This window comes from Pan paniscus, chromosome 10, assembly GCF_029289425.2.
Source record: "Pan paniscus chromosome 10, NHGRI_mPanPan1-v2.0_pri, whole genome shotgun sequence".
NCBI classification, from domain to species: Eukaryota; Metazoa; Chordata; class Mammalia; order Primates; family Hominidae; genus Pan; species Pan paniscus.
Window position 1 is genome coordinate 117,947,803 of NC_073259.2, and position 568,316 is coordinate 118,516,118.

The 568,316-nt window shown below is 44.5% G+C and overlaps 10 protein-coding genes and 1 long non-coding RNA gene across 53 annotated transcripts; 4 read left to right on the forward strand and 7 right to left on the reverse strand.

Moving 5' to 3' along the window:
* Window positions 1–18,760: 18,760 nt before the first annotated feature.
* TCHP (trichoplein keratin filament binding) lies at window positions 18,761–37,184 on the forward strand. 4 transcript variants are annotated; one of them, XM_003832497.5, is made up of 13 exons: window positions 18,761–19,516; window positions 22,125–22,312; window positions 23,035–23,245; window positions 23,835–23,891; window positions 25,682–25,750; window positions 26,636–26,809; window positions 27,698–27,810; window positions 27,983–28,049; window positions 30,175–30,347; window positions 32,110–32,191; window positions 33,561–33,746; window positions 34,522–34,665; window positions 35,710–37,184. In XM_003832497.5, exons 1-13 carry the CDS (start codon window positions 19,268–19,270, stop codon window positions 35,740–35,742), a joined length of 1,746 nt encoding a protein of 581 aa, XP_003832545.3. In that variant the 5' UTR covers window positions 18,761–19,267; the 3' UTR covers window positions 35,743–37,184. The 4 variants fall into 4 exon arrangements, with proteins under 4 accessions (XP_003832545.3, XP_063449712.1, XP_063449713.1 ...); XM_034934439.3 differs by lacking the exon at window positions 18,761–19,516 and adding an exon at window positions 19,623–20,147; XM_063593642.1 differs by having other exon boundaries at window positions 34,522–37,184.
* Window positions 37,185–48,948: 11,764 nt separating this feature from the next.
* On the reverse strand, window positions 48,949–115,901 carry GIT2 (GIT ArfGAP 2). 23 transcript variants are annotated; one of them, XR_010108961.1, is made up of 21 exons: window positions 115,572–115,890; window positions 111,025–111,158; window positions 109,090–109,202; window positions 108,363–108,468; window positions 102,974–103,060; window positions 102,739–102,869; window positions 100,315–100,409; window positions 86,563–86,608; window positions 84,654–84,702; window positions 80,760–80,832; window positions 80,425–80,522; window positions 78,997–79,108; window positions 72,233–72,375; window positions 70,309–70,458; window positions 66,410–66,658; window positions 64,420–64,509; window positions 58,343–58,425; window positions 57,557–57,745; window positions 53,171–53,234; window positions 51,406–52,341; window positions 48,949–50,298 (listed from the first exon to the last, which is right to left on the reverse strand). XR_010108961.1 is itself a non-coding variant. In XM_055096110.2 (20 exons), exons 1-20 carry the CDS (start codon window positions 115,621–115,623, stop codon window positions 52,129–52,131), a joined length of 2,235 nt encoding a protein of 744 aa, XP_054952085.1. In that variant the 5' UTR covers window positions 115,624–115,893; the 3' UTR covers window positions 48,949–52,128. The 23 variants fall into 23 exon arrangements, 16 of the variants coding, with proteins under 16 accessions (XP_054952085.1, XP_008956160.1, XP_003832540.1 ...); XR_008620494.2 differs by having other exon boundaries at window positions 84,654–84,705; XR_010108962.1 differs by lacking the exon at window positions 70,309–70,458 and having other exon boundaries at window positions 84,654–84,705; window positions 115,572–115,892.
* Window positions 115,902–118,566: 2,665 nt separating this feature from the next.
* On the forward strand, window positions 118,567–158,849 carry ANKRD13A (ankyrin repeat domain 13A). 3 transcript variants are annotated; one of them, XM_063593644.1, is made up of 16 exons: window positions 122,478–122,548; window positions 125,017–125,058; window positions 131,396–131,528; window positions 132,516–132,640; window positions 135,791–135,836; window positions 137,743–137,886; window positions 138,537–138,726; window positions 143,455–143,521; window positions 145,160–145,241; window positions 147,117–147,178; window positions 147,924–148,054; window positions 148,892–149,049; window positions 150,057–150,170; window positions 153,217–153,377; window positions 155,682–155,749; window positions 156,778–158,849. In XM_063593644.1, the coding sequence occupies exons 2-16, from the start codon at window positions 125,050–125,052 to the stop codon at window positions 156,971–156,973; spliced, it is 1,686 nt and encodes a 561-aa protein (XP_063449714.1). In that variant the 5' UTR covers window positions 122,478–122,548; window positions 125,017–125,049; the 3' UTR covers window positions 156,974–158,849. The 3 variants fall into 3 exon arrangements, with proteins under 3 accessions (XP_054952093.1, XP_034790336.1, XP_063449714.1); XM_055096118.2 differs by lacking the exons at window positions 122,478–122,548; window positions 125,017–125,058 and adding an exon at window positions 118,567–118,715; XM_034934445.4 differs by lacking the exons at window positions 122,478–122,548; window positions 125,017–125,058 and adding an exon at window positions 118,810–119,180.
* A 1,744-nt stretch (window positions 158,850–160,593) lies between these two features.
* Window positions 160,594–168,266, reverse strand: C10H12orf76 (chromosome 10 C12orf76 homolog). Its single transcript, XM_034934455.2, has 2 exons — window positions 167,764–168,266; window positions 160,594–161,878 (listed from the first exon to the last, which is right to left on the reverse strand). The coding sequence occupies exons 1-2, from the start codon at window positions 168,008–168,010 to the stop codon at window positions 161,793–161,795; spliced, it is 333 nt and encodes a 110-aa protein (XP_034790346.1). The 5' UTR covers window positions 168,011–168,266; the 3' UTR covers window positions 160,594–161,792.
* An 898-nt stretch (window positions 168,267–169,164) lies between these two features.
* Window positions 169,165–192,446, reverse strand: LOC100981975 (uncharacterized). Of its 2 annotated transcripts, XR_004665423.3 has the most exons (4): window positions 192,017–192,446; window positions 178,383–178,558; window positions 176,501–177,563; window positions 169,165–175,206 (listed from the first exon to the last, which is right to left on the reverse strand). It is a non-coding gene; the product is annotated as an uncharacterized LOC100981975 (long non-coding RNA). The 2 variants fall into 2 exon arrangements; XR_008954674.2 differs by lacking the exon at window positions 169,165–175,206 and having other exon boundaries at window positions 175,215–176,696; window positions 192,017–192,431.
* A 6,187-nt stretch (window positions 192,447–198,633) lies between these two features.
* IFT81 (intraflagellar transport 81) lies at window positions 198,634–350,597 on the forward strand. Of its 7 annotated transcripts, XM_055096120.2 has the most exons (22): window positions 198,634–198,742; window positions 200,589–203,418; window positions 222,331–222,523; window positions 245,984–246,148; window positions 246,670–246,773; window positions 247,571–247,751; window positions 251,164–251,253; window positions 253,561–253,626; window positions 253,940–254,050; window positions 255,398–255,482; window positions 262,007–262,170; window positions 265,583–265,678; window positions 281,589–281,735; window positions 299,162–299,311; window positions 309,657–309,785; window positions 311,355–311,444; window positions 322,607–322,693; window positions 324,187–324,258; window positions 324,339–324,424; window positions 327,906–327,951; window positions 336,448–336,591; window positions 336,999–350,597. In XM_055096120.2, the coding sequence occupies exons 4-22, from the start codon at window positions 246,005–246,007 to the stop codon at window positions 337,047–337,049; spliced, it is 2,043 nt and encodes a 680-aa protein (XP_054952095.1). In that variant the 5' UTR covers window positions 198,634–198,742; window positions 200,589–203,418; window positions 222,331–222,523; window positions 245,984–246,004; the 3' UTR covers window positions 337,050–350,597. The 7 variants fall into 7 exon arrangements, 6 of the variants coding, with proteins under 6 accessions (XP_054952095.1, XP_034790351.1, XP_054952094.1 ...); XM_034934460.2 differs by lacking the exons at window positions 198,634–198,742; window positions 200,589–203,418; window positions 222,331–222,523; window positions 336,999–350,597 and adding exons at window positions 242,891–243,047; window positions 334,945–335,013; window positions 335,121–335,241 and having other exon boundaries at window positions 336,448–336,583; XR_010108964.1 differs by lacking the exons at window positions 198,634–198,742; window positions 200,589–203,418; window positions 222,331–222,523; window positions 336,999–350,597 and adding exons at window positions 242,959–243,047; window positions 334,945–335,013; window positions 335,116–335,241 and having other exon boundaries at window positions 336,448–336,583.
* Window positions 350,598–400,135: 49,538 nt separating this feature from the next.
* ATP2A2 (ATPase sarcoplasmic/endoplasmic reticulum Ca2+ transporting 2) lies at window positions 400,136–468,067 on the forward strand. Of its 3 annotated transcripts, XM_055096125.2 has the most exons (22): window positions 400,136–400,797; window positions 401,493–401,510; window positions 401,602–401,684; window positions 410,913–411,017; window positions 415,452–415,590; window positions 439,960–440,040; window positions 443,360–443,445; window positions 444,517–444,981; window positions 449,572–449,660; window positions 450,155–450,257; window positions 450,986–451,117; window positions 456,228–456,350; window positions 456,450–456,668; window positions 457,612–457,947; window positions 459,181–459,401; window positions 460,185–460,387; window positions 461,835–461,920; window positions 462,198–462,331; window positions 462,945–463,062; window positions 463,181–463,301; window positions 464,373–464,773; window positions 467,270–468,067. In XM_055096125.2, the coding sequence occupies exons 1-21, from the start codon at window positions 400,680–400,682 to the stop codon at window positions 464,390–464,392; spliced, it is 3,000 nt and encodes a 999-aa protein (XP_054952100.1). In that variant the 5' UTR covers window positions 400,136–400,679; the 3' UTR covers window positions 464,393–464,773; window positions 467,270–468,067. The 3 variants fall into 3 exon arrangements, with proteins under 3 accessions (XP_054952100.1, XP_054952098.1, XP_054952099.1); XM_055096123.2 differs by having other exon boundaries at window positions 463,181–464,773; XM_055096124.2 differs by lacking the exon at window positions 410,913–411,017 and having other exon boundaries at window positions 463,181–464,773.
* An 18,341-nt stretch (window positions 468,068–486,408) lies between these two features.
* LOC100974650 (uncharacterized) lies at window positions 486,409–489,573 on the reverse strand. The gene has a single exon (XM_055096130.2). It carries the CDS (start codon window positions 489,438–489,440, stop codon window positions 488,712–488,714), a length of 729 nt encoding a protein of 242 aa, XP_054952105.1. The 5' UTR covers window positions 489,441–489,573; the 3' UTR covers window positions 486,409–488,711.
* An 887-nt stretch (window positions 489,574–490,460) lies between these two features.
* ANAPC7 (anaphase promoting complex subunit 7) lies at window positions 490,461–522,179 on the reverse strand. Of its 7 annotated transcripts, none has more exons than XM_003832478.5 (11): window positions 520,400–522,179; window positions 513,122–513,308; window positions 511,929–512,048; window positions 505,414–505,525; window positions 504,645–504,798; window positions 503,331–503,473; window positions 499,870–499,987; window positions 498,718–498,914; window positions 494,361–494,585; window positions 493,046–493,196; window positions 490,461–491,316 (listed from the first exon to the last, which is right to left on the reverse strand). In XM_003832478.5, exons 1-11 carry the CDS (start codon window positions 520,600–520,602, stop codon window positions 491,127–491,129), a joined length of 1,800 nt encoding a protein of 599 aa, XP_003832526.1. In that variant the 5' UTR covers window positions 520,603–522,179; the 3' UTR covers window positions 490,461–491,126. The 7 variants fall into 7 exon arrangements, with proteins under 7 accessions (XP_003832526.1, XP_008956150.1, XP_054952101.1 ...); XM_008957902.4 differs by having other exon boundaries at window positions 513,122–513,238; window positions 520,400–520,538; XM_055096126.2 differs by lacking the exon at window positions 520,400–522,179 and adding an exon at window positions 518,321–518,578.
* An 18,232-nt stretch (window positions 522,180–540,411) lies between these two features.
* Window positions 540,412–547,889, reverse strand: LOC103783990 (high mobility group protein HMG-I/HMG-Y-like). Its single transcript, XM_014347301.5, has 2 exons — window positions 547,537–547,889; window positions 540,412–546,355 (listed from the first exon to the last, which is right to left on the reverse strand). The coding sequence occupies exon 2, from the start codon at window positions 546,343–546,345 to the stop codon at window positions 546,067–546,069; it is 279 nt and encodes a 92-aa protein (XP_014202787.2). The 5' UTR covers window positions 546,346–546,355; window positions 547,537–547,889; the 3' UTR covers window positions 540,412–546,066.
* A 3,122-nt stretch (window positions 547,890–551,011) lies between these two features.
* ARPC3 (actin related protein 2/3 complex subunit 3) lies at window positions 551,012–566,618 on the reverse strand. Its single transcript, XM_034934469.3, has 7 exons — window positions 566,358–566,618; window positions 561,541–561,640; window positions 556,410–556,486; window positions 553,184–553,252; window positions 552,667–552,793; window positions 552,220–552,314; window positions 551,012–551,325 (listed from the first exon to the last, which is right to left on the reverse strand). The coding sequence occupies exons 1-7, from the start codon at window positions 566,361–566,363 to the stop codon at window positions 551,263–551,265; spliced, it is 537 nt and encodes a 178-aa protein (XP_034790360.1). The 5' UTR covers window positions 566,364–566,618; the 3' UTR covers window positions 551,012–551,262.
* Window positions 566,619–568,316: the final 1,698 nt, after the last annotated feature.

Consider the following 568,316-nt stretch of genomic DNA (forward strand, 5'->3'; position numbering starts at 1 on the left):
TTGGTCACGGTTCTCTTTCGCTACAACCGACGAGGACGCTCGATTGCTTGATTCTTGGTCTTCAATGACCTCATACCTGTTGAACACTGCTGAAGTCACAGTCTAACTCAGCCACTGCCCTGCTGGACAACTCCTGCTTCCCGAAATCTAGGGTCCAGTCTGCCCTCAACAGTCTGATGTTACCTGTTGTGAGGCAGAAAAATAGGGCCTGGAGGCAGGGAACATAAGGCTGACTTCGTAGACCTAAATCAAAAAGCACCTTAGCAATGACAGGAATGTGAACGGCTTTGCAACTTCACTTCATCCTCTCCATTCACGCCCTTTACACTTTGTAACTTCACATTCATCCTCTCCATTTACACAGACCACACACTCCAAGAAACATCCTCTCCATTTATACTTTGTAACTTCACATTCATCCTCTCCCTTTACATAGATCACACACCAAGTAACATCCTCTCCATTTGCAACAGGGCACATTCTGAGTAAATGACTCTGTGACTTCACTTCATTCTCTTCATTTACATAGAATATTCACCAAGTAAACAATGGGAAACCTCTAGAGTATTGAGACCCTAGAAAATTCTGTAAGCAGAGCTCTTGAGCCTCTACGCTCAAGCCTGCTCCCACACTGTGGGGTGGACTTTTCGTTCTCAGTAAATCCTTGCTTTTGCTTTCCTTGCTTCGTTTGTGTGTTTTGTCCAAGATGCCAAGTACCTGGACACCTTCTACTGGTAACAGTTGGAGCCAGCCCAGTTTATACCAATTCATCCACAACCTGGACACTTGTTTCCCAAACCTAATGTCTCTCCAACAGCCCAGGGTCCAGCTTCTCACACCTTGAATCACAAGTCATCTCAGCCACAACCCACCTAGATGCTTATGTCCTAAACCCAATGCCCAGCTTATGCAAAAATCTAACACACCATTGTTGAGAGCCTCTTATTCATTCCAGAATAAACATTTTCCATCCTTCCCACCCCTCCCCCACCCTCCGCCACTATGTGTCATGCACTGCACTGGGCACTGAGGATAAAGTGAATGATACAGCAAAATCCCTGCCCTTGTGGAGCTGACAATCTGGTTGGGAACACAACACAATGCAATACACAAATTGGTAAGACAACTTCAGACACTGATGAGTATGTGAAGAAAATAAAACAGTGTAGTGACGGAGGATGACTGAAGCCTGTTGGCTGAGATCGGATGTGGGGGTTTGGGAGCAGTACCTCTGAAGAGGTGATATTTGAGCTGAGACCTAGAGGAGAAGTAGGATAGAGCCAGGTCAAAGACTTGGGGTGTGAGTCTGGCCAACATGGTGAAACCCCATCTCTACTAACAAATACAAAAGTTAGCTGGGTGTGGTGGCAGGAGCCTGTAATCCCAGCTACTCAGGAGGCTGAGGCAGGGAGAATTGCTTGAACCAGAGAGGTGGAGGTTGCAGTGAGCCAAGACCGTGCCATTGCACTCCAGCCAGAGCGAGCGAGACTCCGTCTAAAAAAAAAAAAAAGACTTGGGGTGTGAGGCACATGAGCAAAAGCCTTAAGGTAACAAAGAGCTTAGTGTGGTGCAAGGAATCGGGGGGCCAGGGGAGGAAATGGGAATGGGTAAGTGAGGGCAAGAGTGAGTAGGGTGATAGGAGTTGAGGTCAGGGAGGTGAGCAGAGGCTGGAGTATATTGGGGCAGGAAGGGAGTGGTGAAGAGTTTGGATTTTTTTTTTTTTTTTTTTTTTTTGAGATGGAGTCTCACTCTGTCGCCCAGGCTGGAGTACAGTGGTGGTGCAATCTCGGTTCACTGCAACCTCCGCCTCCCGGGTTCAGGCAATTCTCTGCCTCAGCCTCCCAAGTAGCTGGGATTACAGGCATTCGCCACCATGCCTGGCTAATTTTTTTGTATTTTTAGTAGAGATGGGGTTTCACCATGTTGGCCAGGCTGGTCTCAAACTCCTGACCTTGTGATCCGCCCGCCTCAGCCTCCCAAAGTGCTGGGATTACAGGTGTGAACCACCACGCCTGGCCAAGAGTTTGGATTTCATGTTAAAGGCAATAAGAAATCACTAGTGCATTTCTGCTGAATCTTATAGAATGTTTTCTTTTTTTTTTTTTTGAGAGACAGGATCTCACTCTGTAGCCAAGGCTAGAGTGGTGTGATCACAGCTCCCTGCAGCCTCAACCTTCTGGGCTCAAGGGATTCTCCCGCCTCAGTCTCTCAAGTACCTGGGACTACAGGAACATGCCAACATGCTACCCTATTTTTTTTTTTTTGTAAAGATGGGGTCTTGCTATGTTTCCCAGCCTGGTTTTGAACCTGTGGGCTCAAGCGATCCTCCCACCTTGGCTTCCCAAAGTGCTAGGATTATAGGTGTGAACCACTGTGCCCAGCCTGAATGTTTTAATCTTTCAGAGGGCAGGTGAGAGAAGAGGTTGTTTCAAACCATGACCCAGGTAGAATCAGGAAGTGAGAGGGGCTGGGGAAGATAAAGCTAACATCAACTCTTGCTCATACCCAGACCCTGACATGCTCCATCAAGTCAGATCTCCTACTGATAGGATCCCAAGCCATCAACTAGGCTTGTTCCCACCCCACCCAACCTCACTACCTCGAGCATCCTATGATACCATCTCCTTGAAGCCTCACTGCCCCGCCCCGCACCCTGTCCTAGTGCCAGAACCCCACCCACCTGTCAGACGCCTCCATCAATTCCACACAAAGATTGCACCCTATGTGGGGACCTCTGGCATCAGACAACACCCTGATTTCTCAACACTTTCCATTCCAAACAAACCATTCAGACACTATGGCTGATTCAAGAAGCACCTTGCCATAGAACATAGGCTTGATGCACTGAGATAGGTCATTGCTCTGAGATAATGGAGCATCTTGAAAGTTCATCCATCCATTCATCTACCCCTTCATCAATCCAAAAAATATGATTAGTGCCTGGCCTAGGGTGGATTTTTGCTTTCCCATAGCTTGTGACAGGGGCCAGGCTAGTAGCATAAATGGGTGCTGTGGGCTGAGTGTGACACAATGAGGAGTGGTGGAGACTTTGGAGAACTGGGGGCCACATAGCCCATCAAAAGGGCACTATTAGTCATGCATCATGACAAGTGCTTGTAGTCCCAGCTATGTGGAAGGCTGAAGTGGGAGGACCCCTTGATCCCAGGAGTTGGAGGCTGCAGTGAGGTGATTGTGCTACTGCTCTCCAGCCTTGGTAACAAAATGAGAAAAAATCCTTTTTTTTTTTTTTTTTTTTTTTTTGAGAAGGAGTCTCGCTCTGTCACCCAGGCTGGAGTGCAGTGGCGCAATCTCAGCTCACTACAAGCTCCGCCTTCCGGGTTCACGCCATTCTCCTGCCTCAGCGTCCCGAGTAGCTGGGACTACAGGCGCCCGCCACCACACCCGGCTAATTTGTTTGTATTTTTAGTAGAGACGGGGATTCACCGTGTTAGCCAGGGTGGTCTGGATCTCCTGACCTCATGATCCGCCTGCCTCAGCCTCTCAAAGTGCTGGGATTTCAAGCATGAGCCACTGCACCCAGCCGAATCCATCTCTTAAAATTAAAAAATAAATAAACAAATAAATGGAACTATCAGGCTCTTCACCTGACTACTCATCCCCCAGAGCTGCTAGCTTTTCCAGTTCTTCAAGGGAAACCAGAAAACTAGATCCGTAGGTAAAAATTGCTTGATTTTTAAATGTTGGCAACTAACTCGAATTTGTTAAGAACAAGATGTCAGCCACACAAAGCATTTTTTCTTTTTTTTCTTTGACACAATCTCAAACTCACAGAAAAGTTACAACTACAGTCACAAGGTTTCCTTCCTGAACCATCTGAGCATAAGTTGCTGAAACAATGCCCAATCACCCTAAACACCTGAACGTGTATTTCCTCCAAACAAGGACACTCTCCTACAGAATCACAGTACATCCATCCATGCAGGAAATTCACCCTGATGTACTGCTACCACCTAATCCTCAGAGCTTATTCAAGGTTTGCCATTTGTCCCAGTAATGTCCTTTGTTTTTGTTTTTTGAGACGGAGTCTCACTCTGTCGCCTAGGCTGGAGAGCAGTGCTACGATCTTGGCTCACTGCAACCTCCGCCTCCCGGGTTCAAGCGATTCTCCTGCCTCAGCCTCCAGGGTAGCTGGGATTACAGGCACCTGCCACCACACCCTGTTAACTTTTTATATTTTTGGTAGAGATGGGGTTTCACCATGTTGGCCAGGCTGGTCTCGAACTCCTGACCTCAGGTGATCCTCCCGCCTCGGCCTCCCAGAGTGCTGGGATTACAGGCATAAGCCACCGAGCCCAGCCCCAGGACAGTAACTTTGTAGAATATCCCTCATTTTGGTTTTGTCTGATGTTTCTTCATGATTGGATTCAAGTTGTACATCTTAATACTAGAAGCAGCTATAGATTTTGTGTGTCACAAACTATCACAGAAGTGATGCTCTATCCTTCTCATTGTATCATAACAGATGACACAGTGATTTTTATTTGTCCTATTATTGAAAATCTGATGGTTTTTTTATTTTTTATTTTTTCTTTGAGACAGAGTCTTGCTCTGTCGCCCAGGCTGGAGTGCAGTGGCACAATCTCGGCTCACTGCAAGCTCCGCCTTCCAGGTTCGCGCCATTCTCCTGCCTCAGCCTCCTGTATAGCTGGGACTACAGGCACCCACCATCATGCCCAGCTAATTTTTTGTATTTTTAGTAGAGACAGGGTTTCACCGTGTTAGCCAGGATGGTCTTGATCTCCTGACTTCCTGATCCGCTCTCCTCGGCCTCCCAAAGTACCACAGTACTTCGCGTGAGACACCACACCCCGCCTTTTTTTGTTTTTTTTAAGGGCACAGTTTTGCTCTGTTGCTCAGGCTGGAATGCAGTGGTGCGATCATAGCTCACTGCGGCCTCAAACTCCTGAGCTCAAGAAATCTTCCCACCTCAGCCTCCTGAGTAACTGGGACTACAGGTGTGTGCCTATTATTGCAGGTCTTAACTTTGATCATTTGAATAAGGTGTCTTCACTCTTCTCCACTGTAAAGCTATTCTCTTCCTCTTTGAAATTAACAAATACTTCACAGGGAGGCACTAGGTAAAGTAAATATCTCATCACTCATAAAACCTTCCATTTATTTATTTACATCAGTGGAGACTTGTGATTCCATGGGTTACAATCCATCACTATTTATTTATTTATTCATTTTTAGACAGAGTCTTGCTCTGTCACCCAGGCTGGAGTGCAATGGTGCGATCTCGGCTCACTAAAACCTCTACCTCCCAGGTTCAGTCGATTCTTCTGCCTCAGCCTCTTGAGTAGCTGGGATTACAGGCGTCTGCCACCACGCCCAGCTAATTTTTGTATTTTTAGTAGAAACAGGGTTTCACCATGTTGGCCAGGCTGGTCTCGAACTCCTGACCTCAGGTGATCGACCCACCTCAGCCTCCCTAAGTGCTGGGATTACAGGTGTAAGCCACCATGCCCGGCCTATTATTATTTATTTAGTGGCTCAAATTGTCCAAGATTTGGCCAGTGAAAGCCCCTCCAAGCTAGCTTCTGTGTGTTTCTGTCATGTCCCCATCATTAAGTCCTTCCTTACTCTCTAGCACAAGATATTCCAAGCTTATCTTGTACTTTCCCTGCCCTGGTCTCCAAACCAGCCATTTCTCCAAAAAGCCCTGGTTCTTTTCGGTGGGCAATGGTATTTCGAAACCAAGATCTAGATGTGCTTTTTGTTTTTTAGGAGTTTTTTTGTTTGTTTTTTGTTTTTTGTTTTGAGACAGAGTCTTGCTCTGTTGCCCAGGCTGGAGTGCAGTGGCGCGATCTCGGCTCACTGCACCCTCCACCTCCCGGGTTCAAGCAATTTTCCTGCCTCAGCCTCCTGAGTAGCTGGGATTATAGGTGTGCACCGCCAAGCCCGGCTAATTTTTGTATTTTTAGTAGAGACGGGGTTTCACCACGTTGGTCAGGCTGGTCTCGAACTCCTGACCTCGTGCTCCACCCGCCTCAGCCTCCCAAAGTGTTGGGATTACAGGCGTGAGCCACTGCGCCCGGCCTAGATGTGCTTATTGTTATTGGGGTGTCCCTTCTCCTAGATTCACTCAGTTTTATATGCACACATACACATTCATGTCTATGTTTATCTATATTTGTTCCTATAGTCTTCTATCCGTATTGAAAACCATAGTTTTGGCCAGGTGCAGCAGCTCAAGCCTGTAATCCCAGCACTTTGGGAGGCCAAGGTGGGTGGATCACCAGGTCAAGAGATCAAGACCATCCTGGCCAACATGGTGAAACTCTGTCTCTACTAAAAATACAAAAATTAGCTGGGTGTGGTGGTGCACGCCTGTAATCCCAGCTACTCGGGAGGCTGAGGCAGGAGAATCGCTTGAACACAGGAGGCAGAGGTTGCAGTGAGCCGAGATCGCACCACTGCACTCCAGCCTGGTGACAGAGCAAGGCTCTGTCTCAAAAAAAAACAAGAAAAGAAAAGAAAAAAGAAAACCATGGTTTTTCACCCTGATAGATCCAATTCTAATTTGTCTCTATGGGGTTAATTCTACTTTTCTCCCTTTTCTTGTTTGTAGTTCCCTTCTCCTGCAATGAGAAACCTGGTGTTCTCCTTGTTTTTTCCTCATTTGATCAATCCCCCATAGGTTACAACTTCCTATCATTGCTGCCACTCCCTCCCCAGCAAGGATGCCCCTCATGCCGTGCTCACGCTTCTGTAGCCCCTGCCAGTCTGCCTTTCCATGAGGATGCCCTCCTCACTTGCTGAGCTCTGGCCACCCCCTCCCCATGCAGACACCTTTCTTATTCCATTTGGGATCTGACACCCACCTTTGTTGTTTTTGTTGTTTAGAAACGGAATCTCACTCTGTTGCCCAGAATGGAGTGCAGTGGCATGATCACAGCTCACTGCAGCCTCTACCTCTTGGGCTCCAACAATCCTCCTGCCTCAGACTCCCAAGTCGCTGGGACCACAGTCATGCATCACCATGCCTGGATAATTTTTAAATTTTTTGTTAAGACAGGGTCTCGCTATGTTGCCTAGGCTGGCCTCGAACTCTTGGCCTCAAGCAATCCTCCCGCCTCAGCCTCCCCAGGCACTGGGATTACAGGTGTGAGCCACTGCACCCAGCCTGACACCCCTCTTTGGACCAGCATGTACCCTCCCCAGTGCCCCCCATTACTGACATTTGCCTTGCTGGGACCCACCTATTGGCTTTTGGATTGAATTGTTCAAGAATAGAAGGGCGAGGAAGAGAGAAAACAGGGCGGGGGAGAGGTGGGAAGGAAAAGGGGAAGAGCCACAGAAACCTTCGGCAAGTTGGCTTTGGCTATGGGCCATCAGTTTCTCCCCTTAGCTTCCCGTAGTGTCAGGGAAATACTACCAGGCACAGAGGAGCCACCTCATCTTTTTGGATTGTTGGGTCACTGTACTTCTCCATGAGTTGCAAACCCTCTCTGCACTTAATCTGTAGGACGAGCTTGACCAATGGAGTTGTAATGTTTGGAATCAACTCAGTGTGGGTGAGGTGTTCACTCTGCAAAGTTTTGTCATTTTCCTAAACCAGCTCCACCCAGTGTTAATAACATCTTCCCCAACTGAATCATCAAATCCTTGTTACACAGGCCGTCTTTCCCCCAGCGGTGTCTGTTGGGATGGGTGAAGTAGGCTGAGTTTGTGGTCTTGCTGACATTTTATCCAATAAACGCACCTTCTTTATTGCAGCATAGTAATAATAATAATGACAGCTAACATTTATTGAATACTTACTATGTTTAAAGCTCAATACTTCTACTTTCTAGCTGTGTGGCCTTGAGCAAGTCACTTCCTGTGTCAGTTTCCTATGGCTGCTTGATGATTTAAAACAATCAAAATGTATTCTCTCACAGTTCTAAAGGCCAGAAGTCCAAAATTAGTATCACTAGGGCAAAATCAAGGTGTTGGCTAGAACACACTCTCTCCGAAGGCTCTGAGCTGGGCACGGTGGTACGTGCCTGTAATCTTAGTTACTTGGGAGGCTGAGGTGGGAGGACTCCTTGAGTCAAGGAGTTTGAGACCAGCCTGGGCAACATAGCAAGGTCCTGTCACCAAAAAAAAAAAAAAAAAAGACTGGGCGTGGTATCTCACACCTGTAATCCCAGGACTTTCGGAGGATGAGGAGGGAGGATTGCTTGAGCTCAGGAGTTTGAAACCAGCCTGGGCAACATAGCAAGACCTCATCTCTACAAAATTAAAAGTAAAAGACGACTCTGGGCTGGGTGCGGTGGCTCACGCCTGTAATCCCAGCACTTTGGGAGGCCGAGGCAGGCAGATCACGAGGTCAGGAGATCGAGACCATCCTGGCTAACACGGTGAAACCCCGTCTCTACTAAAAATACAAAAAATTAGTCGGGCGTGGTGGCGGGCGCCTGTAGTCCCAGCTGCTCAGGAAGCTGAGGCAGGAGAATGGCATGAACCCAGGAGGCAGAGCTTGCAGTGAGCCTGCTGCACTGCACTCCAGCCTGGGTGACAGAGAGAGACTCCATCTCAAAAAAAAAAAAAAAAAAAGAAGACGACTCTGGAAGAAAATCTATTCTTGCCTCTTCCAGCCTCTGGTGGCTCTAGGCATTCCTGTCTCACTCCAGCCTCTGCCTCCATCTTCATGTGAGCTTCTCCTGTGTGTGTGTAAATCTTCCCTCTGTTGTTTCATCTGTAAAGTTAGGACAGTAGCAATGCTAACTCCCTGTCAGGGCTGATGTGAGGTTTCAATGGGTTAATGTAGATAGAGCAGTTTGCATGCTGGCAGGCAGGCAGCCCTCGATGAATGGTGTGGCTATTATGAATCGATTTACGGAGTTATTTCTACCCAGGACTGGCAATTGTGGGGATAATTGATTCCAGTGATGTCACCTCCCCAACTGCCAGGTTTTCAGCAGGACTAAATGTGCCAAATGGGCTTTGTTGAACCAACTCCTCTGGGTGTTAAGAGCCACCATGCCAATTCTCCTTGCTGCTTCTCGGGGCCCGTCTGCCGCCTCTCCCTAATTAATGCGAAGGCGCACCCACCAACAGGCCCACTTGCTGTCATCCCAGGAAACACCCAAGTGGGATACAGCCAAGTTTTGGACATTTTTTCAGTTACTGGATAAAAATAGTATTTTGGTCATTTAAACAGCACAGAGAAGAGGGGGAATGCCACCTTGTCCTCCATCTACAGGGGCAGCCTCAGGGGCTGAGAGGGCCTGGCCTTTGTAGTCTCACATGGATAAACTGTTCTAAGGAAGCCTGACTGTGTCACAATCCTAAGACAGTGTCATAGCACACTACCATTATCATTAAATTGAAGAAACATAAAAATGAACCAACCTGTGCAACACAAAAGACCTCATCTCTACAAAAAAAAAAAAAAAAGTTAGCTGGGCATGGGGGCGCATGTGCCTGTGGTCCCAGCTACTCAGGAGGCTGAGGCCGGAGGATTGCTTAAGCCCAGGAGATAGAGGCTGCAGTGAGCCATGATTGTGCCACTGCACTGCAGCCTGGGTGAGAGAGCAAGACCCTGTCCCAAAAAGAAAGAGAGAGCAAGCCAATCTTTTTCTTTTTTCTGGTTTTTTTTTTTTTTTTTTGAGACAGGATCTCACTCTGTCACCCAGGCTGGAGTGCAGTGGCGTGACCTCGGCTCACTGCAACCTCTGCTTCCCGGGTTCAAGCGATTCTCCCACCTCAGCCTCCCGAGTAGCTGGGACTACAGGTTCATGCCACGACGCCCAGCTAATTTTTGTATTTTTAGTAGAGACCGGCTTTCACCACGTTGGCCAGGCTGGTGTTGAACTCCTGACCTCAGGTGATCCGCCTGTCTCGGCCTCCTAACGTGCTGTGATTACAGGCATGAGCCACCGTGCTCAGCTGACCTTTCTCATTCCATTCAGTTCCGCAATCACTACTGGAACTTTTCTCTCAGACCAGGCTTTGCCAGGCAATGTGGGGTCAAAGATGGAGCTCTCTCAAGGAGCTCACCGACTGGTGTTGTTAGTGGCAATGAATCATGTATGAATCTGAGCATTCAAAAATGAGGACAGGCATTAGCACACAGCCTCTGCCTGGCAGCTAACGAGTCCGGGTAATGGTTTTGAACCCCTAGGGTATTTGTTCCTTTCTTCTCTTATTAACTTCCCTGGGTGAAAATGTTTCGAATACGGAAAACGAAACAAATCACGTTGGAATTTGTACCTCTATGGTAAACTACCTGTACAGTTTTGATTCCATGGGAACACTTAGGTTTAATTTTGAAGCAAAATCTAAAGACCAAAGTTCCTCACTGAATTAATTTTATAGTAAGCACAGTTTAAACATCCTTCTCTATAGGAAAATTGTAACTTTCGCTTATTTTTATTGGTACTTCTAATGCTGTGTAGTTGAGTGAGTAAATGTGCTATGGTCAATTCTATCTAAAGGAGAAGATATGGGCTTTCTTAATATTTCTTTTTTTTTTTTTTTTTGAGACAGAGTCTCACTCACTCTGTCGCTCAGGCTGGAGTGCAGTGGTACAATCTCCCCACTCACAGCAACCTCCACCTCCCAGGTTCAAGCAATTCTCCTGCCTCAGCCTCCCAAGTAGCTGGGATTACAGGTGCGCAACACCATACCTGGCTAATTTTTGGGGTTTTTTTTTTTTTAGTAGAGACGGGTTTCACCATGTTGGCCAGGATGGTCTTGAATTCCTGACCTCAAGTGATCCACCTGCCTTGGCTTCCCAAAGTGCTGGGTTTATAGGCGTAAGCCACTGTGCCCAGCCCCAATATTTGCTTTTTTTTTGAGACGAAGTTTTGCTCTTGTCGCCCAGGCTGGCGTGCACTGGCAAGATCTTGGCTAGGCTCACTGAAAACTCTGCCTCTCAGGTTCAAAGGATTCTCCTGCCTCAGCCTCCTGAGTAGCTGGGATTACAGGCGTGCACAACCACGCTCTGCTAATTTCTGTATTTTTAGTAGAGACGGGGTTTCACCATATTGGCCAAGCTGGTTACCAACTCCTGACCTCAGGTGATCCACCCGCCTCAGCAAGTAGAAACCTTGTCTCAAGGTTTCTACTCAAGGTTTCAGTAGAACCTTACTCAAGGTTTCAGTAGAAACCTTGTCTCTACTGAAAATACAAAAATTAGCTGGGCGTGGTGGCGCATGCCTGTAGTCCCAGCTACCCAGGAGACTGAGGCATGAGAATTGCTTGAACCCAGGAGGTGGAGGTTGCAGTGACCTGAGATTGTGCCATTGCACTCCAGCCTGGACAACAGAGTAAGATACCATCTCAAAAAAAAAATCATTTATTTAATGCTTCAATGAAAGCTATGGAAGAAAAATACAGTATGTCCTGACACCAAGTGACCTGGTCAGAGGGAATAAGGAGGGCTTCTCCAAGGAAGGGACATTTACACTGGGATCCTGAAGTCTGAGTAGGAGTTAGCAAAGGGGAAGGGTCTTCCAGACAGAGGGAACAGCATAGCAGGAAAGGTGGTGGTGAGAGATAAAGAAATGACCAGTGTGGCCAGTGATGTCAGCAGAGGACCAGACCAGGCTGGACCCAGTGGTATGGGCTTCATGCCAAGGGAAATGGGGAGCCATGGAAGGTTCAAGGCTGAGCAGATGATGGAACTGCTCTGATATGGTCTACCAGTCATCTTGAACTTTGGGACTTAGGAAGTAGAGGCTGTCTGTCATCCAGGAATGGCCAGCGGGTGCCTGTGGGCAGGAAAGTCACAGAAAACACAGGACTGACCTGATGCCCCATTTTGGTGGACTGTGCCCCATACCTGACACCCCAGCAGAAGGGAATTGGTGCGGGATTTGGGATGGGAACCCTGATGCACTGTAAAGACCATCAGAGTGCTCTGCCCAACTACTCTAAGCCTCAGTGGGGTTACTCTAACTCATACTCCTAGAGACACTGTGAGGATGAAGGTGGTCACCCAGGAACAGGACAATCAAGGTTCAGTAACTGGTAAGCAGGTGTTGGCTGAGTCTCCTCTTCTTTGTGGCTTCAGTTTCTGCCTCTACACACGGAGTCTACCAGCTGCTTTCACTATCACGCTGGCTCCGCCATTTACCTCATTTAGGCACACACTCCCCATTTCTGAGCCCCCATTTCCTCCTCTATAAAGCAAGGGCTTTGGGTGGGGTGAGCTTCAGCAAGCTGGAACCTGTGGTCTTAAATTGTGAACATCAGGCCGGGTGCAGTGGCTCACGCCTGTAATCCCAGCACTTTGGGAGGCTGAGGTGGGTGGATCACCTGAGGTCAGGAGTTCAAGACCAGCCTTGCCAACATGGTGAAACATGGTCTCTACTAAAAATACAAAATTAACTGGGTGTGGTGGTGCATGCCTGTAATCGCAGCTACTCAGGAGACTGAGACAGGAGAATCGCTTGCACCTGGGAGGCAGAGGTTGCATTAAGCTGAGATCTGCACCATTGCACTCCAGCCTGGGCAACAAGAGTGAAACTCCTTCTCAAAAAAAAAAAAAAATTGTGAGCATCAGATCCAGCAGGGCATCTTGTCACCAAGGATTGCTCTTGGGCCCAGTCCCCAGAGAGAACTCTAGCTCTGGGGAGGAAGTTGGATGTTTATCATGTGTCTTTCACAGGATACTTCTTTATGCTGGTGGCTTGCCTAATGCCAAAGTGTCCCATGACCCATGACCAGGTGTCCTTCTCCCAGGAAACATGTTGAGATCGGCTGATGCCCTTGTGGCTCTTGTTTCACCTATATCCAGTTTATTCCAAACAAGACAGCCACTCTCTAGGAGAGCCTGACCGGGAGGGGTGAGCATTGGGTTCAGGTGTGTTGGTCGAGTGAAACACAGAGGGAGCAACTCAACAAAAATAGCAGAAGCAGTTTATTACTCACAGATCCAGAGAGCAGCGAGCAGGGTTTGCATAGCCAATGGAAATGGGAAGCTATTTGGGACATGTGTGCTTAATCAATGGGGACAGAGAGAGAGAGAAATATGGGCTAAAGACTTTATTGGAGGCCAGGCACGGTGGCTCACACCTGTAATTCCAGGACTTTGGGAGGTTGAGGCATGTGGATTACTTGAGGTCAGAAGTTCAAGACCAGCCTGGCCACTATGGTGAAATGCCATCTCTACTAAAAATACAAACATTAGCCAGGCATGGTGGCAGGTGCCTATAATCTCAGCTACTCAGGGAGGCTGAAGCAGGAGAATCGCTTGAACCCACGAGGTGGAGGTTGCAGTGAGCCAAGATTACACCACTGTACTCTAGCCTGGGCAACAGAATGAGACTCAGTCTTAAAAAAAAAAAAAATGTAATCTCAGCACTTTGGGAGGCCGAGGCGGGCGGATCACGAGATCAGGAGATCAAGACCATCCTGGTTAACACGGTGAAACCCTGTCTCTACTAAAAAATACAAAAAAATTAGCCGGGCGTGGTGGTGGGCACCTGTAATCCCAGCTACTGAGGAGGCTGAGGCAGGAGAATGGTGTGAACCCGGGAAGCCGAGCTTGCAGTGAGCCACCAAGATTGTGCCACTGCACTGCACTCCAGCCTGGGCAACATAGCAAGACTCCGTCTCAAAAAAAAAAAAAAAAGGCCGGGTGCAGTGGCTCATGGCTGTAATCCCAGCACTTTGGGAGGCTGAGGTGGGCAGATCACCTGAGGTCAGAAGTTCAATACCAGCCTGACCAACATGGAGAAACCCCATCTCTACTAAAAATACAAAATTAGTTGGGCGTAGTGGCGCATGCATGTAATCCCAGGTATTTGGGAGGCTGAGGCAGGAGAATCACTTAAACCCAGGAGGCAGAGGTTGCAGTGAGCCAAGATCGTGCCATTGCACTCCAGCCTGGGCAACAAGAGCGAAACTCTGTCCCAAAAAAAAAAAAAAAAAGACTTTGTTGGAGTCCAGGGCATTCCCCTAGCAGGTTTCCCTCAGGGAGTTCTAATTGTTGGGTTTAGAGCTAGTGGGCATGTGTTCCAGGAGGTCACACTGTGACTGGGACTGGTCACTGCAGCATGACTGTGCCATGCAGGCAGGGGGTGGGGTCGGGGGGTGAGTCGAGTAGTTTGTCTTCAGCTGTCCCATAGGGAGGGGGTCAGCAGGAAGCGGTTGCATAAGACAGATACCTGGGTTGACCACCTTGAGGAACTGGGAGGAGGTGGAGAATGGACTATGTCAAGGGTTGACTGAGACCAGCTTTTTATATAAGAAAGTCTAAAATATTCAAAATGGTTGCCCAGGCAACATAAAATTACAGGAATTCACTACAGTTCCCCAGCTGAAGTAATGGTATGGTTCAAGGTTCAAGAATTACTTTTTTTTTTTTTTTTTCCAGAGACAGTGTCTCATTCTCTCACCCTGGCTGCAGTGTAGTGGCTCAATGATGGCTCACTGCAACCTCGACTTCCCAGGCTCAAGCAATCCTCCCACTTCCACGTCCCAGGTAGCTGGGACCACAGGTGTGCACCATCACACCCGATTAATAAAAAAAAAAATTTGGGTGGAGATGGGGTGGGGGGTCTCTCTATATTGCCAGGCTGGTCTTAAATGCCTGGGTTCAAGCGATCCTCCTCGGCCTCCCAAAGCGTTGGGATTACAGGTGTGAATGACCTCACCTGACCCCATTGTTATTTTTTTAAAACACAAAGCTGGGGCTCTGAGAAGCAGCCCAGTAGCCCCAGGGTCTTTGAGCACACCTGTCTACTTCTGCGGTCTTGTCTTCAGGTGGGGTGGGGTGTGAAGCAAGAAGCTGGAGTGGTTGGTGTTGAAATGTCATACCTTCACAATGGCACCTGCTAATTAAATGATGGCATTGTGCGGCTTCCAGTACTGTCATGTTTCATCTAATGGAGAGTGGCTCCCATAGCGTCACCCCCTCTCCCTGTTCTTGTTTTCTTCTCCCATGCTAGGATACCTAAAATCACAAGTCCTGGAGCAGCTCCAACCTGCGGGTTCCTACCAGGGCTTTCCCTCTCAGCCCCCTGCACGCCGTAGTCATTGACCTGTCATTGAATATTTCATATTGCCAAATTCTTTGTATGTTCACATTTGCAGGCCTCTTTTTTTTTGAGCTGGAGTCTCACTCTGTTGCCCAGGTTGGAGTGCAGTGGCATGATTTCGGCTCACTGCAACCTCTACCTCCCAGGTTCAAGTGATTCTCCTGCTTCAGTCTCCTGAGTAGCTGGGACTACAGGCGCGCACTACTACACCTGGCTAATTTTTGTATTTTTGGTGGAGATGGGGTTTCACCATGTTGCCCAGGCTGGTCTCGAACTCCTGACCTCAAGTGATCCACCCGCCTTGGCCTCCCAGAGTGCTGGCATTACAGGCGTGAGCCACTGTGCCCGGCCGCAGGTCTCTTTTAAGAGCTACACTTGCAAGCCACAAGCTCCCAGAAAAACACACTGAAGAGGGATTCACAGTCTCAGAGGTTTGTTGTAAATCCTGGCTTTTATAGTCTTTGCTGTGTGACCTCAAGAGAGTTGATTCACCTCTCTGAGCCTCAGCGCCCTCATCTGCAAAATGGGGGCAGGAACAAACTCCTCCCAGGTTGGAGGGAGGCTTAAATGAGATAATACATCTCAAAGCACCTGGCACATAGCAGGTGTTCAAGAAATGCTCGTTCCTTTTCTTCTTTTTGCTTTCTCTTAACACCATAGATTCCTTTTTCCTTTGGAGGAGAAGAAAGTACTCAAAATAGGGGATCCATTCACTTTTTCATTCTCAACACAAATATTGATTGATGCCAGGCACGGTGGTTCATGCCTGTAATCCCAGCACTTTGGGAGGTTGATGCCTGAGGTCAGGAGTTCAAGACCAGCCTGGGCAACATGGCAAAACCCCAACTCTACTGAAAAAAAAATACAAAAATTAGCCGGACGTGGTGGCGGGCACCTGTAATCCCAGCTACTTAAGAGGCTGAGGCAGGAGAATTGCTTGAACCTGGGAGGCAGAGGCTGCAGTGAGCCAAGTTCGCGCCACTGCACTCCATCAGCCTGGGTGATAGAGTGAGACTCTGTCTCAAAAATATATATAGATAGATATAGATAGATAGATAGATAGAGTGCTTACCACATACAAGGCATGGCATGGGGACTGCAGCAAGGAACACAATGATCCCTGCTCTTGTGTTGCAGCAAGAGGGCTTAGGCACTGGGATCAGGCAGAACTGGTTTCAAATCATGGCTCAACCACCTATCAGCTGCGGCTCCTCAGGCAAGCCATGCCACCTTTTTGAGGCTTAGTTTAGGCAATTCTAAAATGGGGGCAATAAGATATCTCATAGAATGCCCAAGAGGAGCAAAGGAAAAGGTACTTGTAAAGTTGCTTAATAGCGACAGCCAGCAGCTGTGTAATCAAGAGGTTCAGAGTTGAACTGTGGGGGCCGGTGAGGATGTCTGGCCAGCAAAAGAGAATGGAGGCTGTAATCTGGGGACTTCAGGCTTCCAGGATCAGGCCACTTAGGAATGGTTGCCCTCCGGCATGCTGGTCAAGCCCTAAGCCCTAAAGTTCTGCTAGTGGAGCTTATCTGGTCATTATACAGATGAGGAAACTGAGGCCCAGAGAGTGGAAAGGCCTTGCCCAAGAGGCACAAAATCAGGATCAGGTCTCCCTTCCCTTGCCCCAACTCACATATTTCTTTTTCTTTTCTTTTCTTTCTTTCTTTTTTTTTTTTTTTTTCGAGACAGGGACTCCCTCTGTTGCCCAGGCTGGAGTTCAGCGGTCAGATCTCGGCTCACTGCAACCTCTGCCTCCTGGATTCAAGTGATTCTCATGCCTCAGCCTCCCGAGCTGGGATTACAAGCGCATGCCACCACACCTGACTAATTTTTGTATTTTTAGTAGAGACAAGGTTTCGCCACGTTGGCCAGGCTGGTATCGAACTCCTGACCTCAAATGATCCACCTGCCTCAGCCTCCCAAAATACTAGGATTACAGGTGTGAGCCACCACGCCTGGTCCAATTCATGTGTTTATGAAGTTCCTGTCGACAGACATTTATGTGTTGGTCTCCTTTGTTGGGTGGGCATCTCTGCTGAGTGACTGCAGTGGGCTGCTGCCACCCCTCTGCACTGGGGACACAACATGAAAGAGTGGCCATGAATTTGCCCAAGGGGGTAGGGATTAATGGGAGGGAAACTTGAGGACTCTTATGCACGCAGTGGGACAGACCCTGATTAAACGGGTGCCAACTAAAGGGGGATGTGAAGGAAGGCTCAAGTTTGGGCTCACCTGGGATGCACTGGATGCTCTACTCCTGGGCATGCTCCATTTATTCTCACACAGGCAACCCTAGAAAGCTGCACTATTTTTTGTTTTGCATTGTTTTTTGAGACAGAGTCTTGCTCTGTTGCCCAGGCTAGAGTGCAGTGGTGTGATCTTGGCTCACTGCAACCCCCGTCTCCTCGGTTGAGGCGATTCTCCTGCCTCGGCCTCCCGAGTAGCTGGGACTACAGGTGCCTGCCACCACGCCCAGCTAATTTTTATATTTTTAGTAGAGACGGGGGTTTCACCATGTGGCCAGGCTGGTCTAAAGCTCCTGACCTCAAGAGATCCGCCAGCCTTGGCCTCCCAAAGTGCTGGGATTACAGGCATGAGCCACCAGGCCCGGCCTGAAAGTTGCACTATTTTTACTCTCATTCCATGGACTAGGAAGCTGAGGCACAGACAGAGGAAGTGACCTGCCCAAGACTACACCAGCATGGTATAGCTTGAAACCTAGGCGTTCTGACTGTAGAGACCATGTTTTGAGACAGGGTCTCGCTCTGTCACTCAGGCTGGAGTGCAATGGTGTGATCACGGCTCACTGCAGCCTCCTTGTCCTGAGCTCAAGTGATCCTCCCACCTCAGCCTCCCAAGTTGCTAGGACTATAGGTGTGCACCACCACAGCCTGCTAATTTTATTTATTTATTTATTTATTTAATTTGGAGGTGGAGTCTCACTTTGTCACCCAGGCTGGAGTACAGCAGCGCATTCTTGGCTCACTGTAACCTCTGCCTCCCAGGTTCAAGCGATTCTCCTGCCTCAGCCTCCCAAGTAGCTGGGAGTACAAGCATCTGCCATCATGCCCGGCTAATTTTTGTATTTTTAGCAGAGACAGGGTTTCATCATGTTGGCCAGGCTGGTCTTCAACTCCTGACCTCAGGTAATCCACCCTCCTCGGCCTCCCAAAGTGCTGGGATTACAGGCGTAAGCCACTGAACCCAGCTGAGGCCATGATGCTGCATCCAGGAAAAACAGAGATGAATAAAGAATGGAGAAATGAAGGGAAGAAGAAATGAAAGAATGGGAAAATGAAAGGAAAGAGAACAAACAAGTATTTTTCTTCATTGTCTTTTTAATGGAATAGTTGGTATGTAATACTTGTAGCACACGAGTTATAAAACATACTAATAGAATGAACACTTTTGAACTCACCACCAATATAAGACTATAATAGAAAGTTATCGGCCAGGTGCAGTGGCTCACTCCTGTAATCCTAGCACTTTGGGAGCCTGAGGCAGGCGCATCACGAGGTCAGGAGATCGAGACCATCCTGACCAATATGGTGAAACCCCCATCTCTACTAAAATACAAAAAATTAGCTGGGCGTGGTGGCGTGCGCCTGTAGTCTCAGCTACTCGGTAGGCTGAGGCAGGGTAATCGCTTGAACCCGTGAGGCGGAGGTTGCAGTGAACCGAGATCACGCCACTGCACTCCAGCTTGGCGACAGAGCAAGACTCTGTCTCAAAAAAATAAAAAAGTTACCAATAACTTCCATCTACTTATGCCAGCAGGCCTCTGCCGAAGTTGTACATTGAACACACCTGGGGAATTTTGGAAAACATTGATACTCTCAGATGGGATTTGGGGTTTGGTTTGGGCATCTGGATTTTTTAAAGGTATCTGGATTTTTTCTTCTTCTTTTTTGAGACAGTGTCTGGCTCTGTCACCCAGGCTGGAGTGCAGTGGCACAGTCATGGCTCACGGCAGCCTCGATCTCCTGGGCTCAAGTGATCCTCCCGCCTCAGTCTCCCGAGTAGCTGGGACCACAAGTCCCACCATGCCCGGTTAAGTTTAAAAAATTTTTTAGAGACAGGAGTCCCTCTGTGTTACCCAGGCTGGTATCTGGTGATTCTCACGCGCAGCCAGGTTTGAGGACCACTGACTTATATTCTCTTCCCCCTGGTTTCCACCTTCACCTTCTCGTGATGGTAACCACCATCCTGAAATACGTGTAGTGCATGGACGGATTCTTTGCCTCCATGCTTCCCTATTTCAAGGAGCAGCGATGTTTGCTATTTATCTCCCGCTGGCCACGACGGGGCACCAGAGAAAAACACAGGCTCCCTACGCGCTGAAGGAGGCTTGGCCCTTGCGATGCTCCGTCGTCGGGCTCGTTGCCGGTGCAAACAGGGAGGAAACCGCCGGCGTTGCTGTAGCGCGTCTGGGAATTACACCGGGGGACTGGCCGGCCCGCTTCGTGCCTGCGGGAAGTCGGGCCGGGGGACTCTTCGGAAACTCCGAGCCTCAGAGAAATGTGAGTCGGGGGGTTGGACTAGGCCGGATCCGGCGTTAGGGCGGGGGCCCGCAGGCGGCCCGCGCGGGCGGGAACCGGGGCGGCAGTCAGCGGGCGCGAGCTCAGGGCGCCTCCGGGGTCCTCACTGCGCTCCCCACGCGCTGTGACCCCATTTGTTGCACGTGCATGTTCAAGTCGAGAGAGGGATGCGACGTGTTCGGGGAGCAGCCCACCTTGTGGGTGGCCGATCCGGGACGGGAATCTTAAACTTTTGACTCTTGGTGCAAAGACTGATCCACTGGCGGCTTTACGGGAGCGGGAAAAAAGTATGTGAAGCTTGCCACGGTCTCGAGACCGAGGTCACACGTTAGCAGCCCGCCGGCTACATTTGGACCATAGACGCAGTGTTTGCCCCCAAACCTGGAGTACCTCCAGAATGAGATTCTTGGCGTGCACCAGGCCTTTTCGCTCATTCAACCGGCGTTCCTACCCAGGCACTGCATCGACCCTATACTTGAGGACAGCTTTTGGGTCAGGGGAATTGGTGCCTGGAGTGAGACTGCTCTCTGCTTTCAAGGCTCCAGCTGTATCCCTACATTGCTCAGGCAATTCCTCTCTCTAGGTCTCAGCTTCTTCATCTGCAAGATGAAAGGTCTGTCCTCCATGGTAGCCCAACATACTTCCGAGTGTTATTATCAGGCTAGGCCCCTCCCCGGGGACTGCCAGAGCCAGGGCAGGTTGGTCCCAACAGGCAGCCCCTTGCAGCAGAGAGAGCCTGGGCTCTGGTCTCAGACGGACATGAATTAGGAACCCAGCTTGTTTATTTCCTTTACTTCCTGGCTCTGTGATCCTGAGCAAATCACTTTGTAATGCTTAACGTTGTTTTTACTAACCTTGCTTTTTAATGCCTAACCTTGTTTTTACTAACCTTGCTTTTAGACTCTTTTTTTCCCCTTAATCACCTAGCCTTGTTTCCACATGAATAAGCTCTCCCTTAGCTGAGAAAGCCGGATGAACTCCATCTGGTTCCCTCATTTACAAGACATCAAGGACTCCTTACCCACCCCTTTCCTCAAGGAGTTAACTTGTGTAAGCAGAATCTCAACATATCAGAGTCCAATTAACTGATAAGGTACTGAAACAAGCAATGTACGAAGTTCCCAGGATTTTGCTCAAAAGATAACACCATAAAACCTTGAGTTTGTGTCGGGCAGAGCACCCATATCTAACATTTTATGAAAGATTTAGAGCCCCTGCACCTGGAACTGTTGTTTCTCTGTAACCATTTGTCTTTTAATTGTTTCTCTGTGACTATTTGTCCTTTTAATTTTTGCATGTTTTTACTTACGTAGAATTGTTGCATCTGAGCTCCCCTCCCCTTCCTAAACCAAAGTATAAAGGAAAATCAAGCCCCTTCCTCGGGCCGAGAGAATTTGTTAGCCGTCTCTTGGCCACTGGCTAAATAAAGGACTCTTAATTTCGTCTCAAAGTGTGGCGTTTCTCTAACTCGCTCGGGTACAACAACTTTACCTCTTCAACGTAAGTTTCCTTACCTGCCAAATAGCGAGGTGATTGTAAGAATGAAAAAAAGTCATATGTATTGAGTGCTTGGCACATACATGTGTTCCTTACATTATTGTCTCTGTTTAAGCAGAGCATAAATGCCCCCGACGTGCCTAGTCTAGGAATCTTAGGACAATCCCTGTGTCTGTCTGTTGTGTCCCTGGTGATGGCTGGCCCACAGCTGGGTGCATGCAGTCCAGAATTTTTGATGTTTTTGTTTTTTTGAGACAGAGTCTCACTGTCACCCAGGCTGAGTGCAGTGGCGCTATCATGGCTCGCTGCAGCTGTGACCTCCTGGGCTCAAGCAATCCTCCTGCCTCAGCCTCCTGAGTAGCTGGGACTACAGGTGCACCACCACTCCTGGCTAATTTTTGATTTTTTATAGAGATGAGTCTCATGATGTGGCTGGTCTCCAACTCCCAGCCTCAAGTGATCCTCCTGCCTCAGCCACCCAAAGTGTTGGGATTACAGGCATGAGCCACTGTGTCTGGCTAAGGTTTATTTGTTTTGTTTTGTTGTGTTTTGAGATGGAGTCTTGCACTGTTGCCTAGGCTGGAGTGCAATGGGACAATCTTGGTTCACTGCAACCTCCACCTCCTGGGTTCAAGTGACTCTCCTGCCTCAGCCTCCCAAGGAGCTGGGATTACAGACGCCCACCAGCACGCCTGGCTAATTTTTTGTATTTTTAGTAGAGACAGGGGTTTCACTATGTTGGCGCAGCTGGTCTCGAACTCCTGACCTCGTGATCTGCCCACCTTGGCCTCCCAAAATGCTGGGATTACAGGCGTGAGCCACGGCAAATTTAAATTGATAATTTGCAGCACTAGTGGCAGATCATTTTAAAAAATGCTGGTGCCTGGGCCCTACTAAGTTTTTTGATTGAATTAGTTTGGAGTGGGGCTCAGACACGGTTTTTTTGTTGTTTTTTGTTTTTTTTTTAAAGTTCCACCAGTTGATTTCACTGTGCAGCCAAGGGGTGGTGACCACTCGTTAAAGGGATGAGGCCAAGCTGGTGAGGGTTCCTGGGATTTGCAGTGGCTCACTTTCCTCCCATTCCTGTTCTCAGATGGCGCTCCCGACGCTGCCGTCCTACTGGTGCAGCCAGCAGCGCCTGAATCAGCAGCTAGCACGACAGCGAGAGCAGGAGGCCCGGCTTCGGCAGCAGTGGGAGCAGAACAGCCGTTACTTCAGGATGTCTGACATCTGCAGCTCCAAACAGGCAGAATGGAGCTCTAAAACCTCCTACCAGCGGAGGTAATTGTGCGGTAACTGCCGATTTGATGGAAGTGGGGGCCACTTGCTGGTCAGGGGATGAGGCCTTAAGGATTTAGGGAGCGTAGGATTTGCCAGGCAGTATGAATTACCTGCATGGTGATGTTTTTCCAGCTGGAAATGGAAAAAAAGATCATCAGTGCAGCCATACATTGGCATTGAAAAAGATAAAATGATGCAGAAGCATATGATAGAATTTGGAAGCCTGGTTGTAACCCCATATCCCCAGAGACAGCCACAGTTAACAGTCTGGCACATATCCTTCCATGCTGTTTCCCATTGGTATTTGTGCTTAAATACACACACAGAAAGCTACTTTTATAGAAATACGTGTAAAAACATGGAGGCCAAAAGCATAGGCTTTGAAGTCAGACCTAGATGGAAATCCTGACCGTGTCTCTTGCTGAATGTATGAGCTTTGGTTTCCTCATCAATCAAGTGGGACTACAGCAGACCTATGCTGTAGAATTTATGTGATGGATAATATATACATTATTTATACATTTATACATTTTCTTTTTGCAAAAAACAAGATTTTCTCTTACACATACTATTCTGTGACCTGCTGTCTCTGCTTTGGCTGGGGACACATTCCTGTGTCGTCATGACACATCTACCTCAGCCTCTTTTACCGACACAGCAGAGCAGAGCACGTTCCCTGTGGCTGTAGCATGATTAATTCAGGCAGGCCCCCTCTCACCCAGCATGCATGCCTATCAGCGGGAGAAGATGAAGGAGGAGAAGAGGAGGAGTCTGGAGGCCCGACGGGAAAAGCTCAGGCAGCTCATGCAGGAGGAGCAGGACCTGCTGGCCAGAGAACTGGAGGAGCTGAGGCTGAGCATGAACTTGCAGGAAAGAAGAATCCGGGAGCAGCACGGGAAGCTGAAATCAGCCAGAGAAGAGCAGAGGAAACTGGTAACTCCCCAGAGGGCTTCAGGAGGCTGTGGAGCAGCAGTGTTCCCAGCCTGAGTGTGTCGCACATGTAGGGTCATTCCTGGGTGCTCAGGTCTGATGAGATGCCAGTTAACTCCAGAGCCAGCAGGAAAAGAGCTTAGGTCCTTGTGCAGGGACTGGGTTTTGGATCAGTTAGCTGTAGTCTCTTTAGCCCCTTCAATCATTACATCTGAGTGCTTTTCCTTTCTTCCAGTTCTGTGGGTCCACAGAGATCTGGGACTAGTCTGTTTTACCTTCCAAAGTAGTTATGTGAAACAGTGAGCCCTAATCTGTGCTTTTCAGCCTGCTGTATTATTTTGAGACCCCCTAGATAGGACCTCTGTGTAGCATCAGATTTTGGCCCCCTTTTGTCATTATTGCAAGAGTCACTTGGTAGTGCCGTGTGGTTCTCAGAGCTGTGCGTGTGAAGCATGAGGGTTTGAACAGTGGGTGCAGTGACGGTGTGAAGGGAGGCACTCATAGCCTGAGCTGACTTCCACTGTATGTCATCCAAAATGTGAATGGATTTGAAAAATGACATCAGGCTTTCCATTTTGTGTTTTCTTGATAGATTGCTGAACAACTTTTGTACGAACACTGGAAAAAGAACAACCCGAAACTTCGAGAGGTGAAAATCAGAGATCTCCATTGATTTACCTAAGTAGATGAAATCATGTTTCCAGACACTTTTTTTTTTGAACACGTTATCTTGTACTGGGTTGAAACAGAGGAGGGAACCTTGAGCCACCTGAAAAGAGCACCAGGCAGAAGATCTGGCACAGGCTGCGCTGAGCAGCTCATTCGGTTGTTGAACAAATGTTGATTGAACCTCTGCTGCCTGGTCTGCCAGGTGCGGGCATGGAGATTAGACGTGGTTTCTGCTCATTAGCCTGTGTCCAGCATGGGAGACAGTGGATAGCTCACTACAGGGCAGGATGCAGGGTGCTGGGCCAGCCTGAGAGGATGAGCATGGGCCAGCACAGTCAACTCTGGAGGGGTTGGGGAGGCTTCCCAGAGGAGTTCCTGGGGTGGAAGAGTTTGAAGGGATGTATGTGTGTAGAGGTGAGGAAAGGATGTTCTAGGTTGTTGTGACTGTGAGAACCAGGCTTGAGACTCGAGAACAGAGCGAGCCCTGGGAGCTGAAAGTGTCTGGGTGAGGCTAGGATGTCAGATAGTGAGGGAGAACCCCAAGAAATGATGCTGGCGAGGCAGAGGGTGCCAGACATCGGAAGAGCTTGTGTGACCTTCCTCCAAAGGGGCTGGGGGCAGCATACAGGATCCCAGCTGCATTTCAGAGAGACTCCTCTGGTAGCAATGTGCCAGCCGACAGGGAGGGGTGCTACGACAGCCCAGCCGGGGGTTGGTGAAGGCCTGAACTGGGCTGGCAGGGGAGGGGGTGGCCTCTTGGCTTGGTGGCCTTGTTCAGTGGAGATTTGGCTGCAGGGAGATCATCCCTCACTGTTATTCATTTATTTTCAACTTACAGTTTTTGTATACATTTGGTGCCTTCATGTTATTCGTAGTTACATTTAGAAATCGCCAGGCACTAAATAATGGAACATCTGGTGCTTTTGTGCAGTTTGCACTAATCTGTGGGAGGAGTCCTTAGCCCTGTTGGCTTCGGTGGAATCATCCAGAGCCGTTAAATCAGAAAAGTTTATTCAGAACATTCAAGTTAATTGCCTATGTTCACAGCTGTAAGTTGGGAAAGATTATTTTAAAACGTTTTTATAGAGATGGGGTCTCCCTATGTTGCTCAGGCTGGTCTCAAACCTGGGCTCAAGTGATCCTCCCACCTCAGCCTCCCGAGTAGCTGAGACTACAGGTGGGCGCCACCATATCCAGCTAATTTTATAAACAGTTTCCCAAACAAAAGATTTGGATTGAATGTTGTGATCCATTTTCTAATCCAGGAGATTCTCTGCGCTCAAATCTCTTACTAACAATCCTAAACTTGTTGCACCTACTGGTGCATCACTTGATACAGGGAGTACGTAGTCCATCTGCTTTGCAGAGGAAACTTCGGGGAGCCAGGCACAGGGCTGAGTCTTCTCACTCAGCTGTCTCCCAGGGCCTGGCATGCAGTAGATCAACCCAAGGTGGCCTTTGAAATTGTATTTCCATTTCAGCGTCCAGCCCAGCCCTAGGGCTAGTGGGAGGGAAGTCTCTGTTACTTTGTACCAGCTCAAAAGATTGGTGTAGGAGTGCCTGGTCCTTTGGTCTTCTGATTGACATGCATTCACACTATACATGTTGAAGTCACCCCACACTCTCTACTAGACGCCTGTGCCACTGAGTCCCCATGAAGGGAAGTTATGGCCACGTTCCAGCAGGTGGCACAGAGGGCAGCAGCACACTGTCCCCACAGTGCCCATCTGTCTGATGAGGAAATTCACATCGTCCCCCTTCCATCCTCAGATGGAGCTGGACCTTCACCAGAAGCATGTCGTAAACTCTTGGGAAACGCAGAAAGAAGAAAAAAAACAGGTGTGGTATGTGGCTCTGGGAATAGCCGCGTATTCTGCTGTGCAAGACTGTTCACGTCTTTGCATTCATTTACCGTTTTCAGCCTCAGTGACTCCAGTTAAGGAGTATAGTGTATTCTTTTCTTAGTTTACTTGACACATGTGAAAACCGAATGTTTGCTCTTACATATACCAGAATTGTATATGATAATTCCCAGGGCAGAATAAGGCCAGGTGACCAGGGCTGGGAGGTGGCACATACAGCATGTGTCTTTTTTTCTTTTGGAGGCAGGGTCTTGCTCTGTCACCCAGGCTGGTGTGCAGTGGCGCGACTCACAGCTCACTGCAGCCTCGACTGGCTGGGCTCAAGCAGTCCTCCTAACTCAGCCTCCCGAGTAGCTAGGACCACAGATATGCACCACTGCGCCCAGCTAATTTTTTAATTTTTGTAGAGATGGGGTCTTGCTCTGTTGCTCAGGCTGGTCTGGCCTCCTGGCCTTAAACGATTCTCCCACCTCGGCCTCCCAAAGTGCTGGGATTACAGGCGTGGGCCACAGGGTCCAGCTAGAACATGTGTCTTTAAGGGCATTTTTGTCTCTCTTTTGATGAAATCTGCATCATAAACTCGCAGCCCTGGCTTACTGTAGCCCCTTTGGGGTTAAGCTTCCACACCTCTGTGCACTGGTCGCTTTGCTGCCTGGTTCATTTTAGAAAGTGTTTTGTTGAGTGGGGAGGAAACCCAACATTATTGAGTCCCTCCCTGACTTGGCGTCTGAGGGCGTTGTCATTTGGAATTCAGGCAGGATCTGCCTGGGCCCTGTGGCCTGCAGAACGGCGGCAGGAAGCTAGGTTTTTGTTGGCTTACGGTACAGATATTGACCTCCTGTGTTCATTTGGTCCCTTGTAGCAAGAAGCCACCGCAGAGCAAGAGAACAAACGGTATGAAAACGAATATGAAAGGGCCCGAAGGGAGGCGCTAGAACGGATGAAAGCCGAAGAGGAGAGGAGGCAGCTGGAGGACAAGCTCCAGGCCGAGGCACTGCTGCAACAGATGGAGGAGCTGAAGCTGAAGGAGGTGGAGGTGGGCACAAGCCCCTCTCAGCCGTGACCTCCTCCACAGCTGCTCGTTAGCATGAGATGGGCACTTGAGAGGCCGCCCTAAGAAGAGGCCATAGCAGGGCTGAGATTCTGCAAAGGGCGGCAGCAGCCGGGTTCTCCCTCTCACATGCATCCCCATCTGCCTTGTGCTTTCCCATCCTCCTCGTTTGCGTGCCTGAATTCCAGAACATTAACGACATGGAGCCAGTAGCTGTTCTCTTAGAGGTGGTTAGCGGCCTGCTGTTGGAGAACCTTCTTAGAATCTGGATTTTCCAGTGCACTGAGTAGACACAATTTAATCGGGTGGTCTAGCACCCAGCTCTCCGTGGGGAGCAGGTTTCGGGTCTCGAGGCATAACAGGGTTTTTGGTCCAGGGGCTGTTTTTGGAGAACATGGCACAGTTTCCTTGAAAGAGTTAGATCTTTCTATTTAGAAGAGGGAGGCCCATGCTCCTGTGACCTCAGTTCCCCTTGCCCAGGCCGTGATTTAGCAACTACATTCTTAGTGCCTACTGCTTATTCTAGGTGCTGAGCACTGGGTTGGGAACTAGAGATAAAGCCTGACCAAGGCCCACAGTCCTGACCTCCTGGTGGGGGCTGTGTCAGGTGGAGGACAGTTGTTAAGTTACAGTAAGAGTGGACCAGTACAGGATCCTGTGGGAGTTTAGAGTTCAGGGCTCAGAAAGGCCCTTGCAGGAAATGGCTCAGAGGGGACTGGATGAGTAAGTGAGTGGTGGGAGGGGATCGTGACCACCTGCATGGCCAGGCCTCTGTTGCTGTAGTGTCTGCGAAAAATGGAGATGGAGAATGAAGGAAGATCTGATTCCCACGATCTCAGATCTCAGTCGAGCTTACTCTCATCATCACCACAGGCGACCAAACTAAAGAAGGAGCAGGAGAATCTGTTGAAGCAGTGGTGGGAGCTAGAGAGGCTGGAGGAAGAGCGAAAGCAGATGGAAGCCTTCCGGCAGAAGGCAGAGCTGGGGTGTGTGTCAGAAGGGCCCCCCACTCTTCCCAGGCGGGTGGGCCTCTTGCTTTTTCAGACTTGCATTCGTGTTGCTGAAACCATAAAGGAGACAGCCTGGTCAGCAGTTATCTAACTTCTATTTAATTCTTTCTGAGATACTGAAGGCAGCCCACATTTGATTCTCCTTCAGGCGTTTCTTGAGACATCAGTATAACGCTCAACTCAGCAGACGCACACAGCAGATCCAAGAGGAGCTGGTAAGTCTGAAGAGACAGCCTGACATCTTTCTTAGCCTCTTTTGAAAAAAAGGCCTTTCATTGCTTAGTATATGAGTGCATTCTCGTAAGAATGAAGACAGTGAGGGGTTGGGGGGAAGGGGAGATGTTGGTCAAAGGATACATCCTTCGGTTGGGAGATCTGGGAGTAGTGTCCATCATGTTGATCACAGCTGATGATACCATATTGTATTCTTGAAATTTGCTAAGAGAGCCAATCTTAAGTGTTGTCACCATGAAAACCAACTGTGAGGTGATGGATATGTTAATTAGCTTGACCGTAAGGATCCTTTCCCAGTGTCTGTGTGTATACATAGATGGATAGATACAGGTATCAAAACATCAAATTATTTTTCAGTAACTGTGTTACTTAAAAAACAGCACAACACAAAGTGAGATCACCCCCTTGACCAGCACCTGCAATCTCTGTCTATCCCCAGAGGTGTCTGTTTAGTTCACATCTTTCTAGATGTATTTACATACAGAGAGGTGGAGGTTTTTGTTTTTGTATTTAAATCTAATTGAGGTTGCATTCCTCAGCATCTTCAATTAACACGAAATCTCTTAATTTTTAAAAAGATCGGCTTGGTGCGGTGGCTCCCGCCTATAATCCCAGCACTTTGAGAGGCCAAGGCAGGCGGATCACCAGAGGTCAGGAGTTTGAGGCCAGCCTGAATGACATGGTGAAACCCCATCTCTACTAAAAATACAAAAACTAGCCGGACATGGCTGGGCGTGGTGGCTCACACCTGTAATCCCAGCACTTTGGGAGGCCGAGGCGGGCGGATCACCTGAGGTCAGGAGTTTGAGACCAGCCTGGCCAACGTGGTGTAACCCTGTCTCTACTAAAAAACACAAAAATTAGCCGGGTGTGGTGGCAGGCGCCTTAATCCCAGCTACTTGGGAGGCAGAGACAGAAGAATCATTTGAACCTGGTAGGTGGAGGTTGCAATAAGCTGAGATCAAGCCGTTGCACTCAAGCCTGGGGGACAAGAGCGAGACTTCTCTCAAAACAAGAACAACAACAACAAAAACTAGCCAGGCATGGTGGTGCACGCCTGTAATCCCAGATACTCGGGGGGCTGAGACAGGAGAATTGCTTGAACCCAGGAGGTGGAGGTTGCAGTGAGCCGAGATCGCACCACTGCACTCAAGCCTGGGCAACAGAGTGAGACTCTGTCTCAAAAAAACAAAAAAAGGTCATTATGCTTAGATTGAACCTGTTCTTTTCAGATAGCTCCTTTGTATTCCTGAGTACTTTGATGAGCTCCCTTGAAGTGAGGGGGACAGACCTAAGCTGCCCTTCCCATCCCTGCCCACTGCGGTCAGGGCAGGACATGGGGCACAGTGGCACAGTTGGTCCTGGTGTGCAGCTGTTTTTTATGGGGTCTTGCTCTGTTGTCCAGGCTGGATTGCAGTGGCGCAATCACGGCTCACTGCAGCCTCAACCTGCCAGGCTCAAGCCATCCTCCCACCTCAGCCTCTGGAGTAGCTGGGACCATAGGTGTACATCACAATGCTTTGTAGAGATGGGGTCTTGCTACATTGCCCAGGCTGGTCTTGAACTCCTAGGCCCAAGTGATCCTCCCACCTCAGCCTCCCAAAGTGCTGGGATTGCATGCATGAGTCCCAGTGCCCAGCCTCCTGCATTATTTTAATGCTTCCATTATGTTGATGTACATAGTAGCTAATTCCCCACCAGGGAGCATTTTGGTTGTTTCTGGTTTTTCCCTCTTACCTAAAAGCTAAAACGAGTGTTTTGCACTTTTGTGTCACTGTGGTCTTTGTTCTTATAAGTGGGATTTTTGCCAAGTTGTATTCCAAAAAGTTGTGCAACCAGGTGTGTCCGAGGGCATGTGGTGGTGGCTGGGTCTCCCTTTAGCCAGAGAGAAACTCCTAGGCCTGTGCAGTGTCTGAACCACCCCTCGTGATTATCCCCGGTCTGTTCCAGAAATAATCCAGGATCTTCCCATCTCTGTCTTGAGAACACTGTGTAGAATCACAAATGTCTATGTAGAAAGGAAAGGGAGGCCAGGCCCCTCTGTAGGCTCTCATTGCAGAAGGACTCTGTCCAGCCCAGCCACGTGCCGCCCTCTGCTTCCTCTAGGAGGCAGACAGGCGGATCCTGCAGGCCCTCCTTGAGAAGGAGGACGAGAGCCAGCGCCTCCACCTGGCCAGGCGGGAGCAGGTCATGGCCGATGTGGCCTGGATGAAGCAGGCCATTGAGGAGCAGCTGCAGCTGGAGCGGGCGCGGGAGGCAGAGCTGCAGATGCTGCTGAGGTGAGTGGCAGCTGCTGACTGAGCTGGATGCTCCTGGCCTCAACTCTGATACCTTGAAATGCCCCATGGGTCACCTGTTACTGAAATATCTATTGGCTGGGCGTGGAGGCTCACACCTGTAATCCCAGCACTTTGAGAGGCCGAGGCAGGTGGATCGCTTGAGCCTAGGAATTTGAGATCAGCCTGGGCAACATGGCAAAACTCCAGGCTCTACCAAAAATACACAAATTGGCCAGGCGTGGTTGTTCATACCTGTAGTTTCAACTACTCGGGAGGCTAAGTGGGAGGATCACTTGAGCCCAGGAGGTTGGGGCTCTGATTAGCCATGACTACACCACTGCACTCCAGCCTGGGTGACAGAACGAGACTCTGTCTCAAAAAAAAAAAGAAAAAAAAAAGAAGAAGAAGAGATAGCTGTGTATATTGTCCATCATTCCTGAGGAGCACATCTTCATAATGGACCTGGCCTCCGGGGGTGTTTCCCTTGTATTATCTGAGGTGGAAATCATTAAGGTTTAGAGTAACGATGTGTTCATCTGAAATCTTAGAGGTTTAGAAGGAAATTCTTTTTTTTTTTTTTTTTGAGATGGAGTCTTGCTCTGTCACCCAGGCTGCAGTGCAGTGGCATGATCTCGGCTGACTGCAATCTCTGCCTCCTGGGTTCAAGTAATTCTCTGCCTCAGCCTCCCGAGTAGCTGGGATTACAGGTGCCCGCCACCACACCTGGCTACTTTTTTGTATTTTTAGTAGAGATGGGGTTTCACCATCTTGGCCAGGCTGGTCTTGAACTCCTGACCTTGTGATCCGCCAGCGTTGGCCTCCCAAAGTGCTGGGATTACAGGCGTGAGCCACTATGCCCAGCCAGAAGGAAGTTCTTATAGAGATGTTGAATGCTGCTTACATCTATAAAACTGAGTTTGGGTCCTAAAGACTAAACTAGTAGATTGAAATCATCGAATAATAAGTAGCATACATTGAGCACTTACTGCATGCTGGACACTGTGCCAAGTGCTTTACATGCCTCATCTTACTGAGTCCTGACATCCAGCCAAGTGGTGGCTTGTGAGACCCGGAGACTTGAAGAGGTCACTCCGTCCAGGGTGAGCTATCAGTGACACAGGCATGTGGTGGCAGGGTTCAGGCACAGGCAGCACCCTCCTCCTCTCCATGTTCTGATGATTTCATTCATCTCTGTGTTAAACAGCCACGGTGTAAGTCATCCCAATTCCTTTTTATAAGGAGATGGGGTATTAAAAGGGTAACTTAAAATACTTACAACAGGGCCAGGCACGGTGGCTTACGCTTGTAATCCCAGCACTTTGGGAGGCCAAAGCAGGTAGATCACTTGAGGTCAGGAGTTCAAGACCAGCCTGACCAACATGGTGAAACCCTGTCTCTACTAAAAATACAGTAATTGGCCAGACATGGTGGCACACGCCTGTAATCCCAGCTACTCAGGAGACTGAGGTACTAGAATCAATTGAACCTGGGAGGTGGAGGTTGCAGTGAGCCGAGATTGCACCACTGCACTCTAGCCTGGGCAACAGAGCGAGACCCATCTCAAAAATAAAAAAATAAAAAACTTCCAACAGTACTTTCCGTGGATGCTGTCCTTAATTGTAATCTTTTCAAAGTGCATGTGGATGTTTATCTGCAGTGTGGTCCTGCAGAAGCCATGTGCCCTGCAGCCCTGTCTGTTCCGTAGCTCGCTTCCTGCCAGGGCGGGGAGGAGCCTGCTGTCATCCCTTTTGTGTTTGCCCAGGGAGGAGGCCAAGGAGATGTGGGAAAAGAGAGAGGCAGAGTGGGCCCGAGAGCGCAGCGCACGGGACAGACTGATGAGCGAGGTAATCCCAGCTGTGGCGATGTGGACCGGCTGTTGGGTCCTGGGCAGGTGTCTGGAAGTCCATGGTCAGTCACCCTGCCAGATGCTCTGGGAACAGAGTCTTCTCTGGTCATTTTAAGTGGGCTTTAAAAATCATTGAGAAAGTAATATGAGCTTAGCAGAAAAGAATTCAGAAGTACAGGAAGTAGAAATGGAAAAAAGTCCCCCAGAGCCCATCCTGTATGCAGCCGTAGCTGCTTCTTCCGTCTGCTCTTCTGTTTCTATGCCTGACATTTTTTCTACATGTATTTCTTACTGTCTTGTGCTATTTGGCTTCAAGCGTTGTGACATGCTGTTACATCTTTATAAACGGCATGTCAGGGGCTGTATCACGGACTGTCCTCTGTCACCCGCTGCCTTTCCATTCCCTCTTATGGGTGTGCTGTGTTGTTCTAATTGGAAGCCATTCTGAGAAACGCTGCAGAGAGCCTCTTGGTGCCTGAGGCTCTTCCCACATGTTTCCCCCCTCGGGGTAGACGACAGCCGTGACCTGGAGGACATAACTGCTTTCCTGGTCAGTGTGTACACTGTGCGTGGAAGACATACCCCAACCGCAGGGAAATCTGGGAGGAGAAGAGAGAGTGTTATCCATGGGCTGAAAGCTGTCGTAAAGTGGTTTCAAATGAGAAACTCTACGTTGTGTCTGGTAGTACGCTGTATTTTGGAATCCACAGGAAATCGGGTCGTGATTGGTGATGTTTTGCTCTTGTAAATACCAAGAATTCTCCAGTGCCTTTTGATTTTCCTCATTTAAATTTCCCTCCTGATGGCGGCCACTTTCTGTTCCCCCCAGCCCTGCAGCCTAACTGTTGAGAGTGTCAGGTGGTTTTCTGCTCCTGACTGTGGCCTGGGCTGGAGTTCAGATGTCGCACAGCTCTGGGGCCAGGTCTCAAACACAGCAGGTTCAAAAGGTTAGAGGACCACCCCAGCTCCACCTCTGGTCATCTGTGTGGCTTGTGGCTCTCTTGTTTTTGGAACCCGCTGATAGGAAGGAGACTCATCTTGTTGCTGCAAGGTTTCTCTGCCCCCGGGGAGAGAGCTCCATCCCCATCTCCTTTGATTTCTTTGGCACTCAGCTGTCTCTCCATAGTACACAGTCTGGATACATTTTGTGTGTCTTGGGGTGCGAGGGAAACATTTCTTGTATACTGGCAAGCGTGGCCGACATCATGAGAGCAAATCCTGTCATCTGGCTCTGCCTCTGCGTACCTGGGCCTGAGGCCCAAGGATGAGGCTGGGCCTTGCTGTGGCTGCAGCCTGTCCAAGGCTTGTAGAACCAGGATCTGTTAGGGTCAACCTCAAAGCTGCCCTTTTCTTTCTGCTGAGGTTAGGTTCTGACAGGGAGACAACAGCAAATACAAGAGAAGATTGAGCAGAACCGACGGGCACAAGAGGAATCCCTGAAACACAGGGAGCAACTTATTCGAAATCTTGAGGAGGCGAGAGAGTTGGCTCGTCGCGAGAAAGAGGAGAGTGAAAAGCTGAAATCGGCCAGGAAGCAGGAGCTGGAAGCCCAGGTAGGGCTGAGCCCGAGGGCGGGAGGCACCGGGCCTGCCGGGTTCTCTACATCATCATGGGACAGGGTTCAGAGCCCCTGGACTGCCTGGCAGGGCTTGCGCACGTTTGAGAGCACAGTGCTCCCGTTTCCATCCCAGCTGCAGTCCTCATCCTCTTGACTGTGGCTTCTTTCTCTCCACATCCTCCATGTCGTGTGGGTGAGGCCGGCACTGCTGTCTGTTGTCTTTACTCTGTCTGCTTCTGCAAGCAGTTGGCTTACCGGGGGCCATAGTTCTCTCTTCATTTCAGTCCCTGATACATAAGACAGAACAGTCCTCCAAACACCTGGCCACAGGCCGAGCTTTTCATGAGGTACACGCCACGCATATGTATAGCCTCTCCAGCTTTCCATGAGGTACACGCCACGCATACAGCCTCTCCAGCTTTCTACGAGGTACATGCCATGCATACAGCCTTTCCAGCTTTCTACCAGGTACACACAATGCATACAGCCTCTCCAGCTTTCCACAAGGTACACGCCACGTGTATAGCCTTTCCAGCTTTCCACGAGGTACACGCCACACATACAGCCTCTCCAGCTTTCTATGAGGTACACACCATGCGTACAGCCTTTCAAGTCCCGCATGCTCCCTTCCGTTCCTTGGCACGTGCATTGCTGTTGCTCAGCTGGATTCTCCAGTCTGGGTAGGGCCGCAGGCTTACCTTCCTCATCAGAGGCAGGGCTCTGCCCTGTGGGCCTTGTCTTGGGGTGGTGACTTTGCTCTTGGCACTCAGGTTGCAGAGCGCCGGCTGCAGGCATGGGAAGCAGACCAGCAGGAGGAGGAGGAAGAGGAGGAGGCCCGGCGGGTCGAGCAGCTCTCAGATGCCCTGCTGCAGCAGGAGGCGGAGACTATGGCCGAGCAGGGCTACCGGCCTAAGGTAGGAAGTCTGCCAGGATATAGGCCAACACCGGCAAGACAGACTCTGCCCGGCCCCTGCTCCCCTGGGCCTGCTCATCGCCCCGCGCCGGGGTCTGCTCTCCGGCCGTCCGGGTTATTCCTTGTTCCTCTTCTCTTGTATTCCTCTCTTCCCTGACCAGCAGGGAGCCCTGACACAGGGGCTGTTCCAGTCCTTGGTTGGGCCTCAAACCTTGAAGTGATTTTGCTCTGGCCTTGCCTACTAAGCTGCATGCCTGTCCACCCTCTTTGGTCAATCTAAGAAGAGCTGTGGCCACAGCTGCTGAGACGGGTCAGAGCAGTAGATCTAGGCCTCAACTGTTGAGACAGCGAAGCCCGATGAACAAGAGACCAGTCCTCCTCCTCACCTCCCCTCCCTCCCTCCTGTGGGTGTCCTCTTCCTCCCCTCCCTCCCGTGTGTGTACCTGTTTCTCTGCCTCTCAGTGTCTTTGTTCCCGGACCTGTCTGCACAGCACCATGGGGAGCACAGAGAAGCAAATGCTGCCTTCCCTGCCCTGAGGAAGCTGATGACTGAAGCACCTCCACTGCTGGCTTGTCCCCTCTGCCCTCCTTTACCTAGGGCCACCCTGGCCACCCGGTGCCTAGAGTGCATTCCCCAGGACACATGCTGCAGAATGAGGGCTGGCTCCCTTGTGGTCAGATGACACTGGGAAACTGAGTGAAACATAATTAGAGCAGGTGCTGCGTTTGCCATAGGCCACTCGCCCTCAAACACTGACTGTCACAGTCACAGGGAACAGCATTTCCTAAACCCACTTGGCCGTGGATCAGTGAGAGTGTCAGGGTCAGGGTTTCACAGATCATATGTGAAAGTGTTTCTTAGGGCTAGTACTAAAAACCAAAAAGATATCAAGTGCCTCATTTATGGCTTAGGGTCAGATTTTTTCAGCTGGAAATGAAACAGCCATTTATATTGTTCTTTTAGCTTGTAGTTAAAACAAGGCTAATTCCTCATGCTGCAGATACTGCTGATCTGATCACTCTTATGTTTTCTTTCTTTTCTCAGCCTTACGGACATCCAAAAATTGCTTGGAACTGACTTCATGGGTACCATAAGTACAGAGAACAAGGGATGCTGAGGCTTCTGATCCCAGCCGCCAGGCAGTTTTACAGGGCTCTGTTACAGTAAGTGCCCGGGGCACTGTCAGATGGCTCAGCAGTGCCTGCTCAGGTTCATCATTGAAGCATCCAGTGTTTGGCCAGACATTAAGGTGTCGTGAGAGTCCCTTTCATGCCTTTCTTACCCAAGCAAGGGTCTTTGATGGGCACGTGTTTACAGCGCTGCCGCATAGTCTTGTAATATATTAACAGTCACATCAACTGAAGGTCAATACTAAGAGCCACAGGTTGTACCTGTGATAGGGCATGTGGTTTCCTGTTGTCTCACCTTTAATTGTCAACCTCCAGTGTTGACTCTAGAAATATGAGGAAAGCTTTTCAGTTTTTAAAATTGCCATTTAAATTTAGTCTATTAAAAACAAACCTAGAGGTCTTGGTGCAGTTGATTTCAGAGTTTATTAATTTAGTGGTCCCAAAAATATTACATCTTTTATATTCTGGAAGAAAAGAACTGTGAACAAATTAGAACCCCGGAACACTCTGACGTCCATGGACGCATTCCAGAAAAGTGGCAAGAGATGAGTCTTTCCTCCTCCAGGAAGCATTTTGGTAGAATTTCCATAGAGCATTGTCTGTGAGTGACTGATCCCAACATGTATGTTACTAAGCCCCAAAACGAACTTCAAACTGGGTGTGGTGGCACGTGCCTTTAGTCCCAGCTACCCAGGAGGCTGCGGCAAGAGGATTGCTTGAGCCCAGGAGGTCGAGTCCAACCTGGGCAAAAGAGTGAGGCCCCATCTCTAAAACCAAAAAGGTACCTTAAGAAGGTCACCTGGTTGGCTAACCTTTTAAAGGCAGGGGTGTGACACGTAGGACACATTGGGAATGTCTTGGCTACACGTAGCCTTCTGGGATATATGTGCCCAGAGGGAGAAGCACTGAGCCTGAAGAAACTAGTTGAGTCTCAGAACCACAGACCGGCCAGAAATCTCTCCCACCATTATATCAGCGTGATACAGGTCTACATTCATTTCTACAAACAGGAACAAGTTCCTTGCAGCAATAATATTATTTTATGACTTGTATTTTTACTATACTCTTCCTCTGAGGTTTAGTTTTCATCACATTATGTTCAAGATTCCATATCTTCATAAATTACAGCTAATTACAGGGCATTGTTCCATGGTTATTAAAAATCAGAGTTTATTAAAAATCCTGAGTCTTAAGGGCTGTCTTACCTTTCACTTCCACTGTCCTGTAGAAACAGATCAAGCTGCAAACCACGTCCTTCATCTGTTGTTCATTTTCTTGCAACTCTTTGACTCTGATCCCCTGAGCAGCACGTTCATCATGCATGCTCTCTGTTGCGTTCCCCATTTCAGATGTCCAGTAATGGTGAAATAAAATCCTGCTTCAACAGCATGGCTTCCTGGCTTTGTTACGGATTTTCTGATTGACTGCCGTTAAGTGCATTGTTGGTGACAGGCTTTTTACTGATTTAATCCACATCTCCCACATACAGGCTTGGCTATTTTCTATGACTGATCACGTTTTATAGGTTACATTCATTTTTCTTAGGAAAGTGGTTTCTCCCTTCTTTCGATTGGAACCACAGTGAACTGAGTTTAAACCTTTTTTTTTTTTTTTTTTTTTTGAAACATGGCTTTGTTCTGTCACCCAGGCTGGGGTGTAGCACTGCAATCTCAGCTCACTGCAACCTCCACCTCCGAGGTTCAAGTGATCCTCCCACTTCAGCCGCCCCAGTAGCTGGAACTACAGGTGTGTGCCACCAGGCCTGGCTAATTTAGTAGAGATAGGGCTCTTGCCATGTTGCCCAAGCTGGTCTCGAACTCCTGGGCTCAAGTGATCCGCCTATCTCAGCCTCTGAAAGTGCTAGGATTACAGGCATGAGCCACTGTTCCTGGCCTGAATTTTTTTTTTTTTTTTTTGATACAGAGTCTCACTCTTGTTGCCCAGGCTGGCGTGCAATGGTGTGATCTCGTCTCACCGCAATCTCCGCTTCCCGGGTTCAAGTGGTTCTCCTGCCTCTGCCTCCCGAGTAGTTGGGATTACAGGCGTGAGCCACCACGCCTGGCCAGTTTTGTATTTTTAGTGGAGACAGGGTTTCTCCATGTTGGCCAGGCTGATCTCGAACTCCTGATCTCAAGTGATCCACCTTCCTCCTCTGTCTCCCAAAGTGCTGGGATTACAGGCATGAGCCACCACGCCCAGCCTAATTTTTTGTTTTTGAAGCCTGGTGGTAATCATTAGCATTAAAATTATGTTACAGTGGTTCACTGCCCTAATTAAATGTTTCTGCTCTACACTGGTCCAAAATAATTTGTTTTCTAAACTTAAAGTTTCCACTGTCTTACTATTTCTACTGTGGCCCATACACCTCTGGGCCCAGGGTATTTGCATTTTGTATTTTTATTGTGTTGTAGTTACAGATACATATATGGGTTTTATTGTTGCTAAGCACCTTTTTCTACTGACTCGAAATGAGTGGTTTCTAGATTATTCTTTGGCAGTTTCTTCTACAAAGGTCCATTCCTTTGGTACAGATGGTGCTGAAACCACTGCTAGGAAATGCTTCTTGCACTGGTATAGAAGTGATGACTTGGCTGGGCGCAGTGGCTCACGCCTGTAATCCCAACACTTTGGGAGGCCGAGGCAGGCAGATCACGAGGTCAGGAGATCGAGACCATCCTGGCCAACATAGTGAAACCCCATCTCTACTAAAATACAAAAGGTTAGCTGGGCATGGTGGCGCTTGCCTGTAGTCCCAGCTACTCGGGAGGCTGAGGCAGGGGAATAACTTGAACCGGGAGGCGGGGGTTGCAGTGAGCCGAGATCATGCCACTGCATTCCAGCCTGGATGACAGAGCAAGACGCCGTCTCAAAAAAAAAAACACCTCGCTTTCTGCTCCTCGTTTAGCACACGTTCTCTCTAGGGAAGGTACTAGGCCTGGGAAGTCACAGCTGACCATGAACAGTGACAAGAGTCAGACGCTCGAATTGGACACATGGATGAGCAGACATCACTGGCAAACAGCCAGTTGTCACTCATGGGGCTGAAGAGATGTTTGTGCAATATGTACAGTCTATATACATCCATATTTATGGATACGACTTTTTCATCTGGGTTTTTAGGTAGTTTTTGGTGTTCATAAAATATAGAGCAATCATTTAAAAGATATTGTAAAGCCTTTAAAAACACTGGCCTTAGCAGTTCTTGATGACCTCGACTAAATTCAGCCATGAAGCTCTGTGGAGTTGGATTTTAGGAAACTGATTTTACATTGTAATGTCTTCCTTTTAGAGGGATGTTTATGCCTTAGTATCACTCAAAACACAGTATCTACCTCAAAGGATACATGCGTGGTTTTTTCTGCAGGTAGCTGGAGTTTTTTACTGCTGTAAGAAACTGATTGTATAAATTCACTATCGTTCGTTTGTTCATTGTCACTTGTTTAGTTTCCAGTTTTTTCTATTAAAATGGAGTTGCTGGAATCCTCTGTGCACGTAACTTCTAGTTCAGGTATTCTAGTTGATCTCCAGCAAAATGACTAGAAAGGGGCCACTTTCCATATTACAGCCATCAGGATCATGATGGAAAAGCCTGGATTTATGTCAGGGTACTGCCTTGACGCTGCCCTAGCGCTTTTCTTCTCATTTTCTCCCAATTAACTGCTCTAGACACTGCAGCTCCCTTTCTTCATTTCCCCACAACACTCCCTCTTCCATTTCCATATGGAAATGCTTATAGTAGGAGGCTGGCGGGCGGGGATCCCCCATGTGAGGGTGCTCAAGCTGTGCGGCACTGTGGTTCATGCTGCTGACTCCTGGCTCCTGAGACAAACCAAGCATCTGGACCTAAGCAGCTGGGCCACTGATGCTGGCTTCCAGTTCACATGTACAGCTCTTCTTGATCCATCGGGGTTGCTGATACACATGGGGTTCTGTGGATACTTTGCAGTTACTGTGGCCTCTGCCGGTCATAATGGAGCAGTGCTAGTTTTCTGGGCCCAGGCCTCACCACACAGGCCCTCCTAGGTGATGTGAGCCAGGCCTCTGCCTTCTGCTGCCATCCTCACGTCAGTAACTCCTGGCTCTGCAGCTCTAGTCCAGACTCTGATGTCCCTACCTCTTTGACATCTCCACGGTGTCTCAAAGGTGCCTCAAGCTCAGCATAGCCAAGACGAATGAGTGATCTCCCCCAAACCCCCATCAGAAAAAAAACCCCAGACGCATCTGGCCCTTCTCCAGTGTTCTCAGATAAGCACCTGGTGATGCCATCTATCCTGCCAGTTGATTATGCCTTAGACCGAGGGCACCGGTTCCTGGTGGCCTCCTGAACCTTTGGCCATCCACTTTGCTCTTTAATGTCCACCCTTCATGTCACCGAGCCAGCCCATTTTTTTCTTCATCGTACAGTCAGAGATCATTTACAAATAAACACCTGAAATGACAATTGTCCACCTTCTTCAGTGGCCGCTCACTGCACTTGGTACCAAGAGCCAAATCCTTTCCTGGCCTACAAGGCCCTGTCCTGACCGGTCCTGCAGAGCTTTCCTGAAATGTACTGCTCTGCCTTCTGGCCCAGAAGATAGAAATACCAGATTGGTACAAAGATGTTGCTCACAGCATTAGTATGGTAACAGAAACCGATAACCTAGGCATCTAACACCAAGAGGCTGTTTGAGCTTGGGATGCTATGCAGTGAATTAAAGTGGAGTGGAAAACAAAGTTATGGAGAAATGTTCTGCCACATTAAAAAGTTAAGGCCAGCACTTTGGAGGCCGAGGCAGGAAGATTGCTTGAGCCCAGGAGTTTGAGATCAGCCTGGCAACACAGTGGGACCCTGTCTAAAAAAAAAAAAAAAAAAAATAGGCATGGTGGTTCGCACCTGTAGTCCCAGCTACTTGGGAGGCTGAGGCAGGAGGATCACTTGAGCCCTGGAGGTTGAGGCTGCAGTGAGCTATGATTGTGCCACTTGCAACGTAGCCTAGGTGACAAAGGGAAACCCTTTCACTAAAATAAAAAATCTGTGGTATATTCATTCAACGAATACAACATTGACATTGAAAATGAACTAGGCTGGGCACAGTGGCTCATGCCTGTAATCGCAGCTACTTGGGAGGCTGAGGCAGGAGAATCACTTGAACTCGGGAGGCGAGGTTGTGGTGAGCTGAGGTCGCACCATTGCACTCCAACCTAGGCAACAAGAGCGAAACTCTGTCTCAAAAAAGAAAAAAGAGAAAAGAAAATGAACTAGTTACACACATTGACCTAGTTGAATCTTGCAACATTAAGGGAAAGAATTCATCAGTAGGGTTCTGTTTGCATGTTCAAAACCAGTCAAAACCCTAAGCTGTGACCTAGGGATGCACACAAAGGTTTGGTTCAGCTAAACGCAAGGAAGTGATAGGCACCAAAGTCTAAGGGAAACAGGGACCCTGTGCCACCCAGGCTCTATTCCTCTAAGCCTCCTCCCAAGGCAAGGAGAGGACCACACAGGAAGCAGCCTTCCCAGGGGCCTCCCTCCTCTGACACTCCCAGGAAGGAGGACCGGGAGGAGATGGGAGCCCCGAGTCTCTGCTCCACACCTCCCTCCCGCCGCACCACTGCCAGGGTTGCAGCCAGGGTTGAGAGAAAGGCACTGTTCTGTTTCTTAACCTGGTGGTAGTTACACAGGTAGCCACTTTATAATTGCACATAGATGCATCAGACATATTTCTTTGTTTATAGGTCACAATAAGAGAGAGACTGAGAGAACACTTGAATCAAGTGTGAGGGGAAGAACAGCCTGCGGCCCACACTGGCCCGGGTTCTAGTCCTGATGCCCACCACTTAGTGGCTGGGTGACCCTCCTGGCCCAGTTCTGTGAAATGTGGAGAAGGGAGATGTGAAGATGTGAAAAGATAGAGTAAGGAAGCATGGAGCTCAGGCCAGGCATGGTGGCTCATACCTGTAATCCCAGCACTTTTGGAGGCCGAGGCAGGTGGATCACCTGAGGTCAGGAGTTTGAGACTAGCCTGACCAATATGGCAAAGCCCCATCTCTACTAAAAATACAAAAATCAGAGGCCGGGCACGGTGGCTCACGCCTGTAATCCCAGCACTTTGGGAGGCTGAGGTGGGCGGATCACCTGAGGTCAGGAGTTCGAGACCAGCCTGGCCAACATGGAGAAACCCCATCTCTACTAAAAATACCAAAAAATAGCCGGGCATGGTGGTGCATGCCTGTAATTCCAGCTACTTGGGAGTCTGAGGCAGGAGAATTGCTTGAACCCGGGAGTTGGAGGTTGCAGTGAGCCGAGATCAAGCCATTGCACTCCACCCTGGGCAACAAGAGCAAAACTCCGTCTCAAAAAAAAAAGCATGGAGCTTAGAAGGCCCTACTGTTTCTGCCAATAGGATGCTGCCCCAAGGAGTCCACCTGCCTGGGGTGGAACTGGCCATGGCTCTGCCTTTGGACTGGACTTGGGCAGGATTTCCCATTGCTTCCAGCGGAAGCAGGTCAACTCCTGGCTGTGTACCTCATTCCCCAGCACTCCCTGGACTGGGAGACTCTCCCTCAACTCTGGGGACGGGGTGGACCGGCCTGTGCCATGCCCTGAAGGGAGGCTTCTGCTTCCAGCAGCAGGCACAGGGCCGCTCCTTTCAGAAGGGCCGCTGTGGGGGAAGTCATTGTGCTTGTGAATGAGGCTCCTTGAATCATTCCAGCAGTGGCACTGGGCAGCGTCCTCCACACAGTTCAGAGTCTTACCTGAGCAGTGGTTACTGAAGATCTCAATTTGAAACAAACAGAAAAGACAAGAAATATTTGTGGTAGAAGTAAGGAATTGAAAGACAAAATACAAACCCGGCCACCCAGGCTCTATTCCTGTGAGCCTCCTCCCAAGGTGAGGAGAGGACCACACAGTAAGCAGCCTCCCCAGGGGCCTCCCTGCTCCGACCCTCCCAGGAAAGAGGACCGGGAGGAGATGGGAGCCCCCAAGTCTCTGCTCCGCACCTCCCTCCCACCACACCCCTGCCAGGGTCACAGCCATTCCTCACCCTCTCCTGGTTCCAGAAGGCCTGTCATCCTTGGCCTGGATGTCCACCTGTGCCAGTCGAGCCCTGCGGTTAAGAGCACAGGCTCAGTGCTCTCACTTGCTCCAACATGAACTGGGCTCCAAGGGCCGAGCCTTGGTTTCTTTATCTGCAAAATGGGGGTAGTTTTAATTCCTACTTGGGGAGCCTGCTTTCATAACTGACTGGGAAATGCCCAGAGCACTTAGCCCAGTGGCTGCTCGGAGTGCAGGTGTCAGCTCAGCCCCTCTGGTCTGAAAGCAACAGGCCGGGCTGGGGAAGAACCTGAAGTGGGGTCCTGGGAAGTGGCGGTGGGAAGAGGGAAGCAGAGAGCAGTTTGCATCCCCGGGCCCAGAGGGGAGGACAATTTGCATCTCCTGGCTCGGAGGGGAGGGCCAAGGTACCACTCAGGCCCGGGGATGCAAATTGCAAAACCAAGTTAGACTTCAAAATGCCCCCATGAAGGGCCAGGCACGGTGGCTCACGCCTGTAATCCCAACACTTTGGGAAGCCAAGGTGGGAGGATCACCTGAGGCCAGATATTCGAGACCAGCCGGGCCAACATGGCAAAACCCATCTCTATGAAAAATACAAAAATTAGCCTGGTGCGGTGGCACGTGCCTGTAATCCCAGCCACTCAGGAGGCTGAGGCAGGAGAATTGCTTGAGCCTGGAAGGCAGAGGTTGCAGTGAGCTGAGATCGCGCCACTGCACTCTAGCCTAGGCGACACAGTGATTAAAAAAAAGTAGTATGAAAAAGATGACAGCCGAGCGCAGTGGCTCACGCCTGTAATCCCAGCACTTTGGGAGGCCAAGGTGGGTGGATCACCTGAGGTCGGGAGTTTGAGACCAGCCTGGCCAACATAGTGAAATCCCATCTCTACTAAAAATACAAAATTAGCTGAGCATGGTGGTGCACGCCTGTAATACCAGCTACTCAGGAGGCAGAGTCAATAATCGCTTGAACCTGGGAGGCGGAGGTTGCAAGCCAAGATCGCACCATTGCACTGCAGCCTGGGCAATGAGAGCAAAACTCCACCTCAAAAAAAAAAAAAAAAAAAGAAAGAAAGAAAGAAAGAAAAGAAAGAAAAAGATGAATTGCTAACAGTGTTGGAGCAAGTGGACAGTCATCTTGGAAAATAATAAAGTGGAATCCCTCCCTACCTTTAAAAAAAAGAAAAAAAAGCACTCCTGTATGTAAAGTGTTCTGGGAGCGATGGGGCTTACAGGACTAAGCCAGGCCAAGAGGCCAGGGCTAGGTGAATGGGATTCTGAAGGGAAGGGCAGTGGAGAGCCAGGCCCAAGGGGGCCTGTGGGATGATGCAAAGGAGGGGGAAGATGAGCCCCAAGAAGGGAAGGTGGGGGTTGGGTGAGAAGAGGGACTTTAGAGAAGGAGACATGGTCTTTGGTGAGAAGCCTCCTTTGGGAGAGAAATGAGGCTGAGAAGTTCTGAGCAGGTTTGAGTGGTTTGAGGAACTGGAGATATAGCAGCTGGGGAGCTGTGAGCCCAGCAGGGGCCTGGGTGTGGGGCAGGACGGACGGTGGGGCAGGTGGGAGGATGAGGCGAGGGTCCAGGCCAGCCTCTTCTCATCTCCAGCACCCCTCCCTCTGGGACTCGGTGGGAAGTTGACACACATACTTTGAACACAGCTGGAACCACCGGGCCTGGACTGGAGTTCTGGCTCCTGGTTCCATGGCTGGCTAGCAGACGCTGGGACCCCCAGAGTCCATAGACCACAGGGACCTGTTTCTGGGCAACCTCATGCGCCCGGCCTGCTGGACAGCGAGCAGCTCCTCAGATGGTCGCTGAGTGCACTTCTGCCCTATCAGCTTCAGGGGATGGAGACTGCTGCGGTCACAGTGTTGTGAGCAAGGGGACAGGCGCTCAGACAGTCCTTCCAGTCAGCCATTCAACAAACGCTAAAGAGGTCCAGGCGCCAGGGACTCAGCCCCCTGCTCGAGGGCCTCTAGGCTGTGAGGGCACCAGCTGTCAGGGCTGTGAAAGTTATGTTTACATAGCCTGTTGCCCACCTGCCCCCCCATATCTAGACTCATGGGGAGGAGCCTTTGAGGCGCTGCAGTGCAGCCAGCCCAGCAGTGCCAGCTCCACGTGGAGCCCACCTTCCCTGACTCCATTAGTTTTTTTTTTTTTGAACCAAAGTCTCCCTCTGTCGCCCAGGCTGGAGTGCAGTGGCGCAATCTCAGCTCACTGAAACCTCTGCCTCCCAGGTTCAAGCGATTCTCCTGCCTCAGCCTTGCGAGTAGCTGGGATTACAGGAGCCTGCCACCACACCTGACTAATTTTTGTATTTTTAGTAGAGACAGGGTTTCACCATGTTGGCCAGGCTGGTCTCAAACTTCTGACCTCAGGTAATCCACCGGCCTCGGCCTCCCAAAGTGCTAGGATTACAGGCATGAGCCACCGCGCCCGGCCCCGACTCCATTGTTGATGGTAGTGGCTGCTGCCATTATGCCAGCTGCAGCAGGGAAGCACAGCTGGGGCTGCACACTCCATGGAGCCACTAGGAGCCTTACCCCTTCTGGGTTGGGATGGGAGCTCTCAGTGCCTCTGCAGCCACCAAAACTGCAGCTGCAGACCCAGGCCTCCCGCTCCAGGAGGGTGGGGCTACTGCCGCCCAAACTGCAGTTGTGGATTTGAGCCTCCTTGTGCTCTTGGGTTCTTGGGGGATCCAGGAAGAGGCAGGATCTGCCCTCCTGGGTACAGCTGCAGCCACTGGACCTATGACTGCAGACCTGAGCCTCCCGCTCCATGAAGCAGGCAGGAGCTGGGGACAATCGGGAACCCTTCCTCTTCTCAGTTGGTGGGGCAGGAGCTCCCGGGTGCAGCTGTGGCTGCCCTCCCAGGTGCAGGACCTGGGTGTCTCTGCAGCCTGCATCCTCGGGTGCCCCAGAAAGGACCCCCCAGTCTCTGCAGGCTCAGGGGTGTCTGTTCCCACTGCCTGGCCTCTCTCAGCTCCCAGCATCCTCTCCCATCTCAGAGCAGGGTTGGGGCCAAGCCCTGGGGCCATGAATGGCAGCAGGAGGCAGACAGTCCTGGGTGGGAGTGGGCAGGGTCCCCAGTAAGGCCTCACCTACAGGCCAGGGAGGGCCTGAAGGCTGGGGGCCAGGCTGCCAGTCGTGCAGACCTGAGTGGGGACTTGTGGTACCTCTTACGGGCCTGCCCATGGCCACCCATGGACCAGTCAGCAGGCACTTCCTCCCCCTGTGGTCCATAAAAGCCCTGGGCTCAGCCAGAGCAGACCAGAGGATGGAGAGGGCAGAGAGATGATGACGGGACAACCAGCTGCAGAGAAGAGTGCTCTCTCTGCTGACAGCTGCAGATGATGGGACGACTCCTCTACTACTGCAGAGAGGAGTAGTACCCTTTCCCCTGAGAGCTGCAGAGACAACCTGCTGGCAGAGAGGAGCTACCCTCTCTACTGAGAGCTTCAGAGACCTGCAGAGATGTCCGAATGACTTGCCTGTGGAGAGGAGCCACCCTCTCCAGGGCCTCCTCTCTGCTGACAGCTGAACACTTGACGGGACGACCTGCCTACAGAGAGGAGCTGTTCTAACACTAAATAAAAATCTTTGGCCAGGCATGGTGGCTCACGCCTGTAATCCCAGCACTTTGGGAGGCTGAGGTGGGTAGATCACGAGGTCAGGAGATCGAGACCAGCCTGACCAACATGGTGAAACCCCGTCTCTACTAAAAACACAAAAATTAGCTGGGCATGGTGGCATGTGCCTGTAATCCCAGCTACTCAGGAGGCTGAGGCAGGAGAATCGCTTGAACCCAGGAGGCGGAGGTTGCAGTGAGCCGAGATTGCACCGCTGCACTCCAGCCTGGGCAACAGAGCAAGACTCTGTCTCAAAAAAAAAAAAAAAAGAAAAAAAAAGTCTTCACCCTCCACTTGTCTGCGTACCTCATTCTTCCAGGATGCAGGACAACAAGAACTCAGGCAAAGGCACTGGCCAGATATTTCCAGCCAGAAAAATCGACACCCCAGAGATCCTGTAACATTGTGACTCCGCCGGAGGCTGGGAAGCGCACCCTGGTGGTGAAGAGGAGTAAGGAGCATGACAGCAACTGACACACTCTCTCCTTGGATGTGAGGCTCGGCCTCCTGGGCTGTAAACATCCTTATCTGAAAAATGGGAAGAAACCACTCACTTCATCCGGCTGTAGTGAGGATGAAATGAATGAACGTGTGTCAAGAACTCAGCACAGGCCAGGCGTGGTGGCTCACGCCTGTAATCCTAGCACTTTGGGAGGCCGAGGCAGACAGATCATGAAGTCAGGAGTTGGAGATCAGCCTGGCCAACATAGTGAAACCCCGTCTCTCCTAAAAAAAAAAAATACAAAAAAATTAGCTGGGCATGGTGGCACGCACCTGTAGTTCCAGCTACTCGGGAGACTGAGGCAGGAGAATTGCTTGAACCCGGGAGGTAGAGGTTGTGGTGAGCTGAGATCATGCTGCTACGGTCCAGCCTGTCTCAAAAAAGAAAAAAAAAAAAGAACTCAGCACAGTGCCTGGCACAGAGGAAATGTCAGCTAAAATTATAATGATGACTTCACATGACTCTCCTACACTAAAACATGTTTAAAAGCAGAAGCCAAGGAGCTGTGTGGTGGGAAAGGCCTGGAAACGGTCTACAGCAGAGCTTCGCAGAGTGTGGTCCCTGGAACCTGTTAGAAGTGCCTACTCCTGGGCCCCACCCCAGAGCTGCTGAACCAGACTGTGGGGGCCCGGCCTGGTGAGCCCGCCAGGGTTCCAGGAGGTCTGCTGCTGGCTCTTTTGAGCCTCCTTGCCTGAGGAGGTTGCTCTGGGTGTGAGCTGTGTGAGACACTGGTCCTAAGCCTGCACAGACGTCCCCCTGAACAAGCAGGATCACAGCGAGGACGTGGCATCTTTCCGACTTCTCACTTGGAAAAGTACCCGTGGTGCTCAGGTCCTACCCCACCCTTCTTCCATTTGGGAGAAGAGTCCCAAGTCACCTAACCAGAGGACAATCACAGGTGACCATGGGCAGCCCTGATGAACCCCCATGCAAATCTATACCAGCTCCCCCTAGGAACCTGCACAGGGGGCCTTTCTCTGAAAATAAAATAAGACCAGTGGTTTTAAGACACTGAGCTCATTCCAGGACCCCATCACCTGTTAGGAAGAAGGGAGGGCATCTGTGCTGGGCTGGCTTTCACTGCATTAAAAAAATTAAACGTAGGGGCCAGGCACAGTGGCTCACGTCTGTAATCCCAGCAGTTTGGGAGGCCGAGGTGGGTGGATCACTTGAGGCCAGGAGTTCGCACTGGCCTGGGTAACATGGTGAAACCCCATATCTAAAAATACAAAAAATTAGCCAGGGGTGGTGGTGCATGCCTGTAATCCCAGCTACTTGGGAGGCTGAGGCACGAGAATCACTTGAACCCAGGAGATGGAGGTTGCAGTGAGCTGAGATCACACCACTGCACTCCAGCCTGGGTGACAGAGTGAGATCCTCTCTCCAAAAGAAAAAAAAGTTAAACTTAGGGAATAAATATATTATGATAAGATGCATGGAACTAGTATCTTGATGCAGTGTTCAAAGAAAGCTATTTGCTCTGGGTGCCGTGGCTCACACCTGTAATCCCAGCACTTTGGGAGGCCGATGCGGGCAGATCACCTCAGGTTGGGAGTTCAAGACCAGCCTGAGCAACATGGTGAAACCCTGTCTCTACTAAAAATACAAAATTAACCGGGTGGGGTGGTGCATGCCTGTAATCCCAGCTACTTCTGAGGCTGAGGTAGGAGAATCACTTGAACCCGGGAGGCGGAGGTTGCGGTGAGCCGAGATCACGTCGAGCCGAGATCGCGTCATTGCACTCCAGCCCGAGCAACAAGAGTGAAGCTCCATCTCAAAAAAAAAACAAAAAAACAAAACAAAACAAAACCTATTTGCTAAGCACAGAGGAAGAAAAAGATAGTCATTACTGTAAAACTGCGGAGCCCCAAAGCATATGAAACACTGCATCTCACTAATGATGGCGTTTTGGGAGAACTTCCTCAGACCTTTTACAGAGTATCTGGAAACATCAACTAATTGATGGGGAGCACAGCATTACCACAAAAACACCTGTAGAGCCTGTTTATTGCATAACTAGCAGGCACAAATTCCAAAACGATTTTACAACACTTAAAGGGCACAATAATTACAGGAATAGAATGTACAATAAAAAGTACAGAATAATGAGTGACAGGGATCAAACACATTGGAATAAAAGGCATCTCAGTTTTCCTATGCAGCATTTTCTTTTCTAGGAACACGTTACCTTCAACCAGGACAAGGAAAGAAAGAAAATTATACTATTGGAAAGCTCATGGGTGCCACTGAGGACAAAAACAGGCGAGTTTTGCTCTTGGTTCTGCAACTGAATCACTTGAGAAGCCGTGCACAGCTCCCGAGTTGTGCGTTTAGAATTCTGATTACATGAAATGCTGTGTTTGATCTTTGGGCCCAATTCACTGTTCTTTGGCAAATAAGAACTATTTGCATTCCAAGGCAGATGACGATTTCTGTGAAAGGAGCTTAGAGGTACAGCTGTTTCCTTCTGTTCAGTCAAGTGCCAGTTTCATAAAGTGCACCTCTGCCCTATCAGCTTTGGGGGAAGGGTGGCATATGGGGAGGAAGGGATCATTGAGAATACAGGGTAAAAAAGAACGATGTTACCGAAGGTAGACATTGCTAGTGCAAGGTACGGAATCCATGTGCAAAAGGTGGCTGGAACAAACGTTCAGATAAGGTGCGATTTGCCAACAGGAGCAGAGAACTCTGACACCAGATCTCAGATGAGGCCAAGGAAATGCGCGGGGCACATACAGAGAGGACGACCTGCAGCCCTCCAATGGCGACGTCATTCCACCGGGGAACTTGTTTGGAGTTTTGGCACCGTGGGCTAACCGAGCACTCTTCTGACATATTCTTACAACTGGAAATGCTTTGTTGGTCCCCATGTTCCTTGACTTTCTCTAGGGCCATAAAGGCAACATCTTCTATTGCAGGTCCTCAAACATTCCAAGGAAAACACTGCTTCACCTCCTGCAGACAGCTCATTTCCCAGAAGCCTCTACAGAAGCCCGTCCTCCCTGGGACAGCAGGGGCAGGGGTTTGCAAGAAAAAGGAGGGTCAGCTAAGGACATGAAGCCTGCAGAAAAGGCTATCAGATGGCGCCTGAACTTAAGGTGGGAGGCCCCCTTCTAGAAGGCATCCCGGGAGCATCCAACAGCAATGTGGCACTTAGGGCTGTGGGACAAACAAGTGGAAGAGTCTTTTGGAGACGTGGACCCTTTTCCCATGCTACTCACAGTGAAGCAAAATGTGACAAAAGCATCCACACACGGTGACTTAGTAAAGCAAGCACCGTCGGGGTGCTACTTTCATGACAGCATACGGTCAAGCTATAAAGGTGTGCATCGATCAGTCCTGTGAAAATAGAAGCTTAGTTACTAGCATGTATTGAGGCAACTTGTACTTTGATTCTTGTGTCTTCTTCACATGTGTGAATGACCACTATGGGACAGAACATATGGTTAAAAACAGGAGCGACAGCAACATAACACACAGGGTTGGCTGGCTCCATTACGGGTAAGACTCAGAGGCTGCTCCAGGTGTGTCCGGGGAAGCCAGGCCCTCACACTGCACAGCTTACAGGGCCCTGGGGTGGGGGCTGTGAGCTGGCAGCCTAGAGGACACAGCTCACCTGCACATGGTCTCTGAAAGTGTTCAAATTGGTTGCCAACATTTATAAATGGAGAGATGGCACCAAAAAACATCTAGGTTTCTTGTCTCTTGAAAAATCAAAGCTGTGGCCACCCTAGGCCCACTTTTCCACATGGCAACAGGCGTGGAGCTGGGGGCTACTGCCCCTACTGTGTAGGCCGTGGGCTCCCCATAGTCTCCTCTGCCCTGCTGCCGTGTACCTGGCTCCCTTCACTCATCCACATTACCGGCCCTAGGCCAGGGTCTGAACCACACACACAGAATGGCTGCAGTAAGCAGGAACGGGAAGAGCTTTCACATTCAGAACAAGAAGGGGCTTTTTAGTAACTAAAAAACAATCTGAGCATGTTCCAGCACTTCAACCTTACTCTTTCAGAGCTTTGGGGTAGCAGGCAGCCAGCTAGAGCACACTCTCTAAGGAACTCTTGAAAGTTGATGTCTAATTTTCAAGTACTCATGAGGTGATGGAGGAGAAACTAACTCAGATGACTGCGATACGATACATCTTTCCTTATAAGAAGTCCTTAAAGATGATGAAAAATGTGAAGCAACTCATGTGAGAAAGCTGTCCCCTGGGAGGGTCAGAGAAGCAAGCTGACTTTTGGATGAAGGGTACAACACAATGTCAGGGAGTAGGTGATTTCTTTTCCCTATAGTTCATGGTAGTGATACCTAAATGGGTGGCACAAAATGAGTTCTGGCTTGTTAGACTGATGCTTCTCTTTGCTGCAGGTTTTGAACAAACTGTCTGGCTTACAGGGGTGAGGGAGAGCACCTGACAATGGGTGGTGATGTGCGTGGAGCTCCTACCCTGAACATGGCTTCATGAGATGTCCTGTGGTGGGTCAATGCTTTATCTCATTCCATGGAGCCTTCAAGATGACAAGAAAATATCAAGAGATAGGAGCTTGAGATAACAACATTAAATAACAGAACATGTAACAGGGTAAAACACTGAGAAGAAATGGACCAATTCATTGTTTCCTCCCAAGAGAGACTGTGACACTAGTTTTAAAAAGTGGCAAAGTCCTTTCTCTACATACATGCTTGGAGATACCCCAAACTTAGAGATTCTGAAGTAGGCCAGGAAATTCACTTATTGCACGATGCTTGGCAGGGAACAAATGACGCTGATTTTTTTTTTTTTAACTGAACTCTCTCAAGAAAATGTTTTATGAAAAATTTCATTTATAGTTTTAGCCACAGGCAGGGAGTTTTAAGGGATGGAAAAGTTTTCACACACTTTAGACAATGAAACTATACTTTCGGATGTATGTGATCAACTCAACAGTTGTTGACAACACAACCGAACATCAGAAACTAAACCAGCAAATAGGCACAAAATAAGGCAAGTGGGTTAAATAGTTGAAAATTGGTTAGAAAACATGCAAAAATAATACTGAGTTTTCTTTTAAAAAGTTTTAAACCGTCATTAAATGTTTCTTTTTGTAGAAATCTGAAGAGTTCTGCGTCTGAATTTGAAATTGGACTTTATAAAGCCTAGAAAACAGAGGAGGCGGTGCCCTGCCCTTGTCAGTTGTTGTTCTCTTTGGTGGTGATGGTAACCAGCTGCTTGGCAGCCTTGGCGATGTCGTACGCACACTGGATGACCTGCTGTGTGACCAGCTGAACGTCTGTGGGTGAGCCGGGGTCCCCTGGGAGGGTCTTCTTGCACTCTGACTGCAGTCGGTAGGCACTGGACGTCAGTAAACGAAGGGAAGTCCTCACCATATCAGACTTGGGTTTCTAAAAGGAAAAAGACAGCCGTTTACTCTGAACTGCAGGGCAGACATCCAAAAGCAGGGGACAAACATTCTTCTAAAGCAAACCAAGCTGCTCCCCAGAGTGAAAGGCGGTTTGGTCCTGCCCTTTCTCAAAGGGGTGCTTCACACACTCCAAGCTTTGCAGCCCACAGTGTAAGAGATGCTGAAATATTCTGATTCAAAGGTCAAAGTGCATGCAGGGTAATTTTAGTAGTATGTGGTATTTTGAGGTAGTTTTTGAAAAATATTAATCCATGTGGGTAAAATATTCCAGAAAATCCTATAAATTTTAAAATTTGCCTTTTAGCACGACTTGTATATCCTTGTCTTATTAAATCAACATTCATGCAGAACAAAAATATTTCAAAGCTCTATACGACTGCATATTTTATTTTATTTTACTTTTTTTGAGACTGAGTTTCACTCTTGTTGCCCAGGCTGGAGCGCAATGGCACGATCTTGACTCACCGCAACCTCCGCCTCCTGGGTTCAAGCGATTCTCCTGCCTCAGCCTCCTGAGTAGCTGGGATTACAGGCATGCACCACCACGCCTGACTAATTTTGTATTTTTAGTAGAGACAGGGTCTCTCCATGTTGGTCAGGCTGGCCTCGAACTCCCGACCTCAGGTAATCTGCCTGTCTCGGCCTCCCAAAGTGCTGGGGTTACAGGCGTGAGCCACCACACCCGGCCTCGACTGCATATTTTAAAACTGCATGTGCTACAAAAAAGCTAATGTAATATATAGGTCATAAAGAAGTTTCTTGCTGTTCATTTAAAAGGATTTAAACCAAGTGAGTAGGAAGTGACTTACTTTGGGGAATAATGCTGCCATTTCTGTAACAGCTACGTGTATCCTCTCTGAGCAGGGAATATAACTGCAAGAATATTGAAGAAGTTATTCAATGACAGTAAAAATGATTCAGAGGCAAAGAGTACTCAAGTGCTAGAACAGATTCTGTTTACATTCCCTTCATGAAGGGGCTGGGGCTGCAGCCAGCCGTGCATCCCACACCACCAGAGGGCACATGGTTATAAAGCAGGACTCTCATTGCTTCCTAAAAGTTCAATCTGATGAAAAGTCTCCAGGTATGAAATATGGCAACATACACTCTTGGTCAGGTGAGGCCACACAACAGTACAGAAACATAATTCACCCCTCCTCACGTCAGTCATTTACTTCTCATGTGTTTCATCGTCCCAATTTCTAGAAAGAGAAAGGATTTCCATGCAAAAGGCCACAGAAGTGAAAAATAAAGGACTGAAAAAATTCCTTAAAATTAGAATTGGAGTCTCTCAAGTAGCTGGAACTTCAGGCATGCACCACCATGCCTGGCTGATTTTTAAATATTTTTTTGTAGAGGAGTCCCACTATGTCGCCCAGCCTTGTGTTGAACTCCTGGATTCAAGTGAATCTCTTGCCTCAGCCTCCAAAGTGCTGGGGTTACAGGTGTGAGCCACGGTGTCCAGCCCTTTCCCCATTTTTTAAACCATGAAGTTGGCTTCTGAATAGATTGTCATAAGCAACTTATGTACTTCACCTTTGTAACAAATCTAGTTTCAAAACTATTATAATTAAAACTGTCGGCCGGGCGCAGTGGCTCACGCCTGTAATCCCAGCACTTTGGGAGGCCAAGGTGGGCGGATCACCTGAGGTCAGGAGTTTGAGACCAGCCTGAACGACATGGTGAAATCCCGTCTCTACTAAAAATACAAAAAAATTAGCTAGGCATTGTGGCGCATGCCTGTAATCCCAGCTACTCAGGAGGCTGAAGCAGGAGAATCGCTTGAACCCGGGAGGCAGAGGTTGCAGTGAGCCAAGGTTGTGCCACTGCACTCCAGCCTAGGGGATAAAAGCGAGACTCCGTCTAAAAAAAAAAAAAAAAGACTGCCTACATTTTAAATTAAACCATTACATTTCAAGAAAATGGTTTATAGTATCCAAAAATGCCTTCATAGGAAATCCTGACTTCTACCTTTGTGAGCAATTAGAATCACAAACCATTTAATAACAAAAATTCCAACATATATGGAGTTATTTAACTTGTAAATATGAAGGGGCAACAACCTATCTGGTCACACAGATTTCAGAAAGAGAAAAAAGCAATGTCCACAGCCGTCACATGTATCATGCATACTAATAAACTGTGTGTCTGTTAATATCACAGTGACTGAGAACCACACTGAAGTTTTTTGTTTTTTTTTTTTGAGATGGAGTCTCGCTCTGTCGCTCAGGCTGGAGTGCAGTGGTGCAATCTCGGCTCATTGCAACCTCCGCCTCCTGGCTTCTCCGCCTCCCGGCTTCAAGCAATTCTCCTGCCTCAGCCTCTCGAGTAGCTGGGATTACAGGTTTGCGCCACCACACCCGGCTAATTTTTGTATTTTTAGTAGAGATGGGGTTTCACCATGTTGGTCAGGCTGGTCTTGAACTCCTGACTGCTCCACCCGCCTCGGCCTCCCAAAGTGTTGGGATTACAGGCGTGAGCCACTGTGCCCAGCCAGTGAAGAGTTTTATATTTTGTTGTTTATGGTTTCATTTTTGAGAAATACGATTCACCCTTTCCTCCTGCTGCACAGAGAAGGAATCTTTCCTAAGGCCATCTCTCAAAAGCTCACTCATTATGAACTATTTGGGGAAGTCCTCGACGAGATAGAAAAGCAAGCACACCCAGATTAATGAGGAAGCCCTCCTCCTCTAACAGGAGTCCACATTCACAACTTCACATTGGTATCTTTCCTCAAAAAGGTTTTCGTGCATAATATGTCATAATCCCTGAATTGTATGTGTGCCTGTGTGAGGGCAGGAGTGAGGCTGGAGGCCCAGGAGACAAGACCAGACTTCAGGAAGGTCAGGGGCTGGGGTTGCTTACATGGATCAAGAGGAGAAAACAAGAGAAAAAGGCATGGGTTTAATTCGTACAATTCAAGATTATAAATAAAAGCATCTTGGGTATCTAAGTATCCAGAAATTTTAATATAGCATTGAACAATTTATGAAATATAAATTCTCTAGACCAATTATGGTTTTAAACCAAAAGAATGAGCTAAGGATTAAAATCTCTGCATCATTCTCTCATGGTCTTAAAACAAAAAAGGAAATCAGATCATTATATGTGTTGTTGAATGGATTTGTAAATTTTAAACAAAGAAAGAAAAAAAATAAAGAAATTTCCCAAATTGTACCAAGCACCATATTGCATCTTTGAAGTAGAAATGGCCTCAGGGCAGATATTTGTATTTTTGACAAAGACAGCAATATAAGGCAAGCACATTTTAGTTTGAAATACAAGCACAGCACTTCTGAACTAGAGGAAATGAAAAGCGAAGCACATTGACAAACGGGGTCACGGTGCTCGGGAAGGAAGTGTTATTGAATCATGATTACATTAAACGCTGTCAAAAACTTTGGCCAAGCACGGTGGCTCACACCTGTAATCTCAGCACTTTGAGAGGCTGAGGCGGGTAGATCACTTGAGATCAGGAGTTCGAGACCAGCCTGGCCAACATGGTGAAACTCTGTCTCTACTAAAAATACAAAAAAATTAGCCGGGCATGGTGGCGTGCACCTGTAATCCCAGCTACTTGGGAAGCTGAGGCAGGAGGATCGCTTGAGCCAAGGAGGCGGAGGTTGCAGTGAGCAAGATCGTGTCACTGCTCTCCAGCCTGGGTGACAGAGCAAGACTCTGTCTCAAAAAAAAAAAAAGCTCTGTACTTTGGAAAGCCACGGGATACTTTGCTTTCTGTAATCACATATGAAGTCACTCACTGCCAAGACTATGGTTCTAAGCAAAGTGAGTGTGCTTGTAACCCGTGGGGTCCCAAAGGCGTGGTATGAAGAGAATGCCTGGGAAAGGAGGGAGGAGGAAGCCAAATAATTAGACAGTTTTTATCGAAGGAGGCTTAAAAGTTATGCATGTTTCTCTTTTTCTCTGAGGAGCTTCCAGCAGTCCCTCCAGAAGACTAACTCTTATCTTTCAATAAACATGGATTATTCCCTCTTTCCTAGTGGGAAATAAGGACATTGGGAGATGTGTGAGCCATATAAAAAAGGGTACGGAAAGGGGAGGTTGGCCCAGTAGTGCCAGGACTACAAAAGGGAATACAAAGGCCCAGATGCATGTCTGTGTGGAAGAAGAAAACAGAGAGAAGAGTAAACAGCACAGCATCCCTTGAATACTTTTTGCTCGTGCAAGGCGTGAAGAAAGTTCTTCACTGAAGTCCTAAACTTTGCTGACCTAATGAAAAGAATGAGATTTTTCTTGGGTTTGACTGAACTCTGCTGGTTTAGCTAATGTTTTATGAGTGTCTACATCCTGCCAACCATGGGAAGCTAGGATGTTACCCCAAGCAGTTCGCAACTCACCGGAAGTTCTCAGAGAATTCACTCTCAAAGAACAAAAGGCTAAGTTGGAGCAAGAGCCAGTCCCTTCCTCAGGGTAAGAATTAACCACAGGACGTGCTTCTAGTCAGAGTAAACAGCCTCCCCTCTCATGTGCAGAGATGGATTTGGGTGATGATGAGATCAACTTTATTTATTTTGAGACAGTTTCGCTATTGTTGCCCAGGCTGGAGTGCAGTGGCATGATCTTGGCTCGCTGCAACCTCCGCCTCCAGGGTTCCAGAAATTCTCCTGCCTCAGCCTCCTGAATAGCTGGGACTACAGGCACATGCCACCATGCTCAGCTAATTTTTGTGTTTTTCATAGACACAGGGTTTCACCATATTGGTCAGACTGGTCTCAAACTCCTGACCTCAGGTGATCCACCTGCTTCGGCCTCCCAAAGTGCCGGGATTACAGGTGTGAGCCACTGTGCCCAGCCCAGGATACCTTTTGTGTCAGCGGCCTTGTCCTTAGCCAGACCAGGGTATAGCCATGGCCAGAAGCGAGGTATAAGGTAGCCCCTTTCCCCCTCCACCTAGAACTAGCATTGTCACCACCCTAACTATGCCGCAATCCTGTTTCTAGAGGCATTTATTTTCGGAGCTTCATAACAAGATGAAAAAAAAGAAAATACCATGTAAATCAAACAAGACAAAGCAAACCAAAACTGACATTGTTCTTAAGCCTGTTATGTAGACTTGTTTTCAATGACCTTGAAGTCAGCATGCTGGGAATAGCTGCCATTATGAACATGGGCATCATCCCTTTCTGGGTGCATAACTCATGCTCTCCCAAAGCAGGGTCTTCAATCCTGCTTACCTGTCATGTTTATTTTCTTGGGCTGCTCTTAAGAGCTCCTGTATGTTTTTGGTGATCTGTTCAGTCTTCCTGATGACATCTTCGGTGCTAGGGAGAGTGGGGCTTGGGGCCACATGGGGTTCTGCTGTGTCTGGTACCAAGCCATCACCTGGCCACACCATACTTCTTTGCCGTCCCTTTCGGCTTGACCTGTGAACATTAAAGATGCAGTTAAATACAGCAGGTGCTTATCAGCTACCCCTCTGCTTCTAGGAGCCACTTTGTATGCACTGGCTAAATGCATGAGCAGGCTGGTCTCGTCATTTCCTTTATCCTGTCTAGCAGGAGACTCATGGTAAGGCTCTAAAATCGGCTATTTCACTCTACCATAGGGCTGGAAGTGTTGACTCTCACAGGAAGGGTGAAGGAGGGGAAAAGGGAGGGAAAATACCTGGAGCGGGGAGGGTGTTTGTTTATAAAGCCATCCCCAGGTGGGCCAACTCCTTGGATACAAATGCAGAATGTAACCTAATGTTGTCTTCATGATGAAGTGGGGTAATGACTTTAAACACACTACAGACAGCTAGAGACACATAACATGCTGCTACAAAGAAAAAGGCCTTTTGGCAACAATGTGAGATGACAAGACATGTAAACTACGAGCATACGCTTGAATACTTTAAGACTTTATGAGTCTGAAAATAGAGAAAAGGGGTGTGTGTGGTAAACTGCTTCTGCTGGCCCAGGCCTGCCAGGTCTCTGGCCCTGGGGAGCCCCTCCCCTGGCACGCTCGTCCTGTGCATGTACCCCATGCCATCTGGCTCCATGTCGTTGGGAGTGTTGTCGTAGTCACTCTCAGGTGTGCTGTTCTGCTTCTCCAGCCTGGATGCCTACAAGAAAGAAGAGGGACCCTCATGAGTTTGTAACATGAGACCCTTCTCAGGAGTCTTCCCCAGGAATTGTTACCTGTTAGGCTACTGGCCTTCACATCCCAAATCTCATTTGGAACAGGGGACAACTCTCTAGTGAAAATTTAGTAAAAGATGAATATTGGATCCAGAAATGGCCTCTTTCCTTCTTTGCACCATTTTCTTCTTAGCTCAGTGGCCACTTCCTAATCAGATCCTTAGTACAAACTAACAGACATGCAAGGCAACACATCCTCATTTAGTTCTCAAATTTATAACATAATGAGATGCAGTTAAAATACAGGCAGGGTGTGGTGGCTCACACCTGTAATCCCTGTATTTTGGGAGGCTGAGGCAGGACGATTGCTTGAGGCTAGGAGTTTGAGACCAGCCTGGGCAACATTTAAAAAATAAAATAAATAAATAAATAAATAAATAAATAAATAAATAAATAAATAAATAAGCCAGGCATGGTAGCATGAACCTGTAGTCCCAGCTCCTCAGGAGGCTGAGGGAGCACTGCTTGAGCCCAGGAGTTCAAGGTTGCATTGAGCCATGATCGCACCACTGTACTCCAGCCTGGGAAACAGAGTAAGATAAGACCCTGTCTCAGAAACAAACAAAAAAAAACATGCCAGCACTTATATGACCACAGACCTTCAGCACTGGAAGCTACCTTCAGATTATCTGATTGAACCCCATATGAGAAAATGAAGGGCCAAAAAAGCTGGGTGGCCCACCAAAGGCCACAAAGTCTGCAGAAAAACAGGACCAAGCACCAGGTCTCCTGCCTCCTGCTACCTCCAATATTTCATGCCTGGGCTCAAATCTATCCCTTAAAATGTAAAGATTTGGTGCAACTGTGGTGATCAAAAATGGGATACAGATTCAAAAGAGGAATCCTAAAAATGTTTTGAACAAATGGCAGCACTGCTAAACACACAATCTTCTAGGGTGACGAAATTTGAAGGGGACTTTATTCCTTCGAAGGGGACTATGTTCTGAGTATTTCATGAACATTATTTTCCCTATTTATTTCACCCATAATGCTTGAGAACTTCTCTGGAACAGAGATCAGTGAAGGCTAATTTAAAACCTAAACCACTTACCTTATAAAATACAAGTGTGAGCTATTTCTAGCTTTACTCCTTGAATTTCATCCAAGTTAATCAAAACATGTGACTAAGGAGTTTTATTGATGCTGCAATAAAATGTGGCTAAGGACACAGATGTAAACTAAGAGCTTTGTTTAAACATATGGAAACCCTGTAGCTTCATCCAAAAGAGTGGCTACTTTTGAGTAAGTTGGTTTAAGAAGGTCTACATGGCCAGGTGCGGTGGCTCACACCTGTAATCCCAGCATGTTGGGAGGCCGAGGTGGGCAGATCACTTGAGGCCAGGAATTTGAGGCCAGCCTAGGCAACATGGTGAAACGTCATCTCTACTAAAAGTACAAAAATTAGCTGGGTGTGGTAGTGCACACCTGCAGTTCAGCTACTCGGGAGGCTGAGGTGAGATGATCTCTTGAGCCTACGAGGCGGAGGTTGCAGTGAGATGAGATCGTATTACTGCACTCCAGCCTGGGTGACAGAGCTAGACCCTAACTCAAAAAACAAAACAAAACAAAACAAAATAAAACAAAACCAAAAAGAAAAAGAAAAAAAAAAAAAACCCACAAAACTCTACATAAAGCCTGTCACTCCTTACTGATAACACCTGGTGGGTACAGGCAAGGCAGCCGGACCCACGTGGAGGAGCCCCCCTTATTCACACCACACTTTGTTTGCTATCCCCATACACTCTTCTGCTTCCAGGGCGCATGTTCTCTTCTCTGTCGGCTGAGGTCTTCCATCCACACCTCCACGCATGCTGTTTAGTTCCCAGCTGCTCAAATACAAGACACTTGCTGTGGGCTCCTAAAATTCACTATGAACTCGTGCATCCTGCAGCCACTCAAATCCATCTGGCAGATTAAACGTTGGCTTGGAGCCATATGGGGAGTCTGTAAAACTAATTTCTGTAGAATCTACAACTTTGATGATCCCTTTGTTTATATCTCCTACCAATAAGTAGTTCTGCTTCTCTTGCTGCCTTGTTTTGAAGTGGCTTTATGAACAGTCAGTGAGTTTGGCTGCTAGAAGTCTATAGCAGGAAGATCATGGGCAAGCACTGTGGTCTTCCAGAGATGAGCTTAGAAAATGAAAAAGGAAGAAAAACCCAAAACCCTTCTTATCTTTCACAGGGAATGCCTAACTTTTTTCTTTTTTTTTTTGAGATTGAGTTTCACTCTTGTTGCCTGTGGAAAGCTAGGCTCACTGCAACCTCCGCCTCCCGGGTTCAAGCAATTCTCCTGCCTCAGCCCCCTGAGTAGCTGGGATTACAGGCATGCACCACCACACTGAGCTAACTTTGTATTTTTAGTAGAGATGGGGTTTCACCATGTTGGTTAGGCTGGTCTCAAACTCCTGACCTCAGGTGATTTTCCCGCCTCAGCCTCCAAAAGTGCTGAGATTATAGGTGTGAGCCACCGCACCCTGCCAATTTTTTTTTCTTTTTTTTTTTTGAGACAGGGTCTCACTCTGTCGCCTAGGCTAAGTGCAGTGGTACAATCTCGGCTCACTGCAGCCTCGACCTCCCAGACTCAAGCGATTCTCCCACCTCAGCTTCCTGAGCAGCTGGGACCACAGGCCCGTGCCACCACGCTCGGCTAATTTTGTACTTTTTTGTGGAGAGAAGGTCTCACTATGTTGCCCAGCCTGGTCTTGAACTCCTGAGCTCAAGTGATCCTCCAACTTTGGCCTCCCAAAGTGCTGGGATTATAGGTGTTAGCCACCACACCTGGCCCCAACTAACTTTTAAGTTTTATTTTGGTTTTTATATATACACCCACACAGAGGTGTGTGTGTGTATACATATACACATATATGAATAGATAAAAACTTGCATTTACGTAATTATACTGAAAAATTTGCCCAGAGCTGCTCCAGTGGAAAACAAACTAGAAACAGAATTAAACCCAGAAAATTCTACATTTTTATAATGAATCTTTTTTATTTATTTATCTGGAGACACAGTCTTGCTCTGTCGCCCAGGCTGGAGTGCAGTGGTGCAATCCTGGATCACTGTAACTTCTGCCTCGGCCTCCCAGGTTCAAGCGATTCTCCTGCCTAAGCCTCCCAAGTAGCTGGGACTACAGGCACCCACCGCCATACCTGGCTAATTTTTTGTATTTTAATAGAGACAGGGTTTCACTGTGTTGCCCAGGATGGTCTCAAACTACCGAGCTCAGGCAATCCACCTGCCTCGGCTTCCCAAAGTGCTAGGATTAGAGGCGTGAGCCACCATGTCTGGCCTTTATAATGAATCTTTTTGCCTTCCCTGATGAAAATGTGATAAATCGCAAATCAAATGCATTACCCTCAATGATCAAAAGTACCAAGTTTCATTTAAACATTTTAGAAGAGTAGTGACTCATATACCTAATAAATGCATTTGGTAAATGTTTTTTCAAGTATGGAAAACAACATATAGCAGCAACCACCCAGGAAATCAGTTACTTACACGTTAGTTAAGTCCTTCCATCGTTGTCAACAAAAGCATATGTACAGAATTTCAGTGTAGCCAGCATTTAATTGTATCAAAATTATTATAAACATGCAGAGCCAAAAGCTATTGGTTAAGAGTGCTGCTCTCTCAAAGCTGTTAATAGGAAGGTTACCTTACAGCTGGTGCTGGTTCAATGTATTTAATAGGTTTGCAGTGTTCTCTGAATAAAGACACGCCATAAAAATCTAAACTCATGATGAAGCTGTCAGGAACAATCAGGGTGATCAGTTTAAATGATTTTTGTACAAAACTCTGTCTCAGCAAGCAGTCCTTGCAATGATTTTTAAGGCTACCATACAAATTAAAAAACAAAAATTTCACAGTAGACAAAAGAGGTTTGACTTACAAAATTTCTAATGAGATATTTAATCACTGTCTAACTGTCCTTTAGTTGTATCTGGGCTATTTTAATGAAACATTACAGTTCAATTTCAGAACTGCTCAGGAGACTTTTTTTTTTTAAGACAATCTCACTCTGTCGCCCAGGCTGGAGTGCAGTGGTGCAATCTCGGCTTACTGCAACCTCCACTTCCCAGGTTCAAGGGATTCTTGATTCTCGTGCCTCAGCCTTCCAAGTATCTGGGATTACAGGCATGCGCCACCACCCGTCGCTAATTTTTGTATTCTTAGTAGAGACGGGTTTTGCCATGTTGGCCAGGCTGGTCTCAAATTCCTGGGCTCAAGTGATCCACCCACCTTGGCCTCCCAAAGTGCTGGGATTACAGGCATGAGCCACTGCACCCAGCCGAGACTTTAAGTACAATGTATCAATAATTTTTTTTTTTTAGTACAGTAATTCCTTTTTTTTTTTTTTTGAGACAGGGCCTCACTGTGTTGTCCAGGCTGGAGTGCAATGGCACAATCATGGCTCACTGCAGCCTCGATCTCTCATGGTGGGCTCAAGTGATCCTCCTATCTCAGCCTCCCAAGTACCTGGGACTACAGGTGCACATCAACACACCCGGATAATTTTTTATATTTTTTATAGAGATGGGATTTCGCCATGTTGCTGAGGCTGGTCTTGAACTCCTGGGCTCAAGCAATCCACCCGCCTAGGCCTCCCAAAGTGTGTGAGTCACTGCACTCGGCTGAGAATTCTTAATAGACTGAAAGTGAAGTGAAGAATTCCAAAAGGGTCAGGGCATGGTGGCGCATGCCTGTAGGCCCAGCTACTCAGAAGCCTGAAGTGGGAGGACTGCTTGAGCCCATGAGTGTGAGGCTGCAGTACGCTATGACCATGCCTGTAAATAGCTACTGTACTACAGACTGGGCAACATGAGACTCTGTCTCTAAAAAATAAAAAATACAAAAACGAATCCTGAAAGGGCCTTGGTAATCCATATGCCACTGGAACTAGGAAAGAAAGGCTCTCCATAATTCCTAGGTGTGGAGGGAATGGCAAAGGCCCAGTGCAAACCCCACCTTGCCTGTAAAGGTGGTCCCTTACCCACAGCCACCTTCCTCCTCTTACCTTACATTACCCTTCCATTAAAAAAGAGATGGAGCCAGAACTGGGACGTGGATTTTCAAAGCCTGTGCTCTTTCCACGGCTTTCCCAGGTTGTGGTCATGTACCACTCTTTATGCATGAAAGTATTTTTTAATTGACAGTGCCTTTGGGAGCAGGGGCTGTGCCAGCTAAGTCCTTAGGACCCTTTCATTGACTTACCAAAACGCTGTGTATGGAGGAGGTGCTTAATACTTACTGCCTGACTACTCTAAAAGGGGCTTACCTGAATCATGCGCTGCTATTGAGACCATAAATTATACACCAGTAGGTGAGGTTTAACCAACCCGTACAAGTGAACAGCTTTAGGTTAACAGCTGCTTGCACAGCTCCAATGCCACAAGGTGTTACAATTCTGATTCAAGATGCAGGGACTTGTAAACCTTGGTTTGTCAGCACTTGTGGTGCTGACATAAAATGTGTCACAGGTTAAAAAAAAAAAAAGGCATGACATTTTAGTACTTCAGCGAGTCCACATACAGCAGTTTCAATCTGACAACTGTAGCCCTGAACAAATTGAACAAATTTGGCCTATTATAATATCTAACCAGCAGCCAGCTAATTTTCTGGTTGTTTAAAAAAACAGTTTGCTCAGAATAAATGCTGTAGGGTGATTTGCAAACTTTGTTAAATATGACGTGAACATGAGCAGTATGGGGTTAGAGAAAGGGAGGCGCCCTCGATGGGTGAGCGTGCATGTGCACGAGTGTGAGCCTGATGCACTGTGAGAAACCAGGAGGAAGTGCTGCCTCATGCAGGACGGAAGGGCAGTTAGCGAGGGACAGGAGGGCCAGAGCCCAAGCACAAAGCGCCCAGGAGCACGGCCCCTCCTCCAGAGAGCAGACCATTCAGAATGTACTTAACCCTTCGGGCGCTTTCATCCCTCGACCAGGAAAGTGTGGAGGGGAAGGAAGGCAGAGATGAAGAGGAGGTCACAAGTGCACTCCTCCCGATCTGGAATGGGAAAGAGAAACACACTCGGGAAAATACAAAACAAACCAAAAACCTACCACCTTGCCAGCTTCAGTAAAAGAATCCTGGAACACCACACATTATGTGACGTGAGTGCTGCAATCTCAGTGGCCACCAGTGACAGGACCCCAGAGATGCTTAAACCCTTGGTGAAACACCTCCTGGAAATTACTCTGAATTTAATAAGGCTGCTTTTCCATAAGGGAAATACCTAACATAATTTGTCAAACTTGTCAATAATTTTTTAATGGATACTATGAAATGCATATTTGTTTTTCAATCAGGACTGATGTGAAATGAGAAACTATAAAAATGATTCTAAGTTGCTATACACAATCTAATTTTTAGTACAATTACAGTGCCTTCCTGATATATCTTTATATTCTAATTTTTTCTAAAATAAGTACACTGAAAAATAACAAAGCTGCTTTTCCTAAATTTTGTCTTCAGCTATACAAAAATAAGATTCTTAACTTAGGGTGGGCACGGTAGCTCACACCTGTAATCCTAGCACTTTGAGAGGCCGAGGCGGGCGGATTGCCTGAGCTCAGGAGTTTGAGACCAGCCTGGGCAACATGATGAAACCCCGTCTCTACTAAAACACAAAAAAATTAGCCAGGCACAGGACCATGTGCCTGTAGTCCCAGCTACTCAGGAGGCTGAGGCAGGAGAACTGCTTGAACCCAGGAGGTAAAGGTTGCAGTGAGCTGAGATCACACCACTGCACTCCAGCCTGGGTGACAGAGCGAGACTCCATCTCAAAAAAAAAAGATTCTTAACTTAGTTCAGTGGCATTCCCATTACGTCAAATGTATCAAATCAATTGCCTTAGAATGTTAAACCCAAATATCTTAAAAAGAATCTGAGATAACAGACTCCCAATTATAGTAAAACAATATTGTAATTTTACCACACTGAAAATTGACAAAATTAAACTAGGGTTTAATTTACGAAACCATGTCCTTGCTTTGCATCTACCTTGAGAATTTTTTTGGAAACTCCCATAAAATTTGACTGAAGAAATAATAAACTTTGACACTCAAAAAGACAAATACTACCCTCTGAAAAAGCATCACATGAAAAAGTTTAAATGTAACATCTTGGCAGAACACATATTTTTATAATAAAGTAATCCAGAAGAAATATATTTGAAAACCTTATAACACAGTATGTATCCCAATGCAAAATAAGATTGTAAGAACCCTGCTGCAGAACACAATCTCTGGAATTCCGTGCTTCTAAGACTGATGTAGAGTATTACATTTCCTTTTCTGAGACAACAAAGCCACACTTCCCCCACCACGGGGGGAGGAGCAGGATGCAGAAGCGAACCTAGCAGGCACACTGAGCACACATGGAGAGGCTGCGGAGGCCTGGAGTCTTCCAGCCTTGCCTGGGTACCTGGGCCACAGACTCAAGGCCACCTGCTTGAGGAGGAGCTGAAAAGACGTCTTGGATTCTAAGGGCTCCAGTACTTAAAGGGGCACATCCCTGTCTAGCTCCAAGAAGGCAACACTTCCTTCTGAGAGTGAAATTTATGATTTATTTTTGTTTTTGGAAGTAGAGAAGGAAGGAAGCTTTACCAAAAAAAGTTCCAACACTGGCTGGTTGAGAAATAATCATGGATGTGGGGGAGAAAAAAGAAGCAGTTCGGGCAAGAGCCAGAATCCCCAACTTGGTTAGGAAACCATCAGCCCATGGCCCTGTGTGCTTGTGGGAATATCGCAAGCATCTGTGGACATGTTAATACAGCAAACACAATGGTAACTCTCTTAGTCCAATTTGGCAAAGCAGAGCTGTGGGGACCTGTAGGTTCAGAAGAGGGAACAGAGTAGTTAGGCTGCATAGAGTGAACAGCAGAAGCGCCAGTGGTGTTACTTACGTGCGCGGGGAAGGGCTGGAGTCTCGTCCTGCTCTCTTCGGGGCGGCTTGCTTCTCCCATTGGGAGATACGGTTTCTGACCTGATCCGGTCTCGTACATGGACATGGGCCTACTGCCCCGGGCAGACGGACGTCTCTTTAAGGAAGAGTGGTTGGAAGTGTCTGTGTACTCAGAACCAGTTTGCACCTGATATACATTGGTTGTGGCCTGTTTCCTGAGGTTCGAATTTTCACTCTGGAGTGTTTGAAGCTGAAAGAAATGTTTGGCAGTGGGACTGTGTTTTTTTACAGCAAGCAGAAAAAGCAAACACCAAGTAAATGAAAACAACTACCAGCTTTAAACAATAAGGACAGTAACAGCTAGCCGGGCTGAAAGTAAAAAGCCAATACAAACAAGGACCCTTTCTTCTGGATTGGGTGAAACACAATCAACTCCCTTCATCACGTGGCAAATTAAACAGCTTCATTTCTGAATGCGGAAAAGTTGTGGTTTGGACTTCCTCAAAACAAAATGTCTAACCACTTAAAAATTTGTCATGGTGGGGCTGGGAAATGTTTGCAGGCAAGCTGTACACTGGATTATTCTAAGGCTGTTTCAAGCAAGAGTTCGAGATCATTAAAACATCATTTAGGTAACTTGCTTTTCAAATGAGCCCTGAGCAATTTGCAAAGGCCAAAAATGACAGCAGACACCATGGAAGCAGCACAAAGATGACTAGGGTTGCTTTGCAAAGCAAGAAAGACAGAAGTTCAGCTTATGAAAAATCAGATCACCTATTGCTTTCCAAAAAGCCAACAAGAAAAATTATGATCAACAAGTTTTTATTACATAATACTCTTGATATTCCAAACAATTCAGCACTTTGTAAAAAAAAAAAAAAAGAAAAAAGAGAAAACCGGATCATGGTAAGTTTGCTATATTAACATATCACGAAGAAAACTGGAAACCTATTGATCTATGGAATTGACATCTTCGCATGGATGCTCCACGCAGCACGCTTGCTTCCGTCTGGTGAGTGATCATCTTTTGGCCAGGGCTGGAATATTTGGCCTTTCTCTCCTTTGGCTTTGTCACCCAAAAAACACGACCTCAGTGGTGTCAGCTTTGAACATGCTAATCTGCCTGGCACCACCCCATTTTAGAGACTGTCACTTGGAGGCCCTGAATGCTCCTTCCATTCCTCACATGCAGGCTGCTCCATGGTGCTGGATGGATTAGAGTTAAGGGGTCAGCAGGGAATCGTGTTACTCTTTGGCATCTGGCATTTTAAACACCATTCACCACGTCCATTCTGCGCAGGGTCCTTCCCTTCTGGTGCGCCTTCATCTTCCATGGACATTTTATAAGCTGGGTGTGGTGTGAGTTCAGCTGTCTATTCTTTGACAGAGATTGTAAAATCTGACCAAATTCCCCACCACTGCCAAGGTTTAAGTCCACAAGCAACTGTTTGCACCAGAAGATCATTACTTTTTCAGTAGCAAACCCATTCAATGTTAGGAGTTACTTTCAATTTTTATTTAGAAAGCACCAATCTGTGAAAAATACACCAATAGTAGTTGCTCCTCTTCATTAATTAGCATCTTTTCCAAGCAACTGTTAAATGTGAAAGATCAGATACAAATCATGCTACTTTGTCAACTTTATGTATATTAAAAACTTTACCCAACTTTGAAATATAATCAATACATCTTTGCTAAATAAACAAATTCCATATACTTTATATTAATCATGCCAAACTGCTGTGAAAGTGTGACTTACTGCCTCTTCCACAAAAAGACCACTCATTCTGTTTCCTTGAAGAGCAAGCCATTACAGAATGATAGAATGCTTTTATATCACAAAGGCTGGCAGGGTATAGCTCATATCTGCAATTCCCTTTCCAGGGAAAGAACAGCTGCAAAGCAGCTGACAAAGCAGCCCTGAACATTTCTACATTCCAGGATACAGACAGGCATGAAGTGCCTGTTGAAACTATTCATTAGAGAACCCAGGGCCTAGAGTGAAGTGGTCAAGGTTCAAGGACTGAGGTGTGTAACTGACACAGGTCCCTCAATGGGGCACTGGTGCATGTGATCACGTGTTTGTCTGTATAAAAAGCCTCTGTGGCAGTTATTTAGTTAAGGCCTTGAAATCTGAAACTTTATCCTAACACTTTTCATGCCTGGATTTTGTCTGAATGTGTTCTCATGAGCACAAGTTCTTGGTCTCAATTTTTAAAAATGTTAGTACTCTGTATTTAGAGAGATGTCTTCACATAAATTTTAATGATGTTTATCTTAATAAGAACCAGGCTACACTTTTTTATTTGGAAGGAGTATAAGGGAAAATAAAAAGTTATAGACAATTCAATAGTTTCAGAAATCAAAAGCACTTCTAAGAATTGATGAGATAATCAATAAGCAAAAGCAAATAATTTCACTTGCATTTCTCAAAGAAGCTCAAGACATTTGCTTTCAGAGATAATGAGGCTCTCTCTGGTGATTTCCAAAAATACTAAAAGAAGCATTGTTAGATTTTAAAAGGTGATGTGCAGCAGATTGATTTACAGTGGCAAAATCAGCATGTTTCAGAAATAGTCACCTGGTCAAAATTATTAGTCCAATTAATGGAACAAACTATAATCCACTAAATAAAATATATTCCAAAGAAGGCAAAGAAAATACAGGTCCTGTATGTTATGACAAAGGGGCTCTCGGTCTGTCTCGTTTACAGCTGCACAGCAGCCCTAGACAGGGCTGGGAGACACAGAACAAGTGTCTGTTCGTTTAAGGCTAGCTGATCTTAAGCATTCTTCATTCCCTGCTACTATAGGCATTAGAGCCATTTATTTCAAAAAGTCTCAAAAATGCTCTAGAAGTCAACATCAAAAGAATCCTAGACCAAACTCCAGGCAAAAGTGCACAGCAATTTCCTTCCCTAGTAAATAGAGGGGCATGGGCCCCTTTTTAGTTCTTCCACCTTCCTTTAGGAAGCAGCACTGAAAAGAGTCCAGGCACACATGGAGTGTGCCATGTCCTCAGGTCTTGAAAATGATTTGAAAACCTTACTTCTCAAATGACAGCCTAAAGACATAGATTATATATTTCATTTTGTTTCTGGTTAAGTAAAGTGTCCAAATCTCATTTTAGAGCTGAATGATGAGTGATACCCACAAAGTCATGGGCAAAATTTGCAATTTTTCGAATTCCCTTACTTAGCCTTCTCATAAAGAGTTGCATACACAATCCCCCTCCTACTAAGGGTATTCCTTGCTACCATCAACCACACTCCTTTTAGGGATTAATATATTCACACGGTTCTGATTCTCTCAAAAGGTAATGAATGAGAAAATGCTGAGCAAATGAGATTGTTTTTTACCAGTGTGCAGCTCTTCCTAGTACAAATGAAATGTTTTTTCTTATTTTTTGAGAACCTACTCTGTGGCAGGCCCTCCTGTAGGCTCTGGGGATAATACAAGTTAGTAGTAAAAACTGGTGAGCAATAAGGTGGGGATGTGGGATAGGGCTGCCAGGGTGGGAGCAGGGTTTGAATGCTGATAAACATGCCCCTGCCCAGGGCTCTCATTGGCTCTGTCTCCATGGTGTGATCATCCTTCCCTAGCAATGGGAAGAAACCCCATCCAGGTTTCCAGGAAGCACAGAATAGTGCAAGGGTTATTCTAATGGGCACAAATGCTTAAATAGATGTTAGGTTTCTCCTACCTGGGGAACTTACTCTGGATATATTTCATTTTAAATATCCAAATACATCCTGCTTCAAAAAGACAACTTGGCCCAAAGATTTCTAAGGCTGTTACAATAACTGTTTTTCTTTCCTCGGACCACATCACAGTGCCTGAGATTCTTCCTTGTACTATGGGATTAAAGCGTCAACCGTCCTGGCATTTATTAACATGTTACCTTTTTCTGCATAATTCTCAGCTCGTCACTCAAGTTGTTATTCACCTTCATTAGCTGCTGTATCTTGGCCTCAGAAGCCACTAGAGCGTTTTTGACCTCCATAAATTCCTGTACAGTGACTGGTCCATCTGATAAATCTGAATCTAGGCTCTAAAAATAAATTGGGAAAACGTTCACAATCTGAGATGACGAGAACATTAAAGACTAACAGCTCAAGAATTTCAAATTCTGACCAAGCCAGCTGAATTGCAAAGTTAGTCAAACCAAATCAAGGCCTCTGAGAGTAATGCAAAACTAAAACATAAAAGTAGGGTCACTATCCTATTTAAAAAATTTGAAAGTCAGTATTTTCTAATAGAACAGGCAGTGAGGCTACACATCTATGCTGACAATGACTGTCTAAGGAGGTCTGTCCTGTCTTGTAAGCCTTTCTCTCGTTCACTCGTTTTGTTTTTATTCATTCTTTCATTAATTCATTCATTCCAACATTTTCATTGAACATTAGGCAGTGTTCTAGGTGCTTGGGATATATTAGAAAAGAGACAAAGATTCCTGCTTCCATGGTGTTTATATTCCAACAGCATGAGAGAGTATATATATTGCATGATTGAGGGTGATGAGTGCTGTGGGAAAAGATAAGACAGAGCAGGGTAGGGGGCTGCATGTTAAGCGGGGAGCTGGGGTAAGCCTGTGAGTGGGTGAGAGGTGAGCAGAGCCCCAGGAGGTGAGGGGATGAGTCACATGAATCAGGAGGAAGAACATTCCAGGCTGCAGTGGAGCTCAGCTAGAGGGAGCAGGTGTGTGGGATGGATTGGGCAGGAGGCCAGGCGGTTGACAGAGGGCCTGGTCACAGAGGGTCTTGGAATGACCTCGGCTCTCACTGAGTGAACCAGGTGGCTTCCGGGAAGTCTGTGCAGGGGTGTCCCCTGCATCTGCTAGTGACGCCATCTTTCTCACAGTCATGTGGGCCGAAGAACTCCAAACAAATCTTCTATAAGTCTATCTCCCCACTTCAACCTTCCGACTTATTGCCAAGACTTTTCTATTCTACCTTCCTATTCATCCATTCTCAAATGATTGCCAAGCCCCTCTGTGGGTGTGTCCTGGAGGTCAGCAGAGGGTGCATAGCCTGGGGTCCTGCCGCCCTCTCCCCCAGCTCACACTCTGGTGCCGAGGTCTCTCCCACCCGCACCATCCTAGCATGGGTCCTTCGGTGGCCTGCATCAGCTCCAGTATGGATCTCTCCCTCCACTCTCTAACCCACCAGAAGAGTCCTCCCCAGACATGGCATCCTGGGCTCTGCACTGCCTGTGAGGCCCACTCTCTTCCATCGGGTGTCATACCCCTCCTGCTGCAACTTCGAGTCCCAACCTTTTTAGGCTGTCCCTATGCATGACCAGCTTCCCCTTAGATGCCCTGGTTTCACTCTCTTTCTGACTCCTCCACATGCCCCAATCCCAAGCGTCCCTTGAGGCGCATCTTAAGAGCTGTCCTATGACACAGCCCCACCTGATGCTCCCAGCCATAGGTTCTCTCTCTGCTCACTCCCTCAGCCTGTGTGTGCTTCGTATGACACACATCACTTTGTGCCTTCTCCTGCAGTTCTCTCTCTCCTAGGCAATGAGAGCCTCACAGGAAAGGGACGAGGCCTCATTCAGGAGAGTAATATCCAGAGAAGTCACTCAGTAAACACTTGTTGAATGAATAAAACACACCAATCACTCCTCACAAGTTTTATAAAGTCTCAACTGCAGCAGGGCTGTGATGCAGGGACAAGGATCCCTATTTTAAAACCATTTAACCTTGTTTCACCTTTGCTTGGCCTGAGCTAGTAACAAACCCAACCTCACTGCACAGCAGCTTTGGCAGGGCTAGCCTTCAGCTGATGCGTGCTTGCCCTTCCATGGGACGCATGGCCTCTCACCTTCTGACGGTTTGTTTTGCTTGCAGTGGTTTCCAAATCTGTGTCTTCGTCTGATGCCACGCTGTCATAGTCGGGCTGATCGTTGTCTTGACTCTCAACGCTGTGCTGGTTATTGATGGTTTTCAGTATGAGCTCCACATTGTCTATCAATAAAAGCAAACAACTTTACTTCAGGCTTAAAACATTGCTTTTCTTCCAAAAAACTACGGAGAGGATTTTTTGGTTTAGCCATTTAAAAGACTTAAAGGGCTGAATGCTGTGCTCTTGCCTGTAATCCCAGCATTCTAGGAGGCCAAGGAGGAGAACTGCTTGAGGCCAGGAGTTTGAGACCTACCTAGGCAACACAATGAGACTCCATCCCTACACAATAATTTAAAAATTATCCAGGCCTGGTGTCACAGGCCTGTAGTCCCAGCTACTAGCTACTCAGGAGGCTAAGACAGGAGGATTGCTTGAGCCCAGGAGATTGAGGCTGCAGTGAACCATGACTGCACCACTGTACTCCAGCCTGGGCATCAGAGTGAGGCCCTGTCTCTAAGAGCAAAAACAAAGACAAAAACAAAATGAACAAGGACTGAAAGAAAATGACAGAAATGGCAATGTTATATTCACACCAATACAGAGATAACAGAAAAAGTTTTCAACCAGGTGGACAGCTACATAAGAGACTCCAGCATTCCTCTCATCTACCTGCCAAATATGGGCAAATTAAACAGATGGCTTAGGAAGGAACTGCTCAGATAAAGAAGGCAGGTTCCCAAGTTTCTAGAGATAGAGCCTAGCTCCAGGTCATGAAGATAAGGCTGTAGGTAATGGAAGATAAACTGTAATTCTATGAATACCTATAACATATTTACAAGGTAATGTCAATCAAAACAGAAAGCAAATTGTTAAACTGGAGCCAGAACCTAGGCACTCAAAGAATAGAAGCATTGGGCCGGGCGCGGTGGCTCACACCTGTAATCCCAGCACTTTGGGAGGCCGAGGCGGGCGGATCACGAGGTCAGGAGATCGAAACCATCCTGGTTAACACGGTGAAACCCCGTCTCTACTAAAAATACGAAAAATTAGCCAGGTGTGGTGGCGGGCGCCTATAGTCCCAGCTACTCAGGAGGCTGAGGCAGGAGAATGGCATGAACCCGCTTGCAGTGAGCCAAGATCACGCCACTGCACTCCAACCTGGGCGACAGAGCAAGACTCCGTCTCAAAAAAAAAAAAAAAAGAATAGAAACATTGGCATTTAGTCAATTACCTGCATCTCAGTGAGAGAAAGAGATAGAGGAGAATGAATCAAACAAATACACATGTGCATGTTGCAGGGAGTGTCTATTCCATAGGGAGCAGGGATTATTCTAGAGGATCTAATACACTTTGAACAAAAGATTTCACAAACTACCCAAGTCTCTCTGATTTCTTTCAGGCAACTCAAACTCTGACTTCTAATATTGTTTCCCAGAGATGTTGAGGAAACAATGGATGGATGATATCTGGGTGATGAATTGTGGTTATTTAAAAGGACTAGGTCCTAGCTGGGCACAGGGGCTCACATCCATAATCCCAGCACTTTGGGAGGCTGAGGCAGATGGATCACTTGAGGTCACGAGTTCGAGACCAGCCTGGCCAACATGGCAAAACCCCATCCCTACTAAAAATACAAAAATTAGCTGGGCGTGGTGGTGCACATCTGTAATCCCAGCTACTTGGGAGGCTGAGGCAGGAGAATCGCTTGAACCTAGAAGGTGGAGGTTGCAGTGAGCCGAGACTACGCCACTGCACTCCAGCACGGACGACAGCGAGACTCTGTCTCAAAAAAAAAAAAAAAAATAATAATAATAATAAAGGATAGGTCCTATTTTAACTGTTTAAATATTTTAAAACACATAAATATAATTACAGAATAGTCAATATATTCAATTTAGAAACTAATGAACAAGTAAGATAATCACTTATAGCCATTGTTATTTGTTGATCTATTTCTAGGTTTTTCTCCGAGCACTTATAGCCACACGCAGTCAATTCTTGTTATGCTTGGTAGTTATGTTCTTTTCTTTTTTTGAGACAGAGTCTCACTCTGTTGCCCAGGCTGGAGTGCAGTGGCGCGATCTTGGCTCACTGCAAACTCCGCCTCCCGGGTTCACACCATTCTCCTGCCTCAGCCTCCTGAGTAGCTAGGACTACAAGCGCCCGTCACCACACCCAGCTAATTTTTTTGTATTTTTTTAGTAGAGACGGGGTTTCACCGTGTTAGCCAGGAAGGTCTCGATCTTCTGACCTCGTGATCTGCCCACCTCGGCCTCCCAAAGTGCTGGGATTACAGGTGTGAGCCACTGCACCCAGCCTCTTGGTAGTTATGTTCTAAAAAGTTGCTGTGACTTGGCCAATATTAGATCAGTGCTTCTGGGGTTATCAACCAATCAATATATAACCTTGTTCTACGTGTGTTTCTGTTTAAAGATACCTTATTTAATACATAGTATTGATTCATTAACATTGAACTCATGGCCAACGGCACTATAAATCATGCCTGAATGATGCTTATTTCACACACATTTCTCCGTAGGGCACATCACAGCCTTCTTGCACTTAGAAACACTAGACAGCACTTCAGGACTATGCTTGGGGGCCACTTTTTTTTTTATTGAGACAGGGTCTCGCTATGTCACCCAGGCTGGAGTGCACTGGCATAATCATAGCTCACTATAGCTTCTAACTCTTGGGCTCAAGTGATCCTCCTGCCTCAGCCTCCTGAGTATGTAGGACTACAGACACATGCCAACACACCTAGATAATTTTTAAATTTTTTGGTAAAGATGGGGCCTTGCTATGTTGTTCAGATGTGCACTTTTTTTTTTTTTTGAGATGGAGTCTCACTCTGTCATCCAGGCTGGAGTGCAGTGGCACGATCTCAGCTCACTGCAACCTCTGCCTCCTGGGTTCAAGTGATTCTCCTGCCTCAGCCTCCTGAGTAACTGGGATTACAGGCACGCGTCACCATGCCTGGCTAATTTTTCTTGTATTTTTAGTAGAGACAGAGTTTCACCATGTTGGTCAGGCTGGTCTCGAACTCCTGACCTCGTGATCAGCCCACCTCAGCCTCCCAAAGTGCTAGGATTACAGGCGTGAGCCACTGCGTCTGGCCAAGGAGACACTTTTGAGATAGGGTCACCCATGCTAGGGTGCAGACGTGATCATGGCTCACTGCAGCCTCAATCTCCTGGGCACTCAATTGATCCTGGGCGGGAGGGGGCCATTTTAAAACAGTGAAATGACCAATGAAAAGCACACAAATATGACTAACATGGCACTAAATAGACCACAGACACTTGTTTATAGCATGAGTGCAGAAACAAGAAGTCAAGGAGTCTCCTCCCTGTTCAATCTCAGCTGGAAACATGTGCTTTTGGTGACTCAATTTTTTTCTCTGCTCTGTACATTTCTTACAATGACCTTGAAAATGCTGTATTAATTTTGAGGTCACAAATTTTAGCAAGTAGATGAATTTGTAAATATGGGATGTGCACATGAGGATCAATTGTGTATTTATATTTACATGTGGTATACTCACTTGTACACACATATTTACATAAATATGTTTTCCTTACAAAACTGGGGTTATACAAAACCTTTTAAAAACTTTATTATTTGGCCAGGTATGGTGGCTCATGCCTGTAATCCCAGCACTTTGGGAGGCTGAGGTGGGCAGATCGCTTAAGGCTGGGAATTCGAGAATAGCCTGGCCAACATGGAGAAACCCCGTCTCTACTAAAAAATACAAAAATTAGCTGGGTGTGGTGGTGCACACCTGTAATCCCAGCTACTCAGGAGGCTAAGGCACAAGAATCACTTGAGCCTGGGTGGCAGAGGTTGCGGTGAGCCAAGATCGCGCCACTGCACTCCAGCCTGGGCGACAGAGTGAGACTCGTCTCAAAAAAAACAAAACAAAACAAAATCAAACTTTATTACTTTGTCTCATATAATTACTACTATAGTATAAATGTTTCTTCCCTCCAAATCTCATGTTGAAATGTGATCCTCAATGTTGGAGGGGAGGACTAAAGGGAGGTGTTTGGGTCATGGGGGTGGATCCTTTATGAACTGATCAATGCCCTCCCTTTGTAGTGAGTTCTTGCTCTATTAGTTCCTGCTAGGACCTGGTTATTATTGAAAAGAGCCTGGCACCTCCCTCCTCGCTCTCTTGCTTCCTCTCTCACCGTGTGATCTCTGCACATGTAGCACCCCTTCACCTTCCATGAGGGGAAGCAGCCTGAGGTTCTCACCAGATGCCCAATCCTCCAGTCAGCAGAATCATTAGCCAAATAAACCTTTTTTCTTTAAGAACTACCCAGTCTCAGGTATTCTTTTATAGCCACACAAAAGGGACTAAGACAATTACATATTCTTTTAAAAAAAGATATGTTTTTTTTTTTTTTTTTTTTTTTTTGAGACGGAGTCTTGCTCTGTTGCCCAGGCTAGAGTGCAGTGGCGCAATCTTGGCTCACTGCAAGCTCCACCTCCCGGGTTCACGCCATTCTCCTGCCTCAGCCTCCCGAGTAGCTGGGACCACAGGCGTCTGCCACCATGCCCAGCTAATTTTTTGTATTTTTAGTAGAGACAGGATTTCACTGTGTTAGCCAGGATGGTCTCGATCTCCTGAACTCGTGATCCGCCTGCCTTGGCCTCCCAAAGTGCAATATGTACTATTTTAAAATGTGACTAATTGTTCCTCTTTATTACTTAGTTGCTTCTAATGTTTGTGTTGTTCTACATATAACATCTCTGATGATTTCCCTTCAGTTAATACCTAAGAGTGGAATTATCAAATCAAAGAGCAGGTATTTTTTAAGACTTTGTTTTTTAAGTTAAAAATTTTTTTTTTTTTGAAACAGAGTATTGCTGTGTCACTCAGGCTGGAGTGCAGTGGCACAATCTCGGCTCACTGCAAGCTCTGCCTCCCAGGTTCACGCCATTCTCCTGCCTCAGTCTCCTGAGTAGCTGGGACTATAGGTGCCCACCACCATGCCTGGCTAATTTTTTGTAGTTTTAGTAGAGACGGGGTTTCACCATGTTAGCCAAGATGGTCTCAATCTCCTGACCTCGTGATCTGCCCACCTCAGCCTCCCAAAGTGCTGGGATTACAGGTGTGAGCCACTGTGCCTGGCCCCCAATTTTTTTTTTTTGAGACAGAGTCTCACTCTGTTGCTCAGGTTAGAGTGCAGTGGCGTGATCTCGGTTCACTGCAACCTCTGTCTCCCAGGTTCACGCAATTCTCCTGCCTCAGTCTCCTGAGTAGCTGGGATTATAGGCGCGTGCCACCACGCCCAGCTAATTTTTTTGTATTTTTAGTAGAGATGGGTTTCACCATGTTGGCCAGGCTGATCTCGAACTCCTGACCTCAAATGATCTGTCCGCCTCAGCCTCTCAAAGTGCTGGGATTACAGGTGTAAGGCACCACGCCCAGGCCATTTGAAGACTTTAAACTTATCCAAAGACTCTTGTCACTGTGCCTTCACCCAAATTTAATAAACCTTTTCAGAACTTCCTTATTCCTGGTTGAACAGATAAAATCAAATTCCTGAACAGGAAAGAAGAACGAATGAGTTGTTGTCAGTTAATGATTACTGTCTTTGGGGAATGTGATACTGACTGAAAACTTAATTTTTATGGTGCATATTTCTTTTGCTTAAATGACTTACAATGAAAAACGTCTAATTTCTATAATTAGAAAAAACCAATATGGATACAGTAATAGGGCTGGAGAGGAAGGACATTCCTAAGCATGCAGACAGGACCTGGGCTACTGAACTAGACTCAACAGGGCACTGGTGAAACAGATGCTCAGAGCTCTCCTTATAATTGTATATCACAGTAATTCTCACCGAAGACATTTAAAGTTTATGGCAACAAATTTTAATTATGTTGAACTCAGTTTTGTAGGTAAGCAACAGCAGATATTATGCAGTTTCAATCAGGAAGAGTTTTTCTTCTCCTTTTTTTTTTTTTTTTGAAACAGAGTCTTGCTCTGTCACTCAGGCTGGAGTGCAGTGGTGCAATCTCGGCTCACTGCAACCTCCGCCTCCCAGGTTCAAGTGATTCTCCTGCCTCAGCCTCCTGGGTAGCTGGGATTACAGGCGCCTGCCACCATGCCTTGCTAATTTTTGTATTTTTAGTAGAGAGGTGGTTTCACCATGTTGGCCAGGCTGGTGTCGAACTCCTGATGTTAGGTGATCCACCCGCCTCGGCCTCCCAAAGTGCTGGTATTACAGGTGTGAGCCACCACGCCCGGCCAAGAAGAGTTTATTTTCTTATGTCCTTTAACAAGATCTAAGCCAGAGTTTTGGGTTAATTTCAGGATGCAATTTTACAGGGTAGGTTAAGTGTCCCAAAACAAAACAGAAATCATATATAAGATAAATATGTGTAGCAGTTAATAACTCTGAAATATTGTTAATTCACCAGGGCTCAGACAGGTAAACTATTTATCACAATATACTACCAATAAAACTTACAGGGGTTGGGGCTGAGGGGAGGGAACCTAGAGGACAGGTCAATAGGTGCAGCAAACCACCATGGCACACGTATACCTACGTAACAAGCCTGCACATTCTGCACAGGTATCCCGGAACTTAAAGTAAAAAAACAAACAAAAAACCAAAAACCTATAGAACTGTCATGTTGATGACTGCTTTAATTAGTTTATAACTTTAACACCTGAGTCAAATTTAGAGGGCCAAAAAATGCAAGTGTTTGGAGGTTTGAGCAGTTACCTTTTGAACCCGAGAGAGAACTGCCCTGCTGTCTCCTCTTGGCGTCACTGAGAATGTCAATGACCAGCGTGGCAAACTCATGGGCGTTGAACCGAGCTAACTTCTGTCTGCCCTAAAGGTGGGAAAATAATTGGAAATATTTCCCAGTGTAAAAATATATACATAAATAGTCACATAAAACTAGTGAGACTATTGACAGACTTCTGCAAATACTTTCTTCTAGCATGATCAAAGTACAATTAATCCCAGCCATAATCAAACCAAGTTAATGCTTGTTTTCCATATGAACAGTTTAAAACCATTTATATAAGAGAATTTCATAACAAATGTTATGGCATTTCTCACATATGCATTGTTCTCACAATGCAGATCTATTTTGGTAAGCAAAAATAAAATGGGTCTACTGAATGCTTTTCTTCTATTAATGCTTCAGTTTGGAAGTAGACCCAGTAATAATAAATTAATTTTGAGGGGAATTTTTAAATTTTAAGTTAAGGCCGGGCACAGTGGCTCACGCCTGTAATCCCAGAACCTTGGGAGGCTGAGGCGGGAGGATCACTTGAGGTCAGGACTTTGTACAAAAATTAGCCAGGCATGGTGGCGGGTGCCTGTAATCCTAGCTACTTGGGGAGGCTGAGGCAAGAGAATCGCTTGGGTCCGGGAGGTGGAGGTTGCAGTGAGCTGAGATGGTGCCACTGCACTCTAGCCTGGACAACAGAGCAAGACTCCGTCTCAAAAAAAAAAAATTTAAGTTAAACAAAATCATAGTCTAGATATTCCCTATCCTTATATATAGCTGCTAATTATAAAGACTAAAACACCTTCATAATTCATTCAACATTTCTCCTCTTGATGGATGTGTTAGCTGTTTTTAATGCTCTATTGTATACAGTGGTGCTTTGACGAAAATCACGTGCATAAATCTATTTTTATTTTATTAGAGCATATTCTCAAATGAGAAATTCCCATGTAAAAGGATGTACTTAATTTTGAGGCTTCTGAAACTGGTAAACAAATTGCTTTTCTAACATCTACAGCAATTTAAAGTTCTATCTGTTGCAAGAGAAAGCTCAGCTTACCACATCCTTACCAGTTTGGAGTATCCTTTATTATATATTTTATTAATTTGACTGATAAAACTTGCACTAATGCTTTTAAGTTGCTTTCTTAGATTACTGACAAGGTTAAACATTTCTTCACATTTGTAAGCCATTTATATTTCTTCTGTGAATTGTTTCATATTCTTTCCCAGTCATTTATTTATAGTCTATTGTTTTTCTTATCAATTTGGGGGTTGTGTGTGTGCATATGTATAAAGGATATTAAATTTTAATCAATCAAAACATTTAGAATAGTTTTCCTGGGAAAAATGAAACATGACATCAGCCATTCCCCAACTACTATTCCTTTCCAAACTGAGCCACTTGCCTGATTTCGTGTTGATGAGTACTCAGGATTGACCGGAAGAAAGGGGACGACCGTTGTCTCGGTTACCAGGGCGCTGTGGTTTTGCGTGGCAAGCCAGACTAGTCAGAGGAAAGAGCCAGAGACAAACCTCATCACGCCTGTGTGCCACTGCTCCTGGGAGGCACAGCTCACGCACTACGAGGGGAAACACACTCTGAAGCCAACACACGCAAAGGCAAACGTCGACACTCGCACCATCAGGACAGCAGAAATTGGACTAGTAAAACACTGAGCCTGGCAGCTTTTCACTGCCCACTGATAACAGAAGCTTATTAGATAAAGCCACGTCAAGTCACCTGCATCCGTCTCTCGCCTGTCAACTTCATCGTACACATCCATGGCAAGTTCTTCAAACAAATGATTACTTAGCTGAAAATAAAAAATATCAGGAACACAGGGGACAACGATTAACACCAGGAGGACAAGAGGGAACTGCGACTTAGTCACCCTTTTATTGCCTACGTCTTATCCAATGCCAGTGTTTGGTACATACCCACTGTTAAACAGACATAACATTTTCAAAATCGTACAGGGCCTCTAGAAATGTCTGCCAACCACAGCAATTTCACTACTTTATGACACAGACAGAGCTGCTGCTATTAAGGAGCTAAGAGGCATCTGAAGTGCATCATCTCAGAAGTAGGTTCCAGTTCTCTACTCTTCTTGTGATATCATCCTGTAAGCCTCCTTTTCTGCACTTAAAAGTGCTTATCAGTTCCCCAAAGTATAAGGGATCCTATACCCTTGCAAAAACAGCCAGGCTCAGTGGTGCACACCTATAATCCCAGCACTTTGGGAGACTGAGGCAGGTGGATTGCTTAAGCCCAGGAGTTCGAGACCAGCCTGGGCAACATGGTGAAACCCCGCCTCTACAGAAAATACAAAAACTAGCTGGGCGTGGTGGTGCACACTTGTAGTGCCAACTACTCAGGAGGCTGAGGCAGGAGGATCACCTCAGCCCAGGATATCAAGGCTGCAGTGAGCCAAGATCACACCACTGCACTCCAGGCTGGGTGACAGAGTGAGACCCTATCTCAAAAAAGAAAAAAGAAAAGCAAAAGACATGCTGTTTTGAGGATAAAATGTGCCCTTGCACAAAAACGTGACCCAGACCTCAGCTGAGTTTCTTTGCTCTCTTTCTCAGTAGCAGTCCTACTGCTTCAGTCTCCAGAAGGAAGCTTCCTACCAAAGCACAGCCTGACTCTTCAGCACACAACAACCACCTCACAGCCTGCAGTGCCTCCCTGGGCACATGGAGGATAATTGAGGTCTTCCTGGCCCAGATGAGGTTAAGCCTCTTCTGGGGTGGCTCCGCCTCTCTCTGCACTTTCTGCCTCATGAAACATCTTGACACGTGGTAGTTGTGACTCTTAAACTGTCTGACATCTGCTTTGGGAGGGCAGATGCTGAATCTGTTATATTCCCTATTGGGTTCCTTACATCCACACATGGTACCTCACACTTTAAAAGTGGCCAGAAAAGAGGCACTGGCTGGCCAGAAGGGATTTAATGCAGCAATTTAAAATGCTGGCTACAGGCTGGGTGTGGTGGCTCATGCCTATAATCCCAACACTTTGGGAGGCAGAGGCAGGAAGATCACTCACTTGAGCCTGGGAGTTCAAGGCTGCAGTGAGCCACGATGGCACCACTGCACGCCAGCCTGGGTGACGGAGTGAGACCTTGTCTCAAAAAAAAAGAAAAAACAAGTGCTGGTTACAGAGACCTCATAGGAACATGTTAAAATGGGTACCATATATTACTGAGTGAAAAAAGCAGGTTATAAACGTCTACAATTATGATTAAGTTCCAGTTTTAAAAAAAGATATGCATATAAAATAAGAACTGAAAGAAATGTACCAAAATATTGAGCCTGACTCCATTAAGAGTATAGCAATGAGGATGGTCCCCTTTCTCTATTTTCCAAATCTTCCCAAATGTGGTCGCACTATAATTAAAAACAAACCCAGAGAGCCTGTTGCTAGACAAGATGTTGAAGGATTGGGAGCTTGACTTTGCTTCATAAATATCTAGTTTCTTCCTCCATGGGACTACAAGCTAATGTTATTATTACTAGCAACAACTACAATGGCCAACGCTGATTATGGGCTTATATCCCAGGCACTGTGCTAACAGTATCATATTTCACTTATAACACCTCTATGAAAACAGGAACTACTATTGTCCTATTTTTAAGACAAGAAAACTGAGGCAGAGAAGATAGTAGCTTGCCTAAAGTCAGAAAGCTAGTGACAGACCTGAGATCCAAGTTTACATCTTTGAAAATGCTAACATTTACTCATTCAAGGAATACATTAGCCTTTGTTATATTTCTCTCAGTTCATCAGGAGGGAGGGAAGGAAAAGAGAAAGGAAAGAAAGGATGAAGGGAGGAAGAGAGGGAGGACAGGAGGAAGATACTGGAGGATAAACACTGACCTGGCGCTGATAAGATGGTCACCTGTGAGAAGGAGACCACAGCGTGAGGGTCAACAAGTAATGGTGGCAGCCCACTCTGAGCAGTTCTGGTCGGCAGCCCCTGCAGGATCCTTATCTCCCTCTTCTATGAGAGGATGCCAAGGCACAGGGAGGCTAGGAAGCTTGGCAGGGCTGAGATATGTACTGACCAGTCTGACCCAGAGCTGCAGCTCTTGAGAGCTATACTAGACTCTGTTCCAGGTCTTTACTTCATGCCTGCCACGTGCTAGAGATATTACAAGCATAATCTCAGCTTTCATGCAGCTTCCAGTGAAGCAAATGTAGGATAGTCTAAGAAAATGTGGGTTTTTATCTAGGTTTGAATTATTTATAATAAAATTTACTTACAGATTGTGAGTAATTAAAAGGAAATCACACAATATTTAGTGCTATCTGACTCCAAAGCTTATCATCTTGATCATCTTAGTTTACAACTTCCTTAAAGCAATAAAACACACAGACACACAAAACTGTAGATACAGAACACAGAGACACCAAACAAATTGCATAAAACACATTTATTTCATAATACAGTTAAATACTAGTAAGGATAAATTCATTTAATGGAATATTTAATACTGAGTATTATATGAAGTTTTAGTAAAGGGTCTTCTGTGAAAACAGAAATGAGGAGAAAGTCATAAATGAGGGAAGCTGCAATGTCAGAGTCAGGCTTTGGGAAAGCCGCTACCTACACTGGTCAGATTTCAGGTCCTTGAATCAGAGAGATGGAAGCTGGGAAAGGCAAACGCTGTAGGCAAAGGAGGATTCCTGGAAGAGGACTTGAATGTGCAGCTCATGGCCTCAGAGCGTGTTAATCTAAAGACACACACACACACACACACACACACACACACACACACACACGGAACCAGATGGGAAGCAGGGCAATCTCTGAAAGGTGAGAGCTGAATGATGCCCTTACAGGTTACAAAAAGAAGTTAAGAATCTTGGTTCTGATCCAAAGAGCAATGGGAACAGCTGAGGAGTATACTTTGGTGGTTAAAGTGGAGAGAAGTGCCCTGGTGAGGCTTCATGTGAGAGAACTAGACAAAGAGAAGTCAATCCCAGAGAAGTAGATTTCCCAGGGCCTTGAGGCCTTGGGCCCTTAGGCCTTTCCTAAGGCTGAGGTGGGCAGTCTGGAAGAAAGACACAGGCTAAAGGGAGGTTGTGGCGCAGAGCCGGCAAACTCTGAGCACGCACGTGGGCCAAGACCACTAGCTTTTAATAGCAGAAATTTAAAAAGCACTGATGAATGGCATGGGATGGGAAAGAGGGTTACAATATGGCTGGATCCAAATGGCAGCCAGTGAATCTATGGGACTCGCCACCATTTCAGCATCAGCATTTACCAGCTCTAGAACCCTGCGTGGCTAAGTCACCCCAAGAACGCGTGCCCTACTTACTCATGACACTGAGAGGAACTAGGGAAGTCTCCTGAGGAGAACAACTGCCTAATGCCAAAGGTGCCATCTGCACTTGTTACATGATAGAGAAAAATGAGATTATCTGAAGCAGAACCAATGAACTGAATATACTGAACTTAATAGTCCTTGTGGTCATCACTGCTGTATACTCAACAGTCTGCTTCTAGTTTAACAAATAAAAGTATGAAATAAAGTCATCAGACGCAATAGGTAACCTGCATTGAGAGTAGGTATCAGCAGGGTGCACTGATTCTCATACTAGAGAAAACCAGTACAGAGAAATACTCACAGATTGAAGTTTCTTCTTAGCAGCTTTTGCCAATTCAGACAAATCCAGGCTGCTAAGAAAACATACAAAGCTAATAAGCAAATAAATAAAGCCAGACTTGTGAACTCTGTAAAGTTTAAGACACCCAAGAGATAAAAATATTAATTACAGTTCATGGACCATGTTAGAACCAAGCATTCTACAGCCCAATAGAGTCAGTGAGGAGCTCTAAACAGAACAATCTGGTGAAAGTAACTCCTTCTGAAATACCACAATCATGTAAGTGTTAAAGAGGAAAAAAAAATCGTCCACCAACTAAACGACAAAAGCTATTGCCAGGTTACCTTCCAGGCCCTTATGTGAGGAGTCACAATTTTTGAAGTATTAAAAAAAAAGCATGATATAAGAAAATATGTCGGGCTCGATGGCTCCCGCCTATAATCCCAGCATGTTGGGAGGCCGAGGTGGGAGGATCACAAGGTCAGGGTTGTTTTTTTTTTTTTTGAGATGGAGTCTCACTCTGTCACCCAGGCTGGAGTGCAGTGGCGCAATCTCAGCTCACTGCAATCTCTGCCACCAGGGTTTAAGCAATTCTCCTGCCTCAGCCTCCAGAGTAGCTGGGATTACAGGCGCACACCACTGTGCCTGGCTAATTTTTGTATTTTTAGTAGAGACAGGATTTCACCATCTTGGCCAGGCTGGTCTCGAACTCCTGACCTCGTGATCCACCCGCCTCGGCCTCTCAAAGTGCTGGGATTACAGGTGTGAGCCACTGCGCCTGGCGAGGTCAGGGGTTTGAGACCAGCCTGGCCAACATGGTGAAACCCCATCTCTACTAAAATTACAAAAAATTAGCCTGGTGTGGTGGCACGCACCCATAGTCCCAGCAACTCGGGAGGCGGAGACAGGAGAATTGCTTGAACCTGGGAGGTGGAGGTTGCCGTAAGCCTAGACTGCACCATTGCACTCCAGTCTGGGCGACAGAGCAAGACTCTGTCTCAAAAAAAAAGAAAGAAAGAAAGAAAAGAAAATACAAGGCCAGATGTAGTTGCTCGTAGGGAGGCCAGGGCAGGTGGGTTGCTTGAGTCCCGGAATTTGCAACCAGCCTGGGTAACATAGCAAGACCCTGTCTCTACCAAAGCAAAAAAAAAAAAAAAAGGGAAGATGTAAAAGATCGGGATGGCAAGATTATATCTGGAATAGCAGTTAGTCATTTCATAAACTCTTGACAGTTTCCGTGCAAAGGTAACTTGCAAAACAAGGGTTTAAGGATCATTCCTGTAGCAATGAACTCATCTGCTCTTATAGACCAGGGGTCAGCAAAATTATGGCCTTCTTTTTGTTCAGTTGAGCTAGGAATGGTTTTTACGTTTTAAAATGTTTGGGGGCAAAAAGAAAAAACAATATTTCATAACGTGAAAACTATTTGAAATTCAAATTTCAGTGTCCAGAAATAAAATTTCACTGGAATAGACACACCCATTCATTTACAGAGTGTCCACAGATGCTTTCATCTACAACAGTAGAGTTAAGCTGTTGCAAAAGCGGCCATATTACCCACAAAGTCTAAAATATTTATTAATTGGCCCTTGAGAAGAAAAGTCTGCCAACCCCTGTCATAGATAATGTAATTTCCTATAATACAGAAGTATTCTGTAAATAAATAAATACAAAATACTGTCACAACTGGCTAAAACAGTGACAATATCACTGGTTTCAATTTTCCTATTAGTAAAATTGCTACTTGTGCTCCTTGAAACTTAAGTTTTATATAGTGGTTTACTTACAGCCGTCTTATTTCCAATGGTATAGCCATAAAAGAGAAAAATGTATGGGCTTTGTTAAACACAAAATATAATATACTTAAACATAATACAACCAAGGAAATATTAGCGATAGACAAAACTAACTGGTATTTCAATGAGCTTACCTGTCTGCCATTTGAGGTATTATAAAGTGCTGTCCATTTTTGTGATCTGAAACAGAAACCAAGTCAAAGTTTTGTTCATAGAAATGTTGATAAGATCTGTAAAGGAACATCACCATTATTTCCTCAAACTAAGTTTTGCGATTAGTATTTGTGCATAATGACGAGTCACGTTGCTAGACTAGCTAAAAATTCCTGAAGACCCAGCTAGTAGTAAGGCTCATAGCCTTGTTTTTTTCTGGTACAAAGGTCCAGGCATCATTTAGCAGAAACCTATGCTCACCCCAATCCTTACGATTAGTTTGCCCTCAGTGTAACTGACAATCTTTGGCCATGGAAAGTGTGCTGAGGGAGCTGAATCAGCTCACAGCAGGTGTCCATCAGCCCACGGTGTGGGACAGTAGATGAGCTCTAGGCCTTGCTCAAATGAATCTATTAGTATAAAACAGTCAGGGCTGGGACAGGTGGCCTTTGCAGATCCAGACAGGGACTCCATCTGCAAGGAAGCTTACTGACTCAGCCCTAATCTAGCTCCTGGAGAACACTGATCCATGTGCCAATGAATAACGCCACTATCAGCACTCCTATGTAGGTTTTTCTTTAACATAAGTCTATCTTTCTTCTGGGTAAAGACTCAGGAGTAGAAATGCTGGGTTATATGGTAAATGTATGTTTAACTTGGTAAGAAACTGCCAGACCTTTTCCCTTGAGTAGCGCTATCACTTTGTTTTCCAAACAGCAATGTGTGAGAGTTACAGTTGCTTCCTGTCTTTCCCAGCACCTGTACTTTCAGTTTTTGTTTTTAAAAGTTTAATCATTCTAATAGGTATGCTGTGGCATCTCATTGTGCTAATGACTAATCATGCCACGCTTGTCTTCATGTGATTTTTTTTTTGCCATCCCATATCTTGTCTTTGCCCAGTTTTTATTGGGTTGTTTTCTTACTGTTGAGTTTTAATTTTAATTAATTAACTTATTTATTTATTTGAGACGGAGTTTCACTCGTTGCCCAGGCTGGAGTGCAATGGCGCAATCTCGGCTCACCGCAACCTCCGCCTCCTGGGTTCAAGCGATTCTTCTGCCTCAGCTTCCTGAGTAGCTGGGATTACAGGCATGCGCCACCACACCCGACTAATTTTGTTTTTTCAGTAAAGATGGGGTTTCTCCGCGTTGGTCAGGCTGGTCTTGAACTCCTGACCTCAGGTGATCTGCCCGCGTCGGCCTCCCAAAGTGCTGGGATTACAGGCGTGAGCCACTGTGCCCAGCTTATTTATTTATTTTGAGTCAGGGTCTCACTCTGCCCCCCATGGCTGGAGTGCAGTGGCGTGGATCTCGGCTTGCTGGCAACCTTCACCTCCTGGGTTCAAGCGATTCTCATGCCTCAGCCACCTGAGTAGCTGGGACTACAGGTGTGCACTGCTACACCCGGCTAATTTTTTAATATTTTTAGTAGAAACAGGGTTTCGCCACATTGCCTAGGCTGGTCTCAAACTCCTGGGCTCAGGTAATCCACCTGCCTAGGCCTCCCAACGTGCTGAGATTACAGGCGTGAGCCACCGTGCTCGACCTGAGTTTTTAAAATTCTTTGAATATTCTAAATATGAGTAATTTGCTGGATATGTGATTTCCAAATACCTGTATTTTCTCCCAGTCTGTTGCTGGTCTTTTCACTTTCTTAACTAGTTTTCTCAGAACAAAACTTTTCCTTTTTTTTTTTTTTTTTGAGATGGAGTTTTGTTCTTGTTGCCCAGGCTAGAGTGCAATGGTGCAATATTGGCTCATTGCAACCTCTGCCTCCCGGGTTCAAGCAATTCTCCTGCCTCAGCCTCCCAAGTAGCTGGGATTACAGGCATGCACCACCATGCCTGGCTAACTTTTTGTATTTAGTAGAGACGCAGTTTCACCATGTTAGTCAGGTTGGTCTCGAACTTCAGACCTCTGGTGATCCACTTGCCTCGGCCTCCCAAAGTGCTGGGATTACAGGCGTGAGCCACTGCACCTGGCCAAAAATTTTCAATTTTGATGAAGTATAATTTATCAATATTTTCTTTTATGCATTGAGTTTTGGTGTTATATTTAAGAGGTTTCTTTTTCCCCCTTGCAGAGGCAATGTCTTGCTCTGTCACCCAGGCTGGAGTACAGTGGCATAGTCATAGCTCACTGCAGCCTCGACTTCCTAGGCTCAAGTGATCCTCCTACTTCGGCCTCCCAAAGTACTAGGATTACAGGCGTGAGCCACCAGACTCAGCTGATAGCTAAAAGCTTTCATCCAAGATCACAAAGATTTTCTCTTATGTTTTCTTTTTTTTTTTGAGACGTGGTCTCACTCTGTCGCCCAGGCTGGAGTGCAGTGGTGTGATCTTGGCTTGCTATAACCTCCACTTCCTGGATTCAAGCGATTCTCCTGCCTTAGCCTCCTGAGTAGCTGGGACTACAGGCATTCACCACCATGCCTGGCTAATTTTTGTATTTTTAGTAGAGACGGGGTTTCACTATGTTGGCCAGGCTAGCCTCAAACTCCTGACCTCAGGTGATCCACCCGCCTTGACCTCCCAGAGTGCTGGGATTACAGGCGTGAGCCACCGTGCCCGGACCTCTTACGTTTTCTTCTAGAAGTTTTACAGTGTCAGGTTTTACATTTAGATCTATGATCCTTTCTAGTTTCGGGGTAAGGTGTGAGGTTTAGGTTGAAGTTCACTTTCCTGCACATGGATGTCCGGTTGTCCCAATGCATTAAAAAGACTATCCTGGGGCGGGTGCAGTGGCTCATGCCTGTAATCCCAGCACTTTGGGAGGCCGATGCGGGCAGTTCACGAGGTCAGGTGACCAACACCATCCTGACTAACACGGTGAAACCCCATCTCTACTAAAAATACAAAAAATTACCTGGGTGTGGTAGAGTGCGCCTATAGTCCCAGCTGCTCGGGAGGCTGAGGCAGAAGAATCACTTGAACCCGGGAGGCCGAGGTTGCAGTGAGCCAAGATCCCACCACTACACTCCAGCCTGGGTGACAGAGCAAGACTCCGTCTTAAAAAAACAGAAAAAAAAACAACAACAAAAAACTATCCTTCCTCCACGACTGAACTGATTACCTTTGCACTTTTGACAAAAATCAATTGAACATATTTGTGTGGATCTATCTCTGGATTCTTTATACTGTTTCAATGGTCTATATGTCTATCTCTTCATCGATATCACAGTCTTGAGAACTGTACAGCTTCATAGCAATTCTGAAAAATTGGGTGCTGTACTTCCTTCCACATTATTCTTCTGCAAAATTGTCTGGGCTACTCTAGTTCCTTCACCCTTCCATTTGAATTTTTAAATTATTATTATTATTTTGGGAAATGAGGTCTCACTCTGTTGCCAAGGCTAGAGTGCAGTGGCACGATCATGGCTCACTGCAGCCTCAACCTCCTGGGCTCAGGTGATCTTCCCACATCAGCCTCCTGAGTAGGTGAGACCACAGGCATCCACCATCATACATGGCTAATTTATTATTTGTAGAGATGAGGTCTCACCATGCTGCCCAGGATAGTCTCAAACTCCTGGGCTCAAGTAGTCCTCCTGCCGTGGCCTCCCAAAGTGCTGGGATTACAGGCGTAAGCCACTATACCTGGCCTCCATTTGAATTTTAAAATCAGCATGTCTATGTCTAATAAAAAAATCCTCAATTGAAGTAAATTTATACATTTATTAACTTGTGGAGAATTGACATGTTATTGAGTCTTCATATCCATAAGCACAGTACATCTCTCCACTTATTCAGGTCTTCATTGATTTCTTTCATCAGCAGTTTTTGGCATATAGATACTACATGTATTGTGTATTTCATTAGATTTATACCTAAGTATTTAATTTGGAGCTTTTTAATTTTTTTGAGACAGAGTCCCGCTCTGTCGCTCAGGCTGGAGTGCAGTGGCGAGATCTCAGGCTTACTGCAACCTCCACCTCACAGGTTCAAGCGATTCTCCTAACTCAGCCTCCCGAATAGCTGGGACTACAGGCGCCCACCACCATGCCCAGCTAATTTTTGTATTTTCAGTAGAGACAGGGCTTCCCCATGTTAACCAGGCTGGTATCGAACTCGACCTCAGGTGACCCACCCCCTTCTGTCTCCCAAAGTGCTGGGATTATAGGTGTGAGCCACTGTGCCCAGCCAATTTGGAGCTTTTATTACTGGTATTGTTTTTCTAGATTCAGTTTCCAATTGCTCACTGCTACTCTAAAGAAATGTGATGGATTTTTGGCAGGGTGCGGTGGCTCACACCTGTAATCCCAGCACTTTGGGAGGCCAAGGCGGGTGGATCACCTGAGGTCAGGAGTTCCAGACCAGCCTGGCCAACATGGCGAAACCCTGTCTCTACTGAAAATACAAAAAATTAGCCAGGCATGGTGGGGGGCACCTGTAATCTCAGCTACTTGGGAGGCTGAGGCAGGAGAATTGCTTGAACCCGGGAGGCAGAGGTTGCAGTGAGCTGAGATCACACCACTGCACTCCAGCCTGGGTGACAGAGCAAGACTATCTCAAAAAAAACGGAAAAAAAAAAAAAATATATATATATATATATATATATGGATTTTTGGCTGTTGACCTTGTATTCTTGCAATCTTGTTTAACTCAAGGTTCTGGAAACCTTTTTGTAGGTTCCTTGTGATTTTCTACGTAGAAATCATCTCATTTGAATGGGGACAGTTTGATTTCTTCCTTTTCAATCTGTATGCCTTTTATTTATTTTTCTTGCCTCTTGGCACTGGTTAGGATTTCCAGTGTGATGTAGAAAAGAAATGGTAAGAGTGGACACCCTAGTCTTTCTCCCAATTTGAAAGCAAACACAGTCTTTCATCATTAGATACTGTTTATCAGATCAAGGAAGTCTCATCTATTCCTAGTTTGCTAAGAGTTTTTTTAAAACATGAATGGATGTTGAAGTTTGTTGAACGCTTCTTCTGCATCAACTGATATGATTACATAGTTTTTCATTTTTACTGTTAACTTGATAGATTACATTAACTGATTTTTTTTTTTTTTTTTTTGAGACACAGTCTCGCTCTGTCGCCCAGGCGGGTGTGCAATGGCGCAATCTCAGCTCACTGCAACCTCTGCTTCCCGGGTTCTAAGTGATTCTCCTGCCTCAGCCTCCCAAGTAGCTACATGCATGCACCACCATGCCCAGTTAATTTTGTATTTTTAGTAGAGACGGGGTTTCACCATGTTGGCCAGGCTGGTCTCAAACTCCCGACCTCAGGTGATCCACCCACCTTGGCCTCCCAAAGTGTTGGGATTACAGGCGTGAGCCACCGCACCTGGCCTGATTTTCAAATATTAAATCAGTCTTGCCTATCTGGAAATCCCACTTGGTTATGTTGCATTTTTCTCTATTTTTTTTGAGACAGGGTCTCACTCTGTCACCCAGACTAGAGTACAGTGGTGCGAACACAGCTCACTGCAGCCTTGACCTCCTGGGCTCAAGCAATCCTCTCACCTCAGCCTCCAGAGTAACTGGGACTACAGGCACGTGCCATCAGGCTAGGCTGATTTTTTGTTGTTGCAGTTTTGTAGATGGGGTCTTGCTATGTTGCCCAGGCTGGTCGCAAACTCTCGGCCTCAAGCAATCCTCCTACTTCGGCCTTTCAAAGTGTTGTGATTACCACTGTGAGCCACTATGCCTGGTCTGTATTACTATTATTATTATTATTATTATTATTATTATTAGAGATGGAGTCTGACTCTGTCGCCCAGGCTGGAGTGCAGTTGCACAATCTCAGCTCACTGCAACCTCTGCCTCCCAGGTTTAAGCGATTTTCCTGCCTCAGCCTCCCAAGTAGCTGGGATAACAGGCGCCCACCATCATGCCCAGCTAATTTTTATATTTTTAGTAGAGATGGAGTTTCACCATGTTGGCCAGGCTGGTCTCTAACTCCCCACCTCAAATGATCTATCTGCCTCAGCCTCCCAAAGTGCTGGGATTACAGGCATGAGCCATCGCGCCCGGTCTGCTTTGTATTTTTTTTTAATTATCCTTCAATGTCTGTGGGGTTTATAGTGACAACTCCATCTGTACGCTCTCCTTTTTGTCAGTATTGCCAGACATTTATGAGTTTTACTAATCCTTCTGAAAAACCAGCTTTGGTTTCATTGATTTTTCGCTACTGTTTCCTTCTTTCAGTTTCATTGATTTTTCGCTACTGTTTCCTTCTTTCAGTTTCATTGATTTCTGCTCTTTACTATTTGCTGCCTTCTGTTTGGTTCAGGTTTATTTTGCTCTTTTTTTTTTTTTTTTTTTAAGTTTCTTAAGGGAGGAGCTTAGATTAATAATTTGAGGCTAGGCGCGGTGTCTCACGCCTGTAATCCCAGCACTTTGGGAGGCTGAGGCAGGCAGATCATTTGAGGTGGGGAGTTAGAGACCAGCCTGGCCAACATGGTAAAACTCCATCTCTACTAAAAATACAAAAATGTGCCAGGCATGGTGCTGCATGCCTGTAATCCCAGTTCCTCAGGAGGCTGAGGCAGGAGAATCACTTGAACCCGGGATGGGGAGGTTGCAGTGAGCCAAGATCGCATCACTGCACTCCAGCCTGGGTGACAGAGCAAGACACCGTCTCAAAAAATAATGATGAGAATGATTTGAGACCTTTCTTCTTTTCTAAGGTAAGAATTTAATACTATAAAGTTTCCTCTAAGCATTGCTTTGGCTGCATCCCAGAAATTCTGATATGCTGCATTTTCATTTTCGTTCAGTGGAAAATATTTTTTCCCTTAAGACTTCCTCTTAGATCGATGGATTAGTTAGAAGTGTGTTGTTCAGGGCCGGGCATGGTGGCTCACACCTGTAATCTCAGCACTGTGGGAGGCTAAGGTGGGTGGATCACCTGAGGCCAGGAGTTCGAGACCAGCCTGGTCAACATGGTGAAACCCCATCTCTACTAAAAATACAAAAATTAGCTGGGTGTGGTAGCACGTGCCTGTAATCCCAGTACTAGGGAGGCTGAGACAGAATTGCTTGAACCCAGGAGGCAGAGGTTGCAGCGAGCCAAGATTGCGCCACTGCACTCCAGCCTGGGCAACAGCACGAGGCTCTGTTTCCAAAAAAAAGCAGCATGTTGTTCAACTTCCAAGCACTTGGGTATTCTCCAGTTTTATTTGTATTACCTATCTGTAGCTTAATACTATTATGGTCTGAAAATATACTTTATAGAATTTTAATTCTTTTAGATTTGCTAAGGTTTGTCTTATGACCCAGGATATGGTCTATCTGGGTGTATGTTCAATACGTACTTGAAAAGAATGTGTATTCTAATGTTGTCAGGTAGAAGAGTCTGTAAACATCAACTAGATCTAGTTGGGTTTTGGTCTGGTTTAGTTCTATATCCTTACTGATTTTCTATCTACTAGTTCTATCTATTACTAAAAGATGAGTGTAGAGTCTCCAACAATAATTGTAGATTTGACCTTCTCTCCTTTTAGTTCTATCAAAGTTTGCTTCATGTATTTTGAAGGTCTGTTGCTGGATGTGTACACATTTAGAACTATTATGCCTTCTTGATGAACTGACTCATTTATGATAATATTATGTCCCTCTCTATCCGTGCTAATATTCCTTCCTCTGAAGTCTACTTTGTCTGATATTAATATAGCCACCCTAGCTTTCTTTTCCTGAGCCTTTACATGGTATATCTTTTTATACTTTTGGTTTTTATCTTATTACCTATATTGTTATATTTAAAATGGGTTTCTTGTAGACAGTATATATTAGGCCTTATGGTTGTTTATTTCTTGAGGCAGGGTCTTGCTCTGTTGCCCAGGCTGGAGAGCAGTGGCATGATCAGCACTCACTGCAGACTTGACCTCCTGAGCTCAAGTGATCCTCCCACCTCAGCCCCTCCTGAGTAGCTGAGACTATGGGCATGCACCACCATGCCTGGCTGCTTTCTATAAAATTTTTTGTAGTGAAAGGATCTTGCTCTGTTGCTCGGGCTGGTCTCAAACTCCTATGCTAAAGCGATTAGGAGAATTGCTTCAGGCTCCCTGAAGTGTTGGGATTACAGGTGTGAGCCATAGCTCCCAGCCCCTTTTGTTTTTTAATCCATTCTGAGAATCTCTGCTTTTCATTGATGTGTTTGGGTCATTGACATTTAATGTAATTATTGATATGTACGGATTTAAGTCTATAATGTTATTATTTATTTTCTATTTGGTCCTTAGTTTTTTGTTCTCCCCCTCCTCTCTTTTGAATATTTTGAATCAAAATATCTTTTGATGATTTGAGTAATTTTTAATACTCCATTTTCATTTACCTCTAGCATTTTTGATCACATATCTTTGTAGTCTTTTTTTTTTTTTTTTTTTTTAGATGGAGTCTCACTCTATCACCCAGGCTGGAGTGCAGTGGCATGATCTCAGCTCACTGCAACCTCTGCCTCCCGGGTTCAAGCAATTCTCCTGCCTCAGCCTCCCAAGTAGCTAGGACTACCGGCGTGTACCACCATGCCTAGCTAATTTTTGTATTTTTAGAAGAGACAGGGTTTCACCATGTTGGCCAGGATGGTCTCAATCTCTTGACCTCATGATCTGCCCACCTCAGCCTCCCAAAGTGCTGGGATTACAGGCGTGAGCCACCGTGCCTGGCTTGTAGTCTTCTTTCAGTGGTTATGGTAGAAATTACTATACATACACACACACACAATTACACTGATATATGCTGAAAACCCTACTAGATAATTTTTTTTTTTTTTTTTTTTTTTTGAGACGCAGTCTCACTCTGTCGCCCAGGTTAGAGTGCAGTGGTGCAATCTCGGCTCACTACAAGCTCCGCCTCCCGGGTTCACGCCATCCTCCTGCCTCAGCCTCCCGAGTGCCTGGCTTGTAGTCTTCTTTCAGTGGTTATGGTAGAAATTACTATACATACATACATACACACACACACACACACACACACACACACACCTTTTCACAGTCTACTTAGAAATCCTATTTTACATTTCCAGTAGAAGGTAGAAATCTTACCATTATATTTTTTACCCTATCCCCTTTTATATTATAGTTGTCAAATATATTACACTGATATATGCTGAAAACCCTACTAGATAATTTTTTTTTTTTTTTTTTTTTTGAGACGCAGTCTCACTCTGTCACCCAGGTTGGAGTGCAGTGGTGCAATCTCGGCTCACTACAAGCTCCGCCTCCCGGGTTCACGCCATCCTCCTGCCTCAGCCTCCCGAGTAGCTGGGACTACAGGCGCCCACCACCATGCCCGGCTAATTTTTTGTATTTGTAGTAGAGACAGGGTTTCATCGTGTTAGCCAGGATGGTTTTGATCTCCCGACCTCGTGATCTGCCCACCTCGGCCTCTCAAAGTGCTGGGATTACGGGCGTGAGCCACCGCGCCCGGCGTTTTGTTTTTTGTTTTTTGTTTTGAGATGGAGTCTCCCTGTCGCCCAGGCAGGAGTGCAGTGGCACGATCTCGGCTCACTGTAACCTTTGCCTCCTAGGTTCAAGTGGTTCTCCTGCCTCAGCCTCCTGAGTAGCTGGGTTTACAGGCATGTGCCACCATGCCCGGTTAATTTTTGTAGTTTTAGTAGAGACAGGGTTTCACCATGTTGGTCAGGCTGGTCTCAAACTCCTGACCTCAGGTGATCCGCCTGCCTCGGCCTGCCAAAGTGCTGGGATTACAGGCTTGAGCTACTGCACCTGGCTGACAATGTTATAGCTTTAAGATATGTATGACAATTTCAACTTTTTGTTTGTTTCTTGAGACAGGGTCTTACTCTGCCACATCTTTAACATTTCTGTTGTTTTTCTTTCATTCCTAAAGTTCCAAGATTCCCTCTGGCATCATTTCCCTTCCACCCAAAGAACTTTCTCTAGCATTTCTGTTAAAGTAAAGAATAATTCTTTTTTTTCCTGTTAGAATGTCCTTATTTTGCCTTCATTCCAAAGTTATTTTCATTGGATATAGAGTTCTGGGTTCACAGCTCTTTTCTTTTAGCACTTTAAAAGTATTGTTTCTACCATCACAAAGAAGATGAGAAAAAATAATAATAATAAAAAAGGAGCAGTGGCTCACGCCTGTAATCCTATCACATTGGGAGGCCCAGGTGGGTGGATTACTTGAGCTCAGGAATTCAAGACCAGCCTGGGCAACATGGTGAAACCCCATCTCTACAAAAAATACAAAAGTTATCTGGGCACAGTGGCACACACCTGTAGTCCCAGCTACTGTGGATGCTGAGGTGGGAGAATCACTTGAGCTCAAGAGGTTGAGGTTTCAGTGAGTCGAGATCACGCCACTGCACTCCAGCCTAGGCAATGGAGTGAGACCCTGTCTCAAAATAATAATAATAATAAAAGTATTATTCTGGCCGGGTGAGGTGGCTCATGCCTGCAGTCCCAGCCCTTTGGGAAGCCGAGGTGGGCGGATCACGAGGTCGGGAGTTCGAGACCAACCTGGCCAACATGGTGAAACCCCATCTCTACTAAATATGCAAAAATTAGCCGGGCATGGTGGCAGGCACGTGTAATCCCAGCTACTCAGGAGGCTGAGGCAAGAGAATCACTTGAACCTGGGAGGCGGAGGTTGCAGTGAGCCAAGATTGCACCACTGCACTCCAGCCTGGGCAACAGAGAGAGACTCCATCTCAAACAAACAAACAAAGTATTATTTCATTTCCTTCTCATCTCTATGGTTTCTGATAAGAAATCCACAATCATTCAAATCACTGTTTTTCTATGTATGTTATGTGTCACTTTTTCCTGGCTGCTTTCAAGATGTTTTCTTCAACTTCAGTTTTCAACAGTTTGATTTTGATGTGTCTCAACTGTGGATTTGAGTTTATCTTCTTTGGAATTTTCTAAGTTTCTTGAATCTGTAAGTTTATGTCTTTCACCAAATTTAGAGGTTTTTTGTTTTTTTTTTTTTGAGACGGAGTTTCGCTCTGTTGCCCAGGTTGGAGTGCAGTGGCTCAATCTGGACTCACTGCAACCTCTACCTCCCAGGTTCAAGTGATTCTTGTGCCTCAGCTACCTGAGTAGCTGGGATTACAGGTGCGCACCAACATGCCCGGCTACTTTTTGTATCTTTAGTAGAGATGGGGTTTCACCATGTTGGCCAGGCTGGTCTCAAACTCCCAACCTCAAACGATCTGCCCGCCTCGGCCTCCCAAAGTGCTGGGATTACAGGTGTGAGCCATTGAGCCTGTCCCAAATTTAGAGGGTTTTTTTGGCCAATATTTCTTCAAATACGTTTTCTGCACACACCACTCTTTCTCTCTCTTATTGGGAATCCAACGACATAAATGTCAGACATTTTAGTATTTTCCCACAGGTCCCTGAGACTCTGTTCAGTCTTTTCTTCCTACTCTTTTTTCCTCTCTGTTGCTTAAACCAGATAATTTCTAGTGATCTGTTTTCAATTCATTGACTTTCTTTGTCATCTCTATTCTTCTATTAAGCCCATCCAGTGAGTTTTAAATTTTTAGTGTTTGTATTTTTCAGTTCTAATATTCCTATTTGATTCTCTTCTGTATCTTCTATTTCTCTGATGGGACTTTCTATATTCCTGTTTGTTTCAAGAATGTTTGCTTTTACTTCTTATAGCATGGTCTTACTAGCTGCTTTAAAATCTTTGTCTGATAACGCCAACATTTGTGTCATCTTGGGGTTGGCATCTGTTGGCTGCCTTCCCTGGCAAGTACATGAGAATTACTCAGATGTCAAGTCATTATGGATGATATCCTAGACACTGTGAATGTTTTATGGGACTCTGGGTCTTCTTTAAACTTTATGCAAAAATGTTAATACTTTTGTCTTAGCAGGCAACTGACCAGGTGAGGTTCTGCCTCCTGGGCAGATGGTGAGAGAATAGAGAGAAAAAGACAAGCAATCAGGATCCCCCCTCATCCCCTTGCTCAGAGATTTAGGAACCTGTGCTGCCACTGCTGCTGCTGCTATTGCAGCCACAGGCTTGCCTAGGGGCTGGATGGGAGAGATCAGAAAAAGGAAGGAGGAGGAGGAAAAAACCCCAGGGGAATCCCCTTCCTCTCTGTCCTGTAGAAGTCCCATTTCCTGCTCTTTAACCAGAAAAAGGCTTTTTTTTTTTTTGAGATGGAGTCTCATTCTGTTGCCCAGGCTGGAGTGCAGTGGCGCAATCTTGGCTCACTGCAACCTCTGCCTCCTGGGTTCAAGCAATTCTGCCTCAGCCTCCCGAGTAGCTGGGACTATAGGCGCCTGCCACCATGCCCAGCTAATTTTTTTGTATTTTTAGTAGAGACAGGGTTTCACCATGTTGGCCAGGATGATCTGGATCTCCTGACCTCGTGATCCGCCCACCTCAGCCTCCCAAAGTGCTGGGATTACAGGCGTGAGCCACCGCACCCCGCAGAAAAAGGCTTTTTTGCACTCATTATGTACCTCCAGGTTTCAGGCTGTCATTGAAGTCCTATCAGAAGTAAGACAAACAGGACACTCACCACCAGCTGATGACACTTTGAGTTCCCTAATCTACCAACCAGGATTTACTTTTCAGAGTCTTTAGCTAGCTACTCCAAGCATTTGGTCCAGGTCTGTTAGTTCTATTTTGCAGGAGGCACAGTGGGGTGTGCTTACTCCATCTCACCCAGAACTGAAACTACACCAGAGGCTCTTAACTCTATCGTACAACCAGGATGGAGAATCACTGCATACATGTATGTGAATGTTGTACATCAGGGGTTGGCCAATATTTTCTTTAAAGGGCCAAATAGTAAATATTTTAGGCTTTGTGGCCATCTGGCCTGTTGCAACGACTTAACCTATTCAACTCTGCTGTTGTTATGTGAAAGCAGCCATACACAAGGTATAAATAATTGGGTGTGGCTTTCTTGCAATAAAACTTTATTCATTTATTTTTTAGAGAGTTGGGGGTCTGGCTTTGTCACTGCACCCAGGCTGGAGTGCAGTGGCATAATCATAGCTCACTGCCACCCTGAATTCCTGGGCTCAAGTCCCAGCCTCCCAAGTACGTGGGACTACAGGCGCACACCACCATGCCTGGCTGATTTTTTAAAAAACTTTTTTGTGGAGACGGAGTCTCACCCCTCTTGCCCAGGCTACTTTCGAATTCCTAGGTGCAAGTAGTCTTTCTGCCTCGGCCTCCCAAAGTGCTAGGATTACAGACACGACCCGTTGCACCCGGCAGAAGCTTTATTTATTTATTTATTTATTTTTATTTATTTATTTTGAGACAGAGTCTGACTCTGTCACCTAGGCTGAAGTGCAGTGGCAAGATACAAAACTTTGTTTAATAAAACAAGTAACTGGCTAGATTTGGGCTACAAACCATGGTTTGCTGACCCCTGTTCCCTATCACAAATAGCCAAGTTGGCTTTGGCAAAGTTTACTTCTGGACTTTTTTTCCATTCCTTAAGAATTTTTCAAATAACTACAAAGGTTATTGCTTTGCTCCTACATTCCTAGTCCCACCATGTTCAAGAACTGTGGTACCCATTCAATTTTGCTTTGATTATTCAATCTGATTCTTGAAATAGTCATTTCTCTAGAGCTATTAAAAATGAAAAATCTAAGGAGTTTTGTCCAACTTTATATCTTTTACGTGTAACTGACAATTCTGTAGTTATCCTTTCAAATTAAAAGCCATATGTACAGCTTTCTCAGTAATATGTTACAGCAGAGGAGGTAATAACAAATAGTGTCCCAACTTGTTTTTCTAGAACCTTCCCAACTGGAGATGTGAAACGGTCATTCTCCATCCACTCACCTGGTTTCCTGCCACAGAGATAGAAGGCTAGTCTGTCCGTTAGCTCATACTGTATTTCCACGAGGCGCTCTGCCAGCTCATGGTGCCCTCCTTGCCTACCAAGAGAAAACAAAGTACCATTTATATTGCTCACTATTCACTGACTTTAAAATGGAGTACAAAGACGTCTCCTGAGACACCTGAGCAGTTTATCACAAAAGACTTTTGAGAATCATCAACCTTCTTGTGGTAGGTAGATTTCTGAAGTCTACTTTGCATCCCACTTTTATAAACTGTTTTCACCATCTGAACTATCCCCTTTCCTTTATTAAGGCACAAAATAGAATATTTAATAAGAAATTCAAAGACTTATGAAAGGGAAGGATACAGAATGACTTAATTTAATGAGGTAAAAAAATGAAATTAATCAATGGTTTACGGTAGAAGTTCTCAAAAATTAACTAGCGCATTTCTAGAAATATACCATGTGCAGGCCCCACCCTTGGAAATGCTGAATCAATGGGGACAGGATGGGGCCAGGGGCCAATATGTTGAAGAAGGTCCTTCCCCTAGGTGATGCTGATGCAGCCAGTCTGACTCTGGATAAGAGTCTAGTAACCACTTCAAAGGCTTCAAATCAGTGAGAGACACGCCAACCTAACGCACAGCTCACGCCTGCAGCTACTTCTGCCTCCTTATCTTCAATTTGCACAACAGAAAATATTAAGTTTACCTTTCAACATCCATGAAATAAATACTTACGCTGCTTAGAATCCTTTCAGCAACAAGGATACAAATTATACTGAGATTATTATATGCAAGGTACAAGTGCGAAAATTCCAAGGTAAGTGATAATAAGTATCATTTACCCAGGGCTCTCGTCCAAGATCAAGTATATTTTGTGGTTTTTGTCCTTAAAAGTAATGGTAAAAACTGCAATTACTTTTGCACCAACCTGATAGTTTCAGCCAGCTTCTCTACCCACCATTCAAGGCACTCACAACACCCTCCAACCTACCACACAGCTTTGATTTGTGAGAGGCACATCTTATTTTCATTTTTTAGTATCTGTGAAATCAGGAAATATCCTACAATTGATGATACACCATAATTTAATTGGCTGAGCTCTTTTCTTTTTTAGTGCTCTGTGAAATAATGAAGCACCGTGCAATACTGTATTCCTGCTGTTATTCCCAGACCCACTCTGTTCTTTCCAGTCAGGTCTCCTGCTGTGCTGAACACACTTTGTCCCTCCCTGCCTCCTGATCTTGACTCCTGCCTTTCCTCTTACCTGGAATGCTTCAGCTCTCCCTTCACACATTCAAATCCAACCCATTCTTCAAGACCAGCTGAAGAAATTTCTTAAATGATTTGGACCACAATGAAGAAACCCTATATATGCTTTTTAAGACCAATTATCTATTTTGGCAATGAATCCCATATGGTCTTGCCTCCTTGAACTCTTTCAGGCATTTATGAATCATCTTTTCCAAGAGAGTAAATTCTGGGAAGGCAGAGTTTTGTTATTCGCCCATTTTATCCTCTGTGGAGCAGAGTATTGTGCTTCACAGTTAATAAAAGTACTTCGGAAAAAGAAGGAAAGATGACTGATCTTTGGCCATTTAAATGATATTCAAGACTAACCTATAGATTTATTTTTCAAGGACTTTATTAATAAAGAAAAATTTAAAGAATTTTACAGTGAGCACTTTTTTTTTTTTTTTTTTTTTGAGACAGAGTCTTGCCCTGTTACCCAGATTGGAGTGCAGTGGCATGGTCTCGGCTCACAGCAACCTCTGCCTCCCAGGTTCAAGTGATTCTCCTGCCTCAGCCTCCCGGGTAGCGGGATTACAGGTGCCTGCCACCATGCCCAGCCAATTTTTTTTTTTTGTATTTTTAGTAGAGACAGGGTTTCAGCATGCTGGCCAGGCTGATCTCGAACTTCTGGCCTCAAGTAACCCACCCGCCTTGGACCCTCAAAGTGCTGGGATTACAGGTGTGAACCACCATGCCTGGCCTAGAGTGAGCACTTAGATGTCTACTACCCAAACCTTCCAATTAACTTTTTACTATACTTGTTTAATCACATATCTATGTATATATTTGCTTTTAAGTTCAAGCAATAACTAAGAGTATTAAAAAACAGAAGAGTACATTCTGTAATTCTTGATACTTGATTTGGAATCTGACTACAGCTCAAACATCACTGTGTTATAAAGGATCAAGTAAAAGACTGGAAGCTTAGCACACTGGTTCATGATTCTAGCCTTCCTCAACTTTGCCAGGCTGAGCTTATATGCATTTGAAATGTCTTCATCTGTAAAATAAAATAACGTACATCTTTAAAGGGGTTCAATATCAACATATACAACTTAGCTACTTAACAAGGAATCACACCCAACAAAAAAATCCCAGAGAGAAGTAGCGAGAATCTAGGTCTCTTACCTTGCATAATCAACGGGAGTTTTCCCACTAGAATCCTGTGTGCCTGGGTCTGCTCCATATACTGCCAATAATTCAGCCTGTAAAATCTGCCCTGCTTTGGAGGCAACATGGAGTGGGGTGTTTCCTTTTTCCTAAGAATCATTAATAAAAAGTAAGCAAAAGAGCACATTAAATAAAGGCTACATGAACACAACTCACTTAGTTTCAATATCTGAAGCAATTCATGTTTTCTTACAGGATGAAAGAAGTTGGCTTGTGCTCCTAAAGATAACAGTCTCAAACAGGTTTCAAGATTCCCTGTTCTCACGCTCGAATGGAGTTGCTGAAAAACGCAGAAACAAAAAAGGAATCGTGGTTAGATGTGTACAGAATGATGTCCTAGGGCAGCTGATAGACCATTTTAATATATGTTACATCAGTAACGCATAATCTTTATTTGTCTCGGTAAAGTGCATGGACCAGTCTCTCCTTTGCCAGTCACAACTGTCCCTGGGCTGTAAGGTGGGGTGAGGCCACTTTACTGATAAGGAAACTAGGGCTGTGAAGGCTGACTTGCCCAAATGCATGACTTATCTAAGAAGTGGCACAACCAGAACCTGAGTGAGAGGCAGGACTGTGTGAAGAGGTGACTATGCGTGGCTCTGACATATGACAGACCTGAATTTCAAACTATACCCACTTCAAGCTGTGTGGCCTGGAGAAAGGGCTTTAAGCAATCTGAACCTCACTTTCCTCATCTCAAAAATGTCAACAATGGCCAGATGCAGTGGCTCATGCCTGTAATCCCAGCACTTTGGGGGGTTGAGGTGGGAGGATCACTTGAGCCCAGGGGTTTGAGACCAGCCTGGGCCACATAGCAAGACTCTGGCTCTACAAAAAATACAAAAATTAGTTGGGTGTGGTGGCATGCGCACCTGTAGTCCCAGCTACTAAGGAGGCTGAGGTGGGAAGATCACCTGAGCCTGGGCAGTGGAGGCTGCAGTGAGCTGTGATCATGCCACTGCACTCCAGCCTTGGTGACAGAGCGAGACCCTGTCTCAAAAAAAAAAAAAAAAAAAAAATTAAAAAAAGGTGGCATTTTTCTTTTTAGAAAGGGTCTCGCTTGCTCTGTCATCCAGGCTGGAGTACAGTGGAGTGATCATGGCTCACTGCAGCCTCAGTATCCTGGGCTCAAGCAATCCTTCCACCTCAGCCTCCCAAACAGCTGGGACTACAGGCGCCGGCCACCATGCCCTGCTAACTTTTTATTTTTCAATACAGATGAGGTCTCACTATGTTGCCCAGGCTGGTCTCGAACTTACGAGCTGAAGTGATCCTCCTACCTTGGCCTCCCAAAGTGTTGGGATTACAGGCATGAGCTACCGTGCCTGGCCCTATTCACAGGGTTATTATAAGGATTTAGTGATATAATAAAGTGCTCAAAGAATACAAATGCTATAATAACAGTTATTATTAGTTGTTGTTACTGTAATTAGGGCTTTAGGACTTCAAATTCTACACTGTGTAAGCTACATGATCCTGCCTTATACAATACCCTCTCTACCACATTATTCTTGGCCTGTATAATATGCTTTAATAAAGTCTTTCAGGGTAGGAAAAGGCCCGTGATATACCGAATTCTGTACTACTGCAGAAAAGCTCTTATACAGTCAGAAGATGAGCTGCCTTCCTTCAAATCTAACCTAGAATTGTCCAAGATGCAGTAACCCTTATCACAGGAATGAAGAAATCTACTCTAACATCTATTTCTAAGTCTTGTTTAATTTTTTAAATAGTTTTTTTGTTTTTTAAACACAGGGTCTCGTTATGTTGCCCAGGCAGGACTGAATTCCTTGGCTCAAGCAACCCTTCCACCTCAGCCTCCCAAGTAGCTAGTATTACAGGCATGTGCCACTGTGCCTAATTTTTTAAAACTTTGGCAAGGAAAAAAAAAAAAAACAAAAAACCCAACACATACCAAGTCTTATTAATCAATGGAAGTAGCTAGTATATGCATTTCTATGCAAAATTTCAAATTCTGAATTCTTCAGCCAGATTCTGCTGGGGATTAAAAAAGGGGGGGAAAAAAAGGCCAGATGTGGTGGCTCACACCTGTAATCCCAGCACTTTGGGAGGCCAAGGCAGGCAGACTGCTTAAGCCCAAGAATTTGAGACCAGTATGGACAACATGGTGAAACCCCATCTCTCCAAAAAGTCAAAAACTGGCCAGGCGCAGTGGCTCATGCCTGTAATCCCAGTACTTTGGGAGGCCGAGGCAGGCAGATCACTTGAGGTCAGGAGTTCAAGACCAGCCTGGCCAACATGGTGAAACCCTGTTTCTACTAAAAATACAAAAAAAATTAGCCGGGCATGGAGGCGGGCACCTGTAATCCAAGCTACTCAGGAGGCTGAGGCGGGTGAATCGCTTAAACCCAGGAAGTGGAAGTTGCAGTGAGCCGAGATCGTGCCACTGCACTCCAGCCTGGGTAACAGAGACTCTATCTAAAAAAAACAAAAACAAAACACACACACACACACACACACACACACACACACACACACACACACACACATTAGCCAGGCTTGGTGGCACATGCCTGTGATCTCAGCCACTTGAGAGGCTGAGGTGGGAGAATCATTTGAGACTAGGGAGGTTGAGGGTGCAGTCAGCCATGATTGTGCCACCACACTCCAGCCTGGGCAACAGAGTGAGACTCTGTCGTTTAGGCTGGAGTGCCGTGGCATGATCTCAGCTCACTGCAACCTTCGTCTCCCCAGTTCAAGAGATTCACAGCTGAATTCTACCAGACATACAAAGAACATCCTACTAAAATTATTCCAAACAATCAAAGAGGAGAGGCTCCTCCCTAACTCATTCTGTGAAGCCAACATCAGCCTGATACCAAAATCTGGCAAAGACACAACAAAAAAGGAAAACTTCAGGCCAAAATCCATGATGAACACAGATTTTTAAAAAAACTCTTAACAAAATATTAGCAAACCAAATCCAGTAGCACATCAAAAGTTAATCCACCATGGCTGGGCACAGTGGCTCAGGCCTGTAGTCCCAGCACTTTGGGAAGCTGAAACAGGCGGATCACGAGGTTAGGAGTTCGAGACCAGCCTGGCCAACGTGGTGAAACCCCGTCTCTACTAAAGATACAAAAAATGGCCAGGCGTGGTGGCTTACGCCTGTAATCCCAGCACTTTGGGAGGCCGAGGTGGACGGATCACAAGGTCAGGAAATCGGGACCATCCTGGTTAACACAGTAAAACCTCGTCTCTACTAAAAATACAAAAAAATTAGCTGGGTGTGGTGGCGGACGCCTGTAGTCCCAGCTACTCAGGAGGCTGAGGCAGGAAAATGGCATGAACCCGGGAGGCGGAGCTTGCAGTGAGCCAAGATTGCGCCACTGCACTCCAGCCTGGGCCACAGAGCAAGACTCCGTCTCAAAAACAAACAAACAAACAAACAAAAAAAACCCAAAAGATTAGCTGGGCCTGGTGGCATGTGCCTGTAATCCCAGCTACTTGGGAGGCTGAGGCAGGAGAATCACTTGAACCTGGGAGGCGGAGGTTGCAGTGAGCCGAGATCATGCCATTGCACTACAGCCTGGACTACAGAGCGAGACTCTGTCTCAAAAAAATAAAAAATAAAAAATAAAAATAAAAATAAAAAAATTAACCCATCATGATCAAGTAGGCTTTTTTGCTGAGATTCAAGGCTGGCTCAACATACACAAATCAATAAATGTAATTTGCCACATAAATAGAAGTAAAAGCAGGCCAGGCGCGGTGGCTCCTGCCTGTAATCCCAGTACTTTGGGAGGCCGAGGCGGGAGGATCACGAGGTCAGGAGATCGAGACCATCCTGGCTAACATGGTGAAACCCTGTCTCTACTAAAAATACAAAAAAAATTAGCCGGGTGTGGTGGTGGGCACCTGTAGTCCCAGCTACTTGGGAGGCTGAGGCAGGAGAATGGCATGAACCCGGGAGGCAGAACTTGCAGTGAGCTGAGATCGCACCACTGCACTCCAGCTTGGGCGACTGAGCAAGACTCTATCTCAAAAATAAATATAAATAAATAAATAAATAAATAAATAAATAAATAGAAGCAAAAGCAAAAACCACATGATCATCTCAATAGATGCAGAAAATGTTTTCTTTTTTTGAGACAGGGTCTTGCTCTGTCATCCAAGCTGGAGTGCCATGGTGTAATCTCAGCTCACTGCAACCTCCGCCTCCTGGGCTCAAGTCATCCTCCCACCTCAGCCTCCCAGGTAGCTGGGACTACAGGCACGGCCACCATACCCGGCTAAAATTGTTATATTCTTTGTAGAGACGGGGTTTCGCCATGTTGCCCAGGCTGGTCTTGAACTTCTGAGCTCAAGTGATCTGCCAGTCTCAGTCTCCCAAAGTGCTGGGATTACAGGCGTGAGCCATCGCACCCGGCCAAAAAGTAATAAAAAAAGTTCTGAATAAGTAAGTCCTCATGCTCTGTGTGAGCAAGCATTTATCCAAGGCAGCGCTTTGAAAATATGCACATTTCTTACAGCATCTCTCAAAAACATGCGAAGGCCCACATAAAGAAAACCACCTCACTTGTTTTACAAGTATCATAAACCATTCTGTGTACTATAGCTTTGAGTCACACATTGCTTTCTGAAGATCATACTTACTGTTCAACCTGGAAACCTGAAGAAGTCCCCTTCCTTTAATACTTTTTCTAGTCCTTATTAAAAAGAAACAATTGTCCTATAAACTTTCTAGTCCCTTCTAGAAACAACTCTGAGATGGTTCCTATTTCAAAGTTAAACAAACAAAAAACTTATCAAAATATAATTTAAAAGCCATATTGGAAAAACACAAATAGCCTTCCAGAGACTTACTTTTCCTCTTTGCCCTGAACCTCCACTATATGAATGGCTGCCATTTGAATTCAGATTAAAGACGAAACCGACTGACAAAAAAGCTATTAATTAATTAATGTGCAGAAATGAGTTTTTGTTTTTCTTTCTTTAAAAACTTTTTTCAGCCTGGGCAATACAGCAAGAACCCGTCTCTACAAAAAATAAAAAATATTAGCTGGGTATGGTAATGTGCCTGTAGTTCCAGCTACTTGGGAGGCTGAGGTGAAAGGATTGCTAGAGCCTGGATGGTCAAGGCTGCAGTGAACCGTGATTGCACCACTGCACTCCAGCCTGGGCAACAGAGCAAGACCCTGTCTCAAAAAAAACAAACGAAAAACAAAAAAACCCTGGCCGGGTGCAGTGGCTCACGTTTGCAATCCCAACACTAGGAGGCCGAGGCAGACGGATCACCTGAGCTCAGGAGTTCGAAACCAGCCTGGCCAACATGGCGAAACTCCGTCTCTACTAAAAATACAAAAATTAGCTGGGCATGGTGGCATGCGCCTGTAATCCCAGCTACCTAGGAGGCTGAGGCAGGAGAATTGCTGGAACCCGAGAGGCAGAGGCTGCAGGGAGCCAAGATCGCGCCACCGTACTCCCGCCTGGGTGACAGAGACTCTGTCTCAAAAAAAAAAGAAAAAAAGCCCACAACCAGACTTTTTTTTTATTTTTTCAAATAAAACAATATGCTGTCTCAGCCCGCTCTTTTAGGGATTTTAAAAGGTGTGACCCACCTTGCTAAGATCTTTGGCAGTCACACTATCGTCATCCCGGCAGGGCAAGCGATGGACGAACGCTAACATCTGATACTTGGCTCTGATGAATTCCGCTTTATTGGGACTGGTTCAAAAACAAAAAAGAAAACAGTTCACTCGTTCAGATACAACAATCCCCATTCTTTGTACTGTAAAAAGAAGAGGAAGTGACCCACATCCCCCACTTGAGAATAAAATGAACAATGCTCAAGTAAGTTTCAGCAAGGTTTAAGACCTGCAGTTTGAAAACATACATTAGTTATTATAATGGCTGGGACTCCAGAGTACCTGCTTTTTATAGTAGCCTTCTTCTCTGTGTAATTGTCTGAACTGATTTAGCAACTTTGGGAGAAAGCAGCATTTAGTCCCATCTTATAAGTGAGGCAACAGGCAGACGGGTGCCCAGACCTAGATTTCTGGTCTGATCGCCTCTTATTTGAGTATAAGTTTAAATCTGATTACATTTACAGACTCCAAGCCATGGTTTCCAACTGAGGAAGCCACTTACTCCTGCTGGGTGGCCATGCTAAACAGATGGTCCTGCCCCACCCCATTCTGCATTTCTAATAGCAAAGAACCTGATGCACAACTAGGGTAACCCCCTCCTCTGCTGCCCTTGTGGAGACTGACCAAAAATAGCTGCACTCCTTTCAGTGGGCCCCATTTGTTATGAAGAAATAAAAGTATTTATAAACATTCCACTCACTGTACTTTATCCTGTGGATTAGCTTTACGTCTTCCACTCATAATAGACGCAGGGTCCAGCAAAGAATGCTCCCATATAGAGTTAGCACCATTATTATACAAGGTCTCAACCATCTAAAACCAAGCAGGATGACATAAGACTTTAATTTCTTTTCACAAATATTCAATGGGGATCAGTGACTGAACAGAGTAAACAAAGTCCTGTTATAAACACTCATTTGTTAGGAATATCATTCATATCATTGTTTTCTGATTTGAGAATGAAAAAGATGATCAATCTATATGCAGGATTCAGCTTTGACTAGTAGGATAGTTAAATACCTAAAGTGTGACTGAACTGTTCTTATTCTGTATGAAAGAAAAGAAAGTACTCTGACACCTTAGAGCAGGGTTTCCCAAACCTAATTAAACACTATTTTCAACATTCTTAACGACCCATGTACTGTCTATATTATTCACTTAATATTTGTCTTTAAAGCCACTTACTTTTAAAAACAACTACAGTTTGATGTGCTAGTTATAGCTTTCCCATACACAGTAAAATAATGTAACCATTAAAAAAAACATGTATTACCTACATCTGTCTTGAATACCACTGGTGGTTCCACATTTGGGGAATTGTTGCTTTAGGGTCAACCCTGGCATTCTAAACAACTCATCTCTGGACTTTACTGAGATTCTGTACTACAATCTGGCTTTGCAAACACAGACAGACCTAAGAGCAGTAAACAGCCCCTTTCACATGAGCGTGAGCGGTTAGAAACTTCTAAGCAAAAGTTAGTAATAAATCATATCTCCAAATTTCATTTCAAGGCATGACTCCTAAAACAGCCCCATCTGTTTTTTACAGCAGTGTAGTTATTTTCACATCAGAGATACAAACCCACTTGTTTTGGCTCCTTGGTTCACACAGGCAAGTTTAAGATTCAGTGCAGCTGTCACAGATTCAGTGAAATGCATAATCAAGACAAATGAAGGCAAAACACACACTTAACCTTGAGTTCCAAGAGAACTTGAAGAATGTGTACCCCAAGATAGAAGTAAAGGTGACATGACATTGGACTCCAAATAAAACAAAGAACTCATTTAACAGGGTATTCTACATGCAATCAAAACATATTAATTTAATTTGGTCTCTCTGACTAGTAACAAGAGTTTTAAGAAAACTTAAAATGTTTCAGAAGTTTCTGAGGAATCCCAGCCCATGCTGCTATCAAAGCAGAAAAACATGTTCTAAAAATATTAGCAGGTACTCAGGAATAAGTACATTAAAGAAAAGATTCTCAGGCAGTAGCCTTCAGAAACATTCATTATCATGCATAGAAAAGATGGACTACTGGCCGGGCGCGGTGGCTCACGCCTGCAATCCCAGCACTTTGAGAGGTTGAGGTGTGGATCACTTGAGTTCAGGAGTTTGAGACCAGCCTGGCCAACATGGTGAAACCCCTTCTCTACTAAAAATACAAAAATTAGCCGGGCATGATGGCGGGTGCCTGTAATCCCAGCTACTCGGGAGGCGGAGGCAGGAGAATCGCTTGAACCCGGGAGGCGGAGGTTGCAGTGAGCTGAGATCACGCCACTGCACTCCAGCCTGGATGACAGAGTGAGAGTCCGTCTCAAAAAAAAAAACAAAAACATTTCCGATGACAGTCTAGAAAGTCAACAGAGCAACAGTACCAAGATATTTTAATGAATAATCATCTATCTACCTATAATTGAGCTTTTTGAACAAGATTTATGTCATGTAGGAAGAAAAGTCTTTACTGAATTCAATACAGATAATATTTATAAATAGCATTGATGGGCATGCCATCTCTATTCAATTATGAAACAGTTTTGTCTTATGGAAGAAGTACACCAGGAGAAATTTTAGTTATTAACATGATGAGCCCTAAAATGTAAATTACCAACTGTCAGGAGAATTCTTATCCTTTACCTGAAGCAGTGTTGGAGGCCACGGTGTGTGTTTCAGATGCCTCACTTGGGAGATATGGCGCCCTAGACTCCGATGGACACTGCAGCACTCATCACATAAAAACGTTCCCCTATTTACTGATGCCCAGGAAGGATCTGGAAAGAGAGTGAAATCTCAGTGGCAGGGATACCAGCAGGTTGCTATACCGCCAGATGGCAAAAGATGACTGAGGTATGGTTTGTCAGAAAAAGGAGACATTTTTGTTTCAGTATGCTCATCAATGCATCAGGCTGGTCATCTTGTCGGATGGTATGACCTACCTTGGCTGATTAGGTACAATGTTAATTGAGACTAAAAACACCAGTGGGAGCCTTGGGTAAACAGTTATCTTCTTCCTGGTTCAGGGCCACAGTTTGTAGCCCTAATGTGGATCTACCATTTCAGATGCATGCTTTTTCATTCAAGCTAAGAAAGCAAATTGAGAGGGTACAGATGAATGATTTTGGATCCATCTCCATAAAAATCAAGATAATACTTTTTTTTTTTTTTTTTTTTGAGATGGAGTCTCACTCTGTCACCCAGGCTGGAGTACAGAGGCACAATCTTGGCTCACTGCAACCTCTATCTCCCAGATTCAAGCAATTCTCCTGCTTCAGCCTCCCGAGTAGCTGGGATTACAGGCATGCACCACCATGCCCGGCTAATTTTTGTATTTTTAGCTGAGACGGGGATTCATCATGTCGGTCAGGTTGGTCTCAAACTCCTGACCTCAGGTGATCCACCCACCTCGGCCTCCCAAAGTGCTGAGATTACAGGCGTGAGCCACTGTGCCCGGCCAAGATAATATAATTTTGACAGTGAATTATGCAGATAGCATTTTCTGCAGTAAATGTTGTAAAGACTGCTGTCCTAATTCACTGCTATGAATCAACATGTCAATATGCTTAGCAGAAAGCTGCGAGTTACAGAATCATAAAATCACTCAGCTGCTATGGTTCTGAGGACAGGGAAACCTGGCCTCTTCCATTAGGAAATGTTCTATGATGTCCATGAATTGGTTTTTTTGTTTGTTTGTTTGTTTTGAGACAGAGTCTCACTCTGTCTCCTAGGATGGAGTGCAGTGGCGCAATCTCGGCTCACTGCAACTTCTGCCTCCAGGGTTCAAGCGATTCTCCTGCCTCAGCCTCCCGAGTCGCTGGAATTACATGTGTGTGCCACCAGCTCGGCTAATTTTTGTTATTTTTAGTACAGACGAGGTTTCACCATGTTGGCCAGACTGGTCTCAAACTCCTGACCTCAGGTGATCCACTCACCTCGACCTCCTAAAGTGCTGGGATTACAGGCTTGAGCCACTGTGCCCAGCCAATTAATTGTTTTACATAAACTACCAAGTCCAATCCTGCAACTGATCTGAAAAAAAAAAGAAGTTGCAATAACAGCAGCTTCACAGAGGCAAAGATGTAAAATAAAAATGAATAATATTTTTAGTGTGTGTATAATACTTTTTTCCCTTTAAAGTCATAGAGCTTCATTAGCTGTCCTTTGAAACAAGGGATAATTTCATACTTGGCAAGCAGGATGGATCTGGGTAAGTAAACTGAATACCTAGAAACCTCAAATAAAGAAAGAGCTACACTTCATCAGACTCACAATGGGGTGACAATAGGTGCCACTTAAGCTGCCTGGTCAAAGGGTTACATTTAAAAATTCTTCAATGTCCACAAAAATCTCTAAAATGCATGTACACCATCTTTACCATTTTTTAAGAGTTTATTCAAACCCTTTCAAACCATATAATGAAAAGTTATGGGCTTTCAATCAAAGACGAATCCTGGGAGCCAGTGAGTATGGTGGTTAAGAGGGTTGGCTCTAGAGACAAGCAGTTCAGGGTTTGAACCCCAACTCTGCCACTTCTTGCACAATGATCTCAGACAAGTTACTTGACTGTTTTCACCATGGTTCAAATGAGAACAACAACAAATCTTGGGATAGTAAGGATATAGAGAATAAGTGAAGTACCTCACACATAGTAAAGTAGTAATGTTAGTTGTTATATCTTTTCTAAATTATTTTCTCAGTATTCAGATATTTTCTAGACGTGAAATTCATGATCACTGGACAAAGTTTTTGATGGGAAATACTTAAAACATTGAACATTTCATGTGACCACTCTACTACTGTACTGAAAATCTCCATGGAGTTTTCAAGTAATTGAACTCAGAGTGTGATGTATTTGAAATGAACCAGATTCATTAAAAAAAAAAAAAGTAGAATATTTAAGATGTGATCATGGTTAAATGTTTGCATAAAATAAAACAGAATCAAAATAATTCAATTTAGTATAACTCTGTCGCTATTACTATATCATCCTAAAAAGCAGAGATTGGAAATGTCCAGATGAAGGAGCTCTACAAAGATGCATTAACAGCACTGCTTCCTGCAGTATAGTACTGACACTAATGGCAAAAAAAAAAAAGACTGTTTTGAAGCATAGCTTTGGTTTTCACTTATTCAGAGGATTTGCAGTATTCTTTTTTTAGCAAGTATTTAACACATATTAATTAAGACAAGTATTCGACTAACCACTTTAGCATCCTGGATCAGAATCCCATGGAAAGAATATTAGAATGTTAACATAGTAAAATAAAAGTGTTTGTATGAATGAGATTGGGTAAAACCCTTTAAGTTCATCTGGAGCCAGGGCTCCAGGGACACCACAAATGAACTTCAAAAATGTTTGTGACTCCCCCAGACAAATCTTAGGTAAATTCGTTCATGTGCATTTTAGGGGAGAAGGCCTTAGCATTCATCAGAATCTCAAAGGGGTCCCTAACCCTACAGGTAATTCTCTCAGTAGGGCTGTGAAGAAAAGGCAGCACAAATTCCCAGCTGCTCAATTTCACAGAATATTTCAAGGTAGCCTAATTATATTCAAAACAGGAAGGAAGTGACTCAAGTCTCTGCAGATTAGGCATATGAGACAACAACTAAAGCGATACAATGGAAGAGAAAATGTTCTGAAATGCACAAAATGCTGCAAAAGTATATTTAGGATGGCAATGGAGGAACAATTTTGCTTTGCCCGGTACCCTATCAAGAAGCAAAACAATATGCATTCCAAGAGGAAGTTAGAAGCTAGACACATGTGAATCAAATACATCACAGTAAGTTCAACTGAAAATAGGCAAGAAAATAAGGAAGTGGAACAAATAACATTTTTAGAGAAAACGATGGAGTTTGTATAACTCACACTAACTTGGTTTAGAAAACACTTCTTTTTAAACTCCTCCATACCCCCTCCCTATCTTCAAAGGAAACTGGTAACACCTGCACTGTACGGGCCATAAAACAACCACATGAGGTTTGAGTTATCACAGTTCTATTTACAATCGGTCTCCACTTCCAAATGACAAGCTCAAGATCAGAACAGTTGCAAAGCCAGTGGTGTTCAATGATTTAATTAAGATTGTTTATCGGACACTATTGTGCCAAGAAAGCCATGTTACCTTCGAATTAACTCAAAGCCAATACATCCAAGCACCTAAAACAGCATGTAATAATCTATCCAGAGACCTGACAATTCAGTTGCAATTGCTAAGACACACTTGATCTCTAAATGTGAATATTATGAACAGTTATGCATCATTATGAAGGAATGGCTTTAGCGTTTCAATGCCCCTATATTGCTGGTGATTTTGCGTTTGTTTCCGTTGTAATCAACGTATGATTTAGATAGCCAAATATAGCTTTAAGGGACTACAAGGGTTCTACTGTAGACAGCATAATGCAAAAAAGAAAAGCCTTAGATGATATGATTCTACGAGTATTCATTGAATCTTCCTCACCACTAAGCGTGATACTCCCGATTATCCTCATCGAAAAAAATGAGGAAATCAAGCAAGTGACCAAGTGAAGTCACCAGCCCAAGGTCATCCAGAAGCAAAATCTAGTTTGAACCCAGGCCGTTCAGATCCTCAAACTTGAGACAAGCACTGCCTCCTAAGTGCTGGTTGTGTTTGGAAGACCCCGATCTCCTGGCAATTCTCCCGGGCAGAGTAGCTGTCGGATGTCAGCAGCGGGGAAGTCATCTACGGGGACCCTCTGGCGAGTCTCAGGGAATGTCATCCTCCCCGGGCAGGACACCCAGGCGGAGAAAGGGTCTAGTGGGAGGTGACACCTGCAGCCTCTGGAGGCTGCAGCCGGGAGGACGCTCACATTTTACTTCTGTAATTGGCTTTCCTGTGGATTGCCCAAGCCCCTTCCTGTTGGGGGAGCAGCCCTGGCCCCCGTCACCTCCCCAGTTGGCCTAGGACGGAGGGAACGGGAGGGAACGAGAGGGAAGGGAGGGCCGCGAGGGACGGGGAGGGCGGCGGCCCCCTGCCCGCCCGGCTCTGACAGGCCCGGGACGGTTCCCACCCCAAGGCCGCCCAGGGACCTCTCCGTTGCGACCCTAGCCGCGGGTTGCGGACGCTTGGCCGCGGGATGCAGCCTGACCTGAGGGGGCGGCCCCGGGGTAGGGGTCCGGGCCAGGAAAGCAGAGGGGAGCGGGCCCGGCCGGTGCGACTCACCCGGCCCGCTGCAGTCAGCGCACACCTCGCTGCTCCGGAGCCGTTTCGACATGGCTCCCACCTCCCACCTGCGGGGAACTAGAGGCCGGGGGACAGCAAAGGCGGCGGTGGCGGCGCGCTTCCGCTCTAACGGGTCCCAGCTGCGGCGGCGCTGACGGCGGCGCCTCTCCCCTCAGCGCCTCGCAGCCTTGGCACAGCACGCACGCGCGGGGAGGTGCCCTTCTGCGAGTGTCAGGTCATGTGACCGGAAAGGGCACGCTGCCTTGTCGCCATCTTGAGTGAGGGCAGGAGACTGCCCGAGTATCATCTGTCCTACCTTTAAATATTGAATTTGGGTCTTCTTCTCTGGCAGAGATTCCCCTCGTCCCAACTGATTAATACCAGGGGAAGTAGCAATATCTTGTGATGAGAACCCTGCAGTCACAACCTTCCTGAGGCAATCAATGGTCAAGTTCATTCATTCATTCCTTGATTCAACAAATGTTTATCAAGCACTTACCATGTTTTATATACTGTCCCAGCCACTGGAGAAACAGCAGTGAGCAAAGACTGAATTTCTAGTCCTTATGAAGCTTGCATTTTACTGGGGTAAAGTAAAATAAGAATATTTATATGATTCCAGGCTGGGCGTGGTGGCTCACTCTTGTAATCTCAACACTTTGGAAGGCTGAGGCAGGCGGATCACTTGAGGCAGGAGTTCGAGACCAGCCTGGGCAACATGGTGAAACCCCATCTCTACTAAAAATACAAAAATTGGCCGGGCGCGGTGGCTCACGCCTGTAATCCCAGCACTTTGGGAGGCCGAGGCTTGTGGATCACGAGGTCAGGAGTTCAAGACCAGCCTGGCCAACATGGTGAAACCCCGTCTCTACTAAAAATACAAAAATTAGCCGGGCACAGTGGCAGGCGCCTGTAATCTCAGTTACTTGGGAGGCTGAGGCAGGAGCTTGAACCCAGGGGGTGGAGGTTGCAGTGAGCTGAGATCACGCCATTGCACTCCAGCCTGGGCGACAGAGTGAGACTCCGTCTCAAAAAAAAAAAAAAAAAAAATTAGCCGGGCGTGGTGGCGCATGCCTGTAATCCTAGATACTCGGGAGGCTGAGGCAAGAGAATCGCTTGAGCCTGGGAGGTGGACGTTGCAGTGAGCAGAGATCGCGTCACTGCACTCCAGCCTGGGGGACAGAGCGAGACTGTCTCAAAAACAACTTCAACAACAACAACAAAAATAACAAAAAAGAATATATTAGATGATTCCTTAGGCTTCAGTTTTAATCTCATGTTCAAAATTAAGATAATGCATTGTTTACTTCTAGTCCACGATTTGTTTTTGTATGGCTTGCTACTTAAGAATGATTTTTACATTTTTAAAGGGTTGCGAGATGAAAATGAAGGAGAAGAGAGAGAGGGAAATAAAGAAAAAGAGGAAGAAGAATATGCGACAAAACTTGTGTGTGACCAGCAAAGTTAAACATTCATTTTGGCTAAGGACAGATGGAATAAATTATGGGAAAAATGTGATACACCTGCTGGATAGTAACCCCTCAGTAAATAATAGCTCCCATAATTATGGATATTGCTATTATTTTCTAATTACTGTTTTTCTTCATATGCATGGAATTTGAGAATAACAATAGCTAACATGGGATAATTTACAAAATGGTGTGAGATAAACACAATGAAATGAGGTAAATCAGTGTGAAGGAGAAAGGAGATGTGACCCTAATACCAATGATTACTTATTGTCTGTCTTACATATAAACACAGCTATGATCTCCATTCAGCAAATATTGAATGCCTGTTGTTAGCCAGGTACTATTTTGGTTTTAGATAATCTGGTAAGCAAAACGATGTGGTTCCTGTCATTATGGGGTTTTCTGATTAATGAGATAGGGAGATTTTCAATAAACATGGCATGATGAAGAAGAAGAAGAACGTTAAGTTGCAAAAGGCATCTGAAAGAATGAGAAGTGCTGGAAAAGGCCTCAGAAGCACTGGTCTTGAGTCCATCTCTACAGTGTGATAAATGTGTGATGGAGAAATAATCACAGAATTCCCACGCATTCCATGGTTAGAGTCTCCGGGTGCCATCCTGGTGCTCCTGCATCCTGTTTTGGTTTAACAACTCACAAATCTTCTGGGCTCCACATCTGTGGAGAATGGATTAGGTTGGGATTCTTGAACAGCTGTTGTTGCAGACATCTGAAGAGCTGGATGTGCATACACTCAGAGGGCAGAGGGAATGTTTTCACAATGCATTAAATAGCTTCATCCAGCTATGTGGTCTAGTTGTAGACAGCTGAGCCGAAGCAGCAGCAGAAAGTTCAAGCCCATGAGTAGCTAGCTGTAAGTTGATTTGGTTCTTCATTGAGTCAAGGAGGCATAGTGCCTGAAACTCAAAGAATAAACTTCATATTCGCAGACTGTGGTCAAATATGTATATTATTTATCATTCCTTTCAGCCATAACCTCAAATCCAAAAAGCTAGCTTAAAAATGACATTCATACATGGACTAAATCACCACCATAGTTAGCTATTGAATCATAACCTGGTTCGGAGTTCAAATAGAAGCGGTTCTCAACTGAGGACGATTTTTCTCCCCGAGACGAAATTTGGCAATATCTGGAGAGACATGTTTTGGGGAGTGCTACTGGCATTGAGTGGGGAGAAAGACCAGGGCAACTGCTCAGCATCCTACAAAGGACCAGACAACCCCCACACAAAAACTGCCCAGTTCAATATGTGCCGAGGTTGAGAAATCATGAAGTAGAAATATCCCCTTTTATGCAAATACTGTATTTGAAGCCACTTCGCCAGGGTTTAGCGTTCCTCCTTCAAAAATTGTCCGGTGTTGCCCACTTCCAAAATGGCTTTTGACCCGTCGTGGAAGCATCTGTCCTGCTCCAAAAAGGCTGCAAGGGTGTCGGCAGCTGGAGTGGTTTGGTCCGGGGCTCAGTTGTCACCCCCTGACTGCAGAGCCAATGGAAGAGGCCCAGTTGTGGACCGAACCACATGGGGCTACTGGAGCAGGGGGAAAGAAGCTGGGGACAGGTAGACGGAACTTTCCGCGTGGAGATCTTTGGCCAAGAGAATGAGCCTCAGCTCTGTTCTGTGGGCTGCACTGAGTTTCTCGGTGTGAGCTGGAGGTGGGTGCAATGGCGCGGACCCCGGACCCGGTGCCCAAGGTCGCCTATCCCCGCCGCGGCATGCGGTGGTTCGCTCTCCGCACTTCCCTGTTTGGGGCAGTTAGGTCTGCAGAAGTCTGTCCGCGAGCTGTCAGCGCGGGCGGGAACGCCGCGGGGCGCGGGGTGGGCGCGGCCGACCTGGTCCCTGAGCCGGCCGGCGACCCCGGACCTCCCGCGCGCCCCGCACCCGACCGGCTCAGCCGGCCGGCAGCGTAACACGCCCTACGCTCGCTTGCTCGCCGGCCTCAGGGCAGGCAGGCGGGCGCGGGAGACCCCGCCGGGGCCGAGACTTGGGGCGGGCGACGAGGACCCGGTTACGGCCTCCTCGCCATGTCCTCGGCCTGCGACGCGGGCGACCACTACCCCCTGCACCTCCTAGTCTGGAAAAACGACTACCGGCAGCTCGAGAAGGAGCTGCAGGGCCAGGTGAGGGGCGGGGCGGGGGTCCGTCTCCCGGTGGGGACTTCGAGGAATCGGGGGTCGTTTCGCCTCCCTGAGCCCATTTCCAGCCCTCTGTCCCCGGGATCCCCAGACCCCTTCCACTTTGCAGGTGTGGGACAGTCCTAATAATAGGACACGTATCGAGTGCTTACCGTGCGACAGGCTTTTTAAATATCTTCTCTCTTCACCTTTCCAATAACGCTGGAGGGTAGGTACTGTTACTTTTCCACTGGACAGAGAAGGAAACAGGTCCTCAGACGCTACGTGCCTTGTGCGAGGCCGCCCCGCTGATAAATGCCAAGTCGGGATTTTAACTCGGGCCGGCTGGCTCCGGAATGCACCGTCTTAACCATTTTTAGGTTCTGCTGCCTCAAAGACGTAAGAATAGCACACTCTCCTTGTTGTAAGGAAGGGCTTGGTTGGTTTTGGAGTCCAGGTTCTAACTCGCCCTGTGACCTTGGGCAAGGCATTTTCCCTCTCTGGCCGACGTTAACTTAGCTGTAGAATGAGGATGTTGGTGCTGGGGCAGAACCCAACACTTGACTCTATTGATAGGTCTGGGGTGAGGTCCAGGTGCCGCATTTTTAACAAACTCCCCAGGGACGCTGATACCTAGCAAAGTTTGAGAATCACTGGTTCTCAGGCTCCTTAAAATCCCTTCCTGTTCTAAAGTGCTTTGATGCTTTAATCTTTTCATTATTGCTATCTCTTTAAAGCAGTAGTGCTCTCAGTTGGAGGTGATTTTGCACCCACGACCCCCCGGGGACATTTGGCAATGTACGGGACATTTTTGGTTGTTGAAAGTGGGGAGTGGGTGCTTCTGGTAGTGGGTAGAGGCCGGTTATGCTGCTCAACATCCTACAATGGCCAAGACAGCCCCCCGCAACTAAGACTTCTCCGGCCCCCAAAGCCGATAGCGTCTTGGTTGAGAAACTCTGCTTTTCTTTCTTTCCTTCTTTTTTTTTTTTTTTTTTTTGAGACTGAGTTTCGCTCTTGTTGCCCAGGCTGGAGTGCAGTGGTGCGATCTCGGCTCACTGCAACCTCCGCCTCCTGGGTTCAAGCGATTCTTCTGCCTCAGCCCCCCAAGTAACTGAGATTACAGGGATGCACCACCACGCCCGGCTAATTTTGTATTTTTAGTAGAGATGGGGTTTCTCCATGTTGGTCAGGCTGGTCTCAAACTCCCGACCTCAGGTGATCCGCCCGCCTCAGCCTCCCAAAGTGCTGGGATTACAGGTGTGAGCCACCACGCCCGGCTGAGAAACTCTGCTTTTAAAGTCTCCCAACAATTCTGGGAGGTATTGGTGCCCTCAAGTTTCAAGCTAACAAACTTAGCAGTTAGGATGAGGATTTGTGATTACCCCTGAAATCTAGTATGGTTGTTCTTGTTGACTTCATACATTTTATCCAGTGTCTTACAGACCTGGTTTTTGAATGGCTCAAAATTGGTGCTATAATTGTCAAGAAATTGTAGAGGAAGAGGAGGATTGTTTGTCTTATGGTTGACAAAAATTGAGAAGGTTAGCATTACTCCATTTGGTGAATGGGTGCTGCAAGCTGTGTGCTTGCAACCTGCCATATTTAAGGTGGTTGAGCCCTCACCGAAAGTCCAAAATTACCCTCTTTTCTTTTCTGTTTCTTTTTTTTTTTTCTTTTTGAGATGGAGTCTCGCTCTGTCATTCAGACTTGAGTGCAGTGGCGCGATCTCAGGTCACTGCAACCTTCGCCTCCCGGGTTCCAGCGATTCTCCTGCCTCAGCCTCCTGAGTAGCTGGGATTACAGGCTAATTTTTGTATTTTTAGTGGAGGTGGTATTTTGTCATGTTGGCCATGCTGGTTTCAACCCCTGGCCTCAAGCAATCCGCCCGCCTCTACCTCCCAAAGTGCTGGGATTACAGGCATGAGCCTCACTGTTGCCGGCCTTTTTTCATTTAAAAAGAATTCCAGATACGATAAACTTTTGTGAGAGTCATCGTTCTTAATTAGATGACAGACCAACTATTTAAGAGTTAAGGAGATATGACACATGCCCTCAGACTAAATGATTCACCATTAGGCATTTTAGTATACTGATCATTTAATTCCTTTTCTATTACTAGACATGGTACAGAGGTAAAAACTGTAAGACTCAGCTAGGACACTTTAAAAATGACCAGTTTTGGTTTTTAGGAATCTACTTGTTTTGGTGCCCAGGCTGGTCTTGAACTCTTGTACTCAAGTGATCTGCCCGCCTCAGCCTCCCAAAGTGCTGGGATTACAGGCGTGAGCCACTGTGCCTTGCCCAAATCCTGTATTCTTAACCCCTACTATACTTCTTTCAGTAAAAATGACTTCATTTCAAGATTATGGAGAATAAATAAGGAAGATAATGGACCTGAAAGTGCAGGCATATGGTAATTGGAAACAATATTTACTAGTAGCTGCTGCTATTATAATCATCATTTGTAAACCTGGGGATTGAGCTTCTTTGCTCTATATTCCAGTTTTTCTGCAAGGAAGATGTATTGATTGCATAATTAAAAACAAAAAATTCTTAAGTCCGGGCACGGTGGCTCACGCCTGGAATCTCAGCACTTTGGGAGGCTGAGGCAGGCAGATCGTCTGAGGTCAGGAGTTGGAGACCAGCCTGACCAACACGGTGAAACCCCGTCTCTACTAAAAATACAAAAATAGCTGGGTGTGGTGGCACATGCCTGTAATCCCAGCTACTCAGGAGGTTGAGGCAGGAGAATCGCTTGAATCCAGGAGGCTGAGGTTGCAGTGAGCCAAGATCGTGCCACTGCACTCCAGGCTGGGAGACAGAGCGAGGGTCCGACTCAAAAAACAAAAAAACCCCAAAAAATTCTTATCACCCCAGCAATAAAGTGGCTGTTTCCCTTAATGTTTTGTTTGCTGGTGAGTTTCTGCTGTCAGTTTCCTCATTCCGTCTATCACCTGATTGAGACTTGGAGCATGTATACTGATAGCTGTAAGAATTTTTTTCCAGGTTTTTTGTTCCTGTTCCAGGAACAGCAACACAAGAATCAAGTTTATCCAGATGAAGAGGATAAGCACATGTTTCTGTGTGTGTGAGCCAGCCCCAATCCCACTGTCTCACTAATAGCAGGCAGTTGTGTAACTATGCCAACTACCAGATTGTTTCAGGCCTTCATTTGATCAGCAGAGGCATTTAATAAAGTGCCTCTTAACCCATCAGCTCATTAATATTCAGTGGGGCCTTGAAGTTGGTTGCTGAAGTTGAAACTGTTTGTGTTCTGCTTATGTCGTTTGCCGCTTAGCTAAAGAAGTCTGTTAAACTTCTTTGGCCTTCTTACTGATGCTGAGACATGAACACTTAAGGGGACAGATGCAAAGGTGAGTCAGTGTACCTTAGACAGGGTTGGAAAACCTGGGTTGTGTGAGGTGGAGGGTGGCAAATGAGGCCTGACTCTAAAGCCAGGCTCCCTGTTTAGGAAGCCAGCAGGTGAAAAGTATAGCACCTAGATAAGAGGAGGACATTCCTGGGGTTCTCACTCCAGCCTGGGGCAGGCCAGGTGAGGCCCCGGGCACAGATTCAAATCGCTGAGCCATGGGCTAGGCATCCAAGATGAAGAGCCTAGAGCCTGCTCTCCGCATGTGCCCCCTTGGTCATCGGGGGTTCAAGCTCACCTTAGGAAACTGGCCTCAAGATTCCTGTTCCCACTGACTCAGCGTGGGGGCCACACAGGACCAGGATGGTCTGAGAGTGAAGAGGAGTGAGGGTGGTTGTCTGTGTTGAGAGAGAGGAGGACTAGCCAGCAGCCTCTTGCTGGAGTCCCCCTAAAGGTGACAGTGAGTTTATGAAGCACTTCCTGCATGCCAGGTACCAAGGCACAGGGGAACTGATAATTCACCTGAGGCTAGTGGGCAAGCTGGAAGGGGTGTCCAGTTGTTTGGTTCTGCAGCCTGGCCTCAGAGCTCGGCAGGAGGATGGCAAGATAGTAAAGAGGGCTTTTGATTGAGGAGGCTGAGGTGGGGTCAGTGCTTGAGGACAGGAGTTCAAGACCAGCCTGGCCAATATAGTAAGACTCCATCTCCTTAAAAAAAATTTTTTTTTGGCTGGGCACGGTGGCTCATGCCTGTACTCCCAGCTCTTTGGGAGGCCAAGGCAGGTGGATCATGAGGTCAGGAGTTCAAGACTAGCCTGGCCAACATAGTGAAACCCCATCTTTGCTAAAAATATGAAAAATTAGCTGGGCATGGTGGCGGGTACTTGTAATCCCAGCTACTTGGGAGGCTGAGGCGGGAGAATCGCTTGAACCCGGGAGGCGGAGGTTGCAGTGAGCCAAAATCGCACCATTGCACTCTAGCCCCGGCAACAGTATGAGACTCCATCTCAAAAAAAAAAAATAAATTTTTTTTAAGGCTTTTGAGCAAGAAAAGGGGATGAGCTGAAATGAGCAAATAGGAAGGAAACTCCTAGTTAAAGGAGGATGGGTATTTTTATTTGGATATAGCTCATGGCTAAAGAAACTTAAAAGAAAAACCTAAATGATCAGTTTCGAAAGTGAATTCCAGCCGGGCGTGGTGGCTCAGGCCTGTAATCCCAGCACTTTGGGAGGCCGAGGTGGGTGGATCACCTGAGGTCGGGAGTTCGAGACCAACCTGACCAACACAGAGAAACCCCGTCTCTACTAAAAATACAAAATTAGCCAGGCGTGATGGTGCATGCCTGTAATCCCAGCTACCCGGGAGGCTGAGGCAGGGGAATTGCTTGAACCTGGGAGGCAGAGGTTGCAGTGAGCCAAGATCTCGGTAAGCTGAGATTGCACCATTGCACTCCAGCCTGGGCAACAAGAGGGAGACTCTGTCTCAAAAGAAAAAGTGAATTCCAGCTAAATTCTGAAAGTCCTTGTTCTCTGAACTCATATTATTAGTTAAAGATTCTAAGCCCCACTATTAACTGTAATGCAATTTGAGCAAATCCCTTTTAGGGAGAAAGTGACAGCTATATGAAACTACATAGTGTGGGTGTATGATAATAACAGGTAACTCTTCTCAGCACTTACTGTGGTGTCAAGCACTGTGCTAAGTTAAGGACTTTCCCCTTGTAAGAACTGTAAGGTAGGTTTTTTTTATTGTTCAGTTTTACAAGCGAGCAAACTGAAGCTCAGGAGGAATTAAGCAACTTGTCAAACAGTACATGAGAGATTTGTTTTATGTATTATGTATAAACATATACACATTGATTTTTTCAAAAGATTTTTATTGAGATATAGTTCACTTATATAATCTACATTTAAAGGTTATTCAATGGTTTTTAGTATATCTGCTGAGTTATGCAACTATCACTACTGTCAAATTTCAGAAATTTTTTTCTTTTTCTTTCTTTTTTTTTGTTTTTTTGTTTTTTTGTTGTTTTTGAGACAGGGTCTCACTCTCTTGCCTAGGCTGGCACCGTCACAGCTCACTGCACCCTTGACCTTCTGGGCTTAAGCAATCCTCCCACCTCAGCCTCCCAAATAGCTAGGACTGCAAGCAAGCACTACCACGCTTGGCTAATTTTTAAAGATTTTTTTTGTAGAGAAAATGTGTCCCTATGTTGCCCAGACTGGGCTCAAGCAGTCCTCCTGCCTTGGCCTGCCAAAGTGCTAAGATTACAGGTGTTAGCCACTGCACCCACCCTGTAATATTTTCCTCACCCAAAAAAGAAACCCCATACCTGTAGCAGTCACTCCTCATTTCTCCCCAACCCCTCCAGCCCAGGCAACCTGCTAACCTACTTCCTGTCTCTAGATTTGCCTATTCTGGACATTTCATATAAATAGAATCATATGTGGCCTTTTGTTTCTTCTTTTACTTAGCATAATGTTTTGGAGGTTCATCTACGTTGTGGCATGTTTCAGGTACTTAATTCCTTTTTATCACTGAATATATTCCATTGCATGGATGTACTATGTTTTGTTTGTTAGACAAAAATGTTTCTCCGTTTGTCAGTTGATGGACATTTGGGTTGTCGCCACTTTTTGGCTATTATGAGTAACGCTGCTGTGTGTATTTGTGTATATGTTTTTGTGGGTTTCTTTTTTTTTGAGACAGCTTGCTTTGTTGCCCAGGCTGGAGTGCAGTGGCATGATCTCAGCCCTCTGCAACCTCTGCCTCCTGGGTTTAAGCGATTCTCCTGTCTCAGCCTCCCTAGTAGCTGGGATTACAGGTGTGCACCACCACGCCTGGCTAATTTTTGTATTTTTAGTAGAGATGGGGTTTCACCATGTTGGCCAGGCTGGTCTTGAACTCCTGACCTCAAGTGATCAGCCCACCTTGGCCTCCCAAAGTTCTGGGATTACAGGCATGAGCCACCGCACCCAGCCCCATGTATAAGTTTTTGTATGGGTATATGTTTTCATTTATCTTGGGTATATACCTTGGAGAGGAATTGCTGGGTCATGTAGTTACTCTATGTTTTAACTTTTTGCGGAACTGCCAGCAATTTTTCGAAGTGGCTGCACTATTTTACATTTCCACCAGCAGTGTATGAGGTTCCAGTTTCTTCACATCCTTGTCAACACTTGGTATTATCTGTTGTTTTGTTTGTACGCATCCTAGTGGGTGTGAAGTGGCATCTCATTGTGGTTTTGATTCGCATTTCTCTTATGATTGATGATGTTGAGCATCTTTTCATGTGCTTATTGGCAATTTGTGTATCTTCCTTGGAGAAATGTCATCTCAGATCCTTTGCTCATTTAAAAATTGAGTTATTTGACTTGTTGAGTTGTAAAGGTTCTTTGTATATTCTGGATAGTAGGCCCTTATCAGTATGTGATTTGCAAATATTTTCTCCCATTCCATGGGTTGTCTTTTTTTTTTTGAGATGGAGTTTCGCTCTTGTTGCCCAGGCTGGAGTGCAATGGTGTGATCTCGGCTTACCACAACCTCCGCCTCCCAGGTTCAAGCAATTTTCCTGCCTCAGCCTCCCGAGTAGCTGGGATTACAGGCATGCGCCACCATGCCTGGCTAATTTTGTATTTTTAGTAGAGATGGAGTTTCTCCATGTTGATCAGGCTGATCTCGAACTCCCTACCTCAGGTGATCCTCCCGCCTTGGCCTCCCAAAGTGCTGGGATTATAGGGATGAGCCAATGAGCTCAGCCAAAATTTTGTTCTTTTGCATGTAGATATTCAGTTGTTCAAGCGGCACTTGTTGAAAGGACAGTTCTTTCCCAATGAATTATTTTGGCACCCTTGTTGAAAATCAATTGACCATAAATGTGTGGGTTTATTTCTGGACTCTAAATTGTATTCCATTGACCTGTATGTCTGTCCTTATGCCAGTACCACGTTGTCTTGATTGCTGTAGCTTTGTGTAGTACGTTTTAAAATTGGCAAGCGTGAAATGTGAGTCCTCAGACCTCTCTCTTCAAGGTGGCTATTCTAGGTTTCTTGCATTTCCACATGAATTCTAAGATCAGCTTGTCAATGTCAGCAAAAAGCCAGCTGAGATTTTGATAGGAGTTGAATTGAATCTATACCTCAGTTTGGAGAGTTTTGTCATTTTAACAATACTGTCTTTTAAACCATGAGCATAAGGATGTTTTTCAATTTATTTAGGTCTTCTTTAATTTTTTGAGTTTTGTTTGTTTGTTTGTTTTTTGAGATGGAGTTTTTACTATTGTTGCCCAGGCTGGAGTTCAATGGCACAATCTTGGCTCACTGCAACCTCCGTCTCCCAGGTTCAAGCGATTCTCCTGCCTCAGCCTCCCAAGTAGCTGGGATTACAGACATGTGCCACCACGCCTGGCTAATTTTGTATTTTTAGTAGAGGTGGGGTTTCTCCATGTTGGTCAGGCTGGTCTCGAACTCCCGACCTCAGGTGATCCGCCCACCTCAGCCTCCCCAGGTGCTGGGATTACAGGTGTGAGCCACCACACCAGGCCAGATCTTCTTTAATTTTTTTTAAACAATGTTTTATGGTTTAAGAGTATGTAAGTTTTATATTTATTGTGTCATATTTATTCCTAAATGTTTTATTTTTTGATGCTATTATAGATGGAATTGTTTTCTTAATTTCATTTTTGAGTTGCTCATTACAAGTATATAGAAATATAATTGATTAGTTATTGATCTTGTGTCCTGAAACCTTGCTGAACTCATTTAATAGTTCTAATAGTTTTTTAGTGGATTCCTTAGGATTTTATACACAAGATCATGTCATCTTCCTTTCCATTCTGGATGCTTTTTATTTATTTTTCTTGCCCAGTTGCCATGACTAGAATCTCTAGTACAATGTTGACTAGATATGGTGAAAGAGGACATCCTCATCTTGTTCCTCATCTTAGAGGGGAAGCATCCAGTCTTTCACCATTAACTATGATGTTAGTTGTGGGTTTTTTAGAGATGCTTTTTGAGGAAGTTTCCTTTTATTCCTAGTATGTTGAGAGTTTTGGTTTTTTTCTTTTAATCATGAAGGGATGTTGGAGTTTTGTCAGATGTTTTTGCTGCAGCTGTTGAGATGATCGTGTATTTTGTTTTATCCTATGAAATGGTGTAATACGTTAATTGACTATCTGAAGTTATACCATTCTTATATTTGTAGGATAAGTCTCAGTTGGTCATAGTGTATAATACCCTTTTTATATGTTGCTGAATTTAGTTTGCCAGTATATCGTGGAGGATTTTTGCATCTATATCATAAGAGATATTAGTGTGTGGTTTTCTTTTCTTATGACGCATTTGTCATCAGGATAATAGTGGGTTCATAAAATGAATTGGAAAGTTTTCCTTCTTCATCTATTTATTGGAAAAGTTTGTGAAACATTGGTATTAATTCTTTAAATGTTTAATAGCATTCACCAGTGAAGTCCAGGCATGGTGGCTCATGCCTGTAATCCCAGCACTTTGGGAGGCTGAGGTGGGCAGATCGCATGAGGTTAGGAGTTCAAGACCAGCCTGGCCAACATGGCAAAACCCCAATTTTACTAAAAGTACATAAATTAGCCAGGTGTGGTGGTGGGCACCTGTAATCCCAGCTACTCAGGAGGCTGAGGCACAAGAATCACTTGAACCTGGGAGGTGGAGGTTGCAGTGAGCTGAGATTGTGCCACTATATTCCAGCCTGGGCGACAGAGCAAGAAAAAACCCATCTGGGCCTGCAGTTTTTTGGTGGGCAGTTTTAAAATTACTAATTCAATCTCTTGTTATAAACTTATTCAGATTTTTGGTTTCTTTTTGAGTCAGTTTTGCTAGTTTGCATTTCTGTAGGGATTTATCTTGTTCATCTAAGTTGTCTAATTTGTTGGCATACAGTTGTTCATAGTCTTCTTTTATTTTATTTTATTTTTTGAGACGAAGTTTTACTCTTGTTGCCCAGACTGGAGTGCAATGGCACAATCTCGGCTCACCACAACCTCCGCCTTCCGGGTTCAAGCAATTCTCCTGCCTCAGCCTCCTGAGTAGCTGGGGCTACAGGCATGTGCCACCACGCGCGGCTAATTTTGTATTTTTAGTAGAGACGGGGTTTCTCCATGTTGGTCAGGCTGGTCTCGAACTCCCGACCTCTAGTGATCCACCCGCCTCGGCCTCTCAAAGTGTTGGGATTACAGGCATGAGCCACTGCACCCGGCCCATAGTTTTCTTTTATAATCCTTTTTATTTCTGTAGAGTTGCTAATATTCCATCTTTAATTCCTGATTTTAGTAAGTTAAGTCTTCTCTCTTTTTTCCCTGGTCTATCTAACTAAATGTTCGTCAATGTTGTTGACATTTTCCAAGAACCAACTTTTGGTTTTGTTGATTTTCTCTGTTGTTTTCTCTTCTCTATTTTACTCATTCCCCCTCTACTCTTTATGCACTTATTGTTTTAAAATCACACTGTCATCATAATACAATTACAGCATTTTTTTTCGACTGCCTCTTCAGATGAGAGAGATGCAGGAAGGTCTGAAGAGTTACAATTATCCAAGAAATGTGTGCTGCTCTGTGGCTTATCCATAGGTGCTCCTCTGTGGTCCGAAGTAGAAAAAAAGTTAACATCGTAATGTATTTGGCTTTTATTTTGTACATCATCTCTAACTGTTGCCCAGGAGTTTGAGTGTTTTTTGTTTGTTGTTTTGTTTTGTTTTGTTTTTGAGACGGAGTCTCGCTCTGTCACCCAGGCTGGAATGCAATGGCACAATCTCAGCTCACTGCAACCTCCGCCTCCCAGGTTCAAGCGATTCTCCTGCCTCAGCTTCCCGAGTAGCTGGGACGATATAGGCACTCACCACCTCGCCTGGCTAATTTTTGTATTTTTAGTAGAGATAGGGTTTCACCATTTTGGTCAAGTTGGTCTCGAACTCCTGACCTCAGGTGATCCACCCACCTCGGCCTCCCGAAGTGCTGGGATTACAGGCATGAGCCACCGCGCCTGGCTGAGTTTGAGTGTTAATCCTTACTCTGTGCTTTTAGTTTTGCTCTGGGGTGTGAATTGTAGTAAGTAGTTTCCCCTTTCCCATGATAAACATTTTTACACACCTCCCCTGTGGCAGGTAGTATGCTAAACCTAGCACCTTTCATTTAGATTGAATTTGTTAGGTAAGAAAATACTTAGTTTATGTAATAGACGTGTAGGAAGATAATGAGTTCGCTAATTATTTCTTTCCTGCTAAACTTCAACTGAATTCATAGTTCATAAGTTCATCGTCTTGTTACTTTTAAGAAAATATTTAATGCAAGTTAGAGACTAGGGTAAGAGAATCTAGAAGATATTAATATGACTTGGATCCTACCCTTTGGAATTCTCCATCTCTTTGGTGCGATGGACAAGTCATAACCTTGGGAAGAGTCAGGGAATCATGGGAGGTGTGTGGACTGGGCTCCAGGAGACAGGAAGGTATTTTAGCACCGGGAGAACACTGAGGCCTGGGATTGGTCCAGGAGGACTTATGTTCAGCTAGCAGATGTCTTCAACCACGTCCCTTATTCCTCAATAAGAGTTATCTTCACTGTATAATAGCCATGACATAGTTTTTGCAAAACAGGGAGGTTTGATAGCTATTGGAGTGTGGTGGTTTACCCATGATCCTGCTTCACTTTCCTAAGTGGCACTTTCTGCGTATCTTCAGAGACTGCAGGGGTAGTTAGTACCTGAATAACAGCTAGCATCTTAAATCAAAATAAAGCCCATTTTCTAAGATGTATTATGGCATTTAAAAAGTTTTTACAGGCTGGGCATGGTGGCTCATGCCTTTAATCCCAGCTACTAGGGAGGCTGATATGGGAGGATCACTTGAGTCCAAGAGGTCAAGGCTGCAGTAAGCTGTGATCACGCCACTGCATACCAGCCTGGGTGACAGGATGAGACCTTGTTTAAAAGAAAAAAAAAAAAAGGTTGTACTTTCCAAAAGTCCATGGCAGTTTGTTGTATTCTTGGAAGAACTTTCAGAGTCACATTTTTTAGGCAGTGCCCAGGCATTGAGACTTAGCTCACACTAGAGAAATTGCTGCGTGGCTCTGGACACGCGGTGCAGGTGCCAAAAGGGGGGCGAGAGTGGCAGAATAGGAACAAAGAGGTAAGAGCCAGGTGTGCATGTCTAGCTTGGGGAAGAAAACCCTTGATGGGATGGATGGAAGTGACGCATGTGCACTTGCCTATTTCTTTGTGAGTAGATCCGCATACGTGCCTGGCAGATCATGCTTGCGGTCTGAAGGACCCACAGATGATGCTGGAGTTTATGTGCTACTTCAAGGCACGTGGAACTCAATACACAATAATGAGAGTGGTGTTTTGGTGGGAATCCAGCTAGAGAATGTAATTTTATTCTGACCCAAATTATCTGCGCTTTCAGTTTTGATTAAGGTCCTGTACTTCCTATTCTAGACTTGAATGCTGATACGTGCTTGAGAAATCCCCCATGTTCAGTGTTGTCCGGTGATTGCATTTCATGAAAGCTCCTGGCCTTATTTAGACTTAATTTGAGTGCTGTTGAGAGCTTAAACTTGTGTTGGATGATCTGGGGCCTGTTGCCAACATTTATTTATTAGGCACTTAACTTTATAGAAAAAGGAATTCAGTAACTATCACCTTCATATATAATCCCCAAATTCATATTTTAACTGTGCCCAAATGCAAACATACCTTCTTACATGTGTTGCTCTAATTAATGCATAAATATGTTTTCTATTTTTTGTACTTGAAATATCTGTCAAACACATTTCCCTATTTTAATGTAATACATCCAATTATGTAAATGCCAGTGTTTCCTTCACAGAATGTGGAGGCTGTGGACCCACGAGGTCGAACATTATTGCATCTTGCTGTTTCCTTGGGACATTTGGAATCTGCTCGAGTCTTACTCCGACATAAAGCAGATGTGACAAAAGAAAATCGCCAGGGATGGACAGGTAAGTATACTTCTACAATAATTTAAAGTCCATCTGAGCACCATGGTGAAACCCTGTCTTTACAAAAAAATATGAAAATTAGCCAGGTGCGGTGGTGCATGTCTGTAGTACCAGCTACTCAGGAGGTTGAGGGGGTAGGATCACCTGAGCCCGGGGAGGTTGACACTGCAGTGAACTGTGATTGCGTCACTGCACTCCACCCTGGGCAATAGAGCGAGAACTTTTCTCAAAAAAAAGGTCATTCATTTTAGTTTCTGTTTCTGAATAAAGGCCAGTCTCAATCATACTTTTCCTTGGAGTCATCTTTATCTTAAGATTTCTCTCTCGGGACAAGGGATGGGGACAAGGAAATGGGAGCCCAGGATGATGCAGGTTGCGTCCCAGGCCAGAAACCCTCGGTAGAGAATGACTCCTCATCCAGAAACAGCTCTCAGTGCAAACTTCTTCCACCATACACGAATGTGGAGGCCAGTTTTCCCCTGAGGAATATGGTTACCTCCATTGAATCCATCAAAATAGGCAAAAATCAAAAATAAATTGTGGCTAAAAGTAGCCTCTTCCTGGGAAATCCTGTCATTTCACTTGTTTGTAAGCTCTTCTACCATTGGCCAGAGTAATTTTGTGTTGACTGAGCAGGGATACTGTAGGCCAAGCCCTGCCTGCCAGGTCTACATATAACCACAGTTACATGTTGTGTGATCGTATAGTTAAAGCCAACTGTCTAAACACATTATCAGGATTTCGGAACCAGTGGTAAGAATAGGGGTCGGGAGAGGTGGAAGGGGTTTGATCAAGGTGCTAAGGGTACTCTATGTTTTTTACTCAGTGAAGAGCTAGCAATCAGAAGTCATGATCATCCTGGTAAGGTTGGACTGCAGCCCTTTTCTTCTGAAGAAAATACTGGTCTTTGATCTAGATACTTTTTCAGCCTGGTTTTGGAATTTGTCAGAAAGTATGAGAGTTAAATTTCACCCTTTTGTTTTCTAGTTTTACATGAGGCTGTGAGCACTGGCGATCCTGAGATGGTGTACACAGTTCTCCAACATCGAGACTACCACAACACATCCATGGCCCTTGAGGGAGTTCCTGAGCTGCTCCAAAAAATTCTCGAGGTATCCATGAAAATGTGGCCAGGCCATAATCTGAGCTAAATGCTGATACAATTACTGGAGACACAGTTTGACATCCTTGTGTGCCTTCCTAAAGAGTGAAATTCTGATTCGTGAATATGAAATACTCAATACCAATCACATTATTCCTTGCCCTTCTAATTTGTGGAAATGTGAGTTCTTTTACAAATTACACTTCTAAGTCACTGGGCTTACCCTTTTAAGTACTATTTAAAAATTATAATTGAGCCAGGCGTAGTGGCTCATGCCTATATTCCCACCACTTTGGGAGGCTGAGGCAGGAGGATTTGCTGAAGCCCAGGAGTTTGAGACCAGCCTGGGCAACAAACAAAGCAAGACTTTGTCTCTAAAAAAAAAATTAGCAGGGCATGGTAGTGCATACCTGTAGTCTGAGCTACTTGGGAGGCTGAGGTAGGATGATCGCTTGAACCCAGAAGGTTGAGGCTGCAGTGAGCCACCCCTGAGTGAGGGTGCAGTGATCGCACCCCTGCACTCCAGTCTGGGTGACAGAGCAAGACCTAAAATAATAATAAATATAATAATATAATAATAAATGATAATAAAGTAAAAATTAGAACTTAAGGAAAATGGACATCAAACAGTTCATTTGTTTAGGTGCCTGTTTTCTTGAAAGTAGCCTCCTAAGCATCTGTAATCTTAGGAAAGTTGTGATAGGTATCACTTACTATGCAGGGATTTTCAGATTCTGTTAAGGCTCAGAGGTCCGTGTGTAACTTCTCCTTGCCAGGCTTGTCACTTCAGCTATTAGTATTTCGAGACCTTTAGTCCATTGCCCTGATTCATTTATAGAGAAAAATTAATAGCTCTATCGAGAAAAGGAACAACTTTACTATAAATAAGACAATCAGCTGGGTGTGGTGGCTCACGCCTATAATGCCAGCACTTTGGGAGGCTGAGGTGGGTGGATCACGAGGTCAGGAGACCGAGACCATCCTGACTAACACGGTGAAACCCCATCTCTACTAAAAATACAAAAAATTAGCCAGGTGTGGTGGCGGGCGCCTGTAGTCCCAGCTACTCAGGAGGCTGAGGCAGGAGAATGGTGTGAACCTGGGAGGCGGAGCTTGCAGTGAGCCGAGCTTGCACCACTGCACTCCAGCCTGGGTGACAGAGCGAGACTCCATCTCAAAAAATAAAAAATAAAAATAAAAATTAGTGTCAAGGATTTTAATTTTTTTACTCATATTGGTCCATTGTGATGGACTGCACTGAATTGTATTCTTTGCTTCAAGTTATAGAGAGCCTGTAAATGACCTGCGTACTTAGTGGCTCCAGAAGCTGTCATTGATGTCTTGTCTTTCAACAGTATCTCCTTATAACATACATCAGCCTTTCTTACCACCTGTCTCTTGGAGGTTGTCTTTGCTCATCATTGGAATGCTGGCAGATTTTACTCCAGGGTAGATTCTTGGCCCTCCTGCCCTGTGCTTTGGTAAAAATCATGGCAAAGCCTTGCAAGTGTGTAGGAATAGGAAGAACACCTGGAATTTCTAGCATTTCTCTTCTTTTTTTTTTTTTTTTTTTTGAGACGGAGTCTCGCTCTGTAGCCCAGGCTGGAGTGCAGTGGCGCGATCTTGGTTCACTGCAAGCTCCACCTCCCGGGTTCACGCCATTCTCCTGCCTCAGCCTCCCGAGTAGCTGGGACTACAGGCGCCCACCACCGCGCCCGGCTATTTTTTTTTTTTTTTATTTTTAGTAGAGACGGGGTTTCACCATGGTCTCGATCTCCTGACCTCGTGATCCGCCCGCCTCGGCCTCCCAAAGTGCTGGGATTACAGGCGTGAGCCACTGCGCCCGGCCGCATTTCTCTTCTTGAAGGGTAACTTTTAGATTTCTGAATCTTTAGGAACTTACAGGAATGGTAGGTAAGAAAATAATCCTAAACAGGGCTGCTGTGGTGGTGTAAAACTTCAGAAAGCCAAATTCTACATGTTTCAGAGGAAAGTGGAGAAAAATGTTATGTTAACTGGAGGGAAAATCAACTTCCTGAGGAAGTGAAGTCTAGCAACCTCTTTCGGTTTCACAGAGTAGTTGAATAAATAGGAAGCACTTGCCAGCACACAAACCTTTTACAGTCAAGTTGCTCATTGAATGGATGGAATTGACATTCCCTGCCCTTTGCCTAGAATAGGTGGTTACCCACATTTGCTTGGCAGTGCTTAAGCCCATCTTCCCAGGTTCATCTTTCTCTTACTGTTAGGAACCTGACTGGAACCCTGAATCAGGTTTGACTTTTATCCCCCTCCAATCCTCTTATTCTCTTGCTTTCTGTTCACTTTCTTTCTTGATTTTTTGAGATGGGGTCTCACTCTGTTGCCCAGGCTGGAATAGTGCTATCTCGGCTCACGGCAACCTCTGCCTCCCAGGTTCAAGCAATTCTTCTGCCTCAGCCTCCCCAGTAGCTAGGATTACAGGCGTGTGCCACCATGCCGAGCTAATTTTTGTATTTATAGTGGAGATGGGGTTTCACCATATTGGCCAGGCTGGTCTCGAACTCCTGACCTTAACTGATCCACCCGCCTCGGCCTCCCAAAATGCTGGGATTACAGGCATGAGTGAGCCACTGTGCCCGGCCATCTGTTCACTTTCTTAACGTCTAGACATATTTTATATCAAGGTAAAATAACACTCTAATATTTAATAAAATAAGTAATGGGCTTACACTTGTTTTTTCTTTCTTTCTTTTTTTTTTTTTCATACAGTATCTCGCTCTGTTGCCCAGGCTGGAGTGCAGTGGTGCAGTCTTGGCTCTCTGCAGCCTCCACCTCCTGGCCTCAAGCAATCCTCCCACCTCAGCCTCCTGAGTAGCTAGTACTAGAGCGAGCCACCATAGCCAGCTACTTTCTGTATTTTTTGTGGAGACAGGGTTTTGCCATGTTGCCCAGGCTGGTCTCAAACTCCTGAGCGCAAGTGATCACCCGCCTCAGCCTCCCAAAGTGCTGGGATTACTGGCATGAGCCACCTCACCCGGCTAGGGGCTTACATTTTATTTCTTCTCATTTTCTCTTTTTTTTTTTTAACCCAGGGTTTTTAAGAACCCTGTTAACCCCTGCTTATGTTGTGTTGATAGTGCCAAGGGTAATCTGTTTTAAACCTTTGTCTGCCCTTCAGGCTCCGGATTTCTATGTGCAGATGAAATGGGAATTCACCAGCTGGGGTGAGTGGCTGTGGGCTCGTTATTTATTTCTCTTTCTAAATTTACTTAGCCCGCATGTAGGTTTATTTTTCCTTTGTAAAAGTTACATGTATTTTTTTTTAGTCAAGGAAATACATAGTGAAGAATAAGGAAAAATAATCACCGATAGTCCCATTTAAACACAACTGTTAATGCTTTGGGTGTTTTTCATCCAGTCTTCCCCGCCATGCATAGGACTTTTCCTCCCAGGCATTCATGAAGGTAGTATATAGACAATTTCATTTCCTCCTTTTGTCATTTATAGCCGACATCTATATTATTAGTTTTAAAATGTCACTTTATTTTTATTTTTTATTTTATTTTTATTTTTTTGAGACAGAGTCTCACTCTGTTGTCCAGGCTGGAGTGCAGTGGCACGACCTTGGCTCACCGTAATCCTCATCTCCCAGATTCAAGCGATTCTCATGCCTCAGCTTCCTGAGTAGCTGGGATTACAGGTGCGCGCCACTGTGCCCAGCTAATTTTTGTATTTTTAGTAGAGAGTGGGGTTTCACCATGTTAGCCAGGCTGGTCTCAAACTCCTGACCTCAGGTGATCCACCCACCCTAGCCCCCCAAAGTGCTGGGATTACAGGCATGAGCTACCATGCCCAGCCTAATTTTTGTATTTTTAGTAGAGATGGGGTTTCATTATGTTGGCCAGGCTGGTCTCGAACTCCTGTCCTCAGCTGATCCACCTGCCCCAGCCCCCCAAATTGCTGGGATTACAGGCATGAGCCACTGCACCCAGCCCAAAATGTCACTTTAAATTGCTAGAATTTTAATAAGTAGATTTACCATAATTTACTAATTTCCTTATGTGGTTTAGCTTGATTCTTTTAAACTTGTTATTCTAAACAAGATGAGGTGAATATTGGAATAGCTTATTTTTTTTTTAACAAAATGGATATATTTCTCTAAAGTATTACATAGGCAGTTGACTGACAGTATATTTCCATAGATGTTCTACTTTCATTTCTTGTAGATAAATTAACGATAACTCCTAACTTACAGGGTTTCAGCTGTTTCCATTTCCAGACTTCCCTTTCAGGCAAGAAGTCATATTTGTATGAAATGTTTAAATGACATAAAAGCACGTAAAAGAATAGAACTTCAGATTGTTTTGAGAAATGAAATTTTTTTCTAATGCACATAGTCACTCTTATTTCAGGTTTTGTTAAAAAGTGGCATACTTAGGCCGGATGCGGTGGCTCATGCCTGTAATCCCAGCACTTTTGGAGGCTGAGGTGGGAAGATCACCTGAGGTCAGGAGTTGAAGACCAGCCTGGCCAACATGGTGAAACCCCGTCTCTACAAAAATACAAAAATTAGTCGGGCATGATGGTGGGTGCCTGTAATCCCAGCTACTCGGGAAGCTAAGGCAGGAGAATCGCTTGAACCTGGGAGGCGGAGGTTGCAGTGAGCCAAGATTGCGCCACTGCACTCCAGCCTGGGCGACAGGGTGAGACTCCGTCTCAAAAAAAAAAAAAGTGGCATACTTTAGACATTTGATACTCTGAATGGTGGATATGACAATATGGTAGGCCACAGCCATATGGCAAGAGTTGCATATGTGAGTGAGGAAGGCCAGATGTACAGACCTTATATAGTGGGGACAGACCCCACTATAAATTGGGGCTCATTTCAGGATCAAGAATACTCTTGGGAAATTTATTTAGACTTTTTTTCTGGTGAATGGAATGGAAGGTTCATTTTTATTTTTCAAGAGTGATTTCCTGTATGGTAAATATGAGAGCCAAGAAGTCCGTTGTTTGATGGTCACCATCTTGCCACTCCCCTCCTTTTATTAAATCAGAATCCTGATTTCCTGGCCTAGGTATTCTTCTTGGCCCTTGAGTTTTTCTCAGTAGTACACTTCTCTCCTTCAGTGCCCTTGGTTTCTAGAATATGCCCGAATGATGTCTGTCGCATCTGGAAAAGTGGTGCCAAACTGCGCGTCGATATCACATTGCTGGGATTTGAAAACATGAGCTGGATAAGAGGGAGGCGTAGTTTTATATTTAAGGGAGAAGGTGAGTGACTTCTCTTGTAGTAATCACTGCTCAAGCAAAATTACAGGGTGATTTTTAACCAAGAAAATGCTTTCACATTCATGTGACTTTTCTGTCTGATCCTTCCTAGGGCATGTTTTTTTGGTTATTCTTATTAATTATTCAGCTCTCCATCCCTGTCTTCGTTCTTGTCTGGCTAGCTCTCCTTCATGTGTCCTTTACCACCCAGCAGTTACCCTTGTGATGTGTCTGCTTCACTTTCCTGAGCCTTTGAGCACAGGCCTTCTGTGTGTATCTCTGTATAACCCTCCATAATCAGGCATGAGAAATGGCATTGCTCACCCAATGTTGTGCATACATAATTTCTGTGAATTCTGTAATAATATATTTTATAAAGGACATTGATGGAATATATTGCTAATAAGAATGCAAATTATTTTTAAAAATTCCGCACCTTTGGGGAAGATGGCTCAGAGCTTCCTATGTGTTGTGGAAAGCTGGTCAGATAATCCCTGTGCAAATAGGTAGTCGATAATCAGTACACTGTAGGTTTTACCAGATAGCACCTGGGAGGACACACATGAAAGATGATACATTTTAACATACGAAGCTTCCTTGTTTTTGCATCTTCCCTACTTTGCACTTAGTTATGCCTTTGTTTCCATTAATAGACAACTGGGCGGAGTTAATGGAAGTCAACCATGATGACAAAGTGGTCACCACCGAACGCTTTGACCTTTCCCAAGAAATGGAGCGCCTCACTCTGGACTTGATGAAGCCAAAAAGCAGGGAAGTTGAGCGGCGGCTCACAAGCCCTGTCATTAACACCAGCCTCGATACTAAAAATATTGCTTTTGAAAGGTACAAATTTAGACTCTAAATTTTAATGTCTAATCCCCATGCTGCCATCTTGAGTGACATGTATGTATTAATTGGAAATTATGGATGGATTGGGCTTTTTCTAATATGACATAATAAACACTAGTGGGTTTTAAGATTGATCTCTAACCAGTAGAAATTGTAGCTGACACTCGACACCATCCATCATTTTTACAGTTAAGTCTTAGAAGACTTAACCAACATGAAGAGTATGAAGAAATGTCTTCCTTTTCTTTTATGTCTTTTATGTGCCCTTTCTAGTGGATTTTACTTGAATCCTATTTTTGTCTTAGTGTTTATGGATCCACAATACTCAGTCCCAGACCACAGAGTGTGGAGTTTCTGGAGGTTAGAATTGACCCAGTACTGAGTTCAGTTGTACTGATATTGGTCAGTCAGATTCACACTTACTATATAGTTAAATGTTTGTTTGTTTGTTTGTTTGTTTAACCCACCTGTGAGGTTTAATACTTTAGAGCAAGAATCTGGAGGGGATTCAGTTCTGTTCCAGACTCATAAAGAATTCTCCAGAGAGGTCTGTGCCTTGGTTAATCCAGATGAGGACACCATCACTGGTCATGTGCCTCTGGGCCACATGGAGGGCATGGGGGGGCCTTTGAGTAGCGGCTGTCAAAGCTGTTCGCTTGTTTCTACAGTGGAGACCACTGACCCGAGGGAGTCCTAAGAGCACTGATAGTATTTGTCTAGGATGTCACATCCAGCTTTCTGCAAGCCAAAGTAGCTTAGCCTGAGAAAATGGACACTATTATCCTGATAGTATTTGCCTAGGATGTCACATCCAGCTCTCTGCAAGTCAAAGTAGCTTAGCCTGAGAAAATGGACACTATTATCCTTATAGTATTTGCCTAGAATGCCACATCCAGCTCTCTGCAAGCCTAAGTTGCTTACCCTGAGAAAATGGACACTATTATCCTGGACTTAGGCCTTCTTTTCTCTTGATAAATATAACAACTGTCCTCTCATTATATTTTTCTTTTCTTTCTAGTATAAAATTGGTTAATAAATGTGTTTAGTCAAGCATAAAACTTGTTAAATATCCTTTTCTTCTAATTTAGATTGAGAGCTGTGGAATTAGGACATCTGTTTGTAATAGAAGAAGAAACCAGTGTGTCCAGGGCTGCTGCTAGGGCAGGAGGGTGGCATCCCTGGAGGCAGGGTCAGTCCTCTTCTGCCAGCCTCCTTGCACTGGCCTGGCCAGTTGACATTCATGGTCTTTCAGGGACAGCAAAATTTAGGGACTGACTGGCTTTCCCTGGGAGGGTCTTGGAAAGACATTTCCAGGCTTCCGCATACCCCTCTGCAGACAGGGAGGCCCCTTCAGCTTAGGGCTCTGTTCATAACCCCAGAAGGCAGAGGAGGCTGCCTTTTCTGCCACTGTTCATCCGTAGGGATGAGATGGGGAGGAACTGAGTGCCATCAGCAGGGCTCCTAAATAACTGTGTGACTTTGGGCAAGTGGCCTCATCTCTCCAGTTTTCTGTTTCCTTAGCTGAAAGAAATAATGGAGTGAATCTGGAGATGAAGTCTCCAAAGTCTGTGACGCTTAAGATGTCTTGAGAAGAGACATTGTTCCCCATATTGTTCAACAGTAGAGTTGCCAGAGTCATTGTTTGTTGAAGTGCGATTTGTGAAGAGAGGGTGACAATTCCTGGCTGTTACCCCACTGAGTATAAATGGGAAATGATAGCATATTCCATTTGTACCGAGGACTAAGGCACATTTTGTATTTTTGTGCCCACAGGGTTTTCAGAGTGCTCAAGCTAACTCTTTTGCAACTGACAGTGTGTAGCTGAGAGATAATTTTTGGAAGACAGCTGCTTTGTTTTAATGGTGCTCAGAATTAAATGTGTGCTTGTCGTGCATTGAGCAAGAATTGAGCCACTCCTTAGGATTGATACCAGCTACGAAAAGAATATAGCTGCTCTTGAATGTGAGGTTTGTTGGTATAAAAAGTGTGTGAATTTACTTCTGATCAGAGGTGTGAGTATTCATTTGATTGAATTTGGAAGGTGTGACCTTCTCTCATTTTCTTTTCTTTCTTTCTTTTCTTTTTTCTTTCTTTTTTTTTTTTTTTTTTTTTTTTTTTTGAGATGGAGTCTCGCTCTGTCGCCCAGGCTGGAGTGCAATGGCACGATCTTGGCTCATTGCAACCTCCGCCTACCGGGTTCAAGCAATTCTCCCACTTTAGCCTCCCGAGGAGCTGGGATTATAGGCACCCTCCATCATGCCCAGCTAATTTTTATATTTTTGTAGAGGCGGGGTTTCACCACGTTGGCCAGGCTGGTCTTGAATTCCTGGCCTCAGGTGATCTGCCTACTTTGGCCTCCCAAAGTTCTGGGATTACAGGCATGAGCCACGGCACCCAGCCCCCTCTCTCATTTTTTGATGGTCACTTTTCCACTTTTTTCTAATCCGTTACTCAGAGCTTATGTGTGCAAATTAATACCCTGCCCTGATGAATTTTTGGCCTGCAGTATATACACTGTGGTTGCAGTTTGAATTTTTCCCTTTTCTGAAAGATTATGCTTTGCCCACCTCAAACAAAATATTCCCTGCCACCTTCATAGCCTTTCTCCTGATTGTGTAGCAACCACCAAGACACAGTGCCTGTGAAGTGGCCTTTGGTGTGGTCTCAGTGGAGACAGGCAGAGGTGAAAATGGCACGAGAGGGAAGCCAGTTGTTCTATCATCTTCGGATGCTTTTGCATGCAAAGTTACCAAGGGCCACAGAGTTATTAGGAAATTAAAATTTAAAACAGGGTATGAACATTGGGTTGAATAACTAAACTGCTTCCAAGAGTGGAAATGCTGAGCTGGGCGCGCTGGCTCACGCCTGTAATTCCAGCACTTTGGGAGGCTGAGGCGGGTGGATCACGAGGTCGGGAGATCGAGACCATCCTGGCTAACACGGTGAAACCCCATATCTACTAAAAATATAAAAAATTAGCCAGACGTGGTGGCGGGCGCCTGTAGTCCCAGCTACTTGGAAGGCTGAGGCAGGAGAATGACGTGAACCCAGGAGGCGGAGCTTTCGGTGAGCTGAGATTGCACCACTGCACTCCAGCCTGGGGGACAGTGTAAGAGTCCATCTCAAAAAAAAAAAAAAAAAAGAGTGCAAATGCTTAGGGCAGTAGAGGCAGGATTGCCGAAGGAGCAGAGGTAGCCCGGTAAGGAGCTTGGTGGTTCCTTGGGAGAAAAGCATAGCGCCGTCTTCCCAGCGTGCATGATGGGTGAGGTGGAGCAGACGTAATCATCTTTCCATCCATCAGAAGAGTCTGTGCCAGAAAACAGTGACTACCTGTGGCAAGACATCAAGTGACTTAAGCAAACAAGGAACTGAGGATTGAAGGAAAAAGGCTCTCTCGATTTTCTGGTATTAATGATAAAAGGGGATTGTGGCTTATTAATCAGTTGAGTCTGGTTCCTTACCTTCTGCCCCTGTGACTGTTATCTTGTTTCTGAAGTGTCAGTTGGAGATAGCATTTGGTATAATACTTTTAGGATTCCTCTGTTTCCATCCACGGGTTGTGCTGTCCTAATTGTAGACAACTAGTAGGAAAATGGGAGCTCTGATCCCTCCTGTTCTGATGGGCTAAAATAGACACGTAAACTCATTATGCCATCTGGACTAATTTCATTGACCAAATCCCATTAGAAGAAAAGCAAACTATTTGGAAACAAAATGCTAATAACTGCATATGTTCTTTGTAACGTGGCTAACCTGCTGCTGTTCCCTGAGCTTCCTGCATGACATCCCAACCACTCAGTGGTCAGAGCAGAAGTCAGGCTGTTGCCGTAGCCAGGGCCAAGAGGAGCTGGGATGTGATGTCCTAGACAAAGGGTAGGGCTGGTCAGGGATCCCCTGTGAGAGGGAGCGTTTCCCAGGGCAAGCTGCTTTGAAAAAGAATCAGAGCCTCCTGGCTGCTTTTGGTTCCTAAATACATTTTTTTTCAGGAGTATGTTGAGTTGAATAACTGAGATTTTGGGCATATTACCAATGCTGCATCTGCCACTGGAATGCTGGGCTACTTTAAAAGGAGTTCCACAGAGATGGAATTAACAGCTGGGCTAAAAAAAAATCTGTTTTTCACATCCTTTCCCCTGCTGCACCAAACCTGCCCAAACATGTGACTCAGCCATTTTGCAGGCCTAATGGCATCTCCAAGCAGCTCACCACAGTGATGAGTTCCTGGCCCACCTGCTCTTTTGTAAGGAGCAGGATGGTCTGTGCCTCATTGTTCTAAGAATTCCTCGAGTGAGATGTGGCTACTTGTGGAGATCCCACCATTGACATGCATGTCCCCAGTTAAGATGACCCAGATAAATGCTCTGACCTGGTTACCACCTCGTGGCAAGCCCTTGGATGCTGGTCATCTTCAGTCACTTCTTTGGGACTACTGTATAAATGTCACCACCTTTGTCCTCAATGCTGGCAGTTTTGTAAAGAAGCCAAGATTGGAGGCTTTCTATGCCTGGGGTGAGGCAAATTGATTAATAACTGTGGGAGGAGGGTGGAGGGTGCATAAGCCATCTGTCATTGCTAACCGCCTCCTGTGGACAATAGGACCATGATTTCCAAGTGTCCTTCACTAACTTAAGCTGGGGGGGGAAAAAAACTATAAAGGCTACAGATATAAATCTGAATGGCATATTGTACATGTAGAAATTTGTGGTGTTCACTTTTTATCAGAACTAAATCCGGATTCTGGGGCTGGAGGACAGATAAAGCAGAAGTTGTTAATGGTTACGAAGCAAAGGTAAAAGGAAACTCTTAAAATAAGATTTAATATAGCTATTTAGCTTCTATGCAAATGAGGAATCTGTTCCCATTTTTTTCATGCATCTGTGCCATGGAGATGCTCTGGGGAATGAGAACTGTCTAATGTGTCTCTCACTTGGATGTTTGATTTTGTCTTATTTGACTTTCAGAAAATGGGATAGCATGCCCTGAGGAGGTCTGTAGCTATGTTAAAAGAGAAACAATATGGTAGAGAAATGAGTACAGGTACCAGTTGTTCTGGTAGGAATGACAAGCTAGTCATTCCCTTAATTATTTAAAAAAAAAAAAAAGGAAGAGGAAGGATTAGACTTCACATGTGTTCAAATGTTGTGTAGTAGCTTTTGAGTCTCTTTTTTGTTAAATCAGCTTAATTGTAATCAGCAGGCGCACAGCCCATTTGCATGACATCAGTGCATTTAAAACATAGTTGTAATAGTGGAGACGATTGTTGATCCAGTCATCTGGCATTTTGTCAGCTGGAAAGCTGTTTCCTGGCCTTTCAGTCCCTCAGTACAACAGGGATTGATGGCTTTTGGTGTTGGAGCCCAGTGCTGCAGGGTCCTCTGGTGGCCTCTGAGTGAGCAAAGAAAGGCTTACGTCATGCTCAGCAAGATACGTTTAGAAGCACTTGTCATAGTGCTGAGTGTGTTTTCTGCAGCTTTGAATGTTGGGGCTCCTCACGTGGCATATAGAGAGAATTCTTTGTTAACTGTTATGTTTGATTTTCTAGACCACCATATTCCCCAGTTATCCTTGATAACAGAGCATTTGCTCTGGCAGTTACAATAATTTTTGTCAGTGCACAGAATGCCTTTTAAATAGTGACTTGCTGGTTTTCTCTACAGCTCATAAGTCTATAGAGAACCTTGTGTTCATACCTTTCTCTTCTGCCCAGCAGATGGCTGTCTGAGTCATACTAGTATTACAAGACTACCAGCGGAGGCTGGGTGCAGTGGCTCACGCCTGTAATCCCAGCACTTTGGGAGGCCCAAGTAGGCAGATCACTTGAGGCCAGGATTTTGAGACCAGCCTGGCCAACATGGTGAAACCCCGTCTCTACTAAAAATACAAAAATTAACCAGTCATGGTAGCACATGCCTGTAATCCCAGCTACTCTGGAGGCTGAGGCACGAGAATCGCTTGAACCCAGGAGGCGGAGGCTGCAGTGAGCAGAGATCACGCCACTGCACTCCAGCCTGGGCAACAGAGGGAGACTCTGTCTCAGAAAAAAAAAAAAAAAAAAAAAAAATTACCAACAGAAGTACAGGATCCTGGTTTGGGTACCTTAGTTTAATAGAAACCCAGGTGGAAACCTAGATTGCAGGGCATTTGTTTGAGACTATTTAGCCACAGCAGGGCAAGCAGGAAGATGCAGCCTGTCACTGCTAACTCCTTAGTATTAAAACTGTCAAACATGGGAGGTAACTGCTGATGCATTTTTCAGTTGATAGTTTATATACTTTCTCTGAAGGATCCTAATGATAGTTAACCATTTCTCATTTTTATTTTGCTGGATTGTTTTCTGTTTTTTGCTTCAGCATTCTTGCTTTTGCTGTGCTTACTTTTGGAGTTTTGATTCCCTGTGTCACTGTTTTCTTTCGCATACACCTCTCAGGTTTACACAGTAAACAATGTGAATGTGATCACCAAAATACGCACAGAACATCTGACCGAGGAGGAAAAAAAGAGGTATAAAGGTAATCACCACCACCCTCCCACCTCCTGTTTTGTTGTTATTTTTTAAGCCTAGAGGGAACTCTTTGTTGGCTCTGTTAAGTTTAGGGTTAATGTGATTGGGTTGTGTTAAACCTAACCCTAACTTCTTCTCTCTCTTTTTTTTTTGAGGCAAAGTCTCGCCCTGTCACCCAGGCTGGAGTGCAGTGGCACGACCTTGGCTCACTGCAACCACTGCCTCCTGGGTTCAAGTGATTCTCCTGCCTCAGCCTCCTGAGTAGCTGGGATTACAAGCACCCACCACCACGCCCGGCTAATTTTTTGTATTTTCAGTAGAGACGGGGTTTCACCATGTTGGCCAGGCTGGTCTCGAACTCCTGACATCAGGTGATCCTCACCCACCTTGGCCTCCGAAAGTGCTGAGATTACAGGCGTGAGCCACCGTGCCTGGCCCCTAACTTCTTTTTTATAAAAATTTCTGGCCAGGCACGGTGGCTCATGCTTGTAATCCCAACACTTTGGGAGGCCAATGTGGGCGAGTCACCTGAGGTCGGGAATTCAAGACCAGCCTGACCAACATGGAGAAACCCCATCTCTACTAAAAAAAAAATACAAAATTAGCTGGGTGTGGTGGCCCATGGCTGTAATCCCAGCTACTCAGGAGGCTGAGGCAGGAGAATCACTTGAACCTGGCAGGCGGAGGTTTTGGTGAGCTGAGATCGTGCCATTGCACTCCAGCCTGGATAACAAGAGTGAAACTCCATCTCAAAAAAAAAAAAAAAAAAAATTTCCTGGCTGAGCACGGTGGCTCACACCTGTAATCCCAACACTTTGGGAGGCCAAGGTGGGCAGATCACTTGAGGCCAGGAGTTTGAGACCAGCCTGGCCAATATGGTGAAACCCTATCTTTACTAAAAATACAAAAATTAACCAGGCGTGGTGGCGCACTCCTGTAGTCTCAGCTACTGGGGAGGCTGAGGCAGGAGAATCGCTTGAACCCCAGAGGTGGAGGTTGCTGTGAGCCAAGATTGTCCCACTGCACTCCAGCCTGGGTGACAGAGCTAGACTCCGTCTCAAAAAAAAGAAAAAGGAAAGAAAATTTCCTTAGTCTGACTCATTCTTGGAGGTGTTTCCCCATAGTTGGCCTCAGCTGTAATTAAAGCTATTCGTGAGGGCTTGTTTATGTGTTATCAAGAACAATTGTTGAATTCAGCCAAAAAAGGAGATAAGGACATTTGAGAATATTTATCATTGGAATGAGTGATTTAGTCCAAACTATTGTGATGAAAGATTTAGACAGAACTTGGGGTCCGAGCAAAAACATTGCATGTGGTTGCCACATCCCAGCCCCATCCCAGCCCCACCAGTTCTATGGCCTTGTGAAATTACTTCTGCTCTGTGCCTTAGTTCCTCAGCAGTGAAATGCAGGTGATACCCAACCTTCCTTAGAGTTATTGAGAGGATTAGATGAGTTACGACTTGGAAGCCTTTAGAATGGCGCCTGCAGTATGTGGTAAGCATGCAGTAATTGTTCACCAGCACCACCACCACCATTGCCATTACTCCACTTTGACAGATGAGGGAACTGAGGCCCAGAACACATGGGTAGCGAGTGGCCAAGGTGGGGTTGGAATCCAGGTCTGGCTCACTCCAAAATCCAGACTCTTCCCATTATTCTGCTTTAATTCTTACAACTGTTTATCTAGTTTAGAGATCCTCATGAAAAGCACCCTGTAAAGGATAAATTAGTTTATGGTTATTGTGAATGATTTGATCAGCCAGTCTGTAATTGCATTTCCTAATGAGGTAGCTTGGACCAGAAACTTTAATGAAGATCTTTTTTTTATAGCCACAAGTGAGATATAATATTAGACTTTAAACTCCCCACCCCTCTGTAGCGGACAGGAACCCGCTGGAATCTTTGCTGGGAACTGTGGAACACCAATTTGGTGCACAAGGGGTAAGTTGAAGCAATGAGCTTTCATTGCAGTTAGATGAAAGGAAACAACTTGTCTGTGTCTGGGATGGCATTTACTGGATCCTGAACAGCCCACTCTATGTAAAGGCCAAAGACACCCCCAAGCTGGAATTTGAGATACTCTTTTGGAAGAGAATTAGATGAGTGACTCTTTGAAAATAAATAAGGATTTTAGAGGAGGGGTAGTGATTATAGAAATCAGGTGCTTTCCCTCTTATCCATTATAAACGAGGGGCCTCTTTATAGAAATGGAACTTAAAAAGGATTCAGGACTTTATATTGCAACAGAGCACCTTAACAAATATTTTCTTACTTGATGCTCACAGTAACTATATGAACTTGGTACAGTGGATGTCCCTGCGGGTCAGAAAAATGAAATTACCTTTCCACTATCAAAGCTAGACAGGGAAACAGCTAGAACTTCAACTCCAAGTCTTCCAAGTCTCGTGCACTTTCAGATATTTCTTTCTTTTTTTCTTTGTTATAATCAGGAGATAAAAATGTAAAGGAGAGTAGAGAAATATTTTAAAATGAAGAAATCCATTACACTTCCTGTGTAGTTTGGTGATATCCTCATAGATTTTCTTGTTCCATGCAAAAAAGTTAGTGAATAGAACTTCCCGGTCTTTAGCTGGTTAACACGTCCACCTCAGACACTGAGTGCCACAGGCCTTCACTTGTGAACATCATTTGGCATTTCTGACTCTCCTGAGTTCTGGCTCAGCAGGACCTCACCACGGAATGTGCTACTGCAAACAACCCCACAGCCATCACGCCTGATGAGTACTTCAATGAAGAGTTTGATCTGAAAGACAGGGACATTGGAAGGCCGAAAGAGCTGACGATTAGAACACAGAAGTAAGAGAGGTTCAGCTGCCATTTTCAACCTATGTATGTTTCAGAAATTGTGCTGTTTTATGGTGTTATGTTGGATCATTCCACTGCCCTCCCCACCACCCTTATTTTTTTTTCAGACGGAGTCTCGCTCTGTCGCCTAGGCTGGAGTGCAGTGGCACGAACTCGGCTCACTGCAACCTCTGCCTCCCAGGTTCAAGCGGTTCTCCTGCCTCAGCCTCCTGAGTAGCTGGGACTACAGGCGCGTGCCACCACGCCCAGCTAATTTTTGTATTTTTAGTAGAGATAGGGTTTCACCATATTGGTCAGGCTGGTCTCGAACTCCTGACCTTGTGATCCGCCCGCCTGGGCCTCCCAAACTGCTGGGATTACAGGCATGAGCCACTGCGCCCAGCCTCCTCTGCCCCTTTTTATAAAAAATAATTTTAAAATTACTTTGCCATGAAAGCTAACAGTAGATTGTCCATGTTATTAGCTCTTTTCCAAATAGAATCTAGATTGGATGTAAGAATTCCTTTTTTTTTTTTTATTGCTAACCAGCTTCAGCTGATCAAATTCAAATGAAACTGTTCCACCCGCTATCATTTCTTCATGCTTGCTGTCAGTTAAGGCTTTGATCGTGGCAGGTTGTCATGCAGGTCGCTTGCCTTTATTGCCAGATTTTAGGGTGATGTGAATTCCTTGTGGCCCTAGACATTTGACCTTTAATAGGTCTGAATTAAGAGATGACTGGGCAGAGTGTGGAGTAAGGCTGCTGTTGTCCAGCCTACTGCATAGCAATAATCTCCTTTTCCCATCTGGTGGAGATGACCTCAGTCTTTTCTTGGTTGAATTCTGCAGGTTTAAAGCAATGTTGTGGATGTGTGAAGAGTTTCCCCTCTCTCTGGTGGAGCAGGTCATTCCCATCATTGACCTAATGGCTCGAACGAGTGCTCATTTTGCAAGACTGAGAGATTTCATCAAATTGGAATTCCCACCTGGATTTCCTGTCAAAATAGGTACTGCTAAATAAACTTCAGCAACACTTGGAGGTTCTGCCCATGTTTGTGGGTGGCAGCATGTGGGTGGCAGGATGCTTCAGGGAATTGGAGTGCTTTAGGTCAAAGTAGCTTATAGACATAATAGAGGAGGTCAGAGTTCTCCTGTGGTTTGATTTAAAGAAGTGTTATGATTGGTGGTTCATTTTGTGTATCAAAGTCAAGAGATCTCCAACCATCATTTCTATTTGCAAATGGTGCTGACAGATATAAAAAGGCATAAAAACATGACACAGTCATTGTTTTAATGTCAAACCTTAATTCAGTGAGACTTCAAATTAGATAATTATTTGAGGAAGACAGTTGACACCAAGATCCTTTGATATGTAAATATGATCTACGTCCCAAGCTAGTATGCATAATGCTATATATGTATATATCATACATACTACTCATGAAGAGTATTAATTTTGGATAGTTGTATGTTCATGATACTTGAACCCTGGCTTGATCACTTACTCACTGTGATCTAGGAGAAAATACATAACTCATTTTCTCTTTTTTTTTTGAGATGGAGTCTCACTCTGTTGCCCAGGCTGGAATGAAGTGGCATGATCTTGGCTCACTGCAACCTCTGCCTCCTGGGTTCAAGCGATTTTCCTGCCTCAGCCTCCTAAGTAGCTGGGATTATAGGCATGCACCACCACGCCCAGCTAATTTTTGTATTTTTAGTAGAGATGGGGTTTTATCATGTTGGTTAGGCTGGTCTCGAACTCCTGACCTCAGGTGATCAGCCCGCCTTGGCCTCCCAAAGTGCTGGGATTACAGGTGTAAGCCACCGCGCCTGACCGAAAATACATAACTCTCAATCTCAGTTTTCCCATCTGTGTATTGGGAAGGGTTGTTATGAGGCTTAAATAAAATTATACTTATCAAAGTACTTGGCATAGTAAGCACTTAGTAAATGATAACTATTATTGTTATTCTCAGTAAAGTTTACTTATAAAAGTTTTTATTTTGTTTGTTAGAAATTCCCTTGTTTCATGTCTTAAATGCACGGATTACATTTGGAAATGTTAATGGCTGTAGCACTGCCGAAGAATCTGTATCTCAAAATGTGGAAGGGACCCAGGCTGATTCAGGTAAAAAAATAAATAAATAAAAAGTTTAGTTTTGTTATTTAAAAAAAAATTTATGGCCGGACGTGGTGGCTTATGCCTGTAATCCCAGCACTTTGGGAGGCCGAGGTGGGCGGATCACCTGAGGTCGGGAGTTTGAGACCAGCCTGACCAACATGGAGAAACCCTGTCTCTACTAATAATACAAAAATTAGCCGGGTGTGGTGGCGCATGCCTGTAATCCCAGCTACTCGGGAGGCTGAGGCAGGAGAATCGCTTGAACTGGGGGAGAGGCGGGGGGATGGAGGTTGCTGTGAGCCGAGATTGTACCATTGCACTCCAGCCTGGGCAACAAGAGCAAAACTACATCTCAAAAAAAAAAATTATAATTCAGTCATCATATTCATAATTCACTCTGAAGCTGGAATATCTGAGGGAGTAGATGTCTGTGTTGGATGAAAGAAAATTTCAGATTTAGTTTAGATTAAGCAAAAAAAAAAACTTGTAGAATATATATGATCCTAGTTATATTAAAAAGACAGGATGTTCTTAAAAATCAGCTTTATTGAGGTGTAATGCACATACAATAAAATGCTCTCATTTTAAGTGTGATGGTTCAGTGCATTTTTTTTTTTTTCTCAGAGTCTCACTCTGTCACCTAGGCTGGCATGCAGTGGCACAATCTCTGCTCACTGCAGCCTCTGCCTCCCAGGCTCAAGTGATTTTCTTGCCTAGTCTCCCAAGTAGCTGGGAATACAGGTGCGTGCCACCATGCCTGGCTGATTTTTGTATTTTTATTAGAGACTGGGTTTCACCATGTTGGCTAGGCTGGTCTGGAACTCCTGACCTCAAGTGATCCACCCACCTCGGCCTCCCAAAGTGCTAGTGTGAGCCACCATACCCAGCCACATTTTGACAAATGTATGCATCTGTGTAACCACCACCATAGTCAAGATAGATAGCATTTCCATATGCCCCCAAATTTCCTTACACTCCTTTGCCATCAATACAATTCATGATTTTAGATGCAATTGTAAATGGACTTATTTTCTTAATTTCATTTCCAGTTACTAGTATATAGAAATATAATTGAGTTTTGTATTTTGACCTTGAATCGTTTTTAAAAATTTTTTATCTTTTTTTTCTTACACAATTGCATGGCCAGGATTGACCTTGTTTATCTTGTAACATGGCTGAATTTACTTGTCTTACACTTTTTTGTAGATTTCTTAGAATTTCTTACATATATGGTCATGTTGTCTATTAATAAAGAAAATTTTACTTTTTCCTTTCTAATCTTTAAGCTTTTCATTTCTTTTTCTTGACTTATTGGACTGGCTAGGACATCTAGTACAATGTTGAGTAAGAGTGGCAGGAATGGCTGTCCTTGTCTTGTTCCTGGTTCTAGGGGAGGAAGGATTGTTGTGCCATTAGGTATGATGTTAGCTGTGTAGGTTTTTTGTAAATGTCCCTTATTAGTTGGAGGACATTATTCTCTTATATTTCTAGTTTGCTGAGAGTTATTAGCATTTTTAAGTATTGATTTTTGTGAGATGTGTTTTCTGCAACTATCATGATGGTCCTATGTTTCTCCCCTGTAGTCTACCAGTAGGAGGAATTAAAAGATAGCATTTTAATGTATATAAATTAAGACTTCAAATAAAAACAATTGAACTCGACAATAATATACAACTTTACATTCCCATGTAGCAACAAAGTTGGGTGAGATGTGTTCATGAGGTTGTGCAGCTAAGGAACACTCGTGCACTCTTGACAGGAAGAGGAGATTGGTATAGTTCCTTGAATAAAACATTCGGCATTACTGTATAAACTGAAGATGTGGATGACCTAGCAACTCCTAGATGTGTACCCTAAAGAAAGTTATGCACATGAGCATCTGGAGACCCCAGTACTGGGCAGCAGCATCCATTCATAACAGCAGAAACCTGGAAACGACCCAAATGTCCCAAGATGGTAGAATGCGCTATTGTGCTCTATTAATACAACAGAATAACATATAGTATTGAAAATAAAAATTTATAGCTATGTGCGTCAAAACTGTTGAATTTCAAAAACATAATGTTGAATGAAGAAAATCCAGTTTGAAGAATAAATTCTGCATGATTCCATTTATGTCGAGTTCACAAACAGGCTAATAGAAACTATTAGGATGATATACATGTGGCAAACTCCAGAGAAGAGCTAGGCAGTGTAAACAACTATTCTGAATTATGTATTTACCTCTGGAGAGGAAGAAGGGAATATTGTTAATAAGGGATGTGCCCGCAGTATGGTATTGATAGTGTTTTTTTCTTTTTCTTTTTTTTTTTTTTTTTTGAGACAGAGTCTTACTCTGTCACCCAGGCTGGAGTGCAGTGGCGCGATCTCGGCTCACTGCAAGCTCCGCCTCCCGGGTTCATGCCATTCTCCTGCCTCAGCCTCCCGAGTAGCTGGGACTACAGGTGCCCGCCACCACGCCCGGCTAATTTTTTTTTTTTTTTTTGTATTTTTAGTAGAGACGGGGTTTCACCATGTTAGCCAAGATGGTCTCGATCTCCTGACCTTGTGATCTGCCTGCCTCAGCCTCCCAAAGTGCTGGGACTACAGGCGTGAGCCACCGCGCCCGGCAGTTATTGATAGTGTTCTGTGTCTTAGGCTAGGTGAAGGGCACACAGGCATTTGTTTAATTATTATCATTTTTAAGTGTTCAGATATTTTATATATACCATCTTTTATATATTTACCATATATCTTCCTGCAAAAGGAAGAAACACATTGGTGTGACTGTGCATATACGTTTAGGGGGAGAAATCTGCGCTTTTCATTTTATAGTCTTGTGTATTTTTTTATGACTGTGTTCGTTGTTTCCACTAAAATCAAGGAAAAAGAAAAAAGCTGTATTCTGTCACTTTTTTCTGTCATGCTTCCTCAGAATCTCTCATATAATAGTAAGCCTTGATTGTTATAATTTTGAGCCTTTCTTTTTTTTCTAATGTAAAACATTTTTGCAAAAAGTTGGAGTGGAAATGTAATGAACTCAGACACTGGACGGTTGCCTTTTGTGTTTCAGCTTCCCACATCACAAACTTTGAGGTTGATCAATCTGTGTTTGAAATTCCCGAATCTTACTATGTTCAAGACAATGGCAGAAATGTGCATTTGCAAGATGAAGATTACGAGATAATGCAGTTTGCCATCCAGCAAAGTCTGCTGGAGTCCAGCAGGAGCCAGGTGTGTTTATCAGAATACTCTAATGGCAGGGCGTGGGAGGTCTTACCCTCTGGGTTAGCCTCAGTGTTTGGCTAATCTGAAAGATTTATTCTAAATACCAAGTTTGACACATTCATGGTATTTGCATAGGTTATACTTTGTGCATCTGGTCTTCTTACAAAAGCTTGTTATGTAAGAGACCATCTACATAATCCCAGTCAGCATCATTCACAAGATGTCTTCAGGCAGACTTTCCTTTTCCTCATATTCACGCACATAGCTTGTAATTCTGTACTTGTTGAGATGTGCTTCATCATTTTCTAGCACTGAAGCAGTATCATATTTTTCCTGAAGGATTACCTGTGTGTCAGTAGTCTCGGATGAAGGTAGTGAAGTGGATTTGAATCCCACTTCCTCCACAAAGGGTACCATCTCCCTAAACTCTCTCTGGGTCTCTAGTGAAACAGAAAATGAAGGACAGGACAGACCTGTGTAAGCAGTAGGCTTTGTGTGTGTGTGTGTGACTCTATGTTGCCCAAGTTGGAGTGCAGTGGCTGTTCCCCGGCATGATCATATTGCACCCTCAAACTCCTGGGTTCAAGAGATCCTCCCACCTCAGCCTCCCAAGTAGCTGGGACTAAAGTCATGCACCACTGTGCCCAGTAGAACAGTTGCCTTTTATTGTCATATCTGGTTCTCCCTCCATGCCTCACCTACCTGGGACAGTCCAAGGCTTGAGGTCCTCCTCCCCTAACATCAACTCCTTCCATTTCCTTCCTTCTGTGCCTCCTGGCTCTACTAGGGTAGGGTCTGGTCTGCCTCCAGCACCCTCTGGTGTGTCCTGGGTTCCTGCAGTCCATTTATTTGTTAATTGGCTTTTTCTTCCATTCTTCATTCAGATATTTGCAGAGTACCTTCTTTGTGCCAGGCTCTGTGCCAGGTGCTGGGAATTCTCTGGGAAGCAGCCCCTGCCCTCACAGGGCTGCTGCTTTGAGAACAGTGCTCACACTCCAGCGTCCTCACTGGTTCAAACTTATAGCTTTCTGGTTCTATTCCTGAGTCTTAGTGCTTGTGTAATGTGAGTCTGCCTCCTCCACTTCCCCCTGCCACCACCATGGCCCCATTCCCAGACCCATTCAGTTTTCCGAGCCAGACCCCAAAGCAAGCATGTTCCCTTTGGGAGGCATCCTGGGAGAAGACCCCTGCACATCACCATCAGCCTGGTATGCTTTTCCTTTCCCTATGTAAGTGAGCTTAGCTCCCCCCGCCAGCTCCCAAGTAGCTTCATAAACCTTGTTGACCATAAGTTTTAACAAGGGGAGTAGCCAAAGTCAAAGACTACCAGTATTGAATTGTGTCTTCTAATCTTGCCCTAGAAGAATTACTGGCTGGGTGCAGTGGCTCATGCCTATAATCCCAGCACTTTGGGAAGCCAAGATGGGAGGACTGATTGAGCCCAGGAGTCTGAGACCAGCCTGGGCAACATAGTGAGATCCTATATCTACCAATTTTTTTTTTTTTTTTTAATTTTTGAGGCAGAGTCTCACTCTTTTGCTCAGGCTGCAGTGCAGGGGCACAATATTGGCTCACTGCAGCCTCTGCCTCCCAGGTTCAAGTGATTCTCATGCCTCACCCTCCCAAGTAGCTGGGATTACAGGTGCGCACTACCAGACCCAGCTAATTTTTGTGTTTTTAGTAGAGACGGGGTTTCACCATGTTGTCCAAGCTGATCCCAAACTCCAGACCTCAAGTGATCCACCAGCCTTGCCCTCCCAAAGTGCTGGGATTAGAGGTGTGAGCCACCATGCCTAGCCTCTACCAAAAATTTTTAAAAGCCAAGTATGGTGGTGTGCACCTGTATTCCCAACTAGTCAGGAGGCTTAGGTGGGAGGATTTCTTGTGCCCTGGGGTCAAGGCTGCAGTGAGCTACGATCACATCACTACCCTTGAGCCTGGACAACAGAGTGCGACCCTGTCTCTAAAAAAACAAAAACCTGCTTTGGTCACTTGAACTTTGCCCAAGGTCAGCTGTGTTTTTGCTTTTCGTTGTGTATATCTTCCACGTGGGTTAGCTGTATTTAAGAGACTGATTTTGTACAAAGGATGAGAAGGTTGTGGCTGTGAGTTAGGCTGTGGCATGTTACTACCTCCCACTTAGGTGTTGTTTTTGAGGTAACCCAAGTCCCTGTTAGCTTTTCACACAGCACTATTGATAATGGTCATGGAAAGACTTTTAATTTGGTTCTTGCTGCCATCGTTTCCTTACCAGAATGGCACCAATTTCTCCTAAGACGTATTCATGTCTATCACATTTGTCTTTGCCAGGAACTTTCAGGACCAGCTTCGAATGGAGGGATCAGCCAGACAAACACCTATGACGCCCAGTATGAGAGGTGATTGACTGACGTGACTCTGGAATAAACCAGGGTGAACACAGGCCTGGACACAGGCGAGCAGACGCGTGGCACTGTGCATTTGGTCCTCAGGCAGATGTATGGTGCCACATACTGGCAGGAAAGACTAGAAAAAGTTGGCCGGGAGTGGTGGCTCACGCCTATAATCCCAGCATTTTGGGAGGCCGAGGCAGGCGGATCACGAGGTCAGGAGATTGAGACCATCCTGGCTAACACGGTGAAACCCTGTCTCTCCTAAAAAAAATACAAAAAATTAGCCGGGCATGGTGCCAGGCACCTGTAGTCTCAGCTACTCGGGAGGCTGAGGCAGGAGAATGGCAAACCCAGGAGGCGGAGCTTGCAGTGAGCCGAGATCGCGCCACTGCACTCCAGCCTGGGCGACAGAGCGAGACTCCGTCTCAAAAAAAAAAGACTAAAGTGTTGGCTCTCTTGCTTCCTCTTGTGGCAGTTACTTATAATAATTCTAGACTCTTGATAGCAAGTTTCCAGGAATGGGTGATAGAATTGCTGACTGGTTCACAGGTCAGTGCCATTGGGGGAAACGTACTGAGTCAGTTTTTTCTGATTGGTTTGATCTTCTATGAATGATGTATGATCACAGGGCCTAGATGTCCTCAGTGGGAAGTTTATATAATTGTAAAGATAAGGAAGTTTGGAGGAACAGCTCCAGAGATTACGGGAAAAACTGCGAGGATTCATTTTACGAAGACTTATACTTAAGGTGTCTATGAGAGCCTGTTGATGAAGAACCTGAGTTTTGCTTTAAAACAGATCCAAGTTCAATTCCCAGCCCTATCACTTACTGGTTGGGTGGTCTTGGGCAAGAGTGTGGGGTTTCTCACCCGTATACAACACCTACACCGCCAGTTACGTGGGATTAAATGGCATCATGCATATTAAATGCCTGGCACAGTGTGCCCTTGGTAAGCGGTTAAGAAATGTAGTTACTGCTGCCACCATGATGATGATAGTAGTGACTCTCCCTTTTTATCTGTTTTCCAACCCAGGGCCATCCAGGAGAGCCTCCTCACCAGCACAGAAGGCCTGTGCCCCAGCGCCCTGAGCGAGACAAGCCGTTTTGATAATGACTTGCAGCTAGCCATGGAGCTCTCTGCCAAAGAGCTGGAGGAATGGGAGCTCCGGCTCCAGGAGGAAGAGGCTGAGCTCCAGCAAGTCTTACAGCTGTCACTCACTGACAAATAGACCTTTCAGCCTGTGAGCCTCTGCACAAAGCAGAGGCTGTGGGCTGTCACAGATGCTGTGTCAACCAGGGCCCTAGGGCTGAGGGCCTGCACCTTGCGTGCGTGCAGCAGGCAACAACTGCCCCTTCTTTATGCAGAGGTGCAGAACCAGGGACTCCTGGGCCCATCCAGGCCGCTCCCTGGGGTGGAGAAGGGACCAGGGATTGCAGGCCCCATCTCCAGGCTAAGGGGAGGAGAGCATCATCACTTTCCATTAGCTGTATTGGCTTGCAGGTCACATTTTTACTACCAGCATTAGACAAAACCCCAATCCCCGCAGGTTTGTAGATAAATTTTTATCAAGGAGTGATAACAAGACAAGTTATTGCAGAGTCAGGGTGCTTTTATATATGAGAGCAGCAGCCGCCTTTGTAAAGTGTGATCTATGAGAATTGGAGACACTTCTTTACTGTTCACCAAAGAAATGGGTAATCTGTGCTGATCTCCTTATTTTTACCTTTTTACAGGGTTTCTAGGACATTGTCATTATTCTTCCTCCATCTCTATCTGATTCCATTCCTTCCACACCCAGCTAAAGTTAGAGGAGATACATATAGAATCTATTTTAGATTATTGTTAACTATTTGCATCAAATTAAGATACACAAATGGCCATGGATGTTGCCTTAGCCTTAAACATTACTAATAGTTTCACATCACCTCACTGCACGCATCGAAGGATCTGATTTGAATTTGTAAAGGCAATTCTTTTGAGAGCAGGATTCTCCAGGCTAAATCAAAGGCAGCTAATCCTGTCCCTGAAGGAGCAGCTAGGGGAACCTGAGGCTTGTTCTTGAAGTGGGCAAGCTGGCCAAAATATTGGAACACACAGAACCAAACCAGGTGTGTTCTACACCTGCATGAGTGAAGGATTTCCACGTAGACACCTAGGAAGAGCCCGCATGCCCTAGACTCACTCCAGAGGAAGGATTGATTTGCAACCAGAAAGGGAGCTGAAAACCACGGAGCTCCATGGCTCTTCATTCAAAAGGGAAAATAATGATTCCACGTTGCTTTTTAGAGTTCAAATCAACATCTTTCTGGATAAATCTATTTTTTAACAATCTTTTTATTATTTGTAAAAGATATAAAAACAACTCCCATCAGTAGCAATACAAGGTTATACATTTTAACCAGATTTTCTCAGGCCTTTTTTGGATACCTTTAGTAGTTAACTCTCTTTTGTCAAACCCTCTTGTAAATAACCATCGCACAACATACAGAACCCTGGGGAATACGGCCAAGGGCACTGCTCACTGTGGCCCGTGTATTCATTCCCACAGGCTGCACTGAAATAACCTGGTAAACAACACCCTCCTCCATTTTGCGTCTATTTCTTCTATTGTGCTTCTTTGGGGATAGGAAGAGAAACATAACTACTGTTCCAGGTAACGTCTGTATCATACAGTTAGTGTTGCCAGTGAAACGTTCCCAGATACAAAGAATTGTGCTTTTAATTCCATTTCACAATCTTTTTTTTTTTTTTTGTCATTGTCTGACCAAAATTCCTTCTGCACACGAGGCCAGTATAGGCAACGTCACATTTGTTTGTTTCAAATATGCAGTGTGGCATTTTGTTTACTTTGCATTTACCGTGAGCAAAGATACTTCTTGGAATGGCTGCAGTGAGGCCGTGTCATTGGCTCACAAAGGTGACTCATAGGTAATTTCTGTGTTTGCATTCCACTGCTCTGCTCCCTAAGGTCCTTGACTTTCTCCCCAGGAATTCACTTAAAAAGGGACTGAGCATTGTGTCAACCTGTTGCAGTGTTTTTCATATATGTGTTCACTCTAAAAATGCAAATAAAGACTGCTTCCTTAGAGGGTGCTCATACAAAATTCCAGTCTTTGAGTCTTTTTCCTTTTCAGTTTTTTCTAGTCACTGGATGTACCCACACTTCCTGTTACGTATGTCAGTAGAACATTAGAATGCCCCACTTCGCTCAGTTCATCACTGCAAAGGTGGCATGCTCCTCCCAGCCTTCCTGCCCAGGTTAACAAGCCCCATGCTGCTTGTTTCAAATGGCAACTAAAAGCAAGCCAGTGTTGGGCTGTTCTGACACCTCTGTGGTCCTCCTGGAGGGGAACTGGCTCTTGTGGGGTAAGGGAAGCCCAGCCAACATCAAAGCTCTGCATCAATGCTATCCCTTGAAGCCAACTGCTTTGTGAGGCTGTTCCTAGAAGTCCAGATGATAAGGCTTCCAAACTCTTCCTATATCTAAATAAGCAGGTATTAAAAACAACAAAGGCAGTGGCCAGTAGAAATGTATGGGTTCCAGAAATGAGGCTGTATTTCTGGGAAGATGTAAAGGAGCTGCTTTGCTTTTAGGGGAAAGTAGATATCAATACTTTGAAGCCACAAGGACACTATGAAGAAAACCATTACTCTTTCAGGTCAAGAGGTGCAATGACTATGGATTATTTAAAAACTGAAAAGCTAAGCTTGAGTGGCCCAATATCAGCAGGAAGTGGTTTTTTTTGTTTGTTTGTTTGTTTTCCTGAGACGGAGTTTCGCTCTTGTTGCCCAGGCTGGAGTGCAATGGCGCGATCTTGGCTCACTGCAACCTCTGCCTCCCGGGTTCAAGCGATTCTCCTGCCTCAGCCTCCTGAGTAGCTGGGATTACAGGCGTGTGCCACCATGCCTGGCTTATTTTTGTATTTTTAGTAGAGACAGGGTTTCACCATGTTGGCCAGGCTGGTCTCGAACTCCTGACCTCAGGTGATCCACCCGCCTCGGCCTCCCAAAGTGCTGAGACTACAGGCGTGAGCCACCGCACTCGGCCAGAAACTTTAATTGAGCAACTTCTGCACGTTAGACACTGCTAGGAACTAAGTTCCTAAGGCACTCTGCTCTATAAACAAGCTTGTCACACTACATAAACGTGGCATGTCAAGGGATTGAAAGTCTGCTCTAAATAATGACAGGAAAGGGAAACTGCCATAACTGCCAGCTTGGTCGCAGTCTCCTGCTGACCACAAATGACATCAAGGAAGATGAACTGGATGTGGAGATTTCAAGTGATTCAGTGGTACAGTGAGTGATGAAGTTCAAAGTACCACCTAGGCCTCTGTTTAGAAATATGTGTAGGTTTAAGCCTGAGGTCCAGGTGGAAAAAAATACAACATGCTGATATGACTCCACAGCCACTAAATCATAGGCAGCACTAGGAGACTTTTATCTCAACTTTAGGCCAGGCGCAGTGGCTCACGCCTGTAATCCCAGCACTTTGGGAGGCCAAGGCAGGTGGATCACCTGAGGTCAGGAGTTTGAGACCAGCCTGGCCAACATGGTGAAACCCCATCTCTACTAAAAATACAAAAAAATTAGCCAGGCATGGTGGCTCATGCCTGTAATCCTGGCTACTCTGGAGGCTGAGGCAGGAGAATCGCTTGAACCTGGGAGGTGGAGGTTGCAGTGAGCCAACAATGCACCATTGCACTCTAGCCTGGGCAACAGGAACCAAACTCCGTCTCAAAAAAAGAAATTTCACTTCACAGAGCTTCTTTAAGTGATTAGATCAAATTCAGACACACACCTGCATTTCAAACACTTGGGAAATAACTGGTGGAGTAAAACAATATATAGGATTTTACTTTAGTTTTAATTGACGTTTTGCTCAAAAGCAAAGAACAGTGAACATTTCAATGGTTCAATGTTACAAGATTACAAACAAAATCCTTACACAGTTACAGTATCCTACTTCGGTTACTTCACATTAAATGCAGGTTGTTAAAATCAGTGCTGTGCTTGAACACAAGATAAGCATTTCAATTTAATAACAAAATTAAATCTAGCACCTTGAAATAAATATTGACGACAGCTTTATAAGTATGAAAGTATCATTTCAATAGGAGGAAAAAATCCAGTTCACCAACAGTGGAAACTAATAGCAGCATTTTCAAAGCTGAGATGAAATGTGTGTAAACACACACTGGCCCGCACAGTGGACATGCACTTCTGTTGGCTGGGCCCTCCCCACCCAGGGATGAACAGAGTGCCCACTGAGCCTTTCACATTCCAAATCTGGAAAGCTGCCTCAAGTTTCAGACCATGGGCTAGAAAGACTCAAATGCAGGGCAAAGGAGATCAATGTGTTTAAGCAGGATGGGGTCCTTTTTGTAACAGGCCAACCTAGTAACATTTCCAGTCCAACTTCAGAGCATTCCAGGCCAAAGGTGCATATAGTAACAGGTCTACCTGATGTGACCCTGACTTCAGGGGGAGCACCTGAGTGCAGGGCAGGATGCAGGTAAGGAACGAGGGCCCAAGATCCCCACTGCTGACACCACTTTGCAACCAGCACATTCTAGGCCAACTCAGGTGAGATTAAAAAAAAAAAAATCTGTGATTCTTAACCCACTGTAACCAAATGGTTCTTAAATAGGGAATGTCTGCATGGTAAGTCTCCTTCTTAATAACATTTTCAAGCATTAATGATGAGTTCTTTACAGTGTGGTTCTTACAGGCACTCACAAGGTTACCATGTTTTCTTTCTCATGAACACTCCATCTTTACACTGACCTTTGGAGCTTTCAGGTCTTACTTTTAACAAGTACAGTCAGAAACACTGAGAAGCGGACTCAGGGGCCAATTATTTGCGCTACAGTGTTAGGAAAATAATGTCTAGTACATGTTTTCTTCTAATTCATTTAGCGTTTACCAACTGTCCAGACCAAAGGTCATTTCCAAGTAGGAAGGTTTTGGTTCCAACTTCTCCACTGGCCTGTGTGCAACACAACTTATCCTATTCCCAAATACTCATTGAAGAACTTGTCTGGCTGTCACCGACGCCGAATGGGCTTGTAGACACAAAATGCCATAAGGATGACAGTCACCAGCAGGATGCTGAAAATGGTTCCCATCAACACTGCAAAGGGAAAACAGGTTACTTCCTAATGGCAGCTCCAGGTTAGGCAATTCATCCACTCACTGCCAATGATTTATCAAATGCCACTTGCTGCCAGGCACTATGTCAAGTGCTGTGCAAACAGCTGTAAACAGATCCTCTCTCCAGTTGTCTCTACGTATAGTTGGGGGAGAAACAAACAGATGAGAGCATTTCACATAGCTTGATATACCGTGAAAAAAAAAAACAGTAACATGCTAGGGATGGAGACAGGGTGGGCAGCAAGAAGAGGGGACGGTCAGGAAGCATCCGAGGAGGAGACTCACAAACTAAGACAGGCCGAGTGTGGTGGCTCATGTCTGTAATCTCAGCACTTTGGGAGGCCTAGGTGGGTGGATCACTTGAGGTCAGGAGTTCGAGACTAGCCTGGCCAACATGGTGAAACCCCGTCTCTACTAAAAATACAAAAATTGGCCAGGTGTGGTGGCATCCGCCAGCTACTCAGGAGGCTACTCCTGAGCTACTCAGGAGGCTGAGGCAGGAGAATCGCTTGAACCCGAGAGGCGGAGGTTACAGTGAGCCGAGATTGCGCCACTAAGCGACAGAATGAAACTCCACCTCAAAAAACAAACAACAACAAAAAAGCTGAGACCTTACGAGTGAGGCTCTGCAGGGAGCATGCTGCAGGCCCACAGATCAGCTAAGGAAGGGCCTTGAGGCCAGTATAAGCCCAACACACTCAGTGAACAGAAGGGAGGCAACCAGGCAAGGAGTGCAGGAAGAGAGGCAGGAAATCAGGCCAGAGAGGAAGGCTGGGGCTGGTCTGTGCAAGGCCTTGGAGACCATGAAGGAAACACGGATTTTAAGTTTAAAGAGAAGCCACTAGGGGGCAAGGAATGACATCATCTGATTTAGTCGGAAAAAAAAAAAAAGATTCCTCTGGCTTTTGTGTGGAGAATTGTTCGACTATAGGGGAGCAAGACAGCAGGATGCCCAACTATGCCTTTAAAGCCATTAATAAAAACCTGGAGATTCAATAAAGTATTTCAGTCTCAAGATGAGTCTTGACAGGGCCTTTTGAGCAAAGAAGCAACTAACTCACAAATCTGCTATGTTTGGCCGGGTGCGGTGGCTCATGCCTGTAATCCCAGCACTTTGGGAGGCCGAGGCGGGCGGATCACGAGGTCAGGAGTTCGAGACCAGCCTGGCCAATATAGTGAAACCATGTCTCTACTAAAAATACAAAAAAAATTAGCCAGGTGTGGTGGTGTGTGCCTGTAGTCCCAGCTACTCAGGAGGCTGAGGCAGGAGAATTGCTTGAACCCAGGAGGCAGAGGTTGCAGTGAGCCAAGATTATACCACTGCACTCCAACCTGGGCAATAGAGGGAGACTCTGTCTCAAAAAAAAAACAAAAAAAGTTACGTTTTTAAGACTAAATTTCACATCTGAAATTTTCAAGGTGCTCAGGTGAGAAATGGGAACTACAACTGATTACTCAAGTTGAGCCCTGGTGATACAGGATAAGGACCTGGGCTTTAAACTACTACATAACAAAAAAGAAAAAATAAATAAATAAAAAAATAAACTAGCGTAACCAGCAACCTGTCAGAGGTTTATTCAATAGCAGCAGTGATACGCAATCTTGTTTCTGTGACTATCTCAGCGATCTTGGGAAGCATTCAAAACAAGCAAATGTACACTGATGTGTGTTTGTAGGGATGTGGGCCCATCCCAGGTTCCAGCTAGGGCCTAACCATGGTTGTTCTTCAGTCTCATTACTGTTCCTTTGAAAAACCAAGATTTAGCCAGGCAAGGTGGCTCATGCCTATAATCCCAGCACTTTGGGAGGCCAAGGCAGGCAGATCATGAGGTCAGGAGTTCGAGACCAGCCTGGCCAACATGGTGAAACCCCATCTCTACTAAAAATACAAAAATTAGCCGGACATGGTGGCGGGCACCTGTAATCCCAGCTACTCAGGGGGCTGAGGCAGGAGAATCGCTTGAACCCCAGAGGCGGAGGTTGCAGCGAGCCGAGATCGCACCATTGCACTCCAGCCCGGGCGACAGAGACTCTGTCAAAAAAAAGAAAACAAAACAAAAGAAAAACCAAGATTTGACCATAGTTTTATTTAAATCAGTAACTTTGTAGTATCTGTGACCCCCCCCCACACACACCCTCCATGCTTAAACCGGTTATTATTTTAAAACCGACTATATAGAAAAATCAGGCCAGGTGCGGTGGCTCACGCCTGTAATCCCAGCACTTTGGGAGGCCAAGGCAAGCAGATCACCTGAAGTCAGGAGTTCGAGACCAGCCTGACCAACATGGAGAAACCCTGTCTCTATTGAAAATACAAAATTAGCTGGGCGTGATGGTGCATGCCTGTAATCCCAGCTAGTTGGGAGGCTGAGGCAGGAGAATTTCTTGAACCCGGGAGGCGGAGGTTGCGGTGAGCCGAGATCACACCACTGCACTCCAGCCTGGGCAACAAGAGCGAAACTCCGTCTCAAAATAAAAAAAAAGAAAAGAAAAGAAAAGAAAATTCATCTTTTTTTGGTGAGTGAGGGGGAAGAAGGAAGGAGAAGGTGACAAAGACAGCATGTCATAACTCCAAAGGCCAGAAGTAATTTTAAGATCTTTGTCAAACAAAATCTCCAACCTACGTGAACTAAATGTCATGTCTTAAAATAGCCCTTGTTAACTGAATACCTGCCCTAATTTTCAAAAGTCCTGAATTCTGAGTTTCTATGGTTTGGACTACAATTGGACTTAAAGTTGTCTTATTCCATTTAAGACCATTTTCTTGCATCTCGCATTTTGGAAGAACTCTAAAAAAAATTTAAAACTCCCGGCTGTGCACAGCGGCTCAAGCCTGTAATCCCAGTGAGAGGCCAAGGCGGGCGGATCACAAGATCAAGAGATCGAGACCACTCTGGCTAACGTTGTGAAACCCCGTCTCTACTAAATATACAAAAATTAGCTGGGCATGGTGGCGGGCACCTGTAATCCCAGCTACTCGGGAGGCTGAGGCAGGAGAATCACCTGAACCAGGGAGTCGGGGGTTGCAGTGAGCCAAGATCGCGCCACTGCACTCCAGCCTGGCAACAGAGCGAGACTCCATCTCAAAAAAATAAAAAATAAAAAACTTAAAACTCCCAAAGCAGGAATGCAGAAGATTGGAATTGGGGAATGGAAATCTACCTTTAAAAAATAAAAAAGGCCAGGCGCAGCGGCTCACACCTGTAATGCCAGCACTTTGGGAGGCCGAGATGGGCAGATCACTTGAGATCAAGACTTTGAGACAAGCCTGGCCAACATGGAGAAACCCCCTCTGTACTAAAATTACAAACATTAGCCGGGCACGGTGGTGGGTGCCTGTAATCCCAGCTACTTGGGAGGCTTAGGCAAGAGAATCACTTGAACCTGGGCGGTGGAGGTTGCAGTGAACCAAGATCATGCCATTGCACTCCAGATTGGGCAACAGAGTGAGACTCCATATAAAAAATAATAATAAAAATAAAATTTAAAAAGGAGCTTAAAACCATGAGTTGTTAGGTACACAATGGCCATGCATTTGGGGCCTGATCAATTCTCCCAGTCGTCATCTTTTCACTTCTCCCTACACTTTGCATGCAGTGACAGTTGCCTGAATTGCAGGCCCAGGCAGAACCTTAAAAGAATGTTTTAGGGTGGGCGTGGTGGCTCACACCTGTAATCCCAGCACTTTGGGAGGCCACAGTGGGCAGTTCATGAGGTCAAGAGATCGAGACCATCCTGGCCAACATGGTGAAACCCCATCTCTACTAAAAATACAAAAATTACCTGGGCGTGGTGGCACACGCCTGTGGTCCCAGCTACTCAAGAGGTTGAGGCAGGATAATTGCTCGAACCCAGGAGGCGGAGGTTGCAGTGAGCTGAGACCGCACCACTGCACTCCAGCCTTGGCAACAAGAGCAAAACTCCATCTCAAAAAAATAAATAAATACCAACTGTACGGAACTGTCTAGGACAGCATTTCTCAAACTATCTATGGCAAAGGAGTAGTTTTTATAATTTCTAGTCTGTCCCAGACCACTACATAGCCCTACTGTGCATGACTAATAACCAGTTCCCTTCATCTGCAAAGCATTCCAGTTCAGAGACACCTAGAACTGGTCTCTAAGTGCTTGGATGTTGCAACAATGTCAAACTGTTAAGTTTCTAAACACTCTCAATTTCTGTAGTCATCTCTTTGCAGATAACATAGTTTGCAGACTCACACTGGTCTGCAGACTACCCTTTGAGTAGTACTGTTCCACAGCAGTGGGTATCCAATGGGGATTTGGCGTACCGTGGACATTTGGCAATGTCTGGAGAGATTTTGACTATCTTGATTAGGAGTAGGGGGTGCTACTGGTATCTAAAGGCTGGGGATGCCACCAAACTTCTTACAGTGTTTAGGATAGCCCCCCCACTGCCCCTCGCCCCCTGAAATCATTTATCCAACATGTCGTAATATCCAGGTTGAGAAACCCTGTTCTGAAGGATCAAGTGGGATAATGTGTGGAAACTATTTAGTAGAGTGCTAGGTACACAGTAAGTCGTCAACACATGGCAGACACTGAGTTCATGTAGAGTCAAGATAATCCAAAATGATACTAATAGCCACTTTGTAGATATACAGATGTACCAAGGAGATACAGTGGGAAGGGAAGACTTTGGCGAGGGGCAGATTTATTGTGAAGTTTGCCAAGCTTTAAGTTCCAGAACTCCTTCCAAAGCCAAAGCCATGCACACACACGTATTTATGCAGCGTGTGTGTGTGTTGAAGATATCCTCCCACAACTTATGTTTCAAGCCCCCAAACAGGTTCTAGTATTGGCCTCATCATTTCCTAGTTATGTAACTTTGGGCAAATAACTTCACTTCTCTGAGTTTCATTTTCCTTATCTGAAAAATAGAGCTGCAACATCAGGTGCGGTGGCTCACACTTGTAATCCCAACACTTTGGGAGGCCGAGGCAGGAGGATTGCTTGAGCCCAAGAGTTCGAGACCCCCACCTCTACAAAAAGTAAACAACAACAACAACAAAATGAGCCAGGCATGGTGGTGCACGCCTGTAGTCCCAGCTACTCGCCCCGGATGCTGAGGTGGGAGGATCACTTAAACCCAGGAGGCTGAGGCTGCAGTGAGCCAAGATCGTGCCACAGCACTCCAGCCTGGGTGACAGAGGAGACACTATTGTAAAAGAAAAAAAAAGGGCTGCAAACCGTACGTTTCTCATTAAGTTACTGTAAGGCTCAAATGAATTCGCGTATACAAAGTGCGTAGCACAAGACATGGGATGTAGGAAATGCTCAAAAACTGTTATCATTTTTGCAATAAATACTGGCTCCTCTGGGAAAGAAGAGGGGTGGGGTAAATGATGTGCCTTGTTGCCTAGCCTGAGCCCACACTGCCAGAGAGGAGAGGACCCAGAATGAGACCCAGGTCTCCCGATTGCAGTTCATTCATGGGCAAGCAGTACATATTGAGAGCTTACTGGACACCATGCCAGGCTCGAGACCAGCCTGGCCAACATAGTGAAACCCCATCTCTACTAAAAATACAAAAATTAGCCAGGTGTGGTGGTGTGCGCCTGTAATCCCAGCTACTCGGCAGGCTAAGGCAGGAGAATTGCTTGAACCTGGGAGGCGAAGGTTCTGGCACATATTGAGCACTTGCTGAGAGGTAAAGTTCAGGCCTTCTGCCCCAGGCTTTTGGAGAGGGAGTCTCGGGGCCCCCTGAGGGGCCTCACCTGCACCCCCCGCACTCACCCATCTCCCCACTCTATCCCCTGTCCGCTCCGTACATGCCCGGCTCCAGCACCCGGAGCAGTGAAAGCTCAGGCACTACCCGCCGCCCGCCAGCCTGAGGGCCGCTCACCCAGGTTCTGCCCTCGCAGCACCGCGTACGGCCGGCTCCGCTCCAGCGGATCCACGGGGCTCGGGGCCTCTGCCTCCCCCACCAGGAGGCTGCAGAGGCCAAGGCACAGCCACGGTAACGCTGGACGCAGCATCTTCCCCAGCCCTGCAGAAGCAGAGAGGCCACTTCCGTCGCAAGCCCTGCCTCTGTCTCCTCCCAGGTCTCTCTGCGTCGCTGCCACCGCTCTTAGGGCGCGCGTCGTTGCCATGGTAACTGTGCGTCCTGGTCTAAGTTCCGCTTCTGCCTAAGATTTGTTCCGGATTAACGTTCCTCAATAACTAATGTTTCCCCCGGACCAACTTTCCGTTCAGATCAGCTTTCCGTCTGTGCCAACGTTCGCCGCGATTACCGTTCTGCTGTGGTTAGCGTTCCCTCATCCATTGGGGTCGAGGTCTTGTAGGTCCATTTGGGGCCTATTGAAGATTTTTTACGAATCCATGCGTTTTCTTATTAAACCTTCATTACGGGCCTGGAAAATAGATACTGTGTTTCTATAGTACAAATGCCATCTTCTCAGGGAGCCCTTGCCCAGACATCCTTTTCTAAAATTGCAACCTACCCTTTCCCTTAATGTACATTCTCCCTACCTTCGTTCTCTTCCATTCCCCCCATTCACTTTAGACTCATCACTATTTACCTTATACATTTAACGTACATTTGATGATTTTCTGAGGACCTGCTCCGCCCTAGCATGTAAAGTCCACGAGCACAGCAATTTTGTTCTTGCTCTCTGCTCTGTCCCAGAGACTGAGGGGAGAGAGAGACCCTCTCATTTTGTTTTATATTGTTTTATACTCAGTACCTGTTTTAAGAAGAAACAACAAGGAAGTGAAACCAAAGACGGGCAGCCCGGCGCCAGGCCCGAAACCAGGCCTGGGCCTGCCTGGCCTAAACCCAGTTTCATGTGTGTGAAGAGACCACCAAACGTGTGTGAAGAGACCACCAAACAGGCTTTGTGTGAGCAACATGGCTGTTTATTTCACCTGGGTGCAGGCGGGCTGAGTCCGAAAAGAGAGTCAGCAAAGGGTGGTGGATTATCATTAGTTCTTACAGGTTTTGGGATAGGCGGTGAAGTTAAGAGCAATGTTTTGTGGGCAGGGGTGGATCTCACAAAGTACATTCTCAAGGGTAGGGAGAATTACAAAGAACCTTCTTAAGGTTGGGGGAGATTACAAAGTACCTTAAGGGTGGGGGAGATTACAAAGTACATTGATCAGTTAGGGTGGGGCAGAAACAAATCACAATGGTGGAATGTCATCAGTTAAGGCTATTTTTACTTCTTTTGTGGATCTTCAGTTACTTCAGGCCATCTGGATGTATACGTGCAAGTCACAGGGGATGCGATGGCTTGGCTTGGGCTCAGAGGCCTCACACCCAGTAGCTAAAAATCAACTCATAACTTAGAAACCTATGTTATTCATAGATTCCAGACATTGTATAGAAGAACGTTGTGAAACTCCCTGCCCTGTTCTGTTTCTCTCTTACCACTGGTGCATGCAGCCCCTGTCACGTACCACCTACTTGCTCGAATCAATCACGACCCTTTCATGTGAAATCTTTAGTGCTGTGAGGAGCCCTTAAAAGGGACAGAAATTGTGCATTCGGGGAGCTCGGATTTTAAGGCAGTAGCTTGCCGATGCTCCCAGCTGAATAAAGCCCTTCCTTCTACAACTCGGTGTCTGAGAGGTTTTGTCTGCGGCTCGTCCTGCTACAAGACTAGAAGAGTAGCATATTATATTCAGTAACTGTTTGCTGAATACATGAGGGAATTGAGCTAAGTGTTTGGCCCAACGCTGCACACACAAAGTGGCGGAGCTAGAATTTGACCCAAGCATAGTTTTGAATCTGGAGGCTTTACCACCTCACACATTGCCTCACCTCCTGAAGGTTTGATTTGTAGTGGGATTAATATCATTCACCTCACAATGGATGTGCAATACAAATGTCAGAGGCGTGTGAACCAGAGCAACTCCATCTTAAATAGGAGCTGGGTAAAATGAGGCTGAAACCTACTGGGCTGAATTCCCAGACGGTTAAGGCATTCTAAGTCACAGGATGATATAGGAGGTCAGCACAAAATACAGGTCATAAAGACCTTGCTGATAAAACAGGTTGCAGTAAAGGAGCCTGCTATAAACCACCAAAACCAAAATGGTGACAAGAGTGACCTCTGGTCGTCCTCACTGCTACACTCCCAGCAGCGCCATGACAGTTTACAAATGCCATGGTAATGTCAGGAAGTTACCCTATATGGTCTAAAAAGGGGAGGCATGAATAATCCACCCCTCATTTAGCGTATCATCAAGAAATAATCATAAAAATGCCTAACCAGCAGCCCTCGGGGCTGCTCTGTCTATGGAGTAGCCATTCTTTTATTCCACTACTTTATTAATAAACTTGCTTTCACTTTGCACTGTGGACTTGCCCTGAATTCTTTCTTGCGCTAGATCCAAGAACCCCCTCTTGGGGTCTGGATCGGGACCCTTTTCCTGTAACGTATTTCTGGCAACCACAGAAGGGACTATAGTGCAGAAACCTGACCCAATGGCTACCTTTGGGTAAGTGTTGGGGTCCGTTAACACTACCAGGTGTTCACCTGCAAAGGGAAGGTGTAATCTGCCATGTTAAAGACACTGTGCACCAACTTCTTCATTTCTTTCTCCACGATCTCCTCTTTCACTTCTGCTGTCCTTTTCACCTTGCTGTGCACAGAACTGATGACAGGCTCTTTCCACTGGTACAGCTTGCCACTCACCAGAGCAAAGCTAAATGGCAGGCACAGGAAAGCATCAATGGGAGGCATAGCACAGTGGGGTGGGAGGCAGGCTCTGCAGGCCACTTCCGTTCCAATCCTAGCTCGGCTGCATGACTTGCTTCCGTGTGACTCGTTTTCCCTCTCTGCACAATGGGAAGCATAATCATACCTGCCTCATGAATTGTGAGGATCAAATGATATATGTCTGCAAACTCCTTTGCCCAGTATCTGGCACATACTGAGCACTTGCTATAGGAAAGCTGCTGCCCCCAATCTCATTTTTTTTTTAAATGGAGTCTTGCTCTGTCGCCCAGGTTGGAGTGCAGTGGTGTGATCTCGGCTCACTGCAACCTCCACCCCCTAGGTTGAAGCGATTCTCCTGCCTCAGCATTCTGAGTAGCTGGGATTACAGGCGCACGCCACCACGCCAGGCTAATTTTTGTATTTTTAGTAGAGACAGGATTTCACCATGTTGGGCAGGGTGGTCTTGAACTCCTGACCTCATGATCTGCCTGCCTTGGCCTTCCAAAGTGTTGGGATTACAGGTGTGAGCCACCATGCCCGGCCCCCAATCCCATTCTTTAACATTGCCTAACATGGACCCTCATAGATAGGACAGCTTCTCAAGTCATAAAGTCCCACTCCAGTGGGTTCACCAGCTTGCACCTTCTAGTCAAAGGCTGTGTCTGGTGCATTTTCAGAAACACCCACCTGCTTTATCAATAACATTGAAAATGGCAGCTACTCTTTTTTTTTTTTTTTTTTTGAGATGGAGTCTCACTCTGTCGCCCAGGCTGGAGTGCAGTGCAAGCTCCGCCTCCTAGGTTCATGCCATTCTCCTGCCTCAGCCTCCCAAGTAGCTGGGACTACAGGTGCCCGCCACCACGCCTGGCTAATTTTTTGTATTTTTTTTAGTAGAGACGAGGTTTCACCGTGTTGGCTAGGATGGTCTCGATCTCCTGACCTCGTGATCCGCCCGCCTTGGCCTCCCAAAGTGCTGGGATTACAGGCATGAGCCACCGTGCCCGGCCTTCTTTTTTTTTTTTGAGACAGAGTCTCGCTCTGTTGCCCAGGCTGGAGTGTAGTGGCACAATCATAGCTCACTGCAGCCTCCAACTCCTCAGCTCAAATTGATCCTCCCACCTCAGCCTCCTGAGTAGCTGGAACTACAGGTGTGTACCACCACGCCTGGCTAATTTCTATTATTTTTTCTAGAAAGAGGGGTCTCTTTATGTTGCCCAGGCTGGTCTCAAACTCATGGCCTCAAGCGATTCTCCACCTCAGCCTCCCAAAATGTTGTGGTTACAGGTGTGAGCCACCACACCAGGCTGCAGGAGCTACTCTTTATTGGGCACTTAATATGTGCCAAGTGCTCTACATGCAACATCCCCTTTAATCCTCACAACAGTAGGAGATAGTTACTGTGATTGATTACATGCATGTGCCATCGCGTCCAGCCTAAAGAGTTTGTTTTAAATGCTTTGTTTACTCATTCAGTTTATTTATTTAGTCCCTTCTCTCTGCCCAGCTGCTGAATAATATTAGCAAGTCTAAGATGATGGCTGCCCTGTATGAGCTGACCTTGGGAAGCTGAGACAGAGTGGGCCAAGACTCAGCCCCAGCTGTTCTCCACCTTGGCTATGTAACCACCCAGGGAGCTTTCAAAATTGCAGCTCCCCAGATCCATCCCTGGAGACTATGATTTCGTGAGTCTGGGGAGTTATCCAGATACCTATATATTTGTTAAAAGTTCATGGCTGGGCGCAGTGGCTCACGCCTGTATTCCCAGCACTTTGGGAGGCCAAGGTGGGCGGATCACAAGGTCAGGAGATCAAGACCATCCTGGCCAACATGGCGAAACCCTGTCTCTACTAAAAATAGGAAAATTACCTGGGCGTGGTGACACATGCCAGCTACTCAGGAGGCTGAGGCAGGAGAATCACTTGAAGTCAGGAGGTGGAGGTTGCAGTAAGCCAATATCGTGCCACTGTACTCCAGCCTGATGACAGAGCTAGACTGTCTCAAAAAAAAAAAAAAAATGTTCCCAGGTGAGACTGGGCACGGTGGCTCACGCCTGTAATCCCAGCACCTTGGGAGGCCGAGGTGGGTGGATCACTCAAGACCAGAAGTTCGAGACCAGCCTGGCCAACATGGTGAAACTCCATCTCTACTAAAAATACAAAAATTAGCCAGGTTTGGTGGTGTGCACCTATAATCCCAGCTACTCCGGAGGCTGAGGTAGGAGAATTGCTTGAACCTGGGAGGCAAAGGTTGCAGTGAACCGAGATTGCACCACTGCACTCCAATCTGGGTCACAGAGCAAGACTCTGTCTTGGGGGAAAAAAAAAAAAAAAGTTCCCAGCTGATTCTAATGCATAGCCAGGGCTGAGGACCACTGGGAGGCTCCTGAAAAGACAGCTCATATTTGTCAATAGCAAGTACATTTGAAGAAGAGCATTCCTCATGACCCAGCAATAAAACTCTTATATATGTGCCCTAGAGAAACTCTTGTACATGTGCCAGAGTTATGGGCAAGAATGCTTCTGCAGCATTGCTTGTAAGAGGGAAAGCAAGACATAACCTAAATGTTCTCAAACAATAAATGGATAAATTGTTGGATTCATACAATGGGATGCTTTGGGCCAGGCGCGGTGGCTCATGCCTGTAATCCCAGTACTTTGGGAGGCTGAAGCAGGGGAATTGCTTGAGCCCAGGAGTTCGAGACCAGCCTGGACAACAGGACAAAACACTGTCTTGACGAAAAATACAAAAATTAGCCGGGTGTGGTGGCACGAGCCTGTAGAGATGGAGGCCAAGGTGGGAGGATTGCTTGGGCCCAGGAGGTCAAGGCTATGGTAAGCTGTGATTGCACCCCTGCACTCCAGCCTGGGCGACAGAGCAAGACCCTGTCTCAAAAAAAATAATAAAATAAAATAATTTTAAAAATGGGATGCTTTGGAGCAGTGAAAATGAATTAACTAGAGCTGTGCATATCAACATGGAAATAACCTAACATTGAAAAAACAAAGCAAGCTGCAGTGTGATATAAAGTTTAGAGAAATCCAAAGCCACACCATGTACTCACAACTACCTATTCATGAATGTGCATAGCAGCACTATTCACATAACCCAAATGTTCATCTATGGATGAATGGATAGGCAAAATGTGGTCTATCCATTCAATGAGATATTATTCAGCCATAAAAAAGGAACGGGGTCCTCATACATGCTATTACATCGATGAACCTTGAAAACATTATGTCTGCTACCTCAGAGAGGCTAGTCACAAAAGGCCACACATATTGTTTGACTCCATTTATATGAAATACCCAGAATAGGTAAATCCATAGAGACAGAGAGTAGATTGGTAGTTGCAGGGGACAGAGGGAGGGAGAAATGGCGAGTGACTACTAATAGGCATGGGGTGTCCTTTTGGGGTGATGAAAATGATCTGGAATTAGATGTGGTGGTTGCACACCTCTCTGAAATGCCACTGAACTGTTCATGTTTACAGTGGTTAATTTTGTGTTATATGAATTTCACCCCAATAAAAAAGTAAAAATTATATTTTTTACATATGTAGACATATATGTGTTTAGAAATATAAAAACAAACAAGGGAATGACAAATGTCAAATTCAGGATTTCGTTTAGAGATGGAGTCTTGCTGTGTTGCCGAGGCTGGAACGCAGTGGCTATTTCACAGGTGCAGTCACAGCACACTACAGCCACAAACTCCTGGGCTCAAGAGATCCTCCAGTCTCAGCCTCCCGAATAGGTGGGACTGCAGGTGCAGCCACTGTGCCTGGCTGCAGGGTGTTTATAAAGGGAAAGGTCAGAGAATGAGATGAAGGATGAGTTTGCAGGGAGAAAAGCTGGATTAGTAATGCTTTATTTGTTAAATTGGATGGTGGTATGTGGGTGTTACATTATTCACAATACATTTTAGTATTTCTATAGCATTTATTTAAAAAGAAAGATTGTCAAGAAAGATGTTGAGCTAAGAGGTAAGAGATCCAGATTTGAGGCCTAATCAGCATATATGAGACGAAGCTTTTTTTTTTTTTTTTGAGACAGAGTCTCCCTCTGTCACCCAGGCTGGAGTGCAGTGGCACTATCTCTGCTCACTGCAGCCTCCGTCTCCTGGGTTCAAGCAATTCTCCTGCCTCAGCCTCCCTAGTAGCTGGTATTACAGGCATGCGCCGCCACACCCAGCTAATTTTGTATTTTTAGTAGAGACAGGGTTTCACCATGTTGGCCAGGCTGGTCTCGAACTTCTGACTTCAGGTGATCCACCCACCTCAGCCTCCCAAAGTGTTGGGATTACAGGCGTGAGTCACCGTGCCTGGCAGAGACAGAGGTATTAAATAGAATTGTAACTGCTCAAAGGGTTCACCTTGCCTGCTGCCTAGACAGAGCCGATTCATCAAGACAGGGGAATTGCAATAGAAGAAGAGTAATTCATGCAGAGCCAGCTGTGGGGGAGACCAGAGTTTTATTATTACTCAAATCTGTCTCCCCTAGCAATGAGGGAATGGAGTTTTTAAGGATAACTTGGTGGGTTGGGGGAAGCCAGTGTGCCAGGAGTGCTGATTGGTCAGAGATGAAATCATAGGGAGTCAAAGCTGTCTTCTTGTGCTGAGTCAGTTCCTGAGAAGGGACCACAAGATCAGATGAGTCAGTTTACTGAGCTGATCCATCAAGTGCAGGGTCTGCAAAATATCTCAAGCACTGATCTTAGGAGCAGTTTAGGGAGGGTCAGAATCTTGTAGCCTCCAGTTGCATGACTCCTAAACCATCCCAACTACCTGGGAGGCTGAGGCAGGAAAATCGTTTGAACCTGGGAGGTAGAGATTGCAGTGAGCTGAGATTGTGCCATTGCACTCCAGCCTGGGCAACAGAGCCAGACTCCATCTCAAAAAAAAAAAAAAAGTTTCAGTGCTGTGTCAAAGAAAAAAAAGAGGGAATGAAATCCAGTTTGCACACTTTACCTGTAGGAGGGGAATACTGTGATCACGAAAGTGAGTTTGTGATGTCCTCCCTTTGGAAAGAAAGTACTAATGACCATCCCAGAAATACTATCCCGACCTTGCTTGGTGACTAAGGCAAGCCATGTCACCCTTCCAGGTGTTAGGTTTAATCCCTGAATGAAGAGAGAACTCTCAGCCTCCCTAACCCCAATGACCTTTTTGCTCTAAGAGGCTATAATTTTATGCATTCTACAGAAGGCAAAGCTGCTGGTGCCTGGAGCTAACAGGGGTGTGAAGAAGCTGAGGATTTTACTGGGCCGGGGAGGATGGGTAAATTTTGGGGGTGTGGTGGTGCATGCCTATAGTCACAGCTACTCATTAGGTGGAGGTGGGAGGATTCCTTGAGCCCAGGAGTTCAAGACCAGCCTGGGCAACACAGTAAGACTCCAGTCTCTTAAAAAGAAGAAGAAAAAGAGGAAAGCTGGAAAGAGTCTGGGAGGTAGAAGAGAGCTAATGGGAGAGAAGTTAGGGCCATTGATATGGTTTGGCTCTGTCCCCACCCAAATCTCATCTTGAATTGTAGCTCCCATAATTCCCACATGTTGTAGGAGGGACCTGGTGGGAGATAGTGACTAAGTCTTATGAGATCTGATGGTTTTATAAGAGGTTTCCCCTTTTGCTTGGCTCTTAGTCACTTGTTGCCTGCCACCACGTAAGACGTGCCTTTCACTTTCCACCATGATTGTGAGGCCTTCCCAGCCATGTGGAACTGTGAGTCCATTAAACCTCTTTTCTTTGTAAATTACCTAGTCTCGAATATGTCTTTATTAGCAGCATGAGAACAGACAAATACATCCATCAAGGGGCACTCACAGGCAAGTCTGGATGAGGAGGAGCCCTGGAGTGGCAGGGAAATAAGGATGGAGGGTGAGGTTGAGCCCATGGAACCCTCAGGCTGCTTGTGCTGGACTCACCAGATGGAGACGAAGGTGTCCACCATAAAGTTGTTCTTCAGAGTCCCAATCCATATGCTCTGAATATAAGTGACTTTCACAGACTTACATTGGCATTGCAGGTAGGATGGGCCCCATGCCAGCATGGTTAGATTGTTCTTCAAGCTCTGCAGGGAGGATGTGCCTTTCAGCAAAGTTCCTCTCCCCCTTACAGCTCCTAAGGTTCCAGAGCAAAAGTAACACCAAATGGCTGAGCCTCCAAAGTGAACTGCCCTCATATCCCTTAGCTCATGACTAACCCAGGGCCAACAGACATCTTCATGGACCCCTAAAGAACAGTGGCGCCGGGCACTGTGCCTGCAGTGTGGCACGGAGAAGCTGAGCATGCAGCCTCTGCTTCTCTTTTTTAAAATCCCAAGAGGAGAATCTAATCAAGTCCATCCCTGGTCCTCTAGGCCATGGTGGGGGCTCAGCAAGGGTTGAGGACCCAAGAGATGCTCTGAGAAGAAAATGAGGGAGAGCCAGCACCCCCAAGGCAAGTTAAATCCCGATTATATTAGTTTCTGTAACAAATTACCACTAACTTAGTGGCTTTCAACAACACTAATGTATTCTTTTCCACTTTTGGGGGTTAGATTCCTAAAGTCAGTCTAACAGGGTAAAAATCAAGGGCTAAAAAGAAAAAATATAAATTAAGATCCCAGCTGGGCGCAGTGACTCACGCCTGTAATCCCAGCACTTTGGGAGGCCAAGGCAGGTGGATCACTCGAGGTCAGGAGTTTGAGACCAGCTTGCCCAACATGGCAAAACCCCGTCTTTACTAAAAATACAAAAATTAGCCAGGCACAGTGGTGGGCGCCTATAATCCCAGCTACTTGGGAGGCTGAGGTGGGAGAATCATTTGAACCCATGAGGCGGGGATTGCAGTGAGCCAAGATCACGCCATTGCAAACTCCAGCCTGAGCGACAGAGAGAGACTCAGTCTCAAAAAAAAAAAAAAAGAAGAAGAAGATCCCAGCACAAATCACTCAGGCAATCATTGTTGAAACTTTTGAATGTCTTCTAGATATCTTTATGTCCACACCTAGACACACAAACAGATATACTGATGTTACAAACGTGGCCACACTACAGGCTGCAGGCTGTTTTGTAACTTGCTCTTTTTACTCAATAATATGTTATTAATTCTTTCTATGACAGTAAAGATATCTGTGATAAAGATAGATCTATGATACACAATCATTTTCAGTGGCTAAAGAGTATCCTAGTGATTGAATATATGAAACTGCCCATTTTGGCAGGTCATGGTGCCTCACGCCTGTAATCCCAGCACTTTGGGAGGCCAAGGCGGGCAGATCACTTGAGGCCAGGAGTTCAAGACCAGGCTGGCCAACATGGCAGAAACCCTGTCTCTACTAAAAATGCAAAAATTATCCAGTTGTGGTGGTGCATGCTTGTAATCCCAGCTACTTGGGAGGCTGAGGCAGGAGAATCACTTGAACCTGGAAGGCGGAGGTTGCAGTGAGCCGAGATCATGCCACTGCACTGCACTTCAGCCTGGGCAACAGAGTGAGACTCTGTCTCCAAAAAAAAAGAAAAGAAAGAAAGAACTGCCCATTTTGTAGGCCATAGCTGTAGAATACAGGCAGTTCCATATGGCTCAAGCTAAGAGGTACATTGTGATAATTTGCCAGTCAGTCTCTGGGATAGATATTTAACTGTAACTTTTGTTCAATTTTCCCAATTATAAACAATTTTTGGTAACCCTAATATGTCCTTACCATGTGCCAACCACTCTTCTAAGTCTATTTTGCTGACATATATTAACTTTTGCAATTCTTACTCCCCCCCACCAAAAAAATGAAAACAAAAACCAACTCTATAAGGAAGGTGCTAGTATTACCTCCACCTAATAGCTGAACAAACTGTGGTATGAATGAAGCGAGAAGCTTGTCCAAGGTCACATGGTAAACAGCAGCGCCAGCTCTGAACGCAGCCATCTGGCTCCACAGCCTCAGCTCTCTTAAATGCTATGGTAAATGGAATTCTTTTTCCAATTTCCTTTTCAAATGTTCCTTGCTGGTGTAAAAAAAAATGTACACACACAATTAATTTTTGTGTGTTGATCTTGTTCCTTGCGACTTTACTGAATTGGTTAATTAGCTCTATCTAATAGTTTTCTTGTGAATTCTTCGGGATTCTCCATATATGGGATTGTGCCATCTGTGACTAAAGATAGTTTTACTTCATTCTTTGCCATCTGGATGCCTTTTATTGCTTTTCTTGTCTAATTGCTCTGGCTAGAACTTCCAGTACAATGTTGAACAGCAGCGGTGAAAGCGGGCATCCTCGTCCTGTTCCTGATCTCAGGAAGAATGCACTCAGGCTATGCTCCTAACAACTGTGCTCACTGTCTGTCCACCCCACATTCATGTTGCCAGAAATCTCTGCACAAGCTTCTTCGCACACCTAAGGCATTAAGTCTATAGGACTTCTGGGTCAAAGGGTGTGCACATTTTCTATCTGAGTTCATTTTCCTAAATCATAAATGCTTGAACCATTTCATGCTTCTATCACCAAAGCAAGAGTGTGTACACTGCCTCTTAAGAGGGCTTGACAAACAAGAGGTGTGAACTTGGTTGAGACAGTTGAGGGTCTGGTCGCCAGGCTGAGAGCACATGGCCTGTAGGATGGGGGCTGTGAGTTTGAAGAAGAGGAGAGACATAGTAGCAGTGTGCAGCCATTTGAAGAGGGACACAAGGCAAAACTAAGCAAAGGTGAAAGTTACAGGGGGAAAGATTTTGGCTCATTTTCTCAGGAAGAAAATTGACAGGGCAGTCCCAGAGCAGAACAAGCTTTCCTTGTGGTTACTGCTGGTGATGGTGAGGAAGATGATGAAGATAATTTTCATTTACCACATCAACTTCCCTTTCTTTCCTGTCCCCTTTCCATCTGCACTTAACATCATTTATCTACTAAAAATACAAAATTAGCCAGGCATGGTGGCACATGCCTGTATTCCCAGCTACTCGGAAAGCTGAGGCAGGAGAATAGCTTGAACCCCAGAGGCGGAGGTTGCGGTGAGCCGAGATCACCCCATTACACTCCAGCCTGTGCAACAAGAGTGAAACTCTGTCTCCAAAATACCCCCCCTTCAATCCCACATTCTCTTACCACCACTCCATGCCTCTCTTCTTCATAGCCAAGTCCCCTGAAAGAGTGAGTCATCATATCCATTTCTGCATCTCCATTCACTCCTCCACCCACTCCAGTCTGGCTCCCACCCCCATCCCTTCTCTAAAGCTTCTCTTGCCAAGTAAACAACAACGTCATTGTCACTAAATCCAATAGACACACCACATAGCTGATCTTCCTGGAACTCTCAGCACCAGTTGACACTGTGACCATGCCCCACCTCCCTCACCTCCTTCCCTTAGCTTGCAGGAATCCACCTTTGCCTGACTTTCATTGGATCTCTGTGGCTACTCCTTCTCAGAATCCTTTGGGGACTTCGGCACTCCCACCCCTTAAAGGTTAGCACTTCTCCGGGGTCGGTTCTAGGCCCTCTTGCTTTCTCATCTACTTCTTCTCTTGCTGGTGAGTTGCAGCTTCTTCCATGGTTCTAGTTCCCATCTATATGCTGGTGATATAGAAACCTACATCTCAGGCCAGGCGCAGTGGTTCATGCCTGAAATCCCAGCACTTTGGGAGGCTGAGGTGGGCGGATCACCTGAAGCCAGGAGTTCGAGACCAGCCTGCCCAACATGGTGAAACCCCATCTCTACTAAAAATACAAAATTAGCCAGGTGTGGTGGCGGGCACCTGTAATCCCAGCTACTCAGGAGGCTGAGACAGAAGAATCACTTGAGCCCGGGAGGCGGAGGATGCAGTGAGCTAAGATCGCACAACTGCCCTCATATCCCTTAGCTCATTGCAATAGAGGAAGAGTAATTCATGCAGAGCCAGCTCTGTGGGGGAGACCGGAGACTCTGACTCAAAAAAAAAAAAAAAGAAACCTACATCTCAGCTCCAGATTCATATATCCAACCACCTATTCAACATCTACATGTATATGTTCCATGAACACTTCGAACTCAATGCCTTCAGTTCTGACCTCATCTTCCACCCCAAATTGGCTCTTTCTCCTGCATTTCCTATCCCAGCAAGTTATTCCAGAACCTATCAGTTGTCCAAGCCAGAAACATGGCACACTCCTTGACTCATTCTCTCCCTCTTTCCCCCTCACCCATTCAGTTGCCAAATCCTACTGTTTTACCTTTCTAATATTGCTCGAAGTCATCTACTTCTCTCCTCTGCCTCTACTACCTCCTCAGTCCAGGTCACCATCAGCTTTCCTATCTGGACAACCCAATAGTCTCCTAAATGGTCTCCTTTCCTCCAGTCTTACCCTGTCCCCTCCACTCTCTATACTGCACACTGCATACTTTTTTTTTTTTGAAACGGAGTCTTACTCTGTCACCCAGGCTGGAGTGCAGCAGCAAGATCTTGGCTCACCGCAACCTCTGCTGCCTGTGTTCAAGTGGTTCTCCTGCCTCAGCCTCCTGAGTAGCTGGGATTACAGGCATCTGCCACCACGCTCAGCTAATTTTTGTAGTTTTTAGTAGAGACGGGGTTTTACCATCTTGGCCAGGATGGCCTTGAACTCCTGACCTCGTGATCCACCCGCCTCAGCCTCCCAAAGTGCTGGGATTACAGGTGTGAGCCAACACTCCCAGCCTACACTGCATACTTTAATGAGAGCATGGACTATGGTGTGAGATGCTTAGGTTCAATCTCAGCTCTACCACTTACTGGCTACACGACCTTGGACAAGTGACTTAACCTTTCTGAGTCATTGTTTCTTCTTCTGTAATAAGAGGATATTAGGGCCCAGCGTGGTGGCTCATGCCTGTAACCCCAGCACTTTGGGAGGCCGAGGTGGGTGGATCATTTGAAGTCAGGAGTTCGAGACCAGTTTGGCCAACGTGGTAAGACCCCCTCTCTACTAAAACTACAAAAATTAGCTGGGCGTGGTGGCGCACGCCTGTAATCCCAGCTACTTAGGAAGCTGAGGTAGGAGAATCGTTTGAACCCAGGAAGCAGAGGTTGCAGTGAGCCAAGATCGTGCCACTCCACTCCAGCCTGGGTGATTGAGTGAGACTCCATCTCCCAAAAAAGAAGATATTAGTATTGTATTCGGCAGCGTTTCCAGTTTTAAACAACAGAATTTACTCTGCTGAATTTAAGAAGAAAGATTGTCCAGGAAAGACAAATCTATAGAGGCATAGAGTAGATTCATGGTTGCCTGGGTTGAGCAACCATGGGGAGAGAGTGGGAGTGGGGAGTGACTGTTAATGGGTATGAGGGCTCTTACTAGGCTGATGAAATGTTCTAAAACTGGATCACGGTAATGGTTGAACAACTTGGTAAATTTACTAAAAGTCATTGAAATGTGTATTTAAAATGGGTGATTTTATGATATGTAAGTTATACCTCAATAAAGTTGAGAAAAATATAGAAAAAAAGAGATTTTTTTTTTTTTTGAGACAGGGTCTCACTCTGTCGCCTCAGCCTCCGAGTAGCTGGGATTACAGGTGCCTACCACTACGCCTGGCTAATTTTTGTATTTTTTTTTTTTAGTAGAGATGGGGTTTCACCATGTTGGTCAGGCTGGTCTCAAACTCTGGACCTCAAGTGATCCACCTGCCTTGGCCTCCCGAAGTGCTGGGATTACAGGTATAAGCCACCACGCCTGGTGAGGGATTTTTATTTTTATTTATTTATTTATTTATTTATTGAGACCGAGTTTTGCTCTTGTTGCTCAGGCTGGAGTGCAATGGTGTGATCTCAGCTCACTGCAATGCCCGCCTCCCAGGTTCAAGCGATTCTCCAGCCTCAGGCTCCCAAGTATTAGCCAGGCATGATGACGGGTGCCTATAATTCCAGCTACTTGGGAGGCTGAGACAGGAGAATTGCCTGAACCCAGGAGGCAGAGGTTGCTGTGAGCCAAGATCACACCACTGCAGTCCAGCCTGGGCAACACAGCGAGACTCTGTCTCAAAACAAACAAACAAACAAACAAACAAACAAACCAATGAGCTTGGAAGTGACTTTTCCCCAGAGTCTCCAGACAAGAACTCAGCCCGCTGATGCCTCGATTTAGGGCTGCGGGACTGTGTTAGTTTCCACCGCTGTGTAACAAATAGAAACTCATACAGCCTCAGACAATCCTCATTCCATAGGGGAGCTAGCAGTCTGCAGAGGAACAGAGTGGGACCCTTTAAGGCATGGGGTCCAGGGAAAGGGATCCCCTATTGTATGGGTCAAAGGGCAATACTTCCCTCTATTCCTGAATTTGAATTCTGCTCATACCCAGCATCCCATGTGATTCCTTGTGTATGGAAGTGTTGCCTGGGGCATATTTTTGGAAAGCTTGGGTCTCATACTGTGTCCTAGCTGCAAGGGAACCTGGGACATTCAGTTGTGACATGTATTAGGGAGTGGAACTCATAATACAGAGAGTTCCCCAAACATGTTGTGGCCTTTCAGGTCATGATCAACCACTCCGACAACCAATATTATAGGATTATGTAGGAGGATCAAATAGGCCAATACATGTCACATGCTAAGAATGGAACCCAGCACATGCTAAGACCTCAGCAGCACTCAGTAGCTGTTATGTTTCAAGCAAAATAATGTCTTTAAAATGAAAATAGCGTAAAACCTTTCATGTTTTCTGTATGTTTGAATATTTTCTACTAAGATGCTGGGGTTTGGGGGGACAGCTCTCCATGCTTTCTCAGTGCCCCCCAGATGCAGCTCAAGGTGCTCCACGATCTCACCCCTGCTAGCTTCCCCAGCCCCACCTTGGCCTCGCCTTCTCGGACACTGTACACGCCAGTTGCGGGCCTGTGAAGAAGCCAGACAAATTGCTCCTTCCTCTTCTCAACACTGTGCTACCCACGCAGGAGGGCTGAGAGGCTCCAGTGCAGGGTGGGAGGCTGGGCTGGGGCGGTATCCCCAGTGGCCTGTGGGTGCAGGAGAGAAGCCTCCATCCTTGCCCCTCAAAACAAGAAAACCAGATACCAAGGCAGCTTTTCATAAGGCTATAGCCATTCATTTGAAAAAACCATGCTTATCTTTTGAGATAATGTGATTTCAGCTATTTGGGTGTTTTGGTGTTAGACATGAACAAAGGGATGAAGATAGATGGTAGTAGGCAGGTGTTTAATTGCTTGCCTGAGATCCTTTATTTATTTATTATTATTTGTATTATATATGTATACATATATGTGTGTGTGTGTATATGTGCATATATATATATACACTTTTTTTTTTTTTTGAGACTGAGTCTCGCTGTATCACCCAGGCTGGAGTGCAGTGGTGCAATCTCGGCTCGCTGCAACCTCTGCCTCCTGGATTCGAGCAATTTTTGTGCCTCAGCCTCCCGAGTAGCTGGGATTACAGGCACCTGCCACCACGCCCAGCTAATTTTTGTATTTTTAGTAGAGACGGGGTTTTGCGATATTGGCCAGGCTGGTCTCGAACTCTTGACCTCAGGTGATCTGCCCGCCTTGGCCTCTCAAAGTGCGGGATTACTGGAGTGAGCCACCGTGCCCACTCCTTGATCTCTCCTCAAGTTGGTAAAAGGCATCATCAATCCCTCAGGAATCCGGAGCCATCCTTCACCTCCTAGCAAATCCATCAGTTCTGCCTCCAAAACACATCCCAGCTTTGTCCACATCTCTCTGGCTCCACCATCCCATTCCAGCCCAAGTATCCATCCCTTGCATCTGGTGACTCCAGCAACCTTCTCACTGGTCCCTCACCGTCATTCTGGTCCCACCACACTCTATGCTCTGCACAGTGGCCCATGAGAGCTTCTAGAAACATGAGTCAGATGGTTTCACTTCTCTGCATAATACTTTTCAGTGGCTTCCCATGGCACTGAAAATCAAATTCCAACTCTTCCCCTGTCCTGCCCCCTGGTCTGGCTCTACCCTCCTCTCTTACCAGGTTCTGGAACATGCTGTCCTTGCTGTTCCTCTTTTGTGCTTCCAGATCTTTGCATTTACTGTTCTCTTGGTCCCGTGTATCACGTGGCTGGATTCTTCTCCTCCTATGGGGTCACCTCCAGAACTGGGTCATCTCTGACCTTCTGACCTCCCCCTCAAGCTCTCACATCACCTAGGTGTCAAGGGTGGGATGAGAATGTGGCAGACCTCATGTTTCTATTTCCCCGAAGATGGTCAGGGGCAGGCCGGGCGCAGTAGCTCACAATTTGGGAGGCTGAGGCAGGCGGATCACTTGAGGCCAGGAGTTCAAGACCAGCCTGGCCAACATGGCGAAGCCCTATCTCTACTAAAATTACAAAAATTAGCCTGGTGTGGTGGCACACGCCTGTAGTCCCATCTACTCGGGAGGCTGAGGCAGAATCACGTGAATCCAGGAGGCAGGTGTTGCAGTGAGCAAGATCATGTCACTGCACTCCAGCCTATGTGACAAAGCAAGACTCCACCTAAAAAAAAAAAAAAAAAATGGCTGGGCGCAGTGGCTCACGCCTGTAATCCCAGCACTTTGGGAGGCCGAGGCCAGCAGATCACCTGAGGTCGGGAGTTTGAGACCAGCCTGACCAACATGGAGAAACCCCATCTCTACTAAAAATACAAAATTAGTAGGGCGTGGTGGCGCATGCCTGTAATCCCAGCTAACTCGGGAGGCTGAAGCAAGAGAATCGCTTGAACCCAGGAGGCGGAGGTTGCGGTGAGCCAAGATCGTGCCATTTCACTTCAGCCTGGGCAACAAGAGCAAAACTCTGTCTCAAAAAAGAAAAAAAAAAAATCGGGAGCAGAGGGGCCACGCTTGAGTTGGATTTGCTCCTCCTGGTGTCTGGTGCCTCCCCGACCTCCGTGCTGGGCTCACTTCTATTCAGCTGGAGGAGGCCCAGACCCACAGGTGTGTGGCCACCCACTGGGAAATAGGTGTCCAGCCAGGAGCTCCATTTTAATAGCCACGAACTGGTACAGCAACACCATCTCCATGGCGACGGCCAGCCTGGGACCACAAATGAGAACACAGGCTCACTGTTGGCCCCAGTGGAGGCTAACTGGGCAGAGGAGAAGCAGCAGCTGTGAGTGGAGTTTGTTCTCCTGTCCCTCTCTCAACCTTCCCTAGTCTGTGGCCATTGGAAAAGCTTCTGTGAGGACTGGTCTCCAGGGAAGAGGGAAATCTTCCCAAGAGAATGCAACCATCTTTTATTCCTTTGCTTACAATCTTCCCATGGCTTCTCAACTCACTCGGAATAAAATCTAAAGAATTCTCCTAGGTGGTGCCATCGTAAGCGGCTTGGTTTAAGCAATAGCTTGGTGGTCACAGAAACCAAATAGTAGTTAAGTACCAAGGTGAGCTGGCAGCCTCCGTGGGCCAAGTCGCACATCCCAAATGAGCAGGGCTTCTGGTGGGACTGAGGAAGGAACCAAGGTAAGAATAGGAGCTCAACAATTACCTAGATAGAGTCTCCACAGCCCAGACAAGCCAGGACTAGAGAAGTAGACTTCAGAAATCCCTGGAATTTCTGGCTTTTGGGAAGACCTTGTAACAGATCACTGTATTTTGTCTGCCTACCCTCCTCACTTCCTTTTCCCATTTTGTCTGGTAACAGGATCTTCCTTCCTAAGGAAAATCCACTGGATGTGGTTCAGTAGGGCTCACACTGCTCCGTCATCTTCTCGAACTCCAGACCTCAGGTGATCCACCCACCTCGGCCTCTCAAAGTATTGGGATTACAGGGGTGAGCCACTGCACCCGGCCGGCTCAGTCATCTTCTCCCTATTTCCTGCCACAGGAACCAGCACATGACCCAGACTGGCCAATGGGATGACACCTTGGCCCAGGCGGTGATTGGTTCAGGGATGGATATGTAATTCACACCCAACCAATCAGAGTCTTTCCCGGGACTTTCCTAACAGAGCATCAGGAAAGACTTGTTTGCTCCTCTGAGGTTGCTAAGAAGAGAATGTAAGGATTTCTTGCTACATAGAGAGCTGTTCAAGAAGGAAGACAAAGGCCGGGTGCGGTGGCTCACGCCTGTAATCCCAGCACTTTGGGAGGCTGAGGCAGGCAGATCACCTGAGGTCGGGAGTTTGAGACCAGCCTGACCAACATGGTTAAACCCTGTCTCTACTAAAAATACAAAAAATTAGCTGGGCGTGGTGGGGCATGCCAGCTACTCAGGAGGCTGAGGCAGGAGAATCGTTTGAACCCGGGAGGCAGAGGTTGTGGCGAGCCAAGATCACGCCATTGCACTCCAGCCTAGGCAACAAGAGGGAAACTCCATCTCAAAAAAGAAGAAGAAGGAGAAGGAGAAGGAGAAGGAGAAGGAGAAGGAGAAGGAGAAGAAGAAGAAGAAGAAGAAGAAGAAGAAGAAGAAGAAGAAGAAGAAGAAGAAGAAGAAGAAGAAGAAGACCAAATAGAAGCAAATGGAACCAAGACGTAGGGAGAGAGATCCTACCTGATGACATAGTGTGAACCCTTATCTTCATCCATGTCCAAGGACAGCACAATCTCTTCAACTGCCCAGTTACATGATTCAATAAATTCCCCTTTGAGGCTTTGTGGTTAACGTAAGCTGGGTTTCTGTCACTTACTGCCCAAACAATCCTGGCTAACATAGACCTGCTTAGCATCCTATCTACATAAACCTGCAACGCTAACTCCTCTTGTAGCTGCATCCCTGCCTCTGACTCCAGATCTGAACTTAGTTGTGAGAATAGAAGAAGCTGGACAGGTTCTTGTTTAATTTCCCCCATAACCAGTCCCCAATTTCTATCCCAGTTTCAGTAACTGAGGCCCTGTCTCCTTATTCTGGCTCTTCATCCTTCCAGCCCCAGTAGGGACAGCTGGCCAAAACCTGTCACTTGCTACTGTAACCTGAACATTGCTCTAGCCTGTCTGGATTGCCACCTATGGTCCACACCAGTACTACTTGGTGCAAACTACTTCCGCCAATCCCTACACCCCATTGGTATACCCGCTACACAGATGGCTAAGTCATGGTTACATAAACTTAAGGCTTCACACTGCAACTTAAGGCAGCATTTCCCAAGCTGTGTACTGTGAGACTCCATTTGGTGAGATGATAGTAGATAGTCCATTAACAAAGAGGAAAAAAGCAAACTGGCAATAGTTTTTTCTTCAATTTTATATTTTAAAATATAAACTGTGGAGAAACATTTTACATGGAGGTTATCTTCTAAAGACGGCACTTCAGATAAAAATCATGGCTCATCGCCAGGCACGGTGCCTCACGCCTGTAATCCCAGCATTTTGGGAGGCCAAGGCGGGCGGATCACGAGGTCAGGAGATCGTGACCATCCTGGCTAACATGGTGAAACCCTGTCTCTACTAAAAATACAAAAAATTAGCGGGGCATGGTGGCGGGCGCCTGTAGTCCCAGCTACCCGGGAGGCTGAGACAGGAGAATGGCCGGAACCCGGGAGGCGGAGCTTGCAATGATCACACCATCGCACTCCAGCCTGGGCGACACAGCGAGACTCCGTCTCAAAACAAACAAACAAAAAAACCCATGGCTTATCAAAATTGCCTTTTAAACCCTTAAATTGTCCACATAGCACAGCAAACAACTCCTTCTTCCCAGTGGGTCCACTGGAGCCAATTTCTAGCTCCGGAACAAGTTGCTGTTATTACAGTTTTCCTCCAGGTGAAGGTGAAGGAATTGGCTTATTTTAGGGGTCATGTGGCTGAAAATTATGTACCTAGATTTAAAGGCAGAGCAGCAAGATGCTCACTCTGTGAGAAGCACATGAGAACAGAGAATGATGGAGGGAACCCCAGATGCAAGTATCCCATTTCACACTTACTCCAGGGAACCCAGTTGCTGAATAATTGTACTAGTTATATTATTCTCTCTCTCCATGTCCCCATGGAACATGTATAACTGAATTTGAGGGAGTTAAATACATGTAAGTTATGATTTCATCATGTGAAAGAAAAATATTCATCATTATAAGGTGTTCTCATAGTAATGTTTTTATATATACAATGATCTGCTTTTAAAAAATTGTGGGCTGGGCACGGTGGCTCACACTGTAATCCCAGCACTTTGGGAGGCCAAGATGGATGAACGGCTTGAGCTCAGGAGTTCAAGACCAGCCTGGACAACATGGTGAAACCCTGTCTCTACCAAAAATACAAAAAAATTAGCTGGGCGTGGTGGTTCCAGCTACTCAGGAGGTTGAGGTGGGAAGACTGCTTGAACCTGGGAAGCAGAGCTTGCAGTGAGCCGAGATCATGCCATTGCACTCCAGCCTAGGTGACAGAGTAAGTAAGACCCCATTTCAAAAAAAAAGAAAAAGAAAAAGAAAAGAAAAGAAATTGTAGGCCAGGAACGGTGGTTCACACCTATAATCCCAGCACTTTGGGAGGCCAAGATAGGAGGATTGCCTGAGGCCAGGAGTTTGAGACCAGCCTGGGCAACATAAGGAAAGCCCTGTCTCTACAAAAACAATAAAAAATTAGCCAGGCGTCATGGCATGTGCCTATGGTCCCAGCTACTTGGGAGGATGAGGCAGGAGGATCACATGAGCCTGAGAAGTTGAGGCTGCAGTGAGCTGTGATCACGCCACTGCACTCCAGCCTAGTGACATAGTGTGACCCTCTCTCACTTTTTAGAGAAAAAAGTAAGAAAGAAAGAAATTGTATGCTGGGCCCAGGAATGTCAGGAAGTCCCATCACCTGCTACATGGAATTATGACATGTAATCTCTGTATTAATGCAGAAGGGGGCATTTACTAATTATGCTCTTTTCCATTGGTCCTATGATAGCTGCTCTAAGTAATATGTCTTGTTTTCGATTTCAGCATGTTTTGTTTTGTTTTTGTTTTTGTTTTTGAGATGGAGTCTTGCTCTGTCATTCAGGCTGGAATGAAGTGGCATGATCTCAGCTCACTGCAACCTCCACCTCCCAGATTCAAGCAATTCTTGTGCCTCAGCTTACCGAGTAGCTGGAATTATAGACACACACTACCACGCCCAACTAGCTTTTGTATTTTTAGTAAAGACGGAGTTCCACCATGTTGGCCAGGCTGGTCTCAAACTCCTGACCTTAGGTGATTTGCCTGCCTTGGCCTCCCAAAGTGCTGGGATTATAGGCATGAGCCACCATGCCCGGCCCAGTGTATATGTTTATCATTCAATATTTGTTGAGTAGTAAAAACAGGAATCAAATAATGATAATCCTAATGATAGCATTATTAAAAATAAAAACTAACACTTAATAAGGGCTTGCTATGTGCCATATATTTCTTGAACAACTTTGCATTTATTAGTTCATTTAATATTCCTAACAATTCTCCCCATTTTACAGATGAGGAAACCAAGGCTCAAAGAGGTGAAGGATTTTAGAATCCACATTTCCAGATCTCAAATTCCAAACTTGGACATGGTTACTTTGAGGGTCAAAGGAGAGGATGTATATAAAAATACATACATGTATTTTGTATACAAATATATATATATAATACATTCAAAAAGATTATTTTAAAAAATGGATTCCAGTTATGGAGCTCTTATTCTATGTCAATCATCATGATAAGGGCTTCTCATGCCTTTTTTTTGTTTAATTGTCACAACCCTATGAACAGATGCAGAAACAGAGGCTCAGAGAAGTTAATGACTTGGCCAAGAAGACACAGCCAGTATTATAAAATAAGTTGCCTTGACTCTTAGTAAACTACACTGCCACCCTCTATAAATATAGGTTGTCATCATCATCATCATCATCAACATCATCATCATCATCACAGAGAATAACAGGCAGTCACTCCCAGGGAAATGCAAATCAGAACCACAATGAACTACCACTGCACACCCACTAGCATGGCTATAATTAAAAAGACAGACAATAACAAGAGTTGGTGAGGATGTGAAGAAACCGGACCCCTCATACTCTGCTGGTGGGAATGTAAAAGGGTGCAGCTGCTGTGAAATTCAGCTCCACAGTTCCTCCAAGGGTGAAACATAGTTAACATATGACCCAGCAATTCCCCTCTTAGGTACATATTCAAGAGAAATGAGAATATATATCCACATAAAACCTTGTACACAATGTTTATGGAAGCATTATTCATGATAGCCAAAAAAGAGAAACAACCAAAATGTCCATCAGTGGATGAATGGATACATAAAAGTGTTCCATCCATGCAATGGAATATTACTCAGCCATAAAAAGGAATGAAGTATCAGCCAGGTATGGTGGCTCACGCCTGTAATCCTAATACTTCAGGAGGCTGAGGTGGGAGGATTGCATGAGTCCTGGAGTTTGAGACCAACCTGGGCAACATAGTGAGACCCCAAATCTAAAAAAAAAAAAAAGTAATGAAGTATCAACATGTTACAACAGCTACAACATGGATGAGCACCGAAAACATGCTAAGTGAAAAAAAGCCAGCCACAAAGGACCACATATTGTGTGAGTCCATTTACATGAAATGTCCAGAATAGGTAAATCCATAGAGGCAGAAAGCAGATTCATGGGTGGGAAGGAGGGGGAATGGTGTTGGAAATGATGGCAAAGGAGTGTGGGTTTTTTTTTTTTTTTTTTGAGTTGATGAAAATATTCTCAAATTGATTGTGGGGATGCTTGCACAACTCTGTGAATAATCTGAAAACCATTAAATTGTACCCTTAAATGGTGAATTGCGTGGTGTACTGTTTCTTTTAGAAAAAACAAAAACCGGCCAGGCATGGTGGCTCACGCCTGTAATGCCAGCACTTTGGAAGGCTGAGGCAGGTGGATCACATGAGGTCAGGAGTTCTAGACCAGCCTGGCCAACATGGCGAAACCCCGTTTCTACTAAAAATACAAAAATTAGCTGGGCTTGGTGGCAGGCACCTGTAATCCCAGCTACTTGGTGGCGGGGGAGGATAGCGTGTGGGCAGGCGGAGGCAGGCGAATCTCCTGAACCCAGGAGGCGGAGGTTGCAGTGAGCCAAGATCACACTGTCACACTCCAGCCTGGGGTACAAGAGCGAGACTTCATCTCAAAAAAAAAAGAAAAAGAAAAAAGAAAAGAAAAAGAAAAAAACAAAAGGCAGGTGTTGGTGACCTGAAGTTAAAATACATTTATAAACCTGGTCCTATTCTTCCCAAGCACGGTGACTCAAATGCCAGCCTGATCACCAGGAGTGCCCTGAGATCCTTGCCTCCTCCCTGGGAATCCAGGATGTTGCCCTGCGCTTTCCCACCTTCCCCAGGCACACCCTGCCCTGCTCTCCCTGGCGGGCCTGGAGTAGATCAGAAATGAATCCCGCTCGCCTTCCATGGCTTCTCTCTGCTGCAGCCTGGCACCGTTTCCTCTTGCCTGATGCTGCTTCCTCCCTCCCGCCCGGTTTGCTGTGAAAGCACGTCCAAATTTGAAAACCATGTGAGATTCAGAATGTGCACCTGAAGCTGCCCCCTGGGGCTTTCTGTGCTGTCAACCACTGCAGAGATCTGGGGTCCTCCCTGCATCCCACTTACCTAACATAGGAAAAGACGATCACGTGGAAGAACTTAATGCTGCCATAATTGATGCTTTGGATCCGGGTGACTTTGTTTGTCTCATACAGGAAAACATCACTGCAGCTGCAGCAGGCTGGCACGGTTACAGCCTCCCTCCCTGCGCGGGGCTGGACCAGGGCTCAACTCTCCCAGATGGGGCCACAGCAAGCCCCCTCCCAGTAACTGCAAAATGAAACATACTGATTTTTAGCGGGAGCCTTTAACTTTGAGCTCTTCCAATGACTGTGGAGTGGGGGCGGGCCCTGGCAGTTGCCCCAGATGTGACTGCGATAAACAAGAAGGGCCAAGTCCTAAGGGCCTGGTTGGCAGATGACCTCGCCCCAGCTGGCCTCCCCCAGATGCCTACACAAAGATGGTATTCAGAGGATGGGCATTTTTAGAATTCTCCTTTTTCCCCCTTTTCCTTTCGCTTTTTTGGACTCATTTCTGTTGGGAAAAGGGGGCAGCCCTGCAAATGTCACAAGACCCAGAGCTTCGATTGTACCTCAGAAAAGGGCTGAGATCTTTCCATTGCCTCAAGCCCCACTCAGAGATTGATTCATTCATTTCTACAACCCTTTATTCAGCCCCTGATGTATAGGAGCTCTGGGTAAATAAAGGTCTCCCCTTCTTCTTCTACCAGCCCTTATAATATTCTGGTCTGCAGCTACCAGCCCTTATGATATTCTGGTCTGCAGTTGGTGGGGAAAGTCAGATTTGCAGGAGTGGGGATGCTAGGGGTGGAGGGGTTTTATTTATCTGCAGGATCTTTCTCGCTTGACCCTCTGAGTTACTCTCCACCCTGCTCTGTGCCCCGGAAGTTCAACCCATGACCTAGATCAATCAGCCCAAGATCACCAGGGACCAAGTGGCAGCCCAACAAAGCTAGGTTTATTGATCTATTCCGTGAGGGACGCCACCCACCAGATGAGCCTCAGGACATCACCAAACAGTGGAAGACAGCGATTTATTACAGGATTCCGAGGAAAGTGGAGTTTAGATAAAATCTAAATGAAGTCATGTTTTGATAGACTCAAAGCAAAGCAGGCTTGTGCAAAGCAGGCTTGTACAAAGCAGTCAACCTCAAATCTGGATTGCAAAGGGGACCCAGGGCCCTGTTTTCTTGGAAGCAACAAAGCTAAGATAAATGTCAAATGTGTCCAGAAACTCTTTATCTGAATCTCTGCTCCTAAGTTGTAAATTGAGGCTGCTTCTCTGTGTCAAGATGACTTAGATCCTCCAGGCAAAATTGGAATATTTCAATCTTAGTCACATAATTTCAAACAGCAAACTTTCTGATGGTCTGTGTTAAAGGACAATGTTTCAGCAGTCACTCAAAGATGGGGATGGGGTAATATTGTAACTTTACAGCTACAAAGAAATATTGTTTCCTGTTATCTTTGCAGCCGACTTGATCCATTTCTGTTACTCCAGTCTGCTAAGTGGCCAGGTAGATTTTTACTTTTCCAGTCTGAGCTAATTTGTACATTCCCACCCACACTAACTGTATCAGGGTCCCCCCCCCCAACCCCCCACCCCCGACCCCTGGCTTCCAGTTCAGGAGACTGGAGAGCAGTGAGGATGGACGTGACTCCAGGCCCTACCCTTCTCAGTTGCATATAGGCGGGGCTTCTGGGCACTACTCCCTCCTTTAGTCCTGGGAGTGGTAAGGGTTCCCCACTCTTGCCAGCCCCAGGCAGCTCACTATCCCTTATTGCTTTTTCTTTTCTTTTCTTTTCTTTTTTTTGAGACGGAGTCTCGCTCTGTCGCCCAGGCTGGAGTGCAGTGGCACAATCTCGGCTCACTGCAAGCTCCGTCTCCCGGTTCATGCCGTTCTCCCGCCTCAGTCTCCCAAGTAGCTGGGACTACAGGCGTCCACTACCACGCCCAGCTAATTTTGTTTTTATATTTTCAGTAGAGACGGGGTTTCTCCGTGTTAGCCAGGATGGTCTTGATCTCCTGACCTTGTGATCCATCCGCCTCAGCCTCCCAAACTGCTGGGATTACAGGCGTGAGCCACCGCGCCCCCCACCACCACCTTATTGCTTTTTCTTAACTCTGCCCACACCTTTGTAAATGGTCCCATCATTAGTTACCCCACTTGAGTATACCATTGCTTTCCCACCAGGAATCTGAGTGATACAGTCATCTTCATCTGTAAAAAGAGAAGATTCACAGGTAGAGCCTGATGCTTAGAACATCGGCCTGGCGGTGCAGGGTGGCTCACACCTGTAATCCCAGCACATTGGGAGGCCAAGATGAGCAGATCACTTGAGGTCAGGAGTTCCAGACCAGCCTGGCCAACATGGCGAAACCCCATCTCTACTGAAAATACAAAAATTAGCCAGAGATGGTGTCAGGCACCTGTAATCCCAGCTACTCGGGAGGCTGAGGGAAGAGAGTTGCTTGAACCCAGGAGGCAGAGGTTGCAGTGAGCCGACATCACGCCACTGCACTCCAGCCAGGGCAACAGCAAAACTCCCTCTAAAAAAAAAAAAAAAAGAACATTGGCTGTAGGGAACTAATGGCCTGACTTCCAATCCTGGTTTCACATCTTACCTGCTCTGTGACCTTGGACAGCTCTGTTCATTTTATTCATTCACTTATTCATTCATTCATTCCCAAGAGCACCAGGAATAGTGGATATAGCAGCGGACAGGCAGACAAGTCAAATGTCCATCCACTGACAAATGAATCCACAAAAGGGTGTCTGTCCATAAAAGGGAATATTATTCATCCTTAAAAAGGAATGAAGCACTGACCCATGCTTCAACATGGATGAGGCTTTAAAACATTACACTAAGTGAAATAAGCCAAATGCAAAAGGACACCTTTTTTTTTTTTTTTTTTTGAGATGGAGTCTCACTCTGTCGCCAGGCTGGAGTGTAGTGGCGCAATCTCAGCTCACTGCAACCTCCGCCTCTCGGGTTCAAGTGATTCTCCTCCCTCAGCCTCCTGAGTAGCTAGGACTACAGGCGTGCATCTCCACACCCAGCTAATTTCTGTATTTTTAGTAGAAACGGGGCTTCACCATGTTGGCCAGGATGGTCTCAATCTCTTGACCTCGTGATCTGCCCTCCTCGGCCTCCCAAAGTGCTGGAATTACAGGCGTGAGCCACCATGCCTGACCAGGATACTTCTTTTATGACTCTATTTATAGGAAATGTCCAGAATAGGCAAATCACTTCAATGTTGCTCTTGCTACCACTCTAAGACATCTATTTTCTTGTCTTTCTTTTGCTTGTTTCTTTGTGACGGAGTCTCATTCTGTCGCCCAGGCTGGAGTGCAGTGGCATGATCTCAGCTTACTGCCATCTCTGCCTCCTGGGTTCAAGAGATTCTCCTACCCCAGCCTCCCAAGCAGCTGAGATTACAGGCACACACCAGCATGCCCGGATAATTTTTGTGTTTTTAGTAGAGACAAGGTTTCACCATGTTGGCCAGGCTGGTCTCAAACTCCTGGCCTCAAACGATCCGCCCACCTCGGCCTACCAAAGTGCTGGGATTACAGGTGTGAGCCACTGCGCCTGGCCTATTTGTCTTTCTGCTGAGCTCTTGCACTGATCCCTCACGCTCTCCCCTCTCTACTCCTTCAGCCCTTGTCCTCTATTTCACCATTGCCACCTCCACCACTCCATGGATTCTGTTCTCAATGAGGTTACCAAAGACTTCTCAGTAGCCAAACTTTGTTGATATATTTTAGTTCTTATTTTACTTTATCTCTTGGATGCATTCAACACCACTGACCACTTTCTGCTTCTTGGAGCAGTTTTTTCCCTTGGTTTCCATGACTCTCCTGGGTCCCATGTTCTCCTGGTTTCTCATTTGTACCTCTATGACTCTTTATCTTATCTTTCTTTTTTAAAAATAATTTAATTTGTTTATTTTAGAGACTGGGTCTTGCTCTGTCACCCAGGCTGGAGCGCAGTGGCATGATCATAGTTCACTGCTGCCTCAAACTTCTGGGCTCCAGCGATCCTCCTGCCACAGCCTCCTGAATAGCTGGGACCACAGGCACATGCCACCAAGCCTGGCCATTTTTTTTTAATTTTGTAGAGATAGGGTATTGCTATGTTACCCAGGCTGGTCTCAAACTCCTGGCCTCAAGTGATCCTCCTGCCTCAGCCTCCCAAAGTACTGGGATTACAGGCATGAGCCACTGCATCCGACCTTTGTCTTAACTTTCTCTGGCTCTCTTCTCCCTGTAAATTTCAGTTCCAACAAATTGTCTCTCAGCACTTTTTATGTTCCTATCTGGATAGGACAGGTTATGCTCAAATAAGAAAGCACTCTCAGAGTCTCATGGCTTATAACAGTGATGATTTAATTCTCACCCACACTACATGTCCATCATTGATCTCCCAGAAGGCTCTACTCTCTGTAGTCACTCAGAGATCAAGGCTAACGGAACAGCCACTGTCTTGAACTCTTTAATGAGAACTATGGAGAGTCTCACAGTAGCAATTAAATGTTCCGACCTCGTGATGGAAAGAATATAAAGTTACCAAAAAAAAAAAAAAAAAAAAAAAAAGCTCTGACCTAGAAATGCACTCACTTCTACTCATTACTCATTGGTCAAAACTAATCACTTAGTCCTACCCAACCACTAGGGAACCAGGAAATGCAGTTCCTGCATATGTCCACCATGTATCCAGAAACTGCAGAAGCAGAAATATTTGGTGAACAGCGCTAATGACTATTGCATCTTCTCCCTGGGAAACTTCATCCACACACATTGTTTTAAGAATAATCAAATGCTAAATGCGAAGCAGGTGGGAGGAGGGGGTATATATGTATATTATATGTTTAATTATGCATGGAATATAACTGGAAACAGGATCTACTATATAATTTGCAAGGCCCAGTGCAAAATGAAAATGTGAAGTCCGTTATTTAAAAGTTAAACATTTCAAAATGGTGACAGCAAAGCGTTAAACAAATTCAGATTCCTTCTAAGTGTGGGTCCCTATATGACTGCACAGGTCCCATGCCCATGAAGCTAGCACATCTGGAAGGCTATACAAGGTGGTCTCTGGGAAGCAAGCTGGGGCTGGGGGAATTAGTCGGTGTTTGACGATTTATTTATCACCCTGCTTGTATCTGAATTTTTTCTACCATATGCGTTCATTACTTTTTTTTTTTTTGAGACAGTTTCACTCTTGTTGCCCAGGCTGGAGTGCCATGGCGCGATCTAGGCTCACCACAACCTCTGCCTCCCGGGTTCAAGCGATTCTCCTGCCTCAGCCTCCCGAGTAGTTGGGATTACAGGCATGCGCCACCACGCCCGGCTAATTTTTTGTATTTTTAGTAGAGACAGGGTTTCTCCATGTTGGTCAGGCTGGTCTCGAACTCCCGACCTCAGGTAAGCCACTGCGCCCGGCCTGCGTTCATTACTTTTTAAATCACTGAACGCTAAATCTGTATCTCCAGACCATATCTGAATTCTGTGCATAGTCTATGACTCTATGAACCTATATAACCCACAGACACTTCAAGTCACATCTTCAAAATGAAACGCTTTCCCACAAAACAGTGCAAGTAAGGACTAATGAGAGGAGACAGTGGAGACAGGCATGGACTATTTCTTCTATAGTCTTGGCTAGGAGGAAAAAGAGAGGTAAGAGGCCGGGTGCTGTGGCTCATGCCTGTAATCCCAGCACTTTGGGAGGCCGAGGCGAGTGGATCACCTGAGATCAGGAGTTCAAGACCAGCCTGGCCAACATGGCAAAACCTGTCTCTACTAAAAATACAAAAATTAGCCGGGTGTGATGGCGCCCGCCTGTAACCCCAGCTACTCGGAAGGGTGAGATAGAAGAATCACTTGAACCTAGGAGGTGAAAGTTGCACTGAGCCGAGATCGCGCCACTGCACTCCAGCCTGGGTGACAGAGCGAGACTCCGTCTAAAAAAAGAAAGAAAGAGAGGTAAGAATGGTCTTTAATGGAGTCATGGGAAAATGTGTGTGTGTTGCAAGGATGTAGAGAAGATGGAACCATTTGAGCCATTCAAAGATTTTGATAGACTAAGTGGGATGTTGAGAATGGTGGTCTCTGTTTCTTTGTGAAGTAGGAAGCCACGTGTGAAGAAATGGGGATTGGGGATTGAATGGTGGATTTCTTAGTCATGTGTGTGTATGTGTTTACAATTTACAGAAAATCAGGTGACATTCTTCAGCAGAAAAGGGAGGTTTTTCTGAGGAAACACTTATCTCACAGAGCTCAAGTGCAGGAAATGTGGCCCAACCTCATGAGAACCTATTAATAGAATCAGAAACTAAACTGTCCTGAGCTGAAGTTGCTCTTTCAGTTTGAAACTGCGTGGGCCCGCCTCTGTTTGTCTCTCTGTGCGCCTATTGTGAGTCTCTGTAAACAATGGATTCCTCTGTTTCTCCCAGGGCACGTGGTCCAACACTGCCTTCAAGGTTAGGTGTCCACAGTTCGAGTGCAAGCCCAGATCCACTATCCCGTTCCGGAATTCAAGGGGAATGATTGGCCTAGTTATTTATCCCTAGTCCAATCAGCTATGGCTGTGGGCGGGGCCACAAACAAACATGGCGTCAAGCGCTGACGTTCGTGAAGGGAGAAGAGAGGGAGAAAGGAGGAAGAAGAAAAGGAAGAAGCGAGAGAGAGAGAGAGAGAGAGAAGAGAGAGAGCTCTCAGAGAATAGAGGCTAGGGGACTGCTGATTAAATACCCCAATTCCCTCAGGTGGGACAGCACTGAGGCAGGTCTAGGCAGTCTCCAGGGGGCCCTAGTGGGACAGAGCCCGGATGCCCACAGCGGTGACCTGCCCTTCCTTTTTTAATTCCACCCCCCTCCGCTCCCACCCCCGAGATGGAGTCTCGCTCTGTTGCCCCGGTTGCAGTGCAGCAGCGCCATCTCGGCTCACTGCAACCTTCCCCTCTCGGGTTCAAACGATTCTTCTGCCTCAGCCTCCCGGAGTAGGTGGGGATTACAGGCGCCCTCCACCACGCCCGGCTAATTTTTGTATTTTTAGTAGAGACAAGGTTTCACTATGTTGGCCAGGCTGGTCACGAACTCCTGACCTCAAGTGATCCAACCACCTCAGCCTCCCAAAGTGCTGGAATTACAGGCGTGAGCCACCATGCCTGGTCGTGACCTGCTCTTTAGTGCTTCCTGTGTCGATTGCCTTCCCTTCCCTGCCTCCCTTCCCCATGCCTCTTCCTGGGTCACCTCCCAACAAACTACATTCACCTGAACCTCGTCCAGCCGTTATGTGCTGGTGTTAAGGAGTCTGTCTGGAATTTTCCCTGAGAGCAATAAGTGGGTTTATAAACAAGGGTGTGGCATGATCTCATTTGCAACTCAGAGCACTCTGGCTGCACCCTGGAAAATGGGCAGAAAGGGCAAGAGTGGAGACAGGGTCCTGCCCAGGGAAAGGGTACAGTGACATGGAGGGGGACTGAAGACAGCTCCTTAAAGGACACCAACATCAAGGAGACTAAGCTGAGGCACTAGGGAGGAGAGGAAGACCAGGAGACAGTGAGTATCCAGAGGCCACGGGATGAACACTTCACAAGTAAGCCGGTGGCCAAGGAGATATTAAGAGCGATGGTAAAGCTGTGAAATTAAAGCCGCTCTAGTAAGGGACCTGACAGATAAATTACTAAAACAGAATGGAGTCAAGTATTAAACACGAAGATAGGTGGAACCCGGGTGTGGTGGCTCACACCTGTAATCCCAGCACTTTGGGCAGCCAAAGCAGCAGGATTGCTTGAGCCCAGGAGTTCAAGATCATCCTGGGCAACAGAGGGAGACCCTGTCTCTACAAGATATAAAAATAAATCAGCCAGTGGTGGTGCACGCCTGTGGTCTCAACCACTCGGGAGGCTGAGGTGGGAGGATCGCTTGAGCCCGGAAGGTCAAGGCTGCAGTGAGCCATGTTCATGCCACTGCACTCCAGCCTGGGCAACAGAGTGAGACTCTGTATGCAAAAAAAAAAAAAAAAAAAAAAAAAAAAGTAGGAACTTAGTGTGTGATAAAAACATTTAAATCAAGGGAGAAATAAATTCCTCCAGATAGGATCTTTAAACAATTGGCTACTCATTTAGGGGAGGTCCGAGGGAGAGGAAAATGTACTCAAACTTTACAGATTTGAAAAGATGTATAACTTTTCAAAATATAAAGTGATAGAACTGTCATAGGTAAACTGAGTCCTTTCCTTATTTTATATCACTTGCAAAGAAAGAACACCCAAATTGGAAAAAAAAAAAAAAAAGGCCAGCTGGATTTATTCTCTGGCCAGAGAAGGAGAAGGAGTGACCTCTCACTCCAGAAACACCTCCTCCTCCCCAAGCTGTGGAAAGCTGGAGAATTTTAAAGAGTTACATATGGGGTGGAAAGGTTTGTAAGTCTGTGCAGGGAGGAACTTTAGATGCGCAGGCACAAACCATAAACATGTCTCTTCATACGATGCATGGTCAGAAAATAGTAATTTTCTTCTATGGGTGGGGATTTTAGTATTATAATAATAAGTTAATGATCTAAAGATAACAAGGAGTCCCTGATTCTGGTTTGCTCTGGTTTCCAGCAGGCCTTACCTTCCTCTGATAATTGGCGAAACATTTTGAAGCTCCCAGGGCATCTGGAGTCCTTGTAAACTAGCATACCTAGAGGTAAAGAGACTGAAAGAAACTGTTTAAGAAATGACATAGAGCTTTTGCAGTTATCGACCACTTAAGAAAATAATGAATATTCAGCTGTTTTGCTCTCTCAGCTATTTCTCCAGGACTGCCCCAACAAGAGTCTCCAAAAGTGAGCAAAATCAGCTACACAAAATGGGACATGCAAGTTACCATTCTATTTGTATTGCACACATTTTGCATTAAAGATGGAAAATGCAGACAAAGATAACTGGACACCCTTTGAAATTACTCAACTGATGATGACACCTCACTCTCCTCTACCTGGCTGGTGTTCCATACTTCTTCCCACAGACTCTGTGAACATGTCCGTACCAGTGGGGCTTTACAGCCACGATACAAGGCTTTTCTTCTTTTTTTCTTTTTTTTCTTGAGATGGAGTCTCGCTCTGTCGCCCAGGCTGGAGTGCAGTGGCCCAGTCTCGGCTCACTACAAGCTCTGCCTCCCAGGTTCACGCCATTCTCCTGCCTCAGCCTCCTAAGTAGCTGGGACTACAGGCGCCCACCACCATGCCTGGCTAATTTTTTTGTATTTTTAGTAGAGACGGGGTTTCACCGTGTTAGCTAGGATGGTCTCGATCTCCTGACCTCGTGATCCGCCCAAAGTGCTGGGATTACAGGCGTGAGCCACCGTGCCTGGCCAAGGCTTTTCTTCTCTGTCGGGTGTGCAATGTTCCAGCCATGGTTCACTGTGGTTTCTTTCTTGATAACTGCCATGACTAAAACAACATGTCAAAGCAATGTTATTTTCCTCTATATTTCTCCAGGGCTATTTCTCAGTGAATGTGCCTTTTTAACTCTCTCTTGCTTCCTTCTCATCACCTAATTCAGAATGCTTTTTCTTTTCAGACCGAGTTTCGTTCTTGTTGCCCATGGGAGTGGAGTGCAATGTCTCAGCTCACTGCAACCCCCGCCTCCTGGGTTCAAGTGATTCTCCTGCCTCAGCCTCTCAAGTAGCTGGGATTATAGGAATGCGCCACCACGCCTGGCTAATTTTGTATTTTTAGTAGAGACGAGGTTTCTCCCTGTTGGTCAGGCTGGTCTCGAACTCCCGACCTCAGGTGATCCGCCTGCCTCGGCCTCCCAAAATGCTGGGATTATAGTCATGAGCCACTGTGCCTGGCCCAGAATTCTTAAAATAAGTTGATCAAGAGTCTATTGCCTAGTGATGTCAGAGGGTTAGCAGAAACCCCCGTGCCTTGGTATCTAAAAATGTTTTTCTTTTAGTTATGCTAAACTGGTGCTGCCTAATAGGGTGGCTACTCACCCCATGTGGCTACTTCAATTTAAATTAATTAAAATGAAATAAAATTTAAAATTCACTTCTTCAGTTGTACAAGCCGTATTTCAATAGCCACATGTAGCTAATGGCTACCATATTGAACAGCAAAGACATACAGAACTTGCCTACCATTGTAGAAAGTTCAACTGGACAGTGCTACAACATCTGTGGGATAGAGGAAAAGGTGAGTTTGGTTGCAAATAAGCAAGTAAGGTAAGGGTAGTCCCAATCAGATAGATGGCATCTATTTTGTGTGAAGTCTTGTGCTCACGCCCATAGTCCCAGCTACTTGAGAGGCAGAGGTGGGAGGATCACTTGAGGCCAGGATTTTGAGACCAGCCTGGACAACATAGCAAAATAAAAATAAAAAATATTTTCTTTTTCTTTTTCTTTTTTTTTCTGGAGACACAGTTTCGCTCTTGTTGCCCAGGCTGGAGTGCAGTGGTGCGATCTCGGCTTACTGCAACCTCTACCTCCCGGGTTCAAGCAATTCTTCTGCCTCAGCTTCCCAAATAGCTGGGATTATAGGTGTGTGCCAACATATTCAGCTACTTTTGTATTTTTAGTAGAGATGGGGTTTCACCATGTTGGCCAGGCTGGTCTTGAACTCTTGACCTCAAGTGATCCACCCGCCTCGGCCTCCCAAAGTGCTGGGATTACAGGTGTGAGCCATGAGATGGAGTCTTGCTCTGTCGCTCAGCCTGGAGTGCAGTGGCAAGATCTTGGGTCACTGCCACCTCCACCTCCTGGGTTCAAGGGATTCTCCTGCCTCAGCCTCCTTAGTAGCTGGGATTACAAGCGTGCACCACCACCCCCAGCTAATTTTTGTATTTTTTTTAGTAGAGACAGGGTTTCACCATGTTGGCCAGGCTGGTCTCGAACTCCTGAGTTCAACACAAATATTGAAATAGGAGGCAGGGTAGTCCCAGCCACTTGGGAGGCTGAGGTAGGAGGATCACCTTGAACTCAGGAGGTCAAGACTGCAGTAAGCCATGATTGTACCACTTCACCCCAGTCTGGGCAACAGAGTAAGACCCTGTCTCAAAAAAAAAAAAGAAAAAGAGAGAAAGAAAGAAAAAGAAGGAAGGAAGGAAAGGAAGGAAGGAAGGAAGGATGGAAGGAAGGAGGGAAAGAAAAGAAAAAGAAATAAGAGGCAGAGTTGTCTGATGAGAATGAGAGGAAAGGCAAGAGGGTGGGAAGTGGGATGAGTGTCGAGAAGATTCAAAATAGTTGCTATGGTGAACGGGAGGAGAGCGCCAACAGGGAAAACAGGAATTCCCGGGTGGTGGTAAGAATTAGAGACCATGAATTTGTTATTGCCAGCAGTCTAAGTGACAGATTATGGGAGCAACCTGGGGCCTTCCCACCAACAGGAACGGCCTTCCACCTCCACACCCAGCAACCCACCAGGACTTGCCAAGTGGTTCACATAATTTTAAGGTATGTCATCATTGGTGTCTACTGTTTGTTATGGTGTCAACATGTGTTACTGGGACTGTAACTAGCCAGGCCCAAGATACAGCAGCAAAAGGCTGATTCTGTTGCTCTGCCCATAGATCACCCTTTCCTGGGACTTGCATCCCCTGCCAGGCCACAACACAGGGCAGCAAAGCTTTTCTTTGTACCCTGACTCAATTCAGCCACTGGGAATGACTTGGTTCACTCAGCTTAATCTGGATATACCTACCCTACCTTGTTATAAATGCTGGGTTTATTTAAACCTCAAGATCTCCCCTCTATTCCTCTCTACCCAAGCTGAATACCCATGCTATCCTTGGGAAATTCAAAAAATATCTGTTTCCTAGTCAAGATAGCTGGCCATTTTACATAACAACCCAGGTCTTCTGCAACCCTAAACAAAGGCTGGAGATAGATGAGGAAAACTAAGGCTCTCCTAATGGTGGAGGATAGAGAGACGTCTGAGGTTTCTGGAGGACTGAGGACCTATTGTCTTCTCCACCAGTCTAACCAGAACAGGTATAAACAGCATGGAAGGAGATTTACATTGATCCAGGACTGGGCTTTTGCCACAAGTTGCAAATTATGTTATTTAGGGTGCTTTTGTGTGAAAGTAGCAGAATGCCTGACTCAAGCTGGCTTAAATATGAAATAAATGGTAATTTCATGTACTAGGATATCCTGGGGCAAGATAAGCTTCAGAGTGTGTTGATTTAGTGGCTTGACAACATAGTCAAGGATCTGGGTTCTTTCTGTCTCTCTGTTCTGCCACCCTTGTTGTTGGGTTCGTCCTCAGAAAGAAAGATAATCAATTCTTTTGTCTCTTTCATGGGAAAATCTTTCCCAGAGTCCCTTTCGTCCCACCTCACTCTACCCTCTAGTGCTAGAAGTGAGTCACATGCCTGTTCCTCTCCTGACAAAAGACAGGGAATGACCATGACCTGCTTGGACCAACCATCTGGGTTGGAATGGATGTCGGGGAGTCGTTCACAACATCCATGCCTGGATATAGCAAAGATCATGGAATCTAGGCTGGATGGGAAAGGAATTGGAGAAAGGAGGGTCCTGAGAGGGAGAAAGTGGAAGGGCCAAGGGATTCTGTAGTTCAAAGAACTGCTAAGCTGGAATGATCAAAAGAACAGAAGGTGCAAGCCTGTGATCAGAGAAATGTGAGACTTCAGAGGAAGATTTTTTCTAGGAGAAACCAAGGTCCAGGACATGGTCCAGGGAGATGGTGGCTAAAGCAGAGTGGAGGTGAAGGTCATTGGAATAAGAAGGGACAGGAGCTGAGGGGCCAGGAGTTCGGCCAGGTCCTAGGTCATTAAAGTCACCAGTATGGCAGTAGGAACTGGGGTGAGAAGGATAAGCCAGTTGCCAACGCCCTTTGAGAATAAGGGTTGATTGGTTGGTTGACTGATTGATGAGTAGGCATCATCAATGAGAGGGCACAGAAGGTGGTACAGCCAGATGCCAGGAGCCTCAGCACTTACTCAAGATGGAGGACTATGGATCTAGTAATAGAGGTGTGGAGGACAGAGGACACCATGGGGTTGGGAGAAGGACCACCATTCCCTGGTAAGGGCTTCAAGGACTGTCAGGGAAGAGCCAGGGCTTACTTAGGGCAGGAAGTAGAGGGAACTGTTTGTGCAGAGGTCATGACCTTAAAAATAAAGAGCACGCCCCACTCTTCCTTTACTCCATCTCACAGGCTGGAATGAGAATCTGTAAGTGAGCCACCTTTGACCCAGAATTTGGGAACTCATACCCCTCACTTGCTAGTTGGTAATAGAAGCACGCTTGAAACAGTCGTTCCCACGTGTCCATTAATCCCGAGAGCTTGTCAGTCTCAGGGGTGTAGCAGACACTCTTAATTGCCCGTTCAAAATTCATTCTAAGTGGGGCATGGGAGCTCATGCCTGAAATCCCAGCACTTTGGGAGGCAGGAGGATCCCTCGAGCCCAGGAGTTCAAGATCAGCCTGGGCAACATAATGAGACCCCTTTTCTCTACAAAAAATAGAAAATATAGCCAGGTGGAGGCAGGGCGTGGTGGCTCATGCCTGTAATCCCAGCACTTTGGGAGGCTGAGGTAGGTGGATCACCTGAGGCCAGGAGTTTGAGACCAACCTGGCCAACATGGCCAAACTCTGTCCCTACTAAAAATACAAAAAATTAGTTGGGTGTGGTGGTGGACGCCTGTAATTCCAGTTACTCGGGAGGCTGAGGCAGGAGAATCGCTTGAACCCGGGAATTCTAGACAGGTCTCACTGTATCAGCCCAGGCTGATCTCGAACTCATGAGCTCAAGCAATCCTCCCATCTCAGCCTCCCAAAGTGCTGAGATTACAGGTTTGAGCCAGTAGGCCCGGCCCCTACATCTTTCTTTAGAAGCCCCACAACAAATTTCCTCTTGTGTTTCATAGCCATACACTTGTTTTCATACCCATTCACTGCAGAGCCTGCAGTGAGTCGAGATTGCACCACTGCACTCTAGCCTGGGTGACAGAGCGAGACTCTATCTCAAACAAAAAAAAAAGAAAAAGAAAAAATAGCCAGGTATGGTGGCATGCGCCTACGGTCCCAGCTACTCTGGAAGCTGGGTGGCAGTTGGTGGGGGATCATTTGAGCCCAGGAGGTGGAGGCTGCAGTGAGTGCTGAGTGAGACCCCCTCTATAAACAAACAAAAAAACAAACCATTCTATTTTCCTTGTTAACAGAATCCCCAATTTTATTCAGGTTTTAAACTCTTGAGAAAGACAACATCATCCCCAATTCAGGAATATCATGTTAGTCCCATTCTACTTGTGGGTGACTGGTGTAGGAATGGGTATGAAAACAAGTGTATGGCTATGAAACACAAGAGGAAATTTGTTGTGGGGCTTCTAAAGAAAGACGGAGGGGCCGGGCTTACTGGCTCAAACCTGTAATCTCAGCACTTTGGGAGGCTGAGATGGGAGGATTGCTTGAGCTCAGGAGTTTGAGATCAGTCTGGGTTGATATAGTGAGACCTGTCTATAAAAAATTTTTAAATTAGCCAGGCGTGGTGGTGCATGCCTGTTGTCCCAGCTACTTGGGAGGCTGAGGTGGGAGGATCACTTGAGTGCAGGAGTCTAAGGTTGCAATCAGCTATGAACACATCACTGCACTCCAGCCTGTCTGACAGACTGAGATCCTGTCAAGGAAGGAAGGAGGGAGGGACAGAGGAAAGGAAGGAAAGAAGGCAAGAAGGCAGGAAGGAAGGAAAGAAGGAAGGAGTCATTCCTAAGAAACAGATGCGAGAAGAGATGGTCTTTCTGAAATGACATGCTCTGGATGGCAGAGCAGAATGATGGTAAGAACTTGGTTCGAACAATTGAGTTAACTAATTCAGGAGCTACCCTACTTTGGGACTTCTTTTTTTATTTTTTATTTTTATTTTTTGAGACAGAGTCTCGCTCTCTTGCCCAGGCCGGAGTGCAGCGGCACAATCTCGGCTCACTGGGGATAATGCTGCTATAAACATGGTTCTGCAAATTCCTGTTCATGTTTCTGCTTTCGATTCTTTGGAGATATAGCCAGTAGTAGAATTGCTGGGTCTTGTGGTAATTCTATATTTAAGTTTTTGAGGAAACAAGGTTTTTTGGGTTTTTTTTTTTTTGAGACAGAGTCTAGTTCTGTAGCCCAGGCTGGAGTGCAGAGGCGTGATCTTGGCTCACTGCAACCTCTGCCTCCCAGGTTCAAGCGATTCTCATGCCTCAGCCTCCTGAGTAGCTGGGATTACAGGAGTGTGCCACCACACCTGGCTAATTTTTGTATTTTTGGTAGAGATGGGGTTTTGCCATGTTGGCCAGGCTGGTCTCGAACTCCTGACCTTAAGCAATCCGCCCGCCTTGGCCTCCCAAAGTTCTGGGATTATAGGTGTGAGCCACTGTGCCTGGCCAAGTTTTGTTTTTTCTTTTTTCTTCTTTTAACACAAAGAGCATTTCTTGTGTGTTTTTATGTAATCTACCCAGATAACCACCTGTGCCTGACAGCATCTCCTTTTTAACCCAAAAGCTGAATACATCGCCCTTGGAAGGAGAAATACCTTCCTTGCATCAGCAAGTCACCATCTCTCTTGCTAAAGCAGAGATAAAAATTTTTAATTTAATTCCAACAGGGCATTTTGCTACAGAGCATGGAGAGGGGAAGCAGAGTAAAGTTATGCTGAATAGTTGGACATTTAGGACATGAGATAAAAAGCAGAAGCAGAGAGACCAAGAGAAGGAAGAGAGGAACTGAATGTGGGACTTCAGCATGAAGATTCCCTAGAGTGGTCTTCAATAGAGAGTTCCTCCCTAGTCCTGGACTCCAGGAAGCCTGACTCATTTACGACATCTCCTCTTGTTTTCTACGAGATCTCGTCTTCCGTATTTCTCTCTGAGCATCTGTATACTAAGCCCTCAGTGTGTGACCGTCTATTCCTCACAATCAAACGAACACAGCTAAAACACAGTCTCATTCCCTCAGCCCCCACCAAACTGACAGCACCTTCATGTCAATGATATTGACTCACTTGGGCCCATTCTGTTGACCCAGTGACGTGGCATTCATCAGAGTAGTTGTCTCGATCCAGCTGAAGGAGCTCCAAGTCAAATGGAGAAGCCAATGGAATGGGTAGGAAGTGGGATTGTCACCAGGCTGGGGCATGGAGATGGTGACATGGGATAAAGTAGGTACAGCAAACAGGACATGAGGGCCAGAACCGACAGGCAGGTCAGGAGGATGAGCTCAGGATCTCTGGAGGCCCCAGGAAGAAGGGGTAGGGACAGCACCTTGGCTCTGCCCACCTGCAGGAAGAGGAGAGGGGATGGTGGTAGAGTCTGTGATTGAAGATCTGTGTACTTCTCCCTGCCCATGCATAGCTCTTACCAAAACTCCCTCTTTTCACTGGCCTTTTTATCCAGTCAAACCAAATTTCCCTTGGCTCTCACTCACTCTCTCGCTTTTTTTCATACCCACCCCCATTTCTCTTATGCCTGGAACAGTCTCCCACTTAGCATCTGCCTGCCCAGTTCTTTGCCTTCCTTTACAACTCCACCTACCACTTAGCTTCTCTGATTAAGTGAAAGTTGAATAATTATACTTCTTTCCCCAAAACACATCTCTGAAATCCCAAACATCCCTGAGGTTGCGATCTGTGAAGAAAGGTCTCTGATTGACTAATTTTCATTAAGGAAATTCAATGAGATGACTAATCATAAGCACCATGCCTGGCACCTAATAATGTTTAGTGAACTGAAGCTATTAATTAACAATGATATGTCATTAATAATAATAAAATAGTAATAGGATATAAGCTCTTAGAAGACAAGGACAGTGGCTACTCTATGCCCAGGTTCAGTAATCCAATATTCAAATATTTAATTATAGCAGAGATTGATAGGCTTTTCTGCCATGCCCAACTTCCCCCTCTAGCTCAACCTGAAATCAACAGACCTTCATATCCATAGCTGTGGCTTATTGTACCAGGGTGAACATCTGCCCAGGAGAGCCAGACTATTGGCTGGCCAGTGGTCAATTGGGACCTCTCTATTGAGAATATGAGCCAGGCACAGTGGCTCATGCCTGCAATCCCAGCACTTTTGGGAGGCCAAGGCAGGAGGATCTCTTGAGTCCAGGAGTTCAAGACCAGCCTGGGCAGCACAGCAAGACCCCATCTCTAAAAAAATAAAATAAAGAAGATTTTAAATTAGCCAGGCATGGTAGTGTGTGCTTGTAGCCCAGCTACTTGGGAGGCTGAGGTCGGAAGATTGCTTGAGCCAGGAGTTTATTTGCAGAGACGAGGTTATCCTATGTTGCCCAGGCTGGTCTCAAACTCCTGGGCTCAAGCAATGCTCCCACCTTGGCCTCCCAGAGTGGTGGGAAAGCAAACATGAGCCACCACGCCCAGCCCCAGCTCTGCCATCTATATGGTGTTACCCTCATCAGCATGGTCCTAAGTGGTTCCCACCAGAACTCAATTCTAAACAGAAGGCTGGAAGAAAAAGGAAAGGAGAAAGAAAGGGCATGTTCCTCCCTTGAAGGGCATGATCTATCACTGCCACTTGCTGGTCATTGGCCGGAGCTTAGTCATGCAGTCACACCTACCTGCAGTAGAAGGTGGGAAATGCAGTCCTTATTCTGTTGACCATGTTCCCCACCGAAAATCAGGACAACCAAATTGAGGACAACCAAGAATTCCTGCCACCAGTACAAATGAAACAGTCCTCTGACCTGGAGCTGAATGACTAGCGTGTCCTACACGTGGAAGGAACTCTGGGTTCCCAGGGGATCTGGGCGGCTATGAAACGTATAACATAGCTCAGCCAGGAAAAAGCTCCCAGAAGAGAATTTATTTGTCTGGGAAGGTACAGGCAAAAAATGACCATTCTGCATTTTTCCGGGGGAAAGAGGCCCAACCAACCTCATGTGGTTTGTTCTGTCCAGCTTGGCACTGACAGAGGCTGGTGGGGGCTAGGGGAGGGACTGAAAGTTCAGGGTCTCAGGTATGAACTATTGCTCTGACCAGGTGCTAGGTTATGTCCTGTGGGAATGTGCTGGGTCCCTAGATGACCTCAGAGGTCACTGATTTCACAAGATCCACAAACAATTCAATATTCAAATATTTAACTGTAGCAGAGATGGATAGATTTTTTTCTGCCATGGCCAACCTCCCCCTCTAGCTCAACCTGAACGCAACAGACCTTCATATCTATAGCTGTGGCTTAGTGGACCAGGGTGGACAGGGTGGATCAGCCTTCCCTGATCCACCAGCTGAAAGAGAGTCATGCTCTCCTCTGAGGCTCCACCATACCTGGAATAGACATCTCTTGGTAGCACCATGCTTCCTATGTTTTCAGTTGATATGGCTTAGGTCAAGCTGTCCCCATCCACAAGTCCCAGGGGTGGGTCCAGGACACAGTCCTAGACAATCAAAGCATATTTTCTCCTGGCTACTGTGCTTTGTTCAAGAGCAGGCACATGATTCAGGTTGGTCTAATATGAGTCTTGGAATTTTGGCTAAAATCATTGAAAAAGTGGTGCTCTTTGAGCTGGAGTTGCTAAGCTGGCAGGTTATGTGCCTAAAGCTCTTGGTGGCCATCATGCCAGCAGGGAATGAAGTTGACTTAGAGGAAACCAGAGGGAAATGATGGAGGGATTTCTGATGACATCATTTGAACACCCTGATCAAGCCATACCTGCAACCTCGACTAGATTTAGGTACCGGTAACCTCCCTTTATTGCTTAAACCAATTGGAGCAGGCATGCCTATCACTTTTTCACTTTTGACCAAAAGTCTTGGCTAACCTAGCATCTATGTGTCCTTTCATAACATAGCTTCTCACTTTGTAGCTGATGTTGCAATTATTCCTGAGCACATTTCATGGATCCTCTTTGGCTATGAGAAATTTTTTTTTTTTTGAGACGGAGTCTCACTCTGTTGCCTAGGCTGGAATGCAGTGGTGTGATCTCAGGTCACTGCAACCTCTGCCTTCCGGGTTCAAGCGATTCTCCTGCCTCAGCCTCCCAAGTAGCTGGGACTACAGGTGCATGCCACCACGCCTGGCTAATTTTTATATTTTTGTAGAGACAGGGTTTCACCACGTTGGCCAAGCTGGTCTCAAACTCCTGACCTCAAGTGATCTGTCTGCCTCAGCCTCCCAAAGTGCTGGGAGTACAGGCATGAGCCACCATGCCCAGCTGACTATGAGATCTTGAAACCAGAATTCCTCCTAGGTGCCAGCCACAACTCAGATGTTTGGGGAATACTTGGTGAATGAGTGGATAGATCGATGGATGGATGGATGGATGGACTGATGGATGGCAATAATTAAGATAATACATGTTCCTCCAGAACGTCAGGTCCCCAAATTGCAGCCTATGCTTCTCCAGGCCTTTCTCAGAATCTTTGCCCCATCCTTGTGTTCATTCATCCAGGCAATACATGTTTATTGATCACTATGATGTGTGAGGCTCTGTTCCAGGGAATGTGTGGTGCAGTGGTGCAGAGCCTGTGCTCTGGAGTCATATGGACCTGGATTTGAACCCCATCTCTGCCGCTTAATCTTCATGTGACCCTGGACAACTTGCTTAACATCTCTGAACCTTGATTTCTTCATATATAAAATGAGCGTTAGTGGTATTTTCTCCGTAGACTTGTTGTGAGAATAACCAAGATAAAATGACCACTTACTATGTGCCCTTTACAAATGTTAGCTGTAATTATGCTCTTGCCTTCCAATTTAACTAGCTAGATAGGTAGGCAAGTAGGGGGAGGGAGGGAGAGAGAGAGAGAGGAAACAGCAAACATAAATGCGTTTTTTTCTCTGTCTGATAATTTGTGGAAGATATACTTGTCTAGACCAGTGATTCTCAACTAGGGGTGACTGTGTGCCCCAAAGACGTTTGGCAATGTCTGGAGACATTTTAGTTGTCATGACTGAGGGAGTGCTCCTGGCATCTACAGCCAGAGTTGCTGCTAAAATATAGGACAATCCCCGTGACAAAGAAATGTCTGGTCCCAGTATGCACAGTGGCTGGGACAGGCATAGTGGCTCATACCTGTAATCCCAGCACTTTAGGAGGCCGAGGCAGGAGGATTGCTTGAGCCCAGGAGTTCAAAACCAGCTTAGGCAATATGGGGAGACCCTATCTCTACAGAAAATACAAAAAAATTAGCCGGGCATGGTGGTGTGTGCCTGTAGTCACAGCTACTTGAGAGGCTGAGGTGGGAAGATAGCTTCAGCCCAGGAGGTTGAGGCTGCAGTGAGCCATGATCGTGTACTGCACTCCAGCCTGGGCCATAGAGTGAAACCCTGTCTCAAAAACAACAAAAACAAACAAAAAACAAAACAAAACAAAAGTCCACAGTGCCTAGGCTGAGAAATCCTGGTCTATAATGCGTTGACATCTTTGAAATCAAGTACCACAGTCCAAGGTACATAGTAGGTGCTCAGTGAATGTTTGACAACCACATGAATGAATGAACGAATCAATCAATCAATCACAGAATGAATGAATCACCGAATGAATGAATGATTATATAGTTCATTTGTCGTTTGGCTGAGTGCCTGGGACCGGGCTGCATCTGAGCAGCTGTTCAGTAAATGGTTATTGACAAGTTCCTGTAAACATCCCCCTCCGAAGCAGTTGGGGAGCAAGATCCTGGCGGGTGAACACCCAACCTCACAGCTATGGTTCCAGGTCATGATAAATTGCTGTGGGAAGCCACAGAGCAGACAGCTCATCACACATTGTGATGGATTCATTGTCTTCTCTTGTGGCCCCCTTTATCTCAAACTCTCAGCAGAGAAGGATATAAAGAGGCTGAGCTGAGCGAGAGCCTGTGGATGCTGCTCTTCAGGAAAAGGAGGGGAAAATCAGCCCAGACTGGGGATCATCATTAACAGGAGCCGGTTAGAATTAGAGATGGGGGTGCGGATGGTGGTGGGACTTTCTTCATCCCCACACCCTATCTAATTCATTTATTCAACAAATATTTATTGAGTACCAGAGACTCTTTGGGGATATGTGAATTAATAAAACAGACAAAACCCCTACCCTGTTGGAATTTATATTTTAAAGAAGCAGGATGAACAATGGACACATAAGTCGGACATACTGTATATGAGGAGCCCTGTACACTAGGAGAAAAATCAGGCAGGGAGGGAAGATAAGGCGTGTTTGGGGTTGAGCTTTTCCATTGAGGTGAAATTCACATAACATGAAATTAACCATTTAAAAGTGAACAATTTGCTGGTGCGGGGGCTCAGGCCTATAATCCCAGTACTTTGGGAGGCTGGGACGGGAGGATTGCTTGATCCCACGAGTTGGAAACCAGCTGGGCAACATGACAAGACACCATCTCTATTTTTGTTACTGTTTGTTTGTCTGTTTGTTTTGAGACCAAGTCTCACTCTGTTACCCAGGCTGGAGTACAGGCGTGATCTCAGCTCACTGCAACCTTTACCTCCTGGATTCAAGTGATTCTCGTGCCTCAGCCTCCCGAGTAGCTGGGACTACAGGCATGAGCCACCACACTCGGCTAATTTTTGTATTTTTTTAGTAGAGACAGAGTTTCACCAGAGTTCAAGTCCAGGCTGGTCTCCAACTCCTGACCTCAGGTGATCCACCTGCCTCGGCCTCCCAAAGTGTTGGGATTACAGATGTGCGCCACCGTGCCTGGCCTCTATTTTTTTTTTAAGTGAACAATTTAGTGGCATTTAGTTCATTCACAATGTTGTGCAACCACTATCTCTGTCTAGTTCCAGAACATTCTCATCGTCCCAGAAGGAAACCCCATACCCATTAAGGAGTCCCTCTCCATTCCCCCTTCCTCCAGCCCCTGGTAACCACCAGTTTTCTTTCTCTGTATGGATTTGTCTGTTTTTGGATATTTCACATAAATGGCATCATACACTATGTGGCCTTCTGTCACTAGCTCCTTTCACAAGAAGCTCACCTTGTTTTCAAGATTCATTCATGTTGTAGCATGTGCCTTTCATTCCTTTTTATGGCTGAACAAAATTGAATTGCATGGATAGACCACATTTTGTTAATTCATTCATCTGTTTAGGGACATCTGAGTTGTTTCCATCTTTGGCTATTGTGAATAGTGCTACTATGAACATTCAGGTTACAAGTATCTGTTTGAGGCTGGGTGCAGTGGCTCATGCCTGTAGTCCCAGCACTTTGGGAGGCTGAGATGGATGGATCACTTGAGGTCAGGAGTTCGAGACTAGCCTGGCCAACACAGTGAAACTCCATCTCTACTAAAAATTAAAAAATAAAAATAAAAAAGCTTGTGTTTGAATCCCTGTTTCCAATTCTTTTGGGTAAAAACCTAAGAGTGGAACTGCTGTGTCATATGGTAATTCTATGTTTAACTTTTTGAGGGATGGCCAAACTGTTTTCTACAGCAGCAGCATCATTTTACATTCCTATCAGTGATATACAAAGGCTCCAATGTCTTTATCTTCTCACCAATACTTGTTATTTTTGAGAGAGAGTCTCGCTCTGTCACCCAGGCTGGAGTGCAGTGGTGCGATCTCAGCTCACTGCAACCTCCACCTCCCGGATTCAAGTGATTATCGTGTCTCCTGAGTAGCTGGGATTACAGGGACCTGCCAACACGCCCAGCTACTTTTTGTATTTTTAGTAGAGACCAGGTTTCGCCATGTTGGCCAGGCTGTCTTGAACTCCTGACCTCAGGTGATCTGCCCACCTTGGCCTCCCAAAGTGCTGGGATTACAGGCGTGAGCCACCGCGTCTGGCCTCTATTTTAAAACTAATAATCGACCTAGTGAAATGAAGTCGTATGTCATGTGGTTTTGGTTGGCGTTTCCCTAATACAAATTATTATGTGGTAAGCATCTTTTCATGTGGTCATTGGCCATGTGTATATCTTCTTAGATAAATGTCTATTCAAGTCCTTTGCTCACGTGTGACTTGGGTTGTCTTTTTGTCATTGAGTTAGAAGCATGGGGTTTTATTTATTTATTTATTTATTTATTTATTTATTTATTATTTTTGAAACAGAGTCTCACTCTTGTCGCCCAGGCTGGAGTGCAGTGGCGCGACCTCGGCTAACTGTAACCTCCACCTCCCGGGTTCAAGTGATTCTCCTGCCTCAGCCTCCTGAGTAGCTGGGATTACAGGCGCCTGCCACCACAGCTGGCTAATTTTTGTACTTTTAGTAGAGACAGGGTTTCACCATGTTGGCCAGGCTGGTCTCGAACTCCTGACTTCAGGTGATCCACCCACCTTGGCCTCCCAAAGTGCTCCCAAATTACAGGCTTGAGCCACTGTGCCCGGCCTTATTTATTTATTTTTTGAGACAAGGTCTCACTCTATCACCCAGGCTGGAGTGCAGTGGCACAATCATGGCTCACTGCAGCCTCAACCTCCTTGGCTCAAGCAATCCTCCCACCTCAGTCTCTTGTGTAACTGGGACCACAAGCATGTACCACCACACCAGGCTAATTTTTGTATTTTCTATAGAGCCCAGGTTTTATCATGTTGCCCAGGCTGGTCTCAAACTCCTGGTCTCAAGTGTTCTTCCTGCCTCAGCCTCCCAAAGTGCTAGGATTAATAGTTGTGAGCCATGATGCCCAGCCTAAACTTTTAAATAGGTTGATCAGAAAAGATCTCCCTAAGATGATGACTTTTAAGTGAAGACCTTAAGAAGGTGAGAGGGTGAGCCAAGGAGATAACTGGGAAGAGCATTCCAGGCAGAGAGGACAGCAAATACAAAGATCCTGAGGCAAATCACTTTCATTTGTCTGTAACTCTGTTTTCCTGTCTGCAAATGGGGAGAAATGAAGCATCCCATCAAATGGTGGCAAATTATCAACACCTGGGCTCGCCCACTGCTCTTGCTCTTAAGCAAGATACTTAATGAATGTCTCAGAGCTTCAGTTTGCTCACCTGTAAAATGGTGATAATAACTGTACCAATCTCACAGTGTTGTCAGGAGAATTAAAAGACATATGCTTTGCCAGGGCCTGGCACACAGTAATGTTCACAAATGTAGGGTTTGAACCCAGACTAGGAGGACTTCCAGTCCTGAGGGGTGATCATAGCTCACTGCAGCCTCGACTCCCCAGGCTCAGTGATCCTCCCACCTCAGCCTCTCAAGTAGCTGGGACTACAGGGCATCTGCCACCATGCCCAGCTAATTTTTGTATTTTTTGTAGAGACAAGTTTCACCATGTTTCCTAGGCTGGTCTCAAACTCTTAGGGTCAAGTGATGTGCCTGCCTTGGCCTCCCAAAGTGCTAGGATTACAGGCATCAGCCACCATGCCTGGCCCCTCTTTTCTTTTTTTCAGACGGAGTTTCGTTCTTGTTACCCAGACTGGAGTGCAATGGTGCGATCTCGACTCACCACTACCTCCACCTCCTGGGTTCAAGCGATTGTGCTGCCTCAACCTCCCGAGTAGCTGGGATTACAGGCATGTGCCACGATGCCTGGCTAATTTTGTATTTTCAGTAGAGACTGGGTTTCTCCATGTTGGTCAGGCTGGTCTCGAACTCCCGGCCTCAGGTGATATGCCCGCCTCAACCTCCCAAAGTGCTGGGATTACAGGCCTGAGCCACTGCGCCCAGCTTTGCTTCGCTTCTCCCCTCCCATTCCCTCCCCTGCTCCTCTCCCCTCCCTTTCCTCTTCCTTTCCTCTTTCTTTTCTTTTCTTTTGAGTTAGAGTCTCACTCTGTTGCCCAGGCTGGAATGCAGTGGCACAATCATGGCTCACTGCAGCCTTGAACTCATGTGCTCAAGCGATCCTCCTGCCTCAGCCTCCCAAGTTGGGATTACAGGCATGAGCCACTGCACTTGGCTCAGTTCCCCTCATTTCTGTGAGAGAGTCTAAAGGGTTTCATGGTGGGGAAGCCTGTGGTCCATCCTGACTGCCTCCCTATGTTTTCCCCTATCTATGTTTTTAAAAGCATAATTTAACCAGCCTGGCCAACACGGTGAAACCCCATCTCTACTAAAAATGCAAAAAATTAGCCAGGTGTAGTGGCGGGCACCTGTAATCCCAGCTACTCAGGAGGCTGAGACAGAAGAGGTTCAAGTGAGCCGAGATTGCACCATTGCACTCCAGCCTGGGCAACAAGAGAGAAACTCCATCTCAAAAAAAAAAAAAAAAAAAAAAAAGCATAATTACTTAGATTCTAACATCAAGCAGGGAGATTAGAGTCTGAATCCCAGCTTTCACCGAATGACCTTGGGCAAATGTCTTAACCTCTTTGAACTCATTTCTTCATCTGTTCCTCAATATTGTGGACAGGATTCAAGATCATATTGTGTCAATAGGAGAATTAACAGAGATAACGCAAGTGAGTATCACCAGCACGTGACAGGTGCTCAAAAAAAAAGTATTCCTGGTCAGACACGGTGGCTCACGACTGTAATCCCAGCACTTTGGGAGGCCGAGGCGGGTGGATCATCTGAGGTCAGAAGTTCAAGACCAGCCTGACCAACATGGAGAAACCCCGTCTCTACTAAAAATACAAAATTAGCCGGGGTGGTGGCGCATGCCTGTAATCCCAGCTATTCAGGGAGGCTGAGGCAGGAGAATCGCTTGAACCCGGGAGGCGGAGGTTGCAGTGAGCCGAGATCATGCCATTGCACTGCAGCCTGGGCAACAAGGGTGAAACTCCATCTCAAAAAAAAAAGTCTTCCCGCCACTATGGCTTCATTGTGTGTCTGCCCAGCAAATACGATTCGGGGCAATCAAAAAACACAAGATTATTTTAAATAGATCATCTTCAACACAAATTACCACAGTGTTTTGCTTTGTTTTGTTTTTTGGTGGCGAATAGATTGTGGGCCTTGGGGGGCGTCTCCAGTGAGTGCTCAGATCCCAGCTTCTGTGCTTTATTGGCTGTTGGACCTCCGGCAAATGTCTTAACCTGTCTGAGCTTTAGTTTCCTGGCCTAACTTACAAAGTAGTTGTAAGAATCCAAGATAATTTTCGTAAAGCACCTAGCACCCAAGAGGACTTTGGGCCTTATGGGGCCGCAGGTAGTTATCCAGCTATGAAAAAAAGGACAAAAGGCCAGGCACAGTGGCTCATGCCAGTAATTCCAGCACTTTGGGAGACCGAGGCGGGTGGATCACTTGAGGTCAGGAGTTCGAGACCAGCCTGGCCAACATGGCAAAAACCCGTCTCTACTAAAAATACAAAAATTAACCAGGCATGGTGGCACACGCCTGTAATCCCAGCTACTCTGGAGGCTGAGGCAGAATAACTTGAACCCAGGAGGCGGAGGTTGCAGTGAGCTGATATCACGCCACTGCACTCCAGCCTGGGCGACACAGCAAGACTCTGTCTCAAAAAAAAAAAAAAAAAAAAAAAAAGGACAAGAAACCCGAGCAGTTTGGGTGGCAAAGGAAGACCAGGAGAGAGAAATTCCAATCAGGCTATTTAGAAACGCCATGCAGAGCTGGGCACAGTGGCTCACACTTGTAATCCCAACACTTTGGGAGGCTGAGGCGGGCAAATCACAAGGTCAGGAGTTCAATTCCAGCCTGGCCAATATGGTGAAACCCCATCTCTACTAAAAATACAAAAATTAGCCAGGCATGGTGGCGGACGCCTGTAATCCCAGCTACTCGGGAGGCTGAGGCAGGAGAATTGCTGTGTTTAAGCTACCTGGGAGCTACCTGGGAGGCAGAGGTTGCAGTGCGCCGAGATCATGCCACTGCACGCCAGCCTGGGCAACAGAGCAAGACTCTGTCTCAAAAAAAAAAAAAAGAAAAGAAAAGAAAAGAAAGAAATGCTGTGCAGAGCCTAGTGAGAGTGAAATCAAAATCAACGAGTTTCCAGCCTTATTTTTCTCCCTCTAGAAAGAGCTAGGGATCAGGAATCTCAAATTTGGACTTCACTTTGTCCAAAGCTAACTCTGAGCCCTTGAGCAAATCTCTTCCCCTCTCTGTGCCTCAGTTTTCCAGGAATCCCTTTGTAAAGACCCTTTCCTCCCTGAAACCATGGTGGTACTGCTACTGACCAGCAGAGGGCAGTGATGCACCAACATTCTCTATGGATCTGCGTTGCTTTTGTCTGGCCTTGGACAAGAACATTTAAATAATTAGTTAGTGGTCTGTGTCACTCTTTTTCAAAGAGCCTTATTTTATCCTCAGCGCATAGTCAGAACAAGGTCTTGCCACAGTGCACAGATGAAGAAGTAGAGCCTCAGAAGCATAAGAAACTCAACCGGTAATTTTGGTCACACCACATCCTAAATTTAGACTATCAGAATGGTATGAACACATTGCTGTATGTCTGGGCTGCATGGCATCGATAATCCATTACCTGCTTTATGGTTCATGAAGCACTTTCTGATCCTCAATATCAGAATTCTCATCTTATTCTCCTCCAGTTTACAGGTGAGCAAACAGTGGCCTCTAGAGGTTATGTCATTTGGCTTAGCATTTTCTTGTTCTTTTTTTTCTCCAGGTGTTTTTTTGTTTGTTTGATTGTTTGTTTGTTTTGAGACAGAGTCTTGCTCTGACACCTAGGCTGGAGTGCAGTGGCGCAATCTCGGCTCAGTGCAACCTCCACCTCCTGGGTTCAAGCGATTCTCATGCCTCAGCCTCCCGAGTAGGTGGGACTACAGGCAAGAGCCACCACGCCTGGCTAATTTTTGTATTTTTAGTAGAGACAAGGTTTCACCATGTTGGCCAGGCTGGTCTCAAACTCCTGACATCAGTTGATACACCTGCCTCAGCCTTCCAAAATGCTGGGATTACAGGCGTGAGCCACCAAGCCCCTCCTCTTCAGGTTTTATTTATTTATTTTAGCAACAGGGTCTCACTATGTTGCCCAGGCTGGCCTCAAACTCCTGGCTTCAAGTGATCCTCCCACCTTGGCCTCCCAAGTAACTGGGATTTACAGCAGTGAGCCACTGCACCCGGCACTAGCATATTCACAATCAGCTCCATCTTACAGACTGGTTGACTCCCAGAAATACTAGCTTAACAACAACAGAACCTGGCGTTCTGCAGTTTTTATGTGATGAAATGTAGTGAGTGAGTTCTCATCCAAATATTGCTCCTTGTTTTGGAAACGGAATTAAGCCCCTTTCCCTGTCTCAGCAGCCACACCATTATTAGCAATCCCATAGGAAACTGGAATAGCTTTACATAGACAGTGGTTCTCAAAAAGGACTATCAAATGACACACCTGTCCCCAACTCCAGATTCTGATATCCACACCCCAAACATCCAATCACTGGTTTTGATGGTCTTTTGATGTTGTTGTTTGTTTGTTGTTATAGTTTTTGTTTTTGTTTTGAGATGGAGTCTCGCTCTGTCGCCCAGGCTGGAGTGCAGTGGCACGATCTCAGCTCACTGAAACCTCCACCTCCCAGATTCAAGTGATTCTTCTGCCTCAGCCTCCCGAGTAGCTGGACTACAGGCGTGCACTACCATAAATTTTTTTTTTTAGACAGAATTTTGCTCGTGTCACCCAGGCTAGAGTGCAGTGGCACGATCTCAGCTCACTGCAACCTCCGCCTCCCAGGTTCAAGAGATTCTCCTGCCTCAGCCTCCCGAGTAGCTGGGATTACAGGCGCCCGCCACCATGCCTGGCTAATTTTTGTATTTTTAGTAGAGACAGGGGTTTCACCATATTGGCCAGGCTGGTCTGGAACTCCTGACCTCAGGTGATCTTCCCACCGCGGCCTCCCAAAGTACTGGGATTACAGGTGTGAGCCACCGCGCTCGGCCTTGTTTGTTGTTTTGATCTGTTTGTGTGTGCTATGTCATCAACAGACTCCTGGGTTGGATAAGATGCCGTAACAGAAAAGTGCAACTCAAATTAGCTTAAACACGTAAACATTAGGAAAATTTCCACCTCACCTAACAAGTAAACTGCAAGGTAGCAAAGGTAGCTACTAAACAACAGCAGCAGCTTCTCTCCATTTTTTCACCTTCATCACGATGGGCAAAAGTGCCCTTTAGTGTGAGTCCCCCTCATGGATACAAGATGGCAACTGCATTCCCAAGCATGGCAGCCACAAGGGGGCAACACCCAAAGGAAGATAAAAGGCCTCTTCCCTGTGTCTCTTTATAAAAGGAACTACCCACCCCAGCTGATTTGCTCTCACATCTCATTGGCCAGAAATGGATCACGTGGCCCTGCCTAAACCAATCACTAGCCAGGGAATGAGATTGACATGAAGGCTTAGGCCTCTGGATCTCAACCAGCGGTGATTTTATCCTGGAGGGGACATTTGGTACTGTCTGCTCACATTTTTGATTGCCACAACTGAGGGCAGGATACTACTAGCACCTACTGAGTAGAGGCCAGGGATGCTGCTAAAATCTTACGATGCAGGACAGCCCCACAGCAAAGAATTATTTGGCCTTTTAAAAAAGAGTTTTTCTTTCTCTTCTTAGGTATAGACTACCACGTAAACTGTGATTTGAAATATTGCTACTACTTGGCTGTCCGTACATCAGATTTTCACTTAAGTGGATTCCTCTGTAGTATTTCTCCTCTTCCTTCTCCTTGAATCTCCCCAGTCTTTCCTTTTATAAAGTTGTTGAACCAATATCCTATTTAAAATTGTGTTTTGGGGGTAGCTGTCTTTATTACTGTCACTGTCTTATAAAACCAGAGATGACATATTTGTAAACAGAGCTTGAGAAATGAACGAGGCCCAGTGGAAGCCGAAAATTTGATGAGATTAGATTTTTTGTGAGACAGGGGTCTCGCTATGTTGCCCAGGCTGGTCTTGAACTCCTGGCTTCAAGCAATCCTTTTACCTTGGCCTTCCAAAGTGCTGGGAATCCTTGCGTGAGCCACTGCACCTGGCCTTACCTGGCCTAAAATGTCAGCAGTGTTGAAGGTGAGAAACCCTGGCATAGACCGATTCACTAGAGGATTCTTTCTCTACTGCAGGGCTTGGGGCTGGTATCTGCCCTCCATGAAGCACATAACTACAAGGAGGAGGGAGGACACCACACAAAATTGAGGTTCAGAGAATCTGAAAGAAGAACTTGGCGGGGGCTGGCTTTTGGGAAGGGGACCAAAAGTCTCTGAAGCCCTGATGCTGTGAATTTAGCTCCCAGCAGGCTCTAAGGAGCTCTGACACTGTGTGCCCTGCTGCTGGGAGTTAGGAATAGCACAGAATCAACACTTGGCCCTTGCCCTCACATTGCTTATAGGCCAGCTGTTTAAGCCAGACTGGCATTACTTCCTTTTTGCTATTATCGTTTATAGTGTTTCTTCATGGTAGAAAATACAGAAAGGAATACGGAAACAAAGCCAGAATCGCTCATACTCCTACAACTCAGAGAGAGCCACACTAACATTTTGTTTCCTTTCAAATTTGGTACTGTTTTCTAATTATCGCAATTCACACAAATTATCTCCTCATTGTTTCATTCAGTCCACAGCTATAGAGCTGAGTGCTGGTGTGTGCGGTTCAGATTCTCACTGCACTGAGAGTACCCAGAAGAACAAGTTCACTGGAGTTCAGAGCAGTTAGATGTGGGAGACTTGACTTGGGCAACCTGAATGGAGAAAGAGGGAATAAGGATGGCTTCCACAGAGCAGAAGGGCCTGCACCAGGAAGATTGCAGGTATTGTAGATATCTGGTTCTTTGACTTATTCAGCATTCATTCCTCACTTCTTTTTTTTCCTTTTTCTTTTTCTATTTTTTTTTTTTTTAAGATGGAGTCTCGCTCTGTCACCCAGGCTTGAGTGCAGTGGTGAGATCTCGTTTTACTGCAACCTCCACCTCCGGGGTTCAAGTGATTCTCGTGCCTCAGCCTCCCGAGTAGCTGGGAAGGCGCGCGCCACCAGGCCCGGCTAATTTTTGAATTTTTAGTAGAGACGGGGTTTCACCATATTGGCCAGGCTGGTCTTGAACTCCTGACCTCAGGTGACCCGCCCACTTCGGCCTCCGAAAGTGCTGGGATTAAAGGCGTGAGGTACCGTTCCGGCCTCATTCCCCACTTCTGAGAAGAGCACCTGGCTTTCCTTTGGAGGAGTCATTCCTTCCCCACCATCAGCCCTCAGCTCCTGCTTGGGTGCAGCTAACCCTACCCCTCGGTTCCGGGTGGTCACATGACCCAACTCTGGTCAATCCCTCCCACCAGTGATTGGCTCACAGCTGGGCACATGACTAGATCAGGCCAATCAAGACCAAGGAGACTCTTCCATCTGTGGGGCCTGCCTAGAAAGGGAAGCTCTCTCTCCCTTGGATTTGGAGCTATAAGGATGAAGCCTGGAGCTGCTGGTGGCTGCTTTTCTATCAGGAGCAGAGATAGGATACTGGGAAATAAAGCCAACACGGTAAAGGGAATAGCTGAGAGATGGAGGAAGTGTGACCACCCTGAGGGAAACCTTGGAGCTTCTCCAGCCAGTTGTATTGAAGTCCATGGCTTCTACGGATTTCCAGTTACGTAATCGAATCAATTGCCTTTTTTGGCTTAAGCCAGTTTCAGTTAACTTTCTGTCTTTTGCAACTGAAAGTTCAGACGTACTGTTTCCTAGAGTAATGGAAAAAATGGACTCAGAGGCAAGAAGGACTTTGCTCTGACATTAACCAGCTGTGTCCTTGGGTAAAATCACTTCATCTTCCAGATTCAATTCTCTAGAATGAAGGAAATAATACGTTCCTCTTGGGTGGCTGGAAGAATTGAATGACCTCCTGTGGCTGGCAGTGCTTTGTGAACGTGAAGGGAAATATAAATGCAAGGAGTTCTTATAAATGGCAGGGATAATTTTAGGAAAGAGGTTTCAGACGAGCTTAAAAGGATGGCGGGCTCCAAGGTAAACTCAGATGCTGTAGCAACCAGGTGGTGATGGAAGCCCGTGAAGTGGTGGCAGGTATAAGGAAGATCAGGGGCCTTTCTGGTCTACTCTTTCCTTTTCTCTTTGATACATTTGTGAGACAAAGGAATATTACTGTAAGAAAAATGGCAGCACAAACGTGATGATCACCATCAACTGACACTGGCTTTAGGATCAGAGACAATAGGGAGTGGTGGGGACTGTGGCAGACTGGACGGTGCATGTCCCATTGTAAGCAAGCAGGCTTCCTCAGCTCCAGCCAATCTATGCCACACAGTATGGCCAGATTTGCTAATTTTTCTTTTCTTTCTTTTTTTAATAGAAAAGTGGGAAATATCTTTTAATGTTTGAGTATTTTCTTAAAATTTTCCTTTTTTTTTTTTCTTTTTGAGGCAGAATCTTCCTCTGTTGCCCAGGCTGGAGTGCAGTGCCATGATCTCACCTCACTGCAACCTCTGCCTCCTGGGTTCAAGCGATTCTCCTGCCTCAGCCTCCCAAGTAGCTGGGACCACAGGCACACGCCACCACACCTGGCTAATTTTTTTGTGTTTTTGGTAGAGACGGGGTTTCACCATATTGGCCAGTCTGGGCTCAAACTCCTGACCTCAAGTGATCTGCCCGCCTTGGCCTCCCAAAGTACAAGGATTACAGGTGTGAGCTACCACACCTGGCCAGATTTAACATTTTTTTGACTTAACACAATAATATAATAAAGGAATATGGCTCCCTTATTAACATAAATATAGTTTTAAAATATTCTTTTCATGAAGTTAACTGTGTTTATTTAGCCATTTTCTTAGCTTTTGCCATCATGGTTCTTGGAGAATTTTTTCTGTAATTGCTGCAGTGAGCTTGGAGATCACAGATGTATATAATTTAAATATTACTTCCTCAGGTTTATTCTTAGAAGTAGTATTACCAAATCAAAAGTTCTCAACATTTCTCAGGGTACTGCAATTTTTACATTGCATATCAAAACTGTTGTTACTGAAATCTGCATTCCTTTCATCAGTTCACAGAAATTTGCAATCACAGACATCTTTAGATCTATGTCCAGCTGCGTTCATTTCACAAATTCAGAAATGAAGCCTAAAGATCTGAACCCAGAAGCCAGACCTCCAGACTGCCAGTTTCCTCCCCCATCCACTCTGATTTATTAAGCAGTTAGGCTGGCCCTTCCCGACCCTTCCTACACAGTGGCAGAGCTTTTGCTCCTCTACCCACTGGAATCTACACTGGTCCCAGCCCCTCATTCAACTCCCGTGGGACGCCAAGCAATACGGAGTTCAGAGTTTGAGAAGCACGGAAATCTCCTGAACCCCACCACGAGTCCACACTAGGCTGTGAGTCTACCACAGGGTCTCAAACCAGAAAGTGGAAAAAGTAATTTTTCAAGGCAGCCTGGAAATCCAGATTTTTATGTAAAATGCCTCAATTTTATTTATTTATTTTATTTTATTATTATTTTTTGAGATAGAGTCTCTCTCTGTCGCCCAGGCTAGAATGCAATGGCACAATCTCGGCTCACTACAACCTCCACCTCCCAGGTTCAAGTGATTTTCCTGCCTCAGCCACCCAAGTAGCTGGGACTACAGGCACATACCACCATGCCCTGCTAATTTTTATAATTTTAGAAGAGATGAAGTTTTACCATATTGTTCAGGCTGGTCTCGAACTCCTGACCTCAGGTGATCCACCCACCCTGGCCTCCCAAAGTGCTGGGATTACAGGCGTGAACCACTGCACCTGGCCAGAGACAGGGTTTCACCATGTTGGCCAGGCTGATCTTGAACTCCTGACCTCAGGTGATCTGCCTGCCTTGGCCTCCCAAAAATGCCTCGATTTTAAACGTTGGTTCTTTTTAAAAATACTCTATGAGCAAAGTACAGCTTATCTATCTAATTTAGCTAGTTTGTGGTCCCCTGTGTAGGTGCAGAGATGGATCTTGGGAGAATGAGAGGGTTGCTGGCAGGGAGATGTCCTTACAAAAAACAAGAAACAAGGCAGAGGGTTCACATCCTCTTCTGAAAACAAATGTGTAGCAATTCCATAAACTTTCCTATACATTAAATCCTCACATCAACCCTGTGAGTTAGGGCAGGTTAACTCCATCATGCAAATGGCGAAACCAAGGCCGAGACACCAGCTAACCGGTAGCCCTTCAAGTCTGTGCTCTTTACTTCCTCACTGATGGAACTCAAGTCAGAGCTGACTTTGAAGATCACTAAGAAGCTCAAGACAATGCAAGGAAAATGAACACTTTTGCTTAAAGAAGGCCAACCTGGCTTTGTTCCCCACTGCACCACTGGTAGTCTCCTAAAAAGTGCACCACTTTTTAGTCTCCTTGCCTTAAGGTGAATGTAACCAATGGGCACCACTTTGATGATGTAGCAGCCATGTAGTGCACTGCTTGCATCTCCCTCTAGAGAGTCTGCACGGCCGGGTGTAGTGGCTCATGACTATAATCCCAGCACTTTGGGAGGCTGAAATCACTTGAGGATCACTTAAGGTCAGGAGATCGAGACCAGCCTGGCCAACATGATGAAACCCTGGCTCTACTAAAAAATACAAAAATTAGCCAGGCGTGGTGGCATGCGTCTGTGGTCCCAGCTACTCAGGAGGCTGAGGCATGAGAATCACTTGAACCCAGGAGGTTGAGGCTGCAGTGAGCTGTGATCATGTCACTGCATTCCAGCCTGAGTGACAGAGTGAGACCTTGTCTTAAAAAAGAGAGAGAGTCTGCACGGAGAGCACAGTTGACTCACAGTCTTCATTCCCATTCCTCTGGATCCACCAAGTTCACGCCAAGGCCATATTTCCTCAGATGGCTCCTAGCCAATGACAGCACAGCGGGGGTGGTAGCACAGCCCCACTGCTGCTGACCTGAGATTCATCCTACCAGTGACTTTGTTCAGGAAGCCCTCATCAGTCCAGCCAAAACTTTCTGAGACCCGCATTGCTGTCTGCAGCTCCTCCTACTCACTCTTTCCTTCCCCATCTCTTTCCCCAGGTGTTAGCCCAGTATCCCAGTCTGAAGACATCCGCCCTTTATCTTTCACAGGGATTCCCTTGATAAATCCCCTGCAAGTCTGAGCCTGTCCTGGCATCTGCTTCCCAGAGGATCCAAATTAACACAGATAACTTCCATTTTGTAGGATGAGATAATGAAGTCTACAACCATCCAAACTCAAAATCATCTGTTGTCAAGGAAATACAGTTTCACATTGCAGTGGTAAGGACCATGGGCTTTGGGTAGACCAGGGTGCGAGTCCTACCCACCAGCGGTATGACCTTTAGGAAATGTCTTAGCCCGCCCTGACCCTCTATTTCTTCATCCGTGGAATCAGTGATTCTTAACTGGGAACAATTTTGTTTCCTCCGGGACAGTTTGCAATGTCTGGAGACTTTTTTGGTTGTCACAACTAGGGGGAGGGGAATGGTTGCAGCTGGCACCTAGTTGGGTAGAAGGCCAGGGACACTGCTAAATATCCTACAATGCACAGAGCAGCCCCTCCATGACAAAGATTATCCAGCCCAAAATATCCATAGTGCAGAGGTTGGAAAACTCTGTGTTAAATGGGGATGATAATAGTAAGCTAACTCAAAGAACTATTATGAGGACTCAATGGGATCATGTGTTCAATATCCCTCGCCTTCCTTGTAAACTCCACAAGGGCAGGAACCAGATGATGTAGATCAATGTTCTGTATCATCAATGACTGGATCATAGAAGGCGCAAAGTAAATTATTAATTGTTGAAATATTTATCAAATGAGTGCAAATCAACAAATGCTAATTGTCATCATCATCGTCACCATTGCCATCTTTCCAGCCCCTGGCTCAGTGCCTGAGGCGTAACAAGTCCTCAATCTTTGTTGAATGAATGCATGAGAAATGAAGGATTATTTACTCATTAACTACTAATCTGTGTGCTTTGGAGAGATATTGGAAACTCTTGAGAAATAGGCCTGGCCTTTTCCTTTTTATTTGCAACGAGGAATTTTGTTCGTCAAATAAATGACCTTAAAGGATTGAGACCGCTGCCAAGCCACAGAATCGGAGTCGAGAGGCCTGACTCAGAGTCACGGAGAGGTTAGGACACACATCTTGCAGGGCTTAGGCAAAAAAGGAAAATGGGCCAGGCTTTGTGCGAACTTGCTGTGAAACAAGAGCTGTTTTCAGGGCTCAGGGACACGCTCTGTCCCATGTTTAATTTCTTCCATCTGTCTGGTATCTGACCTCTGCTGCCCTTTAAGCCATTGCCACATATTGTCTGCACACGTTCCCATATAAGGTGATCTCTCTCTCTCTCTTTCTCTTCCCTCTCCTCTCCTCTCTCTCGCCCCTTCTCTCTCTCTCTCTCTCTCTTTTCCTCTCCCTCTCTCCGGGTAGCAACACTGACTTCCTCCACCCTGTTCACCCTCTCTCTGCCTTCCCTGGCAGACTCTGCTGTGAGGATGGATGGCTGGAGAGCAGGAAGGGGCAGGGGGCTGCCAAGGAATGTAACAGGTTTATTTTTGTTCAGGCTGCATTCTTTGCCCAGCCTGCACGCCCCAGCCACTTGGGAATGTCACATGCCGATAAGACAGTGGGGGTGACTGGGATCTGTGGCTCAAATCTGCAACACCCCAGGTGTGAGCCATCGTCACAGAGTCGGGGAACTAAGGGTGGGAGGGGCAGGGACTCTGAGGTCATGGGACTCACCTCTTCCCACTGCCCTGTGTCTGACTCCTAGAAAGACAAGTTTGGTCCTTCAGGGAAACAATTGCAGAAATTGAGATCCATAACCACCTAAGCCCATCTCTGGGCAAAATTCAACATCTACAGGAGAGTGGAGAAGAGCCAGGTGTCAGGGTGAAATTAACAGCTGTGTGACCTTGGGCAAGTTGCCTGACGTCTCTGACTCTCAGTTTCCTTCTTTGTCAAAATAGTATCAGTGAATCTGTTCTCTACTATATGGTGAAAATACACTCGCTGAGGGCAGGTATTATTGTCTATTTTGTTTCCTGTTGTTTCACCATCACCTCAAATAGTGCCTGGCACACAGTAGGTGCTCAAATATATGTTGAGTAAATTAAATGAGATAATGTTTTAAGTGCTCAGCACCCAAGAAATAAGAGCTGATTCAACAACACCCTACTCAATGACCACAGATATTTATTAAGCACCTCTTAACAGCCAGACCCTATTAGGTGCTGAGGACACAGGACTAATAGGACAGACAAGGCCCCTGCCCTCAGAGAACTTACATTTGAATGGCAGAGATCTATAATAAAATAAGCTAAGGTCAGAGAGTACTAAGGGCTATGAAAGAAATTTTTTTTTTTGAGACAGAGTTTCACTCTTGTTGCCCAGGCTGGAGTGTAATGGCGTGATCTCTGGCTCACTGCAACCTCCGCCTCCTGGGTTCAAGCAATTCTCCTGCCTCAGCCTCCCGAGCAGCTGGGATTACAGGCATGTGCCACCACACCCGGCTAATTTTGTATTTTTAGTAGAGACGGGGTTTCTCCATGTTGGTCAGGGTGGTCTTGAACTCCCAACCTCAGGTGATCCGCACGCCTTGGCCTCCCAAAGTGCTGGGATTACAGGCGTGAGCCACCGCCCTCGGCTGAAATAAATTTTTTAAAGGATATAGAAGTGTGTTTTTCCAGCCTTTTGACTATGACTCACAGCAAGAGATATGTTTATCATGTGAACCAATGTGCACACATGCATGTTTATTAAAAGGGAAAAAACAACTGTGGTGGACTGTCTGCACCAACATCTGCCAACAACTTCTCCCATTCATAGAATGCACATGTTGCTCCCCCATCAAGAGGCGGAGTTAAGGCTGGGCGTGGTGGCTCATGCCTATAATCCCAGCACTTTGGGAGGCTGAGGAGGGTGGATTACTTGAGGTTAGGAATTTGAGACCAGCCTGGCCAACATGGTGAAAGCCCTGTCTCTACTAAAAATACAAAAATTAGCCAGGTGTGGTGGCACATGCTTGTAATCCCAGCTACCTGGGAGGCTGAGGCAGGAGAATCTCTTGAACCTGGGAGGTAGAAGTTGCAGTGAGCTGAAATTGCACTACTGTACTCCAGCCTGGCTGACAGAGCAAGACTCCATCTCAGAAAGAAAAAGAAAAAGAAGTGGAGTCAAGACCCAGTGCAGAGGCTCACACCTATAAACCGAGCGGGAGGCCAAGGCTGGAGGATTGCTTGAGGCCAGGAGTTTGATACCCACCTGAGTAACATAGTGAACCTCCATCTCTACAAAAAAAAAAAAAAAGAGGTGGAGCCAGCTTCCCCTTCCCTGTTTTTGTTATTTGTTTGTTTTAGAGACAGAGTCTCAGTCACTCAGGCTGGAGTGCAGTGGTATGATCAAACTCATTGAAGCCTTGAACTCCTAGGCTCAAGTGATCCTCCTGAAACTGGCCCAACACTCCCATACACTGTTCTTTTGGATAAACATAGACATTGACCCTTCTGCTATTAAAGCTGTATTTGTTTTATCTGAGGACCTTCAGGCCTCTCAAAAACAAGTACTGAAGCACTGAAACTCACCAGATCAGGGCATCAGATGCCTTCCTGCCCCTCCCTAGTTCTTGTTTTCCCGCATGTTGTTACATTTCTTCCCCGCTATATAAACTCCTAATTTTAGTAGGCCAGGGAGTTGGATTTGAGACTGAGCTCCCATCACTTCAGCCGCAGCACCCAATTAAAGCCTTCTTCCTTGGCAATACTTGTCCTGTCAGTGATTGGCTTTCTGTGTGGCAAGCAGCAGGACCTAGTCTGAACCCCTGGTGTTTCGGTAACACTCCTGCCTCAGCCTCCCGAGTAGGTAGGACTACAGGCATGCAGCACCACGCCAGCTGATTTTTTCATTTTTTTGTAGAGTTGGGGTCTCACTATGTTGAGTTCAAACTCCTGGGCTCAAGCTGTCCTCCTGCCTCAGCTTCCCAAGGTACTGGGACTATAGGCATGAGCCACCACACCCAGCCTCTCCCTTCCCTTAAATCTGGGTGGCTCTTGTGATTTGCTTTGGGCAATAGGATGCAGCGGAAACAACTTTGTGCCTTTTCTGGGCTTCAGCCTTAAGGGGACTGGCAGCTTCCACTTTTGTGCTCTTTGTACCCAGAACCATGAAAGGAAGCTCAGGTCAGACAACTGAATGATGAGAGGCCACAGCAGAAGGAGAGCTTCCATGTGAAGAAGTGGCCACCAACACTAACATCCAGATCCAAGAGGGATGCCACCTTGGATGTTCTAGCTCCACACGGACCTCCAGCTGGATTCAGCCGTATGAGTGATCCCAGCAGATACCACATGGAGCAGAACCGCCCAGCTGAGCCCAGCTAACCCACAGACTTGTGGGAAAAAACGGTTGCATATCAATAAATTTGGAGTGGTTTATTAAGAAGCAAAAAATAGGCTGGGCGTGGTGGCTCATGCCTGTAATCCCAGCATTTTAGGAGGCCGAGGCAGGCAGATCATTTGAAGTCAGGAGTTCCAGACCAGCCTGGACAACATGGCGAAACCCCCATCTCTACTAAAAATACAAAAAAGTTAGCTGGGCATGGTGGCTTGTGCCTGTAATCCCAGCTACTCGGGAGGTTGAGGCAGGAGACTCGCTGAACCAGGGAGGTGGAGGCTGCAGTGATCTGAGATTGCACCACTGCACTCCAGCCTGGGCCACAGAGGGAAACTCCGTCTCAAAAAAAAAAAAAAAGTAAAAAAATTTCTGACCAGTAATATTTACCCTTATCCTTGTGTGATATTTTCTGTTTTATTTCATTTCATTTTTTAAAATGTTAATTGAGATCCACTAAATTGATTTCCATTCCCTCTAATAGGCCATGACCAACAGTCTGAAGAGCACAGTGATGGAGGGTGACTGGTGGGTTGGTTACTTTAAGTAAGAGGAACAGAAAAGACCTTGCTGGCTGGGCATGGTGTCCCATGCCTATAATCCCAGAGCTTTGGGAGGCCAAGGCAGGAGGATCATTTGAGCCCAAGAGTTTGAGACTAGCCTGGGCAACATAGCGGGACCATGTTTCTACAAAAAATTAAAAATTAGCTGGGCATGGTGGTGGGTGTAGTCTCAGCTACTCAGGAGGTTGAGGAGGATCACTTGAGTCCAGGAGGTCGAGGCTGCTGTGAGCCATGATCATGCCACTGCACTCCAGCTTGGACGAGACCCTGTCTCAAAAAAAAAAAAAAGAAAGAAAGAAAGAAAGAAGGAAAGAAAAGGGAGGAAAGAGAGAGAGGAAGGAAGGAAGGAAGGGAAGGACGGGAAGGAAGGGAATTTTTTTTTCCAAAAAAAAAAATATAATTGAGATGAGAGTCACATAACATAAAACCAACCATTTTAAAAGGAACAATTCCATGGTAATTAGTACATTAACATATATCGTACAACCACCTCTGTCTATTTCCAGAACATTTTCATCACCTCAAAAGGAAATGCTTTTTTTTTTTTTTTTTTTTTTTTTGAGACAGAGTGTTGCTCTGTCACCCAGGCTGGAGTGCAGTAGTGCGATCTGGGCTCACTGTAACCTCCACCTCCTGGGTTCAAGCGATTCTTCTGCCTCAGCCTCCCACGTAGCTGGGATTATGGGCCTGCACCACCGCACCTGGCTATTTTTTTGTACTTTTAGTAGAGACAGGGTTTTGCCATGTTGGCCAGGTTGGTCTTGAACTCCTGACCTCAAGTGATCTGCCCACCTTGGCCTCCCAAAATGCTGGGATTACAGGTGTGAGCCACTGTGCCCGGCCTCAAAAGGAAATTCTGTACCGATTAAGCACTTGCTTTGCATTCTCCCCTCTGCCTGGCCCCTGGCAACCACCAGTCCACATTCTGTCTCTAGGGATTTGCCTATTCTGAGTATTTCATATAACAGGAGTCATACAACAGGTGGCCTTTTGCATTTGGCTTGTTTTGCTCAGCACCATGTTTTTGAGGTTCATATATGCTATAGCATGGACCAGTACTTCATTTCTTTTTATGGCTGAATAATATTCTACTGTATGTATATACCACAGTTTGCTTATTCATTCACCCATTTGCCCATCATTTTGAGTCGATCATTTCATCTGTAGCACTCTCATAGACCTCGATTTGACGTCATCAGCCCCAGGAGGATGAGGTGGTCTTGGCAACATGAAAGACAAAGCCAGTTTGTGCCTTGCTGCTCTTGTCCCCTCCCACCAAACTTCTCCTGCATGATTCTCAGCTTCCTAATAGCCCAAAATGCAGCTCCACTGCCGGTTACCCTTAAATACTCCCCCTGAATTCTATAAATACACCAAACATTCAGCTGGGAAAAAAAGAAACTTGAAAGGCATCTGAAATGAAAATACACTTTTTTTCCCAGCATTGGCCAAGTGTTTTCTCTCCATCTTCCCCCTCTTTGATTTTGGGATAAGCGCTTGGATTTCAAACCATTAGCTATACCTGGGTGTGAGAAGAGCTTCCTTGGCAAAGCCCTTGTAGGCACAGAAGTCCAGGCACTGTGTTGATGTGGTCCCTCCCACACAGAAAATCCCTGTGCCTCCCACCTCAGCAGCCTGATTTATGGTTCTTTCGGTCTCTGCTGGGCCAGTTTGGAGCCAGTTTAGGAGGTTGATGAAAATGGCTTTGGAATCAGGCAGACCTATGTTTGAATCTTGGCTCAGCCAGCTACCAGCTCTGCGACCTTGGGCCTCTGTTAACTCTCTAGGTCTCAATTTCCTTAATCATAAAGTGGAAAAAAATAATACTGTGGCTGGGTGCGGTGGCTCACGCCTATAATCCCAGCCTCTTGGGAGGCCAAGGCGGGAGAATTGCTTGAGCCCAGGAGTTCAAGACCAGCTTGGGCAACGTAGTGAGACCCTGTCTCTAAAGAAAAATGCAAAAATTAGCCAGGCATGGTGGTTCTCGCTTGTAGTCCCAGCTACTCAGGAGGCTGAGGCAGGAGGATCTCTTGAGCCCAGGAGGTTGAGGCTGCAGTGAGCCATGATCACACCACTGCACTCCAGCCTGGGTGACAAAGTGAGACTGTCTAAAAAAAGAAAAACAAAAAACTGTCCTTGCAGACTTGTTGTGAAGATTAAATGAGATTATGTAGGTGCAGGCAGTGTGCCGAAATGAAATTAGGCCTAACTCACATAATGCCTGGAACTTCAGCTAGAAGAGAGAAGGGCAGCTTGGAAGACATGGGGCTGGATTCACTGACCCCACAAGGCCTGACTGCCCATCATTTTGATTGTGTAATTTTATCTATAAAGTCAGTCTGCCCCTCTGGATCCACATTGCTGTGGACTAAATTAAAAACATTTTTTTTTGAGACAGAGTCTCACTCTGTCACCCAGGCTGGAGTGCAGTGGTGCAATCTTGGCTCATTGCAACCTCCATCTCCTGGGCTCAAGCGATTTTCATGCCTCAGCCTCCCAAGTAGCTGGGATTACAGGCACATGCCACCACACCCCGCTAATTTTTGTATTTTAGTAGAAACAGGGTTTCACCACGTTGGCCAGGCTGGTCTTGAACTCCTTACCTCAAGTGATCTGCCCACCTCAGCATCCCAAAGTTCTGGGATTACAGATGTGAGCCACTGCGCCCAGCCCCACTGTTGCCATCTTCCTCCCCCTCTTTGTCCAGGGAGGTGCATCTGCATGGACGACCTCAGGGGAGCTCCCTTTCCCTTTGGCTCTCTGTTGGGTTTAGCTAGTGAGGAGCCAAGCAAGAAGAGATCAGAGGATAGGACAGTGGGATTGGGACTGGCTGCGTCAGAGGCTCTTGTTAGGCAACTGTCTCTGTAGGGCTGATCTGTCAGGCTTTTAGTGTTTGTCCTCTTCTCTTCCTGCTTCAGGCTTAGGGGCAGCAATGGCTGCCTTTGGTGCTGGTCTCTTGGTTTCCCTAAATGCTGTCCACACCTTTATAAATAGCCCTTTATTAAGCTATCCTCAATTGCCCAGAGTTTGCCATCTTTATCCTGCCAGGATGCTAACTAATACAGAAGTTATCAGTTTTAGTCCACGACTCAGATTTGCAGGAGGAAGGACATTGTTTTATAACCAACTGAAATCCAATTCTGAGCCCCCATTCTGCTAGGTTGGAGAGAAATGTAATCTTGTTTTGAGCATCCCCCCTCCCCCACCACACATCCTAGGGGATACCAAGTCCCGGGGCTCTTTTGCAGTGATGTAGCTTTGGGCAACACCTGCAGTCTTCTGTCAGTGGCCCACCCTAGTGACTGCTTGGTCACCCATCCTCCCAGGCTACAGGTCCTTTCAGGTCCAATAGCATTGATCCTTCCATGTCAGGCCTGAGACAAAGAAAGCTTTGGTCAGACTGGAAGGCACTGGACTTGTGGTGTGGCCTCCTTAGTGTATTTCTCCCTTCCCAGAAGCTGCTCTGGACTTATCAACTTGTGACCCTTCCCACTCTCCATAACATCTGTCTTTTCTCTTCTTACTCTTGTTTTGTCTCATTTTGTTTTGTTCTGTTTTGTGTTGTTTTGAGACAGGGTCTCCCTCTGTTGCCCAGGCTGAAGTGCAGTGGCACAATCCTGGCTCACTGCAGCCGCAACTTCCTAGGCTCAAGACATCCTCCAGCCTCAGCCTCCCCAGTAGCTGAGACTATAGGTGCACGCCACCACGCCTGGCTAACTTTTTATTTTTTATAGAGATAAGGGTCTCACTATGTTGCCCAGGCTGGTCTCGAACCCTTGGACTCAAGTGATCCTCCCACCTTGGTCTCCCAAAGTGCTGAAATTATAGGCCTCGACCTCCGCACCTGGCCCCATCTTACCCTTGAAGAAACCCCCCTCTCCACTCCCCGCCTGAGGACAACCAGTACAATTTCCCCTAAACACTTCAGTTCTTCACACGCCTACAGGGTCTGTAGGAAGTACAGATGTACTGGGCAAAGTACAGCTGGATTTTCAACCTGCAGAAGTCAAGACAATAAAAATTCTTTCAAGAGGACGGGAAACAGAAGGGGTACACACATAAATTAAAATTTGAATAAATTCTGACACATATTTGAAGTATTTAGCAAAGTTCCTGACATATAGTAAGCACTCAATAAGTGATGATATAATGATAATTTCAGCCCACTAAGAATGTTAGGTGCATCCTGGCTAGGCACGGTGGCTCACACCTGTAATCTCAGCACTTTGGGAGGCCAAGGTGGGCGGATCACTTGAGGTCAGGAGTTTGAGACCAGCCTGAGCAACATAGTGAGACCTCATCTCTAAAAAAAAAAAAAAAAAAAAAAAAAAAAAAAAAAAAAAAAAAAAAAATTAGCTGGATATGGTGGCGCCACCTGTAGTCCCAACTTTTCGGGAGGCTGAGGCCGGGAGGTACAGGCTGCAGTGAGTTATGATCACGCCACTGCACTCCAGCGTGGGTGACAGAGTGACATCGTGTCACTGAAAAAAAAAAAGTTAGATGCATCCTATATTTCAATCCATACTGATAACTAAGGAGTTAATATGAATTGCATATTATTTTGGCTATTCTACATTGCCCATTAATCTCATCAGCAATTTCCAGCCTTTGTGAACCATAGCACATTTATAAATACAAAATCCATTTTATAAAAGCCATCTGAGAAAAATATAGTACCAGGCACACATTTAAGAAGACCTCTGGAATCTCATCCATTTAAGTTGAGTATTTCACATATTATTTATCTTTTTACCTTTCAAGAAAACACATTCTGCTACTAAACATACCCACAAGATTAAATTGTCAGAACAGAGACAATTTAGGATATCTGCAAAATGCAATTCAGGTTTCCGTTCAAATTTAATTTCTTTCCTCTCCAAGTAACCTGGATGGCAAAGGCATTAAATGACAATTAATGGATAACAGAATAACCCTCTCCTGAATTTGTTTCTGCGTCTGGGTCATTTTTCCCAGTTTTAAAAGAATGAGATAAAGTGGGCAGCCTGCAGAATAGCCCCAGATGGGATAGCATCTTGAATCCTGGCACTCGCTGAATACTCGTGCAGAATCCAGAAATATGGTCAGGATGAAAGGTCTAAATTTAATACCAAAAACAGAAAATTGGCTTGGCTTCCCTGTACTCTGCACAGGAAAGTTCTTGTTTGGAAGTTCTGAAATGAGAAGGGATTGGAGACATTATATTCATGGCCATCCTCAGATGTTTGTGGGGGATCCGGAGAGGTCTGCTGGGTTATCCCAAGACCTCGTTTGGCCCACAGTGGAAGACCACATTGAAGAAAGATAATTCGTGGAAGGAAATCAGGGAGAAGGTTCTCATTGATACAGATGCTCTCTGCCACGAGTGCAGGCTCATTCCTTCCTCTTCCAGTTTTTCTTATGCAGCTTTCCAGATTTACCAGCCTTCCCTGACCACCTGGTCTTCCCTGATCTACTGGTCTTGTTTGCATAGCATCTCTATCTCTGATAAGAGGATCCAGCACTTCCTTTGGGTCTGACACACTTCAGACCAATGAGAGTGAGGCCTGGAAATTTGCTGGAACTATTGGATAAAAGTTCTACTTTTTTTCTTTTTCTTCTCTTTTTCTTTTTTTTTTATTTGAGACAGGATCTCACTCTCTCACCCAGGCTGGAATGCAGCAGTACGATCTCGGCTCACTGCAACCTCCGCCTCCTGGGTTCAGGCGATTCTCCTGCCTCAGCCTCCCAAGTAGCTGGGATTACAGGCACCTGCCACCATGCCCAGCTAATTTTTGTATTTTTTTTGTAGAGACAGGGTTTTACCATGTTGGCCAGGCTGGTCTCGAACTGCTGACCTCAAGTGATCCTCCTGCCTTGGCCTCTTCAAGCGCTGGGATTACAGGCATGAGCCATTGTGCCCAGCCTAAATGTCTCTTTCTAAGAAGCTGGATTTGTCAGCCTCTTTTTTTCACTTCTCAGCTTCCTCAGACCTTGGGGGTAGGTTTGCATAGGCCTGCTCACCTCAGAACAACTTCACAATTACATGAGATAAAACCTCTTCTCTTTATTTTTTATCTTATAACTAAACTGAGGCTTGAAAAATACACTTTACCAGGAGTAATTTTCCCCCCTCCGAATAATCGGACCAAAGGTTCAAAACTGTGGATACCCCTTATTATCTACGCAGTTAAATAAGGAGATAAGAAGGGGCAGCTTCAAGTCTTTCTCACCTCCTCCTCACCTTGCCTCACCCTCTCCTCCAGTGGAAGATGGTGAACATTTGAAGCCCATCCATGTAAGCAGCATCTTCTTATCAGATGGCTTCTGGTGAGAAACAGATTGGGAATTCTAGTGCTCTGGTAGCAAGGGATGAGTAGGTTTCAGTAACAGGTCCGTTATAACCAAAAACTACTAAAGGCTCCACATCTTGGGTCCTGTAATCTACAACCATGGGTACCCAACAGGCCAAAAATTAACAAAAATTGAAAGGAAGAGACACTGTAAGAATGAATCCTCTCTCCCGTCCTGCTGATGTATATACCCTGTCACCTGACCTAGGCAATGGAATCCTTATTCATAAGGGGGCGAAAGTGTGTATACAAATGTTCATAGCAGATTATTCATAGTAGCAAAAAAGTGGAACCAACTCAAATGTTCAGGAATAGAAAATGCATAAAGAAAATGTGGTCTATCCATAGAATGGAATTATTTGGCAATAAAAGGGAATGACGGGCTGGGCATGGTGGCTCACACCTGTAATCCCAGCACTTTGGGAGGCTGAGGTGGGTGGATCACTTGAAGCTAGGAGTTCAAGACCAGCCTGGTCAACGTGGCAAAACCCCGTATCAACTAAAAATACAAAAAGTTAGCCAGGCGTGGTGGCGCACACCTGTAGTCCCAGCTACTCAGGAGGCTGAGGCAGGAGAATCGCTTGAACTCGGGAGGTTTGAACCCAGGAGGCAGTGGTTGCAGTGAGCCAAGATCATGCCACTGCACTCCAGCCTGGGAGACAGAGGGAGACTCCACCTTAAAAAACAACAACAACAACAACAACAAAAAACAAAAAAAAACGGGAATGATGTATTGATCCATTTTACTACATGGATGAACCTTAAAAACATTATATACTAAGCAAAAGAAGTCAGACACAAAAGATCACATTTTGTGTGATTTCATTTATATGAAATGTCCAGAAAAGGCCAATCCATAGAGATGGAAAATAAATTAGTGGTTGCCTGGGGCTGTGAAGTGGGGAGATTTTCATTGTGAGGGTGATGGCTGAAGGGTACAGGGTTTCTTTTTGGTGTAATAAAAATGTCCTGGGATTAGATAGTGGTGATGATTGCATAACTTTGTGAATATGCTAAAAGCCATTGAATTGTACACTTTTTTTTTTTTTTTTGAGGCGGAGTCTCACTCTGTTTCCCAGGCTTGAGTGCAGTGATGTGATCTCGGCTCACTGCAACCTCTGCCTCCTGGGCTCAAGCGATTCTCCTGTCTCAGCTTCTTGAGTATCTGGGATTACAGATGCCCACCACCATGTCTGGCTAATTTTTTTTTTTTTTTTTTTTTTTTTTGGTATTTTTAGTAGAGACGGGATTTCCGCATATTGGCCAGGGTGGTCTCGAACTCCTGGCCTCAGGTGATCTGCCCGCCTCAGCCTCCCAAAGTGCTGGGATTACAGGCGTGAGCCACCATGCCCAGCCTGAATTGTACACTTTAAATGGGTGAATTGTATGTATGTGAATTATATCTTAATAGAGCTGTTTCAAAAAGAGAGTAAGGAAGGAGTGGGAAGCTTTCAGAAAGGCTGTCACATATGGCTGGAACTTCCCTCCCTCTATTAAAAATGTCAAATATAGTTCAGCCAAAAGGCATTGTTGGGAGCTTACAGAGAAGACTCAACATAGCATCTAAGGAGGAAAAAAAAAGGCTTCACGGGTAGCTCAGCTGGGAGGAGATGAGCAATGCCTCTGTTGTTGTGAAATTGTTGCTGACAATTCCCTCTTAGACTCTTCAACGAATCCACCCAAGGTTTTATGTTAAATGAATCAGGCGGCTGGGCACGGTGGCTCACACCTGTAATCCCAGCACTTTAGGAGGCTGAGACAGGAGAATTGCTTGAGCCCAGGAGGCGGAGGCTGCAGTGAGCCGAGATTGCGCCATTACACTCCAGCCTGGGTGACAAAGTGAGACTCCATCTCCAAACACAAACACACACACACACGTGCACGCGCACACACACACACACAGAATCAGGGGGTGGTAGCTAATCTTCCTTTGGCCTCGGGGACCCAATATATGCAGTTCTCTTTTTTACTGTAAGTCGGAACATAAATTTTTCAATATACAGATTCCAGGAAGCATGCTGACTGGCTTCAAGTTCTTCCCCGTGTTCCAGAGCAACCATATTAAGCATAAAATCTATTCAAGTTTGAGTCCAAAGAGTGGATCCTCTTGCTTATTTGAATTTATACAGGATTGCAGTCTCATAACTGAAAGGTATAGTGTTTGTAGACCAGGGGCAACAGAGAGAGGAGGAACTAAAAGCTATTAGATAAACCACTCCTATTTAGGATTTCTATAGCCTATACCCATAAACCCTATAGAAGGTGCAAATCTAACCATCTTTTTTTTTCTTTTTTCTTTTTTCTTTTCTTTACTTTTTCTTTTTTTCTTTTCTTGAGACAGAGTCTCACTCTGTTGCCCAGGCTGGAGTGCAATGTCGTGATCTTGGCTCACTGCAACCTCTGCCTCCCAAGTTCAAGTGATTCTCCTGCCTCAGCCTCCCACGTAGCTGGGATTACAGGCATGCACCACCGCACCCAGTTAATTTTTGTATTTTTGATAGAGATGAGGTTTCACCTTGTTGGCCAGGCTGGTCTTGAACTCCTGACCTCAAGTGATCGGCCCATCTCAGCCTCCCAAAGTGCTGGGATTACAGGCATGAGCCATTGTGTCTGGCAAACCATCTTATTTTTAAAGTTTTATTCAAAAAATTCTTTTACTTCTTTTTTTTTCTTTTTTCTTTTCTTTTTTTAAAGATGGGGTCTCACTATGTTGCTCAGGCTGGACTTGAACTCCTGGGCTAAGGCTATCCTCCCACCTCAGCCTCCCAAAGTGCTGAGATTACAGGCATGAGCCACCATGTACATGCCTCATTTTTTTAAAAAGAAAAAACATAAATGTCTTCAGTGCTTCCCAATGTTGGGCACTGTTGTAATCACTTTACCTGTATCAACTCCCTTAATCCTCATGTCAACCCTATTGAGGAAGGTTTTATTATAGCCACGTTTTACAGATGAGGAAAGTTTAGCAAGATAAAGGGTACACAATGGCAGATGCAGAATTCAAACCCAGGTAGCCAGGGATGTCTCCTAACACACCCAACAGGATCAATGAATTATATAATCCCTTCTACAAATCTTGTATTGTTTCTGTCAGTATTATGTAAGTTATTTAATTCTTTGAGGTTTTGAGTGTTGCTTCCCCTAATTGGTTGTGGGGTGGGGCCAGTTTTAGTTTCTCTCCAGGAGCCCTACAGGGTACCTACGCTTGATATTTCAACAGTCAGAGGGCAGCCAACAAAGGGACTGGTCTGGGAATGTTGTGTTCGCTCTGCCCAAAACACTCTCCCTTTTCCTGTTTGGCTAATTTTTACTGATCCTTTTTAAGAGATGGGGGTCTCCTTCTGTTGCCCAGACTGGAGTGGAATGGTGCCACCCCTGACCAATTTTTGCTTTTAATTTTTTGTAGAGAAAAGGTCTTGCTCTGTTACCCAGGCTGATCCTGAACTCCTGGGCTCAAAGTTATCTTGTTGCCTTGGCCTCTAAAAGTGCTGAGATTACAGGCGTGAGCCACGGTGCCAGAACTAATTTTTACTGATCCTTAAACATCACTCCATTTGACAGAAACTTTCCTGATGGTATGGCCCCTTTGGCACCACCCTCTCCAAATAAACTTGAGGCCCTTAATCTGGGCTCCTGATCATTGGCTTCTCTTGTTACAGCATTTATCTCAATTGTATTGGTGTTGCCCCTTTAATAATCTCTGCCGGCACTAGACTGTCAGCTCCATCAGGGCAGGGGCCAGGTAAGTCCTGCCCTTCTGCATTTCCAGCAGCCTGTACAGTACAGGGCATATAGGAAATGCCTAATACGTAATCTGTTATTTTTTGTTGTGGTAAGTCTGATGCTAAAGCTATAGTTGGTTTCTCCTATGCTGTTTGAGCAGGCAACTAAGTTTTCAAGGTATCAATAATTTGATTTTTTTTCCCTCTCTTTCTTTCATTGCCAGCTGATATCACTAAGTATCGTGGTCTCTAGTCTAATAGGGGTTGGTTCAAAATACCATTTGCCAACTAAGGTCTCCCACAAACCAGCTAGTGCAAATTCCAGTAGATTTTTAAACCTCATCAGGGACTGGGCACAAAGATCTCCCTGCCTCCTGCATGGGATGTGAACTCCATGAAGACCACAAGGAGGATTTAATTTATTTCTGCAGTCACCTAAAGAGAGCCCACTCAGAAGCCAAAGGAACATTAGGACACTTAGTTCTCCCACACCCCCTTTCAGGCTCTCAGCATACTCAAAACGTATTGGGTTTAAAAAAATTTAATTCCCAGTACAGGCAATGTGGCCCAGTAATGTGACACAGAAGCTGAAATCTCTATGATGAATGTGTCTTCTTTTAATCCTGCCAGAGCCTCACTACAATTGTTCCTATGCATAACCTAATTTGGAGATACTTATGTCAAAAACCTAAATTTGAAGCACAGGCCAAATGCTTGCTCATCCCAACCACCCTACCACCCAGCCCTGCCTCAAAAACAAACAAAAATCATCACCCACGTTTGGCGCATGAATGCATGCATGCATGAATGAATGAATGAATGAATGAAACATCACACGCATTTAACATAGGTTAATCATGCAGAGAGTATTTTGTAAACTGCGAAGTGCAGGACTTTCGGGAAGCTTATTGTAGCGCGTCTAGGTCGGAGTAACAGTCCCAAATGCCCTCGGCTGTCTGCAGTGGCTCAACACGTGGGCCCGCTTTGCAAGTAAGCTCGGCGCCCGTCCGCCCCGTCCGTCCCGCCCCGCCCCGTCCGTCCCGCCCCGCCCCGTCCGTCCCGCCCCGCCCCGTCCGTCCCGCCCCGCCCCGTCCGTCCCGCCCCGCCCCGTCCGCTCCGCCCCGCCCCGCCCCGTCCGCTCCGCCCCGCGCCCGTCCACCCCGCCCCGGCCCGGCCCCGCCCCCCCAGCTCGTGCGCGCGCGCGCGGGAGAGCGGCCGCTCCCCCGGAAGTGACGTAACTCCACGGCCTAGCAACCGTTGCCAAGGAGCTCGACTCTGGGAGCGGTCTAGAGCCCGGGCGCCTCCTGGGGGGTGGGGAAACGGTTTCGTGAGGAGAATTTGAGGTAACCTCGCCAACTCGCGGTCGGAAGCTCCTCTGAACCCCGAAATAGGAGAGAGCTCCCGTCCTCTCTCGGTCCTGATGCAGCACCTCGCAAGTGGAAGGGGTCGTCGCGGTTAAGCCCCCGGATAGGGGAATCGGGCCCCTGCTGGGATTCGAGCGGATCCAGGCCGCTCCCTGGCGGGATGAACTGTCGAGGGGCCCAGGGCCGCCCCCGCTAGAGGCCCGGTCGGGTGTGGGGTCCCCTGTCCCCTGTCCCGAGCCCGGGGAGGGAGACACTATTTCTGGTACTCCCAGGAGGCTGCGGGTCGATGCTCGTGCCAGCCTGGGACCCAGGCAGCACGGTTTCTGTCCCAAATTGTGCCAGAGAACACGCACGTCCTGGTTTTCATTGTTCCCCGCCCCCTGCGACTCGTTTGTGGGTGAGTGCTTGGGAATTAGCGCGGCGACTTCGCGCTAGAAGAGGGACAGTAATTGCTTTTGCTAATTTTAGAGCGCAGAGCCCGCTGGGCACAGACAGCCTTCCTGTTCAGTACATCTTTGTCCTTATCGACTGACCATTTTTGCAGGCTGGTGGCGACTTGGGGGGAACCCAACTGGTTTATTTTGCCTTCCTGGAAACGTTGTACTAGTTTATCCAGCTTTTTTTTTAAGGGAAAAAAGAATAGACCTATAGATAATTTCTAAATCATTTAAAATGAAATACATATTTCTGCACGCAAAGGTTATGACGTGGACTTTTACTTAAAATACTTTAAACAATGGAAAACTTGCACTTCCAATATGGATTTAAAAAAAAAAACTTACGTAAAGGTTTTCCTTTTATAGCTTAAAGGAAACCTCAGATTTATTATAAGCCATGGTGGTTATCCTTCCTATCCTCTTTTGACTTATTTCTTAGCAGTAATAATTTGTGCATAATTTTTCATCATTGTGGAGAAATTATCTTTTTTATTTTATTTTTTCTGTTGAGACGGAGTCTCTCTCTGTCCCCCAGGCTGGAGTGCAGTGGCGCGATCTCGGCTCACTGCAACCTCCGCCTCCCGGGTTCAAGCCATTCTCCTGCCTCAGCCTCCCAAGTAGCTGGGACTACCGGCGCCCGCCACCACACCTGGCTAATTTTTGTATTTTTAGTAGAGACCGGGTTTCACCATGTTGGCCAGGCTGGCCTCGAACTCCTGACCTCAAGTGATCTGCCTGCCTCGGCCTCTCAAAGTACTGGGGTTACAGGAGAGAACGACAGCTCTTGGCAGCAACTCATTGCTTAATTCATTTTTAATCCTTAAAGCATTTACCTAGGTAAAGCTGTTTCAGCAGTTAAGAAATCAGATACTCAGTTTTTTAAAAAGTTATGATCTTTCTCACTGCCAGCCTGATTTCCTTTAGATTTAGGCTTATGTTGTACTTGTGCCTGTGAACAAGTTCATTCAATCTAGTGGAAGGAATCACTGTTTTAGACACAATGGATGTTCAAAAATGGAATTGGACACAGATACGGAATTTACAGTTTAGCAGGGAAGAGAAGATGCGTACCTAAAGAACTAGCACAAGATCGGCCAGGCGCGGTGGCTCACGCCTGTAATTCCAGCACTTTGGGAGGCCAAGGCGGGCGGATCACGAGGTCAGGAGATCCAGACCATCCTGGCTAACACGGTGAAACCCCGTCTCTACTAAAAATACAAAAAATTAGCCAGGCGTGCTGGCAGGCGCCTGTAGTCCCAGCTACTTGGGAGGCTGAGGGAGGAGAGTGGCGTGAACCTGGGAGGCGGAGCTTGCAGTGAGCCAAGATCGCGCCACTGCACTCCAGCCTGGGCGACAGAGCGAGACTCCGTCTCAAAAAAAAAAAAAAAAAAAAAAGCACAAGATCAAAAGTAGTGCTAGGAGAGAAGCACAGATAAAGTGTGGTCAGCTATGAAGGACAGGTGTTGGCACTGCTGCAGAACCTGGAGGATAGCTTGAGAAAGGTTTCCTGGGGGAACTGGCATTTGGTGGGCATGGCTTGAAAGATGGTTGGGGGGGTTTGTGCCTCTTGAGATGAAGGAGGGGTGCGCAGTCATTTTAGGCAGAGAAAGCAACATTAACTAAAGGCAGAGTGATAGAAAAACTAAGGAGCAGTGACTGTTTCAATAGGCTGAAGTTTGAAGGGGTAGAAAGATGACAATTTGGAAATAAAGTTGGAAAGGGATAAGTTGTGCCAGATCATAAAGAGTCTGGAAATCCAAGAAGTTTGAGCTGTATTTTGTGCGCAATAAGGAGCGTACAGATGATTTGGAATGGGGAGAAGTGGAGACCAGAGAACAGGAGGCTGTGGCCTCATTGAAGGCCAAAGGAAATGAAGGCCTGAATTACTGTAGGGCGGCAGAGTGGATGCCTACCGGCCACACCAATAACAGAAATGGAAGAAGGGTACTTGAATTGTGCAGCCTCTACTCAGCTGCAGTTGGTTGTGGGCATGCACAAACGTGGGCCCACGGTTGCCAGATCTGATTTTCAAGAGAAACTGGAAATATAGATTTTAAAGTAAAAAATCTCTCAATGTTTTTTGGGAGATTTGGGAGAAACATCTGTTAGGCTTGCAGTCAGGCTCCTAAAATTTAGGAGCATGTTTAATTCCTGGGTAGAAATTATGCACCGGCATGGAAGAGATGTTAATGTAGGGAGGATTTATTATTCATTTGTCCACATTAACTCAGATGATTACTGTTACACCAGATGCATATACAAAGCATTTGATGTTAAAATTAACAGTATATACTGCAGTTTTCATAGTAAAGCCATTATACTTGGATTTCTTTCAACAAAATAACCCTTTTCACAGCATTTTGTATGCCGTGTAAAATTATACTTTTCATGCCTACGTTGTATGAACTTAATTCTGGTTTTTACCCAGGACTTTTGTTGCCAGTATTAAGGATTTTTTTTTCTATTTTTACTCTTTAGTTAAAATTATAAGACCTAATTATGAGTGATCAAATTAAATTCATTATGGACAGTCTCAATAAGGAGCCCTTTAGGAAGAACTATAATTTAATCACGTTTGATTCCTTGGAGCCAATGCAACTATTACAAGTTCTCAGTGATGTTCTGGCTGAGATTGACCCAAAGGTAAGAGTTTTCTCTTTCTTTTTGATGGGTAGCAGAAAGCCAATTTCTCCCTCTAAATAGCTGTGAGTCTTGGGCACATTATTTAACCTCTCTGAGCTTTATTTTCCATGTCTGTAAAGTAATAGTAAATAATGCATAACATTTCTCTGCTAGCTCAAAAATAAATTATCTATTGGTACCTTATTTTGAAATTATTTCTCCACTTCCAGACATAAATAGGTTTGGTTAGGGAATGAAAATTCTTTTACAAAAGGTTTTATTGTATTGCAAGTTAGTTCATGTCTCTCATACACTGGTCCATTCCACTGGATACTTTTTTTGAAGGTTAACATTCCTAATATGAATCTTGATCTGACTTGGGTGTACCCTCACTTGGAATCTGGGGGCCTCCATCCTTAATCTGTTTTGTGAAGAGACCATTGTGCTGTTAAGCTCTAGCAGAACAATTTTGTCAGTGAGTTTAAATGTTGTCCTTTGTTACATATACAACAATAACATGTTTTTTTCAATTTCTTTGTTAGCAACTTGTGGATGTCAGAGAGGAGATGCCAGAGCAGACAGCCAAACGAATGTTGAGCCTTCTTGGTATTCTTAAGTACAAACCTTCAGGAAATGCCACAGATATGTAAGAATCTGATCACGTATTGAGTTTTTAAAATTATGCTTTAATATCCAAACCTTCATATACTGCAATCAATCTTTTTAGGTAATACCTGGTTTCCCTCATTTGATGGCCTGAGAACATCACTGAGTTTCAAAATAATCTTAAACCTTCTATAAACAAACTCAGAAGTCTTAAGAGGGTCAGTTCTTTGCCTTAATCAAACTGTCTGGTAAATCCATTATACCATTTTATCCTTTATCTGCCATCCTGGATAAAAACAGCTTAAACACAACTTCCTTGGATATGCCAATGATTATTGAGGGCCAAATTTTTCTAATTTTCTAACTAATGTACAGACTGACTTTAGAATAGCCTTGGGGCCAGGCATGGTAGCTCACGCCTCTAATCCTAACACTTTGAGATGCCAAGGTGAGAGGATCGCTTGAGCTCAGGAGTTTGAGACCAGCCAGGGCAACATGGCGAAACGCTGCCTCTACAAAAAATACAACAACAAAAAATCAGCTGGGCATGGTGGTTGGTGCCTCTAGTCCCAGCTACTTGGGAGGCTAAGGTGGGAGGTTCACCTGAGCCAGGAGGTTAAGGCTTTGGTGAGCTGCGTTGTGCTCAAGCCTGGGCAATAAAGTGAGACCCTGTCTCAAAAAAAAAAAAAAAAAAAAAAGATTCCTTGGGTTTATCTTTTTAAAAAAGTTATAGAAAGCAATTTGGACACTGTAAATCAGATTTTGAGAAAATGCTGTCTCTCTTCAAAGTTTACCGTTAAGTGCGTGTGTGTTTGTCTATGTGTGTTTCTCTCTTAGGAGTACTTTTCGTCAGGGTTTGGTGATTGGAAGTAAACCTGTAATTTACCCAGTGCTCCACTGGCTTCTTCAGAGGACTAATGAACTGAAGAAAAGAGCATATTTAGCTCGTTTTTTAATAAAACTTGAGGTACCAAGTGAGTTTCTTCAGGATGAAACTGTGGCTGACACCAATAAACAGGTAAACAATACATAAATGGTACATTGAAACTGTAATGGATTTCAAGGTGTATATATTCAAATACATGTTACTCTTTTTTTATTTGCTGTCTTTGTAGTTCCAAGTGGCACAAGAAGATAAAACTGTATCGGCTAATGTTCAACTATGGCCACATCTCAAGATAATGGCTTTTGCACACAAATACTGTTTTAGTGATAGGAGTATGTGAATAGAAAAAAAAAAAACCTGATACTAAGATTTTAGAATAATTTATTACTTAGCAATTGTGGGTAAATAGAATCCTGGGTTAAGTCTGCACAGCACTTTGTTCATCAGTAAGGTGACTACATAGTTTTTTATCCAAATTTGAGAGAAACAGACTATCATAACATTTAAACACCAAGACAAATGGTTTAAATTGACACTATCCCAGGCAAATTGGGACATGTGAGGTCCTGGAAAGAAGCAGGCAAAGAACCTAGGCTTGCAGTCTCAAAGCACTTCCCAATCAGACAAAGGGTAGAGATAGATTCCGGAGTTTGAAATCTCAGTGCACCTTTCTTGCCAGGGTTTTGGAGTAACATTGGGCTCTGGCATAAGGTCTTAAAGCTCTTTAGTACTGAGGATTCTGGCTGGTCTGGCTTCTGATCCTGAGATCCCTAAGCACATTGCTGGTCAAAGACTGGAGAGAAAGAAACTAGACTCAGATTTAAAAGGACTTTGATTTTTTTTTTTTTTTAAAGTGCTTCTGTTTAGTGTTTCACACTTTTATTCCACAGCACTTACATAGACTGATTTGTGCCAAATTGTTGTGAATAGTTTGTCAATCTGTCTTTCCCAATAAATTCTGAGGCCCATAGAGACAGGTGCCATGTCTTATCCATCTTTATTTTCTTCCAGATTTTGTATAGTCACTTCTAATGTTAGCTCAATATTTGGATTGAATCACAGTAACCAACTGAATATTTTTATTTTTATCCATATATTTTGCTATTTGGGGTAGACATGGCAGTAACTCAAAATAGAGTCAATATTGATCTCTTAAGACAGTATTTATGCAAATAATTATGTCAGATGTCACAGTAGATGCCATGGGAGAAGCACAGCAGAATGAGACCACCTGTCCTTACCTTTGAATATTTTACACAATGTGGGAAATAGAGAAGTGTAAATGTGTACTTTCTCCTTCCTAGGCTCCCACCATCAATAAATCTGATAAAAATTAATTTATCTAGAGGACATTGATTAAGTCTTTTTTTTTTTTTCCGAGACAGAGTCTTGCTCTGTTGCCCAGGCTGGATGGAGTGCAGTGGTGCAATCTCGGCTCACTGAAACCTCTGCCTCCTGGGTTCAAGTGATTCTCCTGCCTCAGCCTCCTTAGTAGCTGGGATTACAGGTGCCCACCACCACACCCAGCTAATTTTTGTATTTTTAGCAGAGATGGGGTTTCATGATGTTGGCCAGGCTGGTCTCGAACTCCTGACCTCATGATCTGCCCACCTCGGGTTCCAAAGTGCTGGGATTACAGGTGTGAGCCACGGTGCCCGACCTCATTAAGTCTTTGCTAAATATGCTCGGCTAGTTAATGAAAGAATTAATGGTAATAAAGACATACTTGTTCTTGAAGCATATCTGACAGGTATCTCTCTCTCTCTATATATATATATATGTATATACATATACATATATATATAAAATGAGAAACAGATATACACACATACAATGATTTACAATATATAATGATTTACACATTTAGCCAGTCATTTCAGGAATCCTAATAAAAATACATATTATCTTTTGGAATGAAGGGTCTTATAATTAATAATTTATAGATTTAAGATATGATCAATCAAGAAAAATATTATTCTGTCATTCCCCATCAAAATAACTTTTTGGCCAGGCACAGTGTCTCATGCCTTTAATCCTAGCACTTTGGGAGGCCAAGGTGGGCAGATTGCTTGAGCTCAGGAGTTCGAGACCAGCCTGGGCAACATGGTGAAACCCATCTCTACAAAAAATAAAAAAATTAGCCCAGCATGGTGACGTAAGCTTGTAGTCCCAATTACTTGGGAAGCTGAGGTGGGAGGATCACCTAAGCCCAGGGAGGTCGAGGCTGCAATGAGCTGTGATCGCACCACTGCACTCCAGCCAGGGTGACAGAGTGAAACCCTGTCTCAAAAACAACAACAAAAAACTATTTTAAAAAATTTTTAGGTAACAGGATTTTTTTCATTCATTCAATTACTTTTTTTTTGTTTGAGACAGAGTCTCGCTTTGTCACCCAGGCTGGAGTGCAGTGGTGTGATCTCGGCTCACTGCAACCTCCACTTCCCAGGTTCAAGCAATTCTCCTGCCTCAAGCTCCTGAGTAGCTGGGATTATAGGTGTGCGCCACTGTGCCCAGCTAATTTTTTGTATTTTTAGTAGAGACAGGGTTTCACCGTGTTGGCCAGGCTGGTCTCGAACTCCTGACCTCAAATGATCCATCTGCCTCAGCATCCCAAAGTGCTAGGATTACAGGTGTGAGCCACCTCACCTGGCCCATTCAACTACTTTATATTAAACACCTCCATGGGTTATGCACTGTGCTAGGCCCCAGGGATACAAGGGTGTACACAATGAATATGATTCTTTTCCTCTTGGCTCTCACTATATGATGGAGGGAGACAGACAGAAAATTATAATAGTCAGTTATAATTGTACATGATATCTACTCTGATAGGATAGATAAAGGGCCAGAGAAGGCTTCTCTGAGAATAGTAGAATCTATGTGAAGACTTGAAGGATGAAAAGGAGTTGCTTAAGTTATGGGTGAGGGAGTCATAGATGTATAAGCTGGACGCGAGAGCATGGAATGTGCAGGAACTCAGACATCAACATAGCTAGAGTGTAGAGTGTGAAGCAGGAAAGTAACCAGAAATGAAGATAGAGAAGTATTTAGTGTTAAGATGGTAGAGATGTACTTTTTTGTACCCTATATAAATGTATAAGGATGTGTTTTTGTGTTTTTAATGCTGTTCTTACAATGACTTAAGTAATCGCTGTAAGTTAATACATAACCTGATTAAGAAAACTCTATGGCTAGGCACGGTGGCTCACGCCTGTAATCCCAGTACTTTGGGAGGCCAAAGCGGATGGATCATGAGGTCAGGAGTTCGAGACCAGCCTGAACATGGTGAAACCCCGTCTCTACTAAAAATACAAAAATTAGCCGGGCGTGGTGGCGCGCGCATGTAATCCCAGGTACTCAGGAGGCTGACGCAGGAGAATCTCTTGAATCTGGGAGGCGGAAGTTGTAGTGAGCCGAGATCGTGCCACTGCACTCCAGGCTGGGCGACAGAGCAAGAGTCTGTCTCAAAAAAAAAAAAAAAGAAGGAAAGAAAACTCTACTGGATCTAGTTATTAGTTTATAATTTCTTAACTTATTCTTCTAGTATGAAGAGTTAATGGAAGCCTTTAAAACTTTGCATAAAGAATATGAGCAGCTCAAGATATCTGGATTTTCCACAGCAGAAATAAGAAAGGTAAAGGAAAGAAAACATAGTAACAATTTTTTTGGGGTTTGAATAATATTGGATTTAGCATTTTATTAATTCAGTATGAGTCTTAAGACTATATGGAGACTAGTGATAGCAAATGGCACATTTTACTTTGTGGGGGGACCTTTGGTAGTTCCTTACTGATGAAATTGATGAGACTGGGGTAAATTCACAATGAGTAGTTACTTACAGTACGGAAGAAGAGTGATATATGTCCATCTACTATTCCTCCATTATGTCCTGTAAGTAAACCAGAATAATGACAAGAACCTAGAGTCTATATTTTAATTTCATTCATTATTACTAAAGCTTTCTCTCTCTCTTTTTTTTTTTTTGAGACAGGGTCTCACTCTGTCATCCAGACTGGAGTACAGTGGTGTGATCACAGCTCACTACAGTCTCGACATCCCAGGTTCAAATGATCCACATGCCTGAGCCTCCTGAGTAGCTGGGACTACAGGCATGCACCACCATGCCCAGCTAATTTTTGTATTTTTTTGTAGAGATGGGATTTTGCCATGTTGCCCGGGTTGGTCTTGACCTCCTGGGCTGAAGCTATCCTCCCACCTTGGCCTCTCAAAGTACTGGGATTATAGGCATGAGCCACTGCTGCACCTAGCCTTTATTTCTTGTTTAATCATATTTTCTAAATTTTCTACAAAGCATATGTTCAAGAATACTTTAGTAGGCCAGGCATGGTAGCTCATGCCTGTAATCCAAACACTTTGGGTGGCCGAGGCTGGAGGATCATTTGAGCCCAAGAGTTTGAGACCAGCCTGGGCATGATGGCAAGATTCTGTCTCCAGAAAAAAAAAAAAAACAAATTAGCCAGGCATGGTGGTGCACGCCTGTAGTCCCAGCTACTCAGGAAGCTGAGGCAGGAGGATCACTTGAGCCTGGGAGTTCAAGGCTGCAGTGAGCTGTGATCATACCACTGCACTCTAGCTGGGTGACAGAGTGAGAACTTGTCTCAAAAAAAAAGAAAAGAAAAAATAATTCACTCATAATCTCGTTCTCCAGAGACAACTATGGTTGACATTTTGATAAATATATTTAAATCTTTTTCTTGGTATTCTGTAGATAAATGTTGTAATCCGCCTCTTTCAATTAATGTCATATCATGACTTTTTCTCATGTCATTAAACATTCTTCTGCATGATTTTTAATGACTTTCATTGTATTATGTGGTGATTTATTTAACAATCCTCATACATTTTGGTCATTTCCAAATTGTAGATGTAACTTGCATTAATGAGAATCTTTACAGAGGATGTCTTTTCATGAATGTTTTATTCGGACAAATCATCAGATATAAAATTACTGGGCTAGAAGGGATGAACATTTATTTTAAGATTTTTTTTTTGAGATGGAGTCTCACTCTGTTGCCCAGGGTGGAGTGCAATGGCGCAATCTTGGCTCACTGCAACCTCCACCTCCTGGGTTCAAGCGATTCTCCTGCCTCAGCCTCCCAAGTAGCTGGGATTACAGGCACTTGCCACCACGCCTGGCTAGTTTTGTATTTTTAGTAGAGACAAAATTTCAACATGTTGGCCAGGCTATATTTTAAGACTTTTGATATTGTTCTTCAGTACAGTGCTATCGGTAATGAGTAAGAGTGCCCATTTTTCCAAATTCTATCAATACTGACTACCATGTATATTTTACCTTTACTATTACTGTGATAGTTAAGCTATTAGTTTTTTAGATTTAGGAAGGAGTTTTTTTATTTGTTTATTTTTATAACAAAATACTATGAAGCTGGTTAACAGGAAGGAAGTTTATTTTTGAAGTCTTTATTTTCAGAGACGGAATTGGTTCATTGGAAAAACCAGGCACAAACTTATGTCATGAAAATACCATAGCCTTAAAAATAATTTTGATGGAAAATTGGCAAAATATATGGCTTGGTATTTAACAGAACAGATGGGATGTCAGCAGCTGTTGTTCATGTATTTAGACCTGCACACTTTCCATTATAGAAAATTTTTCAAAAATCATGTGCCCATATTTGGAATCAGAACACAAATGTGCTGGTTGGCAGCTTTACCTTGCTGCATTATAACTGGTTTTTGTTGCATTTCTGGATGAACACCAAGCTGCCAAAAAAATTACCCTGCATAAGAAGCCCTGGGGGAAAAATAGAAATGACCTTCATCCAAAAGAGGATCTTGGTTGTTAATGCTGTGGTTATAAATGATGAAAATGTTAGATGCATAATCAAAATAAAACCTTATCTGTTTCCTACAGAGTGAGAATACTTTTTCTTATAAGGTCTTCTTTGCCACTTTTTAGGATATCAGTGCAATGGAAGAAGAAAAGGATCAGCTCATTAAGAGAGTTGAACATTTGAAGAAAAGGGTAAGGCAGAATTAGTACTGTAAGACTTTGGCCCCAAGTCCCAAGGACTTGCAAAGATTTAGGAATGCAAATAAAGATTCAGCCAAGCATGAGTGTACATCTGAGGATGGACTCAAATAACATTGACGAAAAGGGAATCTCTCTAGGCAGTAGCCCAGCACTTTCAAGGACCTGGAGCCTAGAGCTTTACTGTCATCTCTAGGGAGTACTGTTTACCAAAAGGAAATGATAAGTGGATGTCTGAGTCACATGACATGCTAATTTTTTTCTTCAAACCTGACAGTAACATGTACTACTTATTCCCTTACTGTAGGTTGAGACAGCTCAGAATCATCAATGGATGCTTAAAATAGCAAGGCAACTTCGAGTTGAAAAAGAGAGAGAAGAATATCTTGCACAACAGAAACAGGAACAAAAGAATCAGGTATCCACATAAAAGTTTATATTCTCAGTATGAAGGAAATAGTTCCTTCTCATAATCCAAATGTAAAGAAAAGAGTTTTAAAATTGTAGACGTTCACGTTCCTTTTGCTAACATAATTGAATACTCTTTTAATTAAGATAAATATTTCAGGCCGGGTGCAGTGGCTAACACCTGTAATCCCAGCACTTTGGGAGGCTGAGGCGGGCGAATCAGGAGGTCAGGAGTTCAAGACCAGCCTGGCCAGCACAGTGAAACCCTGTCTGTACTAAAAATATAAAAATTAGCTGGGCATGGTGGCACATGCCTGTAGTCCCAGCTACTCCAGAGGCTGAGGCAGGAGAATCACTTGAACCCAGGAAGTGGAGGTTGAGGTGAGCTGAGATCACGCCACCACACTCCAGCTTAGGCAACAGAGTGAGACTTTGTCTGAAAAAAAAAAAAAAAAAAAAGATAAATATTTTGTGGCAACAACAATACCACTTTTTGGGTTTTATACTCTGAATTGTATCTATACACTGTCTTTTGGCCTATGCTTACCTCGTGTTGTTCCAACATTACAGAAGAGTCATTGTAATGTTGATTACAGAGCAGTAAGATTAACTGCTAATAAAACTTCTAGAATCTCTACAGGATGCTTTTAGATTCCAGGGCTATGAGACCATTCTTTTTATTCCAGTGATCACAGTACCCTCTGCAGTTTACTACAATGGCAAATAAGTCATGAAAAGGCTCAAAATCACCTACACTCCATGTTTTTAAACTTTGCCTTAAAGAAAAATAATTTGCTCAGAAATTATTACTTTTACTTATTAAAAATCTATTTTAAAATCTGAGTAGACTAATACATTAAAATATATTTCACATAGGCTTCATTTACTACTAAATCAGCAGTTTAAATGTTTGATTCTGCTGGCACTTGACTTGGCATCGAAGTAGTTTCACTGCAGCAGTAAGCTGCATCGCCTAAGCCCTGAATGGTTACTTGGCGTTGGTTTGTGATTCTGAAACATCACTATATCAATGTTAACATTACTTGGCCTTAAGAAAACCATGTATAACAAGAAAAATCTGGTGTGTGTGTTTCTTTGATAAGTATTTTTCCTTAAACCGCAAATTCAGTAAATAACTAAAGAAAAATTTCTGAAAACTTCCTTAAAAAATGTATGTGAAAAGGTATTGAGAGAACCAGTTACGTTTTGGGTTTAATATGGGAATTTTCCGAGTTCTTATTATTTGTTCCTTTTATATCATAAGAATTATATGGAACTTGTATTTTTCATTGCTTGCCTAAGTGAGAGGTAAGCTTCAGTAGACTAAGCAAGTAATCTATTTAATTGTATTTTAAAGCTATTTCATGCAGTGCAAAGATTGCAAAGAGTACAAAACCAGCTGAAAAGCATGCGCCAAGCTGCAGCAGATGCAAAGCCTGAAAGTAAGTGGAAATTATTATATGGTATAGGTGATTAGAAAATATTAATTTAAATCAAGATCTTCCTAAAAAATCAATCTGTGAGAATTAGTTATCATCAAGTGATGTCTCAGCATTTTGGAACATCATTTCCTAGATGGAGAAGGAGAGCCCTGATAAAGACATCCCTGGGTTTTCACCAGATGTTTTTAAAAATTCCTAACCAGATGGCCGGGTGCAGTGGCTCATGCCTATAATCCCAGCACTTTGGGAGCCCGAGGTGGCGAGAGGTCAGGAGTTCGAGACCAGCCTAGCCAACATGGCGAAACCCCATCTCTACTAAACATACAAAAATTAGCAGAGCGTGGTGGTGGGCACCTGTAATCCCAGCTACTCAGGGGGCTGAGGCAGGAGAATCGCTTGAATCTGGGAGGCAGAGGTTGCAGTGAGCCGAGACCGCACCACTGCAGCCCAGCCTGGGCGACAGAGCGAGACTCCATCTTAACAGCAACAACAAACAATTCCTAACCAGTTTTTCGCGTCAGAGAGTGAAGATAATGAAAACAACTGTGGAGGGAGGCTGTCTGGTTTGTGCTTGTATAAAGGACTTAGCATGGCTGGGCGTGGTAGCTCACACTTATAATCCCAGCACTTTAGGAGGCTGAGGCGGGTGGATCACTTGAGGTCAGGAGTTCGAGACCAACCTGGCCAACATGGTGAAACCCTGTTTCTACTAAAAGTACAAAAAAATTAGCTGGGCATGATGGCATGTGCCTATAATCTCAGCTACTCAGGATGCTGCGGCAGGAGAATTGCTTGAACCTAGAAGGCAGAGGTTGCAGTGAGCCGAGATCGCGCCATTGTACTGCAGCCTGGGCGACAGACTGAGACTCTGTCTCAAGAAAAATAAATAAATAAATAAATAAATAAATAAAGTACTTAGCATGGACGTTGTGAAAATGATGGTTGGAAAAATTATGAATCATTGTTTTAAAGCCAGGGCTATAAAGAAAAAGAATAGAATGCTGGATCCTTAAAACCGAGTGTTTTTCATATTTTGGTTTGTAGAATAACAGTGCTAATGACGTAGGTATCTCTGGCTCTGTTCTTACATTAGCTTAACACAGAGGATAAACTGTCCTAACAGCCCAGATTACACCACCAGATCCATCCTAGGCATTTTACAAAGCATTTTTGCTTGTCAGAAGAAAGACCACGCAAACTGAAAGAGCAGTGGAAAGCTCTCATTTGTACTGGAGAACTATCCCAATGTAAATAGCTGATAGAGGGTTAATTCATCTTTCTGTAGTAATCTATGAAATTCTACAAGAGCAGGGAGCAGGAGGTTAAGGAGTTCCTACTTCGTTGACATCTTTCTGGGAAGTGGAAAGTGATCTGTTCACAGCCTAGGAAAAGGGTAGATTAAACATATTTAATTGATCCAGGTATTTAGTTTAATAAGCTCTAACTTTTCAGTAACAAAAAAGGCTTACAAAAGCTAATGTTTACTTAAATAACAAAAAGTACTTTTAGTATGACAGTATAATTTGTCTTTTTGCAGAGTAACAGCTATATTATAAAACATTCACTGAGGTTAATCTTTTTTTTTTTTTTTTTGAGATGGAGTTCCACTCTTGTTGCCTAGGCTGGAGTGCAGTGGTGCAATCTTAGCTCACCGCAGCCTCCGCCTCCCGGGTTCAAGCGATTCTCCTGCCTCAGCCTCTGGAGTAGCTGGGATTACAGGTGTGTGCCACCACGCCCAGCTAATTTTTGTGTTTTTAGTAGAGACGGGGTTTCTCCATGTTGGTCAGACTGGTCTTGAACTCCCGACCTCAGGTGATCCGCCCGCCTCAGCCTCCCAAAGTGTTAGGATTATAGGTGTAAGCCACTGGGCCCGGCTGAGGCTAATCATTGTTATACTCCACACATTTGTGAGATTTATTACATAAAAGAAGACACTCATTTGATTATAGTAGGATCAGTGAGATGTTTTCAAAGGGTTTTTAATATAAAAGTTTGCTGACATCTTAGTGACCTTGTATTTAATTTACCCAGGATTTTGAAAGATAATGCTTTTAAAACTTTTCATAGAAACATATGACTATTTTTCAAGGTCTAAGTTAAATTTTTTAAGAGAGTAATTTAAAATTTGATGGAAACTTGGTTTTTATGTTTTAAACAGCTTTATTGAGGTAAAATCGACATATAATAAACCACACAAACCCTGGTGCAGTGGTTCACACCTGTAATCCCAACATTTTAGGAGGCAAAGGCGAGCAGATCACTTGATTCCAGGAGTTCAAGACCAGCCTGGACAACATGGCAAAACCTGTCTCTACAAAAAAATACAAAAATTAGCCAGGTGTGGTGGTGCACGCTTGTAGTCCAGCTACTTTGGGAGGCTGAGGTGGGAGGATCACTTGAGCTCAGGAGGTGGAAGTTGCAGTGAACTGAGATTGTGCCACTGCACTCCAGCCTGGGCAACAGAGGGAGACTCTGTCTCAAAAAAAAAAAAAAAAGAAAAAGAGAAAAGAAAAAGCTGCATGTATTTGGTATGGTTCAGCGACTCACACCTATAATCATACTCCTTTGGGAGGCCAAGGTAAGAGGATCACTTGAGCCCAGGAGTTTGAGACCAGCCTGGGCAACATAGCAAGAACCTATCTCTACAAAAAATAAAAAATTATTTGGGAGGCCAAGGCGGGTGGATCACAAGGTCAGGAGAGCGAGACCATCCTGGCTAACATGGTGAAACCCTGTCTCTACTAAAAAAATTTAAAAAATTAGCCGGGCATGGTGGCAGGTGCCTGTAGTCCCAGCTACTCGGGAGGCTGAGGCGGGAGAATGGCGTGAACCCGGGAGGCAGAGCTTGCAGTGAGCTGAGATCGCGCCACTGCACTCCAGCCTGGGCGACAGAGTGAGACTCCATCTCAAAATAAACACATACATACATACATACATACATACATACATACAGAGTGAGACTCCATCTCAAAATAAACACATACATACATACATACATACATACATACATACATACATAAAATAAAATAAAATAAAATAAAAAATAAAAAATTAGCTGGGCATGGTGGTACATGCCGATAGTCCTAGCTATCCAGGAGCCTGAGGCAGGAAGATCACTTGAGCCCAAGAGTTTGAGGTTAAAGTGAGCTATGATTGTGCCACTGCACTCCAGCCTAGGTGACAGAGTAAGACTTTGTCTCAATAAATAAATAAATAGCACATATTTAAAATGTATTAAAAAAATTTTTTTTAATTTTACTTTAAGTTTTGGGTTACATGTGCTGAATATGCAGGTTTGCTACATAAGTATACATGTGCCATGGTGGTTTGCTGCACCTATCAACCTGTCATCTAGGTTTTAAGCTCCGCACACATTAAGTATTTGTCTGAATGCTCTTCCCCTTTCCTCCCATGCCCTAAAGTGTATCCTTGATTACTTTTGACATACGCATACACTGGTGAAACCATCAGCTTTTAATCAAGATCACAAACCTATCCATCAACCCAAACATTTCCATTGACTCTTTTTAATGTCTCACTCTTGCCCCCTTCTGCCTTTCTGTCCCTCCCCAGGCAACCATGGATTTGCTTTCTGTCACTATAAATCAGTTTATATTTGCTAGAATTAGAAACTTTTTTTAAATAGAGAAAATATTATTTGAGAATTTTAAATCTTTAAAAACATTTTAGTCTTTGATTCCATGCATCTCTAATTACATGGGGTACACTTAAGAACCTGAGGATGGAAAAGTTGGTCACCTAACAGACAAAGAAGTCAGGATATAGATTTAATTGAAAACCACATAGGAATGACTGACTAATTACAGTGTGATTTATTTATTTTTATTGTTTATTTACTTATTTATTTATTTTTTGAGATGGAGTTTCGCTCCCGTTGCCCAGGCGGGAGTGCAATGGCGTGATCTTGGCTCACTGCAACCTCCGCCTCCCAGGTTCAAGCCATTCTCCTGCCTCAGCCTCCCAAGTAGCTGGGATTACAGGCATATGCCACCACGCCCGGCTAATTTTATATATATTTTTTAGTAGAGACGGGGTTTCTCCATGTTGGTCAAGCTGGTCTCAAACTCCTGACCTCAGGTGATCCGCCCGCCTCAGCCTCCCAAAGTGCTGGGATTACAGGCATGAGCCACCACGCCTGGCCTATTTTTTATTTTCTGAGACGGAGTTTTGCTCTTGTTGCCCAGGCTAGAGTGCAATGGCATGATCTTGGCTCACCGCAACCTCTGCCTCCCGGGTTCAAGCGATTCTCCTACCTCAAGCATCTCTACAGCCTCCAGAGTAGCTGGGATTACAGGCATGAGTCACCATGCCCGGCTAATTTTTTGTATATTTAGTAGAGATGGGGTTTCTCCATGTTGGTCAGGCTGGTCTCAAACTCCCAACCTCAGGTGATTCGCCTGCCTTGGCCTCTCAAAGTGCTGGGATTACAGGTGTGAGGCACCACACCCAGCCTACAGTGTGATTTATTAAACACTTTCTCTTCTCTTCCTTTCTCTAATCCTGAAAAAAGAAGGAATAGTGAAGTAATGAATGGAAAACTTAGAATTTGCAGTTAATAAAATTTTACATGTTAATATATGGTTAGCACAATGGAACTAAAAATAGTTTTAAGGCTTTGGGCCAGATGTATTATGCAATCTATTACACAGATTACTTAAACCAGAAACCCCATGTGTTAAAAATTCGAGCCAGGCCAGATGCAGTGGCTCACGCATGTAATCCCAGCACTTTGGGAGGCCCAGGCAGGCGGATCACTTGAGGTCAGGAGTTGCAGACCAGCCTGGCCTTAACATGATGAAACGCTGTCTCTACTAAAAATACAAAAAATTAGCCGAGCTGGTAGTGTGCGACTAATTCCAGCTACTCAGGAGGCTGAGGCAGGAGAATCGCTTGAACCCAGGAGGCAGACAGAGGATGCAGTGAACCCAGAATACACCACTGCACTCCAGCCTGAGTGACAGAGCAAGATTTCATCTAAAACAAAAAACAAAAAACATTCAAGTCAGAATTTGTAAATGTGTAAATGGAAAGATCTGAAATAAACTTTGTAAATCTCTCTAGGCTGGGAATTTAAAACAAGATGGTTATTCACTGAAAATCTGTGTGTATAGTTGTCCATCTGCAAAAATAAGAAAACTAAAATCTTAAAAATATAAATTGCCACTTAACTGTAAACTAATAATACTTTACAAAATAAAAAATACCAAAACATGGAAAACTTAAAACATTTATGTGTAGGTAGATACTTTGTTTCTTTTTTCTTTTGTTTTTTTGAGACAGATTCTCCCTCTGTCCCCCAGGCTGGAGTGCAGTGATGGTGACACGATCTTGGCTCAGTGCATCCTCTTCCTCCCAGGTTCAAGCGATCCTTGTTCCTCAGCCTCCCAAGTAGCTGGGACTACAGGCATGTGCCACCATGCCCAGCTAATTTTTGTATTGTTAGTAGAGACAGGGTTTTGCCATGTTGCCCAGGCTGCTCTCGAACTCTAGACCTAGGTGATCCACCCACCTCGGCCTCCCAAAGTGCTGGAATTACAGGCGTGAGCCACTGCACCTGGCCTGTTACTCTTTTTTAGATTTTAACTTGTGGTGCTTTTAGTAATGTCTTCATTGGCTTGAAGCTGACAAATGATAATGAATTATCATTTATGAACTGTTATAATAGAAATATAAATTGTTCTGGGTACAGTGTAATCCCAGAACTTTGAGAGGCTGGGATCACACCTGTAATCCCAGCACTTTGAGAGGCTGAGGCGGGTGACTGCTCAAGCCCAGGAGTTAGAGACCAGCCTGGGCAACATGGCAAAACCTCGTCTCTACAAAAAAAAATACAAAAATTACCTAGGCGTGGTGACGTACACCTGTGATGCCAGCTACTTCCAGCTACTCAGGAGGCTAAGGTGGGAGGATCACTTGAGCTGTGAAGGTTTAGGTTGCAGTGAGCTGAGATAGTGCCACTGCACTCTAGCCTGGGTGACAGAGCAAGACCCTATCTCAAAAAAATAAAAAATACATATATATATATATATATATATATATATATATATATATACATATCATTAAAAGTATTCCAAAAGAAAAAAAATACATGATCATCTGTATAAAAGAGCACCTGGGTTAGATTTTATTTGTGTTATCATTTGGTTCATGGGTCTCTTAAATGCTTAGAAGGTAAAATATGACCCAACAATGTATCTGGCTCAGCACATGTTATTTTTGCGTATTGCGAGATATAAAAGAATTAGGTTATAATTTGAAAGGGTCATAATAGCACTTTTTCTATAATTATTTAAATATTCTTCCATGTAAATTATGTTTCTTCATTTTCATTGTAATTAACAATAAAATATTTCAATGGCCAATCTTTTATTGTACTATGCTATATATTATACAGATTGTTTTCAACAAATATGCCGTATCCAGGTCTTATATTTAAAATAGTATACAGAATATCACTGTACCTACTCTTTTGGGCTGAATATTTATTTATTTTATTTTTAAAGGTTTAATGAAGAGGCTAGAGGAGGAGATAAAATTTAATTTATATATGGTAACTGAAAAATTTCCTAAAGAATTAGAAAATAAGAAAAAGGAATTACATTTTTTACAAAAAGTAGTTTCAGAGCCAGCTATGGGCCATTCTGATCTTCTTGAACTTGAATCTAAAGTAAGTGAGAATCATCTTTTTATAGCTCTCAATTTTATCTGATCCCCAGTCCTATAAAATTATGTGAACTGCTTTCTGTAGCATCCCACTATTGACTCTTAAATTAACCTGTGCTAAGAGTTGACAACTCTTATGAGGAATTGTCCTTTATGAGGAATTATAGAATGTTATGCTATTACTTAATCCACATGATGTTATGAAAACATAATCAATTGATTAGCAAATGAAGTAACTTAAATATGTAAATTAATGCATATGAATTGACCAGTGGGTTTATGTCTTCATAATGTAAGCATTTAGATGGGAAATTTGGAAATATTTTAATTGTCATTAATTTTTATTTCCAAGCAAAATATTATAGCAATTTTATATTTAAAGCTAATATTTTTATTAACCTTGTATACCTGCCTTGGAATTACTAAATGTTGTAATGCTTATTGAAAGCTGGTATCAGGTTATACCTTTTTTTTTTTTTTTTTTTTTGAGACAGTACTTGCTCTGTTGCCCAGGCTTGAGTACAGTGGCACAATCTTCTCAGCTCACTGCAACCTCTGCCTCCTGGGTTCAAGTGATTATCCAGCCTCAGCCTCCCAACTAGCTGGGATTACAGGCACGAACCACCATGCCCGGCTAATTTTTTTTTGTTGTTGTTGTTGTTGTTTTGTTTTTTGTTTTTTTTTGAGACAGAGTCTCGTTCTGTTGCCCAGGCTGGAGTGCAGTAGTGTGATCTCGGCTCACTGCAACCTCCGCTTCCCGAGTTCAAGCGATTCTCCTGCCTCAGCCTCCTGAGTAGCTGGGATTACAGGCACGAGCCACCACGCCTGGCTAATTTTTGTATTTGTAGTAGAGACAGGGTTTCACCATGTTGGTCATGCTGGTCTCAAACTCCTGACCTTGTGATCCACCCATCTCAGCCTCCCAAAGTGCTGGGATTACAGGCGTGAGCCACCGCACCAGGACTTGTTTTGTTTTTTGAGACGGAGTCTTGCTCTGTTGCCTAGACTGGAGTGCAGTGGTGAGATCTCAGCTCCCTGCAACCTCTGCCTCCCGGGTTCAAGCCATTCTCCTGCCTCAGCTTCCCAAGTAGCTGGGGCTACAGATATGTGCCACCATGCCTGGCCAATTTTTTTATTTTTAGTAGAGACGGGGTTTTGCCATTTGTCCAGGCTGGTCTTGAACTCGTGACCTCAGGTGATCTGCCCGCCTCAGCCTCCCAAAGTGCTGGGATTATAGGTGTGAGCCACTGTGCTTGGCCTGATTATACCATTTTTGTTCCCTAGAATTAAAATGCTAGGTCAGGTGCAGTGCCTTTTTTTTTTTTTTTTTTTTTTGACGGAACTTGCTCTGTTGCCCAGGCTGGAGTGCAGTGGCACAATCTCAGCTCACTGCAACCTCCACCTTCTGGGTTCAAGCGATTCTTCTACCTCAGCCTCTCGACTAGCTGGGATTACAGGCGCACAGCACTACGCCTAATTTTTTTTTTTTTTTTTTTTTTTTTTTTTTTTTTTTTTTTTTTTTTACACGGAGTCTCACACTGTCACCTAGGCTGGAGTTCAGTGACATGATCACAGCTCACTGCAGCCTCCATCTCCCAGGCTCAAGTGATCCTCCACCTGAGCTTCCCAAGTAGCTGGGACTATAAGGTGCATGCCACCAGTTCTGGCCAATTTTTGAATTTTTTGTACAGACAGGGTCTGGCCATGTTGCCCAGCATGGTCTTGACCTCCCAGATTCAAGAGATCTGCCTGCCTCCGTCCACCTCAGTCTCCCAAAGTGCAGGGATTATAGGTGTGAGCCATTGCACTCAGCCTAATTGAAATGTTTTGACTTGCTAATTCTTTAGTGTGCTTACTATGTGGTTAATAGCCACTACAATTAAATACATAATTCTGACTGTTTTTTTGTGTGGTTTTTTTTTTTTGAGATGGAGTGTAGCTCTGTTGCCCAGGCTGGAGTACAGTGGCGTGATCCCGGCTCACTGCAACCTCTGCCTCCTGGATTCAAGTGAATTCTGCCTTAGCCTCCCCAGTAGCTGGAATTACAGGCACCTGCCACCACGCCCAGCTAATTTTTGTATTTTTAGTAGAGATGGGGTTTCACTGTGTTGGCCAGGCTAGTCTCTAACTCCTGACCTTGTGATCCACCCACCTCAGCCTCCCAAAGTGCTGAGATTACAGGTGTGAGCCACCGCGCCCAGGCCTGACTGTTTTATTCTTTTAATTTACTTAGAAAAAGTAAATGTCCAAGTCAGATCTGGCTAAAATTTTGTTTTGTTTTGTTTTGTTTTTGAGATGGAGTCTCACTCTGTCACCCAGGCTGGAGTCCAGTGGTGCGATCTCGGCTCACTGCAACCTCCACCTCCTGGGTTCAAGTGATTCTCCTGTCTCAGCCCCTGGAGTAGCCAGGACTACAGGTGCATGCCACCAAGCCCAGCTAATTTTTTGTATTTTTAGTAGAGACGGGGTTTCACCATGTTGGCCAGGCTGGTCTCGACCTCCTGACCGCAGATGATGCACCCGCCTCAGCCTCCCAAAGTGCTTCAATTACAGGTATGAGCCACCGTGCCCGGCCTAATCTGGCTAAAATTTAATGTCACAGAATTAGGGTTAGGGTTAGAGAGAACTCTAATCTTTCAAAGGATGGATACACTGAAAACCATGGTTTTTGTTTTGATATGTTGAGGAACTATATGCTTCTGTCAGATTTATTCAGTTTTATTACATTTTGGAAAGATTTAGATTAATGATTAGGATAAATGATAGTTATCGAAGAATCACAGATTATTAGCACAGGAAGGGTGTTATCCCTGTCAACTGTCAGCTGGGTTCATGAATCATTGTAATAAATCCCTGGTGCATATTTGTTCACATTTGCTTTATCACTTTCAGTGACTTGAAGTCACAACGTAGGTGAGGGGATAACTTCAGATTTTTAGAAAGCATCTTTGTGGTAATATATAAATATTTCATGTAAAATACTTTAGGATAATTTAGACATAGATGATTAAATCTATATAAGTAATCAAACTGTGTAATTATATGTCATGAAATGTAAATTGTTTCTAAAGGTAATCATAAGAAGCTCCCCATAACATTAATGAAACTGTTTTGCCCATCAGAGACTTAATGTTAAGAACTGTAAATTCCGGATGGGTGCCATGGCTCACGTCTGTAATCCCAGCACTTTGGGAGGCCAAGGTGGGAGGATCACTTGAGCCCAGGAATTCAAAATCAGTCTGGGCAACATAGCAAGACCCCATCTCTTAAAAAAAAAAATTAGTCTAGGTGAAACTGAGACCTTGTCTCTAAAAAAAAAGAACCATAAATTCAAAGCTGGTTTGGCCAGACGTCACTTAGTTTGTGTACTTATAGGGAAAGTTTTAACTTTTTTTTTTGCTTTCATGCTATTTTAGATAAATGAAATAAACACAGAAATTAACCAGTTGATTGAAAAGAAAATGATGAGAAATGAGCCCATTGAAGGCAAACTCTCACTGTATAGGCAACAGGTAAGAACATTCTTTTGGCTCACATATTTAGATCTGTAAGCATATTCATGAACCACTGGCTGTGTTATCTATAGTCTTAAAGTGAGAAGGAAGTAGAGAATAAATGTTGTTCTGTCACTGCTAATCTCCATAGTATATCAAAGAATTAGTGGAAAAGCCACAAAAGATGCTTATTCAAGTTTGAAATTACGATACCCCTAATAATGCTTAGTTTCCTTAGCATGTACGAACTGTGGTAATAGAGCTATTTGTGTTTGTATCTGTAACTGTGGAATTTATTTTTAAAATGAAAACTTACCTTAGGTGGTATAAATAAAAATATTTATAATTTTTAATGAGTTAATAACAGTATGCTTTTTCAAGTTTAAAGTTAGTTTGCAAGTGTAGAATAAATTAAATTTTAGTGCTAAAGCATTTATTATTTTATCCACAACTAAACTGTCACTTAGTTTTTGAGGGTACTTATCTTGTTTTATATTTCTATAAAAGATTCAAATGAAGGCCATGGCTTATCTGAAAAGAACCAAGGCAGGAGGATTTTAGTGTGAAGAGCATTCTACAACCTCAGAAAATACTAAGCTACATAACAAAGCATTATTTAAGGACATTAGAATTTTTTAAAACCTTTATAACGGAAAATTTCAATCAATTACAAAGGTAGAGGCAAATTGTTCAGTAAACCCTCATGTGTCCCTGAGCTACAGGGCTCATGGCCATTCTTGTTTCCTCTATACTGCCAACCCCAACTATATTATTTTGAAGCATATCTTAGACTTCATCATAACATTTCATCTATAAATGTTTCAGAATATATATCTAAAAGATAAAGGCTTTTTAACTTAACCACAACGTACCACATCTGAAAATTTTAATAATTCCTTAATATCAGAAAATATTCAGTCAGCCAGGAAATCAATGACATTTCCTTGTCTCTCTTTTTTTCAATTAAGATCCATATAGGATTCATATATTGCATTTGGCTGATAAGTTATTTATTTATTTATTTATTTTTTGCTGTCACCTATCTGTCCCAGAAAGTTTGTCTCTTTTAATCCATATGTTCTCTTCTCATCGATTTATCTATTTAGTGCTTTTTGGCAATATATGTGTTGACAAAACTGGTTCATTTTTCCCATGATATTTCCAACAGTTTGTGTTTTACTGATTGCAACCCTATGGTGTTGTTTTACCATGTTCATTTGTTTCCTGTATTTCCTATAAATTAGAACTAGGAGCTTGAACAGATTCTGGTTTGATTTTTTTTTGGCAAGAAAACTTTCTAGGTGGTATTACATACTTTTATTTGGAAGTGATAATGCTCAGTTGTCTCTTATTGTGACATGAGCAGCCACTTACTATTATTGCTCATTGCTTATCCATTAATTTTATTATAAATTATAAAATATTCATATTTTGATTCCTTCTTCATTTATTAGCTGGACTACTTTTTTTTTTTCTTTTGAGATGGAGTCTCACTGTCACCCAGGCTAGAGTGCAGTGGTGCGATCTCGGCTCACTGCAACCTCCGCCTCCCAGGTTCAAGCAATTCCCTGCTTCATCCTCCTGAGTAGCTGGGATTACAGGTGCCCACCACCATGCCTGGCTAATTTTTGTATATTTAGTAGAGACAGGGTTTCACCATCTTGGCCAGGCTGGTCTTGAACTCCTGACCTCATGATCCACCCGCCTTGGCCTCCCAAAGTGCTGGGATTACAGGTGTGAGCCACCGTGCCTGGCCCTGGACTACTTTTATAAAGAGAAAACCTCTCATCAACTATTTGGTTATCCTGAGTTATAGTTCATATAGGATAGGCAGGGTACATGCTTGGTTTTTATCATTATTTACCAGTTTTCATAATGAATTTGTTTCCTCTAACTCATTTGCATCCTCCAACAGTGAAGTGATCAATTAGGGCTATTTTTTGTTGTTTTTTGTTTATTTAATCTCATTATGAATCCTAGACATTATAAGTTTTAAACAGTATCCTTAATGATGCTCAAATTGTCCCAGTTTTGGCTAATGGGAGGCTTTTCAAGTTAACTTTTGACTTCTTTTCAGATTCTAGTGGTCTTCGATAATTTCCTTGCTTTCTGCATTATTTAAGTCATTTCTAGGCTCATCGTTTACATTTCCTACTCTAGACCTGGAATTAGGCTTTCTTCTATGAACCTGATTTGTTTTAGCAGGAAATGGTATTTAGAAACTGAAACAGGGAAAGTTCCCTTGTCCCCATCTCAGGGCGTGCGACAGGGGGAGTGGCTCGCTTCTTTAGTGCCCCACTGCTCAAACCTCTAGAGGAGCGTATAGACAGGCAGGTTGTGGGGCTCTGTCCCCACAGCAGTGTCTAAGGGTGAATGTTTACAGCGGAAGCCCCAGTGGGCATGTGTTACAGTGTGCTCTTTTAGTTTAGCCATCCATAGGCGGCTTGTGTTAGTCAGCTCAATTAGACCCCTACCTTATCACAAGGACAGAGGGCTTTCTGTATCCCTGGGGTTCTTGTCTTGGTGTACCGGAAGAACGGATCACATGTGCTCTTGGAGAATGGGTGTAAGGTTTTATGGAAGTAGCTTTCAGCAGATAGGGGAGCCCGAAGGGAGATGGTTTTCCCTTGGAGTCAGGCCGCCGAGTGGCCTGACTCTTCTTTGACCACCCTGACTCTTCTCCCACTGCCCCATCCTAACTCTGCGTCGTTCTGCCAGTCAATGGCCTAGGTCAGTCAGTGGCCTGTCGGTGCCTGTCGGTGTCTCTAGGTGTCAAGCCACTTGTGTCTTCTTCAGCCGATCTGCTCCTCTTGATGTCCGGCCACTTGTGTGTCTGCCTGCTAGGGTCCCGGGGGTTTTTATAGGCACAGGATGGGGGCATGGCAGACCAGGGTGGTCTCGGGAAATGCAACATTTGGGCATGAAGGCAGGAGTGCCTGTCCTCACCTAGGTCCATGGGGACAGACCTGGGGGTGGAGCCCTCACCAGGGACCATGCCCTCCTCTACCCAGCACTTCCCTGCCCCACTTCTGTATCAAAACCACAGTCTGGGTGTTAGGAGTTCTCGTTGATTTTTTGTTTGTTTGTTTTCTTTTCTTTTCTTTTCTTTTTTGAGACAGAGTCTCGCTTTGTCACCCAGCCGGGAGTGCAATGGCATGATCTTGGCTCACTACAACCTCCGCCTCCTGGGTTCAAGCGATTCTCCTGCCTCAGCTTCCCAAGTAGCTGGGATTACAGGCACATTCCACCACGTCCGGCTCATTTTGTATTTTTAGTAGAGACAGGGTTTCACCATGTTGGTCAGGCTGGTCTTGAACTCCTCCCAAAGTGCTGGAATTACAGGTGTGAGCCACCGCACCCGGCCATGTTTTTAGGTAGCCATTGTTTTTAGGTCTTTTCAGTGGACCAGGCTAGGAGGTATTTCTTTCTCTTTCTTTTTCATAAAGTACACCATCAGTGCATACTAATCCTTCCAGTTCAGATTCAGGACTACTTGGTTTTACTTAGTCTCGTCAATCTCACATCTTTTTCCTTATCCCACGTTGAAAATCTTGGTTCTTAGTAACATCAACATAATTTAATTCATAATTTGCTTTTGTCCAGTGGAACCAACATAAATTTATCATTTGTATAATATTAATCCACATTTTACACAGAACAGTCTCAGAATAAAAGTACCAGTAATACCATCAAGAATATGATTACTACTGAAAATTGGTTTTTAGTTCATTTTGGTTTTGGGGTATATATTCAAATAAGTTTCCAGCATCTATCCCTGTGCTTCCACCCTATTCTTTCCTTCCCACATAGGTATTTTTTAAATTTCACACTTTATTATTCCATTAGAAATATTATATAGACGTATATACTCATATCTCACTTCTTAGGGAAAGAAGAACATATTAAACACACTCTTCTTCTCCTTGCATTTTTTCTTCTTAACAATATATGCTGGTGATCATTCCATAGTAGAAAAAATTTTGTTCCTTTTTAAAAATACCTTGATTGAGATATAATTCACATACCATATAATTCACCCATTTAAAGTGTACACTTCAGTGGTATTTTAGTGTATTTATAGTTTGTGCAACCATCACCACAATCAATTTTAGAACAATTTTATCACCCCTAAAAGAAACCCCAAACACATTAGCACCCACTTTCCATTTCTCCCCTAAACCCCCAATTTCAACTGATTTGAGACAAAATCAGTCTCTATAGATTTGCCTGTCATGCACATTTCATATAAATGGAATATTTTAATATGTTATTCCTTGTCATTGGCTTCTTTCACTTAGCGTAACATTTTTAAAGTCCATCCATGTTGTAGTATATGTATCAGTACATCATTCCTTTTTAATTGCTGACTAATACTCCATTGTATAGCTACATCATGTTTTGTTTATCCATTCATTGGTTGATGGACATTTAGGTTGTTTTCACTTTTTGGCTATTATGAGTAATGCTACTATGAACATTCTTATACAAGTTTTTGTGTGGATATATGGGATTTTAAAATTATTTTCTAAATTGACAAATACAAATTGTTTATATTTATGGTATACAACATGATGTTTTGAAATATGTATACATCATGGAATGGCTAAATCAAACTAATAAACATATGCATTACCTCACATACTTATTGTTTTGTGGTGAGAACACTTGACATCTATCCTCTTAACAATTTTCAAGTGTTAAGATACATTAACTATAATTATGATATTATACAAAGATCTCTTGAATTTATTCCCCCAACTGAAATTTTATATCCTTTGACCAGTATCTTTCCAATCTGTATACCTCCCTAATCCCGATAACCACCATTCTACTCTTCTGCTTCCATGAGTTCAGCTTTTTAAGATTCCACATGTGAGTGAGATCATGCACTATTTGTCTTTCTGTGCCTGGCTTATTTCATTTAACATAGTGTCCTTCAGGCTCATCCATGTTGTTGTAAATGACAGGATTTCCTTCTTTTTTAAGGCTGAATAGTATTCCATTATGCATATACCACATTTTCTTTATCTATTCATTCACTGATGGATACATGGGTTGATTCCATATGTTGACCATTGAAATTAATGCTGCAATGACCATGTAAATGCAGATATCTCTTCAATATACTGATTTTTATTTCCCTTGGATATATACACACTAGTGGGATTGCTGGATTATATGCTAGCTCTATTTTTAATTTTTGAGGACCCTCCATACTGTTTTCTATAATGGCTATACTAATTTACATTCCCATCCACAGTGTACCAGAGTTCCCTTTTCTTCACATTGTCACCACCACTTGTTATCTTGTGTCATTTTGATAGTAGCCATTCTAACAGTTGTGAGGTGATAGCTCATTTTTAAATTTACATTTCCTTGATGATTAGGGATGCTGAGCATTTTTTCACATACCCATTGGCCATTTGTATGTCTTTAATAAATGTCTCTTTAGGTTCTTTGCCCATTGTTTAATCAGGTTATCTGTTTTTTTGATATTGAGTTGAGTTCCTTATATATTTTGGATGTTAACCCCATTTTTGAATTGGGTTGTTTGGTTTTTTGTTGTTGGGTTTTAGGAGTTCTCTGTATATTCTGGATTTTTTTTTTTTTTTCTTAGAGATAGGGTCTCACTCTATTGCCCAGGCTAGAGTGTGTCATCATAGCTCACTGCAGCCTTGAACTCCTGGGCCCAAGTGATTCTCCCTCCTCAGCCTCCCAAGTAGCTGAGACTACAGGTACCTGCCACTGCACCTGGCTAATTTTTTGTAGAGATGGGATCTTCCTACAGTGCCCAGTCTGGTCTGCAATCCCTTCAAGAGATCCTCCCACCTGGACTTCCCAAAGTACTGGGATTACAAGCATCAGCCACCATGCCTGGCTTATTCGGGATGTTAATCCCTCATCAGATATATGATTTGCAAATATTTTCTCCCATTCTGTGTGTTGCCTTTTTACTCTGTTGACAGTGTCTTTTGATGCACAAAAGTTTTAAATTCTCATGAAGTCCAATTTGTCTAATTTTTTCTTTTGTTGCCTGTGCTTTTGGTGTCATATCCAATAAACCATCGCTAAATCCAGTGTTGTGAAACATTTGCCCTATGGTTCCTTCTAACAGTCTTATGCTGTTCCCTAACAGTAATACTGGCCTCAGAAAATGAGTTAGGAAGTTATGCTACTCTTCAACTTATTGTAAAAGTTTGAGAAGGATTTGGTGTTTGTTATTTTTTACTGTTTTATTTTTGAGACGAAGTTTCGCTCTTGTTGCCCAGGCTGGAGTGCAATGGCGTGATCTCGGCTCACCGCAACCTCCGCCTCCCAGGTTTAAGCGATTCTCCTGCCTCAGCCTCCCGAGTAGCTGGGATTACAGGCATGCACCACCATGCCAGCTAATTTTTTATTTTTAGTAGACACAGGGTTTCTCCATGTCTCTACTAAAGGTCAGGGTGGTCTTGAACTCCTGACCTCAGCCGATCCACCTGCCTCGGCTGCCAAAGTGCTGGGATTACAGGCATGAGCCACTGCGCCCAGCCTGGTATTCGTTAATTTAAGTGTTGGGTGGAATTCACCAGTGAGGCCATCAGGACCAGGGCTTTTCTTTGTTGGGATATTTTCTTTTTTTTTAGACGAAGTTTCGCTCTTGTTGCCCAGGCTGGAGTGCAATGGCGTGATCTTGGCTTACCGCAACCTCTGCCTCTCAGGTTTAAGTGATTCTCCTGCCTCAGCCTCCCGAGTAGCTGGGATTACAGGCATGCATCACCATGCCAGCTAATTTTTTATTTTTGGTAGACACAGGGTTTCTCCATGTCTCTACTAAAGGTCAGGGTGGTCTTGAACTCCCGACCTCAGCCGATCCACCTGCCTCGGCTGCCAAAGTGCTGGGATTACAGGCATGAGCCACCGCGCCCAGCCTGGTATTCATTAATTTAAGTGTTGGGTGGAATTCACCAGTGTGGCCATCAGGACCAGGGCTTTTCTTTGTTGGGATATTTTCTTTTTTTTTAGACAAAGTCTCGCTCTGTCACCTCAGCTGGAGTGCAGTGGCATGATCTCAGCTCACGGCAACCTCCGCCTCCTGGGATCAAGCAATTCTCTGCCTCAGCCTTCCAAGTAGCTGAGATTACAGGTGCCTGCCACCACCCTTAGCTAATTTTTCTGTATTTATAGTAGAGACGGGGTTTCACCATCTTGGCCAGTCTGGTCTTGAACTCCTGACCTCATGATAGACCTGCCTTGGCCTCCCAAAGTGCTAGGATTACAGAGCTTGCAATGAGCCAAGATCACGCCATTGCACTCCAGCCCAGGCAACAGTGTGAGACACTATCTCAAAAAAAAAAAAAAGTATTTTTGGCCGGGTGCGGTGACTCACGCCTGTAGTCCCAGCACTTTGGGAGGCTGAGGCAGGCAGATCACATGAGGCTAGGAGTTCAAGACCAGCCTGGCCAACATGGTGAAACCCTGTCTCTGTTAAAAACACAAAAATTAGCCGGGCATGATGGTGCATGTCTGTAATCCCAGCTACTCGGGAGGCTGAGATGGAAAAATTGAACCCGGGAGGTAGAGGTTGCAGTGAGTCAAGATCATGCCTCTGCATTACAGCCTGGGTGACAGAGCAAGACTCTTGTCTCACAAAAAAAAAAAAAAAAGAAAAAGAAAGAAAGAAAGAAAAAAATGTATTTTTAATTTCCACAAATTTGTGAATTTACCAGTTTTATTTCTGTTGATGATTTCTAACTTCATCCTGTTGTAGTCAAATAAGATACTCTGTATGATATCTATCTTTTAAAATCTATTGAAACTTTTTTTTGGCCACAGTCTCACTCTGTCACCCAGGCTGGAGTGCAGTGGTGAGATCTCAGCCTCTATATGTCTCAGTTTTCTATATGTCTGCTAAATCTAGTTGATTTATTTTGTTGTTTAAGTCCTGTATTTTCTAACTTATATTCTGTTTGTTCTATCCATTATTGAGACTGAATGTTGAAGTCTCAAGCTATTATTATACAATTGTCTTTTTCTGTGTTCAATTCTGTCAGTTTTTGCTTCATATATTTTGATGGTCTGTCATTAGGTGTGAAAATGTTTATAATTGCTTATAATCTTGCTGTATTGAACCTTTTATTAATAATGTCCTTCTTTGTCTCTTGTACTCTTTGAAAATTTAAAGTTATTTCATCTGTTATTAATATAGTCACCCTGTTGTCTTTTGTTTACTATTTGAATGGAATATCTTTTTCTATCCTTTCACTTTCAGTTTAGTTATGTCTTTGGATCTAAAATGAGTCTCCTGTAGACAGCATTACTTGGATCATGTGGTTTCTTGGGGGAGTTTTTTTGAGACGGAGTTTCACTCCTGTTGCCCAGGCTGGAGTACAATGGCGCGATCTCAGCTCACTGCAACCTCCACTTCCCTAGTTCAAGCGATTCTCCTGCCTCAGCCTCCCGAGTAGCTGGGATTACAGGTACTTGCCACCATGCCCAGCTAATTTTTTGTATTTTCAGTAGAGACGGGGTTTCACCATGTTGACCAGGCTGGTCTTGAACTCTTGACCTCAGGTGGTCTGCCCACTTCGGCCTCCCAAAGTTCTGGGATTACAGGTGTGAGCCACCGCGCCCGGCCTGGATCACATGTTTTTTGTCCATTCTGCCAATCACTGTCTTTTAATTAGATAATCAATCTATTTATATTTAATTACTGATAAACAGCAACTTCTGTCATTTTGCTATTTGCTTTCTATATGCATTATAGCTTTTTTGTTCCTCATTTCCTGCTTTACTGTCTTTTGTGTTTAGTTGATTTTTTTATGGTGAAATGTTTAAATTCCTTTCTCATTTCCTTTGTGTATATTCTATAGCTATTTTCTTTGTGGTTACCATGGGGATTACATCCTAAAGTTATATCACTGTAATTTGAATTTATACAAGTTTAACTTCAATAACATATAAAAACTCTGCTCCATTACAGCTCCATCCCCACCCCTTTCAGTTGTTCATGTCACAAAATGACATCTTTACACATTGTGTGCCCCAAAACATAAACTAACAATCCTTTTAAATGCATTAATCTCTTAAATTATATCTTTTACACATTGTATGCCCAAAACATAAACTAATAATTCTTTTAAATGTGTTAATCTCTTAAATTATATACAAAACAAAATGTGGAGATATAAACCAAAATTACAGTAATACTAGCCATTCAGCTATTAATAATAATTGTGTTGTTTTAAATGTATAGTCTCTTAAATTATGTAGAGAACAAAAAGTGGATTTACAGACCGTTGTTACACTAATACTATCTTTCGTAATTGCTCATGTATTTGCCTTTATTGGGATCTTTCTTTCTTGTACATCTTTGAGTTACCTCCTAGTATCTTTTCATTTCACCTTTCAGGACTTATTTGAGCATTTCTTCCAAGGCAAGTCTAGTTGTAACAAACTCCCTTAGCTTTTGCTTATCTGGGAATGTAGCTTTTGTTTATCTGGGAATGTCTTAATTTATTCCTTACTTTTTTTTTTTTTGGAGATGGAGTCTCACTTCATCGCCCAGGATGGAATGCAGTGGCATGATTTCCACTCACTGCAATCTCCACCTCCTGGGTTCAAGCAGTTCTCCTGCCTCAGCCTCCTGAGTAGCTGGGACTACAGGTGTGCACCACCACGCCCAGCTAATTTTTGTATTTTTAGTAGAGATGGGGTTTTGCCATGTTGGCCAGGCTGGTCTAGAACTCCTGACTTCAAGTGATCTGCCTGCCCCAGCCTCCCAAAGTACCGAGATTATAGGTGTGAGCCACCACACCCAGCCTCTCCCTTACTTTTGAAGGACAGTTTTGCCAGATATATGATTCTTGGTTGACAGTTCTTTCTCTTAGCATCTTGATATATTATCCCACTGCTTTCTGGCCTCCAAAGTTTCTGATTAGAAATTTGCTGATGATCTTATTGAGGATCTCTTGTATGTGACTAGTCAGTCTCTTGATGCCTTCAGAATGTTCTCTTTGCCTTTGGCTTTTGACAGTTTGATTTTTTTTTTTTTTCAGAGCAGGAGTAGAAGTTTATTTTAAAAGGCCTTAGAGGCCAGATGCGGTGGCTCATGCCTGTAATCCCAACACTTTGGGAGGCCGAGGCAGGCAGATCATGTGGTCAGGAGTTTGAGACCAGCCTGGCCAATATGGTGAAACCCCGTCTCTACCAAAAAATACAAAAATTACCTGGGGGTGGTGGTGTGTGCCTGTAGTTCCAGCTACTCGGGAGGCTGAGGCAGGAGAATTGCTTCAACGTGGGAGGCGGAGGTTGCCGTGAGCCAAGATCATGCCATTGCACTTCAGCCTGGGCAACAGAATGAGACCCTGCCTCAAAAAAATAAATAACTAAATAAATAATAATCATAATAATAAAAGGCCTTAGAAAAGAAAGGAAGTGCACTTGGAAGAAACCCAAGCAGGCACATGAAGTTTAAAGAGAGAAGATCAAGTGCCAACAGTTTGATTTTAATGTGTCTCAGTGTATGTCTCTTTCAGTTCATCTTTCTTGGAGTTTCTTCTTCTTCTTAGATGTTTATATTTGTATTTAATCAAATTGATGAAGTTTCCTTACATTATTTCTTCATATATTCTATCTGTCCCTTTCTCTTTGTCTTTTCCTTCTGGGACTCCCACAGTGCATATACTGGCCTACTTAATGGTATCCCACATGTCCCTTAGGCTCTGTTCACTTTTCTTCAATATTTTTCTCTTTCTATTTCTCAGACTTGATAATTTCTATTGTCCTGTCTTCAAGTTCATGGATTCTTTTGTCTGCCTTCCCAAATCTGCCTTTGAATCCCTCTAGTGAATTTTTAATTTCAATATTGCACTTTTTAGCTCCAGGATTTCTTTTTGCTTTCTTTTTAGGTTTTCCCTGTATTGGCATTTCTATTTTGTTAATACATTGTTTTCTTGATGTTCTCCACATCTTCGTGAGTTCTTTGAGCATCTTTAAGACAGTAGTTTTAAAGTCTTTATCTAGTTGATCTGCCATCAGGTCTCTTTCAGAGAATTTCTATTCATTCATTTTATTCTTTTGTTTTTATTTTTATTTTTATTTTATTTTATTTTTGAGACAGAGTATCACTCCATTGTCCAGGTGGAGTGCAGTGGCATGATCTCAACTCACTGCAACCTCCACCTCCTGGGTTCATGCAATTCTCCTGCCTCAGCCTCCTGAGTAGCTGGGATTACAGGCTAATACAAAAATTAGCCATCACACCTGGCTAATTTTTGTATTTTTAGTAGAGACAGGTTTCACCATGTTGGCCAGACTGGTCTTGGAACTCCTGACCTCAAGTGATTCACCTGCTTTGGCCTCCCAAAGTGGTAGGATTACAGGCATGAGCCACCGTGCCTGGCCTGTTTTCAAATTTTTTTAACAATTTTATTCTAAAAAATAGAAACAGGGTCTCATTATGCTGCTCAAACTGGTTTCAAACTCCTGGCCTTAAGGGTTCCTTCTGCCTTAGCTTCCCAAAGTGTTGGGATTATAGGTGTGAGCCACTGTGCCTGGCCTCATATTTTTCCTTTAGATGTGTCATATTTTATTGTTTCTTTGTATGCTTTGTGATTTTTTTTTTCTTTTTGAGATGGAGTCTCGCTCTTTCGCCCAGGCCGAACTGCAGTGGCACTATCTTGGCTCACTGCAAGCTCCCCCTCCCAGGTTCACGCCATTCTCCTGCCTCAGCCTCCCGAGTAGATGGGACTACAGGCGCCCGCCACCACGCCCGGCTAATTTTTTGTATTTTAATTAGAGACAGGGTTTCACCTGTTAGCCAGGATGGTCTCGATCTCCTGACCTCGTGATCCACCCGCCTCGGCCTCCCAAAGTGCTGGGATTACAGGCGTGAGCCACTGTGCCCGGCCAATTTTTTGTATTTTTAGTAGAGATGGGGTTTCACCATGTTAGCCAGGATGATCTCGATCTCCTGACCTCGTGATCCACCCGCCTCAGCCTCCCAAAGTGCTGGGATTACAGGTGTGAGCCACTGCGCCTGGCTGTGATTTTTTTGATTGAAAAGTGGACATTGGAATCTCATAATGTAGTAACTCTGGAAATTAGGTTCTCTGTTTTCCCAGGGGTTTACTGTTTTTTGTTATTGTTTTTGTTTTTTTGATTGGTGTAGACTGCGCCAAAGGATAGGCTAAAGTGTAAAGTTAAGATAGGCTGGGCACAGTGGCTTATGCCTATAATCTCAGCACTTTGGGAGACCAAGATGTGTGGTTGAGCTCAGGAGTTTGAGACTAACCTGGGCAACATGGCAAGGTCTCTACTAAAAATACAGAAATATACCTGGGCGTGGTGGTGTGTACCTGTGGTCTCAGCTACTTAGGAGGCTGAGGTGGGCAGATTGCTTGAGCCTGGTAGGTGGAGGTTGCAGTGAGCCAAGATTGGGCCACTGCACTCCAGCCTGAGTGACGGAGCCAGATCCTGTCTCAAAAAAATCTCAGGTCTTTTCTGAGCCAGTGCATTTCCCTGGACATGTGTCATCACTTTCTAAATTTTCCCATATATGCAGTTGCTTTTTAATGTCTTAGTCTTAAATGTCTGGCTTCCAAAAGGGGAGAATGAGAAAAACTAAAGGGACAGAAAAAAGGATCCGGACCTATAATTCCTCTAGAAGTCACTTCAGTAAGAGGGGGAGGGACTTGCAATAATGGTGGAAGATGCAACAATGGCCTCCCTCTCTTTGTCTGCACCTCTGTGATCAGAAGCAGCACTCAGGGCATAGATCCCCAGTATTGGAGGACTAGGTCTTTTCTGTTCACACTTGCTGCAGCAAGCTGTGTGCATGCTGCACCAGGAACATGTGTTTGGGGCTGGAGGTGGGGGATGGGACCTGCTATTGTGCTAAGGGCTGAAATTGATTGAAATTAGCCTCACTTTACTGTCCAAGCTTTCCACTGGATGTTGCAAGCACTCAGTATTCCAACAATTACACTGGTAGAATCTGTGTGATGTAATTATTTTGGAACACCAGAGAAACTGTTCACTAGGTGAGGAGACAGATTTTGGGTGCTTCCTACTCCACCACCTTCTCAGAATCTCGCCTCCTCAAACGGTTTCGAAACTCTTTTTTGTAAAATTTATGCCTACCTATTGTATTAGTCAGGGTTATCCTAATCAACCATATATCCTATTGGTTAGTCAGAACTAATAGGATATAGGTATATATAAAAGGGAATTTATTAAGGAGAATTGGCTCACACAGTTACAAGGCAAAGTCTCATGATAGACCATCTGCAAGCTGGAGAAAGAGAAAATCCAGTAGCGGCTCAGTCCAAGGCCAAAAGCCTCAAAACCAGGGAAGACGACAGTGCAGCCTTCAGCCTGCAGCCGAAAGGCCTAGAGCCCCAGGAAGCTGTTGGTGTAAGTCCCAAAAGCTGAAAAACCTGGAGTCTGATGTCCAAGGACAGGAGGAGAGGAAGCATCCAACATGGGAGGAAGAAAGAGAGCCAGTAGACTCAGCGAGCAAAGCTATCCCACCTTCCTCCCCCTGCCTTGTTCTAGCAGCACTGGAAGCTGATTGGATGGTGCCCACCACATTGAGAGTGGGTCTTTGTCTTCCAGTCCACTGACTCAAATGTCAGTCTCCTCTGGCAATACCCTCACAGACACACCCAGAAAAAATGCTTTACCAGCCACCTAGGCATCCCTCAATCCAGTCAAGTTGACACCTAATAGTAACCATCACACATATTTACTTTCATTTTTGCTTTTATAAATGAGGGCTTTTCTTTCCTTATGTCTTCCGATTGATTTTGTCTATGAAAGCTATTGATTTGGTTTCTGTAGTTTTTCTATTCTTTTGATCTTTTGGAAGCATAATTATATAAACATGCAAATTCCAATTTTTCCTTTCAAATTTTTATGCTTCTAATTGCTTTCTCATGTCTATTAGCTAATACTTTCAATACAGTAATTAAACTATAGTAAAGGTAGTGGGCATTTTTTTCTTGTTCCTGAGTTTAGTGGGAAATACCCTCATATTTCTCTATTAAATAAGATCCTGGTTTGGGGATGAAGTTTATATTTATTTTATCATGTTATTTATTTTATTATTGAAGTATACTATCAATTCTTATAGAGTCTGGTGTTCTATCATTCCTTCTTCACCACTTTTTTTTTTTTTTTTTCCTTTTGAGATGGAGTCTCACTCTGTCACCCAGGCTGGAGGGCAGTGGTACAATCTCGGCTCACTGCAGCCTCTGCCTCCCAGGTTCAAGGAATTCTCCTGCCTCAGCCTCTCAAGTATCTGGGACCACAGGTACATGCCACCATGCCTGGCTTGGTGTATTTTTTTGTATTTTTAGTAGAAACAGGGTTTTACCATGTTGACCAGGCTGGTCTTGAACTCCTGACCTCAGGTAATCCACCCACCTTGGCCTCCCAAAGTGCTGGTATTACAGGCGTGAGCCACCACGCCTGACCCACTTTTTTTTTTTCTTTGAGACAGGGTCTCTGTCACCCAGGCTGGAGTGTAGTGGCATGATCATAGCTCACTGCAGCCTCAACCTCTTAAGCTGAAGTGAGCCTCCTATCTCAGCCTGCCAAGTAGCTGGGACCACAGGTGTGCATCACAACACTCAGCTATTTTTTTTATTATTATTTATTTTTTTGTAGAGTCAGGATCTCACTATGTTGCCTAGGCTGGTCTTGAACTCCTGGGCTCAAGTGATCCTCCCACCTTGGCCTCCCAAAGTGCTGGGATTACAGACGTGAGCCACTGCACCCAGCCTCCTTCATTTTTTAAGCTAGAATAGTTCTATGGAGTAAAACATTGCTTCATGATCACCTGTCTTTTCATTTTCTTAAAAAAAGGACAATAGAATTTTTTTAAGGATTTGTGCTAGAGATTTCGCTCTCCTGTCAAATTTCCTTGAAAAATTATTTGTATCATTTCTCTTAAGACAGTTTGGCTAATGTTTTTCTTAAACTAGTACAGCTATGGTTCATTTAAGGAAATCTCCCAAGAGTTACTAGCTAATATAAAATGCTGCTAAGAGTAGCCATTTGCATTTTGTAAACATTTGCCTAATTCTGGTGAGTCAGATGTTTGATTTTGAACCTGCATTTTATTTATTAGAATAGCCCAAATATGATAGATGTTTTAACATTTCATTTTAAAAGTATGGATATTGAATTTAGTAAGATGACCTTTGTTGTAGTTTTGAGAAAAAAGCTTTTTTTTTCTTCCAATAAAGGGAAACCCACCATGTAAAAATACGGTAGACTTGGTGTTACCGTCTATTGACTTGAACTAGGATGTATTTTCATTAGCATTTGAGTGTTATTTGAGAAGACTTTAATATTTTTTTTTTTTTTTTTTTTTTTTTTTTCTGAGACAGAGTCTTTCCCTGTCACCCAGGCTGGAGCGCAGTGGCGTGATCTCAGCTCACTGCAACCTCCACCTCCCGGGTTCAAGCGATTCTCCTGCCTTAGCCTCCTGAGTAGCTGGGATTACAGGCACACACCACCACACCCAGCTAATTTTTGTATTTCTAGTAGAGATGGGTTTTCACCATGTTGGTCAGGCTCTTCTCGAACTCCTGACCTCATGATCCTCCTGCCTCGGCCTCCCAAAGTGCTGAGATTACAGGTTTGAGCCACCATGCCTGGCCTAATATTTTTCTTATTAGCACATTTTTGTTTCTCTGCTGATATGTCTTACATTTTCAGAGCTTTGTCTTCCAAAGTGTTTGTAGGTTGGTATTTAATATACATTGTATGTTCATATTCAATATAATTGGTGATGATGAGTAGTAGGGCAAGGAGTATTGGTTAAGAGAGGCCAAGCTGATATTGAAAATATAACTTGGTAAAATCTAAAAAATAGATAATTTCACAAGATAATAGAAAGTTGATTGTATATCTTATTATACCTTCATATTTAATGCTCAATCAGGCATCTATCATTTCCCGTAAAAAAGAAGCCAAAGCTGAGGAACTTCAGGAGGCCAAGGAGAAGTTAGCCAGCCTAGAGAGAGAAGCATCAGTAAAGAGAAATCAGTCCCGTGAATTTGATGGTACTGAAGTTTTAAAGGGAGATGAGGTAAGCTGAGCCATCTCATGGGACAAGGGTATGAGTATTGTTTTTATGTGAAACTATTAGTGTGTTTGACTTTCTTAGTGTGAATGTTAATATTGGGACGTTAATCTTATTTTATAAAACATATTTAAAACTGAATAGTCTTTTTGCAATAATACTGAGATTATTTTTTTCTTTTTCTTTTTTTTTCTTTTTGAGATGGAGTTTCACTCTTGTCACCCAGGCTGGAGTGCAATGGCGGGATCTCTGCTCACTGCAACCTCTGCCTACCAGGTTCAAGTGATTCTTCTGTCTCAGCCTCCCACATAGCTGGGATTATAGGTGCCTGCCACCATGCCCAGCTAATTTTTGTATTTTTAGTAGAGACAGAGTTTTACCATGTTGGCCAGGCTGCTCTTGAACTCCCGACCTTGGGTGATCTGCCTGCCTTGGCCTCCCAAAGTGCTGGGATTACAGACGTGAGCCACCACGCCCGGCCATACTGAGAATTTCTTGATGTAAAATGGCAGATATGTTAATGATTTTACGAGATATTATGTTCCAAATTTTCACTTTTTTTTTGAGATGGAGTCTTGCTCCGTCACCCAGGCTAGAGTGCAGTGGCGCGATCTTGGCTCCCTGCAACCTCCGCCTTCTGGGTTCAAGTGATTCTCCTACCTCAGCCTCCTGAGTAGCTGGGATTACAGGTGGACGTCACCAGGCCTGGCTAATTTTTGTATTTTTAGTAGAGACGGGGTTTCACCAGGTTGGTCAGGCTGGTCTCAAACTCCTCACCTCATGATCTGCCCGCCTCGGCCTCCCAGAGTGCTGGGATTACAGGTGTGAGCCACTGCACCCGGCCCCAGATTTTCACTTCTTAATTAAGTGAATTTATATTGGATTTAATTATTTATAAATATTAAATTATAAAAGTGAAAAACGTTAGTAGCAAACAGATAATACAAAAATCTATATTTGTTGGTAAATGCATTTCCATAAAGGGCTAAGAAAATATCATTAAGTTATTTTGTCAGTAATGTATACTTGTCTGGTGGGACTGACATGATTAAAATGACCTCATCGTAGAAGCTTACAACTTTAAAAAAATATAATTGTGTCTCACATTGCAATATACTTTAAATTTTGAACAATGCTTTAACAGCTTTTGTTTCATTTATCCTTCTGTCAGACTCATAAGATTAGTGGGACAAATAATATTTTTTATAGATGGCTAAACTCAAGCACCAAAAATATAATTTTCCATCTTCTTTTCATAAAATTAGCCCAGGAATGAATGAATAAATGAAGTCAAATATCTTAGTTTAGTGCTTTTTTAGCAAAATAAAGCAATAGGTCATATTTTAATTTGTAAACATTGCTTGGACTTTACCAATTTTTACAGGCTTTTAAATTTTGTATTAGCTACTAGATCTCAGCAAAAGCTATCATGGAAAGCTACTCTTGTCCAAACCTCATTTTTGGCTTTGAAAAGTTATTGAATCCATACTGTTACAAATTGGCAGTGAACCTTCACTGTGCCAAACAAATGAATTGCTCCCATAGTACCACTTTTCTCTGTGGTACTTCAGGTTGTACCCTCCCAATGTGCCTTTTAGCTTGCTGGGGAAGTAGTAGATTCAGGAAGTCAACATGTGATTGAAAAATTCCCTTGGCTTTTAACATCCACTTCCAAATTGGTTTAAGACATGGGAGTGTTTTAAATGATATCTGGAAGTCAACAGTGTATGCTTCATGACATCTTTGCTGTCTGGAGAAAAAAATAAAAGATCAATTATGCAGCAGTTTCGCTTTACAAGAGACTATGCCACCTCCTAGCATTTTTATCTTTTCTTAAGAAAATGCTGCCTAAATCACAGGAAATACTAATTGTTATGGCCGTATTTGGCATAAATAGTACTTACAATTCAGTGTTAGATGTTCCCTCTATGCAAATGTGAGGGAAAAAACCTAGTGCCAGGTTATTAGCCTTTATTTTTGAGAAATCATGGTGAATAGGAGACGGATCCAATGACAGGGAAAAAAAAAAGCAGTCTTTTTTTTTAAGGGGAAAAAGATGTCATCATTTGGAAATGATAACTTAATTTTTGAACAATGTCTGGTCAGAAAAGAACAAATCAAGTAAGGTATTTGGCAGTTACCTAAAAGAACAGAAGGTATCGGGGAACATTAAGCATAATTTTATAAAGAACAAATCTTGGTATACCAGTTTTATTTTCTACTATGATAAAGTGATAGACCATATGGACAAAAGAGAAGAAGTTTCTTATATTTAAAATTATATAATACAGCTGGAGGTATAATTCACTGAGGTGCCTGATTTAGTATCACATGGTTCACTGAGGTTTCTGGTTTGATATCACATAGTAATCTCCAAAAAATCATGTCCTTTGCCCCCCATCTGTTAAACAGTTGGTGAGAAGGTATTGATAATTAGTGGCATGGTGTTTGGAAAGAACACTATGCCAGGAATCACATGCAAAATGAGGAAAGGGGGACTCACATTTATTGAGCACTTTTTATACAAAGCTCTGTTCCAGGTACTTTGCAAATAGATACTTTTTTACTTCTTGTAAAAGGTGTTGTTACCATTTCCCTTTCACAGTTGAGTGATGCTCGAGGAGATTGCAGTTTCACACAGCTAGTAAGTGGCCAAGCTAAGACCCAGGACCTCTCTAAGATCTGTTGACCTTGAAGAAATTACTCGACCTCCCTGAGGCTTCTCTATCTGTAAAATGGGGCTGATTGCTCTTTATTATCTCTAGGAAAGGCACATGAAATAATAGGTGCTAAAGCTTCTGAGAAACTCAAAGGCTCAGTCAACATATAACACCTGGCATCTGAAAGTAATCATTTGCGTGGGTGGTATGTTAACTATGTGTGTCAGAGGCAGCATGGTGGAGTGGTTAAGAGTGGCTCTAGAACTTGGTTGTTTGAGTGCAAATCCTGGTTTTGCCATTTACCAGCTGGATGACCTTGGACGAGTTCCTTACTCTCTTTATACTCAGCTGTAAAATGTGAATGTTTGTAGTATGTAACTCCTAGAATTATTTTGAGGATTAATTGAACATGCTTAGAACAGCACTAGGCACATAGTAAATGCTGTGTGTTAGTTCTTAGTATTTGTATATTTTTGTCAATCACTTGGATGAAGAATTTGAAAGCTAGAAATATAGTTTACAGCTTAAAAGTTGAAACTAGTATTTCCCAGACTGGGAGCAATTTAGTGGAAATAAATATGAAATAGTTTCTGTTTAGGAATAAATAATTTACACAAATTTAAAATGGAATAAGATAGCATTAATGAGAATAATTTTAGCTGCCATTCTCTGAGCAGTTACTGCATGCTCAGTCTTGAGCACTTAAAAAATATAGCTTTAGTAATGGTTATACAACAGCAACATGAATGTACTTAAAGCCACAGAACTGTATACTTAAAAATGGTAAAAGTGATAAATCTTATGTTATCTCACAATATACCCTAATTCATCCTCTCAGAAAGCCTCTGAAGTAAATATTACCTCCATTTTGTAACTTAAGAAACAGAGAAATTGAAATAATTTTCCCAAAGTTACACAGTTAGCAGGTAAGAGACTATTGCCATCCTAATGGCAATATTTTATTGCCATCAAATATGATTCCTAAAATTTACCCATTCCTATAGTGCCTTGGAGATGGCACTATTAGAATGGGTAAATTTTAGGAATCATATTTGACTCTAAAGAGGACTACACTGTGAACAATCATTAATTGGGAAGTGTATATTTGCCAGAAATTATATGACAGCCATTTGTTTGGATGTAAAACTTTATTCCTTGATTGTCAATATGTAGTTATTTGATTGATCTTATCTTGGAAAAATTTAGGAACATAATGTTAATATGCGTAAATGTAACAAGTTCTAGACATATACAGTGATTTATATTCTTTAGTCATTTTCTTTTTAGAGGTCCATTAGCAGTTTTAGTTTGGTGGTGAAGTATACATTTTGATGCTTCCTACTGCCATTAAAGTTAATATTCCAGATGTTACATACTGTCTAAGAGTTTTAGCTCTTCTGATTGCAGATGCTACAGACATTTTTTCTTTACTAGGCCTTTTTATTGGTATTTCATTGGTTTTCCTTATTAGTAAAAGACAAAGTTTCTGGAAGTACTTCCCCCCCATTGTACTTTATCATTTTAACATTTTATTTTCATAAAGTAAGGCAGTACACAGGAATAAGCACAGGCATGTATTTTTCTCTTATTCTGCCAGAGTTCTGACATAAGTAGGAATTGCTTGAACAGTTGAAATGATCTTCTCAGTGATAAAAGATACATTTTCCTACCCATCCAGTCAATCTTGATTTCTTTCCCTTCATACCAGTATTTGAAAGATGATAGAAACTACACTCTATTAAATGACTACATTTAGTTTAGAGATTACACCCTGCTAACATAACTGAAAATAAATAGTAATGAATATTTTACTGTTTTTATATCTCAAAGGTTTTTATATTGAATTTTAAGTATATCTTAATATAAATCTGGTTGAATTGATAGTCTCAAAATATTTTGATTGCTGTCATCTCTGAGGAAATGTACACACAAAAAATGCCATGGAGATTTGCCCTTTATCCTGATTTGTTTATTATTATCAATACTTTAGATAAATAATAATTTTTTAATTAGGCAATTACAATGTGCCATATATCATACTAGGCTTCTTATATACATTATTCTCATTTTTGTCATTGTACGACTCTGTAAGTGCAATTTTTTTTTTATTTAGGTTTCTTTTTTTTTTTTTTTTTTTTTCCAGAGACAGGATCTCACTCTGTCACCCAGGCTGGAGTGCAGTGGTGTGATCATGGCTCACTGCAGCCTGAAACTCCTAGGCTCAAGTGATCCTCCTACCTCAGCCTCCTAAGAAGCTCGGACTACAGGCACGAGCCACCATGCCCAGCTAATTTTCTTTTTTTGTTTTGTTTTGTAGAGAAGTGGTCTCACTATGTTTCCCAGGCTGGTCTTAAACTCCCGGCCTCAAGCAGTCCTCCCACTTCGGCCTCCTGAAGTGTTAGGATTACAGGCGTGAGCCTGCGCCTGGCTGTAATTACTATTCCCAGTTTTTACAGATAAAGGATCTGAGACATGCAGAGGTTTTAAGCTGACTTGCCTGACACCCCATTGCTAGTAAGTAGTAGAACCAGGAGTTGGATTTAGCATTCTGGCTGTAGAGTCATCAATAGTTTGCACATGACAGAAAGCTGGAAGAAATAGTCAACCTGAAACACATGATGGAATTATAATTCAGAATCATCTTGGTAGATAGGGGCACTGTGCTTAAACAAAATGCCATTAATGGGATTATAATAAATATAATGTGGTAGAATTCAAGTTTTGTTTGCCAATTCAACACATCATCTGTTACTAACGCAGCTTTAAAAAATGCATAAATGATTATACTACATTAGTTTTTTTAAAAAGTATCCTGTTTATGGTCTGATTATGCCTGGAGTATTATTTTATATTTTTGACTTCATGTTTTAAGAGACAATCATGCCAGAGTCCCACATGAGGGTGACTAAAATGGACAAAAAGTCTGGAAACTTTCATATCAATAATTGATTATGTATTAACTGAAACAAAAGACTAGAGAAAGACACAGTGGGAATTGATTATGTATTAACTGAGGAATAAAAGACTGAAGAAAGACATAATAAATAGTTAAAGGATTATGGAAAAGATGGTGTTCAGAAAAAAATTAACATGCAGGCCTGAGACTGCTATCCCTAGAAAGGTCTGCTTGCAAAGTTGGCCCTTGGCTGGCATCTGGGGGAACTTGGTTCTTGGATGGATTCCTGCCATTCACTGATAAGAATGGCTCACCTTGCCTAAAGTATATGAAGAGTGTGCTTTATGTCGAGCTCCTGCTTGCTTGCCTCTTTCTTTCTCTTTCTTTCTTTTCCTTCCTTCCTCCCTTCCTTCCTTCCTCTCTCTCTCTCTCTTTCTTTCTTTCTTCTTTCTGGAATTTTGGTACAGGCTAGGCAGAATGTGCCTAGATGATCAGCTCCTAGTAAAAACCTTGAGAACTAAGTCTCTAATGAGCCTCCCTGATCATTTCATGCGTGTTGTTATAACTCATCACTGGAGGAATTAATTATGCCCTCTGTGACTGCAGTGGGAGACAACTTTTAGAAGTTTGCACCTGGTTTCCTCCAAATTTCACCCCATGTGCCTTTTCCCTCTGCGATTTTGCTTGGTATTCAGTGTAATAAATCATAGCTAAGAGTATGACTGTATACTTTGAGTTCTCCCAGTGAATCACTGAATCTAGAGATGGTCTTGGGGACCCCTGACACAGATGGATTAGTGTCATTTTTTTTGTTTATGAGAAAGCCAAATTAGGACCAATGAATGGTGATTAGAATGAAATATTTGATTGACTTCAGAGAAAAATGTCTACCACTTGAGCTTTCTTCAGTAATGGAGCAGCCTGACAGTCTCACTCTGTCAGTCTCACTCTGTCACTCAGACTGGAGTGCACTGACATGATCTCAACCCACTGCAACCTCCGCCTCCCGGGTTCAAGCGATTCTCATGCCTCAGCCTCCCAAGTGGCTGGGATTGCAGGTGCCCACCACCATGCCCGACTAATATTTGTATTTTTAGTACAGACGGAGTTTCACCATGTTAGCCAGGCTGGGCTTGAACTCCTGACCTCAAGTGATCCGCCTGCCTCGGCTTCCCAAAGTGCTGGGATCACAGGCTTGAGCCACCTCACCCAGCCCAGATAAGGGACATTTTTGAAGTAATGTGTGCACTAAGTAGAAGAACATTGGATCTGTATTTTGGGTTGGGTTTTTTAATCTTTATTTATTTTATTTATTTATTTTTTGAGATGGAGTCTTGCTCTGTTGCCCAGGCTGGAGTGCAGTGGTGCGATCTTGGCTCACTGCAAGCTCTGCCTCCCGGGTTCACGCCATTCTCCTGCCTCAGCCTCCCGAGTAGCTGGGACTACAGGTGCCCGCCACCATGCCCGGCTAATTTTTTTGTATTTTTAGTAGAGACGGGGTTTCACCATGTTAGCCAGGATGGTCTCAATCTCCTGACCTCATGATCCGCCCGCCTCAGCCTCCCAAAGTGCTGGGATTACAGGCGTAAGCCACCGTGCCTGGCCAGGTTTTTTAATCTTAAAAAATCTGATTATGCCAGGCATTGTGGTTCATGCCTGTATTATTTTTTAAATACCTGGTGAGAAACTTAAATTTGCCATTTAATCTGGTAGCCTTCAGCTACCTCTTTTGGCATGATTTTTGCTGTTTCATAGACAGCAATCTCAGCTTGAAGACTTTCTCTCATTTGCTAGAAGGACGAAGAATAGAACATGTGCCTCTTGTAAGTAGTGCCAGTAGCTAGTGATTTTACCATCTTAGTCACCTTGATCTCTCTGATTCTCTGCTTTCATAATTTGAAAGAGCAAACAAAAAATCAGTCCCAATGATATGCAGTACTAGTACCCTTCTCAGAGTGGTCATTCAGATGAATGCATGCCTTTGGGATCTGAATTTTTTTTGTAGCAATAAATGAACCTCCAGTTAAGGTTCCACTGGAACTCATGCAATGAAAGGTCATCCTTGGTTTATGGTGTATGGGTGTATTATAGTCCATTGTGTTTTCTCCCCTGACCATCACAAGAAGCTCAGCTGTTTTGTAGTTACAGCTACTTTTAAAATATGCTTGGTCAAATAATACTTATAAGCAGCTTTAGAAAGGGCCAGCCAATTCATTCTACAGCTACTGACAAATCTTAGAGCTAAATTGGAAAGATTATGAAATCTTCTTTAAATACTTCAAAGAGAAGCACAATGAAGATAAGGGAATCCTGGCAAGATGTGCTGCAGCTGTCAGGTCCTGAAAAATTAGGAATCAAATTTTGACACTTGTAATTGAATCATCCACCCTTCTAAGTGAGCCCAGGCAAACCTGTGATATTTTTAGAACCTTTCAAATCACATTGTACTCTTTAGAGTTCATAGCAGGACCTGAGGCCCCTAAAATTTCCCAAGAGAAAGAACAAAACAGAATCAAATAAATTTGGCTCAGTTCACTGTAATAGAAGTGTAGTGTATTATGCATGCAGTCTAGGTAATGCCACACTTTTAACCCCAAATTTTAAAAGTTTTCATGGATTTTTTTTTTTTTCTGGAGAATTAACTGCTTGGACAGCAGTGGAAGCACCCGTTAGAGATAGTAACAGCTGTGTGGTGGTGATTTGATTTATAATAGAAGCACAGAGACCTTGGATGGTGTGATTAACTGTGTTCCACAGATGGATGTTCCTGTGTCACAAATTTCATTTAATACAGATTTCTACCCGCATATATCATATTGATTATTACAGACTCTCCTAAAAGACTGAGCAGTTAACTAGCCACTACCATATGTAGATAATTACATTGCTTATGCTTGACTTGGTGAGATTTTCTAATTTACAGTTGAAAATGTGCCACTAACAGGTTAGAAAAGGTTAGAATAGTATTTGTATGTGTATTTATGTGGGACTAGTTATGATGCGTGATTTTAAAAGACTGTCATTTTAGCAAATAACAAAGGCTGCTTTGAACATTTTCTCTTGCCTTAAAACAAAGAGCAACTCTGAGACCAGACTTCAGGGAATCCAAATAATTTATTGGAGCGTGACATGATGGCCTTTTCAGGTTTTCTTCAAGTCTGAAGTTCTGTCTAGAGCACAAGACACTGACAAATGAACAGAAAGACTGTGGGCTTTGTGTATATTCATGCCACTCCTAAACAGTTGGTTCTATCTCATCTCGTGCCTAACTCCCTTGGGCCAATTCCTGTAGTTGTCTATGCTTATACATCGTTTGATGAAATAACTGACAAAGATGTGACTTAATTAAGAAATGGAAAATAGCATGGATGTTGGACTAGCAGGATTTGAAGACAAAAGTGTTCATTCTAGTTATTTTTTCTAACTTACTGAACTTTGGTAAGTAGTATTAATTTCTCTGTAGGTTTCCTAGTGCTTTTTTATTTTAAAAAATGGTTCTGGCCAGACGTGGTGGCTCAGGCCTGTAATCCCAGCACTTTGGGAGGCCGAGGCAGGAGGATCACCTGAGGTCAGGCGTTCTAGACCAGCCTGGCCAAGGTGATGAAACCCTTTCTCCACTAAAAATAGAAAAATTAGGCCGGGCACGGTGGCTCACGCCTGTAATCCCAGCACTTTGGGAGGCTGAGGCGGGTGGATCATGAGGTCAGGAGATCGAGACCATCCTGGCTAACACAGTGAAACCCCATCTCTACTAAAAATACAAAAAAATTAGCCAGGCATGGTGGCGGACGCCTATAGTCCCAGCTACTCGGGAGGCTGAGGCAGGAGAATGGCGTGAACCCGGGAGGCGGGGCTTGCAGTGAGCCAAGATCGCGCCACTGCACTCCAGCCTGGGCGACAGAGCAAGACTCCGTCTCAAAAAAAAAAAAAAAAAAAAAAAAAAAAAAATTAGCCGGGTGTGGTGGTGTGCCTGTAATCCCAGCTACTTAGGAGGCTAAGGCCAGAGAATTGCTTGAACCTGGGAGGCGGGGGTTGCAGTGACCCGAGATTGCACCATTGCATTCCAGCCTGGGAGACAAGAGCAAGACTCCGTCTCAGAAAAAAAAAAAAAAAAAAAAAGTCTTTGTGTTTCTTAAACAATGTAAAGTGCTTATTATATGATAGTCTTGTCAAGTCTTCACAGCTAATTACTTTGAAAATCATTTTCATGCCAGATATTGAGGGAGAAAATTTGCAGCAGGAGCAGTAATTCTTGTTTCACATAAATATCTAGAATGATGCCTGGAATCCAATAATTCTTTTGAGTTCCTGATAAGCGAAAAGCATTTATAAATGGTTACATTCTTAGAGAAATAAACTGCCTATCCATTACAAAAGCTAGCCCAGATTCTGATCATTACTCTTAAAGGTTGTAAAACATACTAAATACACAAAAGGAAAAAGAACATCTGTCAATTTCCATTTTGATCACAAGGGAGCCGAGTCTTTAAAATTGGTCCTGAAGCCAGAAGCTAGCACTATAAAGCATTAGTCCATTACAAAACCCAAATGCACGCAGAGATAAAGATTAGAGTTTCACACAACTGAGTACTCTCTCAGCACCTGCTAGCATAAACCGTAAAGTATTAATCTTATTTGATCTCAGCATCTAAAATGATAGCTGCTCTTTCATAGAAGACTAATTTAGATTACAAATGTATATGGGTACAAATGATTAGTAATAGCTGCTATAATGGGCTTCCCTGCCCAGTAGCAAGCTTTGTAGTTCACTTTACTGACAAATTCATTTGGTTTACCTGTTATGATACACTATGGGAAGCTTTTTCCTTAATGTTCTAAGGATTTGTTGCTTACCTCCTATGCCTTTAAAAATTATTTTTTTCCTTTATAGCTAAAGGTGACTGGCTGAGAGTTCTTTATAATATCTTGCCCAGCTACTGCAAAGGCTGAGTGGATTAATATTTTGGCACACTCACAATATTTGTGGCACGTGCATGTACCAGAGCATACCCCATTTAGGAAGGTCTGCTCTGGAGCAGTGCTACTCAAAGTGTGGTCTGAAGACTAGTTTCAGTCCAGAGACTGTTAGTTTCTTCTAATCTGCAGCCATATAAATTGAGAGGAAACACTTAGAAACCCTTATAGTCATTTGATCTCGGTATTTTCGTTATTTTACAAAAGTATCTGATGCACATATGTTTAGAAATTTTTTAAAAAACTCGTCCTTTAACAGATAGTTTGAAAAGTCCTGCTACTTGTAAAAGTGGAGTTGGTGAGCCATAGAATATGTACAGTGTCTGCTTCAGTAGACAAGCCAAGTTGTTTTCCAGACCATTGCTCTAAATTATATATCTCCCTCTCTACTTCCTCCACATCATCACCAACACTTGGTATTGAAAGATTTTTTATTTTTGCCAATTGGGTAGGTGTGAAAATGGTATCTCATTGTTTTATTTATTTATTTATTTATTTTTAGACAGAGTCTGTCTCTGTTGCCCAGTATCTTCTCTGGCATTGAGAAAGTTGGCTCCCTTTTTCTATATTGCATTTATTTATTTGCTCAATCAATAAACTTGCTTGTTTGCTCAATTTAAATAATCTATCAACTACTCCAGCCTCCTTCTTTACACACCAATCCTGTGTCCCCATCCCACCAACCACATTTTCACCCTCTGTGTCTATGTTTCCACAACTCCTCACTCACCCCTCTGTGTCCTCAGCTGCCAGGCCTGCTAGCCTATGTCTCTGTGTGTTTCCTCAGCCCCTAATCCCATCATTGCATATCCTTGGCCATTCAGCCTGTTGACCTGTACCTCCATTAACTCCCCCTACTACCCTGTGTCCCCAGTCACCAGCCTCCTGGTCCACACTTCTGATACAACTTCCCAAGCCACCTCATTTCCCAGTATCCTCGACCTCCGGACCCTGTACCCCGCCATGCCTCTATGCAACCTTACTGGCACCTCCATGCAGCTCTCTATTTACTGCCTACCTCTCCAGCTACCATTTTGACCCCTGTAAACCAGGAATGGAAGGGAAAAGGAGGGCAATTTTTACTCTTATTCTCATCTGAGTGTATAGCAGAGTTTACCAGAGGCTTCACAAATGATCAGGCCATTGCTCTGGCAGCTAATGGAATGAGTACTTGTGTTTTATAAGTCTGAAGATTTAGCTTCAATGTGTTCATCAGTTTTGTTTTTTGTATGACATTGAAGATCCAAAAATAACCTAAAATCCAAATGATAATTAAAAGAAACCACCAATGGAAGAAAAAACATTGATAATGTGTTTTCTTTTTTCTAATTAATTCTGGAATAGTAGAGCCCTTAGAATGCTTTGATGGCCACCTATTGCTTAATCGTATGTAACTGTGATTGATCTGACCCAGACTACTCTTCCATTAGGTATTATATATAATGAATATCAAATAATAACCAATCAGCATAGAACACACTCAGTAATTTGTAGGTTTGTTCTTTCATCAAAAACATTTATAGCTTTCAGCTTTTAAAAATAGTTCTGGAGTACAGCAAGATAGAGAAGGGGAAAATTGGCCTCTATATTACAGAGGATAGCAGATGAACAGGGTTGATTTCATTTTGGGCACTTTGCCCAGGACACTTTTAATAGCATATATAGTTACTCTAGGGATTCTGAATCTGTGGTTATGTCAGGCTTACACATTTATTCTTTAAAAGGAAAATTTGCAAGTTATTAGACTTCAGGTACATTAGTATGACTTAAATTTTTAATTTTTAAAGAAGTTTCTGTAATGCAGTCATTGAAAATTTGTGGTGTGAGGGCTGGATTCCTTAATATTAAAACTAACCTAATCATGGATAGAAAAATATTTTAAACTTTCTTCTTCTAAAACACAGTGTGTTCCTCAGTTCTTTCAAAGTTTGTTTTTTTGTTTTGTTTTGTTTTGTTTTGTTTGAGACAGAATCTCGCTCTGTCGCTCAGGCTGGAGTGCAGTGGCACAATCTCGGCTCACTGCAACCTCTGCTTCCCAGGTTCAAGCGATTCTCGTGCCTCAGCCTCCCTAGTAGCTGGGATTACAGGCACACACCACCACGCCCGGCTTATTTTTTGTATTTTTAGTAGGGACGGAGTTTGGCCATACTGGCCAGGCTGGTCTCAAACTCCTGAGCTCACACAGTCCCCCCACCTCAGCCTCCCAAAGTGCTAGGATTACAGGTATGAGCCACCGCACCTGACCAGCTCTTTCAAAGTTTAAGTCAAATTTTAAAAGATGTCTAAACTAGGAATTGGAAGTTTATTTTAACGTGAAGAATTTTTAATCTTAGTGTTTTAAAGGAATTTTTGTATACTCAGGAATCAAGTATTTTAGAAAAAAATTAAATTTTAGAGATGGTGTACTTTCTATTTCACTACTTTATAATTTAGAATTATTAACCTTAGAATTTGCTTTCAAAATTGGAAGGAAAAGCCGGGCGCAGTGGCTCATGCCTGTAATCCTAGCACTTTGGGAGGCCAAGGTGGGCGGATCACCTGAGGTCAGGAGTTCAAGACCAGCCTGGCCAACATGGTGAAACCCCATCTCTACTAAAAATACAAAAATTAGCCAGGCATGGTGGCGTGTGCCTGTAATCCCAGCTACCCGGGAGGCCGAGGCAGGAAAATTGCTAGAACCCTGGAGGCAGAGGCTGCAGTGAGCCAAGATCGCGCCACTGTACTCCAGCCTAGGTGACAGAGCGAGACTCTGTCTCAAAGAAAAAAAAAATTGGAAGGAAAAATATCAATGTGGGCTGGGCACAGTTGCTCATGCCTGTAATCCCAGCACTTTGGGAGGCCAAGGTGGGCAGATCACCTGACGTCAGGAGTTCAAGACCAGCCTGGCCAACATGGTGAAACCCCGTCTCTACTAAAAATACAAAAATTAGCCTGGCATGGTAGCAGGCACCTGTAATCCCAGCTACTTGGGAGGCTGAGGCAGGAGATTCGCTTGAACCTGTGAGGTGGAGGTTGCAGTGAGGGGAGATTGTGCGGCTGCACTCCAGCCTTAGAGACAAGAGCAAGACTCCATCTCAAAAAAAAAAAAAAAAAGAAAGAAAGAAAAATACCAATATGGTAATAGAGCTTGTGTTGAGATAGTGGCTTTGAGTGAACTTTTCCTTTTTTCTGTTTTCCAAAATTTCAACAATATGTTCATTACTTTTATTATTTATAAAATTATTTATTAACTATCCCCCAAAATTAGCTTTAAGAAGCACTGGACATTAAAAAGGCTAAGATTCTTTTTTTTTTTGAGACGGAGTCTCACTCTGTTGCCCAGGCTGGAGTGCAGTGGCGCGATCTCGGCTCACTGCAACCTCCGCCTCCCGGGTTCAAGCAATTCTCCTGCCTCAGCCTCCTGAGTAGCTGGGACTACAGGCACATGCCACTACGCCCGGCTAATTTTTTGTATTTTTAGTAGAGATGGGGTTTCACCATGTTAGCCAGGATGGTCTCAATCTCCTGACCTTGTGATCTGCCTGCCTGGGCCTCCCAAAGTGCTGGGATTACAGGTGTGAGCCACTGTGCCCAGGCTAAAAAGGCTGAGATTCTTAAAGAATTATCTCACATTAGGTAATATGGAAGCTTCCCTTTGTTTTGGAGTGATATGTTTAAATATGGTAGGCCAAGTTCTTACTATAGACATTTTCTTTATAATGTATTTAATAAAAAGATTATTAAAGCAGAGAAAATAATTTTACTTTTTGAGACAAGGTCTTGCTTTGTCACCCAGGCTGGAGTACAGTGGCATGATCATAGCTTACTGCAGCCTTGACCGCCTGTGTTTGAGCGCTCCTCCCACCTCAGCCTCTCAAGTAGCTGGGACCACAGGCACGTGCCACCACACCCTACTAATTTTTTAATTTTTTTTGTAGAGATGGAGTCTCGCCATGTTGCCCAGGCTGGTCTTGAATTCCTGGACTCAAGCAATCCCCTGCCTCGGCCTCCCAAAGTGCTGGGATTATAGGCGTGAGCCAACTTGCCCAGCCAAAATTATTTTATATAGTACAAAAATCTGGAAATTATTAGTACTCTTAATACATAAGAGGAAGTGATTTTTTAAGTATTATGTTCTGTTTCAGAAATATCAGAAATTTCTGGCATTTTCTTCTGGCATTTGCTTCTTACATTGAGCAATACTTTACAGTCATACATTGCTTAATGACAAGGATACATTTTGAGAAATGCACTTTTTAAGGCAGTTTTGTTGTTGTGTGAACATCATAGACCTTACACAAACCTTGATGATATAGCCTACTACACAACTAGGCTGTATGCCATAGCCTATTGCTCCTAGGCTACAAACTTGTACAGCATGTTACTATACTAAATACGGTAGGCAACTGTAACAGAGTGGTAGGTAATTGTGTATCTAAACATATCTAAACTTAGAAAAGGTACAGTAAAATTATGGTATTGTAGGCCAGGTACGGCGGGTGGCTCACGCCTGTAATGCCAGCACTTTGGGAGGCCGAGGTGGGTGGATCACTTGAGGCCAGGAGTTCAAGACCAGCCTGGCCAACATAGTGAAACCCCATCTCTACTAAAAATACAAAAATTAGCCAGGCATGGTGGCAGGTGCCCGTAATCCCAGCTACTCAGGAAGCTGAGGCAGGAGAATCGCTTGAACCTGGGAGGCGGAGGTTGCAGTGAGCCAAGATGATGTCATTGCACTCCAGCCTGGGCAACAGAGTGAGACTCCATCTCAAAAAATATATATATGACATTGTAATCTTATGAGACTGCCATCCTATATGCAGTCCATCATTGACTGCAGTGTTGTTATACAGCACATGACTATACTTTCATCGAGTCAGTGCTTCAGGACCTTTACACATGCTGTTCTCTCCTCCTAGGATGTTGCTCCTTGCCTCTTCTTCCTTCCTCTAACACATTCCTACTTCTTCAGTCTTGGCTTAAATATACCTTCTTCCAAGAAGCTTGCCATATCCCACCTCCCCTACTTCCCAACCCTCGCCTTCCTATCTTCATCCCTACCCAGGTTAAACTGTTACTTATTTGCAGGGTCTATTCAGTTCTGTGTAATGTTTGCCATCATCTTAAACTTCAGTTCAATATTTGTTTTCTGCACTGTTCCTTAAGCTTGATGAGGGCAGGACCTGCAAGTATCTTGCTCTAAGCAACTCTACGTTGTATCCTGGCCAACATGGTGAAACCCCATCTCTACTAAAAATACAAAAATCAGCCTGGCATGGTCGCGCTCACCTGTAATCCCAGCTACTCAGGAGGATGAGGCAGGAGAACCACGCCTGGCTAATTTTTGTATTTTTAGTAGAGATGGGGTTTCACCATGTTGGCCAGGCTGGTTTGGAACTCCTAACCTCAAGTGATCCAACTGTCTTGGCCTCCCAAAGTGTTAGGATTACAGGCGTGAGCCACCACATCCAGCTTTGAATTCCTTTAAATATTATGCTACTTTGTTTGCTCTTCCAAACTCTAGTTGGTATTACTTAATAATGGGGTCTTTCCATTAGACTTGTAACTTTTTTCCATTATTAGTTATAACTTTGATATGATGGGTAGGTAAATAGATAAATTAGATAGCTATGAGTCTTCACTAACTTGGGATATTCTTAGCTTTTTAACATTTGGGATGGGTACCATCCCAGTGTCTCAGATGCTTGATAGCAATATATAGTCACAGTACATTTCTTAAGTGATAAATAGTAGCTACAAGTGTTGATGGTTCCGGTTGGCTATATTAGTCCCAGTAGTCCAATGGACTGCTACCAAAATAGTACAGTACATGAGATATACCATGATAAAACCACAACCAGAATTGTGGTCATTAATCTCCTACTTTTTCTTCTTTTTTGACCTTTTTATTTTTATAAGGTTGTCTTTCTGTTTTCCTAATCCTTATTTGTAAAGTCTAAAATGAATAGCTTTTATATAAGGATTTAGAATATTTAAGGCCAGGCACGGTGACTCATGCCTGTAATCCCAGCACTTTGGGAGGCCAAGGCGGGTGAATCACTTGAGCTGAGGAGTTCAAAACCAGCCTGGGCAACATAGGGAAACCCCATCTTTACAAAAAATGCAAAAATTAGCCAGGCGTGGTGCTCTGCACCTGTGGTCCTCCTACTCTGGAGGCTGAGGCAGGAGAATTGCTTGATCCCAGGAGGTTAAGGCTGCAATGAACTGTTATCACACCACTGCACTCCAGCCTGGGCAACAGAGCAAACCCTATCTCGAAATTATATATATATATACACACACATATTTTATATGTATACATATATTAAACATATACACATAATATATACATATATAATATATGTACATATAATGGGTCAAAAAATTAAAAACACAAAATATTTAAACATTCTGGGTGACAGAGTGAGATTTGGTCTCAAACAAATAAATAAATAAAGGAATTCATTTGGTAAGTACTATTTATTATCTGTTATGTATTAGGCACTGTGCCAGACACAGAGGATACAACGTAGAGTTGCTTAGAGCAAGACACTTGCAGGTCCTGCCCTCATCAAGCTTAAGGAATAGTGGGGAAAACAAATACTGAACTGAAGTTTAAAATGATGGCAAACATTACACATAACTGAATAGGCCCTGCAAATAAGTAACAGGAGTTTAACCTGGTTAGGGATGAAGACAGGAAGATGGGGGTTGGGAAGTTTTATAATAAAACTAAATTATTAAGTTATTATATAATATATAATTATTATATAAAGTTTTCTAATAAAACAAAATTATTATATACGTGTGACATGTTGGGAAGTAGAGAAGAAAAAATGTGAATATATTGAGTTTATACAGATGTATGATATTTAGCTACTACTTTTCTACTCATTAGATTACATATTGTGTTTTTTTTACAGTTCAAACGATATGTCAATAAACTTCGAAGCAAGAGTACAGTTTTCAAAAAGAAGCATCAGATAATAGCTGAACTTAAAGCTGAATTCGGTCTTTTGCAGAGGACTGAAGAACTTCTTAAGCAACGTCATGAAAATATTCAACAACAACTGGTAATACAGTATTATCTTGGGCTACTATAAATACAAATGCCAGGAGTTTTATGGGTTACAGCTTTATACTGAAGTCATTGTTTTTACTGGAAAAATGATAAAAGTATTACTTTTCTCTGATTAATTACAGACATGTCATATAAGTTGATTCATTTATTTTTAATGTAGCAGTAAGCACTGGCTTTTGTGTGTGTGCTGACTTCGGGGTTATTAATAGAAAAACTTGAATTCCAAGTAGGTTTTTTCTTTTGGTTAGTTAGTTAATATGAGTAAAATTATCATACCAAGAGAGTGACTGTAAAATATTTTTTTATCATGGCCTGCTGGGCAGAAATTTCTAAGCAGCCACTTCCAAGAAGCTTTGGAAAGAAATATCCAGGGAAGTGCTGTGTGGAAGTCTGCCTCCAGGCTTATTCCTTATGTGTTTGTGCCTTGGTTGTCTGAAAAAAGTTAAACCCAAAGTAGTCCCACAGCAAAGTTGTTCTCATTGTGGATGCCAGTTCCTCAGGGTTTTCTTCATTTGACTTTTTTTTTTCTTTCACCAACGAGGAAACTTTCATCTGGGTGCTGGTTTACCAGCTAGCAATAATCTGGTAGAAGTAAGTGGAATTTCAACCAGTTGTGTTTCCTTTTAACTGGCAATATGAACTGTCTCATGCTGATGAATATTATTTGCTTTTAGGGAACTTAAGACTGAAAATTTACTGTGAATCAACGTGGATTCTAACAGCACTAACTTTAAAACTGATAGTAGTAACTGCATTATTGTTTACTTCAAAATATCTTCTAATTTCTGTTGTGATTTCTTTGACCTTTTGGTCATGGCTTAAAATCAAATATTTGGGGGATTTTTCTAGTTACCTTTCTATTATGAATTTCCAGGTTATTTCCATTGTGACCAGAGAGCACACTCTGATTTCAGTCCTGTGAAATTTGTAGTCTTGCATTATGGCCCAGCGTATGGTCTGTTTTGGTAATTGTTTCATGTGCAGTGAAGAGAATGTATATTCTGCAGTTGTTGGGAATAGTATTCTAAGTATGTCAATTCAGTCAGTATGTTAGCCATGATATTCACATCTTCCATATCCCTGTTGATTTTTTGTCTGCCTGTTCTATCAGTTACTGAGAGAAGTGTGTTAAAAATCTCTAACTATAATTATTGCTTTGTTGCTTTTTTTAGTTCCATCAGTTTTTGCTTCATATTTTTTTCTTAAGTTGGGTCCCTAGAAGCAGAGCTTGAGAAGGGAATTCTTTGTGCTAGTGATTTATTGAGGGAGTACCTTCAGAAGGAGGGGAGTGAGGGAAGCAGATGAGGCAGCAGAAAAAAGCCAAGCAAGAAAAGGACATGGTCTCAACTGGAGTTGGCTTCATTCTGATCCCATGATCAACTTTGGAACAAATTGCACTGGAGTTGATTCCACCTTGATGCAAGGGGGCTGGCCTTTTGTACCCCATGGCAGTCAGTCATTTGGCTGTGGTCAAGTGTAACCTCTTAGGTGAGACACCTCCCATTTCGCTGAGGGCACTCTCTGGAGAAAGGGGTAACTATGAGCTATTTAGCAGTCAACATTCATAACAGTTTGCAAATGAGGTCTGAGTGGGGCACCAGCAACATCTACTACAGTTCACCCCTTGCACTAGTAGGATCTACTTGTTTGTCACATTAAATTTACTCCACCCAGCTATAGCTTCTATAGGATTCTAGTTGGTCGCAATTTCTAGGAAAACTTATAGGAGAAAGATTAGTGGGACAAATGGAAACTCTCATTGCTACATTTGGTTCCAAGGACATAACCGATATTCAACATCTCCTTCCTTTACTATCCATTCTAGAGTTCCCTCACCTCAGCTAGCACCTCCTCTGGTTTAGATGACTTACTTGGTGGGATGACCCAGTTCCTCATCCTTGAGAAGTGTGAGACTCTAGTAATCATGCCCTTACCAGGCCATGGCTGCTATACTTCCCCATTTACAGTTAAAACTGGGCATGGGAGTACCAAGATATGCCCTAATGGATCATCTGAGTCCTAAATATATTTCTTTCTGTCCCTGTTATATAGCAGCATCTATATAGCCTTATGATACCCTGCTTTCTTTGCCTGCTGATCTATTGACATGAGAAGCTCAAGTGACCAGATGGTAGTCAGAACATTAAGTGTCAAGGGCCTCTTAATGTGCCTTCTGATGGAAGCATGCCATCAGAATATCTCTGGCAACCAGAATATCTATACCCACAGAGCCTACAGTTGTCTGGAAGGGAAGCATAATTCCCTAAAGTGGATCATTGGGGATCATGGTTCGTGGTGACACCTATACTTTCATCTCATGGTTCTGAGACCTATGCTTTCTATTGGGAACATAGCACCATATCATGGGCATCGGTTTAAGGTGTACACCCCATCCTAAAGGTAGAACTCATTTTCATAGGCCATCCAGTTCCAACTGGGGCCTTACGTTTAAGACACTGTTCCACTATTCTGTCAGGCCATCAGCTTTCCAGATAGTGTAGTATGTGGTAAAATTACTGAATTATATGGTCATACGAATGCTATCATACTTCCTTTGCTGTAAAGTGTGTCCCTTGGTTTGAGGTGATATTATGTGAGATTCCACATCAGTAGACTGAATGCTCTTAGCCCTTGGATAGTAGTCCTGGCTGAAGTACAATGGGCAAGAAAGGCAAACCTATACTCAGAATATGGATCAGTCCCATTAAGGATGAAATGTCACCTTTTTCAGGGCAGAAAGGGTCCGATGTTATTAAATTGCCACAAAATAGGGGGTTGGTTTCCTCAAGGGATGATTCCTTACCCAGAGCTCAGGAATGGTCTCTGTTGCTGGCAGGTCAGACGTTTGATATTGGCAGCAGCTAGATGAGCATTGATGAGAGAGAGCCCATGCTATTTGGCTCATACATAACTTCCATCTCTACCAACAAAGCCATTCTGTTTGTGAGTCCATTGTTTAAGCACTGTGTGGGCCAATGTCAGAGGCTGGCTGACATCTGCTGGCCAAATCATCCTTTCCACTTGGTTGTTCAGTGCGTCTTCTGCAGTGGACATTTTCTGGTTTCCATGTAATGAAAAGATCATTATACTTAGTGCCTACTCCCATAGGTTCAAACACATGCCTCTTTCCTAGACCTCCTTGTCCTTGCTGTCTTGCATCTTCCAGGGCCTTGACCAACAAGCTGAGCCATTTGCCACTGCCCAGAGGATACAGGATAATCTGGGGTTTCAAGGTTCTCAAGTGGGTCTATCCAGATACCCCCATCCCAGACTCAGCACCCTTTTTCTTCTCTGTCAGGGCCCTGACTTTGGCATAGAATATTTGCCTAGACTAAGAATTCAACTTTCTCTGGAGTTTTGCCAGTCTTAAAATTAGTCCTGTGCCTGGTTTTCAGCTCCCTCTGCACTTTAGCCAGGGGAAATGAGAGTTTCTTTAAAGCCCTTAAGGAGGTTCTCTAACTTGATCACTTTGCTTTAAATTACAAATTAGGCTAGGCATGGTGGCTCACGCCTGTAATCCCAGCACTTTGGGAGGCCAAGGCGGGTGGATCACGAGGTCAGGAGATCGAGACCATCTTGGCTAACACGGTGAAACCCTGTCTTTACTAAAAATACAAAAAATTAGCCGGGCGTGGTGGCGGGCACCTGTAGTCCCAGCCACTCGGGAGGCTGAGGCAGGAGAATGGCGTGAACCCCGGAGGCAGAGCTTGCAGTGAGCCGAGATCGTGCCACTGGACTCCAGCCTGGGTGACAGAGCGAGACTCCATCTCAAAAAAATAAATAAATAAATTACAAATTAATGGATTTGAGCCTGTTATTTTATCTCTTCAACCATCAGTGGAGTTTAGTGATAGCCACCCCAGTTCCATAGTCCTTATAGTTACTATTTCTCCTCAAATGCCAGAAACATTACACCATCTAGTGCATCTTTGTATCAGTTCAGATCCTCCAAGAAGCAGACACCGAGATGGGATTACATGTACAAGAGATTTATTGAAGGACATACTTATGAAGGGTAAAGGGAAGGGAGCAGGAGGAGGCAGGGAAAGCCTTCAGGCTCTGATACAGGTCTGACACCTGTGAAAGGAAAGGGCAAAGGAAGATTGGGTAGAAATAGCCTCAAACTTCAACACAACTCTGAGAAAGTTTTGGTCAGGTTGATGGAGAGTTCCTGAGCCAGTCACGTATTAGAGGAGTCCCTTGTCAGGCAGGACTGGGCCAACACTAGTACTACTGCTGTACTCAGTCATTGGCTAAGAGCAGCTCCAGGGAAGCATAGCATTGGTGCAAACATGATGATGGACCCAGAGGGGCAGCAGCTATGGATGTCAGTCAGCTCTGTTCCTCTCAGCCAACTCTCTTGAAAGCAATCTGAGCCATAAATTTTGTTGGCCACCACGATCCCCATCCACCTGTATTCTTCCCCAATTCACCACAAGTGAAAGTCTTACTAATTGCACTGCTGCAACATGCCTGGGACTGTCAGTACTCTACCTGCCACAGTAATAGAGTCCTTAGTTCCATTTAGCCAGTGAGTGATTGCACTCTAGTGCTTATGCCAGAGATTATGATATACACCCTTGACTGACTACAGTCTTCACTAAATTTTTTTTTCTTTTTTTTGAGACAGAGTCTCTCTCTGTTGCCCAAGCTGGAGTGCAGTGGCACGATCTCAGCTCACAGCAACCTCCGCCCCCCAGGTTCAAGTGATTCTCCCACCTCAGCCTCCCAAGTAGCTGGGACTACAGGAGTGTGCCACTATGCCCAACTATTTTTTTGTATTTTTTTTTAGTAGAGATGGGGTTTCACCGTGTTAGCCAGGATGGTCTCAATCTCCCGACCTCGTGATCTGCCCACCTCGGCCTCCCAAAGTGCTGGGATTACAGGTGTGAGCCACTGCACCCAGCCAGTCTTCACTAAATTTTTACTATTGCCGTGTCCTGGGCAATGCAAGAACCTAAAACACTTTAACTTTGTTTACCTCCTTCCCATATTTAGTGCTATTGTTGATAATATTTTTTTAATTCTAAATATAATTTTCTTGAGAAGGGGTCTTGTTCTGTTGCCCAGGCTGGAATGTAATGGTACAGTCAGAGCTCACTGCAGCCTCAACCTCCTGGGCTCAAGTGATTCTCCCAAGTACCTGGGACTACAGGCATGTACTACCACACCCAGCTAATTTTTATGTGTATTTTTTTTTCAGACATGGGGTCTCACTATGTTGTCCAGGCTGGCCTCAAACTCAGGGGCTCAGGCAATCCTCCTACCTCAGCCTCCCAAAATGCTAGGATTACAGGTGTGAGCCACTGTGCCGGGGCCTAGATAGAATTTAAATCGTACATGATATTATGTTCAATATTATTCTAGATTATCTACCTGTTTACTCTTTTCATGGTTCTTCTTTTCTTCCTTCATCATTGTTCTTCTATTGGTATCTGTCTAATGAGCTCACCTTAAGTATTTTATTTAGTTCAGGTCTGCTGAAATCTTCTCAGTTTTTGTTTTTCTTAAGACACCTGTATTTTACCTTCATTTTGAAGCACATTTTTACTGAATGTAGAATTTTTGGTTGGCAGCTATTTTCTTTCGGCACTTTAAAGATTTAATTCCATTGTCTTCTGACTTCCATTATTTATTTCATAACATCAACTGTACATCTTGTTTGTTTGTTTGTTTGTTTGTTTGTTTTAAGGTAGACTGTTATTCTCTGGTTTTTAAGATCTTCTATCTGTGTTTGGTTGTTCAGTGGTTTTACTATGACTTTTCTAGGTGTGATTTTCTTTTTTATTCACCTGGCTTAAGGTCTGTAAAGCTTCTTGAATATGTGGCTTGATGTCTTTGTTCATTTTTGAAAAGTTCTCAGCCAATGTTTATTTATTTATGTCTTTCTTTCCTTTCTTTCTTTCTTTTTTTATTTGTTTGTTTTTGTTTTGTTTTTTTGAGACAGGGTCTCACTCTGTTGCCCAGGCTGGAGTGCAGTGGTGTGATCTCGGCTCATTGCAGCCTCTACTTCCTGGGCTCAGGCGATTCTCCCACCTCAGCCTCCTAAGCAGCTGGGACCACAGGCCCGAGCCACCATGCTCAGCCATTTTGTGTGTGTGTGTGTATTTTTGGTAGTTTTTTTAGAGACAGGGTTTTGCCATGATGCCCAGGCTGGTCTTGAACTCCTGGGTCCAAACGATCCACCTGCCTTGCCTCCCAAGGCTGGGCTTACAGGCATGAGCCACCATGCCCAGCCCAGTATTTCTTCAATTATTACTACAATCTCATTCTGTCCTCTTTTACTTTAACTCCAACTACATGCATGTTGGACATTTTCACCATTTTCCATGTATTTCTTATGGGCTTTGTGTTTTTCTTTTTCTTTTTTTCATTTTCTATTATTTTTTTCCTCTCTGTGATTCAATCTGTATTTTTTTCTACTGTGCTATTTTTCCAGTTGATTAATCTTCTGCTTTTTTGTGTGTCTAGTCTGTTATTTAATTCATTTGTTGAATTCTTAATATCAGTTATTGTATTTCTCAGTTTTAGAATTTCCATATGATTCAATTTTATAGATTGCAGTTATTTGTAACATTCTTCAACTTTTTGTTTATTTTCTTGAATATATTAATCTCAGCTATTTTAAAGTTCATGTCTGAAATTTATTTGAGCATCTATTCCTGTTGTTTGTTTTTGTTTTTGTTTTTGTTTTTTGAGACAGAGTCTCACTCTGTCACCCAGGCTAGAGTGCAGTGGTGTGATCTTGGCTCACTGCAACCTCCACCTCCTGGGTTCAAGTGATTCTCCCACCTCAGCCTCCTGAGTAGCTGGGACTACAGGCACCCACCACCACAACCGGCTAATTTTTTGTATTTTTAGTAAAGACAGAATTTCACCATGTTGGCCAGGCTGGTCTTGAACTCCTGACTTCAAGTGATCTGCCCTTCTTGGCCTCCCAAAGTGATGGGATTACATGCATAAGCCACTGTTCCTGGCCATGTATTTTTTTCTCTTGATTTTCATTCATTTGGGCCTATTACTTTGCTTACTTGGTAATTTTTTATTGAATGTTGGGTGTAAAGTGTCATTAAATTTTAGAAGCTCTGACTATATTTGTTTTTCTATAAGGAGGATTTAATTTTTTTCTAGAAAGTTACCTTGATCAAGTTGAGGGTAGCTTTTTTGTTTTGTTTTGTTTTTTGTTTTTCTTAAGCTGGTATTTCTCCAGTTTTCTCTTAATCCAAAGATATAGTTCTCGTACCTGTGGTAGAGACTTTAGGAAGTGGTCCTTACTCCAAGGATGTAGGTCTTACTGCTAGGTTATAGACCTTCTAAGGAGTAGACCTTCTAGGTTTTCAGCTGATAATGTGAGGCATTTACCAAAGCCTGTGCACCCTGGAAAGTCCTGAATTCCTACCTTTATCTCCCTAGTACTGTGAGACTGCTACAATCTTTGCTCAGCTCTTTAATAACCCATCTGCTTGGCCGGGCGCGGTGGCTCACGCCTGTAATCCCAACACTTTGGGAGGCCGAGGCGGGTGGATCACGAGGTCAGGAGATCAAGACCATCCTGGCTAACACAGTGAAACCCCGTCTCTACTAAAAATACAAAAAAGTCGCTGGGCATGGTGGTGGGTGCTGGGAATCCCAGCTGCTCGGGAGGCTGAGGCAGGAGAATGGCATGAACCTGGGAGGCGGAGGTTGCAGTGAGCCGAGATCACGCCACTGCACTCCAGCCTGGGCGACAGAGCAAGACTCCGTCTCAAAAAAAAAAAAATTAAAAAAAAAATAACCCATCTGCTGATTTCCACTTGGTTTTTGAGAGTCTTACTCTGCTTGTACATATCCTAAGATTTGGTAATGCCTAAAGAGGAAACTGCATACAGAATTTGGGGCTAATTCTCTGTAGTTCCCTCTACCCCTTTAGGTCCCAGTCCTATTGACAGGCCAGAATCTTAACTCTTCTTCCATTCTGTCTTTCCTTGTCTTTCTTTCCTTTTGGTTCTTTCATTCTTTTTTGAACTCTCTTCAATACAGTTTTCGCACTTAACATTCCACTAAAATGTCTTTTGTCAGGCTGGGCACGGTGGCTCACGCCTGTAATCCCAGCACTTTGAGAAGCCAAGGTGGGTGGATCATGAGGTCAGGAGATCAAGACCATCCTGGCTAACATAGTGAAACCCTGTCTCTACTAAAAATACAAAAAAAAAAAAAAATTAGGCATAGTGGCACACGCCTGTAATCCCAGCTGCTTGGGAGGCTGAGGCAGGAGAATCGCTCGAACCCGGGAGTCGGAGGTTGCAGTGAGCCAAGATCGCACCACTGCACTCCACCCTGGGTGACAGAGCGAGACTACGTCTCAAAAAAAAAAAAAGTCTTTCGTCAGGTCACAAGTACCTTCACATTGCCAAATCCAACGATTAATTATTAGTCCTTTCCTTACTTGACCTAGTAGCAGCATTTAGCATAGTTGATCATTCCATCTTCCTGTAAAACTTCTTCTTCTGTCTTCTAAGACACTACACTTTCCTGGTTTTTCTTCCTAACTAACACTCCTATTCCTATTCTGTTGCTGATTTCTTATCATTTCTTTAAAGTTTAAATGTTGGGGTTCCCTAGGCTTAGCCCTTGGATCTGCTTTCTATCTTCACTTCCTTGGTGATCTTATCCCGTCTCATGGTTGTAAAGGCCCCCTCTTATATTGTGACAACTCACCAATTTATATCTCCAGCCTAGATTTCTCCCCTAATTCTAGTCCTTTTTAAAATTTTATTTATTTATTTATTTATTTATTTATTTTTTGAGACAGAGTCTCACTCTGTTGCCCAGACCGGAGTGCAGTGGTGCAGTCTCGGCTCACTGCAACCTCCACCTCCCAGGTTCAAGTGATTCTCCTGCCTCAGCCTCCCAAGTAGCTGGGATTACAGGTGCCCACCAACACATCTGGCTAATTTTTGTATTTTTAGTAGAGACAAGGTTTCACCATGTTGGCCAGTCTGGTCTCAAACTCCTGACCTTAGGGGATCCACCTGCCTCAGCCTCCCAAAGTAGTGGGATTACAGGCGCGAGCCACCACACCTGGCCTAATTCCAGTCTTACACATATAACATCTTGACCTCTCCATTTGGATATCTAATATATATTTCAAATTTTTAACATGTCCAAAAATAAACTTCTGATCTGCACCACCTCCTTAAACTAGTCTTCCCCATTCTTCTTCCTCTCAACAAATGGAAACTTCATCCTGTTAGTCTCTCAAGTCAGAAACCTTGAACTCATTCTTTATCCTTTACTTGCGTTCACATCCCTACATCTAATTTGTCACATTATCTTGTTTGATCTGCCTTCAAAATATACACAGAACCATTTCTCATTATTTCTGTCACCACCACCCTGATTCATGCTACCATTTTCTTTAACTTGAACTATTGAGACGGTCTTCTAATTGGCCTCCCTGCTCCTACCTAGCCTGATCTCAGCACAGGTGTTAAAGTGATCATTTTAAAATTGCCCTAACTCTGAACCTTTCAACAGCTGCTTATCTCATTTTAAAGAAAACAAAGCTCTTTCATCAGCTTAAAAATAAGATAACGACACAACTTATTATCTAAAGTAGGATACTTTTTGAGAGTGCAAGGGACAATAGATGTACACTGAGACCTAGCAAACCAGCTGAACCCCATGTAACCCCTCCTTCATCCCCACCTTATTCTCACTGCACCTCCTTACTGTTTCTTGAACTGGTCAAGTTTGCTCCCAGCTTTTGTACTTGCTGATTCCCTCACTTCCTACGGGGCTTTGCTCAGATGTCATCTTCTCAGGATCATCTTCTCTGGATCATCTTCTCTAACCACCTTCTGGTTATACTATATTTATTTATTTACTTATTTACATATTGCTTATTTATTCCCACTAGTAGTAAGCTCTGTGAGGGAAGGGATTTTTTTTTTCCTGTTCTATTCACTGCCGTATACCTGGTGCCTAGAACTGTGATTGGCACATTTACATATATAATAAATATTGGATGAGTGAACATATCATTTGAGAATTCATTCTTTCATCAAATGTTTATTGAATGTACCCTATGTTTTAGGTTCTGTGCTGAGTACATAACATTATTATAAAGTCTACGATTAGAAATACTTCCTATGTACCTGAAGATACCATAGGTTTATAATATACAAAGGCATGTAATTGAATGAAATAATAATTGAAGTCAATGAAGATTGTCCTTTAGGATTCTAAACTAATTAATTCTATTTACAATTTTTTGTTATGTATGAAATTTGTACATTTCTTATGGGAGCCAGCAAGATTTTGACATATTTTGTGGCCTTTTTATTTTTTACTTATAGCAAACTATGGAGGAGAAAAAGGGTATATCTGGATATAGTTACACCCAAGAAGAGCTAGAAAGAGTATCTGCACTGAAGAGTGAAGTTGATGAAATGAAAGGACGAACATTGGATGATATGTCTGAAATGGTGATGATACTTTTATTTAAATTTTCTTTTATTGTGTAGCTAGAAGGCAGGTGTTTTGTGTTAGTTTTATTTTCAGTGAAACATTCACCTGTTAATTTCTGCACATTACATTCTTTCATCTTTTTTTTTTTTTTCTTTTTTGAGGCAGAGTCTCACTCTATTGCCCAGGCTAGAGTGCAGTGGCATGAATTTGGCTCACTGTAACATCCACCTCTGGGGTTCAAGTGATTCTCATGCCTCAGCCTCCCAAGTAGCTGGGACTACAGGTGTGTGCCACCATGCCCGGCTAATTTTTGTATTTTTAGTAGAGACAGGGTTTCACCATGTTGGGCAGGCTGGTCTCTACCTCCCGACCTCAAGTGATCCACCTGCCTCAGCCTCCCAAAGTGCTGGGATTACAGGCGTGAGCCACTGCACCCGGTCTCATCTGTCTTTATCAATCTCTTTTGAATTTTTTTCATTCTAGTAAGGTTGTTCAAATTCTAATAGTTTATGCATTTTCTGTTTTTTTAATGTGCAAAAGTTATATAACATTAAAGAAATATTTAAGAAGAAAAATAAATTTTCCCAGATCATACCACCCTAATAGAATTATTTCATTGTTGTGTATGTTCTTAGAATCTTTCCATTTTCAGGACTCGTATTCAATCAGAGGTGCACTAGTACACTTTCACCAGGCATTAAAATGTTGATGTCTTATATTACTTGTTGGTAAATAGCCGCCCCAAACCCTCAGAGTACCCCCCTCCAGTTGTCTTGTCCACATTGGCCATTCCCCCAGAACCCTCTGGATCTCATCACAATCTAACTCCTAAAAAGGTTAGCATGTAAGACCCTGTTCAGGCCAGGCACGGTGGCTCACACCTGTAATCCCAGCACTTTGGGAGGCCGAGGCGGGAGGATCACTTGAGGTCAGGAGTTCGAGACCAGCCTGGCCAACGTGGTGAAATCCCGTCTCTACTAAAAATACAAAAATCAGCCGGGCGTGGTGTCGCACTCCTGTAGTTCCAGCTTCTCAGGAGGCTGAGGCATGAGAATCACTTTAACCTGGGAAGCAGAGGTTGCAGTGAGCTGAGATCACACCATTGCACTTCAGCCTGGGCAACCAAGCAAGACTCTGTCTCAAAAAAAAAAAAAAGACCCCATTCATCTCTCTGATTGGTGTCCATTCTGATGGATCATTACTTATGCTATTTGGACTATACTGTAGTATTTTGAATATCACTCCATCTATATTTATGTATATTTTATATGCCTACATAAATAATAAATCATGATTATAGTTGTATAGGGCAATTTTTTAATATATTTATTCAATGTTAAATTATAAAGATTTTCCTGTAATGGTTTACAGTCTTGAGAACTGACGTTTTGAATGATTAAATAGTATAGTATTCCATCTTGCTGAGGAATCAGGATTTTCTAAAGCACTTCTCTGTTGTTTGGGACTGAAGTAATTTGCAGTTTTTTGCTCTTACATTTAACACTGAAATTAATATCTTTATGCATGTAGTATTTTTCTTTTTTTGAATTCTTTTTTAGGTGTTATACTTTTTGTTCAAATAACAGGTGAAAAAACTGTATTCATTGGTATCTGAAAAGAAGTCAGCTCTTGCCTCAGTTATAAAAGAGCTACGACAGTTGCGTCAAAAATATCAAGTAAGTTTTTGATTTTATCAAGTAATTTGATTTTATGATACTTTTAGTATTCTATCTTATTCACATGTGCTAGTTAGAACCCTGAATATTTTACTTGGGTAATATAGAAAACAAATTATCATTATTACATTATTGATACAATTCTTCAAAAGAGAATTAAAACATGACATACAGGCCAGGTGTGGTGGCTTATGCCTGTAATCCCAGCACTTTGGGAGGTTGAGACAGGAGGATGATCACTTGAGCCCAGGAATTCGAGACCAGCCTGGCTAACGAGACCTTGTCTCTACAAAAAATTAAAAAATCAGCTGAGCTTGGTGGCATGCACCTGTAGCCCCAGATTCTCGGGATGCTGAGGTGGGAGGATTGCTTGAACCCAGAAGGTCAGGATTGCAGTGAGCCATGATCATGCCACTGTACTCCAGCTTGGGTGACAGAGTGAGACCCTGTCTCCCACCCCTCCCCCCAAAAATGACCTGCAAGGGTTTTTGTTTAATTTATGCTGCTTATTTAGCCATAAATAATTGGAGGCAGAGGAGACGGAGAAAAAGCAGTTTAAGCTGAAACGCACAAATTCAGCCAGAGGAGATTTTTTCTTTAAATCATATGGACCTTAAAGCTATAAATATGAAGTCACATTCTTCTGTGTCCAGGTAAAAGCTCAGAGTCTGCCCACAAGTGGTGACAAGTTAACTTTAGATTAATGAACTTGCACTGCTAGGAGGCACGGTGCACAGCAAACTATGATAGATTATGAGAAGTGATGAAATACCATTACTTGGAAACTAGTTCTAACCACTGCTTTAAAGATAAATTGTCAGAAGGTAAATGCCCTCTACAAATCCAGATCAGGCAGCCTCCACCATTTGACATTCACTGTTCTCTATTTTTAATACTATATTTTTAACTTGTTTAACTATGTTTAATACTTGAAACTACAAAAATACATTATGACACTTTCAAAGAGCAGGAATACTTAAAAATACGTAACTTACTTTAATGGACAACCCTGAACTATTAGGAAATTTTACAGGGAAGTGTTAATATATTTCCTTTGTGTGATACTTGCATTTTTTCTAAATTTGAATATTAACAGCTGTTTGAATATTAGAGCATCACAACTGGATTAGTCTTTTCTCTCATTGCTGTAAATAAATACCTGAGACTAAGTAATTTCTAAAGAAAAAAGTCTTAATTGGCTCATGGTTCTACAGGCTATACAGGAAGCATGATGCAGGCATCTACTCACCTTCTAGGGAGGCCTCAGGAAGCTTACAATCATGGCAGAAGGCAAAGAGAGAGCAGGCATATCACATGGCTAGAGCAGCAAGGGGGTGGGAGGAGGGGCCTCACACTTTTAAACAACGAGATCTTATGAGAACTCACTCACTATCATGAAAACAGCACCAAGAGAATGGTGCTAAACCGTTCATGAGAATTTCACCCCCACGATCCAATCACCTCCCACCAGGCCCCACCTCCAACATTGGAGGTAACAGTTTGACGTGAGATTTGGGCAGGGACAGAGATCCAAACCATATCAACAATGAAAGATGTCTAACTTATATTTATCTAGATCTATTATAGTCATCTAGAATTAGAATAGCATTTTGAAAAGTTTTATGTTTATTTTCTTAGGAGCAGTTCTATAAATTATATGTAATTAAATGGAATAATTATATATAATTGCTTATATGTAGGAAAAAACTGAAATATTCATTTTTTTTTATTCATTTAATTTTTTTAAGTAGAGATGGGGTCTGCTGTTGCCAGGCTAGTCTCGAACTCCTGGGCTCAAGCAGTCCTCCCACCTCAGGCTTCCAAAATGCTGGGATTATAGGCGTGAGCCACCACACCCACCCTGTTTATATTTTAGAGTATGCAATCTGATAATTTTTATTTTCAATGAAATATCTATTATTTATTGATTACTTTTTCATATAAAAGTAAAATCATGTTCTTAGCAATAATTAAAGCTATACAGAGTTATTTAAGGAAAAGAATAAAAATTATTTCTTTCAGCATCCCCAGCACATGACTTAACAGCTCCATATGTATTTTCCAGAAATTTTCTGATAATTAATGAACAGATAATTTTTTAATAACTACCTTAAATTTGTTCTCCACACTTCTGTTCTACTTTCTAAAAACAAAAGCTTTTTTCAGGAGGTGGGAGGACTGAAATCAACCGTGACTGATACCAAGATCAAATTATCTGCTTTCTTTTCTTTTAACATTTGGTTGCTGTACTTTTTTTGCCCACCGTATACTTTCCACTTTTAAAAAAAGTATTTTGTTTCTGATGTGACTCTTGAATAGATCTTGAATTAGGTTTTGCTGTGTCATATCATCTGAAAGGTTTATTTTAATAGGTAAATTTATATATTTATTAATATGCAGATACATTTGGTTTGGGTGGTATTACTTTATGTTTGGCTTTCAATTTTAAAGCCTGTAAAAAATCTCCTTCTCCTCCTTTTTCCCCTCCTCACTCATCCCCTGACTTCTCTCCCTCATATGTGTGTGTTCTGGCTTATGGTTTAGTTTTAGCCTTTTAACTCTACTATTCATTATTTATTTCTTTAGATGGCATCTATTAATCCCCACTGTGAGAAGTCATGAAATTGATATATTTCTTGTTCCTCCTCCCTTCCTTCCCTCTCCTCTAGCACCTGATTTTAGTAGATTGTATTGTCTTAGTGTTTGCCGTTATACCTTGAATACACTTATAGTATGACTTGTTAGCTTTAAATGATATTCTTTGACATTCCCCCACCCACCTCTAGCAATTAAAAAAATGAGGAAACCAGCTTACTTACTCTGCCTTCCACCTTCTTTTCCCTTTCTTCTTCCTGAAGGCTTTGTTGTATCATTTCTATCTTGTCACTGCATATAACATTTACATTCTCCTCTGTTACCCTACTTCTCGCTTTGGTTTTCAGCTCTAGACCTGTAATTATTAGATCCAGCGCTCATTACCAATTCACTGACTGCCCTTTGTCTCACTTCTCTTTTGATTGCCTGGAACTTGTCCTCTAGTTGAGTCCTCCAAAAAGACTCATAAGAACAATATTCCCTGATGAGTTCTTGCATGTTCTAGTTTATTGCCTAAACATTTCAACAGCCGTTTGACTATTAGATCATGCTTTCTTTCCTTGAGGATTTTTTTTAAGTGTAGCTCGACAATCTTCTAGGGTTAAATGTAGCTATGGAGAGATCTGAGGCCAACTTAATTTTTTTGGTAACTCGATCTTGAAAAGAATGTCTATTTTCCAGTTGTTGAGTACAGGGTTCTCCCTGTGTTCATCAGATCAGGCTTATAAAAGCGGTGTTCTAAACTTCCTAGTGAATGGGTAAAATGTTTCACGGAAACTTTTTCAGATGAAAAGAGTTATGTAGATGGATGGTGGTAATGGTTGCCCAACATTATGAATGTGCTTAATGCCAACTGAATTGCGCACTTAAAAAATGGTTAAAATGGCAAATTTTGTTATATGTATTTTATTACAGCAAAAAACCAAGACAGACCAGGTGTGGTGGTTCATGCCTGTAATCCTAGCACTTTGGGAGGCGAAGGCGGGTGGATCACTTGAGGTCAGGAGTTCGAGACTAGCCTGGCCAACATGGCGAAACTCTGTCTCTACCAAAAAATACAAAAATTAGCCAGCTATGGTGGCACACACCTGTAGTCCCAGCTACTCGGGAGGCTGAGGTGGCAGAATCGCTTGAACCTGGGAGGCGGAGGTTGCAGTGAGCTGAGATTATGCCACTGTGCTCCATCCTGGGTGACAGAGCGAGACTCCGTCTCAAAAAAAGAGAAAACAAACAAAATCTTCCTGGTTAAAAAACAAAAACCAGCCCAGGGTAATAGCACATGCTTATAGTCCTAGCTACTCAGGGGGCCAAGGCAAGAGGATGACTTGAGCCTAGGAGTTCGAGACCAGCCTGCACAACACAGTGAAACCTTGTCTTTAAAAAAAGAAAGAAGGAAAAAAACTTCCTGTTGAATTTTATGTTCTGTCTTTATTTTTAAACTTTATTCCTTGTTATGGTACATAATGGTTTTTGCCTTAGAGTATTATTTTGTCTACTATTAAAGCGTATATGCCAGCTTTCTTATGATGAGTATTGCTTCTTATTTCTGTTTGCTTTCAGCTTCCTATGTCCTTATTTTTGTCTTATGTATGTCTCATAAATAGCATGTAGGGCCAGGCAGCAGTTGCTCATGACTGTAATCCTAGCACTTTGGGAGGCTGAGTTAGGAGACTCTTGAGCCCAGGATTTCAATACCAGCCTCGGCAACATAGCAAGACTCCATCTCTACAAAAAGTAAAAAAATTAGCTGAGCATGGGAGCACACACCTATAGTCTTAGCTATTGGGAGGCTGAGGCAGAAGGATAGCTGGAGCCCAGGAGTTCGAGGTTGCAGTGAGACGTGATAGCACCACTGCATCCAGCCTGGGTGAAAGAGCAAGACCTGCACTCTACGTAGATAGATAGATAGGTGAGTGGGTAGATAAGTAGATAGATAGATAGATAGATAGATAGATAGATAGATAGATAGATAGATAGATTTTGTGTGGGTGTAGTTTCTTACATCCAGTTTGAGAATCTGTCTTTTAAGTGGTAAGTTTAATCTCATTTATGTTTACTCTAATTTTTGAAGCATTTGAATTTTTTTCTATTTTGTACATCCTATTATTTACTGTGTTTTCTCTTTGCTTTTTTTTTTTTAACCATCCATTGTACCAATCCTGTTTTCTTTTCTCTTTTTTCCCTTTTTTCTGTTTTTTTATCTTCTATTCTGATATTATTTATTCTTAGGTTTTTGTCATATATATATATATATATATATATATATATTCCTCACTTAACAAAGTCTAAAGTTGTTAACATCTCCACAATACAGGAACCTTAGAATAATTTGACACCCTCTTCTACCTTACATGTGCATTGTTATCCTCTGGTATTTTTTTTATTTATTTGTTTGTTTTGTTTATTTATTTATTGAGATGGAGTTTCGCTCTTGTTGCCCAGGCTGGAGTGCAATGGCGCAACCTTGGCTCACCGCAACTTCCGCCTCCTGGGTTCAAGCAATTCTCCTGCCTCAGCCTCCCGAGTACCTGAGATTATAGGCATGCACCACCACACCCGGCTAATTTTGTATTTTTAGTAGAGATGGGGTTTCTCCATGTTGGTCAGGCTGGTCTCGAACTCCTGACCTCAGGTGATCTGCCCGCCTCAGCCTCCCAAAGTACTGGGATTACAGGCATGAGCCACCGTGCCCAGCCCTTATTTCTTTATTTGTACATCTCTAAAAGTAGTTGTTACGGTGGTTGTATTATAATTACAACTTTATATAATCATTTCCTGTTTAGATTTACCTATATATTTAGCAGTTTTCACCATCACTGCTTGTATTTTACTCCTTATTTCTGGATTCAGTTTTCTTTTTCCTGAAATACAATTTCCTTGTTTTGTGAGTGTGCGCGTATGTGTGTGTTTAGTGTTCGCAGTAAAGAATCATTACAGTAAGTAAGCCATCTTTTTTTTTTCTTCTTTTAAATAATGGCTTGGTCAGAAAAAAAATATTTTCATGCTTTCTTTTATTTTGTTGAAGGGTCGGCTATCAGTTTATCATTTATTTTTAGGTAATATCTTCCCTATAACTGGTTTTCATATTTTTATCTTTTTCTTTGGTGTTGTCCAGATTTCAGTACCATGTTTTGAGTGTATATTTAGTTTTATTTACTTTTCTGAATTTGTGTTTTGTGTCTTCCATGAATTCTGGAAAAAGTCTACATAATACTTTCAGATATTTTCTCTCCCATTTTTTGCGGTCTGTTTTCCAGCTACTCATACTAGAGATATGTTAGAGATATTTATTCTGTTCCCTGTTACTTAATCTCACTTTCATATTTTTGTCTCTCTGTGTTGAATTCTAGATAATTTCTTCAGCTCTGTGTTTTAGTTCATTCTTTTATTTCCTCAGAGGTGTCTAATATTGTTTATTTCATCCACTTAATTTTTAATTTCAATGACTGTCTTTTTCATTTTTATTTTTTCTCACTTTTTCTTTCTTTCTTTCTTTTTTTTTTCTTGAGACAGAGTCTTGCTCTTCGCCCAGGCTGGAGTGCAGTGTTGCAGTCTCAGCTCACTGCAACCTCCGTGTCCCAGGTTCAAGCCATTCTTCTGCCTCAGCTTCTTGAGTAGCTGGGACTACAGGCATGCGCACCACGCCTGGCTAATTTTTGTACTTTTTGTAGGGACAGGTTTTCACCATGTTGGCCAGGATGGTCTCAAACTCCTGACCTCAAGTGATCTGGCCACCTCCGCCTCCCGAAGTGCTGGGATTATAGGCATGAGCCACCGCACCTGGCCTCACTTTTTGTAATCTTTTGTTTTCAGTTCCCCCTTTATAGTTTTTATTATTTTAAATATACTTATTTAGTTGGCTTATTTCTAGTATCCAAAGTTCCTTTAGGTATGGTCCTGTTATTTATATCTTCTGATTCTCACTCCTAATGAATTGATTTTTCCCTTACATGTTTTATACTTTGGGACTGTGAGCTTTCATTAACAGAGCTTTGTCTCTTGAATCCTGGCAGCCAGGATGGAGGATGTACACCTCTACAGTGGTTTTTCAGTTTTTCTGTTTTAGAAATATCACAAACTTGGAGCTAATATTGAGTTAATTTCTCAGCTTGGAAGTTCCTAGACCATGTAGATAGGGTAAATTCAAACTCCAAAGCTGCCTGAGGACAGCTATGATCACTGTCACAGCTGCATAGTGATCCGTTTGACCATAAGACTTGCAACCAAAAAAAGGATTTTATCAACTGTAGCACCTTCGTCTCGAGAGACCAGCAGCTACCTAAGTACGTAGGCTCTGCAGCCCCTTTTCCCACTTTGGATGTGACCTTCACCTTTGAGAGCCTTGGGTGTCTGTAAGGTCACTTTGATACATAGAAGCTACATCCCCTTTCTTCCAGCAATCTTTTATTCTGTACTAGTGACCCCAGCCCAGATGCAGTCCCACACAACAAAGGCAGCATACACATTACTCATCTGTGCTAACTATCCTGTTTCTAAGGAAACCGTGCAGCAGGAAACCACGGTCATGAAACCAAGGTCATTCTCGGGATGGTGTTAACCCTTTACTCACAGGTTCACAAGTTGAAAACAACTTAAGATTTACTATGGGGTCCTCAGTTCTAACTTCCTACTCTGCATAGACCCAAGGCTTTGCATCTGCTCTGCCTGAACATTAAAATCACTGTGTTACCAAGACTGACCATCCCAATTCCTTTCACCAAGGGTAGCCATAATGTTACCCTTTCTTTTTGGTCCTGTTAATTTCTTTTATTTCTTTGAGAGTTCAGTTCAGCTTGGGATCTGAAAGGATGTTGCTGTATCTTACCAAGCATTTGTAGATGCAGGCATGCATCACTTAATTATGAGGATACGTTCTAAGAAATGCATAATTGAGTGATTTCATCATTGTGCAAACACCATAGAGTGTACTTACACAAACCTAGATGGTATAGCCTATTCATATCTAGGCTATATGGTAGATATATTGCTCCTAGGCTACAAACCTGTACAGCATGTGACTATACTGAATACTGTAGGCACTTGTTACACAATGGTAAGTATTTGTGTATCTACACCCATCTAAACATAGAAAAGGTACAGTAAAATTATGGTATAAAAGATTTAAAATGGTATGCCTTTATAGGGAACTTACCATGAATGGAGCTTGCAGGACTGGAAGTTTCTCTGGTTGAGTCAATGAGTGAGTGGTAAGTGAATGTGAAGGTCTAGGACATTACTGTACACTATGATAGACTTTGGAAACAGTGTACACTTAGGCTACTCTAAATTTATGTAAAATATTTTTTTAAAAAAATAAAGTAACCTTAGCTTACCGTAGCTTTCTTGGCCGGGCACAGTGGCTCACACTTGTAATCCCAACACTTTGGGAGGCTGAGGCAGGCGGGTGACGAGGTCAGGAGTTCCAGACCAGCCTGGACAACATAGTGAAACCCCATCTCTACTAAAAACACAAAAAAATTAGCTGGGTGTGGTGGCACATGCCTGTAATCCCAGCTACTCGGGAGGTTGAGGCAGGAGAATTGCTTGAACCTGGGAGGCGGAGGTTGCGGTGAGCCGAGATCCCGCCACTGCACTCCAGCCTGGGCGACAGAGCAAGACTCTGTCTTGAAAAAAATTTAAAAAACTTTTCTTACTTTATAAACTTCTAATTAAAAAAAAAAATTGACTTTTTTGTAATAACAGCTTAAAACACAAGCACATTGTATAGTGGTATGAAAATATTTTATTTCTTTATATCCTTCTTTTATATGCTTTTTTCTATTTAAAAAATTTTTTTGGCCAGGTGCAGTGGCTCATGCCTGTAATCCCAGCACTTTGGGAGGCCAAGGCGAGCAGATCACCTGAAGTCAGGAGTTCAAGACCATCCTGGCCAACATGGTGAAACCTTGTCTCTACTAAAAATACGAAATTATCTGGGCATGGTGGCACATGTCTGTACTCCCAGCTACTTGGGAAGCTGAGGCAGGAGAATCGCTTGAACCCGGGAGGCAGAGGTTGTAGTGAGCCAAGATCGTACCATTGCATTTCAGCCTGGGCGACAAGAGAAAGCTCTGTCTCCAAAAAAAAAAAAAGGTGAAAAATTTTTGTTTTTTGTTTTTTTTTGAGACAGGGTCTTGCTCTTGTCGCCCAGGCTGAGTGCAGTGGCACCATCATGGCTCACTGCAGCCTCAACCTCCCGGCCTCAAGCAGCTCTCTCACTTCAGCCTAAGGAGTAGCTGGGACCACAGCCACATACCACCAAGTCTGGCTAATTTTTATTTATTTATTTATTTATTTATTTATTTATTTATTTATTTATTTATTTTGTAGAGGTAGGGCTTGTTATGTTGCCTGTGCTTGTCTCAAACACCTGGGCTCAAGCGATCCACCCGCCTTGGCCTCCCACAGTGCTGGAATTACAAGATTGTGCCACCACACCCAGGCTTTTTTCACTTTTTAAACTTTTTTGTTAAAAACTAAGACACACACCTAGGCCTACACAGCGTCAGGGTAATCAATATCACTGTCTTCCACCTTGAAACATCTTGTCCCACTGAAAGGTCTTCAAGAGCAATAACACACATGAAGATGTCATCTCCTGTAACAATGCCTTCTTCTGGATGCCTCCTGAAGGACTTGCCTGAGGCTGTTTCACAGTTTACTTTTTATAAGTAAAAGCAGTACACTCTAAAATAACAATAAAAAATATAGCATAGTAAATACATAAACCAGTAACATAGTGGTTTATTATCATCAAGTATTATATACAGTACATAATTGTATTGCTATACTTCTATACAACTGACAGTAGATTGGTTTACACCAGCATCACCACAAACACATGAGTAATTTGTTGCACTATGGCATTATGATGCCTATGATATCACTAAGGTGAAAGGATTTTTTCAGCTCCATTATAATCATATGGGACTGCCATCATATATGTGGTCCGTTGTGACTGAAACATCATCCCATGCATGACTGTACTTTTAGCATTTCTAGGTGTTTGTAGCAGGAGATTTTCAAATTATCCCATTCAAAATACTACATTAGAAGAAACTTTGAAACAACTTAAAGAAAACAAAATTTAAATTTCCTCCCTGCCCCCTTGCAATAAAGAAACTGCTTAACCTGAATTCAAATTGTGATTCCACCTTTTTTTTTTTTTTTGAGATGGAGTCTCACTCTGTCGCCAGGCTGGAGTGCAGTGGTGTGATCTCGGCTCACTGCAACCTCCACCTCCCAGGTTCAAGTGATTCTCCTGCCTCAGCCTCCTGAGTAGCTGGAACTACAGGCACGTGCCACCATGCCCAGCTAATTTTTTTGTATTTTTAGTAGAGATGGGGTTTTACCATGTTGGCCAGGATGGTCTCAATCTCTTGACCTCATGATCCGCCCACCTGGGCCTCCCAAAGTGCTTCAATTACAGGTATGAGCCACCATGCCCAGCAGACTCCACCTTTTCTTAGCAGTATAATCTTTGGCAAGGTACTTGGTCTCCCTGAACTTTCTCCAAGCATTATATGGTGGTATTAATATCTCTTTTGAGGTGCCGTTTTGAGATTTAGTTATTGTCAGTGGTACATTTCAAACACCCTAGAATGTTTTACGAAGTTCTTCTAATTAAGCCCCTGCCTAGGTCTTCAGCCTCCCCTCACCATTTCCCAGAAATAAACCAGCATAGGCTGGGCGCGGTGGCTCACGCTTGTAATCCCAGCACTTTGGGAGGCCGAGGTAGGTGGATCACCTGAGATCAGGAGTTCAAGACCAGCCTGACCAACATAGTGAAACCCCATCTCTACTAAAAATATAAAAATTAGCCAGGCATGGTGGCACATGCCTGTAATCCCAGCTACTTTGGAGTCTGAGGCAGGAGAATCGCTTGAACCCAGGAGGCGGAGATTGTAGTGAGCCAAGATCGCACCATTGCACTCCAGCCTAGGCAGTAGAGTGAGACTCCGTCTCAAACAAACAAACAAACAAAAAAAGAAATAAATAAACCAGCATAGTAAACTACTTATAAGTTTCTTAATTATTCTTGTTCTCTGTAGCTTTCAATCCTTTATACATAGTGTTCCTTTTTTTTTAAATACTGTCTTCTCCTTGTTCATCTTCCACCTAACTGTTCTTACTAATCCTTCGTGATTAGCTTAGATATCAATTTCTCCAGGAAGTTGTCCCCACTGATCCCCAAGCCTGGGTTAGGTTCCCGGGAGTCCTGTGTGCCTTCTGTAACACCTTGTGTTTTCCTATCATAGCTCTCAGCAGCCTGTTTACTTGTCTGAACGTTACTTGAGAGGAAGAATTTTTGGCTGTTTTATTCACTATTGTCTCCCCAGCTCCTAACAAAGAACCTGGCACACAGCTCAATACATGGTAGCTATTATTATTATCAGCACCTTCATCTATCATAATTCTCAAATGTCTGGTTGTTGCATAAATAACTCTTAAGTATGCCAAGAAGCTTAGAGTTAAGTTACAAGACTGACAAGGGCATGCATTGTTTCAGAGCCATGTTTGGGACCTTTGTTTTTCACTTATTCAATCATTTTCCCTTTTTATACTAGGAACTGACCCAGGAGTGTGATGAAAAGAAATCCCAGTATGATAGCTGTGCAGCAGGCCTCGAAAGCAATCGGTCCAAATTAGAACAGGTAAGAAGAGAGTTTTTATTTTAACAATTTAGCAAAAACTACCTGTGTGTACACCTGTAGTCCCAGCTACACTGGAGGCTGAAGCAGGAGGATTGCTTGAGCCTAGGAGTTTGAGGCTACAGTGAGCTATGATCACACCACTGCATTCTAGCCTGGGCCACAGAGCAAGACTCTCTCTCTAAAAAAAAATGTTTTAAATACTGCCCGTGTACGCACATTTTCACTACATCAATGTCAAAAGATTCCCAAATCTTTATCATCATCTCCTAAGCTCCAGAGATCTTTATTTCTTTAATTTGTACACACTTAATTTCCCATCTGTACCACTCCCAGCAAAGTACAAGGCTCATTATCTGCTGCCTGGCCTCCCACAGTAAACTCTTACCTATTCTCTTGCTTCTACTCTTGCTCTCCTAAGGTTTATTCTTCATAGGGCAGCCTAAGAAACCTGTTTAAAATTTTTGCCACCCTTCATTGGCTTCCTGTTGCACTTAAAATAAAATCTAACCACCAAACTATGGTCTACAAGGCCCCACCTGCCTTATGAACTTCATGTCCATGTGCTCTACTCCTCATCCATGGAGCTTCAGCCACTCTGACCTTCTTCCTGAGCTTTAAACAGGCCAAGCTTGTTTTCACTTTGGGATTTTGCATGTACTCTTCCCTTCTGCGTGATATACTCTGCTCCTAACTCTTCGCCCTCCCTTCTCCTTTTCATCACTAGGTCTCAGCCTTAGTGTCACTGCCTTTCAGAGATCTCTGATCACCTGATGTTACCCACTCTTCTTCCCAACCTGGCCCACCCAGTCCCTCTATCACATTCTACTGATGGATTTCCTTCATAGCGCTTATCCCCATCTCAAATATCCTTCATTATGTTTCCTTGTTTATGTTGGTTTCTTCTACTTCAGTGAAAGCAGGGAAGCTGCCTGTTCACTTCTGTGTCCTCAGCACTTAGAACAGTGCTGGACACACAGTAGGTACTTAATAAATGTATGATTGGGCCAGATGCAGTCGCTCATGCCTGTAATCCCAGCACTTTGGGAGTCCAGGGCAGGAGGATCACTTGAGGCCAGGAGTTCGAGATCAGCCTGGCCAACATGGTGAAACCCTGTCTCTACTAAAAATACAAAAATTAGCCAGGCGTGGTGGCACGTGCCTGTAGTCTCAGCTCCTCAGGAGGCTGAGGCACGAGAATCTCTTGAACCTGCGAGGAGGAGGTTGCAGTGAGCCAAGACTGCACCACTGCACTCCATCCTGAGTGACAGAGTGAGACTCTGTCTCAAAAAATACAATTGAACTTGCAGGTTATAGAGTGATATGAGTATTCTCTAGAAAAAGATTATCTCTTATTGTGCTAGAATAAACAAAGTTAAAATTGCAGAAGAGGAAATGACTCTGATGGTAGTCCTTTGTTGTACATCTAAAGTCATCGTCGCCATATCTGTCTCATTCTTTCGATAATGTCACCTATCTAAAATTATATATTATAGGAAGTTAGAAGACTCCGTGAAGAATGTCTTCAAGAAGAAAGTAGATACCATTATACAAATTGTATGATTAAGGTAAGACAAAGTAGATCAAAAACATTTCTGAGTTTTTTCTATATCAAAGTCTTCCCTAAAACTTAAGTCTTTCTATTTAGAACCTAGAAGTTCAACTTCGTCGTGCTACTGATGAGATGAAGGCATATATCTCTTCTGATCAACAAGAAAAAAGAAAGGCAATTAGGCAAGTGATTTTGTTGTTTTATATTGAGATACTTAATATTTTCACCAATAAAAGTTTTATAAATAAGATAGAATTATACAAATTTAGCATATTTAAGTAAGTAGACACTAAGATATTATTTAATACTAAATCTTACTAAACATCTAGATATTTTAGCCCTGCTAAGTAGGAATACATATGATTTTATTTCTTGCTTGCTTACTTTTTGATTGTGATAAAATATATAAAATTTGCCACTTTACCCATTTTTAAGTGTACAGTTCATTGGCATTGATTACATTCACAATATTGTACAGCCATCACCACTGTATATTTACAAAATTTTTTCATCATCCCAAACAAAAACTCTTGTAACCATTAAGCAATAACTCTTCATTCCCCGCCACCCAGGAATATATATAATTTCATAATTGCTTTGTCATAAGCAGTAAAGTTGGTCTCTTTTTAAAGTCCCACATGGCCTAGACTCTAGTCATCTGCCTGCTAATTGTGCAGTGTGATGACTGCATTTTAGCTGGAAATTGTGTGATTGCAGTGTACCAGTCTTCAAGAAGGATATATAAATACTGCTTAGTCCTTATATGGTGCTTTTTTTGCAATCCCAGCTTGTGGCATACTGTAATAAATCAAATCCTGCCTAAAAAAAAATACATTTATGGTTGAATTGCTAGGTGTGATAAAATGCAATCATTGAACAACATAAGCCTTCTTTGCTCCTCATCACAATTCAAATATTAAATGTTTTGCTATTACTATTCAGTAAAAATTCAGATAAAATGTAGGACTCACGTTTATTCTAGATTGCATTGAGATTTTGAGTGGCATGTACATTAATGTTATAAAAAGAGGCCGGGCATGGTGGTGGGCGCCCGTAGTCCCAGCTACTTAGGAGGCTGAGGCGTGGGAATCACTTGAACCCGGGGAGCAGGGGCTGCAGTAAGCCGAAATCATGCCACTGCGTTCCAGCCTGAGCGACAGAGGGAGACTCTGTCTTTAAAAAAAAAAAAAAAAATCTAAGAAATAGAGTGTCTTGCAGAATCTGAATTTTTTTTCAATGTAATGCACTAGAATGCAAGCCAGACTGAAAATACTGTATAAATAGAGCAGTGTTTTTTCTAATACTCTAACATATTAAACTAAAAATGTACTTATTCATATTCTTTCATTGTATGTAAACTTTGTTCATATAAATCTATATGGCCAATGATAAGAAATGAGAAAAGTTAAATTTGTTCTTAAAAAATAAAAATTTTTATAAATTAAGTTCTATTTCTTCCAAAGTTATCGATATAAATAGCAAAGAAGGAAATAATTGCTCTTGAACTATTCATTTTCTGATCTGTCTTCTAGCCAGATTTTTTTTTTTTCCGAGACGGAGTCTTGCTCTGTCACCCAGGCTGGAGTGCAGTGGCACGATCTCGGCTCACTGCAACCTCCGCCTCCCAGGTTCAAGCATATTCTCCTGCCTCAGCCTCCCAGGTAGCTGGGATTACAGGCACACGCCACTGTGTTTGGCTAATTTTTGTTATTTGTATTTTTGTAGTTTATATTTTTGTATTTTTGTAGAAATGGGGTTTCACCATGTTAGCCAGGTTGGTCTCAAACTCCTGACCTCAAGTGAACCACCCTCCTCAGCCTCCCAGAGTGCTGGGATTACAGGCATGAGCCACCACGCCCTACTGAAAATGAGGATTCATCAGGACTAATTGCAAAATTTTCCTTTACTTAGACTGCTGTATTTTCTCTTTTTATGGCTTAGGATTTCTTGGAGTCCCAATTTTATATTGTTTAATTTTTTCTTAAATACTGCAGTGTAGCTTCACACACAAAAACAGTCTCTTCTTTGTTGTGTGTTCCTTTACCCCTCATCCTTCAGTTTTGTTTTTTTTTTTTTTTGAGACGGAGTCTCACTCTGTTGCCCAGGCTGGAGTGCAGTGGCGTGATCTCAGCTCACTGCAACCTCCGCCTCCTGGGTTCACGCCATTCTCCTGCCTCAGCCTCCTGAGTAGCTGGGACTACAGGTGCCCGCCACCACGCCTGGCTAATTTTTTTGTATTTTTAGTAGAGACAGGGTTTCACCGTGTTAGCCAGGATGGTCTCGATCTCCTGACCTCGTGAGCCACTGCGCCCAGCCCCAGCCTTCAGTCTTTATCCTTAACATGTCACCTGCTTTAAATCTCACATTTTGTCTTAAATAGTATTGAAATATAATTTTGTTTACAAATAAAATACAATGTTATTATGTTTTTAATTTTTACATTAAAATTATTTTTTTTAGCTTACAAAAGAAATACTTGTAAAAACAACAGTAACCATTATGAAGTAGTGTGCACAGAAGTTGAATGCTGTCCATATTGCCATGTCTCAGAAATGTCTACTGTTAATACTTTGGTGTACATTAAGCCATATTCTTTTCCCATGTGTTTGCTGATACATCTGTATATATGTGTGTTAGTTAATGCATGGGAAATGTTATATGTATGTGTGTATACACACACGTATACATACATATGTATATAAAAATAAGATTAAACTGCACCTGGGTGTGGTGGCTCACACCTGTAATCCTAGCATTTGGGAGGCTGAGATGAGCCAATTGCTTGAGCCCCAGAGTTCAAGACCACCCTGGGCAACATGGCAAAACCCTGTGTCTACCAAAAAAATACAAAAAAATTAGCCCAATATGGCGACACATGTCTGTAATCCCAGTACCTGGGAGGCTAAAGTGGGAGATTCACTTGGGCCAGGGAGGTGGAGGCTACAATGAGGTGTGATCATGCCACTGCACTCCAACCTGGGCAACAGAGTGAGACCTTGTCTCAAAGGAAAAAAAAAAGAGTAAACTACATATGCTGTTTTTCTCTTGATCTAGAATATTTTCCACTTCAGTATTTATAGATTTACCTCGTTCTTTTGTATAACTCATTATTTGTTTCAAGATATGCCATAATTTGCTTAAACATTTTCCCATCTATAGACATTTAGTTTGTTTGCATATTTTCACTATTATAAGCATTGATGAAATAAATAGTCTGCTTTTATGTTTATTTAAGTTATGGGATATTTTTGTAGGATGACTTCCTAGAAGTAGAATTGCAAGATTACATGCTACTTAATGTTTATTTAAAATGTATATCCTTTCTCCTTTCTACAAACCTCTTCAAAAACAATGTGTAATTTAAGCAAATGGGTTGCCATTGTTTTGAGGGTAGATTAACCAGAAATAGTATTCAACATTTTAATTATCTTAATTTCCTATTAAATGTTTTGCTTTCTTTTTTTTCCTTAAATTACTATTTACTTGAAGAACTAACTAAAGATGGGGAAAGACAAAGAATTTGATAATGGGTTTCATTCTGACTCCAGTATCCTAAACTATATTGCCTAGTGTATTTTAGATAGATATATTAATTTATAATTCACTTGTATGATCAAATCATTTGAAGTAAATTGAAAGTAAATCATTATGTTGACTCCCTAGGGAACAGTATACCAAAAATACTGCTGAACAAGAAAACCTTGGAAAGGTAAGAATTATTATTTATTTTTTTAAATGTGTCTAACTGACTCAGGCTTTCAGTACTGTACATGGTTTATGACTGTCTTTGTTTTCAAAAGGTCATAGTACAGTTTTTGAGGGGAAATTGTTCATTCATTTTAAAGATGGAAGACTTCCTTAAGAATTTAGTTTTACAGAAATAAAGGCACGATGGATTTTTGAAAGAAAAAATTATCTATTTTTAAATCACAGAGAGTTCATGATAATGTTCTGCGTTACAGTTTTCAGATTATCCTCAGGCTGGGCGTGGTGGCTCACGCCTGTAATCCCAGCACTTTGGAAGGCCAAGGCCAGTGGATCAGTTGAGGTCAGGAACTCAAGACCAGCCTGGCCAACATGGTGAAACCCCATCTCTATGAAAAATACAAAAATTAGCCAGGCGTGATGGCAGGCGCCTGTAATCCCAGCTACTCTGGAGCCTGAGGCAGGAGAATCGCTTGAACCAGGGAGGCAAAGGTTGCAGTGAGCCGAGATTGCGCCATTGCACTCTAGCCTGGGTGACAGAGCGATACTCCATCTCAAAAAAAAAAAAAAAAAAATTATTCTCAGATATCTCTTTATGAGATAGGTGTAAATTTATTCATTTACTTTATTTAATAAACACAAAGTTCTAGGCCCTAGTCTAAGCGCTTTACAAACATTGATTTATTTAATACAAACAACTGAAAAACCTTGCTTGAGATGCTCAGCTCCCTCCTGCCAGAGTTATCTGATGGCAACTGAAATAGGACTGTATAATTATTTTTCTTAGTTCTCTGAGCCACTCCTAGAAGTGGTAGAGAGTAAGTTATAGCCTTGACCATCAGGACATAAATGACCAACTGATTAGTTAGTCTAGCTGACTTCATAAAGCAACCAATTTAACAAAGACACCAGCTTTGCATTCTTAGGAGAAAAAAAGAAAAAACGTATACTTACTAATAATTCAGAGGAAAGATGACCAGTCATCAAGTGACTTGGCTTCACTCTTAGACTTGTGATTCTAAACAAGCCCTCTAATCACTTTAGAGTTCATTTCCTCATATTTAAACTGAAATACGTAGATGAGAAATTTAAAAATTAAATTACCTAGATTGATTTAGATGAGTTATAAGATCATCTTCATTGATTTTAAGTCTATATTGCATAATGAAGACTAACTGTGTTTCACTATACAACATTTTTTCTGTTTCTTTAGTTTCACTATTGAAAATAATGTTTTCTGGCCAGGCAAAGTGACCCATACCTATTTGTAATCCCAGCATTTTGGGAGGCTGAGGTGGGAGGATTGTTTGAACCCGGGAGTTTGAGATCAGCCTGGGCAACATGGCAAGACCCCATCGCTACAAAAAATAAAAAAATTAGCCAGGCAAGGTGGCATGCACCTGTAGTTGCAGCTACTCCGGAGGTTAAGGTGGGAGGATTGCTTCAGCCTGGGGAGGCAATGCTGCAGTGAGCCGAGATCATGCCACTGCACTCCAGCCAGCCTGGGTGACAGAGTGAAAAAAAAAAGTTTCCTACCACTATCATACCAAAATATCATGCCAAAAATAATTTAACAATAATTATGTTGTTAAACAATAACAATTGGATGTTAACATCCGATACCTAGTGTTCAAAATCTTTTTCCTTTTTTTTCGAGACAGAGTCTCACTCTGTCACCTAGGCTGGCTGGAGTGCAGTGGCACGATCTCGGCTCACTGCAGCCTTGGCCTCCCCACGCTCAAGCGATCCTCCCACCTCAGCCTCCTGAATAGCTGGGACTACAGGAGCATGCCACCATGCCCAGCTAATTTTTGTATTTTTTTTTTTTTGTAGAGACGGGGTTTCGCCATATTGCCCAGGCTCTTAATCTCCTGGGCTCAAGCGATCCTCCCACCTTGGCCTCCCAAAGTGCTGGGATTACAGGCACGAGCCACGACACCTGGACTTCGTATTAGGTTTTCTTTCTTTTTTTTTTTTTTTTTTTGGCAATATATTAGGGAAGGGTCTCACTCTGTTACCCAGGCTGGAGTGCAGTGGTGCAATCTCAGCTCACTGCATCCTCTGCCTCCCAGGCTCAAGCGATCCTCCCGCCTCAGCGGACTACAGGAGTGCACTACCACGCCTGGCTAATTTTTTTGTATTTTTTGTAGAGATGGGGTTTCGCCATGTTGCCCAGGCTGGTCTCAAACTCCTGAGCCCAAGCAATCCATCCACCTTGGCCTCCCAAAGTGCTGGGATTACAGGCACAAGCCACTGCGCCCAGCCTTCTTACTAGGTTTTCTAAGTTTGTAGCATCATAGTTAGGGATTGTTTAGCTGCAAGTTTTCTTTTAAAATACTGACTATATATGGATGTCTAATTTCATTGTCCAAATATTCTGAAACCTGTAAATGATTATATATTTATTGAAGCTTGTCCATTCTTAAAATACAAATGAAAAAATATGGCTTCATTTCCGTCTTAATATGTATTTGTACAGTTTAGCTACTGGTATGACTCAATACATTGGTGATGGCAAAGTTATTCACTCTTATTTACATTTTCCTGGTTTGAATCATTATTAAAAACATATGTGTGTCTATCTATGCTTGTACTTGAAAGATGAATTAGCTCCTAGAAACCTATAAGTAAACTTAAGAAAACAAATGGTATAGAAAACAATGGAGTAATTGGTAAATAAAGGTGATATGTTCCTTACTTTAAAAAAAAAAAAAAAACTTGGCTGGGTGCAGTGGCTCACGACTATAACCCAGCACTTTGGGAGGCCAAGGCAGGCAGATCACTTGAGGTCAGGAGTTTGAGACCAGTCTGGCCAACATGGTGAAACCTCATCTCTACTAATAATACAAAAATTAGCCAGGCGTGGTGGCATGTGCCTGTGATCCTAGCTACTCGGGAGGCTGAGGCATGAGAATCACTTGAACCCAGAGGTTGCAGTGAGCCAAGATCACGCCACTGCACTCCAGCCTGTGCGACACAGTGAAACTGTGTCTTAAAAAAAAAAAAAGCATCCCAGGTGCAGTGGCTCATGCCTGTAATCCCAGCACTTTGGGAGGCCAAGGTGGGTGGGTCACCTGAGGTCAGGAGTTCAAGACCAGCCTGGCCAACATAGTGAAACCCCTTCTCTACTAAAAATACAAAAAACTAGCTGGCATGGTGGCAGGCACCTGTAATCCCAGCTACTCAGGAGGCTGAGGCAGGAGAATTGCTTGAACCCAGGAGGTGGAGGTTGCAGTGAGCAGAGATCACACCATTGCACTCCAGCCTGGGAAACAAGAGCAAAACTCCATCTCAAAGAAAAAAAAAAATGATAGCCTTTATTATGGAAATTTTCAAAACTATATTTTAATCAATCCATATATATCCATCATCCAACTCTAATCATTAAATTCGTGGCCAGCCTTGTTTTGTCTATAATCTCATCCAGTACCTGCCCCAAATTTTTTTTCTAAATTATTTTTAAGCACATCGCAGACTTATTATTTTATCTCATCACATTTCAGTATGTACCATAAACACTCTTTTTGAACATAACCAGAATACCATTATCCTACCGAAAAGAATTTAAAATAATTACGTAACATCCAATACCCAATGTTCAAACTTCACCATGATTTATTTGTTTGAATCAGGATCCTAATAAGAGTCCATACATTGTTATTAGCTTATATATCTCTTAAGTCTCTCTTTCTCCAGGTTACTCCCCCATTACATCACTTTTTCCTTACAATTTATTTGTTGAAAAGAAAAAAAAAACGGTAATTTGTCCTAGTGGGTTTTCAACATTTTGAACTTTGCTGTTGGTAACCCTTTGGTGTCAATTAGCATGTTCTTCTGTCCCCAGTATATCTTGTGAATTGGTAGTTAGATCTAGAAGCTTGATTAAATATGTTTTGATATTTGGCAAGAATACTTCATAGATGGTGGTATGTGCTTCTATCAGGAGGCTTTCTTCTTATGATGTAGACAGCCATTGATAATCATTTCCTAGATCCTTAATTCATTAGAAGTTGCACAGTGGTAACATTCTGATTATGTCATTCATTCTTCATTTATTGACTGGAATAATTCTGTAAAGAGCAACTTCTCCTTATCTTCTGTTTACTTACCCTGAGTTACATTCATATAAGAAAGGTACAATAACTGCTTGATTCACTATTTACTGGTTTTCAAAATGATGAGTTGGTTCTTTATCATCCTTCAAAAGTAATCTTATGACTTTTAGATTGAACATATTTGATATGTTTCAATCTATTGTGATTATTAGTCCCATTCGTACTCAAATTTGGCCAGTGGAAGCCTCTTGAAGTCAGCTTTTGAATCCTTTTGAAAAAATCCTAGTAGACTTTGATGGCTTCTTTGTTTTCTGGTGTGACAAAATGTTCTAATTTCATACTGTACATTTTCTGTCTCAAACCTGAAATTAGCCATTTCTCTAAAAAGTGTTCACCTGTGATTTGTGAATAAATGACCATTATATCAAGGAAAATAAATAAAAAATAAAAGGAAGCCTTCTTGAAGCTGATTCCTCCATTTACTGGGAGAATAGTGAATTCTGTGTACCTTATTTCACTTATGGGATGACACACCATACTTAAAAGGAAAAAAAGAAATAATTTTCATATTTGAAAGCACATATTTGAATCAAATTATAAACATTCATTTGTATAATATTTTAACTAGAGATTTTTGGATTTGTAGGATTTTATATGATTGTCAAAATTGACTTTTTTTTTTTTGAGATAGAGTCTCAAAATATATCAAGTATATTTAAGCAAGTGAACCAATGACTAGCTCATTCCCCAAATGTCAGACTGTATCATTTAAGAAGCAAAGCTTCTTAATCCTCAAACTTCTAGAGTAGATCTAAATTTTCAAGGCAAACAGAACAAACCGAGCCTTTCAAAGTGATGATAGTCTAAGCCCTCTAAGCCAATATAAACTGGACATCCATAGACCTCCTCAGGCCAACTGAGTTTCCCCCCTTCTATACCACCATCTCCTCCTTTAAAGAACAATGAAATCAGTGATTAGTAATTTTTGTACATTGCAACTGTAAACAAATGTAAATGATAATAAGATTTAAAATATATACATACTAACATCAGTTGTATTCATAAAGTTAAAGGTTTCAAACACACATGGTTATGAAGCAAATTAAATTTAATATTTCTGACACAGACAGTGCCCACATCCTGTCTTTGGTTCTTTAAATAACTTTTATAGGTTGTTAGGATTTTTTGACAAGGAAATTATTCCAATGATATAAGAAAAGTTACAGGTTAAGTAGTGCCTTAATTTAAAATCATGTGCAGAAGTCTTAAAATTCTTGGTCTGCCTTAATGGCCTTTCTAAATACTTTTTAGTTTATAAGGATAAAATATTTGTTGTAAGATACATTATTTGTAACATAAACTTAAATAGATGTATTAATATGCCAGGTATTGCATCAAAAAATTTACTGGTTATATTTATATTTTTAAAATTCTGTGTTGTTTTCTATTCCTGTTTGCTGTTAACTTTGCTTTCATTATGCGTAGCTGGGTGGGCAGTATTTAATGGGTGGTTTGAATCTGGTCCTCAGCTTAGTTAATCCTCTTATTTGGGCAAATACCAACTACCAGCATTCTCATTTGTGTCTCAGATCAACTAGTATATTGACCGTATGTTAAAAGAGGAAAGGATGAGGTTGTTCCTTTGCACTCTGCCTCTGTGTCTCTGCTTGCTTTTCTGTCCCTCTTGGTGATTTTCTCACACTCGGTGTCAGTACACATATTTCTGACACACTGCATTTCGTTCTATGTGCACTTTCACCTTCTCTACCAAAATGTCAACTGTAGTTGTCTCTAGCGCATGGGATTATGAATGAATTCCTTTCTTTTCTTTTTCTTCTCTTTTTCTTCTTCTTTTTTTTTTTTTTTTTTTTTTTTTTTTGAGACAGTCTCACTCTGTCACCTGGGCTGGAGTGTAATGGCACGGTCACAGCTCACTGCAGCCTTGAGTTCTCAGGCTCAAGTGATCTTCTTGCCTCGGCCTCCTGAGTAGCTGGGACCACAGGCATGTGCCACCGTACACAACTAATTAAAAAAAAATTTTTTTTTTTGTAGAGACAGGGGCGTCTCACTTTGTTGCCCAGGCTGGATTCTCTCTCTCTTTTTTCCTACCGTGTCACTTATTGTCTCTGACTTTGTGTCTACTCTTGCTTTCAGTCACCCTTCCTCAATTTGCCATAATATAGAACCAAAGTATATTTTTGTAATTTATTGAAGATTCTTTTATTCCTGTTTAAAATTTTAGAGTCAATGAGTAAAACAGTTTTGGCAGGTGGACCATCTAAGATGTTAGTAACAAAAACAATTCTGAGAAGGATTTTGGCTTATTTAATAGTGTACTATTTTCGTAATCACTGGGCCTGCTCTCTGAAGTATATGTGCATACAATTTGATTTATTTGGACATAAATAGAGTATACACTGTTTCAGGATAAGATAGAATATAACATTTAATAACAAGAATATATATAATACATGATAATTTATCAAGTATTTCAATATCTATTATGTCACCTGAAAACATAATCTTACCAAGTAAATACTTTTATTTTCCCCTATTATTAGCCTTGGTTTGTTTTTTTTGTTTTGTTTTGTTTTGTTTTGTTTTGTTTTTAAGAGACAGGATCTCACTCTGTTGCCCAGGCTGGAGTGCAGTGGTGAGAGCATAGCTCACTGCAGCCTCAAATTCCTGGCTCAAGTGACCCTTCCACCTCAGCCTCCCAACTAGCTAGGACTACAGGCATGTGCCACCACCATGCCCAGATAATTTTTTAATTTTTATTTTTGTAGAGACAGAGTATCATGTTACCCAGGCAGGCCTTGAACTCCCCAGCTCAAGCAATCCTCCTGCCTTGGCCTCCCAAAGTGCTGGAATTACAGGTGTGAGTCACCGCGCCCAGCCCCCAGCCTCCTATTATTCACCTTAATTTTTTTTTTTTTTTCCAGAGACGGAATCTCACTCTGTTGCCCAGGCTGGAGTGCAGTGGCACGATCTTGGCTCACTCCGCCTTCCAGGTTCAAGCAATTCTCCTGCCTCAGCCTTCTGAGTAGCTGGAATTACAGGCACATGCCACCATGTCCGGCTAATTTTTGTATTTCATATTTTTGTATTTTTAGTACAGATGGGATTTCACCATGTTGGCCAGGCTGGTCTCGAACTCCTGACTTCAGGTGATCTGCCCACCTATATAGCATGAGTCCTGTTTTCCACTTGAAACTCCAAGCATACCTGACATATAACAGGTGCTTCATAATTATATCTTGAATAAATAAGTATTAGGTTTTAGTATATAGAATATACTGATCCTGTTGGTTTCTTGATAAATTTTTATGTAAATGGAAATTCTAAAACAAAATGTGGACATTTCTCAGGCTTAGGCTAACAAATGAATTATTTTAAAGCTATATGAGCTATAACTATACATTCTTGAGTAATATGTCATGTATATCCTCCTAGCTGGTTTTCGTTGGAGAACTAGAAAGGCAAGCAGTTTGACTTAGAGTCTCATAGTGGTGCGACTGCAGCTCACTGCAACCTCCACCTCCCAGATTCAAGCCATTCTCCTGTCTCAGCCTCCTGAGTAGCAGGGACTACAGGCACACGCCACCATGCCCTGCTAATTTTTGTATTTTTAGTAGAGATAGGGTTTCACCTTGTTGATCAGGCTGGTCTCGAACTCCTAAGCTCAAGTGATCTATCCGCCTCAGCCTCCCAAAGTGCTGAGATTACAGTCGTGAGCCACCATGCCTGGTCTATTAACCTTAATTGATAATTGAGAAAACTGAAGTCCCAAGAAATTAAGTGCCTTGCTTACCACTAGAGGAGACAAAACCAGATTAAAACCGAAGTCTTCTGACTTCCAAACTCTACATTCTTCTTTTCACACCATGATACTGTTCCACTTTCCTAACTATCTTTTTCTCTCACTTCCTTTTATAGTTTTGTGTAGTTTTTTTGGTTTGTTTTTGTTTTTTGTATTTTCTTTGAGACAGAGTCTTGCTCTGTTGCCAAGCTGGAGTGTAGTGGCGTGATCTCGGCTCACTGCAAACTCCGCCTCCCAGGTTCAAGCGATTCTCCTGCCTCAGCCTCCCGAGTAGCTGGGACTACAGGCGCGCGCCCCCATGCCTGGCTAATTTTTTTTTGTATTTTTTTGGAGAACTAGAAAGGCAAACAGTTTGACTTAGTGTTGGATTTAGTAGAGCTCTTGATCTCCTGACCTCATGATCTGCCCACCTCAGCCTCCCAAAGTGCTAGGATTACAGACATGAGCCACCGCGCCTGGCCTTAGTTAACTTTTATAATCTTAGTTTTGGTACATTATAGAGTATGTGGTTTAGCTAACTATTATTTATCTACTGTAGAAAACATACCATATTCCTCTGACTATAGCAATAGAAATAAACCCCTGTAACTGAGATTTAATTATTCTTGTTTTTTTTTAATGATAGAAACTTCGGGAAAAACAAAAAGTTATACGAGAAAGTCATGGTCCAAATATGAAACAAGCAAAAATGTGGCGTGATTTGGAACAATTAATGGAATGTAAGAAACAGTGCTTTCTGAAACAACAAAGCCAAACTTCCATTGGTCAGGTAATTCAGGAGGGTGGGGAGGACCGGCTAATACTGTGAATTCTTGTGTCATCATTTGGGGTTTTACTTGATACCACTAGCTATAAGCCTAATCTCATAATGTATTTCTTTTTTGAAACTGATTTGTATAGCATTTTGTTTTCAGAAGAGCCATTCTTTATTAAGTTTTCATAGAAAATAATGTTAAGGTAGATTTAGTTTGAATGTTTTTTCATATGAAAAAGAGGCTTTTATTCTTTTGCATAGTTTAGACATCACTGACGTCTTCTGAGTTTTATAAGACAGGAAACTAAGTTTACTATCTGTAAATGTAAACATATGTCCATTAAGAAACATGTAGTTTTTTTTTAGAATGTAATAACCCAGTGGCTTACTGTTTTTCTTAATCTCTTTTTAAAAAACTTTAGAAGAATCTTTTAGGAACTAATATCTCTTGTTCTGAAGAAACATTTATCTGACGTTCAGCAGTTCCTACAGTTTTACTTCAGTTTATTTTTCTTCTGTAAAATGCAAGAAAATTTAATATTTTGACTCACATGTCTTTTCTGTTTGTATAATTTAAAGGCAAATAAACTTGGTACGTATTTCATGTCTATTTAAAAAATGTATAGTTGTCTTGTGTCAAAATTTATTCTTTTTAAAGTATTAACATCTAATATTAAATTGAAGGATTATTACTTCTTTTCTTTTCTTTTTTTTTTCTTTTTTCTTTTTTGAGACGGAGTCTCGCTCTTTTGCCCAGGCTGGAGTGCAGTGTCATGATCTCGGCTCACTACAAGCTCCACCTCCCAGGTTCATGCCATACTCCTGCCTCAGCTTCCTGAGTAGCTGGGACTACAGGCACCTGCCACCATGCCCGGCTAACTTTTTGTATTTTTAGTAGAGACAGGGTTTCACCGTGTTAGCCAGGATGGTCTCGATCTCCTGACCGCGTGATCTGCCCGCCTCGGCCTCCCAAAGTGCTGGGATTACAGGCATGAGCCTCCACGCCTGGCCACATTATTACTTATTTTCACCAAAAATCTATTACAGATTTTTTTTTCTTTTTTTTGAAGTGGAGTCTCACTCTGTTGCCCAGGCTGGAGTGCAGTGGTGTGATCTCAGCTCACTGCAACCTCTGCTTCCGGGATTCAAGCAATCCTCCTGCCTCCACCTCCCAAGTAGCTGAGATTACAGGCGCCCGCCATCACACCTGGCCAATTTTTGTATTTTTAGTAGCAACAGGGTTTCACCATGTTGACCAGGCTGGTCTTGAACTCCCAACCAACATCAGGTGATCTGCCCGCCTCAGCCTCCCAAAGTGTTGGGATTACAAGCATGAGCCACTCATGCCTGGCCTATTACAGATTTAATAATATAATAACCAACCTGGGCACAGTGGCTCATGCCTGTAATTCCACTACTTTGGGAGGCTGAGGCAAGCAGATCATTTGAGGTCAGGGGTTCGAGACCAGCCTGGGCAACATGACAAACCCCTGTCTCTACAAAAAATACAAAAATTAGCCGGGTGTGGTGGCACACCTGTGGTCCCAGCTACTTGGAAGGCTGAGGCTAGAGAATCACTTGAACCTGGGATGTGGAGTTTGCAGTGAGCGAAGATCACGCCACTGTACTCCAGCCTGGGCAATAGAGCAAGACTCTGTCTCAAAAAATAATAATAATAATATAACAATAATCTGATAGTTGTGGGAACCGTTATTTTATTTTATTTTATTTTTTCTTTGAGACAGTCTCTTGCTCTGTTGCCCAGGCTGGAGTATAGTGGTGCAATCTCAGCTCACTGCAACCTCTGCCTCCCAGATTCAAGCAATTCTCCTGCCTCAGCTTTGCGAATAGCTGGAATTACAGGCATGCACCACCACACCTGGCTAGTTTTTATATTTTTAGTAGAGATGGGGTTTCACCATGTTGGCCAGGCTGGTCTCGAACTCCTAAGCTCAAGTGATCCACCCGCCTCAGCCTCCTAAAGTGCTGGGATTACAGTTACAGGCATGAGCCACCATGCCCAGCCTGATATTTTAAATATAAAAAAATTTTCATAGAATATAGATATCACATATTAAATGTAGCACAAGACTCAAAGTGAAATTCAAGAGTTCAAAGTGCTTCCAATCTCTGCTTCATTTGGACAAGGTACTTGAAGATTTCTTTGGTTTCCCTTAGAAAGGTACCAAATTCATGTGCCATGCTTTACTTCATTTTAATTTCAGTACTTTTTCAAAATATCTTGCCTTTAGATTTGAAAACTCAAATTTCAAATTATTAGCATGTCCATCTTAGGCTAGTTCTTTTCAGCTGTCTTTAAAAAATTTTTTTGTTTTTTTTTTTTTAGAGATGGGATCTTTCTCTGTTGCCCAGGCTGGGAGGCAGTGGTATAATCATAGCTCAATGCAGCCTCAAACTTCTGGGGTCAAGTGATCTTCCTGCTTCAGCCTCCTGAGTAGCTGGGACTATAGGCACATGCCACCATGCCTGGCTAATTTTTTTTTTTTTTTTTTTTTTTTTTTTGGTAGAGATGCCATGTAAGCTGTTTTTGTGTCAGTATAAACAAATACCTGAGGCTGGCTAATTTATAAAGAAAAGAGGTTTAATTGGCTCATGGTTATGCAGGCTGTACAGGAAGCATGGTGATGGCATCTCCTCTTGGCCAGGGCCTCAGGTGAAAGCTTCATGGTAAAAGCTTCATGGTGAAAGGGGAACCAGCACATCATATGGAAAGAGCAGGAGCGAGAGGTCAGGGGCAGGTGTCACTCACTGTTAAAGAACCAGATCTTGTGTGAACTCAGAGCTAGAAATCACTAATCACCGCGGGGATGACACTAAGTTATTCACGAGGATCCACCTCCATGATCTAGACACCTCCCACCAGGCCTCACCTCCAACACTGGAGATTACATTTCAACATGAGATTTGGAGGGAACAAACATCCAAACCATATTAGATGGGGTCTCCTTTTGTTGCCCAGGCTAGTCTTGAACTTGTGGCTTCAAGTGATCCTCCCACCTTGGCCTCCCAAAGTGCTAGGATTAGGCATAAGCTACCATACTTGGCCCAAAATTTTTTTTTTTTTTGAGATGGAGTTTCGCTCTTGTTGCCCAAGCTGGAGTGCAATGGCGCAATCTCAGCTCACTGCAACCTCCATCTCCCAGGTTCAAGCCATTCTCCTGCCTCAGCCTCCCAAGTAGCTGGGATTACAGGCATGTACCACCACCAAAAATATTTTTTAAAGAAGAGAATTGTTTCTACCCTGTAAAAAAATATGGATCTCTTTGTTCCCATGTGTGTCCTACTCTTAATTTTTGTTTGAAAGGTTTTTTATTGGTAATCAAAGAGCCTCACTAGCTAGAGATAATTGGTAATTCTAGGAGCTGTAGCAAGAAGAGATGGGGTCCATCAGAATAAGGAAGAACTGGACTTACCGGGAAAGTATGGAGAGAAATATCTTTTAAATTTTTATAAGGAAAACAGAAGCATTTCAGTGTTCATAAGTGATTTGAATTGGTCCTCTGCTTGTTTTATCCTCTTATTTGGGCAAGTATCAGCTGCCAGCATTGTCATTTGTGCCTTTAGATCAACTAGCAGATCAGCAATCCCCCAAAAGAGGAAAAGCTGTGTCTTAGTGTGTAGAAACAAATCCTTAATTCAATCATCATTTTTTGGATAGTGACATAGATATATTTTTGTGGTTGTTGGCTACTGGCATGTTGTTTTTAAGCCAATAGTTAAGTGATGCTCCTTTAAACAGAATATGAATTCCTTTGCAAGTATTTGAAAAAGACTACATGCCCTTTATAGAAACAGCATTTTATTCCTCCGGAGGAAAGTCAGTTCACAAAATTATTAAGCCTAGTGATTAATTATTTTTTAGCCCTTCACTGTCTTTGGTACTCCTCTTGATTTTTTAAATGGTTGATGACAGATACTCCACAGAATCCTTAGAATTCTACTGATTTGATTATTACTTGCCATCTTTACTCCATACAGAAGGAATATGTGGATTAAACACAAAGGCAGCTCCAAAATTACTTTATTCACTGAAGCAGAACATCATTATTACTTCAAGAAAAGCAAACTGAAAAAATAAAACTCTAAAAGTACAAAGTTATTTATAGATTGTGTGTAACATTGGACATTTAGTAATGCAGCTTAATGGGTTTAGTGCAGTGACTTTCCACTCATTTCATGATTTGATTGGAACATTAAAAAACTTTAACTAACCTTGACAGTCTTTGACAGCTGGCACTTACTAAAGAGCTTATTACATTTTTCCTTCAGGATTGATACTCTGGCTAGCTAATTGATCAGAGTACTTAATCATTTCAGAAACTAATTTGTCTTTCATGTGATGGCCCAAATAAAGGAGAAGAATGCAGCCTGTGAAATCTGCCTCTGTGTTCACAGATTTCCTTCTTCTAGTTGCCAACCGTTGCATGGGACTGACTGTATGATTGTAAATTTCAAAAGGCCACTGCTTATCTTGCTTTCTGTATTAATTCAGGAAACAATCCAAATTTAAATGGTGCCCTTTAAGAAGAATCTTATAATAGGATAATGTGCTTTCTGTTATAAATCTATTAACAACTGAATTCCAAAGCCATGTATTTTCTAGGTCTGGAGAATGTACCAGAAGGGTCTTAGAATACTGTTCAAATCCATATGGAAATAAAACCAGAAATTGCAGAACACCTACCTTTTTCTTTAGATTAATACTTGCCCTTATTTTGCTCTAATTCAGGAGATGATAATAAAGGAAGGAATTTCATTTAAACTATCAAATAAACGTAAATGTGTTATTCTGCCTAATTAACATTTATAAATTTGTAAGATCTATGCACTTTCCAAGTCCATTTCTTTTTTTTTTTGAGACAGAGTTTTGCTCTTTTAGCCCAGGCTGGAGTGCAATGGCAGGATCTTGGCTCCCTGCAACCTCCGCCTCCCGCGTTCAAGCAATTCTCCTACCTCAGCCTCCCAAGTAGCTGGGATTACCGGCATGTGCTACCACGGCCAGCTAACTTTTTGTATTTTAGTAGAGATGGGGTTTCACCATATTGGTCAGCTGGTCTTGAACTCCAGACCTCAGGTGATTCACCCGCCTCGGCCTCCTAAAGTGCTGAGATTACAGGCATAAGCCACTGCGCCCGGCCCCAAGTATGTTTCTTAACTTTTTAAGGTAACACAATACAGAGCACTTTTTATAATTTGAGTAAAATAAAAGACTAAATATATTGCTGAAACTAAAAATATACAAATTTGCAGAATTCTTCTGAGTTGAATATGAAAAATGGCAAACTGATAACTTGTCAAAGCTGTCTCTACAAAGGCAAAGTCAAAGTTTGCATTGAAAAATGACTTTGTAGCTGGGCACAGTGGCTCACGCTTGTAATCTCAGCACTTTGGGAGGCCAAGGCAGGCAGATCGCCTGAGGTCAAGAGTTCGTGACCAGCCTGACCAACAAGGAGAAATCCCATCTCTGCTAAAAATACAAAATTAGCCAGGCATGGTGGTGTATGCCTGTAATCCCAGCTACTCGGGAGGCTGAGGCAGGAGAATCACTTGAACCTGGGAGGTGGAGGTTGCAGTGAGCTGGATTGCTCCATTGCACTCCAGCCTGGGCAACAAGAGCGAAACTCCATCTCAAAAAAAAAAAAAGAAAAAAGAAAAAGAAAAATGACTTTGTATGCAGGTGTGTGTCTTATAGAAGCCTTGTCTTACGCAGGCATTCTACCCTATATTAGTGACTAATGAATGTGAGTAAATGACTTGTTTCTACAAAGGATTCTAGGTGCTTACATCATTCATCTTGTCTGGCATGAAGGAGTCTTTAGCCCCAGGGAACGGGTAAGATAGCATCCTGATGATTAACTTTCTTTAAACTTGGTTTTATCAGTAACGTCATTGTTACTGACGTTACTCACCTACAGGTGAGGAGTAGATTACATATGCAACAGATCTTTCTTTTTTAGACAATTCATGGCAGCCAGGAGAGAAATAAAGCTGTATCTTTATTAAATATGTAAATTATTCCTCCACTCATACTGGCTTAGCTCCTCTTCCTCTTCCTTTTAATGAGAGCAGTTTAAATTAGAGCTGCTTGGCGTATGGCAGCCAGGCCTGGGATGAGTGTTTTGTCTCGGGGGATGGAGAGGGATCATTAAAAGTTATCTATGTATTTTTTATCTTTGACCCTACTGTCTTAAGATAATCTTAAAAAGAGAGAGTTGACTGTAAATATTGTTTAGCCCCATCCCATCCTTGCAAAAGAAATCAAAAAATAAAACACAGATCCCAAATAAGTATTTTTAAGAGACTTGGACAAACATATGCTTTCTGCTCCTATGCTCCCTCTTTTGGCAAACTGGAAGTACTTTCTTGGCAAACATCGATATTTTCACAATTTCCTTTCTAGAATTGCTGAGAGGCTTGAGTCACCAAACTTGGTTTACTGCTATGGAAATTCACTATTCCGAGCACAGGAAGAAATTAAAGATTTTTGGTTTTCGGTGAAAGTATGTGTTTACACCTCAGTTCAGAGTGTAACAGCAGGTTCCTGGCTTGGCTGCTTAATGCTGCATGCGATATCCTGGTAAACAGTCATAGAATTTTGGAGCTTGAAAGGAACCTCAGAATGATTCATATAATCATTTATTAGATCAGGAGCTTTGAGGGATCTCTTCCAACCTCTCTCCAGCGTGGAAATCAGTTCTGTAGCGCATGTAGCGAATCACTTTCCAGCCATAGTAGTGTACCCGCAATGCGGCTCACTCCTCATGAGGGAGCCTGTTTCATTGTTAGAGCACAACCTAATTAAGTTATTGGTTCTGAAACTGAAGCAGACTTACAAAGGACTTTTTATGAACATCAGTTATGCAAAGCAAGATTTAACAAATTTTATTCCCTGAAGCTCTAATCACGACCATGATCATGAGTGATTCAAGCAAATAACCTGGTACTGAGCACTCCATTTGTACCAGGCACTGTCCTAAATGCTTTATATGTGTAGAACTAACATAACTCTCACAATAACCTTGTGAGGCAGCTGCAGTTATCCCCATTATATAGATAAGGGAACTGAAGCACAGAGAGACTTTCACAATATTATACAACTAATGATTGTGGCAGAGCCAGGATCCAAAACCTGTGCTCTTAAGTACTTATATTGCAGTGTGACCCATGTATATACCTATCGTATATAAGCAAACAGATTGATGTCTGTTTATGAGTTATGGTATGAAATAATTTTTAGTGCTTATTATAAAATTATAGTACCTTTTTTAAAAAAATGTGTTTGCTTACTATACCTAAAGAATAAACTTTACTAAATGGTTAAAAGTAACCTCAACCAACCAGATGAGGGAATTATACTGAAAATAAATGTTCAGTAAATGAATGAAAGAAATGAGTAGTAGTTTTAAATACAGAGCAAACTGAAACTTTATAGGGTTATCATTTAAATCTATCTCTGTGTTAAAATCACGCATGTCTCCAATTGCTGGACATTTAGATCAACTCCAGTTTTTCACTTTATGAACAATGCTGGAATGAAACTTAAAGATTGAAATACAGCTGGGTGGCCAGGCACGGTGGCTCACGCTTGTAATCTCAGCACTTTGGGAGGCTGAGGTGGGCGGATCATGAGGTCAGAAGTTCCAGACCAGCCTGGCCAACCCAGTGAAACCCCATCTCTACTAAAAACACAAAAATTAGCTGGGCGTGGTGGCAGGTGCCTATAATCCCAGCTACTTGGGAGGCTAAGGCAGGAGAATCTTGAACCCAGGAGGCCTCCGCCTGGGTTGCAGTGAGTCGAGGTCGCACCACTGCACTCCAGCTTGGGCGACAGAGCTAGACTCCGTCTGGAGAAAAAAAAAAAGAAAGAAAGAAATACAGCTGGGTGTGGTGCTCATGCCTTATCCTAGCACTTCGGGAGGCTACGGCAAGAGAATCGCTTGAGCCCAGGAATTTGAGGCCAGCCTGGCCAACATGGTGAAACCCTGTCTCTACTAAAAATACAAAAAATTAGCCGAGTGTAGTGGTGCATGCCTGTAGTCCCAGCTACTTGGGAGGCTGAGGCAGGAGAACTGCTTGAACCCTGGAGGCAGAGGTTGCAGTGAACCAAGATTGTGCCGCTGCACTCCAGTCTGGGCGACAGAGCGAGATTCTGTCTCAAAAAATAAAAATTAAAAAAATTAAAAAAGATTAAAATACAATAAGGTAATTAAGCAAAACCACAAAATTTATCAAATTTGGTTAAATCCAGAATCTGTTGAACAGTTTTATAGATATTTCTTGTCTTTTTCTGTGAAAATACCAACAGGCAATTTCTTTCTTAACCAAAGAAATTAACAAGATAATACTTGATTAATAGGAGAATGAAATTAAAAGTCCACTCACTTATTTTGATGCAAATATTTGTTATCTTGTGTGCCTGACACTGTGCTAAGTGCTAAAATAGAAATTGAACATGACCTAGTTTTTGCTCTCAAAGACCTCACAGTTTAGAAGACTCAAATATTATGCAGCAAAATAAGTGCTGTGTGTACAAAGAACAGGGAGCTCAGAGGAAGCAGCAATTAGTACTGATGGGGGATTGTGGAAAGATTAACAGAGGAGATGGAACTTGAGCTGATTTGTAAGGATGAGTTAAGATGTTGATAGACATGGGAAAAGTGAAGACATAAAGACATTTAAGGATACAGCATGTGAAGGAAAGGACAAGAAGTCTAGTAGGGCTTGGTAAGTTACACAGGTGCATGGGAGATGGGGAAAGAATTCATATTATGTATCAAGCTCTTGAGTTCTGTAATGTGCTGGACACTCAGACTGAATGAAAAGGTGCAGTAAAAATATAAGTGTGGCCCCTGTTGTTAACACGACTATATATTAAACAACAGTAAACACATCAAGAAGTAATAACCAAGTACTAAATTTTGTGGAGCAATAGAAATTCAATCAAATTGGAGCTATAGGGAAGACCAGAAGGTCAAAGAAGAGTAGAGTCAAGGAGGCTTTATCAAAGAGGTAGGAACTGATCTGGGCCTGGAAGGATGGGTAAGATGTGGACAGATGAATGGGAGAACATGGCAGAACAGCAGGAGTGAAACCAGCAAGTGTTCATCACCCACCACTCCCTTATCCAGCTCTATAGCAAGTATATTGAGCAAGAAAAGCATGGCTGTCACTTTTAAGCAGCTTAAAGTCCAGTTATCAAGATAAGCGATGTAACCAACAAATCAGTGCTGGATTAGCCAGTAGGAAAACATGCACTACAGATTTTCTGAAAGTATATGGTATTTCAAAAATCAAAGAAGTTTCCATTAGAAAAAGCTGGGCACGGTGGCTCACACCTGCAATCTCAGCACTTTGGGAGACCAAGGCCAGGCAGATCACTTGAGGTCAGGGGTTTGAGACCAAACTGGCCAACATGGCAAAACCCCTGTCTCTACTAAAAATACAAAAATTACCCAGAGTAGTGACACACGCCTGTAATTCTAGCTACTCGGGAGGCTGAGACACGAGAATCGCTTGAACCCAGAAGGCAGAGGTTGCAGTGAGCCGAGATCGCACCACTACACTTCAGCTTGGGTGATGGAGTGAGACTCTGTCTCAAAAAAAAAAAAAAAGGAAAAGAGAAAGAGAGAGAGAAAAAAAGGAAGGAGGGAAGGAAGGAAGGAAGAGGGAAAGAAAGAAAGAGAGAAAGAGCAGAACTCTGTTAGACTTCCTTATATTCGTATTATGGTTTAGTCTTTGTTTCTTCTCATTGCATATAGTGGGGAGGGGAACTATAATTTTTTGGAAGTTAGAGTCTCTAAAAATTTTAGTTCAGCTTCCTGGAATGGGATAAAAACCACATAGATAGTAGAGTTAATAATCCCCACAGAACTCAAAGTGGGAGAAAATACAGGCTGGAGCAATCTGGTCAGCCTAGAGGAGAAAACATTCAAGTCAAACCTCTTATGGAAGCTTGAGTAGAAATTGGCTCCAAGAGGGAGCAAGAGCTCCGTGGAGAAAAGGAAGCCCCAAAAGGGAATGCCCTGAGGTATGAGCCAGACCCGGCCGGAGGGAACAGAGAAGATGAAGCTGGAAAGGGAGTGAGAGATTGAAGCTGAAGGTTTCTAGTTGGTGGGATTATCAGCCATGGTCTGTTGGTAATAACAACAGGAGTTCTTCTTAATATCCTTTTGGACTGTTGATGAAATGAGATTCACTGCATTGTAGGGAATGACAAATTATCATCTTCCACGGAGGACTGCCATCATGGACTAAGTTTGGTTTATTTTTTTGTGACAGAGAAGAGCAATACAGGTGGTAAGCCAGTTAATTTGTTTCATTGTGTTTTGGGGGTTATTTTTTACACTAATTGAAAGATTCGGCATTTTATTTTATTTTATTTATTTATTTATTTATTTTTTTTTAGAGAGAGATGGGGTCTCACTATGTTGGCCAGGTTGGTCTTGAACTCCTGGCCTCAAGTGATCCTTCCACCTCGGCCTCCCAAAGTGCTGGGATTATAGGCATGAGCCACCACACCCAGCCTCATTTTATTATTTGATTCAGTTTACAACTCTATATCATCTATGCCATCACTTCTTTGTTACATTTAACATTTTCAGATTTGTGAAAAAGATTTGATAATTCCAAGGAATTAAGCTGAGAAACAGAATATTTAGAAGTTATATTTTTATTGGGAGACACTTTTATAAGTTTATGTGATTTCCCATATTTTAAAAAATGTGAGAAAAATTCAAAGCTGGTTTTTCACTGTGCTTGATTTTTTTTTTTTTCTAAAGAGGAGGAAAAAGAACTTTTTACAGAATAATTGCCAAGTCGGCAAGGAGAGCCTCAGCCCTTGAAGAGACCCACTTGCTAGTGACTTGGCAGTGTCAAACAAATGTTCAACTTTTATTCTGACACTTCTTGAAGAATTTGATTGAAACTATATATGTCCAGATAACACTCAGCAAAGTGCCCTTCTTGCATTTGTTTCAAGATATATTTGGAAACAAAGAGATGACCTTGGACTCAGCTGCTTTTCCAATTTAGGACTTCTCTCTAGGTCTACTGAATAATAATATTCCCCAACATTGAAAATTCAACAAATGGAAAAACATTTTAGTTACTATATGCCATAAGTCCTATGATAGAGGACTTTTTCTCCCAGCAATATGTTCTGCTTCTAAAAGAAATGATATATTTAGCCCACAAACTCTATATTAGCTTTCTAACCATCTACTTCGACATACATTTAGGAACACATTTGCTTTTCATCAGAGTGCCTTTTTGTAATCTAAATTGAGCTATCCTTGCTTTTTAAAATATTTTAGCATCTAAGAAATAAAAAAACAACCCGCAGTTAACTCTTCGCCTTTGCTTTCTGGCATTCATATTTTTATTTGAAGCCGGGGTTCATTGCAGCTTGATGTAAGATCTAAAAGAAGACTTTGGAGGCCCTGACATCCCCTTCTAAGGCTATTGCCACCTGTCCAGATGACAATAGAAGTCCTGCTGGTCCAACCTCAAGCCTGAATGCCAAGGTTAGCTTCCAATTGTGTCTACATTTAGCCCATGGAGATGGATGTTTTAACTATCATTAAAGTGACATCCTTTCAGTTACAATTTTGCATATTTTGGAGGTTTCAGCAGTTCCATTTTTAATTTGTTGTCATGGTCACAGGATAAGACGTAGGTAACCTTCCTGATAAGGTGATTTTACTTTTAAGCAATTAAATAAGAATTTTAGTCTGATCATTGTCCTACATGGCATATTACCAGGGATAGCCACATTTTCTATTTTCATATGGTTTCCTAATATGTTATAAGCAATTAGAGCATTTATAGAGATTAATATGTTGTTAGCTGCAGTCTTCAGCATGTGCAATACATTAATTCCCAATAAAATGCTGCATTACAGGCCGGGCGCGGTGGCTCACGCCTATAATCCCAGCACTTTAGGAGGCCGAGGCGGGCGGATCACGAGGTCGGGAGATTGAGACCATCCTGGCTAACACGGTGAAACCCCATCTCTACTAAAAATAAAAACACAAAAAATTAGCCAGGCGTGGTTGCAGGCACCTGTAGTCCCAGCTACTTGGGAGGCTGAGGCAGGAGAATGGTGTGAACCTGGGAGGTGGAGCTTGCAGTAAGACGAGATCGCACCACTGCACTCCAGCCTGGGCTACAGAGCGAGACTCTGTCTCAAAAAAAAAAAAAAATCCTGCATTACACATAGGCAGATGCAAACACACACATGTGGAAATAGATACACCATATTATAACACTTTATTAAAGGATAGCTTGTTCTCAAGGATTCCTTCTTGCTTGATTTGGAATCAAGTATTAATCATGTGTTAGCCACAAGGTGAGTGATTTTGAAAAGATAGTCGAGAGATTTTTAAACTATTTCCACAAAGTAAATAAAAAATAAAAAATAAACTATTACCACTTAAGATACTATTAAAGATGACCCATCTCATCAGATGACAGACTGATCTTAAATTTTGGTTATACATTATTGCACCAGCATTACTTTGCAGTCTCCTAACTCAAAAACTAGTGACTTTTAGTTTTAATCTAACATTTACTCCTTTATAAAAACAGATTTTGCATGGGAGTGGCTATCCTGTGTACATTTCCATTATTGTAGTGAAGTTGAACTAGAGCAACTGCTAAAGTCACTACACTGCCCTAATTAAGTAAATAAGATCATGTACTACTCAAGCTAATTGATTTTACAGAATACACAGGAAAAGTAAAGTTTGCTTTTCCTGGTGTCAGAGATGCCTCCAGCTACACAACTTTTGAACTGTGCTTTTTAAAGGCTTGAAAAAACAAAATAAGATGATCTACAGAATGTTCCTAAGATCTGTAGTGCTCAAGGACAATTTTAATGAGGAAAATGTCTCAGAGAAAAGGTAATTTTATTTCAAGTAATAGATTAAATCTGAGTTTTGCTGAATGTTTTCATAGAACACTGTGTTTTCAAGAGTAAGTTTTCTCATCCTTCTTCTAAAAACATAGACAAAAGTTTGAGCCAAAAGGTCAGAATATTCCTGCATGGTTTGTGGTTATTAAGTTTGTCAGTATGTTTCAGGAGTCTTTTTCTCTCTATCCATCTCTCCTTATATTTTCAGATACACTTAACCAAATCAGCATTATTGATGTTCAGTGAGTATTCATTGCTTGAGAGTAAGAACCCCTCTGTCAGCCCTCCTAAGACAGGAGAGATTTCTGGAAATTACAGAATAACGTGGTTCTTTAAACTCTTTTTATGTGCCTTCCATAGATGGAATTCATATCCAGCTGTCTGCACATTTATATGGAATCTGATTTATCCAAATACTGTATTTGCAGTCCCATCAAATCAAAGGTTTCTTTTTCTTATTGTGCCCAAATATCTACCTTGATATTTTAGTTACAAAATCCAGATGTGTTTATTTAAGGATGCAGATCTAATATGCTTTTAGTTAAAACTCATTTAAAAATCTTTCTTTAGCCAGGCATGGTGGCGCATGCCTGTAGTCCCAGCTACCCAGGAGGGTGAAGCAGGAGGATCTCTTGAGCCGGGGAGTTGTTCAAGGCTGCAGTGAGCTATGATTGCACCACTGCCCTCCAGCCTGGGCAACAGAGCGAGACCCTGACTCTAAAAAAAGAAAAAATATATTTCTTTGTTTTCTGTCTCTGACCTTCTCCATCTTTTTTTGTTCGTATATATTTTTCCTCCCTGTTTATGAGTGTTATACTGTTCAAATGTTTTCTGATTCTCTCTCACACAAATTTTCTTGTCAGTGGTAGGTTCACTTTTGAAGCATCTTTCAAAAATATATTTTCATTTTAAAAAATATATGCCGTAGGTATGATTGCATAACTCTGAAGATACTAAAAACCACTGAATGTGTAAATACACAAAAGTCTTCTTTAAATTGGTGAATTGTATGATGTATGAATTATGTCCCAATAAAACTGTTAAAAATTAAAATGCATGCTCAGTGTAACAAAATTCAAATAATATCAAAGAATATTAGATTAAAAAATAAAAAGCCCTCACCTGCCCCAGTCTTCTCACTCCTCAGAGGTGTTTCCACAATTCGGTTTTTAAATACTCTTCCAGATGCTGTAATTATATGCACAAGCACATAAATGCATTTACATCCTTTTAAAATTTTATACCAGGGCCGGGGCATGGTGGCTCATGCCTGTAATCCCAGCACTTTGGGAGGCCGAGGCAGGCAGATCACTTGAGGTCAAGAGTTCAAGACCAGCCTGGCCAACATGATGAAACCCCATCTCTACTAAAAATACAAAAATTACCTGGGTGTGGTGGTGTGTGCCTGTAATCCCAGCTGTTTTACTCGGGAGGCTGAGGCAGGAGAATCTCTTGCACCCAGGAGGCGGAGGTTGCTGTGAGCCGAGATTGCGCCACTGCACTCCAGTCTGGGCAACAGAGCGAGACTGTGTCTCAAAAAAAAAAAAGTTATATTCACTGTTCTACAAATGGATTTTTGAATTAAACCATAAATTCTAATCATAGGTATAGAGTTGTCTTAATAGTTGCAAATATTCTCCTATATGGATATAGCACAATTAATAAGTTCCTTATTGAATGTCCTTCTACATATATCTTTGCACCCTTATACAAATATATCTCTAAGAAAAATATTAGAATTGTTGGGTTCAGAAGTATGTGCATTTAAAATTTTAATAGATACTGCCAAATTGCCCTCCAAAAATCTGGTGCCAATTTGTACACCCATCAGCTGGATATGAGCATGCCTAATTTGCTGTCCCCTTGCCTATACTAGGTATACTAGCTTTATAATAGTCTTGCCAATATGATAGATATAAAGAATCATTTTGATTTGTATTTTAAAAATTATGAGTGTGGTTGAGTTTTTTATGGTCCAGTTTTAATTTCTTATGTAACATTTTTCTGTAATTGAAAAAGAAATCCGTATAATTATTGTAGAAATTTTGAATGATACAGGAGATAATTGAGATCACCCAGAGATTATTACCATTTACAATTTTCCTTTAGGCTTCTTTCTATGAAATTCATCTTGTGATTATTTTTAACAAAAAATGAAGGTTGGTAAAGGAGCTTTTTAAAAAATATGGAATTTATCAAATGAAGTTATAATTTAGCTACTTGGAGTACTACTTTGAGCTCTTTTAATCAAGGTGCTATATAAATATTCAGTGGACTGAGCTCCCCTCTGCCAGGCTTTTGGGATCAGCTAGTGGAAAAATCATTAACATTCTTTCCTTGACACTGTCCTGTCACTACCAAGTCTCCAACTGAATGAGATTTCCTCGGAGCCAATAGGTCTGTTAGTGGCGGAGATGCAGCTCTATGATCCCTTAATGGCAGGGAAGATAGAGGAATCTTTACCTTTAAAATCTATACCTTTAAAAAGGAGCGTACACATTTCCTTAAATATATGTGTTGTGTGTTTACATACACATATATGTTTATGGTTGTGTGTATATAATAATTACACATACATAATATGTAAACAGGAGATGAGGTCAGTGAGCCAGGACAAGAACATAAAGAAGGTGTGGTGAACCCTGGGGGACAGTAAATGATTAGCATGTAGGGTCAGCCATTCAAAGACACATGCCCTGGATGCTTCCGTGTCTGTTTCTCCTTTTGGACTGTAAGAGCATGGAATGCAGGATTGGTTTCTGTTGACAGTTGTATTCCCTGCGCCTCCTTAGGCAGATAGGCAGGATTGATGAATAAATATTAGTTAAATGAAGAATGAATGAAAGGGAAAGAGTATGTCTGGAGCAAATCACTTAATTGCTCTGAACCTCGATTTATTTCCCTGCAATTTCCAAGAATTATTGAAAGGATCAAATCAGGTAAGGTATGAAAATGGTAGATGAGACTGGGAACCCTCTCCAAGGAGATTGTCTCCTCATTCTTTTCACAGAGCTCAATATGGTTCCCATTCAGGCCCCAGTCAAGCAGGTCCTAGTATATAGCAACTGCCCAAGCATTCAATTTTTTTGACTAAACAAATAGAGAATAAAGTAAAGGTAATATCACTTTATAATTACAAATAACCATCCCCAGCGTCTCCAGTATACCCTACATGGAAACACACTTATGTCCTCTTATACAGAAAGAAGCAGCCAGTGATATTGTCACAAAATTTACTAGAGAACAATTTAAGGGATCCTGATTATAATGAGAAAACTTGATATAGTATGTCCTGGGGACTTTGACATCTTAGTCAGGGCTGCTTTCTCAGTAGTTCTAAGTACATAAATTTAATAATAGAGCACCCACAAGGCTTAGGATAAAGTTCATAGCAAATGGATGCTATTGTGACTTTAAGACACTTAGAAATGCATCTGTGTGATTATTGTTTAAAGGCGGAGATGCTAACTTGGGAAATCACATGATGCACGTATGGAATAGTAGCTATTCTGGGAGCTGGCCTTTTGCATGTGATTGTAATGAACATCTGTCCTTTTTAGCATATCTTCTATCAAATTGTCAAAGACAAGCAGTAAGTTACATTTTGAAGTTGTGATGAAATTTTCAAAAGCTATGCAACATTTTCTGTATTACTCAAGATAGATTCTATAACCTTTTTAAGTTTGTTGAAAGAGGAAGCAAGTGTATTATAAAATCAGTTAAAATAAGAATGAATTTAGAATATAAAATAGCTTCGGCTCATAGACCTTAGAGAAGATTTAAGTTTTTATTAAAACTTGATATAAATAGAAACATTTATCAGTCTTCTTTCATGTAATGACATAAATATAATAGACTGGCACATAAACTTTCCGCTCTCTATTTGTAACCAAAAGAATTGCATAATCAGGCAGGAACCAGGAAGTAAAAATAATCAAAGTTAAACCAAGTGGTCTGTTTTCATTACTCTAAGAAGAGTAAAAAATAAAGGCAAACACAGCCAGCAAGTTTCTTTATCAAATTTGAAAATTCTTTCCATGTCAGTTATACTTTAATAGCATGATAAAAATGAATTTTTATTAAGATTTTTTACTCAACACTGTGCTTGTAAAAAATTTTTTAATTTTAAATTGTGGTTAAAAAAACAGAACATAAAATTTACCATTTAACCATTTTTATGTGTGACATAGAGTAAACTATGCACATTGTTGTACAACGGATCTCCAGAATGCTTTTCATCTTGCAAAACTGAAACTCTAGACCCATGAAATAACAACTCCCCATTTTTCTTTCCTTCCAGCCTCTGGCATCTGCCATTCTACTTTCTATCTCTATGAATTTGACTACTCTAGATATTTCCTATAAGTGGAATTATGCAGTATTTGTCTTTTTGTGACTGGCTTATTTCACTTGGCATAATGTCCTCAAGAACACTGCTATCCGTGTCATCCATGTGTAGGATGTGTCAGAATTTCCTTCCTACTTTATTCCTTTTTATGATTGAATAATATTCCATTGCAGAGATATACTGCATTTTGTTTATTCATTCATCTGTTGACATTTGGGTGGTTTCCACTTTTTGGCTCTTATGTATAATGCTGCTGTGAACATTCATGTACAAGTTTTTGTGTGGACATGTTTTCAGTTCTTGGATTAATTCCACATGACAGAGTGGAATTAATGGGTCATATGGTAACTCCATATAGTAACTTTTTAAGGAACTGTAAAAACTTTTTCAAAGCGATTATATCATTTTATATTCCCAACAGCAAAGTATGAAGTTTCCAATTTCTCCACATCCATCACCAATCCTTGTTATTGTCCATCTATCTATCTGTCTATTTATTTGTTTATTTGCTTGTTTGTTTTTGAAATGGAGTCTCACTCTCGCCCAGGCTGAAGTGCAATGATGCCGTCTTGTCTCACTGCAACCTCCACTTCCTGGGTTTTTTGTTTGTTTTCTGGGTTTTTTTTTGTTTTTTGGTTTTTTTTTGAGACGGAGTTTCACTCTTGTTGCCCAGGCTGGAGTGCAGTGGCATGATCTTGGCTCACTGCAACCTCCACCTCCCGGGTTCAAGCAGTTCTCCTGCCTCAGCCTCCTGAGTAGCTGGGATTACAGGCATGCACCACCATGCCTGGTTAATTTTGTATTTTTAGTAGAGACAGGGTTTCTCCATGTTGGTCAGGCTGATCTTGAACACCTGACCTCAGATGATCCACCTGCCTCGGCCTCCCCAAGTGCTGGGATTAAGGCATGAGCCACCACGCCCAGCCAGCCTCCTGGGTTTAAGCGATTCTCCTGCCTCAGCCTCCTGAGTAGCTGGGATTTTTTTGTTTGTTTGTTTGTTTTGTTTTTATTTTATTTTTTGAGACGGAGTTTCGCTCTTGTTCCCCAGGCTGGAGTGCAGTAGCGTGATCTTGGGTCACTGCAACCTCTGCCTCCCAGGTTCAAGCAATTCCCCTGTCTCAGCCTCCTTAGTAGCTGGGACTACAGGCGCACGCCACCACACCTGGCTAATTTTCATATTTTTATTAGAGATAGGGTTTTACCACGTTGGCCAGGCTGGTCTCGAACTCCTGACCTCAGGTGATCCGCCTGTCTTGGCCTCCCAAAGTGCTGGGATTACAGGCATGAGCCACCATGCCTGGACTGTTTGTTTTTGAGACAAAGTCTCGCTCTGTCACCCAGGCTTGAGTGTAGTGGCACAAACAGGGCTTATGGCAGCCTTGACCTCCTGGGCTCAAGCAGTCCTCCTGCCTTAGCATCCCATGTAGCTGAGACCACAGGCACATGCCACCACACTCATCTAATTTTTTAATATTTTGTAGAGACAGAGTTTTGCTATGTTGCTCAGGCTGGTCTTGAACTCCCGGGCTCAAGCAGTCCTTCTGCATCAGCCTCCCAAAGTACTGGGATTACAGGCATGAGCCATCACACCTAGCCCCCATTTTTTCTATTACAGCCATCCTAATAGATGTGAAGTAGTAGTTCACTGTGGTTTTGATTTGCATTTCCCTAATGGCTGTTTTTCATGTGTTTATTGGCCATTTAAATATCTTCTTTGGCAACATGTCTATTTAAGTCCGTTGCGTGTTTTTTTTTTTTTTTTTTTTTTTGGAGACAGAGTCTTGCTCTGTCGCCCAGGCTGGAGTGCACTGGTGCAGTCTCGGCTCACTGCAATCTCTGCCTTCTGGGTTCAAGCAATTCTCGTGCTACAGCCTCCCGAGCAGCTGGGACGACAGGTGCGCACCACCACACGTGGCTAATTTTATATTTTTAGTAGAGATGGAGTTCACCATGTTGGCCAGGCTGGTCTTGAACTTTTGGCCTCAGGTGATTCACCCACCTCAGCCTCCCAAAGTGCTGGGATTACAGGTGTAAGCCACCATGCCCAGCCTCCTTCGCCTACTTTTAAAAATATATATCTAATTTTATTAAAAAGTATAAATTTTTGGCCGGGTGCAGTGGCTCATGCCTGTAATCCCAACACTTTGGGAGGCTGAGGCAGGCAGATCACCCGAGGTCAGGAGTTCGAGACCAGCCTGGCTAACATGGCAAACCCTGTCTCTACTAAAAATACAAAAATTAGCCAGGCACAGTGGCACGCACCTGTAATCCCAGTTACTTGGGAGGCTGAGGCAGGAGAATCACTTGAACCCAGGAGGCAGAGGGTGCAGTGAGCTGACATCAGGCCACTACACTCCAGCCTGGGTGACAGAGTGAGACTTCGTCTCAGAAAAAAAAGGAAAAATTGTGAGAGTTTATTTCTGAACTTCCCATTCTTTTCCATTGATGTATATATCTCTATCCTTATGGCAGTACCACACTGTCTTGATTACCTTCGCTTTGGAGTAAGTTTTGAAATTGGGAAAGTTTCAGTCTTCCAACTTTGTTCTTCTTTCTCAGGATTTTTTTTTTTTTCTATTATGGGTCCTGTGCATTTCCACATGAATTTTAAGAGCAGCTGGTCAGTTTCTGCAAAATGTTAGGGATGAATTGAATCTATAGGTCAGTTTGGGGAATGTTGTCATCTTAACAGTACTGTCTTCCAATCCATTAACATAGGATGTCTTTCCATTTATTTAGATCTTCTTCTTCTTTTTTTTTTTTGAGATGGAGTTTTACTCTGTTGCCCAGGCTAGAGTGCAATGGCGCAATCTCGGCTCACCACAACCTCCACCTCCCAGGTTCAAGCAATTCTCCTGCCTCAACCTCCCAAGTAGCTGGGATTACAGGCATTCACCACCACGCCCAGCTAATTTTGTATTTTAAGTAGAGACGGGGTTTCTCCACATCGGTCAGGCTGGTCTCAAACTCCTGACCTCAGGTGATCCACCCACCTCAGCCTCCCAAAGTGCTGGGATTACAGGTGTGAACCAGCACGCCCAACTTTAGGTCTTCTTTCATTTATTTATTTTTTTTTTGAGACAGAGTCTCGCTCTGTTGCCCAGACTGGAGTGCAGTGGCGCGATCTTGGCTCACTGCAAGCTCCGCCTCCCGGGTTCATGCAATTCTCCTGCCTCAGCCTCCCAAGTAGCTGGGATTACAGGTGCCCACCACCACGCCCAGCTAATTTTTTGTATTTTTAATAGAGACTGGGTTTCACTGTGTTAGCAAGGATGGTCTCGATCTCCTGACCTCATGATCCACCCGCCTCGGCTTCCCAAAGTGCTGTGATTACAGGCGTGAGCCACCGCGCCCAGCCCTTGCATTTATTTTTGACAATTTTTATAGTTTTCAGTTTTCAAGTCTTATATTTATTTTGTTAAATTTATTTCTAAGTATTTTATTCCCTTTGATGCTACTACAAATATAATTATTCCCTTAATTTCATTTTCAGATTAGCACTGCTAATGAACAAAAAATGGATTTTGTATATTGATCTTGTATCTTGCAATCTTGCTGAATTCATTTATTTGTTCTAACAGTTTTTTAATATAGAAAATACTATTTCTATATACAATGCTATTTCTATATACAAGATTACACCGTCTGCAAATAGAGTTTTACTTTTTCCTTTCCAGTCTAGATGCCATTTCTTTTTCTTGCCTAATTGCCTTAGCTAGAACTTCCAGTACAATGTGGAATAGAAGTGATGACAGTGGACATCCTTGTCTTGTTCCTGATCTTCAGGAGACAGTATTCAGTCTCTAACCATTAAGTATTATTTTAGCTGTGGGTTTTAAGTGGATGCCTTTTATCAGATTGAGGAAGTTCCCTTCTATTCCTAGTTTGTTGAGTGTCTTTATCATAAAAGGGTGCTGCGTTTTGTTCGGTGTTTTTTCTGCATCTATTGAGAAGATCATAGATGGGTCTTGTCTTTTATTCTATTATTATGTTGTATATATTAATTGGCTTTCAAGTGTTAAACCAACCTTTCATTCCTAGGATAAATCCCACTTGGTTATGGTGTATTATCGCTTTTATATGTGCTGGGTTCAGTTTGCTAGGTTTTTTTTTTGTTTTTTGTTTTATTTTTGTTTTGTTTTGTTTTGTTTTGTTTTGTTTGAGATGGAGTCTCACTGTGTCACCCAGGCTGGAGTACAGTGGCACAATCTCAGCTTACTGCACCCTCCACCTCCCAGATTCAAGTGATCTCCTTCCTCAGCTTCCCGAGTAGCTGGGATTACAGACGCACACCACCATGCCCGGCTAATTTTTGTATTTTTAGGACAAGATGGGGTTTTGCCATGTTGCCCAGGCTGGTCTCTAACTCCTGACCTCAAGTGATTCACCCACCTTGGCCTCCCAAAGTGCTGAGACTACAGGTGTGAGCCACAACGCTGGGCCTCAGTTTGCTAATATTTTCATGAGGGTGTTTTACTTCAATGTATAAGATACATTGGTCTGTAGTTTTCTTATGTCTTTGTCTAGTTTCCTACCTTACTTTTTATCTTTGCTTTGTTCCTTTTGATCATTTATTGCATAGAATGATCATAATTTTTTACTTATTCATCCAACTTTCTTTATGGAACACCTGTTCTATGCCAAACACTATTTTAGGCACTGGGGATCCCTTATGGAAAAGACAAAGTCCTTCTCTTATGGAGTTTATATTCTATGGGGTAAGACACAAAAAATTAAATAAGCCAGAAAATATCACATAGTAGTAAATTAACATCTTGCCCACTTTAGATGAGATGCATAGGGCAAGTTTCTCTGAAGATGTGTCCTTTAAGCTGAGGTATGATAAGAAGGAGCCATCCATAGACAGATATGTGAGAGAAGCATTCCAGACATAACATGCTATTAACTCATACAGAATCCACAAGGTAGGAAGAAGTTCTTTGTGTTTGAGAACCAGCAGGATGGCCAGTGTGGCCATGGCAGAGTCAGGGAAAAATGATATAAAGTGAGGTAGAAAGCCGCTCGGCATGCTGGAGGGCACCTGTAATCCCAGCTACTTGGGAGGCTGGGGCAGGAGAATTGCTTGAACTCGGGAGGTAGAGGTTGCAGTGAGCTGAGATCCTGCCATTGCACTCCAGCCTGGAGAACAAGAGCGAAACTCTGTCTCAAAATAATAATAATAATAATAAGTCAGGTAGGAAAAATGTGCAGAGTCCAGCTTATGGAGAGCTTTGTAGCTAGGATAAGGAAATTGGATTTTATTTTTATTTATTTATTTATTTATTTTTTTGAGAAGAAGTCTCACTCTGTCGCCCAGGCTGGAGTGCAGTGGTGTGATCTCAGATCATTGCAACCTCCGCCTCCCAGGTTCAAGTGATTCTCCTGCCTCAGCCTCCCGCATAGCTGGGATTACAGGCATGCACCACCACGCCAGCTAATTTTTGTATTTTTAGTAGAGACAGAGTTTCACCATGTTGGCCAGGCTGGTCTTGAACTCCTGACCTCACGTGAGCCAACTGCCTGGGCCTCCCAAAGTGCTGGAATTACAGGCATGAGCCACCATGCCCAGCCTGTATTTTATTCTTAAAATACTGAGAAGACCTTGAAAGCTATTAAGCAAGGAAGGTGACATGAACTGATCTGAATTTTAAAAGATCACTAACTTTGAGTAGAAAATGGATGGTGTAGGGGTCGTAGAATGGAAGTAGGCAGGTCAGTTGAGGAGGTCATTGTAGAGAGATGTTAGATGATGATGGCTTAGACTAGGACAATTGAAGTAGAAATAGAGAGAAGTGGACAGCTACATGGTGTTTTTTGTAGAAATAGAGTCAATAAGACTTTCTGCAGGGTTGGGGGGAGTCACAGAAAGGGCTATCAGCAATGACTTTCAGATTTTTTCATGAATTGAGTTAAAAAGATTAAGGGAGAAGCAGACTTAGGTAGGGCAGGTCAAATGAAGAGTTCTGCTTTGTCCATGTTAAGTACCCGTTAGACATCCAAGAGGAATTGTCAGGTAGGAGCTACATTTATGAGTCTGGCATTCCAGAGAGAGGTCAGGGCTAGAGATAAAGATAAATAAAGATTTTGGAATCAATAACGTATAGGTCTCACCACCCCTTTCCACTCACACCTCCATCCCTCTGTGCTCTCTTGCGTTTCCCCCAACAGTCCTCTCTCAAGCTATTTTCTTACAGCTTCACATTTCTTCCAGACCAGGGAGTCTTCCCCCATTTTGTCATTCTCTGGAAACCTCTCTGTTATGGAACCTGCCCATACCACCTTTACTCCTCAGCCTTGCAATTGTTGCTTTTCATTTATGTATGAAAACATGCAATTACCCAGATAAACTGAAAGGGATGAGCAGGGCTGGGGGCAGATTTGGATACTAAGAGGAGCTGATGAAGCTCCTCTTCAGATTTGGATCGGCTCTGAAGTCACTGCTAAGTGGTGGGGACGGTGGAGCCTGAAAAGAAAATGGAATGGGGAGTTAGCACACGAGTGGGTTTGTTGCTACTCTCTTTGAGGCCAAAAGGATTTTTTGGTACCTTTCTTAGGGATATCATAGTTTGAGATACCATGAAAGATGTTCAGGCAAAGCCTTTTCAACGAAATCACTTTGCTGTGGTCTTCACAGAGTCTAGTTAATAGAAGTTTTGCACTGGCTGGGTGTGGTGGCTCACTCCTGTAATCCCAGCACTTTGGGAGGCTGAGACGGGCGGATCACTTGAGCCCAGGAGTTCGAGACCAGCCCTGGCAATATGGTGAGTTCTTGTCTCTACAGAAAACAACAATTTAAAAAAAATAAATAGGCATGGTGGCACACCCCTGTAGTCCCAGCTACTTGGGAAGCTATAGTGGGAGGATCGCTTGAGCCTGGGAGGTCAGTGAGCCATGATGGTGCCACTGCACTCCAGCCTGGGTGACAGAAAGAGGCCATGTCTCACACACACACTAAAAAAGTTTTATACTATCTAGGGCCGGGCACACTGGCTCTCACCTGTAATCCCAGCACTTTGTGAGGCCAAGGTGGGTAGATTACTTGAGGCCAGGAATTCAAGACCAGCCTGGCCAACATGGTGAAACCCCATCTCTACTAAAAATACAAAAAGTTAGCCAGGAGTGGTGACGGATGTCTATAATCCCAACTGCTCAGGAGGCTGAGGCAGGAGAATCACTTGAACCCGGGAGGTGGAGGTTGCAGTGAGCCGAGATCACGCCACTGCACTCCAACTTGGGCAACACAGTAAGGCTCCCTCTCAAAAAAAAAAAAAAAAAAAAGTTTTGTACTATCTAGGATGGTGGTTATAGTAGCACAACAGTGTGAATGTACTTAATGCCACTGAACTTACATTTTAAATGGTAATTTTATATTATGCTTTTTTTTTTGAGACAGAGTTTCACTCTTGTTGCCCAGGCTGGAGTGCAATGGCGCGATCTTGGCTCACCGCAACCTCCACCTCCTAGTTTCAAGTGATTCTCCTGCCTCAGCCTCTGAGCAGCTGGGGTTACAGGCATGCACCACCACTCCCGACTAGTTTTGTATTTTTAGTAGAGACGGGGTGTCTCCATGTTGGTCAGGCTGGTCTCGAACTCCTGACCTCATGTGATCTGCCTGCCTTGGCCTCCCAAAGTGCTGGGATTACAGGCATGAGACACCACGCCTGGCCTATTATGCATATTTTTACAATAAAAAAAATTTGAAGATCTGGAAACTGGATCCTAGGACCTAGAATATTTCTCTGGCCCCCAAACTACCTGTTTTTCTGTTATCAAGGGATCCAGGAGACCCAGTTGCTAATCAGGAGCTCTTATGGGAGCCTGGAAAGCAGCTGCAGACTCTAAGGGTATCTTGACTTCTACCTGTGTAAGTACAGTTCTGTGTGGCCAGCTAACTGGCCAGGAGACTGTGTCTCTGTTCTTGTCTGTGTAATGCTACATAAGTACTGCCAAATTCTTGGGCGGGGAGGTTTCTCCTTGTGTCAGTATCTTGCAGACCATTTCCCCATTTGTTGATACTCATTCTTTAGTCTAATTAGAGGACAGTTGAGTGTTGTGCAGTTTTCTCAGATTGCCCACGGTGGAGGAGGTGCGCTGGCTGTGGTGATGCAAGAGCAGCAGTTATCATGTAGGATGGGCAGAAGGTCCCCAGTGGTTGAAAGCTCACAGTCGCCTCAGCTACACGCTTTTCTTTTTTGAAACAGGGTCTCACTCTGTAATCCAGGCTGGAGTTCAGTGGTGTGATCATGGCTCTCTGCAGCCTCAAACTCCTGGGTTCAAGTGATCCTTCCACCACAGCCTCCTGAGTAGCCGGGACTACAGGGACACGCCACCATGCCCAGCTCATTTTTTAAATTTTTTGTAGAGATGGGGCCCCACTATGTTACCCAGGCTTGTTATACTTTTAAAATACTTAAGACCTGACAATATCATTTGAAACCAAATCACTCCATTTCCCTCTCTTTATATCTTAAGGAAAACAGAGGCATCCTTTCATAGTCTTTGAGAGTCACAAAATTTGGGTGGCAAGAAATGAAGGTTGGCTGGACATGGTGGCTCACACCTCTAATCCCAGCACTTTAGGAGGCCGAGGAGGGTGGATCACTTGAGGTCAGGAGTTAAAGACCAGCCTGGCCAGCATGGTGAAACCCCATCTGGCCAGGCGCAGTGGCTCACGCGTATAATCCCAGCACTTTGGGAGGCTGAGGCGGGTGGATCACCTGAGATCAAGAGTTTGAAACCAGCCTGGCCAACATGGCAAAACTCTGTCTCTACTAAAAATACACAAATTAGCCAGGTGCGGTGGTGCACACCTGTAATCCCAGCTACTCGGGAGGTTGAGGCGGGAGAATCACTTGAAACCGGGAGGCAGAGGTTGTGGTGAGTCAAGATCGCACCACTGCACTCCAGCCTGGGCAACAGAGTGAGACTCCGTTTCAAAAAAAAAAAAAAAAAGAAAGAAACCCCATCTCTACTAAAAATACAAAATCAACCAGGTATGGTGGCACACGCCTGTAGTCCCAGCTACTTGGGAGGCTGAGGCAGGAGAATCGCTGGAACCCAGGAGGCAGAGGTTGCAGTGAGCCGCAATCACGCCTCTGCACTCTGGCCTGGGCAACAGAGAGAAACTCTGTCTCAAAAAAAAAAAAAGAAAGAAAGAAATGAGGGTGGCTCTGCAGAAGTCTCTCTGCGTGAAAGGGCAGTGGAGATCGCCCACAGTGTGTGGAGCTGCTGGCGTTCATGCCGAGCCGTGGGCCCTCATAGAGCTGGTCCTGAAGGTTCAGCAGCTGTTCGGCATAAGCCACTTCAATCAGCTGGCAGTGAGTTTGGAGAATCTTTTAGCTTTGCTCCTAAAGGTAGATTCCAGGCGGTCTCAGAAGAATGATAAAGGGAGGGAGAAACAGGGCAGATGAATAAGAAAAAAGCTAGAAAAAGATTTGTATTGATGCTAGAAAAAAATGAAAGCTCTTTGTGGGTTTATTTATGCAAAGTAGAGTGCAAATACCTTGACTTGGCTGTTATTTAGGACCTTCCCTCCTCCCCTGATTACCTTCCAAACTGACACACACACCCCAGAGCAATTCAGAGCTCTGGTCTGGAAAATCTTCCCACTGAGGCGTCAGTAGCTTGCCCTGTGATGACAGGTTTAATGGTTTTCTATCTCTGCATTCCACTAGGACCACCTACCCAGAGGCCACGCCCTACTGACCCGGTTAGCCAGAGCCTGAGACTAAGCGTGAGCACACAGAGGGCAGTACCAGAGCAGGCGCCGGGAGAGCTGCGTTTTGCTTTGAGTGAATCGCTCCGGTTGGCTGTGTGGCCATGTCCATGTTGCTTGCCCTCTCTGTAATTCAGTGTCCCAAATTATATAATGGGACTGATGGTTCTTGTCTCCTAGAAATGTCATGAGAACAGAGTACATTATTGGTCTTCACCTTTTTTTTTTTTTTTTTTTTTTTGAGGTAGGATTTCCTAGGCTCTCTTATACCAGAGAAGAAAATGTCCTTAGAAGACATTTAATCAGAGAATAGACAGAGAGAAGGCAAACTTGCTCACAACCTGCCTTGAAGTCTCTTACATGTCTCCTTCCAGGGAAGTCCAAGGGAATCTTCAGTAATTTCTGGACAGCAACCTGGAGTAGGGGGTGGAGGTGATATATTTTTCTTTCTTCCAGTTTCCCCTTCCAGTCTGATCTCTCTTTGAGTGACACTGATTGGGGTGGGCCGAGGGTCATGGGTGAAAACGTCCCCACTGCTCAGGTCTGCTTATTGGATAATACACCCATCAGCCTGCCCTCTCCGTGGGGAAAGCCCCAGCCTTTGTATTGATGTGTGTTTGATTGTTTAAAGGCAGCCCTGCTGGCTCAGTGCCCCCTGCTGGCCTCCATCTGTGGCAAAGAGCACACAGCCAGAAAGCAGCAGTCACTGAGGGCAGGGCCAGGGCAGCACCAGGCTTCCCAGTCACCTGCCTGCAGTGCCCAGGAACTCACTGTCAACTCCTTGTCCTTATGAAAGTTCTTCGGGTTCTCCTTTTCATGATTGTATTAATCTCCTGTTGTAACAAATCACCACAAATCCAGTAGCTTAAAACAACATGAATGCATGATCTTCCATTTCTGGAGGCCAGAAGTGCAAAGTGGGTCTCACAAGGCTAAAATCAAGGTGCTGGCTTGGCCATGTTCCTTCTGGAGGCTCTAGAGGAGAAGCCATTTCCTTTTCTTTCCCAGCTTCTAGGGGCTGCCCATATTCCTTGGCTTGTGGCCTCTTCCTCGTCTTCAAAGCCCGTCGCTCCAGCCTGTTTCTGTCCTCACGTGTCCTCCCCAACTCTGACCCTCCTGCCTTCTTCCTGTAAGAACCTTATGATTAAGTTGGGCCCCAGCCCTGTCTGTCCTTGGGTTTCTAAGGATTTCTCAGGAATGGAAGTACTGTTCCTTGTCAGCTGGAAGCCAGTGGGATAAGTGCATTGATTAGGAAGTTTCCTGAGGACAGGAGGCACCCAACCTTACAGGCCTTTGACACCCTCCCGCCCAAAGCAGTTGATGACCAGTGAGAGGACTGAGAGTCCAGAAATAAAAAGAAGCGGTACCCCATATGTCTGGATTATAAGAAACTCAATTGATAAGGATGAGAGCAGGCAAACGGGCTGATGTCACACACAAGCAGCCTGATCAACGACCTTCTCCCTTGCCCCAATTCTGGAATCACTTCACCAAAGCACCACCATGCTTTCCATCTCTTAATGCCTTTATTTTTAGTTTGGGGTATTTTCTATTGTTTGAAGGTTGCCTTGCAACCCGTTCGCCTGGAGGGTTTAAACAATATAGAGTTTCTTTGCTGAGCAGCAACAGTAGCCAAGAGAGACTGAATATAAACTTTTAAGTCTATTTTCTCAGGGTTCCTCCATCAGGAATGGCTTTAAACAGAAGAGCGCACTCCCCTGGCTTGCCTCTCCCTGGGGGAGGGGAGAAGGGTAGCTGATGGAGAACATTTTGTGTTCTCTTATCTTTCATCCTAGTGGAAGGGGATAAGCACCAGAATAGGAAAACAAAATATCTGGCTATTAATATACTCTAAGTCCTCCAGCACATGGATTGGGTTTGTTTATTTGTGAAAGGGAAGGATGCTTTTCTCTGACCTTTGTAAGCGCTTCTGCCAGCTGGGAGGGCCCTGGCAGAGGGAGTGCCCTCCATAAGGTGAAGGGGCCAGGGGGCCAGGGCCTAGCTTCCTAGGAAAAGAGAAAACCCTCAGACTTTTCTCAAGAAAAGTTGCTTTTCAGGATCAACCTGCTTCAAGCCCCAGCAGTGTCATCCAGGAAAAAAAGAGAGAGAGAGAGCAAGCAGGAGGATTTCTCACGCAAGAGCCAGAGTGTCCCCACCTCCCCACCAGACGTGTATCTCTGTCACCCTGTTTGTACCTAACCTGGGGAACCAGAGAACTGGGCAGCCTTGCCAGAAGAAAGAACACACAGGTTCCTCAAGACACCCACTTATATGGCAGTAAGCAAGGCTAAAAAAGGAGTGTTCCCCTGCCCCAGAGGACAAAGGCTGGCAAGAGGAAGGCACGCAACACTGCCCAGCTCAGGCTCTGCACTGTCATTCTATGTTTCCCTCGGACCCTGTAGTGGATTGAACCAAGGAGTGCCCTGGGGTAGGTCATCATTTTCTGGGCGGCTAGTTAATGATAAGCTTTCCGCTGGGAAGGAGCCAGAAGGAAAGAGGCTTCCTCAGGGGGCAGGAGCACGCAGGCCTCCAAGCCCCACACCTGCTGTGTCATGTCAGAGGTGCCAGAGCACCCTTTGACTGCCTGAAGAGGTCTCGGCTTGCCACCCACCAGGGTCAGGTCGTCTCAGGTCCCCGGGGAGGTTTGACTAGCCAAGAGCCCCAGGCAGAGGCACCAGGAGAGGAGAGCAGCATTGGCAGGGCCTGCCCTCTCCCAGAGCAAACAGGGACAAAGGTTGGTGTACTCACAGCTGCCTCTCCCATCCTGCCTGTGCCTGCCCGCCACACCAGATACTCCAGGTTGTCCCAGCATTGCTACATTAGGCAGGAATCTGTCATCTCTGCCTGCTGGGTCACTCATTACCCCAGATCCAATTCCCAGGCAGGGAAGTTTGGGGCATCAGAGCAGCGGAGAAGGCTTTGGCATTCAGGAGCTTTAAAACAGAAAAGCTGTCGTGTCTGTACCTGTTCAGTAGGGAGCCAAACGTGTTTATTGCATGTGTTATGATGCTATCATGAAAGTATGCATGAAAGGAAATAATTTGTAAGCTCGCTACCCTGCCTGTCTGGAAAAGTGGGGCCCTCTGTGTAAACCCCAGCTCTGCAGGCATTCTGAGAGCTTGAACATTCCTTGTGACTATTTCTTATACTACATTTCACTGCCACCCCAGTGTGTTTGAATTTGTCTCTGCGCCAGCAGGTCGGAGTACCCATTGGGATTCTCTGTGAGAATTCAAACAAGTTGGAGGCGCTGAGGTTGCCAAGTGCAACCAGGTCTGGCACAGACTTGGCGTGAGAGAGAGCAGGAGCAAGAAGGCTTGGACCTCATGAATCACTGAAGCCCTGGCCCATAGCCTTCTTGTTTGGGATTAGTATAGAAGTGTTGTTTTTCCTTCTTTATACCTGAGAATGGCCTTCAGCTGCTGAAATGATGATATTTATCAAGGTAGTACTATACTAAGAACTGAATGAATGATCTCATTTACCTCCCACCTCAAACCCATGAGATAGATACAGATGAGGACCCATGCTCAGAGAATTTGAGTAACATGCTTAAGGTGACCTCCTACATTCATCTGCAGTTATTTTGTTTGTTTGTTTGTTTATTCATTTGAGATGGAATCTCACTCTGTTGCCCAGGCTGAAGGGCAGTGGCACAATCTCAGCTCGCTACAAACTCCACCTCCCGGGTTCAAGCGATTCTCCTTGCTCAGCCTCCTGAGTAGCTGCGATTACAGGCGTGCACCACCACGCCTGGCTAATTTTTGTAGTTTTAGTGGAGACAGGGTTTCACCATGTTGACCAGGCTGGTCTCAAACTCCTGGCCTCAAGTGATCCACCCACCTCAGCCTCCCAAAGTGCTGGGACTACAAACATGAGCCACCTTGCCTGGCCTCATCTGCAGATAAGACTTGCTAGCACCCTATTCTGAAAGGAGAGGAAGAAAGAAGATGAGGATAAGTATTTCTGAGGGCTGTAGTTGTGTACTGGTTTCTTAGAAGCTAGGGCCCTCCTGATTTATATTCCATGGGGCTGTCTGAGGAAGTTGTTTAGCTTTTGAGGTGATAGATGAGGGCTGGGTCACTTCTGTTTGCAGAGTGTGGGCTGAAGGGTAAGTCAGGACATTTCTCCTCTGGTCCCCATCAGGGACTCACAGGCTGACTCCTGTGGCTGTGTTTATATCATCATTTTAAAGGCATCAGTACCAGCATAGCAGCTCTAAGCTCCCTCTTCCTTTTGCCGTCCTCCATGTGGAAAGAAGCCAAACGGGAGAACTTCCCCAACCATTTCCCCTCAGTGCAGCTGGTACCAGCTTGAAACCTAAGACACATAGCACTGCAGCCCGGCCAAAGCATGGCTAATCCGTGTTTCTTTAGAAACAGCAGGAAGCCGCTCTGTGGCCTGGTGTCAGGAACCATCTCAGGGCCCATGGGTGTTCTGCTTCCTTGGTTTGACCCTGAGGGGTCAGCTGGCAGGTAAAGCCCATCAACACTGACTCTGTAGACGGGGACTATCATCAGCAGCTTATGGAAGAGAGGGAAGAGGATGTCTGGGATTTGAATCTTTTACTCAGGGCCTTTTCTGGAAAAGCAGTCTCTTTGGAAAAGGAGGATGATAGAGGAGTTTCCATAAGGTGGAAACAGCTCCCTCCATGTGTGACTGTGAGAGGGGAGTGTCGGTCCAGTGCCGTGTCCCATTCCAACAGGTGGCCTCCAGTTGCCATCAGTGCCCTTCGCCATGCCTTCGTCCTGGGGGTGGCCTGCAGTGTTGGTAGGGGACCCTGCCTTTCCTGGCCATCCCCATAGGCCACAGGCCCCTCCAGTATGCTGCTCCTGCACGGTGCCCAGAGCCTGTTCCACCCCACCAGGCACCTCTCTCCGTCACATCGGCTGCACACATCAGCTCTGCCCCACTCTGTGTTTCTGAATTACTCTCACTGGCAACCAGCACCAGCTCTGCCCTCCCAGTGTCCTGATATCCTCTGGTTAATAAGCAGCTCACATAAAGACACCAAGAGCTGTTGCAAGTGGTAGAGAAAAGCCGCAGCTCTCTGAATACAGTCCAGGAAGCCCTGGACTTGGCCCAGGAACTTGGTGGCTGTTTCCGTTCTCTGCCCCTTGGTAGCCTTCCTCACCGGGTATAAAAGGGAGAGAAGCTTGAATCCTTACCCTGAGGCATAGGAGACTACAAGGCAGTGAGGGACTTATTAGTCAATGAGAGACTTTTGCTGAAGCTGGACGACCCTTCCTGGAGGAGTCCTCTTTTCTAAAAGAAAACAAATTCCTGCCCTTTATTCTTTCAAATCTACTTCTAGAAAAGTCTTAGGGTTCCTGTTAATTCAAACACCAATCTCCCACCTTCCCTCTCTCCTGTCTCTATGAGCTGCCTGGGCGGCACACTTCCTACCCACCTGCTCACTCCCTCCATCTCCTATACTGTTTTATCCCCTGGAGTTTGGAGATGTCCCTGTGGAAGGGGACAGTGGGGAGTGTGTACCAGATCCCCCCCACCCATTGTCACCTTGGTCTGAATCCAACCCCACAAGGGGAGCTGGAGCCGTCTCCCTGCATCTCCCTGGGCCTGCCCATTGTCAAGGTCCTGGTCACCTTTGAAGCCTCCTGCAGGGATCCCCAGTGCCAATGGAGCCTTTTCCAAAGCCCAGTAGCATGACATTTTAGACTTGGAAATCCCTAGACAAATAAATCTCACTTAATCCTCACCAAGTTGGCCCCCAGTGGAGACAATTGCTTAGCCAAGTTTATCAGGTACCACTAGTTCTTGCAGCAAACATTCCTTCTGTTCCAGGCATTGTGCTCGGGTTGGCAATACAGGATAAACAAGACAAGGTCCCTGTCCTTGCGGAGCAACCAGACCATCAGAAGAGACACACATAAAACAGAGGGGCCTGCTCATTTTGCATGCCTTATACCCAACATTTCTCCACTCTCACAGGCTCTCCAAGTCCCTATCTCTTGCCATTTCCCAGCTCTGTAATGTAAATGGCTTACTGTATGCCTCAGGCTCCTCATCTGTAAAATGGGGTTATTAATAGTATCTACCTCGCCTGGGGGCAGTGGCTTATGCCTGTAATCCCAGCACTTTGGGAGGCCGAGGTGGGTGGATCACGAGGTCAGGAGTTCAAGACCAGGCTGACCAACATGGTGAAACCCTGTCTCTACTAAAAATACAAAAATTAGCTGGGCATGGTGGCCCGCACCTGTAATCCCAGCTACTCTGGAGGCTGAGGCAGGAGAATCACTTGAACCCGGGAGGCAGAGGTTGCAGTGAGCCGAGATCGCGCCATTACACTCCAGTCTGGGCAACAGAGCGAGACTCCGTCTGAAAAACATAAAAATAATAGTATCTACCTCATAGGGGCGCTGTGAGGATTTAATGAGATACCGTATTTTAAGGCACATAGCAGTGCCTGGCGAGTAGGGCTAAGTTAGCGTTGGCTGCTGTTATTTTCTCTGGAGGATAATATTTGCCAGGGAGAGCAGTGGAATCAGGCAGAACTGGACTGCAATCCTGTTTTCCCCACACATTAACAACTGTATTCTTTTGGGCAAAACAATCTCTCAGCATCAGCTTCGTGGGTAAAGACAAATTACTTCATAAGAATAAACTCAGGCCAGCCAATCACAGTGGCCCATGCCTGTAATCCCAGCACTTTGGGAGGCTAAGGCTATTGGATCACTTGAGGTCAGGAGTTTGAGACGAGCCTGGCCAACATGGAGAAACCCCGTCTCTACTAAAAATACAAAAATTAGCCAGGTGTGGTGGCACATGTCTGTAATCCCAGCTACTTGGGAGACTGAGGTGGAATAATTGCTTGAACCCAGGAGGCGGGGGCTTCAGTGAGCCAAGATTGTGCCACAGCACTCCAGCCTGGGTGACAGAGCGAGACCCTGTCTCAAAACAAAACAAAACAAACAAACAAACAAAAAAGAAGAAATTCAGGCCGAGTGCATTGGCTCATACCTGTAGTCCCAGTACTTTGAGGAGCTGAGGCGGGGGATCGCTTGAGCCCAGGAGTTTGAGAGCAGCCTAGGCAACATGGTGAAACCCCATCTCTAAAAAAGTACAAAAATTAGCTGGGCATGGTAGTGAGTGCCTGTAGTCCCAGCTACTCGGGAGGCTGAGGCAGGAGGATCGCTTGAACCCAGGAGGCAGAGGGTTGCAGTGAGCCGAGATTGTGCCTCTGCACTCCAGCCTCAGCAACAGAGCAAGACTCTGTCTCAAAAAAAAAAAAAAAAAAGAATAAATTCCGGCCGAGTGTGGTGGCCTACACCTGTAATTTCAGCACTTTGGGCAGCCAAGGTGGGCTTGAGTCCAGGAGTTCAAAACCAGTCTGGGCAACATAGCAAGACCTCATCCCTACTAAAAAAAAAAAAAAAAAAATTAGTTGAGTGTGATGGTGTGTACCTATGGTCCCAGCTACTTGGGAGGCTGAGCGGTGATTGTGACACTACAGCCTGGGCAACAGAGTGAGACCCTGTCTCAAAAAAAAAAAAGAAAAAAGAAAAGAAAGAATACATTCACTGATCTATGTGAATATGTGAAAGTACCAAACACATAGCAAGAGCTCAGCACATGCAGCCTCCTGGGATTTTTTTTTTTTTTTTTTTTTTTTTTTTTTTTTTTGAGACAGAGTCTTGCTCTGTCACCCAGGCTGGAGTGCAGTGGTGGGATCTGGGCTCACTGCAAGCTCCACCTCCCGGGTTCACGCCATTCTCCTGCCTCAGCCTCCCGAGTAGCTGGGACTACAGGCGTCGGCCACCACACCCGGCTAATTTTTTGTATTTTTAGTGGAGACGGAGTTTCACCATGTTAGCCAGGATGGTCTCGATCTTCTGACCTCGTGATCTGCCTGCCTTGGCCTCCCAAAGTGCTGGGATTACAGGCGTGAGCCACCGCGCTCAGCCCTCCTGGCACTTGTTGAGGCTCTGAGGACCCAAGGCGCCAGGAAAGCAGAGGAGACTCAGAATCCAGTGCCTCCCGTAGGAAATGGCTCCCATTCCCCAAGTTAGTCCCAAAAGCTGGACCCTCCCTGATTCGGTCCTCATTCTCCCAGAGAAGCGTGTTCCGTGATTGACTGCGTCCCCTCCCTCTGTCCTCTGTGCCTCTGCACTAAGTACCAGGAGGCCCTCGTCCTGTCCACACTCAGCCATCGCTCGGCCGGAGATACACATGCAGCTCCTCTAATCTTTCCCCGCAGCTCAGCCACCCCGCTCCCCTCACCCCCCATTCCATCCCTTGTTCCCCTTCCTCCTTAATCAAATTAAGGGAAAGAAGAGGATTTAGATAGGGTTGCTAAATATATTTCTGTTCAGGGGAGGGAGAAAAAGAGAAGAGTTTGGAGGAGGAGATAGAGTGTGAAATTCCTTAATAGAATGTGCTCTGAGAGCCTACTTTCTCCAGAATAAGCCGTGCAATCACCTATCTGGATAGAGTTTTCTCTTTGGCAAAGTGCTTTCACATACATTATCTCATTAAGATATGGGCCGGGGTGGCAGAGTGCCCACTCCCCGGAAAGGTCTGCCGAGGCCACTGGGCCTCGTGAGCTGGCCTGACCCTGGTCTATATATTTCACAGGACACCCTGGCCCCAAAGGGGTGACTCGGCTTTCTGTGGAGCATGACACCAGCAGCCGGGCTGCTGACGTCTGGAGGTCACAGTTTCCCTCTGTGTGTTCTCCCGACAGCAGATTCTAGATCTTTTTTAAAGTTTTACTTTTGAAAAACCAGAAGAGTGCTTATTTTAGAAATCTTTGAAAATACATTAAAGAATAAAGGAGAAGAATCATTCATAATCTACAGTTTAACTACTGGTAGTATTTGGGGCAAAACAATCTCTTTGTTTTTGAAATGCACACATATCTTTATGCATATGTGTGTAGGTTGGAAGATGGGGTTATATGCACACATATTGTTTGTATCTGGCTTTTCTATTTATTATTTTTGTGTTCCAGTTCATCAAAAATTCTTCTGAAATGTTATTTAAAAATCGCATGAATTACAAGGGCTGGGCACAGTAGCTCATCTTTGTAATCCCAGCACTTTGGGAGGCCAAGGCGGGCGGATCACCTGAGGTCAGGAGTTCAAGACCAGCCTGGACAACATGGCGAAACCCCATCTCTACTAAAAATACAAAAAATTAGCCAGGCGTGGTGGCAGGCGCCTGTAGTTCCAGCTACTCAGGAGGCTGAGGCAGGAGAATGGCATGAACCCGGGAGGCGGAGCTTGCAGTGAGCTGAGATTGCGCCACCGCACTCCAGCCTGGGTGACAGAGCGAGACTCGTCTCAAAAAAAAACCAAAAAAATTAGCCAGGCGTGGTGGCATGTGCCTGTAGTTCCAGCTACTTGGTAGGCTGAGGCAGGAGAATTGCTTATACCTAAGAGGCAGAGTTGCAGTGAGCCAAGACTGTGGCACTGCACTCCAGCCTGGGCAAGAAAATGAGACTCTGTCTCAAAAAAAAAATTACCTGGGTGTGGTGGCACACGCCTTTAATTCCACCTACTTGGGAGGCTGAGGCACAAGAATCACTTGAACTGGGGAGGTGGAGTTTGCAGTGAGCCGAGATCATGCCACTGCACTCTGGCCTGGGTGACTGAGTGAGACTCTGTCTCAAAAAAAAAAAGAAAGCATGAACTGGAATTTTTTTCATTATAAAAAATTATACATGTCCTTTTCTTTCTTTCTTTTTTTTTTTTTTTGAGACGGAGTTTCGCTCTTGTTGCCCAACTAGAGTGCACTGGCGCAATCTCAGGTCACTGCAACCTCCGCCTCCCAGGTTCAAGTGATTCTCCTGCCTCAGCCTCCCAAGTAGCTAGGATTACAGGCATCTGCCACCACGCCCAGCTAATTTTTATATTTTTTAGTAGAGACGGTTTCATCATGTTGGCCAGACTGGTGTCGAACTGCTGACCTCAGGTGATCCACCTGCCTTGGCTTCCCAAAGTGCTGGGATTACAGGCGTGAGTCACCATGCCCGGCCACATGTCCATTATTAAATAATCATTGCTCATATTTATCTAGTCTTTTTTTTTTTTTGGTTTTGAGACAGGGTCAAGTGTAGTGGCATGGTCACAGCTCATTGGAGCCTCAACCTCCTGGGTTCAAGTGATCCTCCTGCCTCAGCCTCCCAAGTAGCTGGGACCACAGACACACACCACTACACCCAGATGATTTTTGTATTTTTTTGCAGAGACAGGGTTTTGCCATGTTGCCCAGGGTGGTATTGAACTCCTGGCCTCAAGCAATCTGCCCACCTCAGCCTCCCAAAGTGCTAGGATTACAGGCATGAACCACCACGCCCGGCCTTACCTAGTTGTATCGTAAACCAGGAACTCTCTGCTAAGCAGTTTACATAGATTATCACATGTGATTCTCACAGCAACCCTCCAAGGTAGATCTCCTGGCTTCAAGTGATCTCCCGCCTCAGTCTCTCAAGTGCTGAGATTACAGGTGTGAGCCAGCACACCTGGCCCAATGACTTTTTTTTTTTTTTTTTTTTGAGACAATGTCTTGCTCTGCCCAGGCTAAAGTGCAGTGGTGCAGTCACGGCTCACTGCAGCCTCAAGCTCCTGGGCTCAAACAATCCTCTCACTCTTAGCCTCCTGAGTGGCTGGGACTACAGATGTGTGCTACCATGCTCGGAAATTTAATTTTTTTTGTAGAGACAGAGTCTTACCATGTTGCCTAGACTAGTCTCAAACTCCTGGGTTCAAGCAATCCTCCCACCTTGGCCTCCCAAAATGCTGGGATTATAGGCATGAACCACTGTGCCTGGCCAGCCCCAATGGCCATTTTTAATGACTCCGTAATATTCTCCAGTATGGACTTACCGTGATGAACAGTTACGGTTGTTGGACATTTAAGGTTTTTTTCTTTTGCTATGATCATAAAGTAATGAGCATCTTTGCATAAAACATCTTTGTTCACATCTCTTATCTCTTATCTTTTTTTTTTTTTTTGAGACTGAGTTTCCTTCTTGCTGCCCAGGCTGGAGTGCAATGGCACGATCTCGGCTCACAGCAACCTCCGCCTCCCGGGTTCAAGTGATTCTCCTGCCTCAGCCTCCCAAGTAGCTGGGATTACAGGCATGCGCCACCACACCCAGCTAATTTTGTATTTTTAGTAGAGATGGAGTTTCTCCATGTTGGTCAGGCTGGTCTCGAACTCCCGACCTCAGGTGATCCACCCGCCTCGGCCTCCCAAAATGCTGGGATTACAGGCATGAGCCACCACGCCTGGCTTGTGATTTCTTTAGAATCATTCCTATAGCAAAATTACTGAGTCATTCTTTTTAAAGTATCATTACGTGTTATCAAGTGACTTTCCAGAAAGCCAGCATGCAATCCCACCAGCAGGCGGAAGAGAAGGCCCTCTTTAAAAACAATTCCGTTTGATAGGTGGGAATACTATCCCTTTGAGTTGATTTACATTTTCTTGATTACTAGTGAGGTTGAATTTTTCTTTCATGCATGTATTAGGCAGTTGTAAATCCATGAATAATTATCACAGAGAGCAGTGTCATCATTCCTGTTAGCACTTGTGTGTGTGTGTGTGTGTGTGTTGATTTTTAGTTTCTTTGTTTTTTTTTCTTTTGAGATGGAGTCTCGCCCTGTCACCCAGGTTGGAGTACAGTGGCATGATCTTGGCTCACTGCAGCCTCCACCTCCCAGGTTCAAGCAATTCTCCTGCCTCAGCCTCCCGAGTAGCTGGGACTACAGGTGCTCACCACCACACCCAGCTAATTTTTGTATTTTTACTAGAGATGGGATTTTGCCATGTTGGCCAAGCTGGTCTTGAACTCCTGACCTCAGGTGATCCACCCACCTCGGCCTCCCAAAGTGCTGGGATTACAGGGATGAGCCACCATGCCCAGCCTTGAGTTTCAGTCTGGATGAAGCTACTTTAAGGGTGCATCATAGAGGGGAAGAATGTTTTCAGATTCAGCATTTCCCGCAGAACCTCAGTCTTAATGAGGACTGTGTCCCTGTGGCCCCTCCTTCCTCCCTCTCACCCGCAACCACACTGTGTGGCTCTTGCAGAATTGCCCCATCTCAGAGGAAAGGTCAGAGATTGAGATTTCCCTTAAACAGAAGCTCAAATGTGCACTGTCAAGCTGTCCTGGAGATAGTACAGTTTTATTCAGGAAGTACCAAACCAAGCCAGCCAGCCCATGCCCTCTGCTTTCTCTTCTCAGGACACTTACATTCCTTTTTTCCTCAGGGGAGGTGAGAGTGGGACGGGGGCCAGAAGAAGAAACTCGCTTTCCCGTGAGGCTTGTGGCAGAGGCGGCGTGGCCTTCCCTGCTGAGCTTCTGACTGGGCTCCCCTGACTGAGGAGCCCTGGAGTCCTTGGAGCCAGCGAGGAATGCACTTTCATCTCTAGGAGGCTACACAATCACCTTTGTGTGCCTGGAGCATCAGGAGGGCAGAAGGTGTAGTCCCCAAGCTGAGGAGAAGCAGGTGCTGGCCAGTTAGTCACTGCACCCTCACTGCCGGCCCCAGCTGTAAGGCTTCTCTCCAGGGACTCTCTCCAGGGCCAAACTCGCTTCTAGGGACTCTCTCCAGGGCCAAACTTGCTCCCGTTTCCCTGCTTCCTCCACTTAAGATTTTTCTTTCTCTTGGATCTTTGGCCCACATACTGGACATTCAGTTCTGTCACCCAGGCTGGAATGCAGTGGTGTGATCTCAGCTCACTGCAGCCTCCGCCTCTTGGGTTCAAGCTATTCTCGTCCCTCAGCCTCCCAAGTAGCTGGGATTACAGGCGTGCACCACACCTGGCTAATTTTTGTATTTTTAGTAGACACAAGGTTTCACATTGTTGGCTAGGCGGGTCTTGAACTCCTGGCCTCAGGTGATCCACCCACCTCCGCCTTCTAAAGTGCTGGGATTACAGGCATGAGCCACCTCGCCCAGCCTGGACATTCAGTTCTATCAGGTCTTCCCTGAGTGGAGGCAGAGGGGACTTCAAATCCCTGCAGGTTGGGCAAATGGAGAAGGTGGAAGCCCAGCCTCAGGAATGGACAGGAGAACCTTTCCTCAGCCCCTGGACATGACTCCTGAGTGTCTTACAGCAGGATCGTGTTTTCAACTCTGTCCTCTACTGAGTCCCCTTTCAAGAGGCCCCCTTCCATTCTTGTGGGATGTCCCAGCCCAAGGTGGGGTGGGTGTTCCACTCCATGAGAAGGTTGGCCATTTGAAGGGACAGGAATGATGAGGTGCAGCAGGAAGCTAAAGGTGGCCCTCCACTTTTGCTGACAGAGCTTCAGTGGCCTCAAAGCATCAGCCGGGTGCGGTGACTCACGCCTGTAATCCGAGCACTTTGGGAAGCTGAGGCGCGTGGATCACGAGGTCAGGGGTTCCAGACCAGCCTGATCAACTTGGTGAAACCCCATCTCTACTAAAAATACAAAAATTAGATGGGCGTGGTGGCACATGCCTGTAATCTCAGCTACTCAGGAGGTTGAGGCAGGAGAATTGCTTGAACCCGGGAGGTGGAGGTTGCACTGATCCGAGATTACACCATTGCACTCCAGCCTGGGCAACATGAGTGAAACTCCGTCTCAAAAAAAAAAAAAAAAAAAAAAAGACAAGCATCCAAGGACATTTGCCGGGTAGAGAAGCAGCTAGGATTAGAGAAACAGAGATGTAGAAGCCCTTTCAGGGTCAGAACGAGATAAATGTGGGCTGCAGGCCACGTGAGTGAGCACCCACGGTGCTGTTGAATTTAGAGGCGGGCTACAACAGACCCGAGGCCCCCAGGAAGGCTTCACAGAGACAACCCCTTGAGGTGAGCCTTGAAGGCAAGATGTAAGACATGAATGATGGCCTCGCAGAAGCGGATATTCCCTCGAGGGGGTGAGAAACAGGCAACACCACAGAGGTGGGAAGGCAGCTGGCACATTTGGGAATTGCCAGATCGTTCTAGCTGCTACGGAACACGTGCATAGGGTACCCACCAGGAAGGGCTTTCACCAGAGAAACAGAACCAGTAGGAGATGGAGCTATGTGGCAAGAGATTTACTGCAAAGAATTGGCTTATGTGATTGTAGGGGCTGGCTAGGAAAATTCTAAATCCTTGGGGCAGGCCATTAGGAAGGGCAGACTCGAAACTCAGCCAGGACCTGAAGCTGCCGTTCACAGGGGGAATTTCTTCTTTGGGGAAGCCTCAGCCTTGTTCTTAAAATCATTTAACTGATTGAATCAGGCCCACCCAGGACATCTCAAATCATTAACTTAAAGTCAACTTTTTATTATTTTTTTTTAGACAAGGTCTTGCCCTGTCACTTAGGCTGGAGTGCAGTGGCACAATCATGTCTCACTGCAGCCTCAATCTCCTGGCCTCAAATGATCCTTCCACCTCAGCCTCCTGAGTAGCTGGGATTACAGGTGCGCACCACCACACCTGGCTAATTCTTGTATTTTTTGTAGAAATGGGGTTTCACCATGTTGCTCAGGTTGGTCTCCAACTCCTGGTCTCAAGAGATCTTCCTGCCTCGGCCTCCCAAAGTGCTGGGATTACAGGTGTGAGCCACTGTGCCCAGCCTAACATCAACTGATTATGAATGTTAATCATATCTACAAAATACCTACACAGCAACAACTAGAGTAGCATTTGATTGAATAACTGGAGACTATAGCTTAGCCAAGTTGACACACAAAACCGACCATCACAAGTACCAATCAGAAAGGACAGAGGAAAGCGAGAATGGGATCAACAGTGTTTTCCAAAATGTGAAATCCTGCTACTAGAGGTCTGTGAGAAGATGGCACGCTCGGTGACTGTTGGAGATACAGGAGCTTGGTGTTAAGATAACACTGAGTTGAGAAAGGAAAAGACAACTCCTGTTTAAACCCTCTCTCAGCCCTTCTGATTAACTGAGAGAAAGTCCCAGTTTGGTGCTGGCTTGACTTTTTTAACATCTCTAAACTTGTAGATAACCTCCCTTTTTTAGCAAAATGAGAAGAAGCTGGTAGTCACCAGCGTTGGGCAGTATTTATAAATAAGAACATTTTCACCGTATTTATGCATTTATTTATTTATTTTCACAATTTTCTACACACGGCAAGTAATTCTGGTTTTCTTTTTTCATAATTAAATATTTCCTTTTAAAATATATTTATGGCCGGGCATGGTGGCTCACACCTGTAATCCCAATACTTTGGGAGGCCGAGCCTGGTGGATCACCCGAGGTCATGAATTCGAGACCAGCGTGGCCAACATGTCGAAACCTTGTCTCTACTAAAAATACAAAAATTAGCTGGGTGTGGTGGTGCTCACCTGTAATCCCAGCTACCCAGAAGGCTGAGGCAGGAGAATTGCTTGAACCTGGGAGGTGGAGGTTGCAGTGAGCCAAGATCATGCCATTGCATTCCAGCCTGGGGACAGAGCAAGACTCTGTCTCAAAAAATATATACAAATAAATAAAATATACTTACTTAGGACAGGGCAAGGTGGCTCATGCCTGTAATCCCAGCACTTTGGGAGGCCAAGGCAGGAGGATCACTTGAGGCCAGGAGTTCAAGACCAGCCTGAACAACTTGGCAAGACCCTGTCTCTATGAAAAATTAGCAAAAATTAGCCAGGTGTGGTGGTGTGCATCTGTAGTCCCGGCTACTTGGGAGGCTGAGGTGGGAGGATTGCTTGAGCCCGGGAGGTAGAGGCTACAGTGAGCCATGATTGCACCACTGCACTCCAGCCTGAGCAACAGAGCAAGATCCAGTCTCAAAAAAAAAAAAAAAAAAAAAAAAAAAATATATATATATATATATATATATATATAAAATAGGTGTATAAATAGCAGAAAGATAACACTTGGATACAGCCAAAATCATGTGGCAAGGACACACAGGGAAACAAACTTAGAAAGCCCAGTTACAGTCATGAGGGATGATGTGGGATGACTGCAGAAATGCTCATAACTGCTGAAGCCAGATCATAGTAAATAAGGGTTTATTATACTATTTTTCTTCACTTTTGTTATGTTTGAGGATTTCTATAATAAAAGCTATTTTAAAAAATTAAGACCAGGCGCGGTGGCTCACGCCTATAATCCCAGCACTTTAGGAGGCCGAGGCAGGTGGATCACGAGGTCAGGAGATGAAGACCATCCTGGCTAACACAGTGAGACCCCGTCTCTACTAAAAATACAAAAAAAAATTAGCCGGGCACGGTGGCAGGCGCCTGTAGTCCCAGCGACTTGGGAGGCTGAGGCGGGAGAATGGTATGAACCCAGGAGGTGGAGCTTGCAGTGAGCCGAGATCGCGCCACTGCACTCCAGCCTGGATGACAGAGTGAGACACAGTCTCAAAAAAAAAAAAAAAAAGCCAGGTGCAATGGGAGGCTGAGGTGGGCAGATCACCTGAGGTTGGGAGTTCGAGACCACCCTGACCAACATGGAGAAACCCTGTCTCTACTAAAAATACAAAATTAGCCAGGTGTGGTGGCACATGTCTGTAATCCCAGCTGCTCGGGAGGCTGAGGCAGGAGAATTGCTTGAACCCAGGAGGCGGAGGTTGCGGTGAGCCGGAGATAGCGCCATTGCACTCCAGCCTGGGCAACAAGAGCGAAACTCCATCTCAAAAAAAAAAAAAAAAAATTGGCAGGCTGTGTACACGATAAACCAAAATGGGGGAAAATTAAGGACAAAAAAAGACCCAATAAATTTGTCATTACCTTCCTGTGGAGTCAGATGCTATTATCTCTCCCTATTCCCAAATTATCCAACTGGGTGTCTTTTTGGTAGAGCCTTAGGCTCCAGAGAGGAAAATTAGGTTCATCATGAACCCCCTTTAGGGATGACACCTCATTTTTCCAAGGCTAATTCAAGATAGGTTAGTTAATTGATATAATTGATACAGGTTCCAGCCTGACCATGTTTCTTTATTTCTTTTTTTGAGACAGGGTGTCACTCTGTCGCCCAGGCTAGAGTGCACGGCTCACTGCAGCCTTGACCTCCTGGGCTCAAGCCATCCTCTCACCTCAACCTTCTGAGTAGCTGGGACCACAGGTGTCCACTACCACACCTGGCTAGGTTCTCATATTTTTTGTATACTTGGGAGGCTGAGGTGGGAGTATCTCTTGAGCCTGGGAGGTGGAGGTTGCAATGAGCGAGATCGTACCACAGCACTCCAGCCTGAGTGACAGAGCAAGGCCCTGTCTCAAAAAAGAAGAAAAAAGAAAAGACTGAAACTTTCTGGTCTTACATGGGGCATAGAGGGAAGATCTGAGCAAGCACTCATCCTTCTGTGACTTGGAAATTGAATCCTGCATGACTCGGGGCCTTTCCCTTTTAAAGCTCAGTGATATTAAATGCTTAGAGCAGGTAACCCTGAGAGCAGGAGCACTGAGAAGTTTCCACCAAAGGTTTAGATTCCATGCACTTGGGCCTCTAAGAGCCGGTTTTATGCCCTTTGGTGGCCTCAAGAACAGAATGACAGAATGAGGTCAATAGACTCCTTCTGACAGTTACATCTCCCTCCTTGGAAGAAAGAGGAGGAAAATAACAAGTAGCAATGCTTCCCAATTTTAGGAAGTGAAAAATAATGGCCAAGCACAGGTGGCTCACATCTGTAATCCCAGCACTTTGGGAAGCCGAGGCAGGAGGATCACTTGAGCCCAGGAATTCAAGACCTGCCTGGGTAACATAGTGAGACCCTGTCTCTACACAAAATTTTTAAAAATTAGCTGGGCATGATGGCGCATGCCTTTAGTCCCAGCTACTTGAGAGGCTTCGATAAGAAGATCGCTTGAGCCCAGGAGGTGAGAGGCTTCGATAAGATCGCTTGAGCCTAGGAGGTCAAGGCAGCAGTGAGCTATAATTGCACCACTGCACTCCAGCCTGAGTGACAGACTGAGACTCGGTCTCAAAAAAAAAAAAAAAAAAATTACTATTCATCCTAAAAGAAAGAAATCCTGTCATCTGCTAAAACATGGATAAACCTTAAGGACATTTGGCTAAGTGAAGTAAGATAATCACAAAAGAACAAATACAGATACTGCATGATTCCACTTATGTAAGGTATGTAAAGTAGTCAGACTCTTAGAAACAAAGTAGTATGGTGGTTGCCAGGGACCCAAGGGAGGGGGCAATGGGGAGTTGTTCAATGGATATACAGTTTCAATTTTGCAAGATGGAAAAGTTCCAGAGATCAGTTGCGCAAGGTGCGTATAGTTAACACTACTGTACTACTGTACACTTAAACATGGTTAAGATAGTAAATTTTATGCTACGTTTTTGACCACAAAAGAAAAAAGGAGGTGAATCGAATTACACATGTGCCAAGGGCTGGCTCGGTAATGAATCTTGGGGTGGAAGCCTGTTTGTTGTGCAGGTGTACCCCACATGCGTGGCTCGGCAGGCTCCCCTGCCAAACCTCACCAGTCCACCTGCTCCACCTGGAACAGATTATCTGAAAATCTCGAAGCACCATCTTCACACATATTGGTCATTTTCCATGACACCCCAAACGGATTTTGTTCTTCAGAACTTTTGCAAATCAGTTATGCACTTCAACTCTCCAATAATAATGACAAAATTAGTAACTAGTATTTACTGAAAACTTATTCCAAAGGAATTACATCATATATGAGTAAGGTGAAAATTAACTGTAGTCAAACAACCTTTGAAAGTACCTTAAATTGCCAACAAAATACAATATACATGATCTAGTGTGAACGGCAGCCCTATACAGTAATTCCCAAGCAAACTTAAAGCTTTAGAATGATTGAGGTAGCTCAGAGCAAAAACCAAAAGGAAAGGTGATATGTAGATGTCTGGGCATTCACATCATTCTATCTTTAAGATAACAGAAATATTTTAAATGGGGAATCTGGGAGAGGGGTGGCTGAGTGAAAAATTTCTGCTGACCTGCAGGTTTTACTAAATTCTCTTTTAATATTAAAGCTCTATCAAAAGTCTGACAATTGACCGGCTGCAGTGACTCACGCCTGTAATCCCAGCACTTTGGGAGGCCGAGGCGGGTGGATCACTTGAGGTCAGGAGTTCGAGACCAGCCTGGCCAACATGGTGAAACCCCGTCTCTACTAAAAATACAAAAATTAGGTGGGCTTGATGGCGGTGCCTGTAATCCCAGCTACTTGGGAGGCTGAGGCAGAAGAATTGCTTGAACCTGGGAGGCAGAGGTTGCAGTGAGCTGAGATTGCACCACGGCACTCCATCCTGGGCGTCAGAGTGAGACTCGGTCTCAAAAAAAAAAAAAAAAAGGAAAGGTGGTTTGAATGTCTGGGCATTCATACCATTCTATCTTTAAGGTAACAGAAATACTCCAAATGGGGTTTCGGGAAGAGGAGTGGCTGAGTGAAAAATTTCTGCTGACCTGCAGGTTTTACTCAATTCTCTTTTAATATTAAAGCTCTATCAAAAGTCTGACAATTGGCCAGGTGCTGTGGCTCATGCCTGTAATCTCAGTGCTTTGGGAAGCCAAGGCGGGCAGATCACCTGAGGTCAGGAGTTCAAGACCAGCCTGGCCAACATGAAACCTCGTCCCTACTAAAAACACAAAAATTAGCCAGGTGTGGTGTTGCACGCCTGTAATCCCAGCTACTTGGGAGGCTGAGGCAGGAGACTCGCTTGAACGCGGGAGGTGGAGGTTTCAGTGAGCCGAGATCGCGCCACTGCACTCCAGCCTGGGTGACACAGTGAGACTCCATCTCAAAAAAAAAAAAAAAAGTCTGACAGTTGAGGCCAGGCATGATGACTCAAATCTGTAATTCCAGCACCTTGAGAGGCCAAGATGGGAGGATCACTTGAGCGCAAGAGTTCAAGACCAGCCTGGGCAATATAGAGAGACCCCCTCCCCACAATGCTGCCATTCTACAAAATATTTTAAAAATTTAGCTGGGCATGGTGCTGTGCACCTGTGGTCCCAGCTACTCAGGAGGCTGAGTTGAGACAATTGCTTGAGCCCCGGAGTTCGAGGCTGCAGTGAGCCATGATCACGCCACTGCACTCCAGACTGGGTGACAGAGCAAGACCCTGTTTCAAAACAAAACAAAAAAAACTGACAATTGAGAAATGGTCATCAGCCAGTATCCCTGCAGTGCCAGACCCCATGACAATGCCAGCCTTCACTGTCTTCAACATGGGAACAGCCTTCACGGTAGGAAAGAGAGCCTGGGACCTGATTATCATGTAAAGATAAATTCTCCACAGTGCAGAGCAGACAGGCAATTTACAGGTACCTGTAGCATAAAATTTAACAGCCATAAAAGAAGCTTTATCCATTTTGGAAACGGGGAAAAAAAACAAAGCTGAGTCTTTTGGAGAAGAAAGATAAAGTGAAATTTCATCTTTGATTTTCTCTGGGAAACACTGTAAACTAGTTAAAAGACAGACTGCAGAGGGAAGGAAACAATGAGAATTTCAGCTTTTTCTCTGTCCTTTTACTTGTTTATTTTAAATATATATGTAACTATAAAGCAAAAAAATGGAAGTCACTAGAGTTACATGTATCTACACTTGTATTTTTAGCTTTATATGAATAAACCTACGAAAAAAAAAAACCCCAAGCCAGGCGCAGTGGCTCACGCCTGTAATCCCAGTAATCTGGGAGGTCGAAGAAGGCAGATCACTTGAGCTCAGGAGTTCGAGACCAGCCTGAGCAACATGAAGAAGCCCCATCTCTACAAAAAAAAGCAAAAATTAGCCGGATGTGGTGGCGCATGCCTGTAATCCCAGCTACTCGGGAGGCTGAGGCGATTGCTTGAGCCTGAGGGGCAGAGGTTGCAGTGAACAGAGATTGCTCATGGGTGATAGAGAAGACTCTGTCTCAAATAAATAAATAAATAAATAAATAAATAAATAAATAATTTAAAAAACGTAATAGTGAGTAAAACAAAACAAAATGCTGGATATGTACAAAATTCGTAAGTTTTGTGTAAACTATGAAAAATACCAGATAATACAGTTTGCATTGTTTTGTTTTGTTTTTGTTTGTTTTGAGACAGACTCTCGCTCTGTCGCCCAGGCTGGAGTGCAGTGGCACTATCTCGGCTCACTGCAACCTCCACCTCCCAGATTCAAGCAATTCTGCCTCAGTCTTCCGACTACCTGAGATTACATGCAAGCGCCACCACACTTAGCTAATTTTTGATTTTTTTTGGTAGAGATGGGGTCTCACCATGTTGGCCAGGCTGGTCTCAAACTGCTGACCTCGTGTGATCCACCCACCTCGGCCTCCCAAAGTGCTGGGATTACAGGTGTGAGTCACCACGCCTAGCCCATTGTTGTTTGTGGATATACTTATCTATAGTAAAAATACAAGAATATGCATGAGAATGATAAACCCCAAGTTCAGGATAGAGGTTACCACTGGGAAAGAAAGGTCAAGAATGAGTTTCAAGGAACATACAAGGAACTTCAGTTCTAACAATAATGTTTTATTTCTAAATGGTGCATAGATGAGTGTTTATTATATTATTATTGTACTTTTTTCTGTGCCTGAAATGTGTCTTAGTTTTAAAAACGGGGGTGGCAGGAATTTGAAGCCTCTATACCTTCAATAATGTCTCTGTATCTTCCATAATGTTAATGGATATGTTTGTTGTTACAAGATTAAATCAAATGGTTTACGTTTTAGGAGGGCTGGGCCTTAAGATCAGCCTAAGATGAAGGTGCCTGCAATGTCTCTCTACTAGTGCTGCCAGGCACGTGCAAGGCACATCACATGCACAGTCTCTCATGTAACTCACACGAAAACTACATGAGGTAGATTCAATTATCCACTCTTTATAATTGAGGAAATAGGGACACAGATTAAGTAGCTTGCCTAAGAGCATACAGTATTACCTGGTGCCTGCAATTCTCTGAATTTGTCTCTCCACATTTTCCAAAAGGTGATGTTTTGAAGACTGTGATAATATTGAATCATGTGACTGCAAAAACAGGGCAAATCACAAGTTAAAACACACCCCCTGTCTAACATGTGCAAAGCCCTCTCTGAGGAGTCTCATTAGCCTGGAGCCTGGTTCTAATGCACTAAGCCCTTTACCTTCCCTCCCCACTGGACCCCCTTTTTAATTGACATTTAATTGCCTGTGGTCAGATTTCCTCCAATCCCTGTGCCTCTGGGCCCCTGATCTTAGGGGACTTGGGGAGCTAGACCTATATTTTCTTGGATTTCCACTGACTTCCCATTAAATTATTATCCCTGGGTACAGTGGACTCCGTGTGCATGTGTTGCTTTATTTCGCCTTTAAAGCATACAGCTTTAATTGGGCAATCACAATGCCTTTCTCCCATTATCGTCAGCAGGGAAGTAAGTAATCAAGCTCCCCATCTTAAAACTTCGGTAAAATGAGGTCAGCAAGATGTGTGGTATTGACATGGCACCCAGCAAAGGAAAATGACTCTTGGTGGCTCACATTGTTGTGGGGCTTGTTTGCGTTGCTGTGCAGTTGTAATGGAAAATGAATAAAAATAAAAATCCCGGGGCCCTTTTTGGCCAGTACTTGGGAAGTTAATCCCACTGTCCTGGCAGAATTCCAGCTCAGGTCACTGCATTCAGCTGGCGGAAGCCTCCTTGTGCAGCTTTCAGTGGAAGGGGAACTCTGCTTTGCCACTTTTCTCAGCAACATGTGCTGCAAATTAAGCAGCTGTCCCTTCCCCACCCTGGACAGGGCTGCATTTCGTGACTCAGAATGATCCTCTCTCCCCTTGCCACAGTGGGGAGTAGGGACAGATCTGGGATCAGGAAATTAAACTGGTCCAAGAACCAGCTGAGGAGATATTTGCTATAATAAAAATCTTTGTGGGTCTCTGAGTGCTTCTGCGCAGTCAGAGAATCACAGATTCCTAGCATTAAAAGGTTTTCCAGGAGTCGTCTAGTTTCTTTCTAAAACTCCATGCATACATTCCCTCCATTTGTTTTATAACATTTTATTATGCAAATTTAAAGTGTTTCTATACCTGAAGTACTTAGAAGTTTTCTCTCCCCTCCTCACCTATCTACTTTTTTTTTTTTGAAATGGAGTCTTGCTCTGTCACCCAGGCTGGAGTGTAGTGCCGTGATCTCGGCTCACTGCAACCTCCACCTCCCGGGTTCAAATGATTCTCCTGCCTCAGCCTCCCGAGTAGCTGGGATTATGGGCATGTGCCACCAAGCCCCGCTAATTTTTGTATTTTTAGTAGAGACGAGGTTTCGCCATGTTGGCCAGGCTGGTCTCAAACTCCTGACCTCAAGTGATCCACCCACTTTGACCTCCACACCTATATACTTTTGTTGCTTCTTTTCATTGTTTTACAGACTTTTTAAAAAATGTTTAACACTCTTTCCAATATGAAATGTATTGCATTTCTTTTCTTTTCTTTTTTGAGACAGAGTTTCACTCTTGCTGCCCAAGCAATGGTGCGATCTCAGCTCACTGCAACCTCTGCCTCCCGGGTTCAAGCGATTCTCCTGCCTCTACAGGCACCTGCCACCATGCCTGCCTGGCTAGTTTTTTGTATTTTTAGTAGAGACGGGGCTTCACTATGTTGGCCAGGCTGGTCTCAAATTCCTGACCTCAGGTGATCCACCCACCTCAGCCTCCCAAAGTTCTGGGATTACAGGCATGAGCTACAGCGCCCAGCCGGATTGCATTTCATGGTGTTAGAAATAGATCCAAGCTAATTCTTCTCCCTACAAATAATCTTCTATTCCCAAAGATGTTTATTGAATAGTGATTTCTAATTTGTGTGACTTAACCTCTCTGAGAATCAACTTTCAGTACCTGGAAAAATAGGAATGATAATGATACGTACCAGACAGGCTTGTCCTAAGGATGCACTAAGACAACATGTGAAAAGGTCCCAGCACATTGCACGCATGGCAAATGCATGTCTATTAAATGGTGTCTTCCTTTTTGTCCCTTCCTTCTTTTGATTTATTTATTTATTTATTTATTTTTATTTTTTGAGACCGAGTCTCGTTGTGTCACCCAGGTTGGAGTGCAGTGGAGCAATCTCAGCTTATTGCCACCTCCATCTCCCGGGCTCAAGCAATTCTCCTGCCTCAGCCCCCCAAGAAGCTGGGACTACAGGTGAGCGCCACCACACTCAGCTAATTTTTGTATTTTCAGTAGAGAGAGGGTTTCACCATGTTGGCCACTCTCGTCTCAAAGTCCTGATCTCAAGTGATCCGCCCACCTCAGCCTCCCAAAGTGCTGGGATTACAGGTGTGAGCCACCACACCCGGCCTCCTTCCTTCCTTTTTTTTTTTTGAGGCAGAGTCTCTGTCACCCAGCCTGGAGTGCAGTGGCATGATCTCTGCTCACTGCAACCTCCGCCTCCTGAGTTTAAGGGATTCTCCTGCCTCAGCCTCCCAAGTAGCTGGGATTACAGGCGCATGCCACCATGCCCAGTTAATTTTTGTATTTTTAGTAGACACAGGTTTCACCATGTTGACCAGGCTGGTCTCAAACTGCACTTTACCTCAGGTGATCCGCCCGCCTCAGTCTCCCAAAGTGCTGGGATTACAGGTATAATCCACCGCACCCTGCCTCCTTCCTTCCTTTTTATCTGCACCAGCCTATTTTTTTTCTAGAACCCTTTTATGTACCAATGAAATCAAGCCTTGCTGGAATGGTCGGTTGTCTACCCCTAGTTTTATACTGGGAGGCTACTAAGAAGAACGGTTGGGGGAGGACAGGAGGGTGAAAGCGCTTTCTGGAAAAGACCCATCCTAATGACACATGTGCTATGACTGCAGCCCCCTCTCTCCCCTCAGGTCAGAGAATCCTCTTAGAGGCTGTTCTGTGGTCTCAGAATGCTCCCTGCCCCCAAGTTGCCATGTCAGATGTTTGAGGGAAATCTGATTTCTGAGGACAGAGCTCTAGGTGTGGGTTGTTTTATTTTGGGGATGGGGTGGGGGTAGGAGTTGGCCATGGGTTTGCTGCATTCCAGGAAGAGGGAGGACTGCTCTCCTCCGATGAGTCATGGAAGAGAAACGTCTAATGTTTGCAAACGTCTCCAGCCAAGCCTCTGCTTTCTTAGACTCCTCCCATCCCCCATCCATGCAGATTGGACCCCCGTGAGAAGATTTAAATGTTAAGGTTGAAGGCCAAAGAGGCCATGGCTCTACCGGTTGAGATGGGAAGCAGCTAACAGAACGGGAACGATTGTCCAGTACCTCTAGACTCCAGCTTGCAAGACACGGGACAGGACCTTACAATAGGTGTATCTGTCTCCCAAATCAGGACATACTCTGGGTGGTGCAGGAGGATCAGGTGAAAGAACTGGATTTTCACAGGGGCCCTGCCATCTGCAGAGGGCTTCCAATCAACACGGCATCTGCAGAGGGCTGGGAGATCAGAGAAGCCACAGTTGGAGAAGAAGCAGAGGCGATTGCAGAAAAGGCCAGGGCATAGGGAGTCAGGGGAGGTCTTGCAAATGACAGAAGCTGTGATCTGTTTCTTTCAGGGGAAGATGAAGGATAAGCGGGCTTGAGAGGGATGGAGCTAGTGGGGGTGTGCTGGGAGCCCACGGCTGCCTCAGCCTCAGCCTTAGCCAGACTGCTGGAGCCAGATGGGGTTCATGATGCATCTTCCCAGATGGAACGGATCAGGCATGTCAGACAAGCTTCTCTTAGGATACATGGTGTCCTCCTCCCTCCCCCTATTTGAAATCAGGAGAGAATCACAAGGTAACTTGGGAGGGCAGCCAACCTCCTGGGATCTTTTGTGAACTATCAGGTAACTACAGCAGGATCACAATGGGAGACCCAAACATGCCTCCACCAACACCCCCCCTCTTTTTTTTTCTATTGTGGGACATCAAGGGAGCAAGCTGGTCAGCTTGGGAACAAAGATCCTATTCTAGGAATTTGTCCACAGCAACCCTATCTGCTGTGTGCACTGTCCTTGGATTTCTGCCAGACTGAAACTCAACCTGCTTGGGGCTGCTACCACTACTGTGAGAGCAACACCCTGGCACCCGGCAGGGAAAGGAGAATCAGAGAACTCATCCTATAAAATTAAAATTGCATTTAATCACTCTTCTTTCTTTTACCAGGCTCAGGAGGCCAGGCCATCTCTGCATTTTAAGTATTTCACCATTTAAAGTCTAAGCACCTTGGGGGGTGAGGAAGGAGGGCAATGGAGGAGAACTTTTGAAATCTTTCCACAAAAATCAAAGAACAAACCAACTAGAGGGAAAAATAGCTGCTATATTTAAACTACATTATCCCATCAGGGAGCTATGGTTTTGAGAACCATTCCACAGTACTTTGTTTGGCACTGCTATATGGGTTTCTTTTCTTTCTTTTTTTTAAGATGGCAAGATTTTTTTTTTTCTTCAGAGCAGTAATTGCAAAGGAAGCAAAGGTCTTCACTAATTAATTTGGTAGATATTCACTGAGCATCTGCTATGTGCCTGGCACTACACTGGTCGTTGGGGGCACAAAATAGATAAGGAAGGACTCAAGGTCCTCATTGCAAATAATTATCATGCATTGATTCAAGAAGTTTTGATTGCATGCCTTCTAAGTGCATATGATTCTATTACAGGAAAGGGTCCCGATCCAGACCCCAAAAGAGTAATAGAATTCAGGTCGAGTCCACAGAGTAAAGTGAAAGCAACTTTATTAGGAAAGTAAAGGAATAAAAGAATGGCTGCTCCATAGACAGAGCAGCCCCGAGGGCTGCTGATTGCCCATTTTTATGGTTATTTCTTGATGATATGCTAAACAAGGGGTGGATTATTCATGCCTCTCCTTTTTAGACCATATGGGGTAACTTCCTGATGTCATGGCACTTGTAAACTGTCGTGGCGCTGGTGGGAGTGTAGCAGTGAGGACGACCAGAGGTCACTCTCATCGCCATCCTAGATTTGGTGGGTTTTGGCCACTTCTTTACTGCAACCTGTTTTATCAGCAAGGTCTTTATGACCTGTAGCTTGTGCCAATCTCCTATCTCATCCTGTGACCTAGAATGTCTTAGCCATCTGGGAATGCAGCCCAGTAGGTCTCAGCCTCATTTTACCCAGCTCCTATTCAAGATGGAGTTGCTCTGGTTCACACGCCTCTGACAATTTCCATTCTCCTGGAGTTTATAGTCTGGTGGAAGAGGACAGACAATAAACAAGTGACTTAGGGTGATTAAGTGCCATGAAGGAAGGAGTATTACTCATATGTGCATTTGCCCATTTGCTATTCCTTCTGCCCAAGATGCTGCTCTTCTTGGCTCTAAATTTTCAAAGGACTCTGTATTATTCCTGGCCCTCCTCCTGTCACTCTCAAATGCGAGTCCATGACCCAGTCAAGTGGAGATGTCAGATCAGCAGCTGAGTATATGCATCTGGACATACAAATGTGTAGTCAACAATATGTAGGTGGGCCGGCACGGTGGCTCACGCTTGTAATCACAGCACTTTGGGAGGCTGAGGCAGGTGGATCATTTGAGGTCATGCGTTCAAGACCAGCCTGGCCAACACAGTGAAATCCCGTCTCTACCAAAAAATACAAAATTTAGTCAGGTGTGGTGGTGCATGCCTGTAATCCCAGCTACTTGTGAGGCTGAGGCAGGAGAATAGCTTGAACACAGGAGGTGAGGTTGCAGTGAGCCGAGATCGCGCCACTGCACTCCAGCCTGGGTGACAGAGTGAGACCCTGTCTCAAACAAAAAAACAAACAAACAAACCCATTATGTAGGTGGAGTTTAAAGCAGTGGGACTAAGGAAAGATTACAGATAGGAAGACTGCCGGGTCCTAAGCCCTGGGACACTCCAGGTTTAAAGTTAAGTAGAAGAGTCTGGACACAGTGGCTCACATCTATAATCCCAGCACTTTGGGAGGCCGAGGTGGGAAGATCGCTTAAGCCCAGGAGGAGTTCAAGACCAGTCTGGGCAACATGGCAAGACCCCCCATCTCTACAAAAAATAAAACAATTTAGCAGGGTATGGCGGCACATGCCTGTAGTCCCAGCTACTCAGGAGGCTGAGGTGGGAGGATCGCTTAAGCCTGAGAGGTTGAGATTGCAGTGAGCCATGATGGTGCCACTGTACTCTAGGGCAAAAGAGCGAGACCCCGTCTCAAAAAGAAAAAGAATAAAGTTAAGTAGAAGAGGGGGAGGCACAGAAAAGGAGGTTGAAAATGACCAACCAGAGAAGGGGAAGGAAAACCTAGGTTACTATACTCGAGTGATATAAAGTGCTGTTTGAGGCCAGGCACAGGTGGCTCAGACCTGTAATCCCAGCACTTTGGGAGGCTAAGGTGGGCGAATCACTTGAGGTCAGAAGTTCAAGACCACCCTGGCCAACATGGTAAAACCCCGTCTCTACTAAAAATACAAAAACTAGCCAGGCATGTTAGTGCACACCTGTAATCCCAGCTACTCAGGAGGCTGAGGCGGGAGAATCACTTGAACTTGGGAGGTGGAGGTTGCAGTAAGCTGAGATCGTGCCACTACACTCCAGCCTGGGTGACAGAGTGAGACCTTGTCTAAAACAAACAAAGTGCAATTTGAGACTTCTGGGGCGCTGATGATGGAAGTGTTGGAGAAGGCTGCTATCATGCAAGACTTCCAAGATGAGATGGAATTTGAGCCTTCATCTTGAAGGGTGATAGAGGTTCACCAGGCAGATCCAAGCAGAAGGAACAGCCTGAGGAGAGGTCCCAAGGAAGGGATAATGAGTCATTGTGTCAGGAGCTTGGAATTGGAGGAGACGTCTTGGTGGATGTGTAGCAGACGACACTGCAAACTACAGTGGAAGAATGTAGGGCATCTCCAAACAGGGTTTTCAGTATTGTGTGCTAGTTGCATCTTTTTTTTTTTTTTTGAGGCAGTGTCTCGCTCTGTCACCCAGGCTGGAGTGCAGTGGTGCAATCTCGGCTCACTGCAACCTCTGCCTCCCGGGTTCAAGCAATTCTCCTCACTCAGCCATCCGAGCAGCTGTGATTATAGGCGCACGCCACCACGCTCAACTAATTTTTGTATTTTTAGTAGAGATGGGGTTTTGCTATGTTGACCAAGCTGGTTTTCAACTCCTGGCCTCAAATGATCTGCCCACCTCAGCCTCCCAAAGTGCTGGGATTATAGGAGTGAGCCACCACACCCAGCCCTGTGGTAGTTACCTCTGCTTCCTCCAGACCAGTGAGATCTTTGACTTTCCTCAGTGAAGTGAACATTTGTTGTTTGGCAGATCTAACATTTGCAGCTCTTCTGATAACAGCAGCAGGATTTTCCTTTGAGGCTTTGTTTTCCAGCATGTGTGTCCTGAACTAGCAGCATCAACATCACCGGGGAACTCAGAAATGCAAATTCTTGGGTCCACCCCAGACCTACTGAATTGAGCATTCTGGAGGTAGGCCCCAGCAAAAGGTGTTTTCAGAAGCCCTCCAGGTGATGCTGAGGCATGCGTGTGAAAACCACCACTGTAGGGAACTACTTCTTTCCCTCTCAGTTCGTGCAGTTCAGATGGCACTGACCATAGTCTTTGCTTCCAGGGGTGTGCACAAATCCCAGAGAAAATCTTAGGCCTTTCTCTCCAGCTTAGTGCTCCAAAAGCACTAAACTGGAGAATTAGAAACTGGAGATGCTGGAACCATGTCTGCCACCACCTGGAGAGAGACTGCCTGAGAGTAAAAAGCAAAGGAAAAGCTGGGCGCGGTGGCTCACACCTGTAATCCCAGCACTTTGGGAGGCTGAGGTGGGCGAGTCACCTGAGGTCAGGAGTTCATCACCAGCCTGGCCAACATGGTGAAACCCCGTCTCTACTAAAAATACAAAAATTAGCCAGGCATGGTGATGCATGCCTATAATCCCAGCTGCTCGGGAGGCTGAGGCAGGAGAATCGCTTGAACCCAGGAGGTGGAGGTTGCATACGCCGAGATCGCGCCACTGCACACCAACCTGGGCGACAGAGCAAGACTCTGTCTCAAAACAAAACAAAACAAAAACAAAACAAAAAAACAAAACAAAACAAAAACCAAAAGGAGGCCAGGCGCAGTGGCTCATGCCTGTAATCCCAGCACTTTTGGAGGCCGAGGTGGGTGGATCACTTGAAGTCAGGAGTTCAAGACCAGCGTGGCTAACATGGTGAAACCCTGTTTCTACTAAAAATAAAAAAAATTAGCTGGGTGTAGTGGTGCACACCTGTAATCCCAGCACTTTTGGAGGCTGAGGTGGGTGGATCACTTGAAGTCAGGAGTTCAAGACCAGCGTGGCTAACATGGTGAAACCCTGTTTCTACTAAAAATAAAAAAAATTAGCTGGGTGTAGTGGTGCACACCTGTAATCCCAGCTACTTGGAATGCTGAGGCAGGAGAGTCACTTGAACCCCGGAGGCGGAGGTTGCAGTGAGCTGAGATCGTGCCATTGCACTCCAGCTTGGGCAACAAGAGGGAAACTCAAAATAAATAAATAAATAAAAAAGGAAAGAGGCAGAGCTAAGAGGTGGAGAGAGATTCTCAGTGACTTTGAGCACCTGGATCAAGCTGTTCTAAATTTGGAGTCTATTCCCTATAAGTCCCTTTTTTATAAGCATAAAATAGTGAGTTGGATTTTTAACCCTCGGCCGTCTAAAGAATGCTTATAATCGTGCGGTGTACAGGGAAGGCAGATTCTGGAAAAGACATTGTGTTAAGTTTGACAAATTCTCAGATATTGAAGTTATAGTTCATGGGCATGTAGAAAAAGTGGTGGTCACTAGGTGCTGGTGTGTGTTCAGTAACACAAGCCATGCCAAAGTGGATGCATTTCTGTGAAAAGAGCACTAGAGTGTGGATTTGGAGCCTGTTACGGACAATGTCTCTGAATCTTCTTCTTTTTTTTTGAGATGGAGTCTCGCCCTGTCACCTAGGCTGGAGTGCAGTGGTGCGATCTCGGCTCACTGCAACCTCTGCCTCCCGGATTCAAGCGATTCTCCTGCCCCAGCCTCCCCAGTAGCTGGGATTATAGGCGCGCGCCATCACGCCTGGCTAATTTTTGTATTTTTAGTAGAGACGGGGTTTCACCATGTTGGTCAGGCTGGTCTCGAACTCTTGACCTCATGCTCTGCCTGCCTTGGCCTCCCACAGTGCTGGGATTACAGGCGTGAACCACTGCGCCCAGCCATTTTTTTTTTTTGAGACGTAGTCTCACTCTGTCGCCCAGGTTGGGGTGCAGTGTCACAATCTTGGCTCACTGCAACCTCCACCTCCTGGGTTCAAGCCATTCTCCCTGCCTCTGCCTCTTGAGTAGCTGGGATTACAGGCACCTGCCACCATGCCTGCCTAATTTTTGTATTTTTAGTAGAGATGGGGTTTCACCATGTTGGCCAGGCTGGTTTTGAACTCCTGACCTCAGGTGATCCACCCACCTTGGCCTCCCAATGTGCTGGGATTACAGGCATAAGCCACCACGCCCGGCCAGTCCTCTCATTAACTTCTTATGGACAAAGTAGAGAAAGGCAGGTGGTAGACTAATGTCTGCCTAATCATCTTAAGTGACTTTATATGACAACTTAAGTAATGCAGGCAATTCTCATCATTCTACTCAACAAGTATGTGCCCCAGAATAAGAGATGACAGATGTGACTTGGTTGAACGGCCTTAGTTCTCATTGGTGTCTCAGTGAAAGCATCTGACTGTGCCAATTCTGATTTTGGTACATAAATGGATGTTTTCATATAACATGACCCTTAGGTCAAGCTGACTACATCAGGCACTCAACCAAAAGAAAAATGATCTGTTCCAACACTGTGTAATAAAGTATTATAGAAGATAAGGAGGCAGGGAGTGCCTTATAAGATTTTCACTTTACTGATTTTGGACACTGTAGTCAAGTTGATTTTTATAATAGTTGAACAATTAAACACATTTGATTGGTTATTTTCAATCTGGATTGAGTGTCTAGAAGTTCTACTGGATAGAGACATAGAAGTCATGCTTATCAAATTTGTATGTAACCCGAAGCTGGGACATATAGCTAAAGTACTTGAAAATGAAGATCTCAAAAGACTAGAACAGACCCTAAACATGGGTCTAGAGCATGAGAACATTCAAGTATACACCGAAGTTCAGTGCCTGGGTTAAAAACTATCAACAGTGCAAGTGCACAATGAGATATACCGACTGTAGTTTATATAGAAAGGACTCTCTTTTGAGTTGACTGTTAGCACAAATCTACAGTGTGCAGGGGAAAAGATCCAGCACAAAGGTGGGCATGACAACTCCTCTGCAAGACCATGCCCAGACTTTTTTTTTTTTTTTTTTGTGAGATGGAGTCTTGCTCTGTCGCCCAGGCTGGAGTGCAGTTGCTATTACAGGAGCATGCCACCACACCCAACTAATTTTTGTATTTTTAGCAGAGACGGGGCTTCACCATGTTGGCCAGGCTGGTCTCAAACTCCTGACCTCATGTGGCCCACCCGCCTTGGCCCCCCAAAGTGTTGGGATTATAGGTGTGAGCCACCTCACCTGGCCCCATGCCCAGACTTTTGTATTCAGTACTGGGTACCTCTAGAACTGGATGACAAAGTTGCTGAGGGATTACAAACTCATGATCTAGGAAGAAGCCGGGAAGAGACTTTTTTTTTTCCCCTAGATGGAGTCTTGCTTTGTCACCCAGGCCAGAGTGCAGTGGCACAATCTCGGCACACTGCAACCCCTGCCTCCCGGGTTCAAGCAATTCTTCCGCCTCAGCCTCCAGAGTAGCTGGGATTACAGGTGCATGCCACCATGCCTGGCTAATTTTTGTATTTTTTTTTTTTAGTAGAGATGGGGTTTCACCATGTTGGCCAGGCTGGTCTCGAACTCCTGACCTTGTGATCTGCCCGCCTTGGCCTCCCAAAGTGCTGGGATTACAGGCGTGAGCCACCGCACCCGGCTGAGAAGAGACTTTTTAACACAGTAGATAGCTTGAAATACTCAAAGGGATCTCACACCAAAGAGGGATGAAATTCATTTGGAATGGTTCCAGAGAGCTAAACAAGATCCAATGTATAGATGAAGTTAGCCAATGGGAGGTGGATCCAGCCTAGAATGAGACTGCTTTAATGATTAGAGCTGTCCAAATACAGAACGGACTGCCTTTTACAATCTCCACTGCTTTACAGGGAGCTGTAGAGCATTGGGAAGTTGGCTGGGGCCTCTTTTACAAGTCACTTATTTCCACTGTCCATTTCTGTCTAACTTGCTTTTTAAACCAGCTTGCCTTTTAGCAGCTAATGTCCTCCTTTATTAATGCCTTTGAAGTTCTTTAATCAAATCATCCATCTTTCTGAATCACAGTTTCTGTTTTCTCTCCCTGTCCTCAATTGATTGAATGTACCTGCAGTCCTTGCTGAAAAATAGAGTATTTCTAAAACCTATTCTTACTTTTAAAAACCCTTCTTAACAAGAAGCAAGTACAACACGATGCATAAAATAAATTAAGCACAAGTTTATTTCTACATGAGAGAAACTAGATATTTCTGCCTTTGGGAGACTGCGTTTCTGATAAATTTTGGCAACCCATCAACAACAGCTTTCAGAGACACCAGCAGGTTGAGGAACCAAGAGCATAATTGTTATGATGATATCTAAGGGGGCCAATTCTGGGCTTAAAATCACACTGTTTCAGCTTAAGAGAGTATTCCAGCCTCCAGTAAATAGAAAGCTTGCAGAGAACAGTCTAGGAGGGCAATGGCAATGTGGTAACAGTACCAATGTGAACTTGAACCTTCCTTCTTTCTGAGAAACCTGTAATGCCGTCTAGCTTTGTTTTTGTCTGTTTGTTTTAAACTGACTACACTTCACAGTCATTCGCATGAGGCAGGTAGTTCAGAGAGGCCCTCTAGTTTATTTCACAAATTGGAAATCAATGAACTTGAGTTCACTGAAAATTTGCTGAGGCCTTCCTATGGGGGAGGCCCTTTGCAAGTCACTTATGGGCTAGGGATGGGGGGACTAATTCATTCATTCAAACAGCGGGCATTTAATAAATGAGGAGCATAGACTAGGGACTGTTCTTTGTACTGAGGATGGACAAGATGGACAGGCCCTGTTCTTATGGAGCTTCTGTCCTAGAGCTCCATGAGACACTAGGAGACAAGCAGTTAACAGCTAAACCAAAATACAACATCACAAGTAAGCACTGTGAAGAAAACTGACCGGGCACGGTGGCTCATGCCTGTAATCCCAGCACTTTGGGAGGCCGAGGCAGGCAGATTACCTGAGGTCAGTTCGAAGCCAGCCTGGCCAACATGGTGAAACCCCATCTCTACTAAAAATACAAAAATTAGGCAGGCATGGTGGCGTGCACCTGTAGTCCCAGCTACTTGGGAGGCGGAGGCACAAGAACTGCTTGAACCCAGGAGGCCGAGGTTGTGGTGAGCTGGGATTGTGCTGCTGTCCTCCAGCCTGGGTGACAGAGAGAGACTCTGTCTCAAAGGAAAAAAAAGAAGAAGAAAAGAAAACTGAAAAATGTGATGGAAGGTGAATTGCCGAGAGTAGCCACTTTTTAATTTATTTATTATTTAATTTTTTTTTTTTGAGACAAGGTCTCACTCTGTTGTTGCTCAGGCTGGAGTGCAGTGGCGTGATCACAGATCACTGCAGTCTTGACCTCCTGGGTTCAAGCGATCCTCTCTCTTTAGCCTCCTGAGTAGCTGGGACTAAAGGTTCAGGCCACCACGCCCAGCTAATTTTTTTCTTTTTTTTTTTTAGTAGAGATGGAGTCTCGCTATATTGCCCAGGCTGGTCTCAAACTCCTGGGCTCAAGGGATCCTCCTGCCTCAGCCTCCCAAAATGCTAGGTTTACAGACGTGAGCCACTGTGCCTGGGTAGCCACTTTAGACAGCAAAGACATCTCTGAGGAGGGGACATGTAAGCTGCGATCTGAATGGAAAGAGAACGACACAAGTGAAGAAGATCTGTGGGAAGAGCATTCCATACAAAGGCTGAGGTCAGGAACTCCTCCAGAAGCTCATAATTGCACCAGAGGTGCTTACAACCCCAAGCAGTGACAGTGGCACAGAATATTCAACATCAAATGCCTAAGCTAATTTCCAGGCTGAGAAAGGTAAACCATCCTTCTCCTGCCTGCAGTGCTTCTATCGGTCCTGAAAGAGACAGAGGAGGTAAGGGAGAAGAATTGGTAGGAAATGGTGCAGAGCTGGTCTCAGAGGGCAACAACAGCCAGCCCTCCATGACCACACTCCCACCGTGCACTCACGTGCCCCTCTTGAAGCGGCTCTGATCCTGTGACCTAACCAGTTTCCACCTGGCTTCTCTCAGTGCGTTGCCATATAGTATAATTTTTTGTTTGTTTGTTTCGTGTAGGGTTTTGTTGGTTCTTTTCCAAGTATCAATCAAAACTACATGCCAACGTCCACTCCTTGGAAATAATTAAATGACATGACGTGCCTGATTTTTTCAGCTGGTGATGCACTGTAATTTGCATCTGCTGAAGGAATTTATCTTAAGTCCTGAAGCCCAGCCACTTGAGACAACTGAGGTGATTTTTCTGCTCTGCTTTTGCTCATGTGGATGGTGCGTTATTGTTAAACACAAAAGTGGACTAAATGCTTCATTCTGCAACCTACTCCGTGAAGAAAGCTGCTCTTCTTTGTGAAGAGAATATGTTCATGTTTTGTTCATGAATTCCATGCAATTTCCCATCCCCTTGTTAAGTAATATAGCTTCTTTATATTGGCAAAATTCCCTTTATCTTGCTGTGACCTGCGCTTTGTCCTCCCGAGCAGAGCAAATCATCTGTGGTTTAAGAGCAGGCTTTGGATTCAAGTCCCCTTTTCTCCTGTCGAGGGAAGTGAGTCTATGAAATGGCCTTCATCTGAAAGCCACAGCGAAGCACCTCCTAGCCCAAGTCTAGCTGCTGTGTGGCAGCTCCAGCGGCGCGTGACCTGTGACTGCCCTGCAGACACCTATCAAGCGCTGCGTCAGCTATTAATAATAAAATCAACTCTTCTCCCTGCCCCCCGCGAGGGGGGTTCCCTCGTCAGGGCCCAGAACCCGCTGGGGAAGAATCGGGGCTGGCGTGCGAAGGAGCTGGCGGCAGGGGGTGTAGGATGCGGTGTTCCCGAGGCGACAGATGAAGGATTTGGGTTGTGTGGGAAGTGAACTGCGGAATTCCTCCCCTTGGTTTCTGAGGGGGGCTCTGAAGGAGCCAGATTAGGATGCAGAGCGCAGCCCGGGCGACCGAGGGCGAGGAGGCGAGCCAAGGACATCAGCCCGAGCGCGCCTCGAGGACGCCCCGCGTGGACCGCGCTCCCAGCTCCTCGGCCTCGCCTTCCAACCATCCGCCCACCGGCCCCAGAGCAGCGTGCCCACTGTGAGCGCCCCACCCTGCGTCTGCAGGTGGGTGGGTCAGAGAACCGCAGGCACAGAAGAGGGTACCCAGCTTCCCCTCCGCCAGCCCCGCGGCCGCGGCGCGCGCGGCCTCGATCCGGGTTCCTAGGGGCGGCGCGCGGGAGGGGGCGGGGCCTGCGCGGCAGCGTGGGCGCCAGGCGCGCGGGAGGAGGGAGCCGGGGGGAGGGGGCGGGGCCGCGCCGCCCGCGCCGCGCTGGGCGCTCTCGGCCAATGAGCGGCGTCCACATGCCGCGGCGGCGGCGAGAGGGGAGGCAGCGGCCGATAAATGCTATTAGAGCAGCCGCCGCGGAGCCGTCCCCGACGCCACCTCCTTCTCCTTCGCCGCAGTTTCCTCCGCCGCTGTCGGGCGTGCGGCGCTGAGGGACCCGGGCGAGCGCGCCGCGCACCGCCCCGCCGGCTCGCCTCCCTCGCCGCGTTCCGCCCTCAGTGGTCTGCCGGGCGCCCCCTCCTCCGGCCCGGGCGGGGCCTCTGATCGCCTCAAGAGAGCGGGGAGGGGGCTCGGGGGCCGCGGCCTGCCCTCCCGGCGGGCGGCTGAGGGCGAGGGAGGCCCTCCCTTCTGGCGAGGGGAGGGAGGGTGGGTCAGGAGCCCCCCACCCGCCCTGCGGAGCTCGGGGCCGCGCGAGGGGCGGTTGTCTGGGGGAGGGGGCGCGGGGTGATTCAGCGCCCGGCGAGGCGGAAGCGGCCGCAAGAGGAGGAGGGGAGAGCCCGTCCGCGCCTGGGCTCCCGGGGTGGCACGAGCCCGCGGCCGGAGTGCGAGGCGGAGGCGAGGAGGCCGCGGGGACGGGAGACGAGGCCGGCCGGGCCCCCGAAGCCATGGAGAACGCGCACACAAAGACGGTGGAGGAGGTGCTGGGCCACTTCGGCGTCAACGAGAGTACGGGGCTGAGCCTGGAGCAGGTCAAGAAGCTTAAGGAGAGATGGGGCTCCAACGGTAGGTGCAGGGCGCTCCGCTGCAGGGGCCCGGCGCGGCCGGGAGAGCCAGGGAAGATGGCTGACCGGGCTCCACCTCGTGGGCTTCGGCTACGCGCCCGCCGACAGCTGCGGGCGGAGGGTCGGGCCGGCGCGCCGGCCCCGCGGGGGAGAAAGGGGCTGCGGTCCTCGCCTCGCCTTCCCTGGACCTCTTCGCGTCTCGGGCCCTCGACCTTTTCGGCGCGCAAGGCTCGGAGGCTTCTCTCCAGCAGCAGCCGGCCCCGGTGGAGGGAAGGACGTGGCTTCTGCAGCTGGGTTGAGCCCGGCAAGACGTTTTCTCGTCCCCTGCCGATTTATGAGGCGTCGAGGTCGTTGGAAGGCCTCTGACCGTTCTTGTCCTACCCAAAGTTACACATCTGGCAGAAGTGATGACATCGCTGAAACCACTCCTAGGTTCAGGGGCCCGAAGTGATTTCACGCTTAGGGCTAGACCTCAGGCCATTGATTACAAAGAGTGCATGCTTCCTTGAGGTATCTTCGTGGTATGCCCTCTGCTTAAAAAATCGGATATTCTTATAGCTAGGTCTGTGTTTTAAAGATATTGATGCTTAGAATTGTAGCAGTTCTTTTTAGAAAGACGAAGTGCTAAAATGTCTCTCTCTTTTTTTTTTAACCTCCCTCTTGACACATTGCTTGACGAATTTCTGCATTCTACAGAGTTACCGGCTGAAGAAGGTAATCTTAACATGCTGTTTCTGTTTTTTTTCCTCTGTTGGTGTGCTGATGGTAAGATGACAGTTAAAACACATGTGTTTGTTTCTTACAGGAAAAACCTTGCTGGAACTTGTGATTGAGCAGTTTGAAGACTTGCTAGTTAGGATTTTATTACTGGCAGCATGTATATCTTTTGTAAGTATAAAAAAATTTATTTTCTTTCCCCCAAAAAGCTGAAAGTATTCCATAGATAAATCAGAAAACAAATGATGTCCATTGGGTGAAAACATATTTGGAGTTACAAGCTGTGTCTCCATGTTTAAAAACAATCTGGGCATTTTAAAATTACAAAACAAAACACTTGAAGCCATTGGTATTCAGAAAATAGATGCCTGACATTTACAGTGTGGTTAGGAGTTGTCCCAGAGTGTGGCATGGTCTTAGAAATTCTTGTGGTTTATCAGCTTTTAATATCAAAAAATTCTTTTCTGGGAAGCCTTTAATGTTTTGGGTTCTTCCATTGTTATCGTGTTGTAAGATCATACTAAGATGATGTTGGACTCTTTGTAGTCTGTAAATAGAACTTACAAAAGGAATATTCCAGTTGCTTTCCCTTCCTGGTAATGGCAAGGTGACAGTTGTTCCTGACGGTGACAAGAATGATGACGGCTGTGATGGCACCCTTGTTGACCAAATTTGGTCACTGACCTTTAGGGTGGTATATTTATCTAAATTGGACCCCTGTCTTAAGTGATTCTTAGGTTGAAAGAACGAGGTTTAGTACAGTTGGTTCTAGATCTTAAAGGAAAAAAACCAGCATGGTGTTTTTTCTTGTTCTGTGTGTGCTTACCCACTTGAGTGCTATATGGTTGCTAAGAAACTAGTGAAATGCAAAGAACTACAGCAGAAAAAGGGTGTTGGGGTGGCAAGTATATTTCTAGGTTTTTAACTTTTTTTTAAATGTTCGGTATTAATTTTTTGTTGCATTTTTTTTTCTTGGGCAGTAGATTGCTTGCTAGTTTTCCTAAAAATGGTCAGGAATAGGACACAGATGTTCCTAATTCTAATAGCATGAGATGCCTTTTATTCTTGAATTACGTTATTCTTACAAAAACCACGATAAGTGAAATTCACCCAGTGCAGTACTTCTTTCTAGTTAAAACAAAATTGACAAAACTTCACGGTTTCAGTTCTTGTACATATATGTATGCAGGTCCCAGGGATCAGCCTCAGTCTTTGTGAGAACCATACCATAGAGGGCTATTTTGAGAACGAAATAAACAAAGCAGTGGGCATTTATTTAGTTCAGATGAGGAAAAGATTAAATTTATACCCATCTTTTAAGTAGATAGTGGCAGCAGTAAATAAATTTTTGGAATAATTTTTACATAAATCCTGCTATGAGACTTTATTATGCCATATTAGCCAAGTATTGTGTAGCCATTAATAATTCAGTCCCCAAGAACCTTTTCTGTGGTTTTCATTGATTAAAATGGGGACTTACATAGCAAACCATTCAGCATTCTGAGTCAATTACAATGTACCTCTGATAAAATGTTTCTTCTTGATTGATTAAAAAATTTTCCCCCAGAAAATGGCTGCTGTTTTACCAATTAAGGGAAATGAGTAGACCCGATTAACTATAGTTTATCAATACATTGTCATGGGGCAAAATAAATGATACATTTGGAGGTAGTGTAAGATTTGTATTTAACTGGGTACATAATAGCGTTGGCAGTTAAATAATGGGGTCCGATAAGGTCATTGGGAACTTCTTAAAAGTTAATCAGCTGACTACAAGCCAGAAGCAAAATACATTTTTACTGAATTCTCTGTGTTACAAGTTGAAGCAGTGTGGGAAACCATGCCACTGGTGTTACTATTGGGGTTGCACTGGGTCTGTTTTTTGAGTAGCCAGTTTGAGTGACTTTATATTAGCATTTTAAATTAATGATGTGTGTGGGTTTTGTTTGTTCATTTTTTACTTTGAAGTAATTAGAGGCTCATAGTTTGTAAGCATTTCAAGCAGGTTTTTAAATAAATGCTTTAATTTTTTTTATAAGGTAGGACCTTGGCTTTTTGGAGCATTATAGAGCTATATTTTGGAGTTGAAATTTGAGCTCCTTTTTGGTAACTGTGGAGTTACTGCTCAGGAAATGAACTGTGTTACATTTTTATTTTATGAGTTGGTAAATAGCAAAAGAATAAGTGTTTAGGGAGTACTTCTATAGAATTAATTTGCTTTGGTTTGTTTGATCAAGGAATTGCAGATATAAGACCTGTTGTGTTGATTTTCTTCATGTGGGGTTGGGTACTGCCGCTGCATTCTCTTTAGTGTTTCATTCCTCCTGTCTGTATCTTTTAAAAGAAAGAGCACTGACTCTTTTTGTGTCAGTTTATTCCTATTGATGTAACAGAAAAAACATGGTAGAATATTCAGGTTTTTTTTTGGAGAAGTGACTAGGCGATTCTTATATACATCATGCGTCATCAAGTCATGCTTAAATTAAAAAGAATATTAGTGATTTACTTCAAATATCAAACTAAGTAGTAAACTGTTAACTATAGTTAATATTTTGCTGTGGCATAGAATAGGAAGCTATGCTTGTGACCTGTAGGGATCTAGTTTAATTTGTAATATTGGCCAAAGTGTTTTTTTGAAATGGTCACTTGGATTGAAAGAAATAAGCTTCATCTTCCAGTGCATATGAACATTAGAAATTGCTTAATTTGACACTCAAGACCCCCCCTGTATCATTCACTTTATCTTTTCATTCTCTTCTTGATTACCAACTTTGCTCTAAATGTAACACATCGTATGGTTGCTTAACTGGAATGCCTGCCCTTTCTTCTCTTTTCCTGCTTTGTTAAGATATTTACTGAGCACCTGTCACAGACACTGGGGATACAGTAGTGCATAAAACAGACAGAGACCCTTACCTGGAGGATAATACTGCTGAGAAAAATAAAGCAAGGGTGTTTGGATATCAGAGTATGTGAAAGGGGGAACAGTTTTCAAATTGGGTGGTCCGGAAAGTTCTTGAGGAAGGTGACATTTGCGAAAAGATCTGAAGGAGGTGGGCATTAGGGCCATGTTGGTCTCCCGTCTGTCTAAATCATAAAGTCATAATTAATATGGTAATAATTTGCATAGGTTTCTCTACCTTCCACCGTCGTTTCCCATGTCAGCTACTTAGATTGACCCTAAAATGCTAATAAAACTTTCTAGACTGTGGTACTTCTCAACCTTTAGGTTACATTTGACCATTTGCATGTGTGTGTCTCTTTTCTTCCTACTAGACCCCCTTGAAAAGCACACCTTATTTTTTAGAGTTAGTGCTTTTTTTTTTTTTTTTTTAATGTAGATGGAGTCTCACTCTTGTTGCCCGGGCTGGAGCGCAGTGGCGCAATCTCGGCTCACTGCAACCTCCACCTCCTGGGTTCAAGTGATTCTCCTGCCTCAGCCTCCTGAGTAGCTGGGATTACAGATGTCCACCACCACGCCCGGCTAATTTTTGTATTTTTAGTAGAGACGGGGTTTACCTTTGTTGGCCAGGCTGGTCTCGAACTCCTGACCTCAGGTTATCGCCTGCCTCAGCCTCCCAAAGTGCTGGGATTACAGGCATGAACCACTGCGCCCGGCCTAAGTTAGTGCTTTTGATGTCACAAAAACTTGGGTGAGTTTGTTTCAGTAGAATTTTCTGAAAACACATGAGATCTTTTTACTGTAATTTCTCAGAAGAGAATACTCAAAGTATTTGATACTGGATTTGTAGTGATTTTAATTTTCTTCTGTATCTTTTAATTTTTGATTTTAAAAATGGATTAAGAAGGGCAAATTACTGATTGGTTTAACTAGTTTATTCAGAGCTTTTCTTAAAATAATGATTTGGAAGGCGGATTTAATAGAGTACTTTTTAAAAAGATTGTTTTCTCACGCCTGAAAGCATTGAATGTTTTTACATAGCTTTATATCTGGATCAGAAGGGAACGAGTTCTAATTCATGCTTTTTTTTCCGTTTTATTAATGACTGAAAGAATTGTTTCCTCCCCCAGAAATTATCGTAACGTTTATTGGTAATTCTCTGTATCATTCTCGAAATGTTTAATTTCCATTTCCTCTTTTTAAAAAAAAAAAAAAAAGATGTAAATTTCTTCATTTATTGAGCAATTGTTTGAGGGCCCAAAGGCACAGTGCAAGTTTCTGAGAATACTAGGAGCAAAATGTGCTTATGATCTTTTTAAGCACTTTTTTCTTTCGTTTTCTTTTTATGATACTAAGAGCTCTTCCTATTATCACAGTGTATAGATATCTGAGTCACAATATCATGACTGTCTCCCAGTTTACAGCAGAACGTGCTTTTTACCTTGGATTAAAATTTGCTTTATTTGGCCGGGTGCAGTGAGTGGCTCATGCCTGTAATCCCAGCACTTTGGGAGGCCGAGGTGGGTGGATCATTTGAGGTCAGGAGTTCGAGACCAGCCTGGCCCACATGGTGAAACCCCACCTGTACTAAAAATACAAAAATTAGCCAGGCGTGGTGGTGGGTGCCTGTAATCCCAGCTACTCAGGAGGCTGAGGCAGGAGAATCGCTTGAACCCGGGAGGCGGATGTTGCAGTGAGCCGAGATTGCGCCACTGCACTCCAGCCTGAGTGACAAAGTGTGAGACTCCGTCTCAAAAAAAAAAAATTTTTTTTTGCTTTAGTATACTTATCAGAAGTATAATGCAGTACAGAGTGTTGTACAGTATTTCAGTGCTGTACAGAGATTAATCTTGTGGATAATAATTGGGAGATACTCTACAGTTTAATGTAGTTGAGTGTTCATTAGCAAGTGGTTACTTTGAATAATACTGGCACATTTGAAGCATTGAACTTGTTTGATGTAAGTCCGAGAAGACAGGTATTATTGTATTTAGCACAAAGCAAAGGGAAGAAGAAACACTGTTTATGTCCAAAACTATGGGGCAGTGGTCTTCTCTTTTACTTTTCTTTGCTGCTGTTCATGAAGCTTGTTACCTTTTCGCTGTCTTTTTTTTGAGACGGAGTCCCGCTCTGTCGCCCAGATTGGAGTGCAGTGGTGCGATCTTGGCTCACTGCAACCTCCACCTCCCAGCTTCAAGTGATTCTCCTGCCTCAGCCTCCCGAGTAGCTGGGATTACAGGCATGCGCCACCATGCCCGGGTAATTTTTTGTATTTTTAGTAGAGACGGGGTTTCTCCATGTTGACCAGGCTGGTCTCCAGCTCCTGGCCTTAGGTGATCCGCCTGCCTCAGCTTCCCAAAGTGCTGGGATTACAGACATGAGCCACCTCACCCAGCCCAGATAATCCTTTTTACACACTGTTTAAAATTTTCAATTTTCCTTCAGATAGGGTCTCCTGTCGCCCAGCGGGTAAATGCAGTGGTGCGATTATAGCTCACTGCAGCCTCAGACACCTGGGCTGAAGCCTGATTCTTGAGCCTCCCAAGTAGCTGGGACTATAGGTGTGAGCCATCATGCTTTGCCCTTTTTTTTTTTTTTTTTTTTTTGAGGCAGAGTCTCACTCTGTCACCTAGGCTGGAATGTAGTAGTGGCATGATCATAGCTCATTATAACCTCAAACTCCTGGTTTCAAGCAATCTTCCCGAGTAGTCAGGACTACAGGTATGCCCTGCCATGCCCAACTAATTAAAAAAAATTTTTTTTTTATACAGATAGGGTCTCACTATGTTACTCAAGCTAGTCTCCAATTTCTGGCCTTAAGAGATTTTCCCAAAGCATTAGGATTATAGGCATGAGCCACCTCACCCAGCTGAAACAGATAATTCTTTTTTTTTTTTTTTTTTTCCTTGAGATGGAGTTTTGCTCTTGTCAGCCAGGCTGGAGTGCAATGGCGCGATCTCGGCTCGCTGTAACCTCTGCCTCCCGGGGTCAAGCGATTCTCCTGTCTCAGCTTCCCCAGTAGCTGGGATTACAGGCGTCCACCACCACACTCGGCTAATTTTTTGTATTTTAGTAGAGATGGGGTTTCACCATGTTGGTCAGGCTGGTCTTGAACTCCTGACCTCAGGTGATCTGCCCACCTCAGCCTCCCAAAGTGCTGTGATTACAGGTGTGAGCCACTGCTCCTGGCTTGAAACAGATAATTCTTTATATTCAACCTGTTGTCAAAATTTTTAGAAACATTTTCCCAGTTCCTTGTATAAGTATACTTTGTATAACTTCTGGCAAACCATAATTATGAACTCACATTACTATAGTACTATAATACTGCAGTAAGGGATCTTGCATTTCAGTAATGTCACTCATCCAGTTTTCCTCCCCTTTCTCTTACCCCATCTCCCTCCCAGTCTCATGGTTTCTGTTGTCAATCCTCTTTCTCCTTACACAAGGCAAGAGGTTTTCTTACCAATAGATCAGAACTGTGAAGGACTGCCCGACATGATCTGATATGGTTGTTCTTCATTTTGGGCTGTAGTATTTTAAAGTAGAGGTTTGCTCTGATGGTCCCATCACTGCTTGCCATTGTCTTTCCCTTTGCTCTAGCTATCAGGGGATGTTGCTTTAAGTTTGTTCCCCAGGCTTTACTGCCAAGAGGGAAATTCATACCCACTTTAACAAGGTGTGAAGCTTATCTTACAGTTGCTAATGCCTCACTGACCTTTTGGAAAGGTCATAGTTACTCTTCAAGTTGAGCGATTTTTCTCCCCCAAGAGCTAATTAAAGTTTCTTGTTTCTGATATGCTCTCCTTGGCAAATGTTTGAAAGTCTAGTATCAGAGCAGCTGTGATCCTGCATCTATCAAAATTTATAACTTCCTAGAGAAGTTTTCATTCTGGCATTATTCCTGGCCTTAACACTAGAACGCCCTGTTGAAAGCATACAGTAACATTTATCATACTCATTCTGGTTGTCTGTTTGCCCTAGCTCAATGGACGTTGGTGGTGATTGGCATCTGTCAGGACTTGGTGGTCCTGGTGCCTCCTGTTTTTATTTTTCTTTTTGTCCTGCTCAAACAGATATTTCTTATTCATGCCGTCTTCTAATGAGTCATTTGGATTCATTATTGCCATAAATCATTTGGAGGAGTGTTTTCATGATTTACTAAGTAGATCTTTTGAAGAAGATTTTATTATGAAATATGCAAACATTTTAAGCAATTTTTTAATTAAAAAAAATTCGACCTCCAAGATTAAATCATTAGATGTGGTTAACACTGTTTCTGGATTGGTAAGTTTCCACAAAAAGAGGTTTTTAAATTTTTAACCACATAGACCACTCTTTACCATATTCATTATTCATTGTGGTGAGTTCTCTCTTTTTACCACGTTTATAGTTGTTGGATTGGGAAGTGCAGTGTGACTCTTACTTTGTAGTTTTTAAATCTTAACAAGTTTATAGTTGTATGAGCTAAAAGTTTAAACCTCTGCCCCATTTTCTTGGGGCAGTGTTCTGTGACCAGTTACATTTTTGGACTTAGGTTATCTCTGAAGTGCTGTGTTGCTGTATAAATGTCATATGGAGGATAACCTACAAAATACACTTCGGATCTCCCAACAGCTTTGCGGTTCTGAAACAGCCTTCAGTAGTACCACTGAAAAGAAACGGGGAATTAACTGGTTTTTTGTTTCTTTTATAGAGATGAGGGTCTTGCTATGTTGCCCAGGCTGGTCTCAAGCTCCTGGCATGAAACGATCCTCCTGCCTTGGCCTCCCAAAGTGCCGGGATTATAGGCATAAGCCACTGTTCCCGGCCTAGAATTAAACAGTTTATATATGCTCTAAAATTTAAGTCAGTGATCAAGTTGTTTATACTGTGGATTTATGTCACATGGATATTACTTGATATGAATAATAACCAAATGAACATGACTGTTAGATGATCACCTTTTACTTTAATCAAGAATTGAAGTTTTATTTTTTCTAAATAGATACATATAAAATGAATGGAATTTATTCCCTCTCCCCAGATTTTATTTGGATTCTAAAATGGAATTATTACATCAAAAGATAAGGTATTTTTAAGAAGTATAGTTGTTTATTTGAGACTGAGTCTTGCTCTAACGCCCAGGCTGGTGTGCAGTGGTGCGATCTCAGCTCACTGCAACCTTTGCCTCCCAGGTTCAAGCGATTCTCCTGCCTCAGCTTCCCAACTAGCTAGGACTGCAGGTGTGCGCCACCACACCTGGCTAATTTTTTGTGTTTCTAGTAGAGGTGGTTTCACCTTGTTGGCCAGGCTGGTCTCGAATTCCTGACCTCAGGCGATCTACCTGCCTCGGCCTCCCAAAGTGCTGGGATTACAGGCTTGAACCACCACGCCCAGCCATGAAGTATAGTTTTTTGTTTGTTTTTTGAGTTTTGCTTTTGTTGCCCGGGCTGGAGTGCAATGGTGCGATCTTGGCTCACCGCAACCTCTGCCTCCCGGGTTCAAGCGATTCTCCTGCCTCAGCCTCCTGAGTAGCTGGGATTACAGGCATGCACCACCACACACTGCTAATTTTGTAATTTTAGTAGAGATAGGGTTTCTTCGTGTTGGTCACGCTGGTCTCGAGCTCCAGACCTCAGGTGATCCCCCCACCTTGGCCTCCCAAAGTGCTGGAATTACAGGCGTGAGCCATCGCACCCAGCTTTTTTTTTTGTTTTGAAACCGAGTCTTGCTCTGTTGCCCAGGCTGGAGTGCAGTGGCACGATCTCGGCTCACTGCCACCTCCTCCTCCTAGGTACAAGTGATTCTCTTGCCTCAGCCTCCCCAGTAGGTGGGATTACTGACACGCATCACCATGCCCAGGTAATTTTTTTGTATTTTTAGTAGAGACGGGGTTTCGCCATGTCGGCCAGGCTGGTCTGGAACTCCTGACCTCAGGTGATCTGCCCGCCTCAGCCTCCCAAAGTGTTGGGATTACAGGTGTGAGCCACTGTGCCCAGCTGAAGTATAGTTTTGACTTTCAAGAATTCTTATGAACAAGACATAGCCAGTTGTTTATATAATTGCATTTTCTACCGTTTGTTTCTAGAGAAAGAAAATAGATTTTGTCTATCATAATCCCTTTAGTGCTAGCCACTTTTTTTTTTTTTTTTTTTTGAGTTTTCGCTCTTGCTGCCCAGGCTGGAGTGCAATGGCATGCAGTACACTCACGGCTCACTGCAACCTTCGCCTCCCCAGGTTCAAGTGATTCTCTTGCCTCAGCCTCCTGAGTAGCTGGGATTACAGGCACCTACCACCATGTCCGGCTAATTTTTTGTATTTTTAGTAGAGATGGGGTTTCGCCATGTTGGGCAGGTTGGTCTGGAACTCTTGACCTCAGGTGATCACCTGCCTTGGCCTCCCAAAGTGCTGGGATTACAGGCCTGAGCCACCATGCTCGGCCAGTGCTAGCCACTTTTTTAAAAAGTGACATTAAGCCTAAAAAGACACATTCTAACGTGCCATTTCTCTTCTAGGTTTTGGCTTGGTTTGAAGAAGGTGAAGAAACAATTACAGCCTTTGTAGAACCTTTTGTAATTTTACTCATATTAGTAGCCAATGCAATTGTGGGTGTATGGCAGGTAAGCAAAAATTCCTGTACTGCAAAATTTCAATAAGTTATGTAAGTGATTAGGGCTGTATTAATCTTTCTGTTATCTGTTTTTCCTGATGTGTTGAGTAAAAATATGTTTGCGGGAAGTTTACATGTATTTTCCCTTTATTCCATTAATTAATTAATGTTTTCTGACACAGTCTCACTCTTGCCCAGGCTGGAGTGCAATGGTGTTGTCTCGGCTCACTGCAACCTCTTCCTCCCAGGTTCAAGTGGTTCTCGTGCCTCAGCCTCCCAAGTAGCTGGGACTACAGGCACGCACCACCACGCCCAGCTCATTTTTGTATTTTTTGGTAGAGACAGGGTTTCACCATGTTGGCCAGGCTGGTCTTGAGCTCCTGACCTCAAGTGATCCGCCCTCCTCAGCCTCCCAAAGTGCTGGGATTACAGACGTGAGCCACCATGCCCGGCCTATTAATTTAATTAATTGCAAATTTTTGACCTTAATGCATATAAACTTTGCAGTTAAGATTGCTCATTCTTTGCCAAGTGTGGTGGCACCAGCCTGTAGTCTCAGCTACTCAGGAGGCTGAGGTGGGAGGGTTGCTTGAACCCAGGAGGTCAAGACTGTAGTGAGCCATGATCGTAACACTGCACTCCAGTCTGGGCAAAGGAGCAACACTGTCTCAGAAAAAACATTGTTCATTCTTTATGGTAGCAAGGAATTAAAATGGGTGAGAGAAGCTGCTTAAGGAAATGAGAATGTGAGAACCATTATCTTTATGTCTCCTAGTTGCTTCCTGTGACAAACTTTAAAAGCTACATGTCATTTTTATTCTCCTTGGGTTTTTTTGGTAGGTTTAGCTATAAAAATTGTTTCCCCTTCAGTGCTTACTACAGACTCTGAGACTTAAAATTCATGTTAAGTGTTGATCTTTTAGGTATTTGACGGATATAATCACCTCTTGGAGGACTGAAGTAGACCTTTTTTTTGTTTTTGTTTTGAGACCGACTCTCTGTCGCCCAGGCAGGAGTGCAGTGGCACGATCTCGGCTCACTGCAACCTCCGCCTCCCAGGTTCAAGCAGTTCTGCCTCAGCCTCCTTGAGTAGCTGGGATTACAGGCACCTGACACCACACCCAGCTAATTTTTGTATTTTTAGTAGAGACGGGGTTTCACCATCAGGCTGGTCTCAAACCCCTGACCTCGTGATCCACCCACCTCGGCCTCCCAAAGTGCTGGGATTACAGGTGTGAGCCACCACTCCCGGCCTTTTTTGTTTGTTTGTTTGTTTTGTTTTGACCGACTTTCACTCTTGTTGCCCAGGCTGGAGTGCAATGGTGCAGTCTTGGCTCACTGCAACCTCCACTTCCCGGGATCAAGCAATTCTCCTGTCTCACCCTCCCGGGTAGCTGGGATTACAGGCACGTGCCACCATGCCCAGCTAACTTACTTATTTTTAATAGAGATGGGGTTTCATTTTATTGATCAGGCTGGTCTCAAACTCCTGACCTCAGATGATTCCCCCTGCCTTGGCCTCCCAAAGTGCTAGGATTACATGCGTGAGCCACCACGCCCGACACATCTTATAAACATACTTAGTCCTGTTGAAATTGTAAACTTCTAATCTTTACCAATAAATGTTAACGATCTTTATGTGGTAGGTTCATAGAAAGATGGCCTACTTAGAAATTTGTAATTGTGCCATATATATATATGTATATATATATGTATATATATATATTTTTTTTTTTAAGATGGAGTCTTGCTCTGTTGCCCAGGCTGGAGTGCAGTGGTGTGATTTCGGCTCACTGCAACCTCCGTCTTGTGGGTTTGAGCAATTCTCCTGCCTCAGCTTCCCGAGTAGCTGGGATTATAGGTGCCTGTCACCATGACTGGCTGTTGTTTTTTTTTGTTTTTTTGAGACAGAGTCTCACTCTGTCACCCAGGCTGGAGTGCAGTGGCATGATCTTGGCTCACTGCAAGCTCCGCCTCCCGGGCTCACGCCATTCTCCTGTCTCAGCCTCCCGAATAGCTGGGATTACAGGTGCCCACCACCACGCCCAGCTAATTTTTTGTACTTTTAATAGAGACGAGGTTTCACCGTGTTAGCCAGGATGGTCTCGATCTCCTGACCTTGTGATCCGCCTGCCTCGGCCTCCCAAAGTGCTGGGATTACAAGTGTGAGCCACTGCGCCTGGCCTTCTTCTTATGTTTTTCTCAAAAAAATTATATTTGGTCAGGGCATGGTAGCTCATGCCTGTAGTATCAGCAGTTTGGGAAGCTGAGGCGGGTGGATCAGTTAAGGTCAGGAGGTCGAGACCAGCCTGGCCAACATGGCAAGTCCCCGTCGCTACTAAAAATACAGAAAGTTAGCTGGGTATGGTAGCATGCGCCCCCAGCTACTTGGGAGGCTGAGGCAGGGCTTGAACCTAGGGGGCGGAGTTTGCAGTGAGCCGAGATCATGCCACTGCACTCGAGCCTGGGCGACAGAGCTAGACTTCGTCTCAGAAAAAAAAGATTCGAGTTTTTAAAAAAAGAACATTCTTAAGTCTTTAGTATACTGAATGGTATGAGCAGCAATAGAGGGTTGTGGCCTTCTGAAAGTAAGGAAAATTATAATGACAGTATAAGGTAGTATGGGGGGCATAGTCTTTTATTTCTGACCAGTGTCATCAAGGAGGGCTTTATTTTTTTTAAGACGGAGTCTCTCTCTGTCAACCAGGCTGGAGTGCAGTGGCACGATCTTGGCCCACTGCAGCCTCCACCTCCCGGACTCAAGAGATTCTCCCACCTCAGTCTCCCAAGTAGCTGGGATTACAGGCGTGCACCACCACGCCTGGTTAATTTTTTGTATTTTTAGTAGAGACAGTTTCACCATGTTGGCCAGGCTGGTCTCGCACTCCCAACCTCAGGCGATCCGCCCACCTCAGCCTCCCAAAGTGCCGGGATTACAGGTGTGAGCCACCATGCCCAGCCTTTTCATTGATTGTAATTGTCATCTTTGTTCTCAGGGTCAGAGATAATTTATCTTTTTTTCCCCCAAGACAGCTTCACTCTTGCCCAGGCTGGAGTGCAGTGTCATAATCACAGCTCACTCCAATCTCTGCCTCGCAGGCTTAGTGATCCTCCCACCTCAGCCTCCTGAGCAGCTGAGACTACAGGTGTATGGCACCACGTCAGGATAATTTTTGCATTTTTCGTAGAGACACTGTCTCGTTACGTTCAGCCCAGGTTGGTCTGGAACTCTTGGGCTCAAGCGATCCTCTTACCTCAGCCTCCCAAAAGTGCTGGGATTACAGGCATGAGCTACTGTGCTCAGCTGATAATTTAAGCATATGCAAAATACAGTGCTCATGGGATATTTGTTTAACCTTGAGCAGTCCAGTTAAATTCCACCCAACATGATCTTGAAGGGTAAGAATGTCTGATATGAGATTGAAATTAACTTTATCATGAATTTCCCAATTAAGGTTTTTTTATACTTTTTCTGGGGTATATACATCAAAACTGAGGTACACGTGTTACCAGCTTTCATCTTTGTGTCATTTGATTCTCTTTAGGCTGGTTTGATTCTACAACTTCCATTCTGAAATCGGGAAGAAAATTACTGTGACTTCTAACGGTTGATAGTTCATATATGATGTCATGAGAAATATATAGCTTGGGACTGGCAGTGCTATGATGAGAGTCCAGCCATTCATTGGTCTTTACAACTGGAGGGATAGTTCTTAGTATTTGTGAGAGATACTCATCACTCATAGCATTTACTGTGTGCCCAAACACAATCTAAGCATGTTACATATGACTTCTTATCCTCACAAACCTTGAGGTAGGAACTGTTAGTGTTGTCATTTTATAGACAGTAAACTTGTGTGTTGTGTAACCTCTCTACAGTGACATAGCTGTTAAGAGCCTGTATTGAACCTGGGCAGCTTAGCCCAGAGTTGGGTTGGGTTGGGTTTTTTTTTTGTTTTGTTTTGTTTTGTTTTGTTTTTTTGACATAGTCTCTTTCTGTTGCCCAGGCTGGAGTGCAGTGGCAGGATCTCGTCTCACTGCAGCCTCCGCCTCTCGGGTTCAAGCGATTCTTCTGCCTCAGCCTCCTGAGCCCAGACTATTAAGCTGTACTGCCTCTCATGAGACAGAATTGATTTTAAATGGCAGGGGGATTTGGCTAAAGGTGAAAGCTGTGTTTTACAGTCTTAGGGACAGCAGAGTCTGTAATTGCTTTTCCTCATTGTTTTATCCCTTTAGCTTAATTGAGGGTACTTACGTTTTGTTTTTAATACAAATTAATAAATGTCCTTGTGTCTGTTGCCTTAGATGTGAATTGTTTAGTACAAATGTTACTAGTGGGCTTCCTTTTTTTTAAAGATTAGACCTCTAACATTTTATTCCTTGGGTTAGAAATAATTGCAGTGTCAGGCAGGTCTTTACTACTCTTCTGTTTTCTTTTATACAGGAAAGAAATGCTGAAAATGCCATCGAAGCCCTTAAGGAATATGAGCCTGAAATGGGCAAAGTGTATCGACAGGACAGAAAGAGTGTACAGCGGATTAAAGCTAAAGACATAGTTCCTGGTGATATTGTAGAAATTGCTGGTGAGTTGAGTTTGTCATTTTTCTTTTATTCTAGATAGTATTTCTGAATGTAGTCCTTTTCTCAAGGCTCATAATTATATTTAAAATAATTGTTTTCATGTATCAATTAACACATTTTATTGCCATTCATACAAATCCTACATTCTCTAAAATTATTTTGAAATGTTTTAGCACCTCCCTTCCTGTCATTGATAAGGCTTTTGGTTTTTGTTTTTAAACAAGGTATTTTGAATTCTACTTGTTTAAATACATTGTAGAACACGAGTGCTAGAGAGGTAAAACCTAATGTTGATTTGACAGTTAGTTATAGTGAGCAGTTTGTTAGAATACTGGCTAATGACGACACAGTTTTTCCTATTTTGTTTCTTGGCACCAAAGTTCATGGTCAAGGGTAATTTCTTGACTCTGAAAGCTATGCTTGGCCAGGCTTGGTAGCTCACGCCTGTAATCCCAGCACTTTGGGATGCCAAGGCAGGCAGATCACGAGGTCAAGAGATTGAGACCACCCTGGCCAACATGAAACCTCATCTCTACTAAAAATGCAAAAATTAGCCGGGCATGTTGGTGTGTGCCTGTAGTCCCAGCCACTTGTGAGGCTGCAGCAGGAAGAATCGCTTGAACCTGGGAGGCGGAGGTTGCGGTGAGCTGAGATCGCACCACTGCACTCCATCTTGATGACAGAGTGAGACTTCATCTCAAAAAAAAAAAAAAAACAGTATGCTTAAAAATACTTATGTGTTACACTGAGCCAGGAGTCTCTGTCTGAATTCCAGAGATAGCTTCAAAGAGTCCATGAATCCACTGTGAGTCCAGAATGCTCCACAGACCTCCAAGGGTCAGTATCCTCACTGCTCTAGATTAGTGCTGTTTTTTTGTTTTGTTTTGTTTTGTTTTGTTTTTTGAGATGGGAGTCTCACTCTGTTACCCAGGCTGGAGTGCAGTGGCATGATCTCAGCTCACTGCAGCCTCCACCTCCCAAGCTCAAGCGATCCTCCCACTTTGCCCCCCAAATAGCTGGTACCACAGGTGCATGCCACTACACTCGCCTAATTTTTATATTTTTTGTAGAGAGGGAGTTTTGCCATGTTGCTCAGGCTAGTCTCAAACTCCTGAGCTCAAGTGATCCTGCCTTAGCGTCCCAAAGTGCTGGGATTACAGGTGTGCCCAGCAGCCATATTTCTGACAGTCCAAAATCACAACACCCCTGGGACCAACCAGGATAGTCTAGGTGGGTTGTTTGTTTTGGCTGTTTCACTTAGAGAGTCATTGCATACTGTTATTCAGATTATCTGGCTTTTCATACCCTTCTGAGTTAAGTATACTATTTACTTTGTTGCTATTTGTGAATTATCTCGTAGTAATATGCTTTTATATTGACTTGGGAAGGGTGTGCTTTGTCTTTATTGTCTTACTCATTTTAATGAATTGAAAGAGCTGCATTCCTTAACCCATGCTCTACAACTTTGGCCTCTGAAAGGAAATTGCCTTGTCCTATTCTCTCATCCAGAAATTTTTGTTGTTCCTCCAGAAAAAAAGGATAGTGTTACATATATGCCAGTAAGTCGATTATTTGGGACTGTGTAGTGTTTGTGTGTAAATGGTGTGTGTAAATGATTTAACAGCTTCCTTAAGTATAGTGTTAAGAAGAGTACAACTCAGAATGAAATGTCTTGGCTATTGGATTTTTTAAAACTTCCTGTTTTGGCCAGGCGTGGTGGCTCATGCCTGTAATCCCAGCACTTTGGGAGGCTGAGGTGGGCAGATCATGAGGTCAAGAGATCGAAACCATCCTGGCCAAAATGGTGAAACCCTGTCTCTACTGAAAATACAGAAATCAGCTGGGCATGGTGGCTCCCACCTGTAGTCCGAGCTCCTCGGGAGGCTGAGGCAGGAGAATCTCTTAAACCCAGGAGGCAGAGGTTGCAGTGAGCCAAGGTCGTGCCATTTCACTGCAGCCTGGGCGACAGAGCCCCAGACTCCATCTCAAAAAAACAAATTTTCTGTTTTGACACAAATGTTATACTATCACAGATGTATTATTTTTTCACTCTGTATACACACATTTTTGTATGAACTGTTGAAGGGTATGTTGCAGACATGATGCCCCTTTAACTCCTAAATAACATTTGTTTTATAGTATCAAGGATGTTCTCTTATATAACCTCAGTATGATTATCAGAATTAGGAAATTGATGCAATAGTATGTAAGATCTTATTCAGAATTTACCAGTTATCACTTTTTTTGATGAGGCGAAGACAGGGTCTCAATCTGTCACCCAGGCTGGAGTGCAGTGGCACCATCACAGCTCACTGCAGCGTTGACCTCCTGGGCTCAAGTGATTCTCCCACCTCAGCCTCCTGAATAACTGGGATCACAGGCATGAGCAACCAAGCTCCTAGCTAAGTTTTGTATTTTTTTGTAGAGATGGGTCTTGCCCTGTTGCCCAGGCTGGTCTCTCAAACTCCTGGGCTCAGGCAGTCCTGCCTCAGCCTCCCAAAATGCTGGGATTACAGACGTGAGCCCACTGCGCCTGGCCCACATTTTTTTTAATAGCAAAAAATATTTGAATTAGGGAATTCTGATGGTGATGAAGAAAATAGGTCACAATGGGGAAGGCTGAAGATATAGGGAGGCTATTTTAGTAGTCTAGGCAAGAGATAATGAGGACAGTAACATTAAGAATAATGAAGGAAAGATTTTTGAGTTCATGAATAGTGGCTCTTAAGCAGGAGTGCACATCACAATCATCTGGGGGCACTCTTTTTAAAAAAGTTTTTGGCAGGTCTCAACCTAGAATATTAACTCTGAATCTCCATTGGGTACAGAGTTCTGATCGTGAGTAGTTCAAAGAGTGAGCCTCTGACTTAGTTACAAAACAGCAGATTTGTTTTGTTTTGTTTTGAGATGGAGTTTCGCTCTTGTTGCCCAGGCTGGAGTGCAGTGGCACCATCACGGCTCACTGCAGCATTGACCTCCTGGGCTCAAGTGATTCTCCCACCTCAGTCTCCTGAAAAACTGGGATCACAGGCATGAGCCACCATGTACCTGGCTAAGTTTTGTATTTTTTTGTAGAGATGTGTCTTGCCATGTTGCTCAGGCTTGTCTCTCAAACTCCTGGGCTCAGGCAGTCCTGCCTCAGCCTCCCAAGTAGCTGGGATTACAGGCATGCGCCATCATGCCCAGCTAATTTTGTATTTTTAGTAGATATGGGGTTTCTCCATGTTGGTCAGGCTGATCTCGAACTCCCGACCTCAGGTGGTCCGCCCGCCTCAGCCTCCCAAAGTGCTGGGATTACAGGAGTGAGCCACCACGCCCGGCCTAAAGCAGCTCCTTCCGTCAGTCTGTCCGTCCGTCTGTCCTTCCTTCCTTCCTCCCCCTTTCCCTCCCCTCCCTCTGTCCTCCCTCTTTTCCTTCTTTCTCGCTCTTTTTTTTTTTTTTTTAACTTGGAGACAGGGGCTTGCTCTCTTGTCCAGGCTACAGTGGAGTAGTGTGATCACTGCGACCTCGAACTCCTTGGCTTCAAGGGGGTCCTCCTGCCTCAGCCTCCTGAGTAGCTGGTAATACAGGCACATGACACCATGCCCAGCTTTTCTTTTTTTTTTTTTTTTTTTTTAAGACGGAATCTCGAACTGTCGCCCAGGCTGGAGTGCAGTGGCGCGATTGCGGCCCACTGCAAGCTTCACCTCCCAGGTTTACGCCATTCTCCTGCCTCAGCCTCCCCAGTAGCTGTGACTGCAGGTGCCCACCAACACTCCCAGCTAATTTTTTGTATTTTTAATAGAGACGGGGTTTCACTGTGTTAGCCAGGATGGTCTCGATCTCCTGACCTCGTGATCCTCCCGCCTCAGCCTCCCAAAGTGCTGGGATTACTTACAGGTGTGAGCCACCATGCCCGGCCTTTTTTTTTTTTTTTTTTAAAGTAAAGATGGGGTCTTGCTTTGTTGTCCAGGCTGGTCTTGAACTTCTGGGCTCAAGCAATCCTACTCCTCCTGCCTTGGCCTTCCAAAGTGTTGTAATTACAGGTGTGAGCCACTGTACCTGGCTCAAAGCAACAGATTTTGATAATAGATAGGAGAGTGTGTAAATCAAAGATACTGGCAAGATTTCTAGTTTACGTGACTGGGTGTGATGATGGTACTCTACTACATACAGAAGGAAACATTGGAAAGGAGATTGTTTTCCCACAAGTATATGTGGTGGGTGAGGTTGTAGATGACATCACCTAAATATGTGTATGAGATTCTGTTTGATTTTATGCTTACAGTTTCTCCAGCTTCTTCTTGTTTAATTTTTTTTAAAAAATAGAGACAGAGTCTAGCTATGTTGCCTAGGCTGGTCTCAAACTCCTGGCCTCAAGTGATCCTCCTGCCTTGGCCTCCCAAAGTTCTGGGATTTACAGGTGTGAGCCACTGTGCTCTGCCTTGTTGGGCTGTTTTAGTGTGTTGAGTCTACTTGAAGCCTTAGAGAAATTACCCCCAAAGCCTTTATCCTTAGTTTGCATCAGTAGATGGCAATGGTAGACAGCTTCAGAGGAAACTATAACCGTGATACCTCAAAGCACCATCCTTTTTGAAGAAAGAGACAAAAGCCAGCTTCTCTTCAGTTGGTGATTTTGGTTTCTCTGTATCTCTGAATCCTGATTCTTGCCAGTCCTTCCCGTCTTTTGTAAGACACTCTAACCTAATTAACTGTGAGAAACTTGGAAGTCATCTTGATTTTTTCCCCCCTCTTATCCTCTGATTTGTCCGTAAGGCCACTGATTCTGTCTCCAGAACACACCCAAGTTCGTGAACTCCGTTTCCTTGGCCAGCACACTAGTCTAGCCATCATCTCACACCGCAGCTGTCATCATCTCCTAACTAGGCTCTGGCTTCCTTTGTTGTCTTCCTCCAGTCCATTCTCCACACAAGTGCCAGAGTGGTTTCTTAAAGGTTGTGTTATTTATTCATCTGCTAAAAAATCCTTAAGGGACTTCCCCATTGCACTTAAAATACAAAATTCTCTGACCTGATAAACTTGCATTGTGTGTATGTACCTCCTGCTTTCTTCTATGATTTCATCTTGTGCTGCTCCTTCATGTTGCAGACATCCAGGCCTTTTTTTCAGTTTTCAGTACCACCAAAGTCACCTTTTTTTGGAAGGTTAGGCAAATTTTATAGAGTTTATTAATTTGCTCAATGCACTGATCTCATGGTGGTGAAGCTTTGATTATTACCCTGACCTATCTCGCTTTCTCACACTGAAATTTCATTCTCTATATTGTAATATAGTTTTGTTGTTGCATTTGATAGTTTAGAAAGGACAAATAATGTTTGATCTGTAGTGTATGTGACTTAAGATTTTCAGTCTAATGGGATTTTCCTTATTTATATTGTGGTAAAGTATACATATTATAAACTTACCCATTTTAACCATTTTTAAGCGTGCAGTTCTGTGGCATTAAGTACATTCACATTGTTTTGGGACTGTCACCATCCAGAACTTTATCTTCCCTAACTGAAATGTCCACCTCAAACACTGACTTCCAGTTCCCCTCTTCCCTGGCCCCTGGCAACCATTCCCTTTATTTGAATATTCAAAAGACAATGAATTTAATATTCAAAAAAAACCTGAGTTTAAATCCCTTAGGTGAATATACTACTACTATCAAGTGGAGTACAAATTTAAATCCATTTTCCTTTCACCTGTTTCTGAATCCTTCATAGATAGTGCTGATTCTGGTAGTTATTTACCACTTTTTTTGCCCCAGCTCTTCCCCCACAGTATGGTAATTGCTAAAAAGCGTATATATTGCTTTGACGTTGGGCTCTGTTTTTCTTTAATTTTTATTTTTATTACTATTATTATTATTATTACTATTTTGAGACAGGGTCTCACTCTGCTGTGCAGGCTGGAATGCAGTAGCGTGATCTCGGTTCACTGCAACCTCTGCCTGCCTGTTGAAGTGATTCTTGTGCCTCAGCCTCCCAATTAGCTGGGCTCACCAGCGTGCACCACCACACCCAGCTAATTTTTGTAGTTGTAGTAGAGATGGGGTTTTGCCATATTGGCCAGGCTGGTCTCAAACTCCTGGCCTCGTGACCCACTCACCTCGGCCTCCCAAAGTGCTGGGATTACAGGTGTGAGCCACTGTGCCTGGCCTATTATTATTATTTTAGTTAAGCCCAGCTGTGTGAGACATTGGGCTCTTAAGTGCTGCTTGCTTTCGTCTTAAATTGTGACCTTTTTAACTGAGTAATGCAGAACAGACATCTAGGTTTAGAATGTATGTGGGCATTTTATTACTGTTGTCATAGTACTAGGCAGTGAGCACCTTAAGGACAGAACTGTCATATTGACTGTTGTAACGTTATCGTAAGTTCTCCATGAATGAAATTTGAAATCAGAAGTATATGATAGGCTCAGCTAATGTAAACATAGTTGCTGTGCAGAACAAACAGTTGAAGTGTATGTGTGTGTTCAATACAATTATTATTATAATATTATAGAGACAGAGTCTTGTTCTGTCACCCAGGCTCTAGTGCAGTGGTGTGATCTCGGCTCACTGCAACCTGTGTACCTCCCAGTTTCAAGTGATTCTCCTGCTTCAGTCTCCCGAGTAGCTGGGATTACAGGCGTGGGCCATTATGCCTGGCTTGCTTGCTTTTTTGTTTGTTTGTTTGTTTGTTTTGAGACGAGTCTCGCTCTGTTGCCAAGCTGGAGTGCAGTGGCATGATCTTGGCTCACTGCAACCTCCGACTCCCTGGTTCAAGCGATTCTCCTGCCTCAGCCTCCCGAGTAGCTGAGATTACAGGCACGTACCATCACGCCCAGCTAATTTTTGTATTTTTTAGTAGAGATGGGGTTTCACCATGTTGGCCAGGATGGTCTCAAGCCCCTGACCTCGTGATCCATCCTCCTCGGCCTCCCAAAGTGCTGGGATTGATTACAGGCATGAGCCACCGCGCCCAGCCACGCCTGGCTAATATTTTTGTATTTTTAGTAGAGGCAGAGTTTGGCCATGTTGGCCCGGCAAGTCTTGAGTTTCTGGCCTCAAGCGATCCACCTGCCTCAGCCTCCCAAAGTGCTGGGATTACAGGCGTGAGCCACTGCACCTGGCCTTCAATACAATTAATGAATGCCAGATTATTAGTATATTCAAGGTCTGTGTGATCCTCATTATTATCTTAATTCCAGAACATTTTCATCACCCTCAGAAAAACCCATACCCATTAGCAGTTGTTGCCCTGTTTTCCTCCCACCAGTTCCTGACAACCACAGTTTATTATCTGTTTTGTGGATTACTGTCTGTTTTTCTGGATATTGCATATAAATGGAGTCAATCTTTGTGACTGGCTTTCTCTTAGCATAGTGTTACATTTCGTTCATGAATATAGCATGTGTTTCATTCCTTATTGCTGAATAATGTTTATTAGTTGATGGACATTTGGGTTGTTTCCAGTTTTGGTCTATTATGAGTAATGAATAGTGCTATAACTTGTACATACATGCTTGTACTAGTTTTTGTGTGAACATAACATTTTCTCTCTGTTAGGTATGTACCTAAGCATGGAATTATGGGGCCTATAGTGACTCTATACTTAACATTTTGAGCAGCTACCAAACTGTCTTTCAGAATGGTGGTGATATTGTTCTACATTCCCACCAACAATGTATACAAGTTCCAGTTTCTCTACATCCTTGTCAAGACATGTCATTGTCTATCGTTTTAAAGTTTTACCCAGGAAGTGAGTATCATTGTGGTTTTGACGTGCGTTTCCCTAATTTCTTAATGATGTTGGGCATCTTTTCATGTGGCTATTGTCCATCGGTGTGTTTTCTTTGGAGAAATGTCTGTTTAAATTGGGTTATTTGTCTTTTTAATGTTGAGGTATAAGAATTCTTTACATATCCTGCCTTATGAGGTGTGATTAGCAAAATTTTTTCCCCATTCTATAGGGATTCCTTTTTTTCACTTTCTTGATGGCATACTTTGTTGTAACATACAAGTTTTTAATATGATAAAGTCCACTTATACATTGTTGTTGCTTGTGCTTTTGGTGTGATGTCTAAGAAACTGTTGCCAATTGAAGGTCACAAAGACTTTATATATTAGCCAGTATATATGATCCAGGCGTCGTGGCTCATACCTATATGATCCCAGCACTTTGGGAGGCTGAGGCAGGAAAAACCACTTTTTTTTTTCTTTTTGAGACGGAGTCTTGCTCTGTTGTCCAGGCTGGAGTGCAGCGAGTGGCATGATCTCGGCTCAGTGCAACCTCCGCCTCCTGGGTTCAAGCGATTCTCCCGCCTCAGTCTCCCGAGTAGCTGGGATTACAGGTGCACGCCATCACACTCAGCTAATTTTTGTATTTTTAGTAGAGACGGGGTTTCACCATTTTGGCCAGGCTGGTCTTGAACTCCTGACTTCAAATGATCCGCCTGCCTCGGCCTCTCAAAGTGCTGCGATTATAGGCAAGAGCCACCATGCCCAGCCTAGGAAAAAAACACTTTTAAATTAGCCAGGCAAGGTGGTACAGGCCTGTAGTCTCACTACTCAGGAGGCAGAGGTACGAAGATGACTTGAGCCCAAGAGTGGAGGCTGCAGTGAGCTACTATGATCCTGCCACTGTCCTCCACCCTAGGCAACAAAGCAAGACCTTGCCTCTAAAAACAGCAACAACAGCAAAAACTATGGTGTGAGGTAGGAGATCCAGCTGCTTTCTTTTGCATGTGGATATTTAGTTGTCTCAGCACCATTTGTTGAAAAGATTTCTTCACTAATTTGTCCTGCAACCTTTGTGAAAAATTAATTTACAAATGCAAGGATGTATTTCTAGACTCTCTATTCTTACTCCATTGATCTCTGTCTTTAGGTCAGTACCATACTGTCTTGATAGCTAGCTGTCGTTTTGTATTTTTTGAAATTGGGAACTTGGGACTGTAACTTTGTTCAAGATAATTTTGGGCATTCTGGGTTCCTTACATTTACATATAAATTTTTAAGAGTTGCTTGTCAATTTCTGCAAAAAGCAAGCTGGTATTTTCAGTAAGAATTGTGTTGTATCTATAGATGAGTTTGGGAAATACGGTCGTAATATCAAGTCTTTGGATCCATGAGCATAGGGATGTCTGTTTTTTTTTTGTTGTTGTTTTTTTTAAGGTCTGTCATTTCTTTCAACACTGGTTGTCAGTGTTCAAGTCTTGTGCTTCTTTTGTTATTGCATTTTTGGCGGGGGGAATATTTGTAATTGGAATAATTTTTTGTAACTTGAAATTGGCCTATTGGTGATATTTATTTATTTATTTATTTTTGAGACGGAGTCTCGCTCTTTCACCGGTATGACAGCCTGGAGTGCAGTGGCACGATCTCTGCTCACTGCAAGCTCCGCCTCTCGGGTTCACGCCATTCTCCTGCCTCAGCCTCCCCAGTAGCTGGGACCACAGGCGCCTGCCACCATGCCCGGCTAATGTTTTTGTATTTTTAGTAGAGACAGGGTTTCACCATGTTAGCCAGGATGGTCTCGATCTCCTGACCTCGTGATCCGCCCGCCTTGGCCTCCCAAAGTACTGGGATTACAGGCGTGAGCCACCGCGCCCGGCCTAGTGATATTTATTTTTAATTAAAATTTTTAGATTCAAGGTACATGTGCAGGTTTGTTATGTGGATTTAATGTGTGATGCTGAGGTTTGGGCTTCTACTGATCCTGTCATCCAGATGATGAGTATAGATGATGAGTATAGTACTTCACAGATAGTTTTTCAGCCCTCGCCCCTCTTTCCCTCCCACTTTTTGGAGTGCCCAGTGTTTATTTTTCCCATCTTAATGGCTATGTGTACTCAGTGTTTAGCTCCTACTTACAAGTGAGAACAGACAGTATTTGGTTTTCTGGGTTAACTCACTTAGGATAATAGTCTCTGGCTGCATCCATTTTGCTGGAAAGGACATGATTTCATTCTTTTGCATGGCTGTGTAGTATCACATGGTGTATATATACCACATTTATTTTTGAGATAGGGTCTCACTCTGTCGCCCAGGCTGGAGTGCAGTGGTGCGATTTTGGCTCAGTGCAACCTCCACCTCCCGAGCTCAAGCCATCCTCCCACTTCAGCCTCCTTGTGAGTTCAGGCCATCCTCCCACCTCAGCCTCCTTGTAGCTGGAACTACAGATGCCCACCACGCCCAACTAATTTTTGTATTTTTCGTACAGACAAGGTCTCACCATGTTGCCCAGGCTGGTCTCGAATTCCTGGGCTCAAGTGATTCACCCACCTTGGCCTCCGAAAGTGCTGAGATTACAGGTGTGAGCCACCACGCCCGGCCACAATTTCTTTTTCTTGGGATATATACCCAGTAATGGGATCGCTGGGTTGAATGGTCATTCTGTTTTTAGTTTCTTGAGAAATCTCCAAACAGCTTTCCACGGGGGCTGAACTAGTTTACATTCTTGCCAGCAGTGTATAAGTGTTCCCCCCAGCCCCACCACCTTTTTTTTTTTGAGGCAGGATCTCAGTCTGTTGCCCAGGCTGGAATGCAGTGGCATGATTATAGCTCATTGCAGCCATGGCTTTCCAGGCTCTAGTGACCCTCCCACCTGAGCCTTCCAAGTTAGCTGGGACTGTAGGCACACACCACTATGACAGGCTCATTTTTAAATTTTTCGTAGAGATGAGGTCTTACTATGTTGCCCTGGCTAGTCTTGAATTCCTGGGCTCCAGTGATCCTCCCACCTCAGCTTCCCAAAGTGCTGGGATTACAAGCGTGAGCCACCATGCCCAGCAATAATAGTCACTCTGACTGGTGTGAGATGACATCTCATTGTGGTTTTGATTTGCATCTCTCTACTAGTGATGTTGAGCATTTTTTCCTATGTTTGTTGACTACTTGATTGTTGTCTTTTGAGAAGTGTCTTTTCATACCCTTTGCCCACTTTTCAACAGTGATTTTGTGTGTGTGTGTGTGTGGATTTAAGTTCCTTATAGATTCTGGATATTAGTCCTTTGTTGAGTGCATAGTTTGCAATTATTTTCTCCAATTCTGTAGGTTGTCAGTTTACTCTGTTGATAGATTTATTCTGCTGTGCAGATACTCTTTCGTTTAACTAGGTCCCAATTGTCAAGTTATTTGTTGCATTTGCTTTTGAGGCTTAGTCATAAATTCTTTGCTTAGGGCAGTGTTGAGAAGAGTATTTCCTAGGTTTTCTTCTAGGATATTTACAGTTTGAGGCCTTACATTTAAGTCTTTAATTTGCCTTGAGTTAGGAATTCTTTTTTCAATTTCATTTTCAGATTGTTCTTTGCTAGCGTGTAGAAATAGTTTTTTACGTATTGATCTTGTAGTTTGCAATCTTGCTGAACTCATTAGTTAGTTTTAATAGTTTTTATGGGTTCCTTAAGATTTTCTATATACAAGATCATGCATTTGCAAATGAAAATGTTTTTACTTCTTTCCAGTCTGGATGCCCTTTATTTCTTGCCTAATTGCCCTGGTTAGAATCTCCAATACAACGTTGAAGTACCAAGAGCAGACATCCTTGTCTTACTGATCGTAGGGGAAAGCATCCAGTCCTTCACAGTGAAGTGTGACATAGGTGTGGGTCTCATAGGCGAGTGCCCTTTACATGTTGAGGAAGCCTAGTTACAGCTGTAATATTTAGGTTGTCAGTATACTCTGGTGACCTTTCATGGTGTTTGTAAACTTATATGCAAATCAGAAATGATAGTTTGCTGGGTTACTAGGACCAGCAGGTCATTGAATTGGGTAAGATATAATTCTAAGGCATTTGCAACTATTATATGGAACATTTTGGAAAAGCATACCGTGACTGTATAACCTGGGCCAGATAAATAGGTATTTATTTTATTAAGACTATACATGTTGAGCCTTTTAAACTTCCACCTCTTTTAGAATTAGTAATCAAATTGACTGTGCAATCTAGCATTTAGCCTGATAATTCAGTTTTGTGAAAACTATAGAGTGAACTTTAATTCTGAATTTTTTCTTGTCAGTCGAAGTACTATTTGCGTAGCCTGAAAGATTAAATGGCATAAATTGTGCTTTTAGACATGGTGACTTTTGTATTTTCATTTACATTATGAAATTGGATATGAAGGGGTTTTTCAGATGTGTTGGAAAACTGGAGAGTGTTGTAAACTAATTCGAAGCTGAAAATAAAAAAGTACTGACTTAACGATTTTGATATTTGCAGAAAGAAACAGACCTTTTTGTAGTCATTGTTTGGAATGTAAGGGTCATCTCCTGACTTTAAAATTCTTTGTCAGCTTTTGGAAGATATCTGGTAGGATGGTTCTGGCTGAACTTTTCAAAGACTAAGCTGGAATAGGTGGTTTTTTGAGGGAGATATGGAGAGAGAGTTTAAGGAAACTAATTTTTTTTTTTTTTTTTGAGATGGAATCTCACTCTGTCGCCCAGGCAGGAGTGCAAGGGCGTGATCTCAGCTCACTGCAACCTCCGCCTCCTGGGTTCAAGCGATTCTCCTGCCTCAGCCTCCCTAGTAGCAGGGATTACAAGTGCCCGCCACCACACCCGGCTAATTTTTATATTTTTAGTAGAGACAGGGTTTCACCATGTTGGCCAGGCTGGTCTCGAACTCCTGGCCTCAAGTGATCCGCCCGCCTCAGCCTCCCAAAGTGCTGGAATTACAGGTGTGAGCCACCATGCCCAGCCAGGAAACTAAATTTTATATGTTGCTATACCAGCTAATCATTCCAAAGAGAAACTGGGTAAGCATACATAGCAAATGCTAATGTGAGTCTTAAGTATCTAGAACACAACAGCCAAATGAAATTGATATGGCAAATAAAAACATGGAGAAAATAACCCACACATAGGCTGTGCTCAGTGGCTCATGCCAGTAATCTCAGCACTTTTGGGGGAGGCCAAGGCATGCAGATCACTTGAGTCCAGGAGTTTGAGACCAGCCTGGGCAACATAGTAAAACCCCATCCCTACAAAAAATAGAAAAATTAGCTAGGCGTGGTGGTGCGCACCTGTAGTCCCAACGACTTGAAAAGCTGAGGTGGGAGGATCACCTGAGCCCAGGAGGTTGAGGCTGTGGCAGTGAGCTGAAATTAAGCCACTGCACTCCAGCATGGGCAACAGAGTGAGACCCTGACTCAAAAAAAAAAAAAAAGAGAAAGTGACCCACATGTTCACCTCTTAAGAAGCCACAGTAATTCTACATTATCTTAAGGCCAAGAAAATATTTCTCCGGATGGATGGAAACCAAAAGTAGTGAAGTTGTACATAATCTTATGAGAAATGAACATCATTGTTTTTAAGCTTTCTGTATTATCTGCTGACATTATGAAAGTGAATCAAGCTATAATAGCCTAAGTCATTTCTGTTTTCTTTTTTTCTTTTTCCTTTTCTTTTTTTAAAGTAGAGACGGGATTTTACCATGTTGGCCAGGCTGGTCTCGAACTCCTGACCTCAAGTGATCTGCCTCCCTTGGCCTCCCAAAGTGCTGGGATTACAGGCATGAACCACCGTGCCCGGCCATGGTTTTGTGGGATTTTTTTTGAGACAAGGTCTCCCTGTATTACCCAGGCTAGTCTCAAACTCCTGGGCTCAAGGGATCCTCTTCCCTTGGCCTCCCAAAGTGCTGGGATTACAGGCATGAGCCACCATTCCCAGCTAGAAGTCTTAGTTTTAGAATTTTGGGGCTTCTAGTATATGCCGCAGGGGTTATTTATTGACTTCTCAAGAACACTGTTTTCAGGGTTGTTTAAAACAAACTTTATGTATCTTGGTAACCCAGGGTTGATGAATAGCACCAGGAAATAAATATCCTCAGATGACTTCTGTCTTGTAGTATATACTCTGGAGCGAATCATCTTTTAAGATTATGTAAGTAGTGGAAGCAACACAATCTTAACATAAAATTGCATTTGCTTTAGCACTTGTACAGAAATTGATAATTTTATTTCCTAAAATGAAGACTTAATAGCCAACAGGGTGCCAGCAATTTCAAGATTTACTCAGGAATAAAAAGAATAATTCTTAAACTTGACAGCAATTTAAAGGAAGAAAACTTTCAATTTAAAGGAAGGAAACTTTTACTTCAGACAGTTAACATGCAGTACTGAGATTTAGTAGCAGGTATAAACTGCTTTTGAAGCAGTTGAGTAAAAGGCAGAGTTGTGAAATAGATGACTGGATTCATATAAGAACCTGGATTATGATCCTAGTTCTGCATGACATTGGACTATGTACATTAACCTCTGCAGAATTAGGTAATTGGAGTACTGTTTTAAGGAGCTTTCTTGCTCTAAAAAGTGTGATTTAGATAGTATGGCCATGAGTCCATGTGGACTTTTTTTTTGCTTTTAGAAAGCTGTTGGGGTTGGAATTGACTGGCTTTAAACATTTAGCAAACATTAAATGCTCTTTAACACAAAACAGAGTAGTCAGTCTGCTGTAGAGCAGAGGAGTTGGCATACTGTGTTTGTGGGTTGGTTGGTTGGTTCGTTTGTTTATAGACATGAGGTCTCACTGTGTCACTCAGGCTGGTCTTGAACTCCTGGCCTCAAGTGATCCTCCTGCCTTAGCCTGTAATCCCAGGTCTTTGGGAGGCGGAGGCGGGTGGATCACAAGATCAGGAGTTCAAGACCAGCCTGGCCAAGATGGTGAAACCCCCGTCTCTACTAAAAATACAAAAATTAGCCGGGTGCAGTGGCAGGCACCCGTAATCCCAGCTACTCGGTAGGCCGAGGCAGGAGAATTACTTGAACCCAGGGGGCAGAGGTTGCAGTGAGCCAAGATCGCGCCACTGCACTCCAGCCTGGGGGACAGAGCGAGACTCCATCTCAAAAAAAAAAAACAAAAAAACAAAAAAAAAAAACGCTGGGATTATAAGTGTGAGCTATAGCGTCCAGCTAATATTTTGGGTTTTGTGGGCCACAACAATCTCTGTACCAAAGTCTTTTGTAAAATATGAAAAGAGAATTGTTTAAAAAAAAAAAAAGGTGTTGGCTGGGTGCAGTGGCTTATCCCTGCAATCCTAGCATTTTGGGAGGCCATGGCAGGAGGATCACTTGAGCCCAGGAGTTTGAGACCAGCCTGGGCAACATATTGAGACCTTGTCTTTACAAAAAAAGTTTTAAAAACTTGCATAGTGAGGCTGGGCGCCATGGCTCACGCCAGCACTTTGGGAGGCTGAGACGAGGTTCACTTGAGCTCAGGAGTTTGAGACCAGCCTGGGCAACATGGAAAGACCCCGTCTCTAAAAAAATAAAAAATGAAAATTTGCTGGGCATGTTGGCGTGCTCCTGTAGTCCCTGCTTCTCGGGAGGCTGAGGTGGGAGGATCAGTTGAGCCTGGGAGGTCAAGGCTGCAGTGAGCTCAGATCGTGCCAGTACGCTCCAGCCTGGGTGACAGAGTGAGACAGAGTAAAACTCTGTCTCCCAAAAAAAGTTCGGGGGGTGGGGAGCCTTAAGATTTTGCACACTGCTTAGATCAATGTTTCTCTAACTTCATGTGTGCAGGAATTACCTGGGGATGTTGTTAAAATGTATGTTTTGATTGGTTCAGTCTGAAATGGGGCCTGATTATTCTGCATTTCTAATAAGCTCCCAGGTCAATAATTTGAGTAGCAAGGCTCTAGAGCAGATCTTAATCATTTCTAGATCACAGTCCCTTTGAGAATTAATGAAATTTATGGACTTTCTTCCCCAAAAACATATATTGAAAATCTTGTGTGCAACTTCAGGAGGTTCATTTGTCCTCCTCCTCAGAAAGTCCACCTCAGGATTCTAGCTATTTAGTTTTAAAAACTGAAGTACAGGCCAGGCATGGTGGCTCATGCCTGTAATCCCAGCAATTTAGGAGGCCAAGGCAGGCGGATCATTTGAGCCCAGGAGTTCGAGACCAGCCTGGCCAACACTGTGAAATCCCATCTTCACTAAAAATACAAAAATTACCCGGGTGTGGTGGTGGATGCCTGTAATCCTAGCTACTTGGGTGGCTGAGGCACGAGAATCGCCTAAACCCAGGAGACGGAAGCTGCAATGAGCCTAGATTGCACAACTGCATTCCAGCCTGAGGGACAGAGCGAGACTCTGTTGCAAAAAAAAAAAAAAACAGAAAACAAAAAAGAAAAATTGCATTAGTTGTTCTGTAAATCCTGGAAGCTATACCTCTGTTTCCAAAGCCAAGGTATAAATTATTACTCTAGAAAACGGATAAGCAGAAGAGCAAAATAGTCTAAAACAAAAATCAGCATAGATGAATTAGAAGCAGAGAGTTTTTGAGTTTGAGAGCCCCTGAGCACTGTCAGAATAGCTAAGACATTAAGAACTGTGAGAAATGAGAGTTCTCCTCAACCATCAGACCATGATAGGCCAGTTGATCTTGAAGCCTGACCTGATTTCATGGGGCTGGCATTTCCTTCCTGATTTCCTGTAATCACCTCCTCTCTACTCCCCATGATTCAGTGGTAGTCACAGTACCAGGAAGTGCCAACCTTTTCATTCTTGCTACTGAGATGAAGATTTTGGAAAAAGGAGAAGAAACCATGTGGTTTGGGAACCACCTTTCCTTTCCTTTTTTTTTTTGATACGGAGTCGCTCTGTCGCCCAGGCTGGAGTGCAGTGGAATGATCTCGGCTCACTGCAAGCTCCGCCTCCTGGGTTCACGCCATTCTCCTTCCTCAGCCTCCCCGTTAGCTGTGACTACAGGCACCCACCACAATGTCTGGCTAATTTTTTGTATATTTTAGTAGAGATGGGGTTTCACCATGTTAGCCAGGCTGGTCTCAAACTCCTGACCTCAAGTGCTTCATCTGCCTTGGCCTCCCAAAGTGCTGGGATTACAGGTGTGAGCCACCGCTGCTGGCCATGGGAACCACCTTTCCTAAGCATTAACACCAAACCACCTAGATGGGCAGATTTAACTGTGACCAACTTTATATTAAAAGATAATGGAACTTTTTTTTTTTTTTTTTGAGACAAAGTCTCGGCTCTGTCACCCAGGCTGGAGAGCAGTGGTGCAATCTTGGACCACTGGAACCTCCGCCTCCTGGGTTCAAGCGATTCTTCTGCCTCAGCTTTCCCATTAGCTGGAATTACAGGTGTGCACCACCCTACCTGACTATTTTGTATTTTTTTTTAGTAGAGACGGGGTTTCACCATGTTGGCCAGGCTGGTCTTGAACTCCTGACCTCAAGAGATCCACCCACCGTCAGCCTCCCAAAGTGTTGGGATTACAGGCATGAGCCACTGTGCCCGGCCGATAATGGAACTTTTGAAAACCAAGGGCTTGGTGGCCGGGTGCACTGGCTCGTGCATGTAATCCCACACTTTGGAGGCCGAGGCGGGCAGATCACTTGAGGTCAGGAGTTCGAGACTAGCCTGACCAACATGGAGAAATGCTGTCTCTACTAAAAATTCAAAATTAGCTGGGCATGGTAGCGCTTGCCTGTAATCCCAACTACTTGGGAGGCTGAGGCAAGAGAATCACTTGAACCCAGGAGGCAGAGTTTGTGCTGAGCTGATATCGTGCCATTGCACTCCAGCCTGGGCAGCAAGAGTGAAACTCTGTCTCAAAAAAAGAAAAAAAAAAAAAAAAAAAGTAAAACAAAGGTCTTGGCATTATCAGTGCCAGAAAAATACAAGATTGAGAGAATGGGGAAACAGGAGGGACATAAACTTGGTGGGAGTATACATTTGTATGCAAAAGTAAAAGATACAGACGAAGATGTTAACCCTGTACACCGTAAAAGGAAATGTTAGAAATAACTAGATAGCCATAAAAATAGAGGATGATTCATTTAGTTCATGGTATGGTTGTGAAATACTGTGGCCTTGAATCAAGTACCTTTTAGTGTCGTTTTCCTCATCTATAAACAGGGAGGGAGTAAAGATAATAGATCCCTCCTTAGAGTTGTGAAGATTGAATTAGTAACCTGTGAAGCTGTTCCAGCAGTACCTGGTCTAGAAATAATAGTCTCAAAATTTCATTGCTTATTATTACTATACAGCCACTTTTTAAAATGAGACAGGTATGTATAAATATAAAAGGTCTAATATTGTTTTAGTGATGTTTTAGTGAATGTTGTACATAAAGAGATGTCCAGAAAATCCAGAAGATACACTTTTTTTTTTTTTTTTTTTTGGAAATGGAGTCTCGCTCTGTCGCCCAGGCTGGAGTGCAGTGGCGTGATCTCAGCTCACTGCAAGCTCCGCCTCCTGGGTTCATGCCATTCTCCTGCCTCAGCCTCCCAAGTAGCTGGGACCACAGGCACCTGCCACCATGCCCGGCTAATTTTTTGTATTTTTAGTAGAGACGGGGTTTCACCATGTTAGCCAGGATGATCTCGTTCTCCTGACCTTGTGATCCGCCTGCCTCAGCCTTCCAGAGTGCTGGGATTACAGGCGTGAGCCACCGCGCCCGGCAATATACTGTTAACTGTATATATATCTGTTGAAAGAGGGGAAGAAGAATGGTGTTTGACCTTTTAAACGTGCATTTTTCTTTTGTGATAAAAATCTCTGTTGGTAGGTAGGCTGGAGTACTCTAACATTGCTTAGTGCATGGTTGCCTTTGCAACATCTAATGAATTGGTTACCTTTCTACCCCCATAACTCTAGTAACTGGAAACTTGCTTGCTTAATGATCAATGTCATTTTTTTAGTCAGTTCATTATAAAATATTCCTTATGAGCTAAAATATATTTTGTCTGTTGTGTATGTTAGCTTTTTAATTTGGAGCCACATAGAAATCTGATTTATCACCAGTTTAGATCTGAAGGGGAGCTTATGAAACCTTATTTTAGGGGATGAGAAGACTAAAACTCAGAGTTTGTAACTTATCCAGGAGCATGTGGCAGTTTGTGGCAGTACTAGGACTGCCAAATGTTAGCAGTATAGCGCATCCTAAAATTTTTATTTTTGGCCGGGTGCGGTGGCTCACGCCTGTAATCCCAGCACTTTGGGAGGCCTAGGTGGGTGGATCACTTGAGGTTGGGAGTTCGAGACCAGCCTGGCCAACGTGGTGAAACCCCATCTCTACTAAAAATACAAAACTTAGCCGGCCGCATCGGCACACGCCTGTAGTCCCAGGTATTTGGGAGGGAGGCAGGAGAATTGCTTCAACCCAGGAGGCGGGGGTTGCAGTGAGCTGAGATCACGCCACTGCGCTCCAGCCTGGGTGACAGAGCAAGACTCCATCTAAAACAAACAAAATTAGCTTGGTGTGGTGGTGGGCACCTGTAATCCCAGCTACTCGGGAGGCTGAGGCAGGAAATTTTGGTTTTAGTCTAAACGTAGAATTTAAGCAACTACCATTATTGAACCTCATTTAGCTTAACCAAAGCTGTTATCTCTTTGGACCCTGATTTTTTATTGTTTCTAGCTTCGTGATGTTCTTCAACTTGGTGATTAGAAGTCTTTTGCTACATGTATACTAAAGGAAATATGTGTGCCAAATGCTTTATTCATTGACAGATATTTTATTTGACACCCACTGTGTGCCAGGTATAGTGGTAGGGCTAGGAAATCAGTGATGTCTGAGTGACTCTGCCTTTATGGAGCTTTTGGTTTTAGTGGGGAAGATTCATGAAGACCATGCGAGTGTAAGGAAAGGACAGGATGCTCTGTGGGCACACAGTGAGGGATGCCAGCCTAATCTGGGAGTTAGAGGAAAGCCTTACTATTTATGGGAGAAGAAAGGGTATGTGAAGGCCCAGAAACAAGTTAGAGGAACTGAAGAGCATAGTGTGTGATGCTCAGAGGGAGGTGAGAGGGTGACAGGCAAACAGCACTTGGGTCATGGAGGCTGTTATAAGCCCGGGTTGGGATGCCAAAGAAGCTGTTGAAAGATTTTAAAACAGGAGGAGATCACATTTGCCATTTTAAAGACAGTACTGTCTAAGAAACAGATTGGGAGCAAACCACAGTAGTATAATAGGGTATTGTGTAATGTTCCTTCCCTGTTCACCGTGAGGCCTGGAAGTAGTTTAAAGTAGTCAAGTAGAGCTTCTCAAATGAAGAATTTCATTCGGTCTCTGCTAAACTACAAAATTTATGACTCAAATTGGAAACACGGTGAAAATTTTGAGTCACAGTTAAATGTTTAAGTAGTTTAAGATAAATCTGTTACGCCTTGCGTTTCCTAGGAGCCATTTAGATTCAAAAACAACAGTGGCATTTAGAAGGTAATTTCTGGTCTTACATAGTGTTTTTCTTATAAAAGATTTTAATAACTGGTATTTGCCACAATAAATTAGGTTTTTAAAATGCATAATACAATCGATTAATAAAAAGGATTTTTTAAAAAAATAATGCTGATTTTTGGTTTGTTTGGGTTTTTTCGAGATGGAGTCTCACTGTGTCACCCAGGCTGGAGTGCAGTGGCGCAATCTCAGCTCACTGCAACCTCAGCCTCCAAGTAGCTACAATTATAGGCGCCCGCCACCATGCCGGGCTAATTTTTATATTTTTAGTAGAGACGGAGTTTCACCATGTTGGCCAGGCTGGTCTCAAACTCCTGACCTCAAATGCTTCATCCGCCTTGGCCTCCCAAAGTGCTGGGATTACAGACGTGAGCCACCATGCCCGGCTTGAATAATGGTAGTTTTAACCATCAGTATTTATATTTGACATAAGTGGTACAAGTAATGTTTCAGTATCATGGCTTATAAACGTTTGCATGGAGTTCTAAAATGTGGCAAACTGATAATTTAATGAACTCTTACTTGAACTCTTGTGCAAGTATACTGTGAGGATTTTGTTCTGATTGGAAATCTTTATTGTAATAGCAAATTAAAGAGCTGTGGATTTTCAAGAGCTGAATTTGAAAGGTGTCAGATGTTAAATGGAAGGTAATTCAGAGTTTATTCTTTTATTGTACCTGCCTCCACCCAAAGAGTCAGAGAAAAACATTTGGAAGAAAAAATTGCAGAGCATCCCTTTGGCAAGAGTAAGAATTTTCCACTACCACTTGCCCTAAGGGCATTGACATGCCTCACCAGGGAAATGTTACAGGATGTGATCATCGGAACAGCCTAGCCTGCTCTTCATGCACAAAATCCTGTGTCTGAAATTCACAGAAGCCTCTCCAGACAAAGGGAAATTGTTGTGTCTTCACTTGAAAAGTATCCGGTGGACCTTTACTTTCATGAACCTGTTTTCCTAATAGAGTCAACCCTAAATTGACTCTGATATCAACAAAAGGAATGTAACAGTCACACAGCAAGTTAAACAAAAGTTTTCATTAATTGAGCTTCCTTAGAGAAGGCTACTTTTACTTCCTAGCCTGAGTTCCTGTGCATAAAATGAAGAGGACATTGGTTGGTCAGGATGATGTGATGGTCCCTCTAGCTAAGAAAATACTAGAATATGGCGGGTTCGTTGGTTTGTTTTTGAGATGGAGTCTCGCCCTTTCACCCAGGCTGGAGTGGCGCAACTTCGGCTCACTGCAACCTCCACCTCCAGGGCTCAAGCGATAGTCTTGCTTTAGCCTCCCAAGTAGCTGGGATTGCAGGCATCCACCACCACACCCGGCTAATTTTTGTATTTTTAGTAGAGACGGGGTTTCACCATCTTGGCCAGGCTGGTCTTGAACTCCTGACCTCAGGTGATCTGCCTGTCTCGGCTTCCCAAAGTTCTGGGATTACAGGCGTAAGCCACCGTGCCCAGTCTATGGCAGGTTTTTTGGATTTATGTCTGTTCAGCAGTTACAATGCAGAAATAAAATAGTGCTTATAGATTGACGACCGCTATCTCATATTGGACAGAAGTCTTCTACTCCATAGGATCATGACATTGACGTAAATCAAATCCTCAGACACCAAAGGAACATTTGGAAATAAATTTTCCGTTTAGGGTCATAATATTCATCATTGAACTTGTCCTCTTTTTGAAATGTTCGAGGGCATGTAGGATCAGGTTAATCATGACAGGCAGAAATAGTGCAGTATAGGGCATGTTAGCTGTTAAAGACCACTAAAGTTTAGAATATAGTTACTTTGTTGTCATAAATCATCTGTTAGATGTACTCTCTTCAATGTAGTTAGAGCAGAATTATATTAAAATGAAAGGTTCTCGTTGATTCAGTCTGAATATTGCTGTTCATTGCATAAGCTTATTTCCAGCAGGAATTTCACCTTAGCTTGTGTGTCCCTGCAGTCAAATGCAAGGGTGATCTTTGCCTCTTGAGATTATATATTGACAAACTGTGCCACCTTGTGACCACATTGCTTACTTAGGCTATAGCATTGTTTTTATGCACTCAAATTAAAAAAGTAAACCATATTCTCCCTGAACTTAAGCTCCGAAGTAGAGAAAAATCAGAACTAATTTGAAGGTTTAAGAAGTTCAGTGTTGGCCGGGTGCAGTGGCTCACGCCTGTAATCTCAGCATTTTGGGAGGCAAGGCAGGTGGATTGCCTGAGGTCAGGAGTTTGAGATCAGTCTGGCTAACATAGTGAAACCCTATCTCTACTAAAAATACAAAAATTAGGCTGGTTGTGGTGGCGCACGCCTGTAGTCCCGGTTGCTCGGGAGGCTGAGGCAGGGTAATCGCTTGAACCCGGGAGGTGGAGGTTGCAGTGAGCTGAGATCATGCCACTGCACTCCAGTCTGGGTGATAGAGCAAGACTCTGTCTCTGAAAAGAAAATAAAAAATAAGAAATTCAGTGTTTACTTCTTGGACAGGAGTGCTATTTTGCCATTTTGTATATGACTGGTAACATGCAATTCAGTATAGAGAGTAAGTCTGAAAAATGATTTGATTTTAAAGTGCCATCTGCAAGTATGGGAGAATTTGCTTATGTAATTTGTAGCTGCCCTTGCGTAAGACTTACAAAACCACCTTAATTATCTTTCAGAAAATTACGGACAGCTGTTTTGTTGTTATTGTTGTTGTTTTGAGACAAAGTCTCGCTGTGTCTCCAAAGCTGGAATGTAGTGGTATGAACTCGGCTCACTGCAACCGTCTGAGTAGCTGAGACTACAGGCACATTACCATTCCTCCCGGCTAATTTTTTATATTTTTAGTAGAGACAGGTTTTCGCCATGTTGGCCAGACTGGTCTCGAACTCCTGGCTTCGAGTGATCCTCCCGCCTCAGCCTCCCAAAGTGTTGGGATTAACGGACAGCTGTTTTAATGTCCAGCTGCTTTGTGTGATTGTGCCACCCATTCAGCAGTATTTGAATACCAGCAGAGGGCTGGGCACTATTCTCAAAGTGCATGGCTTTGTCTGTTACTTGGGCTATGTTGTGGAATTTCACTTTGTACACACATCAAGGAAAGGGGCTGAGATTTGGGCCTTTTAAGAGCTATTAAAGGAACTTGTTGGCCTAGGAAAGAAGACTCAGTTGACTTAAAGATCTTCAGGTTATGCAAGAGGTTTATTATTCATTTAATTGATATTTCTTTTTTTTTTATGAGACGGAGTCTCGCTCTGTCGCCCAGGCTGGAGTGCAGTGGCGCGATCTCAGCTCACTGCAAGCTCTGCCTCCCGGGTTCACGCCATTCTCCTGCCTCAGCCTCCCATTAATTGATATTTCAAAAAGTATCAAAGGATATATGCCCCAGCTGTGCAGTGTTACTAGTTTGCTACACCTTCCCAGAGGTGTTTCTTTATACTATTGGAAGTTGTCATTTTAGTATGAATTAATTACATGTTATACGAGCATATCAAAGGATTTGAAACAGCGAAAGAGCTAAGATTAACTTGGAAATAAACATTTTATTTTATTTTACTTTTTGAGATGGAGACTATCTTTGTTTCCCAAGTGGTGTGCACCTGTAGTCCTTCTGCTTGGGAAGCTGAAGTGGGAGGTCAAGGGTGCAGTGAGCTGTGATTGCCTCACTGATCTCTACATCCTGGGTGACAGAGCAAGGCCCTGTCTCAAAAAAAAAAAGTGGTGTTACTGTGTAGTTTTATTTTGCATTTGCCATGTGTTTCGTTAATTGAATATCTTTTTAAAGGGGGCCATTTGCTTCCTGTTCACAATAATTTAGCTTTTTTGATGGAATGAATCATGGCATATACAACTTTATTCTCTTTGCTGTGCGTTGTGTATATGTAGTAAGACTTTTACTTACTGCTAACTAGGAAAGTATTCTTTAAAGTGAAAGCTTGAAGGCCTGTCTGAAGATACAGAGCAAAATTTCTTAGAATAATGTAGTTAGGTTTCCTTAAGCCTCATTCTCTTCCTTCCTAATTCAAATCTTGAATCCATCTAAAGTGTTTTATGACTCCAAGATAGGTTGATCACTTTGCTTGCTTTAACTGAATTTTATGTATTTGTGTTATATGCAGATCATTTATTTTCTTTAAAAATTGATTTGGAGACAAATTCATCTTTAGATAACATAGTTTTAAAAGTTGCTCATTTCAGCTGCCTTTTTTTTCTCCTAATTAGTTGGTGACAAAGTTCCTGCTGATATAAGGTTAACTTCCATCAAATCTACCACACTAAGAGTTGACCAGTCAATTCTCACAGGTAAATATGATATATTAGGTCATTGAATTTCTGAAGACCTTCGCATATCCCATGCCAATAGAGTTGGCTCTTGCCTCACTGTCCCTTTATGGTATCCCATCTTAATCCTCTCTAAGATACTTATTTCTTAGTGCTTTAGTCTCGCTCCATTGCCCAGGCTGGAGTGCAGTGGCGTGATTGCGGCTCACTGCAGCCTCCGCCTCTCAGGTTCAGGCAGTTCTCCTGTCTCAGCCTCCCAAGTAGCTGGGACTACAGGCTCCTGCCACCATGCCCAGCTAATTTTTGTATTTTTATTAGAGATGGGGTTTTACCTTGTTGGTCAGGCTGGTCTTGAACTCCTGACCTCAGGTAATCCACCTGCCTCGGCCTCCCAAAGTGCTGGGATTACAGGCGTGAACCACTGCACCTGGCTGCCGATATGGTTTTAAAGGCATGATTTAAAAACAAAACAAAATGGCTGGGCACGGTGGCTCATGCATGTAATTCCAACACTTTGGGAGACTGAGGCGGGCAGATGGCTTGAGCCCAGGAGTTAAAAGACGGGCCTGGGCAACATGGCAAAACCCCGTATCTACAAAAAATACAAAAATTAGCCAGGCCTGTAATCCCAGCTACTCAGGAGGCTGGGTGAAAAGATCACTTGTGCCTAGGTCAAGGCTACAGTGAGCCATGCTTGTGCCTCTGCACTCCAGCCTGGGGGACAGAGCAAGACTCTGTCTCCAAAAAAAAAAAAAAAAGTTGTAATTTGTTCGTTACCATAGGTAAATCTTAAGGTTGAATTGTTGTCTGTTTCGTGGAAAGCAAATTACTTATTCGATGTCCTTTTTCCAGGCAAGAAAAATAGACTCCAGTGCTGTAATTTTTTTCACTGGAGGAGTGCTAATGTTGTATCAATCTTTACAATATCCAAATACACAATTAACAGAAGTTAGCCCCCATAAGAGATGAAAATTGTACTACCTGGAATTTGCACAATTGTTTGAAACATTTTCCCGTTTTTGTGTGATAAAGCACAATCTAGGGTGGAGGGTTCATACTAACTGGAAGTAAGTTTGTCAGAAGAATTAACTTTAAATACAGTGCTAACTTGGATTAAATAGTAAATATAAAGTCTAAAGGCTCTCAAGATTTATCTGATTATCAATTTTGAAAAGCAGCTAATGTCATGGAGACAGTTATGTGAGTAACCTGGGCTCTATTTTTTTTGGTATTGTTTCTTTATAAATAGCTTACTTATTAAAATTCTCATTAGCAACAACAAGCTGGAGGCCAATTAAGCCATAAAATGTTGGGGAAATGGTTGGGTTATATGTGTGAAATTCTCATAGTGTGCCCTAAAGACATAGTTGCCATTTAAAAAAAATTTTTTTTTTTTGAGGCGGAGTCTCGCTCTGTTGCCCAGGCTATAGTGTAGTGCTGTGATCTCAGCTCACTGCAACCTCTGCCTCCTGGATTCAAGCTGTTCTCCTGCCTCAGCCACCTGAGTGTCTGGGATTATAGGCGTGCGCCACCATGCCCAGCTTATTTTTGTATTTTTAGTAGAGACGGGGTTTCACTGTGTTGGTCAGGCTGGTCTCGAACTCCTGATCTCATGATCCGCCTGCCTTGGCCTCCCAAAGTGCTGGGATTACAGGCATTTAAAAACTTTTTAGGCTGGTCACGGTGGCTCATGCCTGTAATTTCAGGACTTTGGGAGGCTGCGGCAGTAGGATCACTTGTGGCCAAGAGTTTGAGAGAGCAATTATAGTCTCTATAATGAAAATCTTTTTTTTTTTTTTTTTAAAGACAGAGTTGCACTCTGTGGCCCAGTGGCACGATGTCAGCTCAGTGCAACCTCTGCTTCCGGGGTTCAAGTAATTCTCATGCCTCAGCCTCCCTAGTAGCTGGAATTACAGGCACACACCACCACACCTGGATAATTGTATTTTTAGTAGAGATAGGGTTTTGCCATGTTGTCCAGGCTGGTCTTGACCTCCTGACCTGAAGTGATCGCCCACCTCAAACCCCTAAAGTGCTGGGATTACAGACATAAGTCATCACACCCAGCCTATAATAAAAAACTTTAAAAGTTTTTAAAAAAAATTTAAACTTCATAGAGGTTCTCGAATATTATCTTTCTTTCATTAAGAAATCATAATGTAGTTTTTGGCTAACTTGTGGAACCAATTTTTTTGGTCAAATATTGAGAGTGAAGTTTGCTACCTGTAACTTAAAGTAACATTTAGAGACATATTTTACTCAGATTGACCCTAATTATATATCTATGACATGATTTTTAAATTGAAATCAGCCGGGCATGGTGTCTCATGCCTGTAATCCCAGCACTTTGGGAGGCCGAGGTGGGGGGATCACCTCAGGTCAGGAGTTTGAGACCAGCCTTGGCCAACATAGCAAAACCTGTCTCTACTAAAAATACAAAAATTAGCTGGGCATGGTGGCACATGCCTATAATCCCAGCTACTTGGGAGGCTGAGGCTGGAAAATTGCCCGGGAGGCAGAGGTTTCAGTAAGCCAAGATTGTGCCACTGGACTCCAGCCTGGGCAACAAAGCAAGACTCCGTCTCAAAAAAAAAAAAAAAAAGTAGTTCTTTATTTACCATGCGATCTTTCCAGTACACTTGCTAATTGCTACTCCAGAGTATAGCCAGATGTGGTGGCCCACACCTGTAATTCCAGCACTTTGAGGAGGACAAGATGAGCAAATTGTTTGAGTCCACGAGTTGGAGACCACCCTGGGCAACATGGTAAAACCTCATCTCTACAAAAAAATTAACGCGGCGTGGTATTGGGTGCCTGTAATCCCAGCTATTCAGGAAGCCAAGTTGGGAAGATTGCTTGAGCCCAGGAAGTTGAGGCTGTAGTGAGTTGTGATGGTGCCATTGCACCAGCCCGGGTGATAGAGCAAGACCTCTGTCTCGAAAAAAAAAAAAGTATCAGTATATATGTTAAAGTATTTATTAAAGTATACAACAAATATATGTAAATAATACAGTCACAGTATCAGAGTATGAAATGATTACTGAAAAATAAATTAATTTGAATAGTTACTCCAGAAAATAATCAATGGGGATTCTACTTGAAAATTCACTTTTTTATTTTGGAATTGTGTTGATTTTTATCCTGACACCCTTTGTTCTGGTATTAATTTCCATTACTAAATTTTCCCAGCTTACCTCCTTTGAATGAATTGGGCCTTTTGCCAACCTTTTCTCACACTGACAGTATCCCAAGAGTGGTAATGGGTGGGCATGAATGAGAGGTTCTAGGTTTTTGGTGTGGGTCGCAGAGATCTGTTTTTTCTGTCTCACAACCCGCTTAGGTGAATCTGTCTCTGTCATCAAGCACACTGATCCCGTCCCTGACCCACGAGCTGTCAACCAAGATAAAAAGAACATGCTGTTTTCTGTGAGTACTTTATGAAATGTGTTTTTATTTACAGACATTTCCAAAGCCTAATCAAATGTTATGTTTTTCACTGCCAACCATCACTGGCTATCATTCTAAAGGATAATAACACTTTTCATGGTCAGTCTTAGGTGTCAGAATATGGCAGTAACATAACGTGTGACTTAGATGTCTTTTAATTGGCAAGTTTTGGGGGACCAAAAAATAATGACTAGCTCATACATCTTCAAACTCTTACCTGCAAACATAGTTGAAAAGTAGATTTGTTTGGAAAAGCTTTAGCCAATAAAGAGTATTTTCAAAATGATGTAGATGACAGCTGCTATTTGTATGTGGTTCACAATAAAAAGGTGCGTGTTTAGAGAGAAAGCAAACATGGCAAACCATTAATAATGGTGAGTCTAGGTGCAAAGTATATGAATGTTCATTTTACTATTTCACTTTTTCTATTGATGTGAAAAATTCTTTGAATAGTGAGGAAATGATTTTAAGTTGGGGACATTTGTGGGTTTGTATGAGAACCTGACTACTACCCATAGTAAGTAAATAGAGGTACCCTGAAAATAGTGAAGCCATGTCCTTCTCTTATAACACTAGGAATTAAAGTGGCATGGGAGAGACTGCTCACACTTGATTTCTTTGGTTTTTGGACCCTGTCACATGAGTAGGGGTTGTCAAGATAGCCCATGGGGCTAGTTGCCGTTCCTATTACAGTGAGAAAAGTAGGGGCCTTGAGTTGTTGGAGCCAGAAGTGGAGAATGCTTAGAGTTGAACTATATGAGTTTGAAAAATTGGGAACACAGAGGGGTTAAGAGCACTGCTTGAAGATGGTCTGCAAGCCGGGCTCAAATAGAAATCTAGGTGGGTCAGTACAGAGCTGCCTGGCATAAGTAAGTAGCACATGGAGCATTGCTTGTTGTCACAGTTGTATGGCTGGTTGCTTGAACAGTAGCCAGTGGAAGACCTAGTAGAATGTGTAGAGAATCTGGGTGCCCTAGTCAAAAACCAGCGTCGGTATTTAAGTTGGGATGTGGTATTCATCTTGTGACCAGTTCTCTACTTCTGTCCTAGGGTACAAACATTGCTGCTGGGAAAGCTATGGGAGTGGTGGTAGCAACTGGAGTTAACACCGAAATTGGCAAGATCCGGGATGAAATGGTGGCAACAGAACAGGAGAGAACACCCCTTCAGCAAAAACTAGATGAATTTGGGGAACAGCTTTCCAAAGTCATCTCCCTTATTTGCATTGCAGTCTGGATCATAAATATTGGGCACTTCAATGACCCGGTTCATGGAGGGTCCTGGATCAGAGGTGCTATTTACTACTTTAAAATTGCAGTGGCCCTGGCTGTAGCAGCCATTCCTGAAGGTCTGCCTGCAGTCATCACCACCTGCCTGGCTCTTGGAACTCGCAGAATGGCAAAGAAAAATGCCATTGTTCGAAGCCTCCCGTCTGTGGAAACCCTTGGTTGTACTTCTGTTATCTGCTCGGACAAGACTGGTACACTTACAACAAACCAGATGTCAGTCTGCAGGGTAAGAGGAGTAATTTAGAATATTCCGTGTCGTGGTTCTTTGTTCATCCTACCAATATGCCTTCATGCCATCAAAACTTTTGATTTGTAATTTCATACATTTCTGTGGGCTGTATGTATAGCCTGAGCTTAATTTCTAATATTTGAGAGGATCTTATCATTTAATTCCTAAAACTTTCACAAAATACAGGATATCTGTATGGCTGATATACTTGTATTAGATGTAAGAGAATTAGAGAAATTATATTTTCCTTTAATTTAAAAAAAAAAAGCCTGGGCGCAGTGGCTCACGCCTATAATCCCAGCACTTTGAGAGGCCGAGGCGGGTGGATCACCTGAGGTCAGAAGTTTGAGACCAACCTGACCAATATGGTGAAACCCTGTCTCTACCGAAAAGACAAAAATTAGCTGAGTGGTGGCGTGCACCTGTAGTCCCAGCTACTTAGAGGCTGAGACAGAAGAATTGCTTGAACCTGGGCAGCGGAGTTTGCAGTGAGCCAAGATCACACCACTGCTCTCAATTCTGGGCGACAAGCAAGACTCCATCTCAAAGAAAAGAAAAGAAAAAAGACAAGGTCTCATTCTGTTGCCCAGGCTAGTGTGCAGTGACACAGCTGTGGCTCACTTACAGCCTCAACCTCCCAGGCTCAAGTCCTCCCACCCCAGCCTCACAAGTAGCTGCAACCACAAGTGCATGCCACCATGCCCCACTAGTTTTTTATTTTTTTTTTGTAGAGGCAGGTTCTCACTATGTCACCAGGCTGGTCTTGAATTCCTGGGCTCAAGTGATCCTCCTGCCTTGGCCTCCCAAAGAGCTGGGATTACAAGCATGAACCACCACACTCAGCCTCCTTTCTAATTTTCCTGATCCTCTGTCTCTTGGTGTATGTTAACAGACAAGTTCTAGAGAAAGCTGCTAGTTAACCTCCCTACCTGAAGTCCTAATTGGTTTTTGTATCACATGTTGAATGAAGCATGCTTTTTCTCAAAAAGTAGATAGTCATCTCTCTGTATTCATTGGAGATTGGTTCCAGGACCTCCCTCAGATACCAAACTCTGCAGATGCTCAAGTCTCTGAAATGAAATGGTTCAGTACTGGCATATAACCTTGTTCATCCTCCAGTATACTTGAAAACATCTCCAGATTACTTACAATACCTAACGTAATATTATAAATGATATGTAAATAGTTAAACTGTGTTGTTTAGGGCTAGTTAACCTGTGTTGTTTAGGGCTAGTTAACCTGTGTTGTTTAGGGAATAATGACAAGAAAAAAATGTACATGTTCAGTACAGATGCAGTTATTTTTTCCATCTGCTGTTTAGTTGACCGTGGATGTGGAACCCACAGGTACAGAGGGCTGACTAAAATTGCTTTTAACTTGCTTTATTCTGTGTATTCGTCATATATATTTTTGTTTGTTTGTTCTTGTTTTGAGATGGAGTTTCGCTCTTGTTGCCCAGGCTGTAGTGCAATGGCCCGATCTCAGCTCACTACAACCTCCACCTTCTGGGTTCAAGCAATTCTCCTGCTTCAGCCTCCCAAGTAGCTGGGATTACAGGCATGCGCCCCCACGCCCGGCTAATTTTTTGTATTTTTAGTAGAGATAGGGTTTCTCCATGTTGGTCAGGCTGGTCTGGAACTCCCGACCTCAAGTGATCCACCCGCTTTTGGCCTCCCAAAGTGCTGGGATTATAGGCGTGAGCCCCCGCGCCCGGCCATCCTATATTTTTTGACCATCATTTGATAAAATAAATAATTTAAACCTGCTGTTAGAAAAGTAACAACTGAATAAATAATGCAATAATTATACAGCTGGATTATTTTGTATAATTCACTTTCCTTAGGTTTTGCTTAAACAACTTGGTACAAGTCTATTCCAAAAGGTACACATGACTCATACAGAGTAGACATATGTCACATATTTTATTCGGCTCATTAATTAGCAAGGGAATCTGTATTTGAGGAAGTGTTCAATATTAGAATATTAGAATAGGGATTGCTAGGTTAGATTACAAAACTAATGTCTTACAGGGAAACCTCATATAACATGAGCATTTATTTAATAACACAGTGTTACATTTTCCTAGAATGGGCTTGTTAAATAATGCTTCTGTATGATATTGAAAGGATGTAGTTATCTTGGCCTTTTCGTCAGGTTTTAGATAATTATTTTTAACATCGGAAATTGTTTTATAATCAGTTAAGCCCTGTGAATTTTTATCTTGCCAATTTTAAGTTCATGATGATTTTTTAGATACAGGTTCTCCCTCCCCCGCAAGCTCCTTGTGAAGTCCAAACCCACATTTAGAATTGACAGAACTGGGGTGTTCCAACTTTCAAAGTGGAAAGCTTCTAGGTTTGTCTTAGGTTTCTCCAGGATATTAAGGTGTTTGAGCTACTTAAGTTCTTATTTTTTGGAACCAAAAGGTTGGATGAATTGGCTAAAAGTCAGTTTTGTCATACTGGTTGTTTCAGGAAGAGAAAGGGAATTTTCTTATTTACTATTTTGTGTCTCACTTAGCCTGAAAGCTTTAATTCCTCAGAATAGTCTTTATGTCCGTGAAAGTAAGCCATGTGTAAAATTGTAATTTTTAAAATTTCAGTTTCCCAGTTCACTATAAATTTTTTTTTGTTCTTTTCTCCCTTGAATGGCTGGCTTGGCTTAAAATGTTTTCTTATAATAAAGAAAAAGCCTGCCTGTTCTGAGTGAAGCTCTACCTCACAACAGGAAGCTGGTGCTAATTAGTATTCTGCAGGAGGCTTCTTGCAGTGGTATTGCATAACTGCCCTTGACTTAGGAAGATTTTCATCCTGCATATCCTAAATGGTTGACTTGCTCACAGTCAAAAATGTCTAAGTACATTTAGATTTAGCTAATGTAGATTCAGATTCTGAATGTCTTTTAGAATATTTTGGGCTTTGGTATAGACTCAAAAGAATTTCACATTTTTGGCTGGGCACAGTGGTTCACACCTGTTATTTCAGCACTTTGGGAGGCCGAGGCGGGCGGATCACCTGAGGTCAGGAGTTCGAGACCAGCCTGACCAACATGGTGAAACCTCGTCTCTACTAATATTACAAAAATTAGCTGGGCATGTTGGCAGGCGCCTATAATTTCTTTGGGAGGCTGAGGCAGGAGAATCACTTGAACCCGGGAGGCGGAGGTTGCAGTGAGCCGAGTCGTGCCATTGCAGTCCACCCAGCCTAGGCGACAGAGTGAAACTCCACCTCAAAAAAAAAAAAAAAGTTATTTTAAAATAAAGATTAACTAATTTCCTTATTGAATGTGAGATGAATTGCTCTGAAAAGATGTGTTTTTAAAACACAACATAGCTTTGTTGTTGCTGTTATTACGGAGTTTTGCTCTGTCGCCCAGGCTAGAGTGCAGTGGCGCAATCTCAGCCCACTGCAACCTCTGCCTCCCGGGTTCAAGCACTTCTCTCCCTCAACCTCCCGAGTAGCTGGGATTACAGGTGCCCACCACCACGCCCGGCTAATTTGTTATATTTTTAGTAGAGACGGGTTTCACCATCTTTGCCAGGCTGATCTTGAGCTCCTGTCCTCATGATCTACTCACCTTGGCCTCTCAAAGTGCTGGGATTATAGGCGTGAGCCACCGTGCCCAGCTCAACGTGGCCTGTTTAACTTGAGTTTTACATTTTTTAAATTCCCCTTAGAGAATGATTTGATCAGATTATTAATTGCTCATATTTCAGAGAAAGCACGAGAAAATATGTTGTGACATCACTTTCTGTAATTTTTTCTTTTTAGAGGAGGTTTTACAAGTTTTCATTTGCAATGAAAACACAAGCCTAAATCTTACTTTTCCAAACTGGGCTTCTGAATTATAATTTGTGAATGCAAATCAAGCAGTGGAAAAATTATCTTTAAGAAAATAGCTTATGTCGCTTTAAAAAATAAAATTAATCCTTTCCTAAGCATGCTTCCATCTGTATTGTCTAGGGAACATCAATTCATTCAGCTCTGCGGGCTCCTTACTGTATACATATAGTTATGCAGCTTCATAGAACATGAGCTATTGCCACAATAAAAATAAGTGGGAAGGAGCAGAGAAGCAGTTTGTCTTATTTTACTCGGGAAATGTTTATGCAACTCTGAAATGTGAGTTTATTCTTCCCAAGCTTTTGTGCTTAGCTCTAAGGCAGGACTACCTAATACCACTCTCACAGCCAGCCATTTGAAATTTGGGATTCTGAGCAATCTAAAGAGTAACTTGTCTCTGGAACTGACCTTTTGCTGACCGGGAGTCCTCATAACTTGGGTTTTGTGTGGGTTGTTGTGTCTTTGGTGCCACTGCTGCTCATTCATTCAGCACCTCAGTGATGCTGTTTTTCATACTGTTCGATTGGTCGGGGGTGTGATGGGCGAAGCAGTCTAATATAATTAAGCTAGTTAGGGTAAGGGACAGTACTGCTGATGCTGAGTGAGCCTCAGTGAGTTTTATTAAAGTTGTTTTCGTAAATGAAAAAGGTTGTTTGCCTTTGTCCTAAGCTAACAAAGGTAGTTTATTTGTGTAGTATTTTTTAAAAATCCCTTTTAAATACTCTGATGCGCTCTCCCCCTACAGATGTTCATTCTGGACAGAGTGGAAGGTGATACTTGTTCCCTTAATGAGTTTACCATAACTGGATCAACTTATGCACCTATTGGAGAAGTGTGAGTAACCCTCCTCCTCATTTAAAGGATCTGGTGTGGCAGTTTAGTATTTGTATTGATTTGCAGCATGTCTACAAAGTTAAGACAGCTTTCTGAATGTGGCTCAAGTCAACACTTATTACTAAAGTAGTAAATGTTTTTAAAACAAAAACTTTGAAAGATGAACCAAAGGTTATAATCCAGTCATCTTTTTGCATCTTCTGGGCTCCAAACTTTCAAGAGGGATTTGTGTTTGTTATTCACTGTTGCCAGTGGTGGAAGAATTGAATTAAGAATTTCTGGTCTTTTTACTGATTGATTTCTGATATCAGAGATGCATTCTCTCTTTTGTTTTTGTCTAATATTGGCTCTGGCATCAAATTGTTTGGAATTTTTTACAGTATGTTGTCCCAGAAATTCTGTTTTCATTATTAAACAATTGCGGGGGGCAGGGGGCGGGAGGAATCAATAGTGGCGACCATACCCTGCTCTAAGAGTGTTTTCTCTTTGGGCAGGCATAAAGATGATAAACCAGTGAAATGTCACCAGTATGATGGTCTGGTAGAATTAGCAACAATTTGTGCTCTTTGTAATGACTCTGCTTTGGATTACAATGAGGTAAGTCTCTTCATAAATTAGAAGAAATGGCTGTTCCTAGTTCAAGGTGGGGTGGGTGGAATGAAAGTCTAGCCTGCCTTCCTCCCTTTTGAAAGTCAAGGGTGCCTGATTTTGTTTCCCCCTTCCATTCAGAACCTTATGGTGGGGCCAGCATGACCTCACCAAAGAAAGCTGAGAGCCTTTCACATATCCTCTGTGACTGAGCATTGCAGTTAGTTAACTTAAAGTTGTAGTATATGTGATGTTCTTATCTGTTGATAGCATACTTACTATAAATGAATAAAACCCAGGATAGAAAATGCTTTCCTGAAAGCAAAGGATATAGTTTCTGTCTCAAAGGTAAGCTAGTCCCTGTCAGAGACAGAATGTGAACTCTTCAGAATGATAAGCAGTGACATGGAATTACATTATTATGTGAAGGCACTCTTTGAATTAATAGTGTGATCAGTGGCTTCTTATGTTTGGGTGAAATAATAAATACTGTGTCTGATGTCATCTTATATTTAAGGGAAATGAAAAACCTACTTATTAGAATAAGATCACATGCACACCTGTACTTTGAGTATGTTTTTAATTATCTGGGTCACCTGTTTCAGAGGAGGATAAAAATGGCCTTACAATGTTGTAATAGAGGACAGATTGTGCTTTTGTGGAAAAAAAATATTAAAGATAAATTTATCTGTGTACTTCTCCCTTTTTTCTACTTTCTGTGCCTTTAACCAATACAGGCAAAGGGTGTGTATGAAAAAGTTGGAGAAGCTACAGAGACTGCTCTCACTTGCCTAGTAGAGAAGATGAATGTATTTGATACCGAATTGAAGGGTCTTTCTAAAATAGAACGTGCAAATGCCTGCAACTCAGTGAGTATTTGAACCTGGTTTATTGTTCATGCTGCTTATCTGTCGTACTATATATACTTAGTGTCTGCACTGTCCTACTCTCTTAGAAAACTAATTATACCTTATCTCCTCAAACTTACAGTATTTCCTTCCCCATATTCACTCTCAGGTAAGATGCTCTTCCTGTGTATTTGACCAAGAAAATAAAAGCAATCAATAGCTAATTTCCTTGAGCAACCCTCTGTGCCCACAGGGGCTGCCTTCTCCCATAGTGCTGTGAACAGTGTTCTTGCTCCTAGCAGAAGCCACCTCCTCCCAACATCTTTGCTGCATTATTGATTTCCATCTCTACTAGATGTTCTTCAGCATAGGGGGAAATAATAGTGTCTATCTTGAAACTTTCCTTTGACCTTATTTCCCCTGTCAGCTACCACACTTTCTTTTCCTGTTCAATTAAACCTTTTTTTTTTTTTTTTTTGAGACAGTTTCTCTCTGTCACCAGATTGGAGTGCCATGGCACGATCTTGGCTCACTGCAACCTCCACCTCCCGGGTTCAAGCAATTCTGCCTTAGCCTACCTAGTAGCTGGGATTACAGGCACACGCCACCACGCCCGGCTAATTTTTTGTATTTTTAGTAGAAAGGGGTTTCACCATGCTAGCCAGGCTGGTCTCGAACTCCTGACCTCAGGTGATCCGCCCACCTCGGCCTCCCAAAGTGCTGGGATTACAGGCATGAGCCACCGCGCCTGGGCATCAAACATTTCTTAACTCATTTGATGAGACTAGCATAACCAAATACCAAAGGTCAATGTGGTGATGGTGGTGGCAGTGGCAGTGGCAGAGGGCACCGACATTGTCCATGTATACACTGAACAAATAAGTGGCCTCTGAGCCTTTTTCTGCCCGTCAGAGTCTTTGAGACAGGGCTCATTCGACCAGCATCACTATGACAAGGGCCAGTAGCAAGGATGGGGAGTCTCCACAGTGAGTTGGACCTGAGTGAGGTTCCTCTCAAAGAGCTGCTGCTCCCTCCTGCCAAGACCACCATACTGGACCTGTCCTGCAGTACTGCCCTTAGATTTCTGTGGCCTCACAAGCCCGGGGAGCCTAGACCTCAGTAGAAACACTTTGCAACGGCTGCTGGTGAACAATGGCCATCCATTGAGTCTCTAGCACCTGGGTCTCCTCAAAAGACTGGTCCCCCTGCCTGTCACTTGGCTCAGCTTAAGAACTTGAAGTGGACCAGGCGCAGTGGCTCACACCTGTAATCCCAACACTTTGGGAAGCTGAGGCGGGAGAGTCACTTGAGGCCTAGAGTTTAGGTTGCAGCATCACTGCACTTCAGCCTGGGCAACAGAGTCAGACCCCATCTCAAAAAAAAATTAAGGCCTGAAGTGGCTAAACTTGAAGGATAACTCCCTTTATCTTATCCTGGCCAAAGTGGTAGATGATTGCTTGGATGAGAAGTGATATGCAGATAAGATGTTGCAATACACAAAGTCTGTGTGGGTCAGTCAGTCACGTGGGTGCCAAGGACAGGTGGGAGAGAAGCAGCAAGCTACAGAAGCAGCTCAAGAATGGGAACTGCGGAAGCTGATTGTATTGGAGGAAGGAGTGTGATGCTCTCAAAGCAGCCAGGGAGGAGCAGAAGGAGCTTAGGGACGTAAGTCAGGCTCTCAAAGTCTATGTCTGGTTCCTGCCCCCACAAACCACCACCCAGGAAACATCATTCCTGAGCTGTGTGGCAGCAGCAGCAGCTGCTCCTTTTATATGGCAGACAGGGTGATTGCTTGTTGGGCAAGAGCCCTCCTACACTATCTTAGAGTGAATACCCTCTATCTGCAGTCCAGGGTCTGCACAGCCACATGGTCCTCTAATAGGTCCACCAGACCATTTGCCTACAAACAGCCTCATCCTCAGTGCCCACTGTCTCCTAGCTGTGGAGCTTGGATTCCTATGGAATTGGGTTCTGCTGAACATACCTCTTTTTAGCATCAGACCTACCTGTCTGTCATCACCATGGGGCTGCCAGTCAGTACTTTTGCAGCCTCTTCATAGGACATTGTTGTAACTTAGGGTTCCCTGGTAGAATAAGGAGCGATGGGAAGGGGAGAGGTTCTGCCTGCCTGAAGGAACAGGTCTAGGGGAGGAGAGAGGTAAAACTCAGCCTTTTCTAGTTGTCATACACAGCTGTATAAAGGCAAGCCTCATTTAGCAAAATGATTAGTTGTCACCACGTTTAATGCTTTTTGTATGTCATAAGCCCTTTCATCCCTTCCTGGATAATAAGGGTAAATGAGGAGGCATTGTGTCATTGGGGGGTAGTACAGCCTGAGTTGGGAGGGAGCAGTATACCTGTTTTCTTAATAACCTCAAATATCAGGCATTTTAGTGACCACACAAAATCTCAGGGTGAAAAGTTCTAGACCATCATGTCCAGCCTGCAGTTAGGGACACCGAGCCCTTCCATGACCTGTGTGGCATGGTCTTCTGGTTAGTGTGAGGCAGCATTTTGTCTCCTTTATACTGTCCTGAGAAAACAAAACTCACACTGGAATTGAGACTGTCTCAGCTGTAATATAGATTCCTTTTCAGTAAACTGATGCACAATTCACAAATAGCAGTCTCAAAGCCATGAAGGCCTTGGACCACTCCTTTGGCTTCTTCCCTCTACCCATGTGTCTTCCATGAACCGGAAGCAGTCCAGGCTTATTCACTCTGCCAGTAAGCAAGGAGGTGGATCCTGGCAGAGCCACGCTGCCTGTGATCTATTAGTTGGTGTAACTAAAAATCTGAGGCAGCCTGAAAACAGCTTCACAGATTGAGGGTTTGAGTCGTTTGAATCTAGACCTCTGACTACTCCTGCTGAGTGATGGGAAACAAGTCATGTAATGGGGCTGAACCAGCACTGGCTCACTAGCCAGTGACCACACAAGTACGGGCAATGCTGTCATCCTTGTGTCTCCCTGCTCCAGAGCTCCCTTGTCCCATCTTTTTCACATCCCTTGGCCAAGGGATCGGAAACAGCTGTCATGCTGCTCATTCACTAAGGAGTTCCAAACACAAGCTCTTTGCCTCCCTTTCCACTTGAGACAGCAGGAACCCATGTGTAGTTTAGAAGCAGAGAGAGCAGGTCCAGCGTTTTGGCCCCATGGCTTGTTTGGTGAGGTCCGTGGTTCTTGGCCAGCCTAGTACTGAAAGGGATTTCCCTCCCCCACTCCCAGCCCAAGACCTCTTACCTGGGTAGGTCCACGCCTTCCTCAGAATCATTGCATGTTCCTTTAGTCATCCCAGTGCCATTGGCGCAAATGCTTAATTGAAACTAAACACACGTGTGATTGAGATGATACAGAATCCAGCGTAGCACTCATACCCATTCCTTTGCTGCCTGAGATGGTTCAGTGGCTGGCAGGCCAGCAGGATCGCTGCAGGGCCCTGAGCCCCATCTAGTCAGTTCATCAGCCTTCAGTCCTCCTGTAGCTTCCTAGGTTAGATGCTGATGTTCTTGGGGATTTCTATGATGATTTTTAAATGTGTGTCAGTGGGAGCAAATATAATTAACTCACCACATTAACCAAATTAAGGTGGAAAAAACAATAAGGTCACCTCAGTAGGTGCATATGATGAAACCCATCTATCACACCAAACTAAGACTATAAAAGCGTGTCTTTAACGCTGACAGTGTGTTTACACAGAGACCATGCTAACATAACAGAATTCTCACCATTTCTATGCAGTATTATACTGGCATTCCTGGTCTGTGTAATAGGCAAGAAAAGTACAAAAACTGGAAGAGAAGGGGTATCTTTAGTTGTAGGTAACGATATAAAGCCAAAGGTTTATTCTTAGTCTTCATCTTACCTATTTTGTTGGTGCTGTCACTCGCTCCCTCTTTGAAGCACCTCTTCACTTGGCTTCCACGATCCCATACTTGCTCTCCCTCCCTGGCCTCTCATTCGAGGTCTTTGTAGCTGGGTCTTTCACAAAGCACCAGGAGGTGAAGGCTCCATAGTCCTCAGCCATTTCTGTCTATAGTTACTCCCATGATCTCTTCTGGTCTCATTACTATAATCAGTAGCCACTAGCTATCTAAAACTACTTAGAATACCTAAAAACACTTCCTTAGATGCCCTAGCCATATTCACTTAAAGTGCTTATCCATCACGTGTAACAGCCACATGAACAGTGGCCACAGAGCATTGCCATCTTTCACAGAGTTCTGGTGGACAGCTCTGCTTGGGGCCATCTCTTCACCTCCAACGTTCCCTAGTTTAAGTCAGTGTCATTATACTGAATGGTATTCCTTGTCTCCCTTCAGCCAATGCTTTTGTTTTTTGAGACGGAGTTTGCTCTTTCGTCCAGGGTGGAGTGAAGTGGCGCAATCTCATCTCACTGGAATCTCTGCCCCCCTGGCTTTAAGCAGTTCTCCTGCCTCGGCCTCCTGAGTAGCTGGGATTACAGGTGCCTGCCACCACACCTAGCTAATTTTTGTAGACAGGGTTTCACCATGTTGGCCAGGCTGGTCATGAACTGCTGACCTCAGGTGATCCACTGCACCCGACCACCTTCAGCCAATTCTTGGCAACTAGAGCTTGAGACCCTCTGTTGTCTTCTGTTTTACTTGTCTTAAAAGCCAAATGCCCCATAATGACTTTCGAGGTCTTAATGACCTGCTTCTACCATCCTCTGCCATTACCTGTCTCACCTTTTGCTCATGTAAACTCTATTCCAGCCACGTTGGCAATTCCAGGACTTGCCAGGTTGCACTTCCGTTCTCTGCCTGGTGGGTCTTCACCACCACCCACTGGGTTCACACACATCTTTTCAGGCCCCATGGGGCCATCTTTATTCAAATGTCACCGCCTTCTGGCCACTTTATGTAACAGTATGATATGTATGTATGCATATTTTCTATCCCCCTTCCCTTTTTCTCTATAGCACTTGTGTTACTTTTGCATGTTAGTCTGTCTCTCCCAAAATAGGGGACAAGTTTCATGAGGGCAAAAACTTGTCTGTTTTGTTTATTGCTATATTCCTAGCATCTGTCATGTAATAGGTGCTTACTGCTTGTTAGGTAAAAAAGTTCAGAAATTGCCACCCAGTAGTATCCATATTTGTTCCCTTTGTAGGTCATTAAACAGCTGATGAAAAAGGAATTCACTCTAGAGTTTTCACGTGACAGAAAGTCAATGTCGGTTTACTGTACACCAAATAAACCAAGCAGGACATCAATGAGCAAGATGTTTGTGAAGGCAAGTATGGCAGATTGCAATTGAGATGTTCTTACCAGGGTTAAGATCCCGGTGAACCAATAAAACAAAATTGTTTATCTAAATCTGTAACATTTCCAGGGTGCTCCTGAAGGTGTCATTGACAGGTGCACCCACATTCGAGTTGGAAGTACTAAGGTTCCTATGACCTCTGGAGTCAAACAGAAGATCATGTCTGTCATTCGAGAGTGGGGTAGTGGCAGCGACACACTGCGATGCCTGGCCCTGGCCACTCATGACAACCCACTGAGAAGAGAAGAAATGCACCTTGAGGACTCTGCCAACTTTATTAAATATGAGGTTAGCTAATGAAAAGTTTCTTTGTCCACACCCTGCACGATTCATTGTGTTTAAACAGTACTCCTTCAAGCAAAAGGTCAAACAGTTCTCACTTTTGCCAAGAAAGAGGTGTGGTTATTTGTTTTTCTGCCTGCCAGCTGTGTCACCCTTAAAATTTAGATTGCTGCTTCAAACATACATAGTTAATAATTTCATAAAAGTGTTATTTTCAAAGTAGAATATTTTCAAAGTAGAATAATCAAGATGAGCTTAAGCTTGTAAACCCCATTTTGCAGCTCATCTAAATCATGATTTTTTTTAAATTGGTGATATTTCTAGAATATTCATTAGTTACTGAAGGTCAAAAGATCCAAGTTGGAGATTACTTCCACTTTTCTACTCAGAGTAGAATTCTTTTATATCAAGGGTGTGACATCCTAAAGCTATGAACAAAATGAAGAAGCTTTGGTACTGTGGGCTCAGAATAGCACAAGAGTTAAAGAATGGTTTGATAACGGGTGTAGTGGTATTTTTTTTCTCATAAGAAAATGCAGAAACCGCCAGGCACGGTGGCTCAAATGCCTGTAATCTCAGCACTTTGGGAGGCCGAGGCTGGCAGATTACCTGGGGTTGGGGGTTTGAGACCAGCCTGACCAACATGGAGAAACCACATCTCTACTAAAAATACAAAATTAGCCAGGTGTGGTGGCGCATACCTGTAGTCCCAGCTACCCTGGAGGCTGAGGCAGAAGAGTCTGTTGAACCTGGGAGGCGGAGGTCGCAGTGAGCTGAGATTGCGCCATGGCACTCCAGCCTGGGCAACAAGAGCGAAACTCCGCCTCAAAAAAAAAAAAAAAGAAAAAAAATGCAGAAACCTGTCTCAATGTTTAACTGGGCATTTTTCAAACTAGGGGACAAAAACTAGAACTTGCCACTTTTATTTAAAGTGATGCTCTTATTTTAGACCAATCTGACCTTCGTTGGCTGCGTGGGCATGCTGGATCCTCCGAGAATCGAGGTGGCCTCCTCCGTGAAGCTGTGCCGGCAAGCAGGCATCCGGGTCATCATGATCACTGGGGACAACAAGGGCACTGCTGTGGCCATCTGTCGCCGCATCGGCATCTTCGGGCAGGATGAGGACGTGACGTCAAAAGCTTTCACAGGCCGGGAGTTTGATGAACTCAACCCCTCCGCCCAGCGAGACGCCTGCCTGAACGCCCGCTGTTTTGCTCGAGTTGAACCCTCCCACAAGTCTAAAATCGTAGAATTTCTTCAGTCTTTTGATGAGATTACAGCTATGGTGAGCATGTTTGAACATGTACAGGTGACTCAGGCTACACAAGCACATAGTAGCCTCTAATTTTGACCACTGAATTTTTTTGTCATAGCTCCCTAATTTGGAATTTGTCATGATTTGGGTCTTTTCTCTAGAATTCGGTGACTCAGTGGTTGGCATGTTGTGTGCTACTTGCAGGGAAGATCCTAGAGTCGTTTAAAACCCAGAAGGGCCTTCCAGATCAGTCCCAGAGGAACAGTCTGGTGATCTAGTCTCTTTTTTAAATGAGACGTGTTTTTATTGTAAGTTTTCTGAAAATTGAGGATGTAATCAGTCAGTTGTTTGGATCACCCTGCTTTTAAGTTCTTTAAGAGCTGGCTATTGATGAAGCATTTCCAGTATTCTTCCCCTCACCTGATTTTCACCCACATACATTATGTTAAATTTACTTTCTTCTCTTTTAAAAAAAAATCTTAGTTTTGAAACATACTATAAGTGTACTCTCCTCTCCCCCAGAGGTAACTGAAGTTGGAATTTAGCACAAATATTAAAAACATGGGAGTGCTGTTTTTGTGTCTGTAGACAGTATTATTTTTGCATGCTTTTGAAGGCATATTTTTTGGCCGAGTGCAGTGGCTCATGCCTATAACCCCAACACTTGGGAGGCCGAGGCAGGTGAATCACTTAGGGTCAGGAGTTCAAGACCAGACTGGCCAACATGGTGAAACCCCGTCTGTACTAAAAATACAAAAAATTGCTGGGTGTGGTGGTGGGCGCCTGTAATCCCAGCTACTCGGGAGATTGAGGCAGGAGAATCGCTTGAACCCAGGAGGCGTGCAGTGAGCCGAGACTGCGCCACTGCACTACAGCCTGGGCGACAGAGCGGGACTCCATCTCAGAAAAATAAAAATTTGCATATTTTTGCAATCTGCATCTTTCTACTTGAAATTTATCCATGTGGATACAAGTGCTTCCTCTTGACTGCCACATAGGTTGTGTTTTTGTTTTTAGTAAGATAATGCAGATAAATTTGAAGTCCCCTTTGTCCCACTTCGGTAAACTTATTTGGTAATTTTACATTTCCTAGGTAAAATGTGTTTTGTGACACCAGCTTATGAAACAAAAATTCTAAAACTCTTTGCCAAGAGACCTATGGCTCTATTCATTTTCCTCCTGCTTCCCATTCAGTGGGCTTTTGCCTAGGGGTATGAATGTGGCATGCCAGTTGGCTGACCCAACCATTGCTTTCCCTTTCAGACTGGCGATGGCGTGAACGATGCTCCTGCTCTGAAGAAAGCCGAGATTGGCATTGCTATGGGCTCTGGCACTGCGGTGGCTAAAACCGCCTCTGAGATGGTCCTGGCAGATGACAACTTCTCCACGATTGTGGCTGCCGTTGAGGAGGGGCGGGCAATCTACAACAACATGAAACAGTTCATCCGCTACCTCATCTCGTCCAACGTCGGGGAAGTTGTCTGGTAGGTCTCTGTGACAGCATCACTTACTGTACGCCTTTATCTAAATGGGTCATGGAGCCCAGTTCTCGCAGTTTGCTCTCCAGATTGCAGCAGCTTTGGTCTTTGTGCCTGAGTTGGAAGAGGCGAGTGGGCAAGACAGAAATGCCTTATGGAAGCAGTGGTGCTTCGGCCCTCGGGAGGGTTGTCTGCAGCTGCCCCAATGTGCAAAGAATCCTCTTTAACATGAAACTGAGCTAACATTAACCAGGTAGTCACGTGAAATTCTTGCCCTCCAAAAGTTGGCTTTATCTCAGTCAGCTTAATAATTTTTTTATTTTTATTTATTTTTTTGAGACACTCTCGCTGTCGCCCAGGCTTCAGGCAGTGGCACGATCTCAGCTCACTGTCCCCTCCACCTCCTGGGTTCAAGCCTCCCGAACAGCTGGGATTACAGGCATGCGCCACCACTCCCTGCCATTTTTTTGTGTTTTAGTAGAAATGAGGTTTCACCATGTTGCCCAGGCTGGTCTCTTAACTGCTGAGCTCAGCCAGTCTGCCCACCTTGGCTTCCCAAAGTGCTGGGATTACAGGCATAAGCCACTGCACCTGGCCTCAGTCATCTGAATTTAAGTAATAAACTAAGTAAAATTGAGCTTTAATTCAAAATTGGGTATAAGTATTTTACAGATTACCTGAAGTTGTTGTCATTTATTTTTCTGGAGGAGGGCGGGGTGATGATGCTCTTTAAATAGTGGCCAGAAGTCATTTGGGCTCTCTTTGTCTTCTTTTCTTGATTGGAAACAGTATTTTCCTGACAGCAGCCCTTGGATTTCCCGAGGCTTTGATTCCTGTTCAGCTGCTCTGGGTCAATCTGGTGACAGATGGCCTGCCTGCCACTGCACTGGGGTTCAACCCTCCTGATCTGGACATCATGAATAAACCTCCCCGGAACCCAAAGGAACCATTGATCAGCGGGTGGCTCTTTTTCCGTTACTTGGCTATTGGCTGTGAGTACAATTTTTTTATATTACTGATTTTTAAACAAAATGTTTGTGAGCTGAAATTTTGTAAATTCATCCCTTAAAAGCGTATTTTTTCTTCTATCCCCGTATAGGGTAGCAAAAGACAGAGATGCCCTCTTACAGTTCGATGAACTATACACCCAATTTACCAAAGTCCTTTCACAGTTAGTTCCAGTTTTAGCATCCTGCCCTTACTTGGGCTTTTCTGAATGAGCAATTAAACATCAGGGTTTTCAGATTTAGCCCTGTGTGCAAAGGGATAAGAATGATTCACGCTAGGTTCTGCCTTCCAAGAGTTCATAGGTGGGATTTAAATAGATAATTGTCACCAAGATATAAAATTTAGTCCCTGTTTCCATAAGAGAAGGGTTGCGCAGTGGCTGGTCCCTTTTATATATAAATCATCTCTTTAGCCCTCATCTTCCTCACCCCGGGTTCTTCCCCATTTCATAGATTGGGAAAGTGAGGTGAAATCACTTCCCTGGGTCCCATAGGAAGGCATTGTGTTTTCATAATATATTCACATGACTTCAAATTCAAAAAGCACACAATGGCATAGAATGGAAAGGGTTTGGGCCAGTCACTTCCCTCTGGCGTTGAGGTGCTCATGTACCCTGTGCCCTTCCGGAGAGATTCCAGCATGCTGTGCACACCTGCATGTTGACCCTTGTCTTGCCTTCTTCCTGCTTGTCAGATCCTTCCATATCCGGACATGTGTAGTGCCTCATCCTTGCAGCCAGCGGCCTTCATGCTCCACTGTAATTCGTGGGTTAGTGGGTATATGCACTTGTTGTTTTTGATGCTACCACATGGGGATATTTGCCTCGTCTGAATTCTGTGTATTCTCTGCTGCACCTTGTTGCTTCTTTGCAATAAACTTCCTGAACTCAAAGCTAATACTGGGGGGAATCCCAGAAGCTGCTGAGGGCAGGGCCATGCTGCTCAGTGTTCCACCCTAGCTCCTGACAGCATTTCCCTAGAAAACTGCTGCTGGGCCTCTAATGGAGCAAATAAATCTGTGTACAACTAGGCAGCAATAGTTTGTCCAAAAGTCCTGGTGTAATCTAGTCCCTCAAACTGTGCAGCCTTACATGGAGTACACACACACTTGCAGCCTTGAAGTACTACCCACTGAGGGGAGAAGGCACGGCAAGGGGAAAGGTTGGCACAGGATGGAGCAAGTGCTTTTTCTCACACATTCTGGAGGAAAAGTTATCCAGTTCTGTTCTAGAAACACCCCTGTCCTTCAGAAATCAGGGTCTAGTTGCTCTGGCTACCAGGCGTGAGCAGGTGGTGGTAGCACCACAGGCCCCGGTTACCATCACTGTCCCATGTCTTTGATCTTCGTCCTTGTGGGGATTGGCCTGCATGGCCTCGGTGGCAGCGAGCCCTGCAGAGGCAAGTACATCAGCATCACTGTGTTTGTTCCCAGGTTACGTCGGCGCTGCTACCGTGGGTGCTGCTGCATGGTGGTTCATTGCTGCTGACGGTGGTCCAAGAGTGTCCTTCTACCAGCTGGTACTCAGTCACCTTTCTTTCTGTACCTTACATGAGAAGTGTTGTGAGGCCTTGACCTTTCTGTGGTTTCGGTATCTATCAAATCATCTTAAGACTCAAACGATAAACAGTTACATCTAAGATGATTCTGAAGGACCAGGGCTTCTCCGAGAAATTGGGGTAAACCTCTTGGCTGGCTCTGCATTCAGGCTGGTCTGTGCTAGGCTTGGTATGGGGTTGGAGCCTGGACTTGGGAAATATACTGGGCTGATAGGAATTTGATTGGATTTTCTTGCAGAGTCATTTCCTACAGTGTAAAGAGGACAACCCGGACTTTGAAGGCGTGGATTGTGCAATCTTTGAATCCCCATACCCGATGACAATGGCGCTCTCTGTTCTAGTAACTATAGAAATGTGTAACGCCCTCAACAGGTTAGTGCACCTTCACGGCAGGCTGAGGCGAGCATGCTGACTGCCAGGGCACCGGGGAATTGTGTGTAGTCACGGTTGATTGAGGATCACAGGACAGTTCTTCCCTTCCCAAAAGAAAGGAGAACAGGCAATACCAGTTTTAAAAGCATGAGCTGTCGTCACCTCCAGGAAGTAGTGGGAGTGCTTAGCCCTGTGTTTCTTAGGAGCTCTTCCTTAAAAGAAACCGTGGGGGACAAAAATAGGAACTTTGGTACCCCTGTATGCCAGCACCCACAGGGAAGGAACCTCACCCTTTCACACAGACAAATGGTACCATCCAATTAAGCCCGTGACAAAAATGGAAATGTCTAAATAGCCCAAGTCTCCAGGGCAATTGGGAACAGCTTTGAACCCACTAAGATGGGGTCTGCTATGCCAAAACATAGATACGGAATTCACAGTTTGTCCTGCATTAGGACATTCTCTTCAACTTTGCCACTGTAGAAAGTGGAGGTAGGTCAGCGGATGGTGCCACATTAACAGCCGCCTTACTGTAGTCCAACAGGGTCTTACTGCCACTGTGACACGTGCCTTGCCTTGGGGGTGCGTTTCCCCACCTCTCCTTGCTCTGCAGCTTGTCCGAAAACCAGTCCTTGCTGAGGATGCCCCCCTGGGAGAACATCTGGCTCGTGGGCTCCATCTGCCTGTCCATGTCACTCCACTTCCTGATCCTCTATGTCGAACCCTTGCCAGTAAGTGGTTGGGTGGGGCTTGGGCTGGGGACCAGCCACCTCCTTCCGGGGGGGCTGGGGACCAGCCACCTCCTTCCAGGGGGGGCTGGAGGCGTGACACGTCTTCTCTGTGTGTCAGCTCATCTTCCAGATCACACCGCTGAACGTGACCCAGTGGCTGATGGTGCTGAAAATCTCCTTGCCCGTGATTCTCATGGACGAGACGCTCAAGTTTGTGGCCCGCAACTACCTGGAACCTGGTAAAGAGTGTGTGCAGCCTGCCACCAAATCCTGCTCGTTCTCGGCATGCACCGATGGGATTTCCTGGCCGTTTGTGCTGCTCATAATGCCCCTGGTGATCTGGGTCTATAGCACAGACACTAACTTTAGCGATATGTTCTGGTCTTGACTGACAGTTTTCCATAAAGAAGATGTTTAACTTAATCAATTAATTTTTTTATTGTTTAAAGCAACTGTCTATTTCTGCTGAATTTTCACATGAACATACTGGCTGGTGATGGAGGTTTCATACTCTAGATTTTGTTTTGCTTTTTCTGACTCCAGTGGGGCAAGATTTTCCTTTTTTATACACATAATTAAAGTGTCCATTGACATGTACAGAGAACTAACACTATTTTATGCAAATATTTTTTTGTAGATGAAAAAGCATGTACAGTGTTCTGTTTAATACTCATCCTTGTATAAAAAAAATAGTTGAGCCAGCAGACATTGTCAGCAAATTAATTGGCAGCAGATTTTAGGAAATGAATGTGTGTGGTTTTTTTTCTAAAACTAAATAGCATGTATTGTGTCTTTTGCATGATGATCTGGATTTAATTTGATATCACAGTCTAATTTTTATTCATAAGCCAATTTTTCTGCACTGAGCAGAGTCTTGCTACCTCAGTCAGTATTGTTTTGGTTTGCTACTTCCCTCACCCACTTTGGCCTCCGTTCACCCCACCCCACCCCAACTCTCCCCACCTTACCCCCGCCCCGCTTGGCTGCTTCTTTAGGATTGTGATGGTTCGTTCTGTTTACATCAGTTTTAACGAGAGGTATGCCTGTACTCGCTTGTGCAGAAAACATCGTTCCAGATTCAATCGACTGGGTTTATGTCCCTTCACATAGTTTTTAAGGTTATTTATTTAAATGTCTAATGTATTTTATTGTAACAGACATTGTTTTGCCAACATTGCCTATTTCAGTGGCACGTCATCTAGTTTTAAAAAAATAAAACATTTTAAATGGACAGAGAAAAATAACTGTCTTGTCTTTAACTCTTAAGTGGCTTACCTGGGACTAACAGACATGTCCGACTTTCTCTCCAGTTCTTAGCTCAGAACTTTAGTTGTACTCTGCTTGAGGGGAAGAAGGCTCCTGCTCTGCTGTGTAGGTAGTCATAGGAATTGTATTCTTAATGTACAGGCACTAATTGTCATCTGTGATGTACATTTTATGCAAGTTTCTGCTGGCCTGGTATAGAGAACATAAGGGCAAGTGTGTATGTGTGTGTGTATGTGTGTGTTTTGTAAAATCTGTAAATAGCACATGACCAAATGAACATATTGTATAGAACTATTTTTATTTGAATGTGGCACTAACCACCACCACCGTTACTACGATCAATGTTTGCTCATGTTCGAGATGAGTCTCACCAACAGTGTGTAAGTCATTAACAGTCCTAACTGTGGTGTTTTCCTCCAATGCCTTCCAACATCCATCAACTAACGTGAGTATTTTCTTCCTGGGATTTGGATGCTTTAGCCTAAAGGTGACTGCCACCAAGTGAGATAACTGTATGTCACTAACTTATAAGCTGCCTCCATGGCAGACGCTGCTGTGCTCCCTGATGCCCTGTGAGCACCGGGGTTGCCTGTGGCGCCTGCCATGTGACTCGGGCGCGGCATCAGCTGGCTGGAGGTGTGGCTTTCATAGACCTCCACAGGCTGCCTAGGACAAGATGACCAGGAGGGCCCAAGCCAGACAAAAGCCAGAGTGGGGAGAGAGGCATTTCAGCCAGACCAACAGGCTGAAGGAGCTGTGCAGACTGTATTGCTAAAATGAGGGTTCGCAGCTGCCAGGAGTCATCCCAGAACATTGCTACTTATTTATTAAAAAGCTAAAAACTAGTGAAAGCAAGTAACTGAAACAGTGAACTCTGGGTATCGATAGGTTCGTCTTAAATTGGCCACTTCCCCACTCCCCCACCCCCGCTTGCTTGGTCTTGTCCTTTGTGGCTAAGACTTAGCTCTGCAGGGGATGTTAAAGCACAGTTAGTAGGACGTGGCTCTGCACAGCCCAAAAACCAGCTTACTCCTTAGCCAGGGTGTGAGGCCTCGACTATATTCTTGAAAATGTACTTAGGCTCTGGTTACTGGGATGGCCAGTACATGTAATGCAGATGGTTGGAGTTTGGGGAGGGTTAGGAGGCATCAAGCAGGACAAGGTGCTGCTGAGTTTAGAGGGCCCACGTTCAAGGGATGGAGGTGGAACCTGGAGACCGACTCTTAAAAGCACAGTCCGTGGTTGGGCGTGGTGGCTCATGCCTGTAAGTAAGTCTCAGCCCTTTGGAGGCCACAGCAGAAGGATTGCTTGAGCCCAGGTACTCAAACCAGCCTGGGCAACAGAGTGAAAAAGAAAATCAGCCTTACTGTGAAGCCTCCAAGGCTGCTTGCAGGCAGCTGTGGCTCTCGGGAAGGGAGGCTGCTTTGCCCAGCAGGGAACATTTGGGGCAGGGGGTAAATTTTGCCAGTTTGAGCATCATGAGGTGTAACAAGAAATGGGTTGAATGGGCCAAATGCAAGGAGTGCATCTCTGGGCTGCAAACTGACTTCAGTGCTGCACTATTGCTATTCCGTGCAAACAAAACTCACAGCTTTTCCTGACTCAGTTCCTTGACTTAGTGGCCTTTACAAAAAAAGTTGAGTAGTGTGTGGCCTGCTGTCGCACAGCCCCTAGTTAGCTTCATGGTTTCTCAGCTTCAGACCCCTCCAGCCCACAGAGGAGCCCGTGGAGGGACCCACTTCCCTTGGTCCAGACAGCTGGGAGTGGGTTAGGCCCACTGCTGTTTTGAGCAGGGCCACTTGCTCCATTTCACTGAAGGCTTTGCTGGGTGAAAACACTTCAGCATCTCCTCCTCAGTTAGGTCAACCCATAAAGACCAGGTCCAGCACCGTGGTCTCGGCACATCCCTGGCCTCAGGCCCTCACCTAACAGTGAGGCAGCAGCTGCCCAGCCCCGCAATGTGCCTGCTGTCAGGCGGCTCTTGCCTGAAACTTACTTCCACATTCTTTCCTGATGGGCAGGTGGCTGAAGGCCCAGCCATCAGTGTCACTTGTTGCCACCCCGTGCCTCCCTTGGCCTCTCTGAGCTTTGCCCAGAAGACCAACAATCATACATACCCTAACTGGGACACCACTCTGCAGAATGCAGATGATCCATTCTGGAGGAAGCTGTCCCTTGAGCTCAGTGAGCTCCCAGGCAAGCAGGGCATCTGGCCGACTTCCCTCACAACAGCTGCTCCCACATCCCCTCGGACTGGAGCTTCAGCCCTGACTGAGGTGGGCAGACCTAAGACCTGAGACCACAAGATCAGCTAGCTCACCAAGCATCTAGCCACTGTCCAGGGCCAGAGCATACCACGTCTGCAGTGCCTGTGAGCAGAGCCAGCAGTTGCCCTGTGACTGTAACCACCAAATTGTCCAAACACCCGCTGCAGTTAGCAAGAAGGGGAGGCTTCACCCTCCTTTACTGAGGAGAATGATGCGGAGGAGTTTCCTCTCCAGGGCTAGGCAAGGCAGGCGAGCAGCCAGAAGCCGGGTGCCCACAGGGCAGGGACAGGAAGGCTGTGCTGCTACTGGCTGCTCACTTCTCCATCAACCTCACCCTCTGCACCACTAACCAAGACCTTGTCCTCTTGCCTGTCTCGCTGCTTTCACAGCTGCAACGATTGTGTCTGCCTCATGGGGTTTTCCTCCAGAGCCTTTATTCTGTAGCCAGACGACACGAGGAGTCTGTGTCACTGAGCCAGTGCTTCTAGATGCTACCCTGTGTGGGCGGCACCTCAGGGACAGTAAATCAGAAATGCTGGTCTTGAAACCTTGAAAAGATCAAGCTGAATGTTCCTTTTCATCTGTCGCTGTTGATCTTCATCTATTTAAATAGGTATTCTAACGTTTCCTCTCTGTATTTCATGAAGCTGATTTCCTCTCTCTTTCCTTTTCAGCAATACTGGAGTAACCGCTTCCTAAACCATTTTGCAGAAATGTAAGGGTGTTCGGTTGCGTGCATGTGCGTTTTTAGCAACACATCTACCAACCCTGTGCATGATTGATGTTGGGGAAAAAGAAAAGTAAAAAAGTTCCCAACTCTGTGTTATGTGGAGGAAATGTGTATTACCAATGGGGTTGTTAGCTTTTAAATCAAAATAATGATTATAGATGTACAATTTAGCTTAATCAGAAAGCCTCTCCAGAGAAGTTTGGTTTCTTTGCTGCAAGAGGAATGAGGCTCTGTAACCTTATCTAAGAACTTGGAAGCTGTCAGCCAAGTCGCCACATTTCTCTGCAAAATGTCATAGCTTATATAAATGTACAGTATTCAATTGTAATGCATGCCTTCGGTTGTAAGTAGCCAGATCCCTCTCCAGTGACATTGGAACATGCTACTTTTTAATTGGCCCTGTACAGTTTGCTTATTTATAAATTCATTAAAAACACTACAGGTGTTGAATGGTTAAAATGTAGGCCTCCAGTTCATTTTCAGTTACTTTCTGAGTGTGCAGACAGCTATTTCCCACTGTATTAAATGTAACTTATTTAATGAAATCAGAAGCAGTAGACAGATGTTGGTGCAATACAAATATTGTGATGCATTTATCTTAATAAAATGCTAAATGTCAATTTATCACTGCGCATGTTTGACTTTAGACTGTAAATAGAGATCAGTTTGTTTCTTTCTGTGCTGGTAACAATGAGCGTCGCACAGACATGGTTTCAGGTAAATAAATCTATTCTATGATAAATTCTCAGTGTGGTGGTGACTGTTCTCCTGTGGGAGGGGGACTGATGGGCACCAAGGGCCTCCACTCCGCACCCGGGCCTGCCCCTCTACGGGGAAGCAGGGGAGGCTCAGTCTGGGCAGGGTGGCCGTGTGACTAGAGGGGACAGGAACCTCTTGGACTCGACTTCACAGTAGACAGGCTGACTGGTAGCAGGTCCGCCCATATGAAGCCCACCCTGGCTCCCTACCCTTTAAGGATGGGGGAAGCTGAGTGTGTGTTACCAGTGGGGTCTTAAACACACAAGGCCTCACTCGTCAGTGTGGTGAAGAAAGCCAAGACTCCGCGCTCTCCATTGTTAGCAGACTGGAAAGATCTGGAGACTAGCAGTGGAGAGATGTTTCTTAGGCTGTTCAGATCCAAAACTTCCACATTCCCCGTTGTTGATAGGTATGGGATGGAGAGGTGAACAGAACTGAAGCAGCTGTTGGAATTCATTTGCTGGTTACTTTAGTGCTTATTTGGCAGTGATGGGTTTGGGATTGGGCTTTTGGTTTTGCACATTCCCTAAGATGATTCTTTATCACTTTAAAAAATACCAGGATACAAGGATAGCTGGATGATTCTATAAATCTAATTTTTAAAACTATCAGTTCTGGGTAGGCATGGTGGCTCACGCCTGCAATCCTGGCACTTTGGGAGGCCGAGGCAGGCAGATCACAAGGTAGGAGATCGAGACCATCCTGGCTAACACGGTGAAACCCCGTCTCTACTAAAAAAAATTGCCGGGTGCGGTGGCTCACGCCTGTAATCCCAGCACTTTGGGAGGCCGAGGCGGGCGAATCATGAGGTCAGGAGATTGAGACCATCCTGGCTAACATGGTGAAACCCCGTCTCCACTAAAAATTCAAAAAATTAGCCGGGCGTGGTGGCGGGCGCCTATAGTCCCAGCTACTCAGGAGGCTGAGGCAGGAGAACGGCATGAACCCGGGAGGCGGAGCTTGCAGTGAGCCGAGATCGCGCCATTGCACTCCAGCCTGGGTGACAGAGCAAGACTCCGTCTCAAAAAAAAAAAAACAAAAACGAAAATACAAAAAATTAGCTGGGCATGGTGGCAGGTGCCTGTAGTCCCAGCTACTCAGGAGGCTGAGGCAGGAGAATGAATGGCGTGAACGTGCCACTGCATTCCAGCCTGGGCGACACAGCGAGACTCTACTGATCAGTTCTGCTGATGGAGAAAAAAAATTTGATAAAATTTAACATCCATTTTCTAAAAATTATTCCTATGTACCATTTATTATTAGAAACCAAAAGTGTTAACGCTTTAGAGTTGCATTCCAAGTCCACTCTTGCCCACTACCAAACACTGTTCTAGAGGTGCTAGTCAGTACAATCGGGCACGAGAAGGAAAAAATGCCTTGGAATGAACAAAAAGCAATCAGGGGTCATACTGGGTCAATGTTCCTAGACAGGAACTATTTTGTTCCTAGTTAGAAATGTTTAATGATTCAGGGAAAATTGACAGCTGAATGGGAGTGATATATAATTCATACTGATATATGAGAATACCAATGGTGGCCTTAGGCCAATCCTAACAAACATCAGGCAGACAAAAACCAAGGAAGCACACCAAACCTCTTAAAGCTATGGTAATTCAGTGCATCACTTGAGAAGGGTGGTGTTTCAGCTTAGTAGGTAATAGTTGGATTATTATGTGGGGGGTCATCTTGAGAAAAATAAAGCTGTATCCCTTACACCCAATAAATTGCAAACGGATCAAAATACTTGGAAAATGCAACTATACCCCCAAAAGAAACATGGTTAAATGGTATAAACGAGAGAAAACAAATAGCTCATGTGAAAAGATGCTCAACTCCACTGGCAAATTAAAATCACGAGGTAACGTCTCGAGAAGTGGGTCTTGTGATACCAAGGATGGAGCAGCTTGCGAGGATGAACTCTAGGGAATGACCGAAATCACTCAGCCTAGAGGTGTTCTCAACACCCTTACCCCTGCCCCCGCCCCAAGCAGGTCCACTCCTAGAGAATCTCACACATGGGGAAGAGCCACAGCAGAGTTTTTGGAGAAAAATGAAACCACCAGCAGGAAAATGGGTGAGTACATTCAGGCATATTCAGATGATGCTCAGCTATGAAATAAGCTAGAACTACGTTATCAACCTAAATAAATCCTGAACAGTGAAGCCAAATGCAGCAACATATCAATATGCACAATACCGCCTCATATCCTCTAAACGTGGCCCACGGGCCAGGCTGGCTGAGGAGAGAAAGTGTGTACACCAGAGTGTACATCAACGTGGACTAGTACCAAACAGATTGGTAATGAGTTTGTGGACATCAGCCAGAGGCTGTGAAAGCCCGAATCGATAGTGGTTAATTCAGTGAGGGAGAGGGGCGGAGACGAGGAAAGGCAGATACAGCTTTACCTATCAGTAAGGAAAGTATAGACGGAGGTGTTCATTATGCCTGTTTGCGTGTCAGATTTTCATTTTTGGAGAGGGTGGGAAGTGACAGTGTCCCAGGCTGGGGTGCAACGGTGCCATCATGGCTTGCTGCAGCCTCAACCTCCTGGGTTCAAGCGATCCTCCTGCCTCAGCCTCTTAAGTAGCTAAGACTATAAGTGCACACTACCACACCTGGCAAATTTTATAATTTTTGGTAGAAATGGGATCTTGCTACTTGCCCAGGCTGGTCTTGAACTCCTGGCCTCTAGTGACCCTCCCATGTCAGCTCCCCTAGTCGCTGGGATTACAAGCATAAGCTACCACACACAGCTCTCAGATTTTTAAATATCTATATCCTTTGATCAAGAACTTCACTTTCCTGAAATCCTCCCATATGTTCAAAAAGTATAATCCCTACTGCACTCTTGTAGCAGAAGAGTGGAAATAAGCTGATGTTCATCAAGAGGCAAGAACTGAATAAGGTAGAGAGCATTCAAACCATGGAATACTGTGCAGCCTTTGAAAAAGACAAGGTACACGTGTGTACGAGCAAGGAATGATGTCCGATATACGTTGTCTGCCCAGGGAAATATTCAATTACAGAGCAGTTTGTATTATAATCTACCATTTTTTAAAAACAGAAGGAAGTTAACAGTTTCTAGTAATGACAGTTGCTGAGAATAACAAAATGCTGCATATAGATGGCAGATGGTGGAAGCCAGGTCTCTCTGTTGGAGTGGGAGGAAGCAGAGGAAGCAAGGGGAGAAGCTAAGATAAGCAAGGGGAGGAAGCTAGAATAATCCATGTGGTAATGAATTAGAGCCGGAGATATCAGGATGAAGTCATGTTTAGCTTCATATGTACGGATGGTTTCATATAGAAACACTGATAGTGGCGAGGCACAGTGACTCACGCCTATAATCTCAGCACTTTAGGAGGCTGAGGCAGGAGGATGAGGAGCCCAGCAGTTTGAGACCAGCCTGGGCAACACAGTGAGACCCCACATCCACAAAAAAATTTAAAAATTAGCCAGGCATGGTGGTACCTGCCTGTAGTCCCAGCTACTCTGGAGGCTGAGGCAGGAGGATCACCTGAACCCAGCAGGACAAGATCACACCAGTGCACTCCACCCTGCACGACGCAGCGAGAGCCTGTTTCAAGAAAAGGAAAAAAGAAAAACTGCTGACTGTGATGTGTATACACACTGGTCACTACACACATGCATTTCCTTGTACTGTCAGCTCAGAAGGCAATGAACACACTTGGCTTCCAGTGTTAGGTTTCTAATGCCATTCTCCAGTAAAAAAGGGCTCCTTGGAGAAATGGCTGATTCTAGAGATGGGACAGAAAACGTACAGTACGTGCCTGAAGAATACCAAAGCACCAGAAAGGAAGGGCTCAAAAACAGCAATCAAAGATGTGGTTATGTGAAAGGAACACAGGAGCCAATTGAAAAAGCCACAACAGCCGAAGAATGTGAGCAACAAAATAAAGCAGTATTGGACTAGAATCCAAAGTATAAATATCCACAAGTCCACGCTGACATAAACAAATAAATAAATGGGGGTGACTACAAATCTTCCATGCAGAATTCCAAGTAATTTACATGGACACTGCCTCAGGAGGTGGAGCCTCACCTCCTCTGTGGGCTGTGCAATGTTCCAAAGAGTACATACAGTAGGGATGGGAAAGTGCCCGTCACTGTGGAGACCTGACATGCTACCTCAGCCAGGGGGCGTCATCTTGAAAGCATGGGCCCTTGATCTGAAGTGATGAAAATGGCATTTTACCTTTGTGGTCTTCCTCTCAAAATACACAACCTCAGTCTAATCATCATCAGAAAACACCTGACCAATCCCCAAATGAAAAATCCCTGACTGGTATTCCTCAAAACTGTTGAGGTCATCAAACCAGGAAAGTGAGAAAAGTATAATCATCAGAATGTAAAAACTAATGGGGCCAGGTGCAGTGGCTCACGCCTGTAATCCCAGCACTTTGGGAGGCCAAGGTAGTTGGATCACTTGAGGTCAGGAGTTCAAGACCAGCCTGATCAACATGGTGAAACCCCATCTCTACTAAAAATACAAAAAAATTACCTGGGCATGATGGTGCATGCCTGTAATCCCAGCTACTCAGGAGGCTGAGGCAGGAGAATCGCTTGAACCTGGGAGGCGGAGGTTGCAGTGAGCCGAGATCAAGCCACTGCATTCTCGGCTGGGCAACAGAGAGAGACTCTGTCTCCAAAAAAAAAAAAAGGCCAGGCGCGGTGGCTCACGCCTGTAATCCCAGCACTGGGAGGCCAAGGCAGGCGGATCGTGAGGTCAGGAGATTGAGATCATCCTGGCTAACATGGTGAAACCCCATCTCTACTAAAAATACAAAAAAAAAAGAAAGAAAGAAAGAAAGAAATTAGCCAGGCATGGTGGCGGGCGCCTGTAGTCCCAGCTACTCGGGAGGCTGAGGCAGGAGGATGGCATGAACCCGGGAGGTGGGGCTTGCAGTGAGCCGAGATTGCACCACTGCACCCCAGCCTGGGCAACAGAGGGAGACTCCGTCTCACCAAAAAAAAGAATAAAAAAAAGGTTGGCCAGCCTGGGCAATATAGTGAGACCTCAAATCGGCAAAAAATTTAAAAATTGGCCAGGCAAGGTGGCTCAAGACTGTAATCCCAGCACTTTGGGAAGCTAAGGAGGGTGGATCGCGAGGTCAGCAGTTCAAGACCAGCCTGGCCAAGATGGGGAGACCCCGTGTTTACTAAAAATACAAAAAAAAAAAAAGAAAAAATAGCCAGGTGAAGTGGCAGGTACCTGTAAACCCAGCTACTTGGGAGGCTGAGGCAGGAGAATCGTTTGAACCCGGGGGGCGTAGGTTGCAGTGAGCAGAGATTGCGCCATTGCACTCCAGCCTGGCTGGGCGATTGAGACTCCGTCTCAAAAAAATAAATAAATAAAAATTAAAAATTATCCTGGCATAGTAGCACATGCCTGTAGTCCCAGCTACTGAGGGGCCCAAGGCTTGAGGATCACGTGGGCACAGGAGTTTGAGGTTACAGTGAGCTGACTGCACCACTGGACTCTAGCCTGAACACAGCAAGACCCTGCCTGTCGCAAAAAAAAAAACAAAAACAAAAACAAAACAACTTCATGGTTGGATGTGGCATCAAAATTGACACAGCAAAATAATGAATGAGGCTGGGCGCGGTGGCTCACGCCTGTAATCCCAGCACTTTGGGAGGCCAAGGCAGGCAGATCACCTGAGGTCGGGAGTTTGAGACCAGCCTGACCAACATGGAGAAATCCTGTCTCTACTGAAAATACAAAATTAGCCCAGCCTGGTGGCAGTAGCCTGTAATCCCAGCTACTTGGGAGACTGAGGCAGGAGAATCACTTGAACCCGGGAAGTAGAGGTTGCAGTGAAACGAGATCGTGCTATTGCACTCCAGCCTGAGCAACAAGAGCGAAACTCTGTCTCAAAAAATAATAATAATAATAATGAAACGGTCGATGAGAATAAATTAATTAGAATGCAGCAGAAGGTGAGGGTGGGGAGAAAAGGCTAGAAAACATGCAGGAAAGGTAAGATACCTAGAAGACAGACTGAGAAAAGCGACAAAGTCAAATATACATTTCACTACCTTCAAAAGAGGGCCAGCCACAGTGGCTCACGCCTGTAATCTCAGCACTTTGTGAGACTGAAGCTGGAGGATCACTTGAGCCCAGGAGTATGGAACAGTCTCGGCTACTTGGGAAGCTGAGGCAGGAAGATCACTTGAGGCCAGAAGGTGGAAGCTGCAGTGGCCATGAGCATACCACTGCACTCCAGCCTGGACCACAGGCACATGCTGTCATATCTGGCTAATTAAAAAAAATTTTTTTTACTGGGTGTGGTGGCGCATGCCTGTGCAGCTACTCGGGAGGCTGAGATGGGAGGATCGCTTAAGTCCAGGATACAGGATAACTAAAAAGAAATCCAGGCTGGGTACGGTGGTTCACACACGTAATCTCAGCACTTTGGGAGGCCAAGGTGGGAGGGCTGCTTGAGCCCAGTACTTTGAAACCAACCTGGGAAACAGAGCAAAAAACCATCTCTACCGAAAAAAACAAGAACAAAAATTAGGTGGGCATGGTAGTACATTCCTATATTCCGCATTCCCAGCTACTTTGGAGGCTGAGGCGGGAGGATGTCTTGAGTCTGGGAGGCGGAGGTTGCAGTGAGCTGAGATTGCACCACCGCACTTCCCAGCCTGAGTGACAGAGCCAGATCCTATCTCAAAAAAAAAAAAAAAAAAAAAAGAAGTAAATCATTCCAGCCCTAGTAATAAACTGCAGAAAACCAAAGAAAATCTTAAGAGCAGTGGGGGACAGGGCAGAGGTAAATATCATCTTCAAAGGAGACTGACATTACAACAGTAACAATGAAAGCCAGAAACCAACGGGATGGCAGCTTCATGTGCTGAAGGCGATTAATGGCAACCTGGAGAGATTATGTAGTATTTAAGCATATAGTATTCAGGGTGAAATAAAAATATTTTTAGGCAAAAACAGGGTTCAGGCCAGGCGCAGTGGCTCATGCCTGTAATCCCAGCACTTTCAGAGGCCAAGGTGGGAGGACCATTTGAGGTCAAGAGTTTGAGACCAGCCTGGCCCAACATGGTGAAACCCCATCTCTACTAAAAATACAAAAACTAGCTGGGCGGTAGTGGTGCACATCTGTAATCCCAGCTACTCAGGAGTCTGAGGCAGGAGAATCACTTGAGCCTGGAAGATGGAGGTTGTAGTGAGCCGAGATCATACCACTCCAGCCTGAGCAACACAGTGAGACCCTGTCTCAAAAAAAAAAAAAAAAGAAAGAGAAAAGAAAGAAAGAGAAAAGAAAGAAAGAAACAGTTCTTCATCAGCAGACCCACACTAAGGGAAACTCCAGATGGGGTGGGTGTAAACAGAATTTAAATGATCTGAGAGCTTTTGTCATCCAAGAGGACAGACAGTAAAGACATCAGTTAACTTTAGGTGTGGATATGTTAAATAAATACATTGCAATTCCTAAGATAACCACTAAAGGAACAGAAACACAGGCCAGACTAGCAAGCTGGCTGAAGGAAAAAAAGGAACCTAAAATTACAGAATAGCAAGGATAAGATGATAGATTCCAACCCCAAATATAATCAATAACAATATTTTAAGAATATACTAAATATGTTATTCCTGTTCCTCTATTACAAGAGAATGATTTTAGCATGGCTGAGACATTCCTATTTTGGAAAGCAATCTGTACTTTTTTTTTTTTTTTTTTGAGACAGAGTCTTGCACTGTCGCCCAGGCTGGAGTGCAGTGGCATGATCTTAGCTCACTGCAAGCTCCGCCTTCCAGGTTCACGCTATTCTCCTGCCTCAGCCTCCCAAGTAGTTGGGACTACAGGCACCCGCCACCACGCCCAGCTAATTTTTTTTTTCTGTATTTTTAGTAGAGCCAGGTTTCACTGTGTTAGCCAGGATGGTCTCGATCTCCTGACCTCGTGATCCATCCACCTCGGCCTCCCAAAGTGCTGGGATTACAAGCATGAGCCACCGTGCCCAGCCTAGCAATCTGTACTTCTGACAGGACTCCCTGCAGGGGGAGGAGAGAAAAACATGTCCAGTAGTCAGCCAGTGAGTGTTGGTAAACTTTAAATTGGATGTTTTTCCATCAAAATAAGTAGAGGCTGGGTGCAGTAGCTCACATTTGTAATCCCAGTAATTTGGGAGGCCAAGGCAGAAGGATCACTTGAGCCCAGGAGTTCGAGACCAGCCTGAGTAACATAGTGAGAACCTTGTTGCTACAAAAAATTAGCCAAGGCCGGACACAGTAGCTCATGCCTATAATCCCAGCACTTTGGGAGGCTGAGGTGGGCAGATCACGAGGTCAGGAGTTCGAGACAAGCCTGATCAACATGGTGAAACCCCATCTCTACTAAAAATACAAAAATTAGCCAGGTGTGGTGCACATAAGTAGTAATCATAAAAATGTATTTTGTAAGTTTGGAAATTACTGGGTGACAGAGCGAGACTCCATCTAAAAAAAAAAAAAATTAGCCGAGTGTGGTGACGTGTGCCTGTAGTCCCAGCTACTAGGGAGGCTGAGGCAGGAGGATCACTTGAGCCTGGGAGGTTGATGCTGAAGTGAGCCACGATCACGCCACTGCACTCCAGCTTACACAAGAGTGAGACCCTGTCTCAAGAAAATAAATAAGTAGAAATCATAAAAATGTGTTTTTTAAGTTTGGAAATTACTCAAAATGCCTTGATTTGTGACTAAGAATGTACAAACTTTAACATTTATTTTTTTTTATATTTATCGATCATAACCTGTTTAAGAAACAGATTCTATTGAAAACTGGGACTTAACCAGGCACAGTGTCTCATGGCACAATCTCGGCTCACTGCAAACTCCATCTCCCAGGTTCATGCAATTCTCCTGCTTCAGGCTCCCGAGTAGCTGGGATTACAGGTTTACATCACCATGCCCAGCTAATCTTTTGTATTTTCAGTAGAGATGGGGCGCTTCACTATGTTGGCCAGGCTAGTATCAAACTCCTGACCTCAGGTGACCCACCCGCCTCAGCCTTTTTTTTTTTTTTTTTGAGACAGAGTCTTGCTCTGTTGCCCAGGCTGGAGTGCAGTGGCGCAATCTCAGCTCACTGTAACCTCCACCTTCGGGGTTCAAGCAATTCTCCTGCCTCAGCCTCCTGAGTAGCTGGGATTACAGGCACGTGCCACCACGCCCGGCTAATTTTTGTACTTTTAGTAGAGATGGGGTTTCATCATGTTGATCAGGCTGGTTTTGAACTCCTGACCTCATGATCTGCCCACCTCAGCCTCCCAAAGTGCTGGGATTACAGGCGTAAGCCACCATGCCTGGCCACAGTTTTTTTTTTTAATTACAGGGTCTCGCTATGTTGCCCAGGCTGTAGTGCAGTGGCTATTCACAGGCATGATCCCACCACCGATCAGCACAGGAGTTCTGACCTGCTCCGTTTCTGACCTGGGCCAGTTCACCCCTCCTTAGGCAACCTGGTGGCCCCCCACTCCCTGGAGGTCACCATCTTGATGCCGAACTTAGCGCAAACACCCGATTGGCATAGTGCACTGCAGCCCAGAACTCTGGGGCTCAAGCGATCCTTGCACCTCAGCCTCCCAAGTAGCTGGGATTACAGGCACACGCCACTGTGCCTGGCAAAAAAAAATTTTTTTTAATTAGCCAGATGTGCAGGCACGTGCCTGTGGTCCCAGCTAAGTGGGAGGCTGAGGTGGGAGAATGGTTTGAGCCCAGGAGGTTGAGGCTGCAGTGAGCTGTGATCATGCCACTGTACTCCAACCTAGGTGACAGAGTAAGACACTGTCTCAAAAACAAAAAAAGAAAAAAAAAATGAGAGTTTTGGCTGGGTACGGTGGCTCAAGCCTGTAATCCCAGCACTTTGGGAGGCCAAGGCGGGTGGATTATCTGAGGTCAGGAGTTCAAGACCAGCATGGCTAGCATGGTGAAACCCCGTCTCTACTAAAACTACAAAAATTTGTCCGGCATGGTGACAGGCACCTGTAATCTCAGCTACTTGGGAGGCTGAGGCAGGAGAATCGCTTGAACCCAGGAGGCAGAGGTTGCAGTGAGCCGAGAGTGCACCACTGCATTCCAGCCTGGGCAACAGAGCAAGACTCAAAAAAAAAAAGACTTTACTTTTTATAAACTCTGCTGATGAACTGTGCAAATACAAAAGGGGGGGTGGCATATGCATATCCACTTATGTGATTTCAAATTATTTCTGGAAAAATACATGAGAAACTAGTAACTATGGTTCCTTCTAGAGAGGCAACTAGAAGGCAGGCAGGGTGGGGAAATTTCATAATTTCCCTTTTTGAAAATTGCTGTCTAGTCTATTTAGAAAGAAAAAAAGAAAACTGCTCTGACTTATTATGTGTGAATCTTAAAAGGATATATATATAGGCCAGGGTTAATGGCTCATGCCTATAATCCCAGCACTGGCAGGCTGAGGTGGGCAGATCACTTGAAGGCAGGAGCTTGTGACCAGCCTGGCCAACATAGCGAAATCCCATCACTACTAAAAATACAAAAAAATTAGCTGGGTGTGGTGGAGCATGCCTGTAATCCCAGCTACTCGGGAGGCTGAGGTAGGAGAAACATTTGAACCTGAGAGGAGGAGATTGCAGTGAGCTGAGATCATGCCACTGTACTCCAGCCTGGGCAACACAGCGAGACTCTGTCTCAAAAAATAATACTAAAAACCAATAAAATTGGATCCCTACATCACACCATAGAGAGTACATTTTGACCTTGAGTAAGGAAGGATTTCTTAAGAATTGTAAAACACGGGCCGGGCACGGTGGCTCACGCTTGTAATCCCAGCACTTTGGGAGGCCGAGGTGAGTGGATCACGAGATCAGGAGATCAAGACCATCCTGGCTAACACAGTGAAACCCCGTCGCTACTAAAAAAAAAAAAAAAAAAAAAAAAAAAAAAAAAAAAAAAATTAGCCAGGCGTGGTGGCACACGCCTGTAGTCCCAGCTACTCGGGAGGCTGAGGTTGCAGTGGGCAGAGATCGCGCCACTGCACTCCAGCCTGGGGGACAGAGTAAGACTCCATCTCAAAAAGAAAAAGAATTGTAAAGCACAACCATAAAGATTCAACTATATTAAAATTAAGACCCTCTGTTAACCAAATGATACTACAGAGAATGACAAGCCATAAACTGGAAGAAGATATTGCCAACTCATGTTCGAAATTGTATCTAGAATATACAAAGAATGACTATGAATTAATGAGAACAAGATAATCCAATAGAAAAGTAGGCAAAACAACAGGAATTTCAGAGAAGAGGAAATCATTCCTCTGCAAAATCGTTACTAAATATATAAAATATTGTTCAATATTATTACAAAACAGGAAAATCTAAATTACAGTAACTATGTCATCTCACACACAGTGTGTTGGAGAAAATTAAAGATTGATAACACCCAGTTAGTGAGGAAATGGAACAAAGTGCTGCAGGTGAGCATGTTGGTTTGTACATTATATATTTCTGTAAAAATAAAATACATAGCAGAAGCAGTTTGAAACAAAAAGTTAGAAAAAAAATGTCCATCAACAGAATAAAATGGATACCTTATATCCACGCAGATTCTTATATTGCAATGAAAACTGAATAAGGCACCCTACAAAACCCTTGACGAGTACTCCTCAAAACTGACAAAGTTAGTAAAAACAAGTGTGAGAAACTGATAGCCATGAGGAGCCTAAGGAGACATGATGACTATGTAATGTGGAATCTTAGATGAGATTCTGAAACAGAAAAAGGACATTAGGAAAAACACTGAGTAAATCTGGGCCAGGTGTAGTGGCTTATGCCTGTAATCCCAACACTTTGGGAGGCCGAGACAGGTAGATCACCTGAGGTCAGGAGTTCGAGACCAGCCTGGCCAACACGGCGAAACCCTGACTCTACTATAAACACAAAACATTAACTGAAGGTGGTGGGGGGAGGCTGAGGCAGGAGAATCACTTGAACCCAGGAGGTAGAGGTTGCAGTGAGCCGAGATCACACCACTGCACTCCAGCCTGAGTGACAGAGCGAGACTCCATCTCAAAAAAAAAAAAAAAAAAAAAAAAAGCAAATCTGAAAAACCATGGACTTTAGTTAATAATAATGTATCGGCTGGGCACAGTGGCTCACGCCTGTAATCCCAACACTTTGGGAGGCCCGAGGCAGGCGGATCACAAGGTGAGGAGTTCAAGACCAACCTGGCCAACAGGGTGAAACCCTGTCTCTACTAAAAATACAAAAAATTAACTGGGCGTGGTGGCGGGCACTTATAATCCCAGCTACGTGGGAGGCTGAGGCAGAAGAATTGTTTGAACCCAGGAAGCGGAGCTTGCAGTGAGCCGAGATTGTGCCATTGCACTCCAGCCTGGGTGACGACAGGGCAAGACTCCATCTCAAAAAAAAAAAAAAAAAAAAAGTATCAATGTTGGCTCATTAATTGTGATAAATGTTCCATGGTACTGTAAGATATTAACAATAGGGGAAACTGTGTGTGTGGGGGGGAACATGTGGTTACTTTCTGTGCTATCCACCCAATTTTTCTGCAAATCTAAAACTGTTCTAAAAATATTCTATTAAAAATAGTCCAGGTCGGGCACAGTGGCTCACACCTATAATCCCATCACTTTGGGAAGCCAAGGCAAGCAGATTGGTTGAGCTCACGAGTTCGAGACCAGCCTGGGCAACATGTTAAACCCCGTCTCTACAAACAATACAAAACATTAGGCCAGGTGTGGTGGCTCATGCCTGTAATGCTAGTACTTTGGGAGGCTGAGATGGAGGACTGCTTGAGGCCAGGAGTTTGAAACCAGCCTGCTCAACTTAGTGAGACCCCATCTGTTACATTTTTTTTTTTTTTAAGATGGATTCTCGCTCTGTCACCCAGGCTGGAGTGCAGTGGCACAATCTCGGCTCACTGCAAGCTCCGCCTCCTGGGTTCACGCCATTCTCCTGCCTCAGCCTCCTGAGTAGCTGGGACTACAGGCGTCCGCAACCACGCCCAGCTAATTTTTTTGTATTTTTAGTAGAGACGGGGTTTCACCATGTTAGCCAGGATGGTCTCGATCTCCTGACCTCGTGATCTGCCCGCCTTGGCCTCCCAAAGTGCTGGGATTACAGGCGTGAGTCACTGTGCCCAGCCTAGATTTTTTTTTTTTTAATAAAAAGAAAAAAAATTAGGGGCTGGGAGCGGTGGCTCACGCCTGTAATCCCAGCACTTTGGGAGGTTGAGGTGGGCAGATCACTTAAGGCCAGGAGTTTGAGACCAGCCTGGCCAGCATGGTGAAACCCCATCTCTACTAACAATACAAAAATTAGCCTGGTGTGGTGGCATATGCCTGTGATCCCAGCTACTTGTGAGGTTGAGGCAGGAGAATCATTTGAACCCAGGAGGTGGCGTTTGCAGTGAGCCGAGATTGCCCTACTGTATTCCAGCCTGGGTGACAAAGCTAGACTCCATCTCATAAATAAACAAATAAATACATAAATAAATAAATGATATCATGGAACAACATACAACATTCAAAGTTCAAAACAAGCAAATAAATAAATAATTGCCAGGCATGGTGGCTCATGCCTGTAATCCCAGCACTTTGGGAAGCCAAGGTGGGTGGATCATGAGGTCAGGAGTTTGAGACCAGCCTGGCCAACATTGTAGAACCCTGTCTCTACTAAAAATACAAAAAAGAAAAAAAATTAGCTGGGCATGGTGGTGCACACCTGTAATCCCAGCTACTTGGGAGGCTGAGGTGGGAGGATTGCTTGAACCCAGGAGGCAGAGGTTGCAGTGAGCCAAAATCATGCCACTACACACTCCAACCTGGGTGGGAGACTGAGACTCTGGCTCAAAAAAAAAAAAAAAAAAAAAAGCTGGGCATGGTGGCTCACGCCTGTAATCCCAGTACTTTGGGAGGCCGAGGCGGGCGGATCACGAGGTCAGGAGATCGAGACCATCCTGGCTAACACGGTGAAACCCCATCTCTATGAAAAATACAAAAAATTAGCCAGGCGTGGTGGCGGGCACCTGTAGTCCCAGCTACTCGGGAGGCTGAGGCAGGAGAATGGTGTGAACCCGGGAGGCGGAGCTTGCAGTGAGCTGCGATTGCGCCACTGCACTCCAGCCAGGGCGACAGAGCAAAACTCCATCTCAAAAAAAAAAAAAAAAAAATTATCTGGCCATGGTGGGGTGGGCGCTTGTAATCCCAGCTACTTGGGAGACTGAGGCAGGAGAATTGCTTGAATCTGGGAGGCAGAGGTTGCGGCGAGCCAAGATCAAACCACCGTACTCCAGCCTGGGTGACAGAGCAAGATTCTGCCACAAAAGAAAAAAAAAAGTGTTGTTTAGGATAAAAATGTGGTAAAAATAAAAATGAAACAAGGGAATAATGGTATTATTTTACAGATAAGAAAAATGAGGTTGTTATTTACCCAAGCTTCAAAAGACTTTCAGGGTCACAAAATAAAAGAAGTAATAAAACAAAATTCACTCATGGGTACTTCTGGCAGGAGTGGGGCTAGAGGAGGAGTAGGGCCAGCTGGGATCAGCCTGGTGCACAGGCGTGTGGGGGTCCTGGAAATGTTCTATTTTGTGACCTGGGTGGTTGTGTACACATTTTTCCTGTGGTTTTGTAAACACTTCTACTATGCTTTCACATGCTTCTGTATGTATGCTGTATTTCACCAATGTCCCATTTTTATTAAAATAATCAAGAAATCCCTGCCAGGCCCCAGGCAGGCTCTTGGCCTGGGCTCACTGGAGGTTCATTATGCACAGGGACCACTCTCCCAGATCTGCTCAGGGGTCTCCACACAGCCTTGACCCAGAGAGGGCCCCTCCCTGGCCTCCCCTAGGAGGACAGAAGCTGCCCCCAGGTCACTGCGTGGCTTGTGTATATGCCCAGCATTCTGGAACAAGCTCCAGTAGGGGGATATACAGGAGGTCACCTCTGTCCCTTCCTGTCACACTAGTAGGCTTCACCAAACAGCAGCAGCACAGATGTGGGGAGTGGCCTGGGCCTGCAGGGGTCCTGGGGTCAGCTCGTTTGGGCCCCTCAAGGCTGGGGCTTCAGTCTGGGAGCCACCTTGTCTGAAGGACAGACCCCTGCTGGCTGTGGTTCCTACTCAATTCCTAGACCAAACCTCTGTTGCCCCATGGAGACTGATAGGGAAGATGGGCCCGTGGGCCGAGGGGCCAGGTGACTAGGTCATGGGTAGAGGATGACCCAAACATGAAAAAAATAACTTCCCTGGGCCTCTTGCTTACGCAAGACCAGGCCCAGCACTTAGGGGTTCAGGTCAAATCCACTGATCTAGTGCCAAAGGGGTCCTAGCCCACAGGGCAGAAGGCAAGGTTACCATCCTCAGGGATGCTGGCCTGACAAGGACCAAGGTTTAGCCCTCAGAGGCTGCTCCCCACCCATACACCCCTCCGAGGGCTCCAAGTGCTGCCACCCCTGCTACAAGGCCCCTTTCATGTTATGCCCCCACCTGACGAGAGCGGAAGACCCAGCTCTCTGAGTCTTATACCAAAGGAACATGGAGGCACACAGAACCCAAGGGAGCTGCCCACAGCCACACAGCCAGTGACAGGCCATGAGGCAGAGGCAGAGGCTTCCCGAGGGTGGAGAGAGGCCCTCCCCCAGGCCTCAGCCCTCCTAGTGGGGAGGGTGGGTACCTCTGAGGCGGCACTGAAGGAGGGGGACTCAGGGATGATACAAGCAGCCAGCACCCCCCCGACCCCGACACACACAAAACCTCAAGCACAGTCTCCCTCAGCCCTCAACAGGGGAGGAATTGACCTCAGTCCAGGAAATACCCCAACTGCAGAGCCAGGCGAGGGGGAGGGACCCCAAATCCCACAGCCAGGAGAAAGCTAAGGGGGAGGCCTGAGAGGACCGCAGAGAGCACAAGCTCCTAGCTCCAGCAAGAGGAAGCGGAGTAGACGCTCAAGAGACTGCAGAGCTCCTGGTTTGCCCCTAACCTGAAGCCCACGGAGGGGCTCCCTGGGTAGACAGGGTGGCTGCCGGGCTAACCTGGGCATATGTGTTTGCCACGCAGAGAGGACAAGCCAGCCAGGTCCCTTGAAAGTTCCAAAAAAGATTATACTCTCACTCCAAAATCCCCCTGCTGAGAATTTACCCAAAGAAGGAAAAAAAATAGCACAAAGGAGGTCACCAGAGGGTTGTTTATAAAGAGAGAGACACTGGAAGATTTAAGTGGCCAGCGAGAGCTGTGTCGTGACGCGCTGTCCTTGCCAGACTGTCTGCAGCCTTTAGACACAGCAAGGCTGAGGCCTGCAGCAACAGACGCTGAGGCGGGCTTAGTGTGGCTGTTTTCTCTGGAACAGAATATATGATACAATTGCAGAGAGATCCGTTAAGACCATACTGAAACTCCAGGGCAGGAGGCTCTGGACAGACGAAAACAGCTAATGTGCCCATCTGAGACTCAGTGCACTCATCTGTGAAAGCGGCCAATTCTACCTCTCCAACTTCAGGGGGTGTGAGGCTGAGATGTGATAATGTAGGCAAAGGCCATGCCTCGTGGCCTGTCTCAGAGGAGCACTCACAAAATAGCAGCTGGGGCCGGGCGCCATGGCTCACACCTGTAATCCTAGCACTTTGGGAGGCCAAGGCGGCCAGATCATGAGATCAGGAGTTCGAGACCACCTTGACCAATATGGTGAAACCCTGTCTCTACCAAAAATACACAAATTAGGCAGGTGTGGTGGCCCATGCCTGTAATCCCAGCTACTCGGGAGGCTGAGGCAGGAGAATTGCTTGAACCTGGGAGGTGGAGGTTGCAGTGAGCCGAGATAGCGCCACTGCACTCCAGCCTGGGCAACAGAGTGAGACTCTGACTCAAAATAAATGAATAAATAAATAAAAATAAAGAAAAGAAATAGCAGCTAGGGGCCAGGTGTGGTGGCTCACACCTGTAATTCCAGTGCTTTGGGAGGCCAAGGCCCGCGGATCACCTGAGGTGAGGAGTTTGAGACCAGCCCGGCCAACATGGTGAAACCCTGTCTCTAGTAAAAATACAAAAATTAGCCAGGCGCGGTGGCGCATGCCTGCAATCCCAGCTATTCAGGAGGCTGAGGCAGGAAAATCACTTGAACCCAGGAGGCGGAGGTTGCAGTGAGCCAAGACTGTGCCACTGCACTCCAGCCAGGGCGACAGAGCAAGACTGTCTTAAGAAAAAAAAAAAAAAAAAAAAAAAAAAAAAAGCCGGGTGCAGTGGTTCACGCCTGTAATCCCAGCACTTTGGGAGGCCAAGGCAGGCGGATCACCTGAGGTCAGGAGTTCGAGACCAGCCTGACCAACATGGAGAAACCCCGTCTCTACTAAAAATACAAAATCAGCCAGGCATGGTGGCACATGCCTGTAATCATGTGCCAGACGGAGAGTGAAACTCCGTCTCAAAAAAAAAAAAAAAAAGGAAGAAAGAAAAAAGAATAGCAGCTAAGGCAAATAAAAGCAAGGGAGTACTGATCAAATCTGAGGTTGGTAAAAACAATAAAAACCAAATGAAAGCACTTAATGATAGTGGTGCTGATGAGGGGCCGGCAAACAGGCACTCGCACCTGTTATTGTTGGAGGGTAATCGGGCAGCACCCATGAGACATGTCAATGCACACAATCTGAGACCCAGGAATTTCACTGCAAGGAACTTGACTTCGGCATATCCTTGGAATATTATGGCAAAATATGTTCATGACAGCACAGACTGAAATAATTATGTTCAAGAATGGAAAACAAGTGTCCACCAGTAGCAGAAGGGTTGCGGAAATTGTTCCTTCTGCAGAATGGATTCTGCAGTACTGATGATTAAGGGGTGCACTGACGCTGCACAGAATGTCCCTGTGCACAGCACGGCCTCGTATCTTTTTTTTCATACGGGGTCTCTGTCGCCCCAGCTGAAGTGAAGTGGCACAATCTCGGTTCACTGCAACCTCCACCTCCTGGGTTCAAACGATTCTCCTGCCCCACCCTCCCAAGTAGCTGAAACTACAGGCGACCACCACCCATGCCTGGCTAATTTTTGTATTTTTAGTAGAGACGGGGTTTCACCGTGTTAGCCAGGATGGTCTAGATCTCCTGACCTCAGGTGACCCACCAGCCTTGGCCTCTCAAAGTGCTGGGGTTACAGGCATGAGCCACCGTGCCTGGCAGAATATTTTTTATAATATATATAGTTAAGGAAAAGCACAAAACTATTTTTACAAAAGTAGAACCAGAAACTTATTTTGGGGAGAGACAATAAATTCAGTGGATTGGGAAGTAGATGTATTTCTAATTTTATGCCTTTCATGGTTTAATTTTTTTTTTTTTTTTTTTTTTTTTTTGAGAGGGTGTCACTGTGTTACCCAGGCTGGAGTACAGTGATGCAACCACAGCTCATTGCAACCTCCACCTTCTGGGCTCAAGCAATCCTCCCACCTCAGCCTCCTGAGTAGCTCCCATGTGCATTGAAGCTGGGACCATAGGGACACACCACCATGCCCAGCTAATTTAAAAATTTTTTTGTAGACATGGGGTCTATGTTGCCCAGGGTGACCTTGAACTCCTGAGCTCAAATGATCTGCCCAGCTCGACCTCCCAAAGTGCTGGGATTACAGATGTGAGCCACTGCACCTGGCCTGAATTTTTTAAACATGTGTAACTTTAGGTAACACATATATATTACAAATACACACCACATTTCACATAAATTAAGATGTGTTTACTGGAGTTATCCAGATGGCAGGCTTACAGGTCATTTCTTAATTGTCATAAAACATATATAACATAAAATGTGCAACCATCCGCACCATATCCAGAACTTGTTAAGCATTCTAAGCAGAAACTCTGTCCCTATTAGAAACTAAGTCATTCCTTCCCCCCAGTTCCTGGCAGCCTCTAATCTACTTTGTCTTTATGAATCTGACTGTGCCAGGCACACCTCAAGATTCATGGAGTCATACAGCATTTGTCCTTTTGTGATTGGCTTCTACCACTTAGAATAATGTCCTCAAAGTTCCTCCATGCTGTAGCATGTGTCACTTGCCTTTACAAGGCTGAGTAATATTCCATTGTACCGAAAGACACACCTTGGTTTGTTTATCTACTCATCTAAGGACACATGGGTTGTTTCCCCCTTTTGCTGCTGTGGACAGTGCTGCGTGGACATGGACGTGCAATCTTTTTGGCGTTCCGGCTTTCACTTCTTCGGGTGTACACCCGGAGGTGGAACACTGGATCCTAGGGTAGTAGTACTGTTTGAATTTCTGAATCGCCAGACTGTTCTCCACAGTGGTTGTGCCACCTTACATTCCCACCAGCAATGCACAGTGGCACTGTTACTTTAAAATTCATGTTTTCTTTTCATGGCTACTGTGGAGGCTGCACTGTGGGCTTCTTGGTTTGTTCCTGACCTTGCTGGTGCCGTGTGCTGTGCTGCCAATGACCTTCCACAGCAGTCTGAGAAAACCCTACACTCTGGACCAGGCTGGTGGTGGCCCGGGCGGGGGTGCTGTTTGCCCAGGCCTGGAGAGGTCTAGACGGCAGACCTGCACTGCACCCCAAGACGGGAGGTGGCAACTGAGGCCCCTCCTGCTGCCCTGGGGCAGGGAGGCTCCTGCAGAAAGTGGAAAACCTTAGTAAGGCACTTACCTCAATGGCCCCTCCCAGCTCAGGGCTTCCCGGTGACCTGGCCACAGCCGTGCCTGGAGGACGAGGTGAGGTTCATGTGGAGTCTGGACTCACTGCCTGTCGTCAGCAGGGAACGCAGGCCTGAGCACAATCCCAGAGAGCTGCTCACGGGGACAGCTCACCTAAGCTCTGGGAAGCAGCTCCGCACAGGCCCTAGCCTGCCACAGGTAAGCCAGTGTAGGGCTGGGAACGCAGGAAGCCACAGGTGAGGCCTTTGGAGGCCGGTTCCTCCCACCCACGGACAGCTGCAGAGTTAACTCCCAAGGGCCCTCTGGGGTCAGGCCTGCAGCTGTTGGGAACTTCGAGCTCCCCTCTCGCAGGTTTCTCAATACTTTTCCAGGGAACACCTGCACAGAATAGGAAGTCAGGGTGGGAAGTGAAAGCTGCAGACCACTGGGCCTGGGCCAGGCCTCTGGATTCCAATAAAAGTTTGGTGCTGGGCCTGGGAACCTGCATCGCTGAGATGCATGCTCTAGTTTGGGGATTGCAGATTTTGGCAAAAGCCGGCCTCATTTTTTGGAATTCAGAGGCAGGAGTGTGGCCCCCCAGCTGTGGCTGCAGGGAGAGCTCCTGCCATCAGCCATGAGTAGGGTACATACCTACCAGGTCCCTGGAGCCCAGCAGGGGTTGAAAAGTGAAAAATGGGAGGTTCTGCTGAAGGGCAAGGCTCACCTCGACTCCAGAGCCCGCCTCCCTGCTTGGCTGAGGGTCCTTCAGAGACGAGAGGGCTCCAGAAGTGCAGAACCACCCCCAGCTCCCCAGGGAGGCCTGGCCAGCTGGCATTCCCCCGTGAGGATGTCGCAAAGGGTGACGTGCTGAACGCCGCACGGACTCATTTAGTCCTCACCCCAGGAGGCAGCAGGGGCTGCACAGCTAACTGCCCCAGCAGCCCATGGGTTCTGAGGGGGAGTGGGGTCTTTTTAGACCTAGGTGGTCTCTGAACAATCTGGAAAGTGGAGAAATGACTGTTTAAAACACCCCCATACTGGCTGTGTGGGACTCCAGAACCCAGAAAGAACTTGTGGTGACTGGGCATTTGGGGGCTGTCCTTGGTCAGGTGCCTGGTCTCCAGGCAGGTGGCTCGGCAGGAGAGCCACAGGGCTGAGCAGCCTGGTTCTGTCCCTGCCTCCTGGAGCTCCCTGCCCTTGAGGTTTTGGGTTTGTGAAAGAGTGACAGTGGCAGTGCCAAGCAACAGCTTCAGCACCCTCTGAGCACCACTCTTTGATGTCGACCGAATGTTTTCTCAATCCCGTGTGAGGTGGTTTCACACCTTCAGCCGCCTCCTCCAGCCTGGCTGTCACCCTGGGGCTGGAGCTGGAGCTGCAGGGAATGAGGATCCGCCCTAGCAGGTGCTGGGCTGGAGAAACCTGGAGAACACAGGGGCTCTCAGCAGGGCTGAGGGGCATGTCAAGGAAGGGGATGGTGGGAGGGTGCCAGCTGAGGGCAATGCATGGGGCCTGGGCTCTGGGACCCTGATCCAGTGGATGTGAGTGCGGTGGTGAGCCTGCCATGCAGAGATGAGATTGCGCGGTGGGGCTGGGCTTCCTCCTGGAGTCAGGGGAAAGGAAAAGAGGCATCGCCTCTCTCTCATCACAGTAACGACAGGTCATGGAGCTGAGGAAGCCCATGAAGTGAGGCTGCATCCTGGAGAGCATGCCTAGGCCAAGGAGCAGGCAGCTTCTTCTACTGGCCGCACACTCACCTGGTGTGACCCCAACTATCTGTGGGGCTTTATTTTTTTTTAAACACTGTCTCTGTCGCCCAGGCTGGAGTGCAGTGCAGATCCTGGCTCACTGCAACCTCCACCTCCTGGGTTCAAGTGATTCTCCTGCCTCAGCCTCCTGAGTATTGAGTAGCTGGGATTATAGGTGTGTACCACCATGCCCGGCTAATTTTTGTATTTTTAACAGAGCGGGGGTTTCACCATGTTGGCCAGGCTGGTCTCAAACTCCTGGCCTCAAGTGATCCACCCGCCTCGGCCTCCCAAAGTGCTGTGATTACAGGTGTGAGCACGCCTAGCCTTATATGTCTCTTTAGAAGTGGCTCAGATCAAGTGATGTTGCGCAGGCTTTAGGTCTTAGACTGAAAGACTCATAGAAACTTTTTGCCCATTTTAAATTGCAGTTATCAGATGTTCTGAGTTCATTAACTGCTGTACACTTAGTTTTTACATTTTAGGATACGACTTTCTACTGACATCAAATTTATATTTTGCAGCACCTTGGACTAATTTTTGAATTTAGGATTAGCTGTGACACCCACCCCTCACCTCCGATTAATTGTATACTCAGAGCCATCGCAACTTAAGACACAAGGGAGAGGGTGTGGGAAGAAAACTCCCAGCCCCAGAGTTCAGGGTGTGATACTCAGGCTGACCAGTGACAGACTGCTGGAACCAGACCCCAATCTCACAGCTGCAGCAAAAGAGCCAGGCAGACGCAGCTGAAATCTGGCCAAAGACTCTCAGGCTCCAGGGAAATTTACCTACTCAATATGCAAACAGATGAACCAGCTCAGGGTTCCTGAGCTTTCCAACCCTCCTGGCTCCCAACACTAGGGGAAGAAAGTCTATTTCTGGCAAATAATTCTGGGGCTGAATCAATGCATTCCGAATAAGACAAAAATACTAAGAGTCTATTTTGAAAAGGGCTTCCATTCTGATCACCCCAACACCATGACTGTACAAACCAGTTTTATTAGGGAACTGCCCCAGGTGCACCTCTGGTTCATGCTCTTGTCACACCTGTTTCTCAGATCAGCCCAGGCTCAGAGGCAAGTTACTAGCTAAGCAAAGAGGAAAACTGTTCTGCAAAATAGCAACTGTCAGCTTAAGGCATTACTAACATTGCAGAAGGAAGCAAGATTTACTAGGGACATCTGGATAGCCCAGGACAATGACTTCTGGGAACAGGAAGCTCCCTAGGGCCAGATCGTGCTGCCATCCAACTTGGGAGATGACACTATCGTGCTGGGATGGTGGGTAACTCCTTCAAACCAATCCATGTCACAGAACACTGTCTATTCCTTGAGCTTTTGGATTTAGAAATTAGTTATATAAAAAGTACTCTTGGCCCAGAAGCCCCAACATGTGCGTGGGTCTCGGGGCACTCCCTCAGTCCTCCCTGGCTGGAGCAGGGGAGGATGGAGATACATGGAAGGTTGGTCAGGCTCTGTTTTAGAAATGAAGTCACGACTAGGAATTGGGAGCGAGGGGGCAGAGACCCCTGCTGCAATCACATGCTGAATCATTGTCCTCCTGAGAGCAGGCTCCTACGGTTCCTTCAGTCCACGGAAGTGCTCAGAGCAGGGCAGGCCACTGCGGCCATGGAGCTGCCGCCCCCTCACTGCATGCCGAACCACTGCTCCTGGTCAGCCCACTGGGCCGCCTCACTGTCGCTGCCCTCCAGGTCCCCTTCTTCCCCACTCCCTTCCATGTCGTCCACATCCTCCTCCTGAGTGGCATCCGTGGGACTCTCCTCCTTCTCCATCTTCTGCATCCCCTCTAGAGACTTCTGGTCATTGGGGTCCAAACTAGGGGACAACAAAACAAAGGAGAGGCCTGAATCTCTGCCTTGCTCTTGCTGGCTGATTCGTCTTCTCCCTGGCCCGGCAGTGAAATGACCACAGTCCCAAAAAATGTGCTAAAGCCTGGCCTCTCCAAACAACTCAGGCTTCCAAGCTGGGTTGAGGGAGTCCACCACCAGAAGTGCAAAAAGGAGTCTCTTCCTAATTTTTAGAGTTCTCAATTTGAGTTTTTCTCCACAAATTTCTTAAACTTTTTCATACCTATTACCCCTAGCATTCTGCTAGAGGCGGCTACCAGATAACACAAATGAAAAAGTGGCAAACAAACATTACCAGGTAAATTCAAATGGAATTCCCAGAAAGTTGGGTTTTTGAGCTACAGGGTTACAAAAAATAGGAATTTCTCTGAGTATAGGTGTCCCATGTTCTTATGATGTAATTAAACATAGCAGCATTTCAGGAGCCAACCAAAAACATCACGCTGTACCATGGAACAGACTTGTAAACACCTAGGTCAGACCCCAGGACCCAAGGCTACCCCTACCCAAGCATTCACATTTAGCAGCTGAGTGTCAGTACATACGCCACCCCCACCCCCAAAGTTCAGAGCCTCTAGAACATTCATTTATTTGCCTCCTAAGCAATCTTTCCTCTTGCCTTAGTGACCATCACCCAAGCCAGCAGGCGTCCCACGCCTAGCAAACCCCACCTCTAATGGAAGTCTGATATTTTATTTTCTCACTTGCTTCTGAGATTCTAAAAAGCAGCTAAAACCCATGTTGGCACCGTTTCTACCAATATAAATGCGGACCGATCTGTAACATCTCCTCGTCTCCTGGTTGAAGCCTTCCACATCCTGTACTCTGAAGCTCTCACCCATACCCAGGGCTCCTGCCCTCTGGACTCCCACCTTCCCTTCTACAGACTACTATGAAAGCCCTTAGCACATGGTATGGCCAGTCTGCATGTCTGAGACTGACAGCTCCCGAAACATAGCATCTCCAGTTGTCACTGAGATGCTAGGCACACAAGTGGTGCTCAACTGTGTGCTGAACAATTGAATGTGATCAGACTCTATTAAAGACAGCCCTTCACCATAACCTTACAGACACACAGACAACCCTCAAAGAAACCACTTCTGTATTAAACAGTAAGAATACCACTATTTATTTAGTATTTACTAAGTACCAGGCACAGGGCTAAGAGCTTTACATGAAATAATCATTTAACCCTCATTCGATCATTTAATATCTAATAAGGTAGCTAGATATAGACAAGGAAATGTGTTAGTAACTTGCCCAAGATCACAGGTGGTGAAGGTAGTATTCAAAACTTCAGACCTCAAGTTCTTAACGACTACAGTAGATAGAAACATGGGAAAGTACTTACAATACTTTGATTTGAAAAAGAAGAATATAAAATATATACTAGGTACAACCCTATAAAAATATGTGTGTGTGGGCAAGGACAGAAGATGAGCTATACAAATGAACACAGATGTTATAGTGGTGTGGGATGGTTATGAGTGAAACAGTTCTCTAATGTTGTTAATATATTTTAAGAAAAAATTTTTAGAAGTCATGAATTCACAAATAACTCTTCTACCATTACTATTATTATTCTGCTTTCAACCATGGACACAAAGTGTGTGTGTGTTTCCATAACTCCTGTGACACAGCTCACTGCCTCCTCTACCCTCCTCAGTGGCCTTCCCCCAAGGGAGGCTAGTGCCTACCTTAGTGCTATACTATACTGGTCCATTGCCTCCTGATACTCATTGACAGCTACAAGGAAATCTCCTAGGATCCGATGCAGGACACAGTCACTCTGATTAGCCAGTGCGTTCCTCAGCAAAGCAATTCCATCTTCATATTTCTGTTCTCTGCCTGGGGGAATAAAAAAGACCCTCACTTAAGTCACGTACAAAAAAAACCACAACTACTATTCTGACAATCTCTTTGCAGACATCCTCAAGAGAACACTGGTGCAACACAAAGCGAGGGCAAGCACACCTGAAGCCCTATTCAGTTAAGAAATTTTCCATCCTGGCTAACACAGTGAAACTCCGTCTCTACTAAAAATACAAAAAATTAGCCGGGCTTGGTGGCAGGTGCCTGTAGTCCCAGCTACTCGGGAGGCTGAGGCAGGACAATGGCCTGAACCCGGGAGGCGGAGCTTGCAGTGAGCCGTGACTGTGCTACTACACTCCAGCCTGGGCAACAGAGCGAGACTCTGTCTCAAAAAAAAAGAAATTTGCAGTTTGAATTATAATGTTTTAAATGGGCTCTTAACTTTAAAAAGCCAAACTGCTTTTATTTGCCGACTAGCCCAAATTCAATGAACCAAATTATGAGTTTATCATAAATCAGGACTGAAAAAAAAAAAAAACAGGGCCAAACGGGAAGTCATAAAATCATCCAAATAGCTCCACTCAAAATGGCTAAAATCAGTTAGTTATATTCAGCTCCAACTAATTCAGGACAACTCAAACCAGATAACAGTGAGCTGAGGCTGGGCACGGTGGCTCACGCCTATAATCCCACCACTTTGGGAGGCCGAGGCGGGTGGATCACAAGGTCAGGATTTCGAAACCGGCCTGGCCAATATGGTGAAACCCCATCTCTACTATAAAAAATAATAATAAAAAATAAAAAAATTAGCTGGGCATGGTGGTGCATGCCTGTAGTCCCAGCTACTCAGGAGGCTGAGGCAGAAGAATCGCTTGAACCCAGGAGGCGGAGGTTGCAGTGAGCTGAGATCGCACCACTGCACTCCAGCCTGGGTGACCGAGCAAGACGCCGTCTCAAAAAAAAAAATTAGTGAGCCGAATAGATACCAACCAATTATAGGTGGTTGGAACCAAGCCAAGCAGATCTAAGCCAGCTACGTTTGGTTGGGCTAAATATAAACCAATCCAAGCAGGCTCAGACCTGCTGCAAAAGGCACACACCTGTCTAGTCATCTGTAACTAGCTGGGACAAGGGGCTCCAACTGAGGTCAGGTTTTATAAAAATTAATGATGAACAGGGCAGAAAATAAGACACACTTACTAAGTAGTTCTGCTTTTTTCACCACAGCCTTAATGTAATCTGGCCTTTGGGTCAGGGCTTTATCTAATAATGTTTTGGCTTTCTCCTGTGTCACTGGGTCTTCAAGACAAACGGTGGCTAAAAGGGTAAGGGTCTGTGCATTTGCTCCCAGAGTTTTGTAAACGTTGTTAGCCATTACCATTGCTTCTCGAATACTGTTGGAGGCTAAGTAACATTCGATAAGACCTGAAAAAAGTAAAACACGTGAAGACATTCAATGCCATTACCATTCCAACCCATGCTTCCACTCTGACAGCTCTCCAAATTGCTAACCTTCAAAGTTTCAGACAAAGGGCAGGCCACGGGAAACTGATGGTGAGATTAGACTGGCAAGAGTGTTGATGGAATAGCTAAGAAGTGCTCTTCCCCAGAGCACTTGATGGATGTAGAAAAAGACTGCCTTCAAAGGCACCTTCAGTTTAGGGAAGGAAACAAGCACATGTAAGGAACCTGCAGCATGTGAGCACCCCATCTGACCACTGGAAGAATAAATGCCACACTAATGATTAGTCTGTCATGTGGCCAAGAGATCAAAGTAGTGAGAGATGATGTTCCCAACAAAACCCAAGGTTTTGCTGCCTCTTAACAAGCAGTTATTCTCCAGCTGCATTCGGTCACCTGTAGGGCTAGGTTTAAGATGGAGGACTCCTAGGGTCTTTATTTTATTATTTATTTTTTTTGCGACGGAGTTTCACTCTTGTTGCCCAGGCTGGAGTGCAATGGCGCCATCTCGGCTCACTGCAATCTCCGCCTCCTGGGTTCAAGCGATTTTCCTCCCTCAGCCTCCCGAGTAGCTGGGATTACAGGCATGCACCACCACACCCGGCTAGTTTTGTATTTTTAGTAGAGACGGGGTTTCTCCATGTTGGTCAGGCTGCTCTCGAACTCCTGACCTCAGGTGATCTGCCCAGCTCAGCCTCCCAAAGTATTAGGATTACAGGCATAAGCCACCGTGCCTGGCCTGGCTCCTAGAGTCTTAAAGTGAATTTACAGTTTGACAAATAAAGGACTTATTGTCAAGCAACCTAGGGAGAAAGACTCTTTTATTTGAAACGTTAACAGCTGTCTCAAAAGGCACTTGCTGAGGGCTTCCCTAAACAAGATGAACAGTACTTACCAGATGCACCAAACAGACTGCAACTGGCAGCCCTTGCCTCTTTCCACACCCACAGCGAGACGCCCTATGAGGAGGCCACCTTGAGAAGAGTCAACTCTCAACTCTTCATGCCAATAAGTTGAGGAGAACAGAGGAATAACTTTTTGGCACAAAGCGCTCATCAAAACAAAAAAACAGCTTAAAACCCCAAACCCACACAATCCTTGGCAGATTTTCTCTGCATACTCCTCCACCCTAGCAGCATTTATAACATTCATGCACACCCTTCCACACACTATGGTTACTTAACTAGAAATTACCTAACTCTAACTCTTTTTTTTTTGAAATGGAGTCTTGCTCTGTCACCCAGGCTGGAGGGCAGTGGTGACATCTCGGCTCACTGCAACCCATGTCTCCTGGGTTCAAGCGATTCTCCTGCCTCAGCCTCCCAAGTAGCTGGGACTACAGGCGTGCACCACCATGCCTGGCTAAATTTTTTTCTATTTTTAGTAGAGATGGTATTTCACCATGTTGGCTAGGCTGGTCTCGAACTCCTGACGTCAGGTGATCCACCCGCCTCAGCCTCCCAAAGTGCTAGGATTACAGGCATGAGCCACCATACCCAGCCAATTACCTAACTCTTAAGGACAACATGTTGGATTCCACATACAGTTGTTTGCAATTACTTACTGAATAGTTTTACTTCCCTGCTAAAGCCCTACTGGAACTTCAGAAGAAAACAGAATGCACTTGCCTAACCTAAATCTCTACCAGCAAAAGAAGGAAGCTCCAACTGGAAACTGTAAGAAACATCAAAGGGTGTAGTCAGAGTTGCCCTGACCCAAATCTCCAAATGGCAGCTTAAGAAGCCTCACTGGCCAACTGGGAAACATCCGCTGTCCAAATATTATAGGACGGGCTATTCAACCGCATCCCTGAGCTCTGGTGAAATAGGCATGCAGTATAATGGAATTAACATGATTAACAGCAGCTGGGAAGACAGGGAAGTTACAGTTTCAGGATCAAGAAGTTAATCTGAAATCAATGGTTGGTTTGCTAGAGCTTCTTTCAGAACAAAGACAATACTCTTTCCCCCCCCCCAACAAATCCAGAGGCATAGCTCTCTGGCTATATAAGCAGATTTGTTCTCTTTCCCAACATCCAAATTTTATTTCTCAAATTTGAACTCATCTTCCTGTTAAGAGCAAATCACTCCTAGACTCCTAGGTTTATTTTTAAATGCTTATAAAAATATGTTTTGGAGGAACTGCATCTTGTAAGATCTATTTTAATGTCTGTGACTGAGTCACCAAACGTTGCTGAAACTGGCACAGCTCCTTTGAACTCCCAGGGTCAATTCACATGAACTTAAAATATTACATAACAAAACAAAGTTGGACCCTGATTGTGCCCACTCTGGAGGTCACAATGAACAGACCCATTCCCACAGCCAACACTATCATATGGATGTGGAGTTATCCCACGAGTACTAACTCTGGCCCAAGGTAAGATGGCCACGAAAAAGAATAGGCCTAACAGGCCATGTACAGTGGTTCACGCCTGTAATCCCAGCACTTTAGGAGGCTGAATTGGGCAGATCACTTAAGCCCAGGAGTTCGGGACCAGCCTGGCTAACATGGCGAAACCCCATCTCTACTAAAAATACAAAAATGAGCTGGGTGTGGTGGTGTACGCCTGTAATCCCAGCTACTCAGGAGGCTGAAGCAGGAGAATCACTTAAACCCGGCAAGTGGAGGTTGCAGTGAGCTGAGATTGCACCACTGCACTCCAGCCTGGGTGACAGAGTGAGACTCTATCTCAAATAAAAATTAAAAAAATAGGCCGGTTGTGGTGGCTCATGCCTGTAATCCCAGCACTTTGGGAAGCCAAGGCAGGCAGCTCACGAGGTCAGGAGTTCGAGACCAGCCTGGCCAACATGGTGAAACTCCATCTCACTAAAAAATACAAAAATTAGCTGGGTGTGGTGGTGGGCGCCTGTAATCCCAGCTACTTGGGAGGCTGAGGCAGGAGAATGGTTTGAACCCGGAAGGTGGAGGTTGCAATGAGCCAAGATCATGCCACTGCACACCAGCCTGGGTGACAGGGCGAGACTCTGTCTCAAAAAAAAAAAAAAAAAAAACAGGGCCCGGGCACGGTGGCTCACGCCTGTAATCCTAGCACTTTGGGAGGCCGAGGCGGGCAGATCACGAGGTCAGGAGATTGAGACCATCCTGGCTAGCACGGTGAAACCCTGTCTCTACTAAAAATACAAAAAATTAGCCAGGTGTAATCCTAGCTACTGGGGAGGTTGAGGCAGGAGAATGGCATTAACCTGGGAGGTGGAGCTTGCAGTGAGCCGAGATCATGCCACTGCACTCCAGCCTGGGCAACAAAGCGAGACTCTGTCTCAAAAAAAAGAGGAATAAGGGAAAAAAAATAGGCAAACTAAGTGATCTTGCATGGTGTCTGACAGAGAGAGATTCATATTAATGAGTACGCCACACTGGATGGGGGCGAGGGGTGGGAGGACAAAAAAAAAAAACCCCATCCCAACTATCCCCTCACCAAAAACCAGAAAAAAAATCAGAAAAAATGGATTCTGAAAGTATGGGGTGACAAATCCAGTGAAAGCCCTAAATAAATGTAAAATGCCTAATGCAGTGGTTCCCAAACCTGTCTGCACATTGGTAACCCCTGGGGACCTCCAAAAATATCGATGTCTATTCCCAATTCCATGTATTTCCATCTACACTGGAGAGACCCAACGTCAGGATATTGAAAAGCTTCCCCGGATGATGGTTTTTGTTGTTGTTGTTGTTTTTTTAATAGATGGAGTCTCGCTCTGTCGCCAGGCTGGAGTGCAGTGGCGCAATCTTGGCTCACTGCAACCTCCGCCTCCCAGGTTCAAGTGATTATCCTGCTTCAGTCTCCCAAGTAGCTGGGACTACAGGTGTGAGCCACCATGCCCAACTAATTTTTGTATTTTTAGTAGAGACGGGGTTTCACCATGTTGGCCAGGATGGTCTCAATCTCTCGACCTCATGATCTGCCCGTCTCGGCCTCCCAAAGTGCTGAGATTACAGGTGTGAGCCACCACGTCCGGCCAGCTTCCCCAGATTATTCTAACAGAGTTTGGGAAGTGCTGGCCTAATGAAACCTTCCATCTGAGGGCTGCTGCCACACCCACGGATTCACATCATTCACCTATGTTTTCTGTCTTACCTTCATAACAATCTAAGCGACAAGGTGCGAGCCGTATGGCCTCCCGAAAGTGGATTATTGCTTCTTGGACTCTGCCCATGTTCCTAAGTGCTGCTCCCTTAAGTAGCAAAGCTTGAACACTATTACTGTTCAGCTGAATGGCCTTGGCTCCTAAATAGAGGGCCCGGGAGTAGCGTTTGCTATAGAAGCTGTGACAGCTGGAGAAAAAAAAAAAAACACAAAAACCCCAGAAGTTATCCAAGAGAAGTCTACAAAGAAACTTGATCCAAAAATCATATTGAAGGCCCTGAACATAATCCTTATTCCAAACCACACTTATAGTTTTAACCTAAGATATTAGTAGGAAAGCAAAACAAACCAAAAAATCCACCATTTATTTTTAAGGGGAAATCTTGATATGGAAGGGAAAAATTATGAAAAAGAACCTATGATCTGGATATTAGTTATTAGCAGAGAGGCATTCAGAGAATTTGTAAAGCCAGGTTAATAAACAAAGGAGCATCTTCTGGCCCCATCACTGATGGCTCAGTACTAAGCACAATGCATTCACCAACTCAGTTAATGCTTAACCCTAGAAGGAGAGGTTATTAGCCCATTTTCCAAATGAGAATACAGACCTAGATAGGTAAATAATGCATCCAGAGTCATAAACCATGATTTGAATCCAGGGCTGATTATCCTTTTAAAAAATATACATATACATATACATATACATATACATATATATATATACACACACATACATATACATATACATATATATATATACACACACACATATATATATATACATACACATATATATTTATAGAGACAGGGTCTTGCTACATTGCCCATGCTGGTCTCAAATTCCTGGCCTCAAGTAATTACCTCTTTTTATTTTTATTTATTTATTTTTGAGACAAAATCTCACTCTGCCGTCCACCTGGAGTGCAGTGGCACGATCTTGGCTCACTGCAACCTCTGCCTCCTGGGTTCAAGCAATCCACCTGTCTCAGTCTCCCAAAGTGTTGAGATTACAGGCATGAGCCACCATGCCTGGCCAGGTGATTACCTCTTAAACCTGTGCTTTCAATTTATATTCTCTTCAGGAGCAACCATAATCTCTTAATCTACTGACAACTGGGGAGAAAAGAGAATGCATAATCATACCCAGAAACCACCCACGGTTCTGCATGCTGATCAGAGATATTGAAAAGGCGGCATCCAAGGTTCTCAACATCCTCCAGCCGCCCTTCTCGTGCCAGTAGGTAGCCATATACATCCATTCCTAGAAGAGAAGGACACAGTGAGAAGAGGTGTTTTAAGAAGAGAAGCAGGGGTCCCACATACAGGAGTAGCACCCAACATCAGACCCCATGCTGAGGCCCCAGCTCCTGCAGGGGCTAAGCCCTTTCCACCATCACAGGCTCCTCCAACTACTATTTCCAGTTTCCTACAAAGTGACTATTAAAATGCAAAACCCAGGTTGGGCGCAGTGGCTCACACCTGTAATTCCAGCACTTTAAGAAGCCGAGGCAGGTGGATCACGAGGTCAGGAGATCGAGACCATCCTGGCTAACATGGTGAAACCTCATCTCTACTGAAAATACAAAAAATTAGCCGGGCATAGTGGCACGCGCCTGTAATCCCAGCTACTTGGGAGGCTGAGGCAGGAGGATCACTTGAACCGGGGAGACAGAGGTTGCAGTGAGCCGAGATCACGCCACTGCACTGCCTGGGTGACAGACTGAGACTCCGTCTCAAAAAAAAAAAAAAAAAAAAAAAAGAAAATGCAAAACCCAGCTGGGCATGGTGGTTCACACCTGTAATCCTGGCACTCTGGGTGGCAGAGGCAGGAGGATCACCTGGGCCCAGGAGTTCAAGACCAGCCTGGGCAATATGGTGAGACCCTGTCTCTAAAGAAATTTTAAAATATCAGCCAAGTGGCCAGGTGCAGTGGTTCATGCCTGTAAACCCAGCACTTTGGGAGGCCAAGGAGGGCAGATCACGAGGTCAGGAGTTCGAGACTAGGCTAATAGGTGAAACCCCATCTCTACTAAAAATACAAAAATTAGCTGGGCATGGTGGCGTGTGCCTGTAATCCCAGCTACTCAGGAGGCTGAGGCAGGAGAATCGCTTGAATCAGGGAGGCGGAGGTTGCAGTGAGCCGAGATCGTGCCACTGCACTCTAGCCTTGGCTACAGAGCGAGACTCCATCTCAAAAAAAAAAAAAAAAAAGAAAAGAAAAAAGGGCCAGGCGCGGTGGCTCATGCCTGTAATCCCAGCACTTTGGGAGGCTGAGGCAGGTGGATCACGAGGTCAGGAGTTCAAGACCAGCCTGGCCAAGATGGTGAAACCCCGTCTCTACTAAAAATACAAAAAATTAACCAGGCACAGTGGCAGGCGCCTGTAATACCAGCTACTCGGGAGGCTGAGGCAGGAGAATTGCTTGAACTCAGAGGGCAGATGTTGCAGTGAGCCGAGATTGCACCACTGCACTCCAGCCTGGGCAACAGAGTAAGACTATGTCTAAAACATAAAATAAAATAAAATAAAATAAAATAGAAAGAAAAAAAATTAGCCAAGCACAGTGGCACATGCCTGTGGTCCCAGCTACTCAGGGGGCTAAGGCAGGAGGATTGCTTGAGCCCAGGAGATCAAGGCTGCAGTGAGCTATGTTTGTGCCACTCCCGCCTGAGTGACAGAGTGAGACCCTGTCTCTAACAACAAAAACAAAACCAAAGGAGGCCGGGCACAGTGACTCACGCCTATAATCCCAGCACTTTGGGAGGCCGAGGTGGGAGTTCAAGACCAGCCTGGCCAAGATAGTGAAACCCCCATCTCTACTAAAAATACAAAAACTAGCCAGGCGTGGTGGCACACACCTGTAATCCCAGCTACTCAAGAGGCTGAGGCAGAAAATTGCTTAAACCAGGAGGTGGAGGTTGCAGTGAGCTGAGATCGCACCACTGCACTCCAGCCTGTGAGACTCTCACAAAAAAAAAAAAAAAAAAAAAAAACCAAAGGAGCAGAACAACCTACCTCACAATTTGAAAGCCTGCTGTTTTCAGGAAGTGCTTGTCCTTCTATCCTGTGGTGTGATACACAGCTACCCTAACCCAACCAGAAAAGGCCCAAAAAAGGCATCAACTAAGGTCTCTCTTCCCAGAGTTCTAGACCATCAGAAATACACTGCTGAAAAGCCAATCAGTCTCAGAAAAAGTTGGCCTATTCCAGAAAAAAGCTCGTAGTTCTATCCAGAATGCAGTTCATTAAAGATCACTGCCTCAGGCTGGGTGCAGTGGCTCAGGCCTGTAATCCCAACACTTAGGGAGACTGAGGCGGGTGGATTACCTAAGGTCAGGAGTTGCAGACCAGCCTAACATGGTGAAACCCCCGTCTCTTCTAAAAAAATACAAAAATTAGTTGGGTGTGGTGGCGGGCGCCTATAATCCCAGCTACTCGGGAGGCTGAGGTGGGAGAGTCACTTTAACCAGGAGGCGGAGGTTGCAGTGAGCAGAGATTGTGCCACTGCACTCCTGCCTGGGCGACAAGAGTGAAACTCCGTCTCAAACAAACAAATAAAAAATCACTGCCTCTCTGCAGCCCCCGCTTTATTCTCACCCACATTCTATAAAAAGGGACCTATGCTCACTGTTACCCATCTCTTGCCACCATTCTCTTCCATCCCTTGCTATCCCTTCAGATTCCCATGAAAATTCCTCTCAAGCCAAGATTACTGCAATGCTCCTGCTAGCCCCTGGGCCTGGGTCTGAGATTCCAAGCTGCCACTGCCATTCCAAGCTGCCAGCTGTTGCCAGACTAGTATTTCTAAAACATCATTTTCATCATGGGTGCAGGCAGCTTCGAGAAGAGGAATAAGCACTTGAGGCGAGGGGAGATCTTGTGCAAACAAATCCATCCTTCTAGATCTGCTTCCTCATCTAAACGCTGGGGATGGCCCCTTCCCAGCTCCATCATTCCCCTGGCTTAAGAGCTCATAAGACTGTTTATTGTCACAAGGCCCTGTTTTTCTGATGGCCTTTTTTGGACCTTTACAAATAGACAGCATATCTATCTGACCTTATTTCCCACTATTCCTGAGAACTCACTGCCAGTGTCCTAACTGCCATCTGTGGGAGGTCCCTGTGAAGATTACCCTTCACCTGCAATCTTTTTCAAGATCAGTGATTTTTCTGTTGTTCATGCCTAATTACTGCCTTTTATCACCTTATCCCTTTCTTATTCCTTTTTAATTATACTAAGGACATGGCAAAACAAAATTCCCTAAAAGGATATTATGGTTTTAGGGATGCCATCCAAATTCTCAGTCAGGCACACCATAAATTTATAAGTCATAAGGAGGAGCTATGAACCCCTCAAAAGAAAAAAAGCCAAATAATGATCTGTGGGGAGAAGACACTTGAATTCAAGCAAAAACAGCTGCTCAAATGGTATTACCTAAGCGTTAGAGACATGTGTCATGACCTAAAAAAAGTAGAAGACTAGTATAAGTTTTATACACCATTTCTATGAAACTTGGTATCGAGTATTAATGCTGCATATTCTCCCTATTATCTCTGATGCCCCCCAACAACAGCCACTGTCTTCCTGCCCCAAGAATTACTTACCTTTTATCAGATAAGGATCCAACATCTGTGCCTGTTCAAACTTGAGGACAGAGTTTTTATTGTCTCCAGCTCTGAAGTACAGATCTGCCAAGCTTCCCAATAGGTCCACGTTATCTCGCAATAAGGATTTTTTCTCTAGTGAACTTTAAGATATTTATTAAACATTGAACCTTTAAATCTATTATAAATCCTCTTAGTTGCTGAATCTGGATGATTGGTCATACAGATACTATTTTCTTTTGCATAAATATAAAATTCTTCGTAATAAAAAACTTTAAGCTTATGACTTTAAAAAAAGTTATATAGGACAGGATAGCAAAAACAAAGAATAAAGCAGAAATCTCTCAGTACCAACAAATAACTTTGTGGTTGCAGTTCTTCAGAACACAACATACGCTACATGGTGTTAAAGGTAATGTCATTCACAAGTGACACCTATTTATTACTCAAGTAAATGACTTTGCATAACACAAGCCCAATTCTCTTCTTGTCCTTGAACTTTATCTGAATATAAAGAAAATCCCTAGTCCTAAGCAGGCAAGCTAGGTTAGACGCTGCAATAAACTAAGCTTCTGGGTGAGTGCAAAATGATTTTCTTCCAGGCTGAAGAATGATACACCAAGGCCAGGCATGGTGGCTCACGTCTATAATCCCAGCACTTTGGGAGGCCCACGTGGGAGAATCACTTGAGCCCAGGAATTCAAGACCAGCTTGGGCAACATGGTGAAATCCCATCTCTACAAAAACATACAAAAATTAGCTGGGTGTGGTGGCATGCGCCTGTAGTCCCAGATACTCAGGAGGCTGAGCAGGATGGTTTGAGCCCGGGAGATTGACAGGTCAAGGCTACACTGAGCTGTGACTGCGCCACTGCACTGTAGCCTTGGGGGGGGGGGGGAGAGAGGGAGAGAGAGAGGGAGGGAGAGAGAGACAGAGAGAGAGAGAGAGAGAGAGAGAGACAGAGAGAGAGACAGAGAGAGAGAGAGAGAGAGAGAGACACCTTGTCTCAAAAAAAAAAAAAAAAAAAAAAAAAAAGAATGACACACCAAGGAAGCCTGCTTTGCTTTGCAAGGGTTACTACCTGTGCAGGCACAGAGCTAAACTCAGTCAGATTTCTATTTTTACAGGTCTCCAACAGAGATGATTACATGATTACATTTGGGACCATTCAGTATAAAAGACTAACACATCCCAGAGACTGGCTGCCGCACCAACAGCAAAGCATCTCATTTTTCTTTTTGCTACTTCAGATACATCAGACTTCCAGACAAGCAAAGGGCCTCAAGAACACTGAATTAACTTTGTGGCTCTCACCAGATGGTATTGATTGCTCTTGAGTTGTCACCAGTGTGCACGAAAGCATACGCTTTGATCCACACAGAGAGCCAGTCCAAGTTAGGCACGGTTTGGATCACATTCATTGTCATGGATGCCACCTCTGCCCCTTTTACAGAAAGGGACAACAAGCCTAAACCAACAGAAAGCAGAAGAAAGAAAGTAAGGCACGATATCTCTCTTCCACATGCAAGGAGAACGGGCTACATCTTCCCTTGGCTAAAAGGCAACCGCTTCCCTATTCTGAGCGATGCGTGAGAGAAAAACCATAATTTAGTATTTCTTTTCTTTTTGAGACAGTCTTGTTCTGTCCCCCTGGGCTGGAATGCAGTGGCACAATCTCAGCTCACTGCAACCTCTGCCTCCTGGGTTCAAGCGATACTCATGCCCCAGCCTTCCGAGAAGCTGGGACTACAGGCACGCGCCACCATGCCTGGCTAATTTTTGTATTTTTAGTAGAGACGGGGTTGTGCCATGTTGCCCAGGCTGGTCTCGACCTGCTGAGCTCAGGCAATCCACCCACCTCAGCCTCCCAAGGTGCTAGAATTACAGGTGTAAGCCATCATGCCCGGCCAAAAACCATAATTAAGTATTTCTTGATTGAATATGTGACAACAGGAATCCTACTAAATCACTCTCTGGAGGGGAACTTTTAAAAAAATAAAGTTATTCTAATGTACAGGCAAGATTGAGAACTACTATCTTTGACAGTAAACATGCCATGAAAACAGGCAGGAAATATCTCTACCTAGAATGGCATCAAGGGCTAATGGGCACTGCCTCAGCACCTCCTTATAGCTGGTGACTGAAGGGCGCTCCTGACCAGCCTTCTTGTACAGGTTTGCCAGCATCATGTTTATCTGTACAAACACAAATAACAGATAGTAAAATAAGTGTATATTGCAAAGAAAATCTCTCACCATGAAAAAGTCCTAATTTTCATTACCAGTTATTTACTTTTTACTGGAAAATCTACCCACAACCCTGTGCAAATAAAGGCAGACTGACCCCATTCTTCAAAAGAAAGAAGAAATTGGCCAGGTGCGGTGGCTCACGCCTGTAATCCCAGCACTTTGGGAGGCCGAGGGGGGTGGATCACGAGGTCAGGAGATCGAGACCATCCCGGCTAACACAGTGAAACCCCGTCTCTACTAAAAAATACAAAAAAATTAGCTGGGCGTGGTGGCGGGAGCCTGTAGTCCCAGCTACTCGGGAGGCTGAGGCAGGAGAATGGTGTGAAACCGGGAGGCGGAGCTTGCAGTGAACCGACATCACGCCACTGCACTCCAGCCTGGGCTACAGAGTGAGACTCCATCTTAAAAAAAAAAAAAAAAAAAAGAAATTACTACCCTTCCTTTCCCTAGCTCCTCCCAATCCTAAGAGGAAAGTCACATTACCTTCCCACAAGGCCCAGTAATATCTGAACAAAAGACGCTGCCCTCTGGAAACTGGAATAACATTCATTTAAGAAATGGTAGAGAACGCTAGTTAACTTGATTCTTTCTTGATCTTAAAACAGAAGATGAACTATCTCACATAAGAAAGTGAGAAACTCTTGACATAGCTAGTTAAGAAGGATCAGCTCAGTTTTTCCTAATAAGGAAATGATACAGAAAGACAGATAAAGAAGTATAATACTTGGCTTTTCTTTGACAATTCCACTTGTGGCTAGACTCTAGCCTTTCTAAAACTTAAGGCTTTGGCCCGCAGGTACTAACTCACTAAAGTAATGCTACAAAAATCAGCTACACTATTTAAATCCAGTGAGTGCAGACAGCTGCATTTTAGCGTAATTTAAATATGTAACTTTGTAAAGCTAAATTAAAATAATCCTACCTAACATGCAACTGGGAAATGAGAAAATCTAAAAGTTCTGGCCGGGCACAGTGGCTCATGCCTGTAATCCCAGCACTTTGGGAGGCCGAGGTGGGTGGATCACGAGGTCAGGAGATCGAGACCATCCCGGCTAACACGGTGAAACCCCGTCTCTACTAAAAAATACAAAAAATTAGCTGGGCGTGGTGGCGGGTGCCTGTAGTCCCAGCTACTCAGGAGGCTGAGGCAGGAGAATGATGTGAACCCGGAAGGCGGAGCTTGCAGTGAGCCGAGATCGTGCCACTGCACTCCAGACTGGGAGACAGAGCGAGACTCCACCTCAAAAAACAACCAAAAAAACCCACAAAAACAAAAAAAAACCAGAAAATCTAAAAGTTTCTAAGAATGTAGAAGTTATAGGCAAGTGATAAAAGACCTTCCTAATAGTACACAGATAAACACAATATTCCAATTTAAAATTAGATTTTTTTTTTTTGAGACAGAGTTTCACGCTTGTCACCCAGGCTAGAGTGCGATGGCACGATCTCAGCTCACTGCAACCTCTGCCTCCTGGGTTCAAGTGATTCTCCTGCCTCAGCCTCCTGAGTAGCTGGGATTACAGGCACCCGCCACCACGCCCAGCTAATTTTTTTTTTGTATTTTTAGTAGAGATGGTGTTTCACCATGTTGGCCAGGCTGGTCTCGAACTCCTGACCTCAGGTGATCCAACCACCTCAGCCTCCCAAAGTGCTGGGATTACAGGCGTGAGCCACCGTGTCTGGCAGAATTAGTAGATTTTAAACACAACAGTATTTGCTAGATCATTAACCTAAGGAAGCAGTCAATGTGAGGGCACAAAAGAAAAAAGGTCAACCCCCAATCTCTTCGATTTAACTGTGGCTTGGTATGCCAGATATTTACTAGAAAGAGTGGCTCTAAAGATAAAGAACATCTGTTCCAATTATAGACCTACATTATATAAAACAATCTAATATAGCATTGATTCACACTAATTCAAACAATGGAATAATGAAATACTAAAAATAAAACTATTTTTTACTTGGCCTCAGATTTTCCATATTAGGCTACTATTTTGAAAATGCAAAGAAAAATACTTAAAAGGAAAACTCCAGGATTGATGTCAATACTTGTAAAGAATAAAAAGTTAAATTTAAGATCCTTTCTTGACTGCTGGTTATATTAACAAACTATGACTGATGGACTATCTGTCTCAACAAATATCAAAATTTCCTTTAAGCTACTTGACTGTCACTTTAAAAGAAGGAGTTTTGAGTAATACCTAATGAAAAAGTCAATTATTGGCCGGGCGCAGTGGCTCACACCTCTAATCCTAGCACTTTGGGAGGCCGAGGTGGGTGGATCACGAGGTCAGGAGATCGAGACTAGCCTGGCCAACATGGTGAAACCCCGTCTCTACTAAAATACAAAAAATTAGGCAGGTGCAGCGGTACGCGCCTGTAGTCCCAGCTACTCAGGAGGCTGAGACAGGAGAATCGCTTGAACCCAGGAGGCGGAGGTTGCAGTGAGCTGAGATCATGCCATTGCACTCCAGCCTGGGCAACAGAGAGAGACTCCATCTCAAACAAACAAACAAACAAAAGTCAACTATTTTAAAAATAGATCCTCACTTAAAAACATCATAAAGCCACATTCCACCAGTTATAAACACAAGCAGTCATCATTTTCTAAAAACTGAGTAAGAAATTCTATGTTGGTATGTTTACTCTTAAAAGGTGAAGATTTACCAAGATTTAATAATCTAACACTGGAATTTTCCTTTAAAATGTGAGGGAATATGTGGCGATGTTTACCATATATTAACAGACATTCATTTAGACACATTTTGACTCACTTCCTTGTCCTTTACATAGACTGAGAAGCCAGTTAACTCCCTAACGGACAAGAAAGAAAAACTGTAAATGTTATAGGTTTATGTTTGAGGCACACATCTTTGCTCCGAGCTGTAAGAGCACTACAGAATGAAGGATATGTACTGCTGACAAATGCAGACTCATATAGGTGCTCTAAGAATGATGGCAATGAAAATCAAGCAGTGGATGCTATAAAGCTGAGATGCTTTGCCATTACTATTTTCAAAAAAAAGTCCTACAAATATCCACAGGTCATTATGAAGGAGATTATGGTATATGTCTAATAAAGTAAGGAATAGTATCCTTCAAAGTTTATAATTAAAATGGCTTCTTGGCCGGGCGTGGTGGCTCACGCCTGTAATCCCAGCACTTTGGGAGGCCAAGGCAGGCGGATCACCTAAGGTCAGATCGAGACCATCCTGGCCAACATGGTGAAACCCTGTCTCCACTAAAATGCAAAAAAGTAGCTGGGCGTGGTGGCACACGCCTGTAGTCCCAGCTACTCGGGAGGCTGAGGTAGGGGAATCGCTTGAACCCGGGAGGTGGAGGTTGCAGTGAGCCAAGATTGTGCCACTGCACTCCAGCCTGGCAACACAGCAAGACTCCACCTCAAAAAAAAAAAAAGACTTCTTACAAAAGGAAGATACCTTGAATATTGCAGCAGACATTCTTCATCTGTGCAACAAGATTATTCTTGGAGTAAGAGAAGACTTTCATAGGTTACCAGAACAGGATTTAGTATACAGCATCCAGGCTTATGATGAGAGAGGTTAATTCATAATAAACTTTCAAGTGTTTTTAATAGCAGCCACCATCATACTGAAGAAATAGCTTCAAAAACTCAGAAAATAGTAAATAATACCTTAATATGAGGAGGTGCTTAAACATGTTCTCATCAAGTTTGGTTACTTTTAAAGTTCAGCAAGACTTGGATGAAGCAGCACTAACTAAAATACACCAGGCCCCTACTGCTTAGATTTCCTATCTTTTAAAGGCAGGAGGATGCACCTGTCATTTTACCTATAAAATTCCTTATTGTTAAGCACAAGTTGCACAAAACAGTTTTTCAATAAAATGAGCAAGGCAGGAGACATGACAGTATTATTAGAATATTAAATACTGATATATTCTCACATTCATGAATTTGGTATTTATAAAAGTAACAGAAAAAATACTATTCTTCTCATTTTATAAATAAAAAAGTAGTAAAGCTCACAAATTGGTAACTTGCCCAAGTTCACACTGCACACAGCTTGTATGCACCTAAACTCAAACTAGACACCAGATCTTTTTTTGTTTGTTTTTTTGTTTTTTTTGAGATGGAGTTTCACTCTTGTTGCCCAGGCTGGAGTGCAATGGCACCATGTTGGCTCACCGCAACCTCTGCCTCCTGGGTTCAAGTGATTCTCCTGCCTCAGCCTCCGGAGTAGCTGAGATTACAGGCATGCGCCACCACACCCGGCTAATTTTATATTTTTAGTAGAGACGGGGTTTCTCCATGTTGGTCAAGCTGGTCTCGAACTCCCGACCTCAGATGATTCACCCACCTCGGCCTCCCAAAGTGCTGGGATTACAGGCATGAGCCACCATGCCCAGCCGACACCAGATCTTTTGATTTTAGTTAAAGGTGTTTTCTTCACTATAATATGCTGCTGAATCAAACACAAAGACATATTCTACACATAAATAAGGATAAAAGAATCTTACAGTATTAATTTTGAAAACAAAGGAATAAAACCACCCCCATTACCAAATGTGTACACCTATGGAAGGCAAAAAATGAAGTTCTAAAAAAGTATTTTTGCCACCTGGAAGTGTTTTGCAAATAAATCATTATTTCCTATAATAAGAAATATCAAAGGCTTCTCTGCCTATGGAGTAGCCATTCTTTATTCCTTTATTTTATTAATAAACTCACTTTCACTTAAAAACAAAAACAAATACAAGGAGGCCAGGTGCAGTGGCTCCTGCCTGTAATCCCAGCAATTTGGGAGGCTAAGGTGGGAGGACAACTTGAGCTCAGAAGTTTGGGACCAACCTGGGCAAATAGTGGAGACCATCTCTATTTAAAAAAAAGAAAAAAAAAAAATTGGCCGGGCATGGTGGCTCCCACCTGTAACCCCAGCACTCTGTGAGGCCGAGGTGGGTGGATCACCTGAAGTCGGGAGTTCAAGACCAGCCTGACCAACATGGAGAAACCCCGTCTCTACTAAAATTACAAAATTAGTTGGGCATGGTGGCGCATGCCTGTAATCCCAGCTATTTGGGAGACTGAGGCAGGAGAACTGCTTGAACCCAGGAGGCAGAGGTTGTAGTGAGCTGAGATTGCACCATTGCACTCCAGCCTGGGCACCAAGAGTGAAACTCCCTCTCAAAAAAAAAAAAAAAAAAAAAAAAAAATAGCCGGACATGGTGGCTCACGCCTGTAATCCTAGCACTTTGGGAGGCCGTGGCAGGCAAATCACAAAGTCAGGAGTTCAAGACCAGCCTGGCCAATATGGTGAAACACTGTCTCTACCAAAAACACAAAAATTAGCTGGGCGTGGTGGTGGGTGCCTGTAGTCCCAGCTACTCAGGAGGCTGAGGCAGGAGAATCACTTGAACCCAGGAGGTGGTGGTTGCAATGAGCCGAGATCGCACCACTGCACTCCAGCCTGGGCAACAGAGCAAGACTCTGTCTCAAAACAACAAAAAAAAAACAAAACAAAAATAAAAAATAGGCTTGGAGTGGCGTCTCACACCTGTAATCCCAGCACTTTGGGAGGCCAAAGTGGGAGGACAGTTTGAGCCCAGGAGTTTGAGACCAACCTGGGCAACACAGTGGAACCTTGTCTCTACCAAAAATAAAAAAAATTGGCCAGGTGCGGTGGCTCCCGCCTGTAATCCCAACACTTTGGGAGGCCAAGGTGGGCGGATCACCTGAGGTCAGGAGTTCAAGACCAGCCTGGCCAACATGGCAAAACTCCATCTCTACTAAAAATACAAAAAAATTAGCCTGGCGTGGTGGCAGGCGCCTATAATCCCAGCTACTCGGGAGGCTGGGGCAGGAGAATCACTTGCACTTGGGAGATGGAGGTTGCAGTGAGCCCCCATGCTATTGCACTCCAGCCTGGGCAACAAGAGTGAAACTCCATCTCAAAAAAAAAAAAAAATTAGCTGGCTGTGGCAGCATGCAACTGTAATCCCAGCTATTTGGGAGGCTGAGGTGGGAGGACTGCTTAAGCCTGGGAGATTGAAGCTGCAGTGAGCCAGGATCACAACACTGTACTGTAGCCTGGGTGACAGTGAGACTCTGTCTCAAAAAATATTAAATTAAGTTAAACATAAAAAAGAAAAAAGAAAAAACAAAGAATAAGCATGTGTAGTATTCTCCAGCTATCATTTTCATCAGCTGGATTTTCAGGGTCCCCCACCCCCACTCCATGAAGAGGAAGAAAATGAGAATTAGAATCATGGGTAAAATGTTCACACGGACTCCTTAATGCATGAGAAAACATGGAGAGAGGGAGCAGGGTTAGGAGAGCTGAGGAGAAAAACACATAAACATTCAACTTACTTTGGGAGTTCTTTGTCTTGAAGGGATCCCATCAAGTATAGCAATGGCATCTTTATCTTGTTTTAGCATTGTATAACATTCAGCCATTTTGTATTTCACTTCAATTTCAGATGGAAGACACTAAAAGACAATGGAAATATTTCTTTGAAACGTTATTCCAACAATATGACAGTTCTTCAAAACGTTAAACATAGAGTTATCATATGACCCAGCAATTCTTTTTTTTTTTTTTTTTTTTTTTTGAGACAGGGTCTCGCTCTGTTGCCCAGGCTGCAATGCAGTGGTGCAAACATGATTTACTGCAGTCTTAGACTCCTAGTCTCAAGCGATCCTCCCACATTGGCCTTCTGAGTAGCTAGGACTACAGGTGTGTGCCACCATGCCCAGTTTTGTAAAGACAGGGGTCTCACTATGTTGCCAAGGCTAGTCTCAAACTCCTGACCTCAAGTCCTCCTACCTCCACCTCTGGAAGTGCTTGGATTACAGGTGTGAGCCACTGTGCCTGGCCTCATCTTCTTTTTTTTTTTTTTTTTTGAGACAGAGTCTCGTTCTGTCACCCAGGCTGGTGTCTCCTGCCTCAGCCTCCCAAGTAGCTGGGACTACAGGCATCCACCACCATGCCCAGCTAATTTTTTGTATTTTTAGTAGAGACGGGGTTTCACCGTGTTAGCCAGGATGGTTTCAATCTCCTGACCTCGTGATCCGCCCGCCTAGGCCTCCCAAAGTGCTGGGATTACAGGCGTGAGCCACTGCGCCCAGCTTCTGGCCTCATCTTCTACATCTAATCAGCTATCATCTAAATCAGAGGTCCCCAACCTTTTTGGCACCAGGGACCAGTTTCATGAAAGACAATTTTTCCACAGATAGGGGGTGAGGGGGTGGTTTCAGGATGAAACTGTTCCACCTCAGATCATCAGGCATTAGACAGATTATAATAAGGAACACACAACCTAGATCCTAGCATGTGTAGTTCACAATAGGGTTTGTGTTCCTATAAGAATCTAATGCTGCAGCTGATCTGACAGGAGGCGGAGCTCAGGCAGTAATATTCACTAGCCCTCCACCCACCTCCTGCTGTGCAGTCTGGTTCCTAACAGACCAGGCACTGGGGCCTGGGGACCCTGTTCTAAATTCTTAAGAGTCTTTCTCAAAAAAAAAATAAATAAATAAATCACAATTCTATCTCCAATTACCTGACTTTGTGGAGTAGATGCAGAATTTCCAGTTGAAGGTCTCACTTTTGAAGTTTTACTTAGCGCTTTCTTCTGCTGTAAAGCCATGGTATACTTACTCACAGCATTCCGATATTCCTTATCATGAAAGAGAGAATCTGCATGATACACCAAAAGCTGGTACTTCTGAGGTGGGGAGAATAACTCACTACAAAACAAGAGAAAATGTAATACATCTTTTCCTCCCTTTCAATCCAAGCTCCCCCAGCTTCTTTTTTTTTTTTTGAAATAGATTCTCACTCTGTCACCCAGGCTGGAGTGCAGTGGCACGATCTCGGCTCACCGCAACCTCCACCTCCCGGGTTCAAGTGATTCTCCTTCCTCAGCCTCCCGAGTAGCTGAGATTACAGGCGCATGGCACCACGCCCAGCTAATTTTTGTTTTTTTTTTAGTAGACATGGGGTTTCGCCACGTTAGCCAGGCTGGTCTCAAACTCCCAACCTCAAGTGATCTACCTGCGTCGGCCTCCCAAAGTGCTGGGATTACAGGCGTGAGCCATCATGCCTGGCCACCAGGCCCTTTTAACAGTCTGAGATATATCTATCCATACTCTCATATTAAGATGAAGTACAGAGAAACCTCACCACTTTGAATCCTTTTTAAAAACAGGCTGCACAGGCTGGGCGCGGTGGCTTACGCCTGTAATCCCAGCACTTTGGGAGGCTGAGGGGGGCGGATCTCAAGGTCAGGAGATCGAGACCATCCTGGCTAACGCGGTGAAACCCCATCTCTACTAAAAAATACAAAAAATTAGCCAGGCGTGGTGGCAGGCGCCTGTAGTCCCAGCTACTTGGGAGGCTGAGGCAGGAGACTGGCATGAACCCAGGAGTCTTGTAGTGAGCCGAGATCATGCCACTGTACTCCAGCCTGGGCGACAGAGCCAGACTCTGTCTCAACAACAACAAAAAAAAACCAATGCACAAAAAGAAGTTTGAAAAAACCTGAAAGCTCTTCAAATACTAAAGAAAGGCCAGGCGCGGTGGCTCACGCCTGTAACCCCACCACTTTGGGAGGCTGAGGCAGGCAGATCACAAGATCACGAGATCGAGATCATCCTGGCCAACACGGTGAAACCCCAGCTCTACTAAAAATACAAAAATTAGCTGGGAGTGGTGGCAGGCGCCTGTAGTCCCAGCTACTCGGGAAGCTGAGGCAGGAGAATTGCTTTAACCCAGGAGGTGGAGGTTATAGTAAGCCGAGATCGCGCCACTGCACTCGCACTCCAGCCTGGCGACAGAGTGAGATCTCGTCTCAAAAAAAAAAAAAACAAAAAAAACTAAAAACTAAAGAAAATGCCACTATAAAAGGAGAATGGGGGGCTGGGTGTGGTGGTTCATGCCTGTAATCCCAGCACTTTGGGACACCAAGGCAGGCGGATCACCTGAGGTCAGGAGTTTAAGACTAGCCTAACCAACATGGTGAAACCCTCTCTACTAAAAATACAAAATTAGACGGGTGTGGTGGTGCATGCCTGTAATCCCACCTACTCGGGAGGTTGAGACAGGAGAATCGCTTGAACCCGGGAGGCAGAGGTTGCTGTGAGCCGAGATTGCGCCACTACACTCCAGCCTGGGCGACAAGAGTGAAACTCTGTCTTAAAAAAAAAAAAAAAGATCGGGAAAGCCAATGGGATAGCAAGAGGATTGGCCTTGATAAAAGTTTATTTAGGCTGAGCTCAGTAGCTTGTACCTGTAATCCGAGCACTTTGGGAGGCCGAGGCAGGCAGATCACTGAAGGTTGGGAGTTTGAGACTAGCCTGGCCAATAAGATGAAACCCCGTCTCTAGTAAAAATACAAAAATTAGCCAGGTGCGGTGGCGAGTGCCTGTAATCCCAGCTACTTGGGAGGCTGAGGCAGGAGAATGACTTGAACCCAGGAGGCAGAGGTTGTGGTGAGCCAAGATCGTGCCACTGCACTCCAGCCTGGGTGACAAGTGAAACTCTGTCTCAAAAAAAAAGAAAATACAAAAATTAGCCAGGCATGGTGGTGCATGCCTGTAATCCCAGCTACTTAGGAGGCTAAGACAGGACAATCGCTTGAGCCCAGGAGACAGAAGTTGCAGTGGGCCAAGATCATGCCATTGTACACCAGCCTGGGCAACAGGGAATGAAACCCTGTCTCAGAAAAAAAAAAAGTAAACTTCACTAGCACTAGAATTCTTACCTCCTGGAGTCTCAGGGATTTCAGGACAGCGTAAAGGAACCAATGTTTTAAAACTGTTTAACCTTGAGTATTACAGTCAAGAATTATAACCTGCCTAGAAGTTGACCACCATTCCTAATGAGGAACTCATATTTTCAACCTCCAATTCCACTCCTTCCCAAATAAGAGGAAGAAGTTTACTGTTTTTCTTTGACAAGTAAAAACTATAGCAGGCCGGGCATGGTGGCTCATGCCTGTTGTAATCCCAGCACTTTGTGAGGCCAAGGTGGGTGGATCACCTAAGTTCAGGACCTGACCAACATGGAGAAACCCTGTCTCTACTAAAAATACAAAATTAGCCTGGCGTGGTGGCACATGCCTGTAATCCCAGCTATTCGGGAGGCTGAGGCAGGAGAATCACTTGAATCTGGGAGGCAGAGGTTGCGGTGAGCCGAGATAGTGTGCCATTGCACTCCAGCCTGGGCAACAAGAGCCAAACTCCATCTCCAAAAACAAAAACAAGAAAAACAAAGTTATAGTTGCTTATATGAAAGAACAGAGTGAGCTGAATAATTCTTTTTTTTTTTTTTTTTGAGAAGGAGTCTTACTCTGTCGCCCAGGCTAGAATGCAGTGGCACAATCTCGGCTCACTACGACCCCCGCCTCCCGGGTTCAAGCAATTCTTCTGCCTCAGCCTCCCGAGTAACTAGGATTATAGGCACCTGCCACCTCGCCCAGCTAATTTTTGTATTTTTAGTAGAGACGGGGTTTCGCCATGTTGCCCATGGCTGGTCTCAAACTCCTGACCTCATGATCCACCCGCCTCAGCCTCCCAAAGTGCTGGGATTACAGGCGTGAGCCACTGCGCCCAGCCGAGTCGAATAATTCTGTAGATAGTTAATTTCTCAACAAGCTAGGCACAGTGGCTCACACCTGTAATCCCAACACTTTGGGAGGTTGAGGTGGGAAGACTGCTTGAGCCTGGAGTCTGATCAACATAGTGAGATCTTGTCTCTTAAAAACAAACAAACAAACAAACAGGTATCATACATTAGTGTTTGCGGAAGGAAGGGACAATTGGAGAGTGATTACTAATAGACACAGGGTTTCTTTTTGTTGGGATAATGAAAACCTTCTGGAGTTAGATCATGGTGATGATCATACAATTTTGTAAATACACTAAAACCCACAGAATTGCATTATTGTGGCCATGTGCGGTGGCTTATGCCTATAATCCTAGCTACTTAGAGGCTGAGGCAGGAGAATCGCTTGAACCTGGGAGGTGGAGGTTGCAGTGAGCCAAGATCCCACCACTGCACTCCAGCCTGGGTGACGAGAGAGAGACTCTGTCTCAGACAAAAAAAAAAAGGGGGGGGGCCGGGCGCAGTGGCTCACGCCTGTAATCACAGCACTTTGGGAGGCCAAGGAGGGAGGATCACCTGAGGTCAGGAGTTCGACCAGCCTGGCCAACATGTTGAAACCTCGTCTCTAATAAAAATACGAAAATTAGCCAGGCATGGTGGTGGGCGCCTGTAATCCCAGCTACTTGCAAGGCTGAGGGAGAACTGCTTGAACCCAGCAGGCGGAGGTTGCAGTGAGCCAAGATCACGCCACTGCACTCCAGCCCTGGCAACAGAGCGAGACTCAGTCTCCCCAGAAAAACAGAAAAAAAGCAACAAAAAGAGAGTACACTCTAGATGACTTAAGTTCTCTTCAAACTCTGTGATTCTATGTACGTAGTGAGAAATAACCATTTGATGCTTAGATACAAAAGTATTATTACATCCACAGAAAGCATTCAGATATGCATATAACATACATGTCTACTTACACATGCATAAGTTATCTCTGTAAAGACACACGAAAAAATAGTTATTGCCTCTGGAGAAAGGAAATGTTGGGGTGATGTTCAAGACTCAGGTAAAGATACTGATCTGCATGCCCCTTCTCCACTGTTTGAATTTAACAGTGTCTATTCCTATTCCACAAGAAATTTTAAAGTATAAATCATGAAGGTCAGAACTTAAACATGTCCTGAAGCTAGGAAACTGCCAATCTAACCCAATATGAAAAAGCATGGGCTAAACTTCGTCTAGCCAGAGAATTAAACTGTTTCAAACTATCCTGTAACATCTTTAAGAACTAAGAGTAACTAGGGCCTAAATCTCCAAACGTGGAAACTGTATGCTTTGTCAAATCACTCAGAACCAAGTGAAAGGCTCCAGAATAAACACGTAAGGCTGACAGAGACCAGGGCTCCTGTCAACATGAAGTGGATGGTGGCAAAATGATGGGTCTCACTAGTAAGGTCCAAAGCACATTAATGAGGCCGGGCTCGGTGGCTCACGCCTGCAATCCAAGCACTTTGGGAGGCCTAAGTCATGGGGATCACTTGAGGTCAGGAGTTCCAGACAAGCCTGGCCAACATGATGAAACCCCATCTCTATTTAAAAAAACAACAAAAAAAAATTAGCTGGGCGTGGTGGTGCGAATCTGTAATCCCTGCTACTCAGGAGGCTGAGGTGGGAGGATCGCTTGAGCCTGGGAGGTGGAGGCTGTAGTGAGCCGAGATAGCACCACTGCACTCCAGCCTGGGCAACAAAGCAAGACTCTGTCTGAAAAGCAAAACAAAACAAAACACCAAAGTGCACTAATGAAAATCCAATGGGCAGCAGCAGCTGCATTGTAAGCACTTAAAGGACTTTTCCCTTCTGACCTAGACCAGCTTCTACAGCAGGCCAAACACTAATACATCTACAGAGTAGAAGTTTCCATTATAACGCCATTTGGAGGTAGCAGACTGGTGGCTCAGAATGGAGACTCTCCAGTCAGAGAAGACCAGGTCCAGGCATCGTACTCCTCCATTTATTGGATGTGTGAACTTGGACAAGGGTATTTCACCTCCCTGAGGTTGTACTCACTTCCTCAACACACTCAATAAGCATGTGAGTGCTTATTGCGCACAGCCACTGCGCTTTCAATTGGTGGGTGATGCGAAGGGTAGAAAAGTGGGAGTACCCGAGAGTCCTGGGAGTCAGAGAAGGCTCTTTAGGAGAGATATCCAGGCTAAAACCTGAAGGAGGAGGCAACGCTGAGATGAGGACCGTCGCAGGAGGAACAGCAAGTACAAGGGCCCAGAGTAGAGAACACGCTTGGTGCATTCAAGTAACACAAAGAGGCCAGAAGCGATGGTTCACGCCTGTAATCCTTAAACTTTGGGAGGCCGAGGCGGCGGGATCACCAGAGGTCAGGAGTTGAAGACCAGACTGGCCGGCTGGGCGCAGTGGCTCACACCTGTAATCCCAGCACTTTGGGAGGCCGAGGCGGGCGGATCACGAGGCCAGGAGATCGAGACCACCGTGAAACCCCGTCTCTACTAAAAATACAAAAAAATTAGCTGGGTGCGGTGGCGGGCGCCTGTAGTCCCAGCTACTCAGGAGGCTGAGGCAGGATAATGGCGTGAACCCGGAAGGCAGAGCTTGCAGTGAGCCAAGATCGTGCAGAGCGAGACTCCGTCTCAAAAAAAAAAAAAAAAAAAAAAAGACCAGACTGGTCAATATAGTGAAACTCCGTTTCTACTAAAATTACAAAAATTAGCTGGGCGTGTGGCGCTCGCCTGTAATCCCAGCTACTTGGTTGGCTGAGGCAGGAGGATCGCTTGAACCCAGGAAGCGGAGGCTGCAGTGAGCCAAGACTGCGCCACTGAACTCCAGCATGGGCGACAGAGCGAGGCTGTCTCAAAAAAATAAAAATAAATAAACAAATAAAAACAAATAACAGAATAGCCAGGGAGGCTAGAGGGCAGTGAACAGAGTAATGAGATGAAGTCGCAGAGAGTGGAGGGCAGATATTTGCCTTCAGAGGCCATGGGAAAGAATTTTCATAAGTGCAATCAAGGATTTTTTTTTTTTTTTTTTTTTGAGACGGAGTCTCGCTCTGTCGCCCAGGCTGGAGTGCAGTGGTGCTATTTCGGCTCACTGCAAGCTCCGCCTCCCGGGTTCACGCTATTATCCTGCCTCAGCCTCCCGAGTAGCTGGGACTACAGGCGCCCGCCACCACGCCTGGCTAAAGTTTTTTGGTATTTTTTTTAGCAGAGACGGGGTTTCACTGCGTTAGCCAGGATGATCTCGATCTCCTGACCTCGTGATCCGCCCGCCTCGGCCTCCCAAAGTGCTGGGATTACAGGCATGAGCCACTGCGCCCGGCCAATAAAGGATTTTACGCAGGAGAGGGACATGCACTCAAGGATGGAATCAGCTCAGTGCTTCAAGGAAACAAGGCGCCACGCCCACCCATTAATGGAGTCTCCCGTTTCCTTTTTTTGAGACAGGCTGTCGTTCTGTCGCCCACGGTAAAGGACAGTGATGCGATCACGGCTCACTGCAGCCTCGACCTCCTGGGTTCAAGCGATCCTCCTGCCTCAGCCTCCCGAGCAGCTGGGACCGCAGGCACGCACCATCACGCCCGGCTAATTGTTTAATTTTTACTTTTCGTAGAGGCAGAGTCTCCCTATGTTGCCCAGGTTAGTCTTGAACTCCTGGGCTCAAGCAATCCTCCCGCCTCGGCCTCCCAAAGGGCTCGTATTAGAGGCGTGAGCCACCGCGCCCGGCCCCGTTTTCAGGGGTTTCCCAAGGCGAGAAAGTGGACCCTCCTGATACACTTAACGGGGGGACCAATCTCAGATGCGGGGGCCAGCGCATAAAAACCAGGAGGCTGGGTCCCTGAGCCGCAGCGAGAGAAAAAAACGTTCTTCTGGAAGGAGCCGAGAGGGAAGGATTCAGCCTAGCGATGTGACAGTCGCGCTGCCCCGCGACAGGTGCCTCAGGAAACCCTCGCCTGGGTCGTCCTCAGAGCCTCTGCCTTCTATGTCTCCAAGCCGCCGCTCGCCACATCCCCGCGGGGACTTGACGCCGGCACCCAGTGAACCCAACTTGCGCTCCGAAGTCTGCTCCGCTCCAGGACGCCCTCGCAGACCCCGGAGCCTCCGCTGGCGCCGGCGGCCGCTCCTTCCCGCCTGTTCCCACGTGCCCTGAGCCCCCGCTCCCAAACCGCCGCGGCTTTCTCCTCAGCCCCAGGCAGCTACCCGCCTCAACTCACGGGTTGTTATTACTCATTGTAAGTAACAAGCTGCTGAGGAGCCGCACGTTGGAGTGCAGCCCCGCGGCCGCCATGTCCCGCACGTGGTCTATCACATTCATCCTGCTCCGCAAAGCCGCGGGCAGCGGCGGCAGCACTGACTCGAAAAGCCGGTAGAGGATCCTTAGGGAAGACTCCAAAATGGCGGCGTCGCCGGGGTCCATCGGGTCCACACGCGGCACCACCCCCAAGCAAGAGGTAACTACTGAAGTGCCCGAATAAAAAGAAACTCGAGTCCCTGCTCCTGTCGTGGTCCTTTTCAGGTGAAATGAGTTGTTATTTTTACGCAAAAATCACGTTATCATCCTAAACTGCAAACTTTACTGAGGATTTACAATGAGACAAAAGGCACCTTATAAGACTACTCGGTCAATTTGAATGAGTCTGAGAGGAATTTGTGCCTCTCAGAAATTAAAATGTGTGGGTATTTACCGAAATAAAATACAGTAAGGTGAGGAAAAACGCTCCAACTGGAATTAAATATTCTAATCGGGAGCCAGGGACAGACCTAACGGCCTTTACAGTGGCGCATGCGCACCAGGCTAGGGCCGCCGCGCCCCTCCTCAGGTGTTTTGTGTTCCTGCCAAGTCAGGCTTCGGCCCTGCAGGAACTCCTTGGTTTGAGGGGCATATTTCCCCATGTAAAATTATTCCCTAGATCCGTGGAAATAAAGGCTGGATCCAGGAATTAGCTGATACCCATATAAACCAGCATGTGTCTGGCACACTTAACGTTTTAGGAAAGTTTTACACAAGTTATTGGACGCTCACAACAATCCATAAAGTTGAAGTTGTCATTCCCTTCCCACAAGGGAAGAAACTGCCTGCTTAAATTTTGTGCTCAGGTTGTTAAATGGTTGACTTGGAATCAGATCGACTGGTTAATTATGTTGGATCGCAAACTCAAATGTATACAGGGACCAGGGAGGTAACTGAGCCAATGAGGCAGTTTAGGTCGTTGAGTCAGAGTCCGAATACTCTCCACAATCATCCTCTCAGATCTAGCCTATCGCTCCTTTCTTGAAGGAGACAGTCGTTTTGGTCTAGATTTTGTTTTCATTTGATTTTTACAGTAATAGATGCAAAAAAAAAATGCTCTGAAAAAATCACAGTGTATCTTCATCAGTCAACTTTTTCAGCTGTTAACATTTTGTCACAGTTGAAGCTCCTGTAGATCCTTTTCCCATCTCATCCCCTACTCTAGTTTCCTGGATGTGTGAGACCTTCTATTTGATTTTGGTGGGCATCATCACTGTGAACTTTTCTTTTTTCTTTTTTTCGAGACGGAGTTTTGCTCTTGTCGCCCAGGCTGGAGTGCAAAATCTCAGCTCACTGCATCCTCTGTCACCCGGGTTCAAGGAATTCTCCCTGCCTCAGCTTCCCGAGTAGCTGGGATTACAGGCGCCTGCCACCACTGTCATGTGCGTCCATGTGAAGAGACCACCAAACAGGCTTTGTGTGAGCAACAAGGCTGTTTGTTTCACCTGGGTGCAGGCGGGATGGTAGCAGCACGAGCCATAGGCAAAACTCCTCAGACACCAAGTTAAAGAAGGAAGGAGTATATTCGGCTGGGAGCATCAGCAAGGCTCCTGTCTCAAGAGCCGAGCTCCCCGAGTGAGCAATTCCTGTCCCTTTTAAGGGCTCACAATTCTAAGGGGGTCCACGTGAGAGAGTCGTGATCGATTGAGTAAGCAGGGGGTACATGACATGCACCGGTGGTCAGAGTGAAACAGACCGGGAAGTTTCACAATGTCTTTCTATAATCTATAGATAACATCAGTTGCTAGGTCAGGGGTCAGTTAAGGCAGGAACCGGCCCTTTTCACTTCTTTTGTGATTCTTCAGTTACTTCAGGCCATCTGGATGTACACATGCAGGCTTGGGTTCAGAGGCCTGACATTCCTGTCTTCTTACGTTAACAAGAAGAATAAAACGAAATAGTCGTAAAGTGTTGCGGCAGCGAAAATTTTTGGGGGTGGTATGGAGAGATAATGGGCGATGTTTTTCAGGGCTGCTTCAAGTGGGATTGGGGGTGGTGTGTGGGAACCTAGAGTGGGAGAGATTAAGCTGAAAGAAGATTTTGTGGTAAGGGACGATATTGTGGGGTTGTTAAAAGGAGCATTTGTCGTATAGAATGATTGGTGATGGCCTGGATGCAGTTTTGTATGAATTGAGAAACTAAATGAAAGACACAAGGTCTGAATTAAGAGAAGGAAAAAAACAGGTATTAAATAACTAAGAATTGGGAGGACCCAGGACATCCAATTAGAGAGTGCTCAAGGGAGTTCAGCATAATTACTTGCTTGGTTGGTGAGTTTTTGGGCTCTATCCTTGACAGAGTCCTTTTTAAGTTGGAGGCTGAGCTTGGTGAGGTGTGTTTTTAAAAGACCATTAGTCCATTCTACCTTTCCTGAAGATTGAGGACAGTAAGGGGTATGAAGTTTTCACTGAATACCAAGAGCCTGAGAAACTGCTTCGGTGATTTGACTAGCAAAGGCCGGTCCGTTATCGGACTGTATAGAGATGGGAAGGCCAAACCGAGGAATTATGTCTGACAGAAGGGAAGAAATGACTGCGGTGGCCTTCTCAGACCCTGTGGGAAAGGCCTCTACCCATCCAGTGAAAGTGTCTACCCAGACCAAGAGGTTTTTTAGTTTCCTGACTTGGGGCATGTGAGTAAGGTCTATTTGCCAGTCCTGGGCAGGGGCAAATCCCCGAGCTTGATGTGTAGGGAAGGGAGGGGACCTGAACAATCCCTGAGGAGTAGTAGAATAGCAGATGGAACACTGAGAAGTGATTTCCTTGAGGATAGATTTCCTCAATGGAAAGGAAATGAGAGGTTCTAAGAGGAGGGCTAGCAGCTTGTAACCTACATGGAAGAGGTTATGAAATGACGACAGAATAGAATGGGCCTGTGAGGCTGGAAGAAGATATTTTCTTTGGTCCAAGAACCATTTGTCTTGTGTGGGAAGAGATTGATAGGTAGAAGTTTCAGTGGGGGAGTAGGTGGGAATGACCAGATGAGAAGGAGAAAAATTGGCCGTGAGGGACAGAAGTTGGAAGGCTAAGCTGCTTCTTTAGCTACCTTGTCAGCGTAAGCGTTGCCCTGAGCGATGGGATCTGATGCCTTTTGATGGCCCTTGCAGTGAATGACTCCAGCTTCCTTTGGAAGTAAAGCAGCCTTGAAAAGAGTTTTTATTAAAGAGGCATTAATGACAGAGGACCCTTGAGTAGTGAGGAAACCTCTTTCAGCCCATATAACAGCATGGTGGTGTAGGATATGGAAGGCATATTTAGAGTCAGTATAAATATTGACGCATAGTCCCTTTGCAAGAGTGAGGGCCTGAGTTAAGGCAATTAGTTCGGCTTGCTGAGAGGTAGTGCAGGGGGTCAGAGCAGTAGCCTCAATGATAGATGTGGAAGATACTATAGCATAGCCTGCCTTTGCTGGTGAGTGGCAATTAGGCCTGGTGGAACTGCCATCAATAAACCAAGCGTGATCAGGGTGAGGAACAGGAAAGAAGGAAATATGGGGAAATGGAGTGAATGTCAGGTGGATCAGAGAGATACAGTGATGGGGGTCAGGTGTGGTATCCGGAATAATGTGGGGGCTAGCCTAAAACAGTAAGGTCAAGTTGTTTGGACAGGAAGGCTACAGGGTGTGGTCCCAGCTCTTGTGCAAGAATTTTGACCACACAGCCCTGTACTTTGGCTGTGTGTAATGAAAAGGGTTGGAATGAGTTAGGGAGAGCTAGTGTGGGAGCAGCTTCTAGGGCTGTTTTTAAGGAACAGAAAGAGGAGTGGCGAAAAAATTTAGGATCTATGGAGTCAGCTAGGTTTGCTTTTGTGAGTTTATATAACGTTTTAGTCAGGATGGTAAAACTAGGTATCCAAAAGTGGAAGTACCTAACAATGCATAGGAAGGAAAGGAGTTGTTGTTTTGTAGAAGGGATTGGGGTTTGGGAGATTAGCCGGACACAATCAGCAGGGAGAGCATGTGTGTTTTCACAAAGAGTTATGCCAAGATAGGTAATGGATGAGGAAGAAATGTGGGCTTGACTAAAGTAATGGGAGCTGTCTGTGAAGCCTTGCGGCAGTACAGCCCAGGTAGTTTGCTGAGCCTAATGGGTGTCAGGGTCAGTCCAAGTGAAAGTGAAGAGAGACTGTGATGAAGTGTGCAAAGGAATAGTAAAGAAAGCATGTTTGAGATCCAGAACAGAATAATGGGTTATGGAGGGGTTGTGGAGGGAGGTATTGAGGATAGAAGAGTATATGGCTTTGGCACCATGGGTTGAATAGGCAAGACAATTTGGTTGATAAGGCACAGATCCTGAACTAACCTGTAAGACTTGTCTGGTTTTTGGACAGGTAAAATGGGGGAATTGTAAGGAGAGTTTATAGGCTTTAAAAGGCCATGCTGTAACAGGCAAGTGATAACGGGCTTTAATCCTTTTAAAGCGTGGCGGGCTAAGGGTGATTAGGTTTTAATGGGATGGTAAGGGGTGCATGATTGGTCTCCAAGGAGGGAGTAGAGGTATCATATACTCGTGGATTAGGGTGGGGAGATACAAGGGGAGGATGTGAAGGAGTCTTTGAACTGGGGAAAAGGGCAGTAATGAGGTGTGGCTGTAGCCTAGGAATAATCAGGGAAGCAGATAATTTAGTTAAAATGTCTCAACCTAATAAGGGAGCTGGTCAGGTGGGGATAACTAAAAAAGAGTGCATAAAAGAATGTTGTCCAAGTTGGCATCAGAGTTGGGAAGTTTTAAGAGGTTTAGAAGCCTGGCCGTCAATATCCACAACAGTTACGGAGGCAAGGGAAACATGCCCTTGAAAAGAAGGTAATGTGGAGTGGGTAGCCTCCGTATTGATTAAGAAGGGGACGGACTTACCTTCCACTATAAGAGTTACCCAAAGCGTCTGTGATGGTCCTGTAGGCTTCCGAGGTGATCGGGCAGTGTCAGTCTTCAGCCACTAAGCAGAGAAGATCTGGGAAGGAGTCAGTTAGAGAGCCTTGGGCCAGAGTTCCAGGGGGTCTGGGAGTGGCTGCTGGGTTGGACAGTCCAATTGCCAGTGGGGTCCCGCACAGATGGGACGTGGCTTAGGAGGAAACCTGGGCTGCGGGCATTCCTTGGCCCAGTGGCCAGATTTCCAGCACTTGAAGCAAGATCCTGGGGTAGGTGGTGTCAGGCCTCTGAGCCCAAGCTAAGCCATCATATCCCCTGTGGCCTGCACGTATACATCCAGATGGCCTGAAGCAATTGAAGATCCACAAAAGAGGTAAAAATAGACTTAACTGATAACGATACACCACTGTGATTTGTTCCTGCCCCACCCTAAATGATATGATATAGTCTACCCTGCCCTTAAGAAGGTACTTTGTAATATTCTCCCCCTCCCTTAAGAATATACTTTGTATGCCTATCCCAAACCTATAAGAACTAATGATAATCCCACCACCCTTAGCTGACTCTCTTTTCGGACTCAGCCTGCCTGCACCCAGGTGAAATAAACAGACTTGTTGATCACACAAAGCCTGTTTGGTGGTCTCTTCACATGGACGCGCCTGACAGGCAGTCCTGGAGGAATGCCTGGCCTCTGCGGTTCAGGCGTTTGGAAGTTCTTGTGTACTGGAGATGTGGCTGGGGTTTGTCTCACGGTGGAGGCAAGGAATTGCAACTCAGAAATACGTTGCTACTTGGCTGCCTCTACTCTATTATTGTACACCTTGAAGGTGACGTTAATTAAGTCCTGTTGTGGGGTTTGAGGGCCACAGTCTAATTTCTGGAGCTTTTTTTAATGTCGGGAGTGGGTTGGGTAATAAAATGTATATTGAGAATAAGACAGCCTTCTGGCCCTTCTGGGTCTAGGATGGTAAAGCGTCTAACGGTTGTTGCCAAACGGGCCATGGACTGGGCTGGGTTTTTATATTTGATGAAAAAGAGCCTAAACGCTAACTGACTTGGGAAAGGTCGGATAAAGAAATAGGAGCATTAACCTTGACTATGTCTTTAGCTCCAGCCACCTTTTAAAGAGGAAATTGTTGGGCAGGTTGGAGAGGGCTAGTTGTGGAACGAAACTGCAAGCCGGACCAGGTGTGAGGAGGGGAGGTGATAAAAGGATTATAGGGTGGGGGAGCGGAGGCTGAGGAAGAATTGGGACCTCGCTCGGCCTGGCGAGGAGCAGCCTGGGGAGGAGAGGTCAGATGGGTCTGTAGAAAAGGAAGATTCAAAAGACTCAGCAATGCTTGGGGTTGGGACTGAAGGGACAGGCGAGAGGGAAAGAAGGAGGATTTGGGATGAGTCGCATTGGGAACAGAGACTAGGGAGGGACCGATGTGTAAAAGAATGCCTGGACGTCAGGCACCTCAGACCATTTGTCCATTTTTCGACAAAAATCATCCAGGTCTTGTAAAGTGGAGAAATCAAAAATGCCATTTTCTGGCTATTTAGAACCATTATAAAGTTTGTATTGGGGCCAAGTGGTGTTGCAGAAGAAAATAAGACGCTTAGGTTTTAGGTCAGGTGAGAGTTGAAGAGATTTTAAGTTTTTAAGAACACAGGCTAAAGGAGAAGATGGGGGAATGGAGGGCGGAAGTTTGCTCATAGTGAAGGAGGTAAGTTTAAAGAGAAAGGTAGAGACATGGAGAAGGGGGTGGTGAGCAGCCAAAGCAGGCGTCTCCACAATTGACTTGCCACCAAGGGAATGTGGGTGAATGACCAAGCAGGCGTCCCCGCAGTGATCAGACACCAATGGACTGTGGGTGAATAATCAGGCAGGCATCCCCACAGTGATTAAACACCAAGGGAAGACTGTCTTCCCGAGTCCATGACTGGTGCCAGAGTTTTGGGTCCATGGATAAAATGTGTCTCCTTTGTCTCTACTAGAGAGGAAAAAGAACTGGAATTGGAAGGACAGGGAGATTGAAGGGTAGCAAGGGAGGGAGATTGAAGGGTAGCAAGAGAGGCTGGAGAAGAGAGTGGAAAGATCGTTTACCCGATTTGAAATTCATGAGATGTTCTTTGGGCTGGTTGGTCTGAGGACCTGAGGTCATAAGTGGATCTCCTCATGGAGTGAGGGTGAGGACAGGGGACCGGTCTCCCAAAGGAGTCCTCTTGTCCCGGGTTTCAGCACCAAATGTCATGCACGTCCATGTGAAGAGACCACCAAACAGGCTTTGTGTGAGCAACAAGGCTGTTTATTTCACCTGGGTGCAGGCGGGCTGAGTCCCAAAAGAGAGTCAGCAAAGGGAGATAGGGGTGGGGCTGTTTTATAGGATTCGGGTAGGTAAAGGAAAATTACTGTCAAAGGGGGTTGTTCTCTGGCGGGCAGGGGCGGGGGTTGCAAGATGCTCAGTGGGGGAGCTTCTGAGCCAGGAGAAGGAATTTCACAAGGTAATGTCATCAGTTAAGGCAGGAACTGGCCATTTTCACTTCTTTTGTGATTCTTCAGTTACTTCAGGCCATCTGGATGTATACATGCAGGCTTGGGCTCAGAGGCCTGACAACCATGCCCAGCTAATTTTGTATTTTTAGTAGAGACAGGGTTTCTCCATGTTGGTCAGGCTGGTCTCCAACTCCTGACCTCAGGTGATCCACCTGCCTTGGCCTCTCAAAGTGATGGGATTACAGGCGTGAGCAACCATGCCCAGCCTAACTTTTTTTTTTTTTGGGACAGTCTCACTGTGTCCCCCAAGCTGGAGTGCAGTGGTAGGATCTCTGCTCACCACAACCTCCGCCTCCCAGGTTCAAGCTATTCTGCCTCAGCCTCCCAAGTAGCTGGGATTAAAGGCATGCACCATCGTGCCTGACTTATTTTTGTATTTTTAGTAGAGACAGGGTTTTGCTTTGTTGGCTAGTCTGGTCTTGAACTCTTGACCTCAGGTGATCTGCCAGCCTCGGCCTTCTAAAGTGCTAGGATTACAGGTGTTAGCCACTGCGCCCGGCCTTCTGTGAACTTTTAAATACTTTTTCTTTTCTTTTTTTTTTTTTTTCTGAGATGGAGTTTCATTCTTCTTGCGCAGGCTGGAGTGCAATGGCGTGATTTTGGCTCACTGCAAACGCTGCCTCCCGGGTTCAAGCGATTCTCCTGCCTCAGCCTCCCAAGTAGCTGGGATTACAGGCATGCACCACCATGCACAGCTAATTTTTGTATTTTTAGTAGAGATGAAGTTTCGTCCTGATGGCCAGGCTGGTCTTGAACTCCCGACATCAGGTGATCCGCCCACCTCAGCCTCCCAAAGTGCTGGGATTACAGCTGTAAGGCACCACGCCCAGCCTTAAATACTTTTTCTAAATATGTATATATCCAAAAACAATGTATAACATTGTCATCTTGATAAATGGCAATTGACATCACCACTCAGCACATTGGGAGGAGCAGGGAAGTTGTAACAAACTGGAGTATGCCCTCTCTACAGGGGCAGCTGCAACTTAATTTCAGTATATTAGTCCCAGGCAGCTGGGAATTTTCTGTATCATTTGACTTTTCAAAAGAATTCATAGTTATAAATCTGGATTTTAAAATTTGAAGTATTCCAATTTTTTTTTTTTTGAAACAGTTTCACTCTGTCACCCAGGCTGGAGTGCAGTGGCACGATCTTGGCTCACTGCAACCTCTGCCTCCTGGGTTGAAGGGATTCTCCTGCCTCAGCCTCCCAAGTAGCTGGGACTACAGGCATGCGCCACCACATCCAGCTAATTTTTGTATTTTTGGTAGAGACCGAGTTTCACCATGTTGGCCAGGCTGGTCTCAAACTCCTGAGCTCAGGTGATCCACCCACCTCCGCCTCCCAAAGTGCTGGGATTACAGGCATGAGCCACTGTGCCTGGCCAAGTATTCCAATTTTTAAACGTTGGCCAAAATGAAAATAACAAGAACTTTCTATGTATAGAAGACCAAAGCCTTGAAACATATTGTTTATACATTAGCAGAAGAATGGATACATTTTGCTACATTTATGCAAGGAACTGCTATGCAGCATTTAAAACATAAGTGAACTCTAACACATGTATTAATGTTAACATGGATAAATGTAAAAAAGTATATTGAATGACTAAAGCAAGTTGTAGAATTGTATCACTCTATGATACCATTTAAATAAAGTTTGAAAACGTACAGGATGTTATACATTGTTTTTGGATACATACATATTTAGGAAAAGTATTTAAAAGTTCATGGTGAAGATGCCCACCAAAATCAAATTGAAGGTTACATCTAGAAAACGAGAATAGGGAATGAGATGGGAAAAGGATCTACGGGAGCTTCAACTGTGGCAAAATGTAAGAGCTAAAAAAGTTAAATGATGAAGATACAGGTATTCTTTTGTTTTTTGGAGACAGAGTCTCACTCTGTCACCCAGGCTGGAGTGCAGTGGCGCCATCTCGGCTCACTGCAACCTCCGCCTCCCAGGTTCAAGCGATTCTCCTGCCTCAGCCTTCTGAGTAGCTGAGACTACAGGTGAGGGCCACCATGCCCAGGTGATTTTTTGTATTTTTAGTAGAGATGGGGTTTCACTGTGTTAGCCAGGATGGTCTTGATCTGACCTTGAGATCCGCCCACCTCAGCCTCCCAAAGTTCTGGGATTACAGGCATGAGCCACTGCACCCGGCTGATACAGGTATTCTTTACATTGTCCTTCATAAATGGCACTGGGGAGCCATTAAAAGCATAGAAATAGGCACTAGACTGCCTGGGTTTAAATCTCATTTTTGCCATTTATTATCTTAATTTAAAAGTCACTTAATTTTCTGGGACCTTAGTCACCCCTTCTGTGAAACGGGGGAGATATAACAGCACCTATTTAATGGGATTGTTGTAAAGATTAAATTAATTCATGGTGGGAAGCTATTAAGGGCAGCGTGGTAGAAGTGATCCACCCCAGGGCATAGGTTAGAGAGGGGTAGGTTGCACCACTGCTCACTCCAGCCTGGGCAACAGAGCAAGACTCCATCTCAAAAAAAAAAAAACAGGCCAGGCACGGTGGCTCATGCCTGTAATCCCAGCACTTTGGGAGGCTGAGACAGGTGGATCACCTGCCGTCAGGAGTTCAAGACGAGCCTGGCCAACATGGTGAAACCCTGTCTCTACTAAAAATACAAAAATTAGCCGGGTGTGGTGACAGACAACTGTAATCCCAGCTACTTGGGAGGCTGAGGCAGGAGAATTGCCTGAACCCAGGAGGTGGAAGTGACAGTGAGCCAAGATTGTGCCACTGCACTCCAGCCTGGGCAGCAGAGCAAGATTCTGTCTCAGATAAATAAATAAATAAATATTATATAATATATATTATTTATATTAATATATATTAGATTGCTCTTGTCATACTGCCCAGGCAGGCAATATAATATATAATATATAGTATATTATATGTTATATATAATATATAGTATATTATATGTTATATAATATATAGTATATTATATATTATATATTGTATATTATATATAATATATTATATATTGTATATTATATATAATATATTATATATTGTATATATATTATATATTGTATATTATATATAATACATATATACTATATATAATATATAGCATATCATATATAATATATATCTATATATTATAGATATCTATATATTATATATAAAATATATATATAAGATATATATAATATATATTATATATCTATAAAATATATATATAAAATATATATATTATATATTATATATCTATATCTATATCTATATCTATATATATTTTTGAGACGGAGTCTCGCTCTGTCACCCAGGCTCGAGTGCAGTGGCGCGATTCTCCCGCCTCAGCCTCCTGAGTAGTTGGGATTATAGGCAGGTGCCACCACACCCGGGTAATTTTTGTATTTTTAGTAGAGACGGAGTTTCACCATGTTGGTCAGGCTGGTCTCGAACTCCTGACCTCGTGATCCACCCGCCCTGGCCTCCCAAAGTGCTGGGATTACAGGCATGAGCCACCACGCCCGGCCATAAATATATTTATATGTGTATATACACACATATATATACAAATATTTAAATGTCATTTAAAAGCATTAATTTGTTACCTTTTTGTACCATAATATGAATTTGATTTTTTTTTTCTTTTGATACAGAATCTCACTCTGTCATCCTAGCTGGAGTGTAGTGGCATGATCTCAGCTCACTGAAACCTCCACCTCCTGGGCTCAAGTGATTCTCCCACCTCAGCCTCCTGAGTAGCTGGGATTACAGATGCACACCACCACGCCCAGCTAATTTTTTTTTTTTTTTTTTTTTTTGAGAAGGAGCTTTGCTCTTATTGCCCAGGCTGGAGTGCAATCGTGTGATCTCCGCTCACTGTAACCTCCACTTTCTAGGTTCAAGTGATTCTCCTGCCTCAGCCTCCTGAGTAGCTGGGATTATGGCGTGCGCCACCACGCCCGGCTAATTTTGTATTTTTAGTAGAGACAGGGTTTCTCCATGTTGGTCAGTCTGGTCTTGAACTCCTGACCTTGTGATCCACCCACCTTGGCCTGCCAAAGTGCTGGGATTACAGGCGTGAGCCACCACGTCCAGCCTACAGGCTAATTTTTATATTTTTAGTAGAGACAGGGTTTCACCATGTTGGCCAGGCTGGTATTGAACTCTGGACCTCAGGTGATCCACCGGCCTCGACCTCCCAAAGTGCTGGGATTACAGGCTAATTTTTTTTTTTTTTTGAGACACAGTCTCACTCTGTTGCCCAGGCTGGAGTGCAGTGGCGCGACCTTGGCTCACTGCAAGCTCTGCCTCCCAGGTTCAAGCAATTCTCTGCTTCAGCCTCCCAAGTAGCTGGGATTACAGGCAACCGCCACCACGTCCGGCTAATTTTTGTATTTTTAGTAGAGACGGGGTTTCACCATCTTGGCCAAGCTGGTCTTGAACACTTGACCTTGTGATCCACATGTCTCCGCCTCCCAAAGTGCTGGGATTACAAGCGTGAGCCACCATGTCCAGCCTACAGGCTAATTTTTATATTTTTAGTAGAGACAGGGTTTCACCATGTTGGCCAGGCTGGTATTGAACTCTGGACCTCAGGTGATCCACCTGCCTCGGCCTCCCAAAGTGCTGGGATTACAGGTGTGAGCCACCATGCCCAGCCATGAAATTCAATAAAGTAAAACTTTCACTGTTTCTTTTCTGGCCGTGATTATTAGTCACTTCATTTCAGAATTATTGCTGACTGTAATTTTGTTATAAAAGACAGAAAATATTTAAAAAATGAGCTGCTCTGAGGCCGGGCGTGGTGGCTCACACCTGTAATCCCAGCACTTTGGGAGGCTGAGGCGGGCGGATCAGGAGGTCAGGAGATCGAGACCAGCCTGGCTAACACAGTGAAACCCGGTCTCTACAAAAAATACAAAAAATTAGCCGGGCACGGTGGTGGGTGCCTGTAGTCCCAGCTACTTGAGAGGCAGAGGCAGGAGAATGGCGTGAACCTGGGAGGCGGAGCTTGCAGTGAGCCTAGATCGCGCCACTGCACTCCAGCCTGGGCAACAGAGCGAGACTCCGTCTCAAAATAAAATAAAATAAAATAAAAGAGCTGCTCTGCAGGTTGAACCAGCTAGGTGTACCACCATATCTAAGACACTTAGAACAACACCTAGCACACTGTGAGCACTGAAGGAGTGAAGGACGTGCCATCCCAAAATATGCCAAATTGGGCTGGGCATGGTGGTTGTAATCCCAGTACTTTGGGAGGCCAAGGCAGGCAGATCACTTGAGCTCAGGAGTTCAAGACCTGCCTAGGCAATATAGCAAGACCATGTCTGTACAAAAAAACACAAAAATTAGCCGGACATGGTGGTGCTCATCTATAGTCCCAGCTACCAGGGAGACTGAGGCAGGGGAATCACTTGAGCCCAGGAAGTGGAGGCTGCAGTGAGCTATGATCCCACCACTGCACTCCAGCCTGGGTGACAAAGAGAGACCCCATCTCAAAAATAAATAAATAAATAAAACAAAAATCCCCAAACTCCAAATATGCCAAATCGATATATCAATTATTGAGTTAAAAAGCATTAGAGAGGCTGGGCACGGTGGCTCACGCCTGTAATTCAAGCACTTTGGGAAGCCGAGGCAGGCTGATCACTTGAGCCCAGGAGTTCAAGACCAGCCTGGCCAACATGGTAAAACCCTCTCTCTACTAAAAATACAAAAATTAGCTGGGCGTGGTGACGCATGCTACTCAGGAGACCGAGGCATGAGAATCACTTGAACCTGGGAGGTGGAGGTTGCAGTGAGCTGAGATTGTGTCACTGCACTCCAGTCTGGGTAACAGAGTGAGATTCTGTCACCAAAGAAAAAAAAAATAGAGGAAGTAAAGTTTCAGAAACAATGAGCTGACCACTGTTTTCCTGCATGTAACAAGTGATGAGGATTTATCTGGAAAAGGTACCCTCTCCATATAAGAGCAAGAAAATAGCCCTTATCTCCAGAGACTTAAAACTAAAGGCTACAAATGGACCTCCATAAACATACTTAACAAAGTTACCTTTACTTTCACCAGTTTGGCACTCCCCCCATTTATCTCCTAGTGACTCCCCTGAAAAATTTACTGCCCCAGCCAGATTTTCTTTGTCCTGTCATTTCTTCTCAAATATATTGCTCTTTGTCTAAAACATATAAAGCATCTTATTTGGCCACTTCTTCAGACTTCACTCTTTTTTTTGTGTAGACCCCCCCGTACACGTGAAACAAAGTTTGTACACTTTTCTCTTGTTAATCTGCCTGGTGTCAGTTCGTTTTCGATCCAGCTCAAAAACCCACTAAGAGTTAAAAGAGGGGCTGGAGGTGATCTCTGGGTCCCTTGCAGTGTAGCGAGCTAATTTAGGAATCAGACCGAGGGGTTGAGGAGGATACTTACTATTTAATTATTTAGGTGCACCAACCCAGTCGGATTAACATCCAAAGGACTGAGCCCCTAACAAAGAGTCAAGTTACCTTTTAAGCATTTCATGGGGCAGGGGGAGATCTGTGCAGGGGGAAGCATATTACAGAAGTGAGAAATAAAGACAGTTATTCAGTTGAGACATGCATTACATCATTTCTTACTTTTCAAGGAAAAACATGTTTTACGACTTGAGTTTATCTATCTACTTACCTTGCAGCCACACAGCTAGAGAAACAGAGTCTTCACAATGCCTGGGAAAGGGAGAGATAAGGCTCACTAGCCACAGACAGAAAAACAGGCAGTTAATTTTTAAAGGACTCCACCTTTTTCTCTTCCTCAGGGGGAATTGGGTTTTCTTACATACAACTGAGTTTTTGCTTACACATTCTTTAATTTCTTTTAATTCCTGTTCCAGAAGCAGTACATAAATGTTTGCTATTATACTTTTTTCTTTTCTTTTCTTTTTTTTTTTTTGAGATGGAGTCTCGCTCTGTTGCCCAGGCTGGAGTGCAGTGGTGTGATCTCAGCTCACTGCAAGCTCCGCCTCCCGGGTTCATGCCATTCTCCTGCCTCAGCCTCCTGAGTAGCTGGGACTACAGGCGCCCGCCACCATGCCCGGCTAATTTTTTGCATCTTATGGAGAAATAGCCATAGCATTTAGCAACATGAAAGTCACTGATGATGTTAACAAGAACATTTTCAGTGGCACTTTGGTAAAGAGAAGGAGACAAATGTGAGACAATGCAGATAGATAATTCTTTTATTTTGAGATGGAGTCTTGCTCTGTTGCCCATGCTAGAGTTCAACGGCATGATCTCGGCTCACTGCAACCTCTGCCTCCCAAGTTCAAGTGATTCTCCTGCCTCAGCCTCCCCAGTAGCTGGATTACAGGCATGCTCCACCATGCTCCCGCTAATTTTTGTGTATTTCAGTAGAGAAGGGGTTTTACCATGTTGGCCAGGCTAGTATTGAACACTTGACCTCAGGTAATCTGCCTGCCTTGGCCTCCCACAGTGCTGGGATTACAGGCATGAGCCACCTTGCCCAGCCAATAATTCTTTTTTTTTTTTTGAGACGAGATCTCGCCCTTTCGCCCAGGCTGGAGTGCAGTGGCACGACCTTGGCTCACTGCAACCTCCACCTCCTGGGTTCAAGTGATTCTCCTCCCTCAGCCTCCCAAGTAGCTGGGATTACAGGCATGTGCCACCTGCCCGGCTGGCTAATTTTTGTATTTTTAGTAGAGACGGGGTTTCACCCTGCTGGCCAGGCTGGTCTCGAACTCTTGACCTGGTGATCCGCCTGCCTTGGCCTCCCAAAGTGCTGGGATTACAGGCGTGAGCCACTGTGCCCGGCCAATTATTTTGAGGAGTTTTGCTGCAGAGAAGTGGTTCTCAACTGGGGTGGAGGCAGGGTGGTGACTGTATTCCTAGGGGACATTGGGCAATGTCTGGAGACATCTGAGGTGGGGTGGGTGTTGCTTCTGGCATCGGGTAGATAGATACTAGGGATGCTGCTAAACATTCTTTAATGTATAGGACAGCCCCCCACAGCAAAGTGGAGGAGAAATTTACATTCATGCCAGGCATGGTGGCTCACACCTATAATCCCAGCTACTTGGGAAGCTGAGGCAGGAGAATCACTTGAACCCGGAGGTGGAGATTTCGGTGAGTTTAGATTACACCATGGCACTCCAGCCAGGGTGACAGAGGGAGATTCTGTCAAAAAGAAAAAAATTTTTTTTTTAATTCATATATTTAAGTAGCCAGTCCAAAATGTCAAAGTGTCAATGTGGAGAAGCCCTGTTGTAAAGCGAAGGAGGACATGGTTGGCAGCAGGTGGGTGAAAGAGAGGATTTTTTGTTTTCTGATCGGAGAAATATCATTTTTATATACTGATGGGAATGAAGGAGAATGTATCACTGGCTAACTGGTAGAAGAAAAGTTGAGACTGGGCACAGTGGCTCAGGTCTGTAATCCCAGCACTTTGGGAGGCCAAGGTGGGTGGATCACTAGGTCAGGAGTTCAAGAGCAGCCTGGCCAATATGGTGAAACTCCATCTCTACTAAAATTACAAAAATTAGTTGGGTGTGGTGGCGCATGCCTGTAGTCCCAGCTACTCGGGAGGCTGAAGCAGAAGAATCGCTTGAACCCGGGAGGCAGAGGTTGCAATGAGCTGAGATCGCACCACTGCACTCCAGCCTGGGTGGCAGAGTGAGACTCCATCTCAAAAAAAAAAAAAAAAGAAAAGTTGATAATTCCTGCAAAGAAATAGAGCTAAAACACACCTGTTAAACTGATAAACTCACACAAAGAATGGATGAAGCAAAAATATTTATAGAGAAAAAATTAGAGGCAAAGGGGTACCTACCTCCTCTGGAAATTTTATTTATTTATTTATTTATTTATTTTTTATTTTTTTTGAGACAGGATCTCCCTCTGTTGCCCAGGCTTGAGTGCAGTGGCACAATCATACCTCACTGTAGCCTCAACTTCCCAGGCTTAAGTGGTCCCTCCACCTCAGCCTCCCAAGTAGCTGGGACTATAGGCATGCACCACCACACCAAGCTAATTTTAAAAATTGAGTGTGTGTGTAGAGATGGGGTCTTGCTATGTTGCCCAGGCTGGTCTTAAACTCCTGGGCTCAAGCTGTCCTCCTGCCTTGGCCTCACAAAGTGCTGGATTACAGGTGTGAGCCACTGTGCCCAATTTTTATTTATTTATTTAGAGTTGTGTCTCTCTCTGTTACTCAGGCTGGAGTGCAGTGGCGAAATCATAGCTCACTGCAGCCTTGACCTCCTGGGCTCAAGCGATCCTTCCACCTCTGCCTCCTGAGTACTTGGGACTACAGGTGTGTGGTACCATGCCCAGCTAATCTGGAAATTTCAAAATATTCATCTTGAAAATCAATTTATCAAAAAGAGGGTAGGTTCTATGGTTAGGTCCCATTAATATGATGTAATTCAGATCATACTGATTTTGTTTTGTTTTGTTTTGAGACAAGGTCTGGCTCTATCACCCAGGCTGGAGTGCAGTGGTGCAATCACAGCTCACTGCAACCTCTACCTTCTGGGCTCAAGAGATAATCCCACCTCAGCCTTCCAAGAAGCTGGGAATACAGATACCTGCCACTACGCCTGGCTAATTTTTTTTGGTAGAGACGGGGGTTTTGCCATGTTGCCAGGCTGGTCTTGAACTGAGCTCAAGCTGAAACAGGAATTAAAATAAATCAAAAAATGTTTAAACAAATACTCAGTTGTATATAAGAAAACCCAATTCCCCTTGAGGAAGAGAAAGAGCTGGAGTCCTTTAAAATTAACTGCCTGTCTTTCTGTGGCTAGTGAGCCTTATCTCTCCCTTTCCCAAGCATTGTGAAGACCCTGTTTCTCTAGCTGTGCAGCTACAAGGTCACTAGACAGATAATCTCAAGTTGTAAAACATGTTGTTCCTTAAAAAGTATGAAATAATGTAATGCATGTCTCAATTAAATAACTGTCTTTGTTTCTTGCTTCTGTAATATGCTTCCCCCTGCACAGATCTCCCCCTGCCCCACGAAATACTTAAAAGGTAACTTGACTCTTTGTTCAGGGCCCAGTCCTTTGGATGTTAATCCAACTGGGTTGGTGCAGCTTAATAATTAAATAATTCCTCCTCAACCCCTCAGTCTCTCTAATTCCTTAATTATCCCGCAGCAAAGTGATCCACCAGCCTTGGCCTCCCAAAGTGCTGGGATTACACACATGACCCACCATGCTTGGCCAGATCATACTGATTTTAATAATATTCAAAAGACATGTATGGTGTTAAACCAACTTGGGACACACAGGAGATATATCCAAGGAGACTAGGCCTCTTCCTCATGGAATCATATTCAGAAAGGATAATTTTGGAGCTGGAGGGCATGTTAGAGGTTATCTTCATTTTATGTGAGGAAACAGAAGTCCTGGGATGGTAATTGGCTGTGAATCGTTAGGTCAGCTGCGTAACAGATGTAGAATGATGTGGATACCGTGGAGTGTTGGGTCAAATACATTGGAGGAACAATTTATAAATATAAATGTTCTGCTCCACTTAAGTTCATCTCTAAATGTCCAGCAGCTTCCTAAGAATGAAAATTTTTCCCAGCTGCATCAGACGTTTTTCTTAGATCTGTCTTTTGTACACGGGGAAAAACATAACACTTATAAATTGCTCTAAGGGAAACATTACTTAACATCCCTTAAGTGTCTCCTGGCAGTGATAGGTTTCCTTTCGGTGGAAAAATAACTTCAGGACAAAGAATTTCCCTGAACAACTGGAGGGAATAAATACCACCAGCATCCCAACCAATTTTCCCTCTTTTCAGTAAAGAAGGTTCTAAGATGTCCAGATGGTCATTTTTATTTATGAGATAGTCAGACAAGTAAAAAGACTTAAATAATGGTTTAGGGATAAATCTCAAGGGGATTTGTGATAAAATAGCAAATGGGTGACTTTTTAAAAGCACTCTGAAAGCAGGAACTCAGCTTGTATAACCATGTTCATTGCAGCATTCTTCACGGAAGATGGAAACAACCCAAGTGTCCATGAACAGATGGAGAAGCAAAATGTGGTCTGTCCCTACAAGGGAATGTTATTCAGCTATAAAATAGAATGAAGGGCTGGACACGGTGGCTCACACCTCTAATCCCAGCACTTTGGGAGGCTGAGGCAGACGGATCACCTGAGGTCAGGAGTTCGAGACCAGCCTGGCCAACATGGTGAAACCCCATCTCTACTAAAAATACAACAATTAGCCAGGTGTGGTGGTGGGTGCCTGTAATCCCAACTACTCAGGTGGCTGAGGCATGAGAATCGCTTGAACCCAAAAGGCGGAAGTTGCAGTGAGCCGAGATTGCACCACTGCACTCCAGTCTGAGTGACAGCGTGAGACTGTCTAAAAAAAAAAAATGAAGTTCTGAGTTCTGATACATGCTACAACATGGATAAATATGACTGAATCTCAAAAACATTACATTAAGTGAAAGAAGCCAAACACAAAAAGGACAAATATCATAAGATTCCTTTTTTTTTTTTTGAGACAGAGGTCTCCGTCTGTCACCCAGGCTGGAATGCAGTGGCACAATCTCACCTCACTCACTGCAACCTCCACCTCCTGGGTTCAAGTGATTCTCCTGCCTCAGCCTCTCGGGTAACTGAGATTACAGCTGCCCACTACCCTGCCCAGATAATTTCTGTATTTTTGGTAGAAATGGGGCTTTGCCATGTTGGCCAGGCTGGTCTCAAACTCCTGACCTCAAGTGATCTGCCTGCCTCGGCTTCCCAAGGTGCTGGGATTACAGGCGTGAGCCACTGTGCCCAGCTCACATGATTCCATTTATATGAAATGTCCAGGATAGGTGAATGCATACAGACATCAAGTAGATTAGAGTTTACAGGGGCTGAATGGAAGCGGGGGAGTGGTTTAATGGGGACAGAGTTTCTATTGGGGTGATAAAAAAGTTTTCAAAATAGATAGTGGTGATGGTTGTACAACATTTTGAATGGAATTAATGCCACTGAATTGTACACTTAAAATAGTTAAAATGGCAAAGTTTATGTTACACATGAAAATAGTGTAAAATGCTAAACACCATTGAACATTTTATATGAGTGAATTGTATGTGAATTATTTTTCAACAAGGCTGTTTTTATTTTATTATTATTTTTTATTTTGAGACGGAGTTTTGCTCTTGTTGCCCAGGCTGGAGTGCAATGGTGCGATCTCAGCTCACTGCAACCTCCACCTCCCGGGTTCAAGTGATTCTCCTGCCTCAGCCTCCTGAGTAGCTGGAATTACAGGCATGCGCCACCACGCCTGGCTAATTTTGTATTTTTAGTAGAGACGGGGTTTCTCCATGTTGGTCAGGCTGGTTTTGAACTCCCAACCAGAGGTAATCCACCCGCCTCGAACCTCCTAAAGTGATAGGATTACAGGCGTGAGCCACTGCACCCGGCCAACAAGCCTGTTTTTAAAAAGCCCACAAAACTTGAGTACAGAAACTGTGGAAAAACTCAGAAAGAAAAAAAGTGACGATTGCTCAGGCAAATGGTTATCAGAATGGTGGGAAAAGCAGAAAAGTGCCAATGTGGACAATCTGTGATGTCCTTTGCCCTGTTGACAGGAGAAAGTTTCACGTCCTAGTCCGACCCTGGCTCTCAAAAATGTGAGGCATTCCCCCAGTCTTAGCTTTCAAGACAAAAAAATGTGGGGCATTCCCTCCTGCTGGGGCAGAATCCACCCCATCATATTCTACACCCTAAGGTTGCCTTCATGCCAGGCTTGACCACGTCATTTACCTGGGACCAGAATACCATTTTTGGATCTAGTCTGCCCAATTTGGCTCACTTCAGAGCTCAGTTGGTTTGAGAGCCACCTTTGCTAAATCTTCTCCAACTGACTTCAACAAAGCCTTTTTTTTCTCTGGGCTTCTACCAAACTGGGCATCATATGAACCTTGCAGTATTTCTTCATATCTATCTTGCTACACACATTTCCCATCAGACCATTATGGTCCTAGAGAGCAGAGACCACACTGACATCTCTTGTGCATCCTTTCAATAGCTGGCATAGTGCACCCAACAGAGCAATCTACTCATATTGTTGCATGAATGGGTTACTGAAAATTACACTCTTTCAAAGTAACCACGTTTTGGCTGTGTGGGCCAGCTCTGGATTCCGACAGATTTAGGTTTAATTACCAATTTAGCCAACTTCCAGGTGTGTGAGTTTCAAAAAGTTAATTTTTGTAGCCTCGCCTTCTTCATCTGGAAAAGGGGATAATCTTGCATCTGCCACAAAGGTTTTTTTGTGTTTTTTCTTGTTTTTTTGTTTTTGAGACAGAGACTTCCTCTGTTGCCCAGGCTGGAGTGCAGTGGTGTGATATCAGCTCACTGCAACCTCCGCCTCCCAGATTCAAGCCATTCTTCAGCCTCGGCCTCCCAAGTAGCTGGGATTACAGGAACCCACGAGCATGCCCAGCTAATTTGTTGTACTTTTAGTAGAGTCGGGGTTTCACCATGTTGGCCAGGCTGGTCTCGAACTCTTGGCCTCAGGTGATCCACCCTCCTCAGCCTCCCAAAATGCTGGGATTACAGGCATGAGCCACCGTACCTGGCCTTCTTTTTTTTTTTTTGAGACAGAGTCTTGCTCTGTCACCCAGGCTGGAGTGCAGCGGCGAGATTTTGGCTCACTGCAACCTCCGCCCCCCCAGGTTCAAGCGATTCTCTTGTCTCAGCTTCCCGAGTAGCTGGGATTACAGGTGTGTGCCATCACACCCAGCTAATTTTTAATTTTATTATTTTTAAATTTTTATTTATTTTATTATTATTATTTTTTGAGATGGAGTCTTGCTCTTGTCGCCCAGGCTGGAACGCAATGGCACGATCTCAGCTCACTGCAACCTCTGCCTCCCGGGTTCAAGCAATTCTCCTGCCCCAGCCTCCTGAGTAGCTGGGATTACAGGCGCTCGCGACCACACCCGGCTAATTTTTGTATTTTTAGTAGACACGAGGTTTCACCATGTTGGCCAGGTTGATCTCTAACTCCTGACCTCGTGATTTGACTGCCTCGGCCTCCCGAAGTGCTGGGATTACAGGTGTGAGCCACTGCTCCGAGCCTTTTATTTATTTATTTATTTTTGAGATGGAGTCTCGCTGTTACCCAGGCTGGAGTGCAGTGGCGAATCTCAGCTCACTGCAAGCTCCACCTCCCGGGTACAAGTGATTCTCCTGCCTCAACCTCCTGAGTAGCTGGGATTACACACACCTGCCACAACGCCCAGCTAATTTTTCTATTTTTAGTAGAGACAGGGTTTCACCATGTTGGCTAGGCTGGTCTTGAACTCCTGACCTCAGGTGATCTGCCCACCTCGGCCTCCCAAAGTGCTGGATTACAAGCGTGAGCCACAGCACTCAGTTCTAATTTTTGTATTTTTAGTAGAGACAGGGTTTCGCCATATTGGCCAGGCTGGTCTCAAGCTCCTGACCTCAAGTGATCTGCCCACCTCAGCTTCCCAAAGTGCTAGGATTACAGGCATGAGCCACAGCACCTGGCCCACAAAAAGTATTTTTTTTTTTGCAAAAGTTAAATAGGATTTAAAACTGTAAAGTGCTTAGCGCACTGCCAGATCACCTATAAATTGGAGCTGCAGAGTTGAAGCAAAGTGGAAAATCATGATGGATGATTTATCTCAATATCAACACAGAGCAGATGTGGCCCTAAAATTACACTCTCCTAATGGCATGGTCTTCCAAACATCTATAAACAAAAACGAAGGGGGAAACAAACCAAATGGCTTTTGGTGGAATAGTATTACATCCCTTTCTGGACATAGCACCAAACTTTATGAAGGTCTTCAGTACTAATACTTTTGGGAAAAAGAAAAACGTCAAATCAAACAATTCACATAGATCTTGTTCATGTATTTCCATGTACTGTAATCTTTCCACACAAATGACAGTAATTAGTGGCATATGGCAATGATGAATGTAAACAGGATGCTTAAGAAAGAAGAACAAGATGACCATCGTCCTCACACTGTTTTGGGCTAACGTGCTTTTATAAAAGATTTTCTTTTCTTTTCTTTTTTTTTTTTTTAGACGGAGTCTCCCTCTGTCGCCCAGGCCGGAGTGCAGTGGCACAATCTTGGCTCATTGTAACCTCCACCTTCTGGGTTCAAGTGATTCTTCTGTCTCAGCCCCCCGAGTAGCTGGGATTATAGGTGTGCACCACCATGCCTGGCTAATTTTTCTATTTTTAGTAGAGATGGGGTTTCACCATGTTGTCCAGGCTGGTTTCGAATTCCTGACCTCAAATGATCCACCTGCCTTAGCCTCCCAAAGTGCTGGGATTACTGTGCCCAGCCAAGATTTGATTTTCTATCAATCTTTTTTTTTTTTTTTTTTTTTTTGGTGACGGAGTCTTGCTCTGTTGCCAGGTTGGAGTGCAGTGGTGCGATCTTGGCTCACAGCAACCTCCGCCTCCTGGGTTCAAGCAATTCTCCTGCCTCAGCCTCCCGAGTAGCTGGGATTACAGGCATACGCCACCACACCCAGCTAATTTTTGTATTTTTATTAGAGACAGGGTTTCACAATGTTGGCCAAGATGGTCTCGATCTCCTGACCTCGTGATCCGCCCGCCTCGGCCTCCCAAGGTGCTGGGATTACAGGCATGAGCCACCGGGTCCAGCCAATCTTTTTTTTTTAAGTAGTTTTTTTCCTCCTGGTTATTAAGAGAACACATATCTTACTGAATTATAGATATATTTTACTCTGAATGTACAAGTCTTGTACTCTCTCCTGCCCCAAGATATTCATTGTTAAGTTTGCTGTACATGCTTCTAGTTTTTCCAGGAGTATATACAATGAAATAAACATTGTATTGGGATCATACTATAATACTGTCTTCAACTTTTTTTTTTTTTTTTTGAGACAGAGTCTCTATCACCCAGGCTGGAGTGCAGTGGCTCGATCTCAGCTCATTGCAACCTCCGCCTCCTGGGTTGAAGCGATCTCGTGCCTCAGCCTCCCGAGTAGCTGGGATTACAGGCATGTGCCATCACACCCAGCTAATTTTTGAATTTTTATTAGAGACAGGGTTTCACCATGTTGGCCAGGATGGTCTCGATCTCCTGAACTCGTGATCCGCCCGCCTCGGCCTCCCAAGGTGCTGGGATTACAGGCATGAGCCACCGCGTCCAGCCAATCTTTTTTTTTTTTAAGTAGTTTTTTTCCTCCTGGTTATTAAGAGAACACATATCTTACTGAATTACAGATACATACTACTCTGAATGCCTAGGTCTTGTACTCTCTCCTGCCCCAAGATATTCAAATTTGCTGTACATGCTCTTAGTTTTCCCAGGAGTACATACAGTGAAATAAACATTGTATTGGGATCATACTGTCATACTGTCTTCAACTTTTTTTTGAGACAGAGTCTGTCTCTGTCACCCAGGCTGGAGTACAGTGGCTTGATCTCGGCTCACTGCAACCTCCGCCTCCCAGGTCCAAGAGTTTCTCCTGCCTCAGCATCCAAAATAGCTGGGATTACTGGTGCCCACCACTATGTCCGGCTAATTTTTTGTATTTTTAGTAGAGATTGGGGTTTCACTATGTTGGCCAGGCTGGTCTCGAACTCTTGACCTCATGATCCACCTGCCTCGGCTTCCCAAAGTGCTGGGATTACAGGCGTGAGCCACCTCACCTGGTCGTCTTCAACTTTATTTAAAACTCAATAATGTATTCTAAGATATCTTACCATGACAGGATAGGTAGAACTGAACCATATTTAATTTTATGGATGGACCATAATTTAGTTATCCAATTCCCTATTGAGAGATGGCTGAACTATTTTCTTTCTTTTTTTTTTTTCCAGAAAAGGATTTTTTTTTTATTCAAGTAACTGCAAATAGGAAACCAGAGGGGGAGCCCCAGGCTGGGACAAATCCTGGTGACCCCTCCCCAACAGAACAGGGGGAGGAGGTGGCCCCTACGCCCTTTATGGTTGATTCGGGCCCCCTTGCTCACTCTGCTGCAGCATCCTAGGGGCAGGGCCCCACCTTCCCTGGGACTGGGGTAGTCGGTCACCCAGCCTGCCATGCCCCAGCCCCTCTTCCCCACAAAGAGTATCTTGCGGGAGGGGATCGTGGGCAGAACAGGAGGCAATGAGGATGAATATTTGGCGCTGGTAGCAGCAGCAATGACGGATGTGGAAGAATGGAACATTGAACAAAAAACAACACAACTGTTCAGAGGTAGTTTGTGAACAGAGGAAAAATGGAACCAGAACCTTGAGGGGCAGGGAAGAGCAGGAGCGGGGTTGGGAGCGGGCAGGGTGAGGAGGGGGAAATGGCTGAGTGGCGGAAGCAAAGTAGGGTTAGGGGAGCAGCCCCAGCCCACCTCAGGCGGCGGACACAGGGCTCGTGGGCCTCACCTGGACAATAAGTGACTGCATCTCCATCACCACAATATGTACTCGATCCCAGGCGGAGGGCAAGGGGGCTGCGGCCACAGTGAAGAGGGAGTAGGGGACTCACCCCTCCTGCCTTCCTGTAGCCAAAGGGGGCTGTCCAACCTAGTGCAGGGACTAGGGAAGGTGGGGAAGGATGAAAAGTGTGAGCCCCACGTGGTGACAAAGACAGTTTGGCTGGGGGAATCCTGTGGGCCAGCACCCCCCTCCATTGGCCACACCTGCTGCTGCCAGGGCAGTGGAGTAGGGCGTGCCAGGATGAGATGGGGCTTGGGCCCCTTTTAAGGCCAGGGGAACCCTCCCAGGCCCCACTATGGGAGGCCAGAGGGAACAGTGAAGCAGAGAGGGCGCCCCCAAACCAAAAGCCCAGAGAGCAATGTTCCCACCACCAACGGAGTGGGGACGCAGCAGGTGCAGGGTGCAGCTAAGTGAGATGCTAGCCTTGTCCAGGAGGGCATGTGTGTATGCGTGGGTGGGCGGGGGGAGCTGGGAACTGAGGCCAGGGGAAAACTTCTCCCCACTCAGCCCATGGGAGCCCTGCAGTGGCTGGTGTGCTGCGTAGTGTGGTGGTGTGGGCACAGGTGGAAGATGGGGGTGGTGGCCAGAGGCGGTGGTGATGGTGGGCCTGCGGAAGGGGCGAGGGCGGTGGGAGCGGAGCAAAGCTGTCCAGTCCCAGAAGGAAGCTGCTCCTCCAGTGAGGAGCAGGCGGCACGCACGGGTCACTGCTCCTCCTCCGAGGACTCTTGCGAGATGCCCTCCTCTTCCTACTTCTCCAGTTTTTTGGGTCTGCCCCTTGGTTTCCTTCCTGGAGTTATGGTGGTTTTCCGGGTCTTGGCGGCACCCTTGTTTTTGCTTCCCTTTGGTCGGCCCCGAGGTCTCTTAGGTGTTGGCACTTCGCTGGGCTCCTTCTGACTCCCTGCAAGCGCTGTCCCAGGACTCATCGGAGGCTGCTTGCGCGGCCTGCCCCGGCCCCGCTTCTCAGTGCCCTCCTTTTCCTGCTTGGAGGCCAAGGGCTGGCTGGACTTCGAGCTCGACTCGCTCATCTTCCCTTCTCTAAGGAGCAGGTGAAAGAGTGATGGCTGGGATGCTTCTTGGAACCGCGCCAGCGCGAGAAATAGCCCCGGCTCGGAGTCCCAATTAGAGGACGGCTGAACTATTTTCAGTGTGTGCGTGTGTGTGTGTGTGTGTGCGTGTGTGTGTGTGTGTGTGTGTGTGTTTTCCCAGCATTCAACAATATGAAGTTGAGTTGCTTGATCAAAAATAATAAAATCTGGAAGCTGGGAGCAGTGGCTCACGCCTGTAGTCCTAGCACTCTGAGAGGCTGAAGCAGGAGGATCACTTGAGCCCAGGAGTTCGAGATCAGTGTGGGCAACATGGTGAGACCCATCTTTATTAAAAAAAAAAAAAAAAAAAAAGGCCGGGCGCGGTGGTTCACACCTGTAATCCCAGCACTTTGGGAGGCCGAGGCGGGCGGATCACGAGGTCAGGAGATTGAAACCATCCTGGCTAACACGGTGAAACCCCGTCTCTACTAAAAATACAAAAAATTAGCCGGGCGTGGTGGCGGGCGCCTGTAGTCCCAGCTACTCAGGAGGCTGAGGCAGGAGAACGGCATGAACCAGGGAGGCGGAGCTTGCAGTGAGCCGAGATGGTGCCACTGTACTCCAGCCTTGGCGACAGAGTGAGACTCCGTCTCAAAAAAAAAAAAAAAAAAGAAGGGGAAGAAAATAAAAATAAAAATCTGAGAACTATTACTAAATTACCTTGTCTAAAAAGTCAACATTATAATTGTTTTTAATGTCAGCATTACATTTCAATTAAAGCTGTATTTTAAAGTTCATACTATTGGACCGGGCGTGGTGGCTCACGCCTGTAATCCTAGCACTTTGGGAGGCTGAAGCGGGTGGATCACCTGAGGTCAGGAGTTTCAGACCAGCCTGGCCAACATGGTGTAACCTTGTCTCCACTAAAAATCCACAAATTAGCCGGGCATCGTGGCGCACGCCTGTAATCCCAGCTACTTGGGAGGCCGAGGCAGGAGAATCGCTTGAACCTAGGAGGTGCAGGTTGCAATGAGCTGAGATTGCGCCACTGCAATCCAGCCTGGGTGACAGAGCAAGGCTCTATAAAAAAAAAAATTCAGACTATATTCATGTATAATTTATAATAAATCATTTGGAAATTGTCCTCTTGCATATATTAAAAAACAAAATATAACAAAACAAAACACCTACCACGATAAAGTCCCAAGGGGAAATGGTCCAGAAGCTAGTTCCAGCGCCTGTGGCCCGTGCGCCCCCTGCTGGCAGTAGTGGAACTGGGAACAGGGCCCAGAGTAAGCTGGTTTTCTATCATGATGGTTCCACAATAAAAAATAAAAAAAAAATAAAAATAAAAAAAAGGGCCGGGCGCGGTGGCTCACGCCTGTAATCCCAGCACTTTGGGGGGCCGAGGCGGGCGGATCACGAGGTCAGGAGATCGAGACCATCCTGGCTAACACGGTGAAACCCCGTCTCTACTAAAAATACAAAAAAGTTAGCGGGGCGTGGTGGCGGGCGCCTGTAGTCCCAGCTACTCGGCAGGCTGAGGCAGGAGAATGGCGTGAACCCGGAAGGCGGAGCGAGGCGGAGCTTGCAGTGAGCCGAGATCGCGCCACTGCTCTCCAGCCTGGGAGACAGAGCGAGACTACGTCTCAAAAAAATATATATATCTATATAGATCTCTACAGATATCTAGATATCTATCTATATATATAGATATATAGATATTTATCTATAGATATATCTACATATCTATATATAGATCTATATATCTACATATCTATATATAGATATATCTATATAGATCTATATATCTACATATCTATAGATATATCTATATATCTACATATCTATATATAGATCTATATAGATCTATATATCTAGATAGATCTATATATCTAGATACGTATCTATAGATCGATCGATCTATATCTAGATATAGATCTCTCGATATCTATAGATATCTCTAGATATCTATATATGTCTATAGATATATATACATACATACATATATTTGGCCGGGCGCGGCGGCTCACGCTTATGCCAGCACTTTGGGAGGCCAAGGCAGGCGGATCACTTAAGGTCAGAAGTTTAACACCAGCCTGGCCAACGTGGTGATATGTTTAAAATAAAATTTTTTTTTCTTTTTTGAGACAGGGTCTCAACTCTGTCGCCCAGGCTGGAGTGCAGTGGTGCGATCATGGCTCACAGCAGCCTCGACCTCTCGCCACCAGGCCTGGCCCCAAACCTGTAATCTTGAAATGAATCAGGGTGGCTTTCTCTCCTTTCTGACATGTCTGTAACCCCTGTGGCAGAAGTTCCAACCCAAACACCAAAACTCTGATTCTGGGTTAAGAATTTTAATTTAGGACAGGTGCAGTGGCTCATGCCTGTAATCCCAGTGTTTGGGAGGCTGAGGTGGGTGGATCACTTGAGTCCAGGAGTTTGAGACCAGCCTGGACAACACAGCAAAACCTTGTCTTGCTGGGCGCTGTGACTCACACCTGTAATCCCAGGACTTTAAGAGGCCAAGGTGGGTGGATCACTTGAGGTCAGGAGTTTGAGACCAGCCTGGCCAATATGGTGAAGCCCCATCTCTACTAAAAATACAAAATTAGCCAGGCGTGGTGGCGCAAGCCTGTAATCCCAGTTACTCAGGAGGCTGAGGCAGGAGAATAGCTTGAACCTGGAAGGCAGAGGTTCCAGTGAGCCAAGATTGCACCACTGCACTCCAGCCTGGGAGACAGAGACTCAGTCTCAAAAAAAAAAAAAAAAAAAAAAGCAAAAACAAAACCAAACCAAAACAAAAAACAAAAAAACATGATACCCCGTCTCTACCAAAAATACAAAATTAGCTGGGCCTGGAGATGTGTGCCTGTAGTCCCAGCTACTGGGGAGGCTGAGGTGAGAAGATTGTTTGAGCCCAAGAGGTCCAGGCTGCAGTGGGCCGTGTTCATGCCACTGCACTCCAGCCTGGGCAACAGTGATACCCTGTTTCAAAAACAAACAAACAAACAAATTTTAATTAAACAAACAAACAAAACCCCCCACGACACACCACCACCACTCTTTTGGCTTCAGGACTGTCCTTCTGTTTATCTATGGAGTAGGTTTTCACATATCCATTCCTTTTGCTGTGTGAACTGTGGTATTTAGCTAGCTTGTAATTCAAGTCTTTAAACAGATGCTCAAGAGCATTTAACCCACATATTAAAATCATATATTCACCCGTAAAACCAAAATGCAAATACTCTAATCATTCAAGTACTACCATAAACTCTAGGTTTTTTTTTTTTTTTTTTTGAGATGGAGTCTCACTCTCTTGCCCACGCTGGAGTGCAGTGGTGCAATCTCCACTCACTGCAAGCTCCGCCTCCCAGGTTCACGCCATTCCCCTTCCACAGCCTCCTGAGTAGCTGGCACTACAGGCGCTCGCCACCACGCCTGGCTAATTTTTTGTATTTTTTTAGTAGAGACGGAGGTTTCACTGTGTTAGCCAGGATGGTCTCGATTCTCCTGACCTTATGATCCGCCCGCCTTGGCCTCCCAAAGTGTTGGGATTACAGGCGTGAGCTACCGCGCCCGGCCGTTTTTTTTTTGAGACGAAGTTTCACTCTTGTTGCCCAGGCTGGAGTGCAATGGCGCGATCTCAGCCTACCGCAACCTTCGGCTCACCGTAACCTCTGCCTCCCAGGTTTAAGCGATTCTCCTGCCTCAGCCTCCCGAGTAGCTGGGATTACAGGTATGCGCCACCACGCCGAGTTTTTTTTTTTTTTTTTTTTTTGAGATGGAGTTTCGCTCTTGTTGCCCAAGCTGGAGTGCAATGGTGCGATCTCGGCTCACTGCAACCTCTGCCTCTGGTTCAAGCGATTCTTCTGTGTCAGCCTCCCGAGTAGCTGGGATTACGGGCGCGTGCCACCATGCCCGGCTAATTTTTGTATTTTTAGTAGAGACATTGTTTCATCATATTGGTCAGGCTCGTCTCAAACTCCTGACCTCAGGTGAGCCGCCTGCCTGGGCCTCCCAAATTGCTGGGATTACAGGCGTGAGCCATCGCACCCGGCCCGGCTGGTTTTTGTATTTTTAGTAGAGACCGGGTTTCTCCGTGTTAGTCAGGCTAGTCTCGAACTCCCGACCTCAGGTGATCTGCCCGCCTGGGCCTCCCAAAGTGCTGGGATTACAGGCGTGATCCACTGCGCCTGGCCATATTAGTATATTTTATTTCGTACATATACACAGAGAGAAAAAAAAAAAAAAGAAAAAGAGAAAAGAAAGCACTGATATATGCTCTAACATGGGTGAATTAGAAAACATTAAGTCAAAGAAGCTAGACATAAAACGCCACGTTGTATAAAAAATTCAATTTATATGAATTATCCAGAATAAGCAAATCCATAGAGACAGAAAGTAGATTAATACTGGGAGGAGGGGTGGGAGGGACAGGGGGCTTGGGGAGGAATGTGGGGTGGGGTGGCTGCTAAAGAGTGCAGGTTCACTACACCGGGGTGATGAAAATGCTCTGGATTTACTGGGGATGGTTGTAAAACTTCATGTATATACTAAAAAAAGTGAATTGTACACTTTAAAAGGGCATTATGGAATGTGAATTTTATCTCAAAACAAATTGTAAGTGAATGTCAAAGACTGGCAATAAAGTTTTTCTGACATGGAATGTTAGAAATTTCTTTATTATTACTTATTCTTATTAAGCACCAGCTTAATGCTGCAGAAAATTTCAAATCACCCTTGATAACCCACTTTCTTTTCTCCCACCCAAATTCTTGATCAAGAGTTTTTCAAGTAAAGACATGCTCTTCTCTCTTCTGTATAAAACTTTACGAAATAAAGGCAAAAGATTGTGTACATCTTGCTGGAAAATGCTGCCCAGGCCTCTGGAGACGGTGGCTGCCCGGGCTCCCTTCACTGTCCAGGTCCTGAAAGACTCTTGTTCATGAACTGTCTCTTCACAAAGCAAGTCCACCACTAACAAGAGAGAACAACACAGAATGAACAGCAGGGTCAAATTACAATAGAATTTGCATTTATTTAATAATAAAATTTCACATTAGTCTGGAATCTCTTATAAACTTTTTTTTTTTTTTTTTTTGAGACGGAGTCTCGCTCTGTCACCCAGGCTGGAGTGCTGGAGTGCAGTGGTGTGATCTTGGCTCACTGCAAGCTCCGCCTCCCGGGTTCATGCCATTCTCCTGCCTCAGCCTCCCCAGTAGCTGGGACTACAGGCGCCTGCCACCACGCCTGGCTAATTTTTTGTATTTTTTAGTAGAGACGGGGTTTCACCATGTTAGCCAGGATGGTCTCAATCTCCTGACCTCATGATCCGCCTGCTTTGGCCTCCCAAAGTGCTGGGATTACAGGTGTGAGCCACCGCGCCTGGCCATAAACCCTTTTTAGACAAAGTCTCACTCTGTCATTCAGGCTGGAGTGTAATGGCATGATCTTGGCTCACTGCAACCTCCACTTCCTGGGTTCAAGCGACTCTCTTGTCTCAGCCTCCTGAGTAGCTGAGATGACAGGTGCACACCATCACGCCTGGCTAATTTTTTGTATTTTCAGTAGAGATGGGGGTTTCACCATGTTGGCCAGGCTGGTCTCGAACTCCTGACCGCAAGTGATCCACTCGCCTCGGCCTCCCAAAGTGGTGGGATTACAGGCGTGAGCCACTGCGCCCGGCCTGCAATTCATTATTTAGTGTGATTCAGTGAACGCATATTACATACTAGACATATACTGGAAGTTAAGCAACATTGCAATGCAGAAATTAAAAATATTCTTGCAATGGAAGACCTTAGTGTGTTCAATGGTGGCTATGGGATAAAAGGTGATTTACCAATTAAGCAGGCAAGAAGAGGGTCTTACCTTGCTGGGTTTATCATTCTGAGGGTCGAAAACTTTCTCACAAAGTCTCAGTCCAGTCTCTTGCCTTAGCTGTTGTAAATAGGCTCTCATCACTTCTAAAACAGAACAATTTAAAAAAAACTGTATTTGCAAATACATCCCAAATGTACTGGTTGCAGGTCTGGATGCTCACTGTGGTAATACATTTTTATACATTTGAACAGGATACAAAATAGAAATGACAGTCCAGATAGTTTTATAACTACATTTGTTTTTGTTCAAAAGATTTTCTGCATGTCATCCTTGTTGCCAAGAATCGTTTGTGAGAGTGACTAATAAGATAATGTACTTCCTATGATTTCACTCTCAATCTGTACATGAATCAAGGCAAGAAAAAGAGGGGTGGTAGGAAGTCAAGTGGAGAAAATCTTCTTGTGTCACAGAGTGAGGATAGAGACCTGTTCTTACCATCTTCCTGTTTGTTTGCAGGTTTGGCATAAATTGCATTAAGTGGAAAACCAGGCTCTCCAGGAATGGGAAAATTAGTGATTCCCAGCGTATACATTTCTTTCTCACCTTGGCTTTTGGAATTGCACTGGAAAAAAAAAAATATATATATATATATATATACACACACACACACACACACACACAGATATTTTACAGGGAAAAGAAGAATTCTATCCTTGGACCCCAGGTTAAGAACCCTTGAGTCAAGGGCTTAAAAGGAATTCCTCTGTCAAGATTTCTATCTTGAGAAAATATATTCAAAGCCTTAAAACACCACTACTTTTATCTTTGTGTCAGTCAATTATACTACAAGTTCAGAGAACTAAATTCAAATTTTTCTCTTAAGTCCATGCTGTAAGTCAGAGGAAATATTTTCTACCTGTCTTTAAAGTCTCAACAAATCCCAGATGACTGGGAGGGTAAATGCCTCTCAGCAATTTGTTTTCCTGATATACAATCATCCAAGTTTAATTACCTTTTGCAGTTTCTTCAGACATTCAGAAATGTAGAGAGTTATATATATCAAGGTCCTATCAGCTTCATTCTACAGGGAGAAAAAGAAGACTTAAAAACAGTTATCAAAACATAACAATGATGTGCAATGTATGAATTCCATCTTTGTCTTCTGATTATCTGCTAAATGCAGTGGTAGGACAGCCACTATCACATCAAAACTCCCATTCTCCAAATGCACAGTCTCCTCAGTCTCCTTTTCCGTCTGCCCCTGGGAGGAAGGCACAAGCCCCACTCTGAGATGTGCAGCTGCTTTTTTTTTTTGAGATGGAGTCTTGCTCTGTTGCCCAGGCTGGAGTGCAGTGGCACAATCTCAGCTCACTGCAACCTCCACCTCCCAGGTTCAAGCAATTCTCCTGCCTCAGCCTCCCGAGTAGCTGGGATTACAGGTGCCCGCCACCACGCCTGGCTAATTTTTCTATTTTTAGTAGAGACGGGGTTTCACCATGTTGGCCAGGTTGGTCTCGAACTCCTGACCTCAAGTGATCTGTCCACCTCAGCCTCCCAAAGTGCTGGGATTACAGGCATGAGCCACCACGCTCGGCTGAGTGGCTGCTCTCTCATTTTTCTCGGCTCCCCTTGCCCCAGGGTTCCCAAGGATCTGTGTCAACAGCCCCTCACTGTATAGGAAGAAGTAACAAATCTGCCTGGAAAGCCTGAACTGCTCCATATGGTTGGCTAATTTTTAAAAACCCTTCCCTTCAGGGTCTCTGCCGAGAACAGAAATAGTCATTACTCTAAAGGAGGAAGCAACTATTTCACATTTGACTTGCTCCCAAAGAAGTCCATAATCTCAATGTCTTGACCTAACCAAAAAGAAAATGTGGAGAAGACAAATGAATGTTGATCAAATGTGGTATGGACTTTGGGTCAAATTTTACACAAATTTAGGCCAGGTGCAGTGGCTTATGCCTGTAATCCCAGCACTTTGGGAGGTTGAGGTGGGTGGATTGCTTGAGCCCAGGAGTTTGAGACCAGCCTGGGCAACATGGCGAAACACCGTCTCTACTAAAAATACAAAAATTAGCCAGTCATGGTGGCGTGCGCCTGTAATCCCAGCTGCTAGGGAGGCTAAGGCCGGAGAATCGCTTGAACCCAGGAGGCAGAGGTTGTAATGAGTCAAGACTGTACCACTGCACTCCAGCCTGGGCAACAGAGCAAGACTCTGTCTCGAATTAAAAAAAAAAAAAAAAAAAGGCCGGGTGCGGTGGCCCACGCCTGTAATCCCAGCACTTTGGAAGTCCAAGGTGGGTGTATCACGAGCTCAGGAGATCGAGACCATCCTGGCCAACATGGTGAAACCCTGTCCCTACCAAAAAATACAAAAATTAGCTTGGCGTGGTGGCGTGTGCCTGTAATCCCAGCTACTCGGGAGGCTGAGGCAGGAGAACTGCTTGAACCCTGGAGTCAAGGGTTGCACTGAGCCGAGATCGCGCCATTGCACTCCAGCCTGGTGACAGAGCGGGACTCTGTCTCAAAACAAAAAAACAACAAAAAAATTACCCCCAAACCACACCATTTTCCTATTTTTTTTTTTTTTTTGAGAGTGTTTCACTTTTGCTGCCCAGGCTGGAGTGCAATGGCGTGATATCGGCTCACTGCAACCTCTGCCTCCTGGGTTGAAGTGATTCTCCTGCCTCAGCCTCCCAAGTAGCTGGGATTACAGGCACGCACCACCACGCCCAGTTAATTTTGTATTTTTAGTAGAGACGGGGTTTCCCCATGTTGGTCAGGCTGGTCTCGAGCTCCCGACCTCAGGTGATCCGCCCGCCTTGGCCTCCCAAATTACAGGCGGAGGCACTGCGCCCAGCCACATTTCCCTATTTTTAAGACAATATAGTATCTGGGAACAAATGAAATGTGGCAGAGTTTTTTGTTTTTTTTTGAGACAGTCTTGCTCTGTCGCCCAGGCTGAGTGCAGTGGTGCGATCTCGGCTCACTGCAACCATCACCTCCTGGGTTCAAGCAATTCTTGTGCTTCAGCCTCCCGGGTAGCTGGGATTACAGGCATGCACTACTACACCTGGCTAATTTTTGTATTTTTGGTAGAGATGGGGTTTCGCCTTGTTGGCCAGGCTGGTCTCAAACTCCTGGCATCATGTGATCCACCCGCCTCAGCCTCCCAAGTGTTGGGATTACAGGCGTGAGCCACCATGCACTAATTTTTCTATTTTTTGTAGAGACGGGGGTTCGCCATGTTGCCCAGGCTGGTCTCGAACTCCCGAACTCAAGCAATGTGCCCAGAGAATTGTAACATTTATAACTGTTACAAACTTAACCCACACATGAGATATAGAAAACATTCTATTACCATCACAGAATGTTTAGACTACAATTTGTACACCAAGAGTCTACAAATAAATAATTCACAACCTGTTTGATTCCAGAAGTTCAGAGTTTGGCAAGGAGGGGCTGAAATTCCATTTTAGGGCTGGGAGCGGTGGCTCACGCCTGTAATCCCAGCACACTGAGAGGCTCAGGTGAGCGGATCATGAGGTCAGGAGATCGAGACCATCCTGCCTAACACTGTGAAACCCCGTCTCTACTAAAAATACAAAAAATTAGCTGGGTGTGGTGGCGCGTGCCTGTAGTTCCAGCTACCTGGGAGGCTGAGGCAGGAGGACTGTCTGAGCCCAGGAGGTTGACGGTATAGTGAGCTGTGACTGTGCCACTGCACTCTAGCCTGGGCGACGGAGCAAGACCCTGTCTCAAAACAAAACAAAAGGCTGGCACATAGTAGGTGCTGCTTAACTAATGTTGAATAAATAAAGATACTTCTAGCAAGGGGTTGGCAAACTTTCTCTGTAAAAGGCAGGCAGTATTTTTAGGTTTTGTGGGCCATACAGTCTTTGTCACAACTACTCAATTCTGCTGTTTTGGTGTGAAAGTAACTATAGATAATATAGAAACAAATGGTTGTGGCTGTGTTCCAATAAAGGTTTATTCATAAAAAGGGGCAGTGGGCCAAATGTGGCCCTCAGGTTAGAGTTTGCCAACCCCTGGTATAGAATTTGGAGGAAAAAAAAAGAAACTAATATTTATACAAAAGCTAACATTAAGCACTGCTCTCGAATTTAAAAATTACATGCTGATTTCATTTTATTTTCTCCTCACAGCAATCTGGATAGCAAGGTTGGTATTATCCCTATGAGAAAACTAAGTTAAATATTAAAAGCTCTGTAATTTACCTTAATTTCATAGTTTTTGAAGAAGACATTGGCCTTGAAGTAATAGATGGCTTCATCCACAATATCTGTATCTTTTGCTAAGCAGGACACAAGGGAAGGAGCACAGAGAACATTAGCCAAATACAAAACATAACAACTATCAAAGCCATAAAGGGAAAACACATACAACTGTCAACAGTTGCGGAGTTGAATAAAATAAAATGATCCTATTGAAATACAAAGTTTTTAGAAAATATTTATTTTTTTTTGAGACAGAGTCTCGCTCTGTCACCCAGGCTGGAGTGCAGTGGCGTGATCTTGGCTCACTGCAAGCTCCGCCTCCCGGGTTCACGCCATTCTCCTGCCTCAGCCTCCTGAGTAGCTGGGGCTACAGGCACCTGCCACCACACCCTGCTAATTTTTTGTATTTTTAGTAGAGATGGGGTTTCACCATGTTAGCCAGGATGGTCTTGATCTCCTGACCGCGTGATCCGCCCATCTTGGCCTCCCAAAGTGCTGGGATTACAGGCATGAGCCACCGTGCCCAGCCTTTGTTTTTTTTTTGAGACAGAGTTTCACTCTGTCGCCCAGGCTGGAGTGCAGTGGCGCGATCTTGGCTCACTGCAAGCTCCGCCTCCCGGGTTCACGGCATTCTCCTGCCTCAGCCTCCCGAGTAGCTGGGGCTATAGGCACCTGCCACCATGCTCAGCTATATTTTTTGTATTTTTAGTAAAGACGGGGTTTCACCGTGTTAGCCAGGATGGTCTTGATTTCCTGACCTCGTGATCCGCCCATCTCGGCCTCCCAACGTGCTGGGATCACAGGCATAAGCCACCGTGCCCGGCCAAATTTTTTTTTTTTTGAGACGGAGTCTTGCTCCGTCGCCCAGACTGGAGTGAAATGGCATGATCTCGGCTCACTCTGCCTCCCGGGTTCAAGCGATTCTCCTGCCTCAATCTCCCAAGTAGCTGGGATTATAGGCATGTACCACCAGGCCTGGCTAATTTTTGTATTTTTAGTAGAAATGGGGTTTCACCATGTTGGTCAGGCTGGTCTCGAACTCCTGACCTCGTGATCCGCCTGCCTCAGCCTCCCAAAGTGCTGGGATTACAGGAGTGAGCCACCGCCCCCGGATTTTCAGAAAATATTTATAGAAAAGTAGTACATGGTTTATTTTTACAGCTTTATTGTTTTTGTAAAACTTATACATGCTCATTAGAAAATGAAATTCAATCAAAACAGTTTTATTTTTTAGAGAGAGGTCTTGCTCTGTTACCCGGGCTGGAGTGCAGTGGTACAATTATAACTCACCACAGACTTGAATTCCTGAGCTCAAGTGATCCTCCTGCTTCAGCTTCCCAGGTAGCCGGACTACAGGCATGCGCCATGAAGCCTGGCTAATTTTTTTCTTTAAAAATTAAATAAAAATTTTAAAGAAAAGTTTTTAAAGATGGCTGGGCACAGTGACTCACGCCTGTAATCCCAACACTTTGGGAGGCCGAGACGGGTGGATCACCTGAGGTCAGGAGTTTGAGAGCAGCTTGGCCAACATGGTGAAACTGCGCCTCTACTAAAAATACAAAAAATTAGACAAGCATGGTGGCAGGCACCTGTAATCCCAGCTATTCGGGAGGCTAAGGCAGGAGAATCGCTTCAACTCGCGGGTGGAGGATGCAGTGAGCCAAGATTGCACCATTGCACTCCAGCCTGGGCAACGAGATCAAAACTCCGTCTCCAAAAAAAAAAAAAGTTTTTTTTTAGAGATGCAGTCTCACTATGTTGCCTAGGCTGGTCTCAAACTCCTGGCCTCAAGTGATCCTCCTGCCTCCTGAGTAGCTAGGATTACAGGCATAAGCCACAGCACCGGGCCAAAAAAAAATTTTTAATTGTCACCTTAATTCCCATTTCCCCAAAAATAACTACCATTAGCATTTGGTGAACATTATTCAAGACGTCTCTCAATGCATTTATAAAAAAACACTGAGACATAGACTAACTTTAACTGCTTCCTAAAAATAAAAAGTATTCAGTCGGGCGCAGTGGCTCACGCCTGTAGTCCCAGCACTTTGGGAGGCCGAGGCGGATGGATTGCCTGAGGTCAGGAGTTCGAGACCACTCTGGCCAACATGGAGAAACCCTGTCTCTACTAAAAATACAAAAACTAGCCGGGCATGGTGGTATGTGCCTGTAATCCCAGCTACTCAGGGGGCTGAGGCAGGAGAATTGCTTGAACCCAGGAGGCAGAGGTTGCAGTGAGCTGAGATCATTCCACCAAACTCAAGCCTGGGTGACAGAGCGAGACTCCGTCTCAAAAAAGTAATAATAAAAAAAAATATAATTAAATAAAATAAAAAGTATTCAATATAATTTTATTTGAATTTACATATTATAGTTTCAGAAAAAAACTCAATTATTTAGAACATGTTGAGGTTCAGATACACATCTTTCTTTTTATGAAAACTATGACTTAAAATATACTTGTACAAGCTGTTGTAGGTAGCTCTAGACGGACAAAAGCCAGAAATACTGTCTTGACAAAGACAGATCTCATGACACAATTTGTTTGGCAATTTTTTGTTTTTCTTCTTCTTATTTTAAAAAGGTCAAAATCCCAGGGTCTTGATATCTGGCAGCTGGTTTCAGCAGTGCTGAGATAGTTACTTATACTTCTTGTCTATGACTGTTAACGTTCTCGCACAGCAGAAATGCAAAGTAATCTTGAAGCTTTCATACTCTGCAATTCAGTTGTCTTCATCCCAGCTCATTGCCCTGTGGAAGAATTTCAACAGAACTCTAACTCTAGACTTGTGTTCCTTGCAATCTACTTTTTTTTTTTTTTGAGATGGAGTCTCGCTCTGTTGCCCAGGCTGGAGTGCAGTGGTGCAATCTTGGCTCACTGCAAGCTCCGCCTCCTGGGTTCACGCCATTCTCCTGCCTCAGCCTCCCGAGTACCTGGGACTACAGGAGCCCGCCACCACGCTTGGCTAATTTTTTGTATTTTTAGTAGAGATGGGGTTTCACCGTGTTAGCCAGGATGGTCTCGATCTCCTGACCTCGTGATCCACCCGTCTTGGCCTCCCAAAGTGCTAAAGTACTGGGATTACAGGCGTGAGCCACCGCGCCACGCCCTATTTTTTATTTATTTATTTTTTCGAGATCAAGTCTCACTTTGTCGCCCAGGCTGGAGTGCCATGGCACAATCTAGGCCCAGTGCAACCTCCGCCTCCTGAGTTCAAGTGATTCTCCTGTCTCAGCCTCCCACGTAGCTGGGACTACAGGTGCCTGCCACCACAGCCAGCTAATTTTGGTATTTTTGGTAGAGACAGAGTTTCACCATGTTGGCCAGGCTGGTCTCAAACTCCTGACCTGAGGCAATCTGCCCGCCTCAGCCTCCCAAAGTGTTGGGATTACAGGCGTGAGCCACTACGCCTGGCTGCAATCTGTTTTCTTATCTGTGAAATAAAACTTTCTTGGAGGACTCAATATTGTTTCCAAAAACCAGCTAGTTCTTCTAAATGCAATGACAGGAGGGGGCAAAGGCCAAAGGATTCTGAAATTAGAAGAATACTTGGCACATAAAAGGCATTCTACAGATATTTGTTGAATATAAATGAATTAGTGTGATTAATGCTGTTATTTAGCTCACAGCACAGGCCTCCATTCCAACTCAGGTTTTTTTTTTTTTTCTTTTGAAACAGAGTTTTGCTCGTTGCCTAGGCTGGAGTGCAATGACATGATCTCGGCACACTGCAACCTCTACCTCCCAGGTTCAAGCAATTCTCCTGCCTCAGTCTCCCAAGTAGCTGGGATTACAGGCATGCGCCACCATGCCCGGCTGATTGTTTGTATTTTTAGTTGAGATGGGGTTTCTCCATGTTGGTTAGGCTGGTCTTGAACTCCTGAACTCAGGTGATCCACCCACCTCGACCTCTCAAAGTGCTGGGATTATAGGTGTGAGCCATCACGCCTGGCCTTTGCAGTAAAAAAATTTTTTTTTTTTTTTGAGATGAAGTCTCACTCTGTCACCCAGGCTGGAGTGCAGTGGTGCAATCTTGGCTCACTGCGACCTCCACCCTCTGTGTTCAAGCGATTCTCCTGTCTCAGCCTCCTGAGTAGCTGGGATCACAGGTGCCCACCACCATGCCTTGCTAATTTTTGTATTTTTAGTAGAGTTGGGGTTTCGCCATGTTTGCCAGGCTGGTCTCGAACTCCTGACCTTAAGTGATCCACTTGCCTTGGCCTTCCAAAGTGCTGGGATTACAAGTGTGAGCCACCGCACCCAGCCTTGTGATTTTCTTTTATGTTATTTTTCTTCTTTCCCAGGCTGTCTTCTTCCTTGTTCCTTTTCCTCAGAATCAAGTAGAGACTGTGGTGACTCACCATATGCATTAAGTTTACTGAGCTTTCAAATGGTGTTGAAAACAAAATTAAGTTTAAAAAAGGTCAAGTCAAACAGTCTGGCAGAGAAATGGGGACTGGATCAGTACCAAATTGGTAATTATAATAATGGTCTTGGAAACCATGAATGGAATTCAGTTCAGACCCTTGCAGGGTACAGGGAAACCATGTCTAACATAATACAAATTATACTGTTGGGAGAACATCTCAGAAAGCATCAGAAGAGTCTCAGACAGTGTCTGAAAAATATTGCGGCTTTCTGAAATAAAATTCAGAAAAGCGGGAATAGACGTAAGTAATGTTACATAGTACACTTCAGATTTAAGATTGAGGTATTGCTAAAAATGAAGATCTTGAAGAATGAATAAAGGAAGTAGATTTAGATGAGGAAGAGGTTAAAATATTTGTTGTTGTTGTTTTCCAGGTTGATGACAGAAAGGATGGGCATGTGGCATTCTAGACGTAACAGCATTAGATTTGTTTGAAAGAACTGATAAACAGTGTCCAGAATTAAGCACATTTCCTCCATTTTCTCAAAAGAGTTTCCTAGAGAAGTCAGAAGAAATAATACAATTTCCTATTAAATGCAACATATAACCACTATCTTGAAAGGTCTAGACCACAATATCTACCAAGCAAAGTACAAGGGCAATTTGAGAGAGAAGACTGAGCTAAGAATTTTCCTGATTTGATCATTTCAGAAGATTGTTAGGCATTTTGTACCAAAATTTGAAAATAATGGGTTTAGACTTACTCTCTCTGGGGGCAGGTCCTTTGAATTGACTTCTGATAGGCAACAGTGCCATGTTTCCGATGAGTTTGGTATCAGGATCCATGAGAGAAGAGTGGTAAGCCTGTAATGGCAAGCCCAGGAAGAACACAGAAGCAGAAAAAGAGCAAATGTCACTGTGGCAAACAACCTTCCCTTAAAGGAAAAAAAGAGTAAACCACCCAAGATTAATTAGGGGAGGGAGAAGGGATAGCAGCATTGAGGTGCGAGGGCTGGTTCTTTCTGGCTCAAGAAAACCAATTGTTAAATTTTGAGGCATTTTTCAAGCTGGTTGTTAAACACAGCTCTTCTCAAAAATCAAATTATATAAACTTACAATTAAGTAAATGATGTTGGCTGGGCGTGGTGGCTCATGCCTGTAATCCCAGCACTTTGGGAGGCTGAGGCAGGCGGATTGCCTGAGCTCAGGAGTTTGCAACCAGCCTGGGCAACACAGTGAAACCCCATCTCTACTAAAATATAAAAAATTAGCCAGGCGTGGCGGCGTGCGCCTGTAGTCCCAGCCACGTGGGAGGCTAAGCTGGAGAATCACTTGAACCCAGGAGGCGAAGGCTGCAGTGAGCCGAGATCGTGCCACTGCACTCCAGCCTGGGCAACAGAGCAAGACTGTCTCAAAAAAAAAAAAAAGTAAATAATGTTAAAAACAATGATGCTTAAGTATTCATCACTTTTTTTTTTTTTGAGAAGGAGTCTCACCATGTTGCCTAAGATGATCTCAAACTCCTAAGCTCAAATGTTCCTCCTGCCTCGGCCTCCCAAAGGGCTGGGACTACAGGTGTGAGCCACCACACCCGGCTACTTCCTAATTTTTTTTTTTTTTTTTGAGACAGAGTTTGGCTCTTGTTGCCCAGGCTGGAGTGCAATGACGTGACTTTGGCCCACTGCAACCTCCGCCTCCCGGGTTCAAGTGATTCTCCTGCCTCAGCCTCCTGAGTAGCTGGGATTATAGGGATAAGCCACCACGCCCAGCTAATTTTGTATTTTTGGTAGAGACGATGTTTCTCCATTTTGGCCAGGCTGGTCTCGAACTCCCGACCTCAGGTGATCTGCCCGCCTTGGCCTCCCAAAGTGCTGGGATTACAGGTGTGAGCCACTGCACTGCACTTGGCCTACTTCCTAATTTTTTTTTTTTTTTTTTTGAGACGGAGTCTTGCCCTGTCGCCCAGGATGGAGTGCGGTGGCACGATCTCTGCTCACTGCAACCTCCGCCTCCTGGGTTCAAGCGATTCTCCTGCCCCAGCCTCCCAAGTAGCTGGGATTACAGGTGCGTGCCACCACGCCCAGCTAATTTTTGTATTTTTAGTAGAGACAGGGTTTCACCATGTTGGTCAGGCTGCTCTCGAACTCCTGACCCCATGATCCACCCACCCCGGCCTCCCAAAGTGCTGGGATTACAGGCGTGAGCCACCACACCCAGCAATAACCTAATTTTTAAAAATTACATTTTACTATTGTCTATGTTCTTAAGGTTATTATTACGAAATACTAAATAATGGGGTGCTGCTGTGCATCTCTTCCAATTCTACGTTCGGTGACATCACATTGGTATATGGCCAAAGTATTTCCACTACAGAAAGACAAACATCATATAAATCAGGGTACCCAGCCCCCAGCTAAACCAAGATCCAAGCACTATCTTTTCAGCTCTGCCACTTCATGGCGTTATGCTTTTGACCAAGACATCATTCTTCTTCTCTTAGCTTGTTTCCAAATTTGTAAAATGAGAAGATATATATTCCCTTCAGTGGGTAGGTGTGTGTTAAAGGAAGGGATAAAAAAATCACATTTATGAGAGCATTTTGTATGCTGATTCTTAGTTCTGCTTTTTACAAGATGTCTGGCTTTTTATAAGTCAACATGGGTCCCATTCATATATTCATTCATTCATCAAATGATTGCTAAGCACCTTCTATGTGCAAGACACTGTGATATAGTAATATACAAAGTAGTACAATTCTGGTCCTTGAAGAGTAGAGAAGACAGACAGAAAATAATCACAGGATGGGATGGGCGGGGTGGCTCACGCCTGTAATCCAAACACTTTGGGAGGCCGAGGCGGACAGATCACAAGGCCAGAAGATTGAGACCACCCTGACCAACATGGTGAAACCCCATCTCTACTAAAAATATCAAAATTAGCTGGGTGTGGTAGTGCATGCCTGTATTCCCAGCTACTTGGGAGGCTGAGGCATGAGAATCGCTTGAACCCAGGAGGCAGAGGTTGCAGTGAGCCGAGATAGCACCACTGCACTCCAGCCTGGCGACAAAGCAAGACTCTGTCTCAAAACAAACAAACAAACAAACAAACCCCTCCCCCCCCCCAAAAAAAACAAACAAAACCCAACAGAGTGAATCCAGGGTGCTCTATGTGCGATTGGAACCAGTACAGGGATTTAGAAGGGATTTAGAGTCCTTTTTTTTTTTTTTTTTTTTTTTGGAGACAGAGTTTCCTAGGCTGGAGTACAGTGGCAGGATCACAGCTCACTGCAGCCTCAAACTCCTGGCTCCAGGTGATCCTCCCACCTCAGCCTCTTGAGAGGCTGGGAGGACATGCACTACCACATCCAGCTAATTTATTTTTATTTTTGTAGAGGCAGGGTCTCATTATGTTGCCCAGGTTGGTCTCAAACTCCTGGGCTCAAGTGATCCTCCCATCTTGGCCTCCTAAAGTGTTGGGATTACAGGCATAAGCCACTGCACCCAGCCTAGAGTCCTGGCTTAAAACCTGGTTTTACCATTACTAGGCAACCTTGTCCAAATTAACTTCTCTGAGGCTCCGTTTCCTCTTCTGTAAAACAGGAATCATGGTACCTACTTCATAGGGTCGTTATGAGGATTAGATGGGATAATTTATAAAGTGTGTACCCCAGAGCTCAGGAGTCAAATGGTAATTATGGGATTCATAAAATATGCATTTGTGAGGCTGAGCGAGGTGGCTCATATCTGTAATCCCAACACTTAGGGAGGTTGAGGCAGGAGGACTGCTTGAGCCCAGAAGTTTGAGACCAGCCTGGACAACATGGTGAGACTCTGTCTCTACTAAAAACACAAAAACTTAGCTGGGCATGGTGGCGTACACCTGTAGTCCCAGCTGCTCAGGAGGCTGAGGTGGGAGGATCACCTGAACCGAGTTTGTGTCACTGAACTGCAGCCTGAGAGACAGGGTCACGCCCTGTCTCAAAAAAAAAAAAAAAAAATGTATTTGCAACTATGGCTTGCTCCTTTTCATCACAGGTATGCTTTATCTAAAGCAGCCTCCGCCTTCCCTCTCACCAACTGTCTTGTTACCCATCTAGCTTCTTTTTTTCCGGGGGGGGGGGTGGTACGGAGTCTCACTCTGTCGCTAGACGAGTGCAGTGGCACGGTCTCGGCTCACTGCAACCGCCGCCTCCTGGGTTCAAGCGATTCTCCTGCCTCAGCCTCCCAAGTAGCTGGGATTACAGGCACGTGCCACCACGCCTGGCTAATTTTTGTATTTTTAGTAGAGATGGGGTTTCATCATGTTGGCCAGGCTGGTCTTGAACTCCTGACCTCGTGATCCGCCCACCTAGGCCTCCCAAAGTGCTGGGATTACAGGCGTGAGCCACTGTGCCTGACCACCCATCTAGCTTCTTTATAGCATTTGTCACTACCTGACACTACCGTATGTATCTCCTTTATTATGTTTACACTTTTATTGTCTCGACTCCCGATTTGAGTGTACATTCTTTAAGATTAGGGATTTGTTGAACTTATTTGCTGCTGTAAATACAGCCTGGCAGGCAGCAGGTGCTCGTTAACGTTTGTTAAAAATAATGTGTGAGCAGGCTGGGCGCGATGGCTCACGCTTATAATCCCAGCACTTTGGGAGACCGAGGGGGCGGATCACCTGAGGTCTGATGTTCCAGACCAGCCTGGCCAACATGGTGAAACCCCGTCTCTACTAAAATGCAAAAAATTAGCTGGGCGTGGTGGCGCGTGCCTGTAATCCCAGCTACCCGGGAGGCTGAGGCACGAGAATTGCTTGAACCAGGGTGGTGGAGGTTGTAGTGAGCCGAGATCGCCTCACTGCACTCCAGCCTGGGCGACAGAACGAGACTCTCTCAAAAAACAAACAACAAAAAAAGTGTGAACAATCACATAATAACTGAACCACCTTTTCCCGAATCTGCAAAATGGAGACCATGACGGTGATAAATCTACCCCACAAACTGGCTGTCAGAAATTAAGTACAACCAGGCCGTCATAATTTTTTACTCCCACTCTGATGGCACACGAAAAAGGAAATCTTTGGAAGTCAGGCGCCGAACGAGTCTGTGAGGGCCCTAAACCCAGCTGGCTCCGGGGTGGCCGCCGCTGCCGGGAAGTGGGTTCTGACAAATGACAAACAGCAGAGGGAGCCTGACCCCGGGGCGGAGGAGGAAGTGGGCCTGACAGAAAAAGGAGAAGCTAGACCCCTGGACTTGAAATATGAAAAATAAAAAGCGCAGCCCTTGGCTTCGCGCTCTAGTGAGGCTTTGGGAACCCTGCCGGAGTCGGAAGGAGTAGACGGAGAGAGAGAAAAGGGCCTCTTCACACACTCTGGACCCTTGGCCCACTCCTGCCGCGCCCCCGCCTCCCACGACTGGCACCCCCGGGCCGCCCCAATCCTTCAGCAATTGGTCCCCTCCCCTCGCCTCCCTCCTTCTCGGGCCCCAGCTTCCTCTCTGCCTTCCGCCGCCCGCTTCTCTCGGCACACACACGGTTTCTCTCTGCTCTTCGCAATCCCCGCTGTCTCCCCACACCGTGGATCGAACCCTCACCGGCATCTTGGCGGCGCCCGGGTTTCAACCCAGAGGAGCAGGATCCAGGTAGAGCGGAGCGCTTCCGGTCTGGCAGCCTGGGCGAGGTAGGCGGAAGCGAAACGGAAGGGGCGGGTGCGGACGTGGAGCTTCCGGCCTTGCAGTTCCGCTTCTGGTTGCAGCGGCCGCGCGGATCTGAAGGAGGCGCCAGAGCACTAGGCAGGGGCCTTGAGTGGTGCAGCGTGAGGCAGCGCCCAGAATGGAGATGGGTCTTGAGGTTCCAGAATCTGAGATCAATCACCTCTTTTGTATTTTTTTCAAATGTCACCTTTTCAGGGCCGGGCATAGTGGCTCACGCCTGTAATCCCAGCACTTTGGGAGGCCGAGGCGGGTGGATCACCTGAGGTCAGGAGTTCGAGACCAGCCTGGATGGTGAAACCCCGTCTCTACTAAAAATACAAAAATTAGCTGGTCGTGGTAGCATCCCAGCTACTCGGGAGGCTGAGGCCGGAGAATCGCTTGAACCCAGGAGGCAGAGGTTGCAGTGAGCCAAGATCGCGCCGCTGCACTCCAGCCGGGATGACAGTGTGACTCTCTCAAAAAAAAAAAAAATCACCTTTCCTGTGAAGCATTCTCCGTTCATTCTATTTTCAGTTCACCCAACTCCAGCCCCATGCCTTATCCTTCTCTCCCGCTTTTTCCCTTAGTTCTTACGATTCTTGTATTTAGTTTACTCTTAGTGCTTGTGAATGCCAAAAAGGCAGCACTTCGTCCGTTTTGTCACCTGCGCCTGTAACAGTGATGGTATGTAGGAAACATCAATATTTGAGTGAATGAATGAACCCAATGCACTGCATCTAAAAATGGAGAAACTGAAGGGCACTGGACTCCAGGTTTGAATCGCAGCTCCAATACATACTAGCTCTGTAATTTTGAGCAAGTTAACTGGCCTGTGCTTCAGTTCCTCACCTGAAAATGGCAGTAACAGTATTTACCTCATAGTTTTGTGAGGATGAAATGAATTACATGTAAAATGCTTAGAACTTACATGCTTGGAGCATACTGAAAGCCCAGAGTTTTAACTTATTTATTACTAGAAAACTTCTTATGTTAAAAGTCAAGTTCATTGCTGCCTGAGAGCCATTTCTTCTGCCAGTTCCCAGCCTGAAATAGGACCCCATGTTCCCACATCTGATTTCGCATTCAGCTGACTGGGCAAATAGCACCTTTTAGGCAAGGTCTTTTTTGACAAAGAGCCCAGAGTAGCCCCATAATCACTCTCCATTTCTTTTCTGCTTTTCTTTCCATCCTCTCTCCGAGGTTTCCTTCCTCATGGTCAGTCTCACAGGCCCAGCATGGCAGCCCCACGTGAGCAAGGCCCTGCCTGCACTGTGCATCCCTGTTCTATCCCCAGTGTCTGGCATCCACGGAACTTCAGTAAATTTGTGTAAATTTACTGAATTTCTGTCAGCCCTGCCTATGAGACAGTGAAATCCTCGAGGACTGGAATTGTCAGATTCATCTTTGAAACCCCAGTGTCCAGTGGGGAAGGCACTGGAATCGGGTCCTTCACTTTTTCTCCACAGGCACATACCATATTCTCTAGAAGCTAAACCAGGGAGGACCAAGGAAGAGGGCAACTGAAAAGCTGCCTCTTCTTTCTTCCCCTCCCATGTGACAATAAGTTTCTAAGAATTAGCAACCCTGGGAGATCAGGCTGTTTCCACACTATCTATCCTCTAAGGGCCACAGGAAAGTCCCCAGGCAGCCCAGCACATCCCCATGTTGCCCACTCATCATGCTCCTCCCTGAGTGGACCATGGGGTAGACACCCGACCCTTCTCTCTAGCCTGGCCCCCCGGCATAAGCTACCACCGATACTTACAGGTCCTCACATTTTTTTTTTTTTTTTGAGATGGAGTCTCACTCTGTTGCCCAGGCTGGAGTGCAATGGTGCGATCCTGGCTCACTGCAACCTCC

Excerpts from the sequence above, each read along its gene's own strand:
- TCHP (XM_063593642.1), top strand. The coding sequence starts at position 19,268 with ATGTTTGCTATTTATCTCCCGCTGGCCACGACGGGGCACCAGAGAAAA. Across the intron at positions 19,517-22,124 it reads ACTCCGAGCCTCAGAGAAAT|ATGGCGCTCCCGACGCTGCC; the intron begins GTGAGTCGGGGG and ends TCCTGTTCTCAG. Across the intron at positions 23,246-23,834 it reads GAGAAGAGCAGAGGAAACTG|ATTGCTGAACAACTTTTGTA; the intron begins GTAACTCCCCAG and ends TTTTCTTGATAG.
- GIT2 (XM_003832492.6), bottom strand. The coding sequence starts at position 115,623 with ATGTCGAAACGGCTCCGGAGCAGCGAGGTGTGCGCTGACTGCAGCGGG. Across the intron at positions 72,376-78,996 it reads TTCTCTCTCGGGTTCAAAAG|ACAATGTGGAGCTCATACTG; the intron begins GTAACTGCTCAA and ends TTTTATTGATAG. Across the intron at positions 64,510-66,409 it reads TCCAGCCCTTCCCCGCGCAC|ATCGGGAGGAGTGCACTTGT; the intron begins GTAAGTAACACC and ends TTCCCATTCCAG.
- ANKRD13A (XM_034934445.4), top strand. The coding sequence starts at position 119,085 with ATGTCCTCGGCCTGCGACGCGGGCGACCACTACCCCCTGCACCTCCTA. Across the intron at positions 138,727-143,454 it reads AAAAATATTGCTTTTGAAAG|AACTAAATCCGGATTCTGGG; the intron begins GTACAAATTTAG and ends ACTTTTTATCAG. Across the intron at positions 149,050-150,056 it reads TGGATTTCCTGTCAAAATAG|AAATTCCCTTGTTTCATGTC; the intron begins GTACTGCTAAAT and ends TTTGTTTGTTAG.
- C10H12orf76 (XM_034934455.2), bottom strand. The coding sequence starts at position 168,010 with ATGGCAACGACGCGCGCCCTAAGAGCGGTGGCAGCGACGCAGAGAGAC. Across the intron at positions 161,879-167,763 it reads GCTGCGAGGGCAGAACCTGG|TGTTGATGGGAACCATTTTC; the intron begins GTGAGCGGCCCT and ends TTCCCTTTGCAG.
- IFT81 (XM_055096120.2), top strand. The coding sequence starts at position 246,005 with ATGAGTGATCAAATTAAATTCATTATGGACAGTCTCAATAAGGAGCCC. Across the intron at positions 247,752-251,163 it reads TGGCTGACACCAATAAACAG|TATGAAGAGTTAATGGAAGC; the intron begins GTAAACAATACA and ends TTATTCTTCTAG. Across the intron at positions 311,445-322,606 it reads AGTTGCGTCAAAAATATCAA|GAACTGACCCAGGAGTGTGA; the intron begins GTAAGTTTTTGA and ends TTTTTATACTAG.
- ATP2A2 (XM_055096123.2), top strand. The coding sequence starts at position 400,680 with ATGGAGAACGCGCACACAAAGACGGTGGAGGAGGTGCTGGGCCACTTC. Across the intron at positions 440,041-443,359 it reads TGACCAGTCAATTCTCACAG|GTGAATCTGTCTCTGTCATC; the intron begins GTAAATATGATA and ends CAACCCGCTTAG. Across the intron at positions 456,351-456,449 it reads TGAGCAAGATGTTTGTGAAG|GGTGCTCCTGAAGGTGTCAT; the intron begins GCAAGTATGGCA and ends TAACATTTCCAG.
- LOC100974650 (XM_055096130.2), bottom strand. The coding sequence starts at position 489,440 with ATGCTCTCCAGGATGCAGCCTCACTTCATGGGCTTCCTCAGCTCCATG.
- ANAPC7 (XM_003832478.5), bottom strand. The coding sequence starts at position 520,602 with ATGGACCCCGGCGACGCCGCCATTTTGGAGTCTTCCCTAAGGATCCTC. Across the intron at positions 513,309-520,399 it reads ACAATGAGTAATAACAACCC|TGAGTTATTCTCCCCACCTC; the intron begins GTGAGTTGAGGC and ends CTTGTTTTGTAG. Across the intron at positions 512,049-513,121 it reads CATCTACTCCACAAAGTCAG|TGTCTTCCATCTGAAATTGA; the intron begins GTAATTGGAGAT and ends ATTGTCTTTTAG.
- LOC103783990 (XM_014347301.5), bottom strand. The coding sequence starts at position 546,345 with ATGAGCGAGTCGAGCTCGAAGTCCAGCCAGCCCTTGGCCTCCAAGCAG.
- ARPC3 (XM_034934469.3), bottom strand. Across the intron at positions 556,487-561,540 it reads AGGACCTGCCCCCAGAGAGA|CAAAAGATACAGATATTGTG; the intron begins GTAAGTCTAAAC and ends TGTCCTGCTTAG. Across the intron at positions 553,253-556,409 it reads TCAAAAACTATGAAATTAAG|AATGAAGCTGATAGGACCTT; the intron begins GTAAATTACAGA and ends TTCTCCCTGTAG.